The 514153-nt window shown below is 36.7% G+C and overlaps 5 protein-coding genes and 1 pseudogene across 14 annotated transcripts; 3 read left to right on the top strand and 3 right to left on the bottom strand.

The window, feature by feature from the left end:
• The first annotated feature begins 22346 nt into the window (after positions 1-22346).
• On the top strand, positions 22347-73987 carry SA1 (stromal antigen). 3 transcript variants are annotated; one of them, XM_067788562.1, is made up of 12 exons: positions 22347-22533; positions 37825-38137; positions 38206-38379; positions 42605-42904; positions 42971-43101; positions 43660-43962; positions 44025-44860; positions 44934-45295; positions 47674-47833; positions 47897-48018; positions 71444-71981; positions 73824-73987. In XM_067788562.1, exons 1-12 carry the CDS (start codon positions 22466-22468, stop codon positions 73901-73903), a joined length of 3387 nt encoding a protein of 1128 aa, XP_067644663.1. In that variant the 5' UTR covers positions 22347-22465; the 3' UTR covers positions 73904-73987. The 3 variants fall into 3 exon arrangements, with proteins under 3 accessions (XP_067644663.1, XP_067644661.1, XP_067644664.1); XM_067788560.1 differs by having other exon boundaries at positions 47888-48018; XM_067788563.1 differs by lacking the exons at positions 71444-71981; positions 73824-73987 and adding an exon at positions 57648-58031 and having other exon boundaries at positions 47888-48018.
• AlaRS-m (alanine--tRNA ligase, mitochondrial) lies at positions 73847-106373 on the bottom strand. 2 transcript variants are annotated; one of them, XM_067788564.1, is made up of 12 exons: positions 106112-106373; positions 105883-106056; positions 105688-105833; positions 105411-105614; positions 105210-105354; positions 89638-89777; positions 88560-89569; positions 84750-84906; positions 83014-83299; positions 82716-82936; positions 82444-82645; positions 73847-74424 (listed from the first exon to the last, which is right to left on the bottom strand). In XM_067788564.1, the coding sequence occupies exons 1-12, from the start codon at positions 106277-106279 to the stop codon at positions 74218-74220; spliced, it is 3060 nt and encodes a 1019-aa protein (XP_067644665.1). In that variant the 5' UTR covers positions 106280-106373; the 3' UTR covers positions 73847-74217. The 2 variants fall into 2 exon arrangements, with proteins under 2 accessions (XP_067644665.1, XP_067644666.1); XM_067788565.1 differs by lacking the exons at positions 105688-105833; positions 106112-106373 and having other exon boundaries at positions 105411-105647; positions 105883-105989.
• A 13505-nt stretch (positions 106374-119878) lies between these two features.
• iPLA2-VIA (calcium-independent phospholipase A2 VIA) lies at positions 119879-182875 on the bottom strand. 2 transcript variants are annotated; one of them, XM_067788558.1, is made up of 14 exons: positions 182733-182875; positions 156300-156592; positions 156056-156226; positions 154849-154977; positions 146698-147051; positions 146365-146630; positions 146108-146296; positions 139576-139679; positions 133313-133861; positions 133149-133236; positions 132572-132695; positions 131417-131540; positions 131249-131342; positions 119879-124709 (listed from the first exon to the last, which is right to left on the bottom strand). In XM_067788558.1, exons 1-14 carry the CDS (start codon positions 182740-182742, stop codon positions 124571-124573), a joined length of 2634 nt encoding a protein of 877 aa, XP_067644659.1. In that variant the 5' UTR covers positions 182743-182875; the 3' UTR covers positions 119879-124570. The 2 variants fall into 2 exon arrangements, with proteins under 2 accessions (XP_067644659.1, XP_067644660.1); XM_067788559.1 differs by lacking the exon at positions 119879-124709 and adding an exon at positions 126131-126304.
• Positions 182876-187076: 4201 nt separating this feature from the next.
• I-2 (Inhibitor-2) lies at positions 187077-191384 on the top strand. 3 transcript variants are annotated; one of them, XM_067788557.1, is made up of 6 exons: positions 187271-187474; positions 188570-188677; positions 188933-189098; positions 189272-189439; positions 189499-189590; positions 190725-191384. In XM_067788557.1, the coding sequence occupies exons 3-6, from the start codon at positions 189016-189018 to the stop codon at positions 191084-191086; spliced, it is 705 nt and encodes a 234-aa protein (XP_067644658.1). In that variant the 5' UTR covers positions 187271-187474; positions 188570-188677; positions 188933-189015; the 3' UTR covers positions 191087-191384. The 3 variants fall into 3 exon arrangements, with proteins under 3 accessions (XP_067644656.1, XP_067644658.1, XP_067644657.1); XM_067788555.1 differs by lacking the exons at positions 187271-187474; positions 188570-188677 and adding an exon at positions 187077-187174; XM_067788556.1 differs by lacking the exon at positions 188570-188677.
• Positions 191385-203945: 12561 nt separating this feature from the next.
• LOC137252587 (microtubule-associated protein futsch) lies at positions 203946-476678 on the bottom strand. 4 transcript variants are annotated; one of them, XM_067788550.1, is made up of 6 exons: positions 468762-476582; positions 323077-323297; positions 221764-222165; positions 210014-210536; positions 209823-209950; positions 203946-206675 (listed from the first exon to the last, which is right to left on the bottom strand). In XM_067788550.1, the coding sequence occupies exons 1-6, from the start codon at positions 476431-476433 to the stop codon at positions 206586-206588; spliced, it is 9036 nt and encodes a 3011-aa protein (XP_067644651.1). In that variant the 5' UTR covers positions 476434-476582; the 3' UTR covers positions 203946-206585. The 4 variants fall into 4 exon arrangements, with proteins under 4 accessions (XP_067644651.1, XP_067644653.1, XP_067644652.1 ...); XM_067788552.1 differs by lacking the exon at positions 221764-222165 and having other exon boundaries at positions 210014-210191; positions 468762-476588; XM_067788551.1 differs by lacking the exon at positions 221764-222165 and having other exon boundaries at positions 468762-476587.
• LOC137252989 (tigger transposable element-derived protein 4-like) lies at positions 390778-393940 on the top strand (annotated as a pseudogene).
• Positions 476679-514153: the final 37475 nt, after the last annotated feature.

Genomic DNA, 514153 nt, shown 5'->3' with positions numbered 1-514153 from the left:
AGGATTATATCACTTTAAAATTTGAATTAAATAATCTAAAGTTTTTTTTGAAACTGAGTCAAGAACTGTGCGTGTGAATGTGCGAATTTTCACCGATCATCCATTAGTTGCGTTACGGTTCACTTGGGAGCGTGTTCGCGCGAACACACCTAGTGATGGAGCGAAAGTTGCGATAAAAAAGTATCGGAAAACAAGAAAAACAGACCGGCCATCACTAGCAAAAAGATTGGAAATGAGTTTCCGGAAAAAAGTGTGATTGGCTGCAGCTAAAATTGTGGCGGCCTGGCGATATATAAAAAAAAGGGATCGTGTAACATCGGTTGACACAACTTCAATAGCAAGGCGCCAACTGCTTTATTAACATTATTGCTACGTCAACTGCACATCCCCACTTATATTTAACGAATCGCCAAACACCCTAGCCGACTGTGCACGTATTCAACGAGCATTGTGGAAGAACCAAAATACCGCAACGAGGAATTGCAGGCCCAACTACTAGAAGTACAATCAATTGGGAATAAACCTTATCACGGTGGTGTCGTGTTGACACAAGCGCAACGTATATAATATCTAGTGAAGTAGGTCGGCGTTTCACAGCCACACTTAGTCAGGAAAGTGTTAGTGATTCCGATACGGATTCGGACGACACTGAGCTAAATGTTGATGAGAACCATTGCAATCCGAAGATAAACCCCTTTCTCTACGTTACGAAGTACCCTACCACCTTCGGAAAAGCGTCCGACCCCCAATTCCGCCTCCAGGACCAGCAGTACACTGCCGCGTAATACAACTAACGTCAAAATGGCCAAGTCATCCAGATCGTAAAGGCAAGCACGAAGCTTTATCGCCACCAGATTCATTCGATTACCTCGGACCAGAGCGCAACAACCACCAACAGTACCAAGACCGCGCACCACAACCAACAAGAGCTTCGGCTTCACCGGCAAATTCAACTTCACCAGCGACAACACGCCGGCAGAGACCCATGGTACGTACTCTGTCGGCCATGTAAGTACCAGCGAGGTATAACTTTAGATATAATTACCCTACAAAAAATTCTGGTCACGAAAATTACCCACGCCCATGGAAATGTGATTGTATAATAACTAAATTCAACTTCACCAGCGACAACACGCCGGCAGAGACCCATGGTACGTACTCTGTCGGCCATGTAAGTACCAGCAAGGTATAACTTTAGATATAATTACCCTACAAAAAATTCTGGTCACGAAACTTACCCACGCCCATGCAAATGTGACTGTATAATAACTAGTCAAACGGCGTGGAATGACGAGAACATTTTTGCAGGGTAGTTAAAGGAACTTCCAAGTGGTGCTTAGAGGGTTTTATACAGCCCGGGTAAACCATTCGACAAGGATCGATCTTTTTTCGTCAAAATTACGAAATTTTTTAAGAATTATCAACATAAAAGATGAGAGGATAGTTTAACTTATCATAAAAAAAAAAGGAAAAGTTACACATAAATGATTTCCACTATTTAAGTTCAGCTTGTATTAATTATCTAACCAAAAGAATTACTACATGAACACTTATGTTTTGCAATTTGACAAGATATTAGAGAATGCAACAACAGTTCAATATGCAAAATTATTTACACATTTTAAAGGTTTGTTCACAAATAAACAGGCAGTTTTGTCTCAGTCAGGTCTAGCAGCACTTACCTGTTAGAACGCTCAACACTAATTCCAACATACGCCGTCTATTTGAGAATGCATCTTATATACATTATATTGAACAAAACTCTTTAAATATAACTAAAATTGTATTCAATTATATATTATAATATATTATAATTCCATTTACCTAATACCTACCTAAGCATTAGAATTTTTTTTTGCGACAGAAGCCATTCGTCGATTATGCACGAATTGGCAAAAGGATTTTGAATTTATTTTTTTTTTCTTATTTCTTACAAATGCAATATATATATAGATATATATATATATATACATATGAATCCCTATTGAGGGCAATATCTTTCGAACAACAAGACGAAAGTAATCTACGTGCACGTAATACATATTGCTATCGCAATTTCATCTTTATTGCTTTTGTAAACACTCTTCTTAGTACCTATTAGATATTATTATCATTATACTATGCGCACTAGCATTATACCAATTTGATATTAGGTTACCCGCAAAATAAGTTCTACTATAACATCATAATAATTTTTGTAAGTGGAAAAAAATAAATAAAAAAGCAGATAATAAGTGATTATCGTAACAATACCCTTTAAGGGCAACACCTTATGATAATAACCAAAACAGAACTTTATATATATTTTTTTGTTAACCAAATATAAGCAAATTTGTTATGGAAACGCATTTACTATGGAAGCAGTAAGGAAGGCGGTCGGCATGATGTAGTGGTGCACAGTGGCTAGTCATTGTCGGCTGGGGCGGGTCCTTGCCAACCTTACTGTTCCTGCGCCATAAGCAGAAAAATGTTCCTATCATGCCTATCAAAACGAGCAGCTGTCAAATTCAAAAAACCTGGCAGAAGCGCAGAGACCGACTCAAAACGCTTATCAATACAAAATAAAACAACATCCGGCTGAACCGGATGTCACGGACAGACCGTTAACATTCCAAAAATTTAAATTCAAATTCAAAAAAAAACTGACGCAAAAAAGTACTACCGAACCGGACATGGCCGGTTACTAACGCTGAAAATCAAATTAAAAAAAAACCGCTGAAAAACCAACCAATAACAAAAAAGCTGAAAAAATTAAAAATAAAAAAAGAAAAGGGCCGAATATACATAGGGGGCGCCGCGGGTGGTGTTGCGACGCCCGGTGCTTAGTCCCACCCTCAAAATCCATGGCCACCGACGCACCTAAAATTTCGGTGGCCCCTTACCTGCATACCTTAGGTGCCCTCTAAAAGAAAGGAGACCTCAGCATTCCCATTTACAATTTAGATTTATTGACAATTCATACTAATTAATAACTTATGCATTAAATTTTTAGGATTCTATCGAGAATTTCTAAGTTTCACATGTGATGCTAGAGTTTACGTTTATTCCGGATTACATTTACATCGCATACAATTATTCGGATTCAACTCCTTATATGTCTTACAGCCTAGTGGTTTCGTATATAGTGTAGAAAATATTTTGAATGTACTAAATATCTTTTGGTTTTTAATTACTAGTGCAATTACATTAAATTCATTTTTAGGTATTTCATTTAATTTGGGGAATTCTTCCTCTTCTTCCTTTTTTTTTGTGCAAGGGTTCATTCGCGACGTTATTTGAAAATACAAAAAAAAAACGTCTGAAACGAGTTTATTGTTCCGGGTTCAAAAGGACATCGCTCCCCAACCCCTGTTGCATCTAGGTTATAACTCTCGCAGAAAGGCCTATGTCGCTAATGTGTAATGCATTACCCATTTACATGGCTTTCGCAGGTAAGTATAAAAAAAATTTATGGTTCCGAGTGACACATTCAAATATGTAAGGTATTATATATATACTAGTGACACTATTCTGTAACTCGACTGGAATAAAATTATTTGATTCAAATATGTAAGGTACTATATATACTAGTGACACTATTCTGTAACTCGACTGGAATAAAATTATTTGATTCAAATATGTAAGGTACTATATATACTAGTGACACTATTCTGTAACTCGACTGGAATAAAATTATTTGCAGAACTCAAACTTTCATAATTTTGGTTTTCTATTTCTTGACTGTATTGACCTTTCACAAGCTTTACAGAACAATGGTTCTTATTCGCAAGATTACAGAACGGGTTTTACATTGCACTTATCCGACGGGTCAACAGAGTTAAGAGCACCAAAGTGTCCGAATTCATATACCGTACGTTCGAATCGAGTCACAGAAAGGGGTCTTTAGGTTCATTAAGCGTGCTTGGAATGAATTACAAAAATTTGAAACGATAATCTGTAAGTGACGAATTTTATCACTTCACATAGATACATAATACAATTTCACCGAGTTGGAACGGACTCACCCAGTTTCAAACGTTGTTGTTGTAGTTGGTGTTGGTACTGTTGTTGTTGCTGTTGCTGCTGCTGAACCTGCTGCTGCTGAGTGTGCGTATGTTGCTCAGATGTTGCTGGCTGGCGTTGATGAGGTGTGATTATCGTGCCATTAGGTAGAATGTTATAGGGCAATGCTTGACCATTGGACACCACCCAATATTTGCTCAGCTCGTTTAGATGATGGTTTTGCGTTTGTTGTTGCAATTGTAATTGTTGCAATTGTTGTGTATCATTAATATGTTGCTGTGGTGAATGGCGCTGTGTTTGTTGATATGTCACTCTAGGAGTGGTACGTCTGGCGTCTTGGCATATGACGGTGCCGGGGTCACTGGATATGGTTGGTGCTATTGCAGTTGGTGTGGATGGAAATGACACCGCTAAGCCAACACCACTATTGCTAAGTTGAGGAACCGTGTATATTACGTGGCAATCGTTGGGAATATTCCAACATTCCCGCGCTCCTCGCATACGCGGAGAAGGCAACGCCGATGCCTTCCAATTACTATTTATTAGTATTCACGATGTTCGGGAATTTAGCACGTCCCGAGAGTAGGTTAAAACGGTTTCAACGTGGCCACCGGCTAGCTTACTTCGTTTTTAATTGAATTCACTCATTTCGGAGACAATTTTCGGGTTAAAATGTTAAAATGTAAACTTCCCGTATGTAGCTCCTTAGCCTTTCAAAATTTGGCTATGTATATAAGCACGGCTTTGAGGAATTCCGAAAATACGATGAACATATGTAGAGGAGTGTTTTACGATTGCTATAAACCGCCCAAATTTTGATGGTGAACTATCTGTATTTGAGAACGCGCTCGTCAGTTCCACCAACTATATGTGGATGCACTTAAGTATCCTGTAATTTTTCACTTGACCACTTTTTGGTCACGAGGGTTGTGTGCTCTACCGCTTCAGACCGCCAGCAAAAAGGAAAAGGAAGCTTTTTCTTCCTCGGAAACTCGTGGTGGTTTTTTCTTCCTTTTTTTTTCTTTTTTTTTCCGTCTTCTAGTGATGGCCGGTCTGTCTGTTCCCTTCTTTTTCGATATTTTTCATCGCAACCCTTTCCACATCGCTAGGTGTGTTCCCGTGAACACGCTCCCAAGTGGGTCGTAGCCGTAGACCGTAGCAGCAGACCGTAACAAACCTGCTTCGCTTTGAAGACCTGACGATGAAGCGAACAGGGAACCAGATCATCTGTGGGAAGCTATTGCCAGGGATCTCCGATGACAAGCAACGTGGGGCACGACTCACCCCTGAGATAAGAGTCTCAAAGTCCTACTACGAAGCTAGCCGGGCAACATGGGTCCATCAAAAAAAAGTTAAGTCAAATTTGGGAATTAATTCTGTTTCCTAGTTTAAAAGGGCTTTGCGGCAATTAGACATTTGTTATGGAGAACTCGTCAAAACTCCGAAAGGTTTCAGTGGTTATCGCCCCCACAAAAGGCAAGACAAAAAAAATAGACATTTTGACATGGAGAACTCGTCCAAACTCCGAAAGGCTAGTCCGACCTAAGCGTGGACTGCCAGGGTGTTCACGGTCCTCGGTGAGTACGCGTGTGAACAACCTATGAGGTCAGTGCTCGGGGAGAATACTGGGCGAGATGTCCCCGACCGCCAAAACGCCCAGACAAAAAAAAAGGTCCAATTGGTGGGTGTATAAAAAAAAATCAAATTGTAAATTGGCAAAAGAAACGTTTTCTAGTTCATTGCGGGCGAATGTCCGACGCGTGAAAGCGACCTATCAATTTCCCGTTTAGGTCCTCGAGATCATACAATGCGTTGCCTATTTTTCGAAGCACGCGACACTTCAGGTATTTGGGTAGGAATTTGGCATTAATGCCCTGTTTAAAATTACTTAAGGCAAAGTTTCTCCGAAAAACTTCCTGACCTTCCTTATAGTTGACGTGTCTAGAGCGCTTGTTATAGGTGGTTACTCCCCTATCCTTGGCCTGATCTAAATTTCTACGGATCTGCTCGCGAATATTAGTCAACTTGTCAGCTCGGCTTACTACCGTAACTTGGTCTTCCCGAAGGCTGCCGAGTTTCCCTAGAATGTTGTACGTTGAGGCATGTTGGACCATGTTTTGGCCATATAATGCAAAGTACGGAGAACACTGAATCGCTGTATGAAAATCACTTCTCAAAACTGATAAAATTTCGGGTATATGCTTATCCCAATTAGTGTGGTCAGGTTTATCCTTCAGGAAAATCCTAATCTTAGAAACAATTTCTCTGTTGACGCGTTCGGATGCGTTCGCTTGGGGAGAATATAGCCCCGTCCTCACGTGCGTCACCCCGTAGTTTGCAAAAAATTGGTTCATTTCCTTCGAGATGAACTGTTTACCATTGTCACTGTGAATAAACTCAGGGACCCCTACAGCCGGAAAAATTTCTGAAGCGAAGTAATTTATAACGTTTACAGTGGTGGCTCTCTGCATGGGCTTTAGCCAAACGTATTTTGAAAAATGGTCTAGTACTATGAAAAGAAATTGATTTCGCCGCTTAGATCTCGGATACGGCCCTAGAAAGTCGCAATACAACCGCTGAAATGGCCTTTCGGATTCAAAGGTACTCCCTATAGGTGGTCTCGACTGCTGATTGGTGGGTTTTACCGTTTTGCAGGTGTCACAACGCTGGACGTAGTCCCTGACGTCCTTAGTCTGCTGCGGCCAGAAGTACTTCTGCCTAACACGTTCTAAGGTTTTCAGCCATCCGCCATGGTAACTCCGGTTAGCGTCATGTGCTAATCTCACTGCTTCCTCAGTCAACCCTTTTTGCAACCACAAACGCCACAGCGAGTCTTCTTCCCCTTCCATCCCCTTACGAAACTTAACTCTTTTGAAAATTACACCGTCCACCACTCGTAAATCCGGAAGTGATTCCTCGTTTTCGGTGACGGTCCGAATTAAGTCTAAATACTCATTGCTGGTAAATTCGGGAGAGACTAAGTCTATTTCTCCGGGTGCGGTAGTGAAAGTTAACTCGTCAACGTCAAAACGCGACAGCGCGTCTGGTACTACATTCAGGGTGCCCTTACGATGTTCCATTCTAAAATCGTATCTTTGCAGTAAGAGTGACCATCTCACCAACCTCCCGCTCAAGTCTTTTTGTGTCATCAACCACTTGAGACTGGAGTGGTCCGTAACAATCCGAAAAGGTAATCCTTCGACATAGGGTCGGAAACGCTTCACGCTAATTATGGCTGCAAGACATTCCAGCTCGGTTACTGTGTAATTGCGTTGAGCATTATTCAGCTTTTTCGACACGAATGCGATTGGATGCTCAGCGCCATCATCATCGACCTGAAACAATACTCCGCCAACACCTATTTTGGAAGCGTCACATTGTATCACGAATTCCCTTGAAAAGTCTGGTTGGGCCAAGACAGGCGCCGAACTCAAGGCTACTTTTAGTTTTTCGAACGCCTCTATAGCTTCAGGAGTGAGTTTAAACGGGCCTGCTGACTTGCGGAGACAGTCGGTCAAGGGACCTGCCAAGTCCGCAAAATTGGTAATAAATGCTCGGTACCAATTCGCCATGCCCACAAACCTACGCACTTGCCGAGGGGATTTAGGGATCGGGAAGTTTTGTATTGCTTCTACTTTTCCCGGATCCACCTTCAGACACCCGCTGCCTATCAAATACCCTAAGTAGCGTATTTCTTTCTGACAAAATTTACTTTTTTCCACATTTATTGTCAGACCTGCATCTCTCAAACAGTTCGCCACTTCCGCTAGCAATTTTAGATGATCCTCAAAATTAGTGCTACATACCATCAGATCGTCCAGGTAGACAAAGACGTTCTCTCGCAGACGCGAAGGGATCGCCTTGTCCATCAGCCTACTCATAGTCTGCGGTCCATTGCACAGACCAAATGGCATCACCTTGAAGTGGTACAGAGGCCTCCCCGGAACTGCGAATGCTGTTTTTTCCTTCGAGGACTCTGTCAATTTGATCTGGAAGAACGCGTCTTTCAGATCAATGCCACTAATAAAATGCGTATCTTTCAGTCTGCTCAATAAGCCGTTGATATGAGGCAGGGGGTACGAATCCTTCTTAGTCACCGCGTTGACCTTTCTCGAATCTATGCACAGCCTGACTTTGCCTGGTTTCCGGACCAGTACTACAGGACTACACCACGGGGAGTTGGATTCTTCTATAACTCCTAACTGTAGTAACCTGTCTAGTTCTCTAAAAGCTTCGGCTTGCCTCGGCGGCGAAAGAGGAAAATGCTTGCTTTTTATAGGCACAGCATCACCGGTGTCGATGTGATGCTCCACTAATTTAGTTGCCCTAGGCCTAACTTCTCGTACGAAGGAAACGTCTCGATGACTTTTCGCAATTCTGATTTCTGTTCTGGTGACAATTCATGGAGGTTAAGTTCCTCTTCCTTTTCAAGCCTAGTCTCTAAACACTCTACGCTCGGGAATATTTCGGGAGCCAACGCAAATGCTCTCCAAAAATCTACCCCGAAGTATGCTTCTTGGAGTAATGAGGGAACAAGGTAAAAACGAATAATCTTTGTGATATTTTTAAAAGTGACCGGTAGGGATACTGAGCCTAAAATTTTTTGCTTGTTGCCGCCCGCGGTATATACGAACGCATGTAAGGGCTGATATTCGAAGCCGCTATCCTCTAGGAATTCTACTCCATTTTTCCCTAAGATGGAGACGTTGGCTCCCGAGTCTAACAACCCTACAAGAAAACTATTTTTAATTCTAGCCTTTACTAAAGGCCTTTCGTCCTCTGTAAGCGTTAACGTGGTGGCTTGCAGCAGTCTACGCTCCTGTACTCTCCTGTGGTATCTCTTCCTACACTTCAAAATATTGTCCGATACCGGATATTGGTCAAAAATGGTATGTCTTATTTGTTCATACCCATCCTCCTTTTCTTCTAGGGTTGGGAAAAGTTGCGTTTGGCACGCGACATCCCTATGCTGGCGTCGCAGAATTTTGATTTGCTCGCCCATCGTGAAAGAGGACGTTCGACTCTCGGATTCAGAACTATTCGAATCGTCAGTACTATCGGGGAAGGTTATTATTACAGTCGAGGGTTCTTCTGCCAGGGTACTACTGCACCTCGGAAGCTCACCACCTCCATGCAGAGATTCGCCCTCTGGTTCAGCGCACGGGACGACGCCTCGAGCACTGGCTGATGTGGGAGCTATGAAGCCGAACGAGGTTCCCCCATCTTCTCGCTCGGGTACTGGTTTCCCTGCCTGCGATGGTCCCTAGGGCATTTAGGAGTGAATACACCCTTATACCCACATTTAAAACAAAAAGGACTTTTTATGGGTTCCTCGCAATATATATAGGAGTGCCCCATTCCCTGGCAATTCCAGCACTGGATTCCTGAGTAGTCCGGTCTTCTGCTGCGTCTATATTCCAGCGCCTCTATCTGGGGATCTATCTCGCCGTCCTCGCCTTCCATCTTCATGTCCGGGGTTGTCACGCGTGCCTCGCTTACATGCCGTCCTGAGTAATTGGCTCCCAGCAGCTTGCTCTCTTTCAGCACTTGTTCACCTCGGCGTGCTACATCGCGCAGATCATGGAGGTTCCTTACGTCCGCATTAAAAAGCATTAGCTTAAGGCTACTGTTGACGTTCCTTTTTATTATGTCAATCAGTAGAAGCTCTGACATCGGCTCCCTTAAGCGCGCGTTCAAGGAGATTATGTCCGCGTGAAACACGTCATAACACTCACTTGCCTTTTGCTTGCGCATGGAGATCTCCATCATGATCTCGTGGTCCGTTTTCAAGGTGCCAAACTCTCTTTTTAAGGAGTAGCACAAAAAGGCATATGTCGCATTTGGGTTTTGTTTTGTGAACAGCCAGTACCATTCTTCGGCTCGTCCCGAAAGGAATAAGTGGAAACTGGCCATTATTTGTTCGTCAGGGCATTGTGTGCGCTCACACAAGGTGTTTAATTTGAAGAGGAAATCGCTTACACTCCCAGTGCCGTCGAATGCGATTTTCCACTCCTGCGGTTTTACTGTTATGCTGCTTGGAGTCGGGTACATTGGCGGTACTACCGATGGCAATGGGTTACGGTCCATCCTGCTTGCGTTCCTGTGTTGCTGGTGTGCTTGCTGCGTGGATTCGAGAGCGGCGTTGAGCTGGGCCATGTTGGCTCTAATTGAGCCCATCTCTCTCCGCATTTCCTCCTGCGAAGCCTGGAACAGTTGGTGTAGCACGTCCACCCACGAGCCTCCACGAGTGGCTTCGTCCTGCATTCCTAGGAGGTTCGCCTGATCGCTGGTAGCGTTCCCAAAATTTCCAACCTCTTGATTTGGTGGTAAGGCACCCGCTCCATCTGGTGCATAGTTCGACACATTGGTCATTATCCCCGAGATGTTGTGTGTGTTTAGCAGCGATGCATTTAAATTGCTGGTGCTTACAGGTATGTCCAGTTTGTCGCGGTCGTCGTTCGGGCCCGAGCCTATATGAGTCCCCGCGGGATTTCCGTAGGATCCTCCTACTGGGGTATGCACCACCAAAGGACGCCTTGCTTTCGAAAAAGCCCCCCTATTAGCACCGCCCCGGTTTTGGTTTCCCCGGAACCCTCCCGCACTCCCGAACGGAGTATTTCGCCCCGGTTGGCCGAACGATTGCTCGCGTGACATAATCCGTTAGAGAAAAAAAAAATTCTTTGCCAAATAGTATCCGAAAAAAAAACCTTCTGTTCCCAGAAGATGGTTTGTTAAAAGAGGAAAAAAAGTTTATATATCTATATATAAAAAAAATTGTGCGAGAATTAAGGCAATCATTTATCAATGATCGCACCAAAATAGAAAAAAAAAATTCAAAAGCTGAAAAGAAAACGGTTATTATATATAAATTTTATATGAACAATGTAGGTGGTGATGGGAACGCTGACATCCCATCATTAGAAGGCAGTAGGCTAGGCAAAAAAAAATTTGATACAAACACATTCATACTTGGCCCTAGTGCTCCCAACCGCAGTGCGAGGGGGTCTTAAGGTCCCCCTACGAGACTGGTCTGAGGCCACTAGGGTCACTCCAGGCACACACGGGTTGGTCTCAACACGCCCAGCCGCAACGCAGGGGCAGTCTCCAGGGGCTTGCCCCTGGGACTGGTTGGGGGTGTTGAGGCCTCCCGTTCATTTTTACTGGGCACCCCTCCTGCCTCCGCCGCAATGGGTGGAGCGGTTTCGGAACCGCTCCCCCAGTCCGGCGGGACAGGAAGGAGTGCCACTCTGAATCCCAGCTCAACCCTCCACAGTCCAGGTGGTATTCTAAACTACCACCTGGGGCGTGGGATGAGCCGGGGTTCTTTTTCCACATACATACACGCACTCACACTGACGACACAAAATTCGGCAAAAAAAAATTTAAAAAAAACTATTAACTTTAAGCAAAAAAAAATTCAAAACCCAGTTAGCGGACATATATGTACCAAAGCCGACTAACGGACAACATTCCGGGAAAATAAAAAAAAACCCCACTTACAAAAAAATAAAGTGCGTGCAGCACTGCCTCAACGGGTGAATACAAAAATCCCGATAACTGACGTTAAGTCACGTGGATCCCTCAGCTACCGGAGACGATGATCACTCCGGACACCCTGATCCGTCAAACCATCCCACCGCAACGCAGGTGGCTGCTCCTGCGGCTGCTCACCCCGGACTGGTGGGATGGTCAACTTCACAAGTTGACCAGGAGTGACCCTCGCACCCAGCGCCTCAGGAACCACGTTGGGCGCCATCTGTTATGGAAACGCATTTACTATGGAAGCAGTAAGGAAGGCGGTCGGCATGATGTAGTGGTGCACAGTGGCTAGTCATTGTCGGCTGGGGCGGGTCCTTGCCAACCTTACTGTTCCTGCGCCATAAGCAGAAAAATGTTCCTATCATGCCTATCAAAACGAGCAGCTGTCAAATTCAAAAAACCTGGCAGAAGCGCAGAGACCGACTCAAAACGCTTATCAATACAAAATAAAACAACATCCGGCTGAACCGGATGTCACGGACAGACCGTTAACATTCCAAAAATTTAAATTCAAATTCAAAAAAAAACTGACGCAAAAAAGTACTACCGAACCGGACATGGCCGGTTACTAACGCTGAAAATCAAATTAAAAAAAAACCGCTGAAAAACCAACCAATAACAAAAAAGCTGAAAAAATTAAAAATAAAAAAAGAAAAGGGCCGAATATACATAGGGGGCGCCGCGGGTGGTGTTGCGACGCCCGGTGCTTAGTCCCACCCTCAAAATCCATGGCCACCGACGCACCTAAAATTTCGGTGGCCCCTTACCTGCATACCTTAGGTGCCCTCTAAAAGAAAGGAGACCTCAGCATTCCCATTTACAATTTAGATTTATTGACAATTCATACTAATTAATAACTTATGCATTAAATTTTTAGGATTCTATCGAGAATTTCTAAGTTTCACATGTGATGCTAGAGTTTACGTTTATTCCGGATTACATTTACATCGCATACAATTATTCGGATTCAACTCCTTATATGTCTTACAGCCTAGTGGTTTCGTATATAGTGTAGAAAATATTTTGAATGTACTAAATATCTTTTGGTTTTTAATTACTAGTGCAATTACATTAAATTCATTTTTAGGTATTTCATTTAATTTGGGGAATTCTTCCTCTTCTTCCTTTTTTTTTGTGCAAGGGTTCATTCGCGACGTTATTTGAAAATACAAAAAAAAAACGTCTGAAACGAGTTTATTGTTCCGGGTTCAAAAGGACATCGCTCCCCAACCCCTGTTGCATCTAGGTTATAACTCTCGCAGAAAGGCCTATGTCGCTAATGTGTAATGCATTACCCATTTACATGGCTTTCGCAGGTAAGTATAAAAAAAATTTATGGTTCCGAGTGACACATTCAAATATGTAAGGTATTATATATATACTAGTGACACTATTCTGTAACTCGACTGGAATAAAATTATTTGATTCAAATATGTAAGGTACTATATATACTAGTGACACTATTCTGTAACTCGACTGGAATAAAATTATTTGATTCAAATATGTAAGGTACTATATATACTAGTGACACTATTCTGTAACTCGACTGGAATAAAATTATTTGCAGAACTCAAACTTTCATAATTTTGGTTTTCTATTTCTTGACTGTATTGACCTTTCACAAGCTTTACAGAACAATGGTTCTTATTCGCAAGATTACAGAACGGGTTTTACATTGCACTTATCCGACGGGTCAACAGAGTTAAGAGCACCAAAGTGTCCGAATTCATATACCGTACGTTCGAATCGAGTCACAGAAAGGGGTCTTTAGGTTCATTAAGCGTGCTTGGAATGAATTACAAAAATTTGAAACGATAATCTGTAAGTGACGAATTTTATCACTTCACATAGATACATAATACAATTTCACCGAGTTGGAACGGACTCACCCAGTTTCAAACGTTGTTGTTGTAGTTGGTGTTGGTACTGTTGTTGTTGCTGTTGCTGCTGCTGAACCTGCTGCTGCTGAGTGTGCGTATGTTGCTCAGATGTTGCTGGCTGGCGTTGATGAGGTGTGATTATCGTGCCATTAGGTAGAATGTTATAGGGCAATGCTTGACCATTGGACACCACCCAATATTTGCTCAGCTCGTTTAGATGATGGTTTTGCGTTTGTTGTTGCAATTGTAATTGTTGCAATTGTTGTGTATCATTAATATGTTGCTGTGGTGAATGGCGCTGTGTTTGTTGATATGTCACTCTAGGAGTGGTACGTCTGGCGTCTTGGCATATGACGGTGCCGGGGTCACTGGATATGGTTGGTGCTATTGCAGTTGGTGTGGATGGAAATGACACCGCTAAGCCAACACCACTATTGCTAAGTTGAGGAACCGTGTATATTACGTGGCAATCGTTGGGAATATTCCAACATTCCCGCGCTCCTCGCATACGCGGAGAAGGCAACGCCGATGCCTTCCAATTACTATTTATTAGTATTCACGATGTTCGGGAATTTAGCACGTCCCGAGAGTAGGTTAAAACGGTTTCAACGTGGCCACCGGCTAGCTTACTTCGTTTTTAATTGAATTCACTCATTTCGGAGACAATTTTCGGGTTAAAATGTTAAAATGTAAACTTCCCGTATGTAGCTCCTTAGCCTTTCAAAATTTGGCTATGTATATAAGCACGGCTTTGAGGAATTCCGAAAATACGATGAACATATGTAGAGGAGTGTTTTACGATTGCTATAAACCGCCCAAATTTTGATGGTGAACTATCTGTATTTGAGAACGCGCTCGTCAGTTCCACCAACTATATGTGGATGCACTTAAGTATCCTGTAATTTTTCACTTGACCACTTTTTGGTCACGAGGGTTGTGTGCTCTACCGCTTCAGACCGCCAGCAAAAAGGAAAAGGAAGCTTTTTCTTCCTCGGAAACTCGTGGTGGTTTTTTCTTCCTTTTTTTTTCTTTTTTTTTCCGTCTTCTAGTGATGGCCGGTCTGTCTGTTCCCTTCTTTTTCGATATTTTTCATCGCAACCCTTTCCACATCGCTAGGTGTGTTCCCGTGAACACGCTCCCAAGTGGGTCGTAGCCGTAGACCGTAGCAGCAGACCGTAACAAATTACTTGAATACTTTTGTTGTTAGAGAGTATGGTTTATATTAGAATTTAGCTAATAATTCAATGAATTTTCAGAGAAAAGGTTTAAGGCATTAATAATGAGTATTGAATAAACATTGTATTTATAATGCGAATGCTGACGTCGCCCTTTATTTAGAGGGCATAGGGTAATACTAGGTTCAAACACACGCCAAATTGGCAATTTATACTGTTTGGGCAATTTATTACGCAATTTGTCATATAATAAATTGTAATAATAAATTGCCAATTTAAAAAAAATTGCGTAATAAATTGTTTCAAACTGCAAATGCAACATTGTAAAGTGTGTTTATTGAGTATATTTAAACGTCAGTTATGCATGGCTGAACTATATGGTTGGCTCATCTCATCAGCCGATTTTATGTCTTTCATTTCACTGGGGTAGGGATTGTCAAAAGAAGATGGCAAAATCAAAATGAAACCAAAACATTGAACACATTTTCTTACAACACACAAAAATTTCAAAGTTTTATGTTTTCATTCCATTCTATTCACCTAATACCAACACGCACATTTTGACAGTCTCAACAAAGATATGTTGATACTGTAGAGATGAGCCAACCAGCTATCAAATTACTATTGTGTAAGCTAAATAGAGTTTATGAACACCACTCAATTTAAATCGAAATAGCCTCAATTTATTTTTCTGTTTGAACATAGTATAAAGCAGGTAAGGGGCCACCGGAATTTTAGGTGCGTCGGTGGCCATGGTTTTTGAGGGTGGGTATATGCACCGGGTGTCGCAGCAACACCCGTGGCGCCCCCAAGTTATATTCGGCCCTTTTTGTTTATACCCTTTTGTATTTATTTTCAGCATTTTTTTGGATTTTCAGAGTTTAGTAACCGGTCGTTTCCGGTTCGGTTAGTTTCGGTTAACGGTCTGTCCGTTGCATCCGGTTCGGTCGGATGTCGTTTTCTTTTGAATTTTTAAGCGTTTTGAATTAGTTCTGCGCTGTGTCAGTTTTTTTAAAGGCATGATAGGAACTTTTTTCTGTTTATGGCGCAGGAACAGTAAGGTTGGCAAGGACCCGCCCCAGCCGACAATGACTAGCCACTGTGCACCACAACATCATGCCGACCGCCTTCCTTACTGCTTTCACTGTAAATGCGAATCCATAACAAACATACCATATAAGTAGTGTCATAGTTCTGCGACACAGTTAAGACTTGAAACAAAATAAGAGAGGGAGCCGTGAATTTTTTTTGGGTCTCACAATCTAATGTACAGCTATGAAAGAAGCTAACGGAAGCACTAAATATACCACCCATTGGTCAAATTTACGTGGAATTACCCAGCTGATATACACATTCGTAGTGACAACACCGATACATGCATTGATTTTGTTTAATTAGTAGCATTTAACATATGAATACCAATACATAACCATAAATACGAACACCTACCCCTAAAGTACTAATAACCCAATAAGTAGAACATTTTTATTTCCTCCGTTTCATTGTTTTAATGTAGTTGGGTGCGAGTATCCGTACTTTCAAATTATTCGAAGCGAATCTGATCGAATAGTTCGAACAATCCAATAATTAGAGTAATTTAAAGAAGTGCAGGCCATTTAAAATTTTCGATGACTATTTGCACTTAAGTTTTATAGAAATAACAGAATTTTTCTAAGTTTTTGCGTGAACACGCCAAAATAAAACGATAAGTACCAAGAATATTTAATTGGTTTAAGTTTTTGATAATAAAACATTTGTTATAAAAAAAAAATTAGGATGTTTTCAAGCAACCTTCTAGCGTTGTTTAAAACACAAAAAACAAAAAATTTTTCGCTTAATAAAAAACTTATATTGTTGAAGAGGTTTAGTTAAAGTGACTAAGAACTATTATTAAAATTAAATTTAAGATAAGCATAGGAAACTACGAAAAATTGTAGTATTATTATTTTCCAAATTGCAAAGAGGATTTTCTCTAAGAAGGTGAGAAAAGTCAAAATAATAGAATCTCAAAAATCAAAAAGAAAAGCAAAAACTTGTTTTAGCTTAATGTAAGGGTTAAATTGAATTTCTATTCTCTTTTATATACATAGAATGAACTTTAAATAAATTTTTGTAAAAATGGGAATGCTGACTTCCATATTTATTTAGAAGGCACGTAGGGTCTCCAGGTAAGGGGCCACCGGAATTTTAGGTGCGACGGTGGCCATGGATTTTGAGGGTGGGATAATGCACCGGGCGTCGCAACACCACCCGCGGCGCCCCTATGTATATTCGGCCCTTTTTGTTTATTTTTTTTCCTTTTCCCTTTTCAGTTTTTTTTTAATTTTTATTTTTAGCGTTTGTTTTTGTGTTTTAAATTTTATAAGTTAGTAACCGGTAATTTCCGGTTCGGTTAGCTTTGTCTCCTTTTGCGTTAGATTTTTTTGAGTTTTTTTTGAATTTGAATTTTTTGAATGTTAATGGTCTGTCCGTGACATCCGGTTCGGCCGGATGTTGTTTTATTTTGAATTATAAGCGTTTTGAGTAGTCTATGCGCTTTTTGACAGCTAGTTTTAATAGGCATGATAGGAACTTTTTTCTGATTATGGCGCAGGAACAGTAAGGTTGGCAAGAACCCGCCCCAGTCGACAATGACTAGCCATTGCGCACCACCACATCATTCCGACCGCCTTCCTTACTGCTTCCACCGAAAATGCGTTTCCATAACAAACTATACAAGTTGGCAGCACGGTGGTAGCTGGTTTGTACTTTTTTATATGATTTGATACATCAACTTCCGGTGCAGTACGATTTTGACATTAGTCCATCGATTTACAACAACAAAGTACATGGAAATTTGATTAATGTTTGTAGGTATGTCAGCGTGCTGCCACCTTGTATGGTTCCACCATGGTAGGTTATTTGCAAAAATCACACACAGAAGATTGTGCAATGCGAATGTAAACAAAGGATCAGCTGTTTTGGGGAATATTTTGAATAAGGTGCCACGATTTTCCAACTTTTTTTTTTCGAGGGGTGGCGGGGGTCCTTAAAATCACAAATTTATCATCCGCAACTCTAGGAAACTCTTAGTTTATGAAATATAAGCTTTTATTTTCCAAATTTAGTAAAATTTCAACTTAAGTCCTGCACTTAAAATTCAGGTCGCACATGTCGATAGCGGTATCAAAAGACGCGTATTTGCGTCAATATTCAGAATCCGAAAGCAGACACTATATCTTTGTATCTCGTTTAAAATTTATTCGCGGAAAACCCGTCGGTACTATTGTCGCTTTTTTGGTTGTTGCAATTAAACAAACGAAAACATATGAAGGTGGTGAATAGTGTTGCCAGCTCCGCAAAAATATCTTTTTATCATGGTAGAACATTATAAGGTGGTGGCACGTCGACATAAATGCAAACAAACATACACTATCAATGTACAAAATACCTCCGAAAGTAGTGGATGGATTTCAAATTTTAAAAAATCGAAAAATAACTTATACATTTTTAAATTCATCTGATGTATATATATCTTTAACTTTTCTAGTCTTTATTTACTAAAAATTTGAAAAAGCTCTTTTTTGGTGGAAATTTTTTAAATTTTAATTTTAATTCTGCGTAGAACACCTTTCGGCATAGGCGGCCTTCGGCCGCGCTTATAAAAAATAACCCTGGGCTACGCCATGCCAAGTTCAGGTGTGTGGTTGTTATGGATACGCATTTACGATGGAAGCAGTAAGGAAGGCGGTCGGCATGATGTGTTGGTGCACAGTGGCTAGTCATTGTCGGCTGGGGCGGGTCCTTGACAACCTTACTGTTCCTGCGTCATAAACAGAAAAAAGTTCCTATCATGCCTATCAAAACTGAAAGTGTCAAAATCAAAAACCCTGACAGAAGCGCAGAGACCGACTCAAAACGCTTATAATTCAAATTAAAACGACATCCGGTCGAACCGGATGCCAGGGACAAACCGTTAACATTCCAACATTTAAAAATTCAAATTCAAAAAAAGACTGACGCAAGAAAATTTACCGAACCGGACATGGCCGGTTACTACTCTGAAATCAAAATAACCGCTGAAAATTAAAGGAAAACAAAAAGGAAAATAAACGGGCCGAATATAAATAGGGGCGCCGCGGGTGGTGTTGCGACGCCCGGTGCTATGTCCCACCCTCAAAAAAAAACCATGGCCACCGACGCACCTAAATTTCGGTGGCCCCTTACCTGGTAACGTGCCTTCTAAATAAATGGCGACGCCAGCATTCCCATATTGTTAACAAATTTATTCAAGTTTCATTATTACTAATATAGCATTTCCTTCTATAAACTTCTTTTGATCTTACTGCAAGGGTTTCTTTTTTTTATATATATATTTATGCTTATAAATATTTTTATTAAAAAAAAAAATAGCAATCAAAAATGCGTGCCTAATTGGGGAGGAACTCTATTTTTTTTTGTAAATTTTTAGAAAAATTATTGTGAGCTGCGTTTTGTGACGGTTCATTGAATGTAATAATAATTGGTTTGTTTTTATAATCTAATATATTATATATATAATAAAAAAAATTTTTTTTTGTAGAAATTTGGTTAAATGCCCTTTTCTTTTTTCATTCACAAACCTATCTTAGGGCTGTACAGTTTGGATACAGCTTCCGATAATTGGGGCCCCCTTACAAAATTAATATGTTGTTGTATTATACTTACTTTGAGTTTAACAAAACATCAATTTGGTATAACACATAGTATAATGACACTAATATGTACTATGTACTAAGAAATTTGTTATAAACGCAACTAAGAATAAATTTGGGGTAAATCATACTCGTCAAAAAATTTGTTTCACATGTTCAAGTAAAACGTAAGCTTTTAAATTCACAGAAAAATTACCGGAGTCATTTACCTGTTCAGGTAGAACGTGAACTTTTAAATTTATGGTAAAATTAACGAAATCGTTTTACAGGTTCAGGTAAAACGTGAACTTTTTAAACTTATAGTAAAATTAATGAAATCGTTTTACTTGTTCAGGTGAAACGTAAACTGTTTTGCATGTATCAGTCAGTGCTGGTATTGTTTTGGGTTTAGTTCAACTCAGTCAAAAAGATGTATACATATTCTTTTTTTTGTTGATAATGTAAGCTAATCCGCATTACTCGTTATTTGCGTCCCTTAATATAAATTTAATGCGTTTTAACTGATAATGCAATTGAACTTGAATTACCAATAAAACTTTATTCCTTACCGAAACAATATCAATACTTTTTGCTCATTCCAAAATCATATCCGCAACAATTGCATTAATTAAAAAAGTAATAGTAAAATTTTACCGTAACGTAAAGCAAATTTTAATACCTGAAACACTTTTTTTGTTTCACAGGCCTATCTATGACCATTAAGATATACTTTGTTTTTTTTTTTTTGTAAATTTTTCAGTATGCAACAATTTCGAACGTATAACAAGAATTGCTTTCTTATCTTTTCATTTTCTTCGCTCATTATGCATATTGCATTCGTATTCATATTCGTTTTAATTCTATACTAGGGTGATAGCCTTAAATTTGAATATGTTTGTATATTAACATTATATAATGTTGCAGAGTCAAAAAAAAATTTTAAAAGACAAGGTTGAGGCTACAAATACGTATATTTGGTTCAGTAATGGAACGAACTCACCGCTTTACCCGCTGATATTCGTTGTCGCAATTAGCCTGGCCGCAGTCCTATGTTCGCTGCCCTGTGGTTGTCATTGTAGCTGGTTTATTGTAGCCCGTATGGTCGTAGCTGATAAAGATGTGGTAGTATTGTTATCGCCGGTATGGACGCAGCTAATAAAGAAACGCTAGTATTATTATCGCCGGTATGGACGCAGCTGATAAAGATGCGGCTAGTATTGGTGTCGGTGGTACCGCCTGTTGTAGGTGTTAACATTAGTGGCCTCGGACCTATGTTCGCGGCCCCGTTGTGTGCGTTGCAACTGGTGGTGGCGGTACGTCTGGTGGTTCTTGCGCTCGTGGTTGGCGCTAATAAAAGGGTTGGGGAAGGTACTACCGATGGTGATGCTCGTGATAATAGTGGGCGCCGTTGGTGGTGGTTGGCGCTTTTTCATATGCTACTGCGTATGGAGTTTGTGGTGGTTTTGGGGTACCATGCAGTCAGCGCAGACCACGTCACAATAATAGGTGGCCGTTGTATGTTGCCATAACGAAAAAGTGAAATTGCGGCTAGTAGTAAAACAGTCGGAATAGCAAATGTAGGTAAATTAACCACTTTGAAATGCAGGTAAGATTTGGTGTACGATGAACAAATGTTGGTTATTAGTGGAGGATTATTTACACTGCCTTTGATAAGTCTTTTGATTCCATGGTGCCTTTAACTCGTTTCCTTTGTAGCTGCGGAGCTGACTGTCGCTGCATTTCTTCCAGATGCGTCACGATTGCGATTTTAATAATATCAAATGTTGCTTGCAGAAAATTAATTCAGTTTTATATTCGAAAAGTAGTATAGGATTGTTTTCATATGTACAATGCTTATCGGCTTAAAAACAATTCAATTTAAAGTACGCTTAGCCCTTAAGCTAAGGCCACACTGAGCTGCACTACACTGCGCTGCAAAATATTCTTCGCATGTTTTCTTATGGAACAATTCACACCTAGCGGCAGCAGCACTACGCGACGCGACCATGAGCGGCAATGTTGATCAAATAGGCAAAAAAGTGAAGCGCCGCTGCCGCTACATGTCGCGCCGCTTCGTGTGCACGCACCTTTAATTGGAAAATTTAAGAGCACAAAATCACCACGTTTAACCAACTCAGCTCGAAAAAGGAAAAGGATCTTTTTTCTTCCTCCGGAACTCGTGGTTTTTTTTTTTCGTTAGCGATCGCCCGTCTGTCTTTTTCCTTTTTTTTCGATACTTTTTATCGCAACTTTCGCCACATCACTATGTGTGTTCGCGTGAACACGCTCCCAAGTGGATCGTAGCCGTAGACCGTAGCAGCAGACCGTAACATGGTATAACCGTGGCTACCGCCACGGTGATGTCTTTCTGCGTAGTACACCCTTCTGCGAACTTTTTGACGTGAAATTACCCCTATAGCTATTATTTGCACCCAAAAAAATTATACGGTTGAACTCACCATAAACACCACTACCGATACTCATATAAATTTTTTAATTTGGCAAATGTATGTATTCTGCACTTAGGCCCAAAATACATTGATAGTGTACGTTTGTTTGCATTTATGTCGACATGCCACCACCTTATAATGTTCTACCATGATAAAAAGATATTGTTGCGGAGCTGGCAACACTGTTCACGACCTTCATATGTTTTCGTTTGTTTAATTGCAACAACGAAAAAAGTGACAATAGTACCGAAGGGTTTTCCGCGAATAACTTTTAAACGAGATAAAAAATATAGTGTCTGCTTTCGGATTTTAAGTGCAGGACTTAAGTTGAAATTTTACTAAATTTGGAAATTAAAAAGCTAATATTTCATAAACTGAGAGTTTCTTAGAGCTGCGGATTCCATTTTGGTGATTTTTAGGACCCCCTCTGCACCTACAAATCAACAAAAGTTTGAAAATCTTGGCACATTATATAAAAACCAACCCGTCAACAGTGACGTAGCTGCGCAGAACTAAGCAATTTTGAACTCATTAATGCGCATTATCTGTAGTGATATTTGGGATATTTGTGCTAAATTGGCTGCTCATTTCCCACGTATCGACTTATTGGATGGATAGATAGATTATCGATAAATAACCAACATCGATTTGTGTATCCATAGAATAGAGAAATGTTGAAATAAATAAAAATTTATTCTTTTTACATTTTCAGTTTTTAGTAGTGTTTTTTCCAGCCAAAATTCAAAAAAACATCGAATTCATTGAATATGATGGCAAGGCGAGGAGGAAAGCGAATTCGGATGAATGATCCTCCACCTGAATACGAGGAACATGGGTAAGCGTCTAGTGTGGCTTTGCATTATGTCCATATACATATTTGAGCGTTTCAATACCTCTGTATAGTTACTTGATAATTCTTTACGACAGCATGACACCGCGAATGCGGGTCAAAAAATATCGAGAGTGGTATCAAACGACGCGTCTTGACATCAGTATTAACTCGGTGGTTCCATAACTTTTTTTTGTCTTGTATTTAGTTCGAAAGAAGCTATCATAGATTTCGACCTAAACACGAATATGGTGTCCATTTCTAATTCACTGTTGCGAAAAATCCGGAAAGCTAGCGTTACCATATGGTAGTCCTGGGTCGTCTAGGGTACAGGTTTTTGATGAAAGAAAACACTATTTTGGACATGTTTTTTTAATTTTATTTCAAAAATAATAGACGTTTTTGAACATTTTTATTAAACCGTAAATAAAGAAAATAAGTTTATAAAAAATATAATAGAAAGACATTTTCTGAACTAAAATATAGGTGGTTGAAATCATGGTTTGGTATGGTAACTTCCAAAACACTTCACACAAAGTTCTACGATGCATTTCATAATGCTGTTCGTCCATTAACTTTGCATCTTTCACCGGAACAACGGCTACGATTCAATGATACTACAATATGTACGCTCTGATCAAAACGGGGCATACGTTATCAAGGATTCCAATACAATCATCTTCAGATCCTCTTCGCCAGATATGTTTCCGCCTACAGGAGGCTCGCTGTAAAGAGTGGTTGGAATATCTTGAATGTAATCAAGTATTTGTTGCGACGATAAACCTCTGAAAGTTGTAGTATTTAAAAAATTCTGCTGATTACATCAGATAAATTTACAAAAAGGCACAGAAAAGCCATTGATACGCGTAGAAAACTGTGCCCTAGCATAGAAAATCCCATGAAATACGAAGAAAAACTTCCAGCAGCAAAAAATTAACTTAAATATAATAACTTATTTCATTAGTTACCGACTTTTATAGTTTTAATTTAAATGTTCTTAAAAATTATTATTATAATCGCGTACTTACAGACGTGCCATATTGAAAAACGGGAATTTTCAACGTTTCTTTTTCTCACTTAAATTTGACGTACGATTTCTTCACTATTTGACTGACCAAAGCTTTGTTTTTCGGAAAGTCACGGATATTCTGTATAAAATAGCGTTATTCATTTGTCGATTTGTTGTGCAGTTTAGATTTAATTCGTGGAAATATAGCGTCACCTTTTGCGATACCATATGGTAATCGTGGGCTATTTCGGGTTAATAATCCGAAGGCGGAAAATAAAAATTTTAACTCGTTCAAAAGATGTTAACGAAAACCCGGAAAAAGACCCGCGGATACCTCCGAAACCGGGGGTGATATCCATAGTATTTTTCCGCAGAACACCTTTCTGTGTTAGTGGTCTTTGGCCGCGCTTATAAAAAAGGTAAGTCTAGTTGAGGGGTCGACTGCTAATACGCTACCAAAAATATCGAGATCAAGAGGTGTCAAGAGACGCGTATTAATCTCGAGAACAATAATCCGAAGGCGGAAAAGAAAAATTTGATCTCTGTTCGTAGATATTTGCAGTTGAAGTTGGCGATTTTCATGTTGTAATGTTGGGGTACCCATACAAAAAAATTGTGAACATAAGTGTTTTACGCGGATATAGTTTTGGTCTCCAAACCGGTGTTGGACCAACCCAGGGTAATTTTTTATAAGTGCGGCGGAAGGCCGCCAACTAGTGTAAATGTTTCTTTCCTTCTTTTCAGTTTCTCTCAGAAAAACATAGTAATTGAATATTCAATTATTTTAAGCCGTGGTTAAGCTCATGAATTCTTAATAATAAGTATAAATTGAACACACCATTAAACAAACAAACGAAAAACAAAAATATTAGGGTGACTCATGGTACCGTATAAATGCCTTATAAAGTGTGTAAACGTATAAATTTATCTAGTGCGTAAACGAACATTCAACTTTTGTATGAAAAATCATTTACACAATTTGTATAAATTTACGCGCACATTTCATTGTCTAAACGCGGTAAACTCAAAGGAATGCAACCTTGCAGACATTACAGAAGGCATTTTCATCAGAAATCTCCAACATCAGCAAGTCATTTACAAGAATATCTTAGTAAAGACGTTTTAGTTTTGATTTTTCACTTAATCTTGGCATTTTTTAATTTGTAAAACAATCAAAAAGTTTTTGTTTGGCAATAATACAGCTGATAAACAATCAAGTTTATCAAGAGTATTTCTAGGTGCGTTCATATAACAGCGTGTGTAAATAGATATAATTTTACACCTTATAAGTTTATATGCTTTCATGAGTCCCCCTATTTTTGTTATAACTTTTTAACAAAAGGTGGATAAACGAAAATTTTACCTGGACAAACGATGGACAAACGACGGATATACGATTTAGCACAATAAAGCGAAAAAAAAATTTTGGGGTTTTTTCGAAAAAAAAAAAAAAAATATTTTGGTTATAACTTTTTAACAAAAGGTGGACAAACGAAAGTTTTTCCTGGACAAACGTGGACAAACGAATGACATTTGGTTTTTTTAATTACTCGCAAATGGAGGTGCCAACTTCACATAGAATTTTTTTGTTTTTGAAATAACTTTTTACAAAAGGTGGACAAACGAAAATTTTTCCTGGAAAATGACGGACACACGATTAAGCACAATAAAGCGAACAAAAAAAATTTGGGGTTTTTTCGAAAAAAAAAATATTTTTATGTGTATAAATAGACTATTTCTGACCACAAATTTGCGTTAGTGCAAAGTAAATGAAAACTCCACTATTTCGGCTCAACGTTTCGCTATGCACCTTAGCTTTTTCAGGAGCGAAACTGAATTTACATATTTTATTTGTGGTCAGAAATAGCCTATTTATACACATAATATTAAATACAATTGACCAGCTACCATATATACAAAAAATATTTTTGTTATAACTTTTTAACAAAAGGTGGTCAAACGAAAATTATTCCTGGAAAAACGTGGACAAACAAATTACATTTGGTTTTTTTAATTATTCGCAAATGGAGGTGCCAACTTCACATAGAATTTTTTGTTTTTGAAATAACTTTTTAACAAAAGATGGACAAACGAAAATTTTTCCTGGACAAACATGGACAAACGACGGACATACGATTTAGCACAATAAAGCGAAAAAAAAATTTTTGGGGTTTTTTCGAAAAAAAAAAAATATTTTGGTTATAACTTTTTACCAAAGGTGGACAAACGAAAATTTTTCCTGGACAAACGAATGACATTTGGTTTTTTTAATTACTCGCAAATGGAGGTGCCAACTTCACATAGAATTTTTTGTTTTTGAAATAACTTTTTAACAAAAGATGGACAAACGAAAATTTTTCCTGGACAAACATGGACAAACGACGGACATACGACTTAGCACAATAAAGCGAAAAAAAATTTGGGGTTTTTTCGACAAAAAAAATATTTTTGTTATAACTTTTTAACAAAAGGTGGACAAACGAAAATTTTTCCTGGACAAACGTGTACAAGCGAATGACATTTGGTTTTTTTAATTACTCGCAAATGGAGGTGCCAACTTCACATAGAATTTTTTTGTTTTTGAAATAACTTTTTAACAAAAGATGGACAAACGAAAATGTTTCCTGGACAAAAATGGACAAACGACGGTCATACGATTTAGCAAAATAAAGGGGAAAAAATGGTGGGGTTTTTTAAAAAAAAAAAAAAATATTTTTGTTATAACTTTTTAACAAAAGATGGACAAACGACGCACTATGGCGCCTCTGCCCGAAAAGCCTGGCAAAAATCAAAAATTACATGACAGCGTTCGATAAACCTGATACATGTATTTAATAGAGAATTTTCCAGGGATTACGAATATATAAGTCTTATAAAACAGAAGGTGATATTTTGGGAGGTAGAGCCGTTAAAAGTTGCTACTGCTTTCTTGTATTATAACGAAAGGATATTTAATTCTAGGTTGAAGCAAAACATAAATTTGTTTGTTTTTTTTTTTTATAAGAGTCAGATCTACCTGTTTTTCGAAAAGCCTATTTTTAGGACATTTTTCAAACTTTGATTGAAAATAAAAAAAGGACAAAAGAGGTCTCCGTGAAATATGCAGTAGGTATTTGCTAAATATTCAGTTACCTGAATTCATAAGGTCTACCTGCTTCCAGCTGCGATTTCACTTTTTACATCAAATAAAGTGAAACAACCTTGGGTATAAATACGCGCCTGAGCAGGTATAGATAAGAAGGAGGCGAATTTAGTACGGTCACTTTTGTTGTTGGAATTTGTTAATAAAATCAAATTTTTCTGTTACAAGCTGCATAATATACCTAGAACTCTTTTCCATAATTTGAGTTTATAAAGCAATGTTTAATACAACGCCCAAAATCAGTCGTTTTTTGAAGTCTATAGAATAAAGTATTCTCTTTATTTAAATAAACATAAACATAGCTCACATATTTTTTTAGTACGATATACTCGATGGCAAATTTTAATATGTCTCTAGAAAACTCCAAATTTGAGGTGTTCAAATGTTCAAAGATAAAAGCGGAGTTTGTTGAGGCTATTATGACAGAATTGTCAAATGAAGCATGCAACAAAGAAGACGAAGACTTGAAAGAAAAAATTGGCTTACTCTACATTCCAATACAAAGAAAATGGCAAGCAGTCGGTCGTTCTACTTCAAGGTTTATAAGTAAGCATGAAAGCTGGCTAGCTGGTAAAAGTTTTTTTGACGAAGAAATGCCAAGCACATCAACTAATCGAACTAGAGGAAGACCAACAAAACCCATAGAAGAATGTTCGACCTACACAAGGAAAAAGAAACTGCGAGATTATACTAGAACTATCGCCACGACTCATTTTTCAGAAGCATTGGCTATTAAATATAAAAAGGACGAAGAAAACACCAAGTCTCATAGCATAGAAGCAGTTGCGTTAGCGAGTCCAGTGCGACTGAGAAGGATCAAAACAGCATTCCCACACCCCCAAATGCGCTACCTAGGAGATACACTCCTGAATAGTCTTTGGCGCTCTTTATTGATCTCGGGTTATCGAAGGATAAATATAATATATTGCGTGAGTAATTATTGCAATATAATGCCGCTCTTTTCCCTGGATACAAACAAATCAATCAAGCCAAGAAATAAGCAGTTCCTCCAAGAGCCAAAATAATCGAAACATCAGCTGAAGTTGAGCTCCAAAACTTAATGGCTCATACGTCTATGCGACTCTTGAAAAGTTTTTCTGAAGAAAAGTTGAAATAACTATCAAAAAGCCTAACATTAATAAATAAATGGGGCTGTGATGGATCAGCAGGATAAAGCGCATATAAACAAAGAATAAATGTAGACGATGGAACAATTACAAATGGTAATATGTTTATGGCTTCTATTGTTCCCCTCCGTTTAAAAGATGAAGCTTCAGAATATTGGAAAAATCCACGGCCGTCATCAGTTAAATTGTGCCGGCCGATATTATTTAACTCATAAAAACTACAGTGAGTGATATAAAAAATCAAATCGCAAAATTAGAACCAACAATAATTGAAATCGAAGACGGGGATGTTATTACCATAAAGCATGATTTTCTTCTAACAATGGTCGATGGAAAAGTTTTAAACTTACTAACAAACACATCATCTACATTGAAATGTCCAATCTGTAAGAAGAGTCAAAAAGACTTTGAAAATCTTGATGATTCAATTATTGACGAACTAAATCAAGAAGATTTTTTGAACACGATGAAATGACTGCTCGCATTACTGGAGTCGATAGAGATATTGTCAAACGATTGGGAGTAATTTTAAATATTTTAAGTTGCCATGAAAATGTTAATGGAACTAAATTTGGAGAATATGCATCGAAAACTGCAGAGCTGCTGCTTCAAAAGTATCCTGAGAAAAAGTCCACACCAACGGTACATAAAATTTTGGCCCATGGAAAAGATTTAATAGAATACCAGTGTTTACCATTAGGAGAATTGTCTGAATAAGCTCAGGAATCTAAAAACAAGGACTACAAAAGATATAGAAATACTAACGCTTGCAAAATCTCACGAGTTAGACAAAACGAGGACCTTTTCAACATGTTGGCCATCTCTTCTGATCCAGTCATATCATCCATAAGGCATGTAAGATCACAAAAGGATCTTACAGACACCTATAGCTAAGAAATGGTTTCCTTGTTAGATATATTTTCAAGTGACGAAGACTACGTTAAGATTAAATAAATTATCCACCTTTTTATATCACAACAAAAAAATTATTTAGTACTTAGTTTTGTTATTTTATTGAAAAAGACAAGAAATCAATAAATAAAAAAATAAAATAAATGTAAGGCGCGATAACCTCCGAAGATATCTAAGGCCGAGCTTCTCTTCCAATTTGCGTCGTGCTCCTCTTGATTTTCCCTACAAATTAGCCGGACGGGACCTACATGTTTTATGCCGACTCCGAACGGCATCTGCAAGGCAGATGAGTTTTCACTGAGAGCTTTTCATGGCAGAAATACATCCGGAGCGCATGCCAAACACTGCCGAGGGTCGACCCCGCTTAGAAAAATTTTCTTCTAATTTAAAAACCTTATTTCTAAAATTTTGATGTTGCTTTGCCCGGGGTGCGAACCCAGGGCATACGGTGTGGTAGGCGGAGCACGCTACCATCACACCACGGTGTTCAATAAATACAAGTTTATTATTTATTATAAATAATACAGTTATTTTATTTATTAATTATAATCATTAATTTTTTACATCTTTTTAAAATTTATCAAATTTTAAGATGAGTTTTGAAGCACCCTTTATGTATATTTATTTTAAAGCTTAGGCTTTGGCTATCAGAAGAGTAATAAATTTTTACGGAAATCAATAAAATTGGTAAAGCGGTTATTAAGATCAAACTGTTTATCAGGGCTCAAAAATTTATTATTTGTTCATCTTTGGCTCAAATACAATAATATTGAACAACTTTTAATAATTTTTCTTAGTTAAGTGTTAATAAAATATTTGGTTTTTGAATTTTTCAAAAATATATAAGTAAATTTATACAATGAATTTTCAAGCAATGTTTATATACCTTATCCTCTAGCGTACACCGATGAACTGCAAAAATCGAACACAACAACATTCGATTACATTCGGCAACATGATCGTGTTCAATGATCCAACTTGCTTAAACGAACATAATCGACATTGATTTAAAATCAGCCAACTTATTGCATGCGTGAATATAATCAATTCAGGCGTTTGCTCGTTTGCCTCAACGGCGATTACATTCATTGGAATGAAAAGACAAATATGAAAACTCCATGCGTCTGAATATTTGCATGATTCTTCTGCCCTTACGTCACGGCGACAAGCTACATATGTATAAATATACATATAAACATATATATAAACATTGCTTACGATTCTGTTTGTTTGCCGAACTAAACGATACTAATTCTCGTGATTTGATTTTACTCTCCGCTTGCCTTCGTTTGATCAATACAATCGTACGCAAAACCTGTTCGGTCATTCGATCACAATCATGCTAACAGAGTCTTGTAAAGACAGATGCTAAGTTTATTAAATTACGAGTTATTCAATTATGTGTTTATTTGCATGATTGAATGTGAATGCAGTTTTTAGTGTTTGAATAAATCAAGAAAATTGTGATTTTTGCAGTTCTCTGGCGTACACATTTCACTTTTATAAGAGTATAACATCTTAAAAGAAGTAATGCGTCCATCAAGTTTGGTGGAGATTGATAACCTGGCTACTAAAACAAAACTTTTAATCACAAGTGGGTAGAGCCACACTCCTTCATACAAATCATAAGTTTATCTGATTTCATGTTCAAATACATCCTCATAAAAAAAATTTCAAAGTTTGTCCTGCAGTTTTTAACAATTTTTTTTTTGTATTTTTCTAAAATTTTTCAACTTTGACGAATTATTGTGAAGCACCCTGTTACTCTGGCACCCTGTATTTATAAATTGTACAAAGTTTAAATAATTAGCTTTCAGGTGCAGTAAGAATCTTTAAAATATCTTCATTAGTTCAAAAATTTTGCAAAGAAAAAACGCAAAAGGCGACAGGTGCCATAGTGCGACGGTCATACCATTTAGCACAATAAAGCGAAAAAAAATTTTGGGTTTTTTTCAAAAAAAAATATTTTTGTTATAACTTTTTAACTGCATTTTAGAAGAAATGTATTTTGCTTTTTCTCAAAAAAAGTACGATTTTCTGTTGAACTGATTTTTTATTTCTGAATTTTATATCAAGGCTTTTTTGTACAAATTGAAAAATTCTTTTTACAATCTAAACAATGCCTACTATTCTTGTTCCTATAGAGTCATATCGCTTGAACTCGACCGTTCTTGAGGCTTAACAGGTTCTACTGGTAAAAGACAAAGCTCCTGACCAGGGCGACTGATGTTATGACCCGTCCAGATAGTTACGTTGCGCACCAACCCATCGGTGCCTGGATGTAGTTCTGTCCCATTTTCCATAGTATCGGTAGATTCGTTTTTGATTACCACAAAGTCACCTACCTTAAGATTTTGCCTAGCCCCTCGCCATTTTGGGCGTTTTTGAAGTTCATGTAGATAGGTACTACTCCATAACTTCCAAAATCTCTGAGTGATGAGCTGGCGAGATTGCCAATAGCTAAGGCGATTCTCCGGCCGTTCCACTGGAATTTGCTCTCCTAAAGTAAGAACCAATGCTCCTCCAATGAGTAGATGTCCAGGTGTAAGGGGATTCAAGTGTCGATGGTCAGCACTCTGGGCACATAATGGACGTGAGTTCAGGACTGCACCAATTTCTGCCAATAATGTCTGTATCGCTTCTATTGTCTATAGTCGAGCACCCATAACACGCCGCAAATGATGTTTCACCGACTTAACAGCCGCCTCCCACAAACCTCCCTGATGTGGGGCAGATGGAGTAATAAAATGCCATTCAGTTTGTAGCGCCGATAGCGATTCAAACATATCCGAATCTTTCCAAGTCTTTAGCATGCGACCTAGCTCTCGCTCAGCTCCTACGAAATTTGTGCCATAATCGCTCCATAGATGAAGACAATGGCTATAGCGTGAGGTGAAGCGAATAAATGCCATTAAGAAGGCGTTGGTTGTTAAGTCTGAAACAAACTCTAAATGCACCGCCTTGGAAACCATGCATACGAATACAGCGATATAACCCTTTATAACCGCATTGCCTCTTCGACGATCAGGACGTACTTGTATGGGTCCTGCATAATCCACCCCAGAATGCAGAAATGATCGGGCTGGACGAACTCTACAAGCTGGGAGATTTCCCATCATTTGTTCACCCAGCTTTGCCCTCAGTCTTTCACACATTATACAATTCTTAACCAATGACCTAGCTAATGCTCGTATACCGATTATCCAATAATTGCGTCTTGAAAGTCGATATCAGCTGCTGTGCTCCGCAATGCAACAGTTTCAAATGCGTCGACCGAGCTATGTATAAATAAGCCAATCTGCACTTGCTTTGGCTTGTAACCTATTTTCTCGGTCTACCTTTACTTGGTGGTATTCCTTGTTCACTTCTATTTCGACCTTTTCGTGGTTGCCTTCTGGAAGCTTCGGCGCTTGCTTTTTGGGAGACGAAGAAACTCTGGACCATTCCACCACAGCTGAGAACCGATTAACTCATCCATCACCATTCCTCTAGAAATCATATCAGCTGGGTTCCTGTCAGTTGGAACATATCTCCACTCGCGATTGTTTGTATTTTTATTTATCTGTCGTACCCTATTAGCCACAAATTGTTTAATGCTACCGCTGTCTCGTCTCAACCAGAGTAGAACTACCATGGAGTCCGACCAACAATTAATCGAGCTGATTATGATTCGGTGATGACCCTCACAAATAGACAATACGCGCTGCATTAGCTCACTGAGCAACCTTGCCGTCCGCAGCTCAAGCCGTGGTATGGTCTCCGTTCGTAAGGGTGCTACTCTCGATTTCGCTAGCAATACATTGGATGTCACTACTCCCTTGTATTGTATTACAGCATATATAGCTGCTCCAAAGGCTTTGGTTGATGCATCCGAAAAGCCATGCAAAGTCAAATCATATTGTCGTGCGTATCCTATCCAGCGTGGTATCCGAAGGCTTCTGAACTGGTGTATTTGAGAAAAAATACCCTGCCATTCGATCCTTAGCATTTCAGGTAAAATTGTATCCCAACCTAATTTCTCCTGCCAAATTCTTTGAAGTAAAATCTTTGCTTTGATTATATATGGTGACGCCAAACCATCCGGGTCATACATTCAAGCGGTGATACTTAAAGCCATTTGCTTAGTCAAACAAGCTGGATCTACATCTGGCAGTGATTTCACTGTGAAAGTGAACTCATCCGTTGAAGGAATCCACTTAAGGCCCAACACTGATGCTTCCATATGCGCATTCAGCTATTCACCGTCAACTTCAAATTGCGAACCAATGGAATGTAAGACATCTTCCGAGTTAGACTGCCATTTAGTAAGCTCGAAACCTCCGGCCGCTAAAAGCTGTTTCAGCTGCTGGTATAAGAGCAACAATTCCTCCTCCGTATCAGCTCCGACCAAACAATCGTCCATATAAAAGTTATGCAATACAGCGTGTGCACCTAAAGGCCACCTATGTACGTTATCTTTAGCACGTTCCTGCATCGCTCTGACGGCACAAAGGGCGCTGATGCCATTCCGAATGTCACTCTGGTAAGCCAATATTCAGCTATCTCTCCTGTATCATTTGTAAAGTGGCATTTCGATGCCACTTAATTTTGGGCATACAGCCCCTCGCGCGCCCACACACGCAAAATAAATAAACACCGCACTTGCTTTAATTTTAGTTACTTTTTTATTAAAGTTCTCTTATGTTTGTTTGTTAAGTTGCTTTAAGTTTTATTTGCACAATAAATGTTTAGTTTTAATAAACCTAGTCCTTAGTTATTTTATTCTTAGTTTTATTAACTACGCCGTTCTTTCTCGCGTGTATTGTGGCAGCCGGTTCACTTCAAACTCTGCCCAAAAACTCAAAACTGCTGACGCTTCAAAGCAGCCCTGCCGCTATGCCAAAAGTGCATAGTGCAAAATCGCATGATGCAGTGGCGTGATAGAGTCGAGTAACGGAAGATTCAGCCAATCAGAATTCTCTCCGTCATTCGACTCTCTCACCCAGTAACACCAAGTGCATACATGCATGGTTGCATGTGGGGGTGATGCCAGCTATTTTAGTTTTTAGTTTTATTTTAGTTTTTAGTTGGCTGGCACTACATGACGCTACACATTCCTCCAAAATATTCGTTGCAAGTCCCAATGTTGCGCTGCTATTTCGGAAACATCTTAATATCTGCCGTTACCCCATATACGTGCAAACGAAAACGCCAAAGAAGGTCGGTTAAATCCTTTTGAAACTTAGGCCCGATCATTTGGACATCATTTAATGAAACTCCGGAATCAGTGATACAAGATGCGTCGAATACTACCGAAACTTCTTCGTAATTGCATGGTGGGGGATATAACAGGGTTTTCTTTCCGGTGGAGTTGTTGCCAGCTTTAGCCATCCCTTTGCTATATACTCATTTATGAAGATCTGATAATTTTCTTTCAATTTTGGTTCTCGTTTAAATCGCTGCTTCAATCGTAAATATCTTTGTAGCGCTGTCACTCGATTGGAGCCAATACGATCCCGGGTCGCGTCGTAAGGGAATTTCTAGAGTATAGCGCCCCTCCTGTGGGTCGAATGTGTGGGTCTCCAAGAAATTGGTTTCCCAATCCTTTTGCTCCGTCGTCCAATTGATGACTCCACCTGGCAAGCTTTCTACTTCAAAGAAACGTTGTACTAAGTGCTCAAGTTGATACTCATTTTCAGTTGAGCCCATATACCCACGCCGAAAAAACATTTGTACTGGTGATGGTTGGTCGAAAGTTGGATCAGCCAAAAATGTTGATATATCGATGGGCAAATCTTGCTTCCGTAATCGTGTTTGAGGCAATAACATTTTACCTAAAATCGATGGAACCACTAGACAAGTGACAAAGATGCTCAAATCGTCCAGGTAAAGTGCGCTCCAATAGCCGACGAAACATCAACCTTTGTTCGATGCGTGCAAATTTGATTATTAGCTACGACATCCTTGCTGATCAGGTTCACTTGTGCGCCAGTGTCACATATGGCACGTAGTCTTATAGTCATACCACCCTGCGTTACAAAACGAACCTGAGCAGTAGCCAATAGAGTGGAGCAAGGATTGATAGGTGATGATCGCATTATGACGGGCTTATTCACAGGTCCGCAGAATGCTGATGGAGTAACAGCACTGGAAACCCCGAGGCCAGTTTCCACATCGCTTGTTGGTTGCTATTGGTCCTTATCGAAACTCGCCTCCACAGTTGCTACCATTAACTCATGCGGAACTTCCCCCTTGGAGTTCGGAGCTAATTCGGACAAATAATGCTATTATGGGGTGCCCTTTCACACCTGGGACAGCGACTAAATAGACAGTTCCGAGCTGTATGTCCTTTTCGCAAGCAATTTTGACATAACCGCAGCTCAAAAGTTCGCTTAAATTTTCTGGTCACGACTCATGTGTCCAATTGTAGGGCATCTGTGGAATGCATGATCTCCTGAGCAGCTGAGACATGGCTTGTACTTAACCATGGACGAACTGTTTAACTTTGCGCGCTAATCCATGACAGGATTGTTTGTGCGCTTCTCACTATACTTACGGACGGCCGGTATGGCTTGGCTTAACAGCCCGCTACCGCGACGCTCAAGCCAAGAGAAAAAATCTTTTTGCAAGTTCGGAATTCGATCTGTGGGCCGAAACAATCTAAACTAATCTGGACTATAGAAAGTTCAATATAAATAAATCGCGTTGTTCCTCAGCTCCCAACTGTCTTGCCACTATCCGCATACTATTTCTAGTAACATCAAGCATATCCTTAATCAATGCATTAGTAGCCTGTGACCATACTGGTAAATCGTGAATAGGTGAGCAATGGCCTGCATGGCACAAATATTCATTATCATATTCCATGCATAATGTTTCCATGCGTCAACGAAACTATTGTGTCACTGTGGCCAATAACCCAATGCTCTAGCCGCATCGTCTTTCACACAGCTCTGAAGGCGACGAAGCCGTTGCAGATTGGTAAGGTGTGGATTTTGCTAATCGAAATAGATATAGACTTCTATATATCAAAATGATCTGGGCGAAAAAAAAGAAATTCATTTAGCCATGTCCGTCCGTCCGTCCGTCCGTCCGTCTGTCCGTAAACACGATAACTTGGGTAAATTTTGAGGTATCTTGATGAAATTTGGTATGTAGGTTCCTGGGCACTCATCTCAGATCGCTATTTAAAATGAACGAAATCGGACTATAACCACGCCCACTTTTTCGATGTCGAAAATTTCGAAAAACCGAAAGATTGTGATAATTCATTACCAAAGACGGAAAAAGTGATGAAACTTGGTACGTGGATTGATCTTATGACGCAAAATAGAAAATTAGTAAAATTTTGGACAAGGGGCGTAGCACCGCCCACTTATAAAAGAAGGTAATTTAAAAGTTTTGCAAGCTGTAATTTGGCAGTCGTTGCAGATATGATGAAATTTGGACGTTCGTGCCTATCTCCTATTACTATATGTGTGCTAAATAAAAATTAGCAAAATCGGATAACGAACACGCCCACTTAAAAAAAATAATAATTTTAAAAGTAAAAGTTTTAACAAAAAATTTAATATCTTTACAGTATATAAGTAAATTATGTCAACATTAAACTCCAGTAATGATATGGTGCAACAAAATACAAAAATAAAATAAAATTTCAAAATGGGCGTGGCTCCGCCCTTTTTCATTTAATTTGTCTAAAATACTTTTAAGCCATAAGTCGAACAAAAATTTACCAATCTTTATGAAATTTGGTAAGGGCATAGCTTCTATGGCGGTAACTGTTTTCTGTGAAAATGGGCGAAATCGGTTGAAGTCACGCCCAGTTTTTATACACAGTCGACCGTCTGTCCTTCCGCTCGGCCGTTACGCGATAACTTGACCAAAAATCGATATATCTTTACTGAACTTAGTTCACGTATTTATCTGAACTCACTTTAAAAACGGATGAAACATGGTGATTGGACTGGTTTTTGACGAAAAATATAACTTTAGAAAAAACCAGGCATGCTTAACCAACGAAACGATATCATTTCGTTACGATAATCAACGTTAATAAACGAAACGAAGTAATTTCAACGTCATTTCGTTTCGTTTATTAACGTTAAGAACGTCAAATTAACGTTAATTTGACAATGTTAACGTTAATAAACGAAACAAAATGACTTCGTTTCGTTTATTAACGTTGATTATCGTAACGAAATGATATCGTTTCGTTGGTTAAGCATGCCTGGAAAAAACTTTGTAAAATGGGTGTGACACCTACCATATTAAGTAGAAGAAAATGAAAAAGTTATGCAGGGGAAATCAAAAGCTCTTGGAATCTTGGCAGGAATACTGTTCGTGGTATTACATATATAAATAAATTAGCGGTACCCGACAGATGATGTTCTGGGTCACTCTGGTCCACATTTTGGTCGATGTCTCGAAAACGCCTTCACATATACAACTAGGGGCCACTCCCTTTTAAAACCCTCATTAATACCTTTAATTTGATACCAATATCGAACAAAATCATTCTAGAGTCACCGCTGGTCCACCTTTATGGCGATATCACGAAATGACGTCCACCTATAGAACTATGGCCCACTCCCTTTTAAAATACCCTTTAATACCTTCTATTTGATACCCATGTCATACAAGCACATTCCAGGGTTACCCTAGGTTTATTTTCCTACATGATTTTCCCTTATTTTGTCCAAAGATCTCAGCTGAGTATGTAATGTTCGGTTAAACCCGAACTTAGCCTTCCTTACTTGTTTTATACAACATAGATCATGATATTGGGTGCGTTTATAAGTTATTAACGCAAAAGTCATGTTTTTTGAGTTATGACACTATTGAAGTAAATGAGCTATATGTATTATTGCGCAGCCTTGTAACACTATTAAACTCACAAAACAAACAACACAGCATTTCAAGTTATAGCTGGGTATGTAATGTTCGGTTTCACCCGAACTTGGACTTCCTTACTTGTTTTTTATGATTGCGACAAGATCAAAAATGCAAATGCTGCAAGTAGCTTGGCTTTTACACTTATATTATTAGTAATTTACATGTATATTTTTCAATATAATACTCCATTTCTATTGTTTTTGTTACATATATTTACCACATACTAAATATAGGGAATTATTAAATGAAAGTACTTCAGATGGTGATAGTCCTATGAAACGAATGACGCGTTTGCGTGCACGAGGTGGAGTGCGAGACAAACCGCCCATAATCGACGACGATGAAGATGATTTTTGGGCACCAGTAGCACGCAAACGTAAACAACAGGGCCAACGAAAGCCACCAGGAGAACGCCGTGAGCGTGCGGAGAGGCCTCGTAAAGAGCATATTGAAAAGGAGCAAGAACGAGTAGATATGGAACGTGACGTGACCACAGATGAAAACAGTTTATATTTTATTGTGCGACATTCCAAATCAGCAATAGCGGTAAATTATTCCAGCATTTATATAATATTCTTATAAATATATACAATATTCTTATATAAAATTTGAAGAGCATTGTTGATGACTGGATTGAAAAATATAAACAAAACCGTGATTCTGCCTTAATTGCGCTAATGCAATTTTTTATAAATGCAAGTGGTTGCAAAGGCAAAATATCCGAAGATATGCCACATCCAATGGAACATACAGCTGTTATACGAAAAATGACAGAGGAGTTCGATGAGGTATATATATTCCGCTAACGCCAAAACAGCCAACGACCAATTGCAAAGCTTCTTTCTAACAAAATTCAAACTCTACAAACGATTTTGAATAAATTTTTTTTTTAGTAAATTCAGATTTTTCGTTCATCTACAGAATAAATAAAGCTATTAGTCCGGAAAAAATACTTACCAAATAATAGGAAAAAGTTTTATAAAAAAATAAAAATTGGCAATTTCTGTACAGAATTTTCCAGACAAGTAGGGACAGCAATTTTTCTATAATATTGTAACGAGTGCAATTCCTCTTATTTGCAACCTTCTACTAACGTTCGAATCAATAAACTGTAAACTGTGTTGATTAAATAACTCCACTATTCAATAATGCAAAATGGCCTTTATTCAAGTACTTCACAATACTACTACTTCTCGACAGATAGCGTGCTTAAATCAAACTCATTGCTGATTCTCAGCTTTACCTCCTTTTATACTCTGTGATTTCTCGTTCGCATACTTCTAGGCGTTTCTATTGTGCGTTACTCTCCGCTGTTGGTATGGACATATGGGTAGACATAATGATTGATTTGTTGATGTGCATACAAGTTACTGCTTAGTATCAGCTTAGAGATGATAGTATCCCTTAGTGTTGCTAATATTCGTCACAATATTGTAATGAATTTAGAGAAATTCCGCTTATTTGCAACCTTCTGCTTACGTTCGTATCGCTAAACTGTTGAATAAAACACTCCAATATTCTGTATTACAAAATGTAGGGTTATTTATGTACTTGTAATAAATATACTTTGATATATTTTAAATTTTTTGTTAATAGATTGTTTATTGTTTATTATCAAAAAATGAAAATATTTTCAGTTATCAAAAATATCTTTTAAAAATAATGTTTAAATAAATTTTTCAAAAATATATACAGACCAATTCTAAATATTCTCGCGGAATTTTGTTCTCGCGGATTTTTTATTCCCGCGGAAAAATTCCTCCAATTATTTTCTCCTAGCGGGATAACACAAATCCGCCGGAGTTGCCTGCATTCATTCTGCAAAGCAATTTTCTGGCGGCCAAGTCGAGTTGAGTTCGCTTTTCGCCATATGCCAAAATCTATTTAAGCCTTCTTAAAAAATCCTTGCGCAATTTCTGGATGGCAGCATCAAATATACGAAGAGCTCTTCCGTTGCTTATGATATATTTTTCGACTTAAAATAAAGAAAATTGTGGTTGTTGTTGTTGTTGTTGTTGTATTAACAGTGAGAATATTGTGGTAGAATGTAAATACATATTTTAGCACAAATTTGTACAAATAAGTGTTCTTTCTTAAAATAACCAATTTCCTTTAACTATTTTGATGTATTCCCTTTAATTTAACTAGTGAAAAAACTCCTATGAAATGGCAGAGAAATCTCCCTCTCCCTCACATTCATAATACCTACTTTTCTCCCATAACCGGTTTCCGCTTTTTTGAACATTGTTCAGAATAGGAGGAAAGGGAGAAGTGAAAAAACTCACAAGGAATTTTTATTTAGAATACGAGGAATGGGAGAAGGGAAAAAACTCGCACGGAATTTTCGTTTAGAATTGGGCTGATAGAAAAACATTATTTTCTATATCTGGCGATCCTACCAACGATCCTTCTGACCTATACATATATTTCTTGATTTACGCGATAACAAAATTACGAAAATCCCGAATGAAATTTCGCTCTTAAAAAATTGAATAAAACTTGATTTTACAAATAATTCAATAACTAATCTACCATTGTCATTGACCTCCTTGGCACATTTAGTTAACTTACAAAACGACAGCAATCCGATTAAATCCATACTACGCGTATTCTATGAACATTACGTGAACGTGCGTGTGCCTCTATCGAAAAACAACTTTTTTATCAAAGTGATACAAATTCTTCATCATCGTTCATTTATACCAAATAGTTCGTATAATATGAGTGCAGATAGTTTGAATAACCCACGTCGTCCAACTGACGACTGTAATGAGAATGCAATATTTCCCGATAAATACAAAATGAGAAATACACACTTAATGTGACAATGCGATATCTTTCAACAACGCTTGATGAGGTATTCCAAATGGCATCAGAGGAGCATATTAGCTACATACGTTAATTTATCTAAAAATCTAAAATTAATCTCGAAAAATTGCCTGAATCGCTTCAATTTCTCAAAAGCTATACTAAACTTGGTGTTCTGAATACGTTACGGGAGTTGAACATATACAATAATCGTTTTGATCACATACAAAGCTTTCTTTAGATACTTAAATCAAAAATTAAATATATACATATATATATTTAACATTACGAATTTTGGTCTACGACCACATATATTTTTAATTGCCACTAATAATCTACTAAACTAGTCATATACAATTTATTTTTGAAAATTCAACTTTTTTTAAATTTAAAAATATCAAAATAAATGTAACACATAAATTAGTAGTACCGGTATAATGATCTTACCATTTAGTGAGCTGTATTGTTCAAAATTTTGGCATTTTTCGACAACTAAGACTCATATTTTATTTTAAAAAGTTTGTTTCTTCAATATTTTGTTACATTATGAAATGAAAATTTAATGTAAACAAAATAACTTCATTTAGAATACTAATGTTACATTGCTTAAAAATGTATATTAATTGATTTAAAACAATAGTCAATTTATTATTTATATTAATTATACGCACTTCTTCTCCAGTTTATATTCAAGAATATATATCATCTGCACATATAAAATATTTTACAACAACAGACATACAAACTCCGCAATGCAAATTAATTCATATTCAAATCGAAAATAATACAATCCACTACAAAAAAAAAAGAAATAACTTTAATTTTTAAAAATCAAACAAATTTCTACAATTTTAAAAAATCTCTTAAAGATTTTTTAAAAATAAATTTTAACAAAATATTGTCCTAAATATCAATATTTCAACTTGAAATGTAAATCATATTAAAAAATCAATTTATACTCATTAACATAACATGAATCAATGACAATTTCACCCTCAAACAATTAAAGGAATCAACTTTTCATTCCTTATCAACAACTTGGACATAGGCATTATGCAGAGTACAATTATATATTGAACATATTTTCTGCATAATACAAGTTTTTAATTTTTTTTTATGATTATGCACACAAAGTTGCATTCAACCTCATCCTAGGTTCTTCAATCGCATTATTATAAATAACAATATATATTATATTATAAATAACTAATATTAATTCACATAAAACTACTACAACAAATAAAAACTAACAACAATAACAACTTATAGTAATCAATATACACTTTTCGTTTCACTGGAGGGGGAGTAGATGTAGGGTTATTTATGTACTTGTAATAAATATACTTTGTTATATTTTAAATTTTTTATTAATATATTGTTTATTGTTTATTATCAAAAAATGAAAATATATTCAGTTATCAAAAATATCTTTTAATCTAACTTCGCAACTGATAGCGTACTTAAGTCAAACTGATTAAATGATTGCTCAGCTTACGCTCTTTTATACTCTGTGCGCAAATGTCTAGACTTGTTGCTAGAATTTTCTACTAGGTTACCAGCTATAAACTGCAGAAGGGATAACCATTTAGTTGAATAATTATTGGCGCCACTTCACACGTATTGTTATTCTCTTTCGTCTTTAGTTGTCGCTCAACAAGCAGAGGAGCAACATCGATTGTTGGTGTCGCATAAATAAACAAATTCTTGCATACGATGTTGCCTCGTTGCTTGCTAATAGGCGAATGAATCGTGCATCAAGTGATTCATACGATCATCGCGCTCTCACTAATACAGCCACAGTTTTAATTTTGGTTATCCCTGAACTACAGATACACGTTTATAGCCCCTCGCATAGCCATGTGCGCGTGTATATGTGAGCACTACTTCCACCGATGACTACATCTGTATGTGAGTTATCTCTTCGTTGCCTTGTATGTATGTGGGTAAATGATGATTAATGTGTTTATGTAGCTTGCTTAATGTTTCTGTTGTTTGGCCTTTATTTAATAACCTTAGAGATGGTAATATTCGTCACAATATCAATAATAGTTTGATATTTTTACTGGTTGGCGGTTTTGCAATAGGTCGAATGGAACGCCCTGCCTTTTGATTCGGGCACAAATATTTTGATAATAAATAAATTGTCTTATGCAAAATTATATAACGAATTTTAACATTTTATGATTTGAACATCAAAAAAATTAGGAGAGCGGTGAATATCCACTAATAATGCCTGGTCAACAATGGAAAAAATTTAAAATGAATTTTTGTGATTTTGTACAAACTTTGGTAAAACAATGCCAATACTCCATAATATACGATCAATTTCTTATGGACAATGTTATATCACTTTTGACGGGTCTTTCTGATTCGCAAGTACGTGCCTTTCGTCATACAGCAACATTGGCGGCCATGAAATTGATGACAGCCTTGGTGGATGTAGCGTTGCTTGTTTCAAATAATTTTGAAAATGCTGCAAAACAATATGAAGCTGAAAGAGTTAAAGTATGTATATGGTATAATAGTTCACCTGTTAAAGTTACACTCTCTCTATAAACACTTCTAAATTAGTCACGGGACCGCCGCGCCTCGGATCGGTTGGAATCTTTGATGACCAAGCGCGCTGAGCTTGAGGAGAATATGGACGAGATAAAAAATATGTTGACATACATGTTCAAGTCTGTTTTTGTGCATCGATACAGGTAAAAAAAAACAACACAACAACAAAAATTGGTAAAAAAAACTTTAAATTTTTTACATAAGCGGATGCAAAGAAAAATTCATTTAGTCGGTGACTTAAATACATTTTTCTGCTCAACTAATCAAACTTCTGTTAGTCCACTCGTAAACAAGTTTGTACAATAAAATATAAAAGCACATATATTAGGGTGGGTCAAATTTATTGTTGAAAAGGCACATCCAGTTTCTGAATCTATGGGTCATACTGAGTAATATTGTCCATGGGACCATAGGTCTGAAATGAATTTCGAGCCTCCCTAATTTTGTTAGAAAATTTTATATCCCAATCCGAATAGCGGCTCTCAAATAAAATACATGAAAATCGGATTCTGATTTGGGATATAAAATTTTCTAACAAAATTAGGGAGACTCGAAATTCATTTCAGACCTATGGTCCCATGGACAATATTACTCAGTATGTCCCATAGATTCAGAAACTGGATGTGCACCTGAAGTTTTTTTCCCCCATTTTTCCCCATACAATTTGAACCGCACTAACATATATATATAATACATTTCAGAGACACATTGCCAGACATACGTGCAATTTGTATGGCTGAAATTGGTGTCTGGATGGAGAACTATCCGCAAAATTTTCTCGACGATTCATATTTAAAATATATTGGTTGGACTTTGCATGACAAAGTTGGAGAAGTTCGGCTACGTTGCTTACAAGCTCTGTTACCCTTATACGATAAAGAAGAACTGAAAGGAAAACTTGAGTTGTTTACATCTAAATTTAAAGACCGCATTGTAGCTATGACTCTGGATAAAGAATTTGAAGTGGCGGTACACGCGGTTAAACTAGTAATCAGTATTCTAAAGTAAGCCGTTTAAAATTTAAAAAACGCGGTTATTTGAAATAATACATGTACATTTTTTGCAGAATACATCCTGATATCTTAGCCGATAAAGATTGTGAAATAGTGTATGAGCTGGTATATTCATCACATCGTGGTGTAGCGCAGGCAGCGGCCGAATTTTTGAATGTACGTCTCTTTCATTTAACTGCCGATATGGAAGAAACCAAAACAAGACGTGGTAAAATAAGGCTACCAAATACACCACTAATACGAGATTTAGTACAATTCTTTATTGAATCCGAACTACACGAACATGGTGCTTATTTAGTAGATTCCTTCATAGACAATAATGCCATGGTAAAAGACTGGGAATGTATGACGGATTTACTGCTTGAAGAGCCTGGCTTTAACGAAGAAGTTTTAGACAATAAGCAAGAGTCAACACTAATCGAAATAATGGTTAGTAGCGTAAAACAATCAGCAACGGGTGAAGCACCTGTAGGACGCGCTAGTAATCGTAAAATCACATTAAGCTCCAAAGAGCTAAAAGCAATACAAGATGAAAAAGTACGATTGACTGAACATTTTATAATTACATTACCGCCATTACTAGAAAAATATCAAGCCGATAGCGAGAAGTTGGCAAATCTGTTAGCAATACCACAATATTTTGAATTAGATATTTATACAACAAATCGTCAAGAATCAAACTTACAAGCTTTGCTAGATAAAATGAGCTATATAATGTCGGTACATACGGATCGTGAAGTGCTTGAGACATGTGCCAAAACGTTGGAGTACTTATGCAGCGAAGGTAGCGCTACCTACACACGTTGCGATGTTGCGCGTTCCAATATAATTGATAACGCAGTTAATAAATATAAAGATGCCATCGATGATTGGCGTAATTTAATAGCTGGTGAATAAGTGTTTTAACATTCAATATACATATGTGCATATTTCTTAAATATTTTTTGTTCTATAAATTTCAGGTGAAGAACAACCAAATGAAGACGAGATTTATAATGTTACAATTTCCTTAAAAGTCATATCTATTTTATACGCTTCACATAATCTTAATCCTTGGAATTTATTTGAGTCACTATTTCAAGATGTTGAAGAGTGCCAATCTAAGAAAAATCTACCTACACGCGCGCTACCCAATGAGGCGTTAGTTTATTGTATTGAAGCGTGTTATTTTTCAATTAGTTGGGGATTATACTACGTGGAAAATCAATGCGAAAGTAGTAATATTGCTATGGTGAGCTCTGAGTTGCGCGGAAATTTCGTCAAATATATGGCAGCTTGTTTTGAATTAACACGTGATGGGCCGACAGAACAAATTCAAGAATCGGTCAGTATAAATATTGGTTGTGTTTATATGTATAAATGTACACATAAGGTGGAAATTCATTCCATTTGAGGTAGTAGTAGGTTTCAATGAACTTGAAATATATATATTGCAAAGAATTTAGAGCAATTCCGCTTATTCCAAATCTTCTGCTAACGTTCGTATCACTAAACTGTTGAATAAATAACTCCAATATTTATTTATTTATTTATTTTTTATTTATGCAAAATGGTCTTTATTATACTACTTCACAATAACACTTATATTTCACAACTGATAGCGTGCTTAGTCCAACTGATTGCTGCTTACTCAGCTTTCGCGCCTTTTATACTCTCTGCCGTCTCGTTCGCATACTTCTAGGCGTTTCTTCTTCTAGAATCCTCTACCTGGTCGCGCTTGTATTTGTAACCATATGCGTGTATATGTGAGCGAAGTAGTAGCTGATGATTGCATACTTTGTGAGTGTCTCAGATATATGCATGTGTTTGTGCGTATCTCTCCGCTGCTTGTATGTACATATGTGTAGACATAATGATTGATTTGTTTATGTACATACAAGTGACTGCTTAGTATCGGCTTAGAGATGATAGTATCCCTTAGTGTTGCTAATATTCGTCACAATATGATTTTAATAAACTTTCAGACGGTCGCAGTGGTGTGGTGGTAGCGTGCTCCGCCTACCACACCGAAGACCCTGGGTTCACGCACCGGGCAAAGCAACATCAAAAATTTAGAAACAAATTTTTTTCAATTAGAAGGAAGTTGTTCTAAGCTGTGTCGCCCTTCGGCAGTGACTGTGGCAAGCACTCCGAGTGCATTTTTGGCAGGCAGATGCCATTCGTAGTCGGAGTAAACTCATGCATTTTTGAAAAATTATTTAAATTAACTCCTAGCTAAAAAAAAAGAACTTGCTGTTTTGCAAGTGGGCCTCAGTCTAATTCGACTCCTGACTGTAATGTCACCCTATCTCGGATGCCGTTTTGAAAACGCCCTATCTCAGAAAACATTTGAATAACGCCCTATTTGAGAATTTGTTTCAAAAACGCGCTAGAATTCTGTTGAAGAACGTCCTCTCAGTATTTATTTCAACAAAACCCGAGCTAATGTCAAAATGTATTGAATTTAAGCTCATATAGGGCGTTTTTGAAGCAAAATCTGAGATAGGACGTTCTTCAACCGAATTCTGGGATAGGCCGGTTATACTACCTGGAGTTATTGATCTATGTTCCACTTTTCAAGAACTGACGTATGGATATTATTTAATTCCTACTGTTGTTGTTGTTGCAGCAGTGCTTCGCCCCACCTATCAGCTGCGACCGATCACAAATTGTCATCAATATCCTCTAACGGGAGTCCAAGGAAACTTGCTGTTTCAACAGGGGTGGACCATAATGAAAGGGGTGCTAGAAGCGTTGGTTCCACATTACAGTTAAAGAGATGGTTGGTGTCATGTGGGGACACATTGCAAGCGGGGCATATATTTTGTATGTCGGGGTTAATTCTGGATAGGTAAGAGTTTAACCTGTTACAGTATCTAGGTCGAAGTTGAGCTAGAGTGACTCGCGTGTCCCTGGGGCGTTCCTGTTCCGCAAGTTTTGGGTACTGTTCTTTGAGTACTGGATTCACCGGGCAATTCCTGGCATAAGGGTCCGACGCCTGTTTGTGGAATTCACCAAGAACCTGCTTGTGTTTTTTTGCTTCATGCGGCTGAGTTCTCAGGTGCCGTATTTCCTCAAAATGCTTACGGATATGACTCCTTAAGCCCCTAGGCGGTGTTGGCTCATCAATCAGATGTCTGTTGGGATGCCCAGTTTTCTGGGTATTCAACAGGAACTGTTTGGTTAGCATCTAATTTCTCTCCCTGATGGGGAGTATTCTCTCCTCATTATGTAGATGGTGTTCTGGGGACATGAGAAGACAGCCCGTGGCGATTCTGAGAGCAGTATTTTGGCAGGCCTGTAGCTTCTTCCAGTGGGTAGCTTTTAGGCTTGGCGACCATATAGGGGACGCGTAGCACGCAATCGGCTGGCCAATTGCTTTGTATGTGGTTATGAGCGTTCCTTTGTCTTTTTTTTATATTGATAGTCATAGTAAGACCAAGTGAACCTTAATCAGGTTATGCTACGCCTCACATTTTTAGAAATTTCACGCGCCCAACGCTTTTATTTAATTGTCTGATCAACGCCCTAGATTGATGAGTAGTGCGATGACTAGTACCTAGGACCTACCTAATTATTGTTTAGCTTTAATAATATTATTACTTAATGTAAGTATTGTTTTCAATAAAACCGTTTAACTTAAATTTTTTTATTTAATTATTTTATTTCACGTCTAATCTTGATTACATAAACAAACGATATATTTTATTATTATATTTGTAGGCGTATCAATCGATATGTGATCTATTAATTGTATTTTCGGATCAACTTTCGAAAAATGAGAATGAGCATATACGTGCTTTGGAATATAAGTCAACGTTGGATGAGCAATTGATATTAAATAACTTTGTGCAGCATTATGTGTTTACTATCAAACAAGAAGGTATCTAAGAGCTCTTAATTTTTTTTAAGTTAAAGTGCGTATATTTCATTGCAGTTGTTCAAGACGAGACACGCATCGAAGAATTACACAAAAAACGCAATTTCCTGGCGTCATTTTGTAAGCTGATCGTCTACAATATTATACCAACAAAAAGTGCAGCTGGCATATTTAAACATTATGTGAAGGTGAGTAAAAAATAGCCATAATTCAGAGTAGGCAAAGAAACAAAAGCCGGCGTTACGTTTGGAAGTGATAATCTAATTATTCAAATACCTCTGATTACCCGCCATTAAATTATCCTTTCAAATTGTCTCCCCTGAATTCCCAGGTAGTCCCATTTATATGTACTGATGATGTTTTAACTCACTCGGAAATTCTAAAAATTTCTTACTCTGCTGGTCCGGATCAAACTCCGTCAGTTGTGCTGAAATCTTGTGCTCGATACTTATATCTACCTGTAGCCTGTTTGTTCAACGCCTCCCTGAAGCAAGGGATATTTCCCAAGAAGTGGAAAGAATAATTCATAATACCACTGCATAAAAATGGAAGTAGAACGTGTGTTATAAATTATAGAGGAATAGCTAAGCTCAACACTATTCCTAAGCTACTTGAATCGTTTATCAAAAAGCAACTTGCTTTTAGAGTATCTTCATTAGTTGACTTTTTACAACATGGCTTTTGCAAGGGTAAGTCCACGGCGTCCAACTTGCTTGAGTTTACAACCTTTGTATCCAACAGTTTTAAGACTAGTTGTGAAGTTGATGTTATTTATACTGATTTTAGTAAGGTCTTTGATAAAGTTTCTCATTCCATACTGTTATTCAAACTTGATCGGTTAGGATTTCCTCCATTGTTCCTCTCTTGGGGTTCTTCTTATTTAAAGGAAAGAAAACAAACAGATATATTCAATAATTGCTGGTGTCGGTTGATAAACGTATCTTCTGGGGTTCCACAAGGCAGCCACATTGGTCCTGCTGTTCATTAACGACATTACAAGTGCTTTGAAGCACTGCAAGCCGTTGACGTACGCTGATGATGTAAAACTTATAATGCCCATCCGCTTACCCGTGGATAGGGTATTTCTTCAGGCTGATTTGAATAATCTAGTTGATTGGTGTAATGTAAACGCCTTGTCACTAAACCTGCCGAAGTGTAAGTTCATGTGTTTTACAAGGAAGTCCTTCCAATCCCATGATTATGCCATTGGCGATTTTTTAATCAAGCAAGTCACTAACTTTATTAAATTAGGTGTTACAATGGACCCAAAACTGGATTTTAAATTTCATATTGAATCATGTGTGAATAGGGCTAAAGGTAGTTTGGCTTTCGTTAAACGTTGGTCCAAAGAATTCAATGATCAATACGTTACAAAAACTCTCTTTATATCGTTGGTCAGGCCTATTTTGGAATACGCTTCAATAATTTGGAATCTGCGTTGTCAGGTTCATTCTGCAAGCTGGAATCGGTCCAGAAAAAATTTTTGCTTTTTGCTTTAAACACACCATGGCATCCCTCAAAAAATCTTCCCCCCTACTGCAACCGGTTAAAACTATTACAGTTACCCACTTTACAGAGCCGCCGGGAGATGCTTGGCATTTTATTTATTGTAAAACTAATAAGAGGGTCAATAAATAGTCCATTTTTGCTTGGTGAAATCAAGTTTAACGTTCCAATTAGGCCATCTAGACATTTTATTTCAATTTTTGTAGCTACATGCAGATCGAATTATGAAATGCACGAACCATTTCGCTGTTTATGCCATGATTTTAATAAACACTGTAAACATTTTGACGCCTGTGACTCGATTTTTAGTATTAAAAAATTTCTTTTAACCACATTAAATTTGCAATTTGAAATGAAGCAACGAACGCTAAACCGCGAAAATACTGTTCAACCCTCTATTTCAAATAAAAAAGTACCAGTTATTGAAACTTGATCATTATTTTTATATGTATGTACTCTAGGGCGGGTCGATTTAAAAATCGCTCATTGCTCTGTGAAAATCGTATTCTAGGAATCAAAATAAGAAACTTTGCCGAAGGAACTATACCTCTAAAACGAATTCTGATGTCCCCCCCCCCCCCCCCCCCCCCCCCTCCCCCCCTGAGTCGAACTTTTGGGTAGGGGCAATTTCAATTCTACCTGCTGTGTCTTGTGGTGGCTTAAAAAAAAACAACACAAGCAATTTTACGATCTGCAATTGTGTCACAGTGATACCTTCATTTTTTAAAACTGTTGAATAAAAAACCCGCACAACTATGTTTACGTTATGCAAATGCATCACAGTGATGCCTTGGTTTTAAAAGGTGGTTGTAAAAACGCTAATTTCTAATAATTTTTTTTTAATTTCTGACTAAATAAATTTTTAAAGAGAAAAATAAACTCCAAAAAGAAAAAACAGGCATTTCAGTGGGATTTTTCCAAATTTACCCCTACGACCCAAAGGGGGGGGGGGGGGGGGGGGGGCATCAGAATTTGTTTTAGAGGTATAGTTCCTTCGGCAAAGTTTCTTATTTTGATCCCTAGAATATGATTTTCACAGAGCAATGGGCGATTTTTTTGCCTCCCCACAAATCGACTCGGCCTAATGTACTCAAATTTATTCTGTTTAAATTTTGTCTACTATTAATTTGCTCTATTGTTGTCAATTTCATAAATTCTCGCGTGCCCCTTCCGGGAAACAGCTTCATCATGAGTACTCTGTGTGAGGTCTTTTTCAGATACTTACAAGAATTCATTTACTACGTTATAACTTCTGCTTTCTTCTAAGTTTTGAATTTGAAATTGTCAAGCGTTTAATTAAATACTGTTTAAGTATTATTTTAAAATATTGCATATGTTATTTATATCGTACATTACATCTTTAAATTAAGTGCATGTATATTTGGTCTGTATGATTGTTTAATTTGTAGACTGATAAATAAATTAAAATTAAAATAAACACTTAGAGTTAAGTAATAGATATTCTTTAAACTATTTTAGTTAATTTCCGGAAGGCTGTATTAATATCGGGACTACTTGATGATTTTTCAGAGTATATTTCGACATTAATTAACGAAAAATATCTTATATTTTTATACTCAGCGTGCTTTGCACACAGAGTATATTAACTTTAATTGGATAACGGTTGGTTGTACAGGTATAAAGGAATCGAGATAGATATAGACCTCCATATATCAAAATCATCAGTATCGAAAAAAAATTTGATTGAGCCATGTCCGTTCGTCCGTCTGTCCATTAACACGATAACTTGAGTAAATTTTGAGGTATCTTGATGCAATTTCGTATGTAGGTTCCTGGGCACTTATCTCAGATCGCTATTTAAAATGAACGATATCGGACTATAACCACGCTCACTTTTTCGATATCGAAAATTTCGAAAAACTGAAAAAGTGCGATAATTCATTACCAAAGACGGATAAAGCGATGAAACTTGGTAGGTGGACTGACCTTATGACGCAGAACAGAAAATTAGTAAAATTTTTGACAATGGGCGTGGCGCCGCCCACTTTTATAAGAAGGTAATTTAAAAGTTTTGCAAGCTGTAATTTGGCAGTCGTTGAAGATATCATGGTGAAATTTGGCAGGAACGTTACTGCTATTACTGTATGTGTGCTACATAAAAATTAGCAAAATCGGATGAAGAACACGCCCACTTCAAAGAAAAAAAATTGTTTAAAAGTCAAATTTTAACAAAAAATTGAATATATTTACCGTATATAAGTAAATTATGTCAACATTCAACTCCAGTAATGATATGGTGCACCAAAATACAAAAATAAAAGAAAATTAAAAATGGGCGTGGCTCCACCCTTTTTATTTAATTTGTCTAGCATACTTTTAATGCCATAAGTCGAACAAAAATTTACCAATCCTTGTGAAATTTGGTAGGGGTATAGATTCTATGACGATAACTGTTTTCTGTGAAAATGGGAAATCGGTTGAAGCCATGCCCAGTTTTTATACACAGTCGATCGTCTATCCTTCTGCTCGGCCGTTAACACGATAACTTGAGCAAAAATCGATATATCTTTACTAAACTAAACTCAGTTTCGCGGGTTCGAATCGAGCTCAAGGCCTAACAATAATTTTTTATCATTATTATTGTTATGATAAATTTTTTCTTAATTGGAAAAATTTTTAAATTAGAATAGAAGAAAGAAAAAAATAGGCAACTGCCAAAGCTCGTTGTATAGATCCATTTCGGGAACTGCTAAATTCCTTCATCGGCAACGTTTAGGCGCCGCTGCTATAACCATTCAGCCATCACAGCGGTTTTTTGTTTGTCTTCATTAATCCTACTTCTATTCTGGTTTGTGCCAATTGATATTCACAACACCTTGAGCCCGATTCGAACCCGCGATCTTACAAATCAGTAGGCCAATATAACAACAAAAATCGCTAATACATCCCAGAGCACGGGGAAAAAAGTGTCAATAAAATATGACACTATGGCAGCATTGCCAAGAAACAAGTCCAATTTTCACATCCATTCTGCAACAGATGTCGCAGTGTTGTGAATATCAATTGGCACGAACCAGAATAGAAGTAGGATTAATGAAGACAAACAAAAAACCGCTGTGATGGCTGAATGGTTATAGCAGCGGCGCCTAAAGATTGCCGATGAAGGAATTTAGCAGTTCCCGAAATGGATCTATCTATACAACGAGCTTTGGCAGTTAGACAACTCAATTCAATTAAGAAAAAATTTATCATAACAATAATAATGATAAAAAATTATTGTTAGGCCTTGAGCTCGATTCGAACCCGCGATCTTACAAATCAGTAGGCCGATATAACAACAAAAATAGGTAAACTCAGTTTCTCTTAGAAAAACATAATAATTGAATATTCAATTATTATAAACCGATGTTAAGCCCATGAATTCTTAATAATAAGTTTATTAAACTAAGTTCACGTACTTATCTGAACTCACTTTACTTACTTACTTAATTGTAGAGTTGGATCGTTTCGTTCTGAACTTGTTCAATTGACCGGGTCTCTCAACTGAACAAGTGAACTAGATCTTCGATTTCGGTTCTATTTGTTCTTTTAGTTCATTTGTTCTTTTAGTTCGTTTTATCTTATGTTATTCTTTCTCTCTTCTCGTTCGCGAAGATTGTAAATTCATACATACATACGCAGAAATTCACAGTGAGCACGAATATCGATAATGCCACTTACACTAAAGATATGTGTGGTCATCTTTGTGTGTGGCACTGCTACACCAATTTATGTATGGACTATTTATGAAAAAAGTTTTGTAAGAAACTAATTATTACATTTATTAAACTTGAAAAGTTCATATTTACAATTTGTGTCTGTACTCTTTCAATTTCTGGATCTTCCGAAATTTTTAACTTTTTTGAAGTTAATTATACATATATATATTAACTTACTTTATTCATAACACATTTAAATATACCTACACAAAGCATTGCCGCATACACACCCCCATCTATACTTGGTGGCTTTTTTCGTGGGTGGTGCGAGCAGCAGTGAACAAATTTACTTAAAAAAAAGGAACAGATGAACAAAAAGAACATCTTGTTCGTTCATCAGAAAAAGAACGAAATATTCGAATCTCTGAAATGAACGAAAAAGCACAACTCTACTTAATTGACGCTGAACCGTCTAAACGGTTATGGCCGTCCAACAAGGCGCGCCAGTCGCTCCTTCGCTCCGCCAACCGGCGCCAATTGGTCACACCAAGGGAGTTTAAATCCTTTTCCACCTGATCCTTCCAACGAAGTGGGGGCCGCCCTCTACCTCTGCTTCCATAGGCGGGTTCCGATAGAAACACTTTCTTGGCCGGAGCATCATCTTTCATTCGCCTAGCGAGCGCAGCCGCTGCGTTTTAATTCGCTGGACTATGTTGATGTCTGCGTATAGCTCGTACAGCTCATCATTAAATCTTCTTCGGTACTCGCCATCGCCAACGCGTAGAGGTCCATAAATCTTTCGAAGAACTTTTCTCTCGAACACTCCCAAAGCCGCTTCATCTGCTGTTGTCATGGTCCATGCTTCTGCCCCATATAGCAGGACGGGTACGATAAGTGACTTGTAGAGTATGATTTTCGTTCGCCGAGAGAGGACTTTACTTTTCAATTGCCTACCTAGTCCAAGGTAGCATTTATTGGCAAGATTGATTCTTCGCTGGATTTCAGTGCTGATGTTGTTGCTAGTGTTGATGCTGGTTCCCAAATAAACAAAGTCTTTTACTATTTCGAAATTATGGCTGCCAACAGTAGCGTGGTTGCCAAGGCGCGTATGCGCTGATTCTTTGCTCGATGACAGCAGGTACTTCGTCTTGTCCTCATTCACCATCAAACCCATGTTTACCGCTTCTTTTTCCAGTTTGGAGTAAGCAGAACTAACAGCGCGGGTGTTTAAGCCGATGATATCAATGTCATCAACATATGCCAGTAATTGCTTGCTTTTATAGAATATTGGCCCAGTGCGGTTAAGTTCTGCAGCTAGTATAATTTTCTCCAGCATCAAATTAAAGAAACCTCGTTAGTTTCGAACGGCTCGGAGATGTCCTTCCCAATTCTGACTGAGCTGATGGTGTTGCTCAACGTCATTTTGCACAGCCGTATAAGTTTTGCGGGGAAACCAAATTCAGACCTAGCGGCATATAGGCAGCTCCTTTTCGTGCTGTCGAAGGCGGCTTTAAAGTCGACGAAGAGGTGACGTGTGTCGATTCTATTTTCACAGGTTTTTTCCAAAATTTGGCGCATTGTGAAAATCTGGTCGATGGTAGATTTACCAGGTCTGAAGCCGCAATGATAAGGTCCAATCAGCCGGTTCACGGTGGGCTTCAATCTTTCGCACAATACACTTGAAAGGACCTTATATGCGATATTAAGAAGGCTGATTCCACGATAGTTGGTGCATTTTGCAGTATCGCCCTTCTTGTGGACGGGGCAAAGAACACTTTGATTCCAACCGTCGGGCATGCACTCGTCCGCCCATATTTTGCTAAGAAGCTGCTGCATGCGCCTTACCAACTCCTCGCCGCCGTACTTGAATAGCTCCGCAATCCATCAACGCTCATGGCCTTGTTGTTTTTCAATCTGGTTATTGCTATTCTAACTTGGAAATAATCGGGCGGGGGGACATATATTCCATCATCATCGATTGCGGGATCGGGTTCTTCATCTCTACGCGGTGAATTGCTGCCTCCATTTAGGAGAGCTGAGAAGTGTTCCCTCTATAATCTAAGCACTCTGTGGACATCAGTTACAAGGTCGCCGTTTTCGTTCCTACAGGAGTTTGCCCCGGTCTTAAAACCTTCCGTCTGTCGCCGTATTTTTTGGTAAAATTTTCGGGCGTTATTCCTGGTGGCTAGCAGCTCAAGATCCTTGCACTCACACCTTTCTGCTTCTGCTTTTTTCTTCCTGAAAAGGCGTCTCGCTTCCCTTTTCAATTCACGATAGCGTTCACGCACTCCTCTTGTCGCGCTCGCTTTTAACGTAGCCCTGTAGGCAGCGTCTTTTCTTTCGGTTGCAACGCGGCATTCTTCATCGTACCAGTTGTTTTTTCGTGGCCGCCGGTAACCAATTTTTTCCTCGGCGGCAGTACCGAAGTGCTTTGGAGATATGCCCACACTGCTCCTGTATTCCTTCAGGATGAGTTGTGCTCTCAGAGAGCAGGTGTGAGAGTCGAGTTGCGAAATCATTGGCAGTCTGCTGTCATTGAAGCTTTTCGACGTCTAGCTTTTCTTTTTTTTTTGTTCCTTGGTTTTAGCCGCGCTGAGGCGGGTGCGTATTTTGGCTGCAACGAGATAATGGTCCGAGTCGATGTTAGGTCCTCCGATCGTGCGCACATCTAAAACACTGGAGGCATGCCGTCCGTCTATCACAACGTGATCGATCAGATTGCGAGTATTTCGATCAGGAGACAGCCATGTATCTTGATGTATCTTTTTATGCATGAACCTCGTGCTGGATATGACCATGTTTCGAGCACCGGCAAAGTCAATCAGCCTCAGTCCGTTAGGAGAAGTTTCATTGTGTAGGCTGAACTTCATCAGGACATCAACCAGCCGGGCATCTGCACCAATCCCATTCAGGGAGAGGACGTTTCCGGTGCATGCCCTCAATTTATTGTCCTTCAAACTTTTGCCATGGTCGTCATCAATAGAGAGTGTATTTATCCGAGGCTTGTTGTTATATTTCATTGGAGTATGGTTTTACGTGGCGGGTCCCAAGCCCAGCGCACAACCCGCTCAGCGGGGGTGAAAATATTACTTGCACGGTTATATAGCGAGCCGCTTGCTCCAAGACAGACGCCCGCTTGTAGCCGCACCTAGAGGTGTACAGACGCTGCCGATGAGATCTCCCCCCCGGCTAGCCCTTAAACCGATTATGTCAGAGTGGCCTAGCCAGGTTGTCGCCTTCTCACATTAGCTCACCGCTAAATGGATGTTAAGCGGCTACCCAGAGGATACTTGGCCGCAAGCGACCGGCAGTAGTGAGCTGCTTGAACCGCATGCAAAATAATCGCTCTGGCCATTCCAAGGTGAATGGCGGTCAGAAGCTTTCCCCACTTTTGTGGACTTCTACACACGGCTCCACCCTGAACTCACTTTATCTTGGTATTAAAAATTGGCGAAATCCGACTATGACCACGCCCACTTTTTCGATATCGAAAATTACGAAAAATGAAAAAAAAAATGCCATAATTCTATACCAAATACGACAAAAGGGATGAAACATGGTAATTGGATTGGCTTATTGACGCAAAATATAACTTCAGAAAAAACTTTGTAAAATGGATGTTGCACCTACCATATTAAGGAGAAGAAAATAAAGAAGTTCTGCAGGGCGAAAGCAAAAGCCCTTGGAATCTCGGCAGGAATACTGTTCGTGGTATTACATATATAAATAAATTAACGGTACCCGACAGATGATGTTCTGGGTTACCCTGATCCACATTTTGGTCGATATCTCGAAAACGCCTTCACATATACAACTAAACCTTTTAAAACCCTCATTAATACCTTTAATTTGATACCCATATCGTACAAACACATTATAGAGTCAACCCTGGTCCACCTTTATGGCGATATCTCGAAAAGCCGCCCACCTATAGAACTAAGGCCCACTCCCTTTTAAAACACTCTTTAATACCTTCCATTTGATACCCATGTCATACAAACACATTCCAGGGTTACCCTAGGTTCAATTTCCTACATTGTGATTTTCCCATATTTTGTCACCAAAGTTCTCAGCTGAGTATGTAATGTTCGGTTACACCCGAACTTAGCCTTCCTTACTTGTAATTATTAATGGACTATTTTCTATACTTTCAATTTCGGGATCATTTATGGGTAGTTAATGGCAGCCCAATAACAGTTGAATTTCTTTGCAAGCTAGCTGAAATAAAACTCTAGATAGATTAGGGAAATGCATAGAAAGCAAAAACACAAAGTAAGCTAGGGGAGTTGGCTAAGCGGTTTGAGATGAAATCGCTTAAGCAACAGGAGACCAAAAAAGGGCACTATTGTGAACGAGCGATGAAATGTACAAACAAATATGCAGATAAACGAAAATAACAGCGTGGCGGAAGGGTGAAATCATTGTGCATTCACACAAGTGGCGAATGTTTGAAAAAAAGGTCACATTAGTAAGCAGCCTGGATTACCTGTTAAGTCATAGTTGGATTACTTAAAACGATTTGCTCTATAGTGTTTTTCAAAGATTTTTGTAGACGACTGGAATATTGAATTATTTATATATTTTATATTTGGTTGACTGCCTGCTATTATATTTTTTAAACGAATAATAATATGTAGTCTCTTTTAACATAGGCACTTTCTTCCATTCTCCGGCCATTTGCGACAGCCATTCTTCCTGTCAGCTTGTTTCATTTGTAAGAATTCACAATGGGTGACATTCATACAAACAAACACACACATTCCCTGTATTTTTTGTACTTCTCTGGTTTAGTGTCAAAAACACAGCGCCCAAGAAATTGAAGTGTAAAAGCAGATCAAAAGTACCAATAAGCAGGGCTCGAATCGATCACGGATCGGCAACCATACGAAAGAAAATTACGTGATACGTCAAACGTATAAACAAAATGGGATTATAACATACGATAGCAAACGGAGCGTAATTTCTTTTCAATTCACAATAAATTTTAGGATCCACATTAGGTTGGATTGCATTTTCAGATCACAATAGATTTTGAACTATCAATTTGCTTACCAAAAATAGGTCGCGAGTTTGAATCGAGCTCAAGGCCTAACAATAATTATTTTATCATTATTATTGTTATAATATATTTTTTCTTAATTGAAAATTTAATTTTTAAATTAAGAAAAAATATATTATAACAATAATAATGATAAAATAATTATTGTTAGGCCTTGAGCTCGATTCAAACTCGCGATCTTACAAATCAGTAGGCCGATATAACAACAAAAATTGTTCTTACCAAAAATATAAAAAAAAGTAAATAATTGCGGTGGACCCAATTTTATTGTTTTGTTTGAGCTCCAGTAATAGCGAAGGCGATGAAAAGATAGTCCGAAGAGCGTCAGTAACCCTTGGGACTTATCGACGAAACGTAAACATATCTTTTACTTATGTATTATTTCTTTGTAAAAAAATTATTGCAGTTTCTTGAAGAGATTACGGTTAACTTAAGAAGCTTTTAGTTACTTTCTGTTGAAGTTAAATTTGAAGAAAGCCGATACCAAAGCGGGTGTCTCGCCATGAATTCCGCGAATATTTCCTTTTGGCTTGGATTAAGCTTGTTGAATTCAACCCTTGTCAATAATAAGAGTTTCAGATTTGTTATTATATTTTATTTATTCATCTATTTTAACAATTTTCTTCCATTTTCAATGACATTTGTGTGTATACGATCGTCAGTTTGTGTTCGAATGAAAGTGGAACGTAACGTGTACGATCACTCACTCGCCACGTATGTTGCGATCCAAAATTACGATCGAGTACGTACACGTATGTCATAATCCGAAAATCATGTTTTTACGTGACGAGTTATACGATCACGGATGTTGCGATTTGGCCCCTGACTTTCTTTAGCAACCTGTATGGTTCCGCCATCAAGAAATTGTTTAGCTAGTTGAACCGTTTTTTTTCAAGCAAGGTTGTTCAAGTTTCCGATTTTGGACACGAGTCTGTGTGGTCTCGAGCGCGCATTTTTTTTTGTGATTAAACATTTTAGTGTTCTGTGCTAATCTAACGGAAATTTTGATTTTAAATATAAACGCATTAATTAATGCAATTTTCAGAAATAACAAAAGCTGCAATCAGGTGAGTGATTTTGGCGTCCCTTAAAGAAATTTGTGAAATTTTTGTTCAAAATAAAACGGCATTAAGTGCCTTAAGCACTGTCGACAAATCATTTCTAAAGTGTTGTGGAAAAAAAGGCTGCATATTGCCTTCAAAAAAGAGGAATGAAGTGCGTTTAGACGGAAAATGGCGTCACCGGCACAAAAGTCGGTGGCGTCACTTTCTAGTGAAGATAAAGACAAAGCCACTACGGCAAAAAAGCCTAAAATATTGGAGAACACCAATGCAACAGGTTTTTATGCATTATCACCAAATGGTTTAGTGGAAATGAAAAAAATGGAAAATGACCAATTAGCAACCGATGTAACTGTACAAAGCAGCAACATGGAGACAGCAAATGATACAGCAAACATAACGGTGAATTCCAATTTGGCTGGAAAAGTTCAGTCAAAATAAGAAAAAAAAGAAGCGGTAAAACCAACAATAACATCCCGCCAAATTTTCGCGGAGAAATTTTTGTACTTGTGGACACCACAGAGTGTCACGACATGAAAAATGAAAAAGTAACGAGTGGCTTAACTTTATACAGCCAAATAAAGAATTTGCGCATTAAAGATCTTGACTTAATATATTCAATAGGAAAATCCCTTTATAAAGTATTCTTCAAAACCACATATGCAGTAAATAGCTTCATAATCGATGATAGAGTAAGAAAACGTGGACTAAAACCTTTCATTCCCAGGACTGCACTGGAAATATATGGAGTAGTACGTGGGGTTCCACAAAGCTACACAGAATATGATGTACTCAAAAATTCAATCTCTTCGGTACCTATAGTATCAGTACAGCGCTTCACGCGCAAAGACCCCAATAGCTATTCCTACATACCAACATCCACTTTAAAGATAGGTTTTATGGGAAATGAAATTTCCAAAGAAATCCTTTTCGAATATACTCGCCTAACAGTCGAGTTTTACGTACCTACATTGAGACAATGTAGCAAATGTGGCATATTAGGACACACCAAATTTGGATGCAAATCCAAAGAAAGATGCCTTCAATGCGGAAAAGGTGAGTGTAAGAATGGCGAATGTAACAATAACACCTGCATTCTCTGTGGCAGGGAGGGACATACAGCCAAAAATAAAAATAATTGCCCACATTGGCAAAAGGAGTTGGAGGTGAACCGCATCAAAACGGTTAAAAAATTGTCCAGAAAGGAAGTGTTAGACAAATACTTCCCAAGAAATACAAATCGTTTTGATATATTAAGTGAAGATGAAGAATATTTTCCTGTTTTAGTGCAGGATAATTACATTTTAGACACAAATAAATATATAAATAGGCATTTAACTAAAAAATCATATATCTCTATAGTTGTGAGGATAAAATCCCCCAAATTAACTTTTTAATAATCATCTGGCAACATCTCAACATTGTTACTCACAATGATATTTAATTGTGAATATTAAAACAGAATGAATAAAACATAAACATAATACGTCATGAGATATTGTAATGTAGTATGTAAGAATGAACCAGATACATTTTAAAATAAAAAAAAGTAGAGTTTTAATTAATTTCTAATGTGTACCTGGCGGAAAAGACCGCCCAGACAATCATCATAAACTCTACAGAACCAACAGTTTGGTGGCGGCGCCCTCCGCGCTAACCTAAAGGGTAGAAGGTAACCCCACTTATTTTTCGATAATATTTGTGTGTGCATGGCCGGGTACGACATGAATCTCCACCTAATTCTTGGGTAGCAGAAGATAACCGTAGTTATCTTATATGGCGACCGTGACAGGACGGCAACCGGATTTTCGACGAAGGACTGGTGGTGAGTGTGGAAAATTTTTTTAAATAAGTATAGTCTTTGGCTAGCGGTGAAAAGATAATGTGCGTGGTGTGCGAAAGCAAGGATAAAGTGCGTGGTGCTTAATATCAAATTTAATAAAAATAAAATACAATTTTCACATCAGATTTAATAAAGCTAAATTGCAATTCTCAATATCAAATTAAATAAACTAAAATACAATTTCTAAACCAAATTTAACAATTTCCTAAGCCAAATCATTAAAACTACAATTTTCATCCAAATTTAATTCAAATTTAATAAAACCCCAATTTCAAAATCTAATTTAACCAACAAAAAAAAAAAAAAAAACAAATTTAACACTTTTCCAATTTCAAATTTAATAAAACTACGATTTTCAACACAAATTTAATAATTTTCCTAATCAAATTCACTAAATCTACAATTTCTAAATCAAATTTAATAAAAATATAACTTCTAAATTTAATTTCATAATTTTTTTAAATCAAAAGCTACAATTCTAAACCAAATTCAATATATGTAACAACAATTTTTAAAGCAAACTTAACAAATTTTCTAAATTAAATTAAAACTACAACTTCTAAATACAATTAAATAAATCTGTAATTCCTAAACCTAATTTAACCAAACTACTAATTTCTAAAATAAATTTCATTAAAACTATAATTTCTAAATCTAATCGACCAAATTAAAGTATTAGCTTGGTAATACCAGCGGGTCTGTACCTAACGGCACTCACATCACGCCACGCCACGCATAACGGATCACGAAAACCATTCCACCAAATAGAACGCCATTTTGTCACCACCACCAGTGGCACCAACAACACCAGCAGCGATTCAGGTCTGCCAGCGCAGCAGCAGCAGTAACGGAAACTAGCAGCAGCGACAATTAAGTATATATATGTATGTATTTAAAATTATTATTGCTTACGGGTCTTTTTCTTCAAACATATATACTTATATAAAACATTTTAATTACAATTAAATGCAATGCATTCGCTTTTCATATAATTAACTTGGATTGTTTCAATAGCATATCAATTTTGGATTTTGATATTAGGGTGGTTTTCGAAAAAACCAATTAATTTTTTTGATACATACGGTGGGTTAAGTTAAAAACCAAGTAATTTTTTTTGACAATATGCGGTGGTTCCGTTAAAAACCAATTAAGATTTTGTTTATTACATGCGGTGGTTCCGTGAAAAACTAATTCAATTTTTATTACATGCGGTGGTTCCGTGAAAAACCAATTCAATTTTTAATACATGCGGTGGTTCCGTGAAAAACCAAATTGAGATTTTTTTGAATAAAGCGGTGCGTCCGTGAGTACATTTTAAGACTTTTACCAATTAATACTTACATACTTTTGAGCCATTTTGAATTCAATTACTTTTTACAAATTTTTCATAAAAATTTACTGCAGTTTCAATTAATTCTTCTAATAAATTGTTAAATATTTCTTTAATTTTTTTTCCTTCGCTCTTTTTCCTCAACAATTTAACTTCAAATATAAATTCAAACAAGTGCTTTAGTAATTTCATATGTACAACCTTAGAAGTGGTAGACAAGTGCAAAAAACTTCAGATTCAGAATCCGATTCAGATAAATCAGGCTCAAGCTACGAAAGTTTAGCTTCATCTTCGACCGAAAAAGTCACAAACCAGGAAAATAGATTCTCTTTATCAACAGATTTTCCAGGCTTCGAAAATTCTTCCATTAAAAATTTAACTTCTAATTTAACTTCAAATTCTAACGATTCAAATAGTGAAATTTTAACTTCTTCTACGTTAAAATCAGATCCTACCGACCCAAATAGTACAAACTTATTTAACCCTTCTACTAACGTAAACCCAGATCTTAACGATCCAATTAGTACAAACGTGGCCTCATCTTCTGCTAATTCAGCTCCAGATCTTAACGATCAAATCATGACAACACCTGAGGAAAAGAGAATTTTTATTAACACATGTGCTAATTCTATTAGAGAAAACTACAGTGGTGATCCACTAGCACTTGATTCTTTCATAGACAAAATTGCATTACTCGAACAATTCGCTACTGCAGATTTAACCGATACTTTTATAGCGTTCTTAAAATCAAAATTAGAGGGTAAAGCTCGTGAAGCAATACCAACACAAGTAACTACAGTCAATGAAATTAAACCAGCTCTACGTAATAGGATAAAACCAGACAACTCGAAAGTTGTAGCAGGGAGAATTGCAGCTTTGCGTGTTAACGGTAACAATTATGCAGATTTTGCCAAAAAAGTTGAAGATTTAGCTGACTCACTTGAGCGTTCTCTTATTATTGAAGGGATCACTCAAACGAAAGCTCATCAAATGGCAGTCGAACAAACTGTTAACGTGTGTCGTCTAAATGCAAAATCAAATTTAGTAAAAACCATTCTAGCCTCAACAGCATTTACTGATCCGAAAGACGTGGTAGCAAAATTAATTGTAGAACAAAACAATGAAGTAACTGAGCGTCAGGTTTTAGCTTTTCGATCACGTGGTAACAGTACATTTAGAAATTCACGTGGTAGTTATCGAGGTTTTTACCCAAACCGTGGCTATACTGGTTATAGAAACAATGATTCATTTTCATACAATAGTAACTATAACGGTAACAATAATCAAAGATATAGAAATTATAACGGAAATAGATACCAGAATAAGAACAGTAATAATACGCGTCCAATTACAAATTCCAATTCAAATACAAATAATGGTAACAATAGAGGTAACAATTCGAGATCAGCCAATGGTAGAGGTCGAAACGCAAACGTTCGCGCTTTAAACGCCAGCGCCCCTCAGGAGCGAACACTGAGGGAGGACGAACTAAACCAGTAAGCGAACTTCCCTCACCAATAGGCATCTTTTGTTTAAATTTAAATTACTCAGATTTCATAGAATTACAACTAAACGAGTCACAAAAATTTTGTTCTTTCCTAGTAGACACTCAAGCCGACATTTCCTTAATAAAAATATCATGTCTAGACAGTAACATTTCCTTAAATACGAACGACATTATTAACATTACCGGTGTCACTTCCAATTCAGTTTCCACTTTAGGTAAAATTACAGCAAATTTAAAATTTTCAAACTTTTCTATTAAACATACTTTACATGTAGTAAATGAAGATTTTAATATTCCATCCGATGGCATACTGGGTAAAGATTTTCTGAAAATTAACAAATGCATTATTAATTATGAAAGAAATAGTATTTCCTTTTGGGTAGGTAATGAAAAAGTCGCGATACCAATCCTACACGGAACAGAAAGCGACAGTTGTATCATTCAAGATGTGAAATATTCAGACTTTTTGATTTAGGAGATTCACCCGAACCACTTTTCGTAGACTCGCAGGAATTTGAAAGAGGTGTTTTCACAGCTAGGTGCATTGTTAATTCCAGTAACCCAATAATTAAAGTCATAAATACCACAGATGATATAAAGTATTTCAAAAGAGAAAGTATTGGGACAGAAAAACTTTCAAACTACAATGTTTATACAATTAACAAGACAGAAACAGAAGACAAACGTACCAAAAAACTAATTTCGATTTTGAAAAATCAAATACCTCAACATGCTCATAGTAAATTAATTGACCTTTGCATAGATTATGCCGACATTTTCGCTCTTGACACGGACAAAATGACTTTAAATAACTTTTACGAGCAAAAACTAAGATTGACAGACAACGATCCGGTATATGTTAAAAACTATAGATTGCCATACTCTCAACGCGAAGAAATAAATCGACAAGTAAATAAATTGTTAGACAATGATTTGATTGAACCTAGTTATTCGAATTACAATAGTCCTTTGATTGTAGTCCCAAAGAAAGATACCAATGGTCAAAAAGCATATCGTATGTGCGTAGATTTTCGCGCAGTAAACAAAAAACTCATTGCTGATAAATTCCCACTAGCTAGAGTTGACGATATTTTAGACAATCTCGGTAGAGCAAAATATTTTTCCACATTAGATCTTTTTTCAGGATTTCATCAAATCCCCTTGCATCCTGACTCTCGTGACATTACGTCTTTCAGCACTGACCGTGGCGCATTTAGATGGAAAGTGCTTCCATTCGGCTTAAATATAGCACCTAATTCATTCTCGCGAATGATGACCATAGCTTTTTCGGGCATACCACCCAATGTCGCATTTTTGTACGTCGACGATATTATCGTCATAGGGTGTAGCGAAGCACACCACATTAAAAATCTTTCAAAAGTCTTCGATACTTGTAGATCTTTTAATCTCAAACTTAACCCAAATAAATGCAACTTTTTACGACCAGAAGTTACATTTTTAGGTCATAAATGTTCAGCCAAAGGTTTGTTGCCAGACGACTCTAAGATAAACGCGATTAAAAAGTATACAAAGACGCGGTACGACGATTTGTCGCGTTTGCAAACTATTACAGACGGTTTATACCTAACTTTGCGTCTCTGGCAGCGCCTCTGAACCGATTAAGCAGGAAAAGAGTTGAATTTGTATGGGATGTAGAGTGCGAAAGAGCATTTTTATCTTAGAAAGCAGCGTTACTTTCACCAAAATTACTTCAATATCCATATACTAAACAATTCATTATTACAGTTGATGCTTCCACAACTGGATGTGGCGCTATTTTTTACAAGGTAGTGATTTACCAATTTGTTTCGCTTCTAAAGCATTTAATAAAGCCGAACAGAAAAAGCCCATTATAGAATTAGAGCTTTTAGCTATTTACTTTGCAATCAAGCAATTTCGACCATACGTTTATGGCACCCATTTCATTGTAAAGTCAGATCATAGACCTCTAGTATACTTATTCAATATGAAAGACCCATCTTCAAAACTTTCAAGAATAAGACTGGAACTATCTGAATATAACTTTACTATTGTATATATAAAAGGTAAATCAAACGTTTGTGCTGATGCACTATCGCGTATAACAATCGATGAGATTAAAGAAGCTAACAAACAAATTTTGGCAGTACAGACAAGAGCCATGACAAAAAAGGCAAACGACAAAAATTTACATAGGAAAACAGACAAAAACGATGAAAAACAACTTACTTTACATGGCTACGACAAATTTTCATTTAATTTTTCGAAAAAAGTTCCACGAATAAGATCTGCAATTACGTACGATAAAAATAATAAAACAACAAGTTTAAGAATTTTTGCGCATATTAAACATAAGAAACTCGAGTTACTTAGTTTTGAGCTTGTTAACGAAATAATGACTTTAGAGAAATTACTTTCGAGGCTTGAATCAGAAGCCGGCAAACGCAAAATTAAGCAAATTGAATGGCCTAAAAACGATATTATGTTCGAACATTACACTATTACAAATTTCAAAAATATTGGAAATAAAATTTTAAAATCATTAGAAATTATATTAACAGATCCAGTGGAGACAGTAACAGATGAAGATACACAATTAAAACTTATGAAAATTTACCATAATGATCCCATTTCCGGTGGACATTGCGGAATGAAAAGACTTTACGCAAAATTGCGAACAAAATTTTATTGGAAGAACATGACTCGTGATATATCGAAATATATCAAAAATTGTAAGGATTGTCTCTTAAACAGGGTTAAACCTACAACAAAAGAAAAACTTGGTTTAACATCAACTCCTTGTAAACCATTTGATATACTAGTAATTGACACAATAGGACCCCTACCTGAGTCCAAATATGGTAACAAGTTCGCACTTACCATGATTTGCGACATGACTAAATATCTGGTAACAGTCGCTGTACCAGACAAATCGGCAAAAACAATCGCTTCAGCTATTTTTGAAGGATTCAGTCCGGCTAAACCAAAAAGGGAAAATTACAAAACGGTAAATCCAAAACCACAAATCATTCCTGTTTTTAACTCTTTTCATTACCAAAAAAACTTGGTTACACAATATGAAAAACTAATGAGTGAAATTATCAATATCACTCAAAAACTCTCACAACAACAAGGTAGCTCTGGTACCTTACAAGAAATTCAAAAAATCAAAAACACTTTCGAGGCTCTCGTAATGAGTCGCGAAAATTCTAACGTACAATCTTTAAACTCTTCTTATTCTAATCATGAAGATGATGCAATATAATTGTCAAAGCCTTAAGGAAAATATAGATACAATAGATTATTATATAAACACGTATAATATAGAAATTGCAACTTTTAGCGAAATTTTCTTTTCAACAAAATCAACACATAGAAAACTTTTAAATTTTAATATTATTAAAAAACATAGAAACGATGGGTACGGTGGCGTTGCCACTGCCCTTAGGAAATATATCAAATTCAAAAAAATAACTTACAATACCGACTATGATATTTTAATAATAACAACATCAAATCTTCAACCTAATATCACAATAGTTTCAATTTACCTTCCTCCTAATATCACTATAGGAAATTTTAAATCAGAAATTCACAGACTTTTGGAATTTCTAGAACCTTTTTCAAACACCTTCATTCTTGGGGATTTCAACGCAAGAGCTACCTTGTTTGGTGATAGAATTGACAACTATAAGGGTAAACATTTGGTTAGTATGATTCAAGAATCCAATTTTCATCATTTAAATAATGGCAATCATACCTTCTTAATAGATCCACGCACCATGAACACGTCAGTGCTAGATCTTTCTTTTATAAACAGCACCTTTCACTGCTCCTGGAAAGTTGACATAACACGAATAGGAGGCAGTCACCATATACCTATCTTAATTGAAACTGACCATTGTTCAATCAAAAAATCGGTATTTCTAGCTAGAAATAAACTTTTACAATCTTTAGAAAGGTCTTGAAAATTATACTACAATCATGGACTTAGAAAACAAAATCCAAGATGAAATTAGAAAAGCAACTTACACGATTGATAACACCAGAAAACCAAAACCTTGGTGGAACGAAAGTCTTGACAAGAGCTATCGCTTTCTCAGAATAGCAAATCAGAAAGTAAAAGCTTTACCGAGTCCGGAAAATATGGATAATATGATAGCTGAGAGAAAGAAATGGAAAAAGGCAGTTAAAAAGGCCAAAAAAGAAAATTTCAAGAAAAAAACAGAAGAAATAAATACCAATATATGAAAGAAATCTTGGCGCTTTGTCAAGTCATTAAGGGGAGATTTTAATCAAATAGAAGTAGGCATGTGGAATGAAGCCAACAACCAAAATTTTTTAAATATGCTTAATCAACAAGTACCAGTTCAGGTTCAAAGACTACCTCTTAACAATGAAGTAGAACCAAATACCAATCTCACGTTTTCATTTGAGGAAATAAAAGAAACACTTTTCAAAAAGAACATAAACTCAGCAGCCGGTGCTGATGAAATATCGTACAGGATGTTAAGATCACTTCCTGATAAAACCTTAAACAACATCAAAACATGTTTGAATGACATTTTTATTTCTAATACCATTCCAGAACACTGGAGACAAATTAAAGTAGTACCTATACCCAAAAAAGGTAAAGATCTCAACAATTTTGAAAATTTCAGGTCAATAGCCTTAATAACAGTTTTTCTTAAAATAATCAATTCCTGTCTTAAAGATAGAATTAACTTATACATTGAAAACAACAAAATACTCGCACCCACAACCTTTGCCTACAGGAAAAACATGTCCACATCAACCTGTTTAAATCACATAATACATCAAATCACTCTACTCAAAAGTGATAATAAACATATAATTTTTTGCACAACTGACATTTCAAATGCATGTAACTGTGTGAATATAAATATTTTAAAAGATCAACTTTTTGATATCGGCTTAGAAAAGTTATATACTGAATGGATAATAAACTTCCTTAGCTATAGGATTCTCAAAATTGGGGATAAACCAACTGAAATTTTCAATGGTCTTCCTCAAGGCAGCTGCCTTTCACCACTTTTATTTAATATATACACTGCCAAACTCCATGATCTTCAAGATGAAAATATTCAAGTATACCAATTTGCTGACGATTTCTTTTTCATATCCTTAGGATCTACATTAGAAAATGCAAAATCCAATCTTCAAAACTTTCTTAACTCCTTTGCATCAAATTGCAACACTCTTAATCTGAATTTTAATGCTAGCAAAACTAAAGTCATGCATATAACCAAAGGTCCAACGAAGGAAGTCAATGTAACCATAAATGGTTCAACACTCGAACAAACAAAATCAGCAACAATTTTAGGTAGAGTCATAAACAGTTCCTTAACTGCAAAAGCACACTATCAAAAAGTAATAGAATCATCTTCAAACAACTTAAAACTTTTTAAATACATTACCAACATCAAATCAGGGTTACACCCACAAAAGGCATTAAATATCTACAAAGCAATGGTCAGATCAAAGATTGAATATTGCAGCACCACACTTGCAAATAGTGCCAATGCATCATTTCATAATATACAAGTCTTACAAAACAAAATCTTGAGAAGATGTTTAGGTCTAACGCCATCAACACCAATACCATTAATATATGCTTTAGCTAATGAACTACTTCCGAATGAACGAGCCCTATGGCTAGTTGCCAAAGAAGTAGTGAAACTAATTGCATTTAACAATCCAATAGCAGAAACTATAAAATCTAACTCACACCTCAATACTAGTTACGCAATTGCATACAACACTTTCTCCAACGTCCTTGATGACATTGATGCGGTTCACCCCAATCCCCCGATCTCCAACCTTGTCATTTTTGAAAAAACTACCAATACTAACAAATCTAACATGACACAAAGAAGAAATTCTTTACCAGCACTCATCAATGCTGGCAGAATACAGAAGTACACGTTTTAATATAATATATACAGATGCCTCAGTAGGAGAAGATAAAACAGGCTGTGGAATTTATTTACTTAACACAGACACCGAACACTCTTTCCATATTCCATTTAAATCATCCTCAGCTTTTGGAGAATTACTCGCAATAGAAGAAGCCATCGACATTTCAATACGAAACAACTACTCATCCGTCGTTATTTTTGCAGATAGCCTAATAGCATGCCAAACATTAAAAAACATACATCTACTAATAGCATTGCAGCTAAAATTCTTAATATAATTTCAAATCACAACTTCAACAATGTACATATCAGATGGTTACCCAGTCACAAAAACATATTTGGCAACGAAAAAGCGGATGCTATAGCCAAATCAGCTATTATAAACAGCTCTTGTAAAACAGTAAAACTTACGATAGATGAAGCTTGCAAACGTATCAAGAATTATATATACGACCAGTCTTTTCAAAATTTTTTAAATTACTCCAATACAAACCAAAATCTGTATGCCACCATCTTCCCTTCTAGGAGAAATTTTGCTTGGTTCAAGAATCTTAAATTTAACCCAAAAGATATCAAAACCTTAAATCGTATTCTAACCGGACATACATAATAGGAAATATTTAGTCAAGATCAAAGCTACAAACTCGTCTCTATGTCGCTGCGGTGATACAGATTGCTATGAGCATCAATCTCTGTCCACTTTTGAACAACATTAGAGTCACCTTCAATGTCTTTAATGAAGTACATAATTTTAAGGAAGTCTTTAAAGACAAACACAACGCCAAAATCACTCAATTAGTAAATTTTCTCCAAAAAGCCGATCTTACATTTTGAAAAATAAATTAATATAAATAAAAAATCTATAACAATAATAATAAAAGCAGCTATCATAAATACACATTAAAACTTTTACTTTGTTTATATTTTTGTGTTCGTCTTATATGTTTTTATGTTTTTTGTACACAAATCTCGATTCCACCTTACTCATAATAATATTTTTTTTATGAATAAAACTTGTTCGAGACAATTTTACATGAATTTCAAACTGCAATCTTCATTGCATTCATCAAAACGCAACTTTTCTTTGCAATCATTAAATAACTGCAATTGTCATTGCAATCATCAAAGAAAGCAAAGGGTCATTGCACCCTTCATACAACTGCAATCCTCATTGCATTCATCATAAAACTAACAGCTGAATTCAAAAAAGGACATGAAGGAGAAAACACATATATAAATCACCAAGCAATACATTTTGCATTTATTTCATCTACAACGCCCTGTGGATCTCAAAATCAATACATTTTACATTGTTTTTAATTATCGACACGCTCACTGCGAAATAGTACAAATAGAAAGCTGCTACACAGGGTTCTGGCCTCGATGGTATTACCCTTGTGTACTAGTGGAGCCAAAGTTACACATACACATTGGAAAGTTAATCCAGTAATTAATCATTACATATTTTGGACAATAACCTGGATTTGGGACTTTCAAATATAAGAAATGCAACCAAATTCCAAAAAAAAAAAAAAAAAAAGCAAGCTTGTAAGAAATCACCAATGTTGTAGACACCTCACTGTATGCCTGAAGACTATTTTTCAAATTTTTCCCGGAACGTGAAACTCCATAAAATAGCAAACGCTTGCTTTTATTTGTTTGAATACTCTTCTCGAAATAGTATGTACTAAGACATTTTTTTAATTAAAATTTTTTTTGTATATTTCCAGTGTTACAATGAGTATGGCGATATTATAAAAGCTACACTTGGTAAGGCTCGTGAAATAAACAAAATTAATTTCGCTCTGACTTTGCTTCTCAGCCTGATTGCCATGTTTAAAGAGCTGCAACAACAGTTTGAAAATGATATAATGTTCAAAAATGCACATGATTTTTCCGATCTCAAAGAATTAGCAAAACGTTTTGCATTGACTTTTGGTTTCGATGCTATTAAAAATCGTGAACCCGTTATTGCTTTACATCGCGCTGGTATACTATTTGCGGTTGGCGATGTACCCGAGGATCCAGTAGCGCCACCAACGCGTCTATTATTCCTTGAAGTGTTAAATGAGTTCAATAACAAATTGTTGAAACAAGATAAAAAGGTTATATTGAATTTTTTGGATCGCCGCATATCACCGGGTATGCCATCGAGCAGAGCTGAAGAGTGGCAACCGCTGGTGTTGTATCGGAATTCTTTATTACATGGTGAAACTGACCAAGCACCAGTGACGAAACGAGCTTACGCGCGAAAGCGTAGGGAGCATGGTAATTATTTTTAATTTTTATATACTTTTAAGTTTTCTTTTAAACTATGAAAATCCAAAAATAGTATAGAACTATCCACGACTGTCGGATGTAATCACCGAAGCCACCAAGGTTTTTGTTCGCTCCCCAGAACAGACCGACAGTGTGTTTCTCATTTAATCGATTTCAGATGAATAGCATAACGCTTTCAAGGCACTTGCAAAAAAGTGGGAAAAATGTTAAAATCTGTATATCCAAAAACTGAAAAGCTATTCAAAGTACCGAAGCACTTTGAAAGCCAAAGAAAATTTTTAGACCTAACGCTTTTAACTTACAGTGAAAACCAAAGTTTCTTTTGAAATTTGAGCGAATTGGACTTAGGGTATACAAATTAACATCATGTAGTGGATAGGGCTTGTCCTACATGTCGGACGTACCTCTCCGCCTTCGAACTAAATATATGTACAATAAAACACGTATTTTTATATTTTTATATTTTTCCCAAATCATTTCAACGCATTTTAGCAGTTGTGGGTCAAAACAAAGTTTACCGCCGTTTTTCGTTTTAGTTAGCACCGCTTCAGCTGACGCGAAGGATTAACCTGTGATTGTTGCCACCACAAATTTGAGATATATATATCCCTCGTGAGAGCGAAAAAATAAGAGCGTAAACAAATGATTCGTACCAGCGTTTTCAGCTGTAACTATATTTCTTTAAAAGCACTTAGATTACCTCAATTGAGGAGTGTGCCAACCTCTTCAACTGGGAGGTTTTGATATGAAGTAGTCCTACGTGTATTCATCATCTAAAAAGTAACAGTTCTCGCATTTAGTGCTTTATTTTTATACTCAGCTGAGCAGAGCTCACAGAGTATATTAATTTTGTTCGCATAACGGTAATCCGTAACGACATAAACTAATCGAGATAGATATAGACTTCTTATATCAAAATGATCTGGGCGAAAAAGAAATTCATTTAGCCATGTCCGTCCGTCCGTCTGTTCGTTAACACGATAACTTGAGTAAATTTTGAGGTATCTTGATGAAATTTGGTATGTAGGTTCCTGGGCGCTCATCCCAGATTGTTATTTAAAATGAACGAAATAGGACTATAACCACGCCCACTTTTTCGATATCGAAAATTTCGAAAAGCCGAAAAAGTGCGATAATTCATTACCAAAGACGGATAAAGCGATGAAACTTGGTAGGTGGGTTGACCTTGTGAGGCAGAATAGAAAATTTTTAAAATTTTGGACAACGGGCGTTGCACCGCACACTTTTAAAAGAAGGTAATTTAAAAGTTTTGCAGGCTGTAATTTGGCAGTCGTTGATTCATACCAAATACGAAAAAAGGAATGAAACATGGCGATTGGATTGGTTTTTTGACGAATAATATAATTTTAGAAAAAACTTTGTAAAATGGGTTTGACATCTACCATATTAAGTAGAAGAAAATGAGAAAGTTCTGCAGGGCGAAATCCAAAGCCCTTGGAATCATGACAGGAATACTGTTCGTGGTATTACATATATAAATAAATTAGCTGTACCCGACAGATGTTCTGGGTCACCCTGATCCACATGTTGGTCGATATATCGAAAACGCCTTCACATATACAACTAAGGGCCACTCCCTTTTAAACCATCATTAATACCTTTAATTTGATACCCATATCGTACAAACGCATTCTAGAGTCACCCTAAGTTCATTTTCCTACATGGTGATTTTCCCTTATTTTGTCTCCAAAGCTCTCAGCTGAGTATGTAATGTTCGGTTACACTTAGCCTTCCTTGTTTATTTAGTGCGTATTAAATAAATATACTCCAAAAAATTTATTTATTTTTTTATTACCCTATTTCTTTCAGATGACGAAGATGACGAGGAGGAATATGAGGAAGATCTTAAGTTTGAAGGTTTAAACTTGAATAATAATAATGATGCATAAGTTTAATTAAGTCCAATATATTGCTATAGGGAATAGAATGTTTTTTTTCATTCGTAATGTTAGTTTTTATTAAAAACATATTTGTTATTAAGAGTCTATATTTGAAAAAAAAAATAATAATAATAATTACAGTTATAAATATTATCTTAAGCTATTTTAATTTTAACGTATTATTTATGCTCATATATTTCCAACTAAGTTTAAAGTAACCAAATATAGACCTTAAATATTAAACTATAAATAGACTGTTAATAACTGTTAATAACTGTACAATGTACCAATTTTATAATAATAAATCAATAAAAATAATGAAGTCACAACAAAAGACGGTTTGATGCAAATTTATTTGCTCTAGTTGTCGCTTCTTCAAGTTGTTCCTCGAACTGTGTAGATACTTTTTTACCTTTCATATTGCATACCTCGGCAGTATTTTGACCCTTTGGCGCAGCGACTTGCGCTTTGAAGGGTACAGCAAATTCTTTCAGCCATTGCTCTGCATCAAATTGATCGCTAATAAATTTCTATAAAAATAAATATAAAATAAAATAAGAAAATAGTTTTTTGTATAATATTATCAAAGCTAGAAAGTTGTGCCAAATTTTATTTCCCGCTAAAATTTAGAGTGAAAGCTCATCTGCTTTGCAGCTGCCGTTCTGAGTCGCAAAAAACATGTAGGTCCGGTCTCGTCCGAAAGAAAAGTTTAAAAGGACCAAGAAGCTAATTTTGTTTATACAGCAGCGCACAGAAAAATATCAGTTGCAAGTTTTCATACATATTTCGTCAATCAAATTCTTCCATTTTTTTATTTTCCATAATTTTAGAAAAAAATCCTATGGTAACTGAAACCATGATAACCAGTGCTGCTCAAAATTTTTTATATGGAAGTGCGAATCACCATGACACAAAAAAGAAGGTAGTTCCACTCAAAATTTTTTGACGTATTTGGGGATTTTTGAAGTTTCATAATATTTGTTGTTTTGCCAGAAGCGTTGCCATACCGTTACTGTTTAGGGCGAAATTGTGGGTTTTCTAGATGGAAATTTCCTTTAGGATGAAAACGAAATGACCATCTGAGACAATAATAATATGTTTTAGCACGATTTATGTGCATATATATCGATTGAGAATACAGTAAAACATGCAAGTTTATTGAAAAATAGTGGATAATGACTCATACGTTGGTTAATGACTCATATCTATATGGCAGCTTGACCCCTAGACAGAAAAAAAAATACACGAAAAATCCTGTTCATCTAGCATGGCCCTATTATCGTGCCCCTACAGTGGATATTTCTCAAGGCATGTGGAGAAAAAGTGTTCCTCCAAAGTCTGCACATCTATGTGAATGCTAAAAGGGCACAGAATGTGTAGAGGCATGGCTGCCCCAAGGTGACCCCTGGTACAACGGGCAAAAACACTCTCATAACTAGTGGGTAACCTGCAGAGCTACAGGGTAATGTTCTCCCTAAAAAATGGTTTAACAATTCCTTCCTAAAGCGCAGCGCTTGAATTATGAAATAAATAAAAAAAATAAAAAATTTGTACTTGTAGCCAATTTGTCAAGAAATTGCGGTGTCGGTTTATAAGGACCTCCTTTGAGCAAGCAATTGACAAACGTGTACGTACGGACACTTAAGAAGACTATATTCCCTTGCTTTGCATATTTCGATCCATGTTTCTTCCACCAAAACAATTTTCGGCAGTTATTAAAAACCTATTCTAATATTTCGAAGGCATGTGGCTATTTTTTTTTTTCTTTTTTATTTAAAATAACTATGAAAGTAATTTAGTCGTATTCGTTAATATGAAATCCATCAAAATTAAAAAAATTCGCAAAATTTTTCCATCTGGTAGCTAGTTTTTGGTGAAATTGTCATTGTCCCCGCAAAAGTCAAGTGGCTAACGTCACACGAAATAGAACTACCTCCATTTTTTGTATCATGCGAATCACAATACATGTACAAAATTGTATGTGCACTGAAACCTTTTTTGTATTTAAAAAATATATTTAAAAAATTTTAATTGTTTGAGGTCGCAAAAAGTAGAATATTTGCTTTCATGTTACAAAATATTTGCTTGAAATATTACGTCAATAGTTATATCACCAACATACAAGAGCCAATAAATTTAATTCTTCAAGTAGCGAAAAATTACATTGACCTCTAGCATCAAGTTTTGTGGGTCTATACATATATGTATCGTCGGAATTTGGGGTTCAATAACCATACTAAAAGTGAATGTAGAGATTTCCGCGAATGTTGCATTGGAAATTGAATTTGAAAACTTTTGAAATGCTTAAATGTTCAAATTTACATACATATATTAGCAACAGAGATTACTGAGGTGCTGAAATACCATTTGAATTTAATAAAATGTTTAACAAGTAAATGATAGGCATGGTTACTTTACGGTTCCCCCCACTTCCAGTCAAAAAATGTCTCATAACTAAGAAAAATAATAGCCGTGTTTTTTAACACGCGTATATCCGTTTACGCTTAAACTTTATATTGACTGCTAAGAGACAAACTATAAATACACCTCTGAAATTGCTGCGCATAAATTTTGTCCTACTAAATTTCAATACGCATTATACTCAGATGTAACTGAAATATGTGTCTTTGTTTCACCCTGTACACTAATTCTATGTATTATATGTGTGTCCACAATTCATCGCAACTGATTCAGCTATATGTTATACCCTATGGCCATCAGAGTGTTGCGTCTCCGCTTTTCGGTACACCCTGTTGCTGTAGCTAGTTGTTTTACCACAGCCGCTAGATGGGTCTCCTAAGCATTATCTAAGCGAAGATAGGCGTTTTTTAACACGCGCAAACGAAACGTATACGCGCGTGTTAAAAAACACGGCTAATATACCGATTTGAAACAAAAAGTCACAGAAACTATCCCGTATGGAGAGTCTCTAGTTCAAAATGAGTGCTTTTCTACTGCATTCTGAACCACTAATAGTTCGCTATCTATCTCTTTTACATGTTTTCAACTGGTGAATTTAACATTGCGATCTCCTAGGCGGTGGAAATTGTCCCGCTGTTTAAACTTTTCACTAGTTCCTAACTATATACAAATTCCTTTTTGGTACTTCTTCGATAGTTACGTACTGGTGGAAGAGGCATACTCATATGTAGCCGCAGCCTGTTAAAACTGGTAGCAGTTTTTTGTCGATTGTATAACTGAAAATCTAATGTTGTTGTTGTTGTTGTAGCAATGTTTCGCCCCACCTAATAGCTGCGACCGATCCCAAATTGTTATCAATATCCTCTAACGGGAGTCCAAGGAAACTTGCTGTTTCGACAGGGGTGGACCATAATGAAAGGGGTGTTAGAGGCGTTGGTTCCACATTACAATTAAAGAGATGGTTGGTGTCATGTGGGGACACATTGCAAGCGGGGCATACATTTTGCATTTCGGGGTTGATTCTGGATATGTAAGAGTTTAACCTATTACAGTATCCAGAACGAAGTTGAGCCAGAGTGACTTGCGTTTCCCTGGGGAGTATGCGTTCCTCTTCCGCAAGTTTTGGGTACTGTTCCCCGAGTACTGGATTCACCGGGCAATTCCCGGCATAAAGTTCCGACGCCTGTTTGTGGAGATCACCAAGGGCCTGCTTGTGGTTTTTTGCTTCATACGGCTGAGTTCTCAGGTGCCGTATTTCCTCAAAATGCTTACGGAGATGACTCCTTAAGTCCCTAGGCGGTGCTGGTTCATTAATCAGATGTCTGTTGGGATGCCCAGGCTTCTGGGTATTCAACAGGAACTGTTTGGTTAGCATCTCATTTCTCTCCCTGATGGGGAGTATTCTCGCCTCATTATGTAGATGGTGTTCTGGGGACATAAAAAGACAGCCCGTGGCGGTTCTGAGCGCAGTATTTTGGCAGGACTGTAGCTTCTTCCAGTGGGTAGTTTTTAGGCTTGGCGATCATATAGGGGACGCGTAGCACGCAAACGGCATAGTGTCCATTGACTTATATGCAACTATGTCACCAGGTATTTGATCCAGAATAGCTGCATTTATATCATTTTCCCAGCTAAAATTGCTATTTCGCATAGCCAATTATTGTTTTTGTAATGTTGAACTATGTTTGGTAATACACTCTGTATCCATGCCTCTTTAGACCGTGCAAAAGTGCAGAAATTGTTAGGCATTGTAATCATTCCTGTTATATCGACAGACATTTGGCCATTTCCGATTTTCAGTAATGGCTGTGAAATTCAGCTGCTGACGGATCGTTTTGTAGTTGAACACGTACGTTTGTAGTAAGTGTAAGCGTGTTTACATGTCTCCATAAATACGACGATTTTAAACATGCATTGATTTCATCTGCAGTCGTGGATTTTGGGATCACAGGTAATGTTTGCCTGAAATCTCCAGCCAATAAAATCATGGCACCTCCAAAGACTGTTTAGCTTCAAAGTTCTATCAAGTGCTTGCAATGATTTCTTGTGTGCCATAGTACACTCATCCCATACGATGAGCTTACATACTTTAAGAACTTTTGCCATTCCAGATGTTTTCGAAATCGGTATCGTTATCAGTTTTCGGACTTGAAAATTTTGCTTAGTGGTAGATTTTCCAAAAAATAATGGTTGATTTGAGAAAAAAGTGGCAGATTTCGGTTATTTTTTAAATATCTTGATATAATGAATAACCACCACTTTTTTCATATATAGATAGGTGTACGTTGCAGTTTTGTACTAAAAACCTAAAGTAAGAGAGCTAATATGATAATCGGAGCTAAGCTAGACGTTATTTTGAGTTTTACAAAACCGCTCAACTGCATTGATTTTCTTCCCCAATAATTGTGGAAAAAATAAGGTTTTTTCAGAAAACTTCTATAGAAATCTACCACCTATTTTTAACACCCCTATTCTGTATTTCGACTTGGATTGGAATTTTTTCGATTTAGCAAATTTGGTATTCTGTGTTCCAATCTCTTTCGATCCAACTTCGAATCGTTCGATTTTGCGTATTCTGCATTTCGATCGTAGTTCCGTTTTTCTAAGTTGTAAATTAGTTGGCGGAAAAGTATTTTCTTTTTATATTGGCACTACTCTCGAATAGATCGGAAAAGCTTACCAAAAATATATGAAATATTTTCTTTTTATTTTTTTATTAATTTATAACATAATTTTAACAAAAAAGTAAGTAAAACTTGTTAAGGAAAGAATAAATAAATCTTCATAAAGTATTTTAGGCCAGTGCAATGAAATTAACATCCATAAAATTCAGGCAATGTCAACTATATTCGTGCAGGAATCCGTTTTAACAAAACTTGGTGTCCACGGTAGGGAATTGACCAAAAGAACGACAAAAACGCACTTACAATTATAAAAGCACTTCACTCAAAAAATATAACACGGCGGCAATATATTCTATTGCTTTTTTTTGTACAGAATGTCGTGGATAATAAAACATAAACGTTTTTCAGTGTTTTTTTTACAAATTTTCTTTAATTTATTTTGTTCCAATGTTCACACATTCCGCACAAACAGCTGATTTCGAAAAATCATTTGCTCTTCCTCTTCTCGTTACGATTCCGTCGTAATGCAGAATACCCAACTTCGATTAAAGCGGAGCGTAGAACGGGAACGTAATCGAAATGCAGAATAGGGGTGTAAGCTTGCGTGGTAGAAGTTATATTTCAGGAAAAAAGGTGGTAGATCTACTATTTTAGTGATAGAAGTCCGAACACTGCTCACAGTTGAACTGCATAAAAATTAACGGAACATAAGCGTCATTTGTATAACAAATACAAAGCAGTGGAAATGTTCAGCCAGCAACGAAATGTGACATAGTGACATAAACAGTGTACAAACCTCGGTGTTTATGTTTACTCTCCTTCGAAAAAAATTTGCAACTTATAAGCACGACAAAAATCGAAAAATTCGCATATTTATTCAAAAAATGTTGTACACATGAAATGATCTCGAGACGCTCGTCACCCAGGGAAAAATTACCACTCATCTGTACAGCTTCCTTTTGATACCCATATTGCAGTACTCATTAACAGCTTCCATTTGATACCCATAATGTAAAAACACATCCTAAGGTTATTCTGATCCTCATTTTGGGCAATATCTCGAGACCATAGTCACCCAAATGTATGAAAATTACCCTCTGCTAAAGAACTCATCAACAGCTTTAATTTGGTATCCATATTGTATAAACACATTCTAGGGGTATCGGGTCCACGTTTTGGCCTATATCTCGAGACCCTAATCACCCAGGGGTACGAAAAATTGTCATGTACTAAAGCACTCATCAACAGCTTTCATTTGATATCCATATTGTATAAACACATTCTTGGGGTACCCGGGTCCACACTTTGGCCTATATCTCGAGACCCTAGTCACCTAGGGGTACCAAAAGTACCCCACATTAAAGTACTCATCAGAAGCTTCATTATTTCATTTTTATATATGTATATAGATTAAATATAATCAGAAAGTCAGTGTAAACATGTAAAGGTGTCTAAGTTCGGGTGTAACCGAACATTATATACTCAGCGGAGCTTGAATTGTACATTTCATTTCAGATAAATTACTTTTCTACATAACACGTGGTACCGCCCGTTAAAAAAAAACATTCTTGGGGTACCAAAAGTACCCCACATTAAAGTACTCATCAGAAGCTTCTATTTGGTACCCATAGTATATAAACACATCGTGTAGTTATCTGGGTCCACGTTTTGACCTATATCTCAGGACCCTAGACATTTTTTAAAATTTTGTTCTGCTAAAAACCTGCCCCTATTTGATCCCTATAATATGAAAGAAGAACGAATAAAATTGGCCTCGTATCGGCCCCAAAACATGGACAGGAACGAACATTATTTCATTTTTATATATGTATATAGATTAAATATAATCAGAAAGTTAGTGTAAACATGTAAAGGTGTCTAAGTTCGGGTGTAACCGAACATTATATACTCAGCGGAGCTTGAATTGTACATTTCATTTCAGATAAATTACTTTTCTACATAACACGTGGTACCGCCCGTTAAAAAAAAAAATGTCTCCCCGTTTCCTATTACAATAAAACTTGATAAGTGAAATATCATTGATTCAAAACTATTTTTTGCTAAGTAATAGGTTATTATTCTAGTCTACGACCGTTCTAAACTTGTTTTATATTTAAGTTGCTGTGGTCTTAACCGATCCCGTCCATTTTTACTAGAAATATTTTCTGCTATAAGGAAAATATGTGTACCCAATTTTGTTACGATATGTTAATTTTTCTTCGAGTTATGGCTCCCGAAACATAGAAAATTGCTTAGTCATAAAAGGGGCGGTGCCACGCCCATTTTTATAATTTGAAGTTTTTCCTATTTATTGTTATAAATCCGCTTGGGAAATGAAATACCATTGATATAAAGCTCTTTTTTGCAAAGATATAGCTTATTTTATTCGTCCACGACCCTTTTAAAAATCTTTTATATAAAAGTGGGCGTGGTCCTTAACCGATTTCGTTAATTTTTCTTCAAAGCATTCCTTATAGTAAAGGCAACCTCTCTGCCGAATTTTGTTACGATGGGTTTAACGATTTTTGATTTATGATTAATATTTGTAAAATTGATTTTATCACAAGTGGGCGGTGCCACGCCCATTTTAAAAAATTTGTTCAAATTTCTATCAAGTCTCACACGTCAAATTTCAACATTCTAGGTGTATTATTTACTAAATAATCAGTTTTTTGTGTTTTCCAAAATGTTATATATATAAAAAGTGGGTGTGATTATCATCCGATTACGCTCTTTTTCAATACCAATCTATTCTGGATCCAGGTAAGCTCGTATACCAAATTTGGTCAAGATATCTCAATATTTACTCAAGTTATCGTGTTAACAGACAGACCGACTGATGGACGGACATGGCTCAATCAATTTTTTTTTCGATACTGATGATTTTGATATATGGAAGTCTATATCTATCTCGATTCCTTTATACCTGTACAACCAACCGTTATCCAATCAAAGTTAATATACTCTGTGTGCAAAGCACGCTGAGTATAAAAATAATCAAATGCCACTGCAATTTTCATTTAAAAAAAATTTATCATAACAATAATGATAAAATAATTATTGTTAGGCCTTGAGCTCGATTCGAACCCGAGATCTTACAAATCAGTAGGGGGATATAACAACAAAAATCGTCTTGCAAAAGAGGTATGTAACTATTTGTTTATCCAAGGAAAGGTGGTTTTAGGTGGTCCGCTACTAAAATTTTGTCCCAATCGTATTTGGAAAAGAAAAATCGATGACTTTAGATAGAATTGAAGCCGGTGATTGCTCTAAACAAACGTCCATTAGAGACATGGAAGGTACGGATACAATCCGTATGAAAAATATATGTTGTAGGTGCTTCCGATTGGCGAAAGTTATCGCGAAATCGCCTAGGCGCATCTAAGTGATGATGTACGTCTTTTAAACGAATATTGGTTTGTATTAGTTTTCTATCGAAACTTCAACTGTTCTAGTTTTCGTTGCCCGTGGAGTAAACAACAATACTTGTTTTTATTTTCTTACCTTAGGTACGCAGCAACGCGCTTTGATAATGCTATTACACATGCTGGCAACGAGTATGGGTCGATCAGTGCATAACTTTGTCGCTTTTTGCAATGGCACTTCTTCAACCAATACGGAGCTTGTGATGTAATGAACAATGAATGGATGCGTTTCAATGCATTTTTCTTGTAATAATGCCTTCATTTCAACTTCAACAAATTCTCTGTAATTGATAAAAAAAAGGTGCAATTTTGAAAATTTTAAAACTTTAATTTAAAAATTTGTATTCCTACTTTAATGTTGTGCGTGTAGTCTCTTTAAGCTTTCTCAGTAGATTATTAATGCGCTCCAACGTATTGATTTTTAATACATACGGCAATAAAGCTTCAGTGTGCATTAAATTATGACGTATTTTTTGTAATTCGATTTCTGTTGCATTTGTTAATTGATCAGTCTTAAATTGTTCATTCAACATATCAACGCGATGTTGTAAGAGTGCCGCCGTCTTTAAGGCCTGTAAAATCGTTGATAAATTCCATGGAACAGCAAAATACTTGTTATAACATATAAGACTGTAAAGCAATATCTTACATTTTCTGCAGCTATTCCCGCGACTGCTGTAAAGGCATATCTGGCGCGATTGGTTTGTCGAAAATTTGTAATGCTAAAATATTCAAGCTCGCGTGTATTCGTTGCATGCGTTCCACAACACAGCTCTTTAGAGAGTAGCTGAGGTTTGTCACACTTTATGCTTATCAAACGCAAATCAGTCTCGGGATATATTTCTCCAGGCACCATTACAATATCATCCTGCTGTAATACATCACTAGCCATTACATTTTTCACATCAACTGGCACCTTTGATTGGATAGTCTGGCTGTCATTGAAAAGTTGAATACACAAGACTAAGTTAGAACTACACCATTTCCAGTTGTAAATGAGAAAGCGTGATTTGGAAATGAGAAAGCGTCATTTGAAAATGAGAATAGTTAGTTGAAAATAAGAAAGCATAGTTTGAAAATAAGATTTGTAAATTGTAAATAAGATTAGTCAGTTGTAAATTAGAAAGCGTCAAACGTAAATGCGAAAGCGTTATATGGAATTGAGAATAGTCAATTGTAAAAGCGAAAGCGTCATTTGTAATTGAGAATAGTCAGCGTTAAATGAGAATAGTGAATTGTGAATGCGAAGGCACCATATGTAGATGAGAATAGTCACTTGTAAATGAGAAAGCATCAAATGAAAATGCGAAAGCGTCATTTGTATTTGAGAATACGTAGTAAATCATTAATAAGAAAGTATCACTTAAAAATCCGAAAGCGTCATATGTAAATGAGAATAGTCAATTGTAAATGCGAAGGCGTTATATAGAAATGAGAAAAGTAAGTAAATTTTGCATGAGAAATCATTAAATGAAAATTCGAGAGACTTATTTGTTATTAAGAATAAAATTTGTCAATTCTATGTAAAAGTATAATGTAATGGTTCCCTCCCATTAGCTATTTCGCACCACTGTACAAGAACTTCAAATGCATAAGGAGTCCGAATTCCGATGGACATAATTGGAATAATTAACAAAGCCTTATTTATACCTAGTGTTATTTTAGTGAAGTAAATAGTTGGTAAATACCATCCTAAAGCTAATCACGGTTTTAAGTTATTTAAGCAATTAGTTTGGATCTGCTTTCTCATTTCCATATGACGCTTTCGCATTTTCAAAAGGTACTTGCTTATTTATAATTGAGTACGAATTCTCAATTACAAATGACGCTTTCGCATTTTAATTTGATGCTTTCTCATTTACAAGTGACTATTCTCATTTCCACATGACGCTTTCGCATTTGCAATTGACTATTATCATTTCCAAATGACGCCTTAGCATTTACAATTCACAATTATCATATACAACTGACTCTTCTCATTTACAAGTGACTATTCGAATCTCCATGTGACGTTTTCGCATTTGTAATTGACTATTCTCATTTCCAAATGACGCCTTCGCGATTACAATTCACAATTCTCATTTGCAACTGACTATTCTCATTTACATGTGACTATTCGCATTTCCATGTGACGCTTTCGCATTTGCAATTGACTATTCTCATTTCCAAATGACGCTTTCGCATTTACAATTCCCTATTCTCATTTACAACTAACTATTCTCAAATACAATTGACGCTTTCGAAATTTCATTTACAGTTTTCTCATTTACAAGTGACTATTCTCATTTCCATATGACGCTTTCGCATTTATATCTGACGCTTTCTCATTTACAACTGGAAATGGAGTAGTATAAAATCGTTGTGTATGTAGTGAGTTCAAATTACTTGATTAAATTTTCTAATCGCAAAATGTCCTCTTTGTTAATACGCTTTCCCATTAAGCTGAGTTCGAGTTTACAATGATCTGTTGTGACAGCACTGGAGACTTGGTATGTGATTTTGTTGAACAGCGAACGGATAGCAGCACTTAATAAGTGTGTTGCTTAGAAAAAATATGTTTTATTAACAAATTAACTAAATAGGTATGTTAACATATTTATATCATAATATGAAATGTAAATAGCTGCTATTCCCTAGCTTGTTGTAGTACATATTCAGAAAAATCACAATACTAGGCTGAATACAAAGTCAAAGCGAAGAGGGAAGCTATAATACGTAGATGAAGCTGTGAACATTATTTCTTATTAAAATTTTTTTAATTTCGTTGATCCAAAACTGCTTGGAACTAGACTTGTGTATATGACCCATTTGAAAGAAAAGCGCATTCCAGCGGGATACATAAGGACCTCACATGGACTGAATGAGTCCATAGTTTTACTCGAAGTTTTTTAACGACCAAACTGAAAACCCAAAAACCAGGACTAATGTTATAAATAAACTCCGTTCTCTTGGAAAATACCAAGAGCTTTCTAGAATCTAGCCACTTTCTGGAGGTATACCATTACTTCAGAAAAAATTCATGAATAGAAAAGGGGTCGCGAAATGTGCCGGAGAGTTTAAAAATTATACGGATATTATTTCAAAATTATCCTAAACTTTTCCCTAAATATTCTCGAATCCAACTTATAAGTTATGCCGAGTGGTTCGGAAAGAGTGGCGTTATGACAAATTAAGCAATACCAAAATTGTGCTAAAATTAATCCGAAGTTATCCTGATAAAGTGTCGATATTATGTCTTAAAAAATTTCAAAACTAACCCTAAGTAGTTCCAGATTATTCTGAAGTAATCCTAAATTTATCCCAGAAACAGTATCGAAATGATCACGAAACAGTGCGAAGATCTTCCTTCAAAATACTTCGGAAATGGTCCTTAAATAATATCGAAACGGTGCAAACTAATAACTAAATAGACTGGAAATGATCCTGAAAAAAAAACACGTAACTGTACTGAAAAAGTCACAAAGAAACTATCCCGATAATAACCTACCGACTAACTAACTATCCCGATAATAAATATTGCCGAAAGATTCCGTAAATCATCACGTTCCAGAAATTATCCGCACATAGATCCGAAGTAATAGCGAAATACTCACGAATTGATTCCGAAAAAAAATCCCAAACCTTTTCCGATATAGTCCACAATCTAAAATAGCTATATACCAATTTTGATAAGTCTAGGGCAATATTACTATAGTTTTAGCAACAACCCCTCCCACCTCTTGAAAAAAAAAAACAAGTAAGGAAGGCTAAGTTCGGGTGTAACCCAACATTACATACTCAGCTGAGAGCTTTGGAGACAAAATAAGGGAAAATAACCATGTAGGAAAATGAACCTAGGGTGACCCTGGAATGTGTTTGTATGACATGGGTATTAAATTAGATATTAAAGAGTATTTTAAAATGGAGTGTGCCATAGTTCTATAGGTGGACGCCATTTCGGGATATCGCCATAAAGGTGGACCAGGGGTGACTCTAGGATGCGTTTGTACGATATGGGTTGCAAATGAAAGCTGTTAATGAGTATTTTAAAAGGGATTTGGCCTTAGTTCTATAGGTGGACGCCTTTTCGAGATATCGCCATAAAGGTGGACCAGGGGTGACTCTAGAATGCGTTTGTAAGATATGGGTATCAAATGAAAGGTGTTAAAGATTATTTAAAAGGGAGTGGGCCTTAGTTCTATAGGTGGACGCCTTTTCGAGATATCGCCATAAAGGTGGACCAGGGGTGACTCTAGAATGTGTTTGTACGATATCGGAATCAAATGAAAGGTGTTAATGAGTATTTTAAAAGGGAGTGGGCCTTAGTTCTATAGGTGGACGCGTTTTCGAGATATTGCCATAAAGGTGGACCAGGGGTGACTCTAGAATGTGTTGGTACGATATGGGTATCAATTGAAAGGTGTTAATGAGTATTTTAAAAGGGAGTGGGCCTTAGTTTTATAGGTGGACGACTTTTCGAGATATCGCCATAAAGGTGGATCAGGGGTGACTCTAGAATACGTTTGAACGATATGGGTATCAAATGAAAGGTGTTAATGATTATTTAAAAGGGATTGGGCCTTAGTTCTATAGGTGGACGCCTTTTCGAGATATCGCCATAAAGGTGGACCAGGGGTGATTCTAGAATGTGTTTGTACGATATAGGTATCAAATTAAAGGTATTAATGAGTGTTTTAAAAGAAAGTGGGCCTTAGTTGTATATGTGAAGGCGTTTTCGAGATATCGACCAAAATGTGGACCAGGGTGGACCAGAACATCATCTGTCGGGTACCGCTAATTTATTTATATATGTAATACCACGAACAGTATTCCTGCCAATATTCCAAGGGCTTTTGATTTCGCCCTGCAAAACTTTTTCATTTTCTTCTACTTAATATTGTAGGTGTCACACCCATTTTACAAAGTTTTTTCTAAAGTTATATTTTGCGTCAATAAACCAATCCAATTACCATGTTCGTCCTTTTTTTCATATTTGGTATAGAATTATGGCTTTTTTTCATTTTTCGCAATTTTCGATATCGAAAAAGTGGGCGTGTTCATAGTCGGATTTTGGCCATATTGTATACCAAGATAAAGTGAGTTCAGATAAGTACGTGAACTAAGTTCAGTAAAGATATATCGATATTTGCTCAAGTTATCGTGTTAACGGCCGAGCGTAAGGACAGACGGTCGACTGTGGATAAAAACTGGGAGTGGCTTCAACCGATTTTGCCCATTTTCACAGAAAACAGTTATCGTCATAGAATCTACCCTACCAAATTTCACAAGGATTAGTAAAATTTTTGTTCGACTTATGGCATTAAAAATATTCTAATAAAGTTAAATGAAAAAGGGCGGAGCCATGCCCATTTTGAAATTTTCTTTTATTTTTGTATTTTGTTGCACCGTATCATTACTGGAGTTGAATGTTGACATAATTTATAAACTGTAAAGATATTAAATTTTTTGTTAAAATATGACTTTAAAAATTTTTTTTTAAAAGTGGGCGTGTTCGTCATCCGATTTTGAAAATTTTTATTTAGCACACATATAGTAATAGGCGTAACGTTCCTGCCAAATTTCATCATGATATCTTCAACGACTGCCAAATTACAGCTTGCAAAACTTTTAAATTACCTTCTTTTAAAAGTGGGCAGTGCCACGCCCATTGTCCAAAATTTTACTAATTTTCTATTCTGCGTCATAGGGTCAACCCACCTACCATTTTAAATAGCGATCTGAGATGAGTGCCCGGGAACCTACATACCAAATTACATCAAGATATCTCGAAATTTACTCAAGTTATCGTGTTAACGGGCAGACGGACGAGCGGACAGACGGACATGGCTAAATGAATTTCTTTTTTCGCCCGGATCATTTTGATATATAGAAGTCTATATCTATCTCGATTAGTTTATGCCGTTACGGATTACCGTTATGCGAACAAAATTAATATATTCTGTGAGCTCTGCTCAGCTGAGTATAGAAACTATAGATCGTTTCACATTCTTGTCAGTGTGCTGTATTTAATGTTTTTAGATATAATTTGAGGGTTAAAATTATTCTCTATAGCATGTTTTGGGCTTCGGTGCCATTGACCCCAGATAAGTTGATCAAAAGAGTTATTATTACTATGAATTAGACTAAGATGTAGCCCAATTGCATTGATATATATTGTACGGGCGGATCATTCACAACTCTTTTTTGGAAACTAACCTGTATGATGACATATTGTCCTTTGACGAAGATTTACGTCCACTACAAGCTTTAGCTCAGCGTTCGTTTTAAGTATTAACTTCTGCTCGACTTTGGGTAATCTACACACATGTACAACACAATCGTTTATAAAATCAACATTCACCACAGGCAATTCAAGTGTAGTATTATCGTTTGTTGTGGTATTATCGTTTGCGGATGTTAGTAATATTACACCACTGTCTGCTTGTTGGCCTCCGGATTCATAATAGAAATTACTGGCATCTGTTATAATATAAAGTAAGTCATCTTCCGATGTGGTTTCACCTAATACAAGCGTATCTACTGCTCTTCCGCGATAAACTAGACCGGTTAGACGAGCTGAAAGTGCGGCAATTTTATATGTTTTACTATCACAGTCGTAAACATAGTTATATTTCCAACTATTATCTGTTGCATTTAACTTCTGTGTTAAATTTGTAAGAGTTTTATTATCACATCTCAACAATTCTAGTTTATCTTTGTTGTAAGCGGTTTTACTTGTTGTTGACGAAGTTTTCGATTTGAATTTAGCATTCGTCATTTCCGTAAGGTAACCATGCAAATCACATTCCATATTTTCTAATTCAGCCAATTTTTTAAAGTTTTCTTCAGTCAATCCATAAGTATCGGTAAGTTTGTAAAGAAAACTACCAGGAATTATATTATTTTGAAATGTTTCTTTTCTTGCCTGAAAATCTCTATAAGCCGGCACAAATCCAGGACATTCCATTAGATCAATATCTTGTAAATTAGGAAATTCAGCTAGAGCAGCAACAAATGCTTTTGACGAGCAGGCACGTAGCGCTTTAAATACCTCTTGTTCATGCGCTATTAATTCGAGTACGCTATTTTGTTTATTATGCATTTCAGGATAGGCTGTACCCAAGGTCTCCACAACTATAGGTATAAGGTATGATAGTAACTTTTCATTTCCAAATACGTTTTCGCTTATGGTAAATGCTTTGCGTAGAACTCTACGGAGTTTTTGGCTAAATAAAAGACGAATATTTCAAGAGATTAGAAACAAAAATTCTGTCTTTTATTTAATAAAAAGTACTTTTGATCTGGTAACATGCCATCTGCCAGACATGTTGTTATCATGCGGGCATGATCTGCTAAAATTCTGTAAGCAGTATCTATAGTAGCGTTGTCAGTCATAGATGGAAAAGAGCCAGTATAGAGCGGTGCATTCGTAATCTAAGAGAAAGATATAAAAAGTGTGTATTGCCATTATTTTATAGGATTTAATACAAAAGTATTAAACCAGCAGTCAGTTTCACAAAACATACAACACAAGAAGAAAATTTTTTTTTTTTTGTGAAATGAACACGAGGTGCTCAGCCAGGTTACATTTGAAGTATAGCTTTATTTAGTCCGAGTCAAGGGTGGTTATGCCTTATATTGTGACGAATATTAATATCACTAAGCGATACTACCATCACTAAGCCGATACTAAGCAGCCACTCGTATGTACACGTAAACAAATCAATCATCATCTACACACATACATACCAGGCAACGGAGATATACTCATAAACACATGTAAAAATCAGCCGTAGTAGTACTCACATAACAAAACACGCATATGGCTATGCGAGAGGCTATAAACTACAAATACACACGCATATAGCTGGTAATCAAGTAGCAGATTCTAGAAGAAGAAACATCTAGACATTTGTAGAAATATGCGGACAAGGCAACAGAGAATATAAAAGCAGAGCAAGCTGAGTAATCAGTTTGATTTAAACACGCTATCAGTTGCAAACTGAAGTGTAATTGTGAAGTATAATTGTACTAATAATCTAATAAAGACCATTTTGCATTACTGAATATTGGAGTTATTTATTCAACATTTTAGCGATTCGAACGTTTGCAGAAGGTGTAAAATAAGCGGAGTTTCTCTAAATTCGTTACAATATGTTATTCTAATGACTTGAATACATGTGGAGAAGAATATATTTTTTCACGCTTCCCAAGGCAGTAGGTTCTGTTCACCGGATCGACTCGGGATTATTTCCGACCAAGGGCTGTAATTTCAGTGTAACTCCATTTAATTTGTTGCCTGCCTCCCGCAAATTGTCATCCTCTCAGCAGATCTTTGCAGCGGGACTGCTCCATATTCTCCTGTTCCGGGAAAGTATCGAGCCAATGCCTGATCCCGGTAAAGAAAAATGGTTTTGCTGCGTGTGTCGGAAACGAATGTTTTTAGGACGGTCACTCTCTTGCCAGTGATTCACGTGTAAAGGATGGTTACCACGCACGGAATGTCCTGGGCTAGATCCCAACATTCGTCGACCCCGTAATTTTTCAATACTTTTGTGACAACTTGCTGTTCATACTCACGGGCGTCCCGTAGTCCGAGCCATAGCCTCGGATGCTAAAGAAACAGGATTCGCCACGGGTAGGTGAAGTTGACAATTGGGTTGGAGAAGCTATAAATTGCGCTGGAAAACCCTGGATAATTAGGTAATTTTAGTCGCCCCTTACGACCGGCATACTTGCCGCGGGTGTGTTCTGAGCCCCTTAAACGCTGGGGTCAGGGAAACAGATTCTTAGTCCCAACCACTATGTGCACCGTTTACCAGCACAGAATATGTATATATGCCTGCGACATCTGCCCAATGCACTTCCTCCCTTGGACGGTGCCACTTTCTTAGATGTTATGGTCTCAGCGACTACAACCCCCGACGGGTTTCACCGCTCCATGTTGCCGGGCCGCAAACCCAACTAAACAGGGTACTCCGATGCCTACTCAAAGACGCCCAGTCCCAGGGCACCAACAGCACTTAAGACCTAGCCTCCCTCAATTCAGGGGCAGTCAGCCGTCATTTACCCCCATAGTGGCAACGTCTTCCACGTTGCACTTCAGAATACTGCAGCTAAACTGTAATAGATTAACTAGGAAGATAACGGAGAAAGTCTATTATATGAAGCGGCACAACATCCGCATTGCTGCGATCCAAGAGACAAAACTCAGGGCAAGATTTGCTTTGAAGACCTGCTATGGGTACAACGTCCACAGAAAAGATCGCGAGAGCGGAAAAGGAGGCGGATTCGCATTTATCATCCACAACTGGGTGCCATATAATCTATTTGATCCCGATAATAGGGACAGCGTCCTGGAACGTCAAGACATATGTGTCCGATCAGGCTATGCAAATTGAGAAATTATCAACATCTATATCCCTCCCGTCACCTGCTGCCCCAGTCGATACTTCCCTGACATCAGCGCACTACTCACCGGTGAAAATCGCATAATTCTAGGTGATTTCAATGCCCACATATGGAATTTTATCTACAAGCGGACAGAATAGGTGAGATGCTGGCGGACCAAATAGAAGAAACGACGCTCTGCACGATTAACGGGTACGCTCGCACACGTATACTAGGAAGCTGTCATAGTTCGCCAGACATCTCTATCGTGAGCGCAGGACTCGTTAACTGCGTCAACTAGCAGCCGATGATAACATTGACTTCCGAACACCTACTCATACTTCTTTTGCTCAAGCGATCTGCCAAATTCATCACCACTGAAAAAAACACATTCATAAACTTTAAAAAAGGAAAGTGGGAATACTATAAAAAATATACTGACAATCACTTTGCTGCCCTCGCAATCCTGACTGATGGCCGTCAAAGGGAGCGTGTTTTCCGCAAGGTCATTGAATCACAGAAAAAATTTTGTATCACTCAACTGACGGAAACATTTTACTTTTTCTTTTAAAATGCTATTTTTAGTTTGACTGTGTAGTAGATACATAAATAAACTGTGTTCATCAATTACTAAATTTCTTTGTAATACAGTAGTAACTCGATTTTTGCACGTAATGGAAACCGGGCTCGGTGAAAGTCTCGAGGCTGTCGCAAGTACCAAGTGTTTTTTTCGTATGAAATAAAAGGCAATTTTATGAAAGAATTTGGTTGGAAAATAAGTTTTGTAACGTAGCAAGATAACGTAGCATAACATATTTGAAGTATTTTATAAGACAACTGTATGGAAACTCCTTTCACTTTAAAACTTTCGTTACCATGGTAGTAGTAGTATAACTGAAGAACTATGTTTGTCTCTTTCTTTCTTTTGCATTTGCATTGTATAACATTTTTCTTAACAGGATTGCCTTAAAATAATTTTGCTCTGGCGCAGACTATAAAAAGGCTGCGCACTCTTAATTTTCAATCATTTCGTTTTGCGATCGGCGGTAAGAACACTTATCAGTAGAAGTGCGGAGTACGTGGTAAGCGCTAAGCTCGCCGTACAAAGTGCAAATTCTGATAAGTGGAATTTTATATTCTGGATGAAGTACGGAGTACGTGGTAAGCGCTAAGCTCGCCGTACAAAGTACCAATTCCAAGAATTGGAATTAAAGACAATGTTGACTGCGTTGTAGTGTGGACAGCGATGGTTGGCCGCTGCAAAGCAGAAGACATTTTCCGAAGTTCGCTAAACGATTTTGTACGAATAGTTTTACTTTAGCTGTGAAAATATACATTTTGTGAACCTACAGACATTTTTTCTGAACAATAATAAATAATTAAAACGAAACAAACTAGTTTTCGATTTTCTTCATTTCAACGAGAGTAGAAATTATTCAATTTAAACTCCACAATTGGCGCCCAACTGGCTGAATTTTTTCTTCAAAATTTTACCACGAAGAAGTCCACGTTTTAACAAAATGGCGACTCTCTCTAATGAACAATTTAAGGAGCTACTGATGTCAATGAACAACCCTAATACACGTGTGGGTACATTTAGCACCTGCAAAGCTCGATACAATGGCGAGAGGAGCCCTATCAAAGTCGAAGAGTTCATCGCAGCGATTTCTACTTTTAAAATGGTAGAAAAAATTAACGACGCCGACGCAATAACGGGAATGCCTATGTTGCTCGAGGGTGATGCTGCGGAATGGTGGCGCGGTGTGAAGGATCAAGTATCCACATTCACGGATGTAGTTCGCATGCTACGCGAAAGTTTCTGTCCCGCAAAACCGGCATGGAGAATATATTGTGACATATTCGAATGTAAGCAGCAGAAGAGCGAGCCGACGGACACCTTTATCCGGAAAAAGCGAGCATTATTCGCTCAATTACCTAACGCTCCAGCAGAAGCTGATCAAATCGATATGGTTTTTGGCATGCTTAGTGCTTTTATCCGGGAGAGAGTAAGCCGTCATAAGGTAAATACATATGAGCAACTTCTCAAAGAAGCGCGAGAAACAGAATTGTTTTTGAGCGAACGTGAAAGCTCGAGAAAAGTACAGGATCAAGTTTCCCGATGCACTTTTTGCCATAAAAAGGGACATACGCGTGAAACTTGTTTTAAAAAGCAAAAATCGGACACGTCTGACGCAAATACCGCTACAATTGCCGCTGCAATAGCTGTTAAACCGAAGTTTGCATGCTATGGATGCAATGCACCTGGCGTAACACGCGCAAACTGTACCGTGTGCAGTAAAATTAAATCGTCATCTAATAAGGTGGTGAATTTTAACGCAATATCCCCCGTAAATGTTGGTAGAAACATACCAGTGGTAAATGTGGAGCTGTTCGGTGTACCGGGACAAGCGTATTTCGATACTGGAGCTCGTACAAGTGTGGCAAGCGCTAATCTCAAACGCGTCATGGATTTCAAGGGGTGTAAGTATGAAAAAGTTACTTGCGACATCGCTTTAGCGGATGGAATCGTGTCAAGGAAAGAATATTTGGCGACTATATGCAAAATCGTAATTGGCGGTCGGTGTTTAAACATCCAATTCATAATACTGCCAGAGGCAGACTATAATCGCACGTTGATTGGAGCCGACTTTCTCGAAAAAGAAAATTTCGTAATAAATATGGGGCAGAAATATTGGTATTTCGAAGACAACCCTACGCAACAATTCGATTTTGGTGAAAACGTACCAGTAAACCTGATCGAAACCATTAAAGTAGCGCGTATTATTACCCCTAAACGCAAGATTCCAGTTAACACCCCTCCTCCAAAGTCACATGCTTCAGATCCTGAGTATTATGGTCCAGACATACCAGGAAATGACTATTCGCCAGGTCCAATCCAAGCCATATTCAAAGATTCACTGCCAGCCGATGCGCTAACCCCACAGAGGCAGAAAGGACCATCTCTATTTCCAAGTATGATATATAATAAAAGAGATGACGACGATGACTTCGTAAGACTGGGTTCATTCGGTTTTAAATTGTTAAAATCCACAGATGGGATTAGTCTCAAAAGTGAACAGAAGCAGGAGCTCGATGCAGTTCTTCACGCCAATGCAGAAGCATTTGGCAACATTTCTGAACCAACGCCGTACGCAGAGCACAAAATTGACACAGGCGATCATGTACCAATTTTTAGTCCACCTTATCGTCTTTCTTTTGCGAAAACACGTGAGCTAAAAACAGAAGTTGAAAAAATGATAGATGCTGATATTATCATGGAAGGTGAATCACCATGGGCATCCCCCGTTGTAATGGTACCAAAGAAAACCGGCGGAGTCCGAGCATGTATTGACTACAGGAAGCTAAATGCAGTAACCGTACCTGACAGGTATCCGTTACCACGTATGGATGACATATTACATGCAGCAAAAAGTACTAAATATATGTCAACTTTAGATTTGCAAAGTGGTTATTATCAAATAAAAGTAAATGATAAAGACTCTTACAAAACCTCTTTTATTACCCCTTTTGGAACATTTTTATTTAAAAGAATGCCATTCGGTTTGCGTAATGCACCGGCAACTTTCCAGCGTCTCATGGACCGTTTTAAGGCTTCTATTCCCAAGGTTCAACTATTAGTTTATCTAGACGATTTGATCGTGGCTCGTCTTCTTTTCAAGAGCACCTAAAGGATCTTAACATTGTCCTCTCTAAATTAAACGAATTTAGCCTACGGGTAAATAATGCTAAAAGTAAACTTTGTTGGGACGAGGTAAAGTATTTAGGTCATGTTATTACAGCTGATGGCATATGCGTTGATGTGGAGAAGACAGCCGCCATTAGCCAAAGAAAAGCACCGAGAAATGTTAAAGAATTAATTTCATTTATTCAGACGTGCTCATGGTACAGGAGATTCATAAGTAAATATGCCGAAATCTCGAAACCATTAACTGAGCTTACGAAAAAGAATGCAAAATGGTCTTGGTCCGCAAGGCAAAAAGAAGCATTCGAAGCACTTAAGCAAGTTTTAACATCAGCACCAATATTGAAACAAGCTCAAGACAATATGCCGTTTTATGTCAAAGCCGATGCTAGCGCTTATGCGTTAGGAGCTGCTTTACTCCAGGGGGAGGAGGATAATGAACATCCGATTGAATATGCGAGCCGATTATTATCATCAGCTGAGAGAAATTATTCTACTACAGAACGGGAAGCACTAGCGATAGTGTGGGCATGTGCAAAGTTTCGCGGCTACATCGAAGACTCTGAGATTATTTTGGTAACAGATCATCAACCTTTAAAATGGTTACTTACAATAAAGTCACCTTCTGGTCGACTAGCACGTTGGGCATTGCAAATTCAACAGTATGACTTCAAAGTGAAATACACCCCTGGGAAAACCAACTCCCTCGCTGATATGCTATCCCGTCCGACAAGTGATGAGAACCAAATCCAAATTGAACAAAATGGTTTATGTGCTTTTCAAATAGACTTTCCCCGTAAGAGTTCCAAAGAAATACGGGATGATCAATTGAAAGACGAGTACTTAAAAAAGATTATATCGTCAATTGAATCTGAAGACGAAAATTTAACATTTTGGTCAAGCAGAGGTTATTTGCTGTTTGATGGGGTATTGTTCTGCTATTTTAACGACGATAGAGAAGACGCTCAACTGGTAATACCACAGCAAGAACGTGAGGAACTTTTAAAGAAATACCATAATGAGTGTACTGCCGGCCACTATGGGATAGAGAGAAGCATTCATCGTATTGCTAACCGATATTTTTGGCCAGGTATGCGAACTGATATTTCAAAGCATGTCAAAGCTTGCACAGAGTGTCAGAGGTATAAGGCAACTAATCTAAAACCTATGGGTCTTTTTCAAACTACCAGCAGCAATCAACGATTTGAAGTTGTCGCGGTTGACCTGTTTGGTCCTCTACCAAAAACCCATGATGGCTTCCAGTGGATACTGGTAGCCGAAGACGTAGCATCACGATGGACAGAACTTTTTCCTCTAAAAGAAGCAACCGCGGAATGTTGTGCAAAAACGTTAATTGACGAAATATTTCTCCGTTATGGGATTCCCCGTCGACTAAAATCTGATAATGGTGTCCAGTTTATATCAGCCATAATGCAAAAAGTTTCATATTGCATGGGAATTGAGCAACAGTTCACACCGGTCTATCACCCGCAAGCTAATCCCGTCGAGCGTAAGAATAGGGACATCAAAACACAATTAGCAATACTTGTTGGCAATGAACATAATACGTGTAATCTAAATCTACCATCAATCAGATTCGCACTAAATACTGCCAGATGCCAAAGTACTGGCTTTACTTCAGCATACTTAACTTTCGGAAGAGAGCTACGCACTCTCGATGACGTACAACATGACGTCAAAGCTATTGCGGAGTCCGAAAATTTTATTCCACAAATTACGCCATATCTCAATAGAATCAGCACTGAATTGAAACGTGCAAAAGAAACACAACATCACATGCAAGACAAAAACAAAGACTACTTTGATCAGCGGAGACGCCTAAAGACGACTTTGAACTTGGTACAGAAGTACTAGTCACTACACATACTCTTAGTCAATCATCGAAAAACCTCACATCAAAATTTGTCCCGAAAAGGGACGGACCATATATTATCATCCGAAAAGTTGGCTCAACGTCGTATGAAATCGCTTCTAAACAAAACCCAAATTTATCGCTGGGAACTTACCATGCTTCCTCACTTACAAAATTCAATCAAGGCAATCAAGATGAGTCTCCAACACCTGTACGGCCTTTGAAAAGACGAGGACGACCCAAGAAGAATTAAACAAGTGTTGTCGTGCCCTCGAGACGAGTTAGTCACGCCAAAGGGGGAGACTGTAACGTAGCAAGATAACGTAGCATAACATATTTGAAGTATTTTATAAGACAACTGTATGGAAACTCCTTTCACTTTAAAACTTTCGTTACCATGGTAGTAGTAGTATAACTGAAGAACTATGTTTGTCTCTTTCTTTCTTTTGCATTTGCATTGTATAACATTTTTCTTAACAGGATTGCCTTAAAATAATTTTGCTCTGGCGCAGACTATAAAAAGGCTGCGCACTCTTAATTTTCAATCATTTCGTTTTGCGATCGGCGGTAAGAACACTTATCAGTAGAAGTGCGGAGTACGTGGTAAGCGCTAAGCTCGCCGTACAAAGTGCAAATTCTGATAAGTGGAATTTTATATTCTGGATGAAATACGGAGTACGTGGTAAGCGCTAAGCTCGCCGTACAAAGTACCAATTCCAAGAATTGGAATTAAAGACAATGTTGACTGCGTTGTAGTGTGGACAGCGATGGTTGGCCGCTGCAAAGCAGAAGACATTTTCCGAAGTTCGCTAAACGATTTTGTACGAATAGTTTTACTTTAGCTGTGAAAATATACATTTTGTGAACCTACAGACATTTTTTCTGAACAATAATAAATAATTAAAACGAAACAAACCAGTTTTCGATTTTCTTCATTTCAACGAGAGTAGAAATTATTCAATTTAAACTCTACAGTTTATTATTTTTAATATGTATTTTAATTCAAAACGCTTAAGTTTCATTCGTTCATATACATAAATATAGAAAGACTAACAAACTTTATGTGGGACTAAAAAAATTTTAAATTTTTGTTTGTTTTGTGCAAGCTCGCTTGTTCATTATTACGCTGCTTTTAAGTCTCTGGAGCGTCATAACATCGTCTAAAGATGCGTTATTTTCATCAGCCCATTCTAAGCAAATATTGTAAGCTGATATAGTCTCTTTCGACTTAGCTTCCTTAAAATGTCAGCTTTTTGTTGTATTGTAAGCAACGTAGATTTTTTCGCTGCTATTATGAGACCGCACCACTCAATAAAACGCCAGTTAAAACTGATTCAAATGTCCCAAAATACACGTGCGTAATTAGAATTAGCGAATCACAGCAATTCAGTAGCGAAATAAATCGGGACTTCCCCGAATTTTATTGAATCTAAGGAACCGTTACCAAAAGAAACAAGGCAATTTCGCAAGTATCGAGTTCAATTTTTTTGAATGTCGCAAGTACTGAGTATGTAATGGAAAAATTTTCTATGTTGCAAGAATCGAGGTGTACAAGTACCGAGTACGTACACAAACCGAGTTACTACTGTATTTTAATGGAATCAGCTATCTGCCACTAAGCATCGACATTTGGAAAAAACCAGTCGGGCTCTAATAAAAACTTAATTTGTAGCAATCTTTACCGAATTAAATAGTCTACAAAAATTCGGGTAATTCTATACGTCAGCATGACACTTTTAATATACATCCAAAAATATCAACAGGCGAATCCGAAACCGAAAACAAAATCAACAAGCAAGGAAGGCTAAGTTGGGGTGTAACCGAACATTACATACTCAGCTGAGAGCTTGGCTGCATTGGTTTCGTAGATGGTTTATAAGTGGTTTCTAATTCCATATCACATACGTTTGGGAAATATCGACCAAATTGTAGACCAAGGGTGACGTTTTTTGGAACGATTTTCCTTCGTCCTATCATATAAGGGAAAATCACCATGTAGGAAAATGAACCTAGGGTAACCTTGGAATGTGTTTGTATGACATGGGTATCAAATGAAAGGTATTAAAGAGTATTTTAAAGGGGAGTGAGAATTAGTTTTATAGGTGGACGCCTTTTCGAGATATCGCCATACGGGGTATCAAATGAAAGGTGTTAATGAATATTTTAAAAGGGAGTGGGCCTTAATTCTATAGGTGGACACCTTTTCGAGATATTGCCATAAAGATGGACCAGGGGTGACTTTTTTTTTTTGTTTTTTTTTTTTTTTGCGGGGAGGCTGAAAAATGCCTAATGCACCATAATTGCTGCCGTCGCAGCAACCGTGTTTCCGTAGACTAAAAAACAGCCCCGTTCTGGAACCGTCGCCCACCCCGGCACCACGTTCGCATTACTTCAGGGTGGCGTTCCATATTTCTCATTTTTTAAGAGCCTACTGTTGTCCCTGCGTCCAGGTTCCCGCTATTTGCTCTGAGTGTCCATTTAATCGCCACTGCTTCGCATGCGCATTTCTCTGCGCTCCCTCTCAGCATCCATCAGGCGTGTCATTACTATAAATGCCATTTTGCTCACTGCAGTCCAGCACTCTTTCCTGTTGCACATATGTGAAACTAAATTTCTCGTGGTAGGTTCCTCCCCAAAGACTCCATGCAAGGTGAGTCTTTCTTCGTGGAAACGGGGGCAGTAGAACATGACGTGTTCTGCGTTTTCTAACTCTGTGGTACACATTGGGCAATGAGGATCTTCCTCTATCCTACGCTTCCATAAATACTCTTTGAAACCGCCATGTCCCCTCATTATCTGCGTGAGATGGTAGTTCAGTTCGCCGTGCTTCCGCTCATTCCATTGAGATACGTTCCAAACTAGTGTGAAAGTCCAACGCCCTTTACTCGAGGCCTCCCACCGTTCTTGCCACTTAGCTATTGTTTGTGTCCTTGCTCTTTTCTTGTTTTCTTCAGATGGTCGCTCGATATTAGTGTTATACAGATCGGCCATTTCGCTTGCCAGTAAGTCCACTGGGATTTTCCGGGTTAGAACCAGGATCGCGTCGTCGGACACCGTCCGATAAGCACTTGCTATTCTTAAAGAAGCAAGTCGGTACGCTGCTAATATATATTTTTGATGGGTCTGTTTAGATCCATACCACACTGGTGCTGCGTATAGTATTGCTGAGCTGGTTACTGTGGACAATAGCTGACGTATAGCTTCGCTCGGACCACCAATGTTAGGCATTATTCGCATAAGTGATCCATTAACTTTGGTAATTTTCTCCCCTACCGCTCTGAAGTGCTCTTTGAAAGTTAACTTAGAGTCAATGTGCACTCCTAAGTATTTTAAGGAATCCTTTGAGGTGATTTGATGATCCCCGACAGTTAAGACTAACTCGTTCGCCGACCGTTTGGAGCTTACTAATACCACTTCCGTCTTTTGGCTAGCCAACTCCAGTCCTGTATTGGTCAGCCATTCCTTTATTCTTGCTACGGCGTCATTACATAATGCTTGAAGCAGGTCCAGTTTCTTGGCCACTACTACCACTGCAATATCATCAGCATATCCCACAATTTGCGTGTTTTCTGGTAGATCAATCTTAAGCACCCCGTCATACATTACATTCCAAAGCGTTGGACCGAGAACAGATCCCTGTGGGACGCCTCCTGTGATTTTGTACTCTTTTGCTCCTTGATCCGTGTCAAAAAGAAGTACTCTGTCTTTAAGATAGCTACCTATAATTCTGCGTAAGTAAGCTGGAGTGCCGAAGCTTTGCAGCGCTGCCATTATCTGCATCCAGTTTGTTAGTGTTAGTGTTAAAAGCATTCTTGATGTCCAACATAATCAGTGCACAGAACTTCCTTTTATTTTGGCCTCCAGAGATATCTTCTCTAGCTATATTGACGATTGTTTGTATTGCATCTACGGTGGATCTTGATTTGCGAAATCCATATTGACTATTCGATAAGCCACCTGGTCTTTCTAGAGTCAGCTGTAGGCGCTCACTAATTATACGCTCGAAAATTAAAAAGATCAGTAAATAATGTAGCCCTAGTTGTAATCGCGGCTTTAAGGGCTATGTTTGGTACTTCGTCGGGTCCTGGGGATTTGTTATCAGCAACTCTTTTTGCAGCGTCCGGCACCTCTTGCTTTGTAATTTGCGGAATATCCGTACTTTCTAAATCCTCGCTTGGATAAGTCCAGCGATCTTGCGCTGGGAAAAGTGTTTCAACAATAATATTCATCAGTATCGGGCACGTAGGTTGCTGTGATATCGGTCCTTTAACTTTGGCCATCACAGTTCTGTAGGCTGATCCCCAAGGATCTAGGTCGACATTATCCAGCAGTTCCCTAAAGCATAACTTCTTGCTCTTTTTTATGGCATTTTTAAGTGCCTTTCTTTGTGCGACATAGGTGCTGTGTAGCTCTGCATATCGTGGTGATGAACGTACCCTCTGCGCTATTCTTCGTGCTTTGTGGCATTTTCTACGCTCTTCCGCAATTTCGTCATTCCACCAATATACCGGAGTGCGCTGTGCTTTTCCGCGACTTCTAGGAATGGCAGCATCACATGCCATACATAGCGCAGGGGTGACTCTATAATGTGTTTGTACGATATGGGTATCAAATGAAAGGTGTTAATGAGTATTTTAAAAGGGAGTGGGCCTTAATTCTATAGGTGGGCGCCTTTTCGATATATCGCCATAAAGGTGGACCAGGGGTGACTCTATAATGTGTTTGTACGGATATGGATATCAAATTAAAGGTATTAATGAGGGTTTAAAAAGGGAGTAGCCCTTAGTTTTATATGTGAAGGCGTTTTCGAGATATCGACCAAAATGTGGACCAGGGTGACCCAGAACATCATCTGTCGTGTACCGCTAATTTATTTATATGTATATGTAATACCACGAACAGTATTCCTGCCATGATTCCAAGGGCTTCTGATTTCGCCCTGCAGAACTTTTTCATTTTCTTCTACTTAATATGGTAGGTGTCACACCCATTTTTTAAAGTTTTTCTAAAGTTATATTTTGCGTCCAAAAAAACAACACAATCACAATGTTTCCTCCCTTTTTTCATATTTGGTATAGAATTATGGCATTTTTTTTAATTTTTCGTAATTTTCGATATCGAAAATGTGGGCGTGGTATGACCGGATATGTCGAATTTCGGCCATTTTTTATACCAAGATAAGGTGAGTTCAGATAAGTACCTGAACTAAGTTTAGTAAAGATATATGGATTTTTGCTCAAGTTATCGTGTTAACGGCCGAGCGGAAGGACAGACGGTCGACTGTGTATAAAAACTGGGCGTGGCTTCAACCGATTTCGCCCATTTTCACAGAAAGCAGTTATCGTCATAGAAGCTATGCCCCTACCAAATTTCACAAGGATTGGTAAATTTGTGTTCGACTTATGGCATTAAAAATATTCTAGTAAAGTTAAATGAAAAAGGGCGGAGCCATGCCCATTTTGAAACTTTCTTTTATTTTTGTATTTTGTATTTATATCATTACTGGAGTTGAATGCTGACATAATTTACTTATATACTGTAAAGTTATTAAATTTTTTTTTTTAATTTGACTTTTAAAATTTTTCTTCTTGTGTTCTTCATCCGATTTTGCTAATTTTTATTTAAAACATAAATAGTAATAGGAGTAACTTTGCTGCCAAATTTCATCATGATATCTTCAACGACTGCCAAATTACAGCTTGCTAAACTTTTAAATTACCTTCTTTTAAAAGTGGGCGGTGCCACGCTCACTGTCCAAAATTTTACCAATTTTCTATTCTGCGTCATAAGGTCAAAAAACCTACCAAGTTTCATCGCTTTATCCGTCGTTGGTAATGAATTATCCATTTTTTCGGTTTTTCGAAATTTTCGATATCGAAAAAGTGGGCGTGGTTATAGTCCGATTTCGTGCCCAGGAACTCGCATGCAAAATTTCATTACGATCCCTCAAAATTTACTTAAGTTATCATGTTAACGGACAGACGGGCGGACGGACCGACATGGCTAAATGAATTTCCTTTTTCGATTAGTTTATGTCGTTACGGGGTACCGTTATGCGAACAAAATTAATATACTCTGTGAGCTCTGCTCAGCTGAGTATAAAAATCTTGTGTCTCTCAAAATATATGGTAATTCTATACGACAGCATGACACTGCTAATAAGCGTCAAAAAAATATCGAAAAGAAGACGCGTATTCATCTCGACAACAATAATCCGAATGTGGAAAATAAAAATTTTAGATCGTTCAAAAGATATTAACGAAAACCCGAAAAATGACCCCGGAGTGCTCCGACGCCGGGGGTGGGCTCCATAGTATTTTTGCGCATGATACCTTTCCGAATTGGCGGCCTTCGGCCGCGCCTTTAAAAAATTATTCTAGGTGGCTCCAGGACAGGTTTGGAGACCAAAACTACTTACTTACTTAATTGGCGCTTAAGGGCCAGCTAATGGTCATAGCCATAACCAGATAAAACAGCTGATCGAACCAACCTTATGGAAATCAATGTACTCGATTAATGGTGCCATACAATAACGCTAAAGCCATAACCATATCATAGCCAACCAATTGGTTTTTGGTTTTTCGCTGTGGTAATTCTTTACGACAGCATGTCACTGCTAATACGCGTAAAAAAATATTGAGAGAGGTGTCAAAAGACGCGTATTAATCTCGAGAACAATAATCCTGAAAAGAAAAACTTTATCTCTGTCCGGAGATATTTGCAGTTGAAGTTGGCGATTTTCATGTGGTTGTTGTAATGTTGTGGTACCCACAAAAAAAGTTGTGAACATAAGTGTTTTGTGCGGATATAGTTTTGGTCTCCAAACCGGTGTTGGACCCACCCAGGGTAATTTTTTATAAGCGCCTTCTTTCATTCGCATAACATGCCCTAGCCAGCGCAGCCGCTGCGTTTTAATTCGCTGCACTATGGTGCTGTCTGCGTAGAGCTCGTACAGCTCATCGTTAAATCTTCTTCGGTACTCGCCATCGCCAACGCGTAAAGGTCCATAAATCTTTCGAAGAACTTTTCTCTCGAACACTCCCTGAGCCGCTTCATCTGATGTTACCATGGCCCATGCTTCTGCAGCATATACCAAAACTATATCCGCGCAAAACACTTATGTTCACAATTTTTTCTGTGCGTACAACAAAATCATCAAAATTACAACAACCAAATGAAAATTTTCAATTTCTTTTGCCAAATCTGTTGACAAACCTAAAATTTTTGACTCAGCTTTCGGATTCGCGAACCTGGATCCAAAACGCGTTTTTGATTCCCCTTTAGATGTTTTGGACGTGTATTAAGAGTGGCATGCTTTCGTATAGATTTACCAAAGATATTAACAAAAGACCGAAAAATTATCCCGGAGCGCTCCGAAACCAGGGGTGAGATCTATAGTATTATTACGCAGAACACCTCTCTGCATTGGCGGGCTTTGGCCGCGCTTATAAAAAATTATCCTGGGTAGGTCCAACACCGGTTTGGAGACCAAAACTATATCTGGGTAAAACACTTGTGTTCGCAATTTTTTTTATGGGTACAACAAAATCATCGAAATTATAGCAGCCACATGAAAATTTTCTATTTCTTTTGCAAATATCTCTTGACAAACCAATTCTTAACTACCGTTTGGTTTCCAAAATTCGCAATGAATCTTTTTTGTAGAAAAACTTCTTTCAAAAAAAAAAAAAATAAATAAAAATCCTTGTGAAGATACGAAACCCATGTGCAAATTTGCCAATCAATATGGGAGCTTCTGAAATAAGTTTTATGATAAAAACACCTATCATGATAAATTCTAAGGTAGGGATCCATTAAAGAAGTTTTATAATATGGTATTCCAGAACCGTTTGCCAGGAGAGAGCGGTTGAGCGAGGTGAGAAGAAATTCTTATTCATACCTGTTGAACTGCGTTAAAAATTGGTGTGAAAATGTCCGTGTCGTAGTTGGATGATTTGTGCTGTAAAATCGCAGTTAATCGCTCAAACCCCATTCCAGTGTCAACATGGCGAGCTGGCAACTGTGTAATAGAACCATCATCATTGCTAAAATAAAATGTACGTTATAAGTTATGTAAATCTTCAAACTCATAACTATTTACCGATTGTATTGTATAAAAACCAAATTCCATAACTCTGTTAAATCCGGCTTATCAGCGTTAACGAATTTCGCACGTTCATGAGTAATGTTTGCTGCTGAGCAATGGTCTATGTGTATTTCTGTACATGGTCCACATGGACCCGTTGTTCCCATCTCCCAAAAATTCTCCTTGCATCCGAATGGCAGAACCCTTTCACCAGGAAACCTAATTAGGCCATCATATTTGTATATCCATTTGCTATATTTGGATATTTTGATACAAAAAATTAGCTACAAACCCCAAACTCCTCCATACATCAAGGCATTCTAAATCGGCAGGCAAACCAAGAACTTTATCGCCTGCAAAATATGTTACATATAACCTGCTAGGATCTATATTATATGGACCACGCAATAGTTCCAACGCCATTTCGCAAGCCTCCCGCTGATATAAATCATGTATAGTTATGTAATTATTTCATATTATGAATTACCTTAAAGTAATCGCCAAACGACCAATTTCCTAACATTTCAAAAAATGTATGGTGATAGCCATCTTGTCCCACAACATTGAGATCATTGTGCTTTCCTCCAACGCGCACACATTTTTGTGAATTGGTTACGCGAGGATATGATGCTTGTGTTTTACCCAGAAAGACTGATTTAAACTGTAAACATTAGTTGTATAGTAAGTGTATGGCATTAAATTATTTAAACACTTACTTGATTCATGCCTGCATTAACAAATGCCACCGTGGGGTCACAAAATGGTACCACCGGACTGGAACGTATAAATTTGTGGTCATGTTGTATTCTGAAGTAGTCTATAAATGTTTTGCGTATCTCACGTGAGGAAAGTATTCCCTTTACTTTCTTCGCTGAGGTATACATTTTTTAATTGCTATAGAAAAACCAATTGTTTATTATTTATATCTTATTACAAAAGCCGGGATAATAGCATTGTGGATGAGGCAAGAAAAGATGACAAGCATTCTTTACTATAAAGTTTGGCAGCTTAAGTGGAGGTTATGTTGCGAATAGAGTGGAAGGCAGTCGAATGTCATATAATGAAGGAATGGTGTTCGGATATTTTTCAAAGTTAAAAAAAAAATTATAAAAGCTTTAATATAAATAAAACTATTGTTTTAATAACAACAAAAACGACATATATATTCTGTATACATACATTTGTAAGGATTATCTTACTTTAAAATTTGAATTAAATAATCTAAAGTTTTTTTTTGAAACTGAGTCGAAAACTGTGCGTGTGAATGTGCGAATTTTCACCGATCAGCTGTTAGTTGCGCTACTTGGTAAAATTTACAATGATGACAAGGCAAGTGCAACTCAGATGAAGTGCATGGCGAATTCAGTACAAGGAAGTTTCTCTCATCAGCTGATGCTTGATATTTTCCGAAGGCGAAATTATTTTGCCACAGCACACAAGCTAGGCCAAGGCGAATTCAGTAGAGGTGGTGCTATCCAAGGCGTATCCATACTTGGTGGTGGCAAAGCGAATTCAACCAATTCGCCGTACAGAAGAATGTCAAGTCAAAAGAAAATTTTCATTGATTTCGATTAACTGACATGTTGCAGTACAAGGCGTTGTATGGAAAATTATCAAGAAGAAGCAATCGGCTGATGGGATAACATCACCTGTAATGAATTTGCCTTGGTGCTATCACAAAAGCTGATTGCTTCTTCTTCATAATTTCCCATACAAAGCCTTGAGCAAGGCGAATCTATAGTAGGTGGTGGCAAAACGAATTCAACCAATTCGCCGCGCGGAAGAATTTCAAGTCAAAAGAAAATTTTCATTGATTTCTATTAAAGCTGGAAACATTGGTGCTTTATCGGTAACCGTATCGGTAACCTTTTAACAGCTGATTTGACCAACCTTATGAGAATCAATGCAATCGATTATTGGTGCCGCTAAAGTCGTAACCGTATCGTAGCCAACCAATTGGGTTTTGGTTTACCGTCGTAACGATAAACAGCTGATTACGTTAGGGATACGGATACAGCGATACGACATACGGCACCAATGACTCCGGCTTAACTGACATCTTGTAGTACAAGACGCTGTATGGAAAATTATGTGCTGTTATCTGAACAGCTGACTGTCTCTTCTTGATTATTTTCCATACAACGCATTGTACAATAATATGTCAGTTAATCGAAATCAATGAAAATTTTCTTTTGACTTGACATCCTATTTGTTGCAGAGATGAGCCAATCATATAGTTAAGTCAAATATTATCGAAAATAAAGATGTTGCAGGCGCGAACTTCGGTGGAAAGCAGCGGAGCGTAACAAAATTCTAGTAGGTCACTTTCATCACACCAAAAACTTTAACACAATTTTTAACATAATTTAAGCACAGAAATACACTGATTGGAGTTTCAGTGAGTAAAAGTTAAAATTCTGAACACATTAGCTGAATAAAAAGTGTACAAATAATTATTAATATAAATTATTAACAAATTCTGCTGTGGTAAGTGGTGAATGTGACCTACTAGAATTTTGTGAAGCTTGCCTCATACGATTTTTCGTCTATGCAATGTCTCTATATTATATCGTTTCTGGTTAAATCCCACCAGCTGATTGCTGGTTCTTGGAATTTGGAAGCAACGCTTTTCTACAGACACGGTCACCTGATTTTTAAAAGGCCAGTTAAAAGCCAAATTAAACTTCCTTAACCCTAACGCCATAGTCGTAACCATACCCATATCCATAACCATCTCAATGTGATCGATTAATGGTGCCTTAACCTAACAATCGTGAAAATTTCATAAAAATGAAGAAAACGCAAAAAATTACAAACATATTCCACAAAAAATAAGTCTCTTAGTCATAACGTATCCAAAACAATGAAGAAAAACTAAAAAAAGTTATTAAATTCACCAACTCAAATATATTTAGGTTATGGATATGGCGAGAAACCAAAAACCAATTGATTGGTTATGGCGTTAGCGTTATGGTATGGCACCATTAATCAATTACATTCCTTTCCATAAGGTAAGTTCGATCAGCTGATTTATCTGGTTATGGCTTTGTGGTTATAAGTCACCATTAATTCGCCCTTAATGGTGACTTATAACCATAAAGCCATAACCAGATAGAACAGCTGATCGAACCTACCTTATGGAAATCAATGTAATCGATTAATGGTGCCATACCATAACGCTAACGCCATAACCATGCCACAGCCAACCAATTGGTTTTTGTTTTCTCGCCATATCCATAACCTAAATATGTTTGAGTTGGTGAATTTAATAACTTTTTGTAGTTTTTATTCATTTTTTTGGATACGTTATGACTAAGAGACTTATTTTTTGTGGAATATGTTTGTAATTTTTTGTGTTTTCTTAATTTTTTTTCATGATTTTTAGGTTAAGGCAGCATTAATCGATCACTTTTGACATGGGTATGGCTACGACTATGGCGTTAGGGTTAAAAGGCTAATTAATAGCGACTTATAACCATAACCAGATAAAACAGCTGATCGAACCTACCTTATGGAAATCAATATAATCGATTAATGGTGCCATACCACAACGCAAACGCCATAACTATACCATAGCCAACCAATTGGTTTTTGATTTCTCGCCATATCCATAACCTAAAAATATTTGAGTTGGTTAATTTAATAACTTTTTGTAGATTTTATTCATTGTTTTGGATACGTTATGACTAAGAGACTTATTTTTGAGGAATATGTTTGTAATTTTTTGCGTCTTCTTCATTTTTATGAAATTTTCACAATTTTTAGGTTATGGCACCATTAATCGATCACATTGGAGATGGTAATGGATATGGGAATCGCTACGACTATGGCGTTAGGGTTAAAAGGCCAATTAATGGTGACTTATAAACATAACCAGATAAAACAGCTGATCGAACCTACCTTATGGAAATCAATGCAATCTAATGGTGCCATACCATAACGCTAACGCCATAACCATAACCTTAATATGTTTGAGTTGGTGAATTTAATAACTGTTTTTAGTTTTTATTCATTGTTTTGGATACGTTATGACTAAGAGACTTATTTTTGAGGAATATGTTTGTAATTTTTTGCGTTTTCTTCATTTTTATGAAATTTTCACGATTTTTATGTTAAGGCACCATTAATCGTTCACATTGGAAATGGTTATGGATATGGGTATGGTTACGACTATGGCGCTATGGTTAAAACCAGAGTCATTGGTGCCGTATGTCGTATCGCTGTATCCGTATCCCTAACGTAATCAGCTGTTTATAGTTACGATGGTAAAACAAAACCCAATTGGTTGGCTACGATACGGTTACGACCTTAGCGGCACCAATAATCGATTGCATTGATTCTCATAAGATTGGTCGAATCAGCTGTTATAAGGTTACCGATACGGTTACCGATAAAGCACCACTGTCTCCAGCTTAAGGAAGTTTAATTAGCTTTTAAAGGGCTAATTAATGGTGACTTATAACCATAAATCCATAACCAGATAAAACAGCTGATCGAACCTACCTTATGGAAATCAATGTAACCGATTAATGGTGACATACCATAAGGCTAACGCCATAAACATACCATAGCCAACCAATTGGTTTTTGCTTTCTCGCCATATCCATAACTTAAAACTATTTGAGTTGGTGAATTTAATAAATTTTTGTAGCTTTTGTTCATTCTTTTGGATACGTTATGACTAAGAGAATTATTTTTTGTGGAATATGTTTGTAATTTTTTACGTTTTCTTCATTTTTATGAAATTTTCACGATTTTTAGGTTAAGGCACCATTAGTCGATCACATTGGAGATGGAGATGGATATAAGTATGGTTACGACTATGGCGTTAGGGTTAATGAAGTTTAATTAGCCCTCAAGTTACTATCGTGATTTCATCTGTCAGCTGATTAGTTGCTTTACCCGGAACTTGAATCCAAGATCTTCGGCAGAGCACGCTACCACCACACCACAGCGGCTGACAGCATGCCACTCTTAATACACTTCCAAAAATATTGGCAGAAGTGTCAAACGGCATGTTAACATAAAAAACTTTAATTGTTTTTTGAAAATATCTCTTCACGGGAGCAATATTTCCGTTTTCAGATTCACGATCCTGGGTGTATATTAAAAGTGACATCATGGCGAGACCATACAAGTGACGGCCGGAAATCAGGCGATTGCTAGTTTTTTCCACTGGATTTGACACTTCCACTTCAGGCAAAGTACAATTTTGACATTATTCCATCGAATTAAAAGCAAGGTACATGGGTATATTCTGACCCCCGAACCCGCTGGGGGCAGCTTCCTTCTGGCAGTATATAACTTCCCATAGTTAGAAACCTAGTGTGCGCTAGAGCTGGGTATTCACACAGGTTGTGCGTGACTCTTTATTTGCTGCCTTTCTCGTCGCAGCTCATGCAAATGATGTTAAAAGGGATCCCCATTCCTTCAGCATGCAGGCGAAGTGGCCCGTGATTGTGGCATTGATCATACAAATTTCTTTCCTTAACATATTGGGTGGGTCTTCTGTTCTCTTACTATCGTAATTTGGCAATATTTGCTTGGTTATTTGCAATTGTCCGAGGAGTACCAGTTGGTTGACTGCTAACTCCTTGAATCTACTATGTATGTTTCTTTTCATTAAAGTAAGTGGACGATTTCGACCGCCTCCGCAGCCTCCAGCAGTGCCCCTGATCTTGCAAGTTCGTCTGCCTTCTCGTTGCCCTCGATGTTCCTGTGACCAGGAACCCATACGAGGGTTGTGTTTGCGAAATTAGCTGTGGCTTGAAGCGACCTCTTGCATCTGCCGACTGCCTTAGACGAAGTGATGGGGGTTGGGGGCTAGGCGCCATGATCGCTGCTTGGCACACTGTGCGTCCTCCCACCAATGCCCGCGACATGAGCGTACATGCGCTCTCTATGCTCAGAACTTCCACTTGGAAGATACTAGCAAAATGGCGTAGACGGACAGACAGCCACACCTTAATATATCCCCAGAAGACACGCACTGCCACACTGCACTCCATTTTGGAAGCGTCAGTGTAGACTGAGATTATGTTCTTGCTTTGCTTTTTTATTTTTTTTTACTTTTGCTCACAACTGCTAATCCATGCTTCAAAATGTTCGTTCCTGCGCCAGCTTCTATCAAAAGATATTTCCAAACAACCGAAAAATTACTATCCATTACTATCTAGGTCATGCAAACCCTCCTTCCATGAAAAACACGGGGTTCGCGACGTGTACCTAAGTTAGGTTGACATTTGGGTTGGAAAAGCTATACATTGTACTGGAAACAGAGAGTTGGTCTACACAGCCCCTTGAATCCAATTCTTCTCTTATATTTCAGCATTTCAGCTCTCGAGTTTTGTAGTCCACACTCGCTTGTAACCTTCTTCGGTAAAATTGCTTAAGTTTATAATATTGGTCGTAAGACCACCTTCCCGAAAAGGAGTTCTCAACGGTCTAATATTAAATATGATGGTAAAACGACAGCCATACCAATCTTGTTATAGTAAATCCATTGAGGCAGGCCAGTGTCGGAAAGTCTGCGTTCTAATATAGCCGAATACATCCACTGAAAACGAATCTATACAAGATGATGGAAAAGCGAATTCAACGCTATTTACCGTGCAGAATCCTGTCAAGAGACAATTAGCATTAATTTCGATTAACTGACATATTAGCCGTGTTTTTTAACATGCGCGTATACGTTTCGTTTGCGCGTGTTAAAAAACGCCTATCTTCGCTTAGATAATGCTTAGGAGACCCATCTAGCGGCTGTGGTAAAACAACTAGCTACAGCAACAGGGTGTAGCGAAAAGCGGAGACGCAACGCTCTGATGGCCATAGGGTATAACATATAGCTGAATCAGTTGCGATGAATTGTGGACACACATATAATACATAGAATTAGTGTACAGGGTGAAACAAAGACACATATTTCAGTTACATCTGAGTATAATGCGTATTGAAATTTAGTAGGACAAAATTTATGCGCAGCAATTTCAGAGGTGTATTTATAGTTTGTCTCTTAGCAGTCAATATAAAGTTTAAGCGTAAACGGATATACGCGTGTTAAAAAACACGGCTATTGTTGTACCAAGGCGTTGTATGGAAAATATCAAGAAGCAATCAGCTGATGGGATAGCACAACCTGGTACTGAATTGAGTTCGCCTTGATTTCTATTATTCCCAATTTTTTTGTGACGGTATAAAATGACTTCTAGTAAGCGCCAATTATACTTCGAAGAAGAAAATTTGGAATGTTTTCACTTTTCTAGTCCTAGTTTCCTAAAATCCAATTGACCATTCCAAAATCCAATTGACCCTTCCGGAAACACTACAGAGTTGATACACAGCAACAATGAAACACAAATGTTGCGCAGCAAGGCATTGAATCCCGAAGATCTTATGCAATCCCGGGGTTTTGGGATTTGAAAATGACAGTCCCGAAATCTCGGGATTATCTAGAGGCTGTAATTTTTGAATTTTATTTTTGAATTTTTTTTTGACACTAGTATGGGAAATTGTTGATAGCAGACAGCTATACATCCCGGAGTTCGGGATCGGTATTCCCGGGACTCGATGCCTTATTGAGTAGTCTTGAGGGATAATTTTCTGACGATCCACTCAACGGTTGAAAATTACTGAGTAGAAATATTTATCGCTACATTTGCTCAACGTGTTTTATCATCTGTTTGGAAGTTGTTTGACATTTTAAAGTGTTGGTTATGAACAAAATATGTCCTCTTAACATTATGGTAAAGTGTAATAAAAAATTTAGGAAATCCTTTTCCTTAAAATTTAAGAATATTGTCACGAATATTAGAATCACTAAGTGATACTCACATCACATCGCTAGGGTGATTCTAAGCAGTATGTGCGTAAATAAATAAATCATTATGGACACATTACGACAAGCAACATTTACATACACGCAGCGGGGAAATACCCATAAACACATTAATCGTCGTTTACCCACATGCATACAAGGCAGCGAAGAGATAACTCACACACAGATGTACATAGTTAGTCAACAGTCAAAGTATTACTCGCATATAAACACGCATATGCCTATGGGAGGGTCTATAAACTACAAATGGGTATACATATATGTAGCTCAATTACTAGGGCAAACAAGTAGAACATTCTACAAGGAGAAACATCTGGAATATCCCAACGATGCAGAAAAGAGTATAAAAGCGGCAAAAGCGGAGTAGTCTGACTTGAGTTTGATTTAAACACGATAACAGTTGTGAAGTATACATAAGTGTTATTCAAAGTAGTCTAATAAAGACCGTTTTGCATTATTAAATATTTGATTTATTTATTCGACAATTTAGCGATACGAACGTAAGAAGCAAGTTGAAAATAAGCGGAGTTACAGTAAATTTGTTACAATTGGTGTCAGAAGAGGAATTGTTGAATAAATTCCGAAGATTGCGAATACATCTTGGACATGGCAAAGTTAAGTGAATTAAGGATCCATCAACTGAAAAAGGAATTGGAGAACCGTGGATTGAATACAACCGGCAATAAGGTCGAACTTCAAGCACGGCTACGAGAGGTAATGGAGTCGGAGGGAATTAATGTGGACGATTATGTCTTTCACCCTGATGGCGACGAGACAACAACAAAAATTGAGGAGAAAACCGAAACATCGCAGACAGTTACGAGCACAGACTTGAACATGATTTTGGCGGCAATATCTGCTCAAACATCGACAGTGTCATCTCAACTGGCAGAACAGAAGACATATATGGCATCTCAAATGGAATCACAAGAAACGCGTATTTCAGAAATGTCGTCGCAAATGTCATCTCAACTGGAAGAACAGAAGACATATATGGCATCGCAACTAGAGTCGCAGGAGAACCGTATAACATCCAAGATTGAAGCACAAGAAACACGTATAACAGAAATTTCATCACAAATATCCACAAATATGGCATCTCAACTGGAATAACGGAAGACATATACGATATCTCAGTTGGCTCAGCAGTTGAAAGCGCAAGAGGATCGCATATCATCGCAGTTGGAGGGTGAACGACAAGATAAAATGGAGGCTGATATGGATGCTTTGAAAGATCGGATTCAGGAGTTACAATTGAACCGTCCAATCACTTCAGCGTATACTCTGAAGGTAAAATCACCAACGTTTGATGGTTCTGTTCCTTTCCAGGTATTTAAGCTTCAATTTGAGAAGACGTCAGCAGCGAACAACTGGAATGCCGAAGATAAAGTTGCAGCATTGTTCCTGGCTTTAAAAGGACCAGCTGCTGAGATCCCACAGACCATCCCAGAGTACGAACGTAACAGTTACGAAGCATTGATGGCTGCTGTAGAACGAAGATATGGAAGCGAACACAGGAAACAGATCTACCAAATAGAACTGCAAAACCGGTACCAAAAAGCTAACGAGACTTTGCAGGAGTTTGCTTCGGACATTGAAAGATTGGCTCATCTTGCAAATGCGGATGCACCCGTGGAATACAAGGAAAGAGTGAAGATTCAGAGCTTTATAAATGGCATACGGGACGTCGAAACGAAGCGAACCACATACGCGAACCCAAATCAAACATTTTCTGAAACGGTATCCCATGCATTGACTCAGGAAACAGCGTCACTTTTGAGTAAGCCCGCATACAAAGCTCATCGCGTGGAAGTGGAAAGGCCAGACTGGGTAGATACAATTTTGGAAGCATTAAAAGGAACGCAGCAGAAAAACGATGGTGCCGTCAAATGCTTTAAATGTGGGAAGCCAGGGCACATTGCACGTTATTGCAGTACCAATCCTAACAATTCCAGCAATGTGGGCGGCCGTAAACGCAGAGCTGAAGGAGACGAGCAAATCTCCAAATCCACTCAATCGTTAAACTAAAGCGAGTCAGCCGCAAGGGGCGACAGCTGGCTCCCTCAATTGAATGCCCCATAATCTCTATCTCGCAAATCGGAAGGTCAAACAATCTTACTGTAGGAGGACATGTGGATGGAAAGGAACGTTTACTGACTGTAGATACGGATGCATCTCATTCCATTATTCGAGCGGATTTAGTCAACAAGAAGATAAGACCATTGCATGGAGCAAGATTGCGTACAGCCACTGGAGAAGACACCACGGTCTTAGGAGAAGTAGTATGTGAAGTCGCAATTGGGAACGTCACGGGAGTATACAATTTTATAGTTGCGGAGATTGTTGATGAAATCATAATCGGAGTGGACTTCTTAATCGACCAAGGTATCAAGATCGATATGCAAAGAAAGATGATGCGATATAAGAACATGGATGTGCCACTTAATTTCGGCTACGAGAGAGGCTACAGCAGTAAACGAGTGATGGTGGAAGAGAATCTGCAAATACCACCAAAATCAGAAGCAGTCATCTGGGCAAAGATTGATGGAGATTGTGGGACAAACAAATTGTGGGTTGTCGAAGCAGCAAACAAATCAACACCGAATGTTCTTGTAGGAAAAACCCTGGCTATGACAAAACAAGATGGACGTATTCCGATAAGAGTACTCAATGAGTTCAATTCACCAATCAAACTTACCAAAGGAGCTATATTGGGAAGATGTCAAGAGGCTGATGTAATTATTAACTGTGAGCAGCTCCAGGAGCACGTCCCAACCAGCAACAATGATCTTTCAAATGACATCATGGCATGGACGGAGGAGATAGAGGAAGATTATCAGAGTAAAGCAAAACAACTGCTCCTAAACTACGCGAATATATTTGACCAGGATGGCTCCAAACCAGGCCGCACCAAAGTTGTGAAACATCAAATTGACAAGTTTTAAGTCAAATCGTGCAAGAAATGAGCGACAGCGGCGTCATCGAACCATCAGCTAGTCCATGGAGCTCAGCCGTGGTACTTGTGAAGAAGAAGGATGGAAAAATGAGGTTTTGCGTGGACTACCGCAAGTTGAACGACGTTACGAAAAAGGATATCTACCCATTGGGCAAGAACTTTGATGAACATCTTAAAAACTTAGAGGAAGTTTTCCAGAGAATAGCTGGCGCTGGTCTGAAACTAAGTCCCAAAAAGTGTTCGTTGTTTAAAAAGGAAGTAAATTATTTGGGTGTCACAAAGTAACGACAGAGGGAATCTGTATTGCGAATGAAAAAATAGAAGCTGTAAAAGATTGGCCAAGACCACAGAACTTGCATAAATTAAGAAGTTTCCTTGGGCTGTGGACATATTACCGCCGATTTGTACGAAACTTTTCCAGCGTAGCCCATAGCCTTCACGAGCTTACAAGAAAAATAAAGCTTTTCAGTGGAAAAGGAAGTGGCTTTCCAAACATTGAAAGAGCGGTTGTGCACTGCCCCAATGTTGGCATATCCGCTTCCAGGAGCAACGTTTATTCTAGATACCGATGCGATTGGATATGCTATATGAGGCGTTTTATCAAAACTAGGAACTATTGCGTTACACGGAGAGAGCTATTAGCATTGGTAGAGTGCATTAAACATTTTCATAAATACCTCTACTGATACATAATGGTCCAAGTGGAGGTCATCTGGGAATCACGAAAACGCTCGAGAAGATTAAACAGAGATTCTATTGGGTTGGTTGTCGGCAGTCGGTCACTGAGTGGATTGCCAATTGCGAGGTTTGCAGCAGATCCAAAGGGCCCAGAACACGAAGTCATGGCCAGATGAAGCAAAATAACTCAGGTGCACCGTTTGAAAGGATTGCTTTAGATGTCGCGGGTCCATTTCCTACTAGCAACAGCGGAAACAAATAGGTATTGGTGGTTATGGATTATTTTAGCAAATGGCCAGAGGTATACCCAATACCAAATCAAGAAACGGAAACAATTGCAGTCTTGGTTGTAAATAATTGGGTTGCAAGGTATGGTGTACCAATGGAATTACATTCTGACCAAGGCAGGAATTTTGAATCAGCTGTGTTCCAAGAAATGTGTAAAAACTGGGCATTCGAAAAACACGGACAACTGCATTGCATCCTCAGTCCGATGGTATGGTGGAACGATTCAATAGAACCTTGAAGGAGCACTTAAAGAAAGTAGTCGACAAGTACCATAAAGAGTGGGATACGCACATACAATTATTTTTGATGGCTCACCGATCGGCAGTGCATGAGACAACGGGCCAAACCCCCGCAAAAGTAATTTTTGGCAATGACCTTCGACTGCCAGCCGATTTGGAGTTTGGGATTAATGCCGATGCGGAGAGAAATGCCAAGAAATCCACTAGTGTCTTGGAAGAAGAGATGAGAGAAATACACGATCTTGTAAGACAACGAACAAAGATTATGAGTGACAAGATGAAAGCCAGATACGATAAAGCAATTAATTCGGAAGGTTTTCAGGAAGGCGATTTGGTGCTGTTATATAACCCACAACGGAAGAAAGGTTTGTTCCCGAAATTGCAGTGTAATTGGGAAGCCCATACAAAATTTTAAAGCGAATCAACGATGTAGTTTACCGCATACAAACCATCGGCAAACCACGAACCAAAATGAAAATGGTTAATTTGGAGAGGCTAGCAGAGTTTAGATCAGGAGATTTGTCTGATCGGGACGATCCGACTTAGGTGGAGGGCAGTGTCACGAATATTATAATCACTAAGTGATACCAGAGAATTTAAACATTTAAATTCTCTGGTATTAGGTTGGCTTGTAACATACTTTGTTCTACATGTCATCATTAATTAAACTCAACTTTTTTTATATGTACATATATTACATACTTTTACTTACCAATATTTGATTTCCTTAAATATAGATTTCAAAAACATTTCAAACACTAACCGCAAAATGAACTGGAATGAAAAATTTTAAATAGTATAAGGGATTGTTATGACAATTAGTGAAATCGAGAACTAAGTTATTTAGGTCGAGTATCTTCATGCGCCGAAATAATTAATTTCAAACATTTTTTAGTTATACACTATGAAAGTCTCACAATTTTATTACATTCCAAAAACTTTTAAATTCCACGAATGACAACTATCAGTTAGTTTAATTAAATGTCAACTTACTTCCCTAAGCACCATCTGTTGGTAAGTAGTTAAATGGTTAGATGTCGTTTTCAAATTGAACATATGCCTCTAGTGTTCAACGGTAGCTAATTACCATGGTGATATATCTTTTTGCTATGGTGAGAAATCTTTCTAATCGTAATCTGTGAGAAATTGCAATTCTTCACTTCATATTTGCCAAAAATATGCATTTAAATATATTTTGCTAGAATTTGCCACGGTGCCTTGATATTGCATTTCAATTTTATTAGCGTGTGTGAAATTAAGAAAATTAAGTCGAATCATGTGTAAGATTTTTTTATAAAGATTTTTAACTTCAATGTTCTCCTTTAAAGCTTTAATAGAATATGAGTAAGTATTGTATTATTTCGTCTAACTACCCCAACCCTAAATAGCAACCCTACTCAAAAATTTCCCTATTGCAATGCGGAGTGGTATACCTTTCGTTTGATACCCATATCGGCATATCTCATGCAATTTTTTTTGTAATTTCGAGCAGATGGCAACTCTATATGGTAACCCTACTCAAAAATGTCCCTATTATAATGCGGAGTGAAATACCTTTCGTTTGATACCCATATCGGCATATCTTATGCAATTTTTTTAAATTTCGAACAGGTGGCAACCCTAAATGGCAACCCTACTCAAAAATGTCCCTATTGTAATGCGGAGTGAAATACCTTTCGTTTGTAACCCATATCGGCATGTATCATGCAATTTTTTTTAATTTCGAATAGGTGGCAACCCTATATGGCAACCCTACTCAAAAATGTCCCTATTATAATGCAGAGTGAAATACCTTTCGTTTGATACCCATATCGGCATATCTTATGCAATTTTTTTAAATTTCGAATAGGTGGCAACCCTAAATGGCAACCCTACTCAAAAATGACCCTATTGTAATGCGGAGTGAAATACCTTTCGTTTGTAACCCATATCGGCATGTATCATGCAATTTTTTTTTATTTCGAATAGGTGGCAATCCTAAATGGCAACCCTACTCAAAAATGTCCCTATTCTAATGCGGAGTGAAATATCTTTAGTTTAATACCCATATCGGCATATCTCGTGCAATTTTTTTTTAATTTCGAATAGGTGGCAACCCTAAAGTGCTACCCCACATAAAAATGTCCCTATTGTAATGCGGAGTGAAATACCTTTCGTTTGATACCCATATCGGCATATCTCATGAAATTTTTTTAATTTCGAATAGGTGGCAACCCTAAATTGCTACCCTACTCAAAATGACCCTATTGTAATGCGGAGTGAAGTACCTTTCGTTTGATACCCATATCGGCATACCTCATGCAATTTTTTTTCTAATTTCGAATAGATGGCAACCTTGTGAAACATTCTGAGTGGCGACACCTAGGTAGAAAGTCTTAGAAGGCGATACATTATCTCTGTGCCAAATTTCATTTAAATCGGTTGAGCCGTTCCCAAGATCGTTCGGCTATACAAACATACAAATATACGAATATACAAGAATTGCTCGTTTGAAGTTTTATAAGATTTTATTTTCAGAAGTGGTAAATATTTACTATTAATAAACATACATGAATATTTTTTTGGATGGTATAATACAATACAAATATAAAATAATCATACTAAAAATAATTCAAACTAAATACTTATTAAATTTTTTCTTGTTCATTCCTAACGTTCGTCCATACATGTGTATATTTGTGTATAAACAGAATGTGTGCTTTCGTTTGATAAGCACAATTTGGAATTTATTTTTTATAATCACCAGTTTTTTGGTTTCTTTAAAAAATAATTATTATAAAGAGTTACACTGTAAACCACTCGAATAGGCATTTGAAAATTCATAAAATTAATGCGCAAGACTTTTTGCTATTAAAAATATAATTGGGCAATATTTTAAAATTTGAATTTTCTATGGTTTTCAATATAAAATTTGATTAAAGCATACGAGTACCACATATGGTGCATAGAAGACCCTGTGAATGCCGAAATATGTTTACAAGATAAATCACAAAATAAGTTCAACCTTAAAATAACTTTTTTATATATAATTCAGTTCTAAAACGACAAGTATCTGGCGCATCTAACTATCAAATAACCATTTTAAGTTTTCCGTAAACCTTTGTACCAAGTTTTAAATTTTTCATTTATTTAGAGCCGAGCCATAATCAATTTTTTCAACGCAAGCTTTTGCATGCCAGTAACATCGCCACAATCACGCAAGATGTTGGGTTTGTAAATATAAAAGAACTTCAGACTTAGCAATTGAAGTTTAGTTCGCCTTGTCCATTCACATACAAAATTTCGCAAAGCACTGTTATAAATATTTTTACTATACAAGAAAAATACTTGCTTACATATTTTGTGTCCAATTCATTTGTTAAATTGAAGATTTTAACTGTGAAAAATGTTAGAAAAGTACCAACGAGTGGGAAATATAATTTCACTTGCAAATTGTGAAAGCACCCTTAGCCAAAGCAAATGTCGCATTCTTCATCTTATGTTTAGCTTGCAACAACAGTTGGAAGTTGGCTACTTTTTCATGTCAGTGTCGCTCGATCGTTCTCCATAAAAATACTCATCTTGCATAAGATTGTGTTAAACGCACCTATGTTTATGAAAAACTGCTTATGTGACGGGGTTTTTAGTCATTTCCCGCAAATTTCGCCTTCTCGGTAGTTCCAAATCTGCTCATTAAGCGTTGTATGCAGCTTAAAAGTAAATGCTCCATACATAAGTATTTAGTATTTTCAATTTACATAGAAATAGAGCTGCACCTTTTCCAGTTTAAGTTCAGAAAATTACAATTCAAGTTCAAAATTTTCAATTTAAATTTCAGAAATTTCCAATTCAAGTTCAGAAAATTTCAATTTAAATTCAGAATATTGCATTTCAAGTTCAGAAAATTACAATTCAAGTTCAGCATTTTCAATTCAAGTTCAGAAAATTTGTCGGGTATTTTTTTTTTCATCCAATGGAAATAAATGTATGTAAGATTTTATCTATGTGTTAAGGAAGCATTGTACATCTTAACTCGTTTAAATCAATTTTGCGAGTTAGCGAAGAAAAAACTCTCGTTCATAAGAAGCAATTGCAATGCCACCCAGCTATATTCTTAGCGTCACAACCATTGATCTGCACTGAGTATGACAGCAGTGACGACGAAGATATGACCACTTAAACAATCAACGGAGCGTCCACACTCCCGCAAGTAACGTATAGGTACTGTCTGCATAGATCTTGGCGCCATATGTCAATATATCTCAACTTATCCGCCATCATCATCATTCATCATGAATTGGGAATCGGGATTTTTGCAGTTTCGTAACAAAGCATGCCAGCTTTCCCTGTTTCGCGGTAACTGACGGCAATTGGGAGCACCATGAGAGGTCAAGTCTTCCTCCACCTTCGCAACTCTGTGGAGGTCTCTCTCTTCCACTGCTTCCCAACTGCTGTTTCGACTGAAGTACCTTCTTGGCCGTAGCGTCATCATGCACTTGTTGGATAGAATTATCCTCCATTTGATTTCAAGGTTCGGGATGTACACACCTTGAAGAAAACTACAATTCAACCACCATTTTGGCAACATGGTCAACGAAGCATCAACACTTCCGCAAGAAACATTAAAGTATAAAATTAATTAATTAAAATAACCTTTGAAAATTAACACCCTACTTATAAATTTCTGAATTCGAACTGTAATTTGTAATGTTCTGAACTTGAATTGTAATTTTCTGAACTTTAAATGTAATTTTCTTAACTTGAATGTAGTTTTCTGAATTTAAATTGGAATTTCTGAACTTGAATTGCAATTTTCTGAACTTGAGTTGGAAAATCTGAACTTGAATTGTAAATTTCTGAACTTGAATTGTACATTTCTGAATTTAAATTGGAAATTCTGAACTTGAATTGTAATTTTCTGAACTTGAATTGCAATTTTCTGAACTTGAATTGTAAATTTCTGAACTTAAACTGGAAAAGGTGTAGAGGAGATGTTTTTATGTCTGAAGATACAATTTTTTGGTTCTATTTTGTACAACATGCAGTCTATAACATTCCATTTGCTTAACTAAACAGATAAATTACATATATTTATATGAGACATTTTGTATTGAAACAAACTTTGAGTTATTTCTTTTTAAAGCGGAGTCATTGGTGCCGTTTGTCGTATCGCTGTAGTCGTATCGCTAACGTAATCAGCTGTTTATCGTTACGACGGAAAACCAAAAACCAATTGGTTGGCTACGATACGGTGACGACCTTAGCGGCACCAATAATCGATTGCATTGATTCCCATAAGGTTGGTCGAATCAGCTGTTATAAAGTTACCGATACGGTTACCGATAAAGCTCCAATGTCTGCAGCTTTAACTAGTGATTATACTGCCGTCCATAGCAAAAGGCAGTAAGTAAACTTTACAGCAGTAAGTAAACTTTACTTCCTTTATTTCTGCAATTACAGTTTACTCATTGACTAAAGAAAAAATTATTAAAAATCTACAATGAAATATAAAAAAAGGTTTAAATGTTGATGTTTACTTGAAAAATCTTAAATTTACCAAATAAAAATTCAATTTTCTCCGATTTCACTTTTTATACATTACTGCCTTTTTTCTATGGACGGCAGTGTGGAAGTTTTGAAATTTCAACAGTTAATACTGTGTTAAAACAGAAAAATAAACTAAGGCTATTTCGATTTAAATTGAGTGGTGTTCATACAACTCAATTTAACTTACACAATAGTAATTTGATAGCTGGTTTGCTCATCTCTACAGCAACAACATACCTTTGTTCATACTGTCAAAATGTGCGTGTTGATATTAGGCGAATGGAATGGAATGAAAACATAAAAATTTGAAATTTTTGTGTGCTGTAAGAAAATGTGTTCAATGTTTTAGTTTCATTTTGAGTTTTCCATCTACTATTGACAATCCCCACTCCAGTGAAATGAAAAAAAATAAAATCAGCTGATGAGATGAGCCAACCATATAGTTGAGCCATGCGTAACTGACGTTTAAATCTACTAAATAAAAACACTTTACAAGGTTGCATTTGCACTTTGAAACAATTTATTACGCAATTGTTTTTTAAATTGGCAATTTATTATATGATAAATGGCGTAATAAATTGCCCAAATGGTATAAATTGCCAATTTGGTGTGTGTTTGTACATAGCATAAAAGCGAACACTCATTGGATACGGAGCTAATGATACCAGGATCCAATTCGCTACTTAAAATTAATTATAATAAGTTTAAGGAGAGGCGCTTGGGCGATTGGCTATAAATGTTTCAAGACAACTTTAAAGTGCAGCCTAAAAAATCGACACTCGTCTTAAGGGTGATTGTTGAATAAAAAGTTCTCGAGCTATGTATAATTTATTAGCACATACGTTTAAATATAAATTGGATAAATTTTAGGCTTCCAATTGAATGGCCGGCAAAAAAAAAAATATATTTTTATTTAGAGTGAATAAAAGAGCAACCGATAAACATAACCGTAAAAAGAAAATATAAAAAAAGTTCAGTGAAAATGGACACCAGCTATAGTTTTTATATATGTTTTCTCATTATTTCTGAACTTTTTTGTATATCCCTTTTTATGGATATGTTTTTAAGTTTCTCATATCGCTCATTTACTTCAATAGTGTCATAATTCAAAAAACACAATTTTCCAGGAGAGCCAATCAAATATTTCAACTGCTATGTGTTGCGTATATAAGCGCATATTTTCATTTTTATAGCACGTGGTAAATTTTTAAATGATCACAAAGATTTTTTTATACAACATAGATCATAATATTGGGTACGTTTATATGTTATTAACTCAAAAATCATGTTTTTTGAGTTATGACACTATTGAAGTAAATGAGCGATATGTTCATTTTTAATGCAAATCTCCCTTTTCACTATCGATCGTTCAATTGTCTATATTCATGTCTATATTCATGATCATATTCGATGCCAAAAATTTAGTTATTTGTGAATTCACACCGTAACAAGTGATATATGTTTAACCTACTTTTTGTGTGTTTTGAGATTGTTAATACATTTTAATAAAATGACTATTCATAAACATAAAAACCCAAAAGTTAAAACGTTCGATATTACAGTAGTTATAAAAATTTCCGGACGAATAGGGTTAGCACAATAAAGTATTCATTTGTATGAGATTATTTAGAGCGATCTAAACCACTCTTACAGGCTATTTTAAAAGATTTATCACTTCTATTATTTTATTACGATTTTTGTGCATATAAGCTTTGACATGCCATAACATATTTATTAACTTTTGATCATCCTTTTCATCCATGGCAATATCTTCGTATAGCTGTGGATTGAATCTGATAAGAAATACAAAAATATTTAATTAATACTGGTACTTCAACTAAAATTTGCATAATTACACTTAAGCATTTTACATCACTTTAAATCCCAAAAGGCTCAAAAGTATAGTTTTGGTGCTAAAATTGATATACTAAAATTTAAGGCCCGTAATCATAGTCGCTGACTAAAATACTCTTTAGTTAAAATCTTGCCTAAATTAAAAATGGGATTTAAAATTTTGGTCTGTCGTAGATATATTAAACACAGTTTTCAGCTAAAATAAGCATGGACAGGGTATCCGCATGAAAAAAGGTATTGATTGGCGCTATGAAGAAATTTTTTAGAAATTTTAAAAGTTCACACTGTTCCTTACAAACGTGGTTACTTGAATCCATGTATAAAAAATGATAATTTTTTACTTGACACAAACTCTTACAATAGCACAAAAATTGCCAAAAGGAGTACCTGAAAACGCGTTTTGATAATAATCCGGTGGCGGACAATTATCATTCAATTCTATTTAAAAGTTATTAGCAAACGTTTTGTAAAAAATCGCTGTTTTTTATCAGTCCTCAATTTAAAATTGAATGCACAATCTTTTAATTGAACATGAACATACTTATTTAAAGAAAATTTACTTAATTTCGTTCTTAAATAATTACTTAAATCTCGCAACATAAACGAATAGGTAGTTAAAGCGGATTTGGGCTCCTTAAAGCAAAGGAAGCAACAACTATCCACTCATACACTGGTATTCATGTTGAATAGTTTATATCGTTTGTAAGAATGTTGTGAAGAAAAGTTGTTTGCATTAAGACAGATGTGAGGGCCAAAGTGATGAAAACCTTGTTAGGTGGTTCTAACCGTTGAAGCAGTTTAATTTAATATACCCGAAACCGAATAGGGATATCTCTAACCTCGATACTAATAAGTATGCAGGACATTCAATGATAATCAGGATAAACCAAATTTAGGTTTGTCTTCGCAAAGTCAACATAAATAAAGGGAGTTTGGTATAGTTTTCCATAGGAAAGAAGTGACCTAGAATGTTGAGCCATTGTACATGGACCTGCAAAGTGTAAGTCCATTTTACATTAGAAAATCATTGAACTCAACTCGATCATGACATAGACGAAGAGGGTGATAAAGGAGCGAAGTAGTTCAGCAGCGCCCGTTCCAAGCAGTTCTTAAAAATTTTTTTGCTAATTCTTGTTGTATTCCGTGTTTTATTTCACGCTTTCTTTTAAGAGGAATTGGCAAATGTAAAGGGGAATAGAAGACACAAAAGTAAATGCCAGTAGAATTGAATTCAAGAATTCTGTAATGTAATTCAATAATGAGAAGTCAGAAATAAGAAATTGTTCTTTTATTAATAGATATTCACAAAAAACCGAGTAATTACCCACAAACGGCTACGAAACTGGTGAAAATTGTATCAGCGCAAAACGACTTTTTAGTTAATTTTTTCGTGTGTACACCAATATCACTAAAATTCCATCAACCACATGAAAGTCTTGAACTTTTTTTTTGCAAAAATATCTTGACAGAGTACGAGTATTACTTTGCGGCGGGTTATTGCTTCCGAAATTAAAACGCGTTATTTGACACCTCCCTGAAATTTTTTGACATGTATTAAAAATCGACGCCTGTGGTAAATAATTGAGTATTTATTTCTAAATTTAATCCCAAAATCAGTATAGGATGCTACTTTTTCCTCAAAAGGTACTAAAATATCAAAACTCACAAATATCTTTGAATGCGGAATAGTCTTAATTAAAGATTTCGCATATGTGGAGCCAAGTAACCATCGCACATTTTAAAATTGTGTAATTTTCGTCAGAAACATATTAATACGCATTCTAGCTATAATAAATTAGCTCCTGACGTATATTTGCTTGTCGAGGAAGCCTTTTTTCATTTCCATTTAAGTTCATCGCGTTTAAATAGCAAATTGTTTAATTTCTCGCAACTTTTGACAGCAGACCACCAACTTAAAACATAATTTAAAATACTTTTTTAGAGATAAAATAGTGTTTAAGTGGACTATATCAGACTTAAAATGATATTTAATTTAGAACCATGTTTAAACCAATAAAACTATTTTATTTCGACTATGATTATGGGCCTAATACTATTTTCACACAGACGGCTTATTGAATAATAAAGGCAATTTTCTACATTAAGACGCTTATTGAGCTCAATCTTCCCTACAAAATTCGAATCTATTATTATTTCATTAGTAGCTAATCGAATGCCTAATGAAGTCAAAAGCACAATGCAACTCTGTTGGCAGCGTTCCGCTTCCGTTTCCCCTTCTTAGTTTTTGGTGTGTTCAGTGCTTAAAAATGTCATTTGTCAAAGTAAATGTCATTGTCTGCATGGCGGAACGATACAAGGTGGCCGCATCGAACAGCTGATTATAACCTTTTTTATTTGATTTGATACATCAACTACCGGCGCAGTACGATTTTGACATTTGTCCATCGAATTTACAAGTACATGGAATTTTTTTTGTTTGTAGGTATGTCACGATGCTCACACCTTGTATCGTTCCGCCATGATTGTCTGTCTCATCCTTTCATTAGCAGGTGAAATGAGATCATTAAGTTTCTGTGTGAAAACAGTATTAGTCTTTAATAAACATATTAGCTGTGTTTTTTTTACTTGCATATACATATGCACTTAAACTTTATATGGACTGCTAAGTGCATAACTTTATCTACACTTATGAAATTGTTGCGCAAATATTTATTAATGATAAATTTCAATATGCATTTCACTAAGTGACAACTGAGATGTGTTTCTGTTGTTGCTATAGCAGTGCTTCGCCCCATCCAATAGGCGCGACCGATAACAAATTGTCATCAATATCCTCTAACGGGAGTCCAAGGAAACTTGCAGTTTTAACAGGGGTGGACCATAGTGAGAGGGGTGTTAAGAGACGTTGGTTCCACACTGAAGAGATGGTTGGTAAGATGTGCGGACACATTGCAAGCAGGACATACATTTTGTATGTCGGGGTTGATTCTGGATAGGTAAGAGTTTAACCTATTTTATCTCTACACTATTCTTCACTTTTATGACTGAAAAGTGTGTGTCCACTATTCATAGCAACGGATTCAGCAGCTATAGGTTATACATAATGACCAATAGAGGTGCGTGTCTGCGCTATTCGGTACAACCCGTTTTGTAGCCAATTATGCCCAACTCTAAATTGGCTTAACTCACAAAGGCTGTAACAGATTTTTTGAAACTAAGTTTTTCGGATATTTTGGTATGATACATATATTAAATTACACCCCACCCAGGAAACAATTTGAAAGTGTTAGAACCAATAAATAGTTTTAAACAGCAAGTTTTGCATATAGTGAATGCGAAAAAATTATGTTTTTTGCTTCTCCTGTAAAATTTTAAGTTTATTGGTCATGAACTGTGTGAATTAATCTAACGATATTTTCTCGGAAATTTGTTCTCGCGCCTTTTTTATTACCGCGGAAAATTTCCTCCAAATTTCTTCTTCTAGGGAGAACAATAATTGGGACATAGGATTTTCGAAATTTCGAGATCGGCTGTCAAATGACATTTGTTGCACATTTATATTGTTGCTAAATCAATTGAAAAGTTTAATTACTGTGGCAAATTTGTTTAAAATTGAGAAATAAAATATGAACAAAACACAGCATTGCATTTAATATCGTGATGGAGAAAAAAAATATTGAATTGATGCCACAGAAGCAGCAACCGGGGAGCATAAAATAAAGCTGCGCGATAATACAAATCTACTGGAGTTGCTTTTTACTTTCAGCAAAGCATTTTCTGGCGGTATTATGGTAGGATATTCATGTATTTTAACACAAATTTGTACAAATTAGCGTTTTTTGTTAAAGAAACAATTAACCGAACAAAAATTCCTCAAAATAATTAAAAATTAGAAAAAACTCGCAATGATTTTTTTTTAATTCAACTGATTTGGTTCAATACGCAATAAAACAGTTATTTTGTCGTTTGCTTAACCCAGATATGCTTATCAGAAGCACGTATTGCTGGCTCGTAACGGCACAAAAAATGCTGCTGGTAACCATAGCAACGGGTGGTTATCATAGCAATCGGCGCGATCGACGGTAGTCGTGCTCACACGTACTTGTTGTCGGCTTCTCGTTGATGAAAATCTAAATTTTTAGATTTTTTCGCTTGACAGCTGGTCTATTTGATCGTGGCCAACGTGATTGACAAGCATTAGTGTGTAAATTTTGTGAGCACATGAAATGAGCAAGTTCGCGGAAGAAAAAGATTTTACGTTGCGGTTTTTTCGGTGGAAAAAAAATGCCAAAACTCAGGTAACTTTCTTAGGGGCTTAAGATTAGCATCTTATTATATTAAAATTGAATAAGCTACAAAACTGTATACTCGAAAAAATTCTAAGAAAAAAGTTCAAACATTTTTATGAAAATTCGCAAAATTTACAAGCAATAAAAAATCGTCATCCGATGACAATGTCATGTTTACGTCCACACGCTACGAATTTTCAATACAAATGGCGCTTGATGCTTTCTGCTTGTGTGGTGGCCGGGCAAGCGACAATCACCCGATACGCACACAACCACCGCTATGGTTACCAGCAGCATTTTTTGTGCCGTTGCCAGCCAGCATAACTATTTGCAAAATGCTTGGCAGTTATATTTGGCAAAAATTACAATAAAAAGACATTGTTCTTATGGATTTATGAAAATCTTTTGGAAAAAATGGATTTCATAGCCGCCCATATGTTAGATTTCTTTGGTCTCTTTACTCTCTTTTGTGAATAGCTGTAAAAGGGGCAGAAAATCATTTGATGCTTTGAAAACGGTGCCGCCCTGAAAGTCCTCTTAGGACTTTCCTTTTTTTTATCGAAATCTAGTTGTTCTCTCCTCCTTGGCCAGAGTTGTTAAGGAATACAATCACCGTGGAATGCAATCCATACATTCCCATTCACGAAATAACACTTTGTTATTCCGGACTAATATTCCTTTTTGCAATCCTCACGTGGAATAAAAAAAATTGAGAGCATTCCTCTTTTGTAATAACAAAATTTCAAATTATTCCTTAAGTGAATAATAATACTGAAAATCATTCCTCTAGTAAAAAATTGCCTTAAAATCGGGTTTTTAACATTCTGTCATGTAAAATGGCCATACTTTGACTTTTGCAAACAATAGTATAAATGATTGATGCTACAAGCAACAGTTTTTTATAGAATTAAACCTAGTTTTACTCTGCCAATTTGGACGTTTAAACTAAGATTAACACTTAAGTACTTTGAAAACGGCAATGACGGTAAGATTTAACTGCTTATTTCCCATTTTGACTATATTATTTTTCTTTACATTTTGTTGTTTCGTTATTGAAAGAAGCTTTACATAGTAAAAAAATCTCACAAAAATTTGACAAGGTGAACTAGAGCGCAAAGATTTTTTAAGTTTTCGAAACATTCCTTCGTGAATCGTGAACGTGTGACGTTGGGATGGGCAGAGCGTCCTTGGACCTGTCTTAAGGATAGCTTCCGTCCTCCCAACATGAAGTCACAAATGTTTTTGAAATATATATTACTGATTAAAAAACCGAATTATCGCGGACTTTCTGACTGGCGTGGTGCCAATTAAAAACCTAATTGCTTTTGACTTTGTGCCTGCCGTGTAGCCAATAAAGAACCAAAGAATTAACTTTTTTTATGAGAAATAACGGAGTTTGAGTATCATTGAACGGAGCTACTGTGAATAACGAAACTTTTGTGTATAACGGAGGAATATTGAGATTTAAGAACTGGCGTGGTGCAAATTAAAAACCATACTGTTTTGTGGTTATATACATAACGGAATATAACGGGATAGTGAAAAAACGTGGCAACAAGCAACATATTGATACAACACATAATTAGATAAAAGAAAATTCTCGAAATGAGATTTAAAAATTGGCGTGGTGCCTATTAAAAACCAATATCATTTCATATACATTTTGATATGGCATTATCGTTTAGTCGAAAGCAATCACCCCCAACGTATGTTGCGTAAATCCAAAAAAAAAACTTTTCTTAACCTTAAAATTGCAACAGATCTACTGATCATGTAGTTAAGTTCGAGGAAATTTTTGTCGCGTTGCGATTATAAGTTGCATCAAATTATAACTGTCTTGCAGTTGACAGTATTTTTAAAAAACTATGCTTAAATGTACCCATTAGCATAAAAAATCATAAATTAACATTGTTAAGCAATTAATTAATGAATTAAATGTTATTTCAGCATTGAACAAGATAAGAATGGGAAAAAGGCTTTGAAGAGATTTACAAGGTATAATCGAAACTTTCGCCTTGTCTGTCCTGATGTCACGTTGTTTACATTTTTCCCAAATTATTAAATATCACTGTTTATCTGAATAGTGATGAGTGATTGAACGATGAAACCGACTTAAGAGCTCTTATTTTAACATTTTACTTTGTATGTACAAACGAAACTTTTGAGCCTTTTTTCAAAAAATAACAACACTATATATGCTACAATTTGGATGTGTATATGTATATTACCTGAAATATGGTACACCAATGTTGCTGCACCAAGCGCGTGCACGATCAACAACGCGTCCATTGGAGGCTGTAGCTTGATCAACAAGCAAATTACCTAAATGATTTAAGAATGGAGAAGTTTAATAGTCTGTTGTTTATATATGGAGCAGGAATGTGTTTTGCACTAACCGAGTGTTGAAATACCATAAGCTAATTTGGCAGTATCCCATATGCTTTCGGGTCGGAATACATCAATGTCTTTGAGTGCAGTAACTGGGATCAGACCAGTTCCCAATGACACCACAATTGATACCTGTAAAAAGAACAATAATTAACATATCCTCCCAAGTTTCTTTTAAAAATCTGCACAATTTATGAAATAATTTCCTACAACACTGAAACATAACACTTATTTCAGTTGTAAAATACTATTAAGACCTTATATGGGAAGCATAGCGAGGAAAGAAAACCGCACTACTGCCTACGCTGGCTACTCTGGAAATATGCCTTTAAAATTTTTTATTTTTTTGAAGAGATGAATCTCAGTATTAATGAGTACTGTTACAGGTTTTATATTAATTCCTTGAGCCGATAACAATAGCTTTTTCATAAAATAGATAGTCTTGAAATTTAATTTTTTCGCAAGGGCGGGACTAGCCAATCCAAGCATTGAGACAAACTTCAAGACAAAAATAATGCAGAGCACTTTCAAAATCCGAAACGAGGAGAACAAAAACACTGGCTGAACTATAAAAAATTCGCGTTATCAGGTGAACGCGTAGGGTTGCAGAGCAATGGTTAGAGGCCTGTAAAATGACTGTGTGCATACTATTGTAACGAATATTAGCAGCACTAAGGGATACCATCATCTCTAAGCCGATGCTAAGCAGTGACTTGTATGCACATCAATAATTCAATCATTATGTCTACACATATGTATGTACGTACACGCAGCGGAGAAGCAACGCACATATGCAGATATCTTATCTAAGATGCTGCCAAAAGTATGTAATTATAATTGTGGAAGTGTCACAAATACAAGTGCATATGAGAGCTATACATGTGCATCTGTAGTTATAATTATATAGCAGTAACTAAGTAAATTCTGGAAGAGCTTAGAAGGATGCAAACGAGAAATCACAAAGTATAAAAAGCCGCAACAGTAGAGGCACGACAATCAGTTTCATTTAAGCAAGCTATTGGTTGTGAAGTATCAGTGTTAGAAGGTTGCAAATAAGAGGAATTGCAGTAAATTCGTTACACTATTTAAGTTCTCTACATTTCTAGGTACTTTTGGTTTTCTTCTAAATTTTAACAAATTAATTATGAACATTTTTAATTTACCGGTACTGCTTCTTTTTCGCGATCAACACTACGCAAGGCCATATTGTATTCATGTATTTCTGTCAGAGCGTCCAAAGTTGGATTGTTGGCGATCAGTCCACCATCGAGAAAACGGCCGAAAGCACTACAACAATTTAAGGAGAAAAAATGTATAATTACGCTTAAAGATTTACTCTATAATTATGTATGCGAAAGTAAGAAGAAACATAAAAGAATGAGCCTTTGAGTTAAGCTGGCTCGAGGTCAGGTGTAATTATATATTTCGATTATCGATTTTTACAAGAACTTCTTGTTTTTTAATTATGCATGTCCTTGAGCCAGCTTAACTCAAAGATGAACCAATAAAGGTCACCAAAACAACTTAACAAAAGAATGAAGCAAAATTAGCTGTTTAATCTGATAAGAAATTTGGTTCAACTCACGAACTAGTGATACGATAAATATCATGGTTAGCATTCGAAAATAGAACATAAACATTAATATTCTAGACTTTAAAAAATATACATTTAATTGAGTGAAATATTACTGGTTTATTTCATTAAATGCAATATTGATGCAAAAGCGAAAATCTACGAACCGGAAATACGATGGTGCAGCACCAGTAGCTCGAGCTGCACGCCAAACAAGTTGCTCTTCCGGTGGAGGCGGTGGCACACGACGATTATCTAATATAATAATTAAACAAAGAATATAGATATGTATAATTTAAAATAACAAATTTTCAACATGAATGCCACTTACTTATAGGTGTTACAATTCCAAGAATATCACTGGCATTATGATAATTTCTAAAAAGGTGCAAATCTACCGGCTTTCTATCAGCCATAACAGCAGTTATCATAACTTTCGGATGTTTAATGTCGGTCATTACTGTATATTCGCCTAAATTATATTTTAAAATATTTTCGAATAATTCGCTTGGATATGGACGTGAACCGACAAAACATTGTTCTTTCATGTTTAAATATAGACCCATTATTTGACGCAATGTTTTACCACAACCGAGTCCAAGTGCCAAAACGCCACCGGTGCTAGTACCAGCAAACCAATCAAACATGTGTACAATTGGTGTTTGAGCTAATTTTTCTATTTCGAGTAGCATTTGTACGAGCACTAGACCACGGATACCGCCACCATCTAAGCACAACAAACGACCACGTCCATATGGTTTTTCGCCTTTATTACTAGAGTCGCTCCCAACAGAAGCTGGTGTTTTTGGAGTTGCTGTACCTGTTCCAGCTCCTGCATCTCCACTGCCACCATCTCCTTCCAAACTGTTACTTGTCGAGACTAAAGCATTTTTAATAATTTAATTGATATGTTTTAGATCAGTGATGAGCACACATATACATATATTCACAAAATGCGATTGTGGAAAAAGCTTCGCTATACATGAAAAACTTTAGCGTCCTTAATAACAGCAAGTTTTAGGTTTTAAAACTACGATTTAAGTTATGGAGGAACACAATAGACCGGGTCGCAAAAAAAAAAAAGTTGTTGAAGTCCGCCCCTAAATTTGAAGCTTATGTTGAGAGGGTTTCGGAAAAATACAAAGAAATATTGTTTTGTACCTTCGCAATATAGCCGAAATTGTTGTTTTGGATAACATACTAGATGGCGGTGCCTCACCTAATTTTGGGCCAAAATTTTCGAGTGTGGTATCAAAAGACGCGTTTTCGTGTTAATAATCCGGAAGCGGAAATTAAGATTTTTATTTCCGTCAAGAGATATTAGCAAAAAACAGTTACAAATTATAATGAATTTAGGTAACCCTTTTTATTATTAATTATCGGTGAGGGTATGAAAATTCGCGTTTAATCCTCCGCTTTAAGAATGTGAAAGCGAAATTTCTCACTTTTGTTTCTATCAAAAGATGTTACAAAAAATCTAAGCGAAATTTTTTTTTGGTTGTTAAACCTTGCATGGTTTTTTTTGTGCACACACAGCAATGCAGAAAGGTGTTCTGGGCTAAATAATGTAGAAAACGTAGCTGGTGTTGAATTTTATAATCCAGATTTTCTGTTTTTTTTTGCATTAAATATATACAATTTGTTGAAAAAAGCGCCGCAGTCGAAAATTTGCAATAAAAAATTTCTTTTTTTAAATTTTCTTTTTTTTAAAAACACACAATTTTTAATTTTTTTAAATATACATTAATTTATTGAAAAAAGCGCCTCCTCTTCTGTTATCATCTCTTCTCTTCCCTTGTATTCTCTTCCATACCCTTCTCTCCTCTCCTTTTCTCTTCCCTTCTCTTATCTTCTCTTCTCTTCTTTTCTCTTCTCTTCTATTCTCTTATCTCTTCTGTTTTATTTTCTTCTCTCCTCTTCTCTTCTTTTCTCTTCTCTTCTCTTCTCTTCTCTTCTCTTCTCGTCTCTTCTCTTCTATTCTCTTCTCTTCTCTCTGTCTATTCTCTTTATAGAAAAACGTGCCTGTAACGGCATTTTTTTAAATTACAATGCATTCCCTTCTCTTCTCTTCTTTCTGTCTATTCTCTTTATAGAAAAACGTGCCTGTAACGGCATTTTTTAAATTACACTGCCTGTTTTCTTTTTTCTCAGATTGTTTGTTCTGCGACAAACCCAAAGTTTTTTTGTTTTACCAGACGAAAGTATTTTCAAATTTATGACATGTTTGCTGTTGAACCATTTCCGTAAGTCAATTCGTCTGGTAAAACAAAAAGTATACTTTAAGGGGGGTAAACCCTATTAAGTGACCTTATCCGTGAAAACGACTTCATAGCTCGAAGGACATTGACAGCAAATATGCAGATTTCCAAGACCAAAATAATGACGTATTAGTTTAAAAAATGGCATGTCATATAAGCGAGTTACAAATGTTTTTCCAACAAATACGATACAAATACAATGAAGAAACCTGCCTCATAATAAAGCAACACAACAAAAATACCAAAGGGCTCGCAAAGCAACAGCAAAGACTCAAATTCCTCCTAAACTACAACAACTATGGAATTACGCCGACTCACTTAAAAGGTAAAAGAAATAAATTAATACAGGGATTCATATTGGAAAAAACTAAGAAAGAAGCACAGAAAATTTAAACGGAGTTTCTATCAAGGATTTTAAACGTGGAAATAAAAGAAACAAACATAAGAATAAAAATGTTACTCAAAACTATTGGCCACATCTGCGACGACCTACGGAAGAGACTTGATAAAAAAGACTTCCGCCTAATTACAGAAAACCACAAACAACATTTAAGAGACTTTAAAAATATTACAGACAAGCAAGTTAACTCTAAAATTCAAACACATATAGAGAGAAACTTTGAGAAATTTGGATTACTTTCGAACGAGGATTGGTTCATCAACCAAACGGGCATTAATATACCAAAAGAGTGCCGCTGGCTATTATCACTGGGGAACAAGTTTGTGTTACCAGTATCAAAGAAATCTTTCTCGCCAATACATTTGATTGCCGATATGGAACAAGGCGTACAAATGATCGAGGATGAAAAGGAAAAGGACACGATTAGGTGCAATATTGCGAGTAGAATAAGCAGTTACAAAAAACAAAATAAAATGCGGACCTAAAGAGAAATTAATTTTGAAAGTTTTTGAAGAAACAAAAAAGATAGTTAACAAGCACAAACAATCAATAATTATCACAAATGCAGATAAAGGTAACAAAACGGTAATAATAATGTACACAACCGAATACAATAATAAAATGAAAGACCTTTTAAGTGACAAACAAACATATAAGACTATGAGAAGTGACCCGACGCAACAATTGTTAAGAAAGAATAATGCACTCGTAAACGAAATGTACACACAAAAAAGTATTGACGCAAAGCTAAAGCACCAACTGACATGCCATGCAGCTACAGCACCAAGACTATACGAACTCCCTAAAATACACAAACAAAATACCCCACTAAGACCCATTACATAATCACTGAATGTTCCATGTTACCAATTGGCAAAATTTATAGGAAAAATATTAAAAAGCATCGTCTCGGAGGCATACAACATCAAAAATTCATTACAATTAAAGGAGAACCTCGAGCACATCTCAATAGAAGAGGATGAAATATTAGCATCTTTTGATGTGGTATCACTTTTTACCAACATACCCATACATCTAGCGATCCGAAATATAATGCAACAATGGGCAATTCTACAAAACCAAACATCAATTCCATAGAAAAAATTTCAAGCTGCTCTTGAGTTTTGTCTGCGTGATAATAATTACATAGTTTTTGATGGAGTCACTTACCAACAAATATATGGAATGTCCATGGGAAATCCCCTATCCCCGACGGTAGTGGACATCGTTCTAGACAAAATACTGGACGACAGTATCGCAGAACTTAAGTCGAAAAACATACACATAAAACACATAAATAAATATATAGACGACGTATTTGCCATAATTAAAAAATCGGACGTGGAGGTTATTCTCAAGACACTTAATGCTCAGCACACAAAAATCAAATTGACTATGGAAGAGGAACAAAACAGGAGCCTAGCCTATCTAGATATGGTAATATACCGGCTCAACAACGTGATTACAACGAACTGCTACTCGAAAGCTGTGCCATCATCCAGGATGATCAACTTTCATTCAAATCATCCTTGGTCATAGAAAAGAAATACTGCCAAAAACTTTATCGACAAAATTTATAAACTCAGCGACCAGGAATTCAGACAATAAAACAACATGAAAATTAGAAGTATTCTATACAAAAACGGATACCCTAACGCACTTATAGAAAAATGGATTACAACAAATATTGATAGAAATGAAAGAAGCAGTAATAATGCAACAACAAACATACAACCCAAAAGATTTACTGGCATATCATACCTACCAGGTTTAACAGATAACAAAACATTAAGCACATACATACCCAACAACAAAATAAACTTTGCCTCTCGACCACATCACACACTCAGATCAGTATTTACAAAAATCAAAGACAAAATAAAGAAAGACCAACAACACAACGTAATATATCAAATTAACTGCAATGGTAAAGACGAAGAACACTGCAATAAAGTAAACATTGGCGCAACGAAGAGAGCTTTGGGAATTAGAATTAACGAGCACAAAGCAGATGCGAAAAACAAAAAGATGTCCATTGTGTTGGCTCAACACCTGACAAAAAGCGATCATACAGCTAATTTTGATAACGCGCAAATATTAGACATAGAAGGAAATACGAAGAAAATACTAACAATAGAAGGGCTTCGTATCCAACAACAAATACAATGTGCAATGAACTTCAAAGAAGATGTTGATGGAATAAATTGCGCTTACAAATCTGTGATACAAAACAAATGACGAACAGCTGGGATAGAGTGTGGATGTTTGATTTTAAATGTTGTGTTTAAATTTTTGTATAAATGTAAATAAATTTCACCCGTTAAAAAATTGGGTAACTATATATTAAGATATGTACGTGAAAAATTATAAGTGTTTTAAATATTAAATAACTGTGTTTTATTGTTTTAAATAAAGATAATTACTCTCTGAAGAGGACACAATATCGTGTCGAAACGCGTCGGAGTTAGAAAAGAAAAATTAAGTTTTTTGATTTAAACTTAACGGCCAGTACAGCTCTGAATAAGTACAAAACAAAGAAATTTCCTTCGCCTAAATCAAAAATTTTATAAAAAAAAAAAATAATTTCTGCTGTAATTCGAAAGATCAAAATATCGTTTCCCGAAACCCTCTCAACATAAGCTTTAAATTTAGGGGCGGACTTTCACAACTTATTTTTTGCATGCGGACCAACACGGTCTAGAACACAACAGCATTCAAAGAAGTGTTTTGGTATTAATATACGATAGATATTACTGTTGGCTTAAATGGCCAAAATAAAATAAGTAAGAAAGTGTAAGATAGGGTGAAACCGAACATTATATACTCAGCTGTGCACTGGAAACGCTTGAAGGCTGCGCAATAATGCCTATTTGGTTCTATTCTGAACTCATTTTCGTTCAAAAGAAGCAAAAAGGATACAAAGGCTACCACTAATGAACTTGAGCGAATAAAAATGCAGTTTAACAGCTGTAGCTATTAAAAAAATGTTTATGCTAAATTTCGTTCGGATTGGGCGATTTTTGGTCGACTTGTGGCATTAAAAGTATTTTGGAAAGAGTAACAAAAAAAGGGGCGGATCACGACCATTTTCAAAATTTGTTTAAGTTTTGTTCTTAGCTCCGCCATACCACTTCTGAGATAGAATATAAGTCAAATGTGGTTAAATACTATAGCGTTATTGCAAACTTTGTTAAGGCTAGATCTTTAGGAAAATTGGGTGTGGTCTTTAACCGATTTTGATTATCTTCACTCAGTCTATATAATTTGGCGAGGATAGTGTCTCTGCCAATTTTCAATGTAATATCTTTCAACGGCTTTTGATTCACGGTTTTTAAGCTTTCAAATTTTCTTCTTCTAAATGAGGGTGGCGCCACGCCCATATTCCAATTTTTTTAGAATTTAAGTTTTGCGTCATAAAACCAATCAACCTACCAAATTTCATTAGCTTAGCGGCATTTGTTTTTAAATTATTTAATTTTTCCATTTTTATAAATTTTCGATATCGAAAAAGTGGGCGTGGTTATGGACCGATTTCGCTCATTTTCAACACCGTATACCGAATTTGGTGAACATATCTCAGTATTTGCTCAAGTTATCGTGTTAACGGACGGACATGGCTTAATACATTTTTTTTCGATACTGATGATTTTGATATAAGCCTATATCTATCTCGACTCTTGTGTATAAGTACAGCTGTGTATAACAAAAAAGATGCTTACAATTTTAGACTAAATACGTAGGTTTTAAACCAAATGAGCGAAGGTTTTCCTGCGCACATATAATATATACAATTCAGCCATTGATCCAGCAGAAACCAACCTTCTGGCTCAGGCACTGAACAACGACTGAAATATTATTCCAAAACTCCCACACGCGTGTAATAGTGTGCTCATCTCTGTTGTAAATATATTAAAAAAAAAAAATAATTGGTCTTACCCTTTTTGCTTTCATTATTTACTTTAGTGGTAAACATGCCAAGTAAAGCATCCATTATACTTTGCCCTTTTTGCTCTTTTTCGGTATCGATAACTATTGTCGGTCTGTAAAACAATATCAAAATATGTATACTAAGGAAAAGACTCAGACCGGCTGAAAGCATCAGCATATAACAATCTGTGGTATAACAGCTGGATTATAAAAACAAATGTATATTAGTAAAAACCCCCAAAAGTTATATAAAAAAAAGTCTTTGATGTGTAGACATCTTTGCTCACGGTATGGGGGAATCTTGATTGTAAACGTAAGATGTAGGCGTGCGCGTAAGTGTAGTCATTGTAAGAATTGTGCTATATAGGGGGGCCTTATGTGGAATGTAAATGCAGGCGTAGTGGATATAAGAAAACGGGAATTGAATTTTGGTAAAAACCAAATGGATTTTAGAAAAGGCAAACTGGATTTTAAGTAATGTAAATAAAAAACTATATTCACGCTAAGATCCAATTTACAGTTTCCAAAATGCAATTGCTTCTTCTTCACTCTTTCAAATTGATGTTTCTAAAATCAAATTGCTTCTTCTTCACTCTTTCAAATTGATGTTAAAAAAAATTGGATTTTAGAAAAGGGGCAATTTTATTTCAGAAGAAGTCAATTTAGTCTTTTAGAAGTTTTCTATAATCCAAATTACGTTTTCTAAAATCCAACTGACGCTTTCGAAAATCCAATTGACAATTCTAAAATCCAACTGATGTTTTCGAAAGTTCAACTGACTATTCTTAATTCCAATTAACCCTATCTAAAATCCACCTGGAAATGGTGTATAGTGTACGGTTTTATTATTTTTATTTAACTTTGTATTTTAGTTACTTTGAACCATGGCGGAACGATACAAGGTGGCAGCATGGTGACATACCTACAAACATAAATAAAAATTCCATGTACTTTGTTTTTGTAAATTCGATGGACAAATGTCAAAATCGTACGCGCCGGAAGTTTATGTATCAAACCAAATAAAAAAAGTTTATAATCAGCTGTCCCATGCTGCCACCTTGTATCGTTCCGTCATGCTTTGAACTTTGTAATTTTAAAATGTTTTATCAATATTTAAATTTTCAATATTGATTTTTCATCTTTAAAAAATTTTCATTATGGTGAAAAATTTAAAAAGATATTGGCGCATATCTACATTTAGACGTATTCTTTATTGAATAAAAGTTCTTTATACATATATAAAATTAAAAGTGGTTTCAATCACCACATAGAGGATGTGTAAGTGTAGGCGAAGCGCATGTTTGCCTGTCGTAAGAGGCAGCGTTTTCTTTTCTGAAATAAATTCTAAGTAAATGGTAAAGCCTTAATAGAGTAACTCCAACCCTAGAAAATTTTCAAAATTTATAGTGTATGCAAAGAACATAAATGGCTACTCCGTGTATTAGCTGATTTTCACAAAAGCGCTGTCAATGATAATTCATTAGCAATTATTTCCTTCATTTCAATTTTCTTCGCTAAAAATATGTATGTGAAGTTACGAAAACAAATTTTCACGATCAGCTGGTTTAGCAGAGTTGCACTGGAACACCGCCATTTTTATACCTTTCATGAAAATGAAATGGTATATTAATTTCGTCACGAAACCCAAAATTGTAAGTCCTTAAAGGAAAATAGATAGACCCACCATTAAGTATACCGAAATAATCAGGTTGAAGAGTTGAGTTGATTTAGCCATGTCCGTCTGTCCGTCTGTCTGTTTGTATGCAAACTAGTCCCTCAATTTTTGAGATATCTTGATAAAATTTGGTGAGGGGGTGTATTTGGGTGTCCGATTAGACATTTGTCGGAACCGGCCGGATCGGACCACTATAGCATATATCCTCCATACAACCGATTTTTCAGAAAAAGAGGATTTTTGTAATATCTTACTCAAATTAACAGATTGAAGCTTCAAACTTCACCATATAATTTCGTATATTGCACATATTGTTGCCTGAAAAAAATTGATGAGATCGGTCGTATATATAGTATATATCCCCCACAACCGATTGTTCAGATAAGAAGCTTTTCGTAATTGCTGCCCTATTTTAAGAGCTAGAGGCTTCAAATTTCAACGAATGCTTACGTATATAGCATATATTGTTGCCTGAAAAAATCATACAGATCGGTGGTATAATATATAGTATTGCACGGATATTAGCATCACTAAGTTATCCCATCACTAAGGCAATGCTAGAGCCACGATAAGCAGTATTTACGTCAATAATCAAATCATGATGGGTTTGATGGTGAATGAGGACAAAACGAAGTACCTGCTGTCATCGAGCAAAGAGTCAGCGCATATGCGCCTTGGCAACCACGCTACTGTTGGCAGCCATAATTTCGAAATAGTAAAAGACTTCGTTTATTTGGGAACCAGCATCAACACTAGCAACAACATCAGCACTGAAATCCAGCGAAGAATCAATCTTGCCAATAAATGCTACTTTGGACTAGGTAGGCAATTGAAAAGTAAAGTCCTCTCTCGGCGAACGAAAATCATACTCTACAAGTCACTTATCGTACCCGTCCTGCTATATGGGGCAGAAGCATGGACCATGACAACAGCAGATGAAGCGGCTTTGGGAGTGTTCGAGAGAAAAGTTCTTCGAAAGATTTATGGACCTCTACGCGTTGGCGATGGCGAGTACCGAAGAAGATTTAATGATGAGCTGTACGAGCTATACGCAGACATCAACATAGTCCAGCGAATTAAAACGCAGCGGCTGCGCTGGCTAGGCCATGTTATGCGAATGAAAGATGATGCTCCGGCCAAGAAAGTGTTTCTATCGGAACCCGCCTATGGAAGCAGAGGTAGAGGGCGGCCCCCACTCCGTTGGAAGGACCAGGTGGAAAACGATTTAAACTCCCTTGGTGTGACCAATTGGCGCCGGTTGGCGGAGCGAAGGAGCGACTGGCGCGCCTTGTTGGACGGCCATAACCGTTTAGACGGTTAAGCGCCAATTAAGTAAGTAAGTAAGTAAGTAAGTAAGTAATCAAATCATGTATACACATATATAAGGCAACCGAAATAAGTCACACACAGATGCATTTACTTATACGCCTATGTATGCGCGAGAGACTGTAAACTACAAACATTCACATCAATAATTCAATCATTATGTATCTACATAAACGAATAAATAATTGCGTCTACACATATGTACGTATACGAGCAGCGGAGCGGCAATGCACAAACACATGCATATATCTTATCTGAGTTGTCACAAGAAAGAGGAATAATTTGTGCATGTAGTTGTGGCTGGCGATTTTGTAGCCGAAACAAACTAGTAAGTTCTGGAAATCGAAGAGCCTAGAAGTATACAGCGTAAACTATAAAAGCGGGGCAGGCGAGTAAGAAGTAATTCAGTTTGAGTTGAGCTATCCATCAGTTTGATTAAGCACGCGATCTGGCGGCCAATAGTGGAGTTTCATTTGAGTTATCAATCAGTTTGGTTATTAAGCCAGCGAGTAGCAAAGTATACGTGTGATTGTGAAGTACTTTAATAAAGGCCATTTTTCCATTCTTCAATATTGGAGTTATTTATTCAACAGTTTAGTGATTCGAACTTAGCAAAAGGGCAAATAAGAGGATTTGCAAGTAAATTCGTTATAGTATATATATGGTGGTATATATAGTATATATATATATTTTCGCAATTTTAGCCGCATTTTAACAGCTAGAAGCTTCAAATTTCACCGAGTGCTTACGTATATAGCATATATTGTTGTCTGAAAAAATCATAGAGACCGGTGGTATATATAATCTCATACAACCGATTGTTCAGATAAGAAACTTTGCGCAATTTCTTCCCCATTTTAACAGCTATAAGCTTCAAATTTCACCGATTGCTTACGTATATAGTATATATTGTTGTGTCAAAAAATCATAGAGATTGGTGGTATATATAGTACATATCTCATACAACCGATTGTTCAGATAAGCACCTTGCGAAATTTCCGCCCCATTTTAACAGCTCGAAGCTTCAAATTTCACCAAATGCTTATGTATATAGCATATATTGTTGTCTGGTGGTACATATGTTATATACCCCATATAAACTGTATTTTTTTGACCCTTTTTTACGGCTAGAAGCTTCAAAATTCATAAAATTTCATCAAATAGTTACGTTTACGTCATATATTGTTGAAATACGTGATTCGTAGTCATAGTTTTTACACGCAGACCACAAAAAACCTGAAACTTTGCATCCTAACACAAAGTACCTACAAATTTTTTATTTTATATTTATCTTAAAAATCGTTTAGGTATGTAGATATCTGTTCACTATATATTTCTTACCTTACACATCCGATTATTCGGAGATTACGAATGGGATAAGATTATTGTTCGGCCCCATTCATGAAAGGTATGAAGTCTTCGGCACAGCCGAAGACAGTCCCGTCCTTACTTGTTTGCAGTGTAAAAGTGTAACGCTTTTGCGTTGCGAGCAGGCAACAATTTTCACAAAAGAACGAAATACCCCGTAAAGGCGTTACCTGCTTTTCAGAATAGAACAAAATATATTTACAACCTTTGCGCGGCGTACAAAAAGCGTAACACTTTTGCCAGAAAAGAAAACGCTATAAAATACCAAACTGATTCAAGGGGTAGCGTAACGCAACACTTTCAAGATCGGCGCAATTTATAGTTTCTCCAACCTAATTGTCAACCTCACCTACCAGTGGCGAACCCTGTTTCTGTAGCAGCCGAGGCTTTGGCGACTCCAAGTTTCTCATGGCGGGAGTGGGAGGGCGGTATGGCCTAGAATGTTCCATGTGGTCATACTAAATCGTTCCCGAGACAGTCGGGCTAGTACCTTAATGGATCTTTATTCGGCAAAGGACATATCAACATCGATAACACTCCCGAAAATCTCCGGAGAGTTTCCTTATCGCTACATTGTCAGTTGTCGGTTGCCATATTAACTACGTGACATATAAACGGAATATGACTATTCGTGCTTCCAAATCAAAGAAAAAAAAATTGTCATATTGCGCTAAAAAAATCGGGAATCTTGCAGGAAAACTGGGCAGTGTAATATAATTATCTTTCCGAATTCGGCCCTAATACAACTTCTTGTTGGTAGCACTTGGTAAGAATAAAGGGACGACTAAAGAAGCCTAGAGGGCGTTCAGCTGGCAAGCTTCATGTCTGCCAATACTGTCCTTACAATGTCTAGAGGATACATGAATGCCCAAATGACTTTAAACTTGTACTTTGTGCTGGCTAAGAGTTCTTCAAACTAGGAAATCATGATGAAAATTAATTAATTGTTTGTAGAATATTTGGGGGGCTAAGGTGCTTGGCTTGGATAACATTTGTGGTACCAGGCTCTGGATCAGAGGCCATAGAGACCAATTGTCAAGCGCGATGAGTTGCCAAGTCCTGCACGAGGTGTCCCTGCTTATACTGATAAAATCGGATCTAGAGAAGACAGCTCGATAAAACCTGTAACCCTGAGTCATTGTGCCGAGCTCAGGGGAGGGAGGACTCTGTAAAGTGCCAAGATCGGCACACAGGTGCGGTATTCTGCCCCTCAGTAGGTTGGGGTGAAACCCTTGGCTGTTAGGATAATGCAGTACCTGCACACGTCCCGTTAAAATCGTGGCTGGCCTCAAAGTAAGTTCCCTGTTCGTCGACGTTAAGTTCGTGATTTAGTCGTTAAAGGGCGATTACACATTCGGCTCCGCATAGCGGCCTTGAGGGGTACTTTTTAGAATGGACACGACCACCAAAAACCAAGAGGCTAGGAGTGACGGCGAGGGTCGTCAAGGTGCGAGACAGGGGATGGTCGAGGTGCCCTCCTCGTGGCGGACAATGGCTGGCAGCGAGTGTCGAAATCGACCCCTAGCCAACCAAGGTCAGGCGAGGAGTGGTCCGAAACAGGTCCCTGGTAGCCGAGAAAACTCTCGGCGGAGCAAAAGGGCTAATTGGATGGATTAGCGCAGGAGTCTGGGTTCAAACCCCGTAGGTATAGGAAGCGGAGGGAGTCGAAACCGACCATCAATGCTGACCCATCTAGGGCAGGTACTGGGAGAGGTCCGGCGAATGCGGAGGCCCTGCCGCCAGGCGCTTTCCGAGCTGGAGTCCTGGCGTCGGTGGCTAGCACCAGCCAGGGTCCATCTGCCTGTGAGAGCGGCAGCGCTTCGAAATCGAAGCCTGCCAAGAAAGGTAGGTGATCGACGTCTGGCCTGGTTTCTCTAAGTTCAGCGCAAGAATGTCTTAAAAATATACCTCGGTACACAAATATTACGTAGGGACTGTCTAAATTTGTTCACCCGTGACCCAATTACCGCAATAATTTTGAATACAGAATTTCACTATCCATAATTTTAACCCAATTGTAAACCGATTTAAATAACGTTGTGGTTCTGGTTCTGGTTTCCGTTTCAGAATAGAAAAATTAACCAATTGCCTGTACTATACTAAGTTTCACCTGAAAGCATGCTTAGCACTGTTGTAAATATAAAAAAAAATTCAGAAAGTTTTGAAGCTTACTCTTGTGTTGATGCGTCGTTACTATATGATGTTCCAAAAAGTCCATCCTTAGCTTGCCGACTAGTTGCTGCCAGCATGTTTTCAATATGCTCACGCTGCTCGGCCGGCTCAGGCGACTCTGGTGGTATACCATTGTAAGACCCTGTTGCGTTACATCCAGCCGGACACTTTGTATTGGCTGCAGGACATCTAAAATAATATAATAAAATGTAACGGAAATAATATAACTCTTTCACATTACAGCTTATTTCACATACCGTTTAGCTCCAACTGAATGTAAAATGTACAAAATTTCACTTTCTTTGCCACTGTTTGAGTCATTACCAACCATATGACGCGGAGTCTTGCCTTCTTTATTTTTGATATTCATATCGCAACCGAAAACAACGAGACATTCCACAATTGGGACCAATTTCTTTTCAATAGCTATATGTAAAGGAGTACTACCCTCCTTATCGAAAACATCAATGTCAGCATCATGAGCCAATAGAGCAACAACACATTCGAAGCGATTTCGTGCAACCTGTTGAATATATATTATATTATTATTATTTATATTAAATTAAAAACAAGTTCAAATGTCGTCTCACCATGACGTGCAATGCGGTGCGCCCATCGAAATTTGTGGCATTTACATCACATCCCTGCATAATCAGAGCATGTAAAGTTTCACGCGATGAACACCAATGCAAAGGAGTACCGCCATATTTCATATCTTGTGTATAAAGCTTATTGGCATTGGTTTTGAGAAATTCAGCAACAGATGCTGGTGTACTAGTTTTATATACTTTACTCATATTTTTTGCATTTAAATTAACATCGGCGCCTGCTAATAATAACGCTTTGACACAATCCGGTTTATCTGACAAGCAGGCCAAATGTAATGGTGGATAGCCATCTGAGTTGATATGATTGAGATTTTCTGTGCTTTTTGAGGTTAGTAACTGTGAGGCAAAAATAATAATAATACAGTTCGGTGATAATAAAGGAATCGAATCATAAATATTTTGAATTAAATAAAAAGTGTTAAAATACCTATCTCTGTGCCATGAAAAAGAAAATAACTTGCAATCCGAAAGCTTTCTATAATTTCGTGAAGTCTAAACGTAGGGTTAAAGGCTTTCCTTCTGGTATGAAATACCGTGATGATTTCTCTAGCGACGATCAAGTTATTGCTAATTTATTTGCACAATTTTTCAAATCTAACTATTCCGCTGAATTAATTTCTTTGTCTAGTGAATACCCGTATGAACTTGATTCACTTAACGCAATTAATATTCCATCAATATCTCCAGAAGAGGTTCTTACATATTTAACTTCTTTGAAGGAATCTTATAAATACGGTCCCGATCTAATTCCCACATGTTTTCTCAAAAGATGTGCAGAACACATTTATCTGCCCCTAACTGATTTATTCAACATGTCCCTAAAACATGGAGTTTTTCCTTTTGCTTGGAAGGAATCTTTTCTAATACCCCTCCACAAAAACGGCAGTAGGTCATGCGTAGAAAATTATCGAGGAATTGCTAAATTGTCTGCCATCCCAAAGGTGTTTGAAGCCATTGTTACTAATCAGCTAACATTTTCCATTTCTGCATTGATTGCAAACTCTCAACATGGATTCTGTAGAGGAAAATCTACCATTACCAAACTACTTGAATTCACAACGCATGTTTTTAATGGATTTAGAGAAAATCTTCACACCGATGTTATTTACACCGATTTCAGTAAAGCATTTGACAAAGTTTCCCATTCATTGCTTATCCACAAGCTGGATCGACTTGGTTTCCAACCAGGTCCCACTCAGTGGATATCTTCTTATCTCTGCGGTAGAATGCAACAAGTAATTTTTAAAAATACTCTTTCAGAGGTCATTAATGTTCCCTCTGCCGTCCCACAGGGCAGTCATCTCGGTCCAATTCTGTTCTTGCTATTTATTAATGATATCTGTACCATAATAAAATATTCCAAAATTTTAATGTATGCTGATGATGTAAAACTTTTTAGGTCTTATGAGTCTATTGAAGAACGTCCATTGCTTCAAGCGGATTTAAACTGCTTAGTTGCTTGGTGCAACGCGAATTCAATGCCGCTGAACATCAATAAATGTAAGTTCATGTGTCTCTCTCGGAGCCTCTTACGTAATTGATAATTTTTGTCTTGCATCAGTAAAATATTTTGTTGACTTGGGAGTTACGATGGATGCTAAACTTAGTTTCAACCTTCATATTATGACTACTGCCAATAAGGCTAGAGGTGTTCTATCATTCGTGAAGAGATGGTCTGAAGAATTTAGTGACCCTTATGTAACCAAAGCCCTTTTTACCACATTAGTTAGGCCGATACTAGAATACGGATCAGTAGTCTAGAATCCGCGATATCAAGTTCATGCAGATAGGCTTGAGTCAATACAGAAGCAATTTTTACTTTTTTCTTTAAGGAATTTTCATTGGGACTCTGCATATAATCTTCCACCTTATACTAGTCGGTTAAGGCTTATCAATCTTCCAACTCTCGCTAGCCGTAGAGAAATGCTAGGCGTATTATTTATGGCTAAACTACTGAATGGACTAATTTCTAGCCCCTTTCTTTTGAACGAAGTAAACTTCAATGTCCCATCACGAGCGTCAAGACATTACAAACCTCTTCTTTTGAGGCAGTGTAGAACTAACTTCGAATTAAATGAACCTTTCCGGTGTTTGTGTTATGATTTTAACTCTCACTCGAATTCATTTGATATAAGGGATTCACTTTTTACTATAAGGAAAACTGTCCTATCCTATCTTAACTCGTAACAAAATAAAAATAAAAAAAAAATAAAAATATTTATATGCTAAATCCTTAACTTATTTAACAATTTACTATATGTATAATTTTCTACTGTTATGTATATAATACTCAGCTGATGATTTTTATTCTGTAGGTGAGCAGTTTTAGATCTCGACGCTTAACAAACCTCCGCCTATCAACAACTCGGCAAAAACAAAAACAAATCCGTGCGTCATGTGGATGCGCCCCTCGTGTCGGTTGGGCGGGCTTTGGAGGGTATTAATCCGTTGGTTTTATTATTATTGCAAATGAGCGAAATTGAACTATAATCGCGCCTAATTTTTTGATATCGAAAAATTCGAAGTATTAAAAATATGCGATAATCCATTACGAAAGATCGATGAAGTGATGTAACTTGACATGTGCCTTGATTTTATGACAAGAAATAGAAATCTGGAAAATTTTTGGAAAATCGGAGTGGCACCGCCCACATTTCGAAGAGAAAATTTGAAAGTTTTTCAACCGTTAAGGATATCGTGTTGAAATATTGCATGGAGGTTATTCTTACCATTATACTTATTTGCACTTTATAAAAATTACCAAAGTCGGTTAATTATTATTATAATTTTTTACATTGTTTGAGTTCTCTAAAATAATTAATTTGGACTTTTATTTATAAAAGTCTTGATATAATCAGAGCTGTTCAACCTCTTTCATTCGATTCATATGAAACTGACCGCATTTCATATGAAAGTGCAAAGAAAAAGCACTTCCATATGAAGAAAAGGCGCTTCGGTATGATATACAAATTTACACAAACACACTGACAGCAAACAAATTTTTAATTTGAAATTTATTCATTAGGGGACTATCAAAATTCATTAAACATTTAAAATAATTTTTTGTTTTTTTAATTAAAAAAAGTTTTAGTGTACATATCATTTTGTATATGTATTGTGATTTGCACTTTAATATGAAACTGTTTGAACATCCCTGATATAATAATTATAAACCAGAAATTCAGTTTTTAAGTCTTAAAATATTTTTGTTTTTTAAGATCGCGGGTTCGAATCGAGCTCAAGGCCTAACAATAATTATTTTATCATTATTATTTTATCATTATTATTGTTATGACATTTTTTTTCTTAAATGAAAAATCTTTTTAAATTAGAATAGAAGAAAGAAAAATTTAGACAACTGCCAAAGCTCGTTGTATAGATCCATTTCGGGAACTGATAAATTCCTTCATCGGCAACGTTTAGGCGCCGCTGCTATAACCATTCAGCTATCACAGCGGTTGTTTGTTTGCCTTAATTACTCCTACTTCTATCCTGTTTCTTGTCAATTGATTTACACAGCGCTGCGACATCTGTTGCAGAAACGATGTGAAAATTGGACTTGTTCAATGCAATGATGTCATAGTGTCGAACACGCGATCTTACAAATCAGTAGGCCGATATAACAACAAAAATTATTTTTGTTTTTATTTATTTTACATATCGTTAGCTTAATTTACAAAGGCCCATGGCTCAATTAAATGGTTGGCTCATCTCATCAGCTGATTTTATTTTTTTCTTGTCAATGGTATAGGGTTGTCAAAAGGAGATGGCAAACGCAAAATGTAACCAACACATTGACAATTCTTTTTTGTCGTGGTGGTAAATTTTAAGCTATTGCATAGATTTTATCGCGGGCTTGGCGACTAAATCAAAAAAAAAACTGTAACGGATATTTGTCAAAAAAGGTTCGAAAAAGTTCGGTGTTAGCAACAGGCCAAATACATAAAATTGGATCTCTATCATAAAGTTAAAGTTAAAAATAAAGTTAAAGTTAAAGCGAAAGTTAAAGTTAAAGTGAATGTTAAAGTTAAAGTGAAAGTTAAAGTTAAAAATAAAGTTAAAGTTAAAGTGAAAGTTGTTATGGAACCTTTGACAAGCATACTTACTCTGGGTTGACAATTGTTTCGCAGTTGTACCAAGTTTACCTGGTGGCACGAAGAAGATGATCGGTGTCTGCCCGTGTGCGTCTAGCTGTCCCGGAGCTTCAGCCACTTATGTGGGTTCGTTGACCAAACGACCGACCAAACCACCAGTTACGACAAACCCAAGAAACTACAGGCCTGCCAAAAAACATGCTCTCAGAATCACCACGGGCTGTCTTCTTATGTCCCCAGAGCACCATCTGCATAATGAGGCGAGAATACTCCCCATCAGGGAGAGAAATGAGATGCTGACCAAACAGTTTCTGTTGAATACCCAGAAACCTGGGCATCCCAACAGACATCTGATTGACGAACCAGCACCGCCTAGGGGCCTAAGGAGTCATCTCCGTAAGCATTTCGAGGAAATACGGCACCTGAGAACCCAGCCGTATGAAGCGAAAAAACACAAGCAGGTCCTTGGTGAACTCCATAGACAGGCGTCGGACCTTTATGTCGGGAATTGCCCGGTGAATCCAGTACTTGAAGAAAAATATCCAGAACTCGCGGAAGAGGAACGCATACTCCCCAGGGAAACGCGTGTCACTCTTGCTCAACTTCGTTCTGGATACTGTAACAGGTTATACTCTTACCTATCCAGAATCAACCCCGACATACAAAATGTATGCCCCGCTTGCAATGTGTCCCCACATCACACCAACCATCTCTTTATTTGTAATGTGGAACCAACGCCTCTAACACCCCTTTCCTTATGGTCCACCCCTGTTGAAACGGCAAGTTTCCTTGGACTCCCGTTAGAGGATATTGATGACAATTTGTGATCGGTCGCGGCTATTAGGTGGGGCGAGCATTGCTACAGCAACAACAACAACAAACCCAAGGCCTAACAAGAAAAAATTTACGCACACGTAAGGGTTAAGGAATTTCTTACCTCATCACTCAATATGATTGTTGATTAACCTTTTTAGAAAGCGACACAACACTTTGTCTTTTGCTTAGCGGTTCTCCTACCAATTACTTACCGCTCTTAACCCACCCAACCATGACTTCTCAGATGTTAATGAGATGTCCCAATGTAAAGCAACACCAACAACGAATTTCAGACCATTCTTACAAACTTAACAATTCATGTTTTATTTAATAAAAGACTAATCAATTAAAAAGAAAAAGATCAGAATTTGATTTCATACTAAATTTAGTACTAAAGAAAAAAAGGTACTATTTTTACTATTATGTTTAAGTCCGAACATCTATAGGAACGGCATGGAATCGGAACGACTTTTGAATAACAAGCCTACTAGGTATGTGATAATTCAAATTAACAATCTACAAAATTGCTATATTGCGGTAGTAGAAAAGTGGAAAACATTTGAAAAATAGTCCCGTTAATGGCAATTGGAAATAATTCAAGGTTCGAATCGAGCTCAAGGCCAGAACAATAATTTTTCTAAATTTGAAAAATTGTATGTGCGCAGCTATGGCAGGTTGTCTGAAAAATTTTCTACTTACTAACCTGCCATAGCTGCGCAAATAGATCCATTTCGAAGGGTGCTAAGCCTTCATCATCAGTACGCTTTAGGCATGATGCGCTAACCATTTAGCTAACCACCGCTGTATTGCTAACCACCGCTGTATAGCTAAATGGTTAGCGCAGCATGCCTAAAGCGTACTGATGATGAAGGCTTAGCACCCTTCGAAATGGATATATCTGCGCAGCTATGGCAGGTTGTCTGAAAAATTTTCTACTTACTATTCCAAAAACAAAATACAATTTTTCAAATTTAGAAAAATTAAAAAATAACAATAATTATCATTAGAATAAAATTATTGTTCTGGCCTTGAGCTCGATTCGAACCTTGAATGATTTATCAATAGGCACGGAAAAACAAGTAAAAAAAAGGTGGCGTGATGCGAAACGGAGATAATTAAATAGGGATGGAGATAGATATTTATATAGGTTTGTCCTTTTTTAGTTGTTTTATAGGACATTATCTGACGGTAACTTGTGTTTTAACCCTTGCATTCCTTAATATCTTTTCCGTGGTACCACCCTATCTTACCATGTATGTCTTGCAATTGATACATGGAGTTTCCTTTTGTGGCGAAAACTGTAGCTTTTACAAAAACGGGTGCTAGCTTGGCGTTAAACTTATTCGCTTTGTCGCTCAGAACGAAATTGCGCCGATATACATTTTCACCTACCCTGAATGGTTTTACTCTGCTTCGGAGGTTGTAGCGTTGAGCTGATTTCTCAAAAGCGTTTTGTATGTTCTTGGCCAACTCAGTACGCACGAGTCGGAGTTTGTCTATGCGGTCTATTACAAAGTTAAAGTTAAAGTTAAGGTTAAAGTTAAAGTGAATGTTAAAGTTAAAGTGAAAGTTAAAGATAAACATAAAGTTAAAGTTAAAGTGGAAGTTTAAGTTAAAGTGAATGTTAAAGTTAAAGTGAAAGTTAAAGTTAAAGTGAATGTTAAAGTTAAAGTTAAGGTGAAAGTTAAAGTTAAAGTTAAAAATAAAGGTAAAGTTAAAGTGAAATATAATATGCAATAGCTTTACCGCGGCAGACCCCCGAGTGCCACACGTCCTTTTTTTATAAAAAAAATAGCTTCACATCACTTTAAGTTATTTTTTTAGTGAATGTATCTAATTTGGCGCATTATTTTCCCACAACACACAAGAATTGAAAAGTTTTAGGTTTTCTCTCCATTTCATTCGCCTAACACCAACACGCAGATTTTAACAATCTGCACAAAGGTATGTTGTTGCTGTAGAGATGAGCCAACCATATAGTTGAACCATGCAAGGCCCCTAACCAACAAAATTAAAATTTTACAAGAGAAGCAAAAAACATTTTATTTTCACATTCAATACACTGGGGTGTGTGTTTGAATATATCATACCAAAATCTGTGGAAAACGAAGTTTCGGAAAATCTGTTGTTAAGTAAGCTAACGATATAAAAATTCTTTCAAATAATAAGACCTCGAGTTGGAATATGACTTCTGGCATACTGTAACAGTGATTCTGAAATCCTATGAAGAGATAGTTTCTCATGTCGCACTGAAGCCAAATTTTTTGATACTATTTATTCTGGCCACGAGTAAGGATCGAACTAAAAATGGCGGGAAGGACGCAACAAATTAAATGGGGTTACACTGAAATGACAGTCCTTGGTCGGAAAAAAAAATCCCAAGTCGCTCCGGTACATGGAACCGGCTGCCGTGGGAAGCGAACTAAAAATGGTCGTAATCGATATATAACCACGCCCACTTTTTACGTATCAAATATTTCCTATAAATAAATTTCTTCGATATTCCGATACCAAATTGAGTTATTATCTTCAAATTTGACATGGAAGTTGAGCACATGGAGCTAACTCAATAAACATGAAAATTTTGAGAAATGGACATGGTCCCGCCTACTTAAAAAAAATTGGTTTTCATCTTCTTTTACTAGCGATATCTTCAGTAGGGTTATATATAAAGTTACGAAATTTTTGTGCGGAGGCCCTAATTCAAAGTTGCTCTGCTCCAGCAAAAACTTCAAAAATCCGAGGACAATCACGCCTACAAAAATTTGTGTTGTAGGCACATATACCGTGACATCTTTGTAACTTGTAAAGATAAAATGCACAAAATTTAGACACTACGCGTGGTGAGAAGAAGGTGTATGACTAATTTCATTGAAATTGATTTGTAACCGGGAATTTGTCAACAAAAAACAAGAAAATAAGGCAATGTTGGGGTACGTTCTTGCACAACGGACAAGGAATGGGCTGGTGCATTGTCGTGTTGCAAGATCCAGACATCCTTGGCAAGTGCGAAAAAACATGCCCGCAGCCTCTCTAAAACACCTCTTTCCACTTACTGTTGACTTTGTTGCTATCTACTTCAACTTTGAACTTTAACTAAAAGGAAGATCCTCCCTATTAGACAGATGAAGACGAATGAAAAAGTGGTGGCAGTTTTTAAATTATAACTCGATTCCAGGAACTTAATTGCACACGTATACATAGTCAACAAAATTTTACTTACGTTTATAATTTCCTTTGTTGTACTAGCAGCGTAATGGTAAACGGAATTGCTATTGTTATCTAAATGCTCCATTTTACAAAGCGGTAGTAATGCCTTGACCATTTCGATGTTTCCACTTTTTATTGCAAGCTGGAAATAAGAACATATATGATCGCTTCTTATTTATAAGGGCAACTTACAATAAATATAGCAGATCTATGGAGACCTGTAGTGGAATCACTAACTTTTTTAACAACATTTGCCATCGTTTTATTTGCGAATCGATACCTATAACGTTTTCGTTATTCAGTAACTATTTTGTATCGATATTTTTTTATCGACGATCAGCTGTGTTGTTAAATAAACGGCAAGTAAATTGGCTGCTTTAAAAATCACGAAATTAATATTTCTGACTATTTTAGTTAAAAAAGAAAATCGGAACTTTAATTAAATACTTTCAAACACGAAAAGTTGCTTTATTTATAAATCAAATGGCATTTGAGTACTTGGCGTACGTTTTATCACAAGATGAAGAATTATTAAGTCCATCGCCAGTGGACAGATGCCTTCTTAGAGAAGTAGATAACCCATTCCACTTGAATGCAACGGAGTTTCGAAAGCTGCTCCGCTAAAGTCAGGTATTTGTTAGTGGAATGCTCAATTTAAACGCGGTCGTACAGACACCGATTATGCAACAAGCTCTGCTCGTCCAAATAAGGCAGTTTCTTCTTGAGTGCGATTGCTGACATCGTAAAGATACCAAAGAACCTGTGCATAATATTTTTTGTGTACGAATGCTTGGGTATGGGAAAGCTATTTTCCAATGGTTGCGGCGTTTGCTCTTTCACCAAACCAATGCACCGTCACCCAAGTCTTTCGTAACAATGGAAAATTGTGTAAATTGAAGTTCGAATTGCTGTTTTGTGGATTGGTCTGGTTCCCAGCGATATTTATTTATTAAAAAAATCTCAACAACGAGCTCCATGGAAAAAGATTTGGGTCAGATGAAGAAGTGATTGTCGAAACTGATGCGTTTTTTGAAGGCGTTGCCAAATCGTGGGAAAAAGGTATTTAAATGTTAAAAAAGCGTTGGACTGATTATATCTTTCTCAATGGAGACTATCTTGATGAATAAAGTGAATTTTTTGTTGTTTAGTCCAAAGTCTATCCATGAGTGAGTATAGACATATGATAATGTAAAAAGGTGAAGAAATATTTTTATATATACCTGAAATGGTGACATTAGATGTACATGATCAGCATAATCGATAAACTCCAACACTTTAGGATTACTTATGTAATCGACCAAGTTAAAATAGGCGACCAAATGAGCTAATGACCATGCGGGATTTTCTGTTAAAGCATCACATACCTTTTGTATGCCATTTACATTATAGAACTGCAAGAAATAAAAGAGAATGTTAATATCAAATTTTAATCAAATCAAATGCGTACTATGCATGTTAAATTACCTCCTTTACAATTGAGACAAATACAGGTAATCGATGTACGAATGCATTAAATCGATCTTCAGCGTCCCGTTGTGATGGCGATCGATATAAACTAAAACAAGTGTTAGCGGAGTCATTGACGTGACGTTGAAGCACAATTTCATAGCACGCCTTCTTATCGGATGAATTGAAAGGTGGTGAATAAAGAACCATACCTTCATCTCTGCCAATTACTAATAAGCTCGACAATGCTTCACCTTTGATCTCAAGCACCTTATTAGGTGGCGTATCACCTAATAACAGTCGGTGAAGAGCTAAATATACAAAACGTAAAAATTTTCCCACTTACTATCATTTTAAACATAGCGGAATTCAAAGTATAATAAAACATTCTAAAATATGAGATTTTGTTGCTTTAATGTGGATTAACTTAAGTACTGTAACGGATTTCGGGGAATTCCGCCCATTCCAAACCTGCTAACGTACGAATCGCTAAAGGGTTGAATAAATAACTCCAATATTCAATAATGCAAAATGGTCTTTATTATACTACTTTCAGCGTACTTCACAATAACACTTATACTTCACAACCAATAGCGTGCTTAAATCAAAACTGTTTTTATACTCTCGGTTTCCTCGTTCACCCATTTCTCCTAAGGTATAGTAATTTCGCGAACTTCATGCTTGGCTACCGCCATATACATTGTAGTTTGTAGCCATATGCGTGTGTATGCGTGAGTACTACTTCGGCTGATGATTACATGTGTTTGTATCTCTTCGTTGCCTTGTAAGTATGTATGTAAATGATGATTTATTTGTTTACGTACATAAGCGTAGCTGCTTAGTATTAGCTTAGTGATGCTAGTATCACTTAGTGATGCTAATATTCGTCACAGTATTATATACACTTCTTTGTGAACATGAACGTAGGAGATATGACGAAATATGACGCAATCTCCGCAACTTGCACGTTCACGAACAGACCCATTAGTTTAACTTCATTTCTGCTCAAAACCTTTGAGAGGCTGATGGATGTGTGTCCATATGGATGAAAAACTGTTCTCCAAGACACAACATGCGTACACCAAAGTCAAGTCAGTAGACACGGCAATGCATAGGGACCCTATGATAGGGTGGTTATAAACATAGAAAAAGCCTTGAAATACAAGAAGTACTTATTGGCAATCTTCTTAGACATTGCCGGGGCTTTCGTTCTGTCCACCCCCAACCAGATGGATATGTTGCATGCTTAATTGCAGGAAGATTACTTCGTGGTGAGGCTATATGAGGACGCCACATCGGTGGACAGGGACACAATGCAGGGAGGGGTATTTTCACATCGAAACAATGGGAAATGCTGCCTGCCCCGTCAATTTTTACATTGACAGCCAAGCAGACATTTAGGATATAATCTCTCATAGCACAACATCTAAAAATGTGTTATAAAACGGGATAGGGAGAAAATACGTATACTTATATTGGATCCCAAGGCATATGGGAATACATGAGAACGAAAAAAAAGAGCGGATCTCTAAAGCTTGTATCGTAGACGTTCCAATCAGATTGAGCGAAATTAAAAGAAGGTGAGAGCTGCACATTATCGACCAAGCGGGAAAGGCGTGAACTAAGCGCGGGGCTGTAAAGAGTCGAAGATCATGTGCAGGTCTTACAACCTTACATTAACAAAGTAACTCTTATCATTGAACAGAGGGGACAGTAGGCTTATGATGGGTATTCTAACTGAACACTGGCTTCTGGCGTCATATGCTTTTAAATTAGGCCTTGCTGTTATAGCAGAAGTAGGATGAGCGGGTTAGAGGAAGAAATGATCAAGCACGTCTTGTACTCGTGATCTGCGCTCGCAAGGCTAAGAGTCCAACCATTACGAGTAGCACTGCGGGATCTAGAAGCAGCAAGTATCATAGGTTGACTATTTTGAACCTCCGCGTCGATTGCTCTACGCTACCGACTGTCCTACACCCCAAAATCTTGGGTGTGACGTTTGATCAGGATCATAGATGTTAAGTAATGATTAGATAATGCTAATGATTGCTAATTAACCTTCATTTGCGAAATTCTCTAATTCATTAAACAATTAGAAATGGTTCACCTAATTCCCATTAGATAATTGAAATTTTTATTCTAATGGTAAATCTAATTGCAATTAGTTGCCATTAGCAAAAAAAATTGGTTTACCTTTATTAGATTCTAATTCGAGCTAATTGAATATCTAATTGCATTAGCAGAAGTCAATTAGATTTCTAATTGTAAAGGTAAACCATTTTTATTGCTAATGACAACTAGTTGCAATTAGATTTACCATTAGAATAAAAATTTCAATTATCTAATGGGAATTAGGTGAACCATTTCTAATTGTTTAATGAATTAGAGAATATAAACCAATTGCTAATTCTAATTGAAATTTACCATGTATGATCAGGATCTAAATTTTGGTGAGCATGCAACCGCAATTGTACCGAAAATCCAGAGCCGTAATAAAATCCTCAAATCTATTGCTGGCAGTACTTGGGAAAAAGACAAAGAAACGCTCATTACCACTTACAAAGCAATTGGCCAGCCGATTGCATGCTACGCGTCCCCTATATGGTCGCCAAGCCTAAAAACTAATCACTGGAAGAAGCTACAGGCTGCCAAAATATTGCTCTCAGAACCGCCACGGGCTGTCTTCTTATGAACACTTTCTACATAATGCGCGAGAATACTCTCCATCAGAGAGAGAAATGAGATGCTAGCCAAACAGTTTCTGTTGAATACCCTGAAACCTGGGCATCCCAACAGACATCTGATTGATGAGCCAACACCACCCAGGGGCTTAAGGAGTTATCTCCGTAAGCATTATGAGGAAATACGGCACCTGAGAACTCAGCCATATGAAACCAAAAAACACAAGCAGGTCCTCAGTGAACTCCACAAACAGGCGTTGGACCTTTATGCCAGGAATTGCCCGGTGAATCCAGTACTCAAAGAACAGTACCTAAAACTTGCGGAAGAGGAACGCACACTCCCCAGGGAAACGCGAGTCACTCTAGCTCAACTTCGATCTGCATACTGTAACAGGTTAAACTCTTACCTATCCAGAAACAACCCCGACATACAAAATGTATGCCCTGCTTGAATGTATCCCCACATGACACCAACCATCTCTTTAATTGTAATGTGGGTCCAACGCCTCTAACACCCCTCTCATTATGTTCCAGCCCTGTTGAAACAGCAAGTTTCCTTGGACTCGCGTTAGACCCTCCATTGGATGGGGCGAAGCACTGCTAAAAGCTAAACTATTTACTGACAGCTGTACCTACTCCCAAGGATCTTGAAATTTGTTGAGACAGTGACCTGTAAGAAGGCCCACTAGTGTGCTTATAGAGATACGGTTTAACAGTATCACCGATTACGATCTCTTTTCATCCAGCCCATCTGGCGGCTGCTTGATCCGTGAATAGAGATCGCAAGCAGTGCTTGCAGGTGTTTAGAGGAGGGCTGGCCCAGATTGGTGCCTTCCCTAGCTAGCTTATCCTGGCCAGGAACGCATATAATGCTCAGGTTGCATTTATCAGCTAACTTGTTGAGAGTTTCTCTGCACTTCAACGCCACTAGTGACGAGGTGTTACTGCATTGCAGGGATTTTATGGCAGCTTGGCTGTCCGACAAAATTGAAATAGAATTGGTCACCTGCAGGTTAGCAAGATAGAGGGCTGCTTCCAGATAACTATAAGTTCAGCCTGAAAAACACTGCAGTGGTCGGGTAACCGTAAGCTCTCGCTAAGATTGAGCTTATATGAGAATATTCCGCTGCCGACTCTGTTGTTCAGTTTAACATCAGCTAGGATAGGATGATATTCCACTCAGCAGTCAATATAAAATGATCTAACTCTTAAACATCTTATAATCGTTGCAATAGTATCACCACGACCTACCGGTAGTTAGTAGTTCATTTAGCGCATATGGAGCAAACAGTGACGTTTTAGCTTAGAGTAATGTTTTTTTTTTAAGTTGATCGCCGTTTAGTTGTATCTACATAGGTGTGCGATGCTGTGCTAATTTTAAGAAACCCCACATTTATATATAAGGTGTTTTTTTTTGCAAGCGAGCTTGAAAAAAACGCTTCAACTAGCTAAACAGTTTCATTATGGCAAAACCATACAGATGGTTACTTTTTTAGCTGCTTTGACATTTCTACTTCTAGCGCAGTATGTTTTTGACACGCAACTAGAGAATTACAAAAACAAAATACATGAAATGCGTGTGTTTGTTTGTATGTATGACACCCTGCCGCCACGCTGTTCTTTTGTTATTTTTTTTTATCTGCACATTCGTATGTTCATTTCATTGGCTCGTTCACAATAGTGCCCTATTTTTGAATATGCAACACTATACAACACTATCAATCAGGTCGACAATTACCTAAGCGGTTTCAACTGAAAGCGCTTAGCCAACTCAACTCGATTACTTTTTATTGTTGCTTTCCGTGCAATTCGGTAAGCTAGCTAGTGTTTTAATTGTAATATTTTGCAACGAAATACAGCTATATTTAAAGTTCAAAAACAGTTGATAAGTTTGAATTATATTAAGTGTTTTTTTTCAAGCGAGCTTGAAAAAAACGCTTTAACTAGCTAAACAGTTTCATTATTGCCAAAACCATACAGATGGTGGAAGTTTATCAGCTAATTGTTACTTTTTTTAGCTGCTATGACATTTCTACTTCTAGCGCAGTATGTGTTTGACACTCAACCAGAGAATTACAAAAACAAAATACATGAAATGCGTGTGTTTGTTTGTATGTATGTCACCCTGCCGCCACACTGTTATTTTGTTATTTTTGTTTACCTGCACATTCGTATGTTCATTTCATTCGCTCGTTCACAATAGTGCCCTATTTTTGAATATGCAACACTATACAACACTATCAATCAGGTCGACAATTACCTAAGCGGTTTCAACTAAAAGCGCTTAGCCAACTCAACTCGATTACTTTTTATTGTTGCTTTCCGTGCAATTCGGTAAGCTAGCTAGTGTTTTAATTGTAATATTTTGCAACGAAATACAGCTATTATAAAAAAACAATTTTAGTACAAATAGCTAATTCCACTGCGACCAAAACGGAAAATAAACATACAAAATGTCTAGATTTTAGTACATAGCTTTTTCAAGTCAAATGTAGGCCTCGACTTCTCTACGCAACATGTATTGTTTTTCCTGAGCCATTTATATAAAGGTGGTAATTTAAAATTTTTTATCTTCTTTTTATATTCTCCTTTTGGTGTAGTGTCAAGGTGACCTGATGTAAGGTTTCATGTTTCCACCTCAAATCGATTGCTAGATTCCAGAATTCAAAATTGAATTTTTAATACCTCTAAATATTTCGGTCCCTATCCTATCTGGAAAACTCTCTTTTATCCTAAATATTACAAAATAATTAAGCCCGAAGTTTCGTTCAAAGTTTCACATCTCTGGGTTATCGGGAAGTTCCTTAGGACTGCGTTTGTACTAATCTACAACAAACTCTCAATAGATAATCTACGCGTTTACATATGTTCCAACCCTAGGAACTAGATTATTATCTGTCAAATGTTCACGTTTCACTTTTATTTCGTGCTTCCGTGGCCGCCGCCGTGGTGCTCCGCCTACCACACCGAAGATCCTGGGTTCACGCCCGGGGCAAAACAACATCAAAATTTTAGAAACAAGTTTTTTTAATAAGAAGAAAATTTTTCTAAGCGGGGTCGTCCCTCGGCAGTGTTTGGCAAGCACTCCGAGTTTATTTCTGCCACGAAAAGCTTTTCAGTGAAAATTCATCTGCCTTGCCCGTCAATTTTCAGGGAAAATTAAAAAAGGAGCACGACGCAAATTGGAGAGAAGCTCGGCCTAAAATCTCTTTGGAGGTTATCGCGCCTTACATTTGTATTTAATTAAAGATTATATTATAGAGGTGGTATTTTCTCTATAAAAAAAAAAAAAAAAAAATAGGCCTCTCAACTTTTTCTTCATAATTACCGATTATCGAAGAGAAAACTTGTTATTTAATTAACGATTAAGAGCTAAGTACGAAAATGAAGATGTAAACTAGGTCTAAAACTCGAAACCAAAGCTCTCAAGATCGGAAGAGTTTTTTTAATTTTCACGATCCCTGGACCACCTAGCGAAAACTTTTTTCCTGATGTTGTATGGTCATGGCATTCTGAGTATGTTCTTAGTTTCAAGAATCTAGCTCTACAGAAAGTTACTCAAATAGCGGACACAAGATTGCACATGTTGTAATTGGACTTTATAAATATCCCGATCCCTGTCCCATCTGTCAAACTCTTTTTTATCATAAATATTACAACGTAATAAAGCCCGAAGCTAGGTTCAAACTCTCAGCTCACTGGGTTATCGGGAAGGTTCTTGAAACTCGAAAGCAAAATAAACAAGTTCGGACATTTTTTTAGAATTTTCACTATCCCAGCACCACCTGGCAAAGTTTTTTTTCCCTCGTATTAAATTGAGGTCGGGTACCGATGTGTGTTCCAAGTTTCAAGACTCTCCAGGAAGCTACTCCAAAATGGATTGCAAGATTCTCCAATTTTGTATGGGAATTGTCAAAAAACATCAAATGAACTAATATGAAGAAAGTAAAATGAAAAAAGCTGATAACGATCCTTAGCTTACATTTACTACTGCAAAGTTCCCAATATTAAGCACAAAACCCTGAACTTCCATAATATAAATTAATTCTGACATCTTGCAGTAAGTTTTTATACCAGAAAGTGTTGCCTATACCTTGCTCTTTAGAAGAGTTGAAAACCAAGTTATAGAGATGCATCCTAAACTCTCCCAATCACAAGTGATGAAAGTGAAGAAATTTAAAAATTTGGCCACTTAGTATTGCAAAAATGGTCGATCAAAGTAGATAAAGAGTAGCGAAGCGAAGCTTCTGGCACGTTCTTAATGACCGGAAAAGCAAAAACAACAAAAGAGGCAGTGCAAAGTATTAATTGTGAAGCGAGTGTGTGGAATGTCCGGCGTGCGCTTAAAGGAGTTGGTTGTTTTCCTGCAAAAAATGCCCAAGAAGCCTAAGCTTTCAGCAAAAAACCGATAAGCTCGGATAGCGTTTGCAGCACGTCATAAAAATTGGACTATTAATGAGTGGAGACGCATTCATCTGACCATAGAACGCGTATCCAGTTATTAATAGTCCAATTTTTATGACGTGCTGCAAACGCTATCCGAGCTTATCGGTTTTTTGCTGAAAGCTTAGGCTTGTTGGGCATTTTTTGCAGGAAAGCAACCAACTCCTTTACCCGCACGCCGGACAGTCCACACACTGGCTTCACAATTAATACTTTGCACTGCCTCTTTTGTTGTTTTTGCTTTCCCGGTCATTAAGAAACGTGCCAGAAGCTTCGCTTCGTTACTCTTTATCTTCTTTGATCGGCCATTTTTGCAATACTGAGTGGCCTAATTTTTAGATTTCTTCACTTTCATCACTTGTGATTGGGAGAGTTTAGGTTTCTTTGCGACTTCCCGTGTAGACTTGCCCAGTTGAAGCAGCTTTTCTACCTCCGCAATCATTTTGTTGTTACGCGGCTTCATTTTGTAAATAAAGGTTAATATTTCCACTTTTCACAGCGAACTAGGACAAACTGATCATAGCTGGAATAGCAAATACCAAGTCAATCCCTTATCTTAGTAAAATACCGAATAACGGTATTTAACGCCGCTCCTACTTTATCCAAGTGCAACAAATTTGAATGAGTGCAAAAGTGAACACTATACCTATCCTTACTTAAAGACGAATTGTGTTAAATGCATTTGTTGTTGTTTTTGTTTATTAATTAATTTTTGCTCCAGAAACAATGGCAATGCTAATAACCTGGTTGATTTCTGTCATATTATAACACTACGTTTTGTGTATGACATAACCTGCAAAATTGATTCTTAAGTGTTCACTTTTGCTCCATAGTGTATGTACATATGGTTCTATTCTGAACTAATTTTTCTTCGAGTTATGGCCCCCGAAACATAAAAGGGCCGGTGCCACCCCCATTTTTTAAAATTTGAATTTTTTCCTATTTATTTTTGTAAATCCACTTGGGAAATGAAATACCATTGATATAAAGCTCTGTTTTGCAAAGTATAGATTTTTTTTATTCGTCCACGACCACTCCTTAACCGATTTCGTTAATTTTTCTTCAAAGCATTCCCTATAGTAAAGGCAACCTCTCTGCCGAATTTTGTTACTATAGGTTTGACGATTTTTGATTTATGATTAATAATGTTTGTAAAATTGATTTTATCACAAGTGGGCGGTGCCACGCCCATTTATTTATTTATTTTATTTATTTATTTGTAGTCATACATGACGAGAGTGCACTTACAGACTAATGACAACATTTTGAATTTTTTTTTGTTGTGCTTAGTATAAATAATAAATGTTAAGTGATCAATATAAATATTACACGATTATACAATTACAACATTAATCAAAACTTACATGTAGTGAAGCTACAAATTTGGCTTTAGAGCTAAATAAATCAGAGGTAAAAGAACCCGATGGAGCGTTAAGTTTCCTTAAAGCTCTATAGATAGGTACATTGCTAGCATAATTACTTCTGACTTGTTTTAAGGAAAAAAAGATCGTTATTCCTAAGACAACGCTGCCGGACATGGAAAAATATACGTTCAAGTAAAAGAGGGCAATCTATTATACCATTTATAATGTCGAACACTGTAGAGAGGGAGATAATAGTTCTTCAGGGGTTTAACGATTTCAGGTTGATTAATTTGCATCTGGCAATATATGGTGGAAGTGGGTCTATAAAATTTAATGAGCGTAGAGCATAGTGCAAAAACACCTTTTGAACACGTTCAAGTCGTTTGATATGACAATCAAAATATGGTCTCCAAATGAAGACCGCATATTCAAGTTTGGAGCGAACAAGTGACGTGTATAAGAGCTTCAGCGTATACTAAAGTCACTAAAGTCCCAACTAAACCGACGAATGAAAGCAAGCATAGCATACGATTTTGCTATAGTGCTATTGATATGGATCAAGAATGAAAACTTAGCATTGAAAATAACACCCAGGTCGGATATTTCATTCAGGGTGGATAGATTAGAGTTGCCAATGGAATAGGAGGTGGGAATAGAGGAACGATACTTCGCAAACGACACATGGAAACATTTACTAACATTAAGAAGAAGTCGATTTTTTCACACCACAAAACAACGTTGTTTAAATCATTCTGAATTCTAGATGAATCAGACAGAGAACGAACAGAGGAATAAATTTTAAGATCGTCAGCGTATAGCAGAATATTGGAGAAGGTAAAACACTCACAAATATCATTAATAAAAATGGTAAAGAGTAAGGGTCCCAGAATGCTACCTTGAGGCACACCAGAGGAGGCAATAAAGTTATAAGATGATAAATTGTCAACGGCTACAATGCAGTGCCGAGAAAAAAGGTACGATTTTATCCAAGATAGAAAAGTAAAGTGAAAGCCCAGATGCGCCAACTTTTCAACTAAAAGTGTGTGGCTCACTTTTTCAAAGGCCTTGAAAAAGTCAGTATACATAGTGTCAATTTGTAGGTGATCATTAAAAGCAGATGTACAGAATTCAGAAAAAGGTTGGTAACCGTGGATCGACCAGACATGAAGTCATTTAAAAAAAATGTTTTCAAATTTTTATCAAGAGTCTCAATATCAGTACACACGTCAAACTTCAACATTCTAGGTGTATTATTTAGTAAATAATCAGGTTTTTTGTGTTTTCCAAAATGTTATATATATAAAAAGTGGACGTGGTTATCATCCGATTTCGCTCATTTTCAATACCAATCTATTCTGGGTCCAGATAAGCTCGTGTACTAAATTTGGTGAAGATATCTCAATATTTACTCAAATTCTCGTGTTAGCGGACAGACGGACGGACGGACGGCCTTTAACTCAATAAAATTTTTTTTCGATACTGATGATTTTGACATATGGAAGTCTATATCTATCTCGATTCCTTTATACCTGCACAACCAACCGTTATCCAATCAAAGTTATAATACCCTGTGTACAAGTACAGCTGTGTATAAAAATACACAACAGCAAGAGAAATAACAGTTAAACAATTATGGACCGAACGAAGGGTTCGTGGAGTGTTACCGGTGTTGATTAGAGACGTAAATGTATAGAGAACCGCCAACGACGGACAACAATAGAAATTGCCAAGCTGGTGGTAGGTAATTCACCACATTACCTACTTGAAGGTTAGTAAAAACGCGGTGTTTGCGTTAAAATTCCACAAAACAGCTATTGAAAATGTAAAAAAAAAACAGTTAAATTGTGACTATTATATCAAATAAAGGTTTTCTAGCGTTGGAATGGACGAATTTCATGCCACATTTCCCCAATGGTGAATTACCTACCCGCCATTTGATGGTTTACTGTTTCTCAATATTCATTCTGTTGGCGGTTCTCTATACATTTATGTCTCTGGTATTGATGGCTCTTTGCGATCTACCTTTATAATTAGCTTTGTTTCAAATGTCAAGCCTCACGGTATCCGCGAAGTTACATAAAAATCTACCGACAGATTCCCAAACCTAGTATGACTTTTGTTATTACCTCTCCGCGTACGTCACCTAGAGGACATTTTTTATTTTTGCACTGTCACGGTGCTACGATCTAAGTGTAAAATTTAAAGTTTCTAGTTTAATCAGAAGTTACTTAAAAATCGATCGCAATATTCCACATGCTCTGTTTAGACTTTCTTAATAAGTCTAGATATGGTGACACGATCTGGATAAAATGTTACCCTCATGTTGCACTCTTAAATTGTAACTTTTGAGCTAGGGTACTTGGCGATCTGCAAAAAGTCTAAATTTTTAGGTAATCATACCCCCGCTGAGCGGGTTGTGCGCTGGGCTTGGGACCCGCCACGTAAAACCATACTCCAATGAAATATAACAACAAGCCTCGGATAAATACACTCTCTATTGATGACGACCATGGCAAACGTTTGAAGGACAATGAATTGAGGGCATGTACCTGGAACGTCCGCTCCCTGAATGGGATTGGTGCAGATGCCCGGCTGGTTGATGTCCTCGTCAAAGCAAAATCTGACATCACCGCCATCCAAGAAATGCGTTGGACGAAGCAAGGAAGAAAGAAGATCAAAAATTGTGACATCTATTGGAGTGGCCATACGAATAAGCGCAGTTTCGGCGTCGGATTCGTGGTGGGAGAGAGACTTTGTCGCCAAGTGCTGGCGTTCACGCCTGTGGACGAGCGTCTCGCCGCTATCCGAATAAAAGCAAACTTTTTTAATATATCATTCATCTGCGCCCATGCGCCGACAGAGGAGAAAGACGATGAGGTGAAAGACACTTTTTATGAACAATTAGAACGCACATACGAGCGCTGCCCCTGTCATGATATAAAAGTCGTGCTTGGCGACTTTAACGCCAGGGTGGGCAAAGAAGGTGTTTTTGGCCCTACAGTCGGAAAGTTCAGCCTACACAATGAAAATTCTCCTAACGGACTGAGGCTGATTGACTTTGCCGGTGCTCGAAACATGGTCATAGCCAGCACGAGGTTCATGCATAAAAAGATACATCAAGCTACATGGCTGTCTCCTGATCGAAATACTCGCAATCAGATCGATCACGTTGTGATAGACGGACGGCATGCCTCCAGTGTTTTAGATGTGCGCACGACCCGAGGACCTAACATCGACTCGGACCATCATCTCGTTGCAGCCAAAATACGCACCCGCCTCAACGCGGCTAAAACCAAGGAATAAAAAACACTAGGAAAGCTAGACGTCGAATAGCTTCAATCACAACAGACTGCCAATGATTTCGCAACTCGACTCTACACCTGCTCTCTGAGAGCACAACTCATCCTGAAGGAATACAGGAGCAGTGGGAGCATATCTCCAAAGCACTTCGTACTGCCGCCGAGGAAAAAATTGGTTACCGGCGGCCACGAAAAAACAACTGGTACGATGAAGAATGCCGCGTTGCAACCGAAAGAAAAGACGCTGCCTACAGGGCTACGTTAAAAGCGAGCGCGACAAGAGGAGTGTGTGAACGCTATCGTGAGTTGAAAAGGGAAGCGAGACGCCTTTTCAGGAAGAAAAAAGCAGAAGCAGAAAGGCGTAAGTGCGAGGAGCTTGAGCTGCTAGTCACCAGGAATAACGCCCGAAAATTCTACCAAAAAATACGGCGACAGACGGAAGGTTTTAAGACCGGGGCAAACTCCTGTAGGAATGAAAACGGCGACCTTGTAACTGATGTCCAGAGAGTGCTTAGATTATGGAGGGAATACTTCTCTGCTATCCTAAATGGAGGCAGCAATTCACCGCGCAGAGATGAAGAACCCGATCCCCTCGAACCTCGATGATGATGGAATATATGTCCCCCCGCCCGATTATGACGAAGTTCGAATAGCAATAACCAGATTGAAAAACAACGAGGCCGTGGGCGCTGATGGATTGCCTGCGGAGCTATTCAAGTACGGCGGTGAGGAGTTGGTAAGGCGCATGCAGCAGCTTCTTAGCAAAATATGGGCGGACGAGTGCATGCCCGACGGTTGGAATCTAAGTGTTCCTTGCCCAGTCCACAAGAAGGGGGATACTGCAAAATGCACCAACTATCGTGGAATCAGCCTTCTTAATATCGCAAATAAGGTCCTTTCAAGTGTATTGTGCGAAAGATTGAAGCCCACCGTGAACCGGCTGATTGGACATTATCAGTGCGACTTCAGACCTGGTAAATCTACCATCGACCAGATTTTCACAATGCGCCAAATCTTGGAAAAAACTCCTGAAAAGAGAATCGACACACATCACCTCTTCGTCGACTTTAAAGCCGCCTTCGACAGCACGAAAAGGAGCTGCCTATATGCCGCTATGTCTGAATTTGGTTTCCCCGCAAAACTTATACGGCTATGCAAAATGACGTTGAGCAACACCATCAGCTCAGTCAGAATTGGGAAGGACCTCTCAGAGCCGTTCGAAACTAAACGAGGTTTCAGACAGGGTGACACCCTATCGTGCGATTTCTTTAATTTGATGCTGGAGAAAATTATACTAGCTGCAGAACTTAACCGCATTGGAACAATATACTATAAAAGCGTGCAATTGCTGGCATATGCTGATGACATTGATATCATCGGCCTAAACACCCTCGCTGTTAGTTCTGCTTACTCCAAACTGGAAAAAGAAGGGGTAAAGATGGGTTTGATGGTGAATGAGGACAAAACGAAGTACCTGCTGTCATCCAGCAAAGAGTCAGCGCATACCCGCCTTGGCAACCACGCTACTGTTGGCAGCCATAATTTCGAAATAGTAAAAGACTTCGTTTATTTGGGAACCAGCATCAACACTAGCAACAACATCAGCACTGAAATCCAGCGAAGAATCAATCTTGCCAATAAATGCTACTTTGGACTAAGTAGGCAATTGAAAAGTAAAGTCCTCTCTCGGCGAACGAAAATCATACTCAACAAGTCACTTATCGTACCCGTCCTGCTATATGGGGCAGAAGCATGGACCATGACAACAGCAGATGAAGTGGCTTTGGGAGTGTTCGAGAGAAAAGTTCTTCGAAAGATTTATGGACCTCTACGCGTTGGCGATGGCGAGTACCGAAGAAGATTTAATGATGAGCTGTACGAGCTATACGCAGACACCAACATAGTCCAGCGAATTAAAACGCAGCGGCTGCGCTGGCTAGGCCATGTTATGCGAATGAAAGATGATGCTCCGGCCAAGAAAGTGTGTCTATTGGAACCCGCCTATGGGAGCAGAGGTAGAGGGCGGCCCCCACTCCGTTGGAAGGACCAGGTGGAAAACGATTTAAACTCCCTTGGTGTGACCAATTGGCGCCGGTTGGCGGAGCGATGGAGCGACTGGCGCGCCTTGTTGGACGGCCATAACCGTTTAGACGGTTAAGCGCCAATTAAGTAAGTAAGTAAGTTTAGGTAATCATGCTCTTTTTCCTATTAAGTGATAATTATTTTATGAAAAGATCAGAAAAATTTTCGAGAGAGCTGAGAAGAACCAACAGTGCGACATCATTTTCATAAAAGAAAACGCCATACGTGCTAGGTTTCAAGCTGTGTTATAGCTGTGTGAGAAGTGACATACCGAAAAATGGATCGCAAGATTCAACATGCTTTGAAAGGATTTTCTAAATATTTCGATTCCTGTCCCATTTAGAAGATGTTTTTGTTTTCAAATCCCTACCCCACCGGAGAGTTATTTAAAACTCGCGCGCATCAAATTTTGAGTTTTTAAAATATCAGTTTTTTCTTGTTGTTGTTGTTGTTATAGAAGTGCTTCGTCCCATCCAAATTGTCTTCAATATCCTTCAATGGGAGTCCGCGGAAACTTGCTGTATCAACAGGGTTAGACCAGAGAGATAAGAGTGTTAGTGGCGTTGGTTCCACATTGCAATTGAAAAGATGATTGGCGTCACGCGGGAACGAGATACGAGCAGGAATTCTGACCTACTGCAGTATACAGATCGAAGTTGAGGTAGAGTGGTGCCCGTCTTCCTGTGGAGGTTGATTTCCTCAAGAAGGAGAGAAGAATGGGATTCACCGGGCAATCTCTGTGGATGTCTCTGAAAGCCTTTTCGTGCTCCTTTTCTTCATACGTCTGAGTTCTTAAGTGCCGTTTTTTCGTATTGATACACTGCAATTGGGTTATGAAGAATCCTCCAAGTTTCAAGACTAGCCCTACGGGAGTTTACTCAAAAATTCATTGCAAGATTCCCTAACTTTGTACTGAAATTCTCTGACAAACATGAACGGACACAATATAAAGCAAGTAAAATATAAGATGAAATACAACACCGGGCACCGTAGAATGAGCTACAATTTTACATTACAATTAAAAGAGAAATATATATATTAACCTGGGTCGATTTGTATGGACGAAAGTTAACCATATCGCGTCATCGATTTTTCGATAGGATTTGGGCTCAGGAAAAAAGTTCCACTACGCATACCCAAATAAGTAATTTTCGAGCCTGCAAAAAAAAAAAATGGCGAAAGGGTAAATTTTTCGACCAAAACACTCCCCAAAACTCAAAAAATATATTTTTTTAACTGTTTTAAAAACGTTGGCGATAACAGTTTTTTGAAAAAAAAAAATAAAATATTTTTTGGGGTTTGGAGAGTGTTTTTCGAAAAATTTACCCTTCGCCATTTTTTTTCGCAGGCTCGAAAATTATTTTTTTGGGTATGCGTAGTGGAACTTTTTTCCTGAGCCCAAATCCTATCGAAAAATCGATGGCGCGATATCGGTTAATAAATCGACTCAGTCTAATATATATAATGGTTTTGAATCTGCTAGTAATCCATTATAATTTTATACACGAATTATAACATTCCAGCTGAGTCAGCAAACAATATTCCTTTAGAAAAAAAAAATTAACTACTTACGAGAAAACAAAACCGAAATCAAAGTCTGTAAAGATGTACACTGCTGTGCAGTTCAATAGCACCTGAACATAAATATAAGTGGTTTTCATTTTCAATGTGGCTTAATCTTAATAACATATTGCAAATATCGATTTTGCTGAAATTTATTCTATTCAAAACAATGTTTGAAACTATGTAAAAAATTAAGTAAAAATTTGCAAATCTTGGTCAAACTTCACGAGCACTTGGCACTTACACCTTTTTTTATTTTCTTGCAATAGATGCAATTTCAAATTTAGAGATGGTAAGATGGTTTTGTAGCCGCGTCGCAATGAATTTACTCATGTTCATGAGTTTTGATGCAAAAGCGAAAATCGTCACAATCGCTTAAGATGTTGTGTTTGTAATATAAAGAGGTCTTCAGACTTAGCAGTTGAATTTTATTTCGGTTTGCCCATTTACATAAAAAATTTCCCGAGGCACTGTTATAAACATTCTCACTATACGAGAAAAATACTTACTAAAATATTTTGTCTCCTATTCAAGGCAGTTTTTAGATGTGAAATATGTTCGAAAAGTACCAATATTATTGATAATAGTGGGAAAATTGTACAGTGCATGGCATGGAAATGAGTTCCACACATTTTGTAAAACTTATAGGCGCATAGTCATAGTCAAAATAAAATAGGTTTTAAATTTAGCTGTAGCTTCTTTGACAGATAGCGGATAGAAAATTATGTCAAAAAGCTGAAACTAAGTTTAAAACCCATTTTATTTTGCCTATGACTATGTGTCGTAATGTCGCGACTATTATCACCTTGTTTGACCCTTCCTGGCTAAATTTTTTTCAATTTCTATTTATCTCGCTATATTTCTAACCTCTTGAGTAATTCAATTATTTCTTTGAGTTTTTTTATACCTTTCATGAAAATGAAATGGTATATTAACTTTGGCATGAATCTCAAAATTGTAAGTCCTTAATGGAACATAGATAGATCCACAATTAAGTATACCGAAATAATCAGGATGAAGAGCTGAGTTGATTTAGCCATGTCCGTTTTTCTGTTTGTATGCAAACTAGTCCCTCAATGTTTGAGATATCTTGATAAAATTTGGTGAGCGGGTGTATTTAGGTGTCCAATTAGACCTTTGTCGGAACCGGCTGGATCGGACCACTATAGCATATATCCTCCATACAACCGATTTTTCAGAAAGAGGATTTTTGTCATATCTTCCTCGATTTATCAGATTGAAGCTTCAAACATCACCATATGCTTTCGTATATTGCACATATTGTTGTCTGAAAAATGGATGAGATCGGTCTATATATAGTATATATCCCCCACAACCGATTGTTCAGATAAGAAACTTTTCGTAATTACTGCCCCATTTTAAAAGCTAGAGGCTTCAAATTTCAACGAATGCTTACGTATATAGCATGTTGTTGTCTGAAAAAATTATAGAGATCGGTTGTATATAATGTATATACATATATGGTGGTATATATAGAATATATATATATTTTCGCAACTTCAGCCCTATTTTAACAGCTAGAAGCTTCAAATTTCACCAAAAGCTTACGTATATAGCATATATTGTTGTCTGAAAAAATCATAGAGATCTGTGGTATATATTATATACCCCATATAAACTGTAATTTTTGCTCCTTTTTTACGGCTAGAAGTTCAAATTTCATCAAATACTTACGTTTACGTAATATATTGTTGAAACACGTGATTCCTGGTCATATTTTTTACAAGCAGACCCACAAAAAAACGTGAAACTTTGCGTCCTCACACAAGGTACCTACCTATTTGTATACTCAACTGAGTAGAGCTCCCAGAGTATATTAACTTTGTTCGCATAACGGTAATCCGTAACGGCATAAACTAGTCGAGATAGATATAATAGACTTCTGTATATCAAAATGATCTGGGTGAAAAAAGAAATTCATTTAGCCATGTCCGTCCGTCTGTAAACACGATAACTTGAGTAAATTTGGAGGTATCTTGATGAAATTTGGTATGTAGGTTCCTGGGCGCTCATCTCAGATCGCTATTTAAAATGAACGAAATCGGACTACAAACACGCCCACTTTTTCGATATCGAAAATTTCGAAAAACCGATAAAAATGGCAAAAATCAATACAAATTTCGAGACTTGTAGTTTTATCGAAAACTTTTTGAAAGTCGTTTTCATAGCTATAAATAAAACCTAAAAGGTTAATCATAAAACGTGTTCTTAATTTTTGCTGCTATTTTTGTGATTGAAACTGTATGAACACAGAGTGCAGCTGTATGACGTGCTGGCAGAGTAGTTATCGAACATTAGACAGTATTAAAATTTCATCTAGTTTTAGCTGATTAACAACTGAATCATCCGAATCCGTGGTTACCGAAAACGTAAAGTGGATTAAAGACATCCAATTTATATAACCTTAAATATATTCACTAAATTTGCTTTAATAAAAATAAAAAAAAATTTCAATTATAAATTTGCGCGCTTATGGTCTTGAATGTTATCACAAACAACGAGTCGTGAAATTGTTCATAAAGTTAAGGCCATATTGAGGTATTAAAATAAAAATATATTCGCTGAACAGTTAATAGATAGTTTGTCCTTGTTAAGTCTGAATAGTTAAGAGTTTAAATTAATATAATATCCAGAGGTCCGTTTCACAAAAATACAAGCCTTGCAATACAAGTGAATTTCTGTGGTCATAAGCAATAATCGCCTAAGTCCCATGTAAAAGGATAGGACTTAGGAGATTATTGCTTGTGACCACAGATTTGTTCGGACAAATTTTTCTTTTCAGAACAAATTTACTTGTATTACAAGACTTGTATGTTTTGTGAAACGGGCCCTGATTGAAACTACACCCTTTTAACTAATGTGCTCCTAATGGAACTTGGGGGTGGGGAGGGAGGGATGGCCTGAAGGTTCAATGTGGCCGTATAAATCGTTCCCGAGATGGTCAGGCCAGCACCAAGTCACTTATCGTACCCGTCCTGCTATATGGGGCAGAAGCATGGACCATGACAACAGCAGATGAAGTGGCTTTGGGAGTGTTCGAGAGAAAAGTTCTTCGAAAGATTTATGGACCTCTACGCGTTGGCGATGGCGAGTACCGAAGAAGATTTAATGATGAGCTGTACGAGCTATACGCAGACACCAACATAGTCCAGCGAATTAAAACGCAGCGGCTGCGCTGGCTAGGCCATGTTATGCGAATGAAAGATGATGCTCCGGCCAAGAAAGTGTGTCTATTGGAACCCGCCTATGGGAGCAGAGGTAGAGGGCGGCCCCCACTCCGTTGGAAGGACCAGGTGGAAAACGATTTAAACTCCCTTGGTGTGACCAATTGGCGCCGGTTGGCGGAGCGATGGAGCGACTGGCGCGCCTTGTTGGACGGCCATAACCGTTTAGACGGTTAAGCGCCAATTAAGTAAGTAAGTAAGTTTAGGTAATCATGCTCTTTTTCCTATTAAGTGATAATTATTTTATGAAAAGATCAGAAAAATTTTCGAGAGAGCTGAGAAGAACCAACAGTGCGACATCATTTTCATAAAAGAAAACGCCATACGTGCTAGGTTTCAAGCTGTGTTATAGCTGTGTGAGAAGTGACATACCGAAAAATGGATCGCAAGATTCAACATGCTTTGAAAGGATTTTCTAAATATTTCGATTCCTGTCCCATTTAGAAGATGTTTTTGTTTTCAAATCCCTACCCCACCGGAGAGTTATTTAAAACTCGCGCGCATCAAATTTTGAGTTTTTAAAATATCAGTTTTTTCTTGTTGTTGTTGTTGTTATATCAGTGCTTCGTCCCATCCAAATTGTCTTCAATATCCTTCAATGGGAGTCCGCGGAAACTTGCTGTATCAACAGGGTTAGACCAGAGAGATAAGAGTGTTAGTGGCGTTGGTTCCACATTGCAATTGAAAAGATGATTGGCGTCACGCGGGAACGAGATACGAGCAGGAATTCTGACCTACTGCAGTATACAGATCGAAGTTGAGGTAGAGTGGTGCCCGTCTTCCTGTGGAGGTTGATTTCCTCAAGAAGGAGAGAAGAATGGGATTCACCGGGCAATCTCTGTGGATGTCTCTGAAAGCCTTTTCGTGCTCCTTTTCTTCATACGTCTGAGTTCTTAAGTGCCGTTTTTTCGTATTGATACACTGCAATTGGGTTATGAAGAATCCTCCAAGTTTCAAGACTAGCCCCACGGGAGTTTACTCAAAAATTCATTGCAAGATTCCCTAACTTTGTACTGAAATTCTCTGACAAACATGAACGGACACAATATAAAGCAAGTAAAATATAAGATGAAATACAACACCGGGCACCGTAGAATGAGCTACAATTTTACATTACAATTAAAAGAGAAATATATATATTAACCTGGGTCGATTTGTATGGACGAAAGTTAACCATATCGCGTCATCGATTTTTCGATAGGATTTGGGCTCAGGAAAAAAGTTCCACTACGCATACCCAAATAAGTAATTTTCGAGCCTGCAAAAAAAAAAAATGGCGAAAGGGTAAATTTTTCGACCAAAACACTCCCCAAAACTCAAAAAATATATTTTTTTAACTGTTTTAAAAACGTTGGCGATAACAGTTTTTTGAAAAAAAAAAATAAAATATTTTTTGGGGTTTGGAGAGTGTTTTTCGAAAAATTTACCCTTCGCCATTTTTTTTCGCAGGCTCGAAAATTATTTTTTTGGGTATGCGTAGTGGAACTTTTTTCCTGAGCCCAAATCCTATCGAAAAATCGATGGCGCGATATCGGTTAATAAATCGACTCAGTCTAATATATATAATGGTTTTGAATCTGCTAGTAATCCATTATAATTTTATACACGAATTATAACATTCCAGCTGAGTCAGCAAACAATATTCCTTTAGAAAAAAAAAATTAACTACTTACGAGAAAACAAAACCGAAATCAAAGTCTGTAAAGATGTACACTGCTGTGCAGTTCAATAGCACCTGAACATAAATATAAGTGGTTTTCATTTTCAATGTGGCTTAATCTTAATAACATATTGCAAATATCGATTTTGCTGAAATTTATTCTATTCAAAACAATGTTTGAAACTATGTAAAAAATTAAGTAAAAATTTGCAAATCTTGGTCAAACTTCACGAGCACTTGGCACTTACACCTTTTTTTATTTTCTTGCAATAGATGCAATTTCAAATTTAGAGATGGTAAGATGGTTTTGTAGCCGCGTCGCAATGAATTTACTCATGTTCATGAGTTTTGATGCAAAAGCGAAAATCGTCACAATCGCTTAAGATGTTGTGTTTGTAATATAAAGAGGTCTTCAGACTTAGCAGTTGAATTTTATTTCGGTTTGCCCATTCACATAAAAAATTTCCCGAGGCACTGTTATAAACATTCTCACTATACGAGAAAAATACTTACTAAAATATTTTGTCTCCTATTCAAGGCAGTTTTTAGATGTGAAATATGTTCGAAAAGTACCAATATTATTGATAATAGTGGGAAAATTGTACAGTGCATGGCATGGAAATGAGTTCCACACATTTTGTAAAACTTATAGGCGCATAGTCATAGTCAAAATAAAATAGGTTTTAAATTTAGCTGTAGCTTCTTTGACAGATAGCGGATAGAAAATTATGTCAAAAAGCTGAAACTAAGTTTAAAACCCATTTTATTTTGCCTATGACTATGTGTCGTAATGTCGCGACTATTATCACCTTGTTTGACCCTTCCTGGCTAAATTTTTTTCAATTTCTATTTATCTCGCTATATTTCTAACCTCTTGAGTAATTCAATTATTTCTTTGAGTTTTTTTATACCTTTCATGAAAATGAAATGGTATATTAACTTTGGCATGAATCTCAAAATTGTAAGTCCTTAATGGAACATAGATAGATCCACAATTAAGTATACCGAAATAATCAGGATGAAGAGCTGAGTTGATTTAGCCATGTCCGTTTTTCTGTTTGTATGCAAACTAGTCCCTCAATGTTTGAGATATCTTGATAAAATTTGGTGAGCGGGTGTATTTAGGTGTCCAATTAGACCTTTGTCGGAACCGGCTGGATCGGACCACTATAGCATATATCCTCCATACAACCGATTTTTCAGAAAGAGGATTTTTGTCATATCTTCCTCGATTTATCAGATTGAAGCTTCAAACATCACCATATGCTTTCGTATATTGCACATATTGTTGTCTGAAAAATGGATGAGATCGGTCTATATATAGTATATATCCCCCACAACCGATTGTTCAGATAAGAAACTTTTCGTAATTACTGCCCCATTTTAAAAGCTAGAGGCTTCAAATTTCAACGAATGCTTACGTATATAGCATGTTGTTGTCTGAAAAAATTATAGAGATCGGTTGTATATAATGTATATACATATATGGTGGTATATATAGAATATATATATATTTTCGCAACTTCAGCCCTATTTTAACAGCTAGAAGCTTCAAATTTCACCAAAAGCTTACGTATATAGCATATATTGTTGTCTGAAAAAATTATAGAGATCTGTGGTATATATTATATACCCCATATAAACTGTAATTTTTGCTCCTTTTTTACGGCTAGAAGTTCAAATTTCATCAAATACTTACGTTTACGTAATATATTGTTGAAACACGTGATTCCTGGTCATATTTTTTACAAGCAGACCCACAAAAAAACGTGAAACTTTGCGTCCTCACACAAGGTACCTACCTATTTGTATACTCAACTGAGTAGAGCTCACAGAGTATATTAACTTTGTTCGCATAACGGTAATCCGTAACGGCATAAACTAGTCGAGATAGATATAATAGACTTCTGTATATCAAAATGATCTGGGTGAAAAAAGAAATTCATTTAGCCATGTCCGTCCGTCTGTAAACACGATAACTTGAGTAAATTTGGAGGTATCTTGATGAAATTTGGTATGTAGGTTCCTGGGCGCTCATCTCAGATCGCTATTTAAAATGAACGAAATCGGACTACAAACACGCCCACTTTTTCGATATCGAAAATTTCGAAAAACCGAAAAAGTGCGATAATTCATTACCAAAGACGGATAAAGCGATGAAACTTGGTAGGTGCGTTGACCTTATGACGCAAAATAGAAATTAGAAAAATTTTGGACTATGGGCGTGGCATCGCCCACTTTTAAAAGAAGGTAATTTAAAAGTTTTGCAAGCTGTAATTTGGCAGTCGTTGAAGATATCATGATGAAATTTCGTAGGCACGTTACTCCTATTACTATATGTGTGCTAAATAAAAATTCGCGAAATCGGATGACGAACACGCCCACTTTTAAAAAAATTTTTTTTTAGTCAAATTTTAACAAAAAATTTAATATCTTTACAGTATAAAAGTAAATTATGTCAACATTCGACTCCAGTAATGATATGGTGCAACAAAACACAAAGATAAAAGATAATTTCAAAATGGGCGTAAGTCCGCCCTTTTTCATTTAATTCGTCTAGAATACTTTTAATGCCATAAAAATAAAAATAAGTCGAACAAAAATTTACCAATCCTTGTGAAATTTGATAGGGACATAAATTCTACGACGATAACTGTTTTCTGTGAAAATGGGCGAAATCGGTTGATGCCACGCCCACTTTTTATACACATGTCATACAAACACATTCCAGGGTTACCCTAGGTTCATTTTGCTAAATGGTAATTTTCCCTTATTTTGTCTCCAAAGCTCTCAGCTGAGTATGTAATGTTCGGTTACACCCGAACTTAGCTTTCCTTACTTGTTTATTTTATATTTATCTTAAAAATCGTTTAGGTATGTACATCTGTTCACTATATATTTCTTATCTTATACAGCCGATTATTTGGAGATTACGAATGGGATAAGATTATTGTTCAGCCGAAGGCACAGCCGAAGACAGTCCCGTCCTTACTTGTTTTTTTTTAATTATGAAGTTTTTACACAAAAGTGTCGCGACCGTAACAATGGAAACACCCATGTAAACACAAAAATAGCAGTAAAAATTATAAATAAAATTTTTTATTTTCAGATTTTAATCCATATGAATACTGCAACTACTGGAGAAAAATTTAAAACATCCTTCGATAAAAATGGCAAAAATCAATACAAATTTCGAGACTTGTAGTTTTATCGAAAACTTTTTGAAAGTCGTTTTCATAGCTATAAATAAAACCTAAAAGGTTAATCATAAAACGTGTTCTTAATTTTTGCTGCTATTTTTGTGATTGAAACTGTATGAACACAGAGTGCAGCTGTATGACGTGCTGGCAGAGTAGTTATCGAACATTAGACAGTATTAAAATTTCATCTAGTTTTAGCTGATTAACAACTGAATCATCCGAATCCGTGGTTACCGAAAACGTAAAGTGGATTAAAGACATCCAATTTATATAACCTTAAATATATTCACTAAATTTGCTTTAATAAAAATAAAAAAAAATTTCAATTATAAATTTGCGCGCTTATGGTCTTGAATGTTATCACAAACAACGAGTCGTGAAATTGTTCATAAAGTTAAGGCCATATTGAGGTATTAAAATAAAAATATATTCGCTGAACAGTTAATAGATAGTTTGTCCTTGTTAAGTCTGAATAGTTAAGAGTTTAAATTAATATAATATCCAGAGGTCCGTTTCACAAAAATACAAGCCTTGCAATACAAGTGAATTTCTGTGGTCATAAGCAATAATCGCCTAAGTCCCATGTAAAAGGATAGGACTTAGGAGATTATTGCTTGTGACCACAGATTTGTTCGGACAAATTTTTCTTTTCAGAACAAATTTACTTGTATTACAAGACTTGTATGTTTTGTGAAACGGGCCCTGATTGAAACTACACCCTTTTAACTAATGTGCTCCTAATGGAACTTGGGGGTGGGGAGGGAGGGATGGCCTGAAGGTTCAATGTGGCCGTATAAATCGTTCCCGAGATGGTCAGGCCAGCACCTTAATGGTGCTGTGTTACCGGAGCGTATCGGATCTGTATCCGACAAAGGACCATCACATCGATAACACTCCCCAAAGCCTTCGGGGAGCAACCTTATCGCTACAACAACAACAACAACTAATGTGCATTTTTGTACGTTGCACATATTCGTTAGCTTTAGGTAGGCTTAAGCTGTTGTCTATTTATCTTACATACGTGTTATGTGTTGTCGGAGCCCATCATATTGTTTAGGTTAATGTACTTTATTGGATAGATGGCGAGTCGGAGGGAATCACTTGGCTTTTGGGCTTTCTCCTATACCGATAGTACAGCACCAATTGAGGAGTTGCGTGCAAAAAGGGATCAAGGGTCGAAGATCCCTTATTGCGTAAAACAGATCAATATGAAGATATCAAGTTTTATACAGACACTTAATATATTTTATCTCTGAAATTGACTTCGTGACATCGGAAAATGTAATAAAAAAACAAAATTAAGTTACTCATACTCCCTACAGTGTGCCTTCCTATATAAGTTATGTAAATGTCTCCCAAAAATTCATCGACATTTTTATGAGGGAAGTGGAACATATAAAATTGACGTTCCACTGTTGCTGCTATGTTATATGCAAAAAGATAAGATCTATACCAAAAATGGATTTTGTCAACATGTATATTGGAAAGATTACATATGAAATATACAATATATTAGGAAAATATTACAAAAACTACAACAACAAACACGCTATATCACCTCAAATGTTCAGAGCACGAAAATCTCCAAAAGTCATTTTCAATGAAGATCCGTTTTTGAACGTAACTCCTCCATGGTATGCATTAGGTGCAAAGCAATTCGTAAGCATTGCATTTTTTTGTACCAGATGTTTGTGATACCAACACAATTTTGATGGAGCTAAGGGCAATTTTAATGGTGATTAATGTACCTTATAATGAACTTGCGTATCTGCAATAAGTATGCACACATACGAGTATAAGCTAGTTTGTACTATACTAAAATGTCTTGAAAAATGGTATAGGTTTTCTTTTTTTACATATATAAATAAATAAATGTAAGGCGCGATAACTTCCGCACAGATTTGTGGCAGAGCTTCTCTCCAATTTTCGTCGTGCATCTTTTCAATTTTTCCAGCAATTTCGAGGGACCTACATGTTTTATGCCGACTCCGAACGGCACTAGATGTGTTTTTACTGAGGGGCGACCCCGCTTAGATAAAATTCCTTCTAATTGAAAAACCTTTCTAAAATGTTGATGTTGCTTAGCCCGGGGGTGAGCCCAGGATCTTCGGTGTAGTAGGCGGTAATAGTCTAGTTGAGGGGTCGACTGCTAATACGCTACCAAGAGAGAGGTGTAAAACGACGCGTCTTGACATCAGTATTAATAATCCGAAGGCGGAGAATAAAAATTTTAACTCGTTCAAAAGATATTAACGAAAAACCGGAAAAAGACCCGTGGGTACCTCCGAAACCGGGGGTGGGATCCATAGTATTTTTGCGGAGAACACCTTTCTGCGTTGGCGGCCTTCGGCCGCGCTTATAAAAAATAAACCTGGGCTACGCCATGCCAAGTCCGGATGTGTGGTATAACCGTGGCTACCGCCACGGTGATGCACAATCTTTTTTGTGGGTACACACACAACAACAACCACATGAAAATCGCCAACTTCAACTGCAAATATCTCCGGACAGAGATACAATTTTTTTCTCCGCCTTCGGATTATTGTTCTCGAGATTAATACGCGTCTTTTGACACCTCTCTCGATAGTTTTGGTAGTGTATTAGCAGTCGAGCCCTCAACTAGACTATTACCAACATTTGTTCTATCAGTTTCTAGTAATTGCAAAAAATCAATAATCTAAAGAACTGTGTAATCCGCTACTTCAAAAATGTTTGCAGTCGCAAAAAAATTCAACAGAGATAGATCTATCAACACCTTACATTCGTCTGGAATAGTGTGATTCCAAGGCAAATACGCTTCCGGAAGTTATTAAAATTATATTATTGGCGACATAGATTTTCTAGACATACATATATATATACATATTATATTGTATATACAAAAATATTCTAATGATTATAGATAGCTACTGACCATTAAACATTGTGCGTATTCGTTTGCTTCTCCCGTTCTACAGCAATCTCCTCGTCAAACTTCAAACGCAGTACCAACCCAATTTTTGTATCACTTTTTCCGTTTACTAATCCGTACGAGATCAAAAACCAAATTATTTTAATTAATTTAATCAGCTGTTCAATGCAGGGAGGCCAAGTTTACGAATTTTCAAAACGTCCTATGAAAAGGGTGTCCCAACAACAAATTTTATTCACAGTTGGGTATGAAACTTCGCTAAATCTTATCCCAAACACACATGTACAGCAGTTCTGCCTGCAGCGCTATCAGTTTTGCTGTTGCATTATTGTTTTACAGACAAATGTGTCGCTGTATTTACGGGGCAAACACATTCAGCGAATTATGTGAAATTTTTATTCTTAATGGTAATTCTTTACTTAAGCTCACAACTGCTAAAACTCGTCCAAAAATATCGGGAGAGGTGTCAGAACCCAGGATCACGAATACAAAAGCGGAAATTGGAAATTTTATTTCTTTTCGGAGATATTTGCAAAAGAATTTGAAAATTTTCATGTGGTTGTTGTAATTTTGATGATTTTGTAGTACCCACGAAAAAAATTGTGAACATAAGTGTTTTGCGCGGATATAGTTTTGGTCTCCAATCCGGTGTTGGACCCACCCAGGGTAATACAAAAAGGTGTTCTGCGCAAAAACACTATGGATCCTACCTTCGGTTTCGGAGCGCTCCGGGCCATTTTCGGTTTTTTGGAAATATTTTTTGACAGAAAAAAATTTTGAATTTCCGCTTTCGGACTCGTGGTCCTGGGATCAAAACGCGTCTTTTGACACCTCTCACGATATCTATGCACGAGGTTTAGCAGTTGTGAGCTAAAGTAAAAAATTACCCTATTAATTTCCAAACTCACTTGATATCATTTTTTAAATCTAAAAATTTGTTTTCAGTGCAGTTTAGTTGGGAAAGCAACACCAGTACTGAATTCGCCTTGTATCCCAACAACTGATTGCTTCTTCTTGATTATTTTCCATACAACGCGTTGTACAATAATTTGTTAGTTAATCAATTGCCGGGTTCTTTTAACATGCGTATAAATTTACGTTTGCGCGTAAAAAAACGCTTATCCGCGGTTAGATAATGCTTAGGAGACCCATCTAGCGACTGTGGTTAAATAACTAGATACAGCACAGGGTGTACCGAAAAGCTGAGACACAACCGTCTGATGGCCATAGTGTATAACATATAGCTGAATCAGTTGCGATGAATTGTGGACACGCACCATTTTAAGAGGTGATACATAGAAATAGTGTAGAAGAGAAACATAGCCAAACATTTCAGTTATATCTGAGTATAGTGCGTATTGCAATTTAGTAGTACTAATTTTATGCGCAGCAATTTCAGAGGTGTATTTAAAGTTTGGCGCTTAACAGTCCATATAAAATTTAGCCGTAAAAGTCTATAGATGTAAAAAGTAAGGAAAGCTAAGTTCGGGTGTAACCGAACATTACATACTCAGCTGAGAGCTTTGGAGACAAAATAAGGGAAAATCACCATTTATCAAAATGAACCTAGGGTAACCCTGGAATGTGTTTGTATAACATGTGTATCATATGAAAGGTGTTAATGATTATTTAAAACGTAGTGGGCCTTAGTTCTATAGGTTCGAGATATCGCAATAAGGGTGGACCAAGGGTGACTCTAGAATTTGTTTGTACGATATGGGTATCAAATTAAAAGTATTAATGAGGGTTTTAAAAGGGAGTAGCCCTTAGTTGGATATGTGAAGGCGTTTTCGTGATATCGACCAAAATGTGGACCAGGGTGACCCAGAACATCTTCTGTAGGGTACCGCTAATTTATTTATATATGTAATACCACGAACAGTATTCCTGCCAAGATTCCAAGGGCTTTTGATTTCGCCCTGCAGAACTTGTGTCAGATTTCGGCCATATTTTATACCAAGATAAAGTGACTTCAGATAAGTACGTGAACTAAGTTTAGTTAAGATATATTGTTTTTTGCCTAAGTTATCGTGTCAGGGCCCGAGCGGAAGGAAAGACGGTCCACTGTGTATAAAAACTGGTCGTGGCTTCAACCGATTTCGCCCACTTTCACAGAAAACAGTTATCTTCATAGAATCTATGTCCCTATCAAATTTCACAAGGATTGGTAAATTTTTGTTCTACTTATGGCATTAAAAGTATTCTAGACGAATTAAATGAAAAAGGGCGGAGTTACGCCCTTTTTGTATTTTGGTGCACCATATCATTACTGGAGTCGAATGTTGACATAATTTACTTTTATATTGTAAAGATATTAAATTTTTTGTTAAAATTTGACTTAAAAAAAATTGTTTTTTAAAAGAGGGCGTGTTCGTCATCGATTTCGCTAATTTTTATTTAGCACACATATAGTAATAGGAGTAACGTGCCTACCAAATTTCATCTTAATATCTTCAACGACTGCCAAATTACAGCTTGCAAAACTTTTAAATTACCTTCTTTTAAAAGTGGGCGGTGCCACGCCCATTGTCCAAATTTTTCTAATTTTCTATTTTGCGTCATAATGTCAACGCACATATCATGTTTCATTGCTTTATCCGTTTTTGTTAATGAATTATCACACTTTTTCGAAATTTTCGATATCGAAAAAGTGGGCGTGGTTGTAGTCCGATTTCCTTCATTTTAAACAGCGATCTGAGATGAGCGCCCAGGAACCTACATACCAAATTTCATCAAGATCCTCAAAATTTACTCAAGTTATCGTGTTTACAGACAGGCGGACAGTCGGACGGACGGACGGACATAGCTAATTGAATTTCTTTTTTCACCCAGATCATTTTTATATATAGAAGTCTATATCTATCTCGATTAGTTCATGCCGTTACGTATTACCGTTATGCTATCAAAGTTAATATATTCTGTGAGCTCTGCTCAGTAGGCTGTATAGCGCAACCCTTCAGGTTGCCAGCGCAATATATAGCTTCTCCAAATTCATTTATCAACTTCACCTATCCGCGGCGAATCCTGTTTCACTAACAGACGAGGCTCTGGCGACCCCAAGCTCCTCATGGTACTTGGGGGTGGGGAGGGAGGGAATGGCCTGAAGGTTTAATGTTGCCACATAAATCGTTCCCGAGATAGTCGGGCTAACACCGTAATGGTGCTGTGGTACCGGAGCGTACCGGATCTGTATCCGGCAAAGGACCATTACAACGATAACACTCCCCAAAGCCTTCGGGGAGCAACCTTATCGCTACAACAACAACAGCTCTGCTCAGCTGAGTATAAAAAAAACACAGCTAATATAAATGAACATTTTCTTTTGACTTGACATTCTTCTACACGGCGAATTCAGGAAATTCGCTTCGCTATCATCTTGTATAGATTTGCCTTGATGATATGCTTGTTGTTGTTGTAGCAATAAGGACACTCCCCGAAGGCCTTTGGGAGTGTTATCGATGTTGAGATCCTTTGTCGGATGCAGATCCGGTACGTTCCGGTACCAAGCCCGACCATCTCATGAACGATTTGTTATGGCCACATGCGACTTTCTAGGCCATCCCGCCCTCTCACCCCTAGATAGATGAGGAGTTCGAGGTCGCCAGTTCCTCGGCTGTTAATGAAAAAGGATTCGCCACGGATAGGTGAGGTTGACAATTGGATTTGGAGAAACTATGTATTGTGCTGGCAACTTGAAAGGATGGCGCTACAACCCCTTGAATCTATTTGGTAATTTAGTCGCCTCTTATGACAAGTATACATACAGCAGGTTTATTCTAACCCCCTAACCCGCAGGGGGATGATTTGCTTGTTCTTCATTATCATTTTTATTTCGCCAATTTCCATTTTTATTGGAATTTTTGGTTTTTTTTAGAGCTGAATACGACTCTAAAGCGGGAGTCATTGGTGCCGTTTGTCGTATCGCTGTAGTCGTATCCCTAACGTAATCAGCTGTTTATCGTTAGGACGGTTAACCAAAAACCAATTGGTTGGCTGCGATACGGTTACGACCTTAGCGGCAACAATAATCGATTGCATTGATTCCCATAAGGTTGGTCGAATCAGCTGTTATAAGGCTACCGATACGGTTACCGATAAAGCACTAATGTCTCCAGCTTAAATCGAAATCTCCTGACGTTCTGGAAGTTCTTTTGATTTAGCATTCTAGCATTTGGGCAGTGGTGAACATAGGATTCATACTTTCTGAGGGCCTTGTATTTTTGTAGATACTTTTGCCGTTGGTGTGTTGCAGTTTGCGATGGTTGAAATTTGAGGGTGGTAATTGCGAATATATTTCAGAGCACCCTGAATTCCCATAAATAAAATCCTATATGCACCCTGTTCTAGGTTGACAACTTTTGCCTATTTGCCATATGGAGTATGTCACTTTTTGTCAACAGCTGTCAAATAAAACGAAATCAGAAAATTCTTCCGTAATCGAAAAGGTATGCAAATTTTTGTTTTTTATTCCGTAAATTGTGAAAGTGATTGTTTTTATTTAGTGAGACTTCGAAATAATTAAAGAAATTGTTCAAGTAACCAACGCAATTATAAAAAAACTACTGGCAAGCACATTTAGAAAATCATTCGACAGCATTCTTTAAAAGACCAACAAATTTGGGGAGGATCATCGAATTATACAAACAAACAACAAAACAAATATTAATCACAAAAAACATTTAACTTATGCACAATACCTAGGAACATAGATAAAAAAATAAACAAAATTTTGCATGTACTAACAGGTACATATTTTTTTTTTTTTTTTGGGATTTGATTGCATGGAGGAGGACCTTCTTATATTTGAAAGTCCCAGTTCCAGGTTATTGTCCAATGCATAAAATGATTAATTTCTGGATTAACTTTCCATAGTATGTAAGTAATTTAGGCTCCACTAATACACAATGGTAATACCAACTGGCCAGAACCATGTGTAGTAGCTTGCTATTTGTATTTAATTATGTGCTTTGTTAACTGGTTTTTTCATGGCACCACGCCAGGTTATTTTCAAATTATAGTTATATGTATGTTTGATTATTTATAAAATTTGTGTTTATGTCCAATTTAATTTGGTAAAGGTCTTTAATTTGTTGATATTTTCCAAATCTTCATATCACAATAGTTTCAATTTTTGTTAATTTTCAGTTTGAGTTGGTATTTTTGTCCACTTTCTTTGTTTAAATATCACTTTTTGGTTGTATGATTCAAATCCAATTTGTCTAATCCGGTAAGTTTTATCTCGATTCCACCAGTCCATTCCATTGTTGTTTTTGTCCAATTTTGGTAATTATTTTTCGTTTATTTAATTTGTGTATTTTGTAAGTTTTAATTTAATATATACAGATTCCCCAGTCCATTCCATTGTTGTTTTTGTCCAATTTTGGTAATTTTCGTCTTTTCCGTTATTATATTTTATATTTATTCAGGTTATGTGTACATGACTGTACATTTTAGTTACTCCGTTAAATTGTCCCGTTTATTTCCGAGAATTTTATTTCCATTTGTATGTATGTAAAAACATTAATTTTCAGTGGCTTGTTGCCAAGTGTCTTCAATGATTTTCCCGTTACGACAGTTTTACGTAAATCGAGTTGGTATTATGTGGCCCACGCCAGGTTATCAATTTCATTTGTTATTTATATGCACAATTTGCATATTTTTACAATACAGCGCACAATTTGTAAGTATTTTTAATTAATATTGTCTTTTCGACTCCCGCACTATCCGCCATTTTATTCTCAAACCGCGTGAGTAAAGCCCCTTGATAGCACGCGGTTGAGTTGTGGGGAAAACCGAACTTGACGCGACGACGTCAGAAAACGAAGTGATCTTGCTAACAGGTACATACAAAAAAGTGGGTCAGCCCTTATGAACGCCCACGGGAATCGAAACAAAAATAGCAGGACGTTGTTAAAGCTGTTTTGTGATAACTCTAGCCTCAGTGACCGGTTAATAACAAATGTATAAATGTTGTATAATAGTTTACACTAAGTTTTGTATATTGGTTACAAAGGTGTAAGATTTAATATATAGTAGCATACAATGCTACTTCTAAATTTATAGTATGTGGGGAAAATGTAAAGATGTTCATATTTATAGCACGCTCAATATGCTTCTAAATCCTTTCACTGCATATAGGTTTACGTGCATATATGCATTTAAATCAATTTAGAACTTGATTTCAGTATATTTTCTATTTTTAGATTTGGTGTAAACAGTAAATAGCTGGTATATAGTAACCCCACCCAACCAATTAACAAAAGGCCGAAAAATTAAACGCACTACAATGCAAGATTCGCCCGATGCAAAGAAACCTTGCAAGGGCATACTAAAGAATTCAAGCAGTTTTGATAAACCTGGCGCCGCCAGGTAAGTACAATGGCAATGACAATGTCAAAATAAACAATGCGATTAATTTGTTATGTGGTAAATGGTATTATTTGCATATCCATTTCATTTGTATGTTTGCACATATGTATATAAAAACAAGCATATTTATATATCTACGTATAAATTTCAGTTTAATTTTGCTTTCATTGCAGTTATCGTAAAAGTGCAAAATTTGATGAATTGAATGTCTTACAAACATACCATCCGCATGATAAGGATTATGGTCACATGAAAATTGACGAACCAAAAACGCCATACAATTACGTTATTCCAGAATTGGCTCACACAGATGCATTGGACGCTAATTTACTTGCAGAAAAGTATAATCAATGAATTTAATTTGTTGGTGAAATATATAAAAATGCCTTTATATTTACAGGTTGCGTATAGCAGCAAGTACACAATCACCAGCATTTGGTTCAGATGACCAATCTGATGAAGAGAATATTGATGAAACGCCTGAAGAAAAAGGTATGTGAAAGTACACAGTCAGTTTTCGCGTTTTCTGAACATTGCGATTTTTTTAGTTAATCGCTATTTTGATCTTCAAAAAATTGAAAACTTTGTACTCCTGTAAAAAATTGTCGGCACTGCGATAACGAAAGTTTTGGGAGTTTTAACCATATTGAGGGTCCTGCTAAATAAACTGGCGTCGATTCGGTTAGACGAGGTTGAAAATTGGGCTGGAGAAGCGCAATTTACAGCTTCCCCAATCCAACAGTCAACCTCACGTACGCGAGGCGAATCCTGTTACAAATATGACTGTGTCATACACATATCTGTGGTCACAAGCAATAATTGCATAAGTCCCATGTAAAAAGGTAGGACATAGGCAATTATTGCTTATGACCACAGATATTTAGCAGGCGACGCTCTATCAACTTTAAGGTAATCAAAGAACTATGGGGTAGGGGCGGTAAAGCCTAGAAGGTTCAATGTGGTCATATTTAATCGTACCCGGGGTGTTCGCGCTAGTACCTTAATGGCGCTTTTTAACGGAACGTACCGAATCTATATACGGCAAAGAACCATCGGCTCCAATAGCACTCCCCACAATAACAACAACAATGACAACAGAACCTATTAATTACGCTGATAATCCCTTGCATCCGCAGATATATATAGAGAAAAGGTTTTTTAAACGACCTCACATCTCGGCAGGGTATTTCTGTCACCTCAGAAAAAAAATGCCTTGCAGATGCCGTTCAGATTTAAGCAGCACACCTCAAATATCTTTGGAGGTATACCATGTGCTACCTGAGACAAATGTTTGCCTTCAAGCATTCTAAAGAAAAGATCTCCGGAATATGAGTAGTCCTTTCCTTGAAGCGGTAAGCGCGTATTTCAAGAGGTTTAATGATTAGAGCTTTACGTAGATATGAAACGAATAATTTCCACTTTTAACTGTTTTATATATTCGCTAGCTGGGTCATGTATGACGACTCGTTACAGCATTAGAAGTTAAGCGCCAACTAATGAAGATGATCCGGGTTGGGGGGATATGAGATACTGGTCTCAATAGCATAATCATTTCCATTAGTCATAGTTTCAGTTCACTACTATTTACTATTCTAATACTCAAACATTTTCTCCATCCATTAACAGTACGCCGTCTTGAATTCGAACGCCGCCGCAAAGCTCACTACAATGAATATGAAGCAGTGCGATTGGCACGTAAATTGATTGAGGAGGAGCTGGGCGATGATGATGACGAACACGAAATTTCAACTGTTGGTGAAGATCTAATATCTACAATTTCTGCTGAAAAACTTAAGGAGGAAGAAAGTGAAAGCCAAAGTGAACATGTGGAACAGGAAGCTGAAGGTGGAGCTATTGTAGATGAGGAGCAGAGACGCCCTACAGAAGATTCCGAGATTGATTCCTCCGACAGCAAACCATCATCTTCAACGACAATGGAAGTGGATGCACAATTACAGCCACAACATCCTTGTTATGGTAGAGATTAGTAAACAAATAAATAAATCATACATATATACATATATGGATATAAGCAAAACAATCATACATGCTTTTGCAATAGTCGAAACGCTATTGTAATACATAAAGCATGTAAGGTCGTTAAACCTAAACAAACCACAAATGAAATCAACGACGATAGCAACATATAATGTGCTTGTTACTAATATTATTAAATGATATATAAAATTGACATAAGAACATGTCAAAAAAAAGCTAAACTAACGAATCATAAATATTTGATTAATTTTAATAAAGCAGCGTCATTGTATTTATTTGAAAAAGAAATGCTATACACGAGTTAGTAAATTTCTTATATTGTTTTGAGACTTGTATGCAATATGAATTCATACAGAAAAACGTTTACAATAGTAAACAGCCTCGATCATTTAAATCGCTGTTGGATTACTTAAATCATTTCCTCAATAGTGTTCCTCAAACATTTTTGTAAATGTTTGCTATATTGCATTATTTACACATTTAAACATGTTTGCTTAATCGACTGCTCATGTTCTTTCTATAAACTAGATTTTATAGTGAATATTAATATGTAATCTAGTTTTCTTTAGATATGTTTGAAACAAAAGTTGGTTGGAAATATAAAAGGGCAATTCAATTGATTTACGGCGATCAAATAAACCGTATGTCCATTCTTTGGCTATTCGTGACAGCTATTTCTCCTGTCAGCTTTTTTGGTCCGTAGGTACAGCTATGGCGCAATAGAAAAAGTCTTCATGATATGAATCAGCAATTAAAATTTTAAATATATTACTATATGTGTTTGTCATTGACCACATTAGAGGGACTTACCACACGGCATATAAGGACATGAGTTTCAAAACTTTACTAGACACCGACTGACTAAGAGGACGTATGCGAAATCAATTGACATTGGAATCTTATTAAAGAATTACATTACAATTTAATAGAACCAGCTTCCTTGTCTCGAGAAGAATCGAGTTTTAAACCCCAATTTCCAATAACTTATATCTAAATTCGGTATCTATTGGGTATTTACATACGGTTACTCACAAAAATAAGTACACACTTGGTTTATGCTGAAAAAAACTCAATTGCAGTGGCTCACATCTTAATTGATAATTTTCATTTAAAATGTCGCAAATTCCCAAACAGAAACCACATTCAAAAAAATGTCAAAGGTTATTCAAAGGTAAGGAGAATTAATCAAAATTTCAAAAATGACCATGAAAATTTTCAAATTTTGTTTCAGAATTTCTGGAAAATTTTTGAGTATGCAGTTTTGTAGCCCAATAACTTTTAGTATAATAATGTGCAAGTTAGAGATAGCCCAAAAATCTTCCTGAGTTTTGTTGTTGTTGCTGTTGTTGTAGCGATAAGGTTTTTCCCCGAAGGCTTTGGGGAGTGTTATCGATGTGATGGTCGTTTGAAGAATACGGATCCGGTACGCTCCGGTATCACAGCACCATTAAGGTGCTAGCCCGACCAACTCGGGAACGATTTATATGGCCACATTAAACCTTCAGGCCATCCCTCCCTCCCCACCCCCTAGTTTCATGAGGAGCTTGGGGTCGCCAGAGCCTCATCTGTTAGTGAAACAGGATTCGCACGGATAGGTGAGGTTGACAATTGGGTTTGGAGAAGCTATATATTGCGCTGGCAACCTGAAAGAGTTGCGCTACACATCCCCTTGAATCTGGTATTTTAGTCGCCTCTTACGACAGCCATACCTACCGCGGGTATATTCTGACCCCCTAACCCGCTGGGGATCAATCTCTTCCATACATCGCATGAACAAAAATGCATTTTGTATGTGTTCAGGAAAAATGTTGGGCTATTTCTAACTTGCACATTATTATACTAAAATTTATTGGGCAACAAAACTGTATACTCAAAAATTTTCTAGAAATTCTGAAACAAAATTTGAAAATTTTGATGGTCATTTTTGAAATTTTGATTAGTTCTCCTTATCTTTGAATAACCTTTGACATTTTTTTGAATGTGGTTTCTGTAAGGAATATGCTACATTTTAGATGAAAATTATCAATTAAGATGTGAGCCACTGCATTTGAGTTTTTTTCAGCATAAACCAAGTGTGCATTGGTACGGTTGAAAGTTTAGAAGCCTTTTTTATGAATTCGGGAATTAAGAAAACCAGTTCTTGAAAGAAAAAAGAGTACATAAAAATTTTAAAAAATCTTTGAGAATAAAAGGCAAAATTAAAAGCAAAATTTTAATATAAATGAATTACGCTCTTAATTCTATTTAAAAAAAGTAACAACACGAAATTGAAACAACCATTTTTTTTTTTAAATTCAGAAGTAAAAAAACCAAATATGAATGTTAAAAAAATAATCTTCCAAACAAGAAAAAATAGATAAAAAATAAAAAATGGAAAATATGTATGTACATTTAGTGCACTTTTACCCGAAATATAATATGTATACTTAAAATTCAAAATATTACAAAATAAAAATAACTTTTTATTCAAATTATGCTTTTTCAAACAAAATTACATTTTTTCTGCATTTTGGACCAAACCAATATTTTTAGCAAAATTGGAATTTTTCGTTTTTCGAAAATAGCCTTAAAAACAAAGTTTATTGGCTGTCGATCAAAAAAATTAAAACATGAACATGTAGGCGTTATGTAAGGCTAGGTACCACTGGCCGATCCCTGAGGACTTCATAGAGACTGAATGACTCCGTAGTGTTACCTGAAGTTTGTTTAACGACCAAACTGTATAACCCTATCAAAAACCAGGATGCAATAGCCTGGCAAGCACAGGGCACGAACACAAAATGTGGTCCCCAGCGGATTAGGGGATCAGAATATACCCGCGGTAGGTATGCCTGTCGTAAGACGCGACTAAAATACCAGATTCAAGGGGATGTGTAGCGCGACCCTTCGGTTGCCAGCGCAATATATAGCTTCTCCAAACGCAATTGTCAAACTCACCTATCCGCGGCGAATCCTGTTTCATTAACAGGCGAGGCTCTGGCGATCCCAAGCTCCTCATGGGACTTGGGGGTGGGGAGGGAGGGATGGCCTGAAGGTTTAATGTGGCCATATAAATCGTCCCCGAGATGATGGGGCTAGCACATTAATGGTGTTGTGTTACCGGAGCGTGCCGGATCTGTATCCGGCAAAGGACCATCACATCGATAACACTCCCCAAAGCCTTCGGGGAGTAACCTTATCGCTACAACAACAACAACAACACAAAATGTGCTCGAACATTTCCTCTATAACCCGTATTTCCTACGTCTGCTATCACTGAACACACCTAATTTAGGATACATGCCTCTGTTTAATAATGGAACTAACTATGTCTAAGGTTTTAAACCTACACATGATCTACACTTTGCGGCCCCGCTTTTGGGTCAACGCTTTCCGTCTTGGTCGGCCATGTGAAACTATCGCCTACTTTTAATATCACTCAACCTATTTGGGACTACGGAGTAAACTTCAAGGAATTCGCTTTCATTTAATATTATTTTAAGTCATTCCACGATCGGTCTACTCGAAATTTTTTGCATTGGCACGGCGATTTAAAGGTTAAATTTTAAACATAGATAAAGTCTTCATCGACCATTTGAACTTGGTATCAGTACAAGTGTAAGTGCTGTCTACTGGCTCCTCTGCATCATCCCCGGATGGGAAATGTGTGTCGAAAAGCGCCTCACAGGAGTCTTCATTATTACCTAATTTTTTCCCGTTCTCTTCCTCTAAAGGCCCCTGGACTATGTTTTCCCGGATTTTCCTCAACCGCTGGAAATTAAACGCTTGTAGATCCTCGACAGATCCCTATATTCGTCCCGGCATACTTCGCTTTCCGCGACCTTCAAAATCTTAAACATTTATTTTACCTGTCTTTTAAGAAGACTCAGCTCCTTGCTCCACCATTACGGCTTTGCTTTTTCTCTGAATCTTGTTAGAGGGCAAGCTCTATGTCTCTTTGGTAGAAACTCATTGGTCTCCTCCAGTTCCTTCACATATGAAACCTCTTGGGGTTGTCCCAGTTGTGTGTCTACATTTTTTTTGGAATTTGGTCCAGTTCGTTGACTATAAAAAAAAAATAAATGTAAGGCGCGATAACCTCCGAAGAGATCTAAGGCCGAGCTTCTCTTCCAATTTGCGTCGTGCTCCTCTTGATTTTTCCCTACAAATTGGCCGGACGGGACCTACATGTTTTATGCCGACTCCGAACGGCATCTGCAAGGCAGATGAGTTTTCACTAAGAGCTTTTCATGGCAGAAATACAATCGGAGCGCTTGCCAGACACTGCCGAGGGGCGACCCCGCTTAGAAAAATTTTCTTCTAATTGAAAAATCTTATTTCTAAAATTTTGATGTTGCTTTGCCCGGGAGTTGAACCCAGGGCATACGGTGTGATAGGCGGAGCACGCTACCATCACACCACGGTGGCCGCCAGTCGTTGACTAAGGGTTTCTAAAAGTTCCTCCCTTCTCTACCATCTTTAAGAGGATGCTGAAGGTGATATACGCATGGATAGAGAAGGTTGGTCTAGCAAAGACCATCCAATCATACCTTCAAATATGACGCTCAAAGCTTATTATGATATCATAAACATTGGGGTGCGTTCGGCCGACATATGTAGAGACACTAATCCTGTTGCCTATCTGCAAATTGCTTTGCAAAATAGAGACTCACCTCATTTACTTACTTAATTACTTAATTAGCGCTTAAACGTTTAAAAATTATGGCCTTCTAACAAGGCGTGCTACTCGCTCTTTCGTTGGATTAACTGGCGCCAATTAAAATCATTTTCCACCTGGTACTTCCAGTGGAGTGCGGGCTGCCCTCTTTCTCGGCTTCCATAGGCGGGTTCCGATGAAAATACTTTTATAGCCGGAGCATAATCTTTCATTCGCATAACATGGTCTAGCCAGCGCAGCCGCTACGTTTTTGTTCACTGATCAATGTTGATGTCTGCGTAAAGCTCGTACAGGTCATCATTAAATCTTCTTCGTTACTCGCCGTCGCCAACGCGTAGAGCCACGTAAATCTGTCAAAGAACTTGTCACCTAATGTTGTCATGGTCCGTACTTCAGTACCATATGGCAGGATAGGTACGATGAGTCACTTGTAGAGCACGATTTTCATATTCCGGGAGAGGACTTTACTTTTCAATTGCCTACTCAATCCAAAGTAGCATTTATCGGTAAGAGTGATTCTTTGCTGGTTTTCAAAATCGCTCCTGTTGTTTGTGTCAATGCTGGCTTCGTAATAAACGAAGTCTTTTACTATTTTGAAATTATGGCTGCCAACAGTGGCGTGGTTGCCAAGGCGCTGACTCTTCGCTTGATGTCAGCAGGTACTTCGTTTTGTCCTTATTTACCATCAAACCCATCTTTTCGCTTCTTCTTCCAGTTTGGAGTGAGCACAACTAACAGCCGATGATATTAGTGTTGTCAGCGTACGGCAGTAATTGGACGCTTTTACAGAATATTGTTTCAGAGGTCATTCCCAAAACTAACTCAGCTGGTGGTGTTGCTCAACTCCATTTTGCACAGCCGTAGTAATTTTGCGGGGAAACCAAATTGAGACATAGCGGCTAGAGCTCGTGTTTTTCGAATAATCGAATATTCGAATGCTCAAATATTCGATTTTTAAAATTCAATTAATTAAAAACGAATAATCGTACATCTATAACGGTTAATTATTCGAAGAATCGCTGCTGAACGATTATTCGAATGTTTTAATATACATAAGTAAACTTTATGTATTATTTTTAATTTTAAACCAACGTTTGTATTTGCTAATCCAGAGCAGCAGTAGCAACAGAAAATATGAGCTACTGCTGCTCCGCCTTTGAATATGAATAGATTACAGAGTAGAGTTATTGCATAAAATATTATGACGAGTATTACCATCACTAAGCTGATACTAAATAAATAAAGGCACAATAACAATAAAGCAAACTGCCACTCTTGTGTACGTAAACAAATCAATCATCATTTACACACATACATACAAGGTAACGAAGAGATACTCACAAACACATGTAATCATCAGCCGAAGTAGTACTAATGCATACAGCCGCATATGGCTATAAGATAGACATAAAATACAAATATACATGTATATAGAAATTACCAAGCAGGATATACAGCAGTTCTAGAAGGCGAAACGTCTAGACTTTAGTAGAAATATGCGAATGAAGCAACGGAGAGTATAAAAGCAGCGCAAGCTGAATAATCAGTAAACAGTTTGTATTTAAACACGCTATTGGTTGTGAAGTATAATTGTGAAGTACTACTCCCAAAGTAATCTAAATAAAGACCATTTTACCATACAGAATATTGGAGTGATTTATTCAACAGCTTAGCGATTCGAACGTTAGCAGAAGCTTGCAAATAAGCGGAATTTCCCCAAAATTTGTTACAATATTATAGTAATGCTCTGGCGGTGCTATGAGCTACGCCGTGCTTAAGAGCGCAGCAAACAGCAAAATAATAACAAACGATATGCTTTTTGTAGCAGAGCAGTAGGATAGGTAAAGTATTTCCGTCCGTGGTATTTTGGGATCATTTCGGTCCATCCCACCAGGTTTAAGGGACTATTTCGTTGTTGTTTGTGGATGGTTTTCGTGCCTCTTCCAGTCCCAAATTGTGGTCATTTCCTAACGATCTTGGGACTGTTTCGGGGTTCTACCGGGGTAATTAAGGTATTACTTTGATGTTCGAGGTCAGTTTGTGGCCAGTTCCCGATGATCTTGGGGACTATTTCAGGATCAAGTATGAAGACACAGAGGAGAGAAACAAAAGCGGGAAGCCAAATCGATCGAGTTTGAACAGAAGAAGTGAAAATGAAACTTTATCGGAGGTGTTACTAAAATCTGTATAAACGACACCGATACCGGCATTAGCATTAAATCCGTTCAGCACTTGAGTTGTGTTATAGCAAGGTAAATTTACCCATGCAAAAACCATGTTAAGAAAAGTCAATGGTTGGGGATAGCCTATGAGTTAGTTACTTTGTTACGATCGATTCAAAGATCTTAGAAATAGCACTTCCTGGGATATATCCCTTGCCTTCGAGATGGCTTAAAACGACATGTAAATTGTTCACACAGCAATTAAGCACAATAGATGGAATTTCATAATGGACGCCGTTTCCCGGGACATATTTAGTTTCTTGTCACTCAAGTATATATTTGTGAAAACCGTCTGCATTTTTGCGATTAATTAGATGAGTGTAAGTTAAATCCAATGGCATTTAAATACTTCGCTCACATATTCATGATGCCAAGACTGACAAAAATATGAGACACCTTTTTTTTTAGCTTTATAGAACTTTTTCGAGAAATCGGTGTTCAAAGCTCTCATACCAGTCGATTGTCACTCATCACATCTCTGTCGATTTCGAGCATACTTTTCATCGTGGAAATATCAGGTATGATACGTTGTAAAAGTGCGGACGTCTCTTTCATTTTTAAAACCTTATTTACGACGACCACAAAAAGGTTCCCAAATTTGCTAAAAATTTAGTTTTTTGACCATTTTATTGTTTTCTTACCAAAATATTGATTTTTCCCGAAAGTTTTATATGCTTACTTATGTTTTTCTCACCGCAATCGGAAAGTTCGGAAAATTTTATTTGGGGCACCATGTTCACTCTAAGATTTCATTATCTATTAATCGTTCAAGCCCTATAAGTCTCCGGGCCCGGATGGAATCATTCCTGCGCAACTTCAAAAATCTTTAGAGATTTCCTGCCGTTGTTTGGCCATCATCTACACTAACTGCCTCAGGCTTGACTATATCCCGAAGTCTTGGAACACGGTTAGGGTCATCTTCATTCCGAAGGCCGGCAGAAACTCTCATGTATCACCTAAGGTTTTCAGGCCAATCAGTCTCTCGTCGTTTCTTCTTAAGACGTTTGAGCGGTTGATTGACCTGTACCTACAGGAAGGGATACCTCGGGGGCTACTGTCGGCTTCACAGCATGCGTACTGCAAGGGCACATCCACGGAAACGGCTCTCCATTCGATTGTAAAGCAAATAGGGGGGTCCCTAGAACACAAAGAGTTTGCTCTAGGTGCCTTTCTAGACATCGAGGGGGCTTTTAACAATGTCTTACCGGGGGCAATCGAAAGAGCTCTTGTGGGTTTAGGAGTCGAGGCTTGAATTTATTAGCAAACTTCTAAGCGGCAGAATTGTCGCATCGGAGTGGGGAGTGACCATAATTGAGAGGAAGGTGTGCAGGGGTACGCCACAGGGGGTGTCCTATCTCCTCTGCTCTGGGTTGTGGTAGTCAACGAGCTTCTTGTGGAGCTGGAAGCCAATGGTTGTCGGGTGGTTGCCTATGCAGATGACCTCGCTATCCTAGTCAGAGGCAAATTTCTGGTCACCCTGCGCGTTGTTCTTCAGGGCTACCTGGATACTGTGGCTAGGTGGGCTGAATAATGTGGATTGGCGGTCAACCCGGGAAAAACGGAATTGGTTCTTTTTACAAGTAGATATAAGATGCCCGATTTCAGAACTCCCTTGATTGGAGGGGTACCGTTGGTACTTCCTGATATGGTTAAATATTTGGGTATTGTTTTGGACAAGAAACTGTCCTGGAGATCCAATGTGGAAGATAGGGCCAGGGAGTCAATTCAACGGACGGCGCTGATCGGTATTAGTGGCGCTGTCAGAACAACACCTACCTTGGCACCAGGCATGCTTAACGAACGAAACGATATCATTTCGTTACGATAATCAACGTTAATAAACGAAACGAAGTCATTTCGTTTCGTTTATTAACGTTAAGAACGCCAAATTAACGTTAATTTGACGATCGTTCGTTCGTTAAGCATGCCTGCTTGGCACTGAACGGCATGCTGAACATATATCCAGTAGATATTGCGGGAAAGGCGGCCGCGGCCCGGTCGTTAGTCAGGCTTCGTGATATGGGCTATGGACCTTCTGACTTCGGACACTCTAGCCTTCTTACCAGTTTCCACTTTAGCCCGGACAGAACGGACTATTGTATGCCTATAACTGCTCCCTATACAACCTTCCACCCAGTTATTCCACCGATAGAGGAGTGCGGAAGAGGAATTATCTGGGGCATGGGACCGGTTAACTTGTTCACGGATGGGTCGAAGTTGGATGGAAAGGTTGGTATTTGTCTAGAGCTAAATGTAAGCCGCAAGTTTAAGTTGGCTGATCACTGCAGTGTATTCCAAGCGGAAGTTGCTGCGATTAAGGATGCGGTGGATGAAATGCTATCCAGTGCTACTACGGTTAGGGAATTTAACATCTACTCTGATAGCCAAGCGGCTATCAAGGCCTTGAGCTCAACTACAGTGCGATCGAAGTGGTCTGGGAGTGCCTGACCCCGCTTGCGATTGCATCGAATTATTTTACAATTAAGATTATCTGGGTCCCGGGCCATAGTATCCCGCGTAACTGTCAAGCGGATCTCTTGGGCCGCATCGGTACAACAGAATCGGATGAAGATGGCTGTAGGGATTTCGGGATTCCGCTGGTCACCTGTGGATTGCTCCTCCATAGCTGTGCCTCGAGTCAGCTCAGCAAACGTTGGGCGGACACCACCTTTTGCAGGGTAGCAAGATCTTTCTGGCCGAAAGTGGATGGCAGGAGGTCTGCTGAAATAATTTGGTTCACTAAGGCTCACCTATCAATGGTCATTGGGGTTTGGACAGGGCACTGTCCCATGGGTATCCATGCGGTACGTCTCAATATACTGGAAACTCCGTCCTGCTGCAGCTGTATGGAGGATGATGAGGTGGAATCACCAAATCACTTTATGCTTGATTGCCCAGCTTTTGCTAGAACTAGGCGAAAGTACCTCGGTCGCGATTCACTTGGATCTCCCGAGGATTTATCCAAAGTTGAGATCGCTATCATTCGGAGCTTTATCGTTGCTACCCAACAATTCTCTAGGTAGCTAAATCTAAGTCACCGTTATTGTTGTTGTATGTGGTATCACAACGGACCTTCGTGTTGTCCAATTGAGCTTTCTTTATCAGGACAGCGATCAAATTAACAAAGATTCAACAAAGAAGTATGTGGTACATACATGGCGTATACGTAATTTTTTGTATGAATACCCCTGTATTGAAAAAATATAACTTTGTATTGAAAAAATATAACTTTATATTGAGAAAATGCAAATTGATAATGGAAAATCTATCTAGATCATGAGAAAATAAAAATTGATAATGAGAAGCGTAACTTTTTATTGAAGAAATATAAATTTATAGTGAGAAATGTTACTTCCTATTCAGAATATAAAAATTGATAATGAGAAGATATAATTTAATGATGAGAAAATATTAAATTTTTAGAATGAAAAGTTGTAAGTAAGCTGATCTGGAGTTGGTGAGCCAGTGCTGCAATACCTCGCGTATACGATAGTAAGACAAGATAAATTATAGTAATATTTAAAGCACTCGGTAGCATTTTGAAAACGTGAGGACATCCGGAAAGCATATTACAGTTTCTACTTGCATATCAACTACATAAAAGAAAACATCTGTTTGGAATGTAGGTATGTGCGGTAATGCTCTCGCACATTCCCCTCCGGTTAAAATGTTTTTTGGTGCATCCACGGCACTTTCAAGGTACTACCATATTTGCTCGCATGCTCCAGACCCACTGATTGATGGTATATATAAAGGTACTATTACATTTTTTTACTTAAGTTAAGTTAATATTTTTCAAATTAGATCCACTACCGTCGATTTCGCCATCTACAACATACATTTTTAAGCTGTGAACGCATTGTAATACCGGTATACTTAAGTAAAAACAAGTACAAATAAAAACTAAATATTTTTATTTTCTCATTATGAACTTACATTTTCTCATTAAAAACTTTTTTTCTCAATATGAAGTTACATTTTTCATCACCAATTTGTATTTTCTCAATGTAAAGTAGCATTTTCTCATTATAAAGTGTAGTGATACAAATATATGGTTCGAGACTAGAGGACTAAAGTACCAAATAAGTACTAGTTCGCTAATAACTAGATTTTCTCCAGTTATAAAATCGCCGGTTTGGATTTTTATATTTCACATTTGACACATTTATTTGAGAAATAGGCGACCAACATAAAAACACTGCTGCCAGCTTTAAGGAGCTTCGGCTATGAGTATGCTCCCTTTTTTCCAACACTTAGTCAACGGTTCGGAACTATCGAAAACAGGATAATATCGTACTAGAAGCAACATGTGAAATTTGGGTGCGGCTCGGAGTACAGAGAAAAGAACTAGATCTTAGCTTTAATTTTCTAAACTAGTTCGGAATTATTCAAAAAGTGCTAAAAAACAACTAGTTCTAAAGTGAATTTTTTTTATCTAGTTCACAACCAGTGAAAAGAGAATGCAACGGGGACAATTTGCACCCCCTATAACGTCGCTGTGTTGAATTTGCCAGGTGAAACATGTAAAAGAGATTGAAGGCGAACTGGTACTGTTTCGGAATGCACTAGAAGCACACAAGTTTTGAACTAGAGATTTTCCCTACAGGGACTTCACAAAAATTCGAAATTCGATTTTGAAACTCTAATAAATTGTTAAGTTGCGATTATTTGAACAATCTAAAGAAATAAATTATTCGAATAGTGAAATTAAGCTTTTAAAAATCTAAAATGGAATGATGGATATCCGATTATTCGATTAATCGAATTACACTGATATTTTTAAGAGCTTTACTACTGAGCCTGGTTCGGCGCTTATATACATATTGTGACGAATATTAGCATCACTAAGTTGCTTAAATAAATGCGCAACACAAATAAAGCAGCCACTCTTATGTAGAAGGCGACGAAGAGATACATATCTCACACACACAAATATGTAGTCATCAGCCGAAGTAGTTACTCACACATACACACGCATATGACTATGAGAAACGCATAAACTACAAATATACATATATATAGATGGGATGTTAACCAAGAAGGAGATACAAAAGTTCTAGAAGGTGAAACGTCTAGACCTTAGGAGAAATATGCGAACGAAGCAACGGAGAGTATAAAGGCAGCGAAAGCTGAGTAATCAGTTGTGAAGTACTACTCCCAAAGTAAACTAAATAAAGACCAGTTTGCAATACTGAATATTGGAGTGATTTATTCAACAGTTTAGCGCTTCGAACGTTAGCAGAAGGTTTTTAATAAGCGGAATTTCCCTAAATTCGTTACAATATATACATTTATACTTACCTATAAATATTTTTTTACCTTCCATGAAATAAAAATAAATAAAAACAATTTTTTTTCTCCTGCTGGTCAGAGAGAGATTTACAAATTTACATTTATTTAATTTCAAAAATTTTCAAGTTAATATAATTTTGTGTATAATCTTTATAATCATCCATCAACTAATCACATTTTTTACAATGTACAGTCAATTGGAGGCTTCAGATACATATACAAATTGTATTATGTAATGCATTTAGATGTTATTAATGCATTTTGTTTTTGTTAGCACATTACAAATTTCGTTTGTTAAGAAACAAAATATTGCAAATGCACAACAAGAGAATAATGTAAATTCGGTTTTTTTAGTTTTTGTTTTTTTTTTTTTTTTTGGTTTGGGTTGTTCGTTTATTGTTATTACGAAATTCATTATCATAAGTAGTATTGGAGACAAGTTAGAGTGTGTGTATATGTTAAGGTCGTAAGATTATGTAAATAATTGTCTCGTTTTTTTCGGTTTTTCATGCATAAATAAATTTTACATGTTTTGATTGCGTTTTTCCATAGTATTAGCTGATTTTTATGAGTTGATATAAAAATCATGCGCTATGAAAACGTAATTATCAGTATGTACAAGTGTTGTACATACACTTTTCGTTTCTTTGTGTATATATATAAATTATTTTTTTGGAATTTTTGAATTTCCATTTTTTATTTTGTTTTTAATCGTCAAAATTGTGTCGTTAAGCCGGTTATACATTTGCAGGTAGGTCGTTTTCCAGGGTAACATTTTTATTTTTTTTTTTACATATTTTTATGGATTTAAAGTAATAAAATGGTGAAGCTTTTTGTTTTTTTTTTTCAGTGTATATAACACATCAGTGTACGTACATATGAGTGCATTGTACAACGGTTAACTGCGGCAAGTTTGTGCGCTCTAACAACTATATTGGCATCCTGGGTGTTAAAGAGTTACAGCTCTCAGAGCAAACACTGACATGACCGGTAGGAAATCGGCGCCAACGGCACATATGTGCATACATACAAAAGTGTATATACACTGAGAGGACATGCAATGATTTTATATTTTTATTTATTTTAATTCGTCTTAGTTTTTACGTTTTCTTTTATTCTTTTCGAATAAAATTTCGTTTTCATTCATTTTTTTGAATAAAAACAGTGTCTAAATGAATACTAAATAATTTTATAAACATTTTTAGTGTTTATTTTCATATATTCCAATACACATGCATTTTTTTTTAAGTGTATACATAAGTTAACAGCTGGCATATGTATGCAAACCTTGCTTACAATTTCTACTTAAATTACCATATAGCTAAGTATGCTCTTTTTTAATTCTAAGTATGCTCTTTTTTTATTATATGTATCCTCTTGTTCATATAATAATAAATGGAAATCTTTATTATTAATTTTTTAGTATATTTTTTTTTTTGTGTTTTTTGTATGCAATAACGAGTTGAAAGTTAAATTTATTAAAAACAAACAATTTTTTTATGCAAATTAATGCATTGAAAAATTAATTATAAATTTTTGAAAAAAAATTATAAAGTCAACTTCAGAACTTTTCTCGTTCAAAAAGTTGCTTTGATTAAATAATTTAAATATTTGCCATTAAATCGAAATCATAGCCGTTAAACAATTTGCCAAAGTCCGCAACAATTTTTTATTTAATTTTTCCTTATCTAATAAGGAAAATATTTTTTTCAGTGAAAGTTTTTTTTTGTTTTCAGTTATTTTTGTTCTTTCAACTTTTTGAAAACACTAATCTCCTTCGAAGCGTTAAGGTCTTCGTTAAACGCGCTTCATGTACTCAAAAAAATTATGTAAAATTTCACATTTTTTCGAGTATCCAAGTATTTATGTATGCTAAATTAATTTACATCGAGTGAACGTTGTTTTTGTTTTTTCTTCAATATACAAAAAAAAAAAAAAAAAAAATTTGTAATTTCGCTTTTACCATAATTCACCATACACTAGTGTGCATGCAAATTATAGCAAATTCACCACATATAATTAAAAAAAAAAACAAAAAACAAAAATTATAAAAAAATACTACAATATAAATTCAAACATTTATACTTTTGAACTGAAAAGCATTATCTAATTTTTTGAAATATAAATTTTAACAATATTCTACCTACAAAAGCGCACTTTTGGAGCACGAGTATAAGCTACGTCTAGAATTGAACTATGTTTAAGCCTAGCACTTCAGCCAGTGGCCAAAGTACCAGGGTTAGACCAAAGTTAACTCAATTGTATTTAAAACAAGCACCGTTAAAAATGAGCATAAGCGGTAGATCTTTGAAAGCATACAATTTCTCACCATGCATGGTGAGTATGTTGAATTCATATACATTTTAACAATATACTACCTACAAAGGCGCACTTTTTGGAGCACGAGTTTAAGCTACGTCCAGAATTGAACTATGTTTAAGCCTAGCACTTCAGCCAGTGGCCAAAGTACCAGGGTTAGACCAAAGTTAAGTCAATTGTAGTTAAAACAAGCACTGTTAAAAATGCGCATAATCGGTAGATCTTTGATGGCATACAATATCTTACCATGCATGGTGAATATGTTGAATTCAAAAATCTGCACCAAAGCACAGCATAAAGCTAAAAATCATATTACAAAAAACCGCACAAGTCTTATCAGTTCATGAGTATAAGGCTTTTTACAAAACAAAAATTAAAACTTATAATAGTGAAAAAAACAAAATGTTAATGCTTTGGTTATTCTTTTGTTGCCGTTACGCTTTGTGTGACATTTAACGCTCAAAACAGTCTGGGTATGCGTAGTTGTATTGTGGTGTTGGGTTCCGTGTATCATTTTGCAGTTTTTAACATACACAAGCGCAGTATTGAGCAGAGATCTGCACACAGCATACGTTTGCACAAAAGTTTTTTTTTTTTTTTTGATATCCTCCAAAGCATTTCGTTTGTTTGTTCTTTTTTTCTGACGATCATGTACACATTTGAGAACAAAATTCGTTAGTTTATGTTTGGCGTACCTATTTTTTTTTTGTTTTAATGCTTTAAATTTTATATATATATATAATATAGGAATCAATTTTTTTTTGGTTAGTTCGTGATTAGTTGATGTTTCATTATTTCGTTTTAAATGTCCAATTAGTAACATTTTTTTTTTCGTTAATAATATATACATATATTTTTTTTTTTGTAAACTTTTTGTGTAAGTTTTTTTCTGTGCATATTGTTTGTACAATATTCTTTTTTTTTTTTTAATTTTTTAGTTGTGTTTTGTGTTTACAGCTTATTTCCAGGGTCCGTTCATTAATTCAATGCATTGCGTTTTTAGGCTAACATATGTTGTGTGCCTGGTGGTACTTTGTAGCTGGGATAACAGCTATTTATCGCATTTTTAGCAAAGAACTGTGTGTAATCCTATAAATAAATAATTGAAATTCAAAATCAAAGATTTAATTAATATATTTCTTTAAAAAATCATCGAGTTGTATAAAACAAAGCTACAAATATGCGGGCGAAATGTTCGCCGAATGTTCGGCCTATAAAGTCATGCTCAAAGAGTCGGTAAAATTCTATACTATATCAAAAAAAAAAAAACCAAGTAAGGACGGGACTGTCTTCGGCTGTGCCGAAGACTTCATATATTTCATTAATGCGGCTGAAAAATAATCTCTTATCCCATTCGTAATATTCAAATAATCGGCTGTATAAGATATAGTAAACAGATGTATGTACATACCTAAGCGATTATTAAGATAAATATAAAAATAAAGAAATAGGTAGGTACTTTGTGTGAGGATGCAAAGTTTTACGTTTTTTGAGGTCTGCATGAAAAAACTATGACCATGAATCACATAGTTCAACAATATATGAGGTAGACGTAAGTATTTGATGAAATTAGAAGCTTCTAGCTGTTAAAAAGGGGGCAGAAATTACAGTTTATATGGGGTATGCACTATATATACCACCAATCTCTATGATTTTTTCAGACATATATGCTATATACTCGCCCCTCGGCAGTGTTTGGCAAGCTCCGGGTGTATTTCTGCCATGAAAAGCTCTCAGTGAAAACTCATCTGCTTTGCAGGTGCCGTTCGAAGTCGGCATACAACATGTAGGTGCCGTCCGGCCAATTTGTAGGGAAAATAAAGAGGAGCATGACGCAAATTGGAAGAGAAGCTCGGCCTTAGATCTTTTCGGAGGTTATCGCGCCTTACATTTTTTTATGCTATATACCTAATCATTTGGTGAAATTTGAAGCTTCTAGCTGTTAAAATGGGGCAGAGATTACGAAAAGTTTCTTATCTGAACAATTGGTTGTGGGAGATAAATACTATATATACGACCGATCTCATTCATTTTCTCAGACAACAATATGTGCAATATACGAATGTATATGGTGATGTTTGAAGCTTCAATCTGATAAATTGAGGATATTTGCTATAGTGGTCCAATCCGGCCGGTTCCGACAAATGTCTAATCGGACACCTAAATATACCCGCTCACCAAATTTTGTTGAGATATCTCAGAAATTGAGGGACTAGTTTGCATACAAACAGACAGACGGACATGGCTAAATCAACTCAGCTCTTCATCCTGATCATTTCAGTATACTTTTAATGGTGGGTATATCTTTTCTTTAAGGACTTACAATTTTGAGATTCGTGAAAAAACTAATATACCATTTCATTTTCATGAAAGGTATAAAAATCGTACGCATCTGTTTCATATATTTTATTACTTCTACTACTTCTTACTATTTTATCATTTCATCTTTGCGATATTTTTTCCTTGAATACTGTTATAACGCAGTGCACGGCAGAGAAGAAGCTTGATCTTTTCCTAAGAATCGGCAACCTCATTATGTAATAAGATTTTCTGCAAAAGGTCTGTCCGTTCTTTCAACGTTTTCGCCAAATTATAATTCTGTTTCTTATGCATCTAAATATCAGTTTCAATTCCAGAGTAGCATATATTGCTTCGTCCAGCAAGGTCTATTATTAGTCCAAGAAGCTCTATTATTGGTCAGTTAAAATATTGATATTTCCAATTTTCATTTGGTTTTCATTGATGTTGCTTTGGTTTCAACAAAATCCTACAATATTTGGAACGTCATTTGATTACTCTTCTTGTCCATGTTCCTTTGGTTCGCCGAATATTTTTTGCCTTGTTGCTGCCTCGACCTTGGTATTTCTTTAAAATTAATTTTCCTACATAATTTTGCTTATAGAAATATGTTTGGCATGGCTCTTTATTAATTTTCAAGGCGTTTGGTTCTTGAGGTGTTTTCCAATTTCGGCAAGCTGGTAAAGAAGACATGCTTCGTTTGGGACTCTGCCTATCGCAACATATCGTCCATAGCGGCAGTAGGGCGACATACATATAAACAACACACACAAATGCGACCGTACATCTTCAGAAGTTGAAATGTCAAATAAGAGGAAAAAGCACGATTCCGCCATAAAATGGAACTTAACTCAAAGACAGCGACTATTTCAGAACCACCTATGACCGAACCAGTTATAAACGTGTTCAAAAGGTCTGCAAAGGGTGATAATTCAGATTTCGTAGGACTACGACCTGTGATGTTCATATGCTAGCAACAGACTGCCGCGACCACGATTTTTTTGTGACCCTAAGAGCATTTGGGGCTGTGGATTTTAGTTGCCTATTATGACAAGCTTTCTATTGTTGACAGAATTCTTCGGAAAACAGAGAATCCATATACTGACCCTGACTCAGGAGTCTGGTCCACGAATATATCAAAATTTGATGATGGAAAAATGGGAGCTGGTATCTACAGGCCGAACTTTAAACAATCGATACCAATGGGATGCTAACCCACTATTTACTCAAACAGAAATCCGTGCAATAGAAGGCTATAGTAGGGAATGTAAATGGAAAGGCTTATTCTGGAAGAGTATTCGCATTATGTAAGACAATCAGGCAACCTTGCGTACCTTGCAGTGTAACAAAACTACTTCTAAGCTAGTGGATAAATACATTGGAGTCCTAAATGATCTGGGAGCCAAAAACAAGTTTTGTTTGAGATAATTAAAGGCAGACTAGCTAGGCAAGCAGTGTGCTGTAGCAGCATTTTATGGTCCAGAGCCCTTCTGTAGACTCACAAAGGCACTCCCAAAGCAGTTCAGATAATAATGAATTGAATGAAAGAGATAGACCAAATTGATAATGCTCCCAACAACGAGAGTATCATCCAAATTCTTTAATCTACGCAGAGAGAGTTCGTAGGACTGTGTACTATAGGTGACGCTGCAGTTCGCGATATGACCTAAGCAAGATAAATCTATCCTATGCACAAATCTGTAGCTTGAGAGTGAGACGTCGGTTCACATTTTGTGCGAGTGGGTCGCTCTGTCAAGGCAGAGCGTCTAACTTAATTCCTTCGTGAGAGGTACTTAGATATATTAAAAGTATCAACATACAGTAATAGGCCGAAAGGTCAAGCACAAATCTAAAAAGGTCGGAGATTGAGGTCTAATAATAAAAGGAATATGGCAAGCATGCATTAAAGGGGTAAACATCTTCTAAGAATAAACTTACGCGTTTCACTAAACGTGGCCGGCATACCGGTCCCAAAGCCAATTTGCGGCGTTCCTCATTTTCACGAGCCGCTGCTTCCTTGTACTCTGGTGGTGGCCACTTCAAATCTCCGCGCAAATGGCTGCCGCCTATTTTAGTGAAGAAAAAAAATAAAGTGAAGATTGAAGATAAATGAAAAAACAAACACTAACCTTGCAAGCTAATAGCTGCCGGCTGTGCATTATAAACGGGTTGTGGCTTCTGCGTCATTGGGGCTTCCTTGCGCAACGTTATAATACCTGGACTCCCGCCTCTATAATCTTGTGGCAATGATTGTGATTGCACTGCTGAAGCACGCTGATCGAGTTGATCTTGTCCAACGTGTTGAGGCTGTGAATAAGAATTATATTGATTGGATAAAGGCACACTCGAATATTGTGTTTGAGGTTGTGCTTGATATTGTGATTGATATGGTGGTTGCGTTTGATAATTAGATGAAGGAGGCGCTTGATATTGTTGTTGTTGTGTAGGTGCCTGTTGAGAAGGCGCCTGCGCTGGTTGATATTGCAGCGCTTGCTGATTATGAGCCCAAGATGGTCGCTGTTGTTGTTGCTGCGGCGACTGGTAAGGTGGCTGCTGATAAGACGGTGCACCATAAGCAGGTTGCGAACCCTGGTGTGGTTGATATTGATGTTGCGGTTGCTGTTGATATTGATCGTATGATGTTGCGCGATACTATTTTGTGTGACGTTGTAATCAAGTGATCATCATATGATCAGCATTAAATTTTTTTATGTTTAATGTTTGTGTTTGTTCGGTCGTTCGGTTATTTTTTGTTTTTCGTTAATGTATTTAAGTTGAGGGAAGAGGTTTTGTTGTACATGCGATTGATGGATTATGTTGTATTTGAATATGCATATAGACGCAACGTATCATATGGTACAAAACATTACACATTCACAAATGTGGTTTATAAATATGTGTTCAGGAACGGTTGGAGATAGAGAGAGAGAGTGATAAAGAAATACGGTGCAATTCCAAATATGTGTGGGGGAGAAAGAGAGAAGACAAAACAAACAATTAGAAAACAATACATAAAACAAATAAAGATTTTAAGTTTTCAGATTTTTTTTTTAGATTAAGAAACTTGCGATTAGTAAATTTAAGGCGGACATGCTAAGCACGAAAATGTGCGAGAGAGGGCGTAAAAAAAACTAAACTATGTGTATGTATATATGTTAAAGAGTATATTTATAATATAGCGCGAGCTTTTAAGTGCATTTTGATAGCTGAAATTTATGAAAGAAAAGAAAAGCTTTGTTAGTATTGATTTGATTTTTTCTAAATTTCAATTTCGATTAATCCAAATTAGATGCTCAGAGTATACTTTGCACTACCAATAAAAATGTACTTAACTTAAACTTGTATGATGTTGGAAATGAATGTGTACAAAAAAAAAGTAATATGTTGGTAGTGCACCTAAAATTGCATTATCAGTAACGGTGAGCAGTTAGTGCAAAAAATGTGTAATGCACTGTATGGTATATATGTTTTAGTATGTGTAGGTATGCATTTATATATGTATGTATAAATCGAAGATTTTCAGCATTTCAATAAAGCGATTTACGTATTTGCTTTAGACACAAGTTAAATAAAAATAAGTAAAGGTGTCTAAGTTCGGGTGTAACCGAACATTATATACTCAGCGTGAGCTTCAATTGTACATTTCATTTCAGAAAAATTACTTTTCTACATAACACGTGGCACCGTCCGTCTAAAAGAAAAATGTCTACCCATTTCCTCTTACAATAAAACTTGATAAGTGAAATATCATTAATTCAAAACTATTTTTTGCTAATTTATAGCTTATTATTCTAGTCTACGACCCTTTTAAACTTGTTTTATATCTAAGTTGACGTGGTCTTTAACCGATCCCGTCAATTTTTACTAGAAATATTTTCTACTATAGGGAAAATTTGTGTACCCAATTTTATTACGATCCGTTAATTTTTCTTCAAAGCATTTTTTATAGTAAAGGCAACCTCTCTGCTGAATTTAGTTACAATAGGTTTAATCATTTTTGATTTATGATTATTAATATTTGTCAAATTTATTTTATCACAAGTGGGCGTTGCCACGCCTATTTAAAATTTCTTTCAAATTTGTATCAAGAGTCTCATTATCAGTCCACACGTCAAATTTCAACATTCTAGGTGTATTATTTGTGTTTTCCAAAATGTTATATATTGTCACGGATATTAGCATCACTAAATTATCCCACCACTAAGGCGATGCTAAGGCCATGCCAAGCAGTATTTACGTTAATAATTAAATCAAGTATACACATATATAAGGCAGCCCAGAGAGATGTCACACACAGATGCATTTACTTATATGCCTATGTGCGCGCGAGAGACTGTAAACTACAAACATTCACATCAATAATTCAATCTTTATGTATCTACATAAACGAATAAATAATTGCGTCTACACATATGTACGTATACGAGCAGCGGAGCGGCAATGCACAAACACATGCATATATCTTATCTCAGTGGTCACAAGAGAGGGCAATAATTTGTGCACGTAGTTGTGGCTGGCAATTTTGTAGCCGAAACAACTAGTAACTTCTGGAAATCGAAGAGCCTAGAAGTATGCAGCGTAAACTATAAAAGCGGTGCAGGCGAGTAAGAAGTAATTCAGTTTGATTTGAGATTTGGATTAAGTGCTATCTAGCGAGCTATATTTATAGTAGAGTTTCATTTGAGCTGTAAATCAGTTTGGTTAATAAGCAAGATATTCGTTGCAAAGTATAAGTGTTATTGTGAAGTACTTGAATAAAGGCCATTTTGCATTATTACATATTGGAGTTATTTATTCAACAGTTTAGCGATACGAACTTAGCAGAGGGTTGCAAATAAGAGGATTTCCAAGTAAATTCGTTACAATTGGTGTCAGAAGAGGAATTGTTGAATAAATTCCGAAGATTGGGAATACAACTTGGACATGGCAAAGTTCAGTGAATTGAAGATCCAGCAACTGAAAAAGGAGTTGGAGAACCGTGGATTAAATACAACCGGAAATAAGATCGAACTTCAAGCACGGCTACGAGAGGTAATGGAGTCGCAAGGAATTGATGTGGACGAGTTTGTCTTTTATCCTGATGGGGACGAAACAACAACAAAAATTGAAGAGAAAAACGAAACATCGCAGACAGTTACAAACACAGACTTGAACATCATATTGGCTGCAATATCGGCACAAATGTCCGAAATGTCATCACAAATATCCACCAACATGTCATCACAACTGGAAGAACAAAAGACAAATATAATATCCCAACTGGAAGAACAAAAGACAAATATAACATCCCAACTGGAGTCACAGGAGACACGTATTACATCCAAGATGGAAACTCAACTGGCAGAGCAGAAGACATATATGGCATCCCAACTGGAATCACAGGAGGCACGTATTTCAGAAATGACGTCGCAAGTGTCATCTCAACTGGAAGACCAAAAGACATATATGGCATCTCAATTGGAAGCGCAAGAGGCACGTATGTCTGAAATTTCGGCAGAAATTTTGGAACAGGTATCATCAAAACTGGAAGCGCAGGATGCAAAAATGGCTCAATTTCAGGCAGAAGTAGATGATTTAAAAGGTCGTATGGAGCAGTTACAACTAAATCGCCCAGCTGTTTCAGCGAGTAATCCAAAGGTAAAGACACCATCCTTTGACGGTTCTGTTCCTTTTCAGGTCTTTAAGCTACAGTTTGAGAAGACCGCAGCAGTGAACCAATGGAATGCTGAAGATAAAGTTGCAGCTCTGTTCGTGGCACTGAAAGGGCCTGCCGCGGAAATCTTACAGACCATCCCAGAGTACGAGCGGAACCATTACGAAACATTGATGAGCGCTTTAGAGAGACGTTACGGAAGCGAGCATAGGAAACAGATATTCCAAATTGAGTTGCAAAACCGCTACCAAAAAGCAAATGAGACATTGCAGGAGTTTGCTTCAGATATTGAAAGATTGGCTCATCTTGCAAATGCGGACGCACCCGTGGAATACACTGAAAGGGTAAAAATCCAGAGTTTCATAAATGGCATACGGGACGTGGAAACGAAGCGAGCTACATACGCAAACCCAAAGCTGACATTTGCTGAAACGGTATCACATGCATTGACTCAGGAAACGGCCTCACTATTGAGTAAACCAGCATACAAAGCTCATCGTGTAGAAGTGGAAAGACCAGATTGGGTAGACACTATTTTGGAAGCACTGAAGGGATCACAACAGAAAAATGCCGGAGTTATTAAATGTTTCAAGTGTGGCAACCCAGGTCATATGGCACGACATTGCAGCAGCGGTCCCAATAGCTCCAACAATGTGGGTGGTCGTAAACGCAGAGCAGAAGGTGATGAGCAAATATCCAAGACCACTCAATCGTTAAACTAAATCGAGTCAGCCGCAAGGGGCGACAGCTGGCTCCCGCAATTGAATGCCCCATAATCTCTATCTCGCAGATTGGAAGAAGATCGAGCAATCTTACTGTTGGAGGACATGTGGACGGAAAGGAACGGTTACTGACTGTAGATACGGGTGCATCTCATTCCATCATTCGAGCGGATTTAGTCAACAAAAAGATAAGACCGTTGCTTGGAGCAAGATTACGTACAGCCACGGGAGAGGACACCCAGGCAATTGGAGAAGTAGAATGTGAAGTCGCAATTGGGAACGTCATGGTAGTACACAATTTTATAGTGGCAGAAATTGTTGATGAAATCATAATTGGAGTCGACTTCTTAATCGACCAGGGCATCAAGATCGACATGCAAAGCAAGACGATGCGATATAAAAACATGGATGTACCACTTAATTTCGGCTACGAGAGAGGCTACAGCAGTAAACGAGTGCTGGTGGAAGAGAGTCAGCAAATACCACCTAAATCCGAAGCAGTCATCTGGGCAAAGGTTGATGGAGATTGTGGGACAAACAAATTGTGGGTTGTCGAAGCAGCAAACAAATCAGCTCTAAACATACTTGTAGGAAAAACCCTGGCTATGACACAACAAGATGGTCGTATTCCGGTAAGAGTACTCAATTCAAGTCACCACTCAAACTGACTAAAGGAGCTATTTTGGGAAGATGCCAAGAGGCTGAAGTAGTTATTAACTGTGAACAACTCCAGGAACACGTTTCAGCTAGTAATACTGATCTTTCAAATGACATCACGGCATGGATACAGGGGCTAGAGAAAGCATATCAGAGTAAGGCAAAACAACTGCTCCTAAAGTACGCGAACATATTTGACCAGGATGATTCTAAACCAGGCCGCACCAACGTTGTGAAACATCAAATTGACACTGGCGATGCGAGGCCGATCCGTCAAGCTCCACGTAGTGTTCCACTGGCGAAGCGGGAAGTTGTGAGTCAAATCATTCAAGAAATGAGCGACAGCGGCGTCATCGAACCATCAGCTAGTCCATGGAGCTCACCGGTAGTACTTGTAAAAAAGAAGGATGGAAAAATGAGGTTTTGCGTGGACTACCGGAAGTTGAATGACGTAACGAAAAAGGATAGCTACCCATTGCCAAGAATTGACGACACTCTGGACTCGCTATCTGGTACGAAATGGTTTTCCACACTGGACTTGAAAAGCGGCTACTGGCAAGTGGAGGTAAAGGAGGAAGACAAAGAGAAAACAGCCTTCAGTGGCGGAGATGGTCTTTGGCAATTTTCAGTGATGCCTTTTGGACTTTGTAATGCACCAGCTACTTTTGAGAGACTCATGGACCAGGTACTGAAAGGACTACATTGGAAAACATGCTTGGTGTACCTGGACGACATCATCGTATTGGGCAAGAACTTTGATGAACATCTTAAGAACTTGGAGGAAGTTTTCCAGAGAATAGCTGGCGCTGGTCTGAAGTTAAGTCCCAAAAAGTGTGCGCTGTTTAAAAAGGAAGTCAATTATTTGGGTCACAAGGTAACGACAGAGGGCATCTGCACAGCGAACGAAAAAATAGAGGCTGTAAAGGATTGGCCAAGACCACAGAACCTACATGAATTGAGAAGTTTTCTTGGGCTGTGCACATATTACCGCCGATTTGTACCAAATTTTTCCAGCGTAGCCCATAGCCTCCATGAGCTTACAAGAAAAAACAAAGCTTTTGAATGGAAGAAGGAGCAAGAAGTGGCTTTCCAAACATTGAAGGAGCGTTTGTGCACTGCCCCAATGTTAGCATATCCGATTCCAGGAGCAACATTTATTCTGGATACAGATGCGAGTGGATATGCTATAGGAGGCGTTTTATCACAACTGGTCGATGGACAGGAGAAGGTAGTTGCATATTACAGCCGTTCGATTGGAAAACCAGAGAGGAACTACTGTGTTACGCGGAGAGAGCTGTTGGCATTGGTAGACTGCATTAAACATTTTCACAAATACCTCTACGGCCAGCGATTCCGTGTCAGGACAGATCACGCAGCGTTGAAATGGCTTCTGCAGTTCCGTAATCCGGAAGGACAATTGGCACGGTGGATCGAGCGACTACAAAGCTACGACTTTTCCATTGAGCATCGAAAAGGTAGTACCCATGGAAATGCTGATGCAATGTCACGAAGACCATGTAGTTTGGAATGCAAGCACTGTTCAAAAGCCGAGGCTAAAGAAGACATTATAGATGTCCGGCTAATGAATATAACATGTACAGATGAATGGGACAAGGAACAGCTAAGAAAGTGCCAGCTAGAAGATGCAGATCTGTCACGTGTTATGCAAGGGCTCGAACGAAATGAAAGACCAAACAGAGAAGAGATGTCAGCAGAGAGTCCCATTGCGAAGTCATCTTGGGCACAGTGGAACAGTTTAGAATTAATATCCGGTTGCCTTCATCGAGTATGGGAGAGTGAGGATGGTAAATACAAGAATAAACTGATAGTTGTTCCCAGAAAGAGGATTCCTGATGTGCTCAGCGAGCTGCATAATGGTCCAAGCGGAGGTCATCTTGGAATCACGAAGACGCTCGAGAAGATTAAACAGAGATTCTATTGGGTTGGTTGCCGTCAGTCGGTCACTGAGTGGATTGCGAACTGCGAGGTTTGCAGCAGAGCGAAAGGGCCCAGAACACGAAGTCATGGCCAGATGAAGCAATATAACTCAGGTGCGCCATTTGAAAGGATCGCTATGGATGTCGCCGGTCCATTTCCTACTAGCAACGGCGGAAGCAAATATGTACTGGTAGTTATGGATTATTTCAGCAAATGGCCAGAGGTATACCCAATCCCAAATCAAGAAGCGGAAACGGTAGCAGAAGTGTTTATAAACAATTGGGTTGCAAGGTATGGTGTACCAATGGAGTTACATTCTGACCAAGGCAGGAATTTCGAATCAGCTGTGTTCCAGGAAATGTGTAAGTCATTGGGCATTCGAAAAACACGGACAACTGCATTGCATCCTCAATCCGATGGTATGGTAGAACGATTCAATAGAACATTGGAGGAGCACTTAAGGAAAGTAGTGGACAAGTACCATAAAGAATGGGATACCCGCATACCATTATTCTTGATGGCTTACCGATCAGCAGTGCATGAGACAACGGGCCAAACCCCTGCAAAAGTAATTTTTGGCAATGACCTTAGACTGCCAGCTGATTTGAAGTTTGGGATAGATGCCAATGCGGAGAGAAATGTCAGGAAATCCACTAGTGATTTGGAAGAAGAGCTAAGAGAAATACATGATCTAATAAGGCAACGAACAAAGATTATGAGTGACAAGATGAAAGCCAGATACGATAAAGCAATTAATTCAGAAGGTTTTCAGGAAGGAGATTTGGTGCTGTTATATAACCCACAACGGAAGAAAGGTTTGTCCCCGAAATTGCAGTGTAATTGGGAAGGCCCATACAAAGTTGTAAAACGGATCAACGATGTAGTGTACCGCATACAGACCATCGGTAAACCACGAACCAAAATGAAGGTGGTCCATTTGGAAAGGCTAGCAACATTTAGATCGAAAGATTTGTCTGATCGGGACGATCAGACTTAGGTGGAGGGCAGTGTCACGGATATTAGCATCACTAAATTATCCCATCACTAAGGCGATGCTAAGGCCATGCCAAGCAGTATTTACGTTAATAATTAAATCAAGTATACACATATATAAGGCAGCCCAGAGAGATGTCACACACAGATGCATTTACTTATATGCCTATGTGCGCGCGAGAGACTGTAAACTACAAACATTCACAACAATAATTCAATCTTTATGTATCTACATAAACGAATAAATAATTGCGTCTACACATATGTACGTATACGAGCAGCGGAGCGGCAATGCACAAACACATGCATATATCTTATCTCAGTGGTCACAAGAGAGGGCAATAATTTGTGCACGTAGTTGTGGCTGGCAATTTTGTAGCCGAAACAACTAGTAACTTCTGGAAATCGAAGAGCCTAGAAGTATGCAGCGTAAACTATAAAAGTGGTGCAGGCGAGAAGAAGTAATTCAGTTTGATTTGAGATTTGGATTAAGTGCTATCTAGCGAGCTATATTTATAGTAGAGTTTCATTTGAGCTGTAAATCAGTTTGGTTAATAAGCAAGATGCCACCGTGGTGTGATGGTAGCGTGCTCCGCCTATCACACCGTATGCCCTGGGTTCAACTCCCGGGCAAAGCAACATCAAAATTTTAGAAATAAGATTTTTCAATTAGAAGAAAATTTTTCTAAGCGGGGTCGCCCCTCGGCAGTGTCTGGCAAGCGCTCCGATTGTATTTCTGCCATGAAAAGCTCTCAGTGAAAACTCATCTGCCTTGCAGATGCCGTTCGGAGTCGGCATAAAACATGTAGGTCCCGTCCGGCCAATTTGTAGGGGAAAATCAAGAGGAGCACGACGCAAATTGGAAGAGAAGCTCGGCCTTAGATCTCTTCGGAGGTTATCGCGCCTTACATTTATTTATTTTTTAATAAGCAAGATATTCGTTGCAAAGTATAAGTGTTATTGTGAAGTACTTGAATAAAGGCCATTTTGCATTATTACATATTGGAGTTATTTATTCAACAGTTTAGCGATACGAACTTAGCAGAGGGTTGCAAATAAGAGGATTTGCAAGTAAATTCGTTACAATATATAAAAAGTGGGCGTGGTTATCATCCGATTTCGCTCATTTTCAATGCCAATCTATTCTGGGTGTAGATAAGCTCGTGTACCAAATTTGGTGAAGATATTTCAATATTTACTCAAGTTATCGTGTTAATGGGCAGACGGACGGACGGACGGGCAAATAAAATATTTTTTTCGACACTCATGAGTTTTATATATGCAAGTCTATATCTATATCGATTCCTTTATACCTGTACAACCAACCGTTATCCAATCAAAGTTAATATACTCTGTGTGCAAAGCACGCTGAGTATAATTAAGTAAATAAGTAATACATACTTAGTAGAAGTAATTGATAGCAGATATTAGGGGGCAGCAATTTAAAAAGTTTTTTTTTTATATTCCTTAAAGTACACTAACCTTAAAGACTTATTATTATAAGTGAATTCTGTTTTAGATAAAAAAAATGGCATATTACAGAAAACCCCGTTATGTTCAATGTAGATGAAATTTGTGCAGTCTTGGATAAGGAAAAACCCAACGAATCACAAGCAAGGACAAAATCAAATGTCATACAAGGAAATATTCACCGTCATTCCTATTGTTTTGCAAATTTTAAATATAAAGTTTAAACTATGAGCAATAAAACAAGATAATTCCATTTTGATGTATTTCATATAAACTGCGTTAGTTATCAGAGATAAAACTTGTAAAATGTTGATATAGCATAACCACCTCAACAAAATTGGGTTTTGGAAATTTTGAGTTTTTAAGGGGTTATCATATTTTATTAACATATCTACATTTAAAGTATAAACATTTACAGAGCTGGGCCGGTATCGTGTTATACGAACACGGATGAAAAACCAATTTCACTCAAATGATAAATATGTGTCTGTCAAGCTTTTCATAAAAATGATAATACATTATGAAACTAATAAATATTTGTAGCCTATATATACCCCCCGAAACGGGCCCTGGTAAGAAATGTGAAAATTAAAACTAAAGAAAAATCGGTATAATTCTTTGAAGAGAGCAGTGCTTCTTGAACTCTGACCTCTTCAGTTAAGGAAAATCACCCTGAAAACCATTGCTTAGCAGTTTCTTTGTCCTTCTCCAACGTTACGGGCATTGCACCTACGTATTATTTTTACTCTGGGTACAAATTATACTCCACTTCTTTGCTTTTTGCATTAGAGTCATATCGGTAGGTTAGAGTTTTTATTATGCAACAGGCTCAGCGCATCTTCAGACTTCACCATACCTGGGACTCATGCCCATCCTTTGGAAGTTTAGAAAAGCTCCTTTTAACTATATCAATTGTTCAGCCCCATCAGCTTAACTCCATTATAAAAATTTTATTGTTTAAGTGACTTAAACTATGAACATTTTTCGTTTGTTTGTTTCATTAGCCATAGAGTGTGCTTGTAATTCTCAACTGGTTAGTGAAATATTCTAAAGACATAGTTTATATTGTTTATCCCCAAGCGGGGTTTTTCAAAGCAAAACAAGGTGGCTCAACCCGCAGCCAATACCTTGGATCCCCCAGTGCTCGCCCCAATGAATAAATATAAGGTGCAACAGGTCCATAGCGACCTCCCTCTCTCTAAACAATAAAACATTATACGGTCCATTAAAAATAACTAAATAGTATAACCAAAAAAACTATTCGCCAGTCGAATCACCAAAGTTTAGACACTTATAAATTTAGTTGTGGTGAAGTTTATTTTGTTCGTGCCGTATTATTGTGATCATGATATTAAGGAGCTTCTCTTCTTCAAATCTCCTAGTTTAGATAGACATCTGCTCTTTAGCTTATCAATCAATTCATAGAAGCAGCACCCAGTGTGGCAAAGGCTCTGTTCGAATACAGCGCAATTCACGCGTGCAAGCGTCGAAGTCACTCAACTACATAGTAGGGCTTTTCCCGCACATGTAGTAGAAAAGAAACTGTGATGTCTATATGAAGTGGTGTCAAGTCCGATAAGTAATAGATATACGTTCTTGGGGCGATTTTGAGTTGAATAACTGCCCGGAACAGCTTCTTCAACGTCAAAAAAAATATATAAAAAAATTAACTCGTGTAGAGAGGAACTAGTTCTTACGTTGTAGCTTTTCTTATGCTTCGCACAATCAAAACATATTTCAATTGCTTTACACTTCATATCAATATCAAGGAAACCGCAAGTATAATTGCAAAAAAAAAATATAATTTCGCTAGATTTATTTTTTTGAAGATATGGTAGCGCTGCTTCAAAAGGGAAAACATAGTTTGTGTCGAATGGCGGCAAGGGCGGCCATGAAGATGGAGTCGAACTACACTTGTATCATGGCTGAAAATTAAAGTGCTCTTTAGCCTTCCAAAATTATTTTCCTTTATTGACAAACATTTTTACCATATTATTTAAAAGACACTGCTTCGTTATGTCAAATAAATTTCACAAAAAAGCAGCAGAAAAACTGGCAGCACTATACGCAGCAAGACTAAACAGCAAAGCTGGTTAAGCTAAATTATTTTAAAGCATCGCAAGTAATGCACTTATTATTTTAGGCCTGGGGCCTTATTCTTTAACTCTATTCGAAAATAAATGCGATTCTACAGATGTCAAACGAAATCTATTTTTTTTAAATCCGAAAGAAATATCGTTACTATAATAAGGCCCCCGAAAAGCTTGGTTTAAAGCGTAGTTTATATTATTCTGACTAAGACTTCTAAGTCGATTGTGTCAAGCATTTATTTTTCAAGTTTAAAGACATAACGCATTCAGCTAAATGCAAAGTAAAGCTGCTGCTTTACACATACGCGCAATACTTCTAACGTGAAAGGCAGCCATTTGCACACGCGTGGCAGTACCTGTTGAGATGATTGTTGTTGCTGTTGACCATAGCTAGGATAACTGCCACCTACAGGACCTATTTGTTGTTCGTTATGACCTTTAGGCACATGTGCCTGAATTGATTTCCAACCAGATGGGACATTCGATTCACATTGTTGTTGTTCACGTTCATAAGGGTAATTTTGTGGTTGGTATTGTTGTTGTTTTTGTTGCTGATATGGTTGCTCATAATGTCCATTTACTTGCTGTCCATATGCGTTACCACCTCGCAAATGAGAGTGCTGACGTTGAAATTGAGCTTGAGTATATTGTACGGGTTGTTGTTGGGTTGGTTGGGCTGGTTGGGGTGGTTCATAGTATTTTTGAACTTGTTGCTGATATTTTTGGGCAGCACGACTTACGTTATTGTATAAAGGGCCCTAAAATATATATGGATATGCAATTTAAATGCAATAGCAATAGAAATGAACATACGAATATAAGGTAAATTGATAAACCTTATGCAGCTTTAAACTTATTTTTTTTTTTTCAATTAATTTTGTGTGGAAAAATATTCAAATTTTAGTCAACTCTTGGCCTAAATTCTATCACATATACACACATGTTAGCATTTTTTAATTTTCCTGGCAATTTCTCTTAAACAACAACTTAACACACTTTTTGTTTGTATAAAACTAGCAATTAGCTTTGAAAAAATTATAACAATAACATGCAATAATTGTGGTAATTGCATTAAATTGCATATAATAATAAGCTTAAAAAACATAATTGACTTACACCTGTTTTCATTTATATGAGCATATTCCTATGCGTTCATATACCCAACAGTAAATTATATCAAACTAGTCTCAATATCTATAAATCGTATAAAACAAAGTCGCTAAATAACTGCCATCACTTCACATAGAAAGCTCCGATTTTGAAAGGCTTTGTTGCATTTGAAAGCTGATGATGACATTTTCAATGCAATTATAAGGGCATGGGAAATTGTAAAAATTATAAAAGAAATAAATGATTCCTTCCTAATATGAGCAATATCGTTTAAACCAAAGTAAAAATTATTCCAACAATGCAGTTCGTGTGTTTGTTCGCTGTGAACTGTACAAGCAAACTAGCTTTTAGTGGATATGTCACCTCATCACATTATGCGTCACATACATAAATAAATGTAAGGCGCGATAACCTCCGAAGAGATCTAAGGCCGAGCTTCTCTTCCAATTTGCGTCGTGCTCCTCTTGATTTTCCCTACAAATTGGCCGGACGGGACCTACATGTTTTATGCCGACTCCGAACGGCATCTGCAAGGCAGATGAGTTTTCACTGAGAGCTTTTCATGGCAGAAATACACCCGGAGCGCTTGCCAGACACTGCCGAGGGGCGACCCCGCTTAGAAAAAATTTCTTCTAATTGAAAAACCTTATTTCTAAATTGATGTTGCTTTGCCCGGGGTTTGAACCCAGGGCTTACGGTGTGGTAGGCGGAGCACGCTACCATCATACCACGGTGGCCTGCGTCACATACATACATGGGAATTAGAACGAATGGTGAAAAAACCAGCATTCGATTGCGTCATACATATAACTTCGGGAGTACATATAAAGGAATGTATTGATGTATATACATATATATGTATTTTCCGTTCATATCAGCTTGAGATACATACAAACTTTGGCGTGTTGCAAGGTTACTGCACATAAACGGTTAAGAATGCATACACACCTTAAAAAATACTCTATCATAGAAAATTTTAAACATTTCGTTAAAAATCTCAAACAAAGGTTCTATTTTGGAATGTTTGTATGTGTATACAAGGAGATTTAATCTTCTTCTTCTTCTAATACGTATATAAAGAAGTATGTATGTTTGTATGCAGCTTACGGACTTTGAAACCACTCCGCCGATTTTATTCAAATTTACAGAATAGCTTCACAGCAACCCCGAGAGTGTTTCATTCCGGGAAGTGGACCAGGCACCGATCTAATCGAACAAATTCTACTGGTTCGATTTGCCTAAAATTTGGTATATTGGTAGGCCTTTGGTTAGATTAGTATTTACGATACTTTATTTTTCCGGAAAGTGGTCCACCGGAACCGACTGGGACTGGGATTAGGACTAGAACTGAGACTTGGACTGAGCCTGTAACTTGAAATGAGACTGGAACTGAGAATGAGAAATGGAGAAGAATAAGAAGGACTAAAGAGGGGAGAAAAGGGGGAAGAAGAAAGAGACTGGAAAAGAGATAGAGTTAGGCGATGATGAAGAAATATGAAGTGAGGGAAATGACGGATAGAGATAAAGAGACGCAGAGAAAGAGAAAGACAGAGGGAGGAGTGAATAAAAGGATGAGGAAAATGGAGAGATAGGGGGGGGGGTAAGAGGTATAAACTTCTTAAAAAATATGCAGATAGACCAAAGATAGGGCAGAAAAACGGGATCGTGTCTGCTAGTTTTATTATATTTTCCAATTATACTTTCCATAAACAATATTTTACAAGCTATCACATAGACTTAAAAGAAGACCAATTGTTGTTGTATTAGAAGTGCTTCGCCCATTCAATAGGTGCGACCACTTGCAAATTGTCGTCAAACGCGTAGGTTCCACATTACAATTGAAAATATGGTTGGTGTCATGTGGGGTCACATCGCATGCAGGACATTCATTATGTATGCTGGGGTTGAACGAAGTTGGGCCAGAGTTACTCGTGTCTTCTTTCTTCTTTTGCAAGGGTTAGATAGTGTTTATTGATAACGAGGTACACCGGGCACGATTTAGCAAAATTGTTTACCGATTGTGTGTAGATTAGGTTTGGGGCCTCCTTATGCTTATCTGGATCAAATTACGCAGCCAGCAGGTGCCAGATTTCATCACAGCACTAACGGAGATGTTTTATTATCCAGCTTGGAGGCGTGGCAAGATAAAGCAGTTGTTTGCTAGGATGTCTAAAATTGTGACAATTTAGCAAAAACTGTCTATCCAGCATTTCATTATGTTGAGCTCTTTTTGCTTATATTTTCTCCAAGTGCTGCCAGCAATTGTGTCTCGAGAATTTTGTTGCGGCTTTGTACTTAGCTACAATCTCGGGGACATGGGGCTTGACTGTAAGACCTTTGGGTGACTAACAGTCGGTAGCGTAATGCTATCGACGTTAACGTCCAATATTTGCACAATCTGTTTCTTCCACATCCTAAATAGAGTGGCCGTAGATTTGGTCGATGATAATACCAGTTAACGCGAGGTGAAGATATCACAGATAGCTATTTAACACTATATGAATTTCACAAAAGCTTTATTCACTGAGGTGAATGAATGCTCTTATATATAAAATATGACTCATTTTGTTATACATAATATGCCTCTTATTTTAGAAACTAATTCGCCTATTGCAAGGCAAGGTCCTGTTGCCAATATCGTGCAGCCGTCGACATAAGAAATGATAGAAACTTCCCCTGGTGGGGAAGGCAGCATTAAGATGTAGAAAGCAGAGCTGGGGAACTTCGATAAGAATTAGAAATCATTACGATTAGAAAAATAAAATAATCTATTCATTCGTTTTTTTTGATTCTTTAATATTTTAGATTACTAATTGATTATATTAGAACTAATCAAAAATCTAATGGCGATTAGCGACGATTAGCATATCTAATCAAAACTAATCAAAAAAAAAAAAATCGACTAGATTTGTCGATTAGTTTTGATTAGATCAACTATTTTGAAATATTTTTGTTGTTTTTTTCGTTTAATTCATATAGTAAAAAACTTAAAAAGAACTTTTATTCAAAATTTCACTGTAAACATAAACCTTATTAAACAAGTAAGGAAGGGATTGTCTTCGGCTCATAGCCCTGGTCATTTCGGTACACTTATTGGTGGGTCTATCTCCACTTTTTCTCATACTAATTGTAGTATAAAAATTAAAGGCACGTTCTGAAAAAAAAAACATGAGATTCTCGACGCTTTAAATATATGCTGATTTATATTACATATGTATCACAAAAAGTTTATATTCGACTTCATTACTACCAACTTTTCAAAAGAAAATTCAGACAATGAATTCCGTCTTGGGGTATTGACTATTCCAGCAAATGAAAGCAGCCTTTCGACGGGCTGATTGATAGCCACTTCTTTGAAACCGTTTGACTCGTTTGGTGTATATACAAAAATAAATGAAAGAAAACATAATAATTGAAATTCAATTATTATAAGCCGGTGTTGTGCTCATGAATTCTTAAATATAAGCAAAAATAAATAAATTTTTTTTTTTTAAATATTTCAAAATAGTTGATCTAATCAAACCTAATCATAACTAATCGAGAAATCTAATAGAATTTTTTTTGATTAGTTTTGATTAGATATGCTAATCGTCACTAATCGCGATTACATTTTTGATTAGTTCTAATCTAATCAAAAAGTAATCGATTAGTATAGCCAACTAATCCTAATTAATCAATTATTATGCAAACTAAAAGTTTCTAATCCAATTACTAATCATTAGGATTACTAATCATTATTCCCCAGCTATGGTAGAAAGTAAACAGAAGTGGGAAGAGGACACTTTGTTACATTCGTCTAGGTTTTGAGGTTTAATCTTTTAAATTGAACATACGCTTGTCGACCATACAGATCTTTTGCGGCCCATATTTTTTGACAATTGGGAAGGGTTGACCCTCTATGTCTTGGAGTAATGTGCGTTAGTTGGTTTGTCAAAAGCTACTGACAGGTCAAGTGCCACGAGAACCTTCCTATCATAGGATTTTGGCTGATTTAGTCCATAGTTTAACTGAATATTGATGGCGTTTAGCGCGATGTTAGTGCTACGCATTTTCCGGAAGCTAATTGGTCGCTTAGCGCAGATTCGGAGTAAAATAAGGGAGCAGGTCGGTTTTCAACATTTTTGCAACTGGCGAAAGGTGTGATATCGGGCGATATGACTCACTCACCTATGTGGGGTTTCCAGGTTCTAGTTGTGGAATTACCCTTGGCACTTTCAATTGTTCTGGAATGACAGTGAGCTTTGCATCAATTTACTTAGAAACGTTTGTCATATTGAGAAGTCTACTTTATAAAAATCTTCAAGGATTACGATCGCTACGACCTCTGGAGTGGGCTGTGAATGTGTATCTTTTTCTTCTTGAAGCGATGTGCAGGCTTCTCGAAGGTCGTGAGGAGTTTAATCGATGTTGATGGTACTTTGCCGAATATTCAGCCGGTAAGTTCCGGAAAACGGCACCATTAGGAACTAGCCTGACCATTATGGAAAGAGTTTAACCTTTCAGGGGTGTGTATGTTAATGGTCAGCCACGATAATTTGATGGAAGATGTCTGGAAGTATTTCTCCTAAGCTTAAGCTGGGAGTGCTAACATTTTGTAGCGGAATGCGTAGGCAATAATAAAAGATCTGTAATTTTGAAGAAAATTGCTTGTATGAACCCCAAACATCTGACTCACTTGTTAAAGTTTCGAATCACACTGCGTGGTAGGTTGTTCACAACTAGTAGGCTCGACTGCTAGGTCTGCATATATTTCTGCATTTGCACTGTCACGTGCATTAAGCAATTCATTCCCTCATGTGTATGCACTAACCAATGAAACACTTTGACGTGTTACACAATTAAATTAAAATTAACAATAGTTTATGATTTTAATAGTCTGCAGCCGTTTAAAACACAAACACATGCACACATTTGAACTACAAAAAAAAAAAAAAAAAATGCGGGAATTTGTAATTAGCTCTGTAGTGGCTAAGTGTGGATTAAGTGAACTTTAATGCACTTTTAGGCGCCAACCAAAACGTATAATTAAATTATTAAACAAGCGAATAAAATGATGAACTCACATACATATGTATGTATGTAAACGCTTTTATAATTTAGCATTCAAGCTAGAGTGATGCATCTTTTTTTTGTTGAAATAATTGTAAGAGCCACTGACATGTTTTAAATTAAATATGTGTTAAGTATTTTCTTACATTAAAGTTTGTACTGTTTTCTTAACGGTTTATATCTCGCGACATTGAGATTTCAAGGTGCATAATTTGAAATGAGGTCAGCTGGCCAGAAATTTCTAAAACTTCGTCTTGGTTGAAAATGTTGAACCAGAATCTGCCGTAAGCGCATAAGAGATTTATCTTAGATTACCAAAATTAATAGTCTGAAATGAAATAGTTCTTCAGGGTTCACAGAGAATGATGCGAATTCTCCCTTCTTCAAATACGTCACTGATTGAATTCAAGTAATGAAATTTCTGCATCTAAATAAATATGTGCAAGGCGCGATAACCTCCGAAGAGATTTTAGGCCGAGCTTCTCTGTCAATTTGCGTCGTGCTCCTTTTAATTTTTCCTACGAATTGGCGGACGGAAGGTAGTTGCTTTATGCAGACTCCGAATGGCATCTGCAAGGCAGATGAGTTTCACTGAGAGCTTCTGATGGCAGAAATATACTCGTCGTGCTTGCCAAACACTGCCGAGGGGCGGACCTACTTATGAAATTCGTCTTCTAATTGAAAAAGCTTATTTCTAAAGCTTTGATGTTGCTTTGACCGGGGCGTGAACTCAGGATCTTCGGTGTGGTAGGCGGAGCACGCCACCATAACACCACGGTGGCGAATCTATGCATCTAGTTGCATGTTTTTGGGCTCATCTTAGTTTCGTCTACTCGTATATAATGATGATGGAGGGTTGAATTGCTTTTGAATTGCATAGAACCAAGCAAGCAAGACCGATGTACTTTGGTATAAATAGGAAACAATTTTCTCAAAATGTCGCGTATTGAAATGAAGGTATCTCAGTATAACTAAGTAATCAATGCGACGAAGGTCATGCTTTCTTGACAGCTGGTTCGCTGGAGATCATACTCTCAAATTTGTGTTATTGCGGTGATTGGTCGATCGACCATAGGAGCAAAACGAAAAGCCGGAAAAGTTGTCTTCGTCAGATCCATCAAGTATCTTCAGTTCCGAAACTCATCAAGGAGTGTAAAAAGCAAGTAAGGAAGGTTAAGTTCGGGTGTAACCGAACATTACATACTCAGTTGAGAGCTATGGTGACAACATAAGGGAAAATAACCATGTAGGAAAATGAACCGAGGGAAACCCTGGAATGTGTTTGTATGACATTTGTATCAAATGGAAGGTATTAAAGAGTATTTTATGAGGGAGTGGGCCATAGTTCTATACGTGGGCGCCATTTAGGGATATAGCCATAAACGTGGATCAGGGTTGACTCTAGAATGCGTTTGTACGATATGGCCATCAAATGAAAGGTGTTAATGAGTATTTTTAAAAGGGAGTGGGCCTTCGTTCTATAGGTGTTCGCCTTTTCGAGATATCGCCATAAAGGTGGACCAGGGGTGACTTTAGAATATGTTTGTACGATATGGGTATCAAATGAAAGGTGTTAATGAGTATTTTAAAAGGGCGTGGGGCTTAGTTCTACAGGTGGACGCCTTTTCGAGATATCGCCATAAAGGTGGACCAGGGGTGACTCTAAAATGAGTTTGTACGATGTGGGTATCAAATTAAAGGTATTAATGAGAGTTTTAAAAGGGAGTGATGGTAGTTGTATATGTGAAGGCGTTTTCCAGATTTCGACGAAAATGTGGACCAGGGTGACCCAGAACATCATCTGTTGGATACCGCTAATTTATTTATATATGTAATACCTGCCAAGATTTTAAGGGTTTTTTATTTCGCCCTGCAGAACATTTTCATTTTCTTCTACTTAATATGATAGGTGTCACAACCATTTTACAAAGTTTTTTCCAAAGTTATATTTCGCGTCAATAACACAATCCAATTACCTTACCATGTTTCATTCCTTTTTTCGTATTTGGTATAGAATTATGGAATTTTTTTCTTTTTTTGTAATTTTCGATATCGAAAAAGTGGGCGTGGTCATAGTAGGATTTCGTTCATTTTTCATACCAAGATAAAGTGAGTTCAAGTTAGCACGTGAACTAAGTTCATTAAAGATATTTCGATTTTTGCTCAAGTTATCGTGTTAACGGCCATGCGGAAGGACAGACGGACGACTGTGTATAAAAACTGGGCGTGACATCAACCGATTTCGCCCATTTTCACAGAAAACAGTTAGCGCCATAAAATCTATGCCCCTACCAAATTTCAAAAGGAATGGTTAATTTTTTTCGACTTATGGCGTTAAAAGTATCCTAGACAAATTAAATGAAAAAGGGCGGAGCCACGCCCATTTTGAAATTTTCTTTTATTTTTGTATTTTGTTGCACCATATCATTACTGGAGTTGAATGTTGACATAATTTACTTATATACTGTAAAGATATTAAATTTTTTGTTAAAATTTTACTTAAAAAAAATTTTTTTTTAAAAGTGGGCGTGGTCCTTCTCCCATTTTGCTAATTTTTATTAAGCGTACATATAGTAATAGGAGTAACGTTCCTGCCAAATTTCATCATGATATCTTCAACGACTGCCAAATTACAGCTTGCAAAATTTTAAATTACCTTCTTTTAAAAGTGGGCGGTGCCACGCCCATTGTCCAAAATTTTCCTAATTTTCTATTCTGCGTCATAAGTTCAACTCATCTACCAAGTTTCGTCGCTTTATCTGTCTTTTGTAATGAATTATCGCACTTTTCGGTTTTTCGAAATTTTCGATATCAAAAAAGTGGACGTGGTTATAGTCCGATATAGTTCATTTTAAATAGCGATCTGATATGAGTGCTCAGGAACCTACATACCAAATTTCATCAAGATACCTCAAAATTTACTCAAGTTATCGTGTTAACGGACGGACGGACGGACGGACGGACGGACATGGCTCAATCAAATTTTTTTTTCGATCCTGATTATTTTGATATATGGAAGTCTATATCCATCTCGATTCCTTTATATATGTTCAACCAACCGTTATCCAATCAAACTTAATATACACTGTGAGCTCTGCTCAAGTGAGTATAAAAAGACTCACCGCCTCTGAGATAACTACGAGTAATACATTTTAAGACTTGTGCATTATTAAACAGACAATAAATACTCTGACACCGGTACAGACGTTTAATATACAGACGAACTTATATTGGATGGTGGTGCGACCAGAGCTGACAGTTTTTTTTTTTGCCGAAAACTAAGAAACCAAGGGCAGATGAATATTATCGCACAATCGTTAAGCCAGCGACCCATATAATTGAAGTTTGTGACAGAAAAAGTGAAGTGATCAAAGCTCACAACGGTGCTACTATGATCAAATAAATAAATGCAAGCCGCGATAGCCTCCGAAGAGATTTTAGACCAAGCTTCTTTTTCAATTCGCGTCGTGCTGCTTTAAATTTTTCCTATAATTTGGCGGGACGGGATTTACATGTTTTCTGCCGACTTCGAACGGAATCTGCAAGGCAGACGAATTTTCACTAAGAAACTGTTCATGGCAGAAATACAATTGGAGTGCTTGCCAAATCACTGCTGAGGTGCGAACGCGCTTAGAAAAACTTTTTCCTAATTGAAAAAACTTTTTTCTAAATTTTGGATGTTGCTTTGACAAAGAGTTGAACTCACGACCTTCGATGAGGTAGGCGGAGCACGCTACCACCACATCACGACGGCCGCTACTATAAATAACCGAAGAGAGTTCTTAGGTACTTGAATTCTATGCAGAAAGGGAACATATTATATTAAGCTTCTACTCCTCAGCAGCCTTCCCTGGTCGATTTGTTTATCTATATATCCTTTAAAAGCCCGATTTTTCAGGTGTCAGTTACACTACGCTCAAACTTATTTTGGAGTTTTCAGTCAACTGAAGTTTAAACTGAGCCAATAAGTGGCAAACTGTCAGGGTTAAGCTCTAGTTTGCGTTATTGTATGTTTTGTTTGCAAATTATTAATTTTTTAGCCCTTTTCTCTCTGCAATAGCGTCGGATATGTAAACAAATACCAGCTGTTAGCGTAACTACAAATTATATAGATAATGTAAAACCAGTGTGGCTGCTCCAAAATACCTACTCCAAACGAAGCCTTAAGCTGGGACTCAAACAATATTCTGTAGTTAAAATGGCGTTTTGACTAGAGCTTAAGCAAAGTCAGTTTACGCTTAACATAACCGATTGCAACTGATAAAGTCGGATATCGTGCTTACTTGTCGAGCTTCGCTGGCATCCATAAGGCAGCTAAATGTCTTTTTCTCCTGGGTCTCTGGGCACAGCGATACTGAAGAGAATACATTTGCAGATAAGATGCCCAGGAAGGGTACCAAAATGGACATAAGCGAGACAGACAGCTCCATATGACAGGCGCTGTTACATTAAAAAAAAATGGAGGAATATGAGACTCGAGTAACGGACTCACTGTGGACCAAGCGGGATTACTGTGAGGTCTCAAGGTTCTTATGGCCATGTTTGGATAAGAAAGCAACTAGCATTCTTATGAAACTAAACAAAATTGCAGTGAGAGTATTAACGGGTTACATCCCCGGTCATTGCGCTATTGCACAAAACGTTCTACGGTGGTGAAAATCAACAAATTAATTTTGCAGAAGCTGTAAGTATGAGAAGGAAGAGGAGTCGATTCATCATTTTCTCTGCCGAGGTCCAGGATTGCAAAAAATACGTCTCAGATTTCTGGGCGCACGGGTTTTTGACAGTCTGGCAGTGATTGAGAAGGTCGATCATTCTACTTAAGTTTACCTTTATCAGAGAAACCAAGTGGTTTTTTGAGGACCACTAGGAAGTAATCTGGTTGTACGAATGTGCCGCCATTCGGCAGTTACTGAGGGTAATCACAATAGACAAAAATGTCTCCGAATAAAAGTATGGGAAATTCCCAGGCATACCCTTTTGACCTAACTTAACTGCCGAAAAAACGGGCCTAAACGAATATATTTTCCATTAAATAAAAAAATTCCATTATCGAAATATTTTATTAGCAATTATCTAAAAAGCTATGGACATACATATACATATATATACATTCATATTCAAATTATTATGACTGTGCAGCGCAATATAATATTTTAAGAAACTAAAAAAAAAAAAAATAAAATAGAAAGGAAATTGATTGGCATTATTTTCGTTGTTGTTGTGGTTGTTAAGTTTAACTCAATTTATGCTTGCGTGCAGCATGAAACTTTCTTTTAATAACAACGAATAAAGAAGAAGAAAAGGCAGCGAAAAAACATTTGAGAAAATTATGTGAAAACATGAGCAATCATTTACTTGTACTTATTTTCATATACAAATACTTAGAAGAAATAGGTTTTTTGATATTTACATATTTGAAGTTGGTGTATTAGACTGTTTTTCGAAAAAGGACTTTTTGCTCTGTTTGCCTTTATCAACTTCCCTTCAAACACAATCGCAATATTTTTATACTCAGCTGAGCAGAGCTCACAGAGTATATTAACTTTGATTGGATAACGGTTGGTTGTACAGGTATAAAGGAATCGAGATAGATATAGACTTCCATATATCAAAATCATCAGGAAGAAAAATTTGATTGAGCCATGTCCGCCCGTCCGTTAACACGATAACTTGAGTAAATTTTGAGGTATCTTGATGAAATTTCGTACGTAGGTTCCCGGGCGCTCATCTCAGATCGCTATTTAAAATGAACGAAATTGGACTACAACCACGCCCACTTTTTGGATATCGAAAATTTCGAAAAACCGAAAAAGTGCGATAATTCATTACCAAAGACGGATAAAGCGATAAAACTTGGTAGGTGGGTTGACTTTATGACTCAAAATTAGTAAAATTTTGGACAATGGGCGTGGCACCGCCTACTTTTAAAAGAAGGTAATTTAAAAGTTTTGCAAGCTGTAATTTGGCAGTCGTTGAAGATATCGTGATGAAATTTGGCAGGAACGTTACTCCTATTACTATATGTGTTCTAAATAAAAATTAGCAAAAGCGGATGACGAATACGCCCACTTTAAAAAAGTCAAATTTTAACAAAAATTGAATATCTTTACAGTATATATGTAAATTATGTCAACATTCAACTCCAGTAATGATATGGTGCAACAAAATATAAAAATAAAAGAAAATTTCAAAATGGGCGTGGCCCCGCCCTTTTTCATTTAATTCGTCTAGAATACTTTTAATGCCATAAGTCGAACAAAAATTTACCAATCCTTGTGAAATTTGGCAGGGGCATATATGCTATGACGATAACTGTTTTCTGTGAAAATGGCGAAATCAGTTGAAGCCACGCCCAGTTTTTATACACAGTCGACCGTCTGTCCTTCCGTTCGGCCGTTAACAAGATAACTTAAGCAAAAATCGATATATCCTTACTAAACTCAGTTCACGTACTTATCTGAACTCACTTTATCTTGGTATAAAAAACGGCCGAAATCCGACTATGACCACGCCCACTTTTTCGATATCGAAAATTACGAAAAATGAAAATAATTCCATAATTCTATACCAAATATGAAAAAAGTGATGAAACATGGTAAGGTAATTGGATTGGTTTATTGACGCAAAATATAACTTTAGAAAAACTTTGTAAAATGGGTGTGACACCTACCATATTAAGTAGAATAAAATGAAAAAGTTCTGTAGGGCCAAATCAAAAGCCCTTGGAATCTTGGCAGGAATACTGTTCGTGGTATTACATTTATAAATAAAGTCGGGTACCGCTACGACAGATAATGTTCTGGGTCACCCTGATCCACATTTTGGTCGATATCTCGAAAACGCTTTCGCGTATAGAACTGAGGGCCACTACCTTTTAAAACCCCCATTAATAACTTTAATTTGATACCCATATCGTACAACACACATTCTGGAGTCAACGCTGGTCCACCTTTATGGCGATATACTGAAATGGCGTCCACGTATAGAACTATGGCCCACTCCTTTTTAGAATACCCTTTAATACCTTCCATTTGAAACCCATGTCACACAAACACATTCCAGTGTTACCCTAGGCTCATTTTGCTAAATGTTAATTTTCCCTTATTTTGTCTCCAAAGCTCTTAGCTGAGTATGTAATGTTCGGTTACACCTGAACTTAGCCTTCCTTACTTGTTTTTTATCTAAATGACACTAGTGATAAAAACAGGTCTATAACATAGTACCGACTTAACAATCCTTAAACATATAATTCAAAATCTCGACTACATATAGCCCCGATAAAAAATCTTTCAGCGTATAATGTTGCCATTTATTATTCGCCCAGATAACGATCTCAAAGCAAATATGTTAGTACTCCTCTTTGTAGGCAAAGTATGTTTGCAGAAGTGCTATAATGTTAAGCAAAAGTGTAGCTTTTTGTTATTGTGAAAGTAATAAGAAAATTTTACACATTTGTCTGTGCATTTATGCGTATTTGATTTTATGTGACTTTTGTAACGTTTAACGACGTGAAAGATGCATAAATATTCTATTTTCTCCTTCCTTTTTTTTCTTGTGACATCCAGACATTAGAGCTTTTATCAAGGCGGAGTTGAAATGTCTAGTTTTGTTTTTACAGTAGGAAATTGCATTACTTAAGTACGACTTTAACTCCCATCAAGCGCACCGTTATTATTTCTGAGAAAATATTAGAATGTCTAACTGATAACGAAGAGCATAGCCCCCATGACTCTCTTTCGATTGATATGTATCAACATTTTAAAGGTGCAGCTCTTTCAGCAAATGCTTAGAGTAGTGCCATGCCTCAAAGCCCATATAAAAGAATAAATTAAGCTTCAGTTTCTTAATTAATCTAAGATGTTCGACAAAAGAACACGGAGCTTCATTTAATTTCCTTGATTGAAGCACCCTTCGCTGTGAATACTATACACTGTACATAAGTCTTCTAGCCTGAATTTATATTCGACCGATGGTTCTTGATTCCCAAAATTAGAGCGAAAGTCATTTTGATCCGCATTTTCATGATAGCTGAGCTAGTGCTGGGCTTCTTCAAATGAACAAAATTTAAGGCATATATGCTTATAAGTAGCGGCCGCCGTGGTGTGAAGGTAACGTGCTCCGCCGACCACACCGATGATCCTGGGTTCACGCCCCGGGAAAAGCAACATCAAAAACTTTAGAAACAAGTTTTTTCAATTAGAAGAAAAATTTTCTAAGCTGCAGTGTATTTCTGCTATGAAAAGCTCTAAATGAAAACTCATCTGCCTTGTAGATGCCGTTTGGAGGCGGCATAAAACAAGTGGGTCCCATCCCGCCAATTTGTAGGAAAAACGAAATAGGAGCACGACGCACTGGCGGCCACCGTGGTGTGATGGTAGCTTGCTCCGCCTACCACACCTTATGCCCTGGGTTTACACCCCGGACAAAGCAACATCAAAAGTTTAGAAATAAGGTTTTTCAATTAGAAGACAATTTATCTAAGCGGGGTCGCCCCTGGGCAGTGTTTGGCAAGCGCTTCGGGTGTATTTCTGCCATAAAAAGCTCTCAGTGAAAACAAATATCGCAACATAGGTACTTTCGTACAAAGCTGTCGCAACAACTTGTTTTTGTTCATTTGACTACTAAAACGGTCAATTACGAATCAACGATTTGTGCGCAGTTGATTCAACATCTTGTTGCGATGGATATAAATTGAAAGAAATTTCGGTTGAATTGGCCCGTACTTCGGTTGATTTTACCAGTCTTTTTCTTTCAGTGTACCCTTTATAGTATATGGAATTATAGCCAGGGCACCTCGAGCAAGTTTGGTACCCTTGCCACGGCAGCCAGTTCAATGTACCGAGGCAACCCGGGATTTTTCCAGAGCAAGGACTGTAATTTCAGTGTAACCCCAAACCCCCAGCAAGTTTGTCTCAACTGGAGTCGTATTTATCTAACTCTAAATCTCTCTAACTCTAAATGCAACATCGGCGAAGGAGGTGCTGTTGAAAGTGACGCTAATCATTCAGTTTCCCATGGTTTATTATAACAAGATGATAAGATTTGAATAGAATTTTAAAGTAGAGTTGAGCGGCAGAGCTACATCAGACATTTTTTGGTGGTTTATAAAGAGCCCCAGTGGGTTAGGGGGTCAGAATAGTAGGTAGGTATGTCTGTCGTAAGAGGCGACTAAAATACCAGATTCAAGGGGCTGTGTAGAGCAACCCTTCAGGTTGCCAGCGCAATATACAGTTTCTCCAAACCCAAATGTCCACCTCACCTATCCGCGGCGAATCCTGTTTCACTGCCAGACGAGGCTCTGGCGACTCCAAGCTCCTCATGGAACTTAGGGGTGGGGAGGGATGGCCTGAAGGTTTAATGTGGCCATATAAATCGTTCCCGAGATGGTCGGGCTAGCACCTTAATGGTGCTATGTTACCGGAGCGTACCGGATCTGTACCCGGCAAAGGACCCTCACATCGATAACACTCCCCAGCGCCTTCGGGGAGCAAACTTATCGCTACAACAACAACAACAACAACTTGTGCGTTTTACAGGCGGATGGAATAAGCCTGAAAGCAGCGCAGCAGGAATTTCGCCCTCAGAACCAATATGCCCACACCTTCGTTATGGTTTCCCTGTATATTTCAGGCGAAAGTATTAGCCAGAAGTAAACCTGTAACATTTGTAACTACATAAAAGAGAACAACGTGATACATTGTACTAGTCAAGGCAACTTCATAAACTAGGTGGAGAAAGTAAACCATCTAGCAACATCATCTGACAGGCCATGGAGGAGTGAAAGGCAATGAGCAATGGAACAACTTGGCCAAAAAGGAAGGAAGTGCAAGTCTTATAAGAACTGAGTTCTTTATAGCAACAAGAACTAGAACCTTCCCTGCGTCTACAGTTTACGGAATTTTGCTGCTGGTCCAGATATTTGGTTATACAACCGAAAAATCCATACAGATTAGTAAGAAAGTCTATCTTGCATAAAGCCCCATATCTTTAACCGAAGCAACAGAATAAAGTCAGTTATTGGATTATGTATCAGCACTGGAGTTATAACTTTTCCTCCTCTGCAAGAAGCAAGCTGGCTAAAAAGTCAATGAAGGACTTTTTAAGACATTCTAAACGTAGCTTGGCCAGTATTAGTTTTTTCTATGTAATCAAACTTAAGTCAGTGAAAGCACGTAGCTAAAAAGGGCCAATGTTTCCCAATTGTTTCTCTAAGGTTTGTTTAGTGGTGCTCCTGTACAGTTCGACGGCAGTGCATATCATGGGTAAGTCGCTGTGCTACGGGGCCAACATCACTGATGTGGTGTTCAGTGAAGCAACTTTGACGAAGTGAGAGTAGCAACATTTGAATTAAATATACAGAGGCGAAGATAAAAGAGGCTTATATAAGAAATGTTATCTCTTAAAGCATACCTAACATCGATTAATTGCTATTCGCAATACTCAAGCTGTTTGCTGACAGGCTAATTAGGCCTTATCAACTTTATCAGTATGTTAGAAGCCCTAATAAAACTACTATCAAACATTAAGACAATAATATCGCATAGCATAGCATCTAAAAGTGTGTTGGGGGGTAGGCAATCCCTGGAAAGAATCGGGACGGGGAAAAGCATACATCTATATTGAGTCCCAGGGCATATGGGAATAGATGGGAATGAAGAAGCTGATAAACTAGCTAAAAAGGGTGCATCCTTTGAAACTTGCTCCGTAGACAGCCCAATTATATTCGGAAACATTAAGAGAAGGCGAGAACTGCACATGACCGACCAAGCGGAAAAGGCGTGGGTCCAAGCGCGGGGCTGTATAGTGTCGAAGATTATGTGTAGCTTTACAATCTTACACTAACGAAGTTGCTTCTATCATAAGAAAGAGAGGACTGCGGACTCTAACTGGTGGCGTCACATGCCTTCAAATTACGCTTGGTCAGTGATATCATATAGAGGGAGCGCGGGTTGGAGGAGGAAATGATAGTGCACGTTTCATGCCCTGCGTCTTCCAGGCTAAGACTCTATCTATTAGGAGTGATATAACTGTCAGATATAGAAGCATCAAGTGGCATACGTCCTAGAAAGCTTCTAGTATTTGATAAGAGGACGGAGTTATTTTATAACATAGGTCCCCTTGGTGGTAAAATAAACTTCTGGTAAAATAAACTTCCGTAACTCATTCAGTATATGTGAGGTCATCATGGACCGCCCAGTTCAACTCAACCCAACCCAACCCAACTATCGAACATATCTTCTACAAAGCAATGAAGCTCACTATAAACGAGCTGATTTGACCCTGTCGGTATGGCTTTTCGACCGGCGCGCTGATTGCATTTATTCAGTACGGCTACTTAACACTAGCGAATCTACGATCTAACAGACGTTCCAGAAAGGGCTGAAGCACTGCTTAAAGAAATTTATTGGGCATTACAACGTCCACAGCTTCGTCAGTTTTGTAATAGCTGAAAGTAACTATTTACGCTACGCAATTAAATTTTTCACTTTTCATTGTCAAACACAGCCTCACCTCGGGCTTTTAAGTTCCAAAACATCCGTGTAGTAAAAAAAAAAAAGAAATAAAAAAATATAAGTCTTCTTTTATTCACAAGGTCTCCGCGCTAAAACATGAAATATTACTCATACCAAATGTCCAAATGAATCAACTGGAACATTTTATAAGAACAAAGGCTTCAAGTAACAATTTGTATGTTTATTAGACCAGCAAATACTCAAAGCTAATAAAAAGCCCCAGTACATGAACCTACCTAAGTATTTATGTCCCACATGCCGTGAAGCGGTAGATAAAAGAATACGAAAGCTTTTGCTCATCCAATATTTTATATTGACAATAAAGAACCCTAATTGCTTTGTGACATTTGACTTTGAATGTCATGTAATTTACTTGCAATGAACCGTTACGACTATTAAAAAAGTGCCACAAAGAAAGAAAAACCTGGCGCTACACAAAACGTGAAAAAACAAGTAAGGAAGTCTAAGTTCGGGTGGAACCGAATATTATATACTCAGCGTGAGCTTAAATTGTACATTTCATTTCAGATAAATTACTTTTCTACATAACGTGTGGCACCGCCCGAATAAAAAAAATGTCTCCCCTTTTCCTCTTAGAATAAAACTTGATAAGTGAAATATCATTTCAAAACTATTTTTTGCTCAGTTATACCTTATTTTTCTAGTCTACGACCCTTTTAAACTTGTTTTATATTTAAGATGCGGTGGTCTTTAACCGCTCCTGTCCATTTTTACTAGAAATATTTTCTACTATAGGGAAAATTTGTATACCCAATTTTATTAAAATCCGTTAATTTTTCGTCGAGTTATGGCTCCCGAAACATAGAAAATTATTTAGTCATAAAAGGGGCGGTGCCACACCCATTTTCAAAAATTTTCCTGTTTTCCATTTTAATGTTATAATTCTATTTAGAAAGGAAAATTCTGTTGATACAAAGCTTTTTTTCGCTAAGATATAGCTTATCATTTTCGTCTACGACCCTTTTAAAAATCTTTTATATAAAAGTGGGCGCTGTCTTTAACCGATCTCGTCCATTTTTCCAATATTTCCTGCTATAGGGAAAATTTTTGTACCCAATTTTATTACGATCCGCTAATTTTTCTTCGCGTTATGGCCCCCGAAACATAGAAAGCAGCTTAGTCATAAAAGAGACGGTGCCTCGCCCATTTATTTAAATTTGAAATTTTTCCTATTTATTGTTATAAATCGATTTGGGAAATGAAATACCATTGATTTAAAGCTTTTTTTTTTGCAAAAAATTGCTTAATTTATTCGTCCACGACCCTTTTAAAAATTTTTTATATAAAAGTGGGCGTGTTCCTTAACGGATTTCGTTAATTTTTCTTCAAAGCATTCCCTATAGTAAAGGCAACCTCTCTGCCTAATTTTGTTACGATAGGTTTAACGGTTTTTGATTTATGATTAATAATATTTGTAAAATTGATTTATCACAAGTGGGTGGTGCCACGCCCATTTTAAAACATTTTTTCAAATTTTTATCAAAAGTCTCAATATCAGTCCACGCGTCAAATTTCAACATTCTAGGTGCATTATTTACTAAATAACCAGGATTTTTGTGTTTTCCAAAATGTTATATATATAAAAAGTGGGCATGGTTATCATCTGATCAATCTATCCTGGGCCCAGACAAGCTCGTGTGCCAAACTTGGTGAAGATACCTCAATGTTTACCCAAGTTATCGTGTTAACAGCAGACGGATGGATGGACGGACATGGCTCATCAAATTTTTTTTTCGATACTGATGATTTTGATATATGGAAGTCTATATCTATCTCGATTCCTTTATACCTGTACAACCAACAGTTATCTAATCAAAGTTATAATACCCTGTGTACAAGTACAGCGGGTATAAAAACAAATTAAGTGCCATGATGGAAAAAATATATGAAACCCAAAAATTTTGCAAACTTGAATGCCTTTTTCGGCATCGCACATACAAACTTATAACAAACAATAAGAACAATGAAAAAGACACCTTTTGTTTAAAAATATATATAGAGTAAGTTTGGAGGTGGTATATATTCAGGCACGTGCAAGTTAAACAAAAACAAAAAAAAAAAAAAATGGACGATGCGAAAGGTCGGCACCCAACAATTGCGATGTCAGCCGACAGAAAATGTGACATGGGTAAGAAGTTTATCGACACAGCGGCATGGCAGGTATGAATAGCGCGCTTACATTGTACCCTTCCTGCGCATTTCATTTCCATGCCACATGTTGTGAGCATAAAATGGAAGTATGTATGTATGTATGCGATTGTGCATAAGCCAAAAACAAAATACCATTTGCATGCTGGCGCTGACACCCAATACCGCTTTGGCCAATTTTTAACATTTTATTATTCGCAATCATAATTTTCGATCAGGAAAAATTGTATAATAACAGTTCATGTAATAATGCATAGTAGATACAACAATAACCACAACAAAATAATGCAGACACGGAGAATATAGAAAAAAATACGGGACGTGTACAAATGACACCACACAATAATAATGCACAATTGCAAATAAAATGTTGTTTCACAACAAAGAAAAGATGATACAAAAACAATTAAGGAAGGCTAAGTTCGGGTGTAACTGAACATTACATACTCAGCTGAGAGCTTTGGAGACAAAATAAGGGAAAATCACCATTTAGCAAAATGAACCTAGGGTAACCCTGGAATGTGTTTGTATGACGTGTGTATCAAATGAAAGGTGTTAATGATTATTTAAAACGTAGTGGCTTCAACCGATTTAGCCTATTTTCACAGAAAACAGTTATCGTCATAGAATCTATGTCCCTACCAACTTTCACAAGGATTGGTAAGTTTTTGTTCGACTTATGACATTAAAAGTATTCCAGACGAATTAAATGAAAAAGGGCGGAGTTACGCCCATTTTGAAATTTTCTTTTATCTTTGTATTTTGTTGCACCATATCATTACTGGAGTCGAATGTTGACATAATTCACTGCTATATTGTAAAGATATTAAATTTTTTGTTAAAATTTGACTTAAAAAAAAATTTGTTTAAAAGTGGGCGTGTTCGCCATCCGATTTCACTAATTTTTATTTAGCACACATACTGTAATAGGAGTAACGTGCCTACCAAATTTCATTATGATATCTTCAACGACTGCCAAATTACAGCTTGCAAAACTTTTAAACTACCTTCTTTTAAAAGTGAGCGGTGCCACGCCCATTGTCCAAAATTTTTCTAATTTTCTATTTTGCGTCATAAATTTAACGCACCTACCAAGTTTTATCGATTTATCCGTCTTTGGTAATGAGTTATCGCACATTTTCGGTTTTTCGAAATTTTCGATATCGAAAAAGTGGACGTGGTTGTAGTGCGATTTCGTTAATTTTAAATAGCGATCTGAGATGAGCGCCCAGGAACCTACGTACCAAATTTCATCAAGATACCTCAAAATTTACCCAAGTTATCGTGTTTACAGACGGAAGGACAGACGGACGGACGGACGGACATGGCTAAATGAATTTCTTTTTTCACCCAGATTATTTTGATATATAGATTAGTTTATGCCGTTACAACCGTTATGCGTACAACGTTAATAAACTCTGTGAGCTCTGCTCAGCTGAGTATAAAAAATATATAACCATAAAAAAAATTTGTAGGCGCACAGTGGCCTACTTTGAGGAAAACCAAGCCGATCTGAAGATTCAGTTGTATGTGAACATTAAATGAAGATAATGCTTATACTGGCTCAAAAAAAAGTGGCAAACGTCCTCCCCTTATTTACTGTATCTCGGAGGAAGGCTAGTTCTACATCTTCCAAATAAACATACAGGCTCAGGATGTATTGTACACGCAGATTGGCAAAATCTCCTCGGGCACAGGCAAAGTTTATATGCGACTTAGGAAAGGAAGTTCAAAGGATAACGATCCTAATATGATAATAAGTGGGCGAAGTTGAAAAGAACCACGAAAACGTTAAAACAAGGGGACAGGATGTGAGGATGTGCACGTACGTCACGTCGAATGTATTAGAGGTGGAGAAACAGCCAATTGATGCTGCGAGTCGCACAGAGGGACATCCGTCACAGCAATTACGCCGCGGGAAGAGAAGTGCTGAGGATAACAATCGTAAGGCAGTATAGTTTGCGTTCGAGCAGAAATACGGTGATGGGTCAGTAAAGTCACTCAGCATGTTATCCTGATTATTTCGGTATATTTATTGGTGCGTCTACCTTTTCACCTTTAAGTACTTCGAAACTTCTCTCTTCTCCCCGTTAGGCTTAATCGTCTCCTAGTAGTGTTATTACTTTTCCTGAAATCCATTATACATATTTTAAATTTTATTCCCACTCTACGTTTTCATTTTGTCTTGTTTTACTTCTCTGACTTCCCGCCAACTTACCTTACTTTTCCGTCTCCCTTTCCCGTTTTTTCTTTTCTATCGCTATCCTTAGACAAACTGGATAGGCTTTTCACGCACATTTCAATATTAAACTAGTAGGTTAGGTTAGGTTGAGGTGGCTGCCCGAAGGCACACTTAGGCCAGTAGTATTAGGCCCGTTATGATACCACGAAAATACACCGTTAACTTTCCCCTTCGAACTATTCTGATAGAGCTACCAAGTCCTTGACGTTTTGCTCCACAACCTGGCTGAGATTATCTAGAAATGCAGCACCCAGAAAGCGCTACCGTGCTCCGCTTAGTGCCGGGCAGTTGCAGATGAGGTGAACCACCGTTTCCTCCTCCTCATCGTCTTTACAACTCCTGTTGCATCGACGATAAGGCGCTCCTAACTTTTCTGCATATCTACCTATAAGGCAATGACCAGTTAGTGGCCCCACAAGTGTGGAAATTGTATCCCTACTTAGGTTGTACACGTTACGGGATCTTTTAGGATCCCATTTAGGCCAGGTTTCTTTCGATGTTCGACACCGCGTAGCCATCTTTCGTTGGCTTGACGATGGATGTACTCCTTTAGTATTAGCTTTCATGTAGACAGGGGCATACCTAAGCATTTTTGGCCGGGAGGAATCTGCCTGGTTGTACCCTGCCTAGCGAGTACATCTGCAATGCAGTTTCCCCCGATGTCCTTATGTCCAGGGACCCATGTGAGGTGTACACGGTTCTGTTGAGCCATCTCTTGGAGATATCGGTGACAACTTAGTGCTAGTTCAGAACTGAACGAGTAGGAGGCAGTAGATTTTACGGCAGCTTGGCTGTCGCTGAAAATAAAGATTTCTTTGCCGACGGTGTGTGTCCCTATTCTCGAGCAGAACTTTTCTGCATGTCTACCTATAAGGCAATGGCCAGTTAGTGGCCCCACAAGTGTGGAAATTGTATCCCTACTTAGGTTGTACATGTTACGGGAGCTTTTAGGATCCCATTTAGGCCAGGTTTCTTTCGATGTTCGACACCGCGTAGCCATCTTTCGTTGGTTTGACGGTGGATGTACTTTTTTAGCATTAGCTTTCATGTATACAGGGGCATACCTAAGCATTTTTGGCCGGGAGGAATCTGCCTGGTTACCCTGCCTAGCGAGTACATCTGCAATGCAGTTTCCCTCGATATCCCTATGTCCAGGGACCCATGTGAGGTGTACACGGTTCTGTTGAGCCATCTCTTGGAGATATCGGTGACAGTTTAGTGCTAGTTCAGAATTGAAGGAGTAGGAGGCAAGAGATTTTACGGCAGCTTGACTATCGCTGAAAATAAAGATTTCTTTGCCGACGGTGTGTGCCTCTATTCTAGCTGCGGCTTCCATTATGGCAGCAACTTCTGCTTGGAATACACTGCAGTGGTCGGATAGTCTGAAGGAGTGCTGGAGGGCAAGGTCCCGTCAGTATACTCCACCTTCAACTCTACCGTTTAGTTTGGAGCCGTCCGTGTATATGAAAATGCTGCAGTCAATAGCAAGGTACCCACCCGAACCCGCCCAGTCATCCCGGCTGGGAATGTTATCTTGAAGTTGGTTTCCGCAACTGTTGTGGTCGCACAGCGATCCGTGCTAGGAGGAAGAAAACTGTATTTGTTTAATATACTTGAGTGTCCTGTGGTCTTGCTGTTCCAACACGACAATTCCCTTACACGCAAGGCTGACGTTGACGCCGCTCGATAACCAGCTAGATCCAATGATAGTAAAAAAGTAGCCAATTTACTCCAAACATTTTTCCTGTCCCTGTACCTTAGAATACAACACTACGGACTTATTAAGTCTATGTGAGGTACGTATGGCCACTTCAACCTAACCTTAAATACACCGGCCGGATTATGAAGGCCGTCAAATTTTTGTTGTTGTACATATGACTTCACACGTCCGCTTTATTGAATGATGCGAAAGCGACCATTTTGTCACTTTTTAATAAAATTTAACACATGTAGAAAAAATGAATTTTGAAAATATTTTCTGTGAAACAGGTTCCTCAAAAAAGCTTTTGAATTGTCTGTGATATGGCCGACACTCAGTGAGTCTGACTCGCGAGTCATCTGTGTACGTTTAGACTAGCCATCAAAAGCAAGATCATTTTAGTTTTCACGCGTCAGCCAGTGCCATGTATGTGTGACTAATACTGAAATCTTGATCCAGTCCTATGAAACAGACTCTGCTGTTATCAAGTAGAGTACGAGCAGACTTACTCCACTAAATAGATATAAGGTTTTTGCAGAATTTTTTCCATTATCCCCCACTGTGCAGCATTGATGGTGTGCACGTGTGGCAAAGTTGTATGCAGCATAACACAAAATTATATAAGCATAATAAGAATAATAAAAATAATATGCAAACAAATAAGTTAAACGAATAACAAAAGAAGAACTGTAGAGTAAGTACAAGTATAAGACACAATATGTAGGTACTTATTTGTATTTTTTACCAACACCATGGGAAAACATGAGTTTTTGGCAGTCAAAGACGAGGGACACATTCCTATTGTATTCTTGACAACGGCTCAAGGAATTGCCAGTTTCGGCATAGATTTGGCAAAAATTCTCTTATTTTTATTATTTATTATTTTTTTTTACTTTTTGCATTTGACTTTTAAATTTCTTTAATCCTTTGCTACACGCCTCTGCAATAAGCAAACAATTTTCTTTATTTCCAAACGATTTACTTCTTTTTCATGTCTGTTCGCCACTTTTTTGTACAATTGTTTTTTTGATTTTTTTCTTTTGATGATGAGCAAAAACTGTTTGTCTGTCTTGTGTCTACTTTTTAAATTTTTTGGGAAGAACATGAACATCTTGAACATGGAAGTGAATATACTTAAAATTGTTTATATTAAAAATTCAAATTATTGTTTTATTATTTTAGCACAAATCTTGCCATAGAATAGAACAGAATTATTTGTTGCCTATGTACCTATTTTGCATCTTTCTCTAGACAAATCGTGTATAGCACTTGGTTTCATGGAGTGTATGTGCCTTACTTTGGGGCCACATTTGTATGTTAAAATTTTATCGGCATCTGGATCACTGTGCATTGGAACGCGAAGAATATGTATGACTTCTATATAATACCAAATAATTCACAAAAGCATTGAGACTCGGTGCTACTCACTGATATGAAGGATTGCTCTTATATTTAGAATTTGGCTTAACACGATTCTAGAGCTTGGCTAAGTCGAAAGTTTGTAGCCTTCTTCTCGCTATTGTATTGCATTTGCGATAGATTTCCAATCCAATCTCATCCGCACTATCGAAGGAGAGCCTCATATGGTGTATATGTTTTCGAGCCTCAAGTTGCTTTCCGGGGGTTGGACTGAGTAGAAAATTTGAAATTAGAACCCTCTATCTAAGTGTTCCTTGCCTAGTCCATAAGAAGGGGAATCCTAAAAACTGCGCCAACTATCCCGGAATCAGCCTTCTTTATATCGCATATAAGGTACTGTCAAGGTTACTGTGCGAAACCATTTATCCTCAGCTATACAGAGTTCAATCTTTACTTTATTTTTGACACTTAGCGATTCGCTTCGGCTGTGCTGTGTTGTGGTGATTCGCAAGCACAAGGCGACACTACCTCAATGGGGATTGTGGGTACAACTCTCTAAAGGTAAACAGAGACAACGGGAAGCGTAACGCGATAATTCAGAATATATGATGTAACGCGTCGACAATTCTACCAATTTCTTTCAACAGGATTTTAGAGTAGATGCGATAGAAAGCAAATTTCATGGTATAAAGTGAATAGTTATTAAATAAACACATGTCTTAATTATTTAATGCATATTGTCTTAAAATTATTCCATAAATAGAATTAATGTTAATTATTATTTTTCAATTACAGTTACAGAAAAACAGCAAAAATACTTTGCATATTCATCTACTAACACTCAAGGCTTAAATATCTCATATATATTGTAACACAGTCGCAAAATGAAGGTAGGCGTCGTATAGCTGAAACTCAGTTTTTAAAGTTAGTATTTGTGGTGCTGATCGGAGTCACTTGCATTCCGGCAGCATTAGAATAATTTAATGTAAAGGTGTATACGAGACCAACAGACAAGTTGAAATATCGAGTGATTGGAAGTACGTTCTTTGCAACATTCCGATACATGGTGTTCTGTGTTAATCGGAGGCTCATGTATTCCGACGGCATAACAGCTATAGGATAATTAGAAAAACTGCTTAGATGTTACAAAATTTGTTACATTAAGCTGGGTGCAACGGGGGTTCGACTCGATTATTTTTTGAAAAACTTTCCGAGAAATGGATCAGAGACCGACCAAAAATATCCAATTTATGCTGCAATTTAACTGAAATTGCACAGGCATACCTCTTTTGATGAGGAAAGAAGATAGGGAGAGGCAGAGGGAAAGATAGTGGTGGAAGTAGAAACGGGTAGGCATGGAGATAGGGAGAAAAACTGAGGTAGAGGAAGGCAATGTAAATATGTAGGAATTTTAATTTCATATTGTTTTGATTATGTCGTCACCTACATATTTATGCAACAAAATTTAATAAAGCCGCAAACATGTCTTAATCATATTTTTCTTTTTAATGATAATATAAGTTTTTCACTGCACTGATTAAATTTCCAAGAAAGCTGCATAAATACCCCAAAAATGTTCCGTTAAATATTTTGGAGAACTGGACCAAATACCAATCAGTTCTTACCAAATCATATAGAATGCAACGGCATACATTGATAGCTGCTTCGTAGATTATGATGTACTTAGGACACTATTTTTTGGGTACTGGACTAGGGGCCGATCTATGCGAAAACGTTAAATTTATGATGCGATTTTTGGAATTTGTAGACTTTTATATTTTGTATGGATTTTTTTTATGAGGGGAATTGAGGAAACGAGAGAAAAGCAAGGCGAACGAAAGAGAAAGAGATTGAACGAGAGATAGGCTTGGACTTAAATATAGGGAGCGGGGGAGAGGGAGCTGGAGAGAGATGGATACAGATAGACCAGAGAGAGAGAGAGAGAGATAGCGAACAGTGCTGCCACTTGCCAAATTTTTTTTATACAAAAGTGTATCATTCTTAAAAATATATATCCATTTTTTCCAACCTAAAATTTGATAGTTTGGGGTTAATTTGCCGGAATTTGAAATAAAGTATGAACAAATTCTGAAATTAATAATATTTGGAGGGAAATTTCACCTATTTCAAAAAGATAAATATTTAATTAATCAATGAGGAGGTTTTCTGAATCCTAAGGAAATAACTATACCCTCGACAAAAAAAAAAAAAAAAGGTTCCGAGAAAATTTGCGAGTGCTTTCAACTTGATATCATTATAAAGTTAAAAGTTGTCATAAAACTGCATAATGTAACGAATTTACTGAAATTCCTCTTGTTTGCAACCTTCTACTACCGTTCGAATCACTAAACTGTTGAATAAATAACTCCACTATTCAATAATGCAAAATTGCCTTTATTCAAGTACTTCACAATAATACTATTTCTCGACAGATGGCGTTTTAAATCAAACTCATTACTGATCCTCAGCTTTACCTCCTTTTAAATTGTGTGATTTCTCATTCGCATACTTCTAGGCGTTTCTATTTCTAGAATTTACTTCTCGTTTACAAGCTATAAATTTCTCAGCTATAACTACAGATTGATTTTATAGCTTCTCGCATAGCCCATGCGCATGTATATGTGAGTGATACTTCCACAAATAATTGCATACTTTCGGGAGTATCTCATATATATGCATGTGTTTGTGCGTTATACTGTTTTCAGACGGCTTATTGAATAATAAAGGCAGTTTTCTACATTAAGACGCTTATTGAGCTCAATATTCCCTACAAAGTTCGAATCTATAATTATTTCATTAGTAGCTAATCGCATGCCTAATGGAGTCAAAAGCACAATGCAACTCTGTTGGCAGCGTTCCGCTTCTTAATTTTTGGTGTGTTCAGTGCTTAAAAATGTCATTTGTCAAAGTAAATTTCATTGTCTGCATGGTGGAACGATACAAGGTGGCCGCATCGAACAGCTGATTATAACATTTTTTATTTGATTTGATACATCAACTACCGGCGCAGTACGATTTTGACATTTGTCCATCGAATTTACAAGTACATGGAATTTTTTTTTTTTGTAGGTATGTCACCATGCTGCCACCTTGTATCGTTCCGCCATGGTTGTCTGTCATATAGCATTGACATTTTATTTGCTTGACATTTCATCCTTCATACTAATCGAGCAGTTACTTCTGTGTGAAAGCAAAAAATTTACGATTTCATTAGAAGGTGAAATGAGATCATTAAGTTTCTGTGTGAAAACAGTATTACTCTCCGCTGCTTGTATGGACATATAGGTAGACATAATGATTGATTTGTTGATGTGCATACAAGTCACTGCATAGTATCGGCTTAGAGATGATAGTATCCCTTAGTGTTGCTAATATTCGTCACAATATTTTAAATCTTGTTTGGGATTCTAACTGAAAATTTGTAGTTTTGTTATGTTTGTTTGAACATTCCAGCCCAAAAAGGAAATGGATACAGTCGTTAAAAATGTATTCAACTGGATACAAATGTATCCAAACGGCAACCCTTGTAGCGAATAAAAAGAAAGGAAAATAGAGAAGAAAAGGGAGAGCAGGAGAGAGGGAGGGGGCGCAAGAGATAAAAAGTTCTTAAAAGTAATGCAGATAAAAATACAAAGTTAAGTGAAACGTCTGCCCGGTCTGTTAGTTGATATATATCTTTTTGCTCTCATTTGGTACACCACATTAATAGCGGAACCTAAGTGCTTCCCAATTCAATACCTACCGAACTGTATGCTATACTCAACAGCGAAAAAAAACTGGTTAAAAAATTGGAAAAAGAGGAAAAAACTGGTTAAAAAATAGGAACTGTATTGGAGAATATGAGGGGGAAGTAACTTTTCCAGTTTTCCGAGCATTGCGCTTTTTTTAGTACTGCTGAATTTCCATATGAATTATACTCAGTTTCAACTAAAATGTATCCCTTGATTTTATCCTTACATCATTCTCCACTTCCATGAACGAAAAATGTGTGTGTTCACTATTCATAGCAACAGATTCAGCTTTTGGTTATACACTATCAGCTAACAGTGGTGCGTGTCTCCGCTATTAGGTACAAGCCCTTTTGTAGCGACTTAATTAACCACTGCCGCGAGTCTTCCATAATTGCAGCAAGAGTAGATGTGTATACATGCAAAAAATAATGCAGTTGTACACGTCATTGTAACGAGAGCGCCAGTTGCGCAGAGGGCTATTTCTGGCACAAAGTGCCTAGAAGTCCTAGCTGGTACAGCAAAATTGAGTCGGCAGACCAGGTCAGGGGGTCAATCTCACCGATAATAAGCTTATGAGTGAATATTACACCAAATTGTATTCTACAATTTTCTAGAGATGGCAAGTTAATTAGAAGAAGCCTGTTCCTATAAGGTAGGAGATGAAGACGTAATTCCCAGTTAAGACCGACTGATTCCCAGTTTATGCGGCGACTATTTTTATCTGACCTATTTGCAAAAGATTGCTGCAAGTGAAAAACTATTAAACTCTTTTAAATTATTGCAATTTTTTGTTGTTGTTCTACGACTATTATCATATTACCATAATAATTATCTACACATTTTTTATAGCACAAATAAAAGTTGCTTTTACTCAATATTTAAATTGCGCAGAAAAACTTTAGCTATACTTTCGATCAGAAAAGTAAATTTAATATTGATGCCATACAAAGTTGTTTCAACACGCGCTATTGCATTTAACAGACACTTTTTTTTAAGAATTTCCAACGCTTTATTTAAACTCGTCTTTTTGTGACATGATATTTTCACTTATATTTATACTCAGTTGAGCAGAGCTCACAGAGTATATTAACTTTGATTGCATAACGGTTGGTTGTACAGGTATAAAGGAATCGAGATAGATATAGACTTCCATATATCAAAATCATCAGTATCGAAAAAAAATTCGATTGAGCCATGTCCGTCCGTCCGTCTGTCCGTTAACACGATAACTTGAGTAAATTTTGAGGTATCTTAATGAAATTTGGTATGTAGGTTCCTAGGCACTCATCTCAGATCGCTATTTAAAATGAACGATATCGGACAATAACCACGCCCACTTTTTCGATATCGAAAATTTCGAAAAATCGAAAAAGTGCGATAATTCATTACCAAATACGCATTAAGCGATGAAACTTAGTGGGTCAGTTGAGCTTATGACGCAGAATAGAAAACTAGTAAAATTTTGGACAATGGGCGTGGCACCGCCCACTTTTAAATGAAGGTAATTTAGGAGTTTTGCAAGCTGTAATTTGGCAGTCGTTGAAGATATCATGATGAAATTTGGCAGGAACGTTACTCTTATTACTTTATGTCTGCTTGATAAAAATTAGCAAAATCGGAAAACGACCACGCCCACTTTTTAAAAAAAAATTTTTTTTAATTCAAATTTTAAAAGAAAAGTTAATATCTTTACAGCATATAAGTAAATTATGCCAACATTCAACTCCAGTAATGATATGGTGCAACAAAATACAAAAATAAAAGAAAATTTCAAAATGGGTGTGGCTCCGCCCTTTTTCATTTAATTTGTCTAGGATGCTTTTAATGCCATAAGTCGAACAAAAATTAACCAATCCTTGTGAAATTTGGTAGAGGCTTAGCTTCTAGGACGATAACTGTTTTCGGTGAAAAAGGGTGAAATCGGTTGAAGCAACGCCCAGTTTTTATACATAGTCGACCGACTGTCCTTCCGCTCGGCCGTTAACACGATAACTTGAGCAAAAATTGATATATCTTTACTACACTCAGTTCAGGTACTTATCTGAACTCACTTTGTATTGGTGTAAAAAATGGCCGAAATCCGACTATGACCACGCCCACTTTTTCTATATCGAAAATTACGAAAAATGAAAAAAATACCATAATTATATACCAAATACGAAAAAAGGGATGAAACATGGCAATTGTATTGGGCTATTGACGCAAAATATAACTTTAGAAAAAAACTTGGTAAAATGGGTGTGACACCTACCATATTAAGTAGAAGAAAATGAAAAAGTTTTGCAGGGCGAAATCAAAAGCCCTTGGAATCTTGGAAGGAATACTGTTCATGGTATTACATATATAAATAAATTAGCGGTACCCAACAGATGATGTTCTGGATCACCCTGGTCCACATTGTGGTAGATATCTCGAAAACGCCTTCACATATACAACTAAGGGCCACTCCCTTTTAAAACCCTCATTAATACCTTTAATTTGATACCCATATCGTACAAACACACTCTAGAGTCACCCCTGGTCCACGTTTATGGCGATATCTCGAATAGGCGTCCACATATAGAACTAAGGCCCACTCCTTTTTAAAATACTCATTAACACCTTTCATTTGATACCCATATCGTACAAATAAATTCTAGAGTCACCCCTGGTCCACCTTTATGTCGATATCTCGAAAAGGCGTCCACCTATAGAACTAAGGCCCACGCCTTTTTAAAATACTCATTAACACCTTCCATTTGATACCCATATCGTACAAAAAAATTCTAGAGCCACCCCTGGGACACCTTTATGGCGATATCTCGAAAAGGCATCCACCTATAGAACTAAGGCCCACTCCCTTTTAAAATACTCTTTAACACCTTTCATTTGATACCCATATCGTATAAACAAATTCTAGAGTCACCCATGGTCCACCTTTATGTCGATATCTCGAAAGGGCGTCCACCTATAGAACTAAGGCCCGCGCCCTTTTAAAATACTCATTAACACCTTTCATTTGATACCCATATCGTACAAACAAATTCTAGAGTCACCCCTGGTCCACCTTAATGGCGATATCTCGAAAAGGCGTCCACCTATAGAACTAAGGCCCACACCCTTTTAAAATACTCATTAACACCTTTCATTTGATACCCATATCGTACACAAAAACTTTAGAGTCACCCCTGGCCCACCTTTATGGCGATATTTCGAAAAGGCATCCACCTATAGAACTTAGGCCCACTACCTTTTAAAATACTCATTAACGACTTTCATTTGATACCCATATCGTACAAACAAATTCTAGAGTCACCCCTGGTCCACTTTATGGCGACATCTCGAAAAGGCGTCCACCTATAGAACTAAGACCCACGCCCTTTTAAAATACTTATTAACACCTTTCATTTGATACCCATATCGTACAAACAAATTCTCGAGTCAGGCCTGGTCCACCTTTATGGCGATATCCCTAAATGGCGTCCATCTATAGATCTATGGCCCACTTCCTCTTAAAATACTCTTTAATACCTTCCATTTGATACACATGTCATACAACCACATTCCAGGGTTACCCTAGGTTCATTTTCCTACCTGGTGATTTTCCTTATTTTGTCTCCATAGCTCTCAACTGAGTATGTAATGTTCGGTTACACCCGAACTTAGCCTTCCTTACTTGTTTTTATTTATTTTCGTTGGTGGTTTCTTGTTTTTGTTTTTTTTTTGATTTTCACATTGCAATTTTGCATTTTTCGCATTTCCGTTACATAACATTCGTGTGTTTTGGCTTTTGTTGTTGTGTCAACGTATAAATAAACGTGCGAAAAAAATGTAAATGTGTGTGGGTAACTTTTTTGTAAATTTTTTTTTGTAGTTGTCTGTTTTTGTGGAACTTTTTTTGTTTTTAAAAGAGAAATGAATTCGCAATTGCAAATTCACGCATTCGTTCATTCATTCATTCACTCATTCATTTAATCATTCGAACAAATTGTGCGGGACGTAGACATTGCAAACGCTATTGTATGAAAATTTTGTAATAACAAATATCGGTGAGAATTTGTATTGTCGTTGTTGGTGGTTTGGTTTTTTTGTGTATTCTTTTAAAATGTACTTTTGTCAGTCTGCTATTTTCCCATTTTCACGCATGTTTTGCGCTCATCGCCATAAATTCCAGCCATATGAGCTGGAATACTATGTACACCACTACGTACATGCTTACACACATACATACATATATATTAACTGATCATTCATACCGAAATGTTGTGTAAAATATTGTAGGCATGTTCGAATGCTTAAGTGTATGTAAGTAATTGTATATATGTACATATGTAGGTTTCAACTAAAAAATTGCATAAGCAGTTGTAAGTAATAAGTGAATACGCGATCTGAGCCACTGTCCAAGTTGATTTTAAATCAGGTTTACATTTAACGGTTAACCAGAAAAAGCAATTCGGGTTATGACAGATAACAATCAATATCCACAATATCCAACAACAAAAAATTTTTCTCAGTGAGATATGTTAATTTTTTAAAATTTTCGGTCTTTCTCAATGATTAATTTTTATTTTAATTATTTGTTGCCGATCAGTTTAATTCATATAATTTGTTTATTCATAAGAAGCTGGTCTGATCTAGTTTATGTGGGGTGCGAATAAAACAAAATTTTTCCACCTTGCAGCCCAACGCTTCGCTGATATTTTCTTAGCATCTTCTGGGGCGAGACTGTGAATTTTATTTGAGGACAAAAATTACAAAAACAACATTAATTATCAATCACCACAATAGGAATATATTTACATGCACTTACACTGACGATGGTGGATTATTACATTAATAAATAAAAAAGGACGTATGGCACTCTGGAACTGCTGCGGTAAAGCTATTGCATATTATCAACTTATGCAATTATAATATTTATGCAAAATTTTGTTTTCTTTGATATTAATTAAAGTTTTGTCTTAAACTTTAACTTTATTTTTAAATTTAACTTTAACTTTAACTTTACCTTTAATTTTAACTTTAACTTTAACTTTAACTTTAACTTTACCTTTAACTTTAACTTTAACTTTAACTTTAACTTTACCTTTACCTTTAACTTTAACTTTAACTTTAACTTTAACTTTAACTTTAACTTTAACTTTAACTTTAACTTCAACTTTAACTTTAATTTTAACTTTAACTTTAACTTTAACTTTAACTCCAACTTTAACTTTAACTTTAACTTTCACTTTAACTTTAATTTTAACTTTAACTTTAACTTTAATTTTAATTTTAACTTTAACTTTAACTTTAAGTCTAACTTTAACTTTAATTTTAACTTTAACTTTAAGTTTAACTTTAACTTTAACTATAACTTTAACTTTAACTTTAACTTTAAATTTAACTTTAATTTTAACTTTAACTTTAAATTTAACTTTAACTTTAACTTAACTTTAACTTTAACTTTATGATAGACATCCAATTTCATGTATTTGGCCTGTTGCTAACACCGAACCGTTTTCGAAACTATTCGAATCTTTTTTGACAAATATCCGTTACGGTTTTTTTTATTTAGTCGCCAAGCCCGCGATAAAATCTATGCAATAGCTTAAAAACAATTTTAAACAAAAAATATTTAAAATCAAACACTGCCGATACCATCATTAGTGGTACACTTGTCATCATCAACTAAAACTATAAACATAAAAGGTATTTCGCGGCATAGCTCCCAGACTCTATGGACTACCCAAATACACAAGCCCGAATGTCCGCTTCGTCCGAACGTATCGTCCACTAATGTATTGTGTATAATGTATTTTTTGGGTCATGCAGTAGTGGTGGAACTTTTGAATTATTTCTGGATTGTTCGGGGATAATTTTGGGATCATTTAGAGATTTGGGCTTTCTCAGTGAGATATCTTTATTTTTGAGTTTTTTCATCTTTCTCAGTGAGATATCTTTATTTTTGAATTTTTTCGTCTTTCTGAGTGATAAGTTTCTATATTCAATTGTTTTCTTACTATCAATTACATCGTTTAGTGTTATTTATTGCGTACGGTTTTTTCAAAACAGTTAACTTGCGACTGAAATATTATTCAGGAATGGTATATCTCGTCTGCTCTGTTAAAATTAACATAAAGTAAACTTAGCATAAGTTCATTATAAGGGTCTAGGAATAATTGCTATTCCTCAATGTATATCTACGATAGAGTCTAATATATTTTGAGCCATGCAGGAAACAATTCCATCACCATTTTTTGATTATTCCTGAATTGTGATAATTTCGTGATCATTTAAAAATTTGTTAACAGTAATTTTGGGATCATTACGGGATTATTTTGAAATCGCTTCAGAATTGTTTTAGGTGCTATTTCGAAATTAATTTAGGAATGAGTAGGGGAACATTTGCAAACTTATTTCGGTATATTTTCGGGATTATTTGGGAACTGTTTAGATATTGTAATGAAATCATATTAAATTCATACCAAAGCTCTTTTGAGATAACTTAGGATTATGTTAGCGACTATTTCGATATAATCTTTTTACTCTCTGAAATCATCTAGCAGTGTTCGGAAAATTTTTTTTATCAAGTCGATATGTTATCGGAGTGTTATCAATAGCTCGGAGATTTGCCCGATAATTATAAGCCAATTATCGCCGAGTTATCAGCTAATTAGCGAAAAGTCATCGATTGGTTATCGTAAAAATATCGAGTTGTTATCAAAATGTTATCGATGTGTTATCAAACAATAAAATCGATTTGTAATCGAAATAGAATCGATTGATCATTGATTTATTGTTGTAAATCTATCGAAATATTATCGATTTGCTATCGAAAATATATCGATTTGTTCTCGTTATTTTTTCGGTACCATATTATATAGTTCTTTCAAAAAAATTTTCATTAAAAATCAATAACTTCTCCTCTCAACTTCTTCTCTCCCTTTCCGTCTCATTCTTTTTCTCCGTATTTTTGCTTTCTCTCTTTTCTTCTATACACATTTCAGCCAAACTACAAAATCGCAGCATAAATAAGATTTTCGCATAGATCCGCGTCTAATCCAATTCTCGAAAAAAATCTCCTAAGTATGTATCTCATAACCCCGCCAAGAAGCTATCAATGCTGCAGTCGCATACTAATTATGATTTTTTAGAATTGATCGGACGCAGGTTCACTTCTGGAAAATATATTATCAGGAAAATTTTCTAGGTGTCTACGAAGTTATCTAGGAAATGATGTATATTGGAACGATTTTCCGTCATCCCTTGTCAAATTTGGTTTGAGACAAACCGGTTTCGGCGTTGTGGCATCATCAGTGTCGATTTTCGTTCTGATCTGTTGTTGTCGTTTGTCCTGTATTTATAGTTCGTAGGTATATGAGCAGGTATTGTCAAATTGATGCTTGTGTATATTTAGTTATGTGTATGTGCTGTGTGTTCATTCAGAACCGAGGGTGGTTTACTAATCGATTTGTGTGGCTGACTGGGGTAGATAGAAATCTGTGATTTTAGTCGTTTGACCTTCTTTGTCGGTTTTTTGTTTTGGTGTGCTAATTGATTTGTGTTTATTTGTTGTTGTGTGTTTGTCTGTTATACCTGTGTGATTAAGTTCTTTCCTGTAAACAAGTTTTAAAGGCTCGAATATTGTGTCAGAAATTGTGTTTATCTGTTCGTTTATTATTCTACCGTCGAATGTTTTCTGTTTGTAGATTTCCATGTTTTCGAGTACGTTGAGACGTCGGCCCTTTTCTTGTATGTGAAGAACCCTAACTGTTTTATTGATGTTTGCTGGGGAACATTCATTCTCTACCATGTGATTCGCGAAGTTAGACTCGGGTATAATGTTTGGATTCTGTATTTTTTTGTTGTAATCTCTAATATGTTCTCTGAATCTCGTTCTTATTTGCCGTCCTGTTTGTCCTATGTAACTATGCTGGTCTCCGCAGGTAAGCTTGTATATGCTGTGGCTGCTAAACGGATCCTCTGAGTTAATGTTAGTTCTTAGTTTTCGCCCTAGATTGTTCGATGTTTTGAATGCTGTGTTAATGTTGTATTTTTTAAAGAAGTTTGCCAATTTATATGTTGCTTTTCCAGTATATGTCATAGTCGTCCAGCTATTATTTTCCTTTTCATTATTTCTTTTTGGTTCTCCATTTGTCCTTCTGAGCTTATCTACTAGTGCTTTTTTATATCCGTTGTTTGCAGCGATATTATATATGACCTCAAGTTCTCTCTTATATGCCTTTTGTGTAAGAGGTGTTCTTTCAAGTCTATGTACCAAGTGCCTTAATGCTGCATTTTTATGCTGTTGAGGGTGATTTGAGGTATTGTGTATTATTGTGTCGGTGGCCGTTGACTTTCTATATATGTCATAGTTAAATCTTTTGGCTTCTTTATCAATATTTATCGTGAGGTCTAGATAGTTGATTCCTCCGTCTTTTTCGGTTTCCATTGTAAATTTTATATTTTCGTGCTGATTGTTGAGGTACTCCAGTACAAGCTCTTCGTTATTAGTAGTTAAAACGCATATTATGTCATCCACGTATCTAGCATAAAATGACACGCCTAATTTGGACTTCAGCTCCTGTATGTAATTTTCTTCCAGATTTTGCATGAACACTTCCATAAGAATTGCTGATGTGGAGCTTCCGATTCCAAGACCGTTTGTTTGTCTATATATTTTATTGTTGAATTGAAAATAGTTTTGACGTAAAGTGGTTCCTAGCGTATTTGTGATTTGCATACTTTTCACTTTGTTTTTTGTGTTATGAACTATTGTTGAGCTAACTATGTCCAAAGTGTAGATAGTGGTATAGATGGGTATAAATCTTTTATGTCAAAAGATACCAAGTTCTGTTGTGTTAGCTATTGCATATTCGTTCCTTAGCTCCAGAGTGTCTATCAATATCGTTTTTAAATATTTGGACAGTTTGTAACATGGTGCCGATTTAAAATTAATGATGGGCCTCATTGGCGTGTCCGGCTTGTGGATTTTTGGTGGCGCAACCAGTGGAGGAGCCGAAGGGTTCATTTGGACCAATCTATGTGCCATGTTAGAATCTATTATATTTGTTACATTTTTTATAGCAATTTTGATTTGTTTTTGGTATTCATTTGTGGGATCCTCTGTCATTTTACGACATTTCATTTCCTCTATGAGATCCTCGGTTTTGGATATATATTGCTCTTTTTCGATTAGCACAGTGGTGTTTCCTTTGTCCGCTTTCGTTGTGACAATATTATTTTTCCTTAGTTTATGCCGTAGATTCTTTATTGCTTTCTCCTCTGTATTCAATTTTTGTCCTTCCTGTGCTTTCACCTCCTTTTTTATGATTTCCCTGCACATGTGTCTTGTGTGCTCCTGTTCTTCCTGTGGTATCAATGATATTGCGATCTCCACATCTACAATCGCTTGCTCCGTTTTTCTTACTGTATTCTGGTCCATGATATTGTGCTTCAAGCCCTTTTCTAGAAGTTTTGCATCTTCCTTGGTAATGGCCACTGTTGTGAGGTTAACGAACTTGTCATGAAACTGGTGAGTGTTTTGGTTTTGGTTATCCTCTCGTCGTCCTGCCAGCTTGTCCAATTTTCGGTTCAGCGACCTGTATTTTGTTGTAGTTCCAGATCGACCTCTGTCTGTCGGTTTAAATTTTAACAGAAGAATAGGTATGTATGTTGCGATAGGTTTTTTCACCACACATTGCAATTTGCTATGTTCTTAAATACATTCCTTCACATTATATTGCAAATAACCATCCCACCGATGTAGGTAGGTTTTACGCTCGCCATTTCCGCCTCACAGAAGGGCGGCGGGATGTCGGTGACTAAGAACTGCTAACTCCCTAATCCATGGTGTTGTGCGGACCGTGCGTATTGGATGATTTGCAGCCAGGGGATACATTCGGCTGTATTCGAACGGAGCCTTCCCGATACCGGACCACCTCGGGAAGTATTGATGGCCTTACCACAATAAAGTTTTTTAATGTGGGGTGTAAGGTGGTCGAACGACCAAGATGAACGAATCAATATCGTCTTTTTATAGGGAGGATGAGAGAGGGCGAATGGAGTCACAAACCAAGGAAGACGAATACGCATTAAGCAATGCGTCGAACTCGGGGAGCGAGAGTAGTAGAGAGTCCGTGTTGGAAAAGCACACAAATGCAAACGGAGTAATAGTGTGGCGAAGGGTACGGAGCAGAGGGTGAAAAAGAGCAATGTTGAAGTACAGTGCAGCACTAGGAAGGGTGGAGGAAGTTGTTCAAAACCTCCAAAGGCAATGTAAGATTGCACGGTTTGTGGTGGTGGATAAAACACAGTTCCCCACGGTACTAAACGTTAAAGTATGGATGCAATGTGTGATGAAGTTGGAGGATATACTGCGACTACTGCAGAGTCAGAACCCAAATATACCGACACAGGATTGGAAGGTACTTGCTGTATCCGATTTTCGGAATCCAGATGAAAAAATCTATAAGAGCTCGGTTTTGTTATGCCACGACAGAATCCGCAATGGGTAAGGCTTATGATCAAATGTTATTAGCCTCATAAAAGGCAAAAGTATTTTTGGTGGCTTTGCTGGCGTCTATAATTTTAAAGTTGTGTGTGTTTGTGTTGACCATTAATGTAGTATTTATTTTTTGCTTCAAGTATGCATATTTTTGCTTGGGCTGTACAATTGTGGTTTTACACTATAGGAAGCGCACATATGTATGTATGTTAGGGCGGGTCGATTTGCGGGGAGGCAAAAACATCGCCCATTGCTCTGTGAAAATCATATTCTAGGGATCAAAATAAGAAACTTTGCCGAAGGAACCATACCTCTTAAACGAATACATTTGGACTCGATTGGAGCACTTTAAATGGGTCAAAGTGGGATTTTCAAAATTTGGCCCTAGCTGGGGGGGACATCAGAATTCGTTTTAGAGGTATGGTTCCTTCGGCAAAGTTTTTTATTTTGATCCCTAGAATACGATTTTCACAGAGCAATGAGCGATTTTTAAATCGGCCCGCCCTAATGTATGTATGTATTTGTATGTACGTGCTAATGTATATTTAATGGTTTACATACATATATAAAGCCAATTTTTTGCATATGCAATTTTTCGATGCACTGCCTACGTGCAATACTTGTCACCAAAGTGCACAATAATATTCTCAACAATTGAGTTGCATTGAGTTAATTTATGTTGAAGGGGCTGTTGAAGCCTTTTACGCACTTTTAACTCAATACATTTTTATATGTATGCAGATGCACATACATATTTAAGTGAAAGCTTCCGAAGTTTTATATATGTATGCGCATTAAAACATGAAAAAATGTGTGCAATATCATTCAGGTATTCAAAATTAATAAGATTCTATGCGAATTCTGAAATCGTTTTCATAAAAAGCATACACATTTTCTGAAAGAGAAAGATGTTCTTTTTCATTACCTTTATATTAAGTCGCTTTCATGTTTGTCCCCTCATTTCCATACGAATTTTTGACCCACGGAAAAGCCTTTTTCGGTAACTTCCCGTTGAGGTAGACACTTGATACTTAGAGCATAGTTCAGATCTGGGAGACGTTACAATGTAAGTGAAAAAAATCCGATAGGTGGCGCACGGATCGAGATATACAGAAAATTAATTTTAAAATGGAAATTTTGCGATAGACTTTTAACTAACTTCTCGCTGATCCAGAGACTTGAAACTTAGCACATAGTTTGCGAGTGGATGGTACTACAATTCGTGGAAAACAAAATGCCGCCAGGTGGCAGAAGAATCGAGATAAACGAAAATCCCTGAAAATCCCTGAAAAAACGCAGGGAATATTGCGATCGATTTTTAAGTAACTTCCCGGCGAGTTAGAGACCTGAAACTTGGTTCGTGAGTCAGAACCTGGTGACAATGCAATATTTGATCAAAAAAATTTCGTTAGGTGGCGCATGGATCGAGATATTAAGAAAATTAATTTTGATTTGGGAATCTTTCAATCCATTTTTAACTAACTTCCCGATGACATAGAGACTTGAATCTTGGCACACTGTTCGAGGATTGGTGACAATATAATTTACAGAAAACAAAATTCCTTCCTTTCCTTGAAAAACAAGGGGAATTTTGCAATCGATTTTTTAGTAATTTCCCGGTGAGCTGGAGATATGAAACTTGAGCTGTGAGTCAGAACCCGGTGACAATGCAATATTTTGTCAAAAAAAAAATTCGCTAGGTGGCGCATGGATCGAGATATTAAGAAAATTAACTTTGATTTGGAATTTTTCAATCCATTTCTAGCTAACTTACCGGTTACCGAGAGACTTGAAACTTGGCACTTAGAGGCCTGGTGGCAATACAACTTATAGAAAACAAAGTTCATATAGGTGGCGCGCTAGTCAAGATAACTGCAAATCCTTGAAAAACGAGGGGAATTTCGCAATCGATTTTTAAGTAACTTCCCGGTGAGCTAGAGACTTCAAACTTGGGCCGTGAGTCAGAACCCAAAATTCCAAATGCCTTTTTGTAGGCAGCACTAAAAAAGTGAAAATAAATTTTCTATAGGATTTGGGCTCAGGAAAAAAGTTTCACTACGCATACCCAAAAAAATAATTTTGGAGCCTGCGAAAACAAGATGGCGAAAGGGTATATTTTTCGACCAAAACACTCTCCAAAACCCAAAAAATATTTTTTTTTTCAAAAATCTGTTGTAAAACCGTTGGCGATAACAGTTTTTTGAAAAAAAAAAAAATATATTTTTTGGGGTTTGGGGAGACTTTTGGTCGAAAAATTGACCCTTACGCCATTTTTTTCGCAGGCTTGAAAATTATTTTTTTGGGTATGCGAAGTGAAACTTTTTTCCTGAGCCCAAATCCTATAGAAAAATCGATGGCGCGATATCGGTTAATAAATCGACCCAGTCTAATATGAACTGTTATGCCACCGTTTTGGCAACCTTAACGCCAGGCCAAGTTAGTAGAGAACCTTGAGTAATACAGTCGGAAAGCTTCATCGAATTAACTTACTTGGAAGAGTACGAATTGCTTCGGCGCAACGTAACATATGATTGTTTGTAACACCAAGTCCCAGTATTAAAGGTTTCACCAGCTACCTGGATACACTTGATCAAAAAATGCAAAACTGTGATGTTAGAGCGATGTAAGACAAACCGAAAAGCGCTCAACTTCTTTTGATACCTTGGGCTTTTTTTTTTCTTCTTGATTCGAACGGAAATGTGATTCGAATGTTGTCAAATGACATAAATTTTTTTCAAAGCAGAAAGAAATTTCTTTCGAACTGAGTTACATAATGACATGAGGCTTGAAAGACCATAGCAATTGATACGGTGAGAAATGTATCTACTCGCAGAAAAGGATAGTGAATGTCATCTTGAGGAGAAGAGTGGCACAAATTCAGAAAGAATAAAGTAAGGTCAAACGTGTTCAGATTGAGGAAGCTTAGATCTTAGCTGCTGGAATTAATGACTAAAAATTCAAAAAAAAAAAAAAAAACTTTAATGATGCTACTTATGTTTAAATAATGAAAGAACTCGTGAAGCTTATATTGATTATGCATTCTTCTACCGAATAAGATTGAGTATATCTGGAGCTATTTAAGCTCGGAACTGAAGAGTTAGTAACGTGCATAGTGCATAACATGAAATCGACGGACGAGCGCATGATTAAATATTGGAGCTAAACTGTGCTCTGTTCAATGCATACTAAGTGAAATCAATAAGGTTCCAACTGACGTATTGTGCCAAATCTACTATGACTTGTTTACTACGATTTGCTTAAAACTGAAAAAGACCTCTACCAAAGTGATGTATTCGATATCCTCAAAGATAATGTCGGTAATTTGGGACCCTACCGCGCAGGTCATTAAAAAGGTAAAGATGTACTATCTATCGATTACAAATTTTATCAATGTGTTATCGTGTGTGCAATTACTGGCATATGCTGATGACATTAATATCATCGGCCTAAACACCCGCGCTGTTAGTTCTGCTTACTCCAAACTGAAAAAGAAGCGGGAAAGATGGGTTTGATGGTGAATGAGGACAAAACGAAGTACCTGCTGTCATCGAGCAAAGAGTCAGCGCATACGCGCCTTGGCAACCACGCTACTGTTGGCAGCAATAATTTCGAAATAGTAAAAGACTTCGTTTATTTGGGAACTAGCATCAACACTAGCAACAACATCAGCACTGAAATCCAGCGAAGAATCAATCTTGCCAATAAATGCTACTTTGGACTAGGTAGGCAATTGAAAAGTAAAGTCGTCTTTCGGCGAACGAAAATCATACTCTACAAGTCAATTATCGTACCCGTCCTGATATATGGGGCAGAAGCATGGACCATGACAACAGCAGATGAAGCGGCTTTGGGAGTGTTCGAGAGAAAAGTTCTTCGAAAGCTTCATGGACCTCTACGCGTTGGCGATGGCGAGTACCGAAGAAGATTTAATGATGAGCTGTACGAGCTATACGCAGACAACAACATAGTCCAGCGAATTAATATGCAGCGGCTGCGCTGGCTGGGCCATGTTATGCGAATGGAGGACGATGCTTCGGCCAAGAAAGTGTTTCTATCGGAACCCGCCTATGGAAGCAAAGGTAGAGGGCGGCCCCCACTCCGTTGGAAGGACCAGGTGGAAAACGATTTAAACTCCCTTGGTGTGACCAATTGGCGCCGGTTGGCGGAGCGAAGGAGCGAGTGGCGCGCCTTGTTGGACGGCCATAAACGTTTAGACGGTTAAGCGCCAATTAAGTAAGTTATCGACGAGGTTTTTTATACGAATTTTATGTTCGAAAAGCTATCGACACGTATTCAATAAGTAATCGATTTCTCATGGAAAAAGTTATCGATTTGTTATTGGAGAGTTATTAATTTGTTAACGGCGTGTTATAGATTTGTTATTGGTTTGTTTGAGAAGCCGATGGCTCGGCGATAACTAGTCGCTAACGATAACCAGACAATGGTAAAAAAATACGTTTCGTGACATTTTTAACAAAATAAGATATGTAAGTGAGATTTTGCACATATATTAAACCCTTAAACCTTAATTAAGTTGTTTTTATACACATGGGTAAACATTCTACTATAAATATGAGGATTTAAATGTTGGATTTTACTTTGACAGTTATTCGAATAAAATCCCTGTAGATCTGCAGGTCTGCCACAAAGCAAAAGAACTCTCATAACAGTTGTAGCAGCGGCAACCCCCGTCTATACACCTTTAATGACCTTTTAGCATTGGCATATCATTGGAGGTGGCATCCTGCCACACCTGCCAAGCAATGACCTTGATAAATATCACACCCGTGCCCTTACAACACCATACTGCAGACATTAGGGTACATTTTTTCCCAACATGCCATACATTGCAAACTATGGCGTATACTTTTTCGCAACATCCTCCAATTTGTAAACTAAATGCCTTGAGAAATATCCACCGAAGGGACTTGATAATTTGTCGACTTGGGTGTCTTGCATGTGCTAGAATAACAGATCATTTTATAGCAATTTAAACATATGAAAATATTTTGATTTTAAGTAAACAATTACCAGATAAATTTTTGATTGTTAATTTATTTTAGAATTTTTTGTATTGATTTTTTTAAATCTTTTTGGTTTGAACTCCCAAATCAAACTTTCTTTGCTATTTAATTTAAATTCATTTCTTAACATGTGCAAGTTTGAAAAAGTATATTAAAACTTTTTTTTTTAATTTAATAAATACAGCAGAGCAAAACTTGCGTTGTTTATTTATAATCTGCAGGATATTGCATTTAATGCTTAATGGAATTACGAAGAATGAAATCTTTTACATCACATGCATCTTAGTTTGCAACGAGTGAGTAGGTCTATGTGGGACCACTGTTTATTTTGTTGCTTTTTGTACTTATTTGCTTTGCGAGCGTTGTAGTTTTTGTGTTTGTTTGCTTGAGTTCTTGCACAGCAATGAACTTGAAGATATGGCCTTTTCTTTTGGTGGTTATCGCTACCTGCCGAGCATGAATTTCACTCCCGTTGCATGTGGGTCGCGAAATGAAAATATCAAAAATTTAACAATTCGTTAGTGCAAGCCTGTTGCAGAAAAGCAACTGAAAGCTGCATCGACGCGCTGACATGGATGGCTGACTAACCTGAGAAATTTATGTGGCCGCCAACAGTGTTTGTAACGAAAATGCAACTACCTGCACATGCATGTAAGTGTAAACGCATGCATGTGTGTATTAAAACACATGTTGGATTTGTTGCACCGTTGTTGGTTGCATTCGTCAAGCCACATTGAGAACTTGCGCTCTTTTTCAATGAAATTGCAATTTTCCCATGCATAAATCCCTTTCTTTTTTATACTCAGCTGAGCAGGGCTCTCAGAGTATATTAACTTTGTTCGCATAACGGTATCCCGTAACGGCATAAACTAATCGAGAAAGATATATACTTCTATATATCAAAATGATCTGGGCGAAAAAAAAAATTCATAAAGCCATGTCGGTTCGTCTGTCCGTAAACACGACAACTTCAGTAAATTTTGAGGTATCTTAAAGAAATTTGGTATGTAGGTTCCTAGACACTCAGCTCAGATCGCTATTTAAAATGTACGAAATCAGCTTATAACCACGTTCACTTTTTCGATATCGAAAATTTCGAAAAACAGAAAAAGTGCGATAATTCATTACCAAAGACGGATAATGCGATCAAACTTGGTAGGTGGGTTGATCTTATGACGCAGTATAGAAAATTAGTAAAATTTTGAACAATGAGCGTGGCATCGCCCACTTTTAAAAGAAGGTAATTTAAAAGTTTTGCAAGCTGTAATTTGGCAGTCGTTGCAGATATGATGATGAAATTTGGCAAGAAGGTTACACTTACTACTATATGTGTGCTAAATAAAAATTAGCAAAATCGGATGATGAACACGCCCACATTTAAAAGCAAATTTTAAAAGTCAAATTTTAACAGAAAATTGAATATCGGTTCAGTATATTAGCAAATTATGTCAACATTCAGCTCCAATAATGATACGGTGCAGCAAAATACAAAAATAAAAGAAAATTTCAAAATGGGCGTGGCTCCGCCCTGTTTCAATTAATTTGTCTAGAATACTTTCAATGCCATAAGGCGAACAAAAATTTACCAATTCTTAGTAAGGGCATAGCTTCTATGACGATAAATGTTTTCTGTGAAAATGGGAGAAATATGTTGACGCCACGCCCAGTTTTTATACACAGGCGACCGTCCGTCCTTCCGCTCGGCCGTTAAAAGGATAACTTGCGCAAAAAACGATATATCTTTACTAAATTTAGTTCACGTATTTATCAGAACTCACTTTATCTTGGTAACAAAAATGGGCGAAATCCAACCATGACCACGCCCGCTTTATCGAAAAATAAAAAAAAAATGATATAATTCTATACCAGATACGACAAAAGGGATGACAAATGGTAATTGGATTGGTTTTTTGACGCAAAATATAACTTTGGAAAAAACTTTGTAAAATGGGTGTGACACCTACAATATTAATTAGAAGAAAATGAAAAAGTTCTGCAGGGCGAAATCAAAAGCCCTTGTAATCATAGCAGGAATACTATTTTTGGTATTACATATATAAATAAATTAGCGGTACCCGACAGATGATGCTCTGGGTCCACATTTTGGTGGATATCTCGAAAACGCTTTCACATATACAACTTGTGGCGACTCCCTTTTCAAATACTTATTAGCACCTTTCATTTGCATATCGTACAAACACATTCTAGAGTCACCCCTGGCCCACCTTTATGGCGATTTCTCGAAAAAGCGTCCACCTATATAATTATAACCCACTCCCTTTTAAAATTCTTTAATACCTTCCATTTGATACCCATGTCATACAAACACATTCCAGGGTTACCCTAGGTTCATTTTTCTAAATGGTGATTTTCCCTTATTTTGTCTCCAAAGCTCTCAGCTGAGTATGTAATGTTCGGTTACACCCGAACTTAGCCTTCCTTACTTGTTATTATTAGTTTTTTCTTCTCAATTAAATGTTGCGCGAACATACCAATATATGATATGCTGAAACATGCTATACTTTATTGTATTCACGCATTTACTATTCTCTACTCACAAAAATTCAGAAGTACTTGTAAATATCAGGCAGTCGAGTCAGCCTACGCTCAATTGAAGCGTTGGCTGTCCATTTGTTTGGCGCTTATAAGATTCTTATATTTCATCTTTGTTTGATGCAACAGCCAGTTATTGTTGTTGTATGTTAAATGTGTCGGATAAGTGGGTTGAGTGGGGTTAGTGAATATCTGCTTGCTTGATAATCCATCCGTTTGCTTTCTCTGTAATTTGACAGAATGTTAATATGTAAGCATATCTATGTATGTGAATGCTTGTATGTCCAGGCATATGAACTGCTGTCAATTTGACTGCCAGCATTCCACTTCATTTGTTCATTTCTGCTGTATGCGAATACATATTAATTCATAAAATGCACGTATACATTTACAAAGTTTTCTGTAGAAAATATGATTGGCTTTGAATGCATACGGAATCAGTCGTACAAGAATCATGCGACTTATATCACTTCGTGCAGATCATATAACCTTGGACAAACAAAGTTACTCTTATCATTGAAGGGAGGGACTGTAGGCTCATGACGGGTATTCTAAATGAGCATCGCCATCTGGCTCCACATGCTTTTGAAAACACCCAGTCAGTGCTAGCATATGTAGAAAGTGTAGTTTGGAGGAGGAAACGATCAAGCACATTTTGTGCTCGCGCCCTGCACCCGCCAAGGCTAAGACTCTAGCTATTAAGTGTGGCACAGCTATCAGATCTAGAAGCAGTAAACAGTATAGGTCCTAGAATGCGCTTAGTACTTGCCAAAAGGACGTACTTATTTTATAACATACGGTTTTTCAGTTTGGTCATTGAGCAAATTTCTGGTAACATTCTAGATTCACTCAGTCTAAGTGGGTGCGTGAGGACCACGCCAGTTCAACCTAATATCACGTCTGTGTCATTTAAGCATTTGGCATGAACTAATTTCTTTGTTCGAGTTAAAGTAAAAAAAAAATTTTGGCGCATGTGATATTCTAGTAGTAAATTAAAGATCACAATGAAGCGCAGCAACAGTTGCGGACCGACTGTGCGGGCATCTGCGCTTCAATGGAATAAAGCTTAAACTACATGGCTATTAAAGATGCAGTCACAGTCCTCGACATAGCAATGCAATTATCTGCGGCAAAATGAATAAATCAGCCCTTGATTTGAAATGTTCCATACCGCTAGATGTCAGAGGTAAACTGCAACTACGTCTTGTACTAACACCATGAAGCCAATTTTTAGTTGACTGTTTCAGTTTCAAAATAATTTAATTCCTTGCTCAACAGATTAAAATATAGGAAATCAGCGAAGAAGAGCTTAACTGATATCGATTGTAAACTGCGATTGAAAACACATTGCTTTTTTTTCAATATCCCGAGGCAATCTCAAATAAAAATCACTACGACTGGAAAATTGCAGTGAAAATCATGTTGTTTCCCAAAACTTGCGACATCTTCCAAAGAGCCGGATACAAAATGTGACTAAGATTTTGCTTGAGTAGATTTTATTTCAATATCAGAAATCCTAAGTAAATTTTTTCTAACTAAATGGTTCTAACTAATCATTTTAGTTTATGTAATTAGATTTAATAATTATAAATTCTAAAAACCATTTAATTACAAAAATCATACTAATTAAGCAAATAAAAAATTGAAAGTAATAGATAGCTGAAAAAAATTGAATTAACAGTGTTGAGTTGCTGAGCTTTTTTATTTTGTGCCCAACTAAAAAATACATGAAGCAACAAATCGCATTTAAAATGACTGCATAATCAAAATAACTCAGACAGTCAAAAAGAATTTTTATAATTTTTATAATTTGTGGTTTCAAGTTTTCTGATAAATCTATATTTAGCTCCTGCTAACAAAATTTTCGTGTTTACTTCCTTCTGTGACTTATTGTGCTTGTTTTGAAGTTGTTTATGCAGGCTAATAATTAAATTTTCTTAGCAAAAAAATAATCAAATAATAATTTTAAATAATCAATTAATTAAAAGGAGTAAGGCGAGAAAAAGAATGATTACTTCAATGTGTTTTGTTTATTTTTAATTAATTGTGCAAATTTATGTCTTCTACGCCAAAGAGGTATACGAGACCATTCCCTTTATAGACTACTCTCATTTTTTTAAGTATTAATAAATACAAACACATACATATATACACATGTGTATACGCGGTGAAAAATTTTAAATTCAATATAACTTTTGAATTTACTTCAAAATTTGGAGCCGATAAGGCATGTTCGAAGTTTTATAATAAGACCACAGTTTTAATAAAAACCAACCAACTACCTAACTACTACCTGCAAATATGGGTACCAGTGCGTATACGTAAAATTTGTATACTCACTTGAGCAGAGCTCACAGATTATATTAACTTTGATTGGAAAACGGTTGGCTGTACAGGTATAAAGGAATCGAGATAGATATAGACTTCCATATATCAGTTTCATAAGTATCGAACAAAAATTTGATTGAGCCATGTCCGTCCGTCCGTTAACACGATAATTTGAGTAAATTTTGAGGTATCTTGAAATTTGGTATGTAGGTTCCTGAACACTCATCTCAGATCACTGTTTAAAATGAACGATAACGGAGTATAACCACGCCCACTTTTTCGATATCGAAAATTTCGAAAAACCGAAAAAGTGGGATAATTTATTACCAAAGACGGATAAAGCGATAAAACTTGGTAGGTGAGATGAAGTTATGACACAGAATAGAAAATTAATAAAATGTTGGACAATGGGCGTGGAACCGCCCACTTTTAAAGGAAGGTAATTTAAAATTTTTTCCAAGCTGTAATTTGGCAGTCGTTGAAGACATCATGATGAAATTTGGCAAGAACGTTACTCCAGTTACTATATGTACGCTTAATAAAAATTAGCAAAATCGGAGAAGGACCACGCCCACTTTTAAAAAATTGTTTTTTTAAAGTAAAATTTTAACAAAAAATTTAATATCTTTACAGTATATAAGTAAATTATGTCAACATTCAACTCCAGTAAGACATGGTGCAGCAAAATACAAAAATAAAAGAAAATTTCAAAATAGGCGTGGCTCCGCCCTTTTTCATTTAATTTGTCTAGGATACTTTTAATGCCATAAGTCGAACAAAAATTTACCAATCCTTGTGAAAGTTGGTAGGGACATAGATTCTCAGACGATAACTTATTTCTGTGAAAAAGGGCGAAATCGGTTGAAGCCACGCCCAGTTTTTATACACAGTCGACTGTCTGTCCTTACGCTCGGCCGTTAACACGATAACTTGAGCAAAAATCGATATATCTTTACTAAACTCAGTTCACGTACATACTGAACTCACATTATAGAGTCACCCCTGGTCCACCTTTATGGAAATATATGGAAAAGGCGTCCACATATAGAAATAAAGCCCACTCCCTTTTAAAATACTCATTAACACCATTCATTTCATACCCGTATCGTACAAACATATTCTAGAGTCAGCCCCTGGTCCACCTTTATGGCGATATCTCGAAAAGGCGTTCACCTATAGAACTAAAGCCCATTCCCTTTTAAAACACTCATTAACACCATTCATTTTATACCCGTATCGTACAAACATATTCTAGAGTCATGTGGATGCATGTAAGGTCGATAGCGGAACCAGTGTCAATATTCTACATTTACCAGTGATGGGTGGATGCCTTGAACTTTATCCATTGTAGGACAGAGAAAATGAATGCGCACTTCGCGTTGCTCAAGAACAACAGAACAAACAACCAATTGAGAGTATGAGAAGTCACTCTCGCCAGTTACCTGGTCTTTTCTTGACAAAGCCCAAAAAGTCCCTATGTTACCGTTGATGCTCAGGAACCCGAAGAGACGTCTGCCTTTACGAGAAAATTGCAGTGTTATTTTGGTTTAATCCATTTGGGGTTTTTAAGCGAGTGTACAATACTGTTATTGTTGTTGTAGTAGAGCTCCGTCCCATACGAGTGTACAATGGTTTCTCCAGAATGGTAGCTGCTACAGTGTAACGGCTCTCTAGGATGAAGTTTTGCCTTTATAAATTCAAACGTTGTTATATTTAGTTTCACTTTTAAAGCCTCCGTAGTGCACGATTCGGTCATCCTTGTTGACCACAATACCTGATTGTTAAAACTTACCTCGGTTTTTATAGATAAATAAGTATATAATAATGCGTATCTGTGGGCAGCATATATAAGAAACGGCAAACAGGCAAGTGAGGAAAATATTTCATATGAAAAAACAAAACTAGTATTAGCCCTCACAACACGAAGCTTATATGTGTTCCTTCCTGAAGTAATGCTAAAGAGGAAATAAGAGGTAAGGCTCTGTCGGTGTAGTAGAAAAAGAGTTACAAACATTCGCAACGTGGTTTTATATAAGAAACTAGAGTAACTGACAGCTCGGAGAGCGCACCAAATTTCCATCTCTCCGAAGCTGCAGTAAAAGCTGCAAGTCTTTTTTTCACTTAAAACGACTTTATGATAATGATGGAATGGGAGACGATTTGTGCACATGGTTGTAAAAGAAAAGCAGAGTTAAAAGACCAGAATCGCTAAAAATTACTAAAAATGAAACCCTGCTAACAGCAACAACATTTTTAAATATATATTAAATTTTCAATGTTTTTAATTCAATTGATTTGTTTTTTCTACTCTAAAATATTAAGTGCTACTTAAATTTTTCAAAGCTAACACCCGTAGATTATTTAATTTTTTTTTGTTTTTTTTTTTATTTTATCAAAAATAAATTTATTCAAATTTAAATAAATTTAGAAGAGTTTGTTTGGACCAATTTTAAATCTTATGGTTTGCTGGGTTGAGCTTATTGGTCGTCTAAATAAGCAAAATTTGTTTTTGTTTGATTTGCTTCAACGCGTTTCAACGCTTCATGCGTCATCCTCAGGAAGAAATTTATATCGTATTAATACCTGAATTTTTAACTGTGTATACACAAAGAATATGACGCTTTCTCAATAACGTTGCATACTATATGTAAGTGGCAACACGCCTGTATATGTATTGGTATGTATGCTGCTCCGCACACTCACTTGCTCACTTAATCAACGGCACATAAATACATTATGCAAATTTAATATGAATTGCAAAAATCCCACTCGTCATGCACGTGCCGCTTGCTGTTACTGCCAATGCCTTTATACATACATATGAACATATATATGTATATATATATCCCAGAATACACTACCACATATGTGCGTATGTATGTTTCGCTCTTGCTTTTTACACTGGCATGATGCATTGAATCATATTGCATTGCATTGCATAGCAAAGTATTTGCCAATATGAGCCATTTGTGGCTCAGAGCATGCAACAACCACAACAACAAAAACAGCAGCAACAAATTGTTGCAACATATCTATAGCTGCCAGGAATGATGATGATGATGGAATTCGTCATTTGTGGGTGTTGGCTTGCAAGCAATTCGTATTGCATACAGGCTTGGTGGCTTTAATAATTCATGTAACGTATACGCCATGGCTGTCATAGTGAATTATTGGTATACGAGCGTGTACGGTATTGTTAGCCTCACAGCATCTACGCGCATACATATATAAATATGTTCATTTGTATATGTGCATTCAAAATTACCCATAGCCATATAATAAATACAATTTCAGTTGTGATCTTTGTTCGCAATTGAAGCTGGACACATGGAAACATGCTTCTAAAAGGACTTATAAATTTGTATCCACATGAACTTCTAGTGATGTTGTGAAGGAAGGTAATCTTCTTAAAGAGATTTAAGGTGATCAAAATATTTAACTAAGAAGTGACATCACATACAAAAGATAATACAGCGAGTCAGAGGAATTTCAAAGAAGGGAGCGAGGGCAGAGAAAGAGAGAGAGACAGCGACAGACCGAAGTTTAGATAAATTTTGCAAGCAGGAAGGGGAAGGAAAAGCACGATAGAGAGCTTTTGAGTACGAGGGAGGGTAAGAGATTTTCAAAGGGCTGATAAGCGCAACTCATAGCTTTCGCAACCGAATTGTCAACCTTACCTAAGCAAGGCGAATTCTGTTAGAAATATGCATGCATTGTACACATATTAGGTAGGCGAGGATGTGGCGACCACAAATTCCTCACGTAAGTAGGGAGTGGGGCGGCGCAATGGCCTAGAAGGTTGAATGCGGCCATACCAAATCTTTCCCGACATGGTTGGGCCAGAGCCTTCAACATCGATAACACTCCCCAACAACAACAGGGAAGTTAAGAGAAAAATAGAGAGATCAGAAAGAAAAAAGAGAAAAAAAAACGTTTAAAGAGAAATGAAAATACCGGAAGGTGCTTAGAGTGCAAGTTGATGTGGAATATAAGAAAAGGGGGCAATATGTTAAAAAAAAAAAAACGATGGAAGATGCAAGACGAGATAAGGAGACTATAATATTAAGAAAAAGGGCAATAGCGGGACCTAATAGGATTGATAAAGAGGGCTGGAGAAAAAAATGGGTTAAAAGAAAAACGAAGAGGAAAAAGAAAGCTGCGAGGAGGAAAAAAGTTACGCGTGGAGTGAGCTAGACAAGCCGACTAGAGAGGAAAAATATAAGAAGATGCATAGAGTACTAATAAGTATGGAGGTTGATTGGTGTGGTAAAATAAGTTTAGAAAGAAGGATTAAAATTGTAAGAAGTAACGAGAAGGCGTTGGTGCGAAGAAGAGAGAAAGAGAGGGAGGCGGAGCAGAATTGCTGTAGAAAAAGGGCGAGAAATGTATATAAGGGGGAAAGCAGATGACAAAAAAAAACCGAGGGAGATGAAGATGAGAGAATAAATATCATTCTTGGAATTTCCGAAACTTTAATTCTTAGTTTAGTCGCTTCCTGGCCTCATCATTGCTGTTGTGACCAGTTACCGAAATTGCATCCATCTGAGATCTGTGAATATAGACACTGAGTTTTGCATGTATAAATTCTTCCCTATTTCACACAAGTATTTATATACCTTTAATGAACATGAAATGGTATATTAACTTTGGTCCGATGTTTGTAACGTTGAGAAATACAGAAGATAGACCCACCATTAAGTATACCGAATTGATCAGGGCGACGAACTGAGTTGATATAGCCATGTCCGTCTGTCCGACCGTCTGTCTGTTTGAACGCAAACTAGTCCCTCAAATTTCGAGATATCTCAATGAAATTTGGCACAAGGATGTATTTTTGTATTATATTAGACATTTGTCGGATCCGGTAAGATCGGACCACTATAACATATATCTCCAATACAAACGATCGTTCAGATAAGACAATTTAGGTCACTCCTGCTGCAATTTAGAAAGTATAAACATGAAACTCGGTGTTATATATTTTAATATATCATAGAAGATGTTCCGAAAAAATCACTTTGATCGGAGCTATATATAGTATATATCCCATACAACCGATCAGATACAGAATTTAGAAAGTATAAACGTGAAACTCGGTGATATATATTTTAATTTATCATAGAAGATTTTCCGAAAAAATCACTTTGATCGGAGCTATATATAGTATATATCCCATACAACCGATCATTCAGATAGACAGATTTTTAGCCATTTCTCCCTTAATTTCCAATATAAAAACAATAAACTTGGTGATATTTATTCTAATATATCACAGAAGATTTTCTGTAAAAATCATTTCGATCGGAGCTATATATAATATATATCCCATATAACCGATCGTTCAGATAAGGGTATTTTTTGCCATTTTTTATTTTATATTTATCTTAAAAATCGTTTAGGTATGTACATCTGTCCACTATATATTTCTTTTCCTATACATCCGATTATTTGTAGATTACGAACCGGATAAGATTACTGTTCAGCCCCATTCATGAAAGGTATGAAGTCTTCGGCATAGCCGAAGACAGTCCCGTCCTTATTTGTTTAATTTCATGTATGTATTTATTAAATGGAAACGAGAGTAAGATTGTCTCAAATACATATTGTGAGACCATTATCGCTTCAACATCCACACACTTTTGATCACACAAAGCGACATTATTATCCTAGAAAGAGCTGTCATAAAGTACCAATAAAATGACTCAATGTATCATAAAATGCGTTCGCGCGTCGGGAGTACTGGCAGGCGGTTCTGCCGAACAAAAGTTTAACATTGGACAAAAAAAAACACTGCTCATATCCATAACTCATTCATAAATTCTGGAGGTGTGTTTTTATATTTACACAAAAAACAAGAATCTCCTGCTGAAAATTCTGTTGCAAGCATTGTAAACTAGATATGCTTTGAATGCGCATTGTTCAGTGTAAAGCTTCCGGTAAAGAAGGCGAGCTGCTTATCAACCACGGACCCTAAAAAATTGACGGATGAGTAGAATATCATCCTTTTCAAGAATATTTTTGTAAATAACCCTATTACAGAATTTACCGCATAAATGCGCTGTCTCAGATTTTGTTTGAAGATTTTATTTCAAAAATGCCCTAGCTAATAAAAAAGTGTTATGAATTTAAGTTTGATAGGACTTCTTTGAAACAAGCAAACTTTGAAGCAGGGCATTCTCCAATCGAATACTGAGAAAGGATATTTTTCAAACAGCAGCCACGGAAGGATAATATATTGGGACCGTTTGTTGGTACACTAGGATGTAATTTAAATAGAGTTACTTACCCCTAAGGGTTGCTACAGCGTTTAGGATAAACACTTGTTATTGTCCCGGTTTGCGAGGTATAGTTAGGTTAGGTGGAACTGGCCGGTCAGTAAAGACTGAATATGTCCATAATGTTACCAGAATTTGATTTACCACCAAACGAAAGGATCCCAATCGGCTGCGAGGACATATGTTATAGAATAATTCCGCTTAATTGCTGTCTCGAGATCTGGCAACTTTGCCACCCCTAATAGCTGGAGCCTTGACCTGGCGAGCGCAGGACACGAGCACAGAACTTGCTCAACCGTTTCCTCCTGCAGCTCACACTTCCTACACTTGCTGCTACTGACGAGGCCTATCTTATAAGCATGTGACGCTAGACGGCACTGTCCAGTCAGTATGCCCATCGTGAGCTTAAAGTATTCTCTCTTCAGAAATATGAGCCACTTGTGAGTCTAATATCGTCGGCTTTGCACACTATCTTAGACATTTTGCAGCCTGCGCTTTTGTCCACGCCTTTCCTGCTTGTTGGATCGTATGCAACTCCCGTCTCCTTGTGATTTCTCCAAAACGGATTGGAACGTCTTTCGTCGACTCAGCGAGTGTTGCACCCTCCTTTGCCAACTCGTCGGCGTTTTCGTTACCTTTTATCCATTTATGACCGGGAACCTATTAAAGATGTATTGTTCGGCCTGAGCGAAGTTTTTCCAATGCTTCTTTGCATCCCAGAACACTTCTTGATGAAGTAGTGTGTGAGATTATTGCCCTAATCTCAGCCTGACTATCAATATATAAATTGCGCGACGGCAGCTTAATCACCCTTCCTCCAGAATTTCTGCTGCTTTCTTCACTGCTATAATTTCTGCCTGAAAACGCTGCAGTAATCTGGTAACTTATAGGATCTACTTATTTTTGGGTCGACACAGTAAACAACAGACCCAACATCTTCCATTAATTTTGAATCGTCCGTATACACGTGTATAGCATGTTCTGCCATTTCTGCACCCCGGCACTAATTCTCCGGCTTGTGGCCCCAATATCTTTGTCGAAGCTCAGACACGGAACCATATATTCTGATTGCAAGATATTAGATGGTGCTATACTGCTTTGGCCATAAGGCCTTGACTCAAGCTGCCCCGAGGCCTTAAGTCTTGTTGCCGTTGTTAACGCATTTGCGAGGTATGCTAGTAGCATGACTTAATTTTTGTTGGATTCGAGCACAATTTCGTTCAGTGCGAGGACTAATAGACGTTGGGACAACTTCACGTTGAGGGGATAACTGCCTCTGTAAAAAATCTGTTTGTTCGTTTTGCTGCACCAATCTCACCATCCGCAGATGAAAATTAAAATTTAAGCTGCCTTCTGTGTCGCTAAATCAACTTCTAATGTCACAGAAGGCTGCCAAGAAACATTGGTCCTCCATAGCGGTTCTATGATATTTAGCATAATCTACTGTCTTAATTTAGTATAGTAAAGTTTACTTGAACTTTTTTCGGACTTAGTGCAGTCCCGATTAATCAGGAAACCATATAGATTTCGAATCATCACTTGAGTATTCAAAGAAAGCAATCAAGAGGTAAGCTGTTGATTTTGAACCTCTTTTTCTAATACAATAAAATTAATTTTTTGCTCTTTAAAGCATTCGACTAGTGCTTCAACATTAAAGTGGTGAGATAGCACAGACCCAAAACCCCTTAAGCATTTTCTTGAAATTTTCAACTTATAGTAATGTGATAACGTGATAATGCAAACTTAAATTTCACAAACAAAAAATACCAACGAAACCATATGACAAAAGCGAACCTTATCTAAAGAACAATTTCAAAGAAAAATACTAACTCTAACCTTATTGTCATAGACGTACTCCAGACACTACTTACTTTATTGCTTGTTAAGCTTTTAGTCATAATTCTTTCATTGCTAATGCCAACTTTTTTCTATCTAACAATGCCGCAGCAACTTTTGTACAAGTCCGCCCACAACAAAACACAATACTTTTGCTAGTTTTCATAACAAATAGAGAGATATGTAGATGCACTAATGTGGGACACATTTTAGTAGTGAAAACGACAACTATTTTATTTGCAAGCTCAAATTTATGGTTTTTAGGTAATAATTTCATTTCTCATTCCAATTTAGAGAAACCTGACTAGTTAAGGATTACTTGAACACAATCGAGGTCGTATGTTGCTTCGTGGAACTTTAAGAATCTACTGAACTGAGATTTTGTATGATGGAAAGAGTCATTTTAACTTGCAAAGGTATATAAGGTGAATTCCACCAGCGTGTTAGGCGGTCAGAATATACTCGCGGTAGGTATGTCTGTCGTAGGAGGCGACTAAAATACCAGATTCAAGGGGCTGTGTAGGGCAACCCTTCAGGTTGCCTGCGCAAGATATAGCTTCTCCAAACCCAATTTTCAACCTCACCTATCCGCGGCGAATCCTGTTTCACTAACAGACGAGGCTCTGGCGAACCCAAGCTTCTCATGGAATTTGGGGGTGGGGAGGAAGGGATGGCCTGAAGGTTTAATGTGGCCACATAAAACGTTCCCGAGATGGTCGGGCTAGCACATTAATGGTGCTGTGTTACCGGAGCGTACCGGTTCTGTATCCGGCAAAGGATTATAACACCGATAACACTCCTCAAAGCCTTCGTGGAGCAATCTTATCGCTACAAAAACAACAACAACAACAACAGGTGAATTAAAATGGGATTGCAATTTGTAATGTTAAACCTACGCCTCTAACATCACTATCCCTATGGTCCGTCCCTGTTGAAACTACCAGTTTTCTTGGACTATTGTAAGAGAACTTTGATGAAAATTTGTGAGTGGTTGTTGTTGTTGTTGTAGCAGTGCTTCCCCCATCCAATAGGCGCGACCGATCAGGAAGTGTCAGCAACAGGAGTCCAAGGAAACTGGCTGTTTCAACAGGGGCGGACCATAAGGAAATAGGGGTTACAGTCGTAGGTTTCACAATATAACTGAAAAGATGGTTGGTGCCATGTGGGGACATATTGCAAGCAGGACATTCATTTTGTATATCGGGGTTAATTCTGGATAGGAAAGAGTTTAACCTGTTAGCGAGTGAGTGGTCGTGCCCAGTGAATGGAATGAAGCACTTTTAATACAACAACAACAATAGCAATATGTGAATTCAAACCCAAAATACTGCGTAGATTTTTATATAAGTTTTCGGAAAAACAGGTCCCAAAGACTTAAGACAAATTTTCCACAGTTGGCCATTTTCCTCCGATATCACGATATTGTTACAAAATATTTCAAAATGACTCCGGTTTGGTTCGAAGCTGTCGCTTTACATGACTATCTACCATTTCTTACCATAGATTCGCTTCTCCTTAATACTTTGCCTTGTAAAACACTCGAAAATATTTGGAGCACAATGGATCTTAAGCTACGGTCTATAGTGTTTTTGGCACATATGGCTGATATATCTCACATTTGGTAAGAAAGCGGAACGAGCAGCACGTATGCCCCATTAAAGATAATCTATGATTGTTCTACCTGACGATCTGCGCTCTGCAATTTATCAGTAAGAGACACCAACCCTGGCACTAGCCGTTACGGGTTTGAAATATAACTACTGCCTACCACCTCTTTCACTTTATTCGAAATCCACTAGATATGTACGTCAAATATCACCTGAAGGACCTTTGTACTACTTAACCATTCTTTGTTCTTCAAATGAGGTGCTCTATCACAGAAGCAGAACTGGCTGAATCGAAAGGTCGCACTGTCACAAGCCTTAATTTGCTCAGAAAAAACACCAGCTCAATTGGACAGTTCAATTTGGACACCTGTCAAAACTTAGCGATGTAAATAAATAAGTGTAAGGCGCGATAAACTCCGAAGAGATTTTAAGCCGAGCTTCTTTTTCAAATTTGCTTCGTGCTCCTTTAAATTTTTCTTACAAATTGCCGGGACGGGACCTATTTGTTTTATGCCGGCTATGAGCGGCATCTGCAAGGCAGATGCGTTTTTACTGAGACTATTTCATGGCAGAAGTACACTGGGAATGGTTGCCACACACTGCCGAGAGGCGACCACGTTAGAAAAGTTTTCTTCTAATTGAAAAACCTGTTTCTAAAAATTTGATGTTGCTCCGGAGAATGAACCCACGATCTTCGGTGTGGTAGGCGGAGCACACTACCATAACACCACAGAGGTCGCTACTTAGCGATGGCTTGTGATAATTTAATGACGAAGCAACACCGAGAAGCATTCTAAGGGTAACACTGTGACCATACTGCTTCGCGATGCAGTAGTCAGACTCACGAACATTTAATACCTAACAAGTTGCAGTTTCCAGAGTGCTCTTGTTACTACTACTTAGTAGGCTAATAGCTGTACTCAATTCATATTTTTAATAAAATATTGTTTGTTTATAACCGGCCACCATAATATAGCTCCATATGTTAGTAAGGGTGTGACAATGTCCACCACGAATTTGGGTTTTAGACTACAGTTATTGCCACCGATTGTTTTAGACGAGAAGTAGTATATGGAAGCCTTTTCAACCCTTTCTTCGAAATTAATTTTTCAGCTACGTTTACTGCTTATCCTCACACCCAGATATTCTCGGGGAGAGTGTGACGGCATTACCACTTAGAGAGAGCAGTCGAAATGGTGGAATTGTGTTCTTGTTAATAAGCAGTATCAGATTTCACTTCAAGTCAGGGACATTTCACTTAAATTCGAGTGTAATGGACCTAATACAGTGATTATGTGACTACCTTCACTCCGTTTTAAATGAGTTCCGGTAGGATCTTGTTTAGTGTGATGACTCAGCGGCGACAGAATCTCTCACTGGAATTTTTAGATTCACAACAGATTGCTCTTGAAACTATCTCTCACCCAATAAATAATCTCCTTCAATTCATTATGAGGCCTCTACTTACCGCTGGCTCTTTTCGGAGCATTTCCTAAAATCTATATTGTAGGTTAAACAGTAAATTAGAACGCGAATTCGAATTTGGAACCTCACTAATACTTATTTTTGCATCTTCATGCTCTTACGTAAATACGTGTGTATTGTCGTCTTTGTGTATATTGTCACATATATTTGAATATGCATGCGCTTTTATGCGTTCAAAAGCCTATACAAACTTTTATGCTCTAACAACATAAATACACATATACATACATACAGATGTACGTAAATTCAAACGTACTTGAATCAACTAGAGTCTATGCGCTTGTTCATAAATACACACATTCATATACGTACGTATGTAATTGTGTATGTATTAGTGTAGCTTTGCAGCTGTCATAAATGAGTTGGTCATGGAAAAGTTAACGAGCCCTTAAATAGGCCTCTTGGGGGACGTTAAATGGAAAATATGACTGAAATTAAGCAAACATCCAACAAAGAATATAACAACTGCTACAGCAACAACAATAACAATAATAAAATTCATACAAACTATGCATTACTATTGTATTTCTATACATAAAACATTTATTTGTTGGCATTTGGCTTAGTGGTCGCTACATATCTAAATATAAGCCTAAATGGCTAGACTGGTATAAAATGAGTTGGCTAAGTTTGGCTTGGCTAATTTATTGTGTTAAACACATATTTAAGTACGTACATATTATGGTTATTTATTTTTCATATGCTATAAGACAAATTCGCGTAATTTGTTGTAAATGTCTAAATGATAAAATCGTAAATTATGATATACAAATTATGACATACAAATATAATTACACGCCGCGAGCTACATATAGATGGTATTGTTATCGTATTAAAAAAGGCATATGAAACAATGAACCGTAATTTTTTGTTTTTTTTTTTTTTATTTCTGTATATTGTGACGAACACTAAGGCATACTATCATCTCTAAGCCGATACTAAGCAGTCACTTGTATCTACATAAACAAATCAATCATTATGTCTACACATATGTACGTACAAACAGCGGAGAGAAACGCACAAACACATGCATATATCTGAGCTACTCACAAAAGTATGCAATCATCGGTGGGGGTATCACCCACATATACACGCGTATATGGCTATGCGAGAAGCTATAATCGTGCATATGTAGTTTATAGCTGGTAAAGAAGTAGTAAATTCTAGAAATGGAAGCGCCTAGAATTATGCGAACGAGAAATCACAGAGTATAAAAGGCGGCAACAGTAGAGGCACGACAATCAGTTTGATTGTCGACGCTATCTGGCGAGCAATAGTAGTGTTATTGTGAAGTATTCTAATAAAGGCCATTTTGCATTATTGAATAGTGGAGTTATTACTTAACAGTTCAGCGATACGAACGTTAGCAGAAGGTTGCAAATATGCGGAGTTCCCTAAATTCGTTACAATATTTTTACACAGTACGTTATGTTAAAACTCTTCTCTAGAGTAACTCAATTCATGAATTAATTATGAATTTGCTTTCTTTGTATTAATTTTACATATGGAATGATCTCACATACATACATATATACATACATATAAGTGTTCAAGGATGCATTTCATTAAATTGCATACCATCTGTTTGGTTGCATTTAAAATTGCTTTATTTTCATTATATGAATGTATGTACGAGCATATTTATACGTTATTGTTGTTGTATAGAGTGTTGTTAAAAATATTGAGAAATTACAATTAATTACCATTAAACGGCCACAAGTATGTCAACATGTAAGGAACAAACAGTCATCTCAATTTAAACAAGGATGCGCATATACGACATAATATGTGTGTGTACATATGTATGAATATTAGGTTGAGCAAAAAAACGAAGTGAGTACAAGCACTCGTGCAGTTATTGTTATTATTATTATGAGACCCTATTGTGTATCTATTGTGTTTGAACTTTCAGCTTTTTATTCTAGATGGTGGCTTTCAATGTATTTAAGTACCTCTTCAAGCGTTTTACTCTATACCAAGAAGGGTATAACAGTCACGCCATCTAAATGCGATATTCTCTGCCATACCATAGCGATGTATTCACAAAGAATATGAACCGGCGTTTCATTCTCCCGCACACAAAATTGACAGATTTGTGTATCGCTTAGATTTAACCTACTTAAGTGATGTCATATACTACAGTAGACCTTATGGTACCCAGCCAGATTGAGTAGGTCCTCTCTGCTTAAATTAAAAATTTTGGCTGATACTTTCTTTGCTGGAAGTATAAAGACTTTGGCCTGACTTCACACTGGGCAATCAATTCAGCGTGATCTGAATTGCTTTATTTCCCAGATACTTACTGTTTCCGTAGAGTGTGCCTTCGTGAGTCCACATAAGTGCTCTGTACCACAAAATGCTACTAAAGCAATCTCTAATTTTTCCCAGAAGCAAATGATTTCAGATAACTTCGTCGTAACAACCTAAGGGAAAGGCAGTTACTGCACTGCAATCAGAAGTACTACAACATTGCGTCCAAAAATAGTCCAAAGAAAGTTCCCGGAAAGCATATATTGATCGCTCTATTGAGCTACTTTTTGGGAGCCTGCTTCACCAACTCACAGATGCATAGCAGACAATTGGTCGGCTCATATGGATTTCGGTATAGAAGATCGCCCTAAATGGAAACGTAATTCACATGAGGCTATTAATACGTTTGAAATATGAGATTTCCTCATTCGTTAGCTATGTAGGTCTATTTAGAGGACTTAAGCAGATACTTGAATTCTGAAACCCACTTCGTTGTAAGCAAAAGAAGCCCCTTCAATCCGGTATGTCCAGTGTAGGGAACAACATTGTATTGGCAGGTCCTTCACACTAAGTGTGCGGCTCAGAGCCAAAAAACATAATTTATGGACAACTAAAGAAACAAAGAAACTTTCTGTTACTGCGAAGCTGATCACTTCTTTGTGATGGCCTCGATCAGCCAGATACTGCAAAGCTATCCCTCTTGATTTACCCTCCTGGAAGGTCGAAATATTACATATTTAAAGGAGCCTGAAAATGTTGCACAAAACACAAAAATAGTGAGGCTGTTACTCTTTTTGTGTTTTGTGCGACATTTTCACTGTACCAAAGAAAAGAAAACTACATATCTTTAAACCACTCTAATTTACTTATGCATTTGTATGTGCGTACTCATGGTACATTTTAAAATGTGATTAAGTGTCCACGCAATTATATAGTAACTGACTGCCAAGTGAGCGAAAAACTTTTCGGTATTAAATAGTAAAAACACTGAAAATATTACTTAAACACGCAACAACCTGCCATTTTATTTGGGGGCCCGAAAATAGAAAAACGCATTTAATACCTGGGGGTGGGGCTCCACAATGAGTTTACTTTTCGGAGCATACTTGAGGAACATGCAAAGCGGTTGCGCGTAACAAAGTGAGTCTGAATAGATTTATAAAAAATACAAGTGGCCCAAAGCCAAAAGCTGTTCTAATTATACACCCATATATGGGCAGAAATTTAGGGTGATGTAATAAAATACCAGAAGGACAGATCCTCCCTTACGTTTGTTGTTGTTCTTGTTGTTGTAGCGCTAAAACACTCCACGAAGATTTTGCGGAGGGTTATCGATGTTGATCGTCCTTTTACAGGTATAGATGCTGTACGTTCTGGTAACAAGTGTCATTAAGGTACAAGCCCGACCATATCGAGAACTATTTAATTTGACCACATTGCACGTTTGATGCTACCCCGCTCCCCACCTCCTACTTCCGTGAGCAACTTAGGGTTGTAAGTGCTTCGGCTGCTAAAGAAACAGGATTTGCCACGATCAGGTGATTGAAAATTGGGTTGGAGAAGCTACAAATTGCTCTGGCAACCCCTTGAAAGGGTTGTGCTACCCAACTCCTTGAATCACTTGGGTATTTTAGTCACCTCTTGCGATAGGTATTCTTGTCGCGTGCATATTTTTAGCCCCTAACTCGCTGGCGGATCCCTCACCTCGATCTAATCCGACGCTGAAAACAAGGGCGAGGGAATTAGTTACGAATTAAACCCACGGTTAAAACGATCAACCGTAGAGTCGATTTCTACCGAACATAACTTTTAGCGAGCCAGATATTTTCAAATTCGTAAATACATTTGTATATGACGCTTTTGCATTCACATCTGATGCCCTCATTTCCATTTCATGTTTTCTATTTTACAGCTGTTCTCCTTTTCTTATGACGCTTTCTCATTTCCAACTAAGCATTCTCATATAAAACTGACTATTCTTATTTACAATTGACGCTGTTCTCATATCGTAGTGAGGCTTTCGCATTTACATTTGACTATTCTCATTTTTATATGACTCTTTCTAATTTACAGCTGGAAAGGGTGTAGATAATATATGAAGTCGTTCTAGATAGGCATTTAAATGCTTTAACGATTTCATTGTTATTTTTGTATTTTTATAAATAGAAAAAAATTCCACAAGTAAAAATGTAACACCCTTTATATTGCCATTAACCATGCTGAATTCAAAAAAATCTATTTACGATTGTCAACACATTATTCGACTTATACGCCACGAGCGTAAACAGGAAATTAAATATTGAACAATAATGGAAACTTTCTCATTGCAGGAGCTAGTAAAAATTAATTCATTATGCAACGATTATGAATACACACAGTGAAAGTGGACAATAAATATGTATTGTGGGCATTCATAAATTAAGTTAAAATAAAATGCGAGAACAGATGAAAGTGCGTATTGAAAATATAAACAAACTTATTTTATACCCAGTTTCGCTGAATTATATATAAAATAAGAAGTAAGGGCTAACTTCGGATGTAACCGAACAATGCGTACTCAGCTGAGAGCTTTGGAGACAATATAAGGGAAAATCACCATGTAGGAAAATGAACCTAGGGTAACCCTGGAATGTGTTTTTCTGACATGGGTATAAAATGGAAGATATTAAAAAATTTTAAAAGGGAGTGACCACAGTTCTACAGGTGGACGCCTTTTCGGGATATCGCCATAAAGGTGGACGAGGGGTGACTCTAGAATTTGTTTGTACGATATGGGTATCAAATTAAAGGTAATAATGAGGTTTTTAAAGGGAGTGGCCCTTAGTTGTATATGTGAAGGCGTTTTCGAGATATCGACCAAAATGTGGACCAGGGTGACCCAGAATATCATCTGTCGGGTACCGCTAATTTATTTGTATATGTAATACCACGAACTTTTTAATTTTATTCTACTTAATACGGTAGGTGTCCCACCCAGTTTACAAACTTTTTTCTGAAGTTATATTTTGCGTCAAAAAAAAAAAAAAAATCCCATCGCCATGTTTCATCCCCTTTTTCGTATTTGGTATAGAATTATGGCATTTTTTTTATTTTTCGAAATTTTCGATATCGAAAAAGTGGGCGTGGTCATAGTGGGATTTCGCCCATTTTTAATACCAAGATAAAGTGAGTTCAGATAAGTACGTGAACTAAGTTTAGTAAAGATATATCGATTTTTGCTCAAGTTATCCTGTTAACGGCCGAGCGGAAGGGCAGACGGACGACTGTGTATAAAAACTGGACGTGGCTTCAACCGATTTCGCCCATTTTCACAGAAAATAGTTACCGGCATAGAAGCTACGCCCATACCAAATTTAACAAGAATTGGTAAATTTTTTTTCGACTTATGGAATTAAAAGTATTATAGACAAATTAAATGAAAAAGGGCGGAGCCACTCCCATTTTGAAATTTTCTTTTATTTTTGTATTTTGTTGCACCATATAATTACTGGAGTTAAATGTTGCTATAATTTACTTATATAACTACTGTATAGGTTTTAAATTTTTTGTTAAAATTTGACTTAAAATTTTTTGTTTAAAAAGTGAGCGTATTCGTCAACCGATTTTGCTAATTTTTATTTGGAACACATATAGTAATAGGAGTAACGTTACTGCCAAATTTCATCATGATATCTTCAACGACTGCCAAATTACAGCTTGAAAAACTTTTAAATTACCTTCTTTTAAAAGTGGGCGGTGTCACGCCCATTGTCCAGAATTTTATCAATTTTCTATACTGCATCATAAGGTCAACCCAGCTACCAAATTTCACCGCTTTATCCGTCTTTGGTAATGAATTATCGCACTTTTTCGGTTTTTCGAAATTTTCGAAATCGAAAAAGTGGGCGTGGTTTTAGTCCGATTTCGTTCATTTTAATCTGAGATGAGTGCCCACGAACTTACATACCAAATTTTATTAAGATACCTTAAAATTTACTCAAGTTATATTGTTTACCGACAGACGGACGGACGGACGGACGGACATGGCTAAATTAATTTCTTTTTTCGCCCAGATCATTCTCATATATAGAAGTCAATATCTATCTCGATTAGTTTATCCCGTTACGGGGTCCCGTTATGCGAACAAAATTAATATACTCTGTGAGCTCTGCTGAGTATAAAAATGTAAGACGCGATAACCTCCGAAGAGATTTTAGGCCCATCTTCTCTTCTAATTTGCGTCGTGTTTCTTTTAATTTATCCTACAAATTGGCGGGACGGGACCTATTTGTTTTATGCCGACTCCGAACGGCATCTGCAAGGCAGATGAGTTTTCACTGGACAAAACTGATTAGGGCACGGTAGGGTTTACGCCGTTAACATAGGCAGCATCCTTGATGAGATATCGTAATAGAGTGCGATATTTCAATAATGAGGATTTCCTTATTAAAAGCTGAATCGTTGATCAGAAGATTTGTAGATCACTCTAAATAGATCAAATATCAAGGAAATATAACGACCTGCAACTTAGCTGCTGGCGTTTGTAAATTTTTGCGACCACTTTTGCATACAACTGATATTGCATCCTTCGGCAGAAAGACACTTGTGGAGAGACCAGGTAGCAATAACCAGCAATACCAAAACACACAATTGTATATGCGAAACAGGTTGCGATGGAATTGCGATGGGAAGGATCGAAACTAACATCCATCGGTGTAGCTCTTAGCTTTATTCTTTGCTTAGAGCAACAGAACCAATGGTATATGATACACATTTAGTACAGATTGAGGTCTAAAAATTGAAAAGCAAAACAAACACAGGTTGATGCCCGAGGAGTACTAGTTGGAGACAGCCATCTGCTAGAATATTCCATGTTTGTTTCTTTTTATTAGCGGACATGAACGACACAGTTCGAAAACACCTGCAGCAAACAACAGGTGCTCTTCCTTTGCAAGTAAGTTTGCCTTTACAATGTTTTCCAGTGACCAGGAACCCATGTAAGCGCAACTTTCGCAAAGTTGGCTGCGGAATGAAATAACCTCTTGCAGTTACTGCGGTCTTAAGCAGTAAGCGATAGGAAAGATAAGCGCCATGAGGGTTGCTGGACTCTCTGAGAAGAAGCATTCTTCATGCCTTCCCACCGAGTCCACCAACAAGAGCATAAATGCACTTTTTGTACTCAGAAATTCCGCTTGGGATTGCCTTCACATTAATTCTATTATGCTCTAGTTAGTCTAGCTGGATCACGCGAAGAGAGCATTTTTGATAGACTTTCTCTGTGTTCAGTGTTGTGCTATAGAAAGCTTGAGTCCGTTTAAAATCAACCTTATATGAATATTTATATGAATAGTTTTTAGCATGGAAAAGGTAAGGCTTATGAGTCTGTATATTTATGGGTATTTTGAAAACTATTTTCAGGGTAACATAAAGATTGTGTTTTGGTTCATATCAGGATTATGTTGGTACGATTGCGGGATCATTTTAAGACTATCCCAAATAATTTTCGAGTTCTTTCTCAGATCGATGCCGAATCATCTGCGAATCATTTCGTATTTGTTTTAGGAACAATTTTGAAACTACTTTCAAGTGATTTCGGTTATCGCGTAATTTCTTCGGATCATTTTAGAACTATCTTCAAATCCTTTTTTTTTCAAGAAATTGTGTTCAATGATCATATCGAGAGGATCTATAGACTACTCAAGGAGTTCTCTCGGAAAAAGATGGTGAAATATTGGTTAGTATGTGAGAAATCGAGGATCAATAAAAATATGGAAAACGGGGCATAAAAACTCACTTCTTAATTCAACAAAATGTGTGTATATCATTTTTGAGGATGCAATCTAGGGCGTTGATCAGACAATTAAATAAAAGCGTTGGACGCGTCAAATTTCTATTGATAGTCATATATAAGGCCAACTGAACCTTAATCAAGTTATGCTACTCCACACATTTTTAGAAATTTCACGCGCCCAACGCTTATATTTAATTGTCTGATAACGCCCTAGATTGATGAGGAGTGTGATGACTAGTACCTAGGACCTACCTAATTATTTTCTAGCTTTTAGTATTATTGTTACTTCATGTAAGTATTGTTTTCGATAAAATCGTTTAATTTAAAAATTTTTTTAATTACTTTATTTTCAAGTTTTTAGTCTTTATTTAATTGCCTATTATTTCTCATTTTATTTAGTTCATTTAGTGACTCATTATTACAAGACCTCTTTCCTGGCAATTTGTTGCAATCTAAGTCCTTAATACATAATCCTTCCAAAGACTTTACTCGACTCTGCGCCACGTATGCTTGTCCCTCCTCCAACACCAAAATATTTTGACGTCACTTCTACCGGACTTTATGTAATATTTTGAGCCAAATCGGACATCATAGGTCGCTTTCTATTCATATTGTATCATGTGTTCCACATATGGACCAATTCGGACCACAAATATGATTTTTGTGAATATTCGATCCTTGCGCCACCTAGCGAAGATTTATTTCATAGGTCGCTTTCTATTCTTGTATATATTATATGTTCCAAATATGAGCCAAATCGGACCACAAATAAGATTTTTGTGAATATCTCGATCCTTGCGCCACCTAGCGGCGCTTTTTTCTTATTATTGCATTGCCATCGGGTTCTGAACTCTATTCCAAGTTTCAAGCTTGTAGCTTATCGGGAAGTTACTTAAATTTCAATTACAAAATTCATTCACAACGGCCGTGCAGGCGGCCGTGCGGCCTGCCTGTCAAATCAAGCTAAATAAAACCGTTTAATAAAAAGAAATAAAGCTCAGAGTATTTAGTGTACAAGCCACTTGCGGTTTTTTTTTCAAGGGACACAACTGAGTATATAAGGCATGGTTATATCTGAACTAAGATATTCTTACTTGCAATTATAAAGGGTTGGACGGCAAACAAACGTATGACCAAAAAATATGATATCATTACCATGACCAAAACATGATTAAAGTAAATCAAGCACATGATTGAGTTGTCAAACAATTGCATACTTGTACACAATACATACACATCACATACACATGAATAGTACTACAACTGGATGGTGATATTAAATACTTGTGGTTACAATAATGTCATAACGATAAATATGAAAAAAGTTTAAAAATGCTGTAATATATTTTCAATATCATTGCAGCATACCGACGCTTACGTAAGTACTTAATAAAAGATATATATGTAATACATACACATACACAAATACACATATGAGAATAAAACTCAATTAAGTTAATATTTTAAACTTGAAGAAAATTTATTTAACGAATTAAGAAATGTCCTCTATGTAGGAGTACACGTCTTTACTGCTACTTGTGCAAACATTGAAGTGTATGCCAGACAACTCAAGTTCAATTCCTAGTGCATTTCATGTAATGAGACAAAGCAAAGCAAGAGTTGTTGCTGTAGTGTGACGACTCACAAATTGACGTCAAAGTCCTCTATCGGGAGTCCAAATCATGAGGTGACCAAAGGAAAGTTGGTGTTTAAGGCGTAGGTTCCACATTACAATTGAAAAATTGGTTGGTGTCATGTGAGAACACATCGCATGCCGGACATACATTTCCTAATTCGGGGTTGATCCTTTGCAAACAAGAGTTACAGTATGCAGAAAGAAGTTAGGTGAGGATAAATCGTGTCTCCCTTAGTAGTGTGCTTTCTTATTTCTTGATTACAAGGTTCACCGGGCGCATACTGGCAAAGAAGTTAACCGTTTCTGTGAGGATTTAGCTTCGGGCCTCTTTATGCTTGTCTGGATCAAACGGGTGTGTTGGTAGATGCCGGATCTCATTATGGTGCTTAACCCTCTTGGAAGCATGGCTACATCAAGAAGTTGTTTGCTAAGGTGTGTCCAGGTTTGTGATAGTTAAGAAAAAACTGTCCGTTCAGCATTTTGTTATGTTTTTTAATATTAAGCTCTTTTGCCTCACTATGAAAATGATGTTCAAGAGCCCTAAGGAGATGTTCCGTGGCAGTTCTGAGTGCAGCATTTCGACAAGCTTGTAACCTTTTCCAGTTTGTGGCCGACTAACTACTTTATACGTGGTTACCAACGTTCCTTTATCTCTTCCCCAAGTGCTTCTGCCAATCAAATTGAGGAAAAGCCGCAACACTATGTACTTTACTTTAAGGTGTGAATATTATTGAACGTTACCTTAAAGCTCTTTAAGTGACGGACAGTAGGTAGCATAACACCTTAGACGTCAACGTCCAATACTTGCTTTATCTATTCGTTCCATGTCGTAAAAAAAGTGGCCATGAATTTGACGGTGATAGACCAGTTCGCGCGAAGTGAAGGAACTAGAAATATTACCGTTGCCATTATCATGCAGTCGTCGGTGTGGGAAATATTAATAGCTCCTTACGGTGTGGAAATGAGCTTTGATATGTGTAAATTAAACGGAATAGGACACCACCCTGTGTTACAACTTTTGTCCCTTCAGTGAGCACAAGTTATAAAATATCAGATCATCGGCCCAAACCCGACAAGCTTTCATATTTGCAAGAATATTTATTATGATGTGTATTGTGTACATACATATGTAAGTACGACCATCGTCATGTCCTCAACAATATTTTTCGCACTTGAACGCTGCGGTAATCAAGACGAATAAGATTCTTAATTAAATTTTAAATATTCATCACACTCGCAAGCCAAAGAGCGATTGTACATACATACATACATACAACTGATGGAAAATGCATTTTTCATGTGAAATCGGTTGTTAACTACACTTGTATGTAGGCGAATTTTTTTATTAAGTCTTCATTTTCAGTACTGTGGGACTATTTGTGGATAACCAAAAGGTCATTTTCCTACGTATAGCAACAGCAAGCTTTCCCACGTTTTCGGATCCTTGATTCCTGTGTTTTTTTTCAACATACCTAAGTTTGCTGCTAAGCTAAAACCATACAACTTGTAGACTCAAAAATCGTCGTAAATGTGTTTTCACGACAGTCCGAGGAAACTTGCTGTTGCAACATGTTTGGCCCAAAGAGAACGGGGTGCTGGATGAGTTGCTTCCACATTGCAATTGAATACATGGTTGGTGTCATCACGGGATATATTACAAGCGGGATATACATTGGATGTGTCAGGGTTGCTTTTGTTTTAATAAGAGTTTAACTTGTTACAGTATCAAGATCGAAGCTGAGCTAGAGTGACACGCGTCTCCATGGGGAGGTTGCGTTCCTCAAGTGCGAGCTAAGGGTATTTGCCTTTTAAAACGGGGCTCACCGGGCAATTGTTGGCATAGTAATTCGACGACGTTTTGTGGATGTCGCTGAGGAACTTTTCTTCATATGACTGACATCTTGAGCACCGAATTTTTTCAAAGTGCTTACGAAGATTATGCCACTTGCTGCTTCTAGATCTGACAGCTGTATCACTCTTAATAGCTGGAGTCTTAGCCTGCCAAGCGTAGCGAGTACAAAAACTGCTCGATTGTTTCCGAACCGCACTTCCTACATCCCCTATCACTGACCAAGTCTAATTTAAAGGCTTGTGACGTAAGAAGGCAAGAATACCCATCATGGGTCAACAGTGCTCTCTTTTTAATGCAACATTTAGTTAGTTTAAAGTTGTCAGACCTACAAAGTATCTTTGACATCTCACAATCACGCGCTTGGGCCCAAGCTTCAAGGGATGCGTTCTTTTTAGCATATATCAAAATGTTTGATCTCTTGTAGATATCATTAAAGAATAGCAAGAACAGAATTGGACCAAAATGATTACCTTGAGAAACTCCAGAGGAGACGCCTACTATATCGCAAAACTTACTTTTAAACCCACTTTTTGGACCCTGGTTAGAAGATAATAAATGATCCCAAGGCTGAAGTAACACCCCAAATATTTTGACGCATTTGGAAATTATTTGTTTTTTTCTTCAATATTAATTTGTGAAGCAATTTTACTAATGTCCTGTTAACAAATATTTTTATATCCGATATTTGAATATTAAAATATTAAATAAATTTGTTAGAAGCTTTTATTAATAAAATATGTATTCAACCAAAATATTTAGCTCTTTATTTAGGCAAATAAATAAGGTTTAAATTACTTGGTCTTTAAGTAAATTTGTATTTATATCAAGATATTTGCACAAATATTCTTAGATTTACACGCACTTTTAAAAATAAAATGTAAATTTGTATATTTTCAAAACCACCCTAGGATAAATGCCCAACCGTAATACTTAAAGGATTCAGAATTAGTAGTATTAGTACATACAATTTTATCAGCTGAGTGCACTGGGAAATATGGCAGAAGTAGATTTCTTGGTGATGTATTTGCTATATTGTCTATATGGAACCATTTCCTTGACCATGTCATCAAATTGTCCGCGAGGGGCTATACTTTGTGTCGAAAAATCTTCCATAAAGTGTAGACTTTCGGCATCATAGTACCAGGTTTACGTTTGGGTAACTTTCAGCAGCAAAAATTTTTGATGCCTTTTTTGTACTGCGTTTGTACTTGTGGTACATACTCATATAAATACTGACATTTCTATATTAATATATATAGAACATTCATTCCCTTTCCAAACATGTGAACATACAGACGTGAACACAAAACAGCAGTGCCTATTTTTTGATTCTCAATAATTAAAAAAAAAAAAAAAACTTCCAACTTCTTCAGTAATTGAATTTCTTTACATAAGTCTCCAAAAAGTTTACAAAATCTCGATAAAATCTTAAGAATTCATTATTTTTTATTTATTACTATTACTTGACCTTTCAACGCGTTATATAATGGTGGTGTGATATGACTTGATCTGACAAGCAATGAAATGATCTGACGTATATAAAATTGTATGAAGACATGATTTGATGAGATATGTCATGAAAGAAACTTTATGATGTGATACGATATGATTTATGTGATATCATATGACAATGTGTATGATAGGTATGACACGAAATTGATTGAAATGAAAGCATATGATGTGATCTGATAATTGAAGTCTCAATAAGTTATTTACTATGGCAAGAAATGAAGTCGTTTGGTAAATCAAATATGATATGAGGAGATAAGAAAATATTGTTGTAATCGATGTGACACGGAGGATTTTAATGTGTTTAAGTAACCCTTCAGGCGTTTTAATCCACACCGCGAAGGGATTAAGAGTCGCGTCGCCTAGATCAGAGAGTCTCCGCCTTGCCAGAGTGTCACATTCGCAAAAAACGTGAATCAGCTTTCCATCCTCTAGCTCACAAAAGCTCTAGATTTGTGTATTGAATTGCTTTAACTTTCCCAGGTGATATCGTAAACCACACTGTCCCGTATGGTACCCAGTGAGAGTTCGTAGGTCCTCTTTTTTAGGATTAATGATTTTGGCTGCTAATCTCGTTGCTGGGTATATAAATATTAGGTCTCTCTTTGCACCGGGCATTCAATCTAGTAGTAGTATCTCAGTTGTTTATGGTTTTCCTAGTGTATACCTTTGTGAGTCCATAAGAAGACTCTGGACCATAGAGTGTTGTTGTAGCACCCTACTTGCCTAAGAAGTCTGTATGTTCATTACATTGTTTTTGGCTCCAAGATACATAAGAGCTCTTATGCATTAATCCACTAGCTTAGAAGTAATTGTGTAAGATGCGAGGCATTCAGTGATGTTTGATAAGCTCCTTCGTTAAAATTCTCTACTACAAACTTCTATTGCATGGTTTTCAGCCTGAAAAATAGGGCGATAACATCACACCTGTATCGATTTCTTGAAACTCGGCCCATGGATGTCATCCACCGTTTTTCCGACTTCAAATTTGTGATCCATCCCTGAACCAGACCTCTGAGTCGTGATCAGTATATAGATTTTCTCTCTCCCAAAGTGTTTTATCTACAATGGATACCACAAAATTCTATGAGATTCTGAGCGTTCAGGACATTGAATCACGTTGTTGCAATACGGGATTTTCATTACATTTTCTTATTATTGTAATATGCTTTATCATATTTCCGCTCTTAAGCTCAGAGATAATATGAAGTCTTAGTACAGAAAGCTTTTTTCTCTTTTAGAATAGGAAAGGAAGGTGTTCCCACTAAGGTACTATGGCTAAAAGCAGGGGACGTTCTCAACGCAAGAGTTATGCCAATACAAACTAGTCCATGCAATTTGTTTAGTTTTGTTATTACTGTATCTTGCGTGGTCTTCGACCACCAAACTAATGAACCAAAGGTGATGATTGGCTTGTTGTTTTGTTTGAGGTAAATTCCATATTAGCATTCTACGTGAGGGTTCTGTCCAATTTTGTTTAGAAATTTCTGATTTTTTTGGGCTTGCGGTTTTGGAGCCCAATCAATTTAAGTTTAACAAGGATTAAATATAAGTCTTTCAAAAATGAAATTTTTTTCGGAAAGGTGCTTTATATTTTCAAAGGACGAAGAGCTTTATTTTTTATATGGAAGAAAACTGAAACATCCGGAGTAAAAATGTCAAAAATTAATGCGAACTCTGGCAGACCTATAACTTATACTTTGTAAGAATAGAATTGATTGAGCAACAAAACTGAAAATTCAAATAAATTCAGAAAACCTCAAACATTAAACTCGAACTTTTCGTAAAACTTTTTTTGAGTTTTCGAATTTTTCGAAAGGATTTTTTGTATAGACTTGTATATCTTCGGTTACAAAATGAAAAGAAATTTTTTCCTAAATTATTCAAAAAAAAAAATAACATTATTGACGAAATTTCATAAAAAAATATCTACTGCTATTTTCATGCTCGCTGCTGTATAAACGACCATATTTCTCCTTCAAAAACTAATGCAAGTTTATGTGTTTATCTACTATATATATTTCTGTATTGTTCTTAATTATTATTAAGTGCCTAACTATTTATAAGTAAAACAATAATTTATGACCTTTAATGAAACTTTGTTTGTGGCGAGAGTGAGAAAGGCACAAAGAAAGTTTCAGAAAAAAAAGAAAAGAAGAATAAACAAAAGAAACTTAGAGACCAAATGGAATGCCTTGAAGTGGCTACCGAAGGCCTTTTGTTATGTGTAAAAACTATTTCATGCACATAAATTATAATTATGTATGTTTGTATGTAAATAGTACAACACCCATTCATACGTACATACATACATGCGTCTGAGGCTTGATTAAATTTTGTATGTGTTAGTTTCTATAAATGACTATATGAATGTGTAGTTACTTATTAGCTTACTTGTACAAAATACTCCCAAATTACCATAGTGTTAGTATTAATTACTGAGTTATGCCACCACAGAGCCACTATTAACTATTAAGCACACAGAGAGTGAGTAAGAAGAAGAAACAAAAGCGATAAAGAGTGTGTGCATACATGTGCTTATGTTTTTGTTGTTGTTGCGTAATGGTTGATTGCATGAATAGCATACCAAGTAATTAAAGGACAATGCGCTCGTCTGAACGTTTATAGTAAATTGTGCAGAAGTTCAAGTTAAAGCTGCGAGTGGCACACATATTTTTATTGATGACGTACTTAAGTTGAACGGGCCGGTCCATGAGGACCTCACATAGACTGAATGAGTCCTAGAAGTTTATTTAATGACCAAACTGAAAAACAATATCATAAACTAGGATCTATGTTATAAGATTAATCCGTCCTCTTGGCAAACACTGAACGCCCTTTGGGACCTATGCCAATTGCTGCTTCTAGATCTGCCAGCTGTATCACTCCTAATAGCTGGAACCTTAGCCTGGCAAACGCAAAGTATGAGCACAAAACGACGAGCTTGATCGGTTCCTCCTCCAATCCAAACTTTCTACATGTGTTGTCACTTACCAAACCTTATTTAAAGGCATGTGACGCCAAAAATCACTGTCCTGTGCGAATACTGATCATGAGTCTAGAGTCCTCTCTTACGATAGAAGTAACTTTGTTATTCCAAAGTTGTAAGGCCTACACATGCTCTTATACATTTTGCAACCCTGCTCGTGGGTCCACGCCTTTCCCGCTTGGTCGAACATGTGCACATATCGCCTTCTCTCGATCTCACCCAATATAATTGGGACATATAGAGAGCAAGCTTCGTGGGATGCGTATTTTTTTAAGCTAGGTGATCCGCTTTATAATTCCAATCTATTTCCATATGCCCTAAGACCCAATGTAGGTGTGTGCTTCTGCCTATACCGATTATTTCCAAGGCTTACACTCTAACACCCTTTAAAATGCTGTATTATGCGAGATATTTTCTTCCAGAGTTTGTAATACTTTTGTTGCGGCTACTAATTCCGGCTGAAAAATGGTGCAGTGTTTGGGCAGCTTGTAGGATCTCTCTATTTATTGGTCGGCACAGTATACCGCGGAGCGTACGCTTTTCACTACTCTGTAACAATCATTGTACACGTGTATCGCATCGTCCGCCATTTGGGCATCCTTGCGCCAACCATCCACCTCTATTGTAGCTCTAAAACCCTTCGAAGCGCAGATACGGAGTTAGGTAGTCTATTCATTCTGTAATTGATGACGCTTTATTACTATGGCCATATAGTCTGCGCTCAAGCTGCCCCGAAGCACTGAGCCTCGTTGCAGTTGTTAACGCTATGTTCTTTGCCACCAGATCTGTAAGTGACATGTACAGAAGGGCAGCCGTCGGGGTTATTTCCCTTAATGCTAAAAATTTATAGGCTACACATCCACAGAAATTTTTTTAGGGTAGGCTCTTAGAGACATACTTAATAAGTGAGTATTAAATACTTGGGATCCATTCGTTTTAAAACCAATAGTAATTCCAATCAAATTACTTTACGTGATTTACACTTGAGAAGAATAAAATTGAGCTTCTCTCCCAACTGGCGGTATTATATATTTTGAATTGGTAAATATGAACCATGAATGTTTCCTTTTTTGATAAGACCCTTCTCTTCCTATTTGCTCCTTTAGGATACGCTTCAAAAAAACGAGACTTTTTAACGCCATTGAATGTGTACATGAAGATGGAAATAACCATCGATTATTTCCAAAGCATCAGATTAAGCATCCTTCAACCCAAATTAAAGATTTTGGCTCCATTCGGTACTGAAATGTTGAGTAATTACATTTATGGGATATATTTGAAATATTAAATGTAGGTGTGGTCACCCTACGCCATTGTTCGGTGAAACCCTTTTTTATGATTAGAAGAAGTGTTGTGCCGAAGTTCGTTACAGCAGCCATATTTAAATGGAAATTATAACAAAAGTTTATACGAGATTTAGCTGCAGACTTTTTAACCGGCGGGTGAATGAACGGATGGATAATCATTGCCAAACCGGAAGCTGAAATGCACCCCAGTTATCTCGAAATTGTACAAGAAACTATCGGAAAACTACCCCAAACTATCCCTGAAGTGATTCTCAAATGAGGCCAAAACACCATGGGAGGAACGTACTCCCCAAAATAATAACAAAATGGCCTCAGATTGACCCTTAAGTTATCTTCAAATAACCTCGTGTGAACACCGAAATAGCTCACAAAATCATACAAGATTTACAACCAAATGATCCCAAGGTGACCCCGAAAGGACCCGGAGAGATCAGCGAAAGATCTCCGAAACCTGATGATCCTTATGATACCGGAAGGACCTCGACTTTATCTCCAAAATTGTCATACAGTGACCGCCAATCGGCCTCGAATGACTTGCATGTAAGCTCTGGAGGACCCCGAGATAGTCCTCAAAGTCATTCAGAAATTACCTCCAAATGAATATGAAGTGAATCCAATAAACCCGGAAATTATCCCGAAATGAACTCGGAAGGACCCAGAAATAGTCCCCAAAGTCATTACGAAATGATCCCGAATTTACCTACCAGTAATCCCCATATGACTCCGAGATAGTCCCTAAAAGCTTTCCGAAACTACACAAAAATGACCGCGAAGAGTTGGAGGTGTCCAACAGTCAATGATCTGAAATTAAAGATCGCACCGTAATCACTCTTGAAAGGCACCCTCAGAAGCTCAGAAGCTTCTGCACACAAACCATAAGCGCTATATTTGCACGCGCGCGGCGCTGCAAAGAGTGGAAGATCATGTGCAAGTCTTGCACATTACTGATAAGTTACATATGTTCATTGAAAAGAGCAGACTCGCGATTTGTGTTCTGACTTGACACTGGATTCTAGTGTCATTTTAAAATAAGCCCTAGTCAGTGAAAGCTGATGTAAGGAATGCGGGTTGGAGGAAGAAGCGATGGAGCAGGGCGTTCGCCAGGCTAAGACTCCGTCTTTAAGGAGTGGTAAAGCTATAAGATCTAAAGCAGCGAGCTACATAGGTCCTAGAAAGCTAGAGCTTTTGGAAGATATCTTTTTTTTTGCTACTGAGAAATTGTTTATTAAATTTATACAGTTTGGAAAATTCGTCAATGTGTTGCAATATTTGTGTACCCGGCCTATGAAAAGGTGGCTTTTGACTCAAAAAAACTACTACTAATAAACTGAAGAAATGCATTGTTTATCTTTAACAGCTGTTTCTCGCAATTTCTTTTTTGAGTCATAAGCCACCTTTTCATAGGCCGGGTCACATTTGTCAAAAAAACCTATGCAGGCTAAAGTTCGGCTCAATCGCTATATGCTGGGATTGAACTTTCAGATCCTAAAAATTCCGGGAGGCAAAAATCCAGAAAATCATCATCCCTAGCTTGATGTAAGATAGATACTAAGGTACTTCGTTTCAGTCATACGGGGCGTATGCGTAACTTTTTTTCAAGCTTTTGCAAATGATGGGACAGTGCTGCAGCACAACTCGTAGGTATTTCTTTAAGTCCATATGCGATGTGGTTTCACATTTCCTTGCAGGTTCATTTCATTACATTATAAATTTAGTCACTTTTAACTATTTTCACATTACGATAAACAAATACAAGCAAAACTAAAAAAAATGCGTGATAAAAGAAAAACAAAATAAAAAGTGATTAACAAATAAAATAACTTTATTTGCGGTGCATTTACTTATTTTGTGCGCTATGCAAATTCTTCTTTTTGCTTTATTTATTTGTTATTACCATGACCACGCATTGCAATGTCTCTTCTGTAATTTTATGGCACTCTTCCTTCAGCGCTATTTAATTGCATTACATCTAGCGTGCGCTCAGCGACTATTATTGAAATATGAGATGCATGTGTGTGTGTGTCAGCGTGTGTGCATATGTGCTTATTGTAATTTTGTAGCATTTCATAGTGCGAAAAATCCCATTTATTTTAATTGCTGCCATTTCGTAGCAATTTTTATATATTTTTGTAATTTTTTTGTTTTGCTTAACTTTTGCTTGCCGTTGGTGGCATTGTTGCGGCTCATGATGTTGCGGTTGAAGTTTGAGGTTTTTACACAAAAGTACATAAACGCAACAAATAAAATAAAATGCAATAATAAGCAACAGAAAAAATTACAATGCAAATACTTACATAAACATCCATATTTTAGTAAATATGTATTATACACTGAAAGAAATGGTGCCAGTAAAATCAACAAATCGGTTCTGTTGTTCTTGACTTAACGGAGATTCGGTGAAATTGATCGAATTATGGTTAATTCGACCGAGTTCTTTGTCAAGCGAACAAATTAGTTTAGTAATTTCAACAGAAGAGGAACTGTCGCTCTTAGGTTAACAAAATTTTGTAAGATTAACAGATTCCTAATCAATCTAACTGATTTTACTGTTAACACAACTGATCTTACAGGTCATTCCAACGGCGATCAACTGTCAATACATGAGCAAATTTCAAAGAGAATTTTACGCTCACTGCGTTCTCTGCTTTGTATTTATACAATGATGTCACTTGTTACAAAAAAACACCAAAATAAGAAAACCATCAAATCGAAAAAACACACAAAATGGGAAAGCAATAAAAAAATAATTTTTCAGTTATCAATACAAAACGAAAAAAACCCTTTTTTGAATTTACTGTGCAAAAAATTATGAGATACCGGGACACATATTTAACGGGTACAATTTTGCAACTTCTCATCCAAGCGAAATGGAGCCCCCTTGTTGCAAAAGTTTTGCTTGAACGAACAGGATTTTTCCAAAGTTATTAGCAGTATGTTCAAGTTTTTATGAAGTTTCACTCACGCGAACGAATCTTATAAGATAATAAAAAAAACACCATTTTTTAATGTTAAAAGTTTGAGTGGTTTTGGAATCGTTTCAACTTAAAGTGGTGAATTACCTTCCTGCGATTTGATTCTTTACTTTTCTATAACTTACAAGTTCTCTTTTTAAAATGTTACGTCAAACATTTATACTACAAGTTTTGTTCGAAACAATCAAGTGTGGCAACTACTTGCGAGAGAGGAAATTGAGAATGAGCTGAGCTGCAACTGAAAGAATTGAGAATCAGTTTTGTGACTACTATTTTTATTTCTATATTCGTGTATGTATATGTAGCAAGCATGATAACTTATGTATTCACATATTTACGTATTTATATGGCGGACGCCATGGTGTGATGGTAGCGTGCTCTGCCTACCACACCGAAGACCCTAGGTTCATACCCCAGGAAAAGCAACATCAAAGTTTTAGAAACAAGCTTTTTCAATTAGAAGAACAATTTTCTAAGCGGAGTCGCCCCGGCAAGCACTCCGAGTGTATTTTTGCCATGAAATGCTCTCAGTGAAAATTCATGTGCCCTGCAGATGCCGTTCGGAGTCGGCATAAAACAAGAAGTTCGCGTCCCGACAATTTGTAAGAAAAATTATAAAGGAGCACGTCGCAAATTGGAAGAGAAGATCGGCCTAAAATCTCTTCGGAGGTTATCGCGCCTTACATTTATTTATTTATATGGCAACATAGGTACTTTGATACAAAGCTGTCGCAACAACTTTTTTTGTTCATTTGACTACTAAAACGGTCAATTACGAATCAACGATTTGTGCGCAGTTGATTTAACATCTTGTTGCGGTGGATACAAATTTACAGACATTTCGGTTGAATCGACCCATATTTCGGTTGAATACTGGTAACTTTTCTTTCAATGTATGCATTCATTTGCTCTCAAATAGTTTTGTGCTAACAAAATTAAAATTTGTTTTAATGCCCTAAACGTTGTGTGCTTTGTATTCAGTGGCATGAGTAGCGTGTTTCTTGTGCATCTCGCTGCCATTTTTACGCTATTTGCCAAAGTTTTTACGTTACGTTATTTGTATTCCCCTTTTCAATTGCCAGTTTATTATAGCTTGTTGCCTGAAGGTGTGTGTATGTATGTGTTAGGTTGTTAGCCCTTGTATGTGTAGGTGTTAGCGCACTTTTGCGCGGTTGTTACGCTTTAACGCCGCCGTCGTTTCGTCATTTGACTTTGTGGTAAATGCTGCAATCCGCAAACAATTTAGGCAGGTTTTTGTTTAAATTTGTTTAATTTTTACTATATATTATTGCCTTAATACTGGTCATGCAGCGCTTTTTGTTGTATTTTTAATTGTTTTGTGTGTTCGCAATATTTACCAAAATTAATTTACATAATTTATTGTTATGCGTATTTGCCAAATAGCGCTTCTTTTATTACTAGTTATCATTTACAACTGAACAAATTAATGCAAAGCAAAATACTCCAAACCTATGATGATCATATGAAATCTAAAGTGCATGAAGGCAAAATGTTATTATTATTAGGCCTGCAAGCACTGCGACCTTTGTGCAGATCTATTGTGCACGACTTTTCAGCCTAATTTTGTATGTGAAGGCTTTTGATGTATCTAAGTACCTCTTCAGCCTATTTACTCGATACCTCATAGGAATTAAGAGTCACACCACCTAGATGGCAGATTCTTGGCCTTACCAGAGTGAGGCATTCGCACAGAATGTGAATCGGCGTTTCATTCTCCAGCTCACATAAATGACAAATTTAAGTATAGGATAGATTTAACTTACTTAGGTGTTATCGTAGATCACAGTGTCCCGTATAGTACCCGGTGAGAGTTCTTAGGTTCTCCCTGCTTAAATTAATGAATTTAGCTGATACTTTCGTTGCCGGAAGTATAAACAGTTTGACCTGTCTTTGCCCTGGGCAGTCAATCCAGTGACGTCTGAATTGTTTTTTTCCCAGTTATTTATGGTTTCCCTGGTGTGTGCTTTTGTGAGTCCATAAAAGGGTTCTGGACCATAGAATGCTGTATAGCACCCTGCTTTGCTAGGTAATCTGCATGTTCATTACCTTCATGACCCTGATGTCCGGGAACCCATCCTAACAAGACATACTTTTTTGCTTTCAGGTTGTTAGGGATTTCAATGCAGTAAGCCAATAGCTAAGATTTAACTGTGTAGGATTGCAAGGCACGCAGGGCCGCCTGGTTGTGCGACATAATGTACATGCTTTTCGAGGATGAGCCTCTCTGTAGACGTTCATTACCGCAGACTTCTATTGCATGGATTTCTGGCTGAAATAAGGTGGGGTGGCATTCCACTGTCATCGATTTCTTGAAGTTCGGCCCATAGACGCTCCCGTTCTTCCGTCATCGAATTTTGATCCGTCCGTGAACCAGACCTCTGAGTCAGCGTCATTATTAGGCTTTCCTTATTCCCACTGGGTCCTGTCCACAATAGACACTTCAAAGTTCCGTAAGATTTTGAGCTTAGATGACCTTACGTCACGCAGTTGTAATGTGGCGAAGACAAAATAAAATTGAATTCTATTGGCACAGTAATAGAGTGATCTAAAAAAGCACCAGCAGGGAGCATGTATGATGAGCTTTAAGGGCACTAACTAATAAATTAAAGCAAATCCTATGATCTGAATGCGAATTAATTAAGCGAGCTTTGGTGGTCAAAAGAATTTTTGTTATCGTCTTGTTGGCCCTACTAAAGCGCTTCCTTTATTTTTCTTAAAAATATTTAATAAATAATTAGTCTTTAGAGGCCATTTAAGTACATTCAGTAACAATAAAGCTAAATATTTACTATCACACAATTTTTTTACTGGGGCATAGAATGTTATCCAATATAATCACGCAGCCAAACCAAACCCGAACTCATACGTCGAGTTGCAATCATTATGATACCAACCAGTATTTTGTACCTTGTTTACATAAAGATAGAGGGATGATGATGACGAGCGACATAAGGAAATGTCTTATATTCCCTGATGAAGAACTATTTATGTTTGGCTATATGAATATCCGAAACAGGCAATACAAAGCCTGGCCTACTCGAGGGGAATTCTGTGACAAATATGCATGTATCATACACACATTTAGCAGACGAGGCTCTGGCGACCAAAAGTTGCTCATGGAACCAGGCGTGGGTGGCGGGATGGATGAGAAGGTTTAATGTGGTCATATGTGGTACCTCAATGGTGCTTGTTTTTCGGACAAAAACTATCTGAAGCACGTATCAATGCCCATCTTTAGTTCACGTTTAGTTACAAACTATGGACAGTTGTATGCTATCGGAACCTCAGGACATTGGGTTAATTTATCGAGACAAATAGTTTGAACAGAGGATCTGAGTAGCCCTACAAAAACATCTAATTATTGCTACCAGTAGCAAGTGGCAAAATGTTAGCCACATGAGTGCGGATCTTTTGTTTTCGGGCCACAGGGTAACCAATAAAATAAACCAACGTCCAAACAAAGAGCTGAAGATGTGTTAAAGATTGCAAGCGAAAATCAGATAGGAGTTCACCAGCGAGGCTCTCAAAATGGTAGATCTAACATAAATCAAATTTTCAGGATTAGCTTATGTTATTATCAATATGAACCGAACTTCGACAGCGTGAAAGGGCGCTCATAGTGCTTTGCTTTATATGAATTGCAATTTCATGCAAATATTTTTTGGCTTTGCTAAAATAAGTTGAACTGTATTTCCAGTTTCCCTACGAACAGGAGTGACCTGTCTAAGCTTTTTAACAGCATAACTGTTATAAGATTTGTTTAACCTGGAGCAGATATTAACCAGCATGACCTCACAACCTGACGATTTTTGAAGGATATCCACTTCGTGTATCCGGAAACCAGAACCAGTCGAAATAGCGAAAACAAAATCAGGTTGTAAATCCAAGATAGGGCCAATGTTGCAAAAGTATTGGTTTGTGCTGAGTAGGCATTAAAAAGATACAATGGTGTATCGAAGGAAGTTGAATAGTAAACTTTCTGAGCTTTACAGAGACATGAGGAAATATAATGAGAAAGGCACAGAAAGTTTCGTGGGCTAGAACAATCTGTGAGAATGTGTGCAGACCCTCTGGTCCTAAAGTATTCGGGACCAAAACCAGCATTACAATGAAAAATAATAACTGGCTGAAAATCCCATGTGAAGCCAATCTTGATAAAGTACTGGTTTTTGCTGAGTAGGCATTTGGAAAATGAAGTCTTTTCTTTACAAACAAAACTCAAGCTCTAAAAGTTTCACCACATATATGCCCAAATGAGTTGATAGCAATTATTTACGGTGTCGAGAATGGGTATTGGTAAAATGTGTATCGCAGGAGGTTTATTATTGAGCTGAACGGGCTTTCTAGAGACATCGATAGAGTGTAATGAGAAAAGGCCTTAAATTTTCGCTGGTTTGAAGATGTTAGAATGAGAGAAGACCTTCCGGCCCAGAAAGTTTCGTATCGGCAAATTCCCTTTAGAAGCAGAGAAAGAAAGAAGCCTTTACTTAGCTGGAAGATTTTATGACCTTTGCTGCTCTCAAGTGACGTGAGTTATTACAAAGAAAAGGCCAAACTAAGTAATTTGTATAAAGAACTAGCAGACCTGGCAGACGTTGTTCTGCCCTAATTTGGTCTATCTGCATACATTTTATTAAGCTTTTTCCATCTAAATCTGCCCTTCCCCCTCTTCACTTTATCTTAATCCTTTTATTCACTCCACTCTCCGTCTTTCTCGCTTCATCTCTCTCTATCTTCGTCTCATTATATATCTTTCTCAGTCTCCTTCTCCTTCTCTCTTTTCTCTTCTCTCAAGTTCTTCTCATTCTTCTTCATCTCTTATTGCCAGTCCCAGAGGTTGGTATGTATTTTGTTCCAGTCCCATTCCGAGTCCCAGTCCTAGTCCCACACCAAGTCTCAGTCCCAGTCCTAGTCCTAATCCCAGTCCCATTCCATCTCTGGTCTACTTCCTGGAAAAAAGGATCGGAAATACTAATATAGGCAAATTTATATACCAAATTTCAGGCAAATCGAATAGGACGTATGTAAATAGGTATCTAGGTATTATTAATTCATGTCTTAATTTTGGTATCGCATGCATATTTATCAGTTTTGCTCATCCACTATATCGAATATCACAATGAAAATTACTTTAAAGCTCTCAGCAAAAGCTTTCATTCGATATCCATATTCTATAAAGACATTCTAGGGGTACCCGTGTCCACGTTTTGGCCTATATCTCGAGACCCTGTGCGTCAATCGCAACCAAACCTATGTGCAAACCACCGCGTGAGGTATGCGCAACTTATGTGAAAGTTTGAACAAAATCGATCGGTATGCAATCAAGCACCTATGCAGTTGCAGTTTTTACAAAGGAGAAAGTGCAATAAATTGAAGACAACTCTTATGCTGTTCTATGAGAATATAAACTTTATTATACTCAGCTGAGCAGAGCTCAACGCATAACGGTAATCCGTAACGGCATAAACTAATCGAGATAGATATAGACTTCTATATATCAAAATTATCTGGGCAAAAAAGAAATTAATTTAGCCATGTCCGTCCGTCCGTCCGTCCGTAAACACGATAACTTGAGTAAATTTTGAGGAATCTTGATGAAATTTGGCATGTAGGTTCCTGGGCGCTCATCTCAGATCGCCATTTAAAATGAACGAAACAGGACTACAATCACGCCCACTTTTTCGGTATCGAAAATTTCGAAAAACAGAAAAAGTGTGATAATTCATTATCAAAGACGGATAGAGCGATGAAACTTCTTAGGTGGGTTGATCTTATGACGTAGATTAGAAAATTAGTAAAATTTTGAACAACGGGCGTGGCACCGCCCACTTTTGAAAGAAGGTAATTTAAAAGTTTTGCAGGCTATAATTTGGCAGTCGTTGAAGATATCGTAATGAAATTTGGCAGGAACGTTACTCCTATTACTATATATGTGCTAAGGAAAAATTAGCAAATTCGGATAAAAATTTTTTTTTAAAAGTCAAATTTTAACAAAAAATTTAATATCTTTACAGTATATAAGTAAATTGAGTCAACATTCAACTCCAGTAATGATATGGTGCAACAAAATACAAAACTAAAAGAAAATTTCAAAATGGGCGCAGCTCCGCCCTTTTTAATTTAATTCGTCTAGAATAATTTTAATGCCATAAATCGAACAAAAATTTGCCAATCCTTTTGAAATTTGGTAGGGGTATAGATTTTATGACGCTAACTTTTTTCTGTGAAAATGGGCGAAATCGGTTGAAGCCATGCCCAGTTTTATACAAAGTCGTCCGTCTATCTTTACTAAAGTTAGTTCACGAACTTATCTGAACTCACTTTATCTTGGTATAAAAAATGGCCGAAATCCGACTATGACCACGCCCACTTTTTCGATATCGAAAATTACGAAAAATGAAAAAAAAAATGCCATAATTCTATACCAAATATGAAAAAAGAAATGAAACATGGTAATTGGATTGGTTTATTTACGCAAAATATAACTTTAGAAAAAACTTTGTAAAATGGGTGTGACACCTTCCATATTAAATAGAAGAAAATGACAAAACTACTACTGTTCTTGGTATCACATATATAAATAAATTAGCGGTACCCGACAGATGATGTTCTGGGTCACCCTGGTCCACATTTTGGTCGATATCTCAAAAACGCCCTCGCATATAAAACTAAGAGCCACTCCCTTTTAAAACCATCATTAATACCTTTATTTTGATATCCATATCGTACAAACATATTCTAGAGTCCCCCCTGGTCCACCCTTATGGCAATATCTCGAAAAGGCGTTCACTTATAGAACTAAGGCCCACTACGTTTTAAATAATCATTAACGCCTTTCATTTGACACCCATATCGCACTAACACGTTCTAGAGTCACCCCTGGTCCACCTTTATGCCGATATCTCGAAATGACGTCCACCTATAGAACTATGGTCCAGTCCCTTTTAAAATACTCTTTAATACCTTCCATTTGAAACCCATGTAATACAAACACATTCCAGGGTTATCCTAGGTTCATTTTGCTAAATGGTGATTTTCCCTTATTTTGTCTCCAAAGCTCCCATCTGAGTATGTAATGTTCGGTTACACCCGAACTTAGCCTTCCTTACTTTTTTTTTAACATTTGCTACCACGCAACCAACAAGCAATGACCGCATAATTAACGCACAATTTATCCACTGCGTTGTCACAATCTTCAAAATAGCCCATTTGCAGGAGAAAATGGTGCTTCTTTAAACATATAAAATAAGATTCCAAAAGTCCACGCATAGTCTGAAACGTTCTGACTATGATTTTAAACTACTATCAAATTGGTAAATATGCGATCCTTGTACAATTAAGGTGACTTTACTTGACTTATCACAACACTTACATAAGACAAAACTTTCATATATCATAGGCGAATTTGGATTGTTTATAAGAAATTTCCAAATATTCCGATATCTATACCACCTAGAAAAATTCGCTTTATATTGTATTGCTACCTAACTCTGAGTGTTCTTCTAATAGACGATGCAATTGAAGCGATCCACAGAATACAATTTTTTTAAAGCAGAACTATAAACTTATGCGGACACTTCATATGTCCGTGATTTCTTTATATATAAATGGATAAGCCTTATACTTACACAGTTTTACGGTATATCCAAAACAAGTATTTTATTATATTTACATGAATATAACATATTTTTATTTGTATTAAAATTCAGCGGTGCATTACTAAAAAAAGTCTATAAAAATAATAAATTCCTACCGTTAAACGAAATGTGTTGTATTTGTTGGAAAACTTGTTTTCTACAAGAGTATCGAATAACAATACGTCACAACATAGATGAAACATAACATATTAAAAAAAATGTCGACTTCTTTTTTTATGTCACATTTGCATGTTTGTATGTGCAGTAGTCGAATAACTGGGCTTCTGTTTGGTAAATAAATAAATAAGACAATAAAACTGGCGCCATACTTTTTTAAACTTTTTTTTAGGTACGTGTCATATACGCGAATAGTTTTAATAAATAACATTTAGTTAAAATATTTACATTTCCTACAAATAGTTGCAACTATTAAGTTGGAAGTGATAAATTGTTATTGATGGCGGTGGTGGTGGTGTTGCTGGATGCTTCTTCAAAATATTTCATTCATACAGACACATAGTTGCTTGCATAAGCGTATTAGTAAATATAAGGGTTTGCTCATTTATGAGGTTATCCTGAAGTTTAAATCCTACCAGAGCTTATTGTACGTTTATTGTAAGCAGATGTTATTAGAATTATGAGTTTTTGGAAAAATTAAAAAATGTTATAATATTAAATAGCGCAATTATAAAAATGGGCGTGCAGATGGATATTTTTGAATTTTCAGTCTCATGATGTGGCTTCAAGCATTTACCTATCAGTCGTGAAGAGTTTGAAATTGCTAGGATTCAAAGCCCTTTATTTTCAATTTCTGATAAACTCATTTGTCAAAGCTGGTCTCGTTTTTGTGAAACTGTACTAATAAGACGTTAGGATAGGTTGACCTGGCCGGTTAATAAAGACCTCACATAGACTGAGTGTGTCCACAGTGTTAGCAGAATTTGTTTGACAACCAAACGGAAGAACCCCAATCAGGTGCCAGGACATATGTTATAGAATAACTCCGTCCACTTGGCAAATACTAGCTTAAGATCTGGCAACTCTGCCGCCCCTAATAGCTGGAGCCTTGAGCTGGCGAGCGCAGGACATGAACACAGAGCGTGCTCAACCGTTAATTCCTGCAGCTCACACTTCTTACACTTGCCGTTCCTGATGAGGCCTAACTTGTAAGCATGTGATGCCAGAAGGCAGTGCCCAATCAGTATGCGCATCGTAAACCAAAAGTCTTCTCTCTTCAGAGATATGAGCCATTTTGTGAGTATAATATCGTAGGATTTGCACATGATCTTAGAAATTATGTAGACCCGCGCTCTTGTCCACGCCTTTCCAGCTTGATGGATCATATGCAACTCCTGCCGCCTTTTGATTTCTCCCAAATGGATTGGGATATCTATCGTCGACTCAGCGAGTGTTGCACCCTCCTTTGCCAATTCAACTGCCTTTTTGTTACCTTCTATCTCTTATGACCGGGAGCATAGTAAAGATGTATGGTACGACCTGAGTGCAGTTTTTCAAATGCCTCTTTGCATTCTAGAACACTTATCGATGAAGTACTGTGTGAGATTATTGTCTTAATCGCAATCTGGCTATCAATATATAAATTGACGCGACTGCAGCTTAAGCATGCTTCCTCCAGAATTTCTGCTGCTTTCTTTACTGCTATAAATGCATTTTGAAAAACGCTGCAGTAATCTAAGATCCATTCAATAACCAGATTTTTGTTGCTAAAATATTCAAATTTAAAAGCTTTTAAAAATATGAAATTGTATGATAAACTTAGGTGGTTGTGGTAGTGCCCATGTTTAAACGGTCTTAGTAAAATGCTTTGCACTCTCTAGTAATATCTCTAAAAATTCATAATGCTTTATACAACTTTTTAGTTATAGATATGTGTATAAGAAAAATTTAAAAAAATTGCACAGGCCGATGGTTACTAGGCCATGTTTCTAAATTTCACTTCTTCATATTGAGCTGAGTTTTGAATACGAAATCGCCAACATTTACATATACTTCGGCGCCCGATAACAGGCTTATTTATTACCAATGATTCTGCTACGAAGTGTTGAGGTTGGTAAAATAGAGCCGATAGTTGGGACATTGATCATGCAATTAGATCCGTGTTCGACACCGTGAGGTTGAGTCCTCCATTGACAGGAACTCGCGTTAAAGCATATTGAATGAATACCCTGCCGCACGCTTTGTAGATTGTCTCTAAGTATTGCATTTTTGTTGATATTCCTTTTATACACCATAAGGAACATATGTATCTTGTATGTTTTTAATTTATATTGTGGGGGAATATTTTCAGACGCGCTCAACAGAACTTAAATTTTGTTTAACTGCCTTTGAAAGTCAGCTGGTTTAATATGTTTAACTTTTTAAAAGGAAGTAAAATTATAAGTAAACTTTCCTGAATTTCATGATATAAGCCCGCGTTTGTCTTATTTTCTATCCCACTCCTTCTTACTACTCTCATGAACCTATCAAATTATTCTATTATCATAGGTCATAGATAGTTTTAATCTTAATGTACCAAATCGTAGATCCCCTAGATATTAAATTGCTATATGTATTAGAGAAACTAAGCAATAATTTAGATCAATTCGTTATGCTCAATTACATAATTTTTTTTATTTTTAAAATATTATGCAAGCTTAAATTTAGAATCGGCCTTGCAACGAACAATTGGAAAACCTACGAAAATGTTACTCATACGCCATGGCGACCCAAGAAAAGCGGTCCACATTAGTGCTGGCAAGCTATCGATAGCTCCATCCATTGTATCGTTAGTTTTGTAGAACTATCGATAGTGATTTATCTATTGATGTTTTATTTTCTGGAAAAAAAGTTACCCTAATGTTGCACTCTTAAATTCTAACTTGTGAACTGGGTCACTTGGCGCTGTGCAAAATGGCTTTATTTGTAGGTAAAGGGACCTCTTTTCTTATTCAGTGAAACACATTTTGTGAAAGAAACACGCACACTTACGAGAGAGCTGAGAGGAACTTTCAGGGCGACATTTTATTCAGAAAATGAAACGCCATGTGTAAAAGAAGGTAAGATTTCATCGATTTGTCTGTTACTGTGCTTAGTAGCATTCTATCGCTTTGTTGATTATTTTTATCAAGCATAAAGTTTCCAGATCTTTCTCATCTTGTAACAATGCTTTGTCCCATCCAGTAGGTTCGATGGCTAACAAGTCCAAGAAAACTTCCAACTTTAACATGGTTGCGCCAAAGAGATATTTGTGTTAAAGGCTTGTGATTGCGTGTGTCGGTATAAATTCTGGATCCGCGAGAACTTGATCCTGTACAGTATCTGGCACGAAGTTGTGGCTGAGTGGCGCGGGTCTACTTTCCTCTACTGTGAGTTTCGGATATTGGACGCTGTGAACGGCGATGCCCCTTATATTCTAGGAGGCGGATTCATTTTCAATTTGTTTGACGACTAAACGAAGAACCCCAATCAGGTGCCAGAACTTATGTTATAGAATAACTCCGTCCTTTTAGAAAATACCACAAGAGATGTGGTAATTCAACTGGCGAGTGCGGGACACGTTTTGTTTAAAACGAACAATTTATTCACTGATATTTTCCTATAGGGTATATAAAAATCTGACTGACACAAAGGCCCATATATATGCGTCTGTATTGTAGTGTGTGTAATTAATGGTGTGGAAGTGGAGTTGTGGTTGAATGACTATATTTCCTCACCAATAAATAAACTATACACAATGTCAGAAATTTTCATTTGAATTATTTGTATCGTTTAATAACTTTTATTGTTAAATTCTTTATTTTATGTGAACAATACACACCTACATTCATACCCATGCATACATATGCTCAACTTTTTTTTATTGATTTTAAATGCTTTATTTTGTCGCTTGTCGTTTGTATATAAATTTTCACGGTATTTGAATATTTTGTAATAAAAAAATTTATGACACAGATTGTGCTCTAAATTATTTAAATTCTAGCATATGTTTCTAATTTTTGTTGCTAAATATGAATGCATATGTTCACCTTTATGTTGTAAACGTCTACTATTGTGTATAGTAGTCGCGATGAAAAATTCGCGTTAAAAAATACAAACATATTTTTTTTTTAATGTTATTTATTTTAGTTGAAGGTGATGTTGCCTGAAAAGCGATGGTTTTGAATTCTATGTGTTTTTGTTTAATACTAAATATTCAAAAATATAATTGCTTCGTTTTCAAAACGGATGCTGACACTTGGTAACATTTCACTCAGGAGTCTAAATGTACAGCACAGAGACAATATTCATCAAATTTAGTCAATCAAATTCTAAATTTTTTAATTTCAATAACTCAAGCAAAAAATTTTTGTGAATTCTAACACTAGAACTAAACAAACTAATCTTGAAGACATTTTCGAAAAATTCTACGAAAATTTGGAATCTTTTTTTTTTAGTTTTTAAAGGTATGCAATTATGAAGTGATCTCACACTTGTACTTTGTTAGACTAAAATTGATTGGGCTGCATATTTCAAAATATTCAGGAAATTTTAAATAAAAAGCTCAAAATTTTCGCAAAAATTTCTCGAATTTTTGAACTTTTTCGGACAGGTTTTTGGTATAGGTTTGAGATTGGTTTGCATGGTTATATCAAAGAGCATAAATAACAAGAGGCATCAGTTCGTATGTTTGATATCAAACACTCGCTACAAAAGATTGGGGTTACTGACAGCTGCTTCCTACTTTTCGTTTTAATTTTCGCCGCATGTCAAAACACTAGAGAAAAGGCTATATGTACAAAAATTAAAGGCTAAAAGAATCATCATCTGATGTATGAGAATTAATGAAATCATTTCTTATAACAAAGCCGTGGCAGCATACAAATCGTGGCATAACAAAATCGGGGCAATATTTCGTACAGAATAAGTCAATTCGCCTGAATGCACTAAATATAAAATTTTGTTTTCAATTAATTTTTTCGCCATTTTTCCGACATTACTCCTTTATGTGCCGGAATTGCCTTTGTTCTGCTGCAATTAAATGATTGAACGATTTTTGAATCTGTGCAGTAGTGAAAAAGACAAAAATATCAAAATCGTGGCTACTTCCTTAAAAAGCACCAAAATTGACAGAAAGGCACCAGTGCACTTAATGGAGTCCGAAGTGGCAACCGTGGTTTTCGCCGTGTTTTTGTAGGACAGTCTTAAAAAGAAATGTCAGTAACCATAATCTAAATCAGCGAGTAGTTTGGGTTCGAAGAAAATATGTTAAGTGATGTCTCTTGTTGATTTATGCTCTTTGGTTTTATTACGTAACAATCATGTATGATATTTCTACAAATTTTCGAAAATAAAAAAGAAGAATTTAATACATAAAAAATTTATAAAAATTCCCCATGCTGTTTTCATGCCCGCTGCTCTATGTTTTCCCATGTGAGTTGTTTGCCTATTTCAGTAAATTTTGTGTAATCAATTATTACATTTAATTCTAGTTGGAATAATGATTCCAATTGCAGTTAGTTCGTCAAAAAATTTATTCGCCGTTGATTTTTGTACAAAATCAGAAGTCATATGAACTCGTTTATTTAATTTAATCATTCACTGGTTTTGATTTAGACTAGCGTTCTAGTAATTCTCTCTATACCTTAGTGGTGTCGTGCTAGCGTACACGCTTTCCACATCCGGTGTCCTGGGTTCAAGTCTCAGAAAACCATAACAAAATAATTTAGGTAAGCTTTGTACTTTTTCTAAGGTTAGTATGGACAGGATCTCAAATGAAAAAAGTAACATGATCAAATAATTCAGATTTACTTATGGTGTATGTATTTTAAAGAGGTTCCTAAAAATCGAAAAACCCATTTAAATATGCATTGCAAAGTCATGAGTAATACACAGCAATTTCGGTCACGATTGGAGATGGCTCAGAGATGGGCGCAGGGATCAAAGAATTTAAACATTTTCTAAAAAACAAAGTTAGTAAAAATATTGTAGTCTACATCGCAGTGAGCAAGGCTAAAATTTAATTTTATTGAGGCGTCATAGGGTAAACTCAATCAAACATGCCTTAACTGTTTGCAATGGGGACTAAAATTTACTAGATTATTATCAATTTTGAGTATTGGAAAACAAAGGGATATATATTAATGTGCTTTAAGTAATATTAGCTTCAATCTCTCTGCAACACCCTCGGTAGCAAAATTTATATGTGATGTTTTTACATTGCGACTACCGTTTGCAAGAGCGATACTGGAAAAGCTCCTTTGTTTGATAAATTAGATCACCATAATGTAAATATCAGCTTAAAATATTAAGAAAACTGCAAAGAAGTAGCATATAGTGTGTAGAATCTGATATGAAAAACCATGCTCCCATGCCTTCGATCGACCGTTCAATAATGTGGATGTGTTTGAATCTATCAACTTCAGTTACGTTTGTAGATACTTTGGCTTCCAATCCTATGCATAGAGGAATTAACTAATTAAATGGCGTCCTTGGAGAACGTGCTAATTTGTCTAATTGTTCAAACATATGCCAGGATTGTAGTTTGGTGGGTGTTCTATCAATAAACATAATAAAATGGGATTAAGGGTTTGATAAGCGCAATGCAATGCTTTATAGTTTCAAAGCGTCCGAGGGATTGCCCAGAAGGTTTACGGGGGTCATGTAAGGCATTCCCGAGATGGTCAGGCTAGTACCTTAATGATGCTTTGTTACCGAAACGTACCAGATCTATATCCGGCAAAGGACCATCCATTTCGATAACACTCCCCAAAACCTTCGGAGAGTGTCTTTGTCGTCAACACAATAACAATAACATCAACAAACATTACTGCAGTGATGTATAAAAAGGCAGGCTCAACGCCACATTAGATTCTCCATACGAATCGCATGGGTAATCACATAAGATTTGAGGAAGAACTTATTTACTACTAAACGAGTAAACTTAGCAAACAAATTTGCAGACCTTTTTTTAGATCGTCCAATTTCTTATTAGAATATATCGCACAGCTAAAGCAAAGCCACGATCAACTGAAAAAATTGCAATATTCAGAAAATGCGAAAAAGTGACGGCCACTCCAATATGCGCCCAATCAGTTTTTAAAATTTTTTTAAATTTTTACCCAGCATCTTCTCGTCAATTAGTAGAGGTATTAATAAATCGAGTATAAATCGCGGTAGGTTTTGATATGGGAAGTTTGGCGATACTCATAGCTTCGAAATTTCAGAGTACTGAGTTAGCTTCCCATACATTTAGGTGTGCTATATGTTTTGTATTTTAAGGGCTAGACCTCCGATACATAACTTAAAAGTTCCCCAACTGATAAATACTTAAAATAAAAACCTGACACATTTATAGGATATCCTAAACAATAATTTTGTTATAGTGAAGAAATTGAAAGAAATTTTCATCTTTCGCTAGTGTATCTCACTGTTTGACGACTGCATTCCCACAAATTCCCTGCTACCAAACAGCATACCATTTTTTGACTAAGTCAATTCAAGACGTTATGTTCTCGATATGCTCCTCTCATAGTAGTCTGGAGCAGAGTGGCCAGTTTTTTCACAATATCTACAGCTAGTCCCTTTAAAGTCGCCAAAAGTGCCTTCATATGCACATCGACAGATAGGTCGTTAAAGTAATTCCAATCAACACTCAAACTAGAAAAAATTTAGCTTCACATTCTCCGCCATTTACGTACTAGTTCAAAGCTGAAGATTTTGTTCAAAGTTATTCATATAAACTTAAAATAAAATTTTTTTTGAATGCTTCAAAATTAAGACTAGTTTATTCTTAAAAACTACTTTATATTTTTTTATCGCCTTGTATATGTTTTTTTTGTTTTTATTGCGCATTAAGAATTATAATTTGAATTAAAAAAAAAAGTTCATAACATGTGTGTATATGTGTCTTTAAATTATTCCCTTTTCAATACCTCTGTGCACCAGCATACTTGCTATTGGAATGATTGCGATTCAAGATGAAATACCCAAACCCATATATAAAGTATAACCTCAATATTGTTTGCCACGACGAGTGTTACAATAATTATTATGAGGTTTTAATGAATGAGTCCTTAATCGTGTTTCGCAATTTTTTTCTATCACCAAAAACTAACCCCGAAATTTCGGCACATTACACGCAACAAAATTTTTGTTTGGTAATATTTTGCGTTCAAGACTCAATACATAAATCATTCAATAACTAATATTATTTTATAGATAAAAGTACGGTGGTATATATATTTATATGTACTATATATTTAAACTGTGAGCTGGGTTTATAATTTTTACAAACATATGTACAGTGCTTGGGTGAGGGGGAAGTGCATGTAAAAACTATTCACAAAAAAAGCACTTAAATATTTACAAAACAAAATGTTGCCTGATTGGTTTTACAAAATCATAAATTTTGCAATGAGGTTACAAACAAAATTGTTTACATATTTGTGCAAATGTAGTAAAGTTCGGCAGTAACAAAAACAATACCCTTGAAATGCACGTATAATGATGAAAAAAATAAATATTAAACTAAAACGAAAAAAAAAAAAAAAAATAAAAATTAAATAAATAAACTAAAAATCAACAAATCTGACAAAAATAAATAAACTAGTTCTAAAATTACATACAGTTTTGGGATTTCATAATAAAAAAATGTGAATAAACCAAATTATTTATTTTAATATTGTATAAATTTTGACAGGTATGATGATTACAATTGCCATATTTCAGTTAATACGAAAGAAATTATAATGAAACGGTTAGTAGAAAGATAAAAACAAAATTTAAATAAAATAATCAAGGAATTCTAAGTTCGGGCGATACCGAGCATGATATACCCAGGTATTTTACCTCGTATATATAAAATAGGCATACATTGAAAGAAAAGTGATACGAACAATGTTTGATATGAAAACTGGCATAAACTACGCAAGTGTGACGCAACAGATACTGTGTTTTTTTTTGATTTTTTTAATGGACGTTCTGGCAGCGCGCTGCCCAAAGAAACCAGGCTAATCCTGTTCACGCGATCGATTTATATATATATATATATAATAACTTTTAATAACTTTTTTTTTTTTGCTTTGCCGAGTCTTTCATGGGGGCAGCGGTATGTCAAGCGTCGCGATCTGAGCCTGCTCAGCTACAGAAGAGATTTCATCAGCCAAGCGTAATACTTAAAGAGAACAGAAGTAAACGTATTGTAACGAATTTTCTTGCAATTCCGCATATTTAAAATCTTTTACTAAGGTTCGAATCACTAAACTGTTGAATAAATAACTGCAATATTGAATAAAGGAAAAATGGCCTTTATTAAAGTATTTTACAATAAATAATACTGCTATTGCTCGCCAGATAGGGTCTTAATCAAAACTGCTTATGCGCCTCTACCGTTGTTGCCTTTTATACTCTCTGATTTCCTCGTTCGCATCTTCTAGGTGCTTCCATTTCCAGAATCTACCAGTTGGCCATCAGCTATCAAATTTCTCAGCTGTAACTACAGATGCACGCGATTTTATAGCTTCTCTCATTGCATACTTTCGGGAGTATCTCAGATATATGCATGTGGTTGTGCGTTGCTTCTCCGCTGCGTGTACATACATATGTGTAGACATAATGATTGATTCGTTTATGTAGATACATAATGATTGATTTATGGATGTGCATACAACCACTGCTTAGCATCGGCTTAGAGATGGCAGTACCCATTAGTGTTGCTAATATTAGTAAGAATATTATACATTAATTATTAAGAGAGCTGAGAACAATATTTTTTATAGAAAAAATGGAGTCCGAGCTACCAAATGTGTTTGAGTGAGAGTTACAATCTTGGCAGAAATGCCGAAAAGGTTCATTTTCTTCGAAATTTGTTCAACATTGTTTCAGCCGAAGAGGTTTGAAGTGTCTCGATGTCCGCGAGGGAACGCAAAAGTTCACTTCATTCAGAAGGAATGGGCTCGAAATTGATCCATTTAAAAGTTTTGTCATAAATATTACACCAAGCATTTCCCTTCGACAATTTCTTAAGGCAAATAGTAAAAATTGTTTTTGTATTGAATCGAGACTGTGTGCATGGGTGCCTTTATTCACTGTAGCATTGATATGAAGATTGAAACTTAGTTTGGAATCCATCATGACTCCCAAGTCAATAAAATTATCTACAGTTTCTAGACTATAGTTGTTGATTGTATATGAAGCTGGTGGCGAAATTCTCCGAGAAAAACACATGAATTAAAATTTTTTGAGATTGATCGGCATATAATTTACATTGCACCAGGTAACCAAGTGATTTAAATCCATTTGAAGCAAGGAATGTTCCTCAACCGAGGCACATGATTTGAAAAGTTTTACATCGTCTGCGTACATCAAGATTTTTGAGTATTTAATTGTATTAGATATATCGTTTATAAACAACAAGAAGAGAATCGGACCAAGATGGCTGCCCTGAGGAACCCCAGAAGAACCATTGATGACCCCAGAAAGAGTATTTTTAAAGATTACTTTTTGCGTACGATTACCAAGATACGAAGAAATCCAACATATAAAATGGGGTTGAAAACCGAGTTGACCGAGATTATGAATAAGTAATGGGTGTGATACTTTGTCGAAAGGTTTACTGAAATCGGTGTAAATTACATCAGTGTGAAGGCCTTTTCTACATCCATTAGAAACGTGGGTGGTAAATTCTAGTAAATTGATGATATGTGATCTTAAAACGATATGTGAACAAAATTTCTGTAAAATGATGTTTGTTGGACTTACGTCACTTAAAGAGTTTTGGAGAGATAAACTCAAAAGGAACATAGCCACGCATATTTAAAGTTGTTTTTAAAAATTTTCTTAAGCTACATAATTTGCTCTGCATTATTACTGGTAACATACGATATATTCCGAATTGTGTTAAGTGTACACTTTTGAGAAGCTTTATTTAAAAAAGTGGTTCTGATGGGTAACTGTTTTTTCGTAAATCTAGATATAATACAAAGAAGCAAAGAAAGCTTATAGTATTTGACAAGAGGACGGAGTTATTTTATAACATATGGCTTTTAATAGGATTTTTCAGTTTGGTCGTTAGACAAATTTCTGGTAACATTACGGACTAGTTCAGTGTAAGTGAGGTCCTCATGGACTTGCCAGTTTCACCTAACCTAACCTATGTAAGTTTTTTCAGTTTTCGAAATTTTCGACATCGAAAAAGTAGGCGTGGTTATTATCTGATTTCGACCATTTTCAATACGAACATATATTGAGTTCAGATAAAGTTTTGCAATCAATTTGGTACACATATCTAAATGTTTGTTCAAGTTATTTTGTTCAGGTACGTTCGGAAGGAGGGACCAAATTCTATGCGAGTTCCAAGATGTTTTGTCCTATTTTAGAAGAAACTGTTATTGCCATAAAAACAATTGTATCAATCTTTTTTTAATTTTTCGCAATTTTAAATATCGAAATAAGAGGCATCGTCATAATCCGATTTCGACCATTTTGAACGCCAACCTATTTCGAGCTCAGAGAAGTCATTTATTAATGGACTAACGTAAAGATAGATGAAAGTGTGAATATTACATTAATAGTAATAAAGAGTGATTAACTAAAAAACTGGTGGCCAAACACATTTTTAAAATTTTTTCCCTCTTGTACTTGGCACATCACTTCTGAGGTGAAGGTTAGGACCAGTGTTTGTATTTGCTGCTTATAGATTTTGCAGCTGTATCACCATTAATAGCTGAAGTCTTAGCCTGGCATGCGCAGGGCATGAGCACGAAACGTGCTTAATCGTTTTCTCCTTCAACCCGTATTTCCTACATCTGCTATCACTGACCAAACCTAATTTAAAGGTTAAAGAAAACAGTGTTCAGTCAGTATACCCATCATAAGTCTACAGTTTACTCGTTTTACTGATAGGAGTAACTTTGCTAATCTAAGGTTGTAAGAGGTTTTATATCCATGCGCTGCTCTTCACGGGTTTTCCGCTTCGTCTATAGAGTGCAACTTTTGCCTTCTTTTAATATTACCTAATCTAATTGGGACGTCTATAGAGAAAGCTTCCGCTTCATCCGCTTTTTGATTCCCATCTATTTCCATATGCCCTGAGACCCAATATAGATGTATGCTTCTCTCTACCCCCATTCTTTCCAGGGATTGTTTAAAGTCTTATATACTTTTAAATGCTGTACTATACGTTACTTTTGCCTCACTTGCTCCTTGGCTGTTAAAATAAGAATTTGACGTGACTGCAGTTTAAGCGACTTTCTTCCAATGTTTCTGCTGCTTTGGTTACAGCTACTACTGCCACCAGAGAACCGCTATCTGGCAGCTTGTAGGAGTTGTTTATTTTCGGATCAGCATATTTATATCGTATCAATAAAAGAATTATATATTCAAGGCCTGTTGATTAACGGCTGCATAAAGTTTAATCTTTCCATTGTCTTTGGTTACTTCAACGCATTATCGCGTTTTTTCCATTTTTCTAAATCAGAAAAATGTGGCGTGATTACAGTTTGATTTCGCCTATTTTCATACTATTCTGGGTCCAGGTAAGCCAGTATACCAAATTTATAAATATAACACAATTTACTTAAGTTATCGTATTAGACGAGGTTCGGACAATTTGACGGACCGACATGGCTCAAACAAAAAATTTTTCGATGTTGATAATTCTGATGTAAGCCAGTCTATATCTATCTCGCTTCCCCTATGCCATTACGTAAAATCGTAATCAAAGTTATAAAACCCTTATGTAGAGGTACACGCTGGGTATAAAAAAATCCAAAAAAAAATGTAATACAAATAAAATAAGTATTACATATAAATCAGAAATTGAATAAAATTAGGGATACTTATTTTATAAAATAAATAACAAAATGAAGTAAATTAAATAAATAATGATAATAAAAATTAAAAAAAAAAAAGAAAAAATCAATGGAAAAACCATTCACAAAAAGCACCTAGCGCAAGACTTAACAAAGTTTGAATAATATGCTGTGCAATCTAAAATATGTACCTCTATAAATAAATCAAAGCTATTTACAATCATTAAAAGTAATCAGCTGAAAAACTTTGTTATTAATTAGATTTTTATGGTGGCATTGTTGCCGGGGCGTTACTCATACGCCATGCTGTGTCACTGTACATTGTTTAATTGTTTATGTGTGCATGTTTTTCTTCCTACGTGTATGTATATTTTGTACACTGTTATTAAGTATTTCTTTGTTAACGAAAATTTGTTTGCTGGATTTCACTTTCTTCTCTTATTTACAACTAAAATAAACATTTTCTAATAGCAACTAAAATAATTACCCGATTGGTTGGGGCAGCACTCGGTTGTTGTTGTTGTTGACAATGAGTTGGTTGGTGGTGCTGCTGTGGCTGTTGTTGCAGATAATGTGGCTGATGTTGTTGCGCTGGCTGTTGTTGTTGCTGACCGGCTGAAACGGGATAGTGAGCAGCTGTTGGTTGTGGCGTAAATTCTCTAACGACACGCTCTTCAGATGACGGTGGCCAGGCAACGCGCTTATAACCTGTACAAAGGAAAAATAGCAAAAGAGAAAATGAAATTAATTAAAAATGCGTAAAAGCTAGTAAATTTGAATATTAGGGTGGGTCAGATTTATTGTTGAAAAGGCACATCCAGTTTCTGAATCTATGTGTCATACTGAGTAATATTGTCCATGGAACCATAGGTCTGAAATGAATTTCGAGCCTCCCTAATATTGTTATACAATTTTATATCCAAATCCAAATAGCGGCTCTCACAAATAAAAGACATGAAAATAAATGCCAAATTCGGATTCGGATTCGGATATAAAATTTTCTAACAATATTAAGGAGGCTCGAAATTCATTTCAGACCTATGGTCCCAGGGACAATATTACTCAGTATGACCCATAGATTAAGAAACTGGATGTACACCTGAAGTGTTTTTTCCCCCATTTTTCCCCATACAATTTGACCCGCCCTAATGAATATATACAATAGTTGATGTATTTGGAAATGTTTTGGCGTGATCAAAATTTATGAAGCAGTGAATAGAGAACGGAACAAATGCGCTGACAATGCTTGTGCTTATGTATGTACATGTGATTATGTAGCAAGAGAATGAAATTCTGACAAAATCTTGGCGCATTATTTACATACATATGTGGTATTCCATCCCATTTCGACCAATTTTGAACCCGACCCCTTTAGAATTGGCTGAAAGTTTTTCTTCTTTTTCTAGCTTACGAAAGACGTTTTTCAGAATTTTTTCAAATTTTTTCATCCAGCTCAAAAAAAGTTATGAATTTTTAAAAAAACACCGTTTTTGTTTTCAAAATGCTATAAATTTTTCAAAAATTGACCGTTTGGGATCTTTTTTTTTTTTTTAAATTTGTTTTTAAATGTACTTTTCGGAAAAAATTCAAAAAAATGTTTAAAGTTTTTTTTTTGTAATTTTTCATTTTTTCGAGATTTTTCGAATTTCGCCCTTTTTTTTCTCATAAAAAAACTTCAATCCTGCAAGCATCTCCACTAATCCCGGAGTGGGCCGAGAATTTTTTTTTATTTAATTGAAAAAAAAACTTAAATTTTTTTTTTCCGAAAAGTACATTTAAAAACATATTTAAAAAAAATAAAAAATGATCCCAAATCGTCAATTTTTGAAAAAGTTATAGCATTTTGAAAACAAAAACGGTGTTTTTTTTAAAATTCATAACTTTTTTTGAGTTGGATGAACAAATTTGAAAAACTTCTGAAAAACGTCTTTCGTAAGCTAGAAAAAGAAGAAAAACTTTCAGCCAATTCTAAACGGGTCGGGTTCAAAATTGGTCGAAATGGGATGGAATACCCCATATATATGTATGTTAATGAGACATATGACAAATTGAATGGTATTTGCAGTAGCTTATATTTTATTATTATGTACTAATTTTTTAAGTCAACCTTTTTTAATAAACAGTATATTATAGTTGATTTTTTATAGCTATTATTAAAATTTGTTTATTATTTGATTGTTATGTGTTAAATTGAATAATTTTTTTTTTAAAGTAATGCATATAAACAAGGGTGGGCAAAAAAAAAAGAAGTTTGTTTTTCACAAATGTTATCTACCCACAAAAATCTGTCACTAGGCACATACAAGGCATACAGTAGCGAACAGAAAAGTAGCAGTGGGAATGTTACCCAAATGTCGGCAATTCAGTTATGTTTCATTATTTCCGATATTAAGAACAAAACTTGTATAAATTCTGAAACTTAGTTTATGCAAATTAACTTCAAAACTTTTTTCGAAAATTCGAGAAAATTTTGCGAAAATATGGAACTTGTTATGTATAGTTTTCTGAAAGTCTTTGAATAAGCAGTTTTGTGGCCTTATCAGTTTTAAGTTGCAAAAGTATAATTTTTAGGTCTCTAGAACTTGCACTAAATTTTGATATTTTTTTTCGAACGCCCTTTCAGTATTTTCCATAAAAAAATTCACACTTTGTATGAGGAAAATTTCAAAGGTCATTCAGAAAAAAAAAATGTCAAAAATCAATGCAGATTTTGAGAGCCATTTGGCTGGTATTTTGTTTGATTAAAACTAATTGTACAAGAAAACTGAACACGTAAACCAGTTCAATTTTAAAAAGTTCGAAATCTTCAAGAAGAATATCATTCATATTTTTTAAGAAAAAATAAACGACGTTTCAGTAAAAAAAAGAAGTATTACAGAATCAATTACTAAAAATACACTTTTCGGACTACAACTCCAGTGAAGTTGAACGGAGGAAGTATACAAAGCCGTTACCTTCCCTTCGGCTAATAGATGAACTAATAGTGTCAGATGGTAAAAAATCAGTATTGCAAGATCTTTTTGGGAAAAAAGTGTCAGACGATGTAGAACCAGTGTTGCCTGAACATTTTCAGAAAAAGGGCAAGATGTTCAAAAAAAAAAGAGAAAAAAATAAAAGCTAAACAAAAAATTTTTAAGGCAAAGAAAAACAAGTAAGGACGGGACTGTCTTCTGCTAGGCCGAGCGGAAGTACAGACGGTGGACTGTGTATAAAAACTGGGCGTGGCTTCAACCGATTTCGCCCATTTTCACAGAAAACAGTTACCGTCATAAAATCTATTCCCCTACCAAATTTCAGAAGGATTGGTAAATTTTTGTTCGACTTATGGCATTAAAAGTAATCTAGACAAACTAAATGAAAATGGGCGGAGCCACGCCCATTTTAAAATTTTCTTTTATTTTTGTATTTTGTTGCACCATATCATTACTGGAGTTGAATGTTGACATAATTTACTTATATACAATAAAGATATTAAATTTTTTTATTAAAATTTGACTTTTAAAAAATTTTTTTAAAAAAAGTGGAAGTGTTCTTCATCCGATTTTGCTAATTTTTTTTTAGCACATATATAGCAGTAGTAGTAACGTTCCTGCCAAATTTCATCATGATATCTTCAACGACTGCCAAATTACAGCTTGCAAAACTTTTAAATTTCCTTCTTTTTAAAGTGGGCGGTGCCACGCCCATTATCCAAAATCCTACCAATTTTCTATTCTGCGTCATAAGGCCAACCAACCTACCAAGTTTCATCGCTTTATCCGTCTTTGGCAATGAATTATCGCATTTTTTCGGTTTTTCGAAATTTTCGATATAGAAAAAGTGGGCGTGGTTATAATCCGACATCGTTCATTTTAAATAGCGATCTGAGATGAGTTCCCAGGAACCTATGTACCAAATTTCATCAAGATACCTCTAAATTTACTCAAGTTATCGTGTTAACGGACAGACGGACGGACGGACATGGCTCAATCAAATTTTTTTTCGATACTGATGATTTTGATATATGGAAGTATACATCTATCTCGATTCCTTTTTAGCTGTACAACCAACCGTTATCCAATCAAAGTTAATATACTCTGTGAGCTCTGCTCAACTGAGTATAAAAACAAGGCGAAGAATCCATATTTTTGAAATGAAAAAAATTCAAATATACATGTATAGAAATATACTTATACATTCGATTATTGAATACAATAACAACAAGTAAGGAAAGCTAAGTTCGGGTGTAACCGAACATTGCATACTCAGTTGAGAGCTATGGTGACAACATAAGGGAAAATAACCGTGTAGGAAAATGAACCGAGGGTACCCATGAAATGTGTTTGTATGACATGTGTATCAAATGAAAGGTACTAAAGAATATTTTATGAGGGAGTGGGCCATAGTGCTATAGGTAGACGCCATTTAAGAGCATCGCCATAAAGGTGGACCAGGGGTGACTCCAGAATGTGCTAGTGCGGTATGGGTATCAAGCAAAAGGTGTTAATGAGTATTTTAAAAGAGAGTGGGCCTTAATTCTATAGGTGGACGCCTTTTCGAGATATCGGCATAAAGGTGGACCAGCGGTGACTCCAGAATGTGCTGGCGCGGTATGGGTATCAAGCGAAAGGTGTTAATGAGTATTTTAAAAGGGAGTGGGCCTTAGTTCTATAGGTGGATGCCTTTTCGAGATATCGCCATAAAGGTGGACCAGGGGTGGTAGTTGTATATTTGAAGGCCAAAATGTGGACCAGGGTGACCCAGAATATCATCTGTCGGAAACCGCTAATTTATTTATTAAATATGTAATACTGCGAACAGTATTCCTGCCAAGATTTCAAGGGTTTTTTATTTCGCCCTGCAAAACTTTTTCATTTTCTTCTACTTAATATGGTAGGTGTCACACCCATTTTACAAAGTTTTTTTCTAAATTTATATTTTACGTCAATAAACCAATCCAATTACCATGTTTCATCCATTTTTTCGTATTTGGTATAGAATTATGGCATTTTTTAAATTTTTCGTAATTTTCGATATCGAAAAAGTGGGCGTGGTCATAGCCGGATTTCGGCCATTTTTTATACCAATACAAAGTGAGTTCAGATAAGTACGTTAACTGAGTTTAGTAAAGGTACATAGATTTTTGCTCAAGTTATCATGTTAATGGCCGAGCGGAAGGACAGACGGTCGACTCTGTATAAAAACTGGGCGTGGCTTCAACCGATTTCCCTCTTTTTCACAGAAATAAGTTATCATCCTAGAATCTAAGGCCTTACCAAATTTCACAAGGATTGGTAAATTTTTGTTCGACTTATGGCATTAAAATTATCCTAGACAAATTAAATGAAAAAGGGCGGAGCCACGCCCATTTTGAAGTTTTCTTTTATTTTTGTATTTTGTTGCACCATATCATTACTGGGGTTAAATCTTGACATAATTTACTTTTATACTGTAAAGATATTAAATTTTTTGTTAAAATTTGACTTAAAAAAAATTTTATTTTAAAAGTGGACGTGGTCGTTCTCTGAATTTGCTAATTTATATTAGGCATACATATAGTAATAGGAGTAACGTTCCTGCCAAATTTCATCATGATATCTCCAACGACTGCGAAATTACAGCTTGCAAAACTTTTAAATTACGTTCTTTTAAAAGTGGGCGGTGCCACGCCCATTGTCCAAAATTTTACTGGTTTTCTATTCTGCGTCATAAGTTCAACTCACCTACCAAGTTTATCACCTTATCCGTCTTTGGTAATGAATTATCGCGTTTTTTCGGTTTTTCGAAATTTTCGATATCGAAAAAGTGGGCGTGGTTATAGTCCGATATCGTTCATTTTAAATAGCGATCTGAGATGAGTGCTCAGGAACCTACATACCAAATTTTACCAAGATACCTCAAAATTTAATCAAGTTATCGTGTTAACGGACGGACGGACATGGCTCAATCAAATTTTTTTTCGATCCTGATGATTTTGATATATGGAAGTCTATATCTATCTCGATTCCTTTATACCTGTACAACCAACCGTTATCCAATCAAAGTTAATATACTCTGTGAGCTCTGCTCAACTAATATAAAAATAATGATATAAGTCAAGCATTTCGTCACTCTTCTTCTACTATTACTACAACTATTTAATGCTGGCAAAATAACGCTACCACTACTAGTTCTTTAGCCCCCCAAATTTTTAACATCGAGTCCAAAGTCGTTCAATATTCTTAAAATTTTATCTACATCAAACTGATAATCAAAATTTTCTAAATTTTTAAAAAAGCTAAACGGCGCTAGGAAATTCCTGAAATCCTAAAAAGCTAAAATGACAACACTGGATAGAATGGGCAACCAATAGCATTCAGCATACAAATCTTATGGTACCGATGGAATATTTTTTGAACAAAATTATGTTCCCATAAATTTGAAGCAGCGGGGTAGGTAAAGATGTCATGACATGCAAAAAGTCTACGTTATATGAAGTGATCCACAAGGTGGAGTCATACCTTGAAAACAAACAGCTTATCCTGGCTGCACTATTGGACATGTATGTAACTTTTAATAATAGCCGACTGAGAAGCAAAAATAGATGCCAGCTCCACGCTTGGTACTGAAGTTGCTATGAGAGACGAGCTGCCCTCTACGGTCCATAGTGACTACAACAACTAGCACACTGACCAAATTGGGTCAAGTCTCTTTGGAAAATTTTTTCGGGAGTCTTCTTAATTTAAGGATAATGGGCTGGGAAGTTTTCTGAATATCTAAATGCAGTCTTCTTAAAATACAGGTAGCATCAATATATACTTATGTGCATAAAAAATGGCTTTATTGTTAAGAAAATAAATAAACTCTTGTAAGTAATCCTCCGCAGAGTATAAAAAAACACTGGTGACCAGTTTTCATCGAAAAGCCCACTTGGGTACTTAGCCATGGCATGTTTATCAGAAAAACTTTATCTACCTAAGCGGAAGCCGTACGGAGTATATGTAAAAATCCAAGGCTCCGCCAGTATTTAAGAGAATTGTTAAGGGGAAAACTGAAATTAAACACAAACGCAGTGATAATAGGGACGTTAGAAAATCGCTATATAGGTACGAGGTAGATTCCAATAAGTCTGATCAGCACCTTGAATAAAGTCTTTGTGGATACGAATACACTTAGTGTTGTCAGTCGCTGAACAGCTATTTCACCTAGTCACCCTCTACACATTAGCTACAAAATGGTTTTCCAATATATTGAAAGATACTTTATGAGATCATTTTGGCAATTGGCCTATCAGAACTTCAAACCCAAGAGAAAAGTTAGCCTGTCATCCAATGCCGCTCAGAAGATTATCGCTCGCTTACCTGCAGGACATTGTCCGCCCATCCTTTGCTTGGCTGACTCAGGGTCCATCTATACAGCAGTAGATTACAGTTAGCAGATCTCTGAATTTATTTCAACGTAACAGGTTAGGTTAGCTTGAATTGGCCGGTCCATGAGGACCTCACATAGACTGAACAAGTCCGCAGTGTTACCAGAAGTTTGTTTTAACGACCAAACTGAAAAACCCTATCAAAAACCAGGACCTATGTTATAAAATAACTCCGTTCTCTCGGCAAATACTAGAAGCTTCCTAGGATTTGCTGCTTCTAGATCTGACAGCTGTATCACTCCTATTAGCTGGAGTCTTAGCCTGGCAAGCGCAGGCCAAGAGCACAGAACGTGCTCGATCGTTTCCTCTTCCAGCCCGCACTTCCTACATCTGCTATCACTGACCAAGCCTAATTTTAAGGCATGTGACGTCAGAAGGCAGTGTTCAGTCAGCATACCCGTCATAAGTCTACAGTCCTCTCTTTTTAATGATAGAAGCAACTTTGTTAGTCTAAGGTTGTAAGACCTGCACATAATTTTCGACACTTTACAGCCCCGCGCTTGAACCCACGCCTTTCCTGCTTGGTCGATCATGTGCACCTCCCGCCTTCGCTCAATTTCGCCCAGTCTAATTGGGACTTCTACAGAGCAAGCTTTAAGGATGTATGCCTCTCCTTGTCCCGATTCTTTCCAGGGACTGCTTATACTCTAACACGCAGTTAGATGCTGTGGTATGTGAGATTGTTGCCTTACTTGCTGCTCGACTGTCAATATAAAAGTTAACACGATTGCAGCTTGGGCTATTTTCTTTCAGGGTTTCTACTGCTTTGGTTACAGCTACTATTTACGCTTGGAAAACGCTACAGTAATCCAGCAGCCTGTAGGATCTGTTTATTTCCGGATCAGCACAGTATACCGCAGACCCTACTCCTTCCACTACTTTGGAACGATTGTATCGCCTCGTCCGCCATTTGAGCACCCTTGCGCCAACCGTTCACCTCTATTGTGTGTCAACGTAACATGTCAGTATCAATTTTATCCACATGTTATCCAAAAATAATTCGGGGCAACAATAAGCGAGGTGAAGTACTCCCAGATACTTCTCGAGCGCGTCACTGTCTATTTGAGGGGCTTAATCATTTCTATAGATACAAAAAAGTGACAAAACAGCTTGAGCTTGCGGCATACACTGAGCTTCTGGCAGCAACCCCATATATTAGTTTGTTTCTATAGGGCTATATGACATATTTGACATATACGGATTTAGATGAACTCATTGATAAAATTGTGGTATAAATGATAAAGAGATATATGAAGGCAATTCTCAACCTCACTTGCGCGAAAAGAATCCTGTTACAAATATGAATGTATCGTACACATATTTGGTATATTAGGCTCCTCATGGAACGAGGGTGCTTCGGACGGGATAGCCTTGAAAGTTCGATATGTTTATATAAAGACGGTGCCGAAGCTGTCGGACTAATACTTTAATGTTGTCGTTGTTGTTGAATTAACGATTATCGATGTTGATGGCCTTTTGCCGGATATAGGGCCGGTACGTTCCGGTAATAAAGCACCATAAAGGTACTAGCCCGACCATCTCGGGAACGACTAATATGATCATATTAAACCTTCTTTCCATGAGGAACTTAGGGTTGCCAGAGCCTCGGCTGTTAATGTAACAACATTCGCCACGGGTAGGTGAGGTTGAAAATTTGGTTGGAGAAGCTGTATAGTGCGCTGGCAACCCCTTGAGAGGGTTACGTTAGACAACCCCTTAAATCAATACTAATCTTAATGGTGCTGGATCGTACCGGATCTATATGATGGTCTTTATTAACATCGATAACAGCCCCCAAAATGGTCAGGGAGAGTCCTTGTCAAGACAAAAACAACAAAAACAGATAACTAAATGGAGCTCGCTATAAAAAAGAGACATTGAAATATTGACAACAATTGAATCCTTTTCCCAACTCGTCGTAAAACTTTTATTGTTTATATGAAAAGAGATTCAGAATCATAAAAGTATCCTTTCCACCATCTCGTTAGACTTGAATGCATTGCAAGTAACCAGTTAAGAACGGAAAGCCTTGACAGAGTTCGCATTAGTTACATTATTGCTATGCCAATTATCAAGCATAGGTAGACTGAATGATGAGTCTTAAGGTCATAATTTGGTTAAGTGTTTTCTACTTTAACAAAGTGTTTGTGGCATAAGTACATAAACTTTTGGAAATTTCGAAAGATAAATGGATAGTAAAACAAATTTAGTGTACTAAATTTTCGACTACTGAAATAACTGAATAATCTTCAACTAACCACGTCATACACATTTTTATCTATCTACATAACCAAGGCTAATTTATGCAACTTTTCGTAAATACAATTAAAAGAACTCTTTGGATCAAAATAAAAACCATTTAAAATAAACTAATTTTATCGTAAATTTTTTTGGTCTTTCTAGCATTGTCCTGCCTGCAGTTGCTGCTGCTGCTTTTGTTGTTATTGCATTCATTTAAAAGCAGCCGTTACTAGACATGTCATTTACCACAATCAAGTGGCCGAATAGCGCATGACAAAAACGGAAAATTCAACGTCGGTGTTATTTGCCAGCAACAGCATCAACTAATTTTACACTAGCTGTATTGTGGTTTTGTGTGAAGAGCACAAATTATGTGCATACCTCGTTGTTGTTCTTGTTGTTGTATGTTGAATTTACCTTGCATTTATAATTTTTTTATTTGTCTTTTTTTTGCTAATAACCCTCACTACTAACCGTGCATTTGCATAAGTTCATTATTGTATACCCGAAACCGAAAACTATTTCAATTTGCTGTTGCTATTGTTGATATATTTAAGAGAGCTCTACCTCAGCCTTAAATGTACATACATACATATACAGTTTGGTATACTATTTTCTGATTTTGCAAATAAATGCAAGCAAGTTTATCGCATAGTTTCCATAACAAGCTCTATCTCATTTTGAATTTAATTTCAGGTTTTTGCGTGCATGTGTGTGTGTGCGCACATGAGCTGTAATTTCCTGCTTCAATTTGCTACTCCCTTTTATTTGCTTGTATGAATACAGTTTACAATTATTTGGTCGCCCCTTGAGTGACCCTCTCGTATTTGTAAAATATTTTAAGGGTCGTTTTTAATTTAATAACTTTTTTTAGTTTTTTGTTTAGCTATTTGGATTTTGATATTGTGTACCCCTTTTTCAATTAGCAATTGATAGTTTTGAAACAAACAACGAGCTAAAAAATGTTATTCAATTATTTTATAACATTTATTAATACGGCATGCTTTTATTTGTTGTGTGCGACAAATGAATTTCAATTCAAAGTGAATGAGACTTCAAAATGACCATTGTAGACATTGTTGAAAATCAGTTTCAATGGAACATTTTTAACCCATATTTTAGGAAACTTATTAAATTATGTTTGTTGTTATTGCTGCTCGTGTTGATATTAATAACGTAATTAAACATAACATTTTTTTTCATAAAGAATAATTTTCTCTTCATCGAACATTGTGAATGGGAAGCATTGATATGATGTGATATCACGTGAAATTTCGCGTGATACAGTAAATTTATTTGAAATTGAAGTAGTCATCTTAATGTGGCTTGGTGAACCCAAAAATGAGTCAAAATTTAAGATCTCATAATGTTGCATGCACTGCTTTGAAAATAGGTTATAACTTTATTAATTTGTATATATTTCTTTATTAAAACGGGTAAAAGTAACACAATAAATTGGTTTGGAGTTGGACAGATAATGTGTTCTACTATCGAGCGATTTTTTTGTGATGCATGCAATTTTTGGATTCTAAATAGCCAAAATTAATGTTAAAATATGAATTGATGCATAGTTTTGATCTTGTTGTTGTTATTGTTGTATTCACGATAAAGACACTCCACGAAGGTTTTGGGGAGTGTTATCGATATTGACGGTCCTTTGTCGGATATAGATCCGGTACGTTCCGGTACGGCGATTTTACCATCTTCCTTCAACGTGCTTTAATGCTTCAAGAAGTTTGATATCAAATAATGGGATATATGTTTAAACATTGTGATATGAAATTAGGTTAAACTTGAATAAGATAATGCGCTGTGACTTGGCTTACTTAGATTAGAGGGGATATGATGTGATTCAAATGTTGTGATATCATACCATTAAATTTACACCATATGGTGCCCGAAACACATAAAGCGTTGTAATACTAAAAACATAAGAGTAGTTTAACGAAATATAGTATACCCTTTATCCGATTTCATATGATGTGTTATTTTATGATCTAATAATATCTCTTGCAGTAAAAAATATTTATGTAATGGTTGACAGCATTTTAATTTCTTGTGAACTAATTTGCTGTTATAGGATGTAATCGGATTCAAGCGTAATCAAAATAGTTCTGAAATGGTGGTTCGGATTTATGGCATATGCGAACTAGCGACAAAGAGTACTCGTTAGATCCATAACTTATAATAATTTTTAGAAATATTTTGAAAGTTGCATAGTTATCGCTTGAGAGAAAATAGTTTTCAATCACTGATCTTAACAAGTCATACGGGCCCTTATAGTTCTGATTTACTTCGCAATGATGCGACACTAACTAGTTTGATAACATATTTTAAGAAGTGGTGCGAAATGATGGAAAAAGTTGGATTTTGACACGAAAAAGGCTTGAGAAATATTTTCTTATCTTATTTTGTTTTGTTGATTTTTCGACAGGGTGGATAAATGATGTATATTGGAACGATTTTTCGTCATCCTTTGTCAAATTTGGTTTCGGGACAATTCAAGAGAAATCATTATTGACGTCCGGTGGCCGTCGTGATGTGGTAATAGCGTACTATGCCTCTCACAACGAATGGCGTGGGTTCAGCGCTCAGGGAAAGCAATATCAAAATCTTAAGAAAGCGATGTGGCCCCCCGATAGGGGTTTGGAAACACTCCAAGTGTACTTCTGACATCCCCCTGTGGGTTAGGGGTTAGAATATGCCCACGGTAGGTATACCGGTTGTAAAAGGCGACCATAATACCATGGGTACCCAATCCATGAGTAAGGTGTTTTACTCGAAAGGTAGCAGGGTGGACGCGGTGTATCACCCTGTGGGACCCTAGGCAAGGTCTTTATAAAAACTGCTACCGCGGGAGCAGGAGAAGCCAGTGTGATCTGGTGCACTGCATCGAACGATGCTTTGTACTCAGGTCTCACCTCCTGTCCTGGGATGGCCCCTTGTGGGAGCATCGCGGTGGCTGTGGTTTCAAATAGAGTTCACTTATGACACACGCTCTGAGTAGACTTGTTTTCCCTTGGTGACCTAAGACCCAAGGGAATTCGGTCTCATGCTTGCCACGGCAGTCCCAATTTCATTGAGAAGCTGACCCTGAGGGGCAGGTGATAGGTTGGTCACATCCCTTAATTTGTGACAACCGGAGATGCCGGTTAAATATGCTGGAAAAAAGTTGACGAAAGATGGTGAAGGAACGCATGTCTATCGTCAGCCGAAAAACAATCGATAATTGTAAGAGTGGGCCGGTGCTCATCTCGTCTTTTGAGATGTCTGAGGCTGCTTTAGACTGCGTAAGCGAATAGGAGGCGTTCGCTGGGTGGATGGCCACATCCTATATGTGGCAAGATTTGACGTTGTCAAATCACTGCAGTGTGGCGGACTGCAATGCAAGGATGTTGCTGGGGCAGGTACTCGGTACTCACAAGTCTGTGAGAGGAAAAGGTTGGACACATCCCTTAATTGTGGTAGGAGTTTATTTGGAGGCATATCGGAGCATAATTGTTGCGTAATTGAGTGGAAATTGGAGCGAAATTAGTAGCAAAAATGGAAGCCAATAGTAGACAATATGGCACACAATGTTTGTCAACGTAGTGTGGCCTCAAGCGATGTCGAGGGGCATTGTTGAGGCGGGCACTCGGCACTCACAGGTCTGTGTGCGGAAAAGGTTGGTCACATCCCTTGATTTTAATTGTGATGGAGTTTTAAGACGGAGCATAATTGGATGCCAAGCTCACTCTGTCTGTCAACGTAGTGCGGCCCTTTAAGCAATATCTAAGCAAAACCAAGCTCCGTCATTAACAATGTATTTATACATTGTTGTAACACTGCAGGACAGAAAAGGTTGGTCACATTCCTAAATTGCGACAAAAACACAATATCTCAATCTGGTTAACTTGTTAATCAGATATCGAGATATCAAAATCAATGAAAGAGGGACTTTGAGGCAAGCACGGAACTCGCGGTGGAGTTGCCGTGCAACCGGGTGCCATTACCCGAAAATGGAAGAGGAGGATGGATAGTCCTCCTCGGCCAAACCAAGGCTGGTTGACTTGAACACCCCAGCTCACCGATTTGGTACCAACTTGTTGGGCCGAAGATCAACGGACATTGATCTCTGTTTTACACCGGAGGTAGGTCTTCACGACAGGGACTCCTGTAAGCACTCATTGTCTGTACTTCTGCCATTAAAAACTACTCAGCGAAAATGTATCTAGTCAGATTTAAATCTAGTATGTTTCTTCTTTCTAAATTCGAAGCACTTTGCACTCTTAAAATCGCAGCAGCACAGTGATATGTACCCGTTCAGGTTATCCACGGCGTATGAGTAACTAAATGTTGAATAGCTCAGGTTTCACATAAATAAATATATATTAAAATTATATAGTTAAACGTTGCCAATAAATTCTTACTCCTTGGCATTTGACTTAAATTTATAAACCAATAATATAAATTTATGAATATATGCTTAGCTCATACGTTGACCTACTTATTCCAGGTAAAACAGTATAAATCTCTACGCATACATTGTATGTATATGTACTTGTGTACCATTCATTTCGAACATATGTATTAATTAACAAAACTAATAACTATTTATAAATGTATGAACAATTACTACAATCTGACCACAAAATGACCGCGCATAGTATTAAACAAATTATAAGGAAAATATATGATATTACGTGTGAACAAATCAATTGCATTGTTTTAATTAAAACAAATCTATATATTTATAATGAGAAAATATATGGCTAAAAGTGAACGTGAACGTGTGGTATGTACATATGCATGTATAAATATAGCGAAAAGAAAAACCACGGCATTGGAAGCCTCAGCCGCATTTCAGCAACTTTGTGGCAAACGTAACTACGCTATAAATTGAGCCGAATACAAGCGTCGATATATAAGAACGTCTGATTTATGGGTAGTTGTGAATGGGGTCAGTTGTTGTCGAAAAAAAGATGTAGACACGTGTACCAGTTTGTTTGCGTATGCATAGATATGTAAGGACGCTGAATTATTATGAATTATGTTACATAGGCATGAATATTCCACCGCACGTTTTTCTCCATATTATCTTTTATTCAGGAAGGAAATGGTTTTTTTACTAACAGGTAAGCTAGAGAGGGTGAAGCCGCAGTAGAAACCTTTTGCAAGAATCATTCTGAACAGACAGTTGTCGTGGGAGCTTAATATGGAAGAGAAAGTGAAAAAGGTCTCGATGGCACTTTATATACATAAGGCACGTGATGACGGGGTGAGCGTGGTGCTTATCGATCTAAATACCTCATCGGACATTTACAGCAATTGTGAAGCCTATTCTATGCTATAGAGTCCATGTTTGGTGAAAAGCCACGTCATTCTGTGCTCCCTCTTCAAAGAAGAGTCTGTGTAATATTGTGCTTATCGAGAAATAAATATATTATACAAGCCCTCAAATTACTGTTGTGTTTTTCAGTTGGAAGAAGTGGTCATGCGAAAAGCGGAATGGCTTGGAATCCTGCACAGGGCTGCAGGGCTTACAACCTCAGACTAACAAGTTACACTTACAGTTAACAAGAGAGGGCTGAAGGCACATGATGATTATTTTGACAGGACACTACTGGAAGTTTCGAAATAAGCCTTCATTAGTGATAGCAGCTGTAGGAGGTGCAGTCATATGTAATTTGGCGTTAGATATATAAATCGAGAAAAATAAAAAGGCTTGAATATCTACAAAGTTCTCGTGAGGTTCAATGTGTTAATACAAAATAAAGTGCAGAGAACTTATATTTCTAAATTGACTAGAGCTTATTCAGGGGTTAAAGTAAAATTTTCGTTTTGTCGGCTTCTTATCGGTAAAAACAGATACCGCTCCAAGCTATTGCTTTATTATCGGCTTACTTTGGATAGAGCCTTGTAATTTTACTCTTTAAGCATCAATCGATAAAAAAGTGGTAACAATCCGATAACAAATGGATAAATTTTTGGTAGCATATCGATAACATTTCGATAAATAGTCGATAAGTTTTCAAATATAAAATCGATAATTTTTCGATAGAAATCGATTACAATATATTAAAAAAATCTATAAGAAAATGATGGAAATTCGACAGCTCGTAAAAAAGTTGACAGAGCATCGATTACGTTTGTAATCGATATCAAATTTTTGGCACTCCGATAAAAATCATACAGTTTCCTATCGATAACACACTTATAACAAAGCGATGACGCGCCGATAAGAAATTGTTAAAATTCCAATAGAAAATTTTTGCTTATTAAAGTCCTTAATAAGGAAAATATGTTGCTCTTAAATCATTTAACAAACGCAAAAGAGTTGCCTTTTAATTCGCGAAAGAAATGAGGCTGAAAAACTTATCCTGTAGGACTCTTTTTTGTGACGTTTTTTCGGTTACGAAAGATAAAATAAATTTTTAAATTCAATATGCCAATTGGAATTTATTACAATGTAATATGATTTAAATGCGATTTGTCCCACCCGTCACAGGCTAGGAGAGGTCTATATTTTTTCTTTGTAAAATATACAAGTGAACTTGAAGTACAAACTGGATCATAGTTTCTCTCTAAAACATAAAGTAAAAATAAATTTTAAAAATGTTTCAATACTTTGGATTGGGGAGTTAGTTACCCTGTAGAAAAAATCTTTAGCTCAAAACTGGTGCGATTCTAGAGCTTTCGGAACTAAACCGTGTTCGCCATCTATCTCCTTTGCATGCTCTCAACTGGCAAATTTGACATGACAATGTCCTAGGCGGTGGACATTCTTGCCACTGTATAACTTTTTCTGTAGTTGTTCCAGGCTAAATAAAAATGCCTTCTTTAGAACTAGTTCTTTTATTGACAATTATTGACACATTATGTAATACCTAAAATTTCACGAATACAATCAGGTTTACTGCGACTCACGGAGGTGAGTGAATATACTTATATGATACGAATTCTGGCTCACACGATTAAATATGACTCGGTGTATGTAGGCATTATATATAAAAATCCAAACTATTTATAGAAAAAATCTAATTACTATCGAACTAGATCATTATGTCAAGTTCTAAACCAGATCCATCCACATACATGGGCACGTGATTTAGAAGTCCCAACAAAAAATTTTAGATGAATATTATTTTCCGTGCAAATTGCACAGCTTTGTTTATATTTGAATTTCAATTTGATCTATGAATCTAATATTCACTTTCAACCTTGTAAAAAATAGTGCGGCTAATCTGTAACGAGAGTGGTCTGCGACTGACCTATTTTATGCTAAAAGTGGTATGCTCATAATTGTTCCCCTATTGTCCCTTTTGGGTTTAGTCAGTCTGAAAATTTTTGTAGCCACAATGCCAATATTTAAAATAAAATATAATATAAGTCAAATGAATTATTTAAGACAAATGAGGAGCGTCATACCAATCCTAAAAGACTAGTAGCCTGTATTCTATTATTGTAGTATATGATTTTGTTTTAGTTTTCTACAATACCAATACAAAAAGAAAATAAAGAGTGTTGTATTAGAGTTTAAAAAAAGGTAAGAAATTAGAACTTCTGTATGGGAAGAATGAGGACTTGACCGACAGTACCCGTAGGGGTACAAAGACAATCTGTACGACAGTACCCATAGGGGTATGAAGAGGACCCATCCGATATTACACATCCAGGCATAAACAGGTACAATTGGTCTCTCCATAGGACGTGCTCAAACAAAAGGGATCGCTCCAGCTTAAATGTAGAAATCAGAACTGGATATAGTCGCATATTCCTTAGCGTATCATCAAAGACTTATGCCAGACTAATAGCATTTTTTGCAGGATAGTGATTAAATTTCAGAAATTATTTGAAATTTAAATCAAAACCGAGTCAAAATATTCCATCCTCAATCTGAAACATTCTAAAATTATTTATATAATTATTTTATTTAAAATCTGTAAATTTGCAATTCAACAGGTTAATCGACATAATTTTTCAATTTTGAAATATTTTTTGTATATACTAGATAAACCCGAATATGTTAATACATTCACATTAGGCCGGGTCGATTTGTGGGGAGGCAAAAAAATCGCCCATTGCTCTGTGAAAATCATATTCTAGGGATCAAAATAAGAAACTTTGCCGAAGGAACAATACCTCTAAAACGAATTCTGATGTCCCCAACTTTGGGTCGTAGGGGCATATTTTGAAAAATCCCACTTTGAAATGCCTATGTTTTTTCTTTTTGAAGTTTATTTTTCTCTTTAGAAATTTATTTAGTCAGAACATATGTAAATGAAAAAATGAATTTAATTTAGTAATAGAAAAGACATTAAAAAAAATTATTAGAAATTTGCGTTTTTAAAACCCCCTTTTAAAACCAAGGCATCACTGTGATGCATTTGCATGTCGTAAACATAGTTGTGTGGGTTTTTTATTCAACCGTTTTAAAAAATGAAGGTATCACTGTGACACAATTGCAGATCGTAAAATTGCTTGTGTTATTTTTTTTAAGCCACCACAAGACACAGCAGGTAGAATTGAAATTGCCCCTACCAAAAAGTTCGACCCAAAGGGGGGGGGGGGGGGGACATCAGAATTCGTTTTAGAGGTATCGTTCCTTCGGCAAAGTTTCTTATTTTGATCCCTAGAATACGAGTTTCACAGAGCAATGAGCGATTTTTAAATCGACCCGCCCTAATGCACATATATGCAATATTCTCGGCCAGTACATTAAGAAGGTGCGGGTGCGTATAAGCAACAGTTGTTGCACACCTAAAATGAATTTAGACAAGAATTTACGTTTACAAGGTACATAACATTATTTTCTGTTTGAATACTTTTCTAGCACACATGTACGTACAATATAATGAGAAGGAGTATTGTGAATATATAAATTGGAGGAAGAATTGGCACACATTTCTCGCATTTTACTTACGAATTAAAGCTGCATATAGCACATTCCTACTTTGGGTTGCTATTAAAGCAAACGATAAATTCTATGCATTTGCTAGACTTAGTACATAAATGTTTTTAAAATATTTTTTGGTATATGTTTTGGTAAAAACGTTAGAACCAGACACAGATGCATGTTTTCACTTACTTATCTATTTATGTGAAGTATTTGCGTATGCAATAAAAATTCAGTCGAATGATGTCGATACTAAAATTTTATATAGCATATGCAAAACATCAACTGATATTTATGTACGTCCAAATTTTTAACAGAGGCGTACATTTGCACTAAATGCTTTGGAATATTTATAATTTCGAATATAATTTTTTTAGTATTAAATTATGATAAATATTATGTGTACGTGCAGTGCAAACTAAAATTCGGGGTAATAAGAGGCATTTTGTTGCTTCCCTACAAATATTCGCGGAGAGCTTGTAATTTAGGACACCGATATGTGTTCAAAATATGTGCATAATACGAGCCTCAGAAATGTTATCATCAAATTTTTTTTATAACTCCAACTCGAGAAAATTATGAGCAAAAAAAAATTATTAAACTACGCAGCGTTGAAAGAGAAATTCAAAAATCGTCTCTTCAAACATTTTATATTAAATAAAAATTCAATTAAAATAAACTGTGACCATGTAAAAACTTATTACTTTTGTTATAACATGTGCTTCTATTTCTTTTTCGTATTGGTATAATTAGACGATTTTCTTGTAATTGCCGGTGGAAGTCTCTGCATCTTATCGATGTAATGTGATTAAGACTGCGGCGTTATTTTCTGGCATGCCAGCCAGTTCCCTTTGAATCACCAAACATGTTGTAGCAAATTTTGGGGAACTTCTGCCAATTTAGCAGCTTCTGTTAACGCTCGAATCTCTGAACTGTCGAATAAATAACTTATATATTTAGTATAGCAAAAATATCTTTATTTAGACTACTTTGGGAGTAGTACTTCACAATTACAATAATCGCGAACTTCTCTAATAGCATTTTTGAATCAAACTGGTCGATTATCGCATGCACCGCTCTACTTTTATACTCTCAGTTAGCCTCGATCACTTATTTCTCCTAAGGTTTAAACTTTTCACACACATAGCTTCTGGAACATTTGTATCTCGTACTTGGTTATTTAGCTATATACATGTATATATGTATATTTATCTTTTTCTTCTAGAATATGTGTGTATATTTGAGTAATAGCTTCTGCTCCTAGCTGATGATAACGTGATGTGCGATTATTTCTATTTTTTCTTCGCCCTTATCTAATTAGGACTCCTATCTGACTATTTTTTGATCCGAATGTTTGCTGGGTTTTTATTGATATGCATGTGTATGTGTATATACAATTATTCCCTAGAACATTCGTGGAGCACTTTTAATGTAGGAATCCAATGAAATATCGAAATATGTGAAAATTTTTAGCCTCAGAAATGTGATCTTTTAGAGTATTTTATGACTCTGAGTTGAAGAAAATTATGAGTCACATGCCCAAAGTTTATATTTAACAAAGCAGCTTTGGAATAAATGATCATTAGGGTGGGTAAAATTTATTGTGTAAAAGGCACATCCAGTTTCTGAATCTATGGGTCATACTGAGTAATATTGTCCATGGGACCATAGGTCCGAAATGAATTTCCAGCCTCCCTAATTTTGTTAGAAAATTGTATATCCCAACCCGAATAGCGGCTCTCATAAATAAAATACATGAAAATAAATGTCAAATTCGGATTCCGATTGGGATATAAAATTTTCTAACACAATTAGGGAGGTTCGAAATTCATTTCAGACCTATGGTCCCATGGACAATATTACTCAGTATGACAAATGGATTCAGAAACTGGATGTGCACCTGAAGTTTTTTCCCCCATTTTTCCCCATACAATATGACCAGCCCTAATGATCATATTTTATAAATATTTTTACATTTAAAGAAAAATTCAGTTACAGCATTGCTTATAACGTATTTTCTGTTCGCGGTTAACTTTGGGTTGATGTGAATCCTTTTTTTTCAGTTGACCATCTCTTGTCACTAGATCTTTAAAATGTGAGTACTTTATACATCTTCACAATTTTCAGCGCAGAATCGCCTCAACCGGTATGCATTACATATTGAAACTGTTCATTTAGTTCCAAAGACTCCCCTAGAAATCTGTGTGGAGGCCTCAGTAATGAGAGTAATCTTTTCCGAGATTTGTTTCTCCTCTTTAGGTTCCCTCTCACAATGCTCAAACTTATCATTTAAGAACAAAAACGTATCAACAACCTTCGTAAAAGAGTAATTTCAGAGCACAATAAGTACTGAAAATGAGCTGGCTATGAATACATTTGGTGTCATGTATGACTCTGATTTAGGCTCATAGCATAAACGAAAAATTGTTGTTATCGAATGACCAAAGCATAAAGGGAAATACATTAATTGTGGAATCCTAGATGAGTTCTAAAAAGATTCAATGCTCCGATTTTGGACTCTTTTAAGATATTTTTATCACTTCGAATGTTTGCTGGGGTATATGAATACATGACTTGTGTTTGAATTTTTATTTATTTATGTAAGGTGCGTTTAATGTGCAAATATAAATATATAACTCTGCGCCAATTGCAATGGTGAGAGCGCTGAAATGATTTGTACGTGTCGTGGTGCACAGAAGTTTTTATTAATTCAATATAAATATGAAACACAATTGGGAAGAAATAAAATCTGAATACCTAAATAAAAGTGAAATGGCATAAGCATTCAAAGAACAAGGTTTTGAAAATTTTTTTTGAATTCGATAATGTAGGAACTTTGGAACATAAACTTCATAACCTTCATCGTTATTTGGCGTTTAGTTGCCTAAGATATTCTGGCCTTTATGTAACAAATCACGCCATCAATCCTTGTTTGACGATAATTGACGCCAAATGGAAACACGAAGGGAGATCAAGTCTTTCTCCATCCGATCCCGAGTTACTGGAGGTCTCCACCTTCCTCTAGTCTCTAATACGGTTGTCGCTTGAAAGTTTATTCGCAAACGTCTTCATCCATTCGTATTGTGACGAATATTATCATCACTAATTGATTCACATCACTAATCTGATACTAAGTAAATAAAGGCACAACAACAATAAAGTAAGCTGCCACTATTGTATACATCAAATCAATCATCATTTACTCACATACATGCAAGGCAGCAGAGAGATATTCACAAACGCATGTCATCATCAGCAGAAGTAGAACTCACATATACACACGCATATGGATAAAAACTACAAATATACATGTACATATATGGACGGTACCCAAGCATGAATTTCGAGAAATTACTAAACCTTAGGAGAAATGGATGTACGAAACTCAGCGAAAGCTGAGTAGTTAAGTAAGCAGTTTGATTTAAGCACGCTCTTGGGCGAAGTATAAGTGCATTGTGAAGTATTTTCAAAGAAGTCTAATAAAGACCATTTTGAATTATTGAATATTGGAGTTATTTATTCAACAATTTAGCGATACGAAGGTTAGTAGAAGGTGTAAAATAAGCGAAATTTCCCTATTCTTCGTTACAGTATGATATGACCTTGCCTGTAGATACAGCTCATTATTAAACCTCCTGCGATACTCGCTTTCGAATTCACGGAGAGGACTATAAACCGCCAGAAAAACTTTTCTCTTGACACCATCCATGGTTCTGCGCCAAAAAACAGGAAATGTATGATGAACGACTTGTAGAGTTTGATTTATTAGGCTTAAGAAACGACGGTTCTCGTTTCAAGTCACGGTCGAAGCAACATCGAAAATTTAGAGACACGTTTTTTCAATGAGAATTAAGTTTCTTAAACGAGTACGCCCCTTGGCAGTGATTTGGAAAACTTCAGTAATGAAAAGCTTCCCAACGAATATTTATTTGCCTTGCAGATAAGTCGCATAAACCATGAAAATCCCGTCTCGCCAATTTGTAGTAGAAATAAAAGGGATCACATTGAAAATTGGCAGAGAAGCTCGACATTAAACTCCTAACAGGTATAGCAGTATACAATCCACTTTTTTTTGGCGAGTTTATTCTTTTATATAAGTTTTCTTCCACACCTGGTGTAACGTGAAGTTCTGGTCGAAAATAAAATTACCAGGACTTTGGACTTCAGCCGGCTGATTTCCTGATAATTATCGTGGCTTGGTGGAACGTATGTCTTGTGGATTAAAAAGCACACTTAAATTCCAATCTGTGGGCCCTTTGTGTCCTTTGGAATATATTTTACTGTAAATAAATCGGCGAGTAGTCCATTGTTACCTGGCACTTTGTCATGCCTTCGCCAGGATCCCGCCTTTCTCACCTCCTCATAATCGTGTGCCAAACGTGTTTTTCGTCTTCAGCCGTTAGGATGTCGTATTTGTCTTCTCTTTTGCTAGCTAGCAATAGAGAGAAGTGCGTTCTTCACAACCTAAGCACAATCTGTATGTTAGTTACCAGGTCATCATTCAAGAAAGAGTCTGCCCCTTCCTTGCCACTTTCCGTTATCCGCTGGCATTTTTGATAGAATTTGCAGCCATTATTGCTATCAGCCAGTCAGATGCTCACCACCTTCACACCGGTCTGCCACACATTTTTTTTCTCTCCTCCTTCTTCGCGTAAATATAACGTTCCATATATACCGCACAGTGTAGCGTGATCCCATAACCAGAGTCAAAGAAAGCTTTAATTAAAAAGTTTGAAGTTTTTGTAAATTTTTTTTTGGAATTATAAAAATTGTTCCAAAACGGTTTTCATATTACTTTCAATAGCTTGCGTTAAAAAGTTCATAGTAGTTTTTTTTTCTAAAATTATAAAAAAAAAATAAAAAAGAAAGCTTTAATTGACGAAATTTGATAAAAATTGTCATTGCTATTGTTAGTAGGAACCCAGATATAGCAATTCTTCTTCTCCACTATAAGTGAGGAATAATTGACATCAAAAGTTTTATAAGATTTTTGTTTATATTGACTTTAATAATATATTCAAGATATACATATGCATTTAACCACGAGATTTCTGCCTGTACAGGCATAAACAACGAGTATAATTAAATTCAAAATCCCTTGTAAGGTGTAGCAGTCACGTAGACAAGACTTCAAATTTATTCCCAAAAAATATTCAAAAATGTTCGTGATGTGTTGCACATATCATAAAGCACATAAACCACAAACAACAAGAGCAGCAAAACCAATAAAATCGTTATCACACCCATCGTTTAATCAGATGAGTTTAGAAAAACTCAAACTTGCAGCTCTTGTTGTTGTTGCATGTAACCAAAAAAAAAAAAAAAAAAAACAATCATTGTTGCTCATACGCCATGGCGCATCAAACGGTATTAATGTGTGTATGTATGTATGTAGATGACTACTGCCTACTGTTATGATACTCGTACTACCAATGTTAACAGCATTACCTGGCATTTATGTAAATGCTTATCAATTGCTATGAATGCTATTGAATATTGCATGCAAGAATGAATGAATGAATGAATAGTTGTCTATGTAAGTGTATGTATGTTTGTATACTCAAATGTGAGAATAAACGAAAAAAATGATCGTTTGAATGAGTAAAACGCCTAAAAGTGGTAATTTGCGGATATCCGGGTTGCTTTCATATCGACGTACGTGTCTGAAACGTAAAATGTGCGAAAATTCATAGTAACTGATTGCTTTCAAAGCATATTGGATGCTGTCAATATGTTTGTTTACTACTGATGTTTGTATTTATGTAGTTATATATTGATATGAGTAAGTCACAGCTTGAGTAGCACGTATAGTGGTGGCCAATACCTCTTGAGCGAGACTAACGTAGGCATTCAAACATACACACATAAATACTTATATAAACTATTAATATATATGCAAAAGTGTATGTGCGCTCAAATAGCTGCCATATTAGGTTCATAGCATCTCATACTAACTATGTATTTGTGGTATAAACACGTGCGTGCTCATATACCAATAGGCATTAAAGGATCACGGTCATTTTGTGGTAAATGCAATGATGGGCGATGTGCTGTGGTTTGATGAATGAGGAAATATGTTTACATTTGCCGGCGCGTATATATGTTTGTGTAACCATACGGTTGCTATCAAAAATATAGGAACACTAAAATCAAATAATAACTGTTGATATATTCATAATAACTATCCCTTTTTTTCCATCACTTCTAAAATTTTCGCCCACTTAGAAAAAAATTCAACTGAAAAGCGAAAACAAATTAAGCAAAGTGGTTCTGCTCTCTTTATTTGTTTCTGTTTTCTAGCTGTCCATATATGTAAAAAAAAATTTCAATGAAATCGAGGCGAATTTTTACAGTATTTATGCAAGCTCGTCGACTATGATCGCGCATTATCCTTTACATTACAGTCTGACCTTGAAATGTCAGCATTTCGAAAATAAATGTGCGGTATTGAAGATCTCCAAATGGACTTTCTATTACTAAAATGAAAGTCAATGTTGAGGAAAGTAGGTAGATACGTTAAAATGGCTGCCGCGGAAGAACACGAGCCTTCAGTGTGATACCACAAAAACATATTGTTACGAATATTAGCAAAACTAAGGGGTGCTGCTATCTGTAAGCCGATGCTAAGCAGCGCCTTACATGCACATCCATAGATCAATCATTATGTATCTACATAAACGAATCAATCATTATGTCTACACATATGTAGGTACACGCAGCTGAGAGCAACGTACAAGCACATGCAGATATCTAATCTGAAATGCTCCTAAAGGTATGCAATTGTGATTGGGTAAGTGTCGCTCACACATACAGGCGCATGGGGTATGAGAGAAGCTATAAAAATTATACATCTCTAGTTGTAGCTGAGAAATTTATAACTAAGTAAAATTCTGGAAGCGCCTAGAAGATGCCAAGAGGAAATCATAAAGTATAAAATCATCAGCAGTAGAGGCGCTATGGGCAGTTTTCAGTTAAGCACGCTATCTGTCGGGCAATAGATCAATTTAATCAGTTTGGTTATTAAGCCAGCCAGTTGCAAAATATAAGTGTTATTGTGAAGTACTTTAATAAAGGCCATGTTTGAATTATTCAATATTGGAGTTATTTATTCAACAGTTTAGAGATACGAACTTATATATCATTACCTCTCCTTTTCGAACCATTTCGAAGATCTCATAGGGGCTGCTCAGTCCTTGATGTTATACTCTACGATCTGGCGTAGATTATGCAAAAGGGAGCTCCCAGGAAGAGCTGTGTGGTACCACTTACCGCCGGGCAGTTGCATATGAAGTGATCCACTTCACCATCCCAGCCCTTTAGAAAGCCTACAAATAAGGCAGTGCTCTGTTTGAAATCTTAGTGTGTAAATGTGACGGGATCTCTTAAGATCACATTTTGGCTAGGTTTACTAAGATATACAACACACTGAGATTTTGAAGCCATCTATCATTGGCTTGACGGTATATGTACTCTCTTTGGCATCAGCTGGCATGTGGAATAGGCTTAACTTAAGAATGCTTCTCCTTGAATGTGGTTTCTATGCGCCAGGACCAATGTGAGGTATACAAGGATATGTTAGGCCATCTCTTGACGTGATCTCTTACCGTTTATTGTTAGTTCAAAATTGCGTGAGTATGAGCCAAAGAATTTCATGGTCACTAGGCCGATGTTGAAAAAGAAAAAGATCTCTTTGCGGATAATGTGGTTCCCATCCAAACCGCGGCTGATAGCTAATACTCTACAATAATACCGTAGTCTGTCTAAAGTTACGTTTAACTTAGAACCACCGGTGTATAAGGGAATACTGTTGTCAGCAGCTGAATACCGATCTGATTTCACCCAATATTTGATACGGCGAACGTTCAGGAAAGGAAACTTTAATTGTATAGAATGCTGAAGTGTTCAAAGGTCTTAGTACTCAAACTGGGCGACTTTTTTAATGTGGGGCTGAAGCTCTCGCTGATCGATATCCTGCTAAATCCAGGGGAAGGATTTCAAAAACAAGTAAGGAAGGATAAGTTCGGGTGTAACCGAACATTACATACTCAGTTGAGAGCTATGGAAACAAAATAAGGGAAAATCACCTCGTAGTAAAATTAACCTAGGGTAACCCTGGAATGTGTTTGTATGACATGTGTATCAAATGGAAGGTATTAAAGAGTATTTTAAGAGGGTGTCGGCCATAGTTCTATAGATGGACTCCATTTAGGGATATCGCCATAACGGTGGACCAGCGCTGACTCTAGAATTTGTTTGTACGATATGGGTATCAAATGAAAGGTGTTAATGAGTATTTTAAAAGTGAGTGGGCCTTAGTTCTACGGGTGAACACCTTTTCGAGATATCGCCATAAACGTGGACCAGGGGTGACTCTAGAATGCGTTTGTACAAAATGTGGACCAGGGTGACCCAGAACATCATCTGTCGGGCACCGCTAATTTATTTATATATGTAATACCACGAACAGCTATGCTTCCAAGATTCCGAGGGCTTTTGATTTCGCCCTGCAAAGCTTTGTCATTTTCTTCTACTTAATATGGTAGGTGTCCCACCCATTTTACAAAGTTTTTCTCTAAAGTTATATTTTGCGTCAATAGACCAATACAATTACCATGTTTCATCCCTTTTTTCGTATTTGGTATATTATTATGTCATTTTTTTCATTTTTAGTAATTTTCGATATGGAAAAAGTGGGTGTGGTCATAGTCGGATTTCGTTCATTTTTCATACCAAGATAAAGTGAGTTCAGATAAGTACGTGAACTGAGTTTAGTAAAGATATATCGATTTTTGCTCAAGTTATCGTGTTAACGGCCATGTGGAAGGACAGACGGACGACTGTGTATAAAAACTGGGCGTGGCATCAACCGATTTCGCCCATAAAATCTATGCCCCTACCAAATTTCAAAAGGATTGGTTAATTTTTGTTCGACTTATGGCGTTAAAAGTATCCTAGACAAATTAAATGAAGAAGGGGCGAAGCCACGCACATTTTGAAAATTTCTTTTATTTTTGTATTTTGCTGCACCATATCATTACTGCAGTTGAATGTTGACATAATTTACTTATATACTGTATTTATGTATATACGTAACTTTTCTTTTAAAATTTGACATAAAAAAAATTTTTTTAAAAAGTGGGCGTGGTCGTTCTCCCAGTTTGCTCATTTTTATTAAGCATACATATAGTAATAAGAGTAACGTTTCTGCCAAATTTCATCATGATATCTTCAACGACTGCCAAATTACAGCTTGCAAAACTTTTAAATTACCTTCTTTTAAAAGTGGGCGGTGCCAATCCCATTGCCCAAAATTTTATTAGTTTTCTATTCTGCGTCATAAGTTCAACTCACCTACCAAGTTTTATCGCTTTATCCGTATTTGGTAATAAATTATCGCACTTTTTAGATTTTTCGAAATTTTCGATATCGAAAAAGTGGGTGTGGTTATAGTCCGATATCGTTCATTTTAAATAGCGATCTTAGATGAGTGCCCAGGAACCTACATACCAAATTTCATCAAGATACCTCAAAATTTACTCAAGTTATCGTGTTAACGGGCGGAAGGACGGACGGACATGGTTCAATCGAATTTTTTTTCGATTCTGATGATTTTGATATATGGAAGTCTATATCTATCTCGATTCCTTTATACCTGTACAACCAACCGTTATCCAATCAAAGTTAATATAATCTGTGAGCTCTGCTCAACTGAGTATAATAATGTCAAGAGCTTCGCTTGGCGTGTCTATAAGTCAAGGCGTTATCCTTTTGTAGTTGAAAGACTAGTAAGAAACAATTTTAACAATTTGTATGCCTCCTCTCGGACTACAGGATCAGCTTTTTAAGTATCTAAAGCTAGTAGTAAGATTTATTACCGTTTGTTTCATAACTAAAATGCAAGATAATCTAAAAAAAAATCGCCTTTCGGAATTTCTTTCAAATTTTTTATGCCAGCACTTTGATTTATACATCAATAAATATTAGGAAATAAATTGTATATATTTTCTGCTCATGTACATAACTTTGCCAACAGCTGTAAATATATTTATATGTTCATTTATTTTGTTTTAATGTAAGTATGTTCATTGGAATATAAACGGAACCAAACTGTTGGACTTAAAGGCTTTTCGGCCATTTGTTTTCATTAAGTTTTTCTTGTTTTGTGTATGTGTTTTTTTTTTTTACTTTTATTCTAGGCCTCTGAGCGCTTTTATCTCCCCACTAAGTAAACATAAAACATGTTTGTTGTATACGAAGTGTCTTGTTGGTGCAATTTTGTTGAGTACAGTGGGTAATTGAGCTCATTAAACCTACTTTCGTCATGACAATTAATGTGTAGTAGAAATGTAGGACGACCGGCAAATATGGGGGAAGTATACTAGCTTGCTATACCATGGGTTGTAGGTTCAGTTCGTAAGACAAGTTATATCAACCTTAAGAATACTTAAAAAAAGGGTTTTCAGAAGTCGTTGCCCCTTTACTGTGGTTAAAGAAATATATATAGAAATATAAATATAATTTGTATTCTTGCGAATATTACCAGTTTCGATACCGCAATATGCACAGCAGTAAGCAGCCAAAGTTAAGAACGGAAGTAATATGTCCCATACCTGTATTTAGAAGCTTAGAGCGACAAAGAAAAAGAAACAGCCACACATACATTACGTTACTCACGAATATACATGTATATAGCTGAATAACAAAGTATGTGATACAGAAACAAGGAATATTGAAAAAACTAGTCGAGAGGGCTGTTCGCGAAAACTCTAGACCCTTGTAGAAAAAGGCAAATGACGCAACTAAGAGAATAAAAGCAGCGCAAGCTGAGGGATAGTTAATCAGTTTTGTGTTAATACGCGAGTCATTTAAGTGTAAAGTGCTACTACAGTTATGTTGTAAACAAAGAATATTTTGCTACAATGAAAATTTGCGTTCTTTATTCGATAGTTTAGCTATTGGAACTGTTAAAGAAAGTGTAGAATAATAAAAAAAAAAATACTGAAATTCGCTGCGGTATGAAATAATTAATATCGAAGATTGGACTCTTGAGTCTCACCTTGCCTGAACATTGTACCAAATTCATACATTTTGCAAATGTTATCAAGTATCGCATATGCAATTCCAAAAATCTAAAAAAATTTATAACCAAATTTATGTGTGTCGCATGCATACATAAAGATACGAGGGAGAGACTTACAAATTCGCTTATATCTCTAAAGAGAGAAGACTTAGGGCTGACAATGGGCATACAAACTAGACACTACTTTCTGGCATCACGTGCTTATAAGATGGGCCTCGTCAGTAACAGAAGGTGTGTGAAGTACGAGCTGCAGGAGCAATGGTTCAGAACGTTCTGTGTTCGTATCTTGCGCTCACCAGGTTTAGGCCCTAGCTGATAAGAACGGCAAAGTTGCCATATCCCCAGACAGCTATTAAGCTAGGTACTTTAAAAGTTTTAGTATTCACCATGAGGACAGATTTATTTTATAACATAAGTCTTGTTATCTAGTTGGGTTTTTTAATGGTTGGGTCGTCAAACAAATTCTGGTAATATTATGAATACATTCAGTCCATGTGCGGTCCGTATTTACTGGCCAGTTCAACCTTACCATAAAAAGAAATAAGTAGATTAGAAAAATATTAGGAATAGCCTCGAAATAGTCCCGAGCGTTCTCTACATGTTTTGCTAAGTTCGGAAACAATTCTGTAGCGATTTTTACAAAGGATGGAATATCAAAATGTCTACGATAAAAGTAACTAAATGTAAGGCGCGATAACCTCCGAAAAGATTGTAGGCCGAACTTCTCTTCCTCCTTTTATTTTTCCTAAAAATTGCCGAGACGGGACCTACTTGTTTTATGCCGACCCTTAGTGGTATCTGCAAGGCAGATAAGTTTTCACTGAGAGCTTTTCATGGCAGAAATACACTCGGAGTGCTTGCCAAATACCTCTTTGGGCTATCCCGCTTAGAAATATTTTATTCTAATTGGAAAAACTTGTTTCTAAAATTTTGATGTTGCTTTTCGCGGGGCTTAATCCCAGCATATTAGGTGTGGTAAAAGGAGCACGCTACCATCACAACACTGCGGTCCTGATGTGATATAAAAATATCTCAAAACAGTCCTAAAATAATACCAAAATTATATTTTCATAGTCCCGAATTGATATTAAAAACAATTTCTAAAAAAAGCCGAAATGTTCGTGATGTGATATGGAAAGATCGCCGAAAGGATACAGAAACAATCTAAGGTAGTTTCAAAATAATTCCGTTACCGATTTGAAAACGGTCTAGAAATCATCTTACTCGATAGAACCAAATATTAAAAAAATGTTGGGTATACGTCCCCTCTCCCTTAATTTTTCTGAACCCTTTTAACGTCATAAGAAAATCCCGCCTCATTGTACGCGTTTATGTTTAATTTGTTCCGTTGAGACTAGTCTTAAAGTATACAAATTCCAAACATTACAAACAGTATCTAATCTCTAACAATCGAACTTTCGGTTCTACTTATGTACTATGACTTGGGCATGCGATATACTCCACTGTACATGAGTTATTCGTTATTGTTTGTCTGTCCGTTAGGTGTAAACCAATCAAAATTGCCACACTTTTTCTAAATTTTCAACACAAATAGAAACTCACACATGTACTACTTAACAAAGGTGCCCATTCAAGCGATTGTTTGACGTATTAACTGAAATTAATATTGATTGATTTGAAATTCAGTTAACGACCACAAAGTTTCCTATATAAAACATACGCCCAATAAACGGAAACCAATGCGAATATCAGTATAATTCATTTAATACTTTGATACTTTTATTCTTCCTCACCTTCGCTGTTTAAATGTTGCCTAAATGTAAGCGTATTAAGATGAGGCATTCAATCTTCACCTGTCATTTTAAGGCGTAATAAATTATGCATGGGGTGGACAACAGGTTTGAGTGGATCATGCATAGCAAGCTAATTGTATTTATAAGTGAATACTTTTATCATTGACTTGTAAAAGGTTATTCTATAGAACATTATTTTTATTTTCCAGTGTAGAACACCAAAGTGGAAATATCGCGAAGAATTTGACAAAATCAATCTATCTACACTTAGATCAAAACAACGATCTTTTACAAAGAGGTATATTATCATGTTGAAACAAACCTGATACATAAATCAAGACTCGATTTACCTGCAGAAGGAAGCGATAAGAGAACTGGAGTGCAAACAATGCGTAGGCGTATGGGGTAAGCTACCGCCAAAGGAGATACATGTAAATAAAGTAAAGCTTTACTTTTGATAAAAAGCTGAAAGCAGACACGGAAGGAGTTCTGAAATATGCGAACTATGCAATCCTTCCTACTGAGGAAATCGGCTTCAAATATTTATTAAATATTATACAAATTTTAACCAAAAAGTTTAAAGAAGAAAAACGCCTTGAACTTTAGTCCTGTTTATAAACCAAAATGTGACATGTATTATACTGTTTTCACACAGAAACTTAATGATCTCATTTCACCTTCTAATGGTATCGTAAATTTTGTGCTTTCACACATAAGTAGCTGCTCTATTAGTATGAAGGGTGAAATGTCAAGCGAATAAAATGACAATGCTATATGACAGACAATGACATTTACTTTGACAAATGACATTATTCAGCATTGAACACACCAAAAACTAAGAAACTAAACTCTCCCAACAGAGTTGCATTGTGCTTTTGACTTCATTAGGCATTCGATTAGTCACTAATGAAATAATTATAGATTCGAATTTTGTAGGGAAGATTGAGCTCAATAAACGTCTGAATATAGAAAACTGTCTTTATTATTCAATAAGCTGTCTGTGTGAAAATAGTATTATGGGAACAGATTATTTGGAGATGTGATGTACAGATCTACTTTTATGGAATGATTAAAGGGGACTTATTATAGTGGTAATAGAATTCAAGTATTGTGTGGGAAATATGGCTTCGATACTGAAAAACACACTTTAAGCTCAAAAGTGGCATAGCAAATCAATACCAACCCCTATGAACGATGCTACCCGCTTTCAAAGATACAAGAAACGATTTCGCCAGTGCGCGGTTTTAAAAAGTTGACAACCTAATAGCAGTCATGGTTACACCCATGATACTTACAGCGCATTATGAGAGATTTATTTCAAACCAAACGGAATTTTTTTCGCATCAAATGCATTTTTTTTAATTTTAAGTGAACCTTATTCCAAATCAAATGCTACTTTTCAAATAAAACTTTTTTATAAATGTAATCAATTAACAAGGCTGGCTCATATTGCTTTAAGCAATTTTTTTGTTATTGATATTTGGGAGATGATAAGTTCTGTTGAACGCGCCTGTAAATATTCCACACAATTTGGATTAAATAATAAATAGTACACATATGTACCAAATTGTGCATAAAAGGAACAGCAACACAAAAGACAATCATTAGCGATAATTTACAAAGCCTGCTGTGGGGCATTCGTATGACTGGATGCCTTGATCCAGAATGAAGTATGATTGTTGGAGATTTCGAGTTCAAAAACTCAACTTCCGAAAGCTATATAATGAAGAAGTGAAATTTAGAAACATATCCTGGTAGCCAGCGCTGTGTGCAAATTTCTTAACTTTTCTCTAATACTTAAAATAACAAAAATTTTTTCTTTTCAATAGAAGCTTTTTTGGCTTCATATAGTATTTTAAAACTATATCATAGTTTTTAGCAATATTGTTACGAATTTACTGCAATTCCGCTTATTTCAAATCTTCTTTTAAGGTTCGAATCACTAAACTGTTGAATAAATAACTCCAATATTCGATAATGCAAAATGGTCTTTATTAGACAATTTTCAAAGTAACAAGTTTGTTTTATCGCTTGCTTAAACCAAACTAACTCCCGCGCCTCTACTGTTGTCGCCTTTTATACTGTCTGGTTTCCTTCTAGGCTTTTCCATTCCAGAACTTACTAGTTAGTTAATAGCTACAAAATCACTAGCCACAACTACGTTTATAGCTTCTCATATGCGCGTGAGTAATACTTGCACAAATTATTGCCCTCACTTGTGAGCACCCCAGATAAGACATATTCATGTGTTTCTGCGTGGCTTCTCCGCTGCGTGTACGTACATATGTGTAGACATAATTATTGAATTATTGATGTGCATACAAGTCACTGCTTAGTATCGGCTTAGAGATGATAGTATTCCTTAGTGTTGCTAATATTCGTAACAATATGTTTATGTTTATCGTTTTTTATAATGACGCTATTTAGTGCTTATTTCTTTGAAGCTTTAACTATTTTCAATTTGTCTATGCCACTATGAGAGGAAGAAGAAGAAAAATAAAAGAATTTGTGCGCTTGAGTCTTATTACAGGAAACAACAAAATTAAAATTAAGTTATCCCCAGATACGAGATCTGCAAAGAAAGTACGCAATACATTTTATCTTTTCTTCGTTCAGCAGTTCTGACAGAAATGATTCGTTTGAAGACAATTCACGAATTTTGTAGGGGATCTAGCTCAAATGTAATAGAGGTTGAAATATTTAGGGTGTGCAAGTCCACAAGTATCTGTAATATTTTGAAGAGAAAAGATGTAAGAGTGATAGACCTTAAATAATTCTACCTGGAAGTAATAGTTGATCTGCTGGATTTTTACGAATCGAACCTTGGAAATGTTTTATAGATATTCAACAGAATTGAAATAAGAACGCACGTGTTCATTGCAGCTCTGTAAGTACGATGCAATAGGGATCCAAAGACCTAAACGAATGAAATGATTATAAAGTTTCATGCCATCTAGAGTGGTAGTTAACCAGAGAATTTCAAAGCTGTTGGTGTTTCCATTATGCGGTATGAAAACTGCATCCTTTTGAAAGCACCTTTTGTGGCTTTTCAGATAGCTTATTAGCTTCCTTCTTTTCGCCACCTTAATATTTCCAAGAGTCCTTTGGGCCTTCCTTGCAGCTTATTTGGAAATTTTTACTGCCCCTTTGTAAGCTTGCCAGAATACGGTTAGTTTAGCTTGATAAACATTTCTTTTTGTTACAGCTAGATAGTTTCTACTATTTTAAAGCTGCTGGTATTTCCATGGTGCAGTCTGAAAACTGCATTGCATTAAAATGACGCCCAGCTTCTGTCGGGCTTTTCGATGAAGCTTAGCTGTGTTGGGGGATTTGAAAGCCCCTTTCATAGCCTGTCTGCGAAACTTTTCGGCTTCTTTCTGTTTGCCATCTAAGTATTTCTAAGAGTTCCTTTAGGCGTTTCTGGGAAGTTTTTGGAAGGTTTTATTTCACAAGTTTGATATGGTCAGAAACTCCAGTTGAGAGCTGGTATTTTTACTACCTATTTCAGTGTTTTGCTGCAGGGTATCTATATACTTATTAATTTACACAGACGAATGTACCTACAATCAGAGTGAGTTCTTGACACATATGTTCAAATCACGACATTTGCTAATCTTATTCTCAGACTTGTTAACTCTGGCTTGCCGTGACCTTTGGCCATTTATGTGCGCGTGTGAGTTTTTGAGTGCCTTCATTGTGTTTTTCCACTTTTCTATATTGAACTAGAACTTTTTCAGATTTTCCATCGTACTTTCATTCATCGCTATTATTGGGTTATAATTTTTCAAGTGTTAAGTTTTGTTTTGTTATATTAAGCCATATTGCTTTTATGAGTATTACAGATTATTGTTGTTGTTATTTTATCGTAGTTTTAGTTATGCCCCTGGCGTACTTTATCCATGATTCATGTTTTATGCCATAATACTAGATTTTCTGGCATTTACAAAAGCAGCTGCTTGAAATTGTATAGCTCACATCTCTTTTACTTTTTCTTTGTTTGTAATAAAGGTGATTTGTTGTTGCACTGTGGCACCTTTAGTGGCCGAGCAAGGATTAAAGTTGTTATATGCACATTAAATTTCCGCAACAAGTGATTTATTTTAATGGCGGTCAATGGTATTACGAAATCAGCGAAAGAGATTGCTTTTACGTTTCTTTTGTGGTTATGAAAGTGTGAGGGGATTGGCAGAGTATACAGTTGTCAGATTTTTTTTTTAATAAAAGTGTAGAAAGTGCTGAATGCTGGATAATTTTTTTTTGCAAATTGTTAACACGCTTATTTTAACCTTACTTGTATGTTTGTATGTATCTAACTCTCTCTTACACGAAAAAAATTAAAATAAAATGTTCTGCCTGAATCCTTCTTTTCAGGTTGTACGAATTTTTTGCGTGTGATTGTTTGACTTTCAGTAAAGCAACGTGCTTTAATTATGTAAAATATTTAATATCAGCAGAGCAACGAATATTACCTAAAATAATGTGCTTGAACGAATATGCTTAGGTTACTTGTATATAGGACTTCATATAATGAATGTGCCCTTAGTGTTGGAAAACGATTTTTTCGATGTATAATCCGAAAAACCTCAGGAACCAGAACCAAACATGACTCCGCATGACTCACACCAGCATCATTTTGACTGGGTGACTCCCAATAACAACCAAATTGATTTCGGTATAATTATTGAAATTTAAAGAATTTAAAATTTTTGTCACACAAACAAGACATACGATCGAAATTCATTAACCTTGATTACGGAGTTAGTAAACCAAATTGATTTCGATAGAAATAAAAAGAAAATAAAAAAATTATAAGCACTTCTTTTATTAAAAGTTCAGCAAGAATATAGCTTTGTATAAGAACACGTTTTTCGGCGCTCTTTGTCCATTTAAATAAACTAAATTGTTAAATTTGTGTATTTTCTTTTCAGTTTCTACTTTTTAGTTCCAGGTGGAAGAGTACTGCCTTATTTATTACAAGGTGAAAAACTTGCTTTTATTAATTCAGAATGCATACAATACTTGCTATGAATTGAGTAGAAGTGTTCACCAGGAGAAACTTTCGATTACCGAGTTACAGATGTCGGTTTGGAATCAACTCAATAACTCAACACTGCGCAGAGTTACGCTGCCTTAATAAAATTCGTAATTCATGCAAAGTAAACCATCAGTTAAAATAATGTAGATAAGTCTCAGCACAGCGAATCAAAAATATATTTAGTTTCATAATTCATAGTCGAGGAGAAACTAGGATTCATTTAAAAATCGTTTGCAAGTTTCTTACTGTACTGTATGTATTTTTTAAGTATCTCTAAGTATCTCTATTCTTAGCACATTAAGCAGAGTTTTGAATGCTTAGTATTGAATCTTCATTGTGCTCTAAGCTTTCTTCAAAGTTTCAGGTCTCTATCACATATGGAAGCTATTTAAAACTCAACCGCAAAAATTTACAAATTCGGAGGAGATTTTTAAATATCCGTGCACCGTTTATCGGAGTTTTTCTCCCCTTCACACACTTCTGAACTACGTATGAAGATTGAAACTCAATGGGAAGTCTCTTAAAAATTAACCGCGAGATTCCTCCGTTCAGTACGATTTTTCTTAATATATTGTGGCGAATGCTGACATCACTATGCTGTTAGTAAATAATCACTCAACAACAAAAACATGAAGCGAGCCACACTGGTGTACATGAATACATCAGTCATCATTTACATACATATATATAAAGCAACGAAGAGATATTTCACACACACACACATGTGATTATCAGCCGAATTAGTTACTCACAAATGCTCATGCATATGGCCACACGAGAGGCATGGACTACAGATATACATGTATGTAGCTCTGAAAGTGCGCGCACACTAAGCGACGCGACACGTAGCGATAGTCCCATTCGCGGCATTTTTGCCTAATTGGTCAACTTGGTCGTGTCGTTTCGTCCTACTGTCGCTATGTGTGCATGGTTCCATAAGAATACATGCAAAGTCTATGTTGTCGCTACGTGTCGCGTCGCTTAGTGTACACGCACTTTTAACCAAGCAGGAGATACAATTGTTCCGGGACACATTTTTGCAAAATCACTAGACCTTAGGAGAAATGGATGAACAAGAAAAAAGGGAGTATAAAAGCAAAGCAAGCTGAGTAATAACTAATCAGTTTGATTTAAACACGCTAGCAGTTGCGAAGTGAAAATATTGGAGTGATTTGTTCAACAGTTTAGCTATTCGAACGTTAGCAGAAGGTTTCAAATAAGCGGAATTTCCCAAAATTCGTTACAATATTATGATTTATATTGTCATCGTCCTCTGAATTTCAAGTCTCTAGGTCATCGAGAAGATACTCAAAAGCTGGTTTAAAATTTCCAAATTGTCATCTAATTATTTTGATCCATGCGCCACCTAACGGAATTTTTTCCCTTTTGTTGCATTTTCTCGGTGTCTTAAACCATGTTTTAAGTTTGACGTTTGTAGCTCAATGAGAATTTACTTAAAAATCGATTGCAAGGTTCGTATTGAATATGCGGAACAACATTCAACCGAATTAATATGAAGGAAATAAAATATGAAAGATGGTGCTTTCAAATTCAAAGAACTTCATGTCATACAATCAAACGTAAATCTATCAATATTTGTTGTACTTTTCATTGAAGTTGTTGTAATTTTATTGATGTTGTTATTGTATGACTCCGTTAACCACATTCTTCGAGTACCCTTGCTTTGTATAATTGGCGATACTTTAACTCAACTCTATTGTCTCATTACGTGTCTACTTTACTTGCTCGCCTAAAATTATTTCTTAATTTTTAAAAACATTTTTAGAATTAAACAAATGCATTTTTCTTGTATTTCTCTCTCTATCGCATTCTTCCTCCCATTCACGCAATTACGCACAAGCCAATATTTTAGAGCAGCTGCAATGCTGCGAAATAGTTTTGTTGCATAATTTAAATTCATAAAAGCAAAATGTTGTGGTTTACGCAAAAAAAAATAAATAATAATAAAAATAAAAGTGTGCGCGTATGTCAATGCAGCAGAAGAAAAAAAAAAACGAAAATAAATGCATATAAACGAAGCATAAAATATGTAAGACATAAGTACTGAGTGGCAAAAATTGAAAGATAAGAAAATGATTTTATAAATTTAGGGAAAGAGAAAATAGAAATAAGTAAAGTAATGGAAAAACTGCAGTCCTTACTATAAGAAGTTGTATTCCACTTAGAAAGTGCAAACGTACAAACATTCAAGTGCAAATGCATTTTTCACTCATTAATTTTCCACATTCCAAATTTGAGTGTTTTTATACTCAGTTGAGCAGAGCTCACAGAGTATATTAAGTTTGATTGCATAACGGTTGGTTGTACAGGTATAAAGGAATCGAGATAGATATAGACTTCCATATATCAAAATCATCAGGATCGAAAAAAATTTGATTTAGCCATGTCCGTCCGTCCGTCCGTCCGTTAACACGATAACTTGAGTAAATTTTGAGGTATCTTGATGAAATTTGGTATGTAGGTTCCTGAGCACTCATCTCAGACCGCTATTTAAAATGAACGATATCGGACTATAACCACGCCCACTTTTTCGATATCGAAAATTTCGAAAATCCGAAAAAGTGCAATAATTTATTTGTCTAGGATACTTTTAATGCCATAAGTCGAACAAAAATTTACCAATCCTTTTGAAATTTGGCAAGGACATAGATTTTATCACGCTAACTGCTTTCTGTGAAAACGGGCGAAAGACACGCCCAGTTTTTATACACGGTCGTCCGTCTGTCCTTCCGCATGACCGTTAACACGATAACTACAGCAAAAATCGACATATCTTTACTGAACTCAGTTCACGTACTTATCTGAACGCACTTTATCTTGGTGTAAAAAATGAACGAGATCCGACTATGACCACACCCACTTTTTCTATATCGAAAATTCCGAAAAATTCAAAAAATGCCATTATTCTATACCAAATACGAAAAAAAGGATGAAACATGGTAATTGGATTGGTTTATTGACGCGAAATATAACTTTGGAATAAACTTTGTAAAATGGTTGTGACACTTACCATATTAAGTAGAAGAAAATGAAAATGTTCTGGAGGGCGAAATAAAAAACCCTTGAAATCTTTGCAGGTATTACATATATAAAAAAATTAGCGGTATCAAACAGATGATGTTCTGGGTCACCCTGGTCCACATTTTGGTCAAACTCTCATTTTTTAAAACTCTCATTAATACCTTTAATTTGATACCAATATCGTACAAACACATTCTAGAGTCACCCCTGGTCCACCTTTATGGCGATATCTCGAAAAGGCGTCCAGCTATAGAACTAAGCCCCACGCCCTTTTAAAATACTCATTAACACCTTTCATTTGATACCCATATCGTAAAAACATATTCTAGAGTCACCCCTGGTTTACCTTTATGGCGATATCTCGAAAAGCCGACCACCTATACAACTACCACCACTCCCTTTTAAAACCCTCATTAATACCTTTAATTTGATACCCATATCATACAAACACATCCTAGAGTCACCCCTGGTCCACCTCTATGGAGATATTTCGAAACGGCGTCCACCTACAGAACTAAGGCCCAATGCCTTTTACAATACTCATTAACACCTTTCGTTTGATACCCATATTGTACAAACGCATTTTAGAGTCACCCCTGGTCCACCTTTATGGCGATATCTCGAAAAAGCGACCACCTATACAACTACCACCACTCCCTTTTAAAACCCTCATTAATACCTTTAATTTGATACCCATATCATACAAACACATCCTAGAGTCACCCCTGGTCCACCTTTATGGCGATATTTCGAAACGGCGTCCACCTATAGAACTAAGGCCCAATGCCTTTTACAATACTCATTAACACCTTTCGTTTGATACCCATATCGTACAAACAAATTCTAGGGTCACCTGGTCCACCTTTACGGCGATATCTCGAAACGGCGTCCACCTATGGAACTAAGGATCACTCCCTTTTAAAATACTAATTAGCACCTTTTTTTTGATACCCATATTGTACAAACAAATTCTAGAGTCAACACTGATCCACCTTTATGGCGATATCCCCAAATGGAGACCACCTATAGAACTATGGCCCACTCCCTCATAAAATACTCTTTAATGTCTTTCATTTGATACACATGCCATACAAACACATTCCAAGGTTTCCCTCGGTTCATTTTTCTACATGGTTATTTTCCCTTATATTGTCACCATAGCTCTCAACTGAGTATGTAATGTTCGGTTACACCCGAACTTAACCTTCCTTACTTGTTAAGTAAGTGTTTGTTTGTAAGTAAATGCTGGTTTTGTGCTTGGCAAGACTTGAATAAAAAAACTTTTTGATTTAAACAACAATTCAAAACAGAAAACACTATGAAAGAGACCAATTAATTATGTAACCTCACAATTTTTCTGTTGAGTTTTGCTACAGAGTGGATATAAAAATATTTATAAAACAAATTATAACAACTTTTTTTTATGGCGTCCATGAAGAATCTCAATATTTCTCGCTGGGTCCCTATCATAGAGATATTGAAGAGGATGAATTTGCAGATGTGATGACTAGGAAATATACGTCCAAAATAGACTTACGTGAGGCAGACAGCTCGGCATAACCACCGCTGAGTTATCCAATGAGAACAATTGAGGAATTTAAAATTTGGGCAACGGTATTGCTTTCTTTGTGAAAGTGTGGACAGTTGCAATGCACGCCTACCGACCTGAACTAACCTTATTCATTTCCTTCGTGACTTATCTCACCCTTCACAAAGTAGCAATAGTATCGTTTTTGTTTTAAATAGTATACTATTGACGTGAAAATACAAATTGGATCTTTAGCTAAGCGTGGGGCAGTTGAGGGCGAGCAGTTTAATGTGAGTTATAAGGGAGTAATTTGATGTGCTTGTACGCGTATGAGTCGCGGCACAGTGGATGACGTACCCGACTCAACAGTTTGGGGTTGCGGGTTCAAAGCCCATTGCAACCAAGCATTTTTTAAATTTATTATTTTTTTTTAATATATTTAATTTTATAAGTTCATTATTTTTAATTTTATTTATGGTGTATTTAAAACACGGGGCGATGCAAAGCATCGATACACTTTTATTTATATAATTTCTTTATTTTAATGTATTCAATTTATTAAGTGGTGCCTTTAAAACATGGGACGATGCAAAGCATCTATACACCTTTATTTATTTAATTTGGGGCGAGCATAGGGAACTCTGAGATTTCGCTCTAATGAGCCACCTCATTTTCTATTTGAAGACCCCTTAAAAAATGTGATGTGGAGGCGAGCACTGGGCTCTGAGGTATTGGCACCCTTTCTTCTACTCGAAGAACCTCTCTTTTAAATTAAAAACTAAAACTATGTCTTTAGAATATTTCATAAGCCGGATGAGAATTTCAGCGCTTATGAAACAAACGAAAGAAAAAAACTCATAGTTTAAGTCGCTTAAACAATCTTTGTTTTTATACTCAGTTGAGCAGAGCTCACAGAGTATATTAAGTTTCATTGGATAACGGTTGGTTGTACATATATAAAGGAATCGAGATAGATATAGACTTCCATATATCAAAATAATCAGGATCGAAAAAAAATTTGATTGAGCCATGTCCGTCCGTCCGTCCGTTAACACGATAACTTGAGTAAATTTTAAGGTATCTTGATGAAATTTGGTATGTAGGTTCCTGAGCACTCATCTCAGATCGCTATTTCAAATGAACGATATCGGACTATAACCACGCCCACTTTTTCGATATTGAAAATTTCGAAAAACCGAAAAAGTGCGATAATTCATTACAAAAGATCGATACAGCGACGGAACTTGGTAGATGAGTTGAACTTATGACGCAGAATAGAAAATTAGTAAAATTTTGGACAACGGGCGTGGCACCGCCCACTTTTAAAAGAAGGTAATTTAAAATTTTTGCAAGCTGTAATTTGGCAGTCGTTGAAGATATCATTATGAAATTTGGCAGGAACATTACTCCTATTACTATATGTACGGTTAATAAAAATTAGCAAAATTGGAGAAGGACCACGCCCACTTAAAAAAAATTTTTTTTTAAAGTAAAATTTTAACAAAAAATTGTATATCTTTACAGCATATAAGTAAATTATGTCAACATTCAACTCCAGTAATGATATGGTGCAAAAAAATACAAAAATAAAAGAAAATTTCAAAATGGGCGTGGCTCCGCCCTTTTTCATTTAATTTGTCTAGGATACTTTTAACGCCATAAGTCGAACAAAAATTAACCAATCCTTTTGAAATTTGGTAGGGGCATAGATTTTATGACGTTAACTGTTTTCTTTGAAAATGGGCGAAATCGGTTGATGCCACGCCAAGTTTTTATACACAGTCGTCCGTCTGTCCTTCCGCATGGCCCTTAACACGATAACTTGAGCAAAAATCGACATATCTTTAATGAACTTAGTTCACGTGCCTACTTGAACTCACTTTATCTTGGTATGAAAAAGGAACGAAATCCGACTATGACCACGCCCACTTTTTCGATATCGAAAATTACGAAAAATTAAAAAAATGCCATAATTCTATACCAAATACGAAAAAAGGGATGAACCATGGTAAGGTAATTGGATTGTTTTATTGACGCGAAATATAACTTTAAAAAAAACTTTATAAAATGGTTGTGACACCTACCATATTAAGTAGAAGAAAATGAAAAAGTTCTGCAGGGCGAAATAAAAAACACTTAAAATATTGGCAGGTATTACATATATAAATAAATTAGCGGTATCCAGCAGATGATGTTCTGGGTCACCCTGGTCCACATTTTGGTCAATATTTGGAAAACGCCTTCACATATACAACTACCACCCTCCCTTTTAAAACTCTCATTAATACCTTTAATTTGATACCCATATCGTACAAACGCATTCTAGAGTCAACCCTGATCCACTTTTATGGCTATATCCCTAAATGGCGTCCACCTATAGAACTATGTCCCACTCCCTCATAAAATACTCTTTAATGCCTTTCATTTGATACATATGTCATACAAGCACATTCCAGGGTTTCCCTCGGTTCATTTTCCTACATGGTTATTTTCCCTTATGCTGTCACCATAGCTCTCAACTGAGTACGTAATGTTCGGTTACACCCGAACTTAACCTTCCTTATTTGTTCATTCAAACATTTAGGCTGACTGTTACAAATTCTGCAAAAATTAGAATTGAAGTCATTCACTTTGGTAAGCCATTCACTTTGGTAAGCCATTCACTTTGGAAAGCGGTTACTGCGTTACCCCGTGACAGTTTAAAAGTTCGAATTTTTCGCAAAATATATTTAACAAAGGTTTATATTTCCGTAGTTTCGTATCAATAGAATTTCTGTCTTTGATTGGTTTAATTATAAAAATTCTTGAATTGCAGGTTTCAGTGAAATCACTTGATATGTATGCAATAATGGGTCGCTATGATCCGACCGTCACTTTAGAGTACCTCATATACATACATATATATTTAGCCCATACTCGAAAATCTTGGCGGCCGCCGACAGCAATTTGGCAAACAATCGGAGAATTTTTTTGCCATGGAAATCTTTTCAGTGAAAACTCATTTGCTTGCAGATGCCGTTCGGAGTCTGCATAAAACACGCACGTCCCGGTCCACCAGGTTAGGTTAGGTTGAACTGGCCGGTCCGTGAGAAACTCACATAGACTGAATGAGTCCGTTGTGTTACCAGGTGCTTGTTTAGTGACTAAAATGTAATACCTTATCAAAAACCGAGACCTATGCCATTCAATAACTGCGTCCTCTTGGCAACTACTAGAAGCTTTCTAGGACGTATGGCACTTGCTGCTTTTAGATCTGACAGCTGTAATACTCCTTATAGCAGGAGTCTTAGCCTGGAAAGCGCAAGATACTAGTACAAAGTACCTACCCAGAAAAAAGTGCCAAATTTAAGCTTGCGACGTATGTAGATTTTCAATAATTCTAACGATCATAAAAGGTTATTCAAAATTATGTGAAATTTTCAAGCCTTCTCAAAATTTGAAAAATTTGTAAATTTCAAAAAGAGAAAAACTATTTTGATTAGTTTCAGATTTTCTGATAATATAAAGCTAAAATTAAGAAAATAAGTTGTTCTCAAAAGCTTATAAATAGTTCCAGAATTTCTAGTAAGGGATTTTTTTAAAAGTTTGCAAAAAAATTCTTCCCAGCTGATTTTGAACAGCTCTATTGTTGCTGGAAAAGATATATAACCCAAAATAGAACCAAATTTCTTTAAGCTTTTATATAGGTTTAGAATGCCTGAAAAGGACAAAAAAAATTTGTGAATACTACTCCAAATATTTATATATTCCAAAAATAATGAAAAATACTCTCTAGAACAACGTTTATTGAAGAAAAACAGCAAAATATAAGACTTTTTATAATGAATTTTCCGTTCAAATAGAGACAGCCAAAAAATTTCTGATATATTGGTTGTAGTAGCTTTTAAACAGTTACAAAGTTTGTGAAGAGTAGAAAAAAGAAAATGTGTGCAACATCTTCACATTTTTAAAAAATTTTATCTAAAAAAGAAAAAGAAAATAGAGCTCTAGATTTCTGAAAAATAGAAACGGGTTCTGCAAAATTACTCCATCTTCTTTTAGCATTTTTCAAAAGATAAAAATTCACGAACTTAAGCAAAAACTTATTAGAAAAGGTAACACTTTTTTGTCTTTGGTATTAAATATTGTAAGAATTTACTGCAATTCCTCTTATTTGCAACCTTCTGCTAACGTTCGAATCACTAAATTGTTGAATAAATAACTCCACTATTCAATAATGCAAAATGGCCTTTATTCAAGTACTTCACAATAGTACTACTTTTCGACAGATAGCGTGCTTAAAACAAAACTGACTTGTCGTGCCTCAACTCTTCATGCTTTTATACTGTTCGATTTTCGTTCCATACTTCTAGGCGTTTCCAGAATTTACTTCGTTACCAACTATATAATTATAACTACAGATGCACGTGTATGGCTTCTCATATGCCCGTGTATATGCGATTGATACTTGCACCAATTATTGCCTACTTTTGGGAGTATCTCAGATATATGCATGTGTTTGTGCGTTGCTCTCCGCTGCTTGTATGGACATACGTGTAGACATAATGATTAATTTGGTTATGTGTATACAAGCAACTGCTCAGTATCGGCTTAGAGATGATATTATCCCTTAGTGTTGCTAATATTCGTCACAATATTTTATTTTTTACTTTTTTATTTAAATTAGGCACCATGAACCCATGACTGGGAACGTGCGCATTTTCCCCATTAATTGATTATTTCACAATTGTTTTTATACTCAGCTGAGCAGAATTCACAGAGTATATTAATTTTGATCGCATAACGGTACCCCGTAACGCCATAAACTAATCGAGATAGATATAGACTTCTATATATCAAAATGATTTGGGTGAAAAAAAAATTCATTTAGTCATGTCCGTCCGTCCGTCCGTAAACACGATAACTTGAGTAAATTTTGAGGTATATTAATGGAATTTGGTATCTAAGTTCCTTAGTACTCATCTCAGACCGCTATTTAGAATGAACGAAATCGGACTATAACCCCGCCCACTTTTTCGATATTATTAAAATTTCGAAAAACCGGAAAAGTGAGATAACGCATTACCAAAGACGGACAAAGCGATGAAACTTAGTAGGTGGGTTGACCTTATAACTCAGAATAGAAAATTAGTAAAATTTTGGACAATGGGCGTGGCACCGCCCACTTTTAAAAGAAGGCAATTTAAAAGTTTTGCAAGCCGTAATTTCGCAACGTAATGTTTCGAGTAGGTAATGTTCGGTTACACCCGAACTTATCCTTCCTTACTCGTTTTTCTTCTAGTTGTCCCCTCATGCTTACTCTCGTCTATTTTAAGCAATTGTTAAATCAATGCATTTAAAATCTGTCAATGCTAGACGCCCACGTTTGCAAGTACATTGCTGCCAATGTGATATTGACGTGTGCTTTCAAATATATGCATACTAACGATAAAAAAAGAAAAAAAAGAAAAAAAAAATGAGACTAAAGTTAAGCATTAGCTAATATATAGACGACAGGAAATAAGAAAAAAAGAAGAGCCAAGAAAAAGAAAAACAAACAAGTGAACTAGGAATAAATAGTACGTGCTAAGTAAATGCTCCCCAAAATACCTCATTCTTCTTAAATATGTGTCACGCATATATATCTACGTATGCATATCACATACTTGAATATATACGTTGAAGTATAATTTTTGTTTTTGTTAACTATAAATAACCGCCTAAATCAAATGTTACTCATCCGTGCTCGTATGCGTTTTCTTTTGGCTGTGGGTGATCTTATTTTCATGCTGTCTGCTTTTGATTGTTTTGTTGTTTTTGTTTTGATTTTTCATTTAGTTTGTGCTTGTTTTCGAATTGTTTTAGAATCTTGTATATGTGGCATGTTTTTGCATTCCAAGATTTTTATAATTTTAATTGCCGTACGTTGTGAAATTTCTTCTATAAAATCTATCCAGTTGTATATAGAAATTTCGAGAAAGATCGCTTAATGTACACACATACATATGTACCTGTGTATGTTGTTTTTGAGTTACTATGGTACTTAGCAAATAATCAAGTTATTTTTACATCAAAGAATTTTATTCACAACATGTGATTTATAGTGGAACATAAATTTCTAACGATTAAGTATTTTGGAGCCTCATATTCTGCTTTTGAATATTGTAAATGTATGTATTCATTAATCATTTTAAGAATTAGTAGCCTCAGCGCTTGTTAGCAGAAACTGCGGCTGCAATTTGAAACTGAGGTCAGGCAACTGTAATTCGAAGGTGTGCCGGTCAGTTCGAATGTTGGCATCACTGCCGGACTAAAAATGCGTTGCCAAAGGAATGAGACCATCAACAGAAACACGTTTTTTGCTGTGACTGAAACTTGCCGAAAAAACTGGAGACAGTCTCAGCAGTCGTCGTGGTGTAATTTAAGGATGATCAGCCTACCATACCGAGGGTCCTGGACTCAATTCCCGGGTAAAGTAATATCAATAATTTAGAAAATAATTTGTTATTTACAAAAAAAGCTTTTCTAATAGAGATCACTTCTCGGAAGTGATTTGACAAACCTTCCGAGCGTTTTCCTGGCATGAAAAGTGAAAGTTATCTGTATATCTGTTTTTAGTCGCCATAGAACATGTAGGCCCGGTCCCAGCAGTTTGTAGGGAAATTTAAAAAGGGGCACCATGAAATTTGGAAGAGAAATCCCTTCTAAATAGTTTGATGACTACCTGCCAGCTGATGTCAGCAAAGGAGAGTAATTGCCCTTTCGAAAGATATTACACTGTTAAAAGTGTCAGTTAAATGCACTGCAGGGGGTTGAGTAAGAACTAGTACAGTCTCTTAATGCTATAGTTCTGCGCTGGTTCGAAGTTTATTCCGGGAAGGGGTTTTACTAGATGGACATATATGTTTTAGTGGGAAAATAAGAGTAATATTTTAACTTTTTTATTTCGCTCGGGAAATAAATTTTTGGTGTGTTTTTAATATTTTTTTAAACACTTCTATTTCGATCGGTAAATAAGATTTATTTCTTGAGTTTAATATTTCGATGGGCAGATAAAAGTAATTTTTTTTGTTTGTTCGTTCTGCTCAAATAGTAAAATTTGCGAGATGGTTTGTTTATTCATAGTACGCATAAATATTGAAATGGTACTTATAAATAGAGAGTTATGTTTTTCCATTCTCATCCCGTCAGATGGTTATACAATAGATCAAAAATATTACATATAAGTTTTGGGACAGATCGGAGTCTGTTAAATGATGTCGGCAGGGGTCAAAATTAATATTTCCCTACAACTAAGAATTGTAATAAACTTTTTTTATCTAATACCCAATACGACGTAGACATAGTCGGCTTAAAAAATGAGGACAAATTAAAGTACCTGTTGTCATCAATCAAAGAGTCTGTGCCTTGGCTACCCCGTCACTGTTAGCACCCAGCGGCTACACTGACTACGTCATGTAATGCGACTGAAAGATAATGCTCTGGCCAAAAATTGTTCTTATCGGAACCCTCCTATGGAAGCAAAGGAAGAGAGCGGCCCCACTTCACTGTAAAGACTATGTGGATAACGATTTAAATTCGCGTTGTTGGTAGGCCATAACCGTTTAAAGGTTAGCGTCAATTAAGCAATGAATATAATGCTCAAACGTGATAATACTTTAGTACGCAATACACAATAATAAACTTAGTTGAAGTTATTATAATCACATGAAGTATAAAATAAATAAATGCAAGACGCGATAACCTCCAAAGAGATTTAAGACCGAGCTTCTCTTCCAATTTGTGTCGTGCTCCTTTTAATTTTCCCTGCAAATTGGCGGGACCGGACGTACATATTTTATGCCGACCGAGCGACATCTGAAAGGTAGATAAATTTTCACTGAGAAGCTTTTAATCCAGAAATTATTGCCAAATCACTTCCGAGGGTCAACCCTGATTAGGAAAGCTGTTTCCTAAATTTTTGATGTAACTTTGCTCGGGAGCTGAACCCAGGACACACGGTGAGGGAGGTGGGATCAAAACTTACATTTGATAATTTTGACCTAAATACTATTGTTTGAAGGGATGCGACTGGCCAAAATCGTGAAATTGGTTGGACGGCAAAACTGCATACTCAAAAAAATTTAGGGTAAAGCTCGAAACAGTTCAAAATTATCGTAAAATTTTATGGAATTTTCGAACCTTTTCGAAAATGTTTTCGAGATTGGCTTGTATGCTTTAAGTCATAAAATTCACAGAATTTTTTGCTTTAAATATCGCAAATAAAAAACAGAAGAGCTTTATTGACGATATTTGACTAAATTTTCATGGCTATGTTTCAATTCGTTGCTGCAGGTATTACCATTTGAAGGGGTGAGGCTGAATAAAACCATTTATCTGATTTAAGATTACCAATCTAACACTTACATACATTCAACAATCTCTGAAATTGAGATATTAAGGCTTCAGTAGTGGTTCAGTAGTTGGTTTAGCTAAGCTTAAACCAAGTTTGCTTATACTCTAGTCAAATATAAACTCCAGTTAAACTGCTCTGCAGTTTTTCAGTCACAGTTTAAGGTCGCCTTTAGGGTAAGCTTTTTGTACGGCAACATTAGTTTTTTCATTATCTAGATAATTTTTAGATACGGCAATAGCTGGAGTTTGTTTACAATAAACATGGAAAAATATATATATATATATATAGGTCGGGAGGCGATATCCAACATCAATATTTAATAATTCTTAAACGAGATAGTTCTCGAATTGATATCCAACTTCATTATCCAATCACTATCCAACCTTTGGGAAATTTTGTAAAATTTTGAGTTATTGAGTTGATCTCCAACGTTATTATCTTTTTTTATCAAATTATTATCCAACCTTTGTACAGGATATACAGTTCTCAAATGACTATCCAACACATTTCTGCAGTTAATATCCTACATTGGATATCGAAATGAGGTGGAGTTGAAAAAAAATTTCCAAGGTGGTATCTACCACCAAGTGTAATTAATCAAAAATAAATTATTAATATTTTATTTTATTTTCGTGAAAATACAGTAGTATGGAAACTTCGATTTGAGTCTAGGTAGAGAACCACAAGTTGGGAATCTAATTTTTCCAACTTAAGTAATAGCAATTTTTGCTTTATAAAACATTCCCTCTTTTGCTGAGTACGCTATGATTCTCGAGTTGAGCCACTGGCTCAAAACAGCTCTTGAGATTTTAGAAGTATGCCTAGTTATCAACCTGCGCTCTAATGGTACTCAAGCCCAAATGCTTGTTGGGTATACTCGACGCCATATCGAACGAACGCAAAAAACTTATAAGGTAACTAGAGTTCAATCCTGCAGGATCGGCCGCTTCAGCTCAGCTTAAGCTTCAGTTAAAGTATACTGAAAAACTGCAGAATAAATTTAAGCGTACTGATAAACAGAGTTTTGCTGAAAAACTATGCCTAAGTAATAGAGACATATTACTATCTGAAGAGAAAAAAAAAAAAAATGAAATCAAAAATTTAAATAATAACTTTCAATTTCCGACCGAAATAAAAAATTACGAAATTTTTTTTATTTTATAAGCAAAAAATGAAGGCTTGTAAAAATTAATATTTAAAATAAACCTCGGTTTTTATAGCTGTTACTATTGCTGATATACGAGATTTTATATAAATATAAGAAATTTAAGTTAGCTGGTGAAAAAATGTAGGTATTTCAACTTAAAAATAATTATTAGAGATTACGATTTCTCGAACTTGTTCGAGAAGAGATTTCCCGCGAGTCTCGATTCTCGAATCTCGAATTACTCGTAAGGCTCGCGAGATTCTCGAATCTCGAATTACTCTTAAGGCTCGCGAGCTTCTCGACATTCAACTTAATCGATTCATTACTGTTTTATATAGAGCTTACGATTTCTTCTAGAGCACAAGCCAAAATGTCCGCAAAACCACAAGTAAAAAACCCTGAAATGTATAGAATATTGCCAATGCAGCGACTGAATTGAAAGTCGAGAAGATCGCGAGTATTACGAGTAATTCGAAAATCTTGCGAGCCTTACGAGAAATTCGAGATTCGAGAATCTCGCGAGCTTTACGAGTAATTCGAGATTCGAGAATCTCGTGAGAAGCCGTGTTCTTGATGTCTCTTTGAAAAACAAAATATTGCGAACAAAATTATATGTATAATAAATATGTTTTAAGTTAAATGTCATTGAAGCATTATAATCAACAAAAAAGTCACAAGTAAAAAAAAACCAAGTGTATAAATATTGTCCATACAGCGATTAAGTAAGAATGTCGAGAAGCTCGCGAGATTTACGAGGACTTCAAGACACGAGAATCTCGCGAGAAGTCGAGTTAATTTTTTAATAGCTTTTATGATGCAATATTTTTTTTCAACTATTTAATTTTGTGTTTTTTTAGATTGTATATTTTTTATGATTTTCAGTTTTTTATTTTATCAGATTTTTTGTAAATATTATTTACAAATTTATATTAATTGAAATTACGTTATAAATATATTTATGTATTTTAATTTTAATGCAATTACTTAAATTTTAAATGATCATAATTTATATATTTTTATTCAATTATTTAATTTTATGGTTTTTTAAATGTTATATTTTTTATGATGTGCAATTTTTTCTTTTATCACCATTTATTTTTCTAACTCCATAATTAGTTAATTCAATTATTAAAATTTTATGGACTAAAAAGATTAATTAGCATGTATTTATGTATGTGCTTTGATATGCATATATACATAGCGATATGTATGTAAAAAATTTAAACACGTGCAGTATGCAAACATATTTACACATTTTTAATGCTTTTTTTGGGAAAATTACCGTCCATATTTTTATAATTTTGATTGATTATTTGCCACTGTGCAACCATTTTGTATCGCAAGTATGAGTCTTGGGGTGACTATTTTACAAATATATTTTTTTCTTTTTTTAAACTTTTTTTTGTTTCTTTTTTGTCTTCAATGCACAAGCTGCTCTATTCAGATTGCAAGGGTGTAAAATAACTCAAAACATAAGCACAATATTTATAGTTTTTTTTTTCTAAAAAAGGTATATGTAAAATTTTATAATCCTTTTTAGAAAAATGTATATACATATAACAAAACTGATATATATATATATATATATGTGGTATGTAGGTAGGTAGAGTAAAGTAGTAGATATATGTAGTAGAGTATAAAGTAGATTGTACACGTTACCACAAATCACAAATTCTTTTGAAAACTGAATTTTGTCTAGCGAATTTGTATCCCGAAATTTAATTTTGCACGTCGAATACTATTTTTATTTTCAGTTTTCAGCATAGGTGTACGATCAATTTATTAATATATATGAAATCGACTAATTTCTATGGTTGTGTTTGAATTTCAGAGAAATTTGTTTTTAGATTTAGCTACGTTTCGATATATTTGTTTTTTAGCATTTATCAATATATATATATATTTTTTTGAAATCGTATTAATTTTGTGTTATTTCGTTTATTTGTCGTTTTGATGGGTTATTTGATTTTTTTGTTGGCTTATTTGTTAGATATTTCCAAAAATTTACAATCGCATTAATGTAATGAATTTATGAATTAATTTTTTTGTGTGTTTTAATTGAAATATGATAAAAATGATAAAAAATTTATTAAAAAATGTTCCGTTGCTAATACAATATAGTAAAAGTAAACTGCAGTTGTTTTTGCAGCGGCGGTGCACTTAGCGCGCGCGTCTCGATTTTTGCTCGAATTTCGTTAAAATGGTCGTATCGAATGAAAGTGGTGAATCGTTGTGAGTTGAGGAAAATATTGATCGTGCTTCGCATTGAAATTTTGTTGTTCAAAATTTAAGTGTGTGCATGTAAATGTAGTGGTGTGATTGGTATATGTAGTTTACAATCTATATGACGTGATGTATGTCTGTATTATATTATTTTCTCATATTGAGTTGTGTCTGTCTTCTAAATACTATACACATACAATGTACGAGTGTACACGAGAGCTAAATATTTCGAAAATATATTAAGTAAAGGCAGATAGTTGGCAAGAAAATTAAATTCAACAGCTGCGTGTTGGAGTAAATGTTGAATGATGTGCAGAATCCCAATAGGAAACTTGGAGTGTAATTTAAATTATTATATGAGAAATATTGAGACTCAACCGCATATTCGATTAAAGCCGTTGCATAACAATTCAGGTAACTATTTTCGACAACGGAGAATTAGAGACAGCTCTATTTGTGTATCCCAGGCAGTGTTCCAACCATTATTATAGGCGCCAAACAAAGTTTTTTCGCTAAAATTCAGGCTAATCTTACCTCTCTTTCTGAAAGAACTCAAAATTACACTACACACACATTTGTATGTTTGCATAGAAATACTTCTCGATGAATTTCCTTCCTCCATGCCACATTATGTGTAGCTGAGGAGGGACCTCCATCGACAGTTGCATGATGTGATAAGCATAGTTCATTTCTGAGACAAATTGCTCTGGCAGTGGTTTTTGATGTGAAAGGTGCTTTCAGTAAAGTAGGACTATTGAAATTACAGTTAAGCTAATATAAACTAAACCCAGAAGGTGGATACGATTAGGCACACTATATTACTTATACGTGACGAATCCAGTTTATTTAGCACATGACGCGCTGGCAATCCCAAGATCTTCATCGAAGGAGGAATTGCGCGTCGTAGAAGGTTCAATGTGATCAGGTCAGATCATTATCGCGATCATCGAGGTAGTACCTTTGTGGTACTATTTTCCGACTCACATCGTATCAATATTTGGTAAAACACCATCAACATTGATAAAACTCCCCAAACGGGTAGTCTCCAAGAAGCAGAAAACATACCACAAGCTTGGGTGTTACACCTCTGCTGTGCTTGTTTACTTTTACTCATAATCTGCCAAAGCTTAGCAAAGTGGTGTAAACAGTGTGGCGCACTTTTACGATGTGGAAATTCCGATGTAAATCCAAGAGCTCAAATTTCGCTTCTTTTCTGAAAGTTCATCGCACTGCGTGCACTGGCCTCGCGGACTTTGTCAAACCTACCCACGGTGGCTTTATATCCATTTTAAAGTTGTTTCCTATCGAATGCCAGCCATATACCCGGTCTAAATCGCACAGAGACTGAGGAAATCTGTCTGCAAGAAAGATAATCAGAAGGGATCCAGTGTGCTGAGGAAGTTTAAAAATAGATTATTATTCTCGAAAACAGACCGCAGCGTTAACTCCACCTCTATACCACAATGTCTCACGATTTCGAAGATAAGAATTTCATTAGAGGATCTGAAGGTAACTCTTCTTTGACAGCTAGCCAGCAATTTAAGCGCTAGGTGAGCCACATATCAAACTTTAAGCTGCGTTAACGAAAACACTAGATTAGATATATCCAATATCAGGGTTTCGGAACTTCAGCGGGTTAGGGGGTCGGAATATACCCGCGATAGGTATGCCTGTCGTAAGAGGAGACTAAAATATCAGATTCAAGGGGTTTTGTAGCGCAACCCTTTCAGGTTGCCAGCACAATATGTAGCTTCTCCAAACCCAATTGTCAACCTCTCCTATCCGCGGCGAATCCTGTTTCTCTAACAGACGAGGCCCTGGCGACCCTAAGCTCCTCATGAAACTTGGGGTTGGGGACGGAAAGAATGGCCTGAAGGTTTAATGTGGCCACATAAATCGTTCCCGAGATGGTCGGGCCAGCACCTTAATGGTGCTGCGGTACCGGAGCGTACCGGATCTGTATCCGGCAAAGGACCATCACATCGATAACACTCCCCAAAGCCTTCGGGGAGAAACCTTATCGCTACAAAAACAACAATAACATCAGGGTTTCGGCTAGAAAGAGAAGTGAGGGAAATAAATGGCTGCTAAAATGTGGGGCTCCACGAAAGAAAAAAAAGAATATAACCAGCATCGAATAGGTACACCCTTAAGAGATGCAAAGTTCAGAAAACGTTGGCGGCTACCACGGGTTTGGAAAAATCAATTGTAACATGGTGAAACCATTTTCAGGAGATGACAAGGATTTATGAGTAGATCAGGGGTCAAAGAGCTATAGGCGTTAACCTGGGTCGATTTATTAACCTATATCCCGCCATCGATTTTTCGATAGGTTTAGGGCTCAGGAAAAAAAGCATCCCAAAAAAATAAGTTTCGAGCCTGCAAAATTTGAGTTTTTTGACTTTTTTTCTTAGATTTTTAAGTTTTTTTTCATGACCTACTTAAAAAATTTTCGTTTGATTTTACAATTTTCATGTATACCCTCGCCGACTCAAAATTGTTCGCTAAAAACTTTAGCGATAACAGTTTTTGAAAAAAAAAAAATATGTTTTTTGGGTTTTGAGGGGTGTTTTGGTGAAAAAATTTGTTTTTTCGCCATTTTTTTTAAGGGTTTCTTCAGTAACCTGCAAAAGTGTCTGCCGATGAAAACGAATTTGCCTCATAGTTCCTATCCCACTTAAAATTATGCGATAAAAACGTTGGCATTAACAGTTTTAAAAAAAATTTTTTTTGTTTGGTTTTTGGAACTTGTTTTGATCGAAATCGATTTTTTTCATTTTCAAGGCTCCAAATCATTTTTTATGTATATTTTTCCGTTAGACCCACCAATATGTATACCAAAATGATCAAGGGACGAGCTGAGTTGATTTAGCCATGCCCGTTTGTCCGTCCGTCCATCTGTACGTGTGTGCGTTTGTTTGAACGCAAACTAGTCCCTCAATTTTTGAGATATCTTGATGAAATTTGGCAAGCAGGCATATTTTGATGGGGGATTTGACATTTGTCGGAATCGACCGAATCGGACCACTATAGCATATACCTCCCATACAACCGATTGTTCAATAAGAGGGTTTTCGCAATTTCTGCCCCTTTTCGGACAAATTTTAACAGCTGGTAACATCAAATTTTACCACAAGCTTACGTATTGGGCATAGATGGTTGTCTGAAAAAATCGTCAAGATCGGACATAAAAAAAAAATGAGGCAGAAATGGCGAAAATCCTCTTATCTCAACATTCGGTTTTTTTATGTCCGATCTTGACGATTTTTTTAGACAACCATCTATGCCCAATACGTAAGCTTGTGGTAAAATTTGATGTTGCTAGCTGTTAAAATGAGACAGTATACCTGGCTACGTCTTTACCTATGCTCGCCAATTTAAGATTCATGGTATAATGAATGGCAGAGTTTTTCGATCTGAAAGCATCAATAGGATACGGTTATTTTATAATAGAGGATCTAGTTCTTGATAGGGATGTCTGGTAGGGTCGTAGAAAAAACTTGTGAACTATGTCAGGTTCTAGCGGATCGAGCAGTTGGGCATAAGGTAACCTCCACATCAATCACGTGAATATTCTTGAGTGTATAAAACCTATATAATGCTGTTTCTCTTAACTTTCCCCCTTTCCCATTTCTCCTTCTAACTCTCGTTTTATATTTTCTCTCTCTTCGTTGCCATATTTTATTTTTGGTATATTATTTTAATATTTTTATCCTGTCTCCATCTTCTTGCCCATAATTTTCTCTTCTCCCCATCTCATTATTTTCATACCTAACTCTCTCTTTTTATTTCACTCTCCTTATCCATATTTTTCCAATCTTTTTACTAGCTTTTCTTTACAAATTTCGGCTTCCTTTGTTTCATCTTATACAAATTCTCGTCCTTCTCGCTTTCTACTTGTCCCTAGCTCCTCTGTGTACAATTTTTTTGATACACGTCCCTCTTGCTCTCACTCGCTTTATCACGCAAAGCGCATGCCTGGGGAGACCGAGTTTACTTTTGGGACCTTTCGAGTATGCAAGATCTAAGTAAGCACATCAAGCGTAGAATATGTAGGCTTTAATACCTAAAATTTTCTTGCACACTGCTTATCCAATGCTCGCGTACAAGTAATATGAATATGATGAAGATGCTCACTCTCATGATATGTGCTATTTTTGGTATAAAATACATGTCGAATACAGCAGCTGTTTTTTCTATACCCAAGTGTGCTTAAATCAAATACAAAATACAAATTTGGGATAGCTATGTTTCTCAATAAAATAAAATACCCAATAATAGAAAATAAATCTCCTGTAATTTATGACGCTCAAGTCATGACGTTACGCCGCACTGTAAGAGCAGTCATTTGGTTTTGTTATAAAATGTTAGTTTTTATTTTCAACTCAATTGGTTTAAATCTTTTAGGACAAAACTAAAAAGATAAAACAACCAAAAAAGTAGCAAAACGTTTAAGCTTAAAGAAAGATAATATTGTTGTTAAAACATACAACTGGGTATATGTATGTATAATCTTCGATTCCACCCGCATTGCGATATTTTTGCTTAAGTTTTAACGTACTTCCTTTTTATCTTGTTTGTTGGTCTGGCACACTTTTCATCGTTGAACGAAAGTGCCGGCAAAGTGTAAATGAGCAGAAATCTGAGTGCAAATGTGTGTATGTATGTGCAATATACAAATATATGTAAGAAAGTATTTAAGTAAGATGAACAAGTAAAGAAATAACATATAAGCGTTTTTAGAAATTTCTGGCTAAGTGTATTTTTTTATTTTGTAAATATTTACCTTATGCATATTTATTTTACTTTTTGTAATATTTCTCCAAGCAAAAACATTTCATTTTATTTCCATCCAGTTGGGTATATACTAATTGCTAAGCTATATGGTGCCTTTTTTCTCTTATCGTAGAAAAAGTGCCAATATCCTGAACAAGTTCATGTTTCGGGTTTTAGCCATATTGATTTAAGTAAAAGTAACAAAAATTTTAATTTTGGACGGACTTTAGTTTCTGAGCAAACAAAAAAAACAAAAAAAAAAACAAAAAGCACTCAGACTTTTTTGGAAACTTAGCAGAAAAATCAAGAAATTTGTCTGCAAGCATCTTAAAAATATATATGCACATACATATATAACTTGTACGCATGGAACTTTGAAAAAAAGAATTTTCAATTTTTTTATACTCAGCTGAGCAGAGCTCACATAGTATATTAATTTTGTTCGCATAACGGTAATCCGTAACGGCATAAACTAATCGAGATAGATATAGACTTCTATATATCAAAATGATCTGGGCGAAAAAAGAAATTCATTTAGCCATGTCCGTCCGTCCGTCCGTAAACACGATAACTTGATTAAATTTTGAGGTATCTGAATGAAATTTGGTATGTAAGTTCCTGGCTACTCATCTCAGATCGCTGTTTAAAATGAACGAAATCGGACAATAACGACGCCCACTTTTTCAATATCGAAAATTTCGAAAAACCGAAAATGGGCGATAATTCATTACCCAAGACGGATAAAGCGATTAAGCTTGGTAGATGGTCATAGACCTCATGACGCAGAACAGAAAATTAATAAAATTTTGGACAATGTGCGTGGCACCGCCCACTTTTAAAATAAAGTAATTTAAAAGTTTTGCAAGGTGTAATTTAGCAGTCGTTGAAGATGATGTGACAAAATTTGGCAGGAACATTACTCCTATTACTATATGTGCACTCTATAAAACTTCGCAAAATCGGATGACGAACACGCCCACTTTTAAAAAAAAGTTTTTTTTAAGTCAAATATTATCAAACAATTGAATACCTTTACAGTATATAAGTAAATTATGTCAAAATTCAACTCCAGTAATGATATGGTGCAGCAAAATACAAAAATAAAAGAAAATTTCAAAATGGGCGTGGCTCCGCCCTTTTTCATTTAATTCGTCTATAATACTTTTAGTGCCATAAGTCGAACAAAAATTTACCAATCCTTGCGAAATTTTGGTATAGCCATAGATTTTACGACGATAACTATTTTCTGTGAAAATGGGCGAAATCGGTTGAAGCCACGCCCAGTTTTTATACACAGTTGACGGTCCGTCCTTCCGCTCGGCCGTTAACACGATAACTTGAGAAAAAATCGATATATCTTTACTAAACTTAGTTCACGTACTTATCTGAGCTCACTTTATCCTGGTATGAAAAATGAACGAAATCCGATTATGACCACGCCCACTTTTTCGATATCGAAAATTTCGAAAAATGAAAAAAAAATGCCATAATTCTATACCAAAAACGAAAAAAGGGATGAAACATGGTGATTGGATTGGTTTTTGACGCAAAATATAACTTTAGGAAAAAATTTGTAAAATGGGTGTAACACCTACCATATTGAGTAGAAGAAAATGAAAAAGTTCTGCAGGGCGAAATCGAAAGCCTTTGGAATCATGGCAGGAATATTGTTTGTGGTATTAAATATATAAGTTAATTAGTGGTACCCGACAAGTGATGTTCTGGGTCACCCTGGTCCACATTTTGGTCGATATCTCGAACACGCTTTCACATATACAACTACCACCACTCCCTTTTAAAACCCTTATTAATATATTTAATTTGATACCCATATCGTACAAACAAATTCTAGAGTCAGCCCTGGTCCACCTTTATGGCGATATCTCGAAAAGGCGCCCACCTATAGAACTATGGACCACTACCTTCTAAAATACTCTTTAATACTAAAATACTCTTTGATACCCATGTCATACAAACACATTCCAGGGTTACCCTAGGTTCATTTGCTACATGTTTGTTTTCCCTTATTTTGTCTCCAAAGCTTTCAGCTTAGTATGTAATGTTCGGTTACACCCGAGCTTAGCCTTCCTTACTTGTTTTGGGTTGCCTTAGATCATTTATATATTCCACACTGCAATATACAAATTAATTTTTGAATGCAGCTACTGGTGGGCAAGTAACATAAAGTTGTCCATGCATACGATCACTGAAGACTCCTCCCATGTACTTTAGATAGAATCTTTGCTTAAGGGTATGGTTGTGGGTGGTATAAAGGCTCCACAACTTTAAAAACACGTTTGCTTCCTTGTAAATATTTCGAAGCTATGTAAATTTAAGACTTGTAACATTGTGTAACTTTTTCCGCAGTACTTTAAACTATGCAAGCTGTTCTTCAGGAATAAATTGCTGCACTGAAGGAATAATATTACAGTGATTATCTGGAAGAGCTACCAACTAGTTATACTTGGGATCTAAACCCTGGATTTTCAGAAGAGCTTCCTAAATTCCCGGTACATATATATCGAAACGTTATTGTAGAGAAAATTTCGAGCTATTTTCTTGAGCTAGATTTAAATAATCCAAAAATGTGGTATGATTAGAATCTTTCATATATTTTTGCTTACGCTTTTATGATCAAACTACACTTCCGGTCGTTCTTCAAATGTACCCCTTAAATGCATTACCGAAGAATTTTGTTGGTGGATGCGAAAGCGAAGTAATACCAAAGCCGCTTCCGAGTTACTAATGTGGCGACCTCATTTATAGTTTAATTTATAATAAAACTCCTGAACTACACTTTGTCCAATATCTCGGAAACGGGTTGACATGTATCAAAAATTGTTTTTGTTTTTGAATCATTTTGCATCATGTATCAAAAATGTAAAGAAATGTTTAATCGCTCATCAGCAGCTTCCACTTGATATACATATTGTACGAAACCATTTCAAAAATACCCGGGCCCATGTTTTGGGTTTCGTAAGTTAAACTTCTTGTGATGCAGCATTAAAAGTTACACTCAATTTTAAGCAGTGGCTTTTGAGTGATACCAGCGCAAACTTACACAGAGAGAGACAAAAAATAAAGAAAAGTGCTGATTTAAGCTCAGGGGTCCAATAAGGACCCCTCCCGCAAATTTTTTGAAGTATCTTCAATGTACAGAATTTTACTGTATGCATAGACAAGTTCGACACTAATTTTCCACATAATGGTAAAAAAGTAAAAACAACGCAATAGACAAACATGCAACTAAACTAAAAATATAACATAAACGAAAACAACAGATCAGAAATAAAAAATGACACTAATGATAGCGCGGCGCCGAAACTGGTTTGTCTCCAAATTAAATTTTTCAATGGATGACGGAAAAAGCAATTAGCTTAGTTTATATATATATGATGATTTATTATGTTTAATAATATACTAGTGTCACCCGCGGTCGAAAATTCGACCAATCCAATTGCTTAGGTAAGGGATATGAAATTGGGATATACAAATTTATATTAATTTGAGATACGACATAGTCCTTTTCTTATAGTTTCTACTCCTCCGTATAATAAGCAGTCATTTTCGGTATCTCAAATCTTTGAACACAATTTTAAACCCACGCACTGATGATGCGATTATATTGGCTTAGAGTCAAAACCCGACACAAAAAAATTTCACATATCAGGCAAAAACCTAATTTTTTATGAGCAGCACATGAAGTAAATTCGTCAGATTGGGTTTGAACTTTGTGTGTGGTTAATGTTTAAGTCTACTATTTTACCTCGTTGATGCTCTATCAAAATGAATCAAAAAGTCGTTTTTTGTACTTAGCTGGTTTACAATCTAAGCCGACAATATATCATAATAGAATTCTATAAATACGCAATTTCTGTTGCAAGACTTCCCATGTTAGTAATATCCAGGGAATACCCGTGATGCAGATCCCATGATTATTGATATACACATATGGAAATTTGAATTTGTATGGTTCCACAACCTTCTTTTCAATCTACCTCATCTACCTTCGTTAAAGTTTTCGAGATAAAAATTTTATGAGAGGTCCCACACTCCCTTTCGCAATTCCTCTGCTCAGTATCACTGCCCTGGTAACACTACCCTTAGAGATATTTAATGTTCAAACAAGGATTTGAAAAAATTTGAGTATTAGGGCTCTGTGCGCACGTACACTAACATGGGTCGATTTGTATGGACGAAAGTTAACCGACATCGCGCCATTGATTTTTCGATGGAATTTGGGCGCAGAAAAAAAAGGTCCACTAGGCATACCCAAAAAATAATATTTGAGCCTGCGAAAAAAATAGCGAAAGGGTAAATTTTTCGACCAAAACACTCCCCAAAACCCAAAAAAATATTTTTTTCAAAAAACTGTTGTAAAAACGTTGGCGATAACAGTTTAAAAAAAAATATTTTTTGGGTTTTGGGAAATGTTTTGGTTGAAAAATTTACCCTTTCGCCATTTTTTTTCGCAGGCTCGAAAATTATTTTTTTGGGTATACCTAGTGGAACTTTCTTCAACATACTTAATTTTTCTTAAAACTTTGGCTTTCACAATTGAATTAAGTAAATTAAAATTGTATTTTTGACAGCTTTATTAATTTTTTTGAATATATCATGGTTTTTTACTTCCTTAATATTAGGTCGGTTGAATGTTTGTCCCCTTTTCATACAAATCTGAGCTACAAACTTAAAACTTAACACATAGCTTAGAACACCGTAACAATGCAACAAAAGGAAAAAAATCAGTTAGGTGGGGCACGGATCGAAATAATTAGATAAGAATTTGAAAATTTTCAAACCAGCTTTTAAGTAACTTCTCGATGAGCTAGAGACTTGAAATTTTAAACTTAATTCAGAGGTCGATGACAGCATGATGACACGATACAAAAAGATTCGCTAGAGGGCGCACGGGATGAGATATTTAGAAAAATCGTACGAAACGGAGGAAATTTTGGGATTGATTTTTATGTAAGTTCTCATTGATCTACAACTGTAAAACTTCACAGATGGGAAAGGACGCCGAGAAAATTTATGAAAAGGAGAAAAAATTCCGTTAGGTGGCGCACGGATCGAAATATTTAGATAATAGTATGGAAATTTGGTGTTTTGAGATCGATTTTAAAGTAACTTCTCATTGAGCTATGTTAAGACACCGTGGCAAAGGAACAAAAAGGAGAAAAAAATTCCGTTAGGTGGCGCACGGATCAAAAAAATTAGATAATAATTTGGAAATTTGAAACTGGGTTTTAAGTAACTTTTCGATGAGCTAGATGCTAAAAATTTAGAGCTTAATTCAGAGGTCGATGACAGCCGAAGACACAATACAAAAAGTTTCGCTAGGGGGCGCACGGACTGAGATATTTAGAAAAATCAAATGGAATGGAGGGAGTTTTGGGATTGATTTTTATGTAAGTTCTCATTGAGCTACAAGCGTTAAACTTAACAGATAAGTAAAGAAACCGAGAAAATATAAGAAAAGGAGAAAACAAAAATAAAATAAAACAATTTCAAGCACTTCCTTTATATAAATGGACAAAAAACAGCGAAAAATATCTGCTTATATAAAGACATATTCCTGCTAAACTTTGATTTTTAAATTTTGACATAGAAATTGCAAAAATATTTATGAGAAGTAAAAATATAAAGGTGGAGCGTAATTTATTGACTAACAATATCTCCTTTCCTACAAGCTTTCCACTTTTATATTTTTACGCTCCACTTTTATATTTTTATTACTCATAAATATTTTTGCAATTTCTATGTCAAAATTTAAAAATCAAAGTTTAGCAAGAATATGTCTTTATATAAGCAGATATTTTTCGCTGTTTTTTGTCCATTTATATAAAGGAAGTGCTTGAAATTGTTTTATTTTATTTTTATTTTCTCCTTTTCTTACATGTTCTCGGTGTCTGAAATTATCTGTTAAGTTTTACGCATGTAGCTTCATGAGAACTTACATAAAAATCAACCCCAAAATTCCCTACGTTCCGTTTGATTTTTCTAAATATCTCAGCCCGTGCGCCCCTAGCGAAACTTTTTGTATTGTGTCACTCGACCTCTGAATTAAGCTCAATCCAAGTTTAGCAAGAATATGTCTTTATATAAGGAGACATCTTGATTCTTGACAACTGACACTTTCTAAATTCCAATTTTTCAATCAGGGTTGCCCCTCGGAAGTTATTTGGCAAACACCCTGAGTGTTGAAAACCTTCTCACTGAAAATTCATCGGCCTTGTAGGGGACGTTGGGAGTCGGCATAAATATGTAGGTCCCATCCCGCCAACTTTAAGGGAAATCTAACAAGATCACAATGCAAATTGAAAGAGAATCTCGGCCTAAAAACTCTTCCGAGGTTACCGCGCTTTGCATTTATTCTATAATATAAAAATAAGTCGGATTTTCCTTCCTGACGCTATAACTCCAGAACGCGATTTCCACGGTTTTGCATTCGTTGGAAAGGCCTCGGTCTCCGTGAGGTTTATAGCAAAGATAATTCAGCATCGACACAGGGTCTCGAGATATAGGTCAAAACGTGGACTCGGGTACCCCTAGAATGTGTTTTTAGAATATGGATATCAAATGAAAGCTGCTGATGAGTAATAGAGGGTAATTTTCATACCCCTGGGTGACTAGGGTCTCGAGATATACGCCAAAACGTGAGCCCGTGAACGCCTAGATAGTGTTTTTACATTATGTTGATATCCATTGAAGCTGTTGGTGAGTGCTTTAGTACAGAGTAATTTTACACCGCTGGGTGACTAGGGTCTCGAGATATAGGCCAAAACATGGACCCGGATATACCTAGAATATGTGTGAATTATCGATATCGAATGAAAGCTTTTGCTGAGAGCTTTAAAGTAATTTTCATTGTGATATTCGATTTAGTCGCATCAACATGGCAAAAATGATAAATATGCATGCGAAGCCGAAATAAAGACATGAATTAATAATATCCACATACCTATTTACATACATCCTATTCGATTTGCCTGAAATTTGGTATATAAATTTGCCTATATTAGTATTTACGATGCTTTTTTCCGGGAAGTAGACCAGAGACGAACTGGGACTGGGATTAGGACTAGGACTGGGACTGAGACTCGGAGTGGGACTGGAACAAAATAGATAGCACCCTCTGGGACTGGCAATAAGGGATGAAGAAGAATGAGAAGAAATTGAGATAAGAGAAAAGAGGGAAGGAGAACGAGACTGAGAAAGAGATAGAGTGAGACGAAGATGGAGATAGATGAAGCGTAAAAGACGGAGGGTGGAGTGAATAAAAGGATAAAGAAAAAGTGAAGCGGGGGAGGGCAGAGTTCGACGGAAAAGCTAATTAAAATGTATGCTGATAGACCAAATTTAGGAACAATGTCTGCCGGGTCTCCTATTTTATTTATAAAAGTCAAGCATATTTTTTCAATCAGTACAATAAATGGAAGTTCCAAAAACATATTCTGAATTTTATATTTACAAAAGCTACACATAAAAAGCTACTTCACCAAACCATTAAATTCGATAGATAGATGCTCGGTGCAGTATTGTATTTTCTTAGGGCTAAACAAATTGTATTCTTGACGAAAAAGTAAAACAGTTTTATGAGTTCTCATTGTAACTAAAAGAGAACTCCCTCATTTTATGTTGCCAATAAAAATTACTTCAAAATACATCAATTTCTTAGTCTCATAATTTTTGACAAACAATAAACCATTTTAGGGTTCTTATGAAGACTTACCCAAATTTTTATTACCAAATTGATGTATGAAGGTACGAGTATAATGTTTTATGCTTACTTACTTGTAAGCAGTTAGAAGTCTGTTAGATTTGTTGTTGTAAATTTATAAAGTTTACATTGAATTGGACACCTGTTAAGGGTTATGTCAATATTTGTATCAACACTTTGTTAACACTTTGAAGTTGTTTTGTTGTTTGACGATTGTATAGACATTTTATTTTTGTTGTTGTGACATAAAATCGGGCTATGCTGTTAGATAGAAAATCTAACATAACTACACATAAAAATAAAACATAAAATGACAAAATTGTGTTTGAGTTCATAGTATATTTGAGTAAATACATAAAATGTTGCAAATCTGATACAAAAGTATTTATGATAGAGATTTTATTATGAAATGACAGTATGAAGATACAGAAAACAAATTGAAGTACTTTTATACTTTTTTTGAGAAAGTTGGTTAAAATATTAGTTATGGTTGTGTAGGAATGAAACTTTTGTGTTTATGAAGTTCATGTTAGTCATAATAAACAAATTTCTATTCAACAAAATTTGTGTACATAAAACTATGTCTTAAACTTATGGTTTGGGCAAATGCATCCGATATAATATTTTTGCCAGATTGTTGGATATGAGTTGGCTAGTAGCACAAAGTATTTAAGTTGTAAAACTTTTTGTAATAAGATTGATTTTTTTGTGCTTCAGAATTTTTGGGTTAACTTAGCAAAAGGGTGATATTACGAATTATGTTTTACTTCAAGTTAAACCTCAAAGATGTCAACTGGAAAAATGCTTGCCAACTTGGAACTGCTTCTAGAAGAAAACGAAAGGCACGAAAACGGCATTAAGCACGATATTTAGAAGTTAATACCATCGGAATAAAATGGACAAATTACTGATGAAGAAACTGAATTTATAATACCACTTCCCGAAGAGCTAAGAACATACCACAGAATCCATTAAAATGCATTATGAGGGAAAGAAATTATTGCTAGCTGGTTTTTGAAATTTTCCTTTCGAGCTGCCAGGAACACCTCTGAATAACCCTGAGACCTGAAGCTTTGAATGAAGCTATGAGCTTTTTTAGGTTGTATGTATGTAGGACAAAAAAGTGTTTTATATAGGACCGGTAGTGTTTTAAGAGACTTTCCGACAACCCAGACGCATGCAATTTTGACCCTAATTTTGGTATCTATAAGGTTGTAATATTTGGGATAAAAGTGTTTTCTAGATAAGACAGGGATCGAGATATTTAGAAAGCCAATTTACAACATGTGGAATTTTGCGACCGTTATTTTGGTAACTTCCGGTGAAGCTAGGTTCTTGAAACCAAGAACATATTTCAGAACACCACGACACCGCAATATGAGCAACCAAGTTTTTGCTAGGTGATCCAAGGATTATGAAAATTCAAAACTTCATCTCAACATGAAAATTTTTTTTTCGAGTTTTATGCAACTTGCCGATAACCAAAAATTCCTGAGAATTTGAACGAAATTTTGGGCTCTATAATGTTGTAATATTTGGTATAAAATAGTTTTCTAGATGGGACAGGGATCGAAAAATTTAGAGGTATTAGAAAGTCCGTAAATAATTCTGGAATCTTACGATCGATTTTTAAGTAGCTCCTCACTGAACTTGAAACCTTACACATAGCTCGGGTCACCTAGACAATGCGACAAATGGAGAAAATAAAAAAAGAGATAACAATTTTTTAAACATTTCCTTTAAATAATTTGAAGAAACGGAATATGTATCTTTAAACAAAAACAGTGGTTATGGTAAAATTTGAAAATCAAAGTTCAAAAAGATATGTTTTTATGTATTTGATTAGCTAGACATGCTCATATTGTTTTATACAATTGTTTTTGTTATTGATATTAGAGAAAAACAAGTAAGGATGGGACTGTCTTCGGCTGTGCCGATGGTTTCATACCTTTCATGAATGGGGCTGAGCAATAATCTTATCCCATTCGTAATTTCCAAGCAATCGGATATATAAGATAAGAAATATATAGTGAACAGATGTACATACCTAAACGATTTTTAAGATAAATAAAAAACAAAAAATGGCAAAAAACCCCCTTATCTGAACGATCGGTTGTATTGGATATATATTATATATAGCTCCGAACGAAATGATTTTTACAGGAAATCTTCTATGATATATTAGAATATATATCACCAAGTTTCACGTTCTTATATTGGAAACTAAGGGAGAAATGGCCAAAAATCATTCTATCTGAACGATCGGTTGTATGGGATATATACTATATATAGCTCCGATCAAAGTGATTTTTTCGGAAAATCTTCTATGATATATTAAAAAATATATCACCGAGTTTCACGTGTATACTTTCTAAATTGCGACAGGAATGACCGAAATCGTCTTATCTGAACGATGGGTTGTATGAGAGATATATGTTGTAATGGTCCGATCCTACCGGATCCGACAAATGTCTAATACAATACAAAAATACATCCTTGTGCCAAATTTCATTGAGATATCTCATAATTTGAGGGACTAGTTTGCGTTCAAACAGACAGACGGACTGACAGACGGACGGATAGACGGGCATGGCTATATCAACTCAGTTTGTCGCCCTGATCAATTCGGTATACTTAATGGTGAGTCTATCTTCTATACTTCTCAACGTTACAAACATCGGGCCAAAGTTAATATACCATTTCATGTTCATGAAAGGTATAATTACAAAGTTTACAAACGGCGAGGTTACAAGGACATGTTTCTGAATTTCACTTCTCCGTCTGCTAGCTTCGCTTTACTAACCTCTTAAGACCGCGCCTATAACAGATTTTGGGCACACAGGTTTTTCATTAAAAGTTTCATACAAATACCATCCAAACCATTTTCATCAAAAATGTCTCATAACCGGACAAAATTCAAAAATATCACAAGCAAGCTTTGTTGTTCATTATAAAAATGAAATAGGTGATTCCCCTTTTAACATGTATGCACATATTCAAGGAATGGTTGCTTTCAAAGTTCGTAATAATATGGCGCTGAAAAAGAAGGTACTTTCTATTAAAGATAAAATGGAAATTATTAATGTTTTCGAAAAAGATAAATGATCAGTACGTGGAGTTGCAAAAAGGTAAAGTATAGTGAGCCCAAAAATTTAGTGGTAGTAGGTACACGTTTCTTTTGCTTTGAAGGGTTCAATATTGGCAAAACACAAGCTGGTGAAATCAATAAAAATAAAGTACAAATTCATTATAAATGGGAACCTGGAGTTAATCTTCATCAAAAGCGAAGTTTTCTTAAAGAAGGTGGCTCTGAAATAGATAAGATGTGTTTTAGTTGGCTCGCTAGAAGTCAAAACATTTCGATTTCTGGTCCCACTTTGAAAGCAAGGCAATGGAAATTGCAGGCAAACTGGGTGTACCTAATTTTAATGCTTCAAATGGATGGTTAAACAAGTGGCGAATAAGGAATAACGTTGCTTTCAAATGCGTATCTGGTGAAGCTGCAGATGTAAACCAGGATGGTGTCGAACAGTTTAGGACAAAACTGCCATCTCTGTTGATCGGTTACAGGCCTCAAGACATTTACAATGTAGATGAAAGTGGCTTTTTCTTTCGCGCCTTACCTGACAAAACCCTCGTTCTTAAATCCGAAAAATGTGTGGGCGGTAAACTATCAAAGGAAAGACTCACAATTATGTTCTGTGCTAACATGGCTGGAGATTAGGAGTGCAATGACCAATGTACTTAATCGATATATGTATAAGTATTTATATGTAATACTAAAGCATGCAAATATTCGTTACTTCCAAAAAATTTTTAGATGAATTATGTACAATATAATTTATATGTGTGGTATATATTTTGTGACTTCATCCCTTATAAGCGGACATCTCCCATAACCGGACATAAACACTGCGACGGCGAGTGTCCGGTTATAAGGAATTACACTGCACTTTGAGACCAATTGTAAAGCGAGCATCGGGGAATTTATATGGCTGACTGCATCTGACTTTGCACTAGTAAAAATAGTGAATAATAATGATCCTTGTTTATTTCTCTGGCTCCTCTTCTTATCCACCCGACTTTCTTCTTACGTATTTCTTATAAAACGGAAGAGACTCAAATACATTGTAAAACAAGCTTCTAAATTTATACAAAAATAAATTTAATTCAAATATCTCATATTGCGGTTGCTTTCCAAAGCTAATAAACCAAATCATTGTGCCGCTAATTGGCAGACAACATTTTCGAATTGCATGCATCATTAGGCTTCGTGATTAACAAGTGTACGCTAGCAAATCTTGTTTCAATTAGAAAGTCTGCCAATTTTATGTATAATACGAAGTACATTACAAATACGTACATATGTATTAATTTATATTCGCTTGATTCGCACCAAATGACAGTGAAATTGCTGCCGAAATAAAAGCAAAAATGGGCAAAAAAAAAACTCAATATCTGTCATTCTCTGTTGACACTTTTGAAAATTAAATGTAATTTAAATGCAATTTGTTCACACAACTGCCACACACGAGTGTCCGCCCTCTGGTTTGCGACTTGCGGGTATTTGCACCAACACCCAAATCAGCTGATGTAGTCGCAGAATTCTCTGTCGGTCTATGCTATGCTATGCTGTGCTGCTCAAAAGCAGCCAGCCAGCTGCTCAGGAATTTCGCCAATTAAATTTTATGTTGCACAAAGTGTAGAAAAACAAGTAAGGAAGGCTAAGTTCGGGTGTAACCGAACATTACATACTCAGCTGAGACCTTTGGAGACAAAATAAGGGAAAATCACCAGGTTGGAAAATGAACCCAGGGTAACCCTGGAATGTGTTTGTATGACTTGGCTATCAAATCGAAGGTATTAAAAGAGTATTTTAGGAGGGAGTCGGCCATAGTTCTATAGGTGGACACCTTTTCGAGATATCGCCATAAAGGTGGACCAGGGGTGACTCTGTAATGTGTTTGTACGATATGGGTAGAGTTGGGATTCTACCGGGAATTTACCATTTTTATGGGTAAATACCAGGAAAATACCCGGAATATTCCTGTTTTGTAACTTTTTTTGGGTATTTAAAAATCATTTGAAACGAGGCTCCTTGGAATTACAATTCAGCACTTAAATTTATACGTCATTTGAAATTAAAAAAATTTCGTTTTGATTTTAAATAAACAACCCAGCAAACACTCGGAGTCAACAATTAGTCTGAAAGGAGTCCAAACTTTGGATCATTTGCACTCGTTATGAACTCATTTAGGAGCCTGAAGCGAATGCTATATGACTTCTAGCAGGCTCATATTTTGCCTCTAACATAAGTCTTATACTGGCCTGCTTCCTAGCCTTATTGGCATCATATACTGCTAATCTTGAGTCTTTTAATGACACTACTTCAGGGCTTTAGGAAGAATTTTTGACCTATATCCGAAGGGGAAAACATAGGATAAGATAGAAATGAAATAAGTATTAGTTGAATTAATTATTTATTTAGAATAAATTTTCGCAGAAAAATTTCCGAGTTTTTATTCCGGAGCTGCCTAGTTTACTGATTTTAATATTTTTCGTTTGTTGTTCATAATTTCATCTAATTGGAGTCATAAAAGGCTCTAAGGCGATAGCATTTTTTAAGCTGATATTTTTCGGGCCCATATTGAACTCCAGAATTGTAAGAGAATGTTTATAGGGTACACATATTTACGCAAACAAAGCTACCCCTATAACATGCCCACGGTGCTCATAATTAAAGAATCCGAAATGAGTCCAAAATAAGTGGGCAATATAGGAATCAGAAAAGCGTCGGAACGCGTAGGAGGGTAACAGAAAATTTAAATTTTGCCTTTTATTTAACGGACTAAAAGCTCCTAACCTATCATACAAAAATTATCATTTACCAACAATTTATGTTCGCCACAGCGAGTTTGGAACAAATTTTGAAACTTTGTTACGACAGTTTTTCATTTAAATACAAATGAATTACATTTGTGCATTATTGTTACCCTTGCTATTCTTTTTTTGTATAAGCATCGACGTTTTTCCGCTTATGTTTACTGGCTAAACTTCAGTTTTTGCAACGGCATGCATTATTGGCAAAATATTTTTGTAAAACGCTGGATTACAGATTAAAACTAGTTCAACCGAGAGCGTAATGGATGACTACTCACCAATATAGGGCAAATTGGGTACATTTTGGACTGAATTTGTGTGTTTGTTTCCCATATTTCCCGAACGATTATTTTTACCTTTCTCTTAGGTAAATATTTGGGTATTTACCCATTTTTACCATATATACCCAACTTACCGTGTATTTACGATTTGGGTATTTACCCGTTTCCCATCTCTAGATATGGGTATCAAATTGAAGGTATTCATGAGGGTTTTAAAACGAAGTGGCTTTTAGTTGTATATGTGTGGGCGTTTTCGAGATGTAGACCAAAATGTGGATCAGGGTGACCCAGAACATCACCTATCGGCTACCGCTAATTTATTTATATTTGTAATACCACGAACAGCATTCCTGCCATGATTCCAAGGGCTTTTGATTTCGCCCTGCAGAAGTTTTTCATTTTCTTCTACTTAATATGGTATGTGTCATACCCATTTTACATTCCAAAATTATATTTTGCGTAAAAAAACCAATACAATTACCATGTTTCATCCCTTTTTTCGTATTTGGTATAAAATTATGACATTTTTTTAATTTTTCGAAATTTTCGATATCGAAAAAGTGGGCGTGGTCATAGTCGGACTTCACCCATTTTTAATAAAGTGAGTTCAGATAAGTACGTGAACTAAGTTTGGTAAAGATATATCGATTTTTGCTCAAGTTATCGTGTTAAGGGCCGAGCGGAAGGACAGACGGTCGACTGTGTATAAAAACTGGGAGTGACTTCGACCAATTTCACTCATTTTCACAGAAAACAGTTATCGTCATGGAATCTATGCCCCTACCAAATTTCACAGGGATTGGTTAAATTTTGTTTGACTTATGGCATTAAAAGTATTCTAGACAAATTAAATTAAAAAGGGCGGAGCCACGCCCATTTTGAAATTTTCTGTTATTTTTGTCTTTTGCTGCACCATATCATTACTGGAGTTGAATGTTGACATAATTTACTTATATACTGTAAAGATATTAAATTTTTTGTTAAAATTTGACTTTACAATTTTTTTTAATTTTTTTTAAGCATACATATAGTAATAGGAGTAACGTTCCTGCCGAATTTCATCATGATATCTTCAACGACTGCCAAATTATAGCTTGCAACACTTTTAAATTACCTTCTTTTAAAAGTGGGCGGTACCACGCCCGTTGTCAAAAATTATACAAATTTTCTATTCTGCATCACAAAGTCAACCCACCTACCAAGTTTCATCGTTTTATTCGTCTTTGGTAATGAATTATCGCACTTTTTCGGTTTTTCGAAATTTTCGATATAGAAAAAGTGGGCGTGGTTACAGTCAAATTTCGTTCATTTTAAATAGCGATCTGTGATGAGTGCCCAGGAACTTACATACCAAATTTAATTGAGATACCTCAAAATTTACTCAAGTGATCGTGTTTACGTACAAACGGACGGACGGACGGACATGGCTAAGTGAATTTCTTTTTTCGCCCAGATCATTTTGATATATAGAAATCTATGTCTATCTCGATTAGTTTCTGCCGTTACGGATTACCGTTATGCGAACAAAATTAATATACTCTGTAAGCTCTGCTCAGCTGAGTATAAAAACCCCACAAAAAAAGGAACAAACAAATTAAGCGAATACATATGTACGTCAAAAAAAAAAAAAAAAAAACAAGAAGTATGGTAACGATATGTGGAACACGATAGCGTATAACAAACGCCTTATGGAGCGAGTACATTACGCAAATTCAAGCGAAATTGTAAATTTATCAAAATTAAATTAATTCAAAATTATTTCATTTCGTGCCTTACATATGCACATGGTATGTGTATGTGTGTTTATTTAAATGTGCATGGCTCCCGCGGGGTGTCAGCAACTGCTTAGCGTGGCAGGTGTGCCAGACACAAGCCATTTGCCGAAAACGAAAATAAGGCACTTAACGTTTGTTTTTGGCTCAAATAGATGTACGAAAAAAGTATGATATTTTTTCACATAAGTACAAATATATACATATATCAGCATTTAGACTAACACATTCAAATATTGAGTTTAATTACCTGCACGGAAAGTCTGGTGCGCTTCTGCTGCATTTGAGGGCTTCACTTCTTCCAAAACTTTTAAAATAAGCACAGAAGTGCATTTCCTGTGCGTTAAAAAAAAGCAAAAAAAAAAAAAAAAATACTTGTCTCGATTTACCTCCGAAGAACTTCAGGCCGAGCTTCTCTTCCAGCTCTCGTCTTGCTCCTTTTTTAATTTTCCCTATCGGACATGACCTAGATATTTTATTCCGACTCCGAATGGCATCTGAATGGTAGATGCGTTTCATTTAGAAGCTTTTCAAGAGAAATACACTCAGAGTGTCGAATGGTGACCCCGTACAGAAAAACTTTATTCTAATTGAAAAAACGTTTTCCCAAATTTTTTAATATTACTTTGCCCGGGAGTTGAACCCAAGACCTTCGGTGCGGTATGCGGATCACGCTACCATCACATCACGGCGGCCGCATCAGTCTTGCTAAAACTTAAAAATGCTTTACCGGTTTCGCAAATATTTTTCTTCGTTCCTTATGGTTCAAGGATAATCTAGAAAAAAAAAAAACTGTTTGGAAAAGCTTGTCTCCTATTAGGTAGACTTTAAGTTCGCTTTTATCTCCGCAATTATATGAAGCGGGTATCCAAAATTTATTAAAGAGAGATATTTATGAGTGGGGGTGCAGTGAGAGCAAAAATTGGGGTAGGAGTTGAAGTGAGAGAAGGTTTGAGAGTTGGAGTGCGATGAGACTTGCGTGGGAGTGGGTGTTTGAGTTTGAATGGCAGTGAGAGTTGGAGTGGGATTGGCAGTGACAGTTGGAGTGGGAGGGAGATAAATGGAATAAGTGATAGACAAGACGAAGTACATGAAAGAAGAAAGAAATCTTAGCCAAAAATCAAACGGAGAATAACTCTTGCCAAAAAGTACTACTTTGGACTCAGTAGACAATTGAAGTATAAAGTCTCTCTCTCGATGAACAAAAATCACACTTTAAAAGTGGCTCATCATACCTGTCCTGATGTATGGCTCGGAATCATAGACGGTGCCGAGAGAAGATGAAGTGGTTCTTGGAGTGTTGGAGAGAAAATGTCTGCGAAAGATTTATGGCCCTGTCTGTGATGCCGACGGCGAGTATCGATGTAGTTTTAATGATGAGCTTTATGAGCTTTACGGAGATATGACGGTAGTGCAGCGAATAAAAAAAAACTTTGCTTGCTAGGCCATGTTATGCGAATGGGGTAGCAAGGCTAACTTTTTGAATGTAGTCAAACCGCGTAGGATCGCATTGAGAAATCTGCAATAATGCTTGGTTCAATCCTATAAAATTTCAACTGAAATTTAAACTTGATCTGAAAACTGCTTTTCATTTTCTAGTAGAGCTCACGATTTCTAAAACTTGTTCGAGAAGAGATTTCTCGTGAGTCTCGCCTTCTCGCGAGATTATCGAATCTCGAATTATTCGTAAGGCTTGCGGAATTCTCGGCTTTCAATTTAATCGGTTCAGTGGCTGTTTTTATAGAACTTACGATTTCTTCTGGAGAACAAGCAAAAATCTCCACAAAACCACAAGTAAAAAACCGAAACATATAGAGTACTGCCAATGCAGCGAATGAAGTGAAAGCCGAGAAGCTCGCGGGTATTACGAGTATTTCGAGAATCTCGCAAGTATTGCGAGTATTTCGAGAACCTCCGAAATAGAAAGAATACTGCCAATGCAGCGACTGAAGTGAAAGTTGAGAAGTTCGCGAGTACTACGAGTATTTCGAGATTCGATAATCCCGCGAGTATTACGAATATTTCGAGAATTTCGCCAGAAGCCGTGCTCTCGATGTCTCGCTAAAAAATAAAATATTGTGAACAAAATTATATGCATAATAAATATGTTTCAGTTAACTGTCATTGGAAAGCGATCGGAGTTGATTTACAACAAAAATATAAGAAGTAAAAAAACCAAGTGTATAAGTACTCTTCATACAGCAATTAAGTTTATGACGAGAATCTCGCGAGAAGTCGAGTTCTCTATTTCTCGGATCTCGAAAATTTCGCTTGTGTTCGAGAAAAAATCTTTAGCTCTATTTTCTGAACTTGAATAAAAACTTTGCTGTGGTACGTGGTTGGAACAGAGGCTTATTTGATTTTGTTTTGGTTTCTTTTCTTTTCTTGTTTTCACTGGAATTGCAAAATGCATCTAAATACATTAGGAGATTTGAGCCATAAATACCTTTAGAAACCGGCTGATTCGGCTGCAGATGTGCTGATCAGTCCCCGAATAACAAAAAATAAACATTAATATCTAATATAGCAAGTTCCAACAATAACCGATCTACCATTTGCCTCTATCAAGATTGGAGAGATCCAGGAAAAATCTATAGGGAGTAGTATCGAAATAAACACGAATATAAACAAGAATTCGGAAAATAGCTCACAACACAATTCCGTAGTGATCTGTAGATTATCGCGTAATGATCTCAAGAAGAAACCACTAAATATTCGGGAAATGGTCATTTAAGAGTCCCGGAACAATCCTAAATCAGTCTCGAAGTGATCTCAAAATGGTGACATAACAAATAAATCAATTCATGGTCCCTCAAATGACTTCAAAACAGTCTCGTAGACATCTGTCATTATTTATAAAATTAGTTAGACCTTATTGTATATAAAACATGTGTCAGGGGGTGAAACTGTCACGGATCATCTTTTTCTGTTTGAATATAAACACGAAATAGAAAGGCAGGCATTTTGTCTCAAATGATGCAACGTTGAGTCCGTATTTTGATAGATCACTTGTATCTCCGAAGCAAAAAATGAAAAGTAAGCCCTAAAATAGGTGAAGAATTATGTTATGTCCTATGTAAAGTGAACACAAACTGACTTTGAGACAATTTGGAGGTGAGAAGTATGCGTTTAATGAACTACGACAACTGTGCTTAAAATTTTATTATGTTTATATACCTTTCATGAAAATGAAATGGTATATTAATTTCGTCACGAAACCCAAAATTGTAAGTCCTTAAAGGAAAATAGATAGACCCACCATTAAGTATACCGAAAAAATCAGGATGAAGAGCTGAGTTGATTTAGCCATGTCCGTCTGTCCGTCTGTCTGTTTGTATGGAAACTAGTCTCTCAATTTTTGAGATAGCTTGATAAAATTTGGTGAGTGGGTGTATTTGGGCGCCCGATTAGACATTTGTCGGAACCGGCCGGATCGGACCACTATAGCATATATCCTCCATATAACCGATTTTTGTCATATCTTCCTCAATTTAACAGATTGATGCTTCAAACTTCACCATATACTTTCGCATATTGCACATATTGTTGTCTGAAAAAATTGATGAGATCGGTCGTATATATATTATATATCCCCCGCAACCGATTGTCCAGGTAAGAAACTTTTCGTAATTACTGCCCTATTTTAAGAGCTAGAGGCTTCAAATTTCAACGAATGCTTACGTATATAGCATATATTGTTATCTGAAAAAATCATAAAGATCGGTGGTATATATAGTATATATATAGTATTTATATATATTTTCGCAATTTCAGTCCCATTTTAACAGCTAAAGCTTCAAATTTCACCAAATGCTTACGTGTATAGCATATATTGTAGTCTGAAAAAATCATAGACATCGGTGGTATATATTATATACCACATATAAACTGTCATTTTTGTCGCTTTTTTACGGCTAGAAGCTTCAAAATTCATCAAATTTCATCAAATAGTTACGTTTACGTTATATATTGTTGAAATACGTGATTCGTAGTCATAGTTTTTACACGCAGACCACAAAAGACCTGAAACTTTGCATCCTCACACAAAGTACCTACTTATTTTTATACTTCTCATGAAAATGAAATGGTATATTAATTTCGTCACGAAACCCAAAATTGTAAGTCCTTAAAGGAAAATAGAGAGACCCACCATTAAGTATACCGAAATAATCAGGATGAAGAGCTGAGTTGATTTAGCCATGTCTGTCTATCCGTCTGTCCGTCTGTGGGTCTGCCTGTTTGTATGCAAACTATTCCCTAAATTTTTGAGATATCTTAATAAAATTTGGTGAGCGGGTGTATTTGGGTGTGCGATTAGACATTTGTCGGAACCGGCCCGATCGGACCGCTATAGCATATATCCTCCATACAACCGATTTTTCAGAAAAAGAGGATTTTTGTCATATCTTCCTCAATTTAACAGATTGAAGCTTTAAACTTCACCATATACTTTCGCATATTGCACATATTGTTGTGTGCAAAAATTTATTAGATCGGTCGTATATATAGTATTATCCCCTACAACCGATTGTTCAGATAAGAAACTTTTCGTAATTACTGCCCTATCTTAAGAGCTAGAGGCTTCAAATTTCAACGAATGCTTACGTATATAGCATATATGGTTGTCTGAAAAAATCATAGACATCGGTGGTATATATATTATATACCCCAAATAAACTGTCATTTTTGCCCCTTCTTTACGGCTAGAAGCTTCAAAATTCATAAAATTTCATCAAATAGTTACGTTTACGTCATATATTCTTGAAATACGTGATTCGTAGTCATAGTTTTTACAAGCAGACCACAAAAAACGTGAAGCTCTGCATCCTCACACAAAGTACCTACCTATTTTTTTTTTATATTTATCTTAAAAATCGTTTAGGTATGCACATCCCTTCACTATATATTTCTTATCTTATACATCCGATTATTTGGAGCTTACGAACGGGATAAGATTATTGTTCAACCACATTCCTGAAAGATATGAAGCCTTCGGCACAACCGAAGACATTCCCTTCCTTACTTGTTGTTGTTGTCCTTTAAAAATCAGCGCAGGGCAGTAAGTCAACAAAATTGCCAACCACCGCTTAAAGAAATAATTTTTCGAATTGAAAAAATTTGGTACTAAACTTTAATATCGATTTGCACGAGACTGGAACCACGCGTGGTTGGCTGAGCACGTTACTACTACATCATGGCGGCAGCTCATTAAGCTCATCACTATACCTTCTTCGATACTTGCTCTCGGTATCATGGACATAAATCTTCCGGTGAGCTCTTTTCTAGAGCACTTCAAGAATCATATCTTCGCTCGGCAATTTCCATGATTCTGTCTGTATGTCTGTTCACTTTTCAGCAATTTAATTTCCATATGCTGCCAATTAATTTATAATTTATTTAGAAAAAATACAAAATTTATATGATTTTTGACTAAAAGTTAAGTAATTATGATTTCCAAAAGTTTTATTTATTTGTTTACATAGTAAAATTGCTTAGAGTTTTACGCTTAGCAGTTTTAAGTTGCTCTAGAGAGCAAATAATTTAATGACTCAATTATCATCCTTCAGTGCACTCAAAGTGAGTGGGCGGTTATAAACCGCTTGCTTGCTATCATTAAAATTATTTATTTCTAAGTTTAATTACATTTAAAATGTACGTGCGTACATATATATGTATGGATGTCTTTTGCATTTTGAGAAAATTAGCTCATTGCAATTTCCACAAATATATGCACATTAAGATGGCTTAAAAGGATGTAATTACGGATTCAGTTTTAAAGAAGAATTGGCTCATATTTTTTTAGTGTTAGAGACTCAAGCTGTTATTCCTTTTTAAAATAAAAGTCCTTCAGAAAAACTTTTTTCGTCGATTAAGGCAATAATCTCACACAGTTCTCCATCAAGAAGAAGTGCTCTGGAATGCAAAGAAGCATTGGAAAAACTTCGCTCAGGCCGGACCACACATCTTTACTGGATTCCCACCCATAAAGGGACAGAAGGTAACGAATAGGCCGATGAGTTGGCAAAGGAGGGTCCAACACTCGCAGAATCGACGATAGACGTCCCAATCCGTTTGTGAGAAATTAAAAGGAGACAGCAGTTGCATATGATCCATCAAGCAGGAAAGGCGTGGGCAAACGCGCGGGGCTGCGAAATTTCTAAGATCGTGTGCAAAGGCTACGATATTAGACTCACAAAGTTGCTCATTGACAAGCTAGTTCAACCTAACCTAACCTATTTGGTTTTAAATCCAGATATTGTCGGCTAATGTTCCCTAACCTCCATCAGTAATTTTAACGAATATAAAAATGGCAAAATAGTCTCTGACACACCTTGAAAAAGCAACATTCATTCCAGGCTGAAAACTTAGCTGAAATGGTAAGTATTCTCATTTAAAATATTTTATTATGTTGTTTCCAATGCAAAACCCTCTATTCGCATACCTTTTTATATTCATATCTTTATTAAGTCAATGGCAGCAACAACAGGAACAGTTGTATTTGCTCAATAGTAAGACTAAATACGTAACTTAAACATTGGTCTTGATATCACAATGACAAGATCCAAACTTGGGGATATCCGATTAAACCTTTCAAGCCCAATAATGAGAGGCACAAAGTTAAGATGATAAGAAATTTAATGTAAAATATATCATAAGAGCGAAGAAGTTTATTGGGAATATTGTAATATATTTGATTAAGCAGAGCTGAGCTGTCGAAGATAAATATTTAATTTTAAACATAGCCTTTGATTTCGAGTTACGATAAACATGCACCTAGCAGTATAGGGAGGCAAGGAGTTAAACAAATATAGAGGCTAAAAAGAAAATCGAATGCATTTGCGTAGAACCCTTTCAATTCTTTCCAAGCGTGTGGAGCATATGGTCGAAATGGCAGCTCACAACTTTAACCTAGATTGCACTAAAGAACTATACAAAATTTTCCAAGTAAATTCCCCTTTCGAGTCCTTCGCGTACCACCGTAAAAAAGCTAAATTAGCACAAGCCTTCGGTATAATATAGTTATCATGGCTAACAAAAGTGAATGAAGAGTCCGTAATTACATCTAGATCACGAAATTCGTTAACCGAAGCAAAAGCTACACCTGAGGTTTACAAAATCTCATATGGCAACATTTACTTAGATTTGGTCGTGGAATAGTAGGGCCCAGTAATCAAAAGAATTTAAATCCTCCTGCAAGAAAAATTCTTCCGATGCACATGTGATCTTTCTATAAAATTTTGAGTAATCTGCATAAAGTCAGAAGATTAAACAAAGATGATAAAAAAATTTTAAGGACTACCTTTATATAAATGGACCAAAAAATAGAAGGCAATTTTTCCTTTAATTTTGACTAAAAAACTTTAACAATAGCTCTTGTAAAATAATTTTGGGATTTAAAACTATAAAGGTGGAGCGCAATCTTTCAATTTAAGGCAAACCATGTAATTGGGATTAACTAATTGATTATTTAAAATTTAACCACGCGCTCTACCTTTACACTTTTAATCCCAAAATTCCTTTACAAGAGCTATTGTTAAAGTTTTTTAATCAAAATTCAACAAGATTATGTCTGTATTAAAAGAAAAATTGCCTTCTATTTTTTGGTCCATTTATATAAAGGTAGTTCTTAAAATTTTTTTATCATCATTTTATTTTCACTTTTTTTAGTGCTGCCTACAAAAAGGCATTTGGAATTTTGGGTTCTGACTCACGGCCCAAGTTTCAAGTCTCTAACTCACCGGGAAGTTACTTAAAAATCGATTGCAAGATTCTCCTCTTTTTTCAAGGATTTGCAGTTATCTTGACTAGCGCGCCACTTAGCGTAACTTTGTTTTCTATAAGTTGTATTTTCACTATGCCTCCAACTAAGTGCCAAGTTTCAAGTCTCTAGGTTACTGGGAAGTTAGTTAAAAATGGATTGGAAAATTCCCAAATCAAAATTAATTCTCTTAATATCTCGATCCATGCGCCACCTAGCGAAATTTTTTTGATCAAGTATTGCATTGCCACCGGGTTCTGACTCACGGCCCAAGTTTCTGGTCTCTAGCTTAATGGGAAGTTACTTAAAAATCGATCGCAAGTTTCCCCCGTTTTTAAAGGATTTGCAGTTATCTTGATTAGCGCGTCACCTAGCGTAACTTTGTTTTCTATAAGTTGTATTGTCACTAGGCCTCCAACTAAGTGCCAAGTTTCAAGTCTCTAGGTTTCTGGGAAGTTAGTTAAATATGGATTGAAAAATTCCCAAATTAAAATTTGTTTTCTTACCATCTCGATCCGCGTGCGCCACCTACAGAATTTTTTTATCAAATGTTGCACTGTCACCGGGTTCTGACCCACGGCCCAAGTTCCAAGTCTCTAGCTCACCAGCAAGTTACTCAAAAATCGATCGCTAGATTCCCCTTGTTTTTCAGGGATTTGTAGTTATCTCAATAAGCACGCCACCTAGCGGAACTTTGTTTTCTATAAATTGTATTTTCACCGGGTCTCGAACTATGTGCTAAGTTACAAGTCTCTAGGTAACCGGGAAGTTAGTTAAAAAAGGATTGAAAGATTCCCAAATTAAAATTAATTTTCCTCATATCTCGATCCATGCGTCACCTAGCGGCATTTTTGTGATAAAGTATTGCATTATGGGTTCTGACTTACGGCTCAAGTTTCATATCTCCAGCTCACCGGGAAGTTACTCAAAAATCGATTGCAAGATTCCCTGCATTTTTTCAGGGATTTTCGTTTATCTCGATTCGTCTGCCACCTGGCGGCATTTTGTTTCCCACGAATTATAGTGTCATAGACTCGCAAACTATGTGCTAAGTTTCAAGTCTCGGGATCACCGAGAAGTTAGTTAAAAGTCGATCGCAAAATTTCCATTTTAAAATTAATTTTCTGTATATCTCAATCCGTGCGCCACCTAGCGGATTTTTTTTTCACTTGTATTGTAATGTCTCCCAGATCTGAACTATGCTCTAGCTATGAAGTGTCTAGCTCAACGGGAAGTTACCGAAAAATATTTTTCCGTGGGTCAAAAATTCGTATGGAAATGAGGGGACAAACATGAAAGCGACTTAATATAAAGGTATAAAAATAGCAATACTTATGTATAGGAATATAAGCTTTAATCGGATAATAGTGTACAGGGGTCGATATAGACTTAAACTGCGAAAATCAAGAAAATCAATGCCAATAAAAGATCTAAATGGGACCATGTCAGTATGTTTGTCCGTTCGACGTTAACGCTTCTGATAATATCTACCTTGAAACCATGCTCTTTTATGTGCAACCTCAGCACTTTACCCATTATTACGAAGCGTCATGTTCAAAACATTACCCCACATAGATACTAAATTCAAAAAACTAATATCTTCTTTGCACTGCAAAAACCTGTATCAGCAATATTTTTTATAAAAAATATATTTCATTCGAATACCAACAAGCTCTATCTTACTTATTAACTTAATTAAATTGAGCTTAGAACAAAAAGCTGTTCTGAATACACAACCGGATTTCTCAGAAACCAAAGGGCACTTCATATTATAAGGAATTTGCAATATAGCCGTCTGACCGGCTTCTTTGCTCTCTTAAACAGCTGAGTCTTCGCTGATAGAGGGTATTGAATATAAGCGACGATATGTTTTTTTAGTGAGCCAAGTATTTTACAACTTTATTTTAAGAAAAAATGTAAATTTTGTTAGGGTTTGAATTTAATCCCTACAACCATAGCCCTCTATTTAAACATAGTTTGTAATAACTATCAACAGGGCCGCGGTGCGTTCGAATTAGTGAGAAAAACCTGATGTCTTTTCACAAAGTAAATGTAGATCAAACAAGTAAGGTAAAGGTAAGGTAAGTAAATACTTATCGTGATTTTCAACTAGTCTACGACCCTTTTAAATATTTTTTATATAAAAGTGGGCGTGGTCCTTAGCTGATACCGTCAAATTTTACTATAAATATTTCCTGATATATAGAAAGTATGTATTCCCAATTTTATTCCGATTTGTTAATTTTTCTTCGAGTTATGGCTCCCGAAAAATAGAAAGTTTCTTAGTCACGCCCATTTACAAATATTTTCTTCTTATTAACTTCTTCTTCGCAAAGATTTGGTTTATTATATTCGTTTACGACTCTTTTAAAAATCTTTTATATACAAGTGAGCGTGGGCTTTAACCGATTTCGTTAATTTTTATTCGAAGCATTCTTTATAGTAAGGGCAACCTTTCTGTCGAATTTTGTTAAGATATGTTTAACGGGCTTTTATTTATGATTGATACTATTTGCAAAATTGATTTTATCACAAGTGGGTGGTGCCCCGCCCATTTAAAAATTTTTATCAGGAGTCTTAATATCGGTCCACATGTTATATTTCGGCATTCTAGGTGTATTATTTACAAAATAATCTGGTTTTTTACGTTTTTCAAAATGTATTATATATAAAAAGTGGGCGTGGTTATCATCCGATTTTGCTTATTTTAAGTAGCGGTGCGGGATATGTGCCAAGGAACCTATATACCAAATTTCAGTAAGATATCTTAATATTTACTCACGTTATCGAGATCATAGGCAGAAGGACGGACAAAGAGACGAACGGTCGGACAGGCCTAAATCAATTCCTTTTATCATTCTGAGCATTTTGATATATGGAAGTCTATATTTATCTCGATTCGTTTATGTCGTTACGATCAACCGTATTGTTACCAAATTTAGAATGCTCTGTGTGCGAAGAGCGTGGTAGCCAACAAATTGATAAGTAAGTAGCAGAGTTAACATTCCAACTGCAATTATTTACCACCCTAATACGCATATGCCTGCGTGTATTATTAACTCTGTAAATGCTTTGCGTCAGTTGTAACGCTTAATTGCTTTAAGTGGTACTTGTTGATAAAGCACAAATATACGCACTTACATATGTAAGTATGTTACATATATAAAAGTCAATAAATTTTAAGCGTTTTCCCACATACGTATATGTACGTGTTAGAATAATTTTTTGCGTGGCAAAAATTATGTATTGGCTACAAAACTGGAAGTTGAACAGTTGAGCAAAATTTAATTTAAAATCGCAAAAGCATAACACAAATTGGTTTACGAAGCTCTCATAATTGGCAATTTGTATGGAAATGAGTTTGGAGGCCAGATTTTCTGCTTCCATGCAGGGAGTGTGAAAGTTTCCCATTTGTAGATTTAGATTGACATTTGAGTTAAACAATTTTAAAATTTGCTCTTTATCACTTAATGGTTGACACAAGAAAACAAGTTTAATGGACTAACGCTGAATCCTTTTGTTTTGAGACTTTCCGACAAAACGGAGGGTTTATATAAATTTGAACAATTTTCTGTCCTCCTTTGTAAAATTATGAAACTCATTCCAATATAATTAAAATATAACAAATTACTTTTCTTCTACGCCATATATTTAAGAAAACCACAAATCATTAGGGGAAGTCCCACTTTTGAATGTCTTATATCTTTTGACTGCTTGAAAACATTGATTTCATCAAGTAATTTATCGTGGTGCTAAAAATAATAAAAAAGCAGTCTAACAAAATTAAAACTTTTTAATGCAACAGAGTAACGATGGTGTTTTTATGAAAACAGACTTTGTAAGAAAGTTTAATTTTTTCTGAAGTTTCGTACAGTCCAGCGCGCCTGAGTTATTTTTCATTTGGACTTAAATATTGAATCTTTGGTGAAGCTGTCAAAATCTGGAGGAGATAAAACATTGGTGTCCTATTTCTCCATTTACAAAGCTTAACATTTCATACTAGCACTTAAATACTCCACCACTAGTTCTTCCGGAGTTTCTTTTTACACCAGGAGTATTACCAAATTAAACTTTAGCAACATGTTGCATCAACACGTAACAACTTCTTTGGCTTCGGCCTTCGAGAAAAATTTAAGAAAGTGCTGGAAGGAGAAATGATGGAGTTTCAAAGTGCCTACTAATTTTATAAAAACCAATAACTTCTTAGGACCCGAAGCTTAAGCTTTTCAAAATTATATACACATGATTCATGGACACCATGTGCCCAGACTAATTTAAAATGCGATTACATCTTTACGAAAAATTACATGGTTAATTTTTTCTTCAAAATTGCTATTGTAGAGTGTTGTTTGACGATAATTGATGGGCAAACAAAAATCCAAATTTTTGGCGCAACATTACGATGAGAAGTAAAGTGTGAAGTTTCTCAACTTCAAGTTTTTAAGATCTACAGGGAGATTGGTATAGTATAAAAATAAAAAAAAAAAAAATAAATGAAATAGAAGAAATAAAGAACACTCTTTCAGCAGCACATCTCACGTTAGTAAAAATGTTGGGAATAACTTGCCACAAATTTTAAAGATAGTCTGTCCTACATAGGGAGGTCAAAGAGCTCAAAATTTAAAAGCAAAACGAAATGCTGAATATGCAGTTTTTGCATAATTGTCACAAACCAGGATATATTAGCAAACAACTGCTTTATCTAGCCCCGCCTACAAATGGGTTAAGGGAGCATCTCATACACTATGATGAGATCCGGCACATGTGAACACAGCCGTTTTTGATCGAAACAAGCATGAGTGGGCCCTGGGTCAAACTCACACAGAATTGGTAAACGCTTTTGCAGGATGCGTCCGGTGAAAGTCGTTATCAATATACTATTCCAGAAGAAGAAATCACACTATCAAGGCAGACACGAGTAACGCTGGCCCAACTTCGTTCTGGATACTGTAACTCTTACTTGTTAAGAATCAACCCCGACATACGGAATGTATGTCTTGCATGCGATGTGTCCCCACATGACACCAACAATCTTTTCAATTGTAATGTGGAACCTACACCTCTAACACCAACTTCCCTATGGTCCATTCATGTTTAAACTGCTATTTTCCTTGGACTTCCGTTAGAGAATATTGATGACAATTTGTGAGTTGTTGCACCCATTGAATTAGGCGAAGCCTTGTTAACACAAGAAAGAAAACAGCATAACTTGTCCCAAAACTAACCGGGGTTAGGTTGGTTGGCTACCGCCCTAGCTAGGCGCAAGAAGGATATTTGAATACAGCTAAGCTCCGGCACAAAGCCACATTAGCTAATTGAGAAACTAGTCTCTAGTCATTTTGGAATCATTGTGTAACAACGAAATATTATCCCTCGACTTGTTGGAGCCCAGGAATTTAAAAACCACTAGATATTCGAGTAGAACAACAACAACAACAACTCCGAGTTCCTCACAAAATACTCCCCTCCCAACTTGCCCATCTAAATTAGATCAATTCATAAACAAGTTCACCAATCACTGTCTCAGATAAATTTCCTCTTCATTCCGATGTGACAACAGTCTGTTGAAAAATATATCCTTACGAATCGGTAAAAGGTTTCTCGTTAGCCGTCGACGGACACAAAACCTTCGCGAAGCGTTCTTATCGCTAAAAAAACAACAACAACAGGGACTTTTCGATGGTAGACATCCCAATTTGCTTGCGAAAATTCAAAATGAAGAAGGAGTTGCGTATGATCCATCAAACAGCAAAGCCAGACCTAGAAAAACCTTACAAAGCTGTAATTTTATAAATTACGGAAATATCCCATTAAGTATTGTAACATCACAGAACCACCCTATACGCCCATTTTTGGCAGGAGTATTACGCTATCCCTGTACGTAGGCTGTCACAAGAAGTAGTATATTGAATTTCAATACAATACATTTCCTTAAATGAAAGCTATTGCAAACAAGTAAGGAAGGCTAAGTTCGGGTGTAACCGAACATTACATAATCAGTTGAGAGCTATGGAGACAAAATAAGGAAAATCACCATGTAGGAAAATGAACCTAGGGTAAACCTGGAATGTGGTTGTATGACATGTGTATCAAATGGAAGGTATTAAAGAGGATTTTAAGAGAGAGTAGGCCATAGTTCTATGGATGGACGCCATTTAGGGATATCGCCATAAAGGTGGACCAGGGCTGACTCTAAAATTTGTTTGGGAATCAAACGAAAGGTGTTACTGAGAATTTTAAGAGGGAGTGGGCATTAGGTCTATAGGTGGACGCCTTTTCGAGATATGGCCATTAGGGTGGGCCAGGGGTGACTCTAGAATGTGTTTGTACGATATGGGTATCAAACGAAAGGCGGTAATGAGTATTTTAAAAGGGTGTAATCCTTAGTTCTATAGGTGGACGCCTTTTCGAGATATCGCCATAAAGGTGGACCAAGGGTGACTCTAGAATTTTTGTACGAAATGGGTATCAAACGAAAGGTGTTACTGAGCATTTTAAGAGGGAGTGGGCATTAGGTCTATAGGTGGACGCCTTTTCGAGATATCGCCATTAGGGTGGGCCAGGGGTGACTCTAGAATGTGTTTGTACGATATGGGTATCAAATGAAAGGTGGTAATGAGTATTTTAAAAAGGAGTAATCCTTAGTTCTATAGGTGGGACGCCTTTTCGAGATATCGCCATAAAGGTGGACCAAGGGTGACTCTAGAATGTTTGTATGATATGGGTATCAAACGAAAGGTGTTACTGACCATTTTAAGAGGGAGTGGGCATTAGGTCTATAGGTGAACGCCTTTTCGAGATATCGCCATTAGGGTGGGCCAAGGGTGACTCTAGAATGTGTTTGTACGATATTGGTATCAAATGAAAGGTGTTACTGAGCATTTTAAGAGGGAGTGGGCATTAGGTCTATAGGTGGAAGCCTTTTCGATATATCGCCATTAGGGTGGGCCAGGAGTGACTCTAGAATGTTTGTACGATATGGGTATCAAACGAAAGTTGTTACTGAGCATTTTAAGAGCGAGTGGGCATTAGGTCTATAGGTGGACGCCTTTTCGAGATATCGCAATAAGGGTGGACCAGGGGTGACTCTAGAATGTGTTTGGACGATGTGGGTTTCAAATTAAAGGTATATGTGAAGGCGTTTTCGCGATATCGACCAAAATGTGGACCAGGGTGATACAGATATATGCAATGGCACGAACAGTATTCCTGACCCCAGCGGGTTAGGGGGTCAGAATATTCCCGCTGTAGGTATGCCTGTCGTAAGAGGCAACTAAAATACCAGATTCAAGGGGCTGTGTAGCGCAACCCTTCAGGTTGCCAGCGCAATATATAGCTTCTCCAAACTCAATTGGCAACCTCACCTATCCGCGGCGAATCTTGTTTGACTAACAGACGAGGCTCGGGCGACCCCAAGCTCCTCATGGAACTTGGGGGTGGGGAGGGAGGGGATGGCCTGAGGGTTTAATGTGGCCACATAAATCGTTCCCGAGATGATCGGGCTAGCGCTTAATGGTGCTGTGGTACCGGAGCGTAACGGATCTGTATCCGGCAAAGGACCATTACATCGATAGAACTCCCCAAAGCCTTCGGGGATCAACCTTATCGCTACAACAACAACAACAACAACAAAAACAACAGTATTCCTGCCAAGATTCCAAGGGCTGTTGATTTCGCCCTGTAGAACTTTTTCATTTTCTTCTACTTAATATGGTAGGTGTCACACCCATTTTACAAAGTTTTTTCTAAAGTTATATTTTGCGTCAATAAACCAATCAAATTACCATGTTTCATCCCTTTTTTCGTATATGGTATAGAATTATAGCATTTTTTTCATTTTTCGTAATATTCGATGTCGAAAAAGTGGGGGTGGTTATAGTCGGATTTCGGACATTTTTTATACCAAGATAAAGTGAGTTCAGGTAAGTACGTGGACTAAGTTTAGTAAAGATATATCGGTTTTTGCTCAACTTATCGTATTAAGGGCCGAGCGGAAGGACAGACGGTGGACTGTGTATAAAAATTGGGCGTGGTTTCAACCGATTTCGCCCAATTTCACAGAAAACAGTTACCGTCATAAAAGCTATGCCCCTACCAAATTTAGGAAGGATTGGTAAATTTTTGTTCGACTTATGGCATTAAAAGTATTCTAGACAAACTAAATGAAAATGGGCGGAGCCACGCCCTTTTTGAAATTTTCTTTTATTTTTGTATTTTGTTGCATCATATTATTACTGGAGATGAATGTTGACTTAATTTACTTATATACAGTAAAGATATAAAATTTTTTGTTAAAATTTGTCTTTTAAAAAATTTTTTTTTTAAAAAGTGGGCGTGTTATTCTTCCGATTTTGTTAATTTTTGTTTAGCACATATATAGTAATAGTAGTAACGTTCCTGCCAAATTTCATCATGATATCTTCAACGACTGCCAAATTACAGCTTGCAAAACTTTTAAATTACCTTCTTTTAAAAGTGGGCGTTGCCACGCCCATTGTCCAAAATTTTACTAATTTTCTATTCTGCGTCATAAGTTCAACACATTTACCAAGTTTCATCGCTTTATCCGTCTTTGGCAATGAATTATCGCATTTTTTCGGTTTTTCGAAATTTTCGATATCGAAAAAGTGGGCGTGGTTATCGTTCATTTTAAATAACGATCTGAGATGAGTGTCCAGGAATGTACATACCAAATTTCATCAAGATATCTCAAAATTTACTCATGTTATCGTGTTAACGGACAGACAGACGGACGGACGGACGGACATGGCTCAATCAAATTTTTTTTCGATACTGATGATTTTGATATATGGAAGTCTATATCTATCTCGATTCCTTTATACCTGTACAACCAACCATTATCCAATCAAAGTTAATATACTCTGTGAGCTCTGCTCAACTGAGTATAAAAAGATATGTGATGATGACTACGCGGACAAATAGGCTGACGGCTAGACCAATGAATGCATAAGCAATGTTAATATAAGTTTTTTCGGTTGACTTAAATAAGAAATTAAGAAAAAAAAAATCGCTAGACGTTACCACCGTTCAAGTCAATAGTAGCTACTAAAAAATCAAATTTTTTTCGTGTAGTGACCCCTCTAAACTGTCTTTTTGGATCCGCCCCTGCATACGACAACTATAGTCTGCTGAAGCAAAATACAATTATACAAAAAATATATTAGTTGTAGTATAAAAATAAACCAAAGTAATGACACAATTAAAGGCCGTTTAAGAAAAGAGCAAAAGTATCCTTAAATTTTTTAAAGCTTGTGAGTTTACTGTTAGCTTTAATTAGACTTTGATGCAGAAATATTTCAGTAATATGGATTAACGTCCCTTTTATATTAGTCATATATATAAAACAAAAACAGATATTCACGTCAAAGAGTTTAGTTCCGTTTGTCACTGCATAATATAAGAATATATACATATTTCTTTACATATATAAGTCATTAATTTCACAAATACTAATTACTTATGTGTGTTGATCGAAATGGTGATTCAAGTTGGGCATCCGACCAAAAAGCTGACAAACCAAATTTCGAATGACACGTTTGATAAAAATAGTAGAAGTGACTAAAGGAAAATAATAGGTTTAAATTTATACACATATTTAGTTAAAAAGGAATTTAAATGAATAATATACAAATGTACGTCATAGCGAAATTTCCTAACACCTTCGAATACATTGGAGGGATATTTATATATATACGTTAGAGTGGTTCCAAATAATGCACTTTTTGGGAAATTCGCAAACGTTACCCCCAATATTGTTCCTTGTGAAAAAAGAGGATACACGTATTTTTCATTTTGTAAAAAAAGTACTTTAAGAGGTTGCGCTCGTCCTTTTTAAAAAAGTAGAGGTGCTCTCAATTTTCATATTTTCTCTAAATGTCAATGTACAGGCAAATAAACTCTTTTTAGCATGCTAAAATTCATGTTTCGCTGGAAAATATTCCTATTAGTTCACAGCTGCGTTGGATGATTGCAATGAGCGTAGCGCCTTAAGATATGTTGCGAAATTGAAATGGTTGAAACCTAAGCGGTGATTATGACTACATCGCATATCGTTTTGTACTCAAATTCACCGTTAGGAGGCACATAATGTCACTGATGGTGGATTCCGTGGCAGTTTTTCAAAATTAAAACTAGTGGACCCAGTATGACGGTAATTTTTTCTCAAAACGTGTTGCTTATTTTAAAAATCTGCATTCGGGCGTCTGTGAGATTGTTTATATAAAATCTGATGTCAATTGCTAAGAATTCAAAATGGCGGATCCTATGGGGCGGTAAAGAAAAAAAAAATATATCATCTTGTAATGTGAACTTTAGAATTTATCTCTCCTATATACATGCTTTTTTCACAGAAAATGTGGAGAGATAAACCTAGAAGTTTATTCGAGAATACAATAAATTATATAAAATAGGGATATTATAAAAATGAGTGAAATCAACTCATATAAAATCTCATAACCTATTCAGGTTTGTGGCAGCTATATTGCTACAGCTGAAACGAAGATCAGTAGACAGTTTTTTAAATTAAAATATGTTTACCTTCATTTTCTCTTTATTCCTTTCCCGAAATAAATAGCTTAAAATACACATCTAATTTATCTTAGTGACGTGGTGTGATGGTAGCGTGCTCCGCCTACCTTACCGAACATCCTGGGTTCACTCCCCGAGAAAAGTACCATCGAAATTTTAGAAAAAAGGTTTTTCAATAAGGAGACAATTATTCTGAGCGGGGTCGCCCATCGTCAGTGTTTGGTAAGCACTCATCTGCCTTGCAGATGCCGTTTGGAATCAGCATAAAACAAGTAGGTCTCTTGCCGCCAATTTGTAGGAAAAATTAAAAGGAGCACGACGTAAAATTGGTAGAGAACCTCGGCCTAAAAATCTTTTCGGAGGTTATCACGCCTTACATTTATTTATTTTTTTTTTGCGATGACTTGAAAACCGTATTATATTGTTGGACTATTTGTACTATTGGATATTTTTCCCAATCCGTAAAGAAACAATTTCACAGCCTTATTTCATTCGAAATTTTAAATTTGATGTCAGATTGAAAACCAACAACCTCATAAACCAACCCCTCAATACACAGTTTCAAGAGAATCCAAGCACTTTTAAAAATATTGATCGCCATTTTAAATTTTGAAAAAGTGACACCGGATTCGGTACCCCGAGTACAAAGGATCAAATCAATTTGAAAAAAAATGTCCACCATATTGGATCCACCATTTAAAATTTTGAAATGCTGGCATCGAATTGGTTTTCGATATTATGAACCACGTAACAGTGATTCTGAACCCAAAAAAATACGTAATACGGTGACAATTACCGTTTTAGATGCAACGATTTCAATTTCGCAACATATATGTATAGGAGATCCTAGCTTGGGAATCAACTAATATTAAAAGTCAACTAATAGGAATATTTTCCAATGAAACTCGCATTTAAAGATACAAAAAATTGTTTGCCTGTACATTGACATTTAAAGAAAATATCAACATTGTGAGCATTTCGATTCCTTTTATAAAAGCGATAAGCACGAGCTCTAAAATTACTTTTTTAGCAAAATAAAAAAGCTCGTGTCTCTCCTTTTTTCACAAGTGAAATTATTGTGTGGAAAAAAAGTTTTTTTAACCACTCTAATATACGTATGCAAGAATAGATAGTAATGTACCATAAAAGTGGCAAGTCGATAAACAAAGTTATTTATAAAAATATATTTATAGCACATGTGTATGATATTTACCGATTCCCGGGCGGAAACAGCCGGCTTGCTCATGAGTTTAGTAATTTCTTTTGAATCAGATTACATTTTTTCGAAAAACAGTCATATTTATTTATAAATTTTACTAAATATTTCAAATGATGTTTGAGCTTTTTAACAAAACAACAACAGTATATGGGTGTTATACTTTTAAAGCAACTAAAAGGGTTTAGTAAGAGTTATAGACATGGATAATGTGATTTATCTTGATTTTATTACCTTGAACTAAGTATTTGTCGTCATTTTAAGAATCTGACTAGTGACACTTAACTTTATGTATATCTAGTAACATAATGTTTAAATTGAATCCCTACATGCTTTCATGATTTATAAATATACTTATAATTAATGCGTCATTATTCCCGACAAGCATTCAAGTTTTGAGATTTTTGTGTACAATCAAATGATTCGAAACAAAAATATATATATATATATATATTGACGGTGTCAGCTGCACATAATCATGCATACCTGAAATAATTTTAAGTACGTACTTATTAGTATCTATATTCATGGCTTTGTATGTATGTATATATGTATGCTATTATGTAAATATTCAAAATACTTTATTTTAGCCTAAGCAAAAAATCTTTTCGCGCCAGCAAAGAGCCTTGGAATTTCTGTTGTTGTTTATTATTTACGTATGAGAAATGAAAATCTTTAGCCACTTAATATTTGCTGTCTATTCTTATCATATATTTATTGGCCTTTTGTAGTTTTCAATCATAGTTGGGCATAAAAGCATGGTTAGCCATTAAAACAGTCGCTCTTTTACTAAATACCAGCAAATTGTCAGTCACTTCGCTCTGACTCAGTCATATATATAACTTGTTTTTTAAGTGATCTTTGGATTTAACATTTTCTAGCAAACCTTATTTTGCTTCCTCTCTTACTGCTGGTTCACTTTTTTACCTTCTCTCCTCCAAGCCCCTGTTAATATTTTATTTTCCCTTTCCTTACCTTTGCCTTTTTCCCTTTAATTCTCCATCAGGCATCCTCACACTCTAACCATTTCCAAATTCCTTTCTTTTTCCATATGCTTTCCTTTTTTTAACATCTCCTTTCTCTTCCCTTATTTCTTTTCCTTCATATTGCCTTTCAGCTTCTTTAAATTTTCTGCTTCTTCGTGCGCTCCGTATCTGTATATCTATCTATGGCTCTCAAAATTTTTGCTCCCGCTCAATTTTTTTGCACCTCCTTCCTCTACATTTAATTTCCTTTCTCTTTAATTCTCCTTCACTCCTCTGTCTTCCCATTCTCCTGAATTTATTGCTTACATTACGCTCTTCAAAAATGCATAGCTAACACTAACAACAACATCAGCTCTGAAATCCAGCGAAGAATCTGTCTTGGCAATAAATGCTACTTTGATAATAAAGAACAACAGTGATATTGAATTTGGTCGGTGATGATCTTTCAAAAATTTTTGGAATAGCCGAAAGTTTAGTTATGCTCCTGTAGTTCTCAATATCGGATCTACTACCTTTCTTATATAAGGGAATAGTAAATGATTGCTTCCAAACAAAAGGGGATAAAGAAAATTCTAGAGATAGTGTAGCTAACTTTAAAATCAGCTTAGATAAATTAACAGAGCAGAACTTTAGCACACAATTTGGAGCACCACTTGGACCGAACAAAAAATCGGTTTCAACTCCAGAAGACTCTTGATAACAGTGTCTATATCCACGACAGGAACTAGAATACAATTAGAATTGTCTAAGTTATAAGGATAGAGATTTGATTGAAAAAGTTAGATGTAAAGGCCTTAAAAATTTCAGAAAACAAGTTGGCAATATCTTCATCAGAGCTTGCGCCCTTAAACCCATAGGCGAAAGCAAACCAAAATCCTGAAGTCTTTCTCTTCGAATTGACAAAACTGTCGACTTGTTTATGGTTGATAAAGGTTGGAGCTTATACTGGTTTAAGTAACATTTATGGAACTGTTGTTTAAGATGGTGATAGTTTGATCTTGCAACTAAATATTTAGAAAAGTCAGATAATGAACCGGATATTTTAAGTAGTTTGTTTAGCCTTGATTTAATATTATATAATTTTACAAGATGTCTTGAGAGCCCCGGGGGTTTGCTCGTTCCATAAAAGAACAGCGTGGAAAAAACAGAATTCTAAAAGCTGTCGAGAGGACTGTTAAATATAATGGCTGCATACTTGACCAGTCATGTGTAGAAATAAGATAACTCAGCATAATAAAATCGCCTTATAAAAACATTCCGTCACGGCAAGCGGTCTTATCCACAAACTATTACGGGTATTGTGTGAAGCAAGGTCACGCACGTACTGTCAGAACCAAAGTAAATTATCGTAAGTAATTTCTACATATGTGACCCGGTCTATGAAAATGTGGCTTATGACTCAAAACAAATTTTCCACTTTTTTTATGGTTTCGATAGTTTTTGAGACGCTCTTTCTCGTGGTGAAAACTAGAAAGTCCTAACTTGTTTAGAAGTGTACTAAAAGTGTAGAGAAAGAAGAGCACAAATGAACGACGTTGAAGCCTTTGGTTCCTTCGATGCCACTTTGGTGGCTGGTGAAGCATCCTCACCTCTTTTTTGAGTCATAAGCCACCTTTTTATAGACCGCGTCACATATATGGATGTATAAACTGGGTGTGTGGCGAAGCCTCGCGCAACCATGAGCAGCTGGTATATTACTCAGAATACAATGATAGTAAGAATGAAAGTAAATATTTAATGCAATATGCCCAACTATGCTTTTCACTAAATAGTTATGTATATAGTATTGCTATGGTTTTATTTTTTTTTTATTTTCCCATTTAAAATTTTGCTCACATTAATTTGTGCTTCGATATAGAAGGAATGCTCACGTTTGAAAATCTAGAAAAACAGCAGATGAATAACGAATTTAAGTATCCGTTTCTATATAATGAAAAGCAGCTTTATAGCTTTAGAGTATATGAGCGAATAAAGAGCCGTACAATAAAGAACAAACAAACTCACGCAGCCTTGTAGCAATCGGTTAAAAATAATTTCACCTGTACCTGTGATATGCTTTTGTTTTTGTTCCAAATTTTAATGTTTTTATTTATGATTGGCTGATTGTTATTGCTATAACTAAGCGTTATTGAAAAATTCTCTAAATGAATATTTGCATACAATAAATTTCATATTTCAAAAATTCAATTGAAATTCTATATTTAAATATGAAAATATTGTTTTTGGAAAATGTGTTCAATGCAAATGACTGAATGTAGTCTTTTTGTTGTAAAAGAACTTAGTAATAAACATTTCAGTACAATTTTGCAAATAAATTATTTCACTATTCACTGCTAACGAATGAAGACATATTTACACAGAGAGAACATAGCTAAACAAACATCATTTCAATATAGAAAGCTCGCAATTAAATTTCATAGTAATATTCGAAATTCATATGCACAAAATTAATGCAAATTTTTTGAAATGAATACTGCAAAATGAGCAACTCTTATATTACAAGTAACGTATGTAAACATGTAGTCATAGTATCATATGCAAATAGCATACATTAAATTATTTGGCCTGTGGAATACATCGTTTTGTTGTATTGGTTAATATTTGTTTTTGGCAGTGAGCATTCACAAAATATTGTCGGTAGTTCAATGCCAAAGGGATGGACTAGTCAATGACGAGCCAGTACTCTACATTAAATTTTTGTAAATATTTTGTTGTTAAAATTTAATTTGTATAACTTAATGTATGACTAACTAAATTAGCGTGCTTATAACCCTGGTTTACAGCCAAAATGCACCAGAGACGCCATTATGAAATTCCTATGTAAAATCACCCCCTGATTTCGAAATTCAAGGTTATTTTTAATTCTATGGTAACGTTTTTGAGATACTTGCGAATAACGGTATTTTCCAAAAAAAAAAAAAAAAACTTCAGTCCACTTAATCATATATATCTAAAGAACTGAGCAATTCCAAAATGGTTTAAAGCTTTTAAAAGCTAATACAATTTTCTATAAACTGTGTATACAACACTTTTTGCTAAGCCCTGCAGATTCAAAGATAACGAAAAATCATTACGGATTTTTTCCATTTTTGTTTTTTTGTAAAAATATAAAAAAATTTGTACTTTGCGAGAAAGGATCTTGAAAACTTTTTTTTTTTTTTGCAGATTTGTTTTTCTCTCTCTAAGCTCTGTTTTATTACAAAAAAAAAAAAATAACCTTTTATTCAACAAAATCGATGGAGTAATACACAAGTTATAAGCATTCAAGTAAATATATCTATTTAATACTTAAGTACCCTACTGGTACATATGTGTTAGTATTCGTATATCACTTAGTTAGCGAGTATTAACACATATGTACCAGTAGTGTACTTAAGTATTAAATGGATATTTTTACTTGAATGCTTATAACTTTTGTATTAGTCCATTGATTTTGTTGAGTGAAAGCTTATTTTTTTGTAATAGAACAGATCTTAGAGAGAGAAAAACAAATTTGCAAGTGGACCAAATTTTCTTTTTTTGGGAAAAACCGTTATTCGTAAATATCTTAAAAACGTTGTCATAGAATTAAAAAAACCTTGATTTTCGAAATCAGGGGGTGACTTTACATAGGAATTTCATAATGGCGTCTCTGGTGCAGAAAAAAAATTGGAATTTGTGATCCAGTGTAATTAGAGATCGTTACCAGTAATACCGTAAAACTCCGTTATTTTATCTCAAGACTAAGTTGCAATATCTGGCGCTACAATTGGGATAGCCGTGTTCTGATGCTTTCCACTAGATTTTTGGAATTGTTCCTCCTTGAACACGATTACTAAAAATATCTTAGACAACATTATTTTTTGATTTCAGCTACTATGGTGGATGCATGATTTTAGGCGCAAGATGCACATATTTTATGATTGGGCTTTAGATTGTAAACAAAAAATTGTTCCAAAAATTATGTCATACTAGCTGGCTACGGTTGCACGAGGTTTCGTCACGTGCCTAGTGAATATCTGAATGTGTGTAGAAACTACTTAACCCTTAAATGCATTAGGTTAGCCCTTAATATGGAGACCCAGTTTCACCTACGTAAAACAACCCCCTCACCATGAAATGGATCGCCATTTTAAAAATAAATGAACCGTTTTCCGGAAAAAGTTGAAAATGTTTTTTTTTATTTGTACCTTATATGGTGCGCTACGCATTGTCAGTAAAAAAGAGTGAATATTTTTTATAGGTAAATTATATTTCAGTGTATTCAAATCAAAGGAAATGCGTGCACATATTTACATAAATAAAGTCAATTAGTGAAAATGCTTTATAAATATACTTCGCATAATTATTATTATTTTTATTTTTTATCATAAGCAACAAAACAATTACGGTTATCAATCAAACAGAGATGTACGTTAAACTTTTCACATCTGAACACTGATCGATTGTTCACGTTCTTATCAACAACATTACATGTCTCGTTTTTGCACCTTAAACTAAGGGATAATGATGGATGCCGTCGAAACGTAAATTACGGGGGGGGGGGGGTACACGTTCATCTTGTGCACGAGAGGCTGTTGTGTGTACACCAGACCGGTTTTGGTTTGTTCCATATTCGTCAGCCCGTAACATATTTCCAGACGGAACGCCTTTTGAATCATTGGATTACTAGGATTTGATCTTTTAAAAAGGTGCCAAGCATTTGCTGTGCATATATCCAATAGGTGATAAAATATTCTTTCGTTTTATCAACACAATATTTAAGCGACCAAGGTGGGAATCCATGAGATCCATATCTCCCATATGCGTATTGTACTTTTTAATTATTTGGGGGCAAGAGATAGCATACACTTTCTTCTCTTTCTTATCCCAACGCTGTATAGTCTGATCTACACCATTATCAATAAGTGGATTTAACACCAATTTCATCCCAACGGAAGTGGAAACAAGGTTAACTACCAGATTATCCTTCCATGATATAGATGTTATTGGTATACCATTTATTGTGTTTAAGAACTCTGCTGCTACTCCTCGATTCATTTTCATCATATCCTTTGTCTCTGAAAGCTTGCAATTTTTTATCCTATTTTGGTTGACGGTCCCAAAACTAGGTATACTGGGTTCGTAAATAAATCAATAACGGTATGGAGGTATTATAATTATCCATGGAAATGATATAATTTTGGAAACGGCGAACCCCACGAGTCATGCGCACAACAATATTAGCCGCGGTATATTGGAACGATTTTCCGTCATCCCTTGCCGAGGCCTTCAAATCTGGTTCTCCAGGTAGTAAACAATGAGTTTTACCAGTATAAATTTCAAACTTGTACCTAAAACCAGATACGTTACAAAGGGCAAAAAACTTGGGTTTGTTTGGGAGATATTGCTTCATAAAATGACCAGCTTTGGTTGAGCATATCTGTTCGTCTATTGAAAGACGAGATTGCATAGGAATAGATTGAAAACGTTCAATGAGATAATTTAGTACAGGTCTCAATTTATACAAACGATCAGGATTTTCCTCGTCGTATGCAGAGTTGTTGTTCATATGAAGGTACTCCTTTATCTTGTAGTTTTTGTTATTGTTGTAGCGATAAGAATGCTCTCCGAAGGCTTTGGGGAGTGTTATCGATGTGATGGGCCTTTTGCCGGATACAGATCCGCTACGCTCCGATAACACAGCTCCATTAAAATGCTATCCCAACCATATCGGGAACGATTTATATGGCCACATTAAACTTTCAGGCCATCCCCCCCTCCCCACCCCCAAGTTCCATGAGGGGTTTGGGGTCGCGGTGGCGGGGTTACCTTCTTCATAATCATCATAAATTGGCGCTACACCGACTAAGCAATTTTGACCGTTTCGTAAAAAGTCACGTGGAGCTCATACAGCTCATCATCGTCGGTATTACGGAAAATACCACAAGTCTTCCGAGAAACTTTTCTTTGAAACACCCAAAGAGCCATCTCATCTGCTCTCGACACCGTCCATGATTCCAGGCCTTATATAAGGACAGGTATGATGAACAAATTGTAGAGCGTGATTATATTATCCACCTTCACCCTTACACAAGAAGCCACACGGTTGAACGCATAGACTGTTCAACGCTAATTGTCATCACAACTGTGAGTCCCAATGTCTGGCCTGTTAAATAACTGTCCGGATATGAGAACCGCTGTCAGCATGGATGGTAACGCCGAAACCCGGAAAATTTTGCGTAACACTAACAATAGTCGCTTAAAAGACTACACAAACATATTGCTTTCCCACAACATATACCGCAACGTCTTATTAATAAACCGCCTAATTAATACCCATCATTACAACTGCGCGTCTCCATCAGCATAATGTAAGTCTGAGACACTTTAGTTCCTTTAGATGAAGATGAAGAAGTCTACCGGCCACATTGTTTGCTTTCTCTAGCTTGGTACGAAGCCTAGCACGTGGGTAAAAGCGATTTTTGGGCTTTGGAGGCTGTTTCTTTTATTTCCACTCTTACTTGTGAGCAACAGATTCTTTTTACGCGAATTTAGAACAGAATGACAAGACCACACAACTCTCATGTCTAAGGCAATGGCAGGGTAATTTGCATACATCAATCCCGGCAAACAGTTTGAAATAGAAATGTTTGTATTAGGTCTGTTATCATTTACTCTTCGCTCACTACGCATATTCGCATGTATTACCCGCATTCTTGCAGCGCTTGGTGTGCTGATACGCAATTATTATTTGAGTTTTGTCAGGGGAGTATTCATATATTCGTTAAAACTTATTTATGTAGCTGAGTAAACGAAGGGCAGTTGATTTACGACTCAAACGATCACACTTCTTACCGATACCGCACTGACACTAAGTTTATAGCAAAACTGTGCGTAGTGTATCTTTACATTTTAAAAATTTTTTTATTATTTAATATTTCAGTCATAAATAAGTTAGCTATTGTTTAAAGTAGCTAACTTTGGAAAGGTAAATGCAAGAATATTTTTAAATTGTCCGAGATAACCTCTTTCCAAATCTTAAGGCTATGTTTTCGAAGTCAATTTCAAATTAACGGAATAATATCGAAGTCTCAAGGTATAAATACTGGCAGTCGTTGATTCGGTGCCGAATGAAAACGGTAGCAGAAAATTAAAAGTGAGGAAACATTTTGGAAAAGTTAGCAGGACTACTCACCACATTGTGGAAAAGAGTGGCAGCACCCATCGCCTTTCAGCCTTGATAAGTTGGCCTTATATACCGAACTTAAAGCACTGATACAAAATTGGAACAGATTTTTGTAGTATATTTTATTCTTATTGCCCACGTTTAAGAAAATTTGAAAGTTGGATCAGCCGATCGATAAGAAGAAAAAAATTAATTTAGCACCAAATGATAAATTATAATGAAATACTTGGGAAGTATAGAATTTCAAAAAATTTCATAAATAGCTGAAGACTAATTTTCTTGTTTTTTTTAAAGAACAGTTGAGATATTGCACATTTTTCTCTGTCAAGAAATGACATTTCATTGAATGATTTGACACAGGCGTTGACTGCCTCTAAAATTGAAATTGGCTAAAGAAAAAATATGTTTACAATAGAAACGAGAACGTGCATTAGACTGGTTTTGTTGTCTAAACTAAACAAATGTATTTCGATTTTTCTAACACATGTCATAGCTATTGTCTTACTGAAACAAAACGTCTGTCCAGAGACCTTATTATAGCTGCTTCTAAGTCAACTGTCTGTTAAGCTAACAAAATTCGTCAAACCTTGCCATAACAATGTGAAAGGGTGTTACCATAACCTCAATTCCTTAAAAACTTGTGAGAGCGGAGAGCGACGCTCAGTAATGTAATCGATATGTTATGGTATAAATGCTGAGCGGCCCAGAAGAGTGGCAACAAATTAACAACTTCGTAGAAACCACACGCAGGCAAATAAATTTGGAATTGCACGCAAGATCAATAGAAAACTTAAAAAGAAAATTTAAAATACCGGATGCAAACCTGAAGTAATGCGAAAGTGGTCCCGCGGTGCGTGACGGTTATAAAAGAGGTGGTTTAAAATCCGCGGACACACGGATACTGCGACGGCAGAATTTATGATTGACTAGGCATTTTCGATCACAATCCGCAAAAAAATGGTTATTTAAAATAAGTAAGGAAGGCTAAGTTCGGGTGTAACCGAACATTACGTACTCAGCTGAGAGCTTTGGAGACAAAATAAGGGAAAATCACCATTTAGCAAAATGAACCTAGGGTAACGCTGGAATGTGTTTGTATGACATGTGTTTCAAATGAAAAGTGTTAATGATTATTTAAAACGTAGTGGGCTTTAGTTCTATAGGTGGACGCCTTTTCGAGATATCGACCAAAATGTGGACCAGGGTGACCCAGAACATCTTCTGTCGGGTACCACTAATTAATTTATATATGCCATACCACGAACAGTATTCCTGTCAAGATTCCAAGGGCTTTTGATTTCGCCTTGTAGAACTTTTTCATTTTCTTCTACTTAATATGGTAAGTGTCACACCCATTTTACAAAGTTTTTTCTAAAGTTATATTTTACGTCAATAAACCAATACAATTACCATGTTTCATCCCTTTTTTCGTATTTGGTACAGAATTATTTCATTTTTCGTAATTTCCGATATCGAAAAAGTGGGCGTGGTCATAGTCGCATTTCGGTCATATTTTATACCAAGATAAACTGACTTCAGATAAGTACGTGAACTAAGTTTAGTTAAGATATATCGTTTTTTGCTTAAGTTATCATGTTAACGGCCGAGCGGAAGGACACACGGTCGACTGTGTATAAAACCTGGGCATGACTTCAAACGATTTCGCCCTTTTTCACAGAAAACAGTTATCGTCATAGAATCTATGCACCTACCAAATTTCACAAGGATTGGTAAGTTTTTGTTCGACTTATGGCCTTAAAAGTATTCTAGACGAACTAAATGAAAAAGGGCGGAGCCACGCCTAATTTGAAATTTTGTTTTATTTTTGTATTTTGTTGCACCATATCATTATTGGAGTTGAATGTTGACATAATTTACTTATATACTGTAAAGATTTAAATTTTTTTGTTAAAATTTGGCTTAAAAAAATTTTTTTTTAAAAGTGGGCGTGTTCGTCATCCAATTTTGCTAATTTTTATTTACCATACATATAGTAATAGGAGTAACGTGCTTGCCAAACTTCATCTTGATATCTTCAATGGCTGCGAAATTGCAGCTTGCAAAACTTTTAAATTACCTTCTTTTAAAAGTGGGCGGTGCAACGCCCATTGTCCAAAATTTTACAAATTTTCTATTTTGCGTCATAATTTCAACTCAACTACCAAGTTTCATAGTTTTATCCGTCTTTGGTAATGAATTATCGCACTTTTTCGGTTTTTCGAAATTTTCGATATCGAAAAAGTGGGCGTGGTTGTAGTCTGTTTACAGACGGACGGGCAGACGGACGGACATGGCTAGATGAATTTCTTTTTTCACCCAGATCATTTTGATATATAGAAGTCTATATCTATCTCGATTAGTTTATGCCGTTACGGATTACCGTTATGCGAACAAAGTTAATATACTCTGTGAGCTCTGCTCAGCTGAGTATAAAAATGTATTTATTTGGAAGAAATGGTATTATTGGCGACCACCGAGCTATGGTAGTAGCGTGCTCCGCCTATCCCACCGAAGATACTGGGCTCAGACCCCGTGAAAAGCAACATTATTAGAAACAAGTATTTCTGCCAAGAAAAGCTTGCCAGTGAAAACTCATCATTAAACATGTAGCTCCCGTCCCGCCAATTTGTAGGAAAAGTTAAAAATGAGCACGACCCAAATTGGAAAAGAAGCCTGGCCTAAAATGTCTTCGGCGGTTATCGCGTCTTACATTTTTTAAGGCTTGTTTTCTGCATAATTCAAAATACCAACCAAAACTCTTCTCGGAATCTGTCTCTCTCAAAAACTATGTAAACTTTTGAATAAAATAAATTTGCTACATAATTACTTCTTAGTTCACTTATTCTTATTCTTCAAAAAAACCTGCATGCCATGCAAAACTGGGTATAATAAGCACTATGTACAATTACAAATGAAACCTATTTCTAGAAATGTGACTGTATATCGCATCTAAAAAGCGTAAATTATCACGACAATAAGTCATGCGATATGATATGCAGAAGTGATTTACTTTGCTTTCATATTGTTAATTTCTTATATGTTAATAGTTGCAAAACTTTCTGCATGAAATCACAGTTTTCATGGTGTAGTTCATTTTTAAAATCTCGAACCTTTGTACGTCTAATTACTTAGCATTAACTATAAATATCACATTTTTCAACAGCTTGTTGTGATTTAATGCTTGTGATTATCATTTTTTTTTCAATATCGCATGCTACAAGTGATACAAATTTCATTCAAATCAAAAGCCGTGATATCTATGGGTGGCAAGCGAATGACAAACTATCATATAAGCGATACGGTTAATTAAAGCGATTAAAGAAATTAAAACACAAGTACATATATATGTGTATGCATTTGTACATACGTGTTATTGTGTAAATTATAAACGACTAACCAAAAAAGAAACAAAAAAATTAAAAAGGCAAACAAAAATACGAAAAAAAAAACAAATAATTTTAGTTTATGCTTTATAAACAAATAACAAAAACAAACTCTCTTATACTAGTTTCTAAATCATCGAACTATAAACCGTTGTACCCTTAAACGTTGCACAAAAGGAACAGGTATACGCTGCTTACGCGTGCTAGTGATATATTAACTAAAAATGAAAAAAAAAATTTTTTAATTTATTTTGTCGCAGTAGAAAAACGTCAAATACTTTTTGCATGAATTATTTGCATGCGCTTTGAAATGCAAATATCTTAAATAACCAGTAAAAATACCAAAAATGTATATTTAGTTCGCAAAGCAATGAGCTTGTTTATATTTAAATTTATATCTACATAGATATAAATATGCACTTATATAAAATATCTGCTCGTATCTATGTAGATTTATGCATGCGATCATAAATATTGGCCACGCTGCTTATTCATTAGAGCGAATTTGCGACGAGGTCAAACATACCGATCATTTTTGCAGCTGTTATGGCAGCTGTTGGAAATGTATTCGCGTGCGATTATTAAACAATTTTCTATTACTCACAGATTAGAACAAAATCAGCGAAATGAACAAAAGGGATTTATATTATTGAAAATATTAAAAGGTGGTGAATATAATATTTAGTATGTACTCCTTTTAACCTTCGGGATTGTTTTTAAGGTTACAGAATCGTTCGATCATTATTAAACAAAGAGCTCTAGAGATCTAAGAGGGCTACTTCGAGAGAAAATTGTGAGAGGTTTATGATCTTCCAACAGCAAAGCATCTCTAAAAGTGACCACTCCAGATATCACAGAAATGTAATTGGTACTCTGAAAAAGGACATGGCAGCTACACAAACATCCGGAAGAAATACGTAAGCTCTTACGTAAAACTCACTTCCTGGAGAGAATAGCAGACTAACGAAAATAATATATATTAGACACGATTAACTTTCGCGTAAATTGAGGCAGCTGCAAGGTAGATGCATGTTCACTGCGAAGTTTTTCGTGTCAGAAGCAAAGTTGGAAAAACTGTTTTCTATATGAAAAAAGTAAGGAAGGCTAAGCTCGGGTGTAACCGAATATTACATTATCTCGATGAGTTTATACCGTTACGGAATACCGTCATGCGAACAAAATTATTATATTCTGTGAGCACTGCTCATCTGAGTATAATTATAGCTGTGTTGGTTTCGTAGGGTTTATAAGTAGTTTTTAATTCCATATCACATACGTTTGGGAAATATCGACGAAATTGTAGACCAGGGGTGACGTTTTTGGGAACGATTTTCCGTCATCCTTTGTCAAATAAGGGAAAGCCACCATGTAGGAAAATGATCTTAGGGTAACCCTGGAATGTGTTTGTATGACATGGGTATCAAATGAAAGGTATTAAAGAGTATTTTTAAAGGGAGTCCGACTTAGTTATATAGGTTGACGCCTTTTCGAGATGACTCGAAATGTGAAAGTGGGGTGACTCTATAATGTGTTTGTACGATATGGGTATCACATTAAAGGTATTAATGAGGGTTTTAAAAGGGAGTGGCCCTTAGTTGTATATGTGAAGGCGTTTTCGAGATATCGACCAAAATGTGGATCAGGGTGATCCAGAACATCATTTGTCGGGTACCACTAATTTATTTATATATGTAATACCACGAACAGTATTCCTTCCAAGATTCCAAGGGCTTTTGATTTCGCCCGGCAAAACTTTTTCATTTTCTTCTACTTAATATGGTAGGTGTCACACCCATTTTACCAATTTTTTTTTCTAAAGTTATATTTTGCGTCAATAGACCAATTCAATTACCATGTTTCATCCCTTTTTTCGGATTTGGTATAGAATTATGGCATTTTTTTATTTTTCGAAATTTTCGGTATCAAAAAAGTGGGCGTGGTCATTACGCCCATTTTTAATACCACGATAAAGTGAGATCAGATAAGTTTATGAACTAAGTTTAGTAAAGATATATCCATTTTTGCTCAAGTTATCGTGTTAACGGCCGAGTGGAAAGACAGAAAGCCGACTGTGTATAAAAACCGGGCGTGGCTTCAACCGATTTCGCCCTTTTTCACAGAAAACAGTTACCGTCCCAGAATCTAAGCCCCTACCAAATTTCACAAGAATTGGTAAATTTTTGTTCGACTTATGGCATTAAAAGTATCCTAGAAAAATTAAATGAAAAAGGGCGGAGCCACGCCTATTTTGAAATTTTCTTCCATTTTTGTATTTTGTTTCACCATATCATTACCGGATTTGAATGTTGTCATAATTTACTTATATACTGTAAAGATATTAACTTTTTTTTTTTTAATTTGACTTAAAATTTTTTTTTTTAAAAGTGGGTGTGGCCGTTCTCCGATTTTGCTAATTTTTATTGAGCATACATATAGTAATAGGAGTACCGTTAATGCCAAATTTCATCATGATATCTTCAACGACTGCCAAATTACAGCTTGCAAAACTTCTTAGAGGGCGGCCCCCACTCCGTTGGAAGGACCAGGTGGAAAACGATTTAAACTCCAATTGGCGCCGGTTGGCGGAGCGAAGGAGCGACTGGCGCGCCTTGTTGGACGGCCATAACCGTTTAGACGGTTAAGCGCAAATTAAGTAAGTAAGTAAAACTTCTAAATTACCTTCTTATAAAAGTGGGCGGTGCCGCGCCAATTGTCCAAAATTTAACTAACTTTCTATTCTGCGTCACAAGGTCAAGGATCCACGTACCCAGTTTCATCGCTTTATCCGTCTTTGGTAATGAATTATCGCACTTTTTTGGTTTTTCGAAATTTTCGATATCGAAAAAGTGAGCGTGGTTATAGCCCGATTTCGATCATTTAAATGGCGATCTCTGATGAGTGCCCAGGAACTTACATACCAAATTTCATTAAGATACCTCAAAATTTACTCAAGTTATCGTGTTTACGGACAGCCGGACGGACGGACATGGCTAAATGAATTTCTTTTTTCGCTCAGATCATTGATATATAGAAGTCTATATCTATCTCGATTAGTTTATGCCGTTACGGGGTACCTTTATGCGAACAAAATTAGTATACTCTATGAGCTCTGCTTAGCTGAATTTAAAATGAAAACAGTGACATTTTAAAAATGTAACACAAAAGTAACAGGTTGAAAATGCATATCGTGTGTATGTTTGTTGTGAACTGTACGAGCAAACTTGCTTTAAGTGGAACATTCACCACATCACATTTCATGCGTAACATATATACATGTTGAATTAGATCGAATGGCGAAAAGAGCCAGCATTCGCTAGCATTAATTAGCTTCGGGAGTGTATTTATAGGTTTGTGTGTATGTATTTTAATTTTATATCAGCTTGACATACATACATATTTATGCCTGTTAATGTTGTTAATGTTTAAGAATGCATATATTTCTTGAATAATACTCCTGCATTAAAAGTTTTAAACGTTTCGTTAAAACTCTTAAATAAAATTTTATCTTTTGTTGATTGTTTTTATTTATGTATGTACACATATGCTAATGTTTGTGCACTGAGGAGATATAATCGGTCTATATATGTATATAAAAAAGGATGTGCTTGTATGCAGCTTATGGACTTCCAAACCACTTAGCCGATTTTATTCAAGTTTGCAGGATAGTTTCACAGCAAACCTAAAAGTGTTCCTGTGAAGTTATGTCCTGGTAAGTGGCCCACGGACCTATTTATTCTAACAAATTCTATTCACTGTTCGATTTGCCTGAAGTTTTATTAATAGGAAGCCTTTTGCCGGGAAGTGGACGAGGGAGCGGCGTATTCAAATAAATTATATTCATGGTTATTGACTTTGTTGACTATCTTTTTCCAGTCCTTTTATTGTTTTGTTGTAATTATTTATTTGTATGCAATCAAAAATAAATTTTTAATGCAAAAGAAGTATAACTTCTCACGCGCATACATAAGTACACGCACCCATTTTTATATGCATTTTTGATGTAGCATTGCCCAGGACTCGAACGTCCTGAATTCGGTGTGGTAGACGGGGTACGCTAAAATGATACCACAGCGGCTGCCCAAAAGCAGGCTATCAACACCCACATATGTAATTAAACTAACTCCGTTAACTAATAGTGGTAGAGAAAAAAGTCAAGCAACAAAGCTCACTGCTGTCAAGCGAGTGCAAGGGTTTTTTTCTACGTGCAGCACAAATAAATCACCAGGACCGGATGGAGTATATCGGTTTCTGTTACAGCGGATAATAAATCAACCTATATAAGGCATCTCTTCTGCTCTGCGACATTCCAAACAGGTGGGCAGTGGTTAAGGAGGTACTCGATCCAAATTCATGGTAACCCGAGCAACTAGCCTCGTCTTGTCCTCCAATTACCCTCAGTTCGTTTCTCCTAATTGGTGTCGTGAAAGTTTTGGATCAGTTCATCAGGGAAATCCACCTAAACAAACTCCCTTTGAGTACGAACCAATTTGCGTTTCAGTCGGGGAAATCCACGGAGATGGCTACTCGTAGCTTTACGGAAAAACTGAAAGGGCTTTGGAGTCTAAAAGTATGTCTCCCTGATATTTTATCCACATCTCAGGGCTTAAGAACCATATATAAGGATATAAGCACAGTGTACATTCGCTAGGAGCTGCCCATGAAGTGCCGTAACTACCGACTTGCCTTGGTTTACGCATATTGTGTTGTGGATATTATTTAAAGCCATTTAAGGACCGCTCTAGTCGAAATTTCTGCTATGTATGGTACGAAATATACCATCTAGGCCCAGCAATTTAAACCTAGAGGAAGGGGTCAATGTCCATTCGATCTTAGTATCGGTCAACAAGGCAGGCATTTCCTGCGGGCTAGGGTAGTAGTATGAGTGGTAGTAGTAGTAGGTATACCGATCGTAAGATGCAATCATAATACCAAGTAGCATATGTCCGTTATCGTATAAGTGACCATTAAGTCATACCAATCCTGGAGTGGTGTTTACTCGCAAGAAAGCAGAACGGACGCGGTGTATCACCATCATTCGAATGAATCGCCAGATTTGTGGCTTCATATAGTAACTTGGCGGTTGTCTTCGGTTTTTTCCTTAATATGATGGATTCACTTTCGTGATAGTTGAACATGCTTGATTGACTTAATGAAGCTATGCAGTCTCTTCTTCGTTGAAGTTGGCAATTAAGCAATATTTTCAGAGAAATGTGGTCGTTTTAGTCCACGTATTAGACAATTAAGTATTTTGTGCGGAGTAATGCGGCCTCCTTCGTCGGAAAGTTGGCATATAGTTTACTCTTGGTCCGCCCACAAGGATAAACTGCCTGCTAACTTATTCTAACCTGAGCATAAGTATTTCATAGACTATTCTGCGGAAGATCAAAGAAAATGTTCATCACATCTCAAATTTTGACTGTTGAATAAAAATGTTGAGTAATAGATGGTTGATATAAGGAGAAGGGCCGGGTCACATATATTAAATTCAAATTATGTGTGTATGTAGGTATAGATCGGGTTGCGTCCTAAACGGATCGACCGATCACAACCAAATTTGCAAAACCCACTAGAAACCTTCCAGGGATGGTCATCGGCTAATAATAATTTCGATATATAAAACGGGCGTGGCACCTGCCATACAAATGGAATCTTTGACACTGCATAACGTTGAATGTATGCATGCTAGAACATTGAAATTCAGTAAGGAGTTATATGTGGTCAATCTCTAACACCTCCAAGAAAATGTGGGGTGAGAGAGGAGGGGCGTGGTGCCTCCCATGGAATATATCATACTGCATATCTCTGAATGTAGTAATGGTAGGTTAATGAAAATTGGTAAGGAGCTATATGACGTTAAGTCCTAACACCTTCAGTAAAATGTGGAATTGCGGAAAAGGGGGCGTGGCACTTTCCCTACAAATGGCATTTTTCAAAACTATGGCTGCCGTACTAGCTTAGGTTATTTTAACAGCTAAAGTTTCACTACAGAAATTAGTTTGGCTGTTGTTCCTTCTGGACGTTTAGTAATCTGCCGTGGTTAAATTTTTTTGGTAATTTCAGTCTGTCTACATCTTCTATATCTATATAAAATTAAAACAAACCATACAACTTATCAATTCGTTGACATAGTCGTGGAAGAATCGCAAGCTGTGTATTGTCCGGTTGAGTTTCTTAACTCCTTGGAGCCATCAGGAATTTCTCCTCATAGAATGATCCTTAAAAAAGGGTCATTAATAATTGTGCTTCGTAATTTGGATCCTCCGCGCTTATGTATTGGGACAAGGTTTATCATCACAAAGCTCCAATGTCATTGAAGCAATGATTTTATTGGGAAATTTCGAAAACAACAAAGTTTTCATACCAAGTATTGAATTAATACCGACAGATATGCCTTTTAATTTCAAACACCTCCAATTACCTATTAGGTTGGTTTTCGCAATGTCTATCAATAAAGTTCAAGGAGAGTCATTAGCTGTAGTAGGAGTCAATCATACCACCTCATGTTTCACCCATGGCCAATTATAGGTAGCCTGCACCAGAGTTGGCTCATCGTAAAATCTTTTTATTTATACTCCAAATAATTTTCAAAAAATATTTTATATCCTATGGTTTCAGCAGTACCTAAATTTGCAAATACACATCCTTAAAATAAGTTTAAAATTTGTGTTATTTATTTCGCATATTTTTATAGAAACGTGGGGTGGAACCCACGGGCATAAGGTAGTATCATATAAAACCCGAAAAATTCATTAAACCATTTAATTTAATCATAAAAAAAAACACTTTTATCAGGAGAAAAAAAAAAAAATAAAGACCTTGAACTTATGTATATAATATGCAGCAAGCTGCGCTCTGACCCACATTTAAAAGCTGTGTTTTCCTCATAAATTTTAATTAATCATGTTTGAATACATTAATTTAAATTTTATAAGGCAATCAAATAAATGTGGGCCCATAATCAATTAATCATATCAAAGTGTATACAAATTTCAAATCAACGAACACGCTTTGAAAAATGTTAAAAAAAAAATCATCAATATGGCTATTGTAATTTTGAGAAAGGTAAATACTTTAGAAGCACCATAATTAAAAAAATTTACATAAATAATAATTAGCTGTAACGTAAATAGCTCAACTTTAATCACCTTATAAAATTCTCTTCACAGATCATAAGCCCTGCCAAAACCATGACTAAGTGCTTGGCAACACATTTGTGGTAAAAAAAATATATAAAGATACATATGTATGGTATCATGCACAGGTGTTGAAATCGCTTCGAGCTTTAGGTTAAAAAAAAAAAAAAAGAATTAACTGACTACACCACTTTTTTTGATAGCTCAATAGCGCGAACGTTTGCTAAAGTGCTAAACGAGATTTTTTGTTCTGATAACGTGAAAAGGTTGTTGTAGCCAAAGTTCTGTGCCCCCACCCAAAAGCTTTCACAAATATCTTTGCATACATTTTCAAAGCAAACGCGTTCAATGCTCTTGTGAATGAATGCCAATATTTGCTTGAGTGTGAACGAAATACAAAAAAGTGTATTGAATTTAGGCGCGAATCGCTGTTGTTAAGGCCAAATGTAAGCAAAACTTAAGACAAAAAATCAACAAATACAAAATGCGAGCATTTAAGCAGCTTACAAAATATTTGAACGCGCTTTAATACTTAAATTTATGTATACATACAGTACATAAAAGGGTAAAAAAAAAGCAAATGATTAAAACGGAAAACAAAGGACTGAAAGTCAAAAAGGGAGATTCTTGCCTTAAATTGTTGTTGTGAGAACAGAACAGATTGTAGTGTTGCTGATAAAAATATGTTGTAGAACTAACCAATAATAAAGGCATTATTCCAATAATTCTCTGTGTTGTAATAACGATGTCTATGTTAGAGGCATCTACAAAGATTTAGTAGAGAAGCAGTGAAAAGAGCAGTGAAAAATCGTTAGCTTAATGTGAAAATGTGCTAAGTCACTTTTTTGAAAAATTGTATTTTAATGCAGTTTTAAAACTGAATTCAAAATACCTCGATAACAAGAAAAAAATAGTTTAATTTTTAATTTTTACGTGTTGTTTGCGATGATGTGTACATGTCGTCAAGTGTTCAAAATAAATTTGCTAAGTCAACCAGTCAATAATATCAATCTGAATTATTAGTCATTTTTTTGTGCGCGCATTTTATTTACTTATTTAATTCATTCAGTCTAAAAGTACATGTTTTGTTATTGTTGTTGTATTAACGATAAAGACACTCCCCGAAGGCTTTGGGCCGATGTTGATGGTCCTTTTCAATTCAATTGCCGCATACAGATCCGGTACGTTCCGGTAACAAAGCACTATTGAGGTACTAGTCCGACCATATCTGGAACGATTAATATGACGAAATTAAACCTTCTAGGCCATCCCGTCCCCCCCACCTCCTAGTTCCATGAGGAACTTGGGGTCGCCAGAGCCTCGGCTGTCAATGAAACAGAATTCGCCACGGGTAGGTGAGGTTGGCAATTGAGTTGGAGGATCCATATATTGCGCTGGGAACCCCTTGACAGGGTTGCCTACACAATCACTTGAAATTGGATTCACCCAATTGAGACATACCTTTGGTGTTTGATAAATGCTTTGCGCTGACCATAATCTACTTCAATTCTTACATGTCCATATCTATATGCTTTATTACAGACTAGTTAAAAATAGAAAACAATTCAAGCTTAAACTTATAGAAGCTGTTATTAAAATTAAGAACACTACTGAATCGATTTGCTAGATGTATAGTCCTAGTTATGGGTTCATTCATATCATAATTCGTTTTATTAGTTATTTAGATAAATAATCTATTCTGCCGAAGATCACGCATTGGAATATATGGAATGAACAATTTAGATAAATCAGAGCAACTCGTGCTAATCTTTATTACATTATAAGCAAGCATGAGTGAGATTCAAGTTGTTCTGTCATGCAAAGCCTGAATACCAAGCAATTTGCGCCTGCTGGTATATGATGCGAGGCCGTCAAGCCAATGAAGCATACGTAAAGCAATTTTTATAAAAAAATTTTGAACTCTCTCAATTTTATAGGAGTTATATTCATAGTAAGGGTTCAATATTATTGAGCAATATTCAAGACGCTGACCAAGGCTATATATAGTGCCTTCAACGTCATAGGGTCATAGGGTCACTGGTGTTACGTCTACTGAACCCAACCATTGCAACAAACTGAAACGACGAAGTCAATGGTACTAGAAAAAGAGAGTTTGGAGTTAAAAACTACGACAACGATTAAGATATTAAGTATTTAGTTTGTAGATAAAGTATGTGGTGTTATGCATGTTTGTACGAAGTATGTGATGTGTAGAAGATTAATATATGCAAAAGAAGGCAATTGGGAAAAACTTTACAACAACTAAGGCATGACGTAGCTGAATGCGTTTGTAACCATTTCAACTATCGTAGTTCAAATAAATAGTATTTTTTGTGAAATATATAGTTTTAGTACTTTATTTCAATTATTAAAGGTGAGGAGCAATGGGAAAACATATTGAGTAAAAAGTGCTAAGTCAGGAGAAAAAAATTTGTTATGAGTGCGGAAATTGTGCTAAGTCATAAAATAACTGCTGGGTTGGCATACATGTTTTTATACTCAGTTGAGCAGAGCTCACAGAGTATATTAAGTTTGATTGGATAACGGTTGGTTGTACATATATAAAGGAATCGAGATAGATATAGACTTCCATATATCAATAAAATCAGGATCGAAAAAAAATTTGATTGAGCCATGTCCGTCCGTCCGTCCGTTAACACGATAACTTGAGTAAATTTTGAGGTATCTTGATGAAATTTGGTATGTAGGTTCCTGAGCACTCATCTCAGATCACTATTTAAAATGAACGATATCGGACTATAACCACGCCCACTTTTTCGATATCGAAAATTTCGAAAAACAGAAAAAGTACGATAATTCATTACAAAAGACAGATAAAGCGACGAAACTTGGTAGTTGAGTTGAACTTATGACGCAGAATAGAAAATTAGTAAAATTTTGGACAATGGGCGTGGCACCGCCCACTTTTAAAAGAAGGAAATTTAAAATTTTTGCAAGCTGTAATTTGGCAGTCGTTGAAGATATCAGGATGAAATTTGGCAGGAACGTTACTCCTATTACTATATGTACGCTTAATAAAAATTAGCAAAATCGGAGAAGGACCACGCCCACTTAAAAAAAAATTTTTTTTAAAGTAAAATTTTAACAAAAAATTAAATATCTTTACAGTATATAAGTAAATTATGTCAATATTCAACTCCAGTAATGATGTGGTACAACAAAATTCAAAAATAAAAGAAAATTTCAAAATGGGTGTGGCTCCGCCCATTTTCATTCAATTTGTCTAGGATACTTTTAACGCCATAAGTCGAACAAAAATTAACCAATCCTTTTGAAATTTGGTAGGGGCATATACTTTATGACGTTAACTGTTTTCTGTGAAAATGGGCGGAATCGGTTGATGCGACGCCCAGTTTTTATACACAGTCGTCCGTCTGTCCTTCCGCATGGCCGTTAACACGATAACTTGAGCAAAATCCGATATATCTTTACTAAACTTAGCCCACGTGCTTACTTGAACTCACTTTATCTTATTATGAAAAATGAACGAAATCCGACTATGACCACGCCCACTTTTTCGATATCGAAAATTACGAAAAATGAAAAAACTGACCTAATTCTATACCAAATACGAAAAAAGGGATGAAACATGGTAAGGGAATTGGATTGTTTTATTGACGCGAAATATAACTTTAGAAAAAACTTTATAAAATGGTTGTGACACCTTCCATATTAAGTAGAAGAAAATGAAAAAGTTCTGCAGGGCGAAATAAAAACCCTTAAAATCTTGGCAGGTATTACATATATAAATAAATTAGCGGTATCCAACAGATAATGTTCTGGGTCACTCTGGACCACATTTTGGTCGATATCTGGAAAACGCCTTCACATATACAACTACCACCACTCCCTTTTTAAAACTCTCATTAATACCTTTAATTTGATACCCATATCGTACAAACTCATTCTAGAGTCACCCCTGGTCCACCTTTATGGCGATATCTCGAAAAGGCGTACACCTATAGAACTAAGGCCCACTCCCTTTTAAAATACTCATTAACACCTTTCATTTGATACCCATATCGTACAAACATATTCTAAAGTCACCCTTGGTCCACCTTTATGGCGATATCTTGAAAAGGCGAACACCTATAGAACGAAGGCCCACTCCCTTTTAAAAATACTCATTAACACCTTTCATTTGATACCCATATCGCTCAAACAAAGTCTAGAGTCACCCCTGGTCCACCTTTATTGCGATACCTCGAAAAGGCGTCCAGCTATAGAACTAAGGTCCACTCCCTTTTAAAATACTCATTAACTCCTTTCGTTTGATACCCATATTGCACAAACGAATTCTAGAGTCACCCCTGGCCCACCTTTATGGCGATATCTCGAAACGGCGTCCACCTATGGAACTAAGGATTACTCCTTTTTAGAAAACTCATTAACAACTTTCTTTTGATACCCATATTGTACAAACAAATTCTAGGGTCACCCCTGCTCCACCTTTATGGCGATATCTCGAAACGGCGTCCACCTATGGAACTAAGGATTGCTCCCTTTTAAAATACTTATTAACACCCTTCATTTGATACCCATATTGTACAAACAAATTCTAGGGTCACCCCTGGTCCACCTTTATGGCGATATCTCGAAAAGGCGACCACCTATACAACAACCACCACTCCCTTTTAAAACCCTCATTTATACCTTTAATTTGATACCCATATCGTACAAACACATTCTAGAGTCACCCCTGGTCCACTTTTATGGCGATATTTCGAAACGGCATCCACCTATAGAACTAAGGCCCACTCCCTTTTAAAATACTCATTAACACCATTCGTTTGATGCCCATATTGTACAAACAAATTCTAGGGTCACCCCTGGTCCACCTTTATGGCTATATCCCTAAATGGCGTCCACCTATATAACTATGGCCCACTCCCTCATAAAATACTCTTTAATGCCTTTCATTTGATACGCATGTCATATTCCAAGGTTTCCCTCGGTTCATTTTCCTACATGGTTATTTTCCCTTATGTTGTCACCATAGCTCTCAACTGAGTATGTAATGTTCGGTTACACCCGAACTTAACCTTCCTTACTTGTTTTTATTTAACTTTTTCAAAGCTTCTACACTCAAAACCATTGCAATTAAGGTATCCTCATTCACAGTGTTGAAAATAGAAGGTTATTTCAAAAGTTATTCATTTTTTTTCGTCTCCTGTAAAATTCGTAAAAGTTGACTTAGCAAATTTGCACATTAAGCTAACGAAATATATCTTATGTTTTATTATAACATAATATTTTATAGCTTCTACCAATTAAGATGGGCAAATGTGTCTTAAAAACAATTTGGGTGAAGAGAGCAGAATGTTTTTAAAAAATGCCTAATAACAGCGAAAAATATCTTGAGTTTTTATTAAGATAGGACATTCGCTAACAGATTTCTTAGATTAAATTCGCAATGACACAAATGAGTTTACATTCAATTATAATTAATTTATTGAATTGAAGCCTTAAACTAACAATGCATTTAATATGTTCTGATGATAATTCAATGAAGATAGCTTTCAGTGATGAATAAAATAGGATATGTAATTTCGTCTTCTACAATTAATTTTAAATGAGCTTTACTGAAACAAAAGAGAGATTTACGAAAGATGCGACGTGTTGAAATAGATTACCCTTTCGACCGCGCAAGGGTTCTTTAATGGTAGGAACCTAACGCAGCGCAAGTGCTACTTCGGATGATTTTGCAAAGAATGATACAACTTACGGTTGGGGGATTTATATTTCCTTTGATTTACTCCTCGCTGGATGTGATGATAGATGATCAATGATAAATCGTATTTTGTCACTGAATATAGTGTGGTGATAAATCCGAGTTTGGCGATGGATAATAGATCCCCGCTCCGTTGTTGTTAATGGGGGATGATAGGAATAAAAAAAAGAGCGATGTCATGTATCGCACTCGTATTTATAGAGGAACAACATCATCGGAAGGCAACTGCAGTGAGTGTTGATTGGAAGTAATGGATGGAAACTCCAGTCTACTTAACCTGCAGGGTTTTGTGAGCGAAAGTGAGCACAACTCACTTAAACACTTACAAAGGGCATATTTCAAACAAACCTTATTGAAGGTTTTTAGCTAAATTTCGAAAATATATTCTTAAAGTATTGTGTATGTTGAATAGAACTTAATGGAATTCCTATTCATAGTATTTTTCAGGTCCATATAGATCGAATTGAGTCAGCCCAGAAACAGTTCTTATTTTTCGCGTTAAGGCCCTTCATTGGGATCCTTTGTATAATCTGTCCTCATATATAAATCTTCTTAAACTTATTTATCTTCCTATCTTTGCTAGTAAAAGAAAAACGCTTAGAATTATTTTTATAATCAAACTACTTAATTGTTTCTCCTGAGCGAAGTGAATTTAACGTTCCCTCCCAGCCACCAAGATTTTTAAAGCCTCTTTTTCTGAAGCAGTGTCGAACTAATTTTGTATTATTTGCTTTTCGTGTCAGAACTATAACCCTCACTTTGCCACACTTGATATTTCTGACTCCCTTTTTATCATTAAGAAATCTGTTGTTAACGGAGGAACTTAATATTAGGTAGCTCTTCGGAGTCATACACATAATTATTCTAATACTTAACTGTTCTTCACATGTATAAAAAAATAAGCTTATATTTTCATTTTACAATGTTTTTATATTTACCTATATTTTACTTTTATTTTCGGACCTATAAAATAAAACTCTGGGTTTAATTATTTCTTTCGTACATAAAAATAAAAGTCAGAAAATATTTTTTTCTAAGGACTCTCATTGTAAATGGAATAACAGTTAGGTCCTTGCTAAACTGTGTCGAAATGGATCATCTGGCGATGTTTTAAGAATAATTAGAAGCAATACATTCGATATTACCCTCAAACAGTCTCGAAATGGATCCAAACATGTTGTCCGAAATAGTCCCAAAAACACTCCAAATTACAAAAAAACAACCAAGAAACTGATTCGAAAAATTCCCGAAAATGTCAGGATCACAACCGCAAAGTAACCCCGAAATAATTCCCAAAAACTTTGAAATTGCTTCAAAAAGGTCCCTAAAATGGCGGTCCCTATATAGTCCTGAAATAAATTTTAAATAACCACGAAAATATCCGGGAAAAATACCGAAACAGTCCCGAAATAATCTAAAAATAGTCCCAAAACGATTCCTAGCACGATACAAAAATAGTCCCGAATCTATCCCGAAATCATCCAGAAATGGTCCTTATTTGATTTCAAAAACAAGCCTAAAATTATCCCAAAATGGGCCAAAAATTAAAAGTTGTGGTTCAGAAATTTAAGTCAAAACGACGCCGAAACAATCTCGAAGGAAGTCCTGAATTAATTCGCGTATATCCTTCAAATAACATAAAAACGGTCCCAGAGTTGTGTCCAAAATATCCTGTAACCATCCCAAAAATTCAGACCGAAAACTATATGAACCATGAGTCATTCATAAATCAAAAATGTGAATGTGGGGATGTTTGAATATCTGGATATTTCGCAAACGAGATGATCATTTCGGTCATTTTTGTAAGGCGAAACTTCCCCGGATTTGTCTCGGAAACAATCCCACAAATATCCGGAGATAGTCTCGAAATCATGCTGAAATTGACTTCAGACGATCCAGAAAACCGTATTGTCGATGTTGATGGTCCGGATATAGATCCGATAGGGTACTAGCCCGACCATCTTGGGAATGTATTAATTGACCAAATTGAATCTTCTAGGTTAAAGCAGGAGTAAGATGGGCTTTTGGGATGGGACCGCACCATTGCTCACTGTTGTAACAGATACCAAAAAGCGGGAAATGTTCTTTTCAAACTTTTTAGAAATAGTTATGTGCAGCACTATAAAGCCCCTAATAAAACGAGTCCCCAGTGGTGTATAGTGAAGGTATGGTTTGCTTTTGGTTAAGGGCAAAAATTGTAAAAATGCGTTTGAAATTACAAAGGCTTCTGGCAATATTATTGCTAAAAAAGAACGTAACAAAAATTTTTTTAAATTTTACATCCGACTGGCTTTGAACCAAAGTCATCGGTAACGTAAGCGAGTGCTTATCTACTTACTGATTACTTACTGCATCCCGTACAAAGCAAAGAACTAAAAACGGGAACTTAAAGCCTTTTTTAACGTATGACTTTTTCAATTCACAAAACCACCATGAGAATGTAGAATGAGAAAATTACCCATACACACACATACCTCCACATACATCCCAGCCAGCATTTTTTGAAAATTTTGATCAAAAATTATTTAAATATGGGTATGATAAGATGATTAAAAACGTTCAAATTTAAAAGCATTTTCTGTTCGAAAATTAATGTATTGTCGGGAGAAAAATGTGCCATAAATGTGATTATTATTGAATAATCATTTATGATTCATAATTCGAAACGCTTTTTGGTCATATTTGATATCATTGTAAAATTGAGCTGTAATTGTTTTAGAGTAATATTTGCTTTTCAGTCATTTTCTGATCATATTCGTGAACATATTTCAATCGTTATTTGAGATTTTTGAATTATTTTTGAACGCGATTATGATGCATTTATTCTTCATATCTCATTCAAAATAAGATACTACATAGTAATCTTATTTCATCAGCGGGGGAAAGCATGCGGAAGTGAGCTATTTGAACCACAGGTCACTCGCAAACAAACTTGACCGATATACACCTCGACTACAACATCCAGCATCAGCTTTGATCGTCAACATCTTGAAATACGATATGGTACGGGATGTTGAAGCCATATCCAGGTATATATGTCAAGAGAGTTTCACTTATCTGAGGTTCAAATATTTCACAACCTTTGTATTGTCTAATGGTTAGATTTGTATTTTCTGGGAAGCCGAAGGTAGAGAAATGGTTGGAGACATCGTTTCTTGGGAGCAGTATTAACATTATTTTTTGTATTAAATAATAAAATTTTAATATATTTTTTCTGAACTTCATGATTGAAAAAATGTGAGTATGTGAAAAAAATAAGATCTTCAATGATATTAAAATTTTAACAAGTATAAAATTCATTATTCAGTCAACAAAGATAGTCAGAAAAGACTCAGAAAGCTGAATGAAAAATGATTAAAAATTTCTGATCACCTAAAGTAAACACATTTGTCTCAAATATGATTCCAAAATGTGATTGAAAAGCTATATTCAGTTTTTGATTATCAAAAGTACTCATATTTGATTATTTATTTTGTTCAATTGTATGATAACTCATTATTTAGTCAGAAAGAGTAATCAAATTGTATTGATATTGTTACGAATATTAGCAAAACTAAGGGGTGCTGCCATCTGTAAGCCGATGCTAAACAGTGATTCATGCACATCCATAGATCAATCATTATGTATCTACATAAACGAATCAATAATTGAGTCTACACATATGTACGTATACGAGCAGCGGAGAAGCAATGCACAAACACATGCATATATCTTATCTGAATTGCTCACAAGAGAGAGCAATAATTTGTGCAAGTATTACTCAAATGAGAAGTTATAAACGTAGTTGTGGCTGGCGTTTTTGTAGCTGACAGTAAGTTCTGGAATGGAAAAGCCTGGAAATATGCAATGAGAAATCAAAAAGTATAAAAGGTGCGACAGTAGAGGCGAGGAGTGAGTTTCATTTGAGCTATCAATCAGTTTGATTGTTAAGCAAGCTAGTTGCAAAGTAAAAGTGTTATTGTGAAGTCCTTTAATAAAGGCCATTTTTCCATTATTCAATATTGGAGTTATTTATTCAACAGTTTAGTGATTCGAACTTAGCAGAAAGGCAAATAAGAGGATTTGCAAGTAAATTCGTTACAATATGTAGGGAAATTCAAAACTTAATCACCTAAATGCTGAGTGGGATGTACATTATACAAGTTCAGGTTTATGTGTACATAGAAGACGGCACAAACGTTTTGTCATTTGTTGAGTCACTAAGTTATGATGTAGTGGCATGTATCTTCATTATTGTCATTAAAAGTGTAAAAGCGTAATACAACAACAAAAACAGCTAACAAATGTATACAAACATTTATATGTATAAAAAAATAATAATAACAGTAATAAGAGATCTTTGCTTGGCGGCAACATTAACCATGCTTACAATATAATATAAAGAAGCTAATTTTGTTAAAATTTTGTTTGTTCTTTTCATTTTGTAATTTTTGTCCCTTCTTACATAACAGAGCAGAAAAAAAACAAACACTACTCCCACTGCGAGCGTTCAATTCCAACGCTGTATGAGACTCTTTTAATGGCGTCAATTTACAGCCACTGTGTGGTGCGCCCAAAATTATAGCTCTGTGTATGGCTTTGGGTGTGCACCGTAGTGATCATGGTTAGCGCTTGCCATGATTTAGACTAAAAATGAATCTTTTGGTTAAGGTTTGATTCATTTGTTACTTCTGCTTTTTAAAAAGCGACTTCTTCTTCCAGCAGTGCTTCGTCCAAACCATTATGTGCGATCTCTCACAAATTGCCATCGATATCCTCTAATGGAAGTTCAATTTCAATAAGACACAGACGTTAAAGGCGTTGGTTCTATATAACAATTGAAAACATGATTGGTTTCATGTGGGAAGATACTAAATGCATGGCATATACTGGTTATATGTAGAGTTTTATCTCTAACTTTTCCATATCTAAGTTGAAGCAGAGTGACGGAAGTCTTCCTGGAAAGTATACTTCCAACTTCTGCAAGTTTCTGATATAAAACTCTGAGAGTTCGGAGTTCGCTGCGAATTTATCGGGCCAAGATTTTGCCGACCCTTTGTGGATGTAGACCGACTTTTTCATGCTCTTCAGGTTTGAATGGCTGAGTTGAGTTAAACTCGGAGACCATATCGGAGACGCAACACACACAAGTAGTTGGCTAGTTGCTTTGTAGGTTGCTAAGAGCGTTTCTTTGTCATTGCCCCAAGGGGTACGAGCGGGACACTTGGGGATTTTGTTGCGGCATTGACCTTTAGTTGTGATTGCGGCTGCACGCAAATCTAGGTTATTATTGAGCGTCACACCCAGGTGCCGTATAGCTTGTAGCGTGATACCAACGACGAAGACATTCAATTGCGCCGACCTTTGATTTGTCCACATCATACATACGGCAGCAGAGAACTTAGTTAGTGGTAGGGAGATAGTTTCTAATTTTAAAGCATAGCACAACTTTATAAGGGTCAGGAACTGTTGCCATTACTGCGAGGTGTAGAAAACAATGGTAACTCCGCATGGTAGGGAAAGAAACTTGAAGATGTAAAGATTTAACAAAAGTTGGGATAAGGTACCACACTGAGGTATCGCTTGTTTAATTCTAGTTAGTCTGGATGTTGCTTTACTAAACTCAACACATTTAATTTCCCACTATTTTTGACTGGGTAGAAGGGCATACTTTTCCCCGCCTCGCTGTAACGTGTCATGATTGGCTGTGTCAAACGCTTTGTACAGACCTTATACTACGTCTTTTGAATTCTTTTGTTTATTGGTTTCCCATTAGCGTAAATTTTCTCAGCGCAGAAACGACTGGAATGACCTATTGGACAGACAACACCATTTGAAGGGCTAAGTGCCTACTAGGTAAATAAATAATATTGGAACACGTTTTGCTTTAGGTTCCACAGTGAACATTTTGGCAAGATTTTTATTAATTGGAAAGCTTTACTTACATATATATCCGCACTCTAACCTTCTTTCCAGGTTGAACTTAATCCCTGCCAGGACGGATTATTGTGTACCGATGACTCCTGCCTGTGCAACCTTCACCCCAGTCATTCCCCCGAGAGGGGAAGATGACTCATCTGAGACAGGGGACCAGTTGTTCACGGATGGGTCGTAGTGAAATTGAAAGGTTATTGAGTTGGCTGATCAATGCAGCGTCTTTCAAGCGGAAGTTGCTGCGATTAAGGATGCGGTAGATGAAATGCTCTCCATGCTCATGGTTAGGGAATTTAACTTAAAGCGGCTTTCGAGTCTTTGAGTTCAACTATAGTGCGAGCGAGGATGGTCTGGGAGTGCCTTACATGCATCCAACTTATTTACGATTAAGATTATGTAAGTCCCGTCCAATTGTGATATTCCGGGCAACTTTAAAGCGGATCTCTTAGCCCGCGTCGGTAAAATTGAGCGGGATGAAGATTTCTAGAGATATTTTGCGATTACTCTGTATCAATGGTCATTTGGGTGTTGACAGGGTACTCTTCTATGGAAATGCTGCGGTACGTCTCAATATATTGGAAGCCTCGTCCTGCTGTAGCTGTATGGATGATGATGAGGTGGAATCATAAAGTCACTTTATGCTTGACTACCCCGTTTTTGCCAGAAATAGGCGAAAGTATTTCGATCGCGACTAGCTTGGATCTCCGGAGGATTTATCCAGGGTTGAAATCGGTCTGATTAGAAACTATATCATTGCTACGCGAAGATTCTCGAATTAGCTACAGCTACGTCATCATTATTTTATTTGGTATCACAACAGAGCTTCATGCTGTCCAAGTGAGCTTCCCCTACCAGAGCAGATACTACCTAATCTATACTTGCTGATATATAACTTTTAAAATGTTTGATAAAAGAAGGAGCTCGCAAATTTATTGAACTGCTCATAACTTTCGAATGAAAAATATTGATTCTCTCTTGTAGTTTTGGTATTTTTTCATACACAAGATTTTGTTAAAAAAAGTGGTGTGGTAACCATAGTAGTGCATAGACGTTTCTATATTTATGTATTGCACTTTTTTATTTCAAATTACTAAATTAAAATCGTGTGTGAAAATAAACGAAGAATACAGTGAATCTCGAGAAAGAGCAGCGGAAATTGTGGTTCTTGGAAGTTTTACAGCGAGCTTTAGTAAGTGGCAAGCAACAGGCATAATATATATAAACGTACATACACATTCACATATATGAACGCATTGTCTGCTTGTATTGGATTACAATGTGATGTTGTAATTCTAGATGATGTTGGCAGGGTGTGAAAAGATTTACAAAAAAGCTACAGTTACGATGACGATGGCGCCTTTACAAACCTAAGGCATAATTTATTATGAGTCTTGGGTGGAAACAGCAGTGAATGTATACGCACACATGTAACTGTTTATTTATATAAATTGTATATAGTCCCTTAGCGGTAGCAACAAAAATCATGACCGTATCTAATAACAACCATACACAATATCGCCTTACATTGCTGCATAGTTTTGTTACTGTGAATACTTATTTTGCCACCGTAATAAGGATTTAGACAGTGACTTAGGGAATTACATAATTGGGTATGAGCGCTTAAACATTTTTGTTAAGCAGTTTAATAGCTTAAGGTAATAATTTGGGAAAATTATGCTTACCACATTTGTTTAAATTTAAATGAAGTTAAAGTGTTTATTATTAATTTGTTAGAGAATATTAGATAGGGTTTTCAAAATTACTCTTTCTGATTGTTAATAGCTGCAAAGCCACAGGGGTACAACGAAAATTTATTCGAGAGCACAAATGGGGATACAAAGAAGACCTCTTCGACAATACTAGTTATGGCATAGACGGGTGATATTTGTCTTTTCATAGGACATGATTATTAAAATGGTTATGACCCGTCCGATAGAACTCAAGAAGTATAAAGAAATGTATAAATAGGACCTTTACGACAGAACCCATTCAGGCATAGACAGTTACAATGAGACTTATTTGAAGAACATGATCATACAAAAGAAATCAGTTCAGTCAATAAATAGATATAATGCATCCCGCAATAATCCTAGGTTAATAGCAAGGAAAGAGCTATACTTACTGTGTTTCCCGAATACAACAAACTTCTCAACTTTTTTCATAACGAATAGGGATTTAAAGCTTGAAAGGCCAAATGGCTAACAAACGTTATAGTTGCTTCGGCCGCTGCGTAGGAAGCACTTTGAAATTGAGTGTAGAAATCAATTTACTAAGATTGTTTAGCTTGCTAATAGGGTGCCGCAAAAGATAAAATACAAAAAATACAAGGCGCGACAATTTCCGAAAAAGGCTCAAGGCCAAGTTTCTCTTCGAATTCGCGTCGTACTCCTTTTTTTCTACAAATTGGCGCGACGGGACTGGCATGTTTAATGTTGACTCCGTTTGGCATTTGCATGGCAGATGAATTATCACTGAGAAACTTTTAATGGAAGAAATACACGGTTCGAGACCAGGATCTTCCGTGTTAAAGGCGGGGCGTGCTACCACCACACCATGGTGGCCACCGCCGCAAAGAATAATGAAGTGAAAATCAATATTTGAACTAGAGATTTGTCGTATTTCATCTCCCGCCACCAATCTTATTCTTTCCTTCAGTTTAAGCGCGACCAACTTCACAGAGAGTTTAAGGAATTCTTCTCCAAGATTCAAGGGATCCAAAAAATTGTACTTTCCACAGTCGTCCTTATACAAGAAAGTGCTTTTACCGTAGCGTATAACATGCATATCCGGTAAAGGGCTTTGCTAAGTGGTTCTACAGTAACAACAACATCAAAGTTTTTAGCAAGCAAACGGGACACGAATTTTCTCATTCAAATATTGTTGAAACTCGGCGTTGTTTTAAATCTCGTCCCAAATTATGTTACTTACATATATCTGTGACTACAGCAACTTGATCAATTTGTTTACTTACTGTATTTGCCTTGACAGTGAGAAATGACAAGTATATTCTTCCATCTATGTACGTGTTAATGTTTATCATTTGATGTTGAGGATAAGTAGCACCCATATCAACCAGACGCTGGAACGGCTCATTTGACAATATTTATTTTCAAATGAGCACGCACGCACTGTCAGCTGAGAACATTAAATCCCAATGAACATTTCAGTTAATTCTCATTCAATTTAGTTGTTAAAACTCCAAAGTCTGTTTTTAATTATTTTTCGTCTGCAAGACCGGGTTTGCAAATTTTGTAAAATGCACATTTCATAAATTATTTTATCAACTTCCTTGTCCCCATATAAAGCGCTTTGAGAATTCTCCACGCCCACTAGTTTTTTATATTACTTAACTGAGTAATGCGAATATATATTATAAAATATTATTTTTGTAAATAATTTGATATATATTTACCTTATTTTGGCTATTTTATTTTGTGTGTCAAATGTGACTCATGCGAACATGCGAACATATAGGACCATAAGAAATACTTTGCATGACAGATAACTTTTCGCGTCACAATAACGGCAAATTGATATATAAATGTCAAAAGCGTGTATTAGTGTGCTTTTTTGTTTAATTGAAGTTAGCAGTATATACAAAAATTGGGGAAAATGGCTAACAAAAGATTTACGACAGAAGAACTGATCCGATATTTAGAAAACTCTGATGATGTAGCATTTAGTGATGGAAGTGATGAAGAATACCTCCCCATTGATGAAGAATACGATGATACAGAGGAAATTGCAAACATTATAAAAATTTGGCAAAATAGAAGTAAGGTGCCCATTGGACGACCATTGGAAGCCTCTTCGACATCTAACGCAGCGAATTTGCAATGGAATATAGATGTTTTGCCTTTGGGGAGAGATATATTTACAGGTAGTCACGTTGTACAAAATATTTCCGCTATTACTGAAGATGGAAGAACTAGTTTGGAGAAAATCTATTCTTATTTTATACCTGATGATTTAATTGAAGAAATTGTTATTCACACTAATAATTACGCTCAGTTATTGAAGGACTGCACAATTTAGTCGAATGACAAGATGGAAAGATGTCAGCAGAGAGGAGTTGAAATTATTTTTTGGAGATATTATGTATATGGGTTTGAATCCTAAGCCATCAATCGAGCACTATTGGAAATTGGACGTGCTTTACTATAATCTTTTTATGCACAGAATTAATATGTCATACAACAGGTACCTCAATTCTAAGGTGTTGGCATTTTACAGAGGTCAAGATAGGCGTTATTGGAGAACAAAGAATTCATAAAATAGAGACACCTATACATAATGTGATAAATAATTTTCACAGCATATATGTACCTTCCGATATTATAGTAGTTGATGAATCTATGGTGAAGTTTCATGGAAAGTTGCTTATAAAAACCTACAACCCGGCAAAAACCAATCGCTATGGCATGAAAATATATAAAACCTGTGCTGTAAATGGTTACACAAGGTCCTACCAGGTTTAAGCGAAGCTAAAGAGAGGCGACCAGCTAGGTCCCCAGCGGGTTAGGGGGTCAGAATATACCCGCGGTAGGTATGCCTGTCGTAAGAGGCGACTAAAATACCAGATTCAAGGGGTTGTGTAGCGCAACCCTTCAGGTTGCCAGGGCAATATATAGCTTCTCCAAACCCCATTGTCAACCTCACCTATCCGCGGCGAATCCTGTTTCACTAACAGACGAGGCCCTGGTAACCCCAAGCTCCTCATGGAAGTTGGGGGTGGGGAGGGAAGGATGGCCTGAAGGTTTAACGTGGTCATATAAATCGTTCCCGAGATGGTCGGGCTAGCACCTTGATGGTGCTGTGTTACCGGAGCGTACCGGATCTGTATCCGGCAAATGACCATCACATCGATAACACTCCCCAAAGCCTTCGGCGAGCAACCTTATCGCTACAACAACAACAACAACAGAGGCGACCAAATAGCTAGACAAAAAGATAATATATATACTGTACTAAAATGGCCCGATAAACGTGACGTACTGATGATATCAACATGCCATTGAGATAGTATGTCCAAAGTGCGTACAAAAAGGGGCGATATTATAAAACCAGATGCCATAATTGACTATAATGAAGCAAAAAAAGGGATTGATATTTCGGATCAACTTGCATCTTTCCATTCTCCGTTACGTAAAAGTTTAACTTGGTATAAGAAGATAGCAATTGATTTGCTATTTCAAGTCGCTGTTGTCAATACTAGATGCATTTACAACGAATTGGTAGATGGACCGAAGTTGACAGTTTTACAAATACAATAATATCTATTCCGACATGTTCTAGGACCAGCAGCATTAACGGTTGAACATAACCTTCTTCAAAGGCCTTCAATTTCCTCATGCGCTTCAGGAACTTCAATTCATTTTCCTGGACATAGCCAGCAAGAAATTCCACGACATATTAACAACAAACTCGTTCGGAAAAGATGCACTGGGTGCTACATCAAATTGAAAAATCAAGGAGAATTGGCTAGGAAAGCAAAGCAAGTCCATACTGAGTGCATAATGTGTAAAAAGGCCTATTGCTTGGCATGCTATAACGAAAGACACGCTCGATTTTATTAATTCAAATGAATAAAAACATTCTCTTTTATATTTAAGTTTTTTATATTTTATGTTTCTTCTACCGAATAAAAGGCTACTATCAGAAAAAAATTTCGAAATTTTCTTTCATTTAGGTCTTTTGATACACGCTCACATAGAATTCACAAATATATAACGAAACGATCATAGCAAGAAAGCTGCTCTAAGTTGCATAGATAAATGAGGCACATGTGACTCATGAACTTATTTCAATACACTCTCGTGAGTCACATATGACTCACTGGACAGGGAAGTGGTTATATTACAGTATTTTAAAGAGGAGGGGAGTAAATCAGAAAAAACAAGGATCGGTTTTCATATGCGTCTCAAATAACCGAAGGGTTTCAAAACCCTAATGTATATTTTTAGTAAGGGATTTCTGTTGACTTTCAAATTAAGAATATATATATTCTCAAGTTGTTATCAAATATTTCTCGGCTTGTACTCAATTTGAGATTTCGCATTTCAGAAGAGTGGGATGAAATGTTTAAGCTTAAATGCTAAGCAAAGCTGTAAACCAAATTGCTAATTTAAATTTTTTTCAGTGTCATCCTTGGAAACTTTCGTTTGGTGTAAATACTCAACAGAGAGCTTCTATCGTCAAGTGGGCGCATTTATAAAAAGATGTTGTACTTTTTCCATAGAAATATTTCTCTTTGTAAAGGAAATAATTGTGCCAAATTTTTTCACTGTAGGTCTATATGGTTCCTGAAACGTAAAAAAAGATGGCTCAAAATGGACCACACCCATTTCCAAGAAATTTTTATTTATTAATTTTCTTCTTATAAATTCACTTTCCATTTTTTTTTGCAAATGTAGTGTCGATTTTATCCATATACAGTCGTTTTAACATATCTTTTATACAAGTGTGGACATGATCTTAATACAATTTCGTTCGTTTTTTGAGGAAATGTCAGAAAACATGTGTCTCGAGTCAGCTCAGCAAGCATTGGGCGCACACCACCCTTTGCAGGTTAGCAAGATGGGTTCACTAAGTCTCACTTATCAATGGTCATTCGGATTTTTACAGAGTATTGTCCGATAGATATACATGCGGTACATCTTATTATAGTAGAAACCCCATCCTGCTGCAGCTGTATGGAGGATGAGAAGGTGGAACCATCGAGCCACTTTATGCTTGATTGTCCAACTTTTGCCAGAACAAGGCGAAATTATTTCAGTCGCAATTCAATTGGATCTTTGGACGTTTTATCTGAGGTTGAGATTGTTCTCATTAGAAATTATATCATCGCTACACAATGATTTCGCGATGTAGCTATAGCTACGTCACATAACCTTACATAACCTATATCGTCGTGCTTTTCTTAATGCAATTTTCTTCTATATGGATGACTTAAAAATATACAATGAAATCAAATATGCTAGAAGACTCTATATCATCAGAGTGAGCTGGACAAATTATACAGTTGGTGTGTCCGTAATCGCATATTTCTGAACATTGGCAATTGTTAATTTACCTCTTATGTTAGAGTTCCTAGTATTACTTCTACTGCGTATAATATCTCAGAAATTGCATTGAATTAGCTAGGTGAATTAAGTAGTTGAGTGTTAATTTTTATTCCAAATTAAATTTCATAACTTACATAAATTTTTGTGGTTTCCAAAGCGTACGCACTGTTAGCTTTTATTCATAGTAACTGTTCGTCATTTTGTGATCCCTGTACTCTAAAACTCTTGTACTCGTTTGGTTTGGGTTGAAGTATGCGGCATTTGTTATGAGACCTTTCCATGCAGTCATTGTAAAGAGGCTGTAATCTGTTCAGATAGCCTTTGTATGCTTTGCAACCGTTGAACTTTTAGGATCTTAACCGTCTTATAGTTCGCGTTGTTGGAAATAAATCTCATGTCATTAGGTTCAAACCGAATACTGTTGTTAATTTGCGTGGTATTTAATATAATTAGTGGCTCAATTGATTGCTCGTTTTCTCTCATGAGAATTCGTTATAATGTACCCTCTCGTATTGTTTGCTGTAACGATGTCGTAAAAACTATTTATGCAACAATTTGTGCCCTACGAAGAATGCATTCTCAATTTAATGCTTACCCTTCTGTTTTGGCGTTAGATTTTTGTTATACAAAGTTTTTTTAAGAGTCAAATCGAATACTTGTCAATACCACATCCAGAATACTTTCATAACAAAAATCGATAGCAACCCGATAAATTATAAAAAGATAACACGCCTGTAATACATACATTGGTAAGACTTTGAAAAGAAATGTAGAAAAGAAATGTAACCCGATACTTTTTCGATAACAAGTCAACTCATTTTCGAAAATAAGTCAATATCTTTACGATTACAACAAATCGATAAGCTCAATTCATAGGTACCACAACCCAATTGACAAAATCAACTACACGAGGTGAATCCTGTTACAAATATGCATGTATTATACACATATGTGGCAGGTGAGGCTCTTTCTACCCAAAGTTCCTAATGGTACTGGACTAACTGGATCTATATCCGGTAATTGACCATCAAGATTCATAAACACTTGAGGGTCCTTATTGTTACAAAAACAACAAAAACAGCAACAACAGCAATAAACCTATACCACGCCGTACGGTTTCGCTTCCGATTTCCGCTTTGGCTCGCTTCTTTCCTTGCCTTCCCCTTATCACACTCACACATTACACCTACGCTAACCCTACACTTATGTTCTTTTCTTTTCTATACGAAAATGTCGCCGTCACGCAAACCCATCAAAAAGTTGTGTTTTGTTCTCAACAGCCTACTCCTAAAAATGGACATAAATGCAACATTACTTGCCTACACGAAGCTGAAGCGAATGATATATATGTACGTATGTGTCGCATCATGCCTCACTCGAAAGCAATTTGCGATAACAGTTGACAGCGAACAACCACACCAACTGCATTTTTTTGTAAAAATGGTTAAAATTTTTGTTCTTTTCAAGTCATGCAGGGTGGCACTGAACATTTTAAGTGGCTGCAATTTCAAAAGGTGAAGTGAGTATCTTAAAAACGTTTGCTCCTGAAAGTAGCGACATTTTCGTGTAGAAAAAAATCACCATTACATTTTTGCCTCACACATGCAATTCTTTAGTCCTCCAGCATACCACTTCCACATATTACGCATACAATTACATTTACATTAACTTAAGGCTCACATCCTGGATTTTACCAGGAAGTTAACATATCAGTGGTTATGTGTTTTTCAGTTTGAAAAATTGTCAATACCATTTGAGAACTAGCGATGGAAGTTTAACAATTAAGATTCTACTTTTATGCAACTTAATTTGAAATGGAACAAAAATGTTAACTGGGTATAGTGTAAAAAAAGAACGGATATCTTAAAAAAGATTCACACATTTCATGGTCGTTACAATTTACAATTTCCGCTAACAAATTATAAGCGTTGAATATCTAAGGCATGGTGGCATCGCCTTACAAAAAACTTGCCACAAGCGCGCGAACGAAGGAAGTTGTAGTTTAGATGTGTGAATGTACTAAAATTTCATTAGCATGTAATGCTAATTAATTTCATCCTGTTTACGCATGAATTATGATTTTGCATATTTGTTATAAATTTTTTTTATTTTCAAATTTGTATGAAGAAGAAGAAAGCTCACAACAGCGCATTTATATTTATTTATACATGAGAGTAAATATGAGAACATGTATGTGTGTGTGAGTCGCACAGTGTAACTTTTTCACTTTTAGGATGCCAAAAGTCCAAAAAAATAATGTTCTCCAATCTCCAAAATGTTTTGACATGCAACAGATTAATAACCAACTGTTAAGAAATTGTATAAAAAGCAAAGTAAAAAATCCACGATCACCATGATAAGCATTATGAAACTTGGATAATTGAAACAAGTGTAAAAAATATTTCAAAGTTCAAAATTTTTGACCAATTTTGTGGCCACGTGGTGGATTTTTCGACAACCGTGTTGACTTAAAACTATTTTATTTAACATACTTGGGTATTTTATAACAGCATTGGTAAGTTTCAGCCACGTAGGCATTTAAAAAATTTTTTTTTTGTTTTAGACAGCCAATAAAAGTTTGGTAAGCTTAGAAAATTTTTCGTTTTCAATAGAATAAAACTTGCCTGATTCCGCCCAAATCCATTGAACGAATACATACACATTAAAAGGAATTTCATATAGTTTCAGAAAAAAAAAAACATTGCCAAATTTTGCGTTTTTCTTTGTAATCGCCAACTTAAGGTCTCTATGCCCTCGCTCACGTATGAAGCGCAGCGACCTAACAATGGATTGTCCTCAACTTAAGTCTACAATACCAGATCCCAAAAAAGACAGTTATACCTGAAATGGTAAAAACCCAGAAAAAGGAAACTTGTGCACTGAATAGCCTTCATTGTTTATCATATGAGTTTACCCATAGTTAACGAGCTGTGCAGTTATCCCATCAACTTATGTTATGTATGCACGCCTACCTGAGGGTCGTCAATTATGGGTGATACTTCTAAACAATTGAGTGCTTCGGGAATATATATATGTATGTATATATCACATAAACGCCTACCTAACGCTCTGTCGGCATATACATCATGGCAAAAGTGCTACATATGTGGGACTTCTCCAAAAGATATGAACAATATGCGAGTCCTGTCAGAGCGAAATTTTGAAAAAAGCATGCTTGTTTTCGGAATTTCCTCTTTACATTCTTGGATACGATGCATGGAATGTATGGGCGAAGAAAATAAGGAAAAGTTGAAAAAGAAGAAAGAACATATCCAAAATAGATTCAGGAAAGAAGTTGGTATTTTGATTGATATGCCAAAGCAAAAAACCTGCAACACAAATGCTGAAAACACTGCGAGAAGATTCTTTGGAGATCCTGAAATAACATCAGACATAACCGGCATAAACATCAATCTATTGAAAAAGTTTCATACAATACTTTCATGCATAGGATGTGGTTTCAAATAAATTCTGAAGATTTTGACCACTATGTGACAGAGACAAGGGTACTATATTTATCGGAATATGCTTGGTACAATATGCCAGTGAGCGTACATAAAATTCTGTTTCATGGAAAGTGTATAATCGTGTCTGCTATTTTTCTTATTGGTCAACATTCGGAAGAAGCTCAAGAGTCCAGAAACAAAGATGCACGGAGCTATCGTGAACTTTTCACCACAAAAAAGTCAAGAATTTGTAGTAACTTGGATTTGCTGCACAGATTGCTGATATCGTCAGACCTGTTCATAAACAGTTTGCGGAAAACCAATAGGTCAAAGCGGCGAGCATTAACGAGTGAAGTTATTGGCTTATTATCTGAACCAGAGCATGTCGACGATATTGACTCCGACTAACTTTATACCAGTTAAAATATCACTTTTTATTTATATGTATGTATTTCGATTCAGTTTTTACAAATATATGTGCCTATGTTGTGTTTGACTTTGAAATTAATTTTTTTTAAATATTAACCAAAAGCCTCTAAACAAAAGTTTAGAAATATAAACAATTTTTATTTATATTGGCACTGGAAAGTGCTTTTAAAGTAGAAAATATGATTATGGGAAATTTCGCCTTATATGAGGGCAAGGAGAAAATTGGGCAGACCACGCCCATTTTTATTCTCAAATCAGATTTAGGTATCTGCAATCACACTGCAATATTTCAAATGTATTACTCTATTGGTTTGGCTCTTATTAATTTTGGCATCCTAAAAGTGAAAAAAGTTACACTGTACGTCGGTGTGTTTTTATGTTATGTAGTAGGACGTTGAATGCTTTTAATTTTTGTTTAGATCAGTTTTTTGACTAAATTTTGTTCGTTCTTGCTCTAAACATGCTTTGCTCCTCATCTTTCAATCTTATTACTCAACAAATAAGATTTTTGATGGATTTAAAAGATGCTTGTGTAAAAAAAATTTGATTTATTCATTATTCATTTTCATCGCAGGTATTTAGTTGTGCTATTCACGTCTATATTTAGGTACATGATAGAAAAGTTGGTTGACGTAAAAGGTTAGTAACAAATAATTAATAATCACAATGATAAGCCTAGATATTCATACGGATTAATATCACATTCTGCGGTATGTACACATTCTCAAAGAATTTATAAAATTTTTCGTTTCAAAGGAACTCGTGGCAATTTATAATGTGTATGCATTCATGTGTGATTACGTTTCAGTATGTAAGAAGCTACTTTTATTTGCTTGATTAATTACACAAGCAGTTGTAGTAAATTTTTCATTATTTTAAAGTGGCAAGCCAGGGACACAAATTGTTATTCCTTTTATAATAAAAGTCCTGCAGAAAAATGTTTTTTTCCGAAATTAAAATTTTTTAGTTCATGGTTAGGTTAAGTTCAAGTGGCTGCCTTTATAGGCCCATTGCGAAACCACACGGATTTGTTCCTACTCTCCTAATCAAACCACATCGTTGAGTTTGTGAAGCTAACAAAGCGTCTTTTATTGACTTCAGCTATATCAGTCAGATCTTCCAGAAACATCTTGCTCATAAAACGTTGCCTTTTTCTACCGAGCGCTGGCCATTCGCAGAGTAGGTGCCCAAGAGTTTCAGGCTCTTCTTCGTTGCCGCAATTTCTACAAAAATCATTTAATGGAGCGCCAATCCTTTCTGCATGCGGTCCAAGACAAACGTGACCAGTGAGAAAACCCACAACTAAGGAAACATCCCTCTTATTGATGGTGAGAAGTTCACGCGATCTCTTCTCATTCCATTCCGGCCATGTAAGTTTTGCCGTGTGGCATCTATCATGGTGCTTCCATCTGCCTCCCGCTTCCATCAGTAGAGCCTCTTTAATCTTGAGCTTGCAGGGGGAGAGCGTTATGCCCAACCTCTTCCAGGATGGCGAAAGTGGAAAGAAGGTACACTCTTTTGCAAGCTCATCCCTCATCTCATTACTTGGTATGCCCCTATGCCCCGGAAGCCATACCAGATACAGAATAAACTGTTCAGCCATCACATTAAGTGATCTGCCACTGCTTACTACAGTTTCAGAATTAGTTGTGACAGAGCCAAGGGCTTTCAGCGCTGCTTGATTGTCTGAGAAAATATAAGGCAGTCCACAGCGTCTTGTATGGTCACCAGCTCGGCCTGAAATACGCTTCAGTGATCCGAAAGGTGAAACGATCTTTGTATGTCCCATCGTTCCGAATAGACATCCCCTCCGACCCTGTTATCCAGTTAAGATTCATCTGTGTAGATCTGAATGCTGTCAGTGGACCAATTAGGTTCATTTAACCTATTAAATCCGGACTTTGTTTTATAAGTCCGAGAATAAAAGTTGAATCCGGACTTTTATTTTTAAAGACAGAATAAAAGTCTAGCCCTATAACTGTGGAACGGCTTATCCAAATGAGACGATTTTTTTTCATACAGAATCCTTCTAGCTTCAGCAGGAAGCGGTGTATCATATTTGAAGGCAATATCTCAATTGGATCAAACTTTATGGCGAAGAAATAGGTGCAACTTTACTATGGAAAAGTTTTTCTAGGACGAATTTTTGGTAATAACAAAAACTTTATAATGACCATATAGAATTAAAATCTAGATATTTAAAAGAATCTTTTGGCACAAAACTCATTTTATTTCGAATTATCTTTTATTTTCGGACTTATAAAATAAAAGCCCGGATTTTACTTTTATTTGCAGATTTTTTTGAAAAATAAGTCCGAAAAATAGAAAGGATGCATGATTCGTAATGAAAATGCTATAGGTATCCCCAGGATCCCATGAACTTTTACCTATGGTAATTTCTTGATCCGGACTTTTTCGACTCAAATAAGAAAATAACTATTAAAATAGGTCCTTGAGGAAGACACAAAAGACACCATTTTTATCTACATGCTTAAAGCTTAGTGCTGGTACGTTGACTGAAATGTAATAAGATATGGTATGGGAAATAAAGTTTTATTATGCATTTCATGCAAGACAGGCTCATATTGTTTAAGAATTTTTTTATACCCAGCTGTACTTGTACACAGGGTATTATAACTTTGATTGGATAACGGTTGGTTGTACAGGTATAAAGGAATCGAAATAGATATAGGCTTCCATATATCAAAATCATTAGTATCGAACAAAAATTTGATTGAGCCATGTCCGTCCGTACGTCCGTCTGTCCGTTAACACGATAAATTGAGTAAATATTGAAATATCTTCACCAAATTTGGTTGTTGTTGTTGTTGTTGTATTAACGATAAGGACACTCCCCGTAGGCCAGGGGAGTGTTATCAATGTTGACGGTCTTTTGCCGGATGTAGAAACGGTACGCTCCGGTAACAAAGCTACATTAAGGTACTAGCCCGACCATCTCGGGAACGATTTATATGACCACATTAAACCTTCAACGTCGTTTGTTCAATGAAACAGGATTCCCCACGGGTAGGTGAGGTTGACAAAATTGGGTACACGAGCTTATCTGGACCCAGAATAGATTGGTGTTGAAAATTAGCGAAATCGGATGAAAACCACGCCCACTTTTTATATATATATCATTTTGGAAAACACAAAAAACCTGATTATTTAGTAAATAATACACAGTAATGTTGAAATTTTACATGTGGACTGATATTGAAACTCTTGATAAAAATATGAAAAAAAAAAAAATGTTTAAAATGGGCATGGTACCGCCCACTTGTTATAAAATGAATTTTATAAATAGTATTAATCATAAATTAAAAGTCGTTAAACCTATCGTAACAAAATTCGGCAGGGAGGTTGCCTTTACTATAGGGAATGCTTTGAAGAAAAATTAACGAAATCGGTTAAGGACCATGTCCACTTTTATATAAAAGATTTTTAAAAGGGTCGTGGACGAATAAAATAAGTTATGTCTTTGCAAAAAAGAGCTTTATATCGCTGGTATTTCATTTCCCAAGTGGATTTATAACAATAAATAGGAAAAACTTCAAATTTTAAAAAATGGGCGTGGCACCGCCCCTTTTATGTCTAAGAAATTTTCTATGTTTCAGCAGCCATAACTCGAAGAAACATTAGTTCAGAATAGAACCATATGTATATGTATTATTGCGCAGCCTTGTAACACTATTCAGCACACAAAACAAACACCAACGGCATTTAAAATGTACAGCTGGGTAGGTAATGTTCGGTTTCACCCGAACTTAGACTTTTTTACTTGTTTCTTATTAATATTAGAGAAAAATTAGAAAATTTGCACATGGTTACAAGGACACGTTTCTGTATTTCACTTCTTCATCAGTAGCTTTTCGTGAGCCGAGGTTGGAACTCCCAATCTCCTGCATTCATTCTGTTGTCTGTCAACTCAGCCATATGAAAGTAATGTATCCTATCAGCATACTAGTAAATGAAGCGGCCATGAAGGAAAAACCACGCCTCGGAAAAAGTGAAATCAACATGCAAAGCTGGCAATTTATATGGAATAACTCAACAAAGGGACGTTGTTCACATCGTTGCATTACAGACTTGAAGCGCTGGGTGCCAGGAACGCACGGCAAAGCGAACTTCTACCTAACGCAGTTCCAGATGTTTTAAGTAATAACTTTACCGTTTCAAGCACAAGGAATATAGCATATGCGTCCACTTGGTGGTAAAAATTACAGAATAGATATTATATCTTCTTTGAACGTTCGAGGTCCTATCAGTATAGATGCAGAATGCGTAGAATATTTGGGGAATATTACACTCCTGAGACATTCGTGGCCCATATGATCCAAAGTAGCACAAAATGGATGTTGGTGTTGTATTAACGATAAAGATACTCCCCGAAATTTTTGGGGAGCGTTAGCGATGTTGAGGGTCCTTTGCTGGATATAGATCCGGTACGTTCCGGTTACAAGCACCATGAAGGTACTAGCCCGACCTTATCGGGAACGATTAATATGAATACATTTTAACTTCTAGGCCATCCCGTCCACATTCGCGATGGTTTCAGAAGGAACTTGTAGTCGCCAGAGCCTCGCCTGCTAAATATGTGTATGATAGATTCATATTTGTATTGCGCTTATCAACCTTTTGAATCAACCCCTTGGATGGAGGCATGTAATGTCATCGCAGATATAAAGAGGTAGCCTAGAAAGATACGCGGCGGTAGTAGCTACTAGACAACAGAAGAAATAAGTAAATTGCGAAAAGGTAACAAGGGCTTTTCAATCGAAAAAAAGTTTAAGACATGAACTAGACCTTGCCTCTCCAACCATCCAAATAATAACAACGTTAGAGCATTAGAGTTTTACCTCCATAGTGGATATGAACTGAGGACTAGGTCTCTTCAACTATCCTACCAGCGACATACACCAAAGTATTAAAAATAAAAAACAGAAAAAAATATTATCAAAACAGAGGATAGACAAAAAAAAAAAAACAGCGAGTTGTATTGGACCATGAAAATCTACATCTACCAAAAAAAAAAAAAAAAAAACTAAAAAAAGTACTTTTTATGGCTAAGCACTAACTCAGGCATGGATTGGTGTCATTTTCAACAGTCATTGTTTAGTTTATTTAGCATTTATTTAGTTTAGGAAACAACCAGCAACAACCAGATTAAACTGGCATCTAGGGAAAATCTCTAGTTCAAAACTGGTGGGCGTTAAGTGCATTCGAAAGCATTACTAGTTCGCCATATATTTCTTATACATGCTTTCAATTGGCGAATTTTACATGGAGATGTCCCATCTGCATTACCTTTTATTTAGTTTCGAACTACGTCTTTATTTCCACTTTAGAACTAGTTGTCACTATTTCGTTGGCTCTGAACCGGCTCCCTTTTCGGGAGTTTGGAACCGGCGGAATAGGATAGGAAAAAAGGCATACTCTTAGTCACAGCTTCTTAAAACTGGTTGCAGTTTTTTTTTGTTGGTGGCGTATTTCTCAAATGTATGTTAAATATAAAATATAAATATCCAAAGTGTCGACTCTATTACTGTATAAAATCTAGTTACTAACAAACTAGTACTTATTTGGCATTTTGGGTCTGGTTCCGAAATAGACATTTGTATAACTAGTTACAGGCTTTCCTTCAGTGTACTTATGTGGGTTTTAGCCCCAGTTTATTAAATGCCGTGCAAATTGCAAAGTGACCCTGACAAATGTAGAGCCTAGTGCTTAACTCACTTCCCGACTGTTAGTGCGGTTAAAATCCCACACTTAATTTGAAGCTTCCGACGCTTCCTCCTCTGAAAAAAAAACTCCGACATTTGAATGATCTGTTGTCACTGCTTTGTACTTTGTCTCTAGTTTGCCGTTTTTTGTTGTTATTCCCGAAAAGCTAACTGATGAAGAAGTGAAAATCAGAAACAAGTCCTAATAATCATCGCTGTGTGCAAATTTTGCAATTTTTATTAAACATCAATACAATTTTTAGAAAACCAAAACTTTTGATTTGCAAAATTGATTTGTTTTATACGTACTTGGGGGGTTGTGCCCCTACCTATATAAAAGACAGTTATCGTTATATTACCCTTACCATTAACGTGAAGTAGATATGCATATGATGAACACTATTTGCACTTACCTGAAAGGAAATAAAAGTATATTCAACAAACTTTAAATTATAAGTTCAGTGTGTGATTAATTAGATTACACAAAAACCACTAATAAAATGAATTGACTTAGGGAAGTACATACATTAAGGCAGGTCGATTTAAAAATCGCTCATTGCTCTGTGAAAATCGTATTCTAGGGATCAAAATAAGAAACTTTGCCGAAGGAACCATAGCTCTAAAACGAATTCTGATGTCCCCCCCAGGTAGGGGCAAATTTTGAAAAATCTCACTTTGACCCATTTAGAGTGCTCCAATTGAGTCCAAATGTATGACCGACCCCACTAACTTTGGAGGCACGACCCACCGATGCCAGTGGCACACCCCCTGGAACCCCCCTGGGGGATAACCATACAAACATTTCAAAAAATCGCGGGTTTTGCACTTTACATGAAAAAATCAGCACAAACATATCCATACCAACTGAAAAGAGGTGCACCACTGCGTATACGTAAAATTTTATTATTACGTATAAACAAATAAAAAAATTTGCAATAAAATAATTTGAAATGTTTGTATGGTGAACCCCAGGGGGGTTCCAGGGGGTGTGCTACTGGCATCGGTGTGTCGGGCCTCCAAAGTTAGTGGGGGTCGGTCATACATTTGGACTCGAGTGGAGCACTCTAAATGGGTCAAAGAGGGATTTTTCAAAATTTGTCCCTGCCTGGGGGGGACATCAGAATTCGTTTTAGAGGTATTGTTCCTTCGGCAAAGTTTCTTATTTTGATCCCTAGAATATGATTTCACAGAGCAATGGGCGATTTTTTTGCCTCCCCACAAATCGACCCGCCCTAACATACATATATGTATAATAAAGCGTCGGTCAAAATATACTGGACATTGTGTTAAATAGGTAAATATGTTTGTACATATATTTAACATATATTTGACACTGATTAGACAATCTGACATGGTTAAACAGACATACGCAATATTACACAGTCTCTGTGAGGTCTTCATGGACCGGCCAATTTAACCAAGCACACATCAGCATGTCATGCTATGTTCAATATTCAATTAAAAGAACCCCCAATCCTAACAAACAACCGCGCTACAAAAACCATGAACTTAAGCTTCAGTTCCTCACGAAAGGAGGGGGTTTCGATGACCTAGAAGGTTCAATGTGGTTATATCAAATCGCTTCCCAGATGATCGGGCTAATGGTTCTTATTTCCGGGACGAACCATATCAGTACCCAGCAAAGGATCACTATAAATGGTAGGCAAAGAAGAAGAAAGTAAAAATAATCTACCTGTGAGTTGCCAGGCTAAGTGATCAGCAAAAATATCACTATAAATAGTATCAAGCATGTGGGCCAAACAATCGATAGAAAACTTAACTTGAAATCATGCATCAAAGAGCAGTACAGGCCACTGTTTTCTACGCTCCTATATCTCTGCCCCAAAAGACGACTCTATATTGTGCTGGGAAGTTCATCGGAGAAAATAATAAATAGGCTATTTTGAAGTAGGTATGATTGCGAAAGGGTTACGATTCCTGTTGATGACGGGGTAGAAATAAACACCAATGCCTTCTACATGGACACAGTGGTGAGGACTGTAACCTTCCAGGACCTGAATTATCTAGTGATACGTACGTAGTATGTTATTTATATTGCCGTACACTGTATTTGGAAAGCTTGCAATTTACTGTAGGAGCGGTCAGGAGGCAATAAAATCGCTTTCATGCAATAAACTCTTCACTGCATTTACTGAGACTCTAAAAATATCCCTTATCCACGTCATACAGAAATCAAAGAAAACTTCGACACGCAGAAGATGTAAAGATTACTGTTCAGCTTTTCTTAAAGCCCACCCTTGGCTAGAATAACCCATAGATCCTTCGAATGCCATTTTTTGGAACTGGTAGGTTACCGGCAATAAGGACGAGTTATATGACATCAATGCGGCTTTTCAATGGCTAATTGGGCGACTTGGATAGCAGAGTTAACCCACCAATCTACCTGCAGTAGCAAGCACGACAATACCAGTAGTAATTTTCATCGAATTTCGCCAATCAAATTCTCCTTTGTTTAAATTTCCGATAAATGTAGAAAACATTTCTATGAATTTTGCATCTAATGCATAGTTTCAATCTCAAAAACTCAAGAAAAAACTCAACATTTTAAAAAAATTTTTCCAAAATTTCGAACTTTTTATTTAGAGTTTAAAAATTTTTTTGTTTATGCAGTTTCTTAGTGTAAATTATAAATTTGTTATTATTTTGTTCCACATTATAAATTTACAAATTTATTGAGCTATAAAACTGAATACTACAAAATTCACAAAAAGCATAAATAAATATAAGGCGCGTTAACCTCCGAAGATATTTTAGGCCGAGCTTCTCTTCCAATTAGCATCGTGCTCCTCTTGATTTTTCCTACAATTTGGCGGGATGGGACCTACATGTTTTATGCCAACTCCGAACGGCATCTACAAGGCGGGTGAGTTTTCACTGAGTGCTTTTCTTGACAGAAATATACTATAAAGAGTGCTTGCCAAACACTGCCGAGGGGCGACCCCGGTTAGAAGAATTTTCTCCTAATTAAAAAAACTTATTTCTAAAATTTTTATGATGCTTTGCCCGGGACGTGAACCGAGGATCTTCGGTGTGGTTGGCGGAGAACGCTACCATCACAACACGGAGGCCGCCAAAAATTTACAAAACTCTAAATAAAAACATTGACATTTCCGTAAAATGTTCTTGAATTTCGGGATTTTTTCGAAAACATCTTTGAGAGAGATTTGAATAGATTTAGTTAAAAAATAATTAAATTTTTAAAGTTTGATAAAAAATTGCCATTGCTATTTAACTGTGTGCTGCGGTATGTTAACATCCAACAGACTCTTAAGAATGAAGTATGTAATTCCATTTTTAATTGTCGGTCGTAATACTACCATCCTGACAATTAAACGGATTATGACAATTCGTGCTACCATCTTAACTTAAATGTTTATTGATTTGAAAATTATTTTAAATTTTTGTACGCGCTTAAAATTTCTGGTATCTTTCAGATTATCAGTTTTATACTGCTGGTGGAGGGCACTAGTCATCGGGTACCACCGACGGATTAGAACTCGATTACAAAAGCAACTTTTTTTGCCAAAATTATCATGCAAACGGATTTGGCTTTAGAAGGGAAGTCGGAAAGAGTGGCTTGACCATTGAACCTTGAGAAACCCTGCTTACCAACATGATTTATATTGACCGACGTCTTTCCTATTGTCATTTAAAAGAACTACCGGCACACTTAGCGCCCAGATAATGGGAGTATATGGTCTCAATCAACAGCGACACTGCCAAATTACCGTTATTAGCGCTCAACTTGCTGAAAGCTTTAAAATTGCCCAATAAGTCACATTTGCTTGACTTCACTTTAATTTTAAAATAGTATCTCAAGTTGGCTTGGCATTTTTTTATACCATAACCTTCAGTTTTGACATCTTGAAACCGCAAATCATCAAACGGCCGGTCAATGTTAGATTCGGTCAAATGACCATGAAGCAGATTTCTTCCCAAATGGTTCATTATTCGAAAAGCCATCACATTCACAAATCAATTTCTTAAGCACAATCTTCATCTAGAAAAAGTGAATTAAAGTTCAAGTGAACATCGCCGAACATCCACGATTTCTAAAAAGCCCATAAAAATTCTACAGCTGCTCGCACTTTGTTAAGGAATGACTAAAGCAGTGCTTAAGCTATTCAGCTGGAAAGCTTCAAGTCTGCCAACATTCCTTCTCACACAGTACATCAGATATATATGTGGGTGTTTTCTGATAAGCACTGGAGGTTTAGTATCAGGGTTTCGTTAAACGACTGCCCACTGGCAGAAATGTCTGTATCGCCATGAGACAGGAAAAACGATTACAAAGCTCCCAATCTACATACATAGCTTTTTTATACTCAGCGTGCTTTGCACACAGAGTATATAAAGTTTGATTGGATAACGGTTGGTTGTACAGGTATAAAGGAATCGAGATAGATATAGACTTCCATATATCAAAATCATCAGTATCGAAAAAAAAAAAAATTGATTGAGCCATGTCCGTCCGTCCGTCTACCCGTTAACACGATAACTTGTGTAAATATTGAGATATCGTCACCAAATTTGGTACACGAGCTTATCTGGACCCAGAATAGATTGGTATTGAAAATGAGCGAAATCGGATGAACCACGCCCACTTTTTATATATATAATATTTTGGAAAACACAAAAAACCTGATTATTTAGTAAATAATACATCTACAATGTTGAAATTTGACGTGTGGACTGATATTGAAACTCTTGATAAAAATTTTGAAAATTGTTTTAAAATGGGCGTGGCACCACCTACTTGTGATAAAATCAACAAAATTCGGCAGAGGGGTTTCCTTTACTTTAAGGAATGCCTAGAAGAAAAAATTACGAAATCGATTGGGCGTGGTCCACTTTTATATAAAAGATTTTTAAAAGAGTCATGGATGAATAAAATAAGCTATATCTTTGCAAAAAAGAGTATGATGGTATTTCATTTCCCAAGTGGATTTATAACAATAAATAGGAAAAACTTCAAATTAAAAAAAAATGGGCGTGGCAACGCCCCTTTTATGACTAAGCCATTTTCTATGTTTCGGAAGCCATAACTCGAAGAAAAATTAGCGGATCGTAATAAAATTGGGTACAGAAATCTTTGCTATATCAGGAAATATTTCTAGAGAAAATGGACGAGATCGGTTAAAGACCACGCCCACTTTTATATAAAAGATTTTTAAAAGGGTCGCAGACGAAAATAATAAGCTATATCTTAGCGAAAAAGAGCTTTGTATCAATAGAATTTTACTTTGTAAATTGAAATATAACATTAAATTGGAAAATACTAACATTTTTGAAAAAGGGTTTGGCACCGCCCCTTTTATTACAAAGCACTTTTCTATGTTTCGGGAGTCATAGCTCGAAGAAAAATTAACATAATGAAATTGTGTACACATATTTTTCTTATAGCAGAAAATATTTCTAGTAAAAATGGACGGGATCGGTTAAAGACCACGGCAACTTAGATAGAAAACAAGTTTAAAAGGGTTGTAGAATTCACTTATCAAGTTTTATTGTAAGAGGATATGGGGAGACATTTTTTTTTAAACGGGCGGTGCCACGTGTTATGTAGAAAAGTAATTTATCTGAAATGAAATTTACAATTGAAGCTCACGCTGAGTATATAATGTTCGGTTACACCCGAACTTAGACACCTTTACTTGTTTTTATATGCAAAAGAAATTTATTTCATCTAATAATGGCCCTAAAGCTGAGAACCAATTCATATAATGTGAAGCGATAAAATGAAAAAGAGTTTTAATACATTTGAAAAAATTTTTGTATGAGTTTTTTATTTTTATTTTATAGAACGTGAATTAGCCTCCTGTATTCATATATTTCAACATACCCAATATTTATTTCAAAACACCCTACTTTACATTTATCAGATTGGGCAACGCTGTGCTAAACTTTGACGTCCTGAGAAACTTCAATAATCTGCTTTTTAATTAAAAATGACAACCTTGTAATGATAATGGAATTACCTTCTCTTTTTTATCATGAGAAAACCTCGAAATGATAATATCAACCGTTCAGTTCTGGTAGGTGTGCTATTTTTTTATGCATCTCCTATTTTAGTTTTCAAAAAAAAAAAAAAAAACCAGAAAATTCCTCGCTCAATTAGTCGTCATACCTCCTTACTTTGTGCATTAATATAACCACCCTGGACAAATAAAATGCTTTCGACAAAAAATTTGTTTGTTTTTAATTTTATGATACAATAAATAAGTCATAAACAGGCGAGACATTTAATGTATATATATATTTTTTATATAACTTCCTTGTAATTATGTACACGAAAGCAAATACAAACATATAACTCGCGATGGTCAGTAGATATCATTTGTAGTCATTAGGCAGTTGTCATGGATACGTTAAAACAGACAGTTGCATAAGGATTTTCGCAAATCCATTCAGCATCACGTGCAACATTGGACTATCAGCACGTGCAACATATCATTAACAGTATACAGCAACAAGGCAATTCAACGACACGTACATTTATCATACAAATATGAAATAGCAACAGCGCAAATATACCTTCAATAGAGTTGTATGGACGCGGTGAAACATTATCGAAAGAACGATTAATTATGGCACTCTCACGTGGCTGATGATGATGCAATTTGTCTGCAGGCTCAATGACTACATCCACATTGCCCCAGCGTAGAGGCTTGTTACTGCTGTCATCTGTGAGAACTTGTTGTTGATTCTCAAAACCCTGTTGGCGTTCAAACTCAGCGTTACCGTAACTGTAACCAGCTTGCGATGATTGCACTCTCTCATATGATTTACCAGTTTTGGTGATGGGAGCTGAGTTTGAAAAATCTGGTACAAGCCTGTCAGCAAATAGATATGATGTTTGTGTTTGTGTGTTTGTGGGAATGCTGTGCGGTAAGTGTGCTTCACTGTGTTTGAGTGTTTTATTCTGACCATCATGCACTTCAATGTCTGCTCGCGGGTGTAAGCTACAAGCACGTGTTGAGCGCGTTACGGAGACTAACGATGAAGATGATGCTGATAAAGAGATTGGTGCGGTAAATTTTGTTGGAGTTGTTGTAGTTGTTTGAGTTTGTGAAGGTGTTGACGTAATTTTTCTAGCATGGCTGTAAAGCTCATCATCATCATCATCATCATCATCCGTACCATCGGCATCTACATAATGCGTAACCGCACTATGTGTGAGCGCTTTGTCCATTTTAATTTGTGACGATTCACTGCATCTTTGATGTTGTGCTGTTGGCGCAATAGCTCCACGAACCAACAGTCCAACATTATGACCTTCCATTTGTGGCACATACTCAGTCACATGAGTGCGCACATTATGAACTTCATTGGAGTTGTTGGTGGCATCAAGCTCTCCACTCTTTTGCTGTTGAAGGTGTTGACCATCATCATCTGCAGCAATGGCGTATGATGCGGTGTCATCAATCAATTCGCTAATGTCAATTGGATTGAGACCAAAAGGTGATGCAGCTCGTGTAGGTATATGAGGTTCAATTAGTGCAGCCGGATATTTGCGTACCGGCATGGACGATGAGGGGATGACGGTGCACTGTGTACGCGGACTGACAGAGCGACTACGAGTGCTTCGTACTGTGCGCGCTGAAGAAACCTGATGTTTGTATGTTTCAGCTAAATTTCCAGCCGGATTGAGACCAAAAGTATCACACGTTGGTATATGCGGTTCAATAAGTGAAGCGGGATATTTGTGTATTGCAGATGCAGAGCTTGACGTACTGTTGCGTTGTGTATGCGGGCTGACGGAACGACTTTGTGAGCGGCGTATTGTGCGTAATTGTGATGTAGCACGGCTACAGGTTTGTAATGAATTTAGTCCAAAGGGTGAGGCTGCACGTTTTGGTATATGCGGTTCAATAAGCGCAGCGGGATATTTACGTATTGGAGACGTTGGCCGGCTATTGTTTTGTGTACGTGGACTAAGCGAACGACTGAGTGAACGTTGTACTCTTTCGACCGCGTTAAGTCCAAAAGGTGCAGCGGAGCGTCTCGGTACATATGGCTCTATAATTCCAGCAGGATATTTGCGAATTGGAGACGATGGCAGGCTGTTGTATTGAGCACACGGACTGATAGAACGACTGCATGAGTGACGTACTGAAGGAGTTAATGTTGTTTGTTTTGTTGTATCCGTCAAAGTGTCGACAGCAATAAGTCCGTAAGGTGAAGCGGCGCGTTTGGGAACATGTGGTTCTATAAGCGCAGCAGTATACTTGCGTATTGGAGAAGAAGATCTGTCAGGGCGATGGTGTGAAGGGCGCAATGTGGGTGTTTGTGAGCGCTCTATTGATGTATGTTGAGCACGAGCTTTGGTCTTCAAAGCGTCTCGTGTATTCGTATTAGACTTTTCTGTTGCATAGCTTTTCACGGCTGTCTCTCGTGACGTAACGGTAGGTTTTTCATTAAATGTGCTGGATTTCTTCAATAGTGGTGCTTCTTTTAGTTGCATCCCTTGGCTTGCTGAATCAATTTGGCTTTCGTTTTCCTTTGGCTGTGCATCTCGAACATTACCAACATAATTTATTTTGTTTTCCGTTTTTTGTGGCACATCGATGCTTTGCTTCCATACTATTTCTTGTTTAAAAATCGGACTTGGTATTTCATACGTAGCTTTGTATGTATCGAAAGCTTCCTCAAAGGCCTTCGGTACCTCTTTTACTTTATTGTTGCATGCATTGATTTGCAGTTTGAGTTTGCCATGTTGCGCAGTAAAGACTCGCCTCTTATCGCATTGCTCTGTAGCCTCGCTATTTTTACGCTCCTCGGTCACCGGCTTTTGCGCTGCCATCGCTGCAGCTTCTTCCGCCGCTGTTGTAATCATATTGCGCGCTGTCTGTTTATCTTCCTGCTTCTCGACATGGTATTTACAGCTTCCTGCTAAAATCTTGCTGATTTGCCTATTTTGTTCACTGAATGGTTTTGGGTTAACCTTTGTTACTGCAAAACTTGCTGATTGTTCTTGATTTACTAATTGGTCTCTTCTTACATTATCGACACTACCGAAACTCAACTGTTTTTGTTCGTGCTTTGCGGTTTTGCGGCCAGTTATATCTGGAAGTTTATTTGCAATTTGAGTTTCACTTCTCTCCCACGATTTCTGCTTCACTGGTTCTGACTGCTGAGTTTCATGTGGCATCTCTTTCTGTTGCAGTTGCTGTAGTATTTGTTTTTGCATTTGTGCTTTCTCTGATTGCTGTGACTCATCGGTGTGTAGTACATCAGTTACTTGTTCGACCAGATGTTCCTGCGATTGATGCGTTGAAATATAACCGGAAACCACATTTTTGCATAAATCCTTCGGCAGACTAGCTGCGCGGGGATTGGTTTCTTGCTGTTGCGTTGCTGTGCGTAAAGGTGGCATGGGAAGCGGTGGCGGTGGTGGTGGTGGTGGTATCGGCACTTTCTTAACTTGTTTTGCCTGTTCTTGCAGTAGTGCATGTTTTTGTTGCCTGCGCTGTGTTTCGGTAAAAGACCGTTTGTTTTCACTTTCGTCTATAGCTTCTGCAATTTTTGAAGCTTTTCTAGTATTTGTTGTAGTAGTAGGTTCTTCCTCAACCATCGACAGTGTACGTCGTCTTAATACAGGCGTTGTGGGTGTAGATCTTGTTGCTGCGATTTGTGTTGTTGGCTTCATAGGTTTTGCTAATTCATGTGCTTCTGTGGTCATGGCTGTTGATTCAGTGAAATTCTGCTGTTGTTGTTGTTGGATTTCTTGTTGTGGTTTCTTTAGTTCTTGTAGTTCTAGTCGGTATTGCATATTTTGCTGTTTTGGTTTTTCTTGTTTTTGTTGTTGTTGCTGTTTTTGTTGTATTTCTAGCTGTTGTTGTTGTGGTTCTTGTTCCACTTGCTCTCTATTTGCCATTTTAGTTGCTTTTGCTGCAGGCCTTTGCATAAATTTCTGTTCATAATTGGCTACCACATCGACAACATGCTCGAGCGCAATGCCATCAGCAGTTGATTTGCTTTTGATTGTGTCCTCATCATGCTGTGCAGCCAGACCAATCTCTTGCTCTTTTGGCTTTACGCCCACGTTTTGGTTTGGCCTTGCCGTGCTTATATACTCAAAATTTCCATTTTCATTGACCTCAATTACCTCATCAATAGTTTCAATTTCCTCAAGCTTAGTAATATCCTTACTGCTGCTGCCGCTGCTACCCTTTCTACTTACTTCCACAATCCTATCAGCTGCTAAGTCATTGACATCACATATTTCGGACACATCATCAACTTTTTCATTTACTGCTAGTGCAATCTCCTCACTATCGTCGCAATCGCTACTAACATTAGCCGCCATATCTTTGTTCTCAATTTCAATTAGTTGTATATTATCTGCCCTGACTTGCCGTAGTCGTCCAGCCGCTGTGACAATTACATCATCAAGATTTTCCAATATAGTCACACGTTTCGCCAACGTTGCTCTGGGCACAAAGTGATGCTCGATTGCCAAACATTCTACAGTGTCGCCAAGTTTTGGACGATTGTCGTCTTCATTTGGCGCATTGTCGGCATTGGTTATTGCTTTCGGTTGTACCGCAATCAATCGTCGCATTAACGGTTGCAATATAATGCTTCCATCTGCACGTTTCGTTTGATTATTATCTAAGCCGTCATCTACAGGCTTGTAGGCAGCAATTTTTGATTGTTTGCCTTTTGTTGCTACATCAGCGCTTTCCACAATTACCTCAGACAAAGCCTGCAGTGCACGCTCTACGACGGGCATATTTTCCAACACAATGGGATGTAGTATGTGTGGCGCGCGCATTGCCCGTAAATTTTCATCACCATCATCATAAGCATCATTGGTGACACTAGCAACATGTAATGTCTGTTTAGGGAGTAGCTGTCGTGCTAGCGCACGTAAGGGACTCTCGTTGAGTAGAAATACGGCTGAGGCGGTTGGTGAGCTTGTAGTGGGAGCAAGAATATTAAGTGAAATTGATTGTGCCTGTGACCTTTGTAGTTTTTGTTGGCGTTGGTTTTTTTCTTGTTTTTTCGCTTGTTCTTCTTCTTGTAGTTGGTTTTGTACTTGCCGCTCCTTCTCCTCATTTTGCACCTGTCGTGCTTCGTTCTCACTCAACGCTTTGCCTTTCTCCTGTTGTTGTATTTGTAAGCTACGACTGAGCGTTTGCTTCGCGTTTTCCATATAAGCATCAATCTGCCTTAGATGCTTTGCAATCGATTGCTGAAAGTGACCATATTTTGCTTCGAGCGCTGCTATTTCGGCAGCATTTTGTTCCATATTTGTGCGTTCATTGCGTTCTGCTGTGGGCGGTGCGCTTGGGGAACGCGGCTGCTGATAGCAAAGTTTTTGTTGTTGTTGCTCTTTTTGTTTTTCTAGTTGTACCATTCTATATTTCTTATGTACCTGCTCCTTTTGCGCCTTCATATCTCTGCTGCTCAGTTTTGCATCAATTCCATTTCGTTTTTTGCTGTGTTTATTATTACTATCAGCAGCACTTGGGGATTTCAATGTCTGTATTGTTGTTTTTGTTTCCCTTTTCGATGCGCTGCCACCATTTTTACACTCATCATAGCACATAGCTGCTTTAGCAGCAAAAGTTCCATGCAAGTACTCACCATCGGTATAATAAATGCCACGGGGACGTTCCGCGCGCAATCTTTGTTGATTTTGCTGCCCTAAAGCGGCGCCTGCTTGGCTGTTCCTTATGGTGGCTTCAATTGCGCTAACATTTGGCGTGGATTTTTCCTGCGGTTGTGCTTGTCGTTCACGCGTTTGCAATATTTTGCTCCTTTCATGCTCTGTATTCAATTTTTGGCTTACAATATTTTGTGCGTTGCATGCGGCGCGCTCAGCTTCAGCAATATCGACAGCGCTGTACTTGTTGCTAATTTTTAGGCGCGCTACTTCATGCTCGTTATAAAAAGCATTTTTTCTGTGATTGTTTGTATCGCTACTACTATGTGGCTTTACATTTTTGTTATAATCAGAATCAGCTGGTGTGGGCGCGCGGCAATGCGACGCTTGCTTTATTGGTTTGCTAGCGAATGTACGCGACGAGTTGCGCTGCGTTACAATTGGGGCTGGCGTTGCTTGTGGCGTCCCTGTTCTAGAAACTATATGCCGTTCTTCTCGCGTTTTTTCTTCCTGATTTGTTGCTGTATCTGCTTTTAGGTTCTGCGTTTGCTCACCTGCCGTCCAGCGCTGTAACATTTCCTCGGTAGGCGAGGGCGCTATTGTGATCGCAGCTGGTATATAAGCTATTGTACGATCATCTAAATCTATTGAACGCAAATAGATACAAGCGTCATCGTATAATTGATCCGCGCTTACTGTGCTGAGGTCACGGCGCGGTGGCGCTTGGTACTTGAGCGCACGCATTGCTCTATTGAGTTGCTGCTCGCACTCGATGGGTATAATGCGCGTGGTATGCGCACCACTTTCGCTACTACTGCGTTGATGTGGGCGGTGTTGTTGTTGCTGTTGTGGTAGGTTTCTTGTTGTTTGCTGTTCTTGCTGTTTTTGCTTATATTGGGACCGCTCTTGTTCTTGTTGTGTTGGAACTTTGTCCAAATTACTACTTTTAAACATTTTTGCTGTTTTCGTTAGCTCTTTTCCCTCCTGCGGTGTTGGTGGCAGCGGCAAGTGTTCCAGATCGCTTGAATGCCGTTTTTTAATTGAGTCTTCATGCGAAGGCTGCTCACTTGCTACAAATGTGCTTGACATAGATTTGTCCACAACACTTGCTTTTCCTGCATCCCCCGTTGTTTTTGGCGGTATTGTTCTAACTCGAAAATCATTCGTGCCACCAGCAGCTAAATTACCTCCATAACCAAAGACTACATCAACCGCATCATCAGCGTTCACGTCATTGTAACATATTTTTATTTCCGTTGCCAATTTAATAGCACGTCGTTGTATGCGCGGCGACGTTGACTTGCCACTATGCGTTTGTGACGTATGACCACGACCACTGCTAGTGGCGCTCCCTTCGCCATTACATGCCATTACATTGACCTCACTAGCAGAGTGTGCTGGTGTTATGCGTCCAGCTGGACTAGCACCTCTACTAATAGTGACGCTGCCACCACCGCTTCCAGCACGCGGTTTTAATGGTGGCAATTGTTCGCGTCTACATTGCTGTTGTGTCGCGCGCCCTCGATCTAGCGATTGTGATTGTCGATTATTATAAATGGCCTTTGCTGTTGTAGTGTTTCCCTTGTTGAAATGTTGCTGTTGCTGTGATGACGTCACTCCGTCTGCAGTTTCCGCTGTGGCTATATTGTCATAACTGCACCATTTTTTATGTACTCCATGCTCACCACGCGCTGCCAATTGTTCAAAATAATTACGACGTGGTTCGACTAGTCCAATATTTTCATCAGCCGCTTTGGTTTCGGGTGCAGAAAAACCACGCGCCTTTGGTGTATTGCAATCATCTAAAATATTACCAGAGTCAGTAGCGTGCACAATTTTAGTTGTATCTCGCTCGTTTCTATCAGCATCAATTTCCACAGCTCCAAGCCAATGCAGTTTTGTTGCTCCCACCACTGCACTAGTAGCGGGGTAGTGAAAAGTATCTGCAGACGCCGCATTGACCGATGATGTATTGGCCATGTTATTGTGCACATTTGTCAATGTTTGTTGCTGCGACATCGCCGCATCACCAACAATGCCAATAGAGCATACGTCTGTGCGCTGCTTCATCTCTTGGGAGCAGCTATCGTCAACGTTGACACGCGCTGATTTATTGGTCGCATTTTTTCGTTCTCTTTCTTTTTTCTTTTGAAAATTTGTTTGTTTCATTTTATTACGTTGCTGCCGCAATTCAGTGGGCGTTGGTTCAATTATTCGTGTGGGACTATTGAATTTCTTACGTATTGCATCAATATCGTGACGCTTACAAACACTCTCTGCAAAATGTACTGCATTGTTGGTACAAGTACACTTTTCATTTGAAGCGCTACGTGATTTTGTGAGTGATTGCGTTCCATGACCGTACGTTCTAACTTCGCCTTCGTCGGCATGACGCCGCCCGTCTTCAGTGCTACCAGCCTTTGTATAATCATTGCTTGGTGGTGGCCAGCTATGGTCGCGTTTATGTAAATTCCTGCGTGTGGCAAAGCGATTTATCTTCAACACTGTATCACGGTCGATAGTGATGTCGTGCTGATGGCACAGGTATTGCGTTTTGATTTGTTCCAATTGTTGTTGGTGTACTGGTGTATGCATGGCTTCCTCATAATATTGCTTATATATGTTGTCAGATGCTGAAGGGTTTTGGCGGCGTTGCCGTGAACGACTCTGTCGTTTGCAAGTTGCATCTAAATATAGCAAATAAGCGCACGTGTTGCAAGTTTACGTGAAAATGTGTTTTATCAAGTGTTGTTGTATTAACATCAGTTGTTGGTCATTATTGTTGGTCATTTGTTGTTGATTGTTAGCGTTTGATTTGCATATAAGTGTTATTTTAGTTAAGTTGTTGTCGTTAAAGTTATTGTCATCATTTTTTCACGTTCTCGTTGACATTGTAGTTGTGTTTTATTTTGTTGTTTGTAATATTTCGGTTTATCATGTTTTTGTTGTGTTTGAAGTAGTTTTTGTTGTTGTTAATGTTTTTGTAGGACAATCACGCACACGCAGAAAAGAATAGACTTGCATTAATTTTCATTCTGGCATAAAATATTTCGCATCATTTTTTAAATAATAAATCACACAATATATATAAAAAATAATACACAGATTTTTTTATACTCAGCGTGCTTTGCACACAGAGTTTATTAACTTTGATTGGATAAAGGTTGGTTGGTTTATACCTGATAAAGGGTTCGAGATAGATATATACTTCCATATATAAAAATAATCAGTATCGAAAAAAAAATTGATTGAGCCATGTCCGTCCGTCCATCCGTTAATAAGATAACTTAAGTAAATATTGCGATATCTGCACCAAATTTGGTACACGAGCTTATCTGAACCCAGAATAGATTGGTATTGAAAATGAGCGAAATCGGATGATAACCACGCCCACTTTTTATATATATAATATTTTGGGAAACACAAAAAACCTGATTATTTAGTAAATACTATTTGAACTGATATTGAGACTCTTGATAAAAATTTGGAAAATTTTTTTAAAATGGGCGTGGAACCGCCCACTTGTGATAAAATCAATTTTACAAATATTATTAATCATAAATCAAAAATCGTTAAACCTATCGTAACAAAATTCGGCAGAGAGGTTGCCTTTACTGTAAGGAATGCTTTGAAGAAAAATTTACGAAATCGGTTAAAGACCACGCCCACTTTTATATAAATGATTTTTAAAAGGTTCGTGGACGAATAAAATAAGCTGTTTTAAGGTTCGTCGGTTATTAAGATAAAATAGATTCGATGAGCGCTTATGTTCAGCGCAGAAATCTGATTGTTCTTTATTCAGAAATACTTTTTCGTAAAATGACTTATAATACTATTACAATGTTTACATACAATACTTACACGCTAAGAATAACTACATTCTATTTCTATAGATCAAGTCAGCAAAATATTATTATTACCTAGCTATGTAATAATATTTGGGCAGTCAAATTGACAAACCGACGCTGTCGATCAGTCATGCTGATCGATACGTCAGCTAGTCAATGCGACGCATACGAGTTAAACAACTGTAAACAGATACGGCTTCACGCTGGGTTCAATATAACTTATCTATGTCGCTATGACTATGCCGCTATGAGTTATTTGCGTGTGGTCGAAAGTGAAATTCATCTGGTTGTGCATTACAAGCTAGACTCATTTTGGCATTTACATAAATACAAATACCTTGTATTGTGGTAATGCCACACTATATCTTAGCGAAAAAGAACTTTCTATCAATAGAATTTTAATCTTTAAATTGAACTATAACATTTAATTGGAAAATACTAACATTTTTGAAAATGGGTGTGACACAGCCCCTTTTATGACTAAGCAATTTTCTATGATTCGGGAGCCATAACTCGAAGAAAAATTAACATATCGTAATGAAATTATTTACAGATATTTTCCTTATAGCAGAAAATATTTTTAGTAAAAATGGACGGGATCAGTTAAAGACCACGGCACCTAAGATATAAAACAAGTTTAAAAGGGTTGTAGACTAGAATAATAAGCTGCAAGTTTTATTTTACGAGGAAATGGGGAGACATTTTTGTTTTAAACGGCCGGTGCCGCGTGTTATGTAGAAACGTAATTTATCTGAAATGAAATGTACAATTGAAGCTCACGCTGAGTATATAATATCCGGTTACACCCGAACTTAGACACCTTTACTTGTTTCTACATAGAATTGATTTGCTAATTTGTAAATACATAATTTAAGCATAAATGCCATCTATTGTCATACATAAATAACATTTAATTGTTCAAAAAGTTTCCAATAGAAAATCTGTAAACATTAAACACAATTATACATTTAAAAAATCTATTTTTTCAAATAAAATCTCAGCGGCGGTTCCATGACGCTCCCACTAGATCAACAAAATTTTGTTAACTCAAATACGGTTGATCTGTTCCAGTAAAAACTACAAAAGTTCTCCACGCCCTCTTTCTATATAAATATAGCAAAATCCTTGTATATCGTGATATCTCTGCAACTTGTAAAGATACAATGCTAAAATTTTAGAGGCCAAAGCTGGTATATAGACAAAAAATATATAAATTTTTTTTTTAAATGGTTGTTGTACCGCATAATATTTTAAAACATTTTGCATGGAATTTTGGCAGCAACTGCTCTGTGGAGGCGAAGAAAAAATTGGTTTAAGACACCGCAAAAATCGAAAAACGCTACCAAAAAATAATATGGTTTGCCGATTTCAACTGTAAAGACGAATGCGACATATATTTCAATGGATGCTCGAGTTCGATTTGAATAATGCAATACATTTAACTTTTACTTGTCCACATTAATGAACTGTATTGGCTTCGGTTCTAACCGTCACAAATTATCTTTTCAAATATTATTCTTCAAATATTATATTCTACGAAGCAAACTCGTAGTCAAATCCATACGATTTGAGATAACTTCATAGGGGCTAATCTGGACCCAGAATAGATTGGTATTGAAAATGAGGGAAATCGGACGATAAACGCATCCACTTTTTCGATATCGAAAAACTTAGAAAAATGGAAAAGTGAGATAATTCAAAAACTAATACCGCCAAGCTAATGAAATGTGGAAGGTGCATTGGTTGCATGACGCAAAACATAAATTCCAATAAAATTGGAGCATGGGCGTGGCATCACCTACATTTAGAAGAAACAATTTGGAAGTTTAAGAAGCCGTAAGTCAAAAGCCTTTAAAGATACTATCCTTTCCAAATTATATATACTAAATGAAGATAATTAAAATTGGTTAAAGATTGCGCCCACTTTTTCTAAAGCTCTAACCTTAACAAAGACTGCAATAACTCTATGGTATTTAACTCTTTTTGATTGGTATTCTACCTCAGTATTGGTACGGTTGATCTAAGAACAAAATTTAAAGAAATTTTGAAAATGGGCATGACCCTCCCCTTTAATGCCCAGCTGTTTTTGTACACAGGGTATTTTAATTTTGATTGGATAACGGTTAGTTGTATAAGGGAATCGAGAAAGATATAGACTTCCATGTATCAAGATCATCAGCATCGACTACTGCCTTTTAATTTGCAAGGTTAATCGTAAAGTCTTAACCTAATTCGTCTTAACTTACTTCATATATATCTATATATATAAAAAGAAGTGTACATTTTGATTGTCACTCCATAACTCGAGAACGGATAGAAAGATTGCCATGAAATTTTTAGGATAGATACAGGAAGGAGAGATGATGGTTAGTTGATTTTGAAATCCCAAATCGGTTTAGCCATTTTTGAGTTATGATTTTTATACTCAGTTGAGCAGAGCTCACAGAGTATATTAACTTTGATTGGATAACGGTTGCTTATACAGGTATAAAGGAATCGAGATAGATATAGACTTCCATATATAAAAATCAACAGGATCGAAAAAAAATTTGATTGAGCCATGTCCGTCCGTCCGTCCGTCTGCCCGTTAACACGATAACTTGAGTAAATTTTGAGGTATCTTGATGAAATTTGGTATGTCGATTCCTGAGCACTCATCTCAGATCGCTATTTAAAATGAACAATATCGGACTATAACCACGCCCACTTTTAAGATATCGAAAATTTCGAAAAACCGAAAAAGTGCGATAATTCATTACCAAAGACGGACAAAGCGATGAAACTCGGTAGGTGAGTTGAACTGGTGACGCAGAATAGAAAATTAGTAAAATTTTGGACAATGGGCGTGGCACCGCCCACTTTTAAAAGAAGGTAATTTAAAATTTTTGCAAGTTGTAATTTGGCAATCGTTGAAGATATCATGATGTAATTTGGCAGGAACGTTACTCCTATTACTATATGTATGCTTAATAAAAATTAGCAAAATCGGAGAAAGACCACGCCCACTTTAAAAAAAAATTTTTTTAAAGTCAAATTTTAACAAAAAATTTAATATCTTTACAGTATATAAGTAAATTATGTCAGTATTCAACTCCAGTAATAATATGGTGCAACAAAATGCAAAATTAAAAGAAATTTTCAAAATGGGAGTGGCTCCGCCCTTTTTCATTTAATTTTTCTAGGATACTTTTAATGCCATAAGTCGAACAAAAATTTACCAATCCTTGTGAAATTTGGTAGGGGCTTAGACTCTGGGACAGTAACTTATTTCTGTGAAAAAGGGGAAATGGGTGTGACACCTACCATATTAAGTAGAATGAAATAAAAAGTTCTGCAGGGCGAAATAAAAAACCCTTGAAATCTTGGCATGAATACTGTTCGTGGTATTATATATATAAATAAATTAGCGGTATCCAACAGATGATGCTCTGGGTCACCCTGGTCCACATTTTGGTCGATATCTGGAAAACGCCTTCACATATACAACTACCACCACTCCCTTTTAAAACTCTCATTAGTACCTTTTATTTGATACCCATATCATACAAACAATTTCTCGAGTCACCCCTGGTCCACCTTTATAGCGATATCTCGAAAATGCGTCCACCTATAGAACTAAGCCCCACGCCCTTTTAAAATAATCATTAAAACCTTTCGTTTGATACCCATATTATACAAACACATTCTAGAGTCACCCCTGGTCCACCTTTATGGCGATATATCGAAGAGGCGTCCACCTATAGAACTAAGCCCCACGCCCTTTTAAAATACTCATTAACACCTTTCGTTTGATACCCATATTGTACAAACACATTCTAGAGTCACCCCTGGTCCACCTTTATGGAGATATCTCGAAAAGGCGTCCACCTATAGGACTAGGACTCACTCCCTTTTAAAATACTCATTAACACCTTTCGTTTGATACCCATATTGTACAAACGCATTCTAGAGTCACCCCTGGTCCACCTTTATGCCGATATCTCGAAAATGCGACCACCTATAGAACTACCACCACTCCCCTTTAAAACCCTCATTAATACCTTTAATTTGATACCCATATTGTACAAACGCATTCTAGAGTCACCCCTGGTCCACCTTTATGGCGTTATCTCGAAAAGGCGTCCACCTATAGAACTAAGGATCACTCCCTTTTAAAATACTCATTAACACCTTTCGTTTGATACCCATATTCTACAAACGCATTCTAGAGTCACTCCTGGTCCACCTTTATGGCGATATCTCGAAAACGCGTCCACCTATAGAACTAAGACCCACTCCCTTTTAAAATGTTCATTAACCCCTTTCATTTGATACCCATATCGTGCAAACAAATTCTAGAGTCAACCCTGATCCACCTTTATGGCGATATCCCTAAATGGCGTCCACCTATAGAACTATGGCACACTCCCTCATAAAATACTCTTTAATACCTTTCATTTGATACACATGTCTTACAAACACATTCCAGGATTACCCTCGGTTCATTTTCCTACATGGTTATTTTCCCTTATGTTGTCACCATAGCTCTCAACTGAGTATTTAATGTTCGGTTACACCCGAACTTAACCTTCCTTACTTGTTTTTTAGAAAAATGCTATATAAAAGAAAGTCGTGTTAGTTACACTACGCATAACTCAAGAACGGATGAACCAATTTGGCTGAAAATTGGTGGAGAGGTAGCATATAACCAGGGAACGGACATACGATACTTTTTATCCCGTTCTAGCTAGGGTCTTGAGATCAAAACATGGACCTGGGTAATACTGGGATGTGTTTGTACAATATGAGTGTCAAATGGAATCTGTTTATGAGTAATTTGATACTGAGAATTTTTCGTACCCCTGGGTGACACGTGTTTCGAGATAAAGGCCAAAATGTGGATAAGTGTAATACTAGTATGTGTTTTTACATTATGGGTATCAAATTGAAGCTGTTGATGTGTGCTTTAGTGCAGAGTAATTTTTATATCGCTGTATGACTAGGGTCTCGAGATATAGGCCAAAACGTGGACCCGGATACCCCTAGAAGGTGTGTGTATTATGGATATCAAACGAAAGCTATTGCTTAGAGCTTTAAAGTAATTTCCACTGTAATATTCGTGTAGTAGCAACCTGGAAAAACTGATAAATAAGCATGCGAAGCCGAAACAAAGACATGAATTAATAATACCCACATACCTATATATGTACCTTGGTACGCTCTATTAGATTTGCCTTAAATTTGGTGTATTAATTTGCCTGTATTAGAATTTACGATCCTTTTTCCGGGAACTAGACCAGAGACGGACTGGGACTGGGATTAGAACCTCCCTCTGGGACTGGCAACAAGAGATGAAGGAGAATGAGAAGAACTTGAGAGAAGTGAAAAGAGGGTAGGAGAAGGAGACTGAGAAAGAGATAGAGTGAGACGAAATAGAGATAGATGAATCGAAAAAGACGGAGGGAGGAGTGAATAAAAGAATAAGAAAAATATAAGAGCGGGAGGCAGAGTTCGACGGAAAGAGCTTATTAAGATGTATGCATATAGACCAAATTTTGGGCAGAACAACGTCTGCCTGGTGTGCTAGTTTTATATATATTAAGATTGTAGTATCCTGTTTATATTAAGAAGAAAAAGCTTAATTTATGCAAGTGTATGTTTGTATATATGTGTGTACTTTATACTCATTGTTTATGCTCAAGAAAGGGAAATACTAACATAAATAGTTTGTCTTTTGTTTATGAAACTAACAATGCATGACTCTGAAAGCTTGTTGCATGCCAAATAATATAAACATAACACTCGCAACATACTCAATATTGGAAGTTTAGTATGTAATCGGAAGTTGAAACAAGACTCTGTAATAATCTCATATACATAAAAGGATACACAATTGTTTGCGAAAGTTTAAACAAGTTGTAATTGTTAAATTTACTTAAGAGCATTATCTGCAATTATAAATGAAGTAAGCCGAGCTTAAATCTATAAAAATGGTATTGAATATATCAAGAGCCATAACACGCTAAAGACGCTTTAACATTAAGTGGAGTCCATTGAGACTTCCCACCCTACGAAACTACATAGCTAACTATCCGTAGTTATATTTGAGTAATCTGCCATTAAGTTTACTAGGACTTTATACAATAATCTCTAAAGCATTATATTTTTAGTTGGTAGAAGTTGATGTAAGCAAGTATTTTTGTGACTAAGTTGTTCTACTGCGTATGTACATATGTATATGTAGATGTTCACATATGTACTTATATGGCTAGTTAGCATATGAGTTATTGTTTCCCTTTAACACTAACTAACATTCAAAGTCATATGACTTGCCCTAAGAATTAAGCAGCTAGCTTGCAATTTCAGTTATCTGTGTTATAGCAGTATGTATAGTGTATATATGTACGATCCTGTATAGATTTTGAGGAAGTAAGACTTGTATTTTACATGAAGGGTTATGTTCGGTTTTAAGAACAAAGTAGCCAAAGGAGTATACTTGTGCAAGTACTTGCATATTAAGTGCAAAGGGAATATGCTGTTAAAGATTGCATATGTAGAGTTGGTTTTGTGCTAAGTGCTAATATGTGGATTTCGCACAAACACATATGGAGCGTTCCACGGTTGGTACGGGACAAATCATACACATTTTTTTCAGTTTTCGGATTTATCTAAAGGCAAACTAGTTAGTAGAAATATGGAGGAAAAAAAGTCTGGTAAGAAAAATGGGTTTGGTGCCTATATGATTTTCCAAGTTTTTTTTCTATCTCCTTTTCGCAAATATTTGTTTTGAAGTTGATATTAACTTTAAGTTTTGTTTTTTTTATTTAACGTTGAGACGCGATATACTTAAAATACATCAGTATTTATAATTAATAATGAAAATAATTCGAAAATTGGCATAAACTAACGATTTTCCCTGGAATGTTTGATATATATGTATATGTATAGTAGATTAGGATTGTTCCTCTAAATCAAATAAACGATTTTTTCTAACCTCACCCCTTCCAGAGATATTTGGGAAAAGGCGGACGCGGTCCGGTCGTTGATCCGGTTTTGTGATATAGGCTTTCTGATTTTGGGCAATCTAGTACCTGATAGGACGAACTATTGTGTGCCGATAGCTGCTCTCTTTTCAACTTTCACCCCAGTCATACCCAGTGAAAGGAATAGGAAAGGGGACCAGTTAACTTGTTCACTGATTGGTGAGAGGTGGTCGGAAAGGTTTGGTTGGGTTTTTTTTTGTCAATATTCAGATGTAAATTAACGTATTTCGAACGGAATTCACGATTAAGAATGCGCTAGCTGAAATGCTATTCAGTGCTTCTATAGACAAGGAATTTAGCATATTCTCGAATAGCCATAACTAAGCGAATATAAAGACTTTGTGGTCGAATATAGTGCAATCTATGCGGTATGTCTCAATATGCAAGAAGCCCTATACCGTTGTCGCTGTATGGAGGATGATGGGGTGGAATCAACGAGCTACCTTATGATTGATCGTCCAGCTTTTTCGAGAACAAGACGAAAGTAATTCGGTCTTGAAATACTTGGATATCCGGAGTTTTGACCCAAGCTTGAGATCGGTATCATTCGAAGTTATATCATTGATATTCAACGAATCTCTAAGTAGATATAGATTAAGTCATCGTTATATTATGCGGTATAACAATTGATCTTCATGCTGTCCAAGTGACCTAACCTAACTTTCAGATGGTAATAGCTAGTTAAAAAATTGCACACATTAATTTTTGTCCAAATTGTAGACGGCTTAGATAGAGGGGGGCTAATTCAAAAGTTCTCTATGGCGACTAAAAATAAAAAAATTAAATAATTAATTAATAAATCTAAAATCTAAAATCGCAATATAACGGGTGTCACATAGTAGCTGAAATTCGAATTTCGATATACTGATCCTTCATAGAGTAATGTGATATTGGAATATTGCATAATATGTCTTAACCTTTTTATATCGGTACTAAAATGTATATTTGGTATAATCTATAGTTGGATACTCAAATAAGAAAATTCAATGATAATTGTTTGAGCCTCCATAGAGCAATCTTAACTGTGTCCCATTTGCCGTCTGAAGTCGAAAACAAAATTTATATGCGATATTTTTGACCTAGGTATTACCTTCTGAATGAGTGAGACTAGAAAAAACCTTTTACAAGTACCACCCTACTGTAGATATTCCATTTGAGTACAACTTCGGCCTCCAATGTTGGACCAGTTATCGAACATTCACTTTCACAATTTATTAACAGTTGTTAAAGCACACAAGACACCAACTAAATGTGGCAATGAGATAATAAATGAAATGGAGAATATTGCTGAGATATGTTAATATAGATATGTTTTTGCCAACTTGAAACTCAACTTTCTAATATGTATGTATGCATCAATGCAAAAACCCTGCAGTTCAACAAACTTCATATAAACTAACTGACAAACACTTAATATTAATCCTTATGCTAACTAAGCAACAAACTGTTATATACATATGCAACTGGTGTCAACTGGCTGATTTGGAAGAGAAACATTACAACATCATATTACCCACTACCTACTTTCTTCGCTTCTTTGGCGAAAGTTACGGTGCGTTTGCTGAAGCCAATGAGCTCGAGCTATCTTGTGCAAACAAAAGTTTAAGAAATCACGTGATTGTCTCGAATCTGGCTTGATTCCAAACAGGTCAGAGAGATCTTTCTTCTACGAGCTTTGCTGGGAAGACAAAGTCAACCTTGGCGTCGAAGAGGCAACACTTTTTCGAGCTGCAGAAAGCTAGGTTTGCAGAATCGTAAAAATCTAGTCACTAGTAGATTTTCCATATCCGAGAATGCACTATTAAGGCTTAGTAAAGTAGTTGACTTGGGGTAATAATTTTTCGTACTATTGACTGAACGCTATATGCAAGACTAGCTATTACCCGTTACGTAGATGGATTACCTGTATATATCAGTCTTCCTTCAAAAAGCCTTGACTTATTTTCCTCTTGATTCTCTCTTACTAATTTACGATTTTTTGAATGAATAAAAAAATGTAGCCAAGTACCAAATTTCAAGCAAATCACACCAAATATAAGATTTCTAAGAAAAGATCGGTCTCTGGTTCACTTCTTAGATAGAAAAAAATTCTCAAATATTTACGTATTCAAAGACGTACCCTTATATCAAACTTCAGGGTAATAAGCCATAATTTTCATTTCTTAGAATAGGTCTACTTCGCGGAAAGAAAAGTTTCTAAAATATTAAAATAGTCAAAGAGGAACTCCACTAACAAATTGTAAACAAATCGCAATGTAAAAGATCGGTCCCTGTTTTAACTTCCGGAAATAAAACTTATGTGTTCGCATGAGTCCAATGGTGTACCTACGCTGTGATGAAGCGAAGCGGACCTTTTTATTAGCAGGAAATACAATTCATGGGTATATTGATGGTAACAAATTAACTGAAGGTATCGAGTCTGCTGTTTACTGTGTCGATCCAGAAATAAGTAGATCATACAGGCTGCCATACTTATAAGTTGGGCCTCGTCAGTAACAACAGATAAAGGAAGTGCGTGCTGCATGAAAAAACGGTTGGGCACGTTCTGCATTTGTGTCCTGCGCTCGAGAGGTCAAGGCTCCAGCTATTAGGGGCGGCAGAGTTACCAGGTCTCGAGACACCAGTTCAGCTAGGTCCTTGAAAACTTCTAGTATTTGCCAGGTAGTTAGGTAGGTTGAACTGGCCGGTCCATGAGGACCTCACAAAGACTGATTGAGTCCGTAGTGTTACCAGAAGTTTGTTTTAACGACCAAACTGAAAAACCCTATCAAAAACCAGGACCTATGTTATAAAATAACTCCGTCCTCTTGGCAAATACTAGAAGCTTCCTAGGACTTAAGCCACTTGCTGCTTCTAGATCTGACAGCTGTATCACTCCTAATAGCTGGAGTCTTAGCCTGGCAAGTGCAGGGCACGAGCACAGAACGTGCTCGATCGTTTCCTCCTCCAACCCGCACTTCCTACACCTGCTATCACTGACCAAGCCTAATTTAAAGGCATGCGACGCCAGAAGGCAGTGTCCAGTCAGAATACCCGTCATGAGTCTACAGTCCTCTCTTTTTAATGATAGAAGCAACTGTGTTAGTCTAAGGTTGTAAGACCTACACATAATCTTCGACACTTTACAGCCCCGCGCTAGAACCCACGCCTTTTCTGCTTGGTCGATCATGTGCACCTCTCGCATTCGCTTAATCTCGCCCAATCTAATTGGGACGTCTACGGAGCAAGCTTCAAGGGATGCGCCCTTTTTAGCTAATTCGTCCGCTTTTTCATTCCCATCTATTCCCATATGCCCTGGGACCCAATATAGATGTATGCTTCTCCCTGTCCCGATTCTCTCCAGAGACTGCTTACACTCTAACACGCATTTAGATGCTGTGCTATGCGAGATTATTGCCTTAATTGCTGCTTGACTGTCAATATATAAGTTAACACGGTTGCAGCTTAAGCTATTCTCTTCCAGGGTTTCTACTGCTTTGGTTACGGCTAATATTTCCGCTTGGAAAACGCTACAGTAATCCGGCAGCCTGTAGGATCTGCTTAATTCCGGATCAGCGCAGTATACCGCAGACCCTACTCCTTCCACTATTTTGGAACCATCGGTGTACACATGTATCGCCTCGTCCGCCATTTGCGCACCCTTGCGCCAACCGTCCACCTCTATTGTGGCCTTAAGATCTCCCTCAAAGTGCAGGTAGGGAATCATGTAGTCTGTTCGTCTTGTGACTGAGGACGCTATACTACTATGGCCATATGGTCGGCGCTCAAGCTGCCCCGAAGCATCGAGCCTGGTTGCGGTCGTTAACGCTTTGTTCTTTGCTACCAGGTCTACAGGTGGAATGTGCAGAATGGCATACAGTGCACCCGTCGGGGTTGTTTTCAGGGCTCCCGTAATGCAAAGCATCGATAGTCTGCATACCCCCTCTAATTTTTTGAGGTATGTTGTTTTTTGTGTGGCTTTCCACCAAACAAGAACTCCATAGTATAGAATAGGGCTTACAATCGCTGTAAAAACCCAATGAGAAAGAGATGGCGATAGGCCCCACGTACACCCCAGCATTCTTTTACATGCATAGAGTGCCGTTGAGGCCTTCTTGACCCTCTCCTCCAAGTTGAGCTTCCATGACAGCTTACTGTCTAGGATGATTCCTAGATATTTTGTGCAAGGTTTCTCCTGTAAGGTCACCGCTCCTAACTTAGGCCTGGTCCAATTTGGGACCTTGTACCTCTTTGTAAACAAGACCATATCCGTCTTCTCCGCATTGACTTTCAGCCCGACATTAGATGCCCAGGTATGAATATCCCGAAGCGCCCGATCCATCAAAGAACTAATCGTTGGAAGGCATTTTCCACTTATGACAATTGCAACGTCATCTGCGTAAGCCGTAAGTTTTACGGGTCCCTCATCGAATTGCCTGAGCAGTTGGTTGATGACCAGTGTCCACAGCAGAGGTGATAGCACCCCTCCCTGCGGCGTGCCCCTGTCCACTGATTTCGTGGCCTCGTACAATCCCCATTGTGATGTAATCTTTCTGCAATTTAACATGCAGCCGATCCATCTGATTAAGGCAGGATGTACTTTAATGTAATTAAGACCATCCATAATCGCCCATTTTGCAACATTATTGAAAGCCCCGGCAATGTCCAAGAAGACTCCTAGAGCATACTCCTTATATTCCAGGGATTTCTCTATGCTTATTACCACCCTATGCAATGCGGTGTCTACCGACTTGCCTTTGGTGTACGCATGCTGTGTTGTGGAGAGCAGCTTTTCATCCACGTTGGACTTTATGTACACATCTATCAGCCTCTCAAAGGTTTTGAGCAGAAATGATGTTAAGCTGATGGGTCTATAGTCTTTGGGATACACGTGACCGATCTTCCCCGCCTTTGGTAGAAAAGCTACACGAGCAGTTCTCCAAGAGTGCGGTACATGATTCAGTCTTATGCACCCATCGAATATTATTTTAAGCCATTCCGCGACCGCCCTACTTGAGACTTGTAGCATGGCCGGGAATATACCATCTGGGCCCGGCCAGAGGACGTAATTATTCTATAACATAACTACAGGCATCTAATTGGGATTATTACTTTTGGAAGTGAAACACATTGTGCTAGCACTATGGACACATTCACTCTATGTGAGATCTTTATTGACCGGCCTGGTCATCTTAACCTTACCCTTATATAAATGCGTGTATCGAGCTCATCATTTCCGGTTTAAGCACTTTTGTAAGCAGTTTTCAACTTACCAGCATTAATCTTTGCTTAAGCCCAGACATTTTCATTCTGACCTTGTTCTTTCTTCGACGTTTTAAGCACGCCTTCTACAATACTTATCGTTCCTGAAAACTTTTTCCATATGACTTTTGTAGCTTCATTTCTATCAGCCATCATCAAAGTTCTTCTCGCTCAGGCTAATAGGCCTCACGTTCCTTTTTCTAATATGAAGTATCGTCGTGCTTAAACGTAGAGTGGCCCTAAAGGCAGCAGCCCTCCTTCACCAAACGGCGTGATATTCTCTATAATAGAAGTTGTTTTTCGGTTCGAGGTGAATGTGAAATGTGCACTCACGCCTGTTTCTTAAGCAGGTTCTAGATCGCGAACTAGCCTTATGGCACTGGGTGAACTTTCATTTAAGCACAAAAATATATGCGTACCTTCGCTGCCACAAATTGATGCTTACCTCGACCACGATGTCGTGAATTTGGTTTCGTAGTCCTTTTTCAAGAAAGAGGGCAGCCGTCTATATATTTATCTATGCATATTGTGGACTGTTGCTACACTTGTTTATTTTTTGAGCTACAGCCAAACCAATAAAGTTTAAACTGATGGATATTTTTATAGCGTGCAGACCCAATTTTTAGATATCATTCATCTGACTCAACCCCAAATACGACCTACGTCGGCTGCCTTTTTTCTTAGCTCATATGCATTGCTAAACATTATGTTCACGAACTCCTTCTTGGTAAGGGTCGAGACCTCACCCTCGTCTGCTGCCTCGAACGAAAGTATTTGCTAGCGAAAACCGTCACCTTAACCCTGTCCTTCGCCATCAATTTCCATTCTCGTCCTATCTGTTGTTTTTCCTGTACCTGGCCGATGTTAGCCACAGCATTTTCGAGGACATCATCCAGTCAGGTTGTGGTTATTATTGTTAAATATTGAACAGAGCAAGATAACGAGGTGAGTGGCATATTCCATAAGATTGTTCCCAAGCCCTTTTTGCACGTTTGTACAATCTTACTTACTTACTTACTTAATTGGCGCTTAACCGTCTAAACAGTTATGGCCGTCCAACAAGGCGCGCCAGTCGCTCCTTCGCTCCGCCAACCGGCGCCAATTGGTCACACCAAGGGAGTTTAAATCGTTTTCCACCTGGTCCTTCCAACGGAGTGGGGGCCGCCCTCTACCTCTGCTTCCATAGGCGGGTTCCGATAGAAACACTTTTCTAGCCAGCGCAACCGCTGCGTTTTAATTCGCTGGACTATGTTGATGTCTGCGTATAGCTCGTACAGCTCATCATTAAATCTTCTTCGGTACTCGCCATCGCCAACGCGTAGAGGTCCATAAATCTTTCGAAGAACTTTTCTCTCGAACACTCCCAAAGCCGCTTCATCTGCTGTTGTCATGGTCCATGCTTCTGCCCCATATAGCAGGACGGGTACGATAAGTGACTTGTAGAGTATGATTTTCGTTCGCCGAGAGAGGACTTTACTTTTCAATTGCCTACCTAGGGGAAAAAAAATTGCATGAGATATGCCGACATGGGTATCAAACGAAAGGTATTTCACTCTGCATTTCAATAGGGACATTTTTGAGTAGGGTCACCATTTAGGGTTGCCACCTATTCGAAATTAAAAAAAAATGCATGAGATATGCCGACATGGGTATCAAACGAAAAGTATTTCACTCTGCATTTCAATAGGGACATTTTTGAGCAGGGTCACCATTTAGGGTTGCCACCTTTTCGAAATTAAAAAAAAAATTGCATGAGATATGACGACATGGGTATCAAACGAAAGGTATTTCACTCTGCATTTCAATAGGGACATTTTTGAGTAGGGTCGCCATTTAGGATTGCCACCTATTCGAAATTAAAAAAATTGCATGAGGTATGCCGACATGGGTATCAAACGAAAAGTATTTCACTCCGCATTACAATAAGGACATTTTTGAGCAGGGTTACCGTTTAGGGTGGCCACCTATTCGAAATTTTTAACAAATTGCATGAGAAATGCCGATATGGGTATCAAACGAAGTATATTTCGCTCCGCATTACAATAGGGGCATTTTGTTTAGGGTAGCCACCTATTCGAAATAAAAAAAAATTGCATGAGATTTACCGATATGGGTATCACACGAAAGGTATTTCACTCCTCATTGCAATAAAGAAATTTTTGAGCAGGGTTGCCATTTAGGGTTGCCACCTATTCGAAATTAAAAAAAACTTGCATGAGATATGCCGATATGGGTATCAAACGAAAGGTATTGCCCATTACAATAGGGAAATTTTTGAGTAGGGTTGCCATTTAGGGCACAACGAAACGTTGCCCAGCAAAGCTCGGTCGCCCAGGTAATGTTTATTTTAATTAAATACGTATAGAGTTCTCTAGACTGAAATAACTTCAAGGTTTACTTTCCAATCGAAAGCAATTTCGTTATGTACTTTAGATACTTCACTAAACCAAGAAATTTGTCGGAGAATTAAAAGCCGACCAACTTTGTTTATAGATAAATCCTTTTAAGTGAATACACCTCTGCTTTAAACCAAAAAGTGAAAATTTGGCTGTATCTTTAAAACTACTTGCGTTTTCTACTTTCTGATAACATATACATATTCACAATAGAGTAGATTTACTACATGTGCTAGTTTTTTTGTCACTAAATAGCAATGAACATTTTATAAAAAAAATTTAAATTATGCATTACAATGCATTTCGGCCAACAGGAGAAATCAACATTCTACAGGGCGATATAGGTTGCCAAATAGCGCCAGCCAAATATGTATGGAATAGTTTATGAAACAGTTTTTTGGAAGCGAGTGTCATGCATTAAAAATATTAAAGTAACGCACGTTAGTTTATCAAAAACCAACCAATTGTAAATTCTCAAAGGAGAAAGAACAAACCCATCAATTATACGACGATCCATGTCCGTCGGTTCGTCCGTCTGGCAATCTATCTATTTGAACGCAAACTAGTCCCTCAATTTCAGATAAAAATTGGTGAGCGGGTATATTTTGTGTCAGATTTGTCTGTCTGACATTTATCAGAACTTATCGGATCTGATCACTTAAGCACATATCATAACTTCCTTCCTTGCTGTTTGAAAATTTTGGAGCACTGCCGTCTTTTGTGTCACACCCATATTTTCGGAACCATTCTTGACTACTCTGGAACTCTTTATCCGATTTGCCACAATGTTCAATCATTAATTCTTGATTGTGCTATAAAATCATACCGGTTTACGAAAAAATATTTTAAATTAAGATTCCTTTCGATTGAAATTAAGTTATAATTTTAGATGTCTTTACTACGGTAAACAAATAAGTACAACATCTTTGATGAAATATCCTTTAAGGTGAGGTTTGCTGATTAAAATTAATAAATAAAGAGGCGTGGTAACCTCGGACGAGGGTTTAGGTCGAGCTTCTCTTTCAATTTGCGTCGTGCTCCGTTTTAAAATTTTCCTACGAAGTGGCGGCATCTGAAAGAAAGTTCTCACTGAGAAGATTTCCATAACAGAAACATACTCGCAGTACTCACCAAATTACTGCCAACTTGCGACCACGCTTACAAAAACTTTCAGCTAATTGAAAAAAAAATATTTTTAAAATTTTAATCTTGCTCTGCCTGGGATGTAAACCCAGGATTTTCGATGTGAGGGGCGGAGCACGCTTTCATTACACCACGGTGGCCGCAGTATGCCCAAATTAATATTTGGAGTACTTGGGACAGGGTTTTTTGAAATAAAATTGCTTTACTGGTTATTGAGGAGAAGTAGAGGCAGTTTCAAAATAAGAAGGATGAAGGAAGAGGACAAGGATAGGGAGAGGCAGAGGAAAGGGAAAGGATATAACCAAATGAAGGGGAGAAGGAATACTGAGAGGATTTGAAGAGGGAGCGGAGATGAAGAAGAAAGTTAGGCGAAGAGGTAAAACGGGACCTAAAGGAGAAGATAGAGGCATATGAATAGATTTAGAAGATCAAAGGAGAGTAGGAGAGGGGAGTAAAAGTGAGAAAGGTATGTATTTACTAGTAAAAATAATAGCATTTACAAAAAAAGTTTTTACGTGGTTTTTCTGCAGTAGCAATGCTCAGGATGATAAATAATTATTTGGTATAAAGGAGTTTCATTGTGGATTTTGAGTAGTTTCTTTCCAAAGATTTGTCCTGTACAGGATTTTTCTAGTGTGATTACTTGAATATTTTTTGGATCGTGTTGCTGTAATATTTCGCATGTAATTTGGATTTATTTCGTTCTCTACAGCCCACCTGAAGCACGGCAAGTTAACTTTTTACCCCAGAGTTAACCTAGCATATGGGATTAAATTCATAAATTTTTTTAAAAATTTTGTAAATTACTTCTGAGCTAAAAAGCTAACTTGCCATGCTTAGATACATATATACTTAGATGTCACACACGCAGTAAGGTTATACAAATAATAAACATAGTTACTTTGCTGCGAAGCACGTGTCTGGGTAATGTAAATCATTTGTTTAAGCTCTCAGTATTTGTAATATCAATTATTGTTGTTGTTGATTTTAATAACAAACTTGTTTCTGCGCTGTGCCTTATTACAAAGTAATTTGGCAAATAATAAATTTTGTCACAAGAGCACGTGCTGCTTAACATACAAAAACAACAAGTGTATATGTATTTATTAAATACGTGATGTAAGTGTATGTATGTGTAAACAAACAACAACCGTGCAGCAGTCCGTAGGCTTTGGTCGCTGTTCTACTATTTGCCATACTAGTTTTGATTGTTAATATGAACATAGTAGACAACGTTTAAACAGAAAAAAAAATAGGAATAAGTCTATTCCGAAAAGGCCCTGAAACTATCCCGATACCAGGATTGCATGCGGTTCTACACATTGCACCTTCAGACTTAATGGCCAAAAATGTCGCCTTAGCAACTATAACAGGGCTTAAGGCCTCGGGGTAGCTTGAGTGCAGACTTGTGGCCTTAAAAGTATAACACCGGTTAATATCTGGTAAAATGAAAACATGATCCCGTGCCCGAGCTTCGAAAGAGATTCAAAATTGAGCCGGAAGGTTAGTGCTAGATAGCAGAAATGGCAGAACATACTATATACGTAGACACCGATGGTTACCAATTAAAAGATAGTGTAGGGTCTGCTGGTTACTGCGTCGAACCAGAAATAAATAGATCCTACAAGCTGGCAGATTGTTGCAGCGTATTTCGGGCGAAAATTATAGCCGTGAAGACAGCAGTAGTACTTCTGGAGGAAGCGTGCTTAAGCTGCAGACGCATCAATAAATAAATATGTTGATACTCTGGCGGCGCGGTGTGTATGTTGCGTGCTCCGCCTCCTACACTGAAGGTTCTGGGCTTACACCCCGAACAAAGCAACATCAAAATTTAAGAAACAATTTTATTACATTTTTTTCTATGCTGGGTCGCCCCTCAGTATTGATTTAGCAAACACTTCAAGTGCATGTCTGCCATGAAATGCTTCTCAATGAAAACTCATTTGCTTTGCAGATGCCATTCGGAGTCGGTATAAAACATGTAGATCCCATCCCGCAAATTTTTGGGAAAAACTAAAAGAAATACGATGCAAATGGGAAGAGAAGATCGGCATAAAATCTCTTCGGAGGTATTGTTTTGTTTCCACTTACTACAAAAAAAGCGGAAATCACTATTCTTAAAAAGAGGCGTAGCACAACGGGATATTTTGGCGCGAGGCTAAGACACTTTTAATATTACGGCCAGAAAATTACGGACACCTTGGTTGATCTGAGCCGATTAATGGCAAACATAAGGAGCCAAAACAATGTGAAAGATGCCCACATTTGTATCGGTTCTTGTACTAGTTTATGGTGCAAAAAACTGTGCAGATGTAATGAAATTCTGCAAGCCATCCAATATAGGGAAGCATTACGAATCACCAATAAGAAAAAGGAATCGCCTTAGCCTACCCAACGGATTATACACGATACCGTCGTATTCTTTACGAGGCCTATACCTATATATTATTCTGTTGCAGTAATTTACAATTTCCGCGTAAAAATATTGATATGTGGGAAAAAAATCTCCCAAATATTATGGGAAGTTGATTGCTTGGCATAATTAGGTAGTCAAAGAGCTAAAGAAATCTTCAAGAGAAGAAGGGCGTCTTTCACACGAAGACCCTCGATAATACAGTGTGAGTACAAAACCAATTAAAGAAAACAAATCGACTTTTTGACACCAAATAAATGTCTTTTTGCTAATGCATCGGTAACCTTTCGAGATAATTATCCGATGAGAAAGCGATTTCTTACCAATAATCGATAGCAAATTCATTAATTTCTTCTCTTCCTCATTTCTTTCTTTCCCTGCTGTTCCTTCCTTTCCTTGGGTCCGCAACTACTTACGACGATTACCAAAGGGATCTTTAAAACAATCCACATCGTTAACAACAATGTTATTATGTTGCTAGTTTTCTCAGTCCTCATCCTCTGTTCCATCTTATTGACGTTTACCTACAATTTGATTTATTTATTTTTTTAAATTTAATCAACTACATTCCTGTCTGGTTTTTGTTCGTCGAGAGAAGACTTTACTTTTCATTTTGTTTTGTTGATTTTCAAACAAGGTGGTTTCGCCATTGTGTCATTATCAGTGTCGTTTTTAGTTCTGACCTGTTGCTTTTGGTTGTCTTGTATTTATAATTCGTAGGTATATGAGCAAGTATTGTCAAATGGATGTTTGTGTATGCGCTGTGTTGTCATTCAGAAACGAGGGTGGTTTTTATTGATCAATTTTTGTGGCTGATTGAGGCAGGTAGAAGTCAGTAATTCTAGTCGTTTGACTTTCTTTTTGTGTTTGTTGCTTCGCAGTGTTTAACGTTTTATGTTTATTTGTTGATATGTGTTTGCCTTTTTTAGCTGTGTGATTACTTTCTTCCTCGTAAACAAGTTTTAATGAATTAATAATTGTATCAGAAACTGTGTTAAAGTGTTCGTTTATTATTCTTCCGCCGAATGTTTTCTATTTGTAGATTTACATGTATTCGAGTACGTTCAGACGTCGACCTTTTGCTTGTATGTGAGAGACTCTGAGTGTTTAATTGGTGTTTGCTGAGAAACATTCATTTTCGACCATATGATTTGCGAAATTGGACTCTGGTTTGATGTTTGGATTCCGTGCTTTTTTGTTGTAATCTCTAATGTGTTCTCTGAACCTCGCCTTTGCCATCTTGTATGCCCTATGTAACTGTGTTTCCATCCGCTCTTAAAGTCGTGCATCATACATGATGGCGAGGGAAGATGATATGAATCTTTCAGTTTTCGAAAGAAAAGTTCTCCGTAGGATTTATGGTCCTGTCTGTGATGTTGCGAAACAGGGAAAGCTGGCGTCACTTGTTACGAAACGCCAAAAGTAGCGTAGGTGGTTAAGCGCCAATCAATGATGATGAAGATGACTTTCCGTCTGTTTACTCTCATATCAACTATATCGCATAAAAAGTTCCTGCATTATAATATGTTGTATTTCCACAGTGAAAATAAGCTTCTGCCAGAAAACTGTCATAAAACTTGGGCTATCTGGCAGCATTTTAATGAAGTCTGTGTGGTTTTGAGTTTTGAACTTTTCCGGGTTGGGGTGTCCATAATATATAGAAAGGTTATTACTTGCTAGGTAGTAGTGATATGCTACTAAAATCTTGTGAACTCAGTAGTCCAGTACTAATAATTTGCACCGTAAGGAAATATAAATATTTTGCATTTGTATTTGTGCGTACGAAATTGCTCGTTTTTGTGACTATCATATATACCTACACGGAAAGAAAAAGACTGATAAAATCAACCAAAATACAGGTCAATTCAACCGAAATTTCTGTCAATTTTTATCCATCGCAACAAGATGTTGAATCAACTGCGCACAAATCGTTAATTCGTAATTGACCGTTTTAGTAGTAAAATGAAAAAAAAAAGTTGCTGCGACAGCTTTGTACGAAATTACCTATGTTGCAGACCAGTTTTCACTGAGATCTTTTCATGGCAGAAATACACTCGGAGTGCTTGCCGAAGGGTGCCGAGGGGTGACCCGCTTAGAAAATTTTCTTCTAATTGAAAAACTTTATTTCTAAAATTTTTATGTTGCTTTGCACGGGGTGTGAACCCAGGGTCTTTGGTGTGTTAGGCGGAGCACGCTACCATCACACCACGGCGACCGCCATATACATACGTAAATATGTGCATACATATAGTACACAGCATATATAAGTACAAAGTAGAGAGCGCAGTGAGCGTAAAATTCTCTTTGAAATTTGCTCAGGTATTGACTGTTGATCGCTGTTGAAATGACCAGTGAGATCAGTTATGTTAACAAAAAAATCTGTTAGATTGATTAGGAATCTGTAATTTTACAGAATTTTGTTAACTTAAGAGCGACAATTTCTCTTCTTTGAAATGACGAAACTAATTTGTTTGCTTGATAAAGAACTCGGTCGAATTAACCATAATTCCATTAATTTCACCGAATCTCCGTTAAGTTAAGAACAACAGAACCGATTTGTTGATTTCGCTAGCTACATTTATTTCAGTGTACACATATAAGTATGTATTTTTTTACACTGTGTTAGATACTACTTAGTTAGAGAGTCAATTCATTTGTTGTTGTTATTTTATGTTGGCTCTTCAAATCGTCATTTCATTTGCATAAATTACAAATTCAGTAAGGATTACATACATTACAGTATTTATTATGTTGTAAGCTTAAAATCATATAATTCTGATATATATTAGGTTGTTGCTCATCAAATTGAAATATTTACAATTTATTATTAAATGTTAAATTACTTTATAAATATTTAAGTGTGTAAATATAAATGCACACTAATACTTGATATTCAATGAAACATTGTTAAAATAGGATTTTGTATGTAACACAATCGGATTTTTTTAAACAGTATTTAGAATGCGTGTGGTTTTCGTTATTTAAATGCTCCATTGGCTTCTAATTAATAGATAGAAAATTGTTTTTTTTCAGATTAATTGCATATTAGGAAATCGACAAATTAAGTTATTAAGAGTTTTATAAATTGCAGACAATTAAAATTAGTAATTGACTGCAATTATGGGTCAATCAGAGACAAATTTTTGTAATTTTATTATATTTTAGATTGCGAAGTACTGCTTGATGAGTCAATTAATATGAAAAAAAGTAAAGAGATACGGGTTTAACTGGGTTAGGTTAGGATCGATTGAACTATCCATCGAGTTACCATAATTTTCGATCAACAAACGGAAAACCCCCAACTAGGCGCCAGGGCTTATGCTACAGAAAAACTCCGTCATATTGCAAATACTAGAAGTTGTTTAGGATTTGTCTTTACTGTTGCTCAAAAATCTGGCAACTCTGCCAAACTTTGGTAGATGGAGCCTTGATTTCGCAAGCGCAGGATACGTACACAGAAAATTCTTATCCGTTTCGCACTTGTTATATCTGCTGTTACTTACGAGGCCTAACTTGTAAGTACGTGACGCCGGAAGTCAGCTTCCAGTTAGTATGCCAATTGTGGGCTTTGAGTCTTGTCTCTTCAGAGATATGAGCAACTTTTTGAAGTCTTATCACCTAGGATTTGGATATCATCTTAGAAATTTCCATTCCTTTCCTGTTTATAGATCATATGCAACTCCTGTCTCCTTTTGATTTCTCCCAAACGTTTTGGGAAGTCTGCCGTTGATGCATCGAGTGCTACACCCTACTGTAACTTTCTATATCTTAAACCATTAAAGATGTATGGTCCAGCTTGAGCGAAGTCCCTTTAGTGATTCCTTGCATCCCAGGACACTTCTTTATAAAATACTGTTTGAGATCATTGCCTGATTATTTATTTTTAAAAAATTTCTCAGAAAGATCTTTCAGTGATCTGGCAGCTTGTAGGATCTTATTATTCCGGGATAAACACACTAAAGAGTAGCATCGACCGCTTCCGTTAAATGGGAACCATCGCTATAGACGCAGATTGTTCTGCAATTTCCGCAACCTAGCGCCATTCCTGCGGCTCTACTGTGACACCAATAACTCTCTCAAAGTTTAGATGCGGGACCGTTTAGTCCATTCGTCCTATGTTTAGTTGCGCTATGCTGCTGTGGCCATACGGTCTGCACTCAAGCTAGCATACTGAGTTAAATTTTTGTATTCATATATTTTTGAATATTTACTGTTGCCTTTGCACTTAATCTAAAAAATAATGAGTTGGGGAATCCATTACGAATGCTGGCCATGATATTGTATTGATATAAGATCCCAGAACAACAGCCATTTTGTCAATAAATACTGGTTGTAAGGGGTGCGGGCTTTTCCTGCACACTGTCCATGTCTAACTACGATTTTATGATAGGCAGGAAAGATTATGATGCGTCGGCAACTATCCTCTAGGCAAGCTTCCATAACGCAATTCGCTATAAAGAGGTATGGGTTGAAGACCACAATTGGGAAAGTGAACTGGTTAACTAAGTCACGGTTGAGCCGAAATAGGAAATACAGTTTTATTGATGAATTTTTTTGTCATTAACTCAGGCAGGGCAGACTATTGCTACGAGCTTCAATATTTGAGGTATATTAAAACGATCTTCGGTGAGATCTGGTTTAGAGACGGGTGGTTTCGCGCTACACCATAATTTTCAACGAATTTTACAACAGATGACAGAAAACCGGTCCAATAAACATCAAAGATCCATCCCCTTGGAAAATTAACAAAACAAAATGTGCTTCAAAACCTTCTTGCAAGACTGACTATTTTACGGCGCCAGCTTTTTCTGGGCAAGCTTCAATACCTTCACGGTTTAGAAGGGCAGAACTGGCCCAATGGACTGATTAACTGGTTGAAGGGTGTGAAGAAGTAGAAGAGGAAGGTTTGGTTGGAGAGTCTGCTGTCAGGAACTCATGCATGAACGGCTACCGTGGGCCGAAAACTGTATGCTGTTCGAGCTTCTATACTTGATTTATATTGGAACGATTTTACGTCCTTCTTTGTAAGATTTGGTTTAGAGACAAACTGGCTTTGAGTTGTGCCATCTTTTTTGGAGAAAGAAAAATTATAGCAGAAATGGTATTATGCCAAAGCCAGGTTTTCTCCGCACCGAATTTTAAAAGGGATGATGAAAAATTGTTCCAATATATATACATCAATTATTCACCCAGTTGGAAAATCAACAAAGAAAAAGGATTTCCAATACCTTCATTCAGGACGAAAACTATGTCGTGAATGAGCTTCATGGCTGCCTTCTCCGAAAGCGATCACTCAGCCTTAGCTTACTGCTCTAATATGAGCTAGCTTTCAAAGAAGCCGAGATTGAAGAGACCCCGCCTTAAATTAAGAAGATATCTCCGTAAATATTATGAAGTGATCCGGCGCATAAGATCCTGATGAGCATAGTCAAGACCTCAGTATCTACCATGGTGAGTCGGCGCAGGTTCATGCCGATGGTAGCCCACTAAACCCTGTTGTAAATGCCAAGTACTCAAATTTCCCAGAGGAGGAAAGCACCCTTCCCTGGTTGAAGCGCTGCACTTTGGCACAACTTCGATTTAGTACTGTTAGAGTGTAAATTCTTACTTATCCGAATCAAACCCGACATACCCAATGTATGTCCCGCATTTAAGTTGTCCCAATATGACACTAACCAACGCTTTCCTTGGCCTACCGTAAGAAGAAATGAATGGGAGTCTTGAGTGATTTTATCTATTGGATGAGGCAAACCGCTGCTACAGCAACCACAACGACCTTTACACAACTAAGGAACATATTGCGTTGCCGATAATTCAAGGTCTTTGATTTGTCAAACTTATTATTCAACTATTAATCCAGGTTGGGAGAAAGTCGATCTACCGGGATGAAGGATCTAGTTCTACGCTTAACAAGGCCTTCTTTAAATCTGAAAATGGGATTTTTCATCACTTTTAATATGAGTGTTCAGCAGAGTTCAACATAGAGTATTAATAATATATTGACACACAAATTTGTTATTAAAATTTTAAAGGAAGTTCAGGTCCCGATCAGGTCTGGCTAGATTGTCTGCCATGCAGCATTAAAATATATTACATCGCCTGCAAGATATTTACAAATAAAGTTTCCGATCTTTAACTAGGATTAAAAAGAACACGAAAGTGAGCGGGTTTTACAAGGCCACTCAAGGTTAGATTAATTGAACTGGCCGGTCCATAATCATATTGACTGAAAACCCCTATCAAAAATCAGGACCTATGTTACAAAATAACTCCTTCCTTTAGGCAGAATTGGGTTCACTAAGGCTCACTTATCAATGGTTATTGGGGGTTTGGTAGGGCACTGTCCCATGGGTTTCCATGCGGCTCGTCTCAATATACTGGAAACTGCATCCTGCTGCAGCTGTATGGAGGATGATGAGGTGGAATCAGCATATCACTTTATGCTTGATTGTCCAGCTTTTGCCAGAACTAGGCGAAAGTATTTCGGTCGCGACTCACTTGGATCTCCCGAGGATTTATCCAAAGATGAGATTGGTATCATTCGGAGCTTTATCGTTGCTACCCAACGATTCTCTAAGTAGCTAAGATACTTGGCTTGGATATCATAAGTGGTTTCAGGCTCTGGATCAGGGACTGATATCAGTCTTAGACCGGCCATAGTGACGAATGTCACGCGTGATTAGTTATCACGTCCTGCACGAGGTGCCCCTGCTTCTACTGATAATGGCGGATCTAGAGAGGACAACTCGATAAAACCCGCACCCTCTGAGTCATTGTGCCGAGCTCAGGGGACGGAGGACTCTTTAAGAGTCAAGCTCGGTACACAACGGTGACGAACTGGACTGTTTTAGGGCTTTGATTTGACATTAAATTTGGACTTGATGACTTTGGGCTGGTAGGTGCGGTATTCTGCCACTTTAGTAGGTCGGGGTGAAACCCTACCGAAATGGTTGGTAGGCTAATGCTGTACCTGCCCACGTCCCGTTAAAACCGTGGCGGGCCTCAAGGTACGTTCCGGCTCCATCGCCGTTAAGTTGGTGGTGTAGGTGCGGTTGCAGATTTTCCCGCTTCGCGTCCGGTCTGGCTCTGAACGCATTACTCATAAGGTAATGCGTCAACCCTCGCGTGGCCTCCCTGCGTAGCATAGATAACCACGAGACCGTTAAAGGGCGACTACACAATCGGCTCCGGATAGCGGCCTTGAGGGGGGACTTTTTTAGAATGGACAAGACTAATACGAATCCGCCAAGGATGGGGTGCGGAAGAAGAGCGCTTTTGATGGAAATCCGTCAAATCAATCTTCAGCACTCTAAGGCGGCTTCCCAAAATTTGTTGCTCCGCCTTGAAAAAGGCGGAGTGGATATAGTCCTTGTCCAGGAGCCGTGGCTGAGTAGTAACGGCAGTAAGATTTCTGGATTGAGGACTGGAAAATCCAACACCTTGGTGCTGGGTGAAATCACCGCTGAAGCAAGGCGGAGAGGTATTGGCGTGATCATCGGTGCCGATGCTAATGCCCATCATAGCATTTGGGGAAGCTCGGATACCAACACTAGGGGTGAGTCTTTATTTACTTTTATTGTAGATGGGGGACTTTGTCTATGTAATAGGGGGAATGACGCGACTTTTATTACTGCGGTAAGGGAGGAGGTCCTGGACCTCACCCTGGTTAGTAGAGAACTGGAAGGTCGGATATCTGGATGGAGGGTTCTCAACGAGGACTCTTTCTCTGATCACCGATATATTCAGTTCTCAGTAAACGAAGAACGTCCCGGTAAAATATCTTTTAGGAACCCTAAAAGTACTAACTGGGACTTGTATTGTAGGAAGCTGGGAGAGCTACTGCCTGCGGTGCCTATCATTAGTTCGGGCCTGTCCGAATCTGAGATAGACGTTCTGGTGGAAAACTTCACCTCGGCAAGCAATAGCGCCTTTCAGCTCTTCTGCCCATTGAAAACATACAGGGGGAAGGGCAAGCCGCCCTGGTGGTAGGATTCTCTTGACGACCTAAGAGCGTCCAGTCGGCGGCCAGGAGGAGTAAATTACCCTCGGACTGGGAGCTCTATAAGGTGAGTCTGGGGATTTATAAATATGAAATAAGGATAGCCAAGCGAGATGCATGGCGAAGCTTCTGCGAAAACGTAGAAGGCTGCAATGAATCCGCGAGATTTAGAAAATACTCTCTAGGAACCCCGCTCCTCTGGGGTATCTGAGAGATGATGGTGGGGACTGGTCGATGAGTAGCGAGGAGTCCCTAAGGGTTTTACTGGACAATCATTTTCCCGATGTCCCAGTTGCGCAGGGATCTTCGCCTGCATGGTCGGCGGTCGTTGACCATGCAGAAGTGCCTGCCATTCCAATACGGGAAAGTCAAATAACCTGGGCTATAGGGTCGTTCAAGCCCTATAAATCTCCGGGCCCGGATGGAATCATTCCTGCGCAGCTTCAAAGGTCTTTGGGGATTTCCTGCCGCTGGTTGGCCATCATATATACTAACTGCCTCAGACTTAACTATATCCCGAAGTCTTGGCACACGGTTAGGGTTATTTTTATTTCGAAGGCCGGCAGAAGCTCTCATGTATCACCTAAGGATTTCAGGCCAATCAGTCTCTCGTCGTTTCTTCTTAAGACGTTTGAGCGGTTGATTGACCTGTACCTACGGGAAAGGATACCTCGGGGGTTACTGTCGGCTTCACAGCATGCGTACTGCAAGGGCAGATCGACGGAAACGGCTCTCCATTCGATTGTAAAGCAAATAGAGGGGTCCCTAGAACACAAAGAGTATGCTCTGGGTGCCTTTCTAGACATCGAGGGAGCCTTTAACAATGTCTTACCGGGGGCAATCGAAAGAGGTGGGATTAGGAGTCGAGGCGGCTCTGGTTGAATTTATTAGCAAACTTCTATGCGGCAGAATTGTCGCAGCGGAGTGGGGAGGGGCCATAATTAAGAGGAAGGTGTGCAGGGGCACTCCACAGGGGGGTGTCCTATCTCCTCTCCTCTGGGTTGTGGTAGTCAACGAGCTTCTTGTGGAGCTGAAAGCCAATGGTTGTCGGGTGGTTGCCTATGCAGATGACCTCGCTATCCTAGTCAGAGGCAAATTTCTGGGCGCCCTGCGCGATGTTCTTCAGGGCTACCTGGATACTGTGGCTAGGTGGGCTGAATCATGTGGATTGGCGGTCAACCCGGGATAAACGGAATTGGTCCTTTTCACAAGAAGATATAAGATGCCCGATTTCAGAACTCCCTCGATTGGAGGGGTACCGTTGGTACTTTCTGATAGGGTTAAATATTTGGGGATTGTTTTGAACAAGAAACTGTCCTGGAGACCCAATGTGGAAGATCGGGCCAGGAAGGCCGCCATTGCCTTGTACTGCTGCAGAGGAGCTATCGGAAAGAGATGGGGACTCTCGCCAAGAATAGTACACTGGCTTTATGAGATGGTGGTCAAACCGATTCTGCTATATGGGGTGCTGGTCTGGTGGAAAGCACTGGACACGGCGAGCACCTCCAAAATGTTAGTGTCAGTGCAACGGACGGCGCTGATCGGTATCAGTGGCGCTCTCAGAACAACACCTACCTTGGCACTGAACGTCATGCTGAACATATACCCAGTAGCTATTGCGGGAAAGGCGGCCGCGGCAAGGTCGTTGGTCAGGCTTCGTGATATGGGATATAGACTTTCTGACCGCGGACACTCTAGCCTTCTTACCAGTTTCGACTTCATCCCGGACAGAACGGACTACTGTATGCCAATAACTGCTCCCTATACAACCTTCACCCCAGTTATTCCAGAGAGGGAGGATTGGGGAAGAGGAATTATCTGGGGCATGGGACGGGTTAACTTGTTCGCGGATGGGTCAAAGCTGGATGGAAAGGTTGGTGGGGGGGGGGGGGGGTCTTTTGTCAAGAGCTAAATTTAAGCCGCAAGTTTAAGTTGGCTGATCACTGCAGTGTATTCCAAGCGGAAATTGCTGCGATTAAGGATGCGGTGGATGGAATGCTATCCAGTGCTACCACGGTTAGGGAATTTAACATCTACTCTGATAGCCAAGCGGCTATCAAGGTCTTGAGCTCAACTACAGTGCGATCGAGGGTGGTCTGGGAGTGCCTGACCTCGCTTGCGATTGCATCGAATTATTTTACAATTAAGATTATCTGGGTCCCGGGCCATAGTGATATCCCGGGTAACTGTCAAGCGGATCTCTTAGCCCGCATCGGTACAACTGAACCGGATGAAGATGGCTGTAGGGATTTCGGGATCCCGCTGGCCACCTGTGGATTGCTCCTCCATAGCTGGGCCTCGAATCAGCTCAGGAAACGTTGGGCGGATACCACGTCTTGCAGGGTAGCAAGATCTTTCTGGCCAAAAGTGGATGGCAGGAGGTCTGCTGAAATAATTGGGTTCACTGAGGCTCACCTATCAATTCTCGTTGGGGTTTTGACAGGGCACTGTCCCATGGGTATCTATGCGGTACGTCTCAATATACTGGAAACTCCATCCTGCTGCAGCTGTATGGAGGATGATGAGGTGGAATCACCAAATCACTTTATGCTTGATTGTCCAGCTTTTGCCAGAATTAGGCGAAAGTACTTCGGTCGCGACTCACTTGGATCTCCCGAGGATATATCAAAAGTTGAGATCGGTATCATTCGGAGCTTTATCGTTGCTACCCACCGATTCTCTAAATAGCTAGATCTACGTCACCGTTATTTTTGGTGTATGTGGTATCACAACGGACCTTCGTGTTGTCCAAGTGAGCTATCCTTATCAGGGCAGCTACCACCTAACCTATCCTAACCTATCCTAGATCTAAGTCACCGTTATTTTTGGTGTATGTGGTATCACAACGGACCTTCGTGTTGTCAGGGTAACTACCACCTAACCTAACCTAGGCAGATACTAGAAGTTTCTAGGACCTATGCCATTTTCTGCTTAGATATGAAAGCCGTGCCATTCATAAAAGCTGGATTCTCGATCGTTTCCTAAACCATCCCGCACACCCTACATCTGCGTTCACTAACCAAGCCTAATCTATAGGTATGTTATCACCTAGCCCGCCATTTGAGCATGCTCGTGCCAGCCCTCCACTTCTTTCGTGGCTCTAAGAAACCCTTCATCAAAAATATTTAGATTGCGTGTGGTTTTCGTTAGTTAAATACTCTAACCCTTACTCTGCAACCTTTATCATTTCTGCCTTTATATGAATGAAGGGCCGAATATTCTTTGCGTTTATGAAAGATGTTCTTAATTTCTCTTTGTAATGTGAAGATATCATGCAAAAATGGGTTAATGAAGATATCATGCGAGATTTAGCTATTGCAAAGAGTTCAAAACCCTTCAGCCGAAAAGTATAGCCCAATTTAGGAGTTAAAAATATTATCTCGAGCTACCAACTCTCGAAATACACATTTAGGACTTTACCTGTTCACCCACAGTTTGAAACTCCATAAGTCAACTATTGACCTTACTGACAGCTTATGTTATTATGCTTCATTTCTGGAAACCAGCTTAACTTGTGTCTTAAAACTCACGCAGCCTAACCTTAATGTCGACTATTGTCATTTTAAAGTTCCATAAAACTAAAAAAAAAGCACACAGCTACGACTTTAGTATAGCCAAAATGAAAGTGTAAAATTTATTACAGACCAGGAAAAGTTTGCCCACTAAGCAAAGTAGCTGCCAAACGAAAAACTATGCAAATAGGTAATTGTAAGCACAAACTTAATGCAACTGGCAACTAGTAATGGGGACGAACTGCCTACAAAAACAACTTCAATAAACACTGTAACAACATGAGCGCATAAAGTAAATAACAAACGCGTAACAAAAAAAAAAAAAAAAAAACAAGTAAGGATGGGACTGTCTTCGGCTGTGCCGAAAACTTCATCCATTTCATGAAAGGGGCTGAACAATAATCTTATCCCGTTCGTAATCTCCAAATAATCGGATGCATAAGATAAGAAATATATCTTGAACAGATGTACATACCTAAACGATTTTTAAGATAAATATAAAATAAAAAATGGCAAAAAACCCCCTTATCTGAACGATCGGTTGTATTGGATATATATTATATATAGCTCCGAACAAAATGATATTTACAGGAAATCTTCTATGATATATTAGAATATATATCACCATGTTTCACGTTCTTATATTGGAAACTAAGGGAGAAATGACCAAAAATCATTCTATCTAAACGATCGGTTGTATGGGATATATACTATATATAGCTCCGATCAAAGTGATTTTTTCGGAAAATCTTCTATGATATATTAAAACATATATCACAGAGTTTCACGTGTATACTTTCTAAATTGCGGCAGGAATGACCAGAATCGTCTTATCTGAACGATCGGTTGTATGAGACATATATGTTTTAGTGGTCCGATCCTACCGGATCCGACAAATGTCTAATATAATACAAAAATACATCCTTGTGCCAAATTTCATTGAGATATCTCCAAATTTGAGGGACTAGTTTGCTTTCAAACAGACAGATGGACGGACGGACGGACAGACGGACATGGCTATATCAACTCAGTTCGTCGCCCTGATCAATTCGGTATACTTAATGGTGAGTCTATCTTCTATATTTCTCAACGTTACAAACATCGGACCAAAGTTAATATACCATTTCGTGTTCATGAAGGGTATAATTACAAACTACAAAAAAATTGGGTTTAAATGCCTATAATTCTGAGTTGCCTCAGTATTTAGTAGCATACTTTTAGGCAGCCACGTATGATTTGTACGTAACATGTGTAAAATGCAAAATTACATTATATAAGTACTATATTGGCCCAACTGGTTGAGACCTATCAACTGAGTCTAACTGGCTAACTAAGTAACTTGGCCATTTGGCAGTTAAGTCGAACGCTGAAAAAGGTCTACTACAAAAAGCAACACCATGCAAACTTACTACATAAACGATAAAGTTCTTAATTGTTAAACTCACACGTTTCTCACAAACAAAAATGCGCATATGCAACACGCAACAAAAAGGTGCACACGCATAGTTACTAACACATACATACATACACGCATGCACACATACGCTTGGACGCTTTTGTGATTCATTATGATGCAGTAGATACAGTTTGTAGTTTGAAATAAAAAATTGAAAAACAACAACAACAAAAATTGGCAGCAGCAGCAAGTTTATGCATTTTATTTGAAGTATGTTTATACGAATGAAGACTTACATACATACATATCTACACATATATAGTTATTCTCTTTGAATGAACTAAACTAAGTTACTTGCCAAACTTGTCCGACTTGGGCAGTGTGCTGATAAAAGTTTTACGCTATAAAAAAAGTTCCGAAATACTTTGTATATAAAAAAGGAGATTCTAAAACGTGTGTAAGTGCATGCATATGTATGTGTATGTGTATTAGCTAGCTCGCTAAAAGCACTACTTTTAAATATACATAGATGCTAGAAGTAAGCGACTCAACTAAATTCACAACTACTAAATGTAACACGCAACTTGCCTAGTTCTTGTCTACTTGTCAGTAGTTTAGCTCCTTTACACTTTTTTATTGTTATTGAGGTAATAAAAAAATAGTTCATGTGCAGTCTAGTTTACGTAAAATGTGCGCACGGAAATGCACATCACCGCATACATACCCTGTAGGGAAAAAACATAGATCGGAACCACCACTTGTTCGGCCTCTACGTCTTTATTTACTTTTAACTTGTAAACTTTACGCAAGTTTAAAAAAGAAGCCGACAACAGTGTTTTCCTTGTTACGGCATTTCTACCCTAAGAGGAGCTACCTAACGGACCATTTTTAGTATCTGTAGTAAGCATTGATACAATCTTCACTCATTTTGTGAAATTTTGCGATGTGAAACCCACTAAGAGTCTATCAGTTTACGTGAAAGCAGGGATATAGCAAAAACAATGGTTTTTTAAGAAAATCAAAAAGTTTTCATAATTGCATACAAGCGGCAAAACATACCAAATGCCAAAATAGCACGTGGAGTACATTGCAATGAAACCATCGTAAGAACGAAATATACGGGAACACAAATTTGGCCCTTCAAACAGGAAGTGGACGCCCAAGAAAGACAACAGGTTGCGATGTTAGGGACATCGCCACGAAAGCTCTACGGGAGCGGCTTAAAACTACTACAGAAATAGCCGCTGGGTTGAGACAGAGCATCAACGTGGAAATAAGTATTTCAACGGCTCAGCGTCGCTGATGAGGAAACGGTTTGATGGCTCATAGAACGGCTAAAAAACCGCTTATAAGACCAAAAATTTAGGATGCGTAGTCCGCCGAAAGAAAGGAAATGTTTAGCGCTCCTTTTAATTTTTCCTACAAATTGGCCGGGTGGGACCTACTTGTTTTATGCCGACTCCGAACGGCATCTACAAGGTAGATGAGTTTTCACTGAGAGCTTTTCATGACAGAAATACTCTCGGAGTGCTTGCCAAATACTGCCGAGGGGCGACCTCGATTAGAAAAATGTTCTTCTAATTAGAAAGCTTATTTCTAAGATTTTGATGTTGCTTTGCCCGGGGCGTGAACCAAGGTTACCTGGTGTGGTAGCCGGATCCATCACACCACGCCGGCCACTTCTAGTGTGATTTTATCCCCTTTGCTGATAGTTCCCAACCAGTGAGAATTTCAGTGGAAAAACTTTAAGATGTAGGGGAAGAATGCATATACATATATAGCAGAAGCTCATTAAGCTTGCCACCAGCTTTTTTTTGTAATTAAAAATAAATAAATAAATGTAAGGCGCGATAACTTCCAAAGAGATTTTAGGCAGAGCTTCTCTTCCAATTTGCGTCGTGCTCCTTTTTCATTTTTCCTACAAATTGGCGGGACGGTACCTACTTGTTTTATGCCAAATCTAGACGGCATCTACAAGGCAGATGAGTTTTCACTGAGAGCTTTTCATGACGGAAATACACTTTTAATGACATGCCAAATACTGCCGAGGGGCGACCCCGGTTAAGCATATTTTCTTCTAATTGAAAAACTTTATTTCTAAAATTTGTATGTTGCTTTGCACTGGGCTTGAAACCAGGATCTTCGGTGTGGTAGGCGGAGCACGCTACCATCACACCCCGGTGGCCGGTATTTGTAAATATCCTCTTTATTAAATATACATATGTGTTTAACATAAAATATAAAAACCCGCGCAATCGATTTTTTACTAGAGAAAATTTTGAATCTATCGGAAAAGTACTTATTTGGTACATTCGGTCTAGCTCTGGACCCAAAATTTGTGTCACCAGATACAAACTTCCCTACAGGGTACATTTCAATTGAACTCAAAAACTTAGTAAATTGTGCACACAATGTATTTAACAGTTATTTTCAAAATTTCATTTAAAAAAGTTAGATAGGAATAATATTATTTATATACATGCTATTTGAATATACAGCAGTGAAAGTAAAAGTAGCAGTGGCCTATTTCATCTCTTAAATTCTTCTTCTTTCGTTTTCATTGCTTACAGAAAAATAAAGGTGTGAGTATCATGTAATTATGAAGTTCAATGTATAAAGGTACAAACAAATGAATGTCTAGAATAATAACGTTTTAAACATACCAAGAGCTCATGAAACCACTGCTAAGACAACTTTACGAATTTAATTACGAGCTTTCTGAGAAAATCTTTGTGTGTTTTTTTTTCGTAACAGCTGACGCTGAAATGTTATTGTTTTACTATCGGCTTTTAAGCGATAGCGAATTCTTCTCGCCGAATTATCGTTTTGTTATCGGCTTATTATCGACGGGTTACAGCTGTGTAATCGCCTTAATATTAAGTTTAGTCGGTACCACTTTCACAGAGAACCGATGAGTTATCGATACAAAATTTTGTAACACCCCGACAAGAAATTGATTACTTTCCGATCTTTAATCGATACATTTCTGAAAGCAATTAGAGAAACTTTCGATAGCAAATCGACTTATTTTCTATTAATAGTGGATAAGGTGTTCTTAAATAAATCGATAATATTCCTATAATGAATGGTTTACATTAATAAAAGTTTTAGAACAAATCGATATCCTTACGATAGCAAATCGATAACTTTTTGATAACTTATCCATAGCTTTTCTCGATAACATTTCGACACTTAACCGATAAATTTTCGATAAAGAGTTGATAACCTTTTGACAACATATAAACAGCTTTAGAAAAACGATAATCTTGCGATGAAAAAAACTTATTCACTAAATAAAGGTAAATTTTCGATAAATAATCGATAACTTTCCGAAAAAATCAGTAGCTTTTCTGTAATATATCTATAATCGTTGAAAACAAATTGATAACACCTCGTCCGGCTTAGGTCCTGCTTTCACTTACCCAACGCTTGCATTCTGTAACTCCCCATACAGTATAATAAAAGCATACATTACGCCTACACTTACATGCTGTACTCCGCCATATAGCATACCACTTCCAACGCCTACACTTACGCTTACACTTATCTTACATTCTGGATACACTCATACCGTGGGCATAGATGTTTACACATCAAACACTTCTATGATCTCGGATTTAATCGTCTTTTATTATAAAATCCGTTTGCTTACATTCAGAAAGCCAACGTTGCTTCACCTCTTCACTCTATATACCATAATTTTCTACTTAATATACCATTGTGAAAATTAATTGTCTTCTTGTATTTGTTCATCCCCTCTTCCATTTATCTGCCTCCTAATCCCACTTTGACCTCTGCCATTCCCACTCTAACTCTCAAAACCATTCCCATTCCTACTCCCACTAATACCCCCCATTCCTAATCACGCTACAACTCTTATCCACATTCCCTTTCCAAATCCCACTCAAATTTCTGTCCCCTTTCCCAAGTTTATCTGGTCAGCTAGTTCTTAATATTTTTATCATAATAACTCACCGTTTCTCTGGACTTCCAAATATAATTCAACACCAAAATTAGCCAAACCGGTTCAGCCGTTTTCCAAGTTGAGGGAGTCTAACGAACATATAACAAGTTAAACATTTTTGAAAAACTTTCTCGGAACTTGGAATTTTTACGAAAACGTTTTTAAGATTGGTTTATATGATTTCAGTTTTTTCATTTAAACGAAATGATCGTTTTTTATTTAAATTGCTGTGCTTTTTTCCAGTACACTGCCGTACATATGCATATGCCGAATGGATTGGAATGCAAAGTTGTAAAAAATAAAGCATTTCAACTACAATGATAACTTCAAATGAATGCATGCAAAAGAACGGGGCAGTATTCACCTATGCTGAAGGTCTTATATCTTTCATAAAGTTGTTTCATATTTTTTTATATTGTGTGTAGCTTAGAGAATATAGGTCCTCATATTTGAACCTTTAACTAACTTTCCTTAAAAATTCGTCGTCAACAGATTTTGTTAAGCTCTGTATACAATAGCAAGAACCACACGATTGCCAAATTGCGAAATGATGAAAAAAGTTTAAGATTGTTTTTGCTAAATGTAGGCGGTGCCATGCCCGATTTCCAAAACTATACCCAATTTGAATTTCGAGTCGTAAAGTATTTTCAAAATTTTTTAGCTCTTATTTTTTTACAACGTGGTGTGGTGGGAACATGCTCCGCTTACCACACCGAAGATCCTGGGTTCAAGCCACAAGCAAAGCAACATCGAGAATTTAGAAAAAACTGTTTCCAAGCGGGATCGCTCCTCGGCAGTGATAGTGATTTGGCATAAAACATGTAGGTCCCGTCCCACCAAGTTGGAAGTTCGGCCTAAAATCTCAAGCATCAACGTGCTCAGCCGTTTCTTTCAGTCGCCCGAAGTTCCGCATCTGGTGATACTGATAACGTATAGTTTATTTAATTTTTCATTTATTAAAAATTTTGATATACAATATATAAGTATGAGAAGAAGCGAATTAGTTGTGGTAAGAAGAAATATTCCTAAACAAGGAAAATTTATTTGTATTGTTACAATCAAATTTTAAGTGAACTAGTAGTTGTGGTGATGATAACATTATTTTGCTTTCTATGCTGGTTCATAATTTAAAATATGTATGTATATGTATGTGAAGACAGAGTCTGATAACCATCCAGGACCCTTTTTGATGAAGCACAGTTGGAGAATTTTTGGACTATGAATATATATTTTGATGAAACTGCAGCTTAAGCAAGCTCCCTTAAGAATTTTTGCTGCTTCTTTTGCAATTTCCGCACATTCCGCTGAGCTGCTGCTATTTAGTTAGCGATTTAGAGTTGGTTAGTTGGTTGGATTAGTGAGTCCCAATTGACTCCAATTA

Source organism: Eurosta solidaginis, chromosome 5 (genome assembly GCF_040869045.1).
Source record: "Eurosta solidaginis isolate ZX-2024a chromosome 5, ASM4086904v1, whole genome shotgun sequence".
Lineage (NCBI taxonomy): Eukaryota > Metazoa > Arthropoda > Insecta > Diptera > Tephritidae > Eurosta > Eurosta solidaginis.
Note: the sequence above shows the minus strand (reverse complement) of the source record. Positions and strands in the feature narration are given on the sequence as shown.

What these genes read in the sequence shown, in the direction of transcription:
- SA1 (XM_067788560.1), top strand. Translation starts at nt 22,466, where the DNA reads ATGATGGCAAGGCGAGGAGGAAAGCGAATTCGGATGAATGATCCTCCA. An exon ending in GTTTTTGTGCATCGATACAG is followed by an intron (nt 43,102 to 43,659) that starts GTAAAAAAAAAC and finishes AATACATTTCAG; the next exon opens with AGACACATTGCCAGACATAC. An exon ending in TTGGCGTAATTTAATAGCTG is followed by an intron (nt 44,861 to 44,933) that starts GTGAATAAGTGT and finishes TATAAATTTCAG; the next exon opens with GTGAAGAACAACCAAATGAA.
- AlaRS-m (XM_067788564.1), bottom strand. Translation starts at nt 106,279, where the DNA reads ATGTATACCTCAGCGAAGAAAGTAAAGGGAATACTTTCCTCACGTGAG. An exon ending in GATGTATGGAGGAGTTTGGG is followed by an intron (nt 105,615 to 105,687) that starts GTTTGTAGCTAA and finishes TGGCCTAATTAG; the next exon opens with GTTTCCTGGTGAAAGGGTTC. An exon ending in CGCGTTGCTGCGTACCTAAG is followed by an intron (nt 74,425 to 82,443) that starts GTAAGAAAATAA and finishes TTATTTTTATAG; the next exon opens with AAATTTATTAGCGATCAATT.
- iPLA2-VIA (XM_067788558.1), bottom strand. An exon ending in TTGTCTCAATTGTAAAGGAG is followed by an intron (nt 156,227 to 156,299) that starts GTAATTTAACAT and finishes TATTTCTTGCAG; the next exon opens with TTCTATAATGTAAATGGCAT. An exon ending in TGGAATTGTAACACCTATAA is followed by an intron (nt 133,237 to 133,312) that starts GTAAGTGGCATT and finishes TTATTATATTAG; the next exon opens with ATAATCGTCGTGTGCCACCG.
- I-2 (XM_067788555.1), top strand. Translation starts at nt 189,016, where the DNA reads ATGCAAGATTCGCCCGATGCAAAGAAACCTTGCAAGGGCATACTAAAG. An exon ending in GATAAACCTGGCGCCGCCAG is followed by an intron (nt 189,099 to 189,271) that starts GTAAGTACAATG and finishes CTTTCATTGCAG; the next exon opens with TTATCGTAAAAGTGCAAAAT. An exon ending in GCTAATTTACTTGCAGAAAA is followed by an intron (nt 189,440 to 189,498) that starts GTATAATCAATG and finishes TTATATTTACAG; the next exon opens with GTTGCGTATAGCAGCAAGTA.
- LOC137252587 (XM_067788550.1), bottom strand. Translation starts at nt 476,433, where the DNA reads ATGCATACACCAGTACACCAACAACAATTGGAACAAATCAAAACGCAA. An exon ending in GTGCTGCCCCAACCAATCGG is followed by an intron (nt 222,166 to 323,076) that starts GTAATTATTTTA and finishes TATATATTTTAG; the next exon opens with GGCCCTTTATACAATAACGT. An exon ending in GGCAGCTATTAGCTTGCAAG is followed by an intron (nt 209,951 to 210,013) that starts GTTAGTGTTTGT and finishes TCACTAAAATAG; the next exon opens with GCGGCAGCCATTTGCGCGGA.